The sequence below is a fragment of the Mobula hypostoma genome, chromosome 26 (genome assembly GCF_963921235.1).
Source record: "Mobula hypostoma chromosome 26, sMobHyp1.1, whole genome shotgun sequence".
NCBI classification, from domain to species: Eukaryota; Metazoa; Chordata; class Chondrichthyes; order Myliobatiformes; family Myliobatidae; genus Mobula; species Mobula hypostoma.
The window spans coordinates 3,871,064-4,447,779 of record NC_086122.1 but is presented as its reverse complement, the minus strand read 5'-3'; the positions used below and the strand labels follow the sequence as shown (position 1 = coordinate 4,447,779).

The 576,716-nt window shown below is 44.7% G+C and overlaps 2 protein-coding genes across 2 annotated transcripts; both read right to left on the bottom strand.

Moving 5' to 3' along the window:
* Positions 1–67,556: 67,556 nt before the first annotated feature.
* LOC134338152 (collagen alpha-1(XVI) chain-like) lies at positions 67,557–105,500 on the bottom strand. Its single transcript, XM_063033741.1, has 10 exons — positions 105,439–105,500; positions 104,569–104,619; positions 104,297–104,386; positions 103,557–103,592; positions 98,591–98,635; positions 94,351–94,548; positions 93,270–93,336; positions 81,832–82,005; positions 74,639–74,716; positions 67,557–67,790 (listed from the first exon to the last, which is right to left on the bottom strand). Exons 3-10 carry the CDS (start codon positions 104,360–104,362, stop codon positions 67,588–67,590), a joined length of 867 nt encoding a protein of 288 aa, XP_062889811.1. The 5' UTR covers positions 104,363–104,386; positions 104,569–104,619; positions 105,439–105,500; the 3' UTR covers positions 67,557–67,587.
* Positions 105,501–118,942: 13,442 nt separating this feature from the next.
* Positions 118,943–533,894, bottom strand: col16a1 (collagen, type XVI, alpha 1). The gene is made up of 61 exons (XM_063033604.1): positions 533,399–533,894; positions 533,037–533,281; positions 528,871–529,092; positions 499,821–499,940; positions 492,872–492,943; positions 488,818–488,935; positions 475,635–475,758; positions 471,244–471,519; positions 470,408–470,488; positions 466,086–466,226; positions 459,315–459,350; positions 456,261–456,287; positions 443,241–443,258; positions 442,251–442,286; positions 423,482–423,544; positions 420,721–420,765; positions 417,403–417,498; positions 414,559–414,597; positions 413,344–413,388; positions 402,976–403,011; positions 400,256–400,360; positions 363,894–363,929; positions 358,153–358,188; positions 343,338–343,460; positions 317,132–317,176; positions 299,415–299,450; positions 290,287–290,340; positions 289,015–289,068; positions 278,341–278,448; positions 276,676–276,783; positions 275,413–275,535; positions 262,902–262,955; positions 262,755–262,796; positions 260,703–260,738; positions 251,454–251,507; positions 248,963–249,031; positions 247,591–247,644; positions 236,612–236,638; positions 234,007–234,084; positions 232,192–232,242; positions 231,996–232,067; positions 229,440–229,493; positions 203,649–203,693; positions 198,650–198,766; positions 190,622–190,666; positions 180,617–180,706; positions 169,076–169,120; positions 166,573–166,617; positions 165,347–165,400; positions 161,013–161,066; positions 158,308–158,361; positions 157,382–157,426; positions 127,310–127,363; positions 126,506–126,541; positions 124,661–124,723; positions 123,540–123,611; positions 119,838–119,891; positions 119,709–119,753; positions 119,243–119,287; positions 119,045–119,102; positions 118,943–118,950 (listed from the first exon to the last, which is right to left on the bottom strand). Exons 4-61 carry the CDS (start codon positions 499,918–499,920, stop codon positions 118,943–118,945), a joined length of 3,801 nt encoding a protein of 1,266 aa, XP_062889674.1. The 5' UTR covers positions 499,921–499,940; positions 528,871–529,092; positions 533,037–533,281; positions 533,399–533,894.
* Positions 533,895–576,716: the final 42,822 nt, after the last annotated feature.

Genomic DNA, 576,716 nt, shown 5'->3' with positions numbered 1-576,716 from the left:
CTTTGAGAAATCAACTTTTTTGTCTTGAATACCTGAGTGATATAGCAGTTGTCAAACATCTGAGGATCATGTGGAGAGTTATATTAAGATGTTTGCATAAGGTTTTCATACAGTACTTTAGAGTAAAATCCAACTATATACTTTTGGTGCAAAGCTCTGCATTCACTGAGAAATCAACTTTTTTGTTTTGAATACCTGAGTGATATAACAGATGTCAAACATCTCAGGATCATGTGGGGAGTTATATTGAGATGCTTCCATAAGGATTGCAGTCAGTACCTTTGAGTAAATTGAAATGTAGACTTCATTCAATGCTAAAGCACTGTATGCCCTGTGAAATCAACTTTTTTGTCCTGAATAACTGAGTGATGTAACAGGTGTCAAACATCTCAGGATCATGTGGGGAATTATATTAAGATGTTTCCATAAGGTTTGCATTCAGTTCTTTAGAGTAAAATGGAAGTATATACTTCTAGTGTCAACGCACTGCATTCACTGAGAAATCAACTTTTTTGTCTTGAATAGCTGAGTGATATAACAGTTGTCAAACATCTCAGGATCATGTGGGGAGTTATATTGAGATGCTTCCATAAGGATTGCAGTCAGTGCCTTTGAGTAAATTGAAATGTAGACTTCATTCAATGCTAAAGCACTGTATGCCCTGAGAAATCAACTTTTTTGTACTGAATAACTGAGTGATGTAACAGGTGTCAAACATCTCAGGATCATGTGGGGAATTATATTAAGATGTTTCCATAAGGTTTGCATTCAGTTCTTTAGAGTAAAATGGAAGTATATACTTCTAGTGTCAACGCACTGCATTCACTGAGAAATCAACTTTTTTGTCTTGAATAGCTGAGTGATATAACAGCTGTCAAACATCTCAGGATCATGTGGAGAGTTCTATTGAGATGTTTGCATAAGTTTTCCAGTCAGTACCTTTGAATAAAACTGAAATGTATACTACTTTCAATGCTAAAGCACTGTATGCTTTGAGAAATCAACTTTTTTGTCTTGAATACCTGAGTGATATAGCAGTTGTCAAACATCTCAGGATCATGTGGAGAGTTATATTAAGATGTTTGCATAAGGTTTTCATACAGTACTTTAGAGTAAAATCCAACTATATACTTTTGGTGCAAAGCTCTGCATTCACTGAGAAATCAACTTTTTTGTTTTGAATACCTGAGTGATATAACAGATGTCAAACATCTCAGGATCATGTGGGGAGTTATATTGAGATGTTTGCATAAGGTTTCCATTCAGTATCTTTGAGTAAAATTGAAATGTATACTACATTCAATGCTAAAGCACTGTATGCTTTGAGAAATCAACTTTTTTGTCTTGAATACCTGAGTGATATAACAGTTGTCAAACATCTCAGGATCATGTGGGGAGTTATATTGAGATGCTTCCATAAGGATTGCAGTCAGTACCTTTGAGTAAATTGAAATGTAGACTTCATTCAATGCTAAAGCACTGTATGCCCTGTGAAATCAACTTTTTTGTCCTGAATAACTGAGTGATGTAGCAGGTGTCAAACATCTCAGGATCATGTGGGGAATTATATTAAGATGTTTCCATAAGGTTTGCATTCAGTTCTTTAGAGTAAAATGGGAGTATATACTTCTAGTGTCAACGCACTGCATACACTGAGAAATCAACTTTTTTGTCTTGAATAGCTGAGTGATATAACAGCTGTCAAACATCTCAGGATCATGTGGAGAGTTATATTGAGATGTTTGCATAAGTTTTCCAGTCAGTACCTTTGAATAAAACTGAAATGTATACTACATTCAATGCTAAAGCACTGTATGCTTTGAGAAATCAACTTTTTTGTCTTGAATACCTGAGTGATATAGCAGGTGTCAAACATCTCAGGATCATGTGGAGAGATATATTAAGATGTTTGCATAAGGTTTTCATTCAGTACTTTAGAGTAAAATCCAACTATATACTTTTGGTGCAAAGCTCTGCATTCACTGAGAAATCAACTTTTTTGTTTTGAATACCTGAGTGATATAACAGATGTCAAACATCTCAGGATCATGTGGGGAGTTATATTGAGATGTTTGCATAAGGTTTCCATTCAGTATCTTTGAGTAAAATTGAAATGTATACTACATTCAATGCTAAAGCACTGTATGCTTTGAGAAATCAACTTTTTTGTCTTGAATACCTGAGTGATATAGCAGTTGTCAAACATCTGAGGATCATGTGGAGAGTTATATTAAGATGTTTGCATAAGGTTTTCATTCAGTACTTTAGAGTAAAATTGAACTATATACTTTTAGTGCAAAGCTCTGCATTCACTGAGAAATCAACTTTTTTGTTTTGAATACCTGAGTGATATAACAGATGTCAAACATCTCAGGATCATGTGGGGAGTTATATTGAGATGTTTGCATAAGGATTCCAGTCAGTACCTTTGAGTAAAATTGAAATGTATACTTCATTCAATGCTAAAGCACTGTATGCCCTGAGAAATCAACTTTTTTGTCCTGAATAACTGAGTGATATAGCAGGTGTCAAACATCTCAGGATCATGTGGAGAGTTCTATTGAGATGTTTGCATAAGTTTTCCAGTCAGTACCTTTGAATAAAACTGAAATGTATACTACTTTCAATGCTAAAGCACTGTATGCTTTGAGAAATCAACTTTTTTGTCTTGAATACCTGAGTGATATAGCAGTTGTCAAACATCTGAGGATCATGTGGAGAGTTATATTAAGATGTTTGCATAAGGTTTTCATACAGTACTTTAGAGTAAAATCCAACTATATACTTTTGGTGCAAAGCTCTGCATTCACTGAGAAATCAACTTTTTTGTTTTGAATACCTGAGTGATATAACAGATGTCAAACATCTCAGGATCATGTGGGGAGTTATATTGAGATGTTTGCATAAGGATTCCAGTCAGTACCTTTGAGTAAAATTGAAATGTATACTACATTCAATGCTAAAGCACTGTATGCTTTGAGAAATCAACTTTTTTGTCTTGAATACCTGAGTGATATAGCAGTTGTCAAACATCTGAGGATCATGTGGAGAGTTATATTAAGATGTTTGCGTAAGGTTTTCATTCAGTACTTTAGAGTAAAATGGGAGTATATACTTCTAGTGTCAACGCACTGCATTCACTGAGAAATCAACTTTTTTGTTTTGAATACCTGAGTGATATAACAGATGTCAAACATCTCAGGATCATGTGGGGAGTTATATTGAGATGTTTGCATAAGGTTTCCATTCAGTACCTTTGAGTAAAATTGAAATGTATACTACATTCAATGCTAAAGCACTGTATGCTTTGAGAAATCAACTTTTTTGTCTTGAATACCTGAGTGATATAGCAGTTGTCAAACATCTGAGGATCATGTGGAGAGTTATATTAAGATGTTTGCGTAAGGTTTTCATTCAGTACTTTAGAGTAAAATGGGAGTATATACTTTTGGTGCAAAGCTCTGCATTCACTGAGAAATCAACTTTTTTGTTTTGAATACCTGAGTGATATAACAGATGTCAAACATCTCAGGATCATGTGGAGAGTTATATTGAGATGTTTGCATAAGGTTTCCAGTCAGTACCTTTGAGTAAAATTGAAATGTATACTACATTCAATGCTAAAGCACTGTATGCTTTGAGAAATCAACTTTTTTGTCTTGAATACCTGAGTGATATAGCAGTTGTCAAACATCTGAGGATCATGTGGAGAGTTCTATTGAGATGTTTGCATAAGTTTTCCAGTCAGTACCTTTGAATAAAACTGAAATGTATACTACTTTCAATGCTAAAGCACTGTATGCTTTGAGAAATCAACTTTTTTGTCTTGAATACCTGAGTGATATAGCAGTTGTCAAACATCTGAGGATCATGTGGAGAGTTATATTAAGATGTTTGCATAAGGTTTTCATTCAGTACTTTAGAGTAAAATCCAACTATATACTTTTGGTGCAAAGCTCTGCATTCACTGAGAAATCAACTTTTTTGTTTTGAATACCTGAGTGATATAACAGATGTCAAACATCTCAGGATCATGTGGGGAGTTATATTGAGATGCTTCCATAAGGATTGCAGTCAGTACCTTTGAGTAAATTGAAATGTAGACTTCATTCAATGCTAAAGCACTGTATGCCCTGTGAAATCAACTTTTTTGTCCTGAATGACTGAGTGATGTAACAGGTGTCAAACATCTCAGGATCATGTGGGGAATTATATTAAGATGTTTCCATAAGGTTTGCATTCAGTTCTTTAGAGTAAAATGGAAGTATATACTTCTAGAGTCAACGCACTGCATTCACTGAGAAATCAACTTTTTTGTCTTGAATAGCTGAGTGATATAACAGTTGTCAAACATCTAAGGATCATGTGGAGACTTCCATTGAGATGTGGGCATAAGTTTTCCAGTCAGTACCTTTGAGTAAAACTGAAATGTATACTACATTCAATGCTAAAGCACTGTATGCTTTGAGAAATCAACTTTTTTGTCTTGAATACCTGAGTGATATAACAGTTGTCAAACATCTCAGGATCATGTGGAGAGTTATATTAAGATGTTTGCATAAGGTTTTCATACAGTACTTTAGAGTAAAATCCAACTATATACTTTTGGTGCAAAGCTCTGCATTCACTGAGAAATCAACTTTTTTGTTTTGAATACCTGAGTGATATAACAGATGTCAAACATCTCAGGATCATGTGGGGAATTATATTAAGATATTTCCATAAGGTTTGCATTCAGTTCTTTAGGGTAAAATGGGAGTATATACTTCTAGTGTCAACGCACTGCATTCACTGAGAAATCAACTTTTTTGTCTTGAATAGCTGAGTGATATAACAGCTGTCAAACATCTCAGGATCATGTGGAGAGTTCTATTGAGATGTTTGCATAAGTTTTCCAGTCAGTACCTTTGAGTAAAACTGAAATGTATACTACTTTCAATGCTAAAGCACTGTATGCTTTGAGAAATCAACTTTTTTGTCTTGAATACCTGAGTGATATAGCAGTTGTCAAACATCTGAGGATCATGTGGAGAGTTATATTAAGATGTTTGCGTAAGGTTTTCATTCAGTACTTTAGAGTAAAATGGGAGTATATACTTCTAGTGTCAACGCACTGCATTCACTGAGAAATCAACTTTTTTGTCTTGAATACCTGAGTGATATAACAGATGTCAAACATCTCAGGATCATGTGGGGAGTTATATTGAGATGCTTCCATAAGGATTGCAGTCAGTACCTTTGAGTAAATTGAAATGTAGACTTCATTCAATGCTAAAGCACTGTATGCCCTGTGAAATCAACTTTTTTGTCCTGAATAACTGAGTGATGTAACAGGTGTCAAACATCTCAGGATCATGTGGAGAGTTATATTAAGATGTTTGCATAAGGTTTTCATACAGTACTTTAGAGTAAAATCCAACTATATACTTTTAGTGCAAAGCTCTGCATTCACTGAGAAATCAACTTTTTTGTTTTGAATACCTGAGTGATATAACAGATGTCAAACATCTCAGGATCATGTGGAGACATCCACTGAGATGTGTGCATAAGTTTTCCAGTCAGTACCTTTGAGTAAAACTGAAATGTATACTGCATTCAAAGCTAAAGCACTGTATGCTTTGAGAAATCAACTTTTTTGTCTTGAAGACCTGAGTGATATAGCAGGTGTCAAACATCTCAGGATCATGTGGAGAGTTCTATTGAGATGTTTGCATAAGTTTTCCAGTCAGTACCTTTGAGTAAAACTGAAATGTATACTACTTTCAATGCTAAAGCACTGTATGCTTTGAGAAATCAACTTTTTTGTCTTGAATACCTGAGTGATATAGCAGTTGTCAAACATCTGAGGATCATGTGGAGAGTTATATTAAGATGTTTGCATAAGGTTTTCATACAGTACTTTAGAGTAAAATCCAACTATATACTTTTGGTGCAAAGCTCTGCATTCACTGAGAAATCAACTTTTTTGTTTTGAATACCTGAGTGATATAACAGATGTCAAACATCTCAGGATCATGTGGGGAGTTATATTGAGATGTTTGCATAAGGTTTCCATTCAGTATCTTTGAGTAAAATTGAAATGTATACTACATTCAATGCTAAAGCACTGTATGCTTTGAGAAATCAACTTTTTTGTCTTGAATACCTGAGTGATATAGCAGTTGTCAAACATCTCAGGATCATGTGGAGAGTTATATTAAGATGTTTGCATAAGGTTTTCATTCAGTACTTTGAGTAAAATTGAAATGTATACTACATTCAATGTTAAAGCACTGTATGCTTTGAGAAATCAACTTTTTTGTCTTGAATACCTGAGTGATATAACAGTTGTCAAACATCTCAGGATCATGTGGGGAGTTATATTGAGATGCTTCCATAAGGATTGCAGTCAGTGCCTTTGAGTAAAATTGAAATGTAGACTTCATTCAATGCTAAAGCACTGTATGCCCTGAGAAATCAACTTTTTTGTCCTGAATAACTGAGTGATGTAACAGGTGTCAAACATCTCAGGATCATGTGGCGAATTATATTAACATGTTTATATAAGGTATGCATTCAGTTCTTTAGCGTAAAATTGAAATTTATATACTTCTAGTGTCAAAGCACTGCATTCACTGAGAAATCAACTTTTTTGTCTTGAATACCTGAGTGATATAACAGTTGTCAAACATCTCAGGATCATGTGGAGAGTTATATTGAGATGCTTCCATAAGCATTGCAGTCAGTTTTTTAGAGTAAAATGGAAGTATATACTTCTAGAGTCAACGCACTGCATTCACTGAGAAATCAACTTTTTTGTCTTGAATAGCTGAGTGATATAATAGTTGTGAAACATCTCAGGATCATGTGGAGACATCCACTGAGATGTGTGCATAAGTTTTCCAGTCAGTACCTTTGAGTAAAACTGAAATGTATACTGCATTCAAAGCTAAAGCACTGTATGCTTTGAGAAATCAACTTTTTTGTCTTGAAGACCTGAGTGATATAGCAGGTGTCAAACATCTCAGGATCATGTGGAGAGTTCTATTGAGATGTTTGCATAAGTTTTCCAGTCAGTACCTTTGAATAAAACTGAAATGTATACTACTTTCAATGCTAAAGCACTGTATGCTTTGAGAAATCAACTTTTTTGTCTTGAATACCTGAGTGATATAGCAGTTGTCAAACATCTGAGGATCATGTGGAGAGTTATATTAAGATGTTTGCATAAGGTTTTCATACAGTACTTTAGAGTAAAATCCAACTATATACTTTTGGTGCAAAGCTCTGCATTCACTGAGAAATCAACTTTTTTGTTTTGAATACCTGAGTGATATAACAGATGTCAAACATCTCAGGATCATGTGGGGAGTTATATTGAGATGTTTGCATAAGGTTTCCATTCAGTATCTTTGAGTAAAATTGAAATGTATACTACATTCAATGCTAAAGCACTGTATGCTTTGAGAAATCAACTTTTTTGTCTTGAATACCTGAGTGATATAGCAGTTGTCAAACATCTCAGGATAATCTGCAGAGTTATATTAAGATGTTTGCATAAGGTTTTCATTCAGAACTTTAGAGTAAAATTCAACTATATACTTCTAGTGCAAAGCACTGCATTCACTGAGAAATCAACTTTTTTGTCTTGAATAGCTGAGTGATATAACAGTTGTCAAACATCTCAGGATCATGTGGGGAGTTATATTGAGATGCTTCCATAAGGATTGCAGTCAGTGCCTTTGAGTAAATTGAAATGTAGACTTCATTCAATGCTAAAGCACTGTATGCCCTGTGAAATCAACTTTTTTGTCCTGAATAACTGAGTGATGTAACAGGTGTCAAACATCTCAGGATCATGTGGGGAATTATATGAAGATGTTTCCATAAGGTTTGCATTCAGTTCTTTAGAGTAAAATGGAAGTATATACTTCTAGTGTCAACGCACTGCATTCACTGAGAAATCAACTTTTTTGTCTTGAATAGCTGAGTGATATAACAGCTGTCAAACATCTCAGGATCATGTGGAGAGTTCTATTGAGATGTTTGCATAAGTTTTCCAGTCAGTACCTTTGAATAAAACTGAAATGTATACTACATTCAATGCTAAAGCACTGTATGCTTTGAGAAATCAACTTTTTTGTCTTGAATACCTGAGTGATATAGCAGTTGTCAAACATCTGAGGATCATGTGGAGAGTTATATTAAGATGTTTGCATAAGGTTTTCATACAGTACTTTAGAGTAAAATCCAACTATATACTTTTGGTGCAAAGCTCTGCATTCACTGAGAAATCAACTTTTTTGTTTTGAATACCTGAGTGATATAACAGATGTCAAACATCTCAGGATCATGTGGAGAGTTATATTAAGATGTTTGCATAAGTTTTCCAGTCAGTACCTTTGAGTAAAATTGAAATGTATACTACATTCAATGCTAAAGCACTGTATGCTTTGAGAAATCAACTTTTTTGTCTTGAATACCTGAGTGATATAGCAGTTGTCAAACATGTCAGGATCATGTGGAGAGTTATATTAAGATGTTTGCATAAGGTTTTCATTCAGTACTTTAGAGTAAAGTCCAACTATATACTTTTGGTGCAAAACTCTGCATTCACTGAGAAATCAACTTTTTTGTTTTGAATACCTGAGTGATATAACAGATGTCAAACATCTCAGGATCATGTGGGGAGTTATATTGAGATGCTTCCATAAGGATTCCAGTCAGTACCTTTGAGTAAAACTGAAATGTATACTACTTTCAATGCTAAAGCACTGTATGCTTTGAGAAATCAACTTTTTGTCTTGAATACCTGAGTGATATAGCAGTTGTGAAACATCTCAGGATCATGTGGAGAGATATATTAAGATGTTTGCATAAGGTTTTCATTCAGTACTTTAGGGGAAAATCCAACTATATACTTTTGGTGCAAAGCTCTGCATTCACTGAGAAATCAACTTTTTTGTTTTGAATACCTGAGTGATATAACAAATGTCAAACATCTCAGGATCATGTGGGGAGTTATACTGAGATGCTTCAATAAGGATTTCAGTCAGTACCTTTGAGTAAATTGAAATGTAGACTTCAATCAATGCTAAAGCACTGTATGCCCTGAGAAATCAACTTTTTTGTCCTGAATAACTGAGTGATGTAACAGGTGTCAAACATCTCAGGATCATGTGGGGAATTATATTAAGATGTTTCCATAAGGTTTGCATTCAGTTCTTTAGAGTAAAATGGAAGTATATACTTCTAGTGTCAACGCACTGCATTCACTGAGAAATCAACTTTTTTGTCTTGAATAGCTGAGTGATATAACAGTTGTCAAACATCTCAGGATCATGTGGAGAGTTCTATTGAGATGTTTGCATAAGTTTTCCAGTCAGTACCTTTGAGTAAAACTGAAATGTATACTACATTCAATGCTAAAGCACTGTATGCCCTTTGAGAAATCAACTTTTTTGTCTTGAAGTAACCTGAGTGATATAGCAGGTTGTCAAACATCTCAGGATCATGTGGGGAAGTTATATTAAGATGTTTGCATAAGGTTTGCATTCAGTACTTTAGAGTAAAATGGAAGTATATACTTCTAGTGCAAAGCACTGCATTCACTGAGAAATCAACTTTTTTGTCTTGAATAGCTGAGTGATATAACAGATGTCAAACATCTCAGGATCATGTGGGGAGTTATATTGAGATGTGTGCATAAGTTTTCCAGTCAGTACCTTTGAGTAAAACTGAAATGTATACTGCATTCAAAGCTAAAGCACTGTATGCTTTGAGAAATCAACTTTTTTGTCTTGAAGACCTGAGTGATATAGCAGGTGAAACATCTTAATATAATTCCCCACATGATCCTGAGATGTTTGACACCTGTTACATCACTCAGTTATTCAGGACAAAAAAGTTGTATACTACTAGAATGTATACTACATTCAATGCTAAAGCACTGTATGCTTTGAGAAATCAACTTTTTTGTCTTGAAGAGCTGAGTGATGTAGCAGTTGTCAAACATCTCAGGATCATGTGGAGAGATATATTAAGATGTTTGCATAAAGTTTTCATTCAGTACTTTAGGGTAAAATCCAACTATATACTTTTGGTGCAAAGCTCTGCATTCACTGAGAAATCAACTTTTTTGTTTTGAATACCTGAGTGATATAACAGATGTCAAACATCTCAGGATCATGTGGGGAGTTATATTGAGATGTTTGCATAAGGTTTCCATTCAGTATCTTTGAGTAAAATTGAAATGTATACTACATTCAATGCTAAAGCACTGTATGCTTTGAGAAATCAACTTTTTTGTCTTGAATACCTGAGTGATATAGCAGCTGTCAAACATCTCAGGATCATCTGCAGAGTTATATTAAGATGTTTGCATAAGGTTTTCATTCAGTACTTTAGAGTAAAATTGAACTGTATACTTTCAATGTTAAAGCTCTGCATTCACTGAGAAATCAACTTTTTTGTTTTGAATACCTGAGTGATATAACAAATGTCAAACATCTCAGGATCATGTGGGGAGTTATACTGAGATGCTTCCATAAGGATTTCAGTCAGTACCTTTGAGTAAATTGAAATGTAGACTTCATTCAATGCTAAAGCACTGTATGCCCTGAGAAATCAACTTTTTTGTCCTGAATAACTGAGTGATGTAACAGGTGTCAAACATCTCAGGATCATGTGGGGAATTATATTAAGATGTTTCCATAAGGTTTGCATTCAGTTCTTTAGAGTAAAATGGAAGTATATACTTCTAGTGTCAACGCTCTGCATTCACTGAGAAATCAACTTTTTTGTCTTTAATAGCTGAGTGATATAACAGCTGTCAAACATCTCAGGATCATGTGGAGAGTTCTATTGAGATGTGTGCATAAGTTTTCCAGTCAGCACCTTTGAGTAAAACTGAAATGTATACTACATTCAATGCTAAACCACTGTATGCTTTGAGAAATCAACTTTTTTGTCTTGAAGAGCTGAGTGATGTAGCAGTTGTCAAACATCTCAGGATCATGTGGAGAGATATATTAAGATGTTTGCATAAAGTTTTCATTCAGTACTTTAGGGTAAAATCCAACTATATACTTTTGGTGCAAAGCTCTGCATTCACTGAGAAATCAACTTTTTTGTTTTGAATACCTGAGTGATATAACAGATGTCAAACATCTCAGGATCATGTGGGGAGTTATATTGAGATGTTTGCATAAGGTTTCCAGTCAGTATCTTTGAGTAAAATTGAAATGTATACTACATTCAATGTTAAAGCACTGTATGCTTTGAGAAATCAACTGTTTTGTCTTGAATACCTGAGTGATATAGCAGCTGTCAAACATCTCAGGATCATCTGGAGAGTTATATTAAGATGTTTGCATAAGGTTTTCATTCAGTACTTTAGAGTAAAATTGAACTGTATACTTTTAGTGCAAAGGTCTGCATTCACTGAGAAATCAACTTTTTTGTTTTGAATACCTGAGTGATATAACAGATGTCAAACATCTCAGGATCATGTGGGGAGTTATATTGAGATGCTTCCATAAGGATTGCAGTCAGTACCTTTGAGTAAAATTGAAATGTAGACTTCATTCAATGCTAAAGCACTCTATGCCCTGAGAAATCAACTTTTTTGTACTGAATAACTGAGTGATGTAACAGGTGTCAAACATCTCAGGATCATGTGGGGAATTGTATTAAGATGTTTCCATAAGATTTGCATTCAGTTCTTTAGAGTAAAATGGAAGTATATACTTCTAGAGTCAACGCACTGCATTCACTGTGAAATCAACTTTTTTGTCTTGAATAGCTGAGTGATATAACAGCTGTCAAACATCTCAGGATCATGTGGAGAGTTATATTGAGATGTTTGCATAAGTTTTCCAGTCAGTACCTTTGAGTAAAACTGAAATGTATACTACATTCAATGCTAAAGCACTGTATGCTTTGAGAAATCAACTTTTTTGTCTTGAATAGCTGAGTGATATAACAGTTGTCAAACATCTCAGGATCATGTGGAGAGTTATATTGAGATGTTTGCATAAGGATTTTCCAGTCAGTACCTTTGAGTAAAACTGAAATGTATACTACATTCAATGCTAAAGCACTGTATGCTTTGAGAAATCAACTTTTTTGTCTTGAAGACCTGAGTGATATAGTAGTTGTCAAACATCTCAGCATCATCTGCAGAGATATATTAAGATGTTTGCATAAGGTTTTCATTCAGTACTTTAGGGTAAAATCCATCTATATACTTTTGGTGCAAAGCTCTGCTTTCACTGAGAAATCAAATTTTTTGTTTTGAATACCTGAGTGATATAACAGATGTCAAACATCTCAGGATCATGTGGGGAGTTATATTAAGATGTTTGCATAAGTTTTCCAGTCAGTACCTTTGAGTAAAATTGAAAAGTATACTACATTCAATGCTAAAGCACTCTATGCTTTGAGAAATCAACTTTTTTGTCTTGAATACCTGAGTGATATAGCAGCTGTCAAACATCTCAGGATCATCTGCAGAGTTATATTAAGATGTTTGCATAAGGTTTTCATTCAGTACTTTAGAGTAAAATTGAACTGTATACTTTTAGTGCAAAGGTCTGCATTCACTGAGAAATCAACTTTTTTGTTTTGAATACCTGAGTGATATAACAGATGTCAAACATCTCCGGATCATGTGGGGAGTTATATTGAGATGCTTCCATAAGGATTGCAGTCAGTACCTTTGAGTAAAATTGAAATGTAGACTTCATTCAATGCTAAAGCACTGTATGCCCTGTGAAATCAACTTTTTTGTCCTGAATAACTGAGTGATGTAGCAGGTGTCAAACATCTCAGGATCATGTGGGGAATTATATTAAGATGTTTCCATAAGGTTTGCATTCAGTTCTTTAGAGTAAAATGGAAGTATATACTTCTAGTGTCAACGCACTGCATTCACTGAGAAATCAACTTTTTTGTCTTGAATAGCTGAGTGATATAACAGCTGTCAAACATCTCAGGATCATGTGGAGAGTTCTATTGAGATGTTTGCATAAGTTTTCCAGTCAGTACCTTTGAGTAAAACTGAAATGTATACTACATTCAATGCTAAAGCACTGTATGCTTTGAGAAATCAACTTTTTTGTCTTGAATACCTGAGTGATATAGCAGTTGTCAAACATCTGAGGATCATGTGGAGAGTTATATTAAGATGTTTGCATAAGGTTTTCATTCAGTACTTTAGAGTAAAATTGAACTGTATACTTTTAGTGCAAAGCTCTGCTTTCACTGAGAAATCAACTTTTTTGTTTTGAATAGCTGAGTGATATAGCAGTTGTCAAACATGTCAGGATCATATGGAGAGATATATTAAGATGTTTGCATAAGGTTTTCATACAGTACTTTAGAGTAAAATCCAACTATATACTTTTGGTGCAAAGCTCTGCATTCACTGAGAAATCAACTTTTTTGTTTTGAATACCTGAGTGATATAACAAATGTCAATCATCTCAGGATCATGTGGGGAGTTATATTGAGATGCTTCCATAAGGATTGCAGTCAGTACCTTTGAGTAAATTGAAATGTAGACTTCATTCAATGCTAAAGCACTGTATGCCCTGTGAAATCAACTTTTTTGTCCTGAATAACTGAGTGATGTAGCAGGTGTCAAACATCTCAGGATCATGTGGGGAATTATATGAAGATGTTTCCATAAGGTTTGCATTCAGTTCTTTAGAGTAAAATGGAAGTATATACTTCTAGTGTCAACGCACTGCATACACTGAGAAATCAACTTTTTTGTCTTGAATAGCTGAGTGATATAACAGCTGTCAAACATCTCAGGATCATGTGGAGAGTTCTATTGAGATGTTTACATAAGTTTTCCAGTCAGTACCTTTGAGTAAAACTGAAATGTATACTACATTCAATGCTAAAGCACTGTATGCTTTGAGAAATCAACTTTTTTGTCTTGAAGACCTGAGTGATATAGCAGTTGTCAAACATCTCAGGATCATGTGGAGAGTTATATTAAGATGTTTGCATAAGGTTTTCATTCAGTACTTTAGAGTAAAATCCAACTATATACTTTTGGTGCAAAGCTCTGCATTCACTGAGAAATCAACTTTTTTGTTTTGAATACCTGAGTGATATAACAGATGTCAAACATCTCAGGATCATGTGGGGAGTTATATTAAGATGTTTGCATAAGTTTTCCAGTCAGTACCTTTGAGTAAAATTGAAAAGTATACTACATTCAATGCTAAAGCACTGTATGCTTTGAGAAATCAACTTTTTTGTCTTGAAGAGCTGAGTGATATAGCAGTTGTGAAACATCTCAGGATCATGTGGAGAGATATATTAAGATGTTTGCATAAGGTTTTCATTCAGTACTTTAGGGGAAAATCCAACTATATACTTTTGGTGCAAAGCTCTGCATTCACTGAGAAATCAACTTTTTTGTTTTGAATACCTGAGTGATATAACAGATGTCAAACATCTCAGGATCATGTGGGGAGTTATATTGAGATGCTTCCATAAGGATTGCAGTCAGTACCTTTGAGTAAAATTGAAATGTATACTACATTCAATGCTAAAGCACTGTATGCTTTGAGAAATCAACTTTTTTGTCTTGAATACCTGAGTGATATAGCAGTTGTCAAACATCTCAGGATCATGTGGAGAGATATATTAAGATGTTTGCATAAGGTTTTCATTCAGTACTTTAGGGGAAAATCCAACTATATACTTTTGGTGCAAAGCTCTGCATTCACTGAGAAATCAACTTTTTTGTTTTGAATACCTGAGTGATATAACAGATGTCAAACATCTCAGGATCATGTGGGGAGTTATATTGAGATGTTTGCATAAGGTTTCCATTCAGTATCTTTGAGTAAAATTGAAATGTATACTACATTCAATGCTAAAGCACTGTATGCTTTGAGAAATCAACTTTTTTGTCTTGAATACCTGAGTGATATAGCAGCTGTCAAACATCTCAGGATCATCTGCAGAGTTATATTAAGATGTTTGCATAAGGTTTTCATTCAGTACTTTAGAGTAAAATTGAACTGTATACTTTTAGTGCAAAGGTCTGCATTCACTGACAAATCAACTTTTTTGTTTTGAATACCTGAGTGATATAACAGATGTCAAACATCTCATCATTATCTGGGGAGTTATACTGAGATGCTTCCATAAGGATTGTAGTCAGTACCTTTGAGTAAATTGAAATGTAGTCTTCATTCAATGCTAAAGTACTGTATGCCCTGAGAAATCAACTTTTTTGTCCTGAATAACTGAGTGATGTAACAGGTGTCAAACATCTCAGGATCATGTGGGGAATTATATTAAGATGTTTATATAAGGTTTGCATTCAGTTCTTTAGAGTAAAATGGGAGTATATACTTCTAGTGTCAACGCTCTGCATTCACTGAGAAATCAACTTTTTTGTCTTGAATAGCTGAGTGATATAACAGCTGTCAAACATCTCAGGATCATGTGGAGAGTTCTATTGAGATGTTTGCATAAGTTTTCCAGTAAGTACCTTTGAGTAAAACTGAAATGTATACTACATTCAATGCTAAAGCACTGTATGCCCTGAGAAATCACCTTTTTTGTCCTGAATAACTGAGTGATGTAACAGGTGTCAAACATCTCAGGATCATGTGGATAGTTCTATTGAGATGTTTGCATAAGTTTTCCAGTCAGTACCTTTGAGTAAAACTGAAATGTATACTACATTCAATGCTAAAGCACTGTATGCTTTGAGAAATCAACTTTTTTGTCTTGAAGACCTGAGTGATATAGCAGTTGTCAAACATCTCAGGATCATGTGTAGAGATATATTAAGATGTTTGCATAAGGTTTTCATTCAGTACTTTAGGGTAAAATCCATCTATATACTTTTGGTGCAAAGCTCTGCTTTCACTGAGAAATCAACTTTTTTGTCTTGAATACCTGAGTGATATAACAGATGTCAAACATCTCAGGATCATGTGGGGAGTTATATTAAGATGTTTGCATAAGTTTTCCAGTCAGTACCTTTGAGTAAAATTGATAAGTATACTACATTCAATGCTAAAGCACTGTATGCTTTGAGAAATCAACTTTTTTGTCTTGAATACCTGAGTGATATAGCAGCTGTCAAACATCTCAGGATCATCTGCAGAGTTATATTAAGATGTTTGCATAAGGTTTTCATTCAGTACTTTAGAGTAAAATTGAACTGTATACTTTTAGTGCAAAGGTCTGCATTCACTGACAAATCAACTTTTTTGTTTTGAATACCTGAGTGATATAACAGATGTCAAACATCTCAGGATCATGTGGGGAGTTATACTGAGATGCTTCCATAAGGATTTCAGTCAGTACCTTTGAGTAAATTGAAATGTAGACTTCATTCAATGCTAAAGCACTGTATGCCCTGAGAAATCAACTTTTTTGTCCTGAATAACTGAGTGATGTAATAGGTGTCAAACATCTCAGGATCATGTGGGGAATTATATTAAGATGTTTCCATAAGGTTTGCATTCAGTTCTTTAGAGTAAAATGGAAGTATATACTTCTAGTGTCAACGCACTGCATTCACTGAGAAATCAACTTTTTTGTCTTGAATAGCTGAGTGATATAACAGCTGTCAAACATCTCAGGATCATGTGGAGAGTTCTATTGAGATGTTTGCATAAGTTTTCCAGTCAGTACCTTTGAGTAAAACTGAAATGTATACTACATTCAATGCTAAAGCACTGTATGCTTTGAGAAATCAACTTTTTTGTCTTGAAGACCTGAGTGATATAGCAGTTGTCAAACATCTCAGGATCATGTGGAGAGATATATTAAGATGTTTGCATAAGGTTTTCATTCAGTACTTTAGGGTAAAATCCAACTATATACTTTTGGTGCAAAGCTCTGCATTCACTGAGAAATCAACTTTTTTGTTTTGAATACCTGAGTGATATAACAGATGTCAAACATCTCAGGATCATGTGGGGAGTTATATTAAGATGTTTGCATAAGTTTTCCAGTCAGTACCTTTGAGTAAAATTGAAAAGTATACTACATTCAATGCTAAAGCACTGTATGCTTTGAGAAATCAACTTTTTTGTCTTGAATACCTGAGTGATATAGCAGTTGTCAAACATCTCAGGATCATGTGGAGAGTTATATTAAGATGTTTGCATAAGGTTTTCATTCAGTACTTTAGAGTAAAATTGAACTGTATACTTTTAGTGCAAAGCTCTGCATTCACTGAGAAATCAACTTTTTTGTTTTGAATACCTGAGTGATATAACAGATGTCAAACATCTCAGGATCATGTGGGGAGTTATATTGAGATGCTTCCATAAGGATTGCAGTCAGTACCTTTGAGTAAATTGAAATGTAGACTTCATTCAATGCTAAAGCACTGTATGCCCTGAGAAATCAACTTTTTTGTACTGAATAACTGAGTGATGTAACAGGTGTCAAACATCTCAGGATCATGTGGGGAATTATATTAAGATGTTTCCATAAGGTTTGCATTCAGTTCTTTAGAGTAAAATGGAAGTATATACTTCTAGAGTCAACGCACTGCATTCACTGAGAAATCAACTTTTTTGTCTTGAATAGCTGAGTGATATAACAGCTGTCAAACATCTCAGGGTCATGTGGAGACATCCACTGAGATGTGTGCATAAGTTTTCCAGTCAGTACCTTTGAGTAAAACTGAAATGTATACTGCATTCAAAGCTAAAGCACAGTATGCTTTGAGAAATCAACTTTTTTGTCTTGAAGACCTGAGTGATATAGCAGGTGTCAAACATCTCAGGATCATGTGGAGAGTTCTATTGAGATGTTTGCATAAGTTTTCCAGTCAGTACCTTTGAGTAAAACTGAAATGTATACTACTTTCAATGCTAAAGCACTGTATGCTTTGAGAAATCAACTTTTTTGTCTTGAATACCTGAGTGATATAGCAGTTGTCAAACATCTCAGGATCATGTGGAGAGTTATATTAAGATGTTTGCATAAGGTTTTCATTCAGTACTTTAGAGTAAAATCCAACTATATACTTTTGGTGCAAAGCTCTGCATTCACTGAGAAATCAACTTTTTTGTTTTGAATACCTGAGTGATATAACAGATGTCAAACATCTCAGGATCATGTGGGGAGTTATATTGAGATGATTGCATAAGGATTCCAGTCAGTACCTTTGAGTAAAATTGAAATGTATACTACATTCAATGCTAAAGCACTGTATGCTTTGAGAAATCAACTTTTTTGTCTTGAATACCTGAGTGATATAGCAGTTGTCAAACATCTGAGGATCATGTGGAGAGTTATATTAAGATGTTTGCATAAGGTTTTCATTCAGTACTTTAGAGTAAAATTGAACTGTATACTACATTCAATGCTAAAGCACTGTATGCTTTGAGAAATCAACTTTTTTGTTTTGAATACCTGAGTGATATAACAGATGTCAAACATCTCAGGATCATGTGGGGAGTTATATTGAGATGCTTCCATAAGGATTGCAGTCAGTACCTTTGAGTAAATTGAAATGTAGACTTCATTCAATGCTAAAGCACTGTATGCCCTGAGAAATCAACTTTTTTGTCCTGAATAACTGAGTGATGTAACAGGTGTCAAACATCTCAGGATCATGTGGGGAATTATATTAAGATGTTTCCATAAGGTTTGCATTCAGTTCTTTAGAATAAAATGGGAGTATATACTTCTAGTGTCAACGCACTGCATTCACTGAGAAATCAACTTTTTTGTCTTGAATAGCTGAGTGATATAACAGCTGTCAAACATCTCAGGATCATGTGGAGAGTTCTATTGAGATGTTTGCATAAGTTTTCCAGTCAGTACCTTTGAGTAAAACTGAAATGTATACTACATTCAATGCTAAAGCACTGTATGCTTTGAGAAATCAACTTTTTGTCTTGAATACCTGAGTGATATAGCAGTTGTCAAACATGTCAGGATCATGTGGGGAATTATATTAAGATGTTTCCATAAGGTTTGCATTCAGTTCTTTAGAGTAAAATGGAAGTATATACTTCTAGTGTCAACGCACTGCATTCACTGAGAAATCAACTTTTTTGTCTTGAATAGCTGAGTGATATAACAGCTGTCAAACATCTCAGGATCATGTGGAGAGTTCTATTGAGATGTTTGCATAAGTTTTCCAGTCAGTACCTTTGAGTAAAACTGAAATGTATACTACTTTCAATGCTAAAGCACTGTATGCTTTGAGAAATCAACTTTTTTGTCTTGAATACCTGAGTGATATAGCAGTTGTCAAACATCTGAGGATCATGTGGAGAGTTATATTAAGATGTTTGCATAAGGTTTTCATACAGTACTTTAGAGTAAAATCCAACTATATACTTTTGGTGCAAAGCTCTGCATTCACTGAGAAATCAACTTTTTTGTTTTGAATACCTGAGTGATATAACAGATGTCAAACATCTCAGTATCATGTGGGGAGTTATACTGAGATGTTTGCATAAGGTTTCCAGTCAGTACCTTTGAGTAAAATTGAAATGTAGACTTCATTCAATGCTAAAGCACTGTATGCCCTGAGAAATCAACTTTTTTGTCCTGAATAACTGAGTGATGTAGCAGGTGTCAAACATCTCAGTATCATGTGGAGAGTTATATTGAGATGTTTCCATAAGGTTTGCATTCAGTATCTTTGAGTAAAATTGAAATGTATATACTTCTAGTGTCAACGCACTGCATTCACTGAGAAATCAACTTTTTTGTCTTGAATAGCTGAGTGATATAACAGCTGTCAAACATCTCAGGGTCATGTGGAGAGTTCTATTGAGATGTGTGCATAAGTTTTCCAGTCAGTACCTTTGAGTAAAACTGAAATGTATACTGCATTCAAAGCTAAAGCACTGTATGCTTTGAGAAATCAACTTTTTTGTCTTGAATACCTGAGTGATATAGCAGTTGTCAAACATCTCAGGATCATGTGGAGAGTTATATTAAGATGTTTGCATAAGGTTTTCATTCAGTACTTTAGAGTAAAATTGAACTATATACTTTTAGTGCAAAGCACTGCATTCACTGAGAAATCAACTTTTTTGTTTTGAATACCTGAGTGATATAACAGATGTCAAACATCTCAGGATCATGTGGAGAGTTCTATTGAGATGTTTCAATAAGGTTTGCATTCAGTATCTTTGAGTAAAATTGAAATGTATACTACATTCAATGTTAAAGCACTGTATGCTTTGAGAAATCAACTTTTTTGTCTTGAATACCTGAGTGATATAACAGTTGTCAAACATCTCAGGATCATGTGGGGAGTTATATTGAGATGCTTCCATAAGGATTGCAGTCAGTACCTTTGAGTAAATTGAAATGTAGACTTCATTCAATGCTAAAGCACTGTATGCCCTGAGAAATCAACTTTTTTGTCCTGAATAACTGAGTGATGTAGCAGGTGTCAAACATCTCAGGATCATGTGGGGAATTATATTAAGATGTTTCCATAAGGTTTGCATTCAGTTCTTTAGAGTAAAATGGAAGTATATACTTCTAGTGTCAACGCACTGCATTCACTGAGAAATCAACTTTTTTGTCTTGAATAGCTGAGTGATATAACAGTTGTCAAACATCTCAGGATCATGTGGAGAGTTCCATTGAGATGTGTGCATAAGTTTTCCAGTCAGCACCTTTGAGTAAAACTGAAATGTATACTGCATTCAAAGCTAAAGCACTGTATGCTTTGAGAAATCAACTTTTTTGTCTTGAAGACCTGAGTGATATAGCAGGTGTCAAACATCTCAGGATCATGTGGAGAGTTCTATTGAGATGTTTGCATAAGTTTTCCAGTCAGTACCTTTGAATAAAACTGAAATGTATACTACTTTCAATGCTAAAGCACTGTATGCTTTGAGAAATCAACTTTTTTGTCTTGAATACCTGAGTGATATAGCAGTTGTCAAACATCTGAGGATCATGTGGAGAGTTATATTAAGATGTTTGCATAAGGTTTTCATACAGTACTTTAGAGTAAAATCCAACTATATACTTTTGGTGCAAAGCTCTGCATTCACTGAGAAATCAACTTTTTTGTTTTGAATACCTGAGTGATATAACAGATGTCAAACATCTCAGGATCATGTGGGGAGTTATATTGAGATGTTTGCATAAGGTTTCCATTCAGTATCTTTGAGTAAAATTGAAATGTATACTACATTCAATGCTAAAGCACTGTATGCTTTGAGAAATCAACTTTTTTGTCTTGAATACCTGAGTGATATAGCAGTTGTCAAACATCTGAGGATCATGTGGAGAGTTATATTAAGATGTTTGCATAAGGTTTTCATTCAGTACTTTAGAGTAAAATTGAACTGTATACTACATTCAATGTTAAAGCACTGTATGCTTTGAGAAATCAACTTTTTTGTCTTGAATACCTGAGTGATATAACAGATGTCAAACATCTCAGGATCATGTGGGGAGTTATATTGAGATGCTTCCATAAGGATTGCAGTCAGTACCTTTGAGTAAATTGAAATGTAGACTTCATTCAATGCTAAAGCACTGTATGCCCTGAGAAATCAACTTTTTTGTCCTGAATAACTGAGTGATGTAGCAGGTGTCAAACATCTCAGGATCATGTGGGGAATTATATGAAGATGTTTCCATAAGGTTTGCATTCAGTTCTTTAGAGTAAAATGGAAGTATATACTTCTAGTGTCAACGCACTGCATTCACTGAGAAATCAACTTTTTTGTCTTGAATAGCTGAGTGATATAACAGCTGTCAAACATCTCAGGATCATGTGGAGACTTCCATTGAGATGTGGGCATAAGTTTTCCAGTCAGTACCTTTGAGTAAAACTGAAATGTATACTACATTCAATGCTAAAGCACTGTATGCTTTGAGAAATCAACTTTTTTGTCTTGAAGACCTGAGTGATATAGCAGTTGTCAAACATCTCAGGATCATCTGCCGAGTTATTTTAAGGTGTTTGCATAAGGTTTTCACTCAGTACTTTAGAGTAAAATTGAACTGTATACTTTTAGTGCAAAGCACTGCATTCACTGAGAAATCAACTTTTTTGTTTTGAATACCTGAGTGATATAACAGATGTCAAACATCTCAGGATCATGTGGGGAGTTATATTGAGATGCTTCCATAAGGATTGCAGTCAGTACCTTTGAGTAAATTGAAATGTATACTTCATTCAATGCTAAAGCACTGTATGCCCTGTGAAATCAACTTTTTTGTCCTGAATAACTGAGTGATGTAACAGGTGTCAAACATCTCAGGATCATGTGGGGAATTATATTAAGATGTTTCCATAAGGTTTGCATTCAGTTCTTTAGAGTAAAATGGGAGTATATACTTCTAGTGTCAACGCACTGCATTCACTGAGAAATCAACTTTTTTGTCTTGAATAGCTGAGTGATATAACAGCTGTCAAACATCTCAGGATCATGTGGAGAGTTCTATTGAGATGTTTGCATAAGTTTTCCAGTCAGTACCTTTGAATAAAACTGAAATGTATACTACTTTCAATGCTAAAGCACTGTATGCTTTGAGAAATCAACTTTTTTGTCTTGAATACCTGAGTGATATAGCAGTTGTCAAACATCTGAGGATCATGTGGAGAGTTATATTAAGATGTTTGCATAAGGTTTTCATACAGTACTTTAGAGTAAAATCCAACTATATACTTTTGGTGCAAAGCTCTGCATTCACTGAGAAATCAACTTTTTTGTTTTGAATACCTGAGTGATATAACAGATGTCAAACATCTCAGTATCATGTGGGGAGTTATACTGAGATGTTTGCATAAGGTTTCCAGTCAGTACCTTTGAGTAAAATTGAAATGTATACTACATTCAATGCTAAAGCACTGTATGCTTTGAGAAATCAACTTTTTTGTCTTGAATACCTGAGTGATATAGCAGGTGTCAAACATCTCAGGATCATGTGGAGAGTTATATTAAGATGTTTGCGTAAGGTTTTCATTCAGTACTTTAGAGTAAAATGGGAGTATATACTTCTAGTGTCAACGCACTGCATACACTGAGAAATCAACTTTTTTGTCTTGAATACCTGAGTGATATAACAGATGTCAAACATCTCAGGATCATGTGGGGAGTTATATTGAGATGCTTCCATAAGGATTGCAGTCAGTACCTTTGAGTAAATTGAAATGTAGACTTCATTCAATGCTAAAGCACTGTATGCCCTGAGAAATCAACTTTTTTGTACTGAATAACTGAGTGATGTAACAGGTGTCAAACATCTCAGGATCATGTGGGAAATTATATTAAGATGTTTCCATAAGGTTTGCATTCAGTTCTTTAGAGTAAAATGGAAGTATATACTTCTAGAGTCAACGCACTGCATTCACTGAGAAATCAACTTTTTTCTCTTGAATAGCTGAGTGATATAACAGTTGTCAAACATCTCAGGATCATGTGGAGAGTTATATTAAGATGTTTGCATAAGTTTTCCAGTCAGTACCTTTGAGTAAAATTGAAAAGTATACTACATTCAATGCTAAAGCACTGTATGCTTTGAGAAATCAACTTTTTTGTCTTGAATACCTGAGTGATATAGCAGTTGTCAAACATCTCAGGATCATGTGGAGAGTTATATTAAGATGTTTGCATAAGGTTTTCATTCAGTACTTTAGAGTAAAATTGAACTGTATACTTTTAGTGCAAAGCTCTGCATTCACTGAGAAATCAACTTTTTTGTTTTGAATACCTGAGTGATATAACAGATGTCAAACATCTCAGGATCATGTGGAGACATCCACTGAGATGTGTGCATAAGTTTTCCAGTCAGTACCTTTGAGTAAAATTGAAATGTATACTGCATTCAATGCTAAAGCACTGTATGCTTTGAGAAATCAACTTTTTTGTCTTGAATACCTGAGTGATATAACAGGTGTCAAACATCTCAGGATCATGTGGAGAGTTCTTTTGAGATGTTTGCATAAGTTTTCCAGTCAGTACCTTTGAGAAAAACTGAAATGTATACTACAGTCAATGCTAAAGCACTGTATGCTTTGAGAAATCAACTTTTTTGTCTTGAATACCTGAGTGATATAGCAGTTGTCAAACATCTCAGGATCATCTGCCGAGTTATTTTAAGGTGTTTGCATAAGGTTTTCACTCAGTACTTTAGAGTAAAATTGAACTGTATACTTTTAGTGCAAAGCTCTGTATTCACTGAGAAATCAACTTTTTTGTTTTGAATACCGAGTGATATAACAGATGTCAAACATCTCAGGATCATGTGGGGAGTTATATTGAGATGCTTCCATAAAGATTGCAGTCAGTACCTTTGAGTAAATTGAAATGTAGACTTCATTCAATGCTAAAAACTTTTTAAAAAAGGAGGGAGAGAGAAACCGGGGAATTATAGGCCGGTTAGCCTAACGTCGGTGGTGGGGAAACTGCTGGAGTCAGTTAGCAAGGATGTGATAACAGCACATTTGGAAAGCGGTGAAATGATCGGACAAAGTCAGCATGGATTTGTGAAAGGAAAATCATGTCTGACGAATCTCATAGAATTTTTTGAGGATGTAACTAGTAGAGTGGATAGGGGAGAACCAGTGGATGTGGTATATTTGGATTTTCAAAAGGCTTTTGACAAGGTCCCACACAGGAGATTAGTGTGCAAACTTAAAGCACATGGTATTGGGGGTAAGGTATTGGTGTGGGTGGAGAATTGGTTAGCAGACAGGAAGCAAAGAGTGGGAATAAACGGGACCTTTTCAGAATGGCAGGCGGTGACTAGTGGGGTACCGCAAGGCTCAGTGCTGGGACCCCAGTTATTTACAATATATATTAATGACTTGGATGAGGGAATTAAATGCAGCATCTCCAAGTTTGCGGATGACACGAAGCTGGGTGGCAGTGTTAGCAGTGAGGAGGATGCTAAGAGGATGCAGGGTGACTTGGATAGGTTGGGTGAGTGGGCAAACTCATCTCAGCATCATGTGGCGAGTTATATTGAGATGGTTCCATAAGGTTTTGCAGTCAGTACCTTTGAGTAAAATTGAAATGTATACGTCATTCAATGCTAAAGCACTGTATGCACTGAGAAATCAACTTTTTTGTCTTGAATAGCTGAGGGATATAACAGGTGTCAAACATCTCAGGATCATCTGACAAAAGAGTTATTTTAAGATGTTTGCATAAGGTTTTCACTCAGTACTTTAGAGTAAAATTGAACTGTATACTTTTAGTGCAAAGCTCTGTATTCACTGAGAAATCAACTTTTTTGTTTTGAATACCTGAGTGATATAACAGTTGTCAAACATCTCAGGATCATGTGGGGAGTTATATTGAGATGCTTCCATAAGGATTGCAGTCAGTACCTTTGATTAAATTGAAATGTAGACTTCATTCAATGCTAAAGCACTGTATGCCCTGAGAAATCAACTTTTTTGTCCTGAATAACTGAGTGATGTAGCAGGTGTCAAACATCTCAGGATCATGTGGGGAATTATATTAAGATGTTTCCATAAGGTTTGCATTCAGTTCTTTAGAGTAAAATGGAAGTATATACTTCTAGAGTCAACGCACTGCATTCACTGAGAAATCAACTTTTTTGTCTTGAATAGCTGAGTGATATAACAGCTGTCAAACATCTCAGGATCATGTGGAGAGTTCTATTGAGATGTTTACATAAGTTTTCCAGTCAGTACCTTTGAGTAAAACTGAAATGTATACTACATTCAATGCTAAAGCACTGTATGCTTTGAGAAATCAACTTTTTTGTCTTGAAGAGCTGAGTGATATAGCAGTTGTAAAACATCTCAGGATCATGTGGAGAGATATATTAGGATGTTTGCATAAGGTTTTCATTCAGTACTTTAGGGTAAAATCCAACTATATACTTTTGGTGCAAAGCTCTGTATTCACTGAGAAATCAACTTTTTTGTTTTGAATACCTGAGTGATATAACAGATGTCAAACATCTCAGGATCATGTGGGGAGTTATATTAAGATGTTTGCATAAGTTTTCCAGTCAGTACCTTTGAGTAAAATTGAAAAGTATACTACATTCAATGCTAAAGCACTGTATGCTTTGAGAAATCAACTTTTTTGTTTTGAATACCTGAGTGATATAGCAGTTGTCAAACATGTCAGGATCATGTGGAGAGTTATATTAAGATGTTTCCATAAGGTTTTCATTCAGTACTTTAGAGTAAAATTGAACTGTATACTTTTAGTGCAAAGCTCTGCATTCACTGAGAAATCAACTTTTTTGTTTTGAATACCTGAGTGATATAACAGATGTCAAACATCTCAGGATCATGTGGGGAGTTATATTGAGATGCTTCCATAAGGATTGCAGTCAGTACCTTTGAGTAAATTGAAATGTAGACTTCATTCAATGCTAAAGCACTGTATGCCCTGAGAAATCAACTTTTTTGTCCTGAATAACTGAGTGATGTATCAGGTGTCAAACATCTCAGGATCATGTGGGGAATTATATTAAGATGTTTTCCATAAGGTTTGCATTCAGTATCTTTGAGTAAAATTGAAATGTATATACTTCTAGTGTCAACGCTCTGCATTCACTGCGAAATCAACTTGTTTGTCTTGAATAGCTGAGTGATATAACAGCTGTCAAACATCTCAGGATCATGTGGAGAGTTCTATTGAGATGTTTGCATAAGTTTTCCAGTCAGTACCTTTGAGTAAAACTGAAATGTATACTACATTCAATGCTAAAGCACTGTATGCTTTGAGAAATCAACTTTTTTGTCTTGAACACCTGAGTGATATAGCAGGTGTCAAACATCTCAGGATCATCTGCCGAGTTATTTTAAGGTGTTTGCATAAGGTTTTCACTCAGTACTTTAGAGTAAAATTGAACTATATACTTTTAGTGCAAAGCTCTGCATTCACTGAGAAATCAACTTTTTTGTTTTGAATACCTGAGTGATATAATAGATGTCAAACATCTCAGGATCATGTGGGGAGTTATATTGAGATGCTTCCATAAGGATTGCAGTCAGTACCTTTGAGTAAATTGAAATGTAGACTTCATTCAATGCTAAAGCACTGTATGCCCTGAGAAATCAACTTTTTTGTCCTGAGTAACTGAGTGATGTAACAGGTGTCAAACATCTCAGGATCATGTGGGGAATTATATTAAGATGTTTCCATAAGGTTTGCATTCAGTTCTTTAGAGTAAAATGGAAGTATATACTTCTAGTGTCAACGCTCTGCATTCACTGAGAAATCAACTTTTTTGTCTTGAATAGCTGAGTGATATAACAGCTGTCAAACATCTCAGGATCATGTGGAGAGTTCTATTGAGATGTTTGCATAAGTTTTCCAGTCAGTACCTTTGAGTAAAACTGAAATGTATACTACATTCAATGCTAAAGCACTGTATGCTTTGAGAAATCAACTTTTTTGTCTTGAATACCTGAGTGATATAGCAGGTGTCAAACATCTCAGGATCATGTGGAGAGTTATATTAAGATGTTTGCATAAGGTTTTCATTCAGTACTTTAGAGTAAAATTGAACTGTATACTTTTAGTGCAAAGCTCTGCATTCACTGAGAAATCAACTTTTTTGTCTTGAATAGCTGAGTGATATAACAGTTGTCAAACATCTCAGGATCATGTGGAGAGTTCTATTGAGATGTTTGCATAAGTTTTCCAGTCAGTACCTTTGAATAAAACTAAAATGTATACTACTTTCAATGCTAAAGCACTGTATGCTTTGAGAAATCAACTTTTTTGTCTTGAATACCTGAGTGATATAGCAGTTGTCAAACATCTCAGGATCATGTGGAGAGATATATTAAGATGTTTGCATAAGGTTTTCATTCAGTACTTTAGGGTAAAATCCAACTATATACTTTTGGTGCAAAGCTCTGCATTCACTGAGAAATCAACTTTTTTGTTTTGAATACCTGAGTGATATAACAGATGTCAAACATCTCAGGATCATGTGGGGAGTTATATTAAGATGTTTGCATAAGTTTTCCAGTCAGTACCTTTGAGTAAAATTGAAAAGTATACTACATTCAATGCTAAAGCACTGTATGCTTTGAGAAATCAACTTTTTTGTCTTGAATACCTGAGTGATATAGCAGCTGTCAAACATCTCAGGATCATCTGCAGAGTTATATTAAGATGTTTGCATAAGGTTTTCATTCAGTACTTTAGAGTAAAATCCAACTATATACTTTTGGTGCAAAGCTCTGCATTCACTGAGAAATCAACTTTTTTGTTTTGAATACCTGAGTGATATAACAGATGTCAAACATCTCAGGATCATGTGGGGAGTTATACTGAGATGCTTCCATAAGGATTGCAGTCAGTACCTTTGAGTAAATTGAAATGTAGACTTCATTCAATGCTAAAGCACTGTATGCCCTGAGAAATCAACTTTTTTGTCCTGAATAACTGAGTGATGTAACAGGTGTCAAACATCTCAGGATCATGTGGGGAATTATATTAAGATGTTTCCATAAGGTTTGCATTCAGTTCTTTAGAGTAAAATGGGAGTATATACTTCTAGTGTCAACGCACTGCATTCACTGAGAAATCAACTTTTTTGTCTTGAATAGCTGAGTGATATAACAGCTGACAAACATCTCAGTATCATGTGGAGAGTTCTATTGAGATGTTTGCATAAGGTTTCCATTCAGTATCTTTGAGTAAAATTGAAATGTATTCTACATTCAATGCTAAAGCACTGTATGCTATGAGAAATCAACTTTTTTGTCTTGAATACCTGAGTGATATAGCAGTTGTCAAACATCTCAGGATCATCTGCCGAGTTATTTTAAGGTGTTTGCATAAGCTTTTCACTCAGTACTTTAGAGTAAAATTGAACTATATACTTTTGGTGCAAAGCTCTGCATTCACTGAGAAATCAACTTTTTTGTTTTGAATACCTGAGTGATATAACAGATGTCAAACATCTCAGGATCATGTGGGGAGTTATATTGAGATGCTTCCATAAGGATTGCAGTCAGTACCTTTGAGTAAATTGAAATGTAGACTTCATTCAATGCTAAAGCACTGTATGCCCTGTGAAATCAACTTTTTTGTCCTGAATAACTGAGTGATGTAACAGGTGTCAAACATCTCAGGATCATGTGGGGAATTATATTAAGATGTTTCCATAAGGTTTGCATTCAGTTCTTTAGAGTAAAATGGAAGTATATACTTCGAGAGTCAACGCACTGCATTCACTGAGAAATCATCTTTTTTCTCTTGAATAGCTGAGTGATATAACAGTTGTCAAACATCTCAGGATCATGTGGAGAGTTCCATTGAGATGTGTGCATAAGTTTTCCAGTCAGCACCTTTGAGTAAAACTGAAATGTATACTACATTCAATGCTAAACCACTGTATGCTTTGAGAAATCAACTTTTTTGTCTTGAAGACCTGAGTGATATAGCAGTTGTCAAACATCTCAGGATCATGTGGAGAGTTATATTAAGATGTTTGCATAAGGTTTTCATTCAGTACTTTAGAGTAAAATTGTACTGTATACTTTTAGTGCAAAGCTCTGCTTTCACTGAGAAATCAAATTTTTTGTTTTGAATACCTGAGTGATATAACAGATGTCAAACATCTCAGGATCATGTGGAGAGTTCTATTGAGATGTTTGCATAAGTTTTCCAGTCAGTACCTTTGAATAAAACTGAAATGTATACTACTTTCAATGCTAAAGCACTGTATGCTTTGAGAAATCAACTTTTTTGTCTTGAATACCTGAGTGATATAGCAGTTGTCAAACATGTCAGGATCATGTGGAGAGATATATTAAGATGTTTGCATAAGGTTTTCATACAGTACTTTAGAGTAAAATCCAACTATATACTTTTGGTGCAAAGCTCTGCATTCACTGAGAAATCAACTTTTTTGTTTTGAATACCTGAGTGATATAACAGATGTCAAACATCTCAGGATCATGTGGGGAGTTATATTGAGATGTTTGCATAAGGTTTCCATTCAGTATCTTTGAGTAAAATTGAAATGTATACTACATTCAATGCTAAAGCACTGTATGCTTTGAGAAATCAACTTTTTTGTCTTGAATACCTGAGTGATATAGCAGTTGTCAAACATCTGAGGATCATGTGGAGAGTTATATTAAGATGTTTGCATAAGGTTTTCATTCAGTACTTTAGAGTAAAATTGAACTGTATACTTTTAGTGCAAAGCTCTGCTTTCACTGAGAAATCAACTTTTTTGTTTTGAATACCTGAGTGATATAACAGATGTCAAACATTTCAGGATCATGTGGGGAGTTATATTGAGATGCTTACATAAGGATTCCAGTCAGTACCTTTGATTAAATTGAAATGTAGACTTCATTCAATGCTAAAGCACTGTATGCCCTGAGAAATCAACTTTTTTGTACTGAATAACTGAGTGATGTAACAGGTGTCAAACATCTCAGGATCATGTGGGGAATTGTATTAAGATGTTTCCATAAGATTTGCATTCAGTTCTTTAGAGTAAAATGGAAGTATATACTTCTAGAGTCAACGCACTGCATTCACTGAGAAATCAACTTTTTTGTCTTGAATAGCTGAGTGATATAACAGTTGTCAAACATCTCAGGATCATGTGGAGACTTCCATTGAGATGTGGGCATAAGTTTTCCAGTCAGTACCTTTGAGTAAAACTGAAATGTATACTACATTCAATGCTAAAGCACTGTATGCTTTGAGAAATCAACTTTTTTGTCTTGAATAGCTGAGTGATATAACAGTTGTCAAACATCTCAGGATCATGTGGGGAGTTATATTGAGATGCTTCCATAAGGATTGCAGTCAGTACCTTTGAGTAAAATTGAAATGTATACTACATTCAATGCTAAAGCACTGTATGCTTTGAGAAATCAACTTTTTTGTCTTGAATACCTGAGTGATATAGCAGTTGTCAAACATCTCAGGATCATGTGGAGAGTTATATTAAGATGTTTGCATAAGGTTTTCATTCAGTACTTTAGAGTAAAATCCAACTATATACTTTTGGTGCAAAGCTCTGCATTCACTGAGAAATCAACTTTTTTGTTTTGAATACCTGAGTGATATAACAGATGTCAAACATCTCAGGATCATGTGGGGAGTTATATTGAGATGCTTCCATAAGGATTGCAGTCAGTACCTTTGAGTAAATTGAAATGTAGACTTCATTCAATGCTAAAGCACTGTATGCCCTGAGAAATCAACTTTTTTGTCCTGAATAACTGAGTGATGTAACAGGTGTCAAACATCTCAGGATCATGTGGGGAATTATATTAAGATGTTTCCATAAGGTTTGCATTCAGTTCTTTAGAGTAAAATGGAAGTATATACTTCTAGAGTCAACGCACTGCATTCACTGAGAAATCAACTTTTTTGTCTTGAATAGCTGAGTGATATAACAGTTGTCAAACATCTCAGGATCATGTGGAGAGTTCTATTGAGATGTTTGCATAAGTTTTCCAGTCAGTACCTTTGAGTAAAACTGAAATGTATACTACATTCAATGCTAAAGCACTGTATGCTTTGAGAAATCAACTTTTTTGTCTTGAATACCTGAGTGATATAGCAGTTGTCAAACATCTCAGGATCATGTGGAGAGTTATATTAAGATGTTTGCATAAGGTTTTCATTCAGTACTTTAGAGTAAAATTGAACTGTATACTTTTAGTGCAAAGCTCTGCATTCACTGAGAAATCAACTTTTTTGTTTTGAATACCTGAGTGATATAACAGATGTCAAACATCTCAGGATCATGTGGGGAGTTATATTGAGATGCTTCCATAAGGATTGCAGTCAGTACCTTTGAGTAAATTGAAATGTAGACTTCATTCAATGCTAAAGCACTGTATGCCCTGTGAAATCAACTTTTTTGTCCTGAATAACTGAGTGATGTAACAGGTGTCAAACATCTCAGGATCATGTGGGGAATTATATTAAGATGTTTCCATAAGGTTTGCATTCAGTTCTTTAGAGTAAAATGGGAGTATATACTTCTAGTGTCAACGCACTGCATTCACTGAGAAATCAACTTTTTTGTCTTGAATAGCTGAGTGATATAACAGTTGTCAAACATCTAAGGATCATGTGGAGACTTCCATTGAGATGTGGGCATAAGTTTTCCAGTCAGTACCTTTGAGTAAAACTGAAATGTATACTACATTCAATGCTAAAGCACTGTATGCTTTGAGAAATCAACTTTTTTGTCTTGAATAGCTGAGTGATATAACAGTTGTCAAACATCTCAGGATCATGTGGGGAATTATATTAAGATGTTTCCATAAGGTTTGCATTCAGCTGAGTGATATAACAGCTGTCAAACATCTCAGGATCATGTGGAGAGTTCTATTGAGATGTTTGCATAAGTTTTCCAGTCAGTACCTTTGAATAAAACTGAAATGTATACTACTTTCAATGCTAAAGCACTGTATGCTTTGAGAAATCAACTTTTTTGTCTTGAATACCTGAGTGATATAGCAGTTGTCAAACATCTGAGGATCATGTGGAGAGTTATATTAAGATGTTTGCATAAGGTTTTCATACAGTACTTTAGAGTAAAATCCAACTATATACTTTTGGTGCAAAGCTCTGCATTCACTGAGAAATCAACTTTTTTGTTTTGAATACCTGAGTGATATAACAGATGTCAAACATCTCAGTATCATGTGGGGAGTTATACTGAGATGTTTGCATAAGGTTTCCATTCAGTATCTTTGAGTAAAATTGAAATGTATACTACATTCAATGTTAAAGCACTGTATGCTTTGAGAAATCAACTTTTTTGTCTTGAATACCTGAGTGATATAGCAGTTGTCAAACATCTGAGGATCATGTGGAGAGTTATATTAAGATGTTTGCGTAAGGTTTTCATTCAGTACTTTAGAGTAAAATGGGAGTATATACTTCTAGTGTCAACGCACTGCATTCACTGAGAAATCAACTTTTTTGTCTTGAATACCTGAGTGATATAACAAATGTCAAACATCTCAGGATCATGTGGGGAGTTATATTGAGATGCTTCCATAAGGATTGCAGTCAGTACCTTTGAGTAAATTGAAATGTAGACTTCATTCAATGCTAAAGCACTGTATGCCCTGTGAAATCAACTTTTTTGTCCTGAATAACTGAGTGATGTAGCAGGTGTCAAACATCTCAGGATCATGTGGGGAGTTATATTAAGATGTTTCCATAAGGTTTGCAGTCAGTTCTTTAGAGTAAAATGGAAGTATATACTTCTAGTGTCAAAGCCCTGCATTCACTGAGAAATCAACTTTTTTGTCTTGCACACCTGAGTGATATAACAGATGTCAAACATCTCAGGATCATGTGGAGACATCCACTGAGATGTGTGCATAAGTTTTCCAGTCAGTACCTTTGAGTAAATTGAAATGTAGATTTCATTCAATGCTAAAGCACTGTATGCCCTGAGAAATCAACTTTTTTGTCCTGAATAACTGAGTGATGTAACAGGTGTCAAACATCTCAGGATCATGTGGAGAGTTCTATTGAGATGTTTGCATAAGTTTTCCAGTCAGTACCTTTGAATAAAACTGAAATGTATACTACTTTCAATGCTAAAGCACTGTATGCTTTGAGAAATCAACTTTTTTGTCTTGAATACCTGAGTGATATAGCAGTTGTCAAACATCTCAGGATCATGTGGAGAGATATATTAAGATGTTTGCATAAGGTTTTCATTCAGTACTTTAGAGTAAAATCCAACTATATACTTTTGGTGCAAAGCTCTGCATTCACTGAGAAATCAACTTTTTTGTTTTGATTACCTGAGTGATATAACAGATGTCAAACATCTCAGGATCATGTGGGGAGTTATATTGAGATGCTTCCATAAGGATTGCAGTCAGTACCTTTGAGTAAATTGAAATGTAGACTTCATTCAATGCTAAAGCACTGTATGCCCTGAGAAATCAACTTTTTTGTCCTGAATAACTGAGTGATGTAACAGGTGTCAAACATCTCAGGATCATGTGGGGAATTATATTAAGATGTTTCCATAAGGTTTGCATTCAGTTCTTTAGAGTAAAATGGGAGTATATACTTCTAGTGTCAACGCACTGCATTCACTGAGAAATCAACTTTTTTGTCTTGAATAGCTGAGTGATATAACAGCTGTCAAACATCTCAGGATCATGTGGAGAGTTCTATTGAGATGTTTACATAAGTTTTCCAGTCAGTACCTTTGAGTAAAACTGAAATGTATACTACATTCAATGCTAAAGCACTGTATGCTTTGAGAAATCAACTTTTTTGTCTTGAAGAGCTGAGTGATATAGCAGTTGTCAAACATCTCAGGATCATGTGGAGAGATATATTAAGATGTTTGCATAAGGTTTTCATTCAGTACTTTAGGGTAAAATCCAACTATATACTTTTGGTGCAAAGCTCTGCATTCACTGAGAAATCAACTTTTTTGTTTTGAATACCTGAGTGATATAACAGATGTCAAACATCTCAGGATCATGTGGGGAGTTATATTGAGATGTTTGCATAAGGTTTTCCAGTCAGTATCTTTGAGTAAAATTGAAATGTATACTACATTCAATGCTAAAGCACTGTATGCTTTGAGAAATCAACTTTTTTGTCTTGAATACCTGAGTGATATAGCAGTTGTCAAACATCTGAGGATCATGTGGAGAGTTATATTAAGATGTTTGCATAAGGTTTTCATTCAGTACTTTAGAGTAAAATTGAACTGTATACTTTTGGTGCAAAGCTCTGCATTCACTGAGAAATCAACTTTTTTGTTTTGAATACCTGAGTGATATAACAGATGTCAAACATCTCAGGATCATGTGGGGAGTTATATTGAGATGCTTCCATAAGGATTGCAGTCAGTACCTTTGAGTAAATTGAAATGTTGACTTCATTCAATGCTAAAGCACTGTATGCCCTGAGAAATCAACTTTTTTGTACTGAATAACTGAGTGATGTAACAGGTGTCAAACATCTCAGGATCATGTGGGGAATTATATTAAGATGTTTCCATAAGGTTTGCATTCAGTTCTTTAGAGTAAAATGGAAGTATATACTTCTAGAGTCAACGCACTGCATTCACTGAGAAATCAACTTTTTTGTCTTGAATAGCTGAGTGATATAACAGATGTCAAACATCTCAGGATCATGTGGAGACATCCACTGAGATGTGTGCATAAGTTTTCCAGTCAGTACCTTTGAGTAAAACTGAAATGTATACTGCATTCAAAGCTAAAGCACTGTATGCTTTGAGAAATCAACTTTTTTGTCTTGAATACCTGAGTGATATAGCAGGTGTCAAACATCTCAGGATCATGTGGAGAGTTCTATTGAGATGTTTCAATAAGGTTTGCATTCAGTATCTTTGAGTAAAATTGAAATGTATACTACATTCAATGCTAAAGCACTGTATGCTTTGAGAAATCAACTTTTTTGTCTTGAAGACCTGAGTGATATAGCAGTTGTCAAACATCTCAGGATCATGTGGAGAGTTATATTGAGATGTTTGCATAAGGTTTTCATTCAGTACTTTAGAGTAAAATCCAACTATATACTTTTGGTGCAAAGCTCTGCATTCACTGAGAAATCAACTTTTTTGTCTTGAATAGCTGAGTGATATAACAGTTGTCAAACATCTCAGGATCATGTGGGGAGTTATATTGAGATGCTTCCATAAGGATTGCAGTCAGTGCCTTTGAGTAAATTGAAATGTAGACTTCATTCAATGCTAAAGCACTGTATGCCCTGTGAAATCAACTTTTTTGTCCTGAATAACTGAGTGATGTAACAGGTGTCAAACATCTCAGGATCATGTGGGGAATTATATTAAGATGTTTCCATAAGGTTTGCATTCAGTTCTTTAGAGTAAAATGGAAGTATATACTTCTAGTGTCAACGCTCTGCATTCACTGAGAAATCAACTTTTTTGTCTTGAATAGCTGAGTGATATAACAGCTGTCAAACATCTCAGGATCATGTGGAGAGTTCCATTCAGATGTGTTCATAAGTTTTCCAGTCAGCACCTTTGAGTAAAACTGAAATGTATACTACATTCAATGCTAAAGCACTGTATGCTTTGAGAAATCAACTTTTTTGTCTTGAAGACCTGAGTGATATAGCAGTTGTCAAACATCTCAGCATCATCTGCAGAGTTATATTAAGATGTTTGCATAAGGTTTTCATACAGTACTTTAGAGTAAAATCCAACTATATACTTTTGGTGCAAAGCTCTGCATTCACTGAGAAATCAACTTTTTTGTTTTGAATACCTGAGTGATATAACAGATGTCAAACATCTCAGGATCATGTGGGGAGTTATATTGAGATGTTTGCATAAGGTTTCCATTCAGTATCTTTGAGTAAAACTGAAATGTATACTACTTTCAATGCTAAAGCACTGTATGCTTTGAGAAATCAACTTTTTTGTCTTGAATACCTGAGTGATATAGCAGTTGTCAAACATCTCAGGATCATGTGGAGAGTTATATTAAGATGTTTGCATAAGGTTTTCATTCAGTACTTTAGAGTAAAATCCAACTATATACTTTTGGTGCAAAGCTCTGCATTCACTGAGAAATCAACTTTTTTGTTTTGAATACCTGAGTGATATAACAGATGTCAAACATCTCAGGATCATGTGGGGAGTTATATTGAGATGCTTCCATAAGGATTGCAGTCAGTACCTTTGAGTAAATTGAAATGTAGATTTCATTCAATGCTAAAGCACTGTATGCCCTGAGAAATCAACTTTTTAGTCCTGAATAACTGAGTGATGTAACAGGTGTCAAACATCTCAGGATCATGTGGGGAATTATATTAAGATGTTTATATAAGGTTTGCATTCAGTTCTTTAGAGTAAAATGGGAGTATATACTTCTAGTGTCAACGCACTGCATTCACTGAGAAATCAACTTTTTTGTCTTGAATAGCTGAGTGATATAACAGCTGTCAAACATCTCAGGATCATGTGGAGAGTTCTATTGAGATGTTTGCATAAGGTTTTCATTCAGTATCTTTGAGTAAAATTGAAATGTATACTACATTCAATGTTAAAGCACTGTATGCTTTGAGAAATCAACTTTTTTGTCTTGAATACCTGAGTGATATAGCAGTTGTCAAACATCTGAGGATCATGTGGAGAGTTATATTAAGATGTTTGCATAAGGTTTTCATTCAGTACTTTAGAGTAAAATCCAACTATATACTTTTGGTGCAAAGCTCTGCATTCACTGAGAAATCAACTTTTTTGTTTTGAATACCTGAGTGATATAACAGATGTCAAACATCTCAGGATCATGTGGGGAGTTATATTGAGATGCTTACATAAGGATTCCAGTCAGTACCTTTGATTAAATTGAAATGTAGACTTCATTCAATGCTAAAGCACTGTATGCCCTGAGAAATCAACTTTTTTGTCCTGAATAACTGAGTGATGTAGCAGGTGTCAAACATCTCAGGATCATGTGGGGAATTATATTAAGATGTTTCCATAAGGTTTGCATTCAGTTCTTTAGAGTAAAATGGAAGTATATACTTCTAGAGTCAACGCACTGCATTCACTGAGAAATCAACTTTTTTCTCTTGAATAGCTGAGTGATATAACAGTTGTCAAACATCTCAGGATCATGTGGAGAGTTCCATTGAGATGTGTGCATAAGTTTTCCAGTCAGCACCTTTGAGTAAAACTGAAATGTATACTGCATTCAATGCTAAAGCACTGTATGCTTTGAGAAATCAACTTTTTTGTCTTGAAGACCTGAGTGATATAGCAGTTGTCAAACATCTGAGGATCATGTGGAGAGTTATATTAAGATGTTTGCATAAGGTTTTCATACAGTACTTTAGAGTAAAATCCAACTATATACTTTTGGTGCAAAGCTCTGCATTCACTGAGAAATCAACTTTTTTGTTTTGAATACCTGAGTGATATAACAGATGTCAAACATCTCAGGATCATGTGGAGAGTTCTATTGAGATGTTTGCATAAGTTTTCCAGTCAGTACCTTTGAGTAAAACTGAAATGTATACTACTTTCAATGCTAAAGCACTGTATGCTTTGAGAAATCAACTTTTTTGTCTTGAATACCTGAGTGATATAGCAGTTGTCAAACATGTCAGGATCATGTGGAGAGATATATTAAGATGTTTGCATAAGGTTTTCATACAGTACTTTAGAGTAAAATCCAACTATATACTTTTGGTGCAAAGCTCTGCATTCACTGAGAAATCAACTTTTTTGTTTTGAATACCTGAGTGATATAACAAATGTCAAACATCTCAGGATCATGTGGGGAGTTATATTGAGATGCTTCCATAAGGATTGCAGTCAGTACCTTTGAGTAAATTGAAATGTAGACTTCATTCAATGCTAAAGCACTGTATGCCCTGAGAAATCAACTTTTTTGTCCTGAATAACTGAGTGATGTAGCAGGTGTCAAACATCTCAGTATCATGTGGAGAGTTATATTGAGATGTTTCCATAAGGTTTGCATTCAGTATCTTTGAGTAAAATTGAAATGTATATACTTCTAGTGTCAACGCACTGCATTCACTGAGAAATCAACTTTTTTGTCTTGAATAGCTGAGTGATATAACAGTTGTCAAACATCTCAGGATCATGTGGAGAGTTATATTGAGATGTTTCCATAAGTTTTCCAGTCAGTACCTTTGAGTAAAATTGAAATGTATACTACATTCAATGTTAAAGCACTGTATGCTTTGAGAAATCAACTTTTTTGTCTTGAATAGCTGAGTGATATAGCAGGTGTCAAACATCTCAGGATCATGTGGAGAGTTCTATTGAGATGTTTCAATAAGGTTTGCATTCAGTACTTTAGAGTAAAATGGAAGTATATACTTCTAGTGTCAACGCACTGCATACACTGAGAAATCAACTTTTTTGTCTTGAATACCTGAGTGATATAACAGATGTCAAACATCTCAGGATCATGTGGGGAGTTATATTGATATGCTTCCATAAGGATTGCAGTCAGTACCTTTGATTAAATTGAAATGTAGACTTCATTCAATGCTAAAGCACTGTATGCCCTGAGAAATCAACTTTTTTGTCCTGAATAACTGAGTGATGTAACAGGTGTCAAACATCTCAGGATCATGTGGGGAATTATATTAAGATGTTTCCATAAGGTTTGCATTCAGTTCTTTAGAGTAAAATGGAAGTATATACTTCTAGAGTCAACGCACTGCATTCACTGAGAAATCAACTTTTTTCTCTTGAATAGCTGAGTGATATAACAGTTGTCAAACATCTCAGGATCATGTGGAGAGTTCCATTGAGATGTGTGCATAAGTTTTCCAGTCAGCACCTTTGAGTAAAACTGAAATATATACTGCATTCAATGCTAAACCACTGTATGCTTTGAGAAATCAACTTTTTTGTCTTGAAGACCTGAGTGATATAGCAGATGTCAAACATCTCAGCATCATCTGCAGAGTTATATTAAGATGTTTGCTTAAGGTTTTCATTCAGTACTTTAGTGTAAAATTGAACTGTATACTTTTAGTGCAAAGCTCTGCATTCACTGAGAAATCAACTTTTTTGTCTTGAATAGCTGAGTGATATAACAGCTGTCAAACATCTCAGGGTCATGTGGAGACTTCTATTGAGATGTTTGCATAAGTTTTCCAGTCAGTACCTTTGAATAAAACTGAAATGTATACTACTTTCAATGCTAAAGCACTGTATGCTTTGATAATCAACTTTTTTGTCTTGAATACCTGAGTGATATAGCAGTTGTCAAACATGTCAGGATCATGTGGAGAGATATATTAAGATGTTTGCATAAGGTTTTCATACAGTACTTTAGAGTAAAATCCAACTATATACTTTTGGTGCAAAGCTCTGCATTCACTGAGAAATCAACTTTTTTGTTTTGAATACCTGAGTGATATAACAGATGTCAAACATCTCAGGATCATGTGGGGAGTTATATTGAGATGCTTCCATAAGGATTGCAGTCAGTACCTTTGAGTAAATTGAAATGTAGACTTCATTCAATGCTAAAGCACTGTATGCCCTGAGAAATCAACTTTTTTGTCCTGAATAACTGAGTGATGTAACAGGTGTCAAACATCTCAGGATCATGTGGGGAATTATATTAAGATGTTTCCATAAGGTTTGCATTCAGTTCTTTAGAGTAAAATGGAAGTATATACTTCTAGTGTCAACGCACTGCATTCACTGAGAAATCAACTTTTTTGTCTTGAATAGCTGAGTGATATAACAGCTGTCAAACATCTCAGGATCATGTGGAGAGTTCTATTGAGATGTTTGCATAAGTTTTCCAGTCAGTACCTTTGAGTAAAACTGAAATGTATACTGCATTCAATGCTAAAGCACTGTATGCTTTGAGAAATCAACTTTTTTGTCTTGAATACCTGAGTGATATAGCAGTTGTCAAACATCTCAGGATCATGTGGAGAGTTATATTAAGATGTTTCCATAAGGTTTGCATTCAGTACTTTAGAGTAAAATGGAAGTATATACTTCTAGGGCAAAGCACTGCATTCACTGAGAAATCAACTTTTTTGTCTTGAATACCTGAGTGATATAACAGATGTCAAACATCTCAGGATCATGTGGGGAGATATATTAAGATGTTTGCATAAGGTTTTCATTCAGTACTTTAGGTAAAATAACTATATACTTTTGGTGCAAAGCTCTGTATTCACTGAGAAATCAACTTTTTTGTTTTGAATACCTGAGTGATATAACAGATGTCAAACATCTCAGGATCATGTGGGGAGTTATATTGAGATGTTTGTATAAGTTTTCCAGTCAGTACCTTTGAGTAAAATTGAAATGTATACTACATTCAATGCTAAAGCACTGTATGCTTTGAGAAATCAACTTTTTTGTCTTGAATACCTGAGAGATATAACAGCTGTTAAACATCTCAGGATCATGTGGAGAGTTATATTAAGATGTTTGCATAAGGTTTTCATTCAGTACTTTAGAGTAAAATTGAACTATATACTTTTAGTGCAAAGCTCTGCATTCACTGAGAAATCAACTTTTTTGTTTTGAATACCTGAGTGATATAACAGTTGTCAAACATCTCAGGATCATGTGGGGAGTTATATTGAGATGCTTCCATAAGGATTGCAGTCAGTACCTTTGTGTAAATTGAAATGTAGACTTCATTCAATGCTAAAGCACTGTATGCCCTGAGAAATCAACTTTTTTGTACTGAATAACTGAGTGATGTAACAGGTGTCAAACATCTCAGGATCATGTGGGGAATTATATTAAGATGTTTCCATAAGGTTTGCATTCAGTTCTTTAGAGTAAAATGGGAGTATATACTTCTAGTGTCAACGCACTGCATTCACTGAGAAATCAACTTTTTTGTCTTGAATAGCTGAGTGATATAACAGCTGTCAAACATCTCAGGATCATGTGGAGAGTTCCACTGAGATGTGTGCATAAGTTTTCCAGTCAGTACCTTTGAGTAAAACTGAAATGTATACTACATTCAATGCTAAAGCACTGTATGCTTTGAGAAATCAACTTTTTTGTCTTGAATACCTGAGTGATATAGCAGGTGTCAAACATCTCAGGATCATGTGGGGAGTTATATTGAGATGTTTGCATAAGTTTTCCAGTCAGTACCTTTGAATAAAACTGAAATGTATACTACTTTCAATGCTAAAGCACTGTATGCTTTGAGAAATCAACTTTTTTGTCTTGAATACCTGAGTGATATAGCAGTTGTCAAACATGTCAGGATCATGTGGAGAGATATATTAAGATGTTTGCATAAGGTTTTCATACAGTACTTTAGAGTAAAATCCAACTATATACTTTTGGTGCAAAGCTCTGCATTCACTGAGAAATCAACTTTTTTGTTTTGAATACCTGAGTGATATAACAAATGTCAAACATCTCAGGATCATGTGGGGAGTTATATTGAGATGTTTCCATAAGGATTGCAGTCAGTACCTTTGAGTAAATTGAAATGTATACTACATTCAATGTTAAAGCACTGTATGCTTTGAGAAATCAACTTTTTTGTCTTGAATAGCTGAGTGATATAGCAGGTGTCAAACATCTCAGGATCATGTGGAGAGTTATATTGAGATGTTTCAATAAGGTTTGCATTCAGTATCTTTGAGTAAAATTGAAATGTATACTACATTCAATGTTAAAGCACTGTATGCTTTGAGAAATCAACTTTTTTGTCTTGAATAGCTGAGTGATATAACAGTTGTCAAACATCTCAGGATCATGTGGGGAGTTATATTGAGATGCTTCCATAAGGATTGCAGTCAGTACCTTTGAGTAAATTGAAATGTAGACTTCATTCAATGCTAAAGCACAGTATGCCCTGTGAAATCAACTTTTTTGTCCTGAATAACTGAGTGATGTAGCAGGTGTCAAACATCTCAGGATCATGTGGGGAATTATATGAAGATGTTTCCATAAGGTTTGCATTCAGTTCTTTAGAGTAAAATGGAAGTATATACTTCTAGTGTCAACGCACTGCATACACTGAGAAATCAACTTTTTTGTCTTGAATACCTGAGTGATATAACAGATGTCAAACATCTCAGGATCATGTGGAGACATCCACTGAGATGTGTGCATAAGTTTTCCAGTCAGTACCTTTGAGTAAAACTGAAATGTATACTGCATTCAAAGCTAAAGCACTGTATGCTTTGAGAAATCAACTTTTTTGTCTTGAAGACCTGAGTGATATAGCAGGTGTCAAACATCTCAGGATCATGTGGAGAGTTCTATTGAGATGTTTGCATAAGTTTTCCAGTCAGTACCTTTGAATAAAACTGAAATGTATACTACTTTCAATGCTAAAGCACTGTATGCTTTGAGAAATCAACTTTTTTGTCTTGAATACCTGAGTGATATAGCAGTTGTCAAACATGTCAGGATCATGTGGAGAGATATATTAAGATGTTTGCATAAGGTTTTCGTACAGTACTTTAGAGTAAAATCCAACTATATACTTTTGGTGCAAAGCTCTGCATTCACTGAGAAATCAACTTTTTTGTTTTGAATACCTGAGTGATATAACAAATGTCAAACATCTCAGGATCATGTGGGGAGTTATATTGATATGCTTCCATAAGGATTGCAGTCAGTACCTTTGATTAAATTGAAATGTTGACTTCATTCAATGCTAAAGCACTGTATGCCCTGAGAAATCAACTTTTTTGTACTGAATAACTGAGTGATGTAACAGGTGTCAAACATCTCAGGATCATGTGGAGAGTTATATTAAGATGTTTCCATAAGGTTTGCATCAAATTTCTTTAGAGTAAAATGGAAGTATATACTTCGAGAGTCAACGCACTGCATTCACTGAGAAATCAACTTTTTTGTCTTGAATAGCTGAGTGATATAACAGTTGTCAAACATCTCAGGATCATGTGGAGAGTTCTATTGAGATGTTTCAATAAGGTTTGCATTCAGTATCTTTGAGTAAAATTGAAATGTATACTACATTCAATGCTAAAGCACTGTATGCTTTGAGAAATCAACTTTTTTGTCTTGAATAGCTGAGTGATGTAACAGGTGTCAAACATCTCAGGATCATGTGGGGAATTATATTGAAGATGTTTCCATAAGGTTTGCAGTCAGTACCTTTGAGTAAAATTGAAATGTATACTACATTCAATGCTAAAGCACTGCATTCACTGAGAAATCAACTTTTTTCTCTTGAATAGCTGAGTGATATAGCAGATGTCAAACATCTCAGCATCATCTGCAGAGTTATATTAAGATGTTTGCTTAAGGTTTTCATTCAGTACTTTAGTGTAAAATTGAACTGTATACTTTTAGTGCAAAGCTCTGCATTCACTGAGAAATCAACTTTTTTGTTTTGAATACCTGAGTGATATAACAGATGTCAAACATCTCAGGATCATGTGGAGAGTTATATTAAGATGTTTCCATAAGGTTTGCATTCAGTTCTTTAGAGTAAAATGGAAGTATATACTTCTAGAGTCAACGCACTGCATTCACTGAGAAATCAACTTTTTTGTTTTGAATACCTGAGTGATATAACAGATGTCAAACATCTCAGGATCATGTGGAGACATCCACTGAGATGTGTGCATAAGTTTTCCAGTCAGTACCTTTGAGTAAAACTGAAATGTATACTGCATTCAAAGCTAAAGCACTGTATGCTTTGAGAAATCAACTTTTTTGTCTTGAAGACCTGAGTGATATAGCAGGTGTCAAACATCTCAGGATCATGTGGAGAGTTCTATTGAGATGTTTGCATAAGTTTTCCAGTCAGTACCTTTGAATAAAACTGAAATGTATACTACTTTCAATGCTAAAGCACTGTATGCTTTGAGAAATCAACTTTTTTGTCTTGAATACCTGAGTGATATAGCAGTTGTCAAACATGTCAGGATCATGTGGAGAGATATATTAAGATGTTTGCATAAGGTTTTCGTACAGTACTTTAGAGTAAAATCCAACTATATACTTTTGGTGCAAAGCTCTGCATTCACTGAGAAATCAACTTTTTTGTTTTGAATACCTGAGTGATATAACAAATGTCAAACATCTCAGGATCATGTGGGGAGTTATATTGAGATGCTTCCATAAGGATTGCAGTCAGTACCTTTGAGTAAATTGAAATGTAGACTTCATTCAAGGCTAAAGCACTGCATACTCTGAGAAATCAACTTTTTTGTCCTGAATAACTGAGTGATGTAGCAGGTGTCAAACATCTCAGTATCATGTGGAGAGTTATATTGAGATGTTTCAATAAGGTTTGCATTCAGTATCTTTGAGTAAAATTGAAATGTATACTACATTCAATGTTAAAGCACTGTATGCTTTGAGAAATCAACTTTTTTGTCTTGAATAGCTGAGTGATATAACAGTTGTCAAACATCTCAGGATCATGTGGGGAGTTATATTGAGATGCTTCCATAAGGATTGCAGTCAGTACCTTTGAGTAAATTGAAATGTAGACTTAATTCAATGCTAAAGCACTGTATGCCCTGTGAAATCAACTTTTTTGTCCTGAATAACTGAGTGATGTAGCAGGTGTCAAACATCTCAGGATCATGTGGGGAATTATATGAAGATGTTTCCATAAGGTTTGCATTCAGTTCTTTAGAGTAAAATGGAAGTATATACTTCTAGTGTCAACGCACTGCATACACTGAGAAATCAACTTTTTTGTCTTGAATACCTGAGTGATATAACAGATGTCAAACATCTCAGGATCATGTGGAGAGTTCCATTGAGATGTGTGCATAAGTTTTCCAGTCAGCACCTTTGAGTAAAACTGAAATGTATACTGCATTCAATGCTAAACCACTGTATGCTTTGAGAAATCAACTTTTTTGTCTTGAATACCTGAGTGATATAGCAGTTGTCAAACATCTGAGGATCATGTGGAGAGTTATATTAAGATGTTTGCATAAGGTTTTCATTCAGTACTTTAGAGTAAAATTGAACTGTATACTTTTAGTGCAAAGCTCTGCTTTCACTGAGAAATCAACTTTTTTGTTTTGAATACCTGAGTGATATAACAGATGTCAAACATCTCAGGATCATGTGGGGAGTTATATTGAGATGTTTGCATAAGGTTTCCAGTCAGTATCTTTGAGTAAAATTGAAATGTATACTACATTCAATGCTAAAGCACTGTATGCTTTGAGAAATCAACTTTTTTGTCTTGAATACCTGAGTGATATAACAGATGTCAAACATCTCAGGATCATGTGGAGACATCCACTGAGATGTGTGCATAAGTTTTCCAGTCAGTACCTTTGAGTAAAACTGAAATGTATACTGCATTCAAAGCTAAAGCACTGTATGCTTTGAGAAATCAACTTTTTTGTCTTGAAGACCTGAGTGATATAGCAGGTGTCAAACATCTCAGGATCATGTGGAGAGTTCTATTGAGATGTTTGCATAAGTTTTCCAGTCAGTACCTTTGAATAAAACTGAAATGTATACTACTTTCAATGCTAAAGCACTGTATGCTTTGATAATCAACTTTTTTGTCTTGAATACCTGAGTGATATAGCAGTTGTCAAACATGTCAGGATCATGTGGAGAGATATATTAAGATGTTTGCATAAGGTTTTCGTACAGTACTTTAGAGTAAAATCCAACTATATACTTTTGGTGCAAAGCTCTGCATTCACTGAGAAATCAACTTTTTTGTTTTGAATACCTGAGTGATATAACAGATGTCAAACATCTCAGGATCATGTGGGGAGTTATATTGAGATGCTTCCATAAGGATTGCAGTCAGTACCTTTGAGTAAATTGAAATGTAGACTTCATTCAATGCTAAAGCACTGTATGCCCTGAGAAATCAACTTTTTTGTCCTGAATAACTGAGTGATGTAGCAGGTGTCAAACATCTCAGTATCATGTGGAGAGTTATATTGAGATGTTTCCATAAGGTTTGCATTCAGTATCTTTGAGTAAAATTGAATGTATACTACTTCTAGTGTCAACGCACTGCATTCACTGAGAAATCAACTTTTTTGTCTTGAATAGCTGAGTGATATAACAGCTGTCAAACATCTCAGGATCATGTGGAGAGTTCTATTGAGATGTTTGCATAAGTTTTCCAGTCAGTACCTTTGAGTAAAATTGAAATGTATACTACATTCAATGCTAAAGCACTGTATGCTTTGAGAAATCAACTTTTTTGTCTTGAATACCTGAGTGATATAGCAGTTGTCAAACATCTGAGGATCATGTGGAGAGTTATATTAAGATGTTTGCATAAGGTTTTCATACAGTACTTTAGAGTAAAATCCAACTATATACTTTTGGTGCAAAGCTCTGCATTCACTGAGAAATCAACTTTTTTGTTTTGAATACCTGAGTGATATAACAGATGTCAAACATCTCAGGATCATGTGGGGAGTTATATTGAGATGCTTCCATAAGGATTGCAGTCAGTACCTTTGAGTAAAACTGAAATGTATACTGCATTCAATGCTAAAGCACTGTATGCCCTGTGAAATCAACTTTTTTGTCCTGAATAACTGAGTGATGTAACAGGTGTCAAACATCTCAGGATCATGTGGGGAATTATATTAAGATGTTTCCATAAGGTTTGCATTCAGTTCTTTAGAGTAAAATGGGAGTATATACTTCTAGTGTCAACGCACTGCATTCACTGAGAAATCAACTTTTTTGTCTTGAATAGCTGAGTGATATAACAGCTGTCAAACATCTCAGGGTCATGTGGAGAGTTCTATTGAGATGTTTGCATAAGTTTTCCAGTCAGTACCTTTGAATAAAACTGAAATGTATACTACTTTCAATGCTAAAGCACTGTTTGCTTTGAGAAATCAACTTTTTTGTCTTGAAGACCTGAGTGATATAGCAGGTGTCAAACATCTCAGGATGATCTGCAGAGTTATATTAAGATGTTTGCATAAAGTTTTCATTCAGTACTTTAGGGTAAAATCCAACTATATACTTTTGGTGCAAAGCTCTGCATTCACTGAGAAATCAACTTTTTTGTTTTGAATACCTGAGTGATATAACAGATGTCAAACATCTCAGGATCATGTGGGGAGTTATATTGAGATGCTTCCATAAGGATTGCAGTCAGTACCTTTGAGTAAATTGAAATGTAGACTTCATTCAATGCTAAAGCACTGTATGCCCTGAGAAATCAACTTTTTTGTACTGAATAACTGAGTGATGTAACAGGTGTCAAACATCTCAGGATCATGTGGGGAATTATATTAAGATGTTTCCATAAGGTTTGCATTCAGTTCTTTAGAGTAAAATGGAAGTATATACTTCTAGTGTCAACGCACTGCATTCACTGAGAAATCAACTTTTTTGTCTTGAATAGCTGAGTGATATAACAGCTGTCAAACATCTCAGGATCATGTGGAGAGTTCCATTGAGATGTGTGCATAAGTTTTCCAGTCAGTACCTTTGAGTAAAACTGAAATGTATACTACATTCAATGCTAAAGCACTGTATGCTTTGAGAAATCAACTTTTTTGTCTTGAAGACCTGAGTGATATAGCAGTTGTCAAACATCTCAGGATCATGTGGGGAGTTATATTGAGATGTTTGCATAAGTTTTCCAGTCAGTACCTTTGAGTAAAATTGAAAAGTATACTACATTCAATGTTAAAGCACTGTATGCTTTGAGAAATCAACTTTTTTGTCTTGAATACCTGAGTGATATAGCAGGTGTCAAACATCTCAGGATCATGTGGAGAGTTATATTAAGATGTTTGCATAAGGTTTTCATACAGTACTTTAGAGTAAAATCCAACTATATACTTTTGGTGCAAAGCTCTGCATTCACTGAGAAATCAACTTTTTTGTTTTGAATACCTGAGTGATATAACAGATGTCAAACATCTCAGGATCATGTGGGGAGTTATATTGAGATGCTTCCATAAGGATTGCAGTCAGTACCTTTGAGTAAATTGAAATGTAGACTTCATTCAATGCTAAAGCACTGTATGCCCTGAGAAATCAACTTTTTTGTCCTGAATAACTGAGTGATGTAACAGGTGTCAAACATCTCAGGATCATGTGGGGAATTATATTAAGATGTTTCCATAAGGTTTGCATTCAGTTCTTTAGAGTAAAATGGAAGTATATACTTCTAGAGTCAACGCACTGCATTCACTGAGAAATCAACTTTTTTGTCTTGAATAGCTGAGTGATAGAACAGTTGTCAAACATCTCAGGATCATGTGGAGACATCCACTGAGATGTGTGCATAAGTTTTCCAGTCAGTACCTTTGAGTAAAACTGAAATGTATACTACATTCAAAGCTAAAGCACTGTATGCTTTGAGAAATCAACTTTTTTGTCTTGAAGACCTGAGTGATATAGCAGGTGTCAAACATCTCAGGATCATGTGGAGAGTTCTATTGAGATGTTTGCATAAGTTTTCCAGTCAGTACCTTTGAATAAAACTGAAATGTATACTACTTTCAATGCTAAAGCACTGTATGCTTTGAGAAATCAACTTTTTTGTCTTGAATACCTGAGTGATATAGCAGTTGTCAAACATGTCAGGATCATGTGGAGAGATATATTAAGATGTTTGCATAAGGTTTTCATACAGTACTTTAGAGTAAAATCCAACTATATACTTTTGGTGCAAAGCTCTGCATTCACTGAGAAATCAACTTTTTTGTTTTGAATACCTGAGTGATATAACAGATGTCAAACATCTCAGGATCATGTGGGGAGTTATATTGAGATGCTTCCATAAGGATTGCAGTCAGTACCTTTGAGTAAATTGAAATGTAGACTTCATTCAATGCTAAAGCACTGTATGCCCTGAGAAATCAACTTTTTTGTCCTGAATAACTGAGTGATGTAACAGGTGTCAAACATCTCAGGATCATGTGGAGAGTTATATTAAGATGTTTCCATAAGGTTTGCATTCAGTTCTTTAGAGTAAAATGGGAGTATATACTTCTAGTGTCAACGCACTGCATTCACTGAGAAATCAACTTTTTTGTCTTGAATAGCTGAGTGATATAACAGCTGTCAAACATCTCAGGATCATGTGGAGAGTTCTATTGAGATGTTTGCATAAGTTTTCCAGTCAGTACCTTTGAGTAAAATTGAAATGTATACTACATTCAATGCTAAAGCACTGTATGCTTTGAGAAATCAACTTTTTTGTCTCGAATACCTGAGTGATATAGCAGTTGTCAAACATCTCAGGATCATGTGGAGAGTTATATTAAGATGTTTGCATAAGGTTTTCATACAGTACTTTAGAGTAAAATCCAACTATATACTTTTGGTTCAACGCACTGCATTCACTGAGCAATCAACTTTTTTCTCTTGAATAGCTGAGTGATATAACAGTTGTCAAACATCTCAGGATCATGTGGGGAGTTATATTGAGATGCTTCCATAAGGATTGCAGTCAGTACCTTTGAGTAAAATTCAAATGTAGACTTCATTCAATGCTAAAGCACTGTATGCCCTGTGAAATCAACTTTTTTGTCCTGAATAACTGAGTGATGTAACAGGTGTCAAACATCTCAGGATCATGTGGGGAATTATATTAAGATGTTTCCATAAGGTTTGCATTCAGTTCTTTAGAGTAAAATGGGAGTATATACTTCTAGTGTCAACGCACTGCATTCACTGAGAAATCAACTTTTTTGTCTTGAATAGCTGAGTGATATAACAGATGTCAAACATCTCAGGATCATGTGGAGAGTTCCATTGAGATGTGTGCATAAGTTTTCCAGTCAGCACCTTTGAGTAAAACTGAAATGTATACTACATTCAATGCTAAAGCACTGTATGCTTTGAGAAATCAACTTTTTTGTCTTGAAGACCTGAGTGATATAACAGATGTCAAACATCTCAGGATCATGTGGAGAGATATATTAAGATGTTTGCATAAGGTTTTCATTCAGTACTTTAGAGTAAAATCCAACTATATACTTTTGGTGCAAAGCTCTGCATTCACTGAGAAATCAACTTTTTTGTTTTGAATACCTGAGTGATATAACAGATGTCAAACATCTCAGGATCATGTGGAGAGTTATATTAAGATGTTTGCATAAGTTTTCCAGTCAGTACCTTTGAGTAAAATTGAAAAGTATACTACATTCAATGCTAAAGCACTGTATGCTTTGAGAAATCAACTTTTTTGTCTTGAATACCTGAGTGATATAGCAGTTGTCAAACATCTGAGGATCATGTGGAGAGTTATATTAAGATGTTTGCATAAGGTTTTCATTCAGTACTTTAGAGTAAAATTGAACTGTATACTTTTAGTGCAAAGCTCTGCTTTCACTGAGAAATCAACTTTTTTGTTTTGAATACCTGAGTGATATAACAGTTGTCAAACATCTCAGGATCATGTGGGGAGTTATATTGAGATGCTTCCATAAGGATTGCAGTCAGTACCTTTGTGTAAATTGAAATGTAGACTTCATTCAATGCTAAAGCACTGTATGCCCTGAGAAATCAACTTTTTTGTCCTGAATAACTGAGTGATGTAACAGGTGTCAAACATCTCAGGATCATGTGGGGAATTATATTAAGATGTTTCCATAAGGTTTGCATTCAGTTCTTTAGAGTAAAATGGAAGTATATACTTCTAGTGTCAACGCACTGCATACACTGAGAAATCAACTTTTTTGTCTTGAATAGCTGAGTGATATAACAGCTGTCAAACATCTCAGTATCATGTGGAGAGTTATATTGAGATGTTTGCATAAGGTTTCCATTCAGTATCTTTGAGTAAAATTGAAATGTATACTACATTCAATGCTAAAGCACTGTATGCTTTGAGAAATCAACTTTTTTGTCTTGAATACCTGAGTGATATAGCAGTTGTCAAACATCTGAGGATCATCTGCAGAGTTATATTAAGATGTTTGCATAAGGTTTTTCAGTACTTTAGAGTAAAATAACTTATAGTGCAAAGCTCTGCATTCCTGAGAAATCAACTTTTTTGTGAAACTGAGTGATTACAGATGTCAAACATCTCAGGATCATGTGGGGAGTTATATTAAGATGTTTCCATAAGGTTTGCATTCAGTTCTTTAGAGTAAAATTGAACTGTATATACTTCAATGTCAAAGCACTGTATACACTGAGAAATCAACTTTTTTGTCTTGAATACCTGAGTGATATAACAGATGTCAAACATCTCAGGATCATGTGGAGACATCCACTGAGATGTGTGCATAAGTTTTCCAGTCAGTACCTTTGAGTAAAACTGAAATGTATACTGCATTCAAAGCTAAAGCACTGTATGCTTTGAGAAATCAACTTTTTTGTCTTGAAGACCTGAGTGATATAGCAGGTGTCAAACATCTCAGGATCATGTGGAGAGTTCTATTGAGATGTTTGCATAAGTTTTCCAGTCAGTACCTTTGAATAAAACTGAAATGTATACTACTTTCAATGCTAAAGCACTGTATGCTTTGAGAAATCAACTTTTTTGTCTTGAATACCTGAGTGATATAGCAGTTGTCAAACATGTCAGGATCATGTGGAGAGATATATTAAGATGTTTGCATAAGGTTTTCGTACAGTACTTTAGAGTAAAATCCAACTATATACTTTTGGTGCAAAGCTCTGCATTCACTGAGAAATCAACTTTTTTGTTTTGAATACCTGAGTGATATAACAAATGTCAAACATCTCAGGATCATGTGGGGAGTTATATTGAGATGCTTCCATAAGGATTGCAGTCAGTACCTTTGAGTAAATTGAAATGTAGACTTCATTCAAGGCTAAAGCACTGCATACTCTGAGAAATCAACTTTTTTGTCCTGAATAACTGAGTGATGTAGCAGGTGTCAAACATCTCAGTATCATGTGGAGAGTTATATTGAGATGTTTCCATAAGGTTTGCATTCAGTTCTTTAGAGTAAAATGGAAGTATATACTTCTAGTGTCAACGCACTGCATTCACTGAGAAATCAACTTTTTTGTCTTGAATAGCTGAGTGATATAACAGCTGTCAAACATCTCAGTATCATGTGGAGAGTTATATTGAGATGTTTGCATAAGGTTTTCCATTCAGTATCTTTGAGTAAAATTGAAATGTATACTACATTCAATGTTAAAGCACTGTATGCTTTGAGAAATCAACTTTTTTGTCTTGAATAGCTGAGTGATATAGCAGGTGTCAAACATCTCAGGATCATGTGGAGAGTTCTATTGAGATGTTTCAATAAGGTTTGCATTCAGTATCTTTGAGTAAAATTGAAATGTATACTTCTAGTGCAAAGCACTGCATTCACTGAGAAATCAACTTTTTTGTCTTGAATACCTGAGTGATATAACAGTTGTCAAACATCTCAGGATCATGTGGGGAGTTATATTGAGATGCTTCCATAAGGATTGCAGTCAGTACCTTTGAGTAAATTGAAATGTAGACTTAATTCAATGCTAAAGCACAGTATGCCCTGAGAAATCAACTTTTTTGTCCTGAATAACTGAGTGATGTAGCAGGTGTCAAACATCTCAGGATCATGTGGGGAATTATATTAAGATGTTTCCATAAGGTTTGCATTCAGTTCTTTAGAGTAAAATGGAAGTATATACTTCTAGTGTCAACGCACTGCATTCACTGAGAAATCAACTTTTTTCTCTTGAATAGCTGAGTGATATAACAGTTGTCAAACATCTCAGGATCATGTGGAGAGTTCCATTGAGATGTGTGCATAAGTTTTCCAGTCAGCACCTTTGAGTAAAACTGAAATATATACTGCATTCAATGCTAAACCACTGTATGCTTTGAGAAATCAACTTTTTTGTCTTGAATACCTGAGTGATATAGCAGTTGTCAAACATCTGAGGATCATGTGGAGAGTTATATTAAGATGTTTGCATAAGGTTTTCATTCAGTACTTTAGAGTAAAATTGAACTGTATACTTTTAGTGCAAAGCTCTGCTTTCACTGAGAAATCAACTTTTTTGTTTTGAATACCTGAGTGATATAACAGATGTCAAACATCTCAGGATCATGTGGGGAGTTATATTGAGATGTTTGCATAAGGTTTCCAGTCAGTACCTTTGAGTAAAATTGAAATGTAGACTTCATTCAATGCTAAAGCACTGTATGCTTTGAGAAATCAACTTTTTTGTCTTGAATAGCTGAGTGATATAACAGTTGTCAAACATCTCAGGATCATGTGGAGACATCCACTGAGATGTGTGCATAAGTTTTCCAGTCAGTACCTTTGAGTAAAACTGAAATGTATACTGCATTCAAAGCTAAAGCACTGTATGCTTTGAGAAATCAACTTTTTTGTCTTGAATACCTGAGTGATATAGCAGGTGTCAAACATCTCAGGATCATGTGGAGAGTTCTATTGAGATGTTTGCATAAGTTTTCCAGTCAGTACCTTTGAATAAAACTGAAATGTATACTACTTTCAATGCTAAAGCACTGTATGCTTTGATAATCAACTTTTTTGTCTTGAATACCTGAGTGATATAGCAGTTGTCAAACATGTCAGGATCATGTGGAGAGATATATTAAGATGTTTGCATAAGGTTTTCGTACAGTACTTTAGAGTAAAATCCAACTATATACTTTTGGTGCAAAGCTCTGCATTCACTGAGAAATCAACTTTTTTGTTTTGAATACCTGAGTGATATAACAGATGTCAAACATCTCAGGATCATGTGGGGAGTTATATTGAGATGCTTCCATAAGGATTGCAGTCAGTACCTTTGAGTAAATTGAAATGTAGACTTCATTCAATGCTAAAGCACTGTATGCCCTGTGAAATCAACTTTTTTGTCCTGAATAACTGAGTGATGTAACAGGTGTCAAACATCTCAGGATCATGTGGGGAATTATATTGAGATGTTTCCATAAGGTTTGCATTCAGTATCTTTGAGTAAAATTGAAATGTATACTACTTCTAGAGTCAACGCACTGCATACTCTGAGAAATCAACTTTTTTCTCTTGAATAGCTGAGTGATATAACAGTTGTTAAACATCTCAGGATCATGTGGAGAGTTCTATTGAGATGTTTGCATAAGTTTTCCAGTCAGTACCTTTGAGTAAAACTGAAATGTATACTACATTCAATGCTAAAGCACTGTATGCTTTGAGAAATCAACTTTTTTGTCTTGAAGACCTGAGTGATATAGCAGTTGTCAAACATCTCAGGATCATGTGGAGAGTTATATTAAGATGTTTGCATAAGGTTTTCATTCAGTACTTTAGAGTAAAATCCAACTATATACTTTTGGTGCAAAGCTCTGCATTCACTGAGAAATCAACTTTTTTGTTTTGAATACCTGAGTGATATAACAGATGTCAAACATCTCAGGATCATGTGGGGAGTTATATTAAGATGTTTGCATAAGTTTTCCAGTCAGTACCTTTGAGTAAAATTGAAAAGTATACTACATTCAATGCTAAAGCACTGTATGCTTTGAGAAATCAACTTTTTTGTCTTGAATACCTGAGTGATATAGCAGGTGTCAAACATCTCAGGATCATCTGCAGAGTTATATTAAGATGTTTGCATAAGGTTTTCATTCAGTACTTTAGAGTAAAATTGAACTATATATTCAATGTTAAAGCACTGTATGCTTTGAGAAATCAACTTTTTTGTCTTGAATACCTGAGTGATATAACAGATGTCAAACATCTCAGGATCATGTGGGGAGTTATATTGAGATGCTTCCATAAGGATTGCAGTCAGTACCTTTGAGTAAATTGAAATGTAGACTTCATTCAATGCTAAAGCACTGTATGCCCTGAGAAATCAACTTTTTTGTCCTGAATAACTGAGTGATGTAACAGGTGTCAAACATCTCAGGATCATGTGGGGAATTATATTAAGATGTTTCCATAAGGTTTGCATTCAGTTCTTTAGAGTAAAATTGAAGTATATACTTCTAGTGTCAACGCCCTGCATTCACTGAGAAATCAACTTTTTTGTCTTGCACACCTGAGTGATATAACAGATGTCAAACATCTCAGGATCATGTGGAGAGTTATATTAAGATGTTTGCATAAGTTTTCCAGTCAGTACCTTTGAGTAAAATTGAAAAGTATACTACATTCAATGCTAAAGCACTGTATGCTTTGAGAAATCAACTTTTTTGTCTTGAATACCTGAGTGATATAGCAGTTGTCAAACATCTCAGGATCATGTGGAGAGTTATATTAAGATGTTTGCATAAGGTTTTCATTCAGTACTTTAGAGTAAAATTGAACTGTATACTTTTAGTGCAAAGCTCTGCATTCACTGAGAAATCAACTTTTTTGTTTTGAATACCTGAGTGATATAACAGATGTCAAACATCTCAGGATCATGTGGGGAGTTATATGAGATGTTTCCATAAGGTTTGCAGTCACCTTTGAGTAAAATTGAAATGTATATACTTCATTCAATTTGAAAGCACTGCATTCACTGAGAAATCAACTTTTTTGTCTTGAATACCTGAGTGATATAACAGGTGTCAAACATCTCAGGATCATGTGGAGAGTTATATTCAGATGTTTTAATAACATATGCAGCAGTACCTTTGAGTAAAATTGAAATGTATACTTCATTCAATTTGAAAGCACTGTATGCCCTGAGAAATCAACTTTTTAGTCCTGAATAACTGAGTGATGTAACAGGTGTCAAACATCTCAGGATCATGTGGAGAGTTCTATTGAGATGTTTGCATAAGTTTTCCAGTCAGTACCTTTGAATAAAACTGAAATGTATACTACTTTCAATGCTAAAGCACTGTATGCTTTGAGAAATCAACTTTTTTGTCTTGAATACCTGAGTGATATAGCAGTTGTCAAACATCTCAGGATCATGTGGAGAGATATATTAAGATGTTTGCATAAGGTTTTCATTCAGTACTTTAGAGTAAAATCCAACTATATACTTTTGGTGCAAAGCTCTGCATTCACTGAGAAATCAACTTTTTTGTTTTGAATACCTGAGTGATATAACAGTTGTCAAACATCTCAGGATCATGTGGGGAGTTATACTGAGATGCTTCCATAAGGATTTCAGTCAGTACCTTTGAGTAAATTGAAATGTAGACTTCATTCAATGCTAAAGCACTGTATGCCCTGAGAAATCAACTTTTTTGTCCTGAATAACTGAGTGATGTAGCAGGTGTCAAACATCTCAGGATCATGTGGGGAATTATATTAAGATGTTTCCATAAGGTTTGCATTCAGTTCTTTAGAGTAAAATGGAAGTATATACTTCTAGAGTCAACGCACTGCATTCACTGAGAAATCAACTTTTTTCTCTTGAATAGCTGAGTGATATAACAGTTGTCAAACATCTCAGGATCATGTGGAGAGTTCCATTGAGATGTGTGCATAAGTTTTCCAGTCAGTACCTTTGAGTAAAACTGAAATGTATACTACATTCAATGCTAAAGCACTGTATGCTTTGAGAAATCAACTTTTTTGTCTTGAAGACCTGAGTGATATAGCAGTTGTCAAACATCTCAGCATCATCTGCAGAGTTATATTAAGATGTTTGCATAAGGTTTTCATTCAGTACTTTAGAGTAAAATCCAACTATATACTTTTGGTGCAAAGCTCTGCATTCACTGAGAAATCAACTTTTTTGTTTTGAATACCTGAGTGATATAACAGATGTCAAACATCTCAGGATCATGTGGGGAGTTATATTAAGATGTTTGCATAAGTTTTCCAGTCAGTACCTTTGAGTAAAATTGAAAAGTATACTACATTCAATGCTAAAGCACTGTATGCTTTGAGAAATCAACTTTTTTGTCTTGAATACCTGAGTGATATAGCAGGTGTCAAACATCTCAGGATCATCTGCAGAGTTATATTAAGATGTTTGCATAAGGTTTTCATTCAGTACTTTAGAGTAAAATTGAACTATATACTTCCAGTGTCAAAGCCCTGCATTCACTGACAAATAAACTTTTTTGTTTTGAATACCTGAGTGATATAACAGATGTCAAACATCTCAGGATCATGTGGGGAGTTATACTGAGATGCTTCCATAAGGATTGCAGTCAGTACCTTTGAGTAAATTGAAATGTAGACTTCATTCAATGCTAAAGTACTGTATGCCCTGAGAAATCAACTTTTTTGTCCTGAATAACTGAGTGATGTAACAGGTGTCAAACATCTCAGGATCATGTGGACACTTCGTGCACTGAGAAATCAACTTTTTTGTCTTGAATAGCTGAGTGATATAACAGATGTCAAACATCTCAGGATCATGTGGAGAGTTATATTAAGATGTTTGCATAAGTTTTGCAGACAGTACCTTTGAGTAAAATTGAAAAGTATACTACATTCAATGTTAAAGCACTGTATGCTTTGAGAAATCAACTTTTTTGTCTTGAAAAGTTGAGTGATATCACAGGTGTCAAACATCTCAGGATCATTTGGTGAGTTATATTAAGATGTTTGCATAAGGTTTTCATTCTGTACTTTAGAGTAAAATCCAACTATATACTTTTGGTGCAAAGCTCTGCATTCACTGAGAAATCAAATATTTTGTTTTGAATACCTGAGTGATATAACAGATGTCAAACATCTCAGGATCTTGTGGGGAGTTGTATGAAGATGGTGTTGTAGATAGTGTAGAGAATTGTCAAAGATTGCAGAGAGACATTGATAGGATGCAGAAGTAGGCTGAGAAGTGGCAGATGGAGTTCAACCCGGAGAAGTGTGAGGTGGTACACTTTGGAAAGACAAACTCCAAGGCAGAGTACAAAGTAAATGGCAGGACACTTGGTCGTGTGGAGGAGCAGAGGGATTTGGGGGTACATGTCCACAGATCCCTGAAAGTTGACTCACAGGTGGATAGGGTAGTTAAGAAAGCTTATGTGGTGTTAGCTTTCATAAGTCGAGGGATAGAGTTTTAGAGTCGCGATGCAATGATGCAGCTCTATAAAACCCTGGTTAGGCCACACTTCGAGTATTGTGTCTAGTTCTGGTTGCCTCACTATAGGAAGGATGTTGAAGCATTGGAAAGGGTACAAAGGAGATTTACCAGGATGCTGCCTGGTTTGGAGAGTATGCATTATGATCAGAGATTAAGGGAGCTAGGGCTTTACTCTTTGGGGAGAAGGAGGATGAGAGGAGACATGATAGAGGTGTACAAGATAATAAGAGGAATAGATAGATTGGATAGCCTGCACCTCTTCCCCAGGGCACCACTGCTCAATACAAGAAGCCATGGCTTTAAGGTAAGGGGTGGGAAGTTCAAGGGGGATATTAGAGGAAGGTTTTTCATTCAGAGAGTGGTTGGTGCATGGAATGCACTGCCTGGGTCAGTGGTGGAGGCAGATACACTAGTGAAGTTTAAGAGACTACTGGACAGGTATATGGAGGAATTTAATGTGGGGTCTTATATGGGAGGCAGGGTTTGAGGTTCAGAACAACATTGTGGGCTGAAGGGCCTGTACTGTGCTGTACTATTCTATGTTCTATGTTCTATTATGAAAGGAAGCTGGTGATGAATATCAAAGAAGATACAAAAAGCTTGTTTAAGTATATAAAGCATAAAGGAGAGTCGAGGGTAGATGTAGGACCAATAGACGGCATAGGAACTGAACGCATAGTTTGCATCAGTCCTCACAGTGGAAGATGTCTGCAGTATACCAGACATTTAAGAGTGTCAAGGAAGTGAAGGATGTGCAGTGAAAATTACGACTGAGAAGGTGCTCAGGAAGTTTAATGGTCCAAGGGTAGATAAATCTCCTGGACCTGATGGGTTCTGAAGGAAGTAGCTGGAGAGATTTTGGAGGTATAGACAATGAAATTTCAAGAATCGGGATTGTCTGGATGACTGGAAAATTGCAAATGTTACTCTGCTATTTAAGAAGGGTGGGAGGCAGTAGAAAGGAAACTATAGACCTGTTCGCCTGACATCAGTGGTTGGGAAGTTGTTGGAATTGATCGTTAGGGATGAAATGACAAGCCAGCATGGTTTCCTGGAAGGAAAATCCTGCTTGATTAACCTACTGCAATTTTTTGAGGAAATTACAAGCAGTGTAGACAACATAGATGCAGTAGACGTGGTGTACTTGGAGTTTCAGAAGGCCTTTGACAAGTGGCTGCTCAGCAAGGTAAGATCCCATGAAATTACAGGCGAGTTTCTAGTATGAGTGGAACTGGCTGATTGGCAGTAAACAGAAAGTGTGAATAAAGGGATCTGGCTGGCTGCTGGTTATCAGTGGGGTTCCACAGGGGTCAGTGTTGGGACCATTGCTTTTTCTGATGTGTATCAATGATTTCAACTATGGGATTAATGGATTTATGGCTAAATTTTCCGATGATACAAAGAGCAAGTAGTGTTGAGGAAACAGAGAGACTTAGGTAGTTTAGGGGAATGAGAAAAGAAGTGGCAAAAGAAATGCAATGTTCGAAAGTGTATGGTGTGACGAGAATATCAATAGATAAGATGTTAGCTGTCCTGTGTGATCAGCAGTTGGTCTGTCACCTGTCTTCAAGAGAGAGATAAGGAACACAATGAAACAGCATCTGGAGATGTGTAATGAAGGGACGGGAGAGAGAGCTGTCTGGAGCGGCTCCCCCTTTGAACCCTGAACTGTTTGAAGTGGTGGACAGGCGATGCCCCAGCAGGGGGATAAAAAGGGACAGGTTCGCTAAGGCAGGACACACGACACCCGAGGTAAGGAGACCCTGGAAGCGGTGCGCCTCTCACGAGTCGATGGGAAGTATCGAACCTTAAAAGCACAGGGTGGAAAGGTACGATCGGAGGGAACCCGGTGTGTGTCCGCCCTTGCCTGGGTGCCGGGTTCACTGCATCTGGAGGAGGGGTCACAGTCGGTGACCTCAGGTGACATCACAAAGGACTCGCCCGAAAGCTGCTTGTGAGCAATATCGCAGGTCTGTGAGTGGAAGCCGTTCTGAATGATCAGTTGTTCCCGTTCTCTCTCTCCCTCCCCCCACGTTGTCCATCGCCATGGCAACGATTACTGCGAACTGAACTAAATTGGACTGAACTTTTGTGTCACTTTGAAATTTGGTCGAATAGAGCTTGATTGATGCTGTTATTTTAAATTCTGTGCACATGTGTGTTTATCACTGCTGAACTGTTGCTTTTATTATCCTTTTGATTACTGTGTTGCTTGTTTCTTTAATAAAACTTTCTTAGTTCTAGTAATCCAGACTCCAACTGAGTGATCCATTTCTGCTGGTTTGGCAACCTAGTTACGGGGTATGTAACAATGGTCATGCACTTTGGTGGAAGAAATAAACAGGCAGACTATTACTTAGATGTGGAGAGTATTCAAAATGCAGAGATGCAAAGGGACTTGGGAATCCTTGTGCAGGGTACCCTCAATGTTAACCTCTGGGTTGAGTTGGTGGTGAAGAAGGCAAATGCAATCTTGGCAGTCATTTCTAGAGGTATGGAATGTAAGAGCAGGAATGTGATGTTGAGTATCTATACGGCACTCGTGAGATCACATGGAGTATTGTGTACAGTTTTGGGCTCCTTATTTTAGAAAGGATATATTGACATTGGAGAGGGTTCAGAGAAGATTCATGAGAATGATTCCAGGAATGAAATAGTTACCATATGAGGAATGTCTGGCAGCTCTTGGGCTGTATTCCCTGGCGTTCAGGAGAATGAGGGGAGATCTCATAGAAACATCTCTAATGTTAAGTGGTCTGAAAAAAATAGATATGGCAACGTCATTTCCCATGATAGGGCAGTCTAGAACAAAAGGGTCCAATTTTAGGTTTGAAGGATGTCCATTTAGAACTGAGATGAGGATAAATTACTTTAGTCAAAAGGTGGTAAATCTGTGGAATTTGTTGCCACGAGTGGCTGTGGAGGCCAAGTCATTGGGTGCAATTAATGCAGAGATAGATAGGTTCTTGATTAGCCAGGGCATCAAAGGGTATGGGGTGGAGGCAGGTGAGTGGGGATGACTGGAAAAATTTATCAGCCCATGATTGAATGGTGGAGCAGACTCGATGGGCCGAATGGCCTACTTCTGCTCCTATATCTTATGGTCTTGTCATTAACAATCTCCTTTCAGAATCCCAGGGTTCAGTTCATCCGGTCTGGATGGCTTAGGTACCCTTAGGTCTTTCAGTTTTTGGAGCACCTTCTTCCTTATAACAGTAATTGAACTCAGTTCTCTACTTTCACACATATCTGGCACACTGCTAGTGTCTTCCACAGTGAAGACTGGTGCAAAATACTCATTTAGTTCATCTGCCATCTCTCTATTTTCTATTATTATTTCTCCAGCCTCATTTTCTAGCAGTTCTATATCCACTCTCCTCTTTTTTCACATACTTGAAAAAGCTTTTACTATCCACTTTGATATTGTTTGCTTGTTTGCTTTCATATTTCATCTTTTCCCTTCTAATGATTCTTTTAAAAGCTTCCCAATCCTCTGTTCCTGGTAATTTTTGCTTTGTTGCATGCTCTCTCTTTTGTTTTTACATTAGCTTTCACTTCCCTTGTCAGCCATGGTTGAGTACTTCTCCGTTTTTGGAATACATCTGTCCTGCACCTTCCTCATTTTCCCCAGAAACACACACCATTGCTGCTCTGCTGTCATCCCTGTCAGCAGCTCCTTCCAATTTACTTTGGCCAACTCCTCTCTCATACCACTGTAATTTCCTTTACTCCACTGAAATACTGCTACGTCAGACCTTCTCCCTATCAAATTTCAAGTTGAATTCAATCATTTTATGATCACTGGCTCCTAAGAGCTCTTTTACCTTTAGCTTCCTAATCGCCTTTGGTTCATTACATAACACCCAATCCAGTCTAGCTGGTCCCCTAGTAGGCTCAATGACAAACTGCTCTAAAAAGCCATGTAGGCATTCAACAAACTCACTCTCTTGAGATCTATTACCAACTTGATTTTCCCAAACAATCTGCACGTTAAAATCTCCCATGGCTACCATAACATTGCCCATTTGACTCACCTTTTCTATTTCCTGCTGTAATCTGTGGTCCACATCCCAGCTACTTTTGGGAGGCCTGCATTTAACCATCAGGGTCTTTTTATCCTTGCAACTCAACAAACAAGGATTCAACATCTTCTGATTCTATGTCACATCTTTCCACTCTGATTTGATGCCATTCTTTACCAGCAGAACCACACCACCCCCTCTGTCTACCTTCCTATCCATCCAATAGAATGTGTAACCTTGGACATTCAGCTCCCAACTACAACCATCCTTCAGCCATGATTCAATGATGGCTGATTATCTGTAATGGCACAAGGTCATCCACCTTATTTTTTATACTCTGTGCATTGAGGTGTAACACTTTGACTGCTGTATTTGCTACCCTTTTGATTCTGCATCCCTAATGCACTGATACTCACCCTGCTGGCTGCAATTTTGTCCTGTCAACTACCTGCCCTTCCTTACAGTATGACTGCATGCTATTTTTGCTTTTATAACATCTGAGCCATCCTAAGTCCCTTCACTCTGGTTCCCATCCACCTTCCCACCACCAATTTAGTTTAAACCCTCCCCAACAGCTCTAACAAACCTGCCCACGTGAATATTTGTCTTCAGGTGAAACCCGTCCCTTTTATACAGGTCATATCTCCCCCGGAAGAGGTCCCGATGATCCAAGAACCTGAAGCCCGATCCCCTGCACTGGCTTTTCAGCCATGCCAAATCATCCCGTTTCTAATCTCACTGGCACGTGGCACAACAGCAATCCAGAAATTGGATTCAATTCAATTGCCGTCTGGACCTGGGTTCAATTCCCATTGCTATCTAGAAGGAGTTTTTAATGTTCTCCCCCATGACTGCATGGGTTTCATCTGGGTGCTTGATTCTTCCAATGTTCCAATACTGTTTGGGTTAACAGGTCAGATAGATGTAACTGTGTGGAACTGTTGGCCAGAAGGGTCTGTTACCATGCTGTATCTCCAAATAAAATTTCCAACTAATCATTTCCTAAACCTGCCTAAATATTGTAATTGTACTCACCTCTCCCACTTCCTCTAGCAGTTCATGCCAGAACCTTCTGTGTGAAAAACATGGCCCTATTTCCCTTCTCAGTTTAAACCTGTGCTCTCTGGTTTTAGACCTGTTCCCTGGAGAAAGACTGTGACCATTCACCTCATGGTTCAAAAAGGCAACAATTATACCAGTACCTAAAAAGAATAATGTGAGCTGCCTTAATGACTATTACTTGGTAGCACTCACATCGACAGTGATGAATGCTTTGGGAGGTTGGTCATGACTAGACTGAACTCCTGCCTCAGCAAGGACATGGACCCATTGCGATTTGCCTATCACCACAATGGGCCAATGGCAGACGCAATCTCAACACGGCTCTCCACACGGCTTTCGACCACCTATGTCAGGATGCTGTTCATCGACATTTAATTCCATCATTCCCATAATCCTGATTGAGGAGTTGTAGAACTTGGGCCTCTGTACCTCCTTCTGCAATTGGATCCTCGACCATATCACGAATTGGTGATAACGTATCCTCTTCACTGACGATCAATACTGGTGCACCTCAGGGGTGTGTGCTCAGCCCACTGCTCTACTCTCTATATACACATGATTGTGTGGCTAGGCATAGATCAAATATCAGCTATAAATTTGCTGATGATACAATCATTGTTGGTAGAATCTCAGGTGTTGACAAGAGCAGGTGTCCCCAACCTTTTTTGTACCGCAGACCGGTTTAGTATTGACAATATTCTTGTAGACTGGATGATGGGGGGGGGGGGGGGCGTTAATCACCAACAGAATATAGGTGATAAGTCAACTATAAGTCACTTATCAGTGGCTAACACACACAATTTTGTTTCTAAAAGGTTTGTCTAACAAATTTAATATTAAACATGAATATATTGATAAGTCAATTATAAGTCATGTGACTTTTTCCTGAAAGAAATGACTTATTCTGCAATTTAGTTTTCGTTGCAGTCATTGCAGAAAACTCTGCTTCCCAGAGATATGGTGTTGGAAATGGAAGCAACGTTTTCAGTGCTTTCTCGGCTATATCAGGATATTCAGCCTTGACTTTGATCCAGAATCCCGGCAGAGATGTTATGTCAAACATACTTTTCAGCCCACCGTCATTTGCAAGCTCGAGGAATTGATCTTCTTCCCACACCGACATGGATGATTCAGCAGGGACAAGTGGGTCACGGACCCATTCCTTTGCATGTCTTGGGTCATTTGCGGTTGGGAAGTAATGCTCAAATTCTGTCAACAGTGAAGATAGGTGTTCATGCACCAGCTGTGAGCCTCAGTCTCTCCCAGATTCCCAGCTAATGTTGGGAACATGTCAAATATGCCCCTGTCCACTCGCCATCCCCACAGTTCCAGTTTGGCTATGAAAGCAGACACTTTATCTGCCAACTTGAAGACAGTTGTTATTCTCCCCTGAAGTGACAAATTGAGTTCATTGAGCAGGTTGAAGATGTCACACAGATAAGCGAGTTTTGCTATCCACTCCTCTTCACTGAGGTGTGCTGCCAGTGGTGACTTTTTCCTGAAAGAAATCTCTGTAGCTGCTCTCCTAACTCAAAAACCCTGGCCAGGGCTCTCCCCCTTGATAGCCACCTGACTTCAGTGTGTAAAAGAAGGCGTTTGTGCTCTGCATCCATTTCCTAGCAGAACTGCTCAAACAGACGTGAGTTAAGGGCTTTTGCTTTGATGTGATTTCTAACTTCAACAATGTCACTCAATACACTGTTGAGATCAGGTGCCATTTTTCGGCTAGCTAGCATTTCCCTGTGTCTGACACAATGTCTGACACTGGCATTCAGAAGCAACCTCTTTGACTCAGGTGGTGAAACCAGACTCGTTAAGCTGTTCCAACATCTGTGCTTCAATGTCCTCCACTACGTCATCGATTCTCCTTGAAACTGTGGTAGCTGAAATGGAACCTGTACCATCTTTTTAGCTGCAGCTTCTCCCAACAGTTCACGGCACATGTCCTTGGCAGCAGGCAGAATCAATTCTTCACTAACAGTGAAAGGCTTCTTGGCCTTAGCAATACGGCTAGCCACTAAGTACGACGCTCTCAGAGCAGCAGCATTTGTGGAGGCGGTGGCTCTCAGCACTTGTCCCGCTTGCTCACGTTTTTTCCGCTCAGAAAACTCAACGGGTTTGTCTTTAAGTGCAGGGTGTTTGGACTCAAGGTGCCGAAGCAGTTTTGAGGGCTTCATCGCCTCATTAGACACCTTGCCTCCACATATCACAACACAGAGGGCTTGGAGCGTGTGAGTCACCGGTCGCAATAAAGCCATATTTTATGTACGACTCATCATATTTTTTGTTGAAGGAAGCTGTCTCTGCGTTATCATCATTATTAAGCCTTTTATGTCCCCTACCATCTCTTCCAAAGAGACTCTTAAGCGACGTTTGTCTTTTACTCATCGAGTAGTTGTAGGTTTATGACCAACTGATGACCTCACGTGTGTTCAAGTTCAACAGTGGGTGTGACAGGGAATAAGGAAAGGTGCAGTTGACTCATATCGTTTCCAGTACCAGTCCGCGGCCCGGTGGTTGGGGACCACTGGACAAGAGGGCATACAAAAGTGAGATACGCCATCTAGTGGACTGGTGCCACAGCAACAACCTGGCACTCAATGTCAGTAAGATGAAAGAGCTGATTTTGGACTTCAGGAAGGGTAAGACGAAGGAACACATAGCATTCCTTATAGAGAGATCAGGAGTGGAGAGAGTGAGCAGTTTCAAGTTCCTGGGTGTCAAGATCTCTGGGAATCTAACCTGGTCCCAACAAATAGATGTAATTATAAAGAAGGCAAGACAGTGTCTATACTTCATTAGAAGTTTGAAGAGATTTGGCATGTCAGCAAATATACTCAAAAACTTCTATAGATGTACCGTGGAGAGCATTCTGACAGGCCGTATCACTGTCTGGTATGGGGAGGCAACTGCACAGGACTGAAAGAAGCCGCAGAGGGTTGTACATCTAGTCAGCTCCATCTTGGGTACTAGCCTACAAAGTACCCAGGACATCTTCAGGGAGTGGTGTCTCAGAAAGGCAGCATCCATCATTAAGGACCTCCAGCACCCTTTTCTCACCGTTACCATCAGGTAGGAGGAACGGAAGCCTGAAGGCACACACTCAGCAATTCAGGAACAGCTGCTTCCCCTCTGCCATCCGATTCCTAACTGGACATTGAACCCTCGGACACTACCTCACATTTTTAATATACAGTATTTCTGTTTTTGCACTTCTTAAAATCTATTCAATATATGTATACTGTAATTGATTTACTTATTATCATTATTTTATTTTTTCTTCTTTTCTATATTATGTATTGCATTGAACTGCTGCTGCTAAGTTAACAAATTTCACGTCACATGCCGGAGATAATAAAACTGATTCTGATTCTGACAGGTCTCCCTCAGCCTCCTCTGCTCCAGGGCAGACAGTCCGAGCCTATCCAGTCCTTCCTTGTATCCGAATGATCAGTTCTCAGTATTTGCAGTTTGTCCTCTTTTGCCATTGGTGTTTGTATGTCTTTGCTTTTTTATGTAGAGATATTTGTAAAATTCAATTGCATTTCTTTTTCTCTATTAATGCTTGTAAGAAAATAAATTTTAAGGTAGTATATAGTAACATTAACATATGTTGATAATATATTTACATTGAACTTTGAACTTGAATGTTGTCCTTATGAATGCTGTTGGTCACTTCTTCAAAGAACTTTGAACATATTTGTTTATAAACAAGATGGGGTAAGAATTGTCTGGAATTATCCAATCACATACAAAAGAGTCTGTGTGATTCCTGATTGGTTGAGGAGAGATGGGCTGTCATAGGAGTTGAGGGGTTGAGTACCCAGTGATAGGAGCAAGGGGTGGGACTTTGGAAGTCATGTGACAAATGCATCCTGCCTGAAACTGGCAGCACTTTGGTCAAATTGGTGCTCAGCTGTCAGAGATGAGCTGGTGCCATCTCTTCATCAAGAGGGGCCCAGAGAACACTTTCAACAGTGCAACAAGAACTGCAGAAAGTAAAGTTTTGCCTTATGCTGAAACTCAGATATCTTACCAAAACCATTTAAATAGCTCTGTGGATAATCCTATGCACAAGTTCACTTTAAAAGGCTGCTCATGTTATTTGTCCAGAGGAAATAATCAATAGAAAATGACCAAACTGCCATCGATCCTCCCCCCCGCCCACCCACTGCTTCAAGACAAGTGATAAAAATGTATGTCTTTATTAATTAATCCAGGAAGATGGTCCTTTTGAATTCTTGGCATTGTAAGGCTCTGACATCTGCATGGTACATTGCGATGGCAAACAACGGCCATCTTTTCCAGTCGGTCCTTGAAGACCTGGTGGCCCTGGGACACCTGGGATTCCTTGTTGGCCGGTGGGACCTGGTGGGCCGATTTTACCATATCCTGGAAGTCCAGGTGGACCTGCGAGGGAAAGACAAAAGATTGGACACTCTCATTGCTTAATTCAAACTGGCACCACAAACTAGAGGAACAGTATTCCATCTTCAACTACTGCACAGAGTCTTGTCATCTTCAGAAGTTTTCTGATGACTCTGCCATAGTTGGATGCATCAGCAAGGGAGATGAGGCTGAGTACAGGGCTACGGTAGGAAACTTTGTCACATGGTGTGAGCAGAATTATCTGCAGCTTAATGTGAAAAAGACTAAGGAGCTGGTGGTAGACCTGAGGAGAGCTAAGGTACCGGTGACCCCTGTTTCCATCCAGGGGGGTCAGTGTGGACATGCTGGAGGATTACAAATACCTGGAGATACGAATTGACAATAAACTGGACTGGTCAAAGAACATTGAGGCTGTCTACAAGAAGGGTCAGAGCCATCTCTATTTTCTGAGGAGACTGAGGTCCTTTAACATCCTGCCGGATGATGCTGAGGATGTTCTACGAGTCTGTGGTGGCCAGTGCTATCATGTTTGCTGTTGTGTGCTGGGGCAGCAGGCTGAGGGTAGCAGACACCAACAGAATCAACAAACTCATTCCTAAGGACAGTGATGTTGTGGGGATGGAACTGGACTGTCTGACGGTGGTGTCTGAAAAGAGGATGCTGTCCAAGTTGAAAGCCATCTTGGACAATGTCTCCCATCGACTACATAATGTACTGGGTGGGCACAGGAGTACATTCAGCCAGAGACTCATTCCACCGAGATGCAGCACAGAGCGCCATAGGAAGTCATTCCTGCCTGTGGCCATCAAACTTTATAACTCCTTCCTTGGAGGGTCAGACACCCTGAGCCAATAGGCTGGTCCTGGGCTTATTTCCTGGCACAATTTACGTATTTACATATTACTATTTAACTATTTATGGTTTTTTTACTATTTATTATTTATGGTGCAACTGTAACAAAAACCATTTTCCCCCAGAATCAATAAAGTATGACTATGACTATGACTACTATGATATCAGAGAGCAGAAGGCTGGAGGCAGACAGTAATGGAGAGGGCTAATGCCCCACTAGCAGGCACATTTTCACATTGTGTGGGGAAGCCCACCCAGCAGAGGCTGACTGCTCCTGAGATATGAGGTGCTAGGGGTGGGAGATACAGGGTCTCAGGGTCAAACAATCTGGTATTATTCGTGAAGGCCTGCTCCAGGGAGTGGAAATGCACTGCCAGGGGAATTGTGGAGGCAGATTTCAGGGAGCATCCAACAGGGAGCAGGCTGAGTAAAAGAAACAATAGTGCGGGCTATCATCTAAATGGGGAGAAAGTTCAATTGCAGGTTGAGTCTGTGGTAAAGAAGGCAAATGCAATGTTGGCATTAATTTCAAGGGGGAGCAGGTAAAATATAGAAGCAAGGAAATAATGCTAAGCCTTTATCAGATACTAGTCAGGCCGCACTTGGCGTATTGTCAACAATTTTGGGCCCCATATCTCCGAAAGGATGTGTTGTCATTGGAGACAGTCCACAGGAGGTTCACGAGGATGATTCTAAGAATGAAGGGGTTAACATATAAGGAGCGTTTGGCAGCATTGGGCCTGTACTCAGGGCATCAAAGGATGAAGGTAGAGCAGTAGATGCAGTGTATATGGATTTCAGCAAGGCATTTGATAAGGTACCTCATGTAAGGCTTATTAAGAAAATAAGGAGGCATGGGATCAAAGGGGACATTGTTTTGTGGATCCAGGATTGGCTTGCTCACAGAAGGCAAAGATGGGTCAAATTCTGAATGGAGATCGGTAACCAGTGGTGTGCCTCAGGGATCTGTTCTGGGATCCCTTCTCTTCATGATTTTTATAAATGACCTGGATGAGGAACTGGAGTAAATTCGCTGATGGCACAAAGATTGGGGGTGCTGTGAATAGTGTGGAGGGTTGTCAGAGATTACAGCGGGACATAGAAACATAGAAAATAGGTGCAGGAGTAGGCCATTCGGCCCTTTAAGCCTGCACCGCCATTCAGTATGATCATAGCTGATCATCCAACTCGGAACCCTGTACCAGCCTTCCCTCCATACCCCCTGATCCCTTTAGCCACAAGGGCCATATCTAACTCCCTCTTAAATATAGCCAATGAACTGGCCTCAACTGTTTCCTGTAGCAGAGAATTCCACAGATTCACCACTCTCTGTGTGAAGAAGTTTTTCCTAATCTCGGTCCTAAAAGGCTTCCCCTTTATCCTCAAACTGTGACCCCTCGTTCTGGACTTCCCCAACATCGGGAACAATATTCCTGCATCTAGCCTGTCCAATCCCTTTAGGATTTTATACGTTTCAATCAGATCCCCCCTCAATCTTCTAAATTCCAACGAGTATAAGCCCAGTTCATCCAGTCTTTCTTCATATGAAAGTCCTGCCATCCCAGGAATCAATCTGGTGAACCTTCTTTGTACTCCCTGTATGGCAAGGATGTCTTTCCTCAGATTAGGGGGCCAAACTGCACACAATACTCCAGGTGTGGTCTCACCAAGGCCTTGTACAACTGCGGTAGTACCTCCCTGCTCCTGTACTCGAATCCTCTTGCTATAAATGCCAGCATACCATTCGCCTTTTTCACCGCCTGCTGTACCTGCATGCCCACTTTCAATGACTGGTGTAAAATGACACCCAGGTCTTGTTGCACCTCCCCTTTTCCTAATCGGCCACCATTCAGATAATAATCTGTTTTCCTATTTTTGCCACCAAAGTGGATAACTTCACACTTATCCACATTAAATTGCATCTGCCATGAATTTGCCCACTCACCTAACCTATCCAAGTCACCCTGCATCCTCTTAGCATCCTCCTCACTGCAAACACCGCCGCCCAACTTCGTGTCACCTGCAAACTTGGAGATGCTGCATTTAATTCCCTCATCCAAGTCATTAATATATATTGTAAACAACTGGAGTCCCAGCACTGAGCCTTGCGGTACCCCACTAGTCACCGCCTGCCATTCTGAAAAGGTCCCGTTTATTCCCACTCTTTGCTTCCTGTCTGCCAACCAGTTCTCTATCCACATCAATACCTTACCCCCAATACCGCGTGCTTTAAGTTTGCCCACTAATCTCCTGTGTGGGACCTTGTCAAAAGCCTTTTGAAAATCCAAATATACCACATCCACTGGTTCTCCCCTATCCACTCTACTAGTTACATCCTCAAAAAATTCTATGAGATTTGTCAGACATGATTTTCCTTTCACAAATCCATGCTTTGTGCGATGATTTCACCAGGATGCAAAACTGAGCTGCAAAGTGGCAGATGGAGTTCAACCCAGATGAGTGTGAGGTGGTTCATTTTGGTAGGTCAAATATAATGCAGAATATAGTATTAATGTTAAGATTCTTGGCAGTGTGGAGGATCAGAGGGATCTTGGGGTCCGAGTCCATAGGACACTCAAAGCTGCTGCGCAGGTTAACTCTGTGGTTAAGAAGGCATACAATGCATTAGCTTTCATCTACCATGGGATTAAGCTGAGAGGTAATGTTACAGCTATATAGGACCCTGGTCAGGCCCCACTTGGAGTACTGTGCTCATTTCTGGTCACCTCACTACAAGGAGTATCAGGAAACTATAGAAAGGGTGCAGAGGAGATTTACAAGCATGTTGCCTGGATTGGGGAGCATGCCTTATGAGAATAGGTTGAATGAACTCGGCCTTTTCTCCTTGGAGTGACAAAGGATGAGAGGTGACCTGATAGAGGTGTATAAAATGATGAGAGGCATTGATTGTGTGGGTAGTCAGGGGCTTTTTCCCTGGGCTGAAATTGCTAACATGAAAGGGCACAGTTTTAAGGTGCTTGGAGGTAGGTACAGAGGAGATGTCAGGGGTAAGGTTTTTATGCAGAGAGTGGTGAGTGCGTGGAGTGGGCTGCTGGTGACGATGGTGAGGTGGATACGATAGGGTTTTTTAAGAGACTCCTGGATAGGTACATGGAGCATAGAAAAATAGAGGACTACGGTTAACCTTAGGTAATTTCTAAGTAAGTACATGTTCGGCACAGCTTTGTGGGCCAAATGGACGGTATTGTGCTGTAGGGTTTCAGTGGTTCTATATGGTGAGAAGGCAGGTGTATGGGGTTGAGTGGGATCCGGGATCAGCTATGATGGAATGCTGGAAGAGCATTCCCCCCACTGGGAAGGTCAGATCACAACCTGGTGCAAAAACCCTGTTACGTGCCTCTGGTGAAGAGTAAACCTGCAACCTCGAGAACAGTGAGGAAATGGTTGGAGGAGGCTTATGAGGCGCTCCAGGGTTGTTTTGAGGTGACAGACTGGCAGGCACTCTGTGAGCCACATGGAGAGGATATTGATGGGTTCACAGAGTGCATCACTGATTACATCAACTTCTGTGTGGACTGCAATGTTCTGACAAGAACTGTCCTTTGTTATTCAAATAACAAGTCATAGGTGACAAAGGACATTAAGGACATCCTGAATGCTAAGAAGAGGGTGTTTAGAGATGGAAATAGGGAGGAGCTGAGGGCAATACAGAGGGACCTGAAAGCCAGGATCAGGGAGGCTAAAGACAGGTACAGGAGGAAGCTTGAGTGGAAACTCCAGCAGAACAACATGAGAGAGGTCTGGAGGGGAATGAGGACCATCACTGGGTACAGGCAAACTAGCAACAGAGGGGCTGAAGGCAGTGTGGACAGGGCCAATGAACTTAACCTGTTCTTTAACGATTGCACATTGTGGCCCCTGCCCATCCCCCACATAAGTCATCTGTTGTCGGCCCCCAACCAACACATATTCCACTCTCCCCTCCTACCCCTCCTCACAGCCCCCCACCCTGCTCTCATGACTATACCCCTTCCCCACACGAAACCACCACGGTGGCCTTCACAGCTGAACAGGTGAGAAGACAGCTGAAACGTCTCAACCCAAGCAAAGCTGCAGGACCGGATGGTATCAGTACCAGGGTGCTCAAAGCCTGTGTCCCTCAGTTACGTGGAGTACTTCACCATGTATTCAACCTGAGCCTGAGGCTCCGGAGGGTTCCTGTACTGTCGAAGATGTCCTGCCTCGTCCCTGTGCCGAAGACGCTGTGCCCCAGCAGCCTCAATGACTACAGACCGGTGGCATTGACCTCCCACATCATGAAGACCCTGGAGAGACTTGTTCTGGAGATGCTCTGGCCTATGGTCAGGCCACACTTAGATCCCCTCCAGTTCGCCTACCAGCCCCGACTAGGAGTTGAGGGTGCCATCGTCTACCTGCTGAACCGTGTCTACGCCCACCTGGACAAGCCAACGAGCACTGTGAGGGTCATGTTTTTTGACTTCTCCAGTGCGTTCAACACCATCCGCCCTGCTCTGCTGGGGGAGAAGCTGACAGTGATGCAGGTGGATGCTTCCCTGGTATCATGGATTCTTGATTACCTGACTGGCAGACCACAGTACGTGTGCTTGCAACACTGTGTGTCCGACAGAGTGATCCGCAGCACTGGGGCTCCACAGGGGACTGTCTTGTCTCCCTTTCTCTTCACCATTTACACCTCGGACTTCAGATACTGCACAGAGTCTTATCATCTTCAGAAGTTTTCGGATGACTCTGCCATAGTAGGATGCATCAGCAAGGGAGGTGAGGCTGAGTACAGGGCTACGGTAGGAAACTTTGTCACATGGTGTAAGCAGAATTATCTGCGGCTTAATGTGAAAAAGACTAAGGAGCTGGTGGTAGACCTGAGGAGAGCTAAGGTACCGGTGACCCCTGTTTCCATCCAGGGGATCGGTGTGGACATGGTGGAGGATTACAAATACCTGGGGGTACGAATTGACAATAAACTGGACTGGTCAAAGAACACTGAGGCTGGCTACAAGAAGGGTCAGAGCCATCTCTATATCCTGAGGAGACTGAGGTCCTTTAACATCTGCTGGACGATGCTGAGGATGTTCTACGAGTCTGTGGTGGCCAGTGCTATCATGTTTGCTGTTGTGTGCTGGGGCAGCAGGCTGAGGGTAGCAGACACCAACAGAATCAACGAACTCATTCGTAAGGCCAGTGATGTTGTGGGGATGGAACTGGACTCTCTCACGGTGGTGTCTGAAAAGAGGATGCTGTCTAAGTTGCATGCCATCTTGGTCAATGTCTCCCATCCACTACATAATGTACTGAGTGGGCACAGAAGTACATTCAGCCAGAGACTCATTCCACCGAGATGCAGCACAGAGCGTCATAGGAAATCATTCCTGCCTGTGGCCATCAAACTTTACAACTCCTCCCTCGGAGGGTCAGACACCCTGAGCCAATAGGCTGGTTTGGACTGACTTCATAATTTACTGGCATAATTTACATATTACTATTTAACTATTTATGGTTCTATTAGTATTTATTTATGGTGCAACTGTAACGAAAACCAATTTCCCCCCGGATCAATAAAGTATGACTTATGACTATGACTATTCTTGAGAGGCTGAATGGCCTAATACTACTATGTCTTATGGTCTAAATATCTGCAAGGAAAGACTCTGCAGTGTTATGCATAGAGTGCTGGTGGTGGGGCAAGGTGGATCAGTCCTTGACTGAACTGGTGCAGACTCAACTGGCTGATTGGCATTCTGCTGTGCCCCAATTCATTAAAGTGTGGTTACTTACTCCAATGACAATGCCTACTGGGACATACTGGTCCCGTTTCCCTCTGGCTGATGTTGGTACAGACACACTGGTCGTTCTGAAGATGCCTGCAGTCCTCAGTATGACTCTGTCATCTCTGCTAATTGCCATGATCAGATGCTATGAAGAAGCATGTGAATCCAGGTGCCACCCAACCCCCACTCAGACTGCATTGATGGGGTAAGGCATGTTTAGACAGACAGACTAGCAGAAGTATAACTCACCCTGTGGCCCAGGTGAACCAGGATCTCCCATGTGACCCACACCTTTATCGCCTTTATCTCCTTTTAGGCCAATTGGTCCTAATGAGAAGAAAAAACATGAAAAGTTTAATAAAGACTCACCTTTAAATAATCCAAACAGATTCAATAGAAGTGAATAATTTAAGTTACATACAACACACCAGCTGGGACTGGGTTAGGTCATGAGTTTTGGAAACCAGCTCCATCGTTCAATGACATCATGGCTGATCTCTATATTCCCAGCCATTCCCCAGGAACCTACCAACAGCTTGCATTTAGGAAGAAATTATTAATCATTCTTCCAACATTGCCAGGACAGGGACAGTGCAGGTTACATCCCTCTTCACCATCTCATCACATTCCAAGGCACGGACAGAATAAGTGGAGAGGTCACATGACATTTTCCCAGTACACACTCCCAAGGACAGGGTCGGCATAGTCTGAGTAATTCCAAACACTGGTGATCTATCAGTGAGTTGGAGACAGAGCTGGGGCAAGGCAGAGAAAGAAGAGGAGACAACCTTTGCTGGTGGCAGGTGGGGAAGAGGATGGTCTTGTCCAAAGCCAAGGTTGGTAGCTGTGTAGAGGGGCCTTTTGGGGCAGGTGATGAGTCTGGCTAGTAGCAGGGGTGAGCTGTGCCAATTCTACAGGTAGGTTCCACTGCTATTTTCAAGTCAAACACAAAGTAACTCCCTCTCCTGAGCTAGACCACCTTGCTGAAGGGAACTTATTTTAAACCCTTCCAGCTGTCCTTTGGTGAAAGGCATCTCTCACATGTAAAGTACACGAGTACATTAATGTCTTCAGCCTCCTCTCCATTCCACACACTCCTGCTCTCTACTTCCATACTTTATTGTTAACAGGGTTTTAGGTGTGGCTCCTGGCCCCCATGGTCATTCAGCTTGGGCCCTCCCACAGATAGGCAGCAGTGGCCATTCTACTGGCTGTGTCAGCATTCCACTTCAGAAATGAGCTTAATTTCACAGAAGTTGATGGGGTGGTTAAGATGTCACATGGTGTGTTGGCTTTCATTTGTAGGGGGATTGAGTTCAAGAGCCATGAGGTAATGTTGCAGCTCTATAAACCCTGGTTAGAGCACACTTGGAATATTGTGTTCAGATCTGGTCACCTCATTATAGGAAGGATATGCAAGATTTTGCTGTGGAGATTTACCAGGATGAGAGACTGTGTCTTATGAAGCTAGGTCGAGCAAGCTGGAGTTATTATCTTTGAAGTGAAGGAGGATGAGAGGCAACTTGATAGAGATGTACAAGATTATCAGAGGCATTAATCGAGTGGAGACATTGCAAGGAGACAGAGTACATTAGAAGGAGATGTCCCACCATTTGAGCTGACAGTGGCGCTGACCTTGTCGTATGCCAGAAGCAATAGGCAGAGAAGTTGAGCCAGAGGCCAATGAGGGATGGAGGACTGTCCAGGGGAACAGAAAATCCAAGCATGCATAGTGAAGCAATCTGAGCCTGCCTGTCTGTATCTTGTTTTACGGCGGTTGGCATCCAACTTAATGGTGCATTACCGCCATCCTCTGCTCCAGAACTCCAGAATGTGCACTAGACATACATTCTAAATCCCTTCACCCAATCGCGCACGCGCGCACACATACATACATATATATATATACATATACACACAAACCTACACTTCACCCTCCCATCTTTGACCATCCTAGTATCCTATTCCTGTTTATTCGTCATATTCTATAAAAAACCCCTGTACCCCTTAAAAACGCTAAAAATACCCGGACGTGCTCTCTCACCCATGCCCAGCAACCCTTTTAATGTGAATTCCTGCATCCCCAACTCCCTTAATTTATTTCTCATCATCTCTCTCTGTATCCCATACTTCCTGCAACTCAGAACTACATGTTCTACTGACTCCTCTTCCTGACACTCCTCACACAATCCTGTCTGGTGTTTCCCTATCATTTTCAATGTTTTGTTTAATGCACAATGCCCCAGCCTTAACCTAGTCCACACAATTTCCTCTCTTCTGTTTCCATTACCTACCCTAGTAACTGCAACACTCTTTTGTATTTGATATAAATGCCTCCCTTTCCCCTCCCTGTCCCATCTTTCTTGCCACATTCGGTTGACTTTTTCCCAGATTGTAATCTCCACTTAACCTCTGCTTTACTGATACTAATGTGCATTTCCACATTTTCTTTCTTTAACGTTCTCTTTGCCAACTCATCCACCCTCTCATTCCTCTTCACCCCTACATGTGCTGGAACCCATAGAAATTTTACCTGACCTCCCTGATTTGCAATTCTTGTAACTAACTGAAGGACTTCATAAAGTACATCTTGCCGACTGTTTGTGTGAAAAGACCTTAAACTTGCTAGAACTGATGATGAATCTGAACATATCAATGCTTTGCTTGTCTGGCTTTCTGCACCCATTGCAATGCAACCAACACTGTAAACACCTCTAACTTATTAGATGTTCTTCTGCTGATTCCAATTTCTTTTGCTGGTATTCCCACCCCAAATCCTGTTTCAGGTTCCTTCGCACCATCCGTATAAATGTGAGTATAATCACTATACTTTTCCATCACATGACAGTTAAATGCATTTACCAAATCTGTTTTATATCTTTCTTTCCTTTTTACCTCTAACAAATGCCAGTCTATGTCAGGCCATACAAGCTTCCATGGACCTACAACCGGATAAACTACTGAAGGACGTATCCTCAGATCAAACACTCCACTTCCTTTTGCGATATCATTCCCTACCCAACTAAAGGTATTCCTCTGAAACCTCCCATTTTCCCAGCATTCCTGCAACACTCCTTTAGTAGGGTGAGAATCATTGTGCCCCTGCAAGTTAGCCCAGTAGTTTGCCATCAGTTGCATCCTTCTTAGTTCCAAAGGCATTATTCCCATTTCTACCTGTAGGGCTGACACTGGTGACATTTTAAAAGCCCCACTGCACACTCTCAAGGCCTGAGCCTGAATCACATCCAGTTTTCTTATAAGAGACCTAGCTGCTGATCCATATACTATATTTCCATAATCCAATACAGATCTTACTAAAGCCACATACATTCTCTTCAAAGCTGAACAACTTGCTCCCCATTCCCTACCAGTCAAACATCTCATCACATTTATTACTTTTTTACATTTCTCCTCAACTTTCCCGATATGGTCTGCCCATGTTAAACGTGAATCAAATATAACTCCCAGAAATTTAAATGATGCAACCCTTTCTAATTCAACCCCATACATCCTTAACTTCTTCCCTACCTCAACCCTTTTCCTGGTAAAAAATACAGTTCGAGTTTTATCTACTGAAAATCTACATCCCCAATCATAACCCCACTCCACCACTTCATCAATTGCTTCTTGTAGTTTCCTGATTATATGGTCCATGTTCCTGCCTCTTTTCCACAAGGCCCCATCATCTGCAAACAGTGACCTACCAATATCCACTGGTACCTTTGTGAAGACATCATTGATCATAATGATGAAAAGTAACGGGCTAATCACACTACCTTGAGGTGTGCCATTTTCCACTATGTACTGTTTTGATAATTCTGATCCAATCCGAACTTGAATTTTTCTACCAAACAAAAAATCTTTAATCCAATTAAAAACTCTCCCACCAACCCCCATCTTGTGCAGTTTAATTAATAATCCTTCCTTCCACATCATATCATAGGCTTTTTCAATGTCAAAGAACACTGCCACTACTGACTCTTTATTTGCCTGGGCCTTCCTTGTTTCAGTCTCTAACATAATCACTGAGTCCATGGAATTCCTTCCCTTTCTAAAACCACTCTGATAACTTGCCAGCATTCCCCTTTTCTCAAGCTCATATGATAACCTTTCTGTTATCATCCTTTCCATTATCTTACATATACTTGATGTTAATGCAATTGGTCTGTAGCTAGTGGGTTTTGACAGATCCTTGCCAGGCTTCCTTATTGGAATTACTACTGCTTCTTTCCATGCACTTGGTAATCTTCCCTCCTCCCACACTCTGTTATAAAAATGCAGCAACTTCAAGAGCGCTCCTTCTCCTAGAATTTTTAGCATCACAGAGCATATCAGATCTTTCTCTGGGGAGGTTGGTCTCGATCTCTTTATTGCTCTCACCATTTCTGCTAATGTAAATGGATCATCAATTATATCATCTGTTCCTTCCCTCCTGCTTAACACACCTGGGTGTTGGCTCATTATTCTTTCCCTTCTTCTTCTCCCTTCTTCAGACAAATTTTCTGAACTGTGTATTAGTACAAATGACTTGGCCATGACCTCAGCCTTATCCCTACTGGAGACTGCAGTTTCCTCCTCAGATATCATTACTGGATATTCCCATTCCCTTCTATCTCCTTCCATCCTCTTAATCATTCCCCATATCTCTCCCACAGGTGTTGTTCTTCCTACCTTGTCGCAAAAACTCCTCCAACTTGCCCTTTTAGCTTGACGTATAGTTCTTCTCACCACTGCCTGTGCTTTCTTATATTGAACCAAATGCTGCATATTATGGGTTCTTTTAACTAGCCTGAATGCTCTATTTCTGTTTTTTACAGCCTGACAACATTCCTCTGTCCACCATGGTACCAGTTTTCTATTCATCCTATTTTTACTCCTAGGTATAGATCCTTCTGCTGCCATGATAATTGCTGAAGTCACCTGACTGTTTAATTCATCTACATTTCCAGAAATATCAATCTTTGTCAACCCTTCTTCACTCAATTTCTGGAACTTACCCCAATCAGCTTTTTCAAACACCCACTTTGGGGTTCCGCCACCTGGTCTTACTTCAACTCTTTCACCCACTGAACACAAAACTGGGTAGTGATCACTGCCTACTGTTGAAGCAGTCCAAACTCCCCAGTTACTAATGCCAGCCAAGGTATTAGACACTAACGTAATATCTAACACTGACTCAGTTCCTGTTGTTATATCTATCCTTGTGCCGCTACCATCATTCATACACACCAAATCCCTTTCTTCCATCAAATCTTCAATTACCTTTCCATTTGGATCTGTAATCTGATCCCCCCATATTGTGCTATGAGCATTGAAATCTGCACACCACACTACTTTATGTCTGTTTTGTCCTTGTATCTTTAATAGGCTGTCCAAATCCAACCTTTTACATGGATTGTAGTAGTTAATTATAACCACTCCCTCCCCTCTCTCCCACACTTCCACCATTATGTATTCCTGATCATCTCCTTTTTCCAGTACCCTATATGGTATACCTTGCTTGATTAACATAGCACAACCCCCTCCTCCCCCTAGATTTCTATCTTTCCTTATCATTGTATACCCATATACCACAAAGTCTAAAGTTGGTTTCAACCAAGTTTCCTGAATTCACACTACATCCGTTTTACAACCATTTCTTTAATAAAGTGCTTGAATTCCTGGCTATTGGCCAGTAAGCTCCTTGCATTCCATTGTAAAAGAATCACCATAATTAGTATTAACCAACACATGACACTTCCTGGCTTGACTGATTACTGAGGTTCTCCCTCACTTCCTCCCATGTCAGTCCTACTAACCCTAAATGGTTTACTGCTGCTTTTACCACCAGTAAAATGACAAATCCTGTCATTTGTTCTTAGTTGCATCTTTCGTATCCCTATTGCTCCCTGTTCATTAGGAGCATTATTCTGTTCTCTTGACATTCTTACAGCTTCTGCATAAGTGATCTTTCTTTTCACTCTTATTTCTTGAATTTTAGTCTCCCGTCTGACAACCTCACACCCACTATATGCAACATTATGAGCTCCTCCACAATTGCAGCATTTTGGTTGAACTCCTGTTCCGCACTTTCCATATTCATGATCACCCCCACATTAGCACATCTCCTCTGCCTTTTACAGTTTTTAGCCACGTGTCCAAACCTTTGACAATTATAGCACCTCAGTGGTTTTGGCACATACACCCTTACTGGGTAACTCATGAAACCCAGGAACACCTTCCTTGGCATTCTTTCTTCTTCAAATTCAATCAATACTGATTCACTTTCCTTTTTCACTCCCTCCTTTGTTGTTTTCAGTCTTTGAACATTCATTACTTTCCCTCCTTTGATATTCCTCTTTATCTCTTCCATATTTATACTCATTGGTCTCCCCGTGATCACTCCTTTACAACCACTATTTTGCGCTCCCACCCTCCCAGTGTACTCCACCTTGCATTTTCCTATCTGTTTTAGCTTGAGTGCTTTCTCAAGTTGTTCCTCATTCGCACATCTTACCAATAAGTTGCCATCATTAAGGACTTTTGCAAATACTATTTCCCCTATCTTATTTGTCAGAGTTGTTGTTAGCACAAACGGGTTAATTTTCTTCATATGTCCCTGAGCCTTCTCATTAAACCTAATTATGACAACACCTCCCCTCTGAGCTTGTTCATCTTCCTCACTTTCAGAGCTTTCTCCACTATCATTTCTTATTCTTTTATTCCCTTTGTCTTGGTTTTTATTCATCCGACCCCTCACTACCTCCTCATTCCCTTTATTTCTCCCTTCAGAATAATCCACCTCTCCCCAGCTGCCTACCTCTGGTCCCAAGTCTCTATCCCTCTCCTTCTCCACTTTCTTTCCCTCAACCCCGCCTCTTATCTTGTCCGCCATTACCGGACCCACACGACCACCTCCCAGCAATTTCCGTTCCTTCCCCACTCTCTTTCTCTCAACAGGTTCCAAACCACATTCATGCATCAAACAAAACACAGCCAGCTTCCAGTCGAGCCAACTCCCTCCGCTCCTTCTCCGCAAATCATAGCCCCCAATCTGAGCCTGATCCCTCAACTCCCCACCAGTCAGGCACTGTGAACTCACTCAAGTAGTCACAGAGGCCGAGCATAACAAACCTCAAGCACCCATTGACAATTTTATTCTTGTTACTTACTCACCAACTTCCCCCACCCACCCAATTCCTAAAACTCACTGACATACCAGGGACAATTTATAATGACCAATTAGCAGACAAACTGCTCAGGTTTAGCAGCTGGTAGAGAAAGCAGAGTGTGCCTGGCGCAGGTGTCTACAGACAGTAGATGTGTGCTCCGTAAGGACTGCACCGGAGGCTGGGATCAAATCTGAGACGCTGCAGCTGGGGGTCTGCGCCAATCTGCAGCTGCTCACTTAAGCATTAATGCAGCCCCTCTTCCCAAACCTACGCAGTGGCTTTGCCCCATACCTTTGGGTCCTGGTAATCCTGGCCGTCCATCTCTACCCGTCTGTCCTGGCAATCCAGGCTGTCCTGGCTGCCCTGGATGCCCAGGGGGTCCAACTTTGCCGGGGGGTCCTGGCCTTCCAGGGCTGGCATCGTCTGACGAAGAACGGAAGCTTGCCATGTAGTAAGTCATTCTCTCTGCAAAATGGAGAACGGAGCATTGAATAAACTACAGTTTCCTATTCAATGTTCACTGCAGGAATGTCTAATCCCCACCAGCAAATGATGGGAACAAAATTGTAGAGTCATACAATGGGGAAACAGGCCCTTCAGCCCATCGAGTGGGCACTGGCCATTGATCACCCTAATTCCATTTTATTTCTGCACAGCTGCAACAGCTCATTCCAGATTCTACCACATACCGAGGGCAATTCAGACAGGTTAATTGGCCTAATGGCAGGTCTTTGGGATGTCAGTGGGGGTGGGGTGTGGCTAAGTGGAGAGTTTGGTCATTCAGGGGAGCCTCAAGCAGTCACAGGGTGCAGACTCCATGTAGACAGCACCGGGGATGCTGCCCACTGGAGCTGTGAGACAGCATGGTAATGTAGTGGTTAGCACAACTCTTTATAGTACCAATGATGCAGGTTCAATTCCTGCTGCTGTCTATAAGGAGTTTGTATGTTCTCCCCATGACCACCCCATAGATTTCTTCTGGGTGTTCTGGCTTCCTCCCACAGTCCAAAGACTATCGGTTGGTAGGTGAATCGGTCATTGTAAATTGTCTTGTGATCAGGCCAGGGTGAAACCAGGGTTGCTGATCTTGAAGGGCTGGAATGGCCCACTCCACACTCAATGTCAATATATAAATACAAATGTTGGCAGAGTTAAGGTGGGCAGCGTGACTAATGGGAAGACTGGCACACGTCTTTACTGAGCACCTCTTCTGATTAAAGAACAGCAGGTACTGGAAGTGGCAGGCAGCATAAAATGGGAAGCTAACACAAAGTTAACAAACTTCAGCTCAGCTGTATTGCACGATATGTCGGTCTTCAAAGGTGGATTGGTTTCAGCTATCTGCAGCATTTTAGCCACGCTCTGACATACAATACATCGCTCAGCACAGCTGAGGGATCGAGACAACAGTGATTGGAGATCAAAATTGTGTACAGTTCTGGTCACTGAATTATAGGAAAGATATCAACAAAATTGAGAGAGTACAGAGGAGATTTACTAAAATGCTACCTGGGTTTCATCTCCTAAGTTACAGAGAAAGGTTGAACAAGTTGGGTCTTTATTCTTTGGAGCGTAGAAGGTTGAGGGGGGACTTGATACAGGTGTTTAAAATTATGAGGGGGATAGATAGAGTTGACGTGGTTAGACTTTTTCCATTGAGAGTGGGGCAGATTCAAACAAGAGGACATGAGTTGAGAGATAAAGGGCAAAAGTTTAGGGGTAACGAGGGGGAACTTCTTTACTACTCAGAGAGTGGTAGCTGTGTGGAACGAGCTTCCAGCAGAAGTGGTTGAGGAAGAATCGATGTTGTCATTTAAAGTTAAATTGGATAGCTATACGGACAGGAAAGGAATGGAGGGTTATGGGCTGAGTGCAGGTCGGTGGGACTAGGTGAGAGTAAGAGTTCAGCACAGACCAGAAGGGCCGAGATGGCCTGTTTGCATGCTGTAATTGTTATATGGTTATATGTTATATGTTATATAGAATCAGGGTTATTATCACTGACTTATGTTATGAAATTTGTTGTGTTGTGGCGGCAGTACAGTGCAATTCTAAAATGTACAATAAATGATAATAAGAAATATGTCTATTAATAATAAAGATAAATGAGCAGTGAAAAAAGAGAGGAAAAATAGTGAGGTGGGTATCACGGGTTCATTGTCCATTCAGAAATCTGATGGCCAAGAGGGAGAAACTGTTCCTAAAACATTGAGTGTATACCTTCAAACTCCTGTACTTCCTCTCTGATGGTCGTAATGAGAACAGGGTATGTCCTGGGTAATGAGGGTCCTTAGTGATGGATGCGACCTTTTGAATTTGAAGGTGCCCTCGATGGTGGGTATTTTAGTGCCCATGATGGAGCTGGCTTAAATTACAACCCTGACAGCACTTTCTGATCCTGGGCAGTGGCCCCTCCGTACCAGATTGTGATGCAACAATACCAGATGATATGACTGACAAAACTAGCCGAACTTATTCTGCAGAAGTGCCAGCAGCTGCTAGACTGGTATCACTTACCTGTGCATAATGAACAGTGAGACTTCATTTCAACAATGCTAACGTTTAATGCAAGGTAAATGATGCATACATTAAAAATAATTTTTTCAGTAAAGTGACACACTTCAACGTTTTTCCCATTTCATTAGTGGTTTCTACAATCCACTTCAATATTTCAGACTGGATTGGGAAGGCTGCTCCTATCTGCTCATTCTACACCCAGAATATTGCTACCCAGGAGAAGCCCTTGCCCAAGGGTGAGCCGGCTTCACCAAGCAGCCCAGGATCGACAAGGGGAGCCGTCTGGGCTGGGGCTGGAGAAGGGAATGAGCTGTGTGAGAGGTGTTGTGGTTGGACAAGATTAAGGAAATTGTTAAGAAATATGCTACAGCTCCCTCTAAGAAGTTGTATAAACAAAGAACTGAACTTCAAATGGAACATAGTTTATTACTTTCGTCCTCGATTGTAAATCAATTAAAGAAAACAAGAAGTGAATTTTATGTACATAGTGATAAAGTTGGTAAACTGTTGGCTAATCAGTTGAAGACTAATTATACTAAATTTCAAATTAATCAGATTTATAATCAAAATGATCAACTGATATTTGATCATGCTGAGATTAATCAATCCTTTTTTGATTTTTATTCCTCCTTATATCAATCGGAGTCTTTACGAAACTCTAAATATATGAATGACTTTTTAGATAACCTAGATTTCCCCAAGATCTCACAAGATATATCTTCTATGCTAGATACTTCCATTACCACTGATGAGATTAAGAATGTTATTTTTTCTTTGAACCTGGGGAAAGCTCCTGGCCCTGATGGGTTTACCGCGGAATTTTATAAATTTTTTGCACCTTCATTAATCCCTTGGTTATTTAGGGTTCTGGAGGCTTCATTAAAACTTGGTAAACTTCCTGAATCCTTCTATAGAGCGTCAATTTCTTTAATATTAAAGAAGGATAAAGATCCTGCTCAATGTGCATCTTATAGACCAATATCTTTATTAAATGTTGACTCTAAAATTTTTTCTAAATTATTAGCAAACAGATTAGAAAAAGCACTTCCTTATATTATTTCGGAAGACCAAACGGGTTTTATTAAAGGTCGTTACTCTTTCTATAACATTCGCACACTGTTAAATATTGTTTATACCCCCTCACAAAATGTTCCTGAGTGCGTTATTTCTTTAGATGCTGAAAAAGCCTTTGACAGAGTAGAATGGCCTTACTTATTTAAGGTGCTTGAAATGTTTAATTTTAGCTCGAAATTTATATCCTGGATTAAATTGTTATATCATTCTCCTATGGCCTCAGTTCGTACTAACTCTTTAAGTTCACCCTTTTTCCCTCTTTCTCGAGGTACTAGACAAGGTTGTCCTCTTAGTCCTTTATTATTTGATATTGCATTAGAACCTCTTGCGATTGCTATTCGAGAATCTCCAAATATTATTCGGATAACTCGGGGCCTAAAGTCCCATAAAATATCACTCTATGCTGATGACTTACTTTTATATATTTCTAATCCTCAAAAATCTATCCCTGCTGCTTTAGATTTATTAGCACAATTTAGTCTCTTTTCTGGTTACAAGTTAAATCTCAGTAAGAGTGAACTTTTCCCGATTAATAAGCAACTTCCCTTGTATCATAACCTTCCGTTTAAATTGATTAATAATTATTTTTCATATCTTGGGATTAAACTTACTTGTAAACATAAAGATCTATTTAAGACTAATTTTTTACCCTTAATTGATCATATTACTCAACTTTCATTTAGATGGTCTCCATTATATTTAACTTTGATTGGTCGTATTAATGCAGTTAAGATGTTTATTCTGCCAAAATTTTTATGTGTATTTCAGGCATTACCAATTTTTGTTCTAAAATCTTTTTTTGACAAAGTTGACTCTAAAATTTCTTCACTTATTTGGCAAAATAAAAACCCAAGACTGGGTAAAATACCTTTACAGAAAGCTAAGAGAGATGGAGGTTTAGCATTACCTAACTTTAGATTCTATTATTGGGTAATTAATATTCGACACATGAAATTTTGGTTACTTGACCAAGATACACTATCCATTCCTAAATGGGTAGCATTGGAATTACAATCTGCTCAAGGTTATGCACTTGGCTCTATTTTAGGTTCTTCTCTCCCTTTTGATTTGAAACACCACAAACAGGTCTGTAACCCGATAGTTAAATATACCTTACGTATTTGGTTTCAATTCAGAAAATTTTTCGATCTTAACCAATTTGGGCTTGCGATCCCTATTTTAGGTAACATATTATTTCCTCCCTCTTCCATGGATCGTGCTTTTCAAATTTGGAAGACTAATGGTATTTCACGGTTTTTGGATTTATTTTTAGATGGTTCCCTTATGTCTTTTGAACAATTATCTAATAAAAATAACTTACCAAGAATACATTTTTTTAGATATCTCCAAGTTAGAAATTTCCTAAGTACTATACTTTCTTCCTTTCCAACGCTCCCTCCTACATATATTTTAGATACTATAATTAACCTTAATCCATGTCAGAAAGATGCAACGGCTATTATTTATAATATTATGAAACTTAGGAAAGCTCCATTTGATAAGATTAGGTCAGATTGGGAACAGGAATTGGGTTTTATTATTTTGGCGGATGACTGGGTGCAGATTTTACAACTAGTCAATACTTCCTCTATCTGTGCTAAACATTCCCTAATTCAATTTAAAGTTGTCCATAGAGCACATATGTGCAAAGGTAAATTAGCTCGTTTCTATTCTCATATTAATCCTTTTTGTGACAGATGTCAGGGGGAGATAGCCTCTTTAACTCATATGTTTTGGTCCTGCCCTACTCTGGAAACTTTTTGGAGAGACATTTTTAATATTATCTCAAAGGTATTGAATATAGATATCTCTCCCCATCCTATTACTGCTCTCTTTGGATTACCTAAAATTTCCAGTAATCTTTCTCCTTCAGCCCGTAGAATGATTGCATTTCTTACTTTAATGGCGAAAAGATGTATTTTACAACATTGGAAGGAGATTAATGCTCCAACTACGTTCTTTTGGTTTTCCCAGACGATATTATGCTTAAATTTGGAGAAAATTAGAAGTAATCTTTATCATTCTTCAGTTAAATTCGAACAGACCTGGAGATCTTTTATTCAACATTTTCATTTAACGTAATTTTTTTTCTCTCGGTCCATATTTATATTCCCTTCTTGCTTTTTTAACTGTTTTTAATGGAGGTTGGGTTTGAGGATGTGATTGTTTAAAGTTGTTTAACTCTACTTGATTTCTACTTCATTGCTTTGCTTTGCTTTTTAGATTAGTTGCACGGTGGTTTTTTTTGGGTTTTTTTCTCTCTTTATTGATATATATAAAAATCAGTATACTATTATATTACCTTGTTATTTTATGTTTAAATTGCACTGTTTGTATTAATTTTTTTCTGTATTAATATTTCCTGTAATATATTATATTCTAACCGTGTATTAGTGCCTATATGGTTTACCTTTTGTGTACCAACTCAATAAAAAGATTTAAAAAGAAAGAGAGGTGTTGTGGGAGGTGAGTTTGTGCTCTTGAATGGGGTGTGTTAATGGGCTGAACCTACACTCTGGGAGACCTCTCTGGGTTGGAGTGGACAACAGAATAATGATCTGCTGGTCCCCAGGCCGCTCCAGCAGTGTTTCACTTGCGGACAGGAGCTGACCCAGCAACTCACAGGGATTGGCCCCCTGCACAAAGTGAGCAATGTGAGTGGAAAGCCAGGTCTCTGGGGAGACACCTAGATTGGAATCGTGTCCATTGAAAGCATTGTTCTGCCTGTAAGTGTAATCTGTCAGTTCAGAAAAGCCACCAAGCTGTTCGCTGATGGGTTTGGTGAGGTTTACAAGAATGATCCCAGGAATGAAAAGATTAACCGTATAACCACATAACAACTACAACACGGAAACAGGCCGTCTCGGCCCTTCTAGTCCGTGCCAAACGCTTACTCTCACATTGTCCCACCGACCTGCACTCAGTCCATATATCTATCCAATTTAACTTTAAACGACAACATCGAACCTGCTTCAACCACTTCTGTAGGAAGCTCGTTCCACACAGCTACCACTCTCTGAGTAAAGAAGTTCCCCCTCGTTACCCCTAAACTTTTGCCCTTTAACTCGCAACTCATGTCCTCTTGTTTGAATCTCCCCCACTCTCAATGGAAAAAGCCTATCCACGTCAACTCTGTCTATACCCCTCATAATTTTAATTACCTCGATCAAGTCCCCCCTCAACCTTCTACACTCCAAAGAATAAAGACCTAACGTATGAGGAGCATTTGATGGCTCTGTCCTGTGCTCGCTGGAGATTAGAACAGGGGTGGGATATTACTGAAACCTGCTGAATATTCAAACGAACACACACAAAATGCTGGAGGAACTCCGCAGGGCAGGCAGCATCAATGGAAAAAAGTACAGTCGATGTTTCGGGCCGAAACCCTTCGGCAGGACTGGAGAAAAAAAACGCTGAGGAGTAGATTTGAAAAGTGGGGGGAGGGGAGAGAGGAACGCCAGGCAATCGGTGAAACTTGGAGGGGGTGGGATGAAGCAAAGAGCTGGAAGTTGATTGGTGAAAGAGACAGAAGGCCATTGCGGGGGGTGGTGGTGGGAGGAGCATTGATCATGTGGATAGTCAGAGGCTTTTTCCCAGGGCCGAAATGGCTGCCACAAGAGGGCACAGGTTTAAGGTGGTTGGGAGTAGGTACAGGAGAGACGTCAGGGGTAAGTTTTTTTTTTTACGCAGAGAGTGGTGAGTGCATGGAATGGGCTGCCAGTGGCGTTGGTGTAGGCGGATACGATAGGGTCTTTTAAGAGACTTTTGGATACATACATGGAGCTTAGAAAAATAGAGGTCTATGGGGAAGTCTAGTAACTTCTAAGGTAGGGCCATGTTTGGCACAACTTTGTGGGCCGAAGGGCCTGTATTGTGCCGTAGATTTTCGATGTTAACATTCGGAATGTTTCTATGAGATCCCCCTCATTCTCCTGAACTCCAGGGAATACAGCCCAAGAGCTGCCATACGTTCCTCATACAGCATCCCTTTCATTCCTGGAATCATTCTCGTGAACCTTCTCTGAACCCTCTCCAATGTCAGTATATCCTTTCTAAAATAAGGAGCCCAAAACTGCACACAATACTCCCAAGTGTGGTCTCATGAGTGCCTTATAGAGCCTCAACATCACATCCCTGCTCTTATATTCTATACCTCTAGAGATGAATGTCAACATTGCATTCTCCTTCTTCACAACCGACTCAATCTAGAGGTTAACCTTTAGGGTATCTTGCACAAGGGCTCCCAAGTCCCTTTGCATCTCTGCATTTTGAATTCTCTCCCCATCTAAATGCTCGCTCAGCTCGCTTTCGTCTAGGGGGAGCAGCCTTCGGCCCCACCAAACTGGGTAATCAAGTTTGTGTGGATGCTGTGTGATGTACCCCACCCTGCCAAATAACAGGCAATACACCATATGCGATTAAATGATTACAGTTTATAGATCTTACTGGAACTATGTAATTAATGGAGATAAAATATAAAAGGAAAGTAAAAGGCGCCAAACTTATCAAAGTTCAACCACTTCGTGCACAACCGTTGGAGCTCAATTAACGGGGTCTTCTTTCCACCGTTCGATCTCCTCCGACCCCCTCGACCCGCTGCCTGGGACCAACCACGGTGGTCAACCAGACGCTCCACACTAGTCTGTCTTCGTCTCCTCTCCTCGCCAAAGAACCTGGGCCTTGGACTCCCACTCAGGGTCCGTCCCGCCGCCCAGCTTACAGCATCGCGTCTGCTCTCTCTGTCCCCATCGCCTTCTGCCCCGAAGCCCCGTGAAACAATAGCTTACAGACACACAAAAATGAATAACATCTATTCCAATTGGCTAACAAATGAATAACCATATAACAACTACAACACGGAAACAGGCCATCTCGGCCCTTCTAATCCGTGCTGAAATCTTACTCTCACCTAGTCCCACCGACCTGCACCCAGCCCATAACCCTCCATTCCTTTCCCCTCCATATATCTATCCAATTTAACTTTAAAGGACAACATCGAACCTGCCTCAACCACTTCTGCTGGAAGTTCGTTCCACACAGCTACCACTCTCCGAGTAAAGAAGTTCCCCCTCACGTTACCCCTAAACTTTTGCCCTTTAACTCGTAACGCATGTCCTCTTGTTTGACTCTCCCCCACTCTCAAAGGAAAAAGCCTATCTATGTCAACTCTATCTATCCCCCTCATAATTTTAAATACCTCTATCAAATCCCCCTCAACCTTCTACGCTCCAAAGAATAAAGACCTAACTTGTTCAACCTTTCTCTGTAACTTAGGAGATGGAACCCAGGCAACATTTTAGTAAATCTCCTCTGTACTCTCTAAATTTTATTGACATCTTTCCTATAATTCAGTGACCAGAACTGTACACAATTCTCCAAATTTAGCCTCACCAATGCCTTATACAATTTCAAGATTACATCCCAACTCCTATACTCAATGCTCTGACTTATAAAGGCCAGCATACCAAAAGCTTTCTTCACCACCCTATCCACATGAGATTCCACTTTCAGGGAACTATGCACCATTATTCCTAGATCCCTCTGTTCTACTGCTTTCCTCAATGCCCTACCATTTACCATGTATGTCTTATTTTGATTAGTCCTACCAAAATGTAGCACCTCACATTTATCAGCATTAAACTCCATCTGCCATCTTTCAGCCCACTCTTCTAAATGGTCTTAATCTGTCTTCAACCTTTGAAAACCTACTTCATTATGCACAACGACACCTATCTTAGTATCACCTGCATACTTACTAATCCAATTTACCACCCCATCATTCAGATCATTAATATATATGACAAACAACATTGGACCCAGTCCAGATCCCTGAGGCACACCACAAGACACTGTCCTCTAATCTGACACACAGTTATCCACCACTACTCTCTGGTGTCTCCCATCCAGCCACTGCTGAATCCATTTTACTACTTCGATATTAATGCCTAACAATTGAACCTTCCTAACTAACCTTCCGTGTGGAGAATACAACCCTCCTTATCAGTAATATCACCCAAACAAGCTGCTGGAGAGAGAACTTTCTCGGCAGTTAACATAGCAATGAAGCCATTTTATTCTAACATAACAGTAACATAAAAAAAGAAACCCCTTACATAAATAATACTGTCTGTTTATTTCTTCCACCAATGTGCATGACCATACAATTTCCAACATTGTATTTCATTTGCCACTTCTTTGCCCATTCCCTAAACTTTCCAAGTCTCTCTGCAGGCTCTCTGTTTCCTCAACACTACCCACTCCTTCACCTATCTCTGTATCATCGACAAATTTAGCCACAAATCCATTAAAACCTAGTCCAAATCATTGACATACATTGTAAAAAAACAGCAGTCTCAACACTGACCCCTGTGGAGCTCCACTGGTAACCGGCAGCCAGCCAGAATAGGATCCCTTTATTCCCACTCTCTGTTTTCTGCCGACCAGACAATACTCCACCCACACTACTAACTTCCTTGTAATTCCATGGGCTCTTACCTTGCTATGTGCGTCATGTGCGGCACCTTGTCAAAGGCCTTCTGATAATCCAAGTACACCGCGTCTACTGCATCTCCTTTGTCCGCCCTTCTTGTAATTTCCTCAGAGTTTTGGTAGGTTTGTCAGGCAGGATTTTCCTTACAAGAAACCATGCTGGCTTTGGCCTATCTTGTCATGTGTCTCCAGGTACTCCGTAATCTCATCCCTAACAATCGATTTTAACAATTTCCCAAACACTGATGTAGTTTCCTTTCTGCTGCCTCCCACTCTTCTTAAATAGCGGAGTAACATTTACAATTTTCCAGACATCCAGTACAATGCCAGAATCTATCAATTCTTAAAAGATCATCATTAATCCCTCCGCAATCTCTCCAGCTACTTCCTTCAGAACCCGAGGGTGCATTCCATCAGGTCCAGGAGATTTATCCACCCTCAGACAATAAAGCTTTTTGAGCACCTTCTCAGTCGTAATTTTCACTGCACAAATTTCACTTCCCTGACACTCTTGAATGTCCGGTATACTGCAGACGTCTTCCGCTGTGAAGACTGATGCAAAATGCATTCAGTTACTTTGTCATCTCTGCATCTCTCATTACAATATCTCCAGCATTATTTTGTATTGGTCATGTATCTGCCCTCGACTCTCTTTTACCCTTTATATACTTAAAAAGGCCGGCTGGTGGCGCAGTGGCATCTGCGCTGGACTGCAGGGCGGGAGGTCCGGGGTTCAAATCCAACCGGCTCCCCTGCACGCTTTTCATCTGTGCTGGGTTAAGAACTGGTGATCTCTTTGAAAAAAAACTCACCCGGCAGAAGGCAATGGCAAACCACTGCTGTAACTTGCCTCGTATGCGATTTCCCACTACGTCAAGAGCGGCGTGGGAGGAAGTCGTCAGCTAACTGGAGAAATTCTGGATATGACGTACCTTTCCTTTTCCTTATACTTAATAAAGCTTTTTAAGTTTTTCGTATTAGGCTTTGGTACTTGGTATTAGTCTTCAGCTTCGTCTCATAATTCATGTTGTGTGGTGTATGTTAATAAGGACATGTTTAGTTTATATTGTGTGGTCTATGTTAATTACATAGGACATGTTGAGTTTACAAAGGAGCTAATATGAATTTATCCACCTTAATTTGTTTTTCAGTTAGGTCTTTGAAAAAAAAATTAAGGTGGATAAATCCCCAAGGTCTTATGTGCTCTCTCCCACAGTTATCTAAAGAGGAAAAACAGGAGAGAGCTGACAGAAATCTTTGTATCCTTGTAAGCTACATGTGAGGTTCAGAGAACTGGAGCATAATTTTAAGTTGACTGGAGGAATGTCAGGGGGGTAAATATTTTTACAAAGAGAGTGGTAAAGGCAGATACAGAAAGGGAATTTAAGGAACTGGGCACATGGATGATAGAAAAATGGAGGGAAAGGTCAGATTGACCTTAGAGTAGATTAAAAGGTTTGCACAATAATGTGCCATAATATTCTATGTTCTGTAGTATGTTCAAATATTCTTTTGATTAAGAAGGGCAAAATAGATTATCCAGTAAATTATAGGCCAATGTGACTGATGGGATTGATCCTCTAGAAGCTGGCATGGACCTATTGGCCAAATAGCCTTGTGCTATTGCAAGCAAGTAAGAAAATACTCACGGTCAAAGATTTTCATAACTTCCTGTCTGATTAACCTCTTGATCTCATCAAAGTTAACAGCTTCTCCCTGTTGGAAGGAAAGTGACAATTGTGTTACTTTCAGCATATGGCTCTTGATTGATGATGTACCTGGCTAAGAGTCTCATGTTGTAGATGCCAAGTGCTGCCTAACAGGATTGTTACATTGGTTAGAAAACCTGTGCGTACGTTTCTGCCTCACATTACACAAGTATTTTACAAAACACATACTCTAACACCAGTGAGCTGAGCTTTGTCTTGAACATGGAAGTGGCCTGGCTGGTTCTTTGATCAGATAGAGATATAAACTATAGGTAAACTTTGTGTTCGTTGCTTTAAGCTGTGTTGTGTTATCTGTGATTTGGTGAGTCACTCAGTCTTCAGATATATAAAGACAGCAGTATCAGGTTATTGTAATGGGAGGCCTCGTGCTCTCTTGCAGAGAACAATGTTCCCACAGATGGGAAAGGTGACACAGTACTGGCTGCTATAATGGATATGGCTTATTTGGATTATGTTGAGGCTTTTGGCAAAGTTTCTTCCAGGATAGAACTGAGATGAGCAGACATAGCGTGGTGTCTGCGAGTTGTGGCAGCCTTAAACCTGCCAGCTTTTGGAAATTCAAGTCCTAGCGTTGAGTCATGTTGTACACAATGTCAGAGCAGACACAGGCAGCTGTTTGTATGGTTCTCCCTGTGACACTTACAACCAAAAAGGCCACTCCTGTTGGTTGCTGGTCTGAAGATCCAGCAGTCCTCTGTGGTAACTACAGCAAGGTAACCATGGCTCCGTGGTAACCATAGCAAGGTGACCATGGCTGTATGGTAACCACTGAAAGGTAAACAGGGTATCTTAGGATGAGGACCTCTCAGGCAGCAGCACCTTTGATCAGGACTGCTCCCTGAGGAATGGAGAGTTTCCAGTGATGCTGAGAACAACTGCATGGGGTGATAGTGGGACACTGGTCCGGTGACACACGGTCATGTCCTGAAAATAGCTTATGTCCTATGAAAGAGCACTTACAGTTTCTACATTGATCACTGATGAGATGAGCACTCCTTACCGCAGATCCAGGTGTTCCTGGAATTCCAGCAGCACCGGCAGGTCCTGGCGGTCCAGGTAACCCTCGTTCTCCACGAGCACCGGGGGTTCCAGGAGGTCCAGGTAGTCCCATTCCACCACTCTTGCCTGATCCAAAGGACATGCCAGGCATTCCTCTCTCACCCCGGGATCCCTTCGCTCCTGGTCTTCCTGGTTCACCCTTTGGAAAGAAAGCAAAGAGAAGGGATCCCTAGTGAATTTCCCATAACTAGTGTGAGCAGTGTGTGGTAGCTACTGCTATCTGTGAACATTCATTGAACACAAAACATAACAGTACAATGGCCCCCAAAGTCGTGTTGACCTCTTAACTTAATCTAATCCTTCACTCCTACATAGACCTCTATTTTCATTCATCCATGTGCCTATCTTAGAATCTCTGATATATCCTTAATGTATCTGCCTCAGCCACCATGTACCCACCACTCTCTGTGTCTAAGCGACACCACAACAGCTTGGTACAGTATCAGAGGACCCAGCACTTCCACTATATGATGAAAGATACTTGTTTGGGTTGATACCAATCATCCTCCAACCATCAGCAGATGGAAAGTAAGATTATTCTTCCAATTTCTTAACGTAACCTGGAAATGGGAGTACCTGGACATCCCATTTTCCATTGAACAAATATTAGACAGGTGATTGTGAAGCTGCCGAGCAAGTTCACTGAACAAACAGGAGACGGAGGGTATCTGAAATTTTGTTTCTGCTCCACCTTTCAATATGATCATGGCTCGAAGTTTTCGGACGGACTCAAGAGTCGGCTGTGGTTGGGTGGCTCCAGGGTGCTGCATTGGCAAGTTTGCGGCACTGGAGGTTCATGGCAGGGAGAGTTTCTCCCTTCTACCATCTGCGTGAGATGATAGGACTTTCGAGAGACTTTGAGACTTTTTTTTTTACCGTGCCCATGGTCTGTTCTTTATTAAATTACTGTATTGCTTTGCACTGTTGTAACTATATGTTATAATTATGTGGTTTTTGTCAGTTTTTTCAGTCTTGGTTTGTCTTGTGTTTCTGTGATATCATACCGGAGGAACATTGTATCATTTCTTAATGCATGCATTACTAAATGACAATAAAAGAGGACTGTGTGACCTCATAATCTAATCTAATATAGGACCCTGGTCAGACCACACTTGGAGTATACTGTGCTCAGTATTGGTCGCCTCACTACAGGAAGGATGTGGAAACTATAGACAGGGTGCAAACAAGATTTACTAGGATGTTGCCTGAATTGGGGAGCATGCCTTATGAGAATAGGTTGAGTGAACTCGGCCTTTTCTCCTTGGAGCGACAGAGGATGAGAGGTGACCTGATAGAGGTGTATAAGATGATGAGAGGCATTGATCATGTGGATAGTCAGAGGCTTTTTCCCAGGGCTGAAATGGTTGCCACAAGAGGACACAGGTTTAAGCTGCTGGGGAGTAGGTACAGAGGAGATGACGGGGTAATTTTTTTACTCAGAGAGTGGTGAGTGTGTGGAATGGGCTGCCGGCAACGGTGGTAGAGGCAGATACGATACGGTCTTTTCAGAGACTTTTGGATAGGTACATGGAGCTTAGAAAAATAGAGGGCTATAAGCAAGCCTAGTAATTTCTAAGGTAGGGACATGTTCAGCACAACTTTGTGGGCCGAAGGGCGTGTATTGTGCTGCAGGTTTTTTATGTTTCTATGTTTCTAAATCAAATCACCAGGGATTGCACTGGGGGCAGCCACAAGCGTTATCGTGTTTCCATTGCCAACAGCTTTTTAACTCTAACCACATGTTGGAATGTGAGAGGAAATCGGAGCACCTGGAGGGAACCCAAATGGGCATGGGCGCAATGTACAGACTCCTTGGTGACAACAACATTAATTGAACCTCAATCTTCCAATCGGTGGTGCCAAAGGGAGGGAGGAGAAGATGGCGGCGCAACGCACTGCACGCGGCCATTCCGAATGATATCATATGTGTAACTAGGGGGCCGTGCACAATCCTGATTTGATGGAGACAGCCGTGAGAAGCACGGAGGAACACCTGGAGAAACTTCTGAAATGCCCGCTTTGCTGCCGCTGCTACTGTGCGATTGAGGATCTCCGGAGGGGAAGGCCCCAAATCCTCGGCTTTGCTTATTGCCTGTTGCCAGGGCCTGGGTCAAAGCGCTCGGCGTCGATGGTGCTCGGTGTCAGAGAGCTGGTCGGAGGCTCGGAGTTTTCAGATGGACTCAGAGTTGGACTGTGGTTGGATGCTTCCAGGATGCTGCATCGGCAAGTTTGCGGCGCTGGAGGTTCACCGTCTGTGTGAGATGATGGGACTTTCCAGAGACTTTGAGACTTTTACCATGCCCATGGTCTGTTCTTATCAAATTACGGTATTGCTTTGCACTGTTGTAACTATATGTTATAATTATGTGGTTTTTGTCAGTTTTTCAGTCGGTTTGTCATGTGTTTCTGTGATATCATTCTGGAAAAACATTGTATCATTTCTTAATGCATGCATTACTAAATGACAATAAAAGAGGACTGCGTGTCCTCATAACCTAATCTAAGGCATTACGCTAACTGCCACGCTACAAGTCCAAAAAGCCATCACAAAGATTTCCTCCTTCACAGTATTATTGTTAACCTTGTTTGTGGATTAATTAGACCTGTACCTATTAATTAAGTAATTCACTCATTTTGTTTCTGGCAGTTCATGAACACCAGGAGATATTATCCACTTCAGGTGTCCTCTGAATTGAGTGACAAGTGAAGTTGCCTTGGAGCTGTCCACATTGGATGCACTGGGCAAGACTGTGACAGCAGGGCAGCCATCTTTCCCCTGGAGGAATTTAATGGAACCGGTCTGGTTTTATCTCAGTCCAGCCCATTTCATGGTCAACGTTAACACCAGTTTTCCATTCCAGCTTTTCACTAATGACATGGAATCACATTTCCAATTGTTTAACGAGATTGCAACGTGCATCTCCTCTTCACGGCAGGTCTCTGGATTATGGCCCTGGAATATGACCACTCTGTCTGCAGGCCAACCTGTGAGGGAGAGGTGGAGAACATGGTTCCTTCATGTCTCCCACAACATTTGATTGTTTCTTAACACTTTCAGAACATTCTGAAATTTTGACAAACTTCTATAGATATGTGGCTGCATCACAGCCTGATGTGAAACCACCAATGCCCTTGAACGGATAAAGTAGTGGATACAGGCCAGTCCATCACGGGTAAAGCCCCCCCACCACTATTGAGCACATCTACATGGAGTGCTGTCGCAGCAAATGAGCATTCATCATCAGGTACCCCCACCACTCAGGACATGCTCCATCAGGAAGAAGGTACAGGAGCCTCAAGGCCCACACCACCACATTTAGGAAGAGTTATTACTCCTTAACCATCAGGCTCTTGAACCAAAGGGAATAACTTCATTCAGCTTTATTTTACTTTTTTTTTATTGAGATACAGTGCAAAATAGGCCCTTCAGCCCATCGAACTGTTCTGCCTCACTTGCCCCATCTCTGAACTGTTCCCACAGAACTGACTCACTTTGAAGGATTCTTCATCTCATGTACTTGATATTTATTGCTTATTTCTTTATTATTATTATTTTTCTCTTTGGTATTTGCACAGGTTGTGTGTCTGTCCTGATGGAAGCTGTCTTTCAATGATTCTGCTGTGTTTCTTGGATTTACTGCATCTGCCTGCAAGAAAATGAATCTCAGGGTTGTATATGGTGACATATACATATGTACTTTGAAATTTTGATCTTAAACAAGTTCCTTGTTTACTCCAACAGATCCAGCCTGGGCACTGCTGGAGCCCCACTTGAAGCGCCACATCATCGCACTGCTGAGGTCCTGCAATTGCCTCTCAGCACGGCCATTGTGTCTCAGACGAGACAGCTGAGCAGGACTGGTTTTGGGCAGCAGCAAGTGGTGGCCTGTGAACTGGTGCATGGAAGCCCTACACTGAGGTGTTGTTGCTGACTGTTGAAAGCAAGGTCTGGGTTACTACACCGTGTGGGTGGACAACGCTCACGCAGTGAACTGCACAAACGTCAGGGCAGGGACGACATTACCCAGCCAGTGAAATGAATGCCTTCCTCAAATGAGTTAGTAACATCTGCTGGGTGTGTAACACCTTTACACATGTCATTGGTTCAGAGCAGAGTCGAGTTAACTCATTTCATTAACCTCCCCTCAAACACCCCAAACATCCTGTCATGCATGTCTTACCTTTGCCCCTGGAGGCCCCACACTTCCAGGAACACCAGCTGATCCCTAAGGGAGAAGAACAGTGAATATCAGAGTTTGGAAATAAAGCACAAGATGTGTTGGATAAAGTCCATGAAGTGGAAAGGCCACTACTGCCAGTTAGTTCTGTGCTATGAGTGAGTCCAAGGAACTGAAAGTTTGGCCTACCACATGGAATTTCAACAACGCCACTGGAGCAGAGCTGGCTGAACAAGAGGAGGATTATAAACCCTTGTCAAATCAAGGAAGGGGCAAATCAGGGTTGTAAAACAATTGTGAGGCAGAGTGTACACTGAGAGACTCGAGGGATTTCACTGAAGAGGAGAGAATTGCTGGTATCACAGTGAAGGAAGGGTACTTGTGGGAAAGGAGGCTGTCACTCCTGAAAAGCGGAAGGACAACAGGTATTTGAGGGCTACCTTCTAGTGACCACAGGCATTAACAATAAGAATTGGATCATTAAAAGTAGAGTAATGGGTCTTCTTGGTGGCAAATGATTGAAAACCTACAAATTTTAAATCTCTGGTCAAAACATGGAGAGAGAAAGGCGAACACGAGGAAATCTGCAGATGCTAGAATTTCAAGCAACACACACAAAAAATGCTGGTGAACGCAGCAGGCCAGGCAGCATCTCTAGGAAGAGGTACAGTTGACGTTTCGGGCCAAGACCCTTCATTAGGACTAACTGAAAGAAGAAATAGTAAGAGATTTGAAAGTGGGAGGGGGAGGGGGAGATCCAAAATGATAGAAGACGGGAGGGGGAGGAATGGAGCTAAAAGCTGGAAGTTGATTGGCAAACGGGATACAAGGCTGGGGAAGGGAGAGGATCATGGGACAGGAGGCCTAGGGAGACAGAAAGGGGGAAGGGGAGCCCACTATAGTGAAAGGAACAGAGGGAGAAAAAAAAAGAGAAAAAAAAGGGTGAAAAAGCCCTTCTATATATTGGCGAGACCCGACGCAGGCCGGGAGACCGTTTCGCTGAACACCTACACTCTGCCCGCCAGAGAAAGCAGGATCTCCCAGTAGCCACACATTTCAATTCCACGTCCCATTCCCATTCTGATATGCCTGTCCACGGCCTCCTCTACTGTCAAGATGAAGCCTCACTCAGGTTGGAGGAACAACACATTATATACTGTCTGGGTAGCCTCCAACCTGATGGCATGAACATTGACTTCTCTAACTTCCGTTAATGCCCCACCTCCCCTTCGTACCGCATCCTTACTTATTTATTATTATTATTTTTCCCCCTTTTTTTCTCTCTCTTTTTTCTCCCTCTGTCCCTTTCACTACAGTGGGCTCCCCTCTCCCTTTCTTTCTTCCTAGGCCCTCTGTCCCATGATCCTCTCCCTTCTCCAGCCTTGTATCCCGTTTGTCAATCAACTTTCCAGCTCTTAGCTCTATCCCTCCCCCTCCTGTCTTCCCCTATCATTTCAGATCTCTCCCTCCCCCTCCCACTTTCAAATCTCTTACTAGCTCTTCTTTCAGTTCGTCCTGACAAACGTTCTCGGCCCGAAATGTTGACTGTACCTCCTTCTGTAGATGCTGCCTGGCTTGCTGCATTCACTAGCATTTTTTGTGTGTGTTGAGAGAGAAAGGGCAGTAGGTACGAGCCATCAACCTGGTGTGGGTGGGAACAGAGCCTCAGAGACAATAGGCTGAATGAGTCTAGTTGCAGAGGCACTGGTAGAAGATAGTTTGGAAGGTAAATGGCAAATTGTCTTTTCTTACAAGAGGGCTGTGAAGTCCAGGGTATTGGCGAGATCACACCTGTAATGAAATGCAGTTTTAGTCCTGTTTTAAGGATTAAGTATTAGAGGCTGTTTGAAGGAAAGACACTGGGCTAATTCTGAGGATCAGAGAGCTGTCCTTTCAAAGGTAGCTGAAGGATTTAGATCTTTAGAAGTGGGGAGATCTCACTGGAACTTACAATAATCTAAAGATGACGAAGGACAGAAATGAATCAATTTCACTAGAGGAAAAGTCTCAAAGGGGCATAGTTACAAGACTTACAAGGGTGTTAAAACTGAGGTGTCAAGGAACAACTTCTCACAGCATGTGGAAAATCTCTGGAATTCTTTACTTTGGAGGGTTGCAGAGTCTGCATCATTCAGGGTATTTAAAGAGCAGGTATGCGAATTGACAATAAACTGGACTGGTCAAAGAACACTGAGGCTGTCTACAAGAAGGGTCAGAGCTGTCTCTACTTCCTGAGGAGACTGTCCTTTAGCATCTGCCGGACGATGCTGAGGATGTTCTATGAGTCTGTGGTGGCCAGTGCTATCATGTTTGCTGTTGTGTGCTGGGGCAGCAGGCTGAGGGTAGCAGACAACAACAGAATCAACAAACTCATTTGTAAGGCCAGTGATGTTGTGGGGATGGAACTGGACTCTCTGACGGTGGTGTCTGAAAAGAGGATGCTGTCTAAGTTGCATGCCATCTTGGTCAATGTCTCCCATCCACTACATAATGTACTGGTTGGGCACAGGAGTACATTCAGCCAGCGACTCATTCCATGGAGATGCAACACAGGGTGTCATAGGAAGTCATTCATGCCTGTGGCCATCAAACTTTACAACTCCTCCCTTGGAGGGTCAGACACCCTGAGCCAATAGGCTGGTCCTGGACTTATTTCATAATTTACTGGCATAATTTACATATTACTATTTAACTATTTATGGTTCTATTACTATTTATTTATGGTGCAACTGTAACAAAAACCAATTTCCTCCAGGATCAATAAAGTATGACTATGACTATGTAATAAATGCATCTTAAAAGATTTGGGTCTTTGGGCCACTGGGGATAGGAAAGAGATGAGGCCTGGGAGTGATAAATCAGTAGCACTGAATGTGAGGCATAGCTGAGGGGCTGAGTGTCCTAGTCCAATCTCATTTTTTTTTCTATTCTCGTGTTCACTCGTGATGAATGAAATAAACCACATGCAGCAGTTTCCCCGTGAGGTGTCAAATGCAGAAAGCAGCCCAAATGCACAAAGTATCTGATCATGGAATTGAGGATTGAGGATTGGAGGGTGGCTAATGTAACCCCACTTTTTAAAAAAGGAGGGAGAGAGAAACCAGGGAATTATAGACCGGTTAGCCTAACGTTGGTGGTGGGGAAACTGCTGGAGTCAGTTATCAAAGATGTGATAACAGCACATTTGGAAAGCGGTGAAATCATCGGACAAAGTCAGCATGGATTTGTGAAAGGAAAATCATGTCTGACGAATCTCATAGAATTTTTTGAGGATGTAACTAGTAGAGTGGATAGGGGAGAACCAGTGGATGTGGTATATTTGGATTTTCAAAAGGCTTTTGACAAGGTTCCACACAGGAGATTAGTGTGCAAACTTAAAGCACGCGGTATTGGGGGTAAGGTATTGATGTGGATAGAGAATTAGTTAGCAGACAGGAAGCAAAGAGTGGGAATAAACAGGACCTTTTCAGAAAGGCAGGCAGTGACTAGTGGGGTACCACAAGGCTCAGTGCTGGGACCCCAGTTGTTTACAATATATATTAATGACTTGGATGAGGGAATTAAATGCAGCATCTCCAAGTTTGCAGATGACACGAAGCTGGGCGGCAGTGTTAGCTGTGAGGAGGATGCTAAGAGGATGCAGGGTGACTTGGATAGGTTAGGTGAGTGGGCAAATTCATGGCAGATGCAATTTAATATGGATAAATGTGAAGTTATCCACTTTGGTGGCAAAAGTAGGAAAACAGATTATTATCTGAATGGTGGCCGATTAGGAAAAGGGGAGGTGCAACGAGACCTGGGTGTCATTATACACCAGTCATTGAAAGTGGGCATGCAGGTACAGCAGGCGGTGAAAAAGGCGAATGGTATGCTGGCATTTATAGCGAGAGGATTCGAGTACAGGAGCAGGGAGGTACTACTGCAGTTGTACAAGGCCTTGGTGAGACCACACCTGGAGTATTGTATGCAGTTTTGGTCCCCTAATCTGAGGAAAGACATCCTTGCCATAGAGGGAGTACAAAGAAGGTTCACCAGATTGATTCCTGGGATGGCAGGACTTTCATATGAAGAAAGACTGGATGAACTAGGCTTGTACTCGTTGGAATTTAGAAGAATGAGGGGGGATCTGATTGAAACGTATAAAATTCTAAAGGGATTGGACAGGCTAGATGCAGGGGGATTGTTCCCGATGTTGGGGAAGTCCAGAACGAGGGGTCACAGTTTGAGGATAAAGCCTTTTAGGACTGAGATTAGCAAAAACTTCTTCACACAGAGAGTGGTGAATCTGTGGAATTCTCTGCCACAGGAAACAGTTGAGGCCAGTTCATTGGCTATATTTAAGAGGGAGTTAGATATGGCCCTTGTGGCTACAGGGATCAGGGGGTATGGAGGGAAGGCTGGGGCAGGGTTCTGAGTTGGATGATCAGCCATGATCATAATAAGTGGCGGTGCAGGCTCGAAGGGCCGAATGGCCTACTCCTGCACCTATTTTCTATGTTTCTATGGAACTCCTGGGTAGCTGTGGAGACCTCAGGAATGAGACGAGTGAGATGGTTGTGTCAAAGAGCCTGGACAGGGTGCAATCATACAGGATCTCTGGACATTTCCTTTTCTGTATCATCAATTTGAGGATCTACATGTGTGATTGCTAGAAAACTGGCTGTATAACAAAACCATAAAAGCTTTGCCTTGGATTCCAAGAGAAATGCAGCAACAGTCCTGCTGGGATGTTGTATTTGAGGGCAATCCTCCTACACTTCCTGATGTGGGCTCCTTACTGGAATGGGTTACGTCGGGTACGTTGGAGAGACTCAAGCAGGGGAAATGCTTCACACCACAGCTTTGCAGGTATCGGTTTTGCTGGAACTTCTCACTGCTTCATATCCTGGAGAGCTTAGACCCTCCAGCTTTCTGTTATTCTCCGGTAATGCCACTCTTGCCTGACGCTGGAATATTTTTGACAACATACCTCTTTTCCTATTGGACCATCACCACCAGGCTCTCCCTGAAAGAACGGAAGAAGACACAGACAGCAGTCAGTAAGTGCCCCAGAGTGTTCTGTTGCACACTTTACAGGAGAGTTTCATTGACTAACCGTATGACTTTTCCCTCTCATTTCTGATGACCATGAGTTATTCCATTGAAATGAAAGAACCACACTGGGCCCTGACTGCATCCACTCTCAGGCATGGCACTCAGCCTCTTGTGCAGCAGGCAGCCTGTGCAGTGAGCCGTATAAATGAGCTGGTACCAACCTCCAGGTCACCTCCTTGCTGCGACCTGCCCTGTCCGCAACGTGGACAAGGCCACCAGTGGTGTCCGGTGCACAGGAACCAGTGCAATCGCCAGTCCAGGCTGATTGCTGGGAATGAGGCACAAAGGCATGGGGTCTTTGTCTAGTGTGAACTAGTTAAGCCTCTTTTATCTCCGCATTACTGCATCTTTGCCAACATAAACACTATGCAGCTGTAATCCTACATTCCAAAGGTAAGTAAATCAGGAGGAGGTCCAGACCTGACCAGAATGTGACACCAGGGTCATACCAGATGAGGCAAGATCTCCATACAAAAGCTCACCCGTCACCCTGTGATAATGCCGTCCACCTGATCTCCATGCTGTCCCGATATGGATATGGAGTGCTGATAAGTGGCAGCGGGGGGGGGGGAGGGGGGGGCGGGGGCATGTGGGGCAACAGTGGAGAATACTCACCATTAACCCTGGTGGTCCAGGGGGACCAGGGGATCCTGCCATGCCAGGAAGACCTCTTTCTCCCATCGGCCCTTGATCACCCTTTGTTCCCTATAAAACAGCAAATTTGGATGCATAAACAGTCAGAGGAGGAAAGGTGTGAGCAAAGGCATGGAATGTGAAAGTTCATGAGGGCAGGTCTGGGAGAAATGAGGGTGGAAACAGAGGGTATAGGACAGAGAGGGAGAGAGATGTGTTAATGACTGGGGAGCATGGGTCACTTGTTAACTCACCACTCCCGGTGGTCCTGCTGGGCCTGGGCTTCCTGGAATTCCAGCTGTGCCCTGAGAAGAAGGAAGAAAGTTGGCATCAGCTCATTTACTGGCTTGGAGCCTGCTCTAAAGGATGCAGGATCCTGTCTGTTCATTGACTCTTGGCTGCTCCCATGGATAGAGGCTGAAAGCCTGCTTTGAGTGGTATGTTTCACCTGAGTGTAGCAGTGGCGGCTTCACTAGGTTTCACAATTGCCCAAGGATAGGGAGGTAGAAGTTCAACAGACCTCTGGGCATGGTAAATGTGGGCAATGATCTGGTCAGCATGGTGGGGGAGTGTCTGGCCTTGTAGATTGGAGGGGTTGCACTAGTGGGTAATAATCTTTCGTGCTCTTACACCAAAAAGACTGTCTTAGTTTGGGGCGGTCCTGGATCTTCCTAGGAATCCATTCAAACTGTAGTGCACAACGTGCTCTCTGAAACAAATGAACATTTATTCAAAGGGGACTGGATAACTCTCAGGACAGGAAAATGATGCTGGCAATGGGGAAAGAGTGGGAATAACTGGGAAAAGTCTTTGAGAGATCCAGCATCTTGGAGGGTTGAATGAGCCCTTCAGTGCTCAATAATTCAGGTTCCAGTTGTTGTGTGAGATGTGCGTGACCAGACTTGGGGTCACTGGGACAGAGGTTGCATCTTCTCAGGACAGAAGACAAGAGGCTGTTTCTTCTTTCTTAGGCCTCTCAGAGCACAGCAGGGAAGGTAAAAGAAGGGGTGGCAGCTTCCCTGTTTTACCAGGCTCCTCATAGGGGTGAGAAGAACCACAAAAGCCATTCCATCAAGGGATCCCTGACAGACACAGCCCACTGAGCAAACACTAGTAATACTCACAATGTGTCCAGGAGGTCCTGGTGGTCCTACAGGCCCTGGTGGACCAGGCTCTCCCTACAAGCAAACACAGATCCACTTGGTTAGATGCTTGCACTTCTGACTGCCATGTTCCCATGTGGCACTGGCAGTTGTGTCTGACCTGCATCTCCAAACAGATTCATAGATCTTCCTGTCCATCGAAAAAACATTGCTGTTTTGTTTAGTTAATGGGTTCACCTTAAACCTGCTGCCAACACAAAAACTGTTTATAAAGCGATTTGGGTCACCCTATTGGAAGAAGGATATGAAAGGTTTGGAGAGGGTGCAGAACAGGATGATTCCTGGATTAGAGGGTATATGCTATAAGGAGCTGCTGGACAAACTTCAGTTGTTTTCTCTGGAGTGGCAGAGGCTGACAGAAGTTTATACAATGATATCAAGCATAGACAGAGTAGAATGCTTATATCTTTCTCCCAGGGTTAAAACATCCAATATTGATGGACATGCTGGGGAGCAAGGACATGGCAGACCAATTGAATAATTACTTTGGTTCTGTCTTCACTAAAGAGGACATAAATAATCTTCCGGAAATAGTAGGGGACAGAGGGTCCAGAGAGATGGAGGAACTGAGGGAAATGCATGTTAGTAGGGAAGTGGTGTTAGGTAAATTGAAGGGATTAAAGGCAGATAAATCCCCAGGGCCAGATGGTCTGCATCCCAGAGTGCTTAAGGAAGTAGCCCAAGAAATAGTGGATGCATTAGTGATAATTTTACAAAACTCTTTAGATTCTGAACCAGTTCCTGAGGATTGGAGGGTGGCTAATGTAACCCCACTTTTTAAAGAAGGAGGGAGAGAGAAACCAGGGAATTATAGACCGGTTAGCCTAACATCGGTGGTGGGGAAACTGCTAGAGTCAGTTATCAAAGATGTGATAACAGCACATTTGGAAAGCAGTGAAATCATCGGACAAAGTCAGCATAGATTTGTGAAAGGAAAATCATGTCTGACAAATCTCATAGAATTTTTTGAGGATGTAACTAGTAGAGTAGATAGGAGAGAACCAGTGGATGTGGTATATTTGGATTTTCAAAAGACTTTTGACAAGTTCCCACACAGCAGATTAGTGTGCAAACTTAAAGCACACATATTGGGGGTAAGGTATTGATGTGGATAGAGAATTGGTTGGCAGACAGGAAGCAAAGAGTGGGAATAAACGGGACCTTTTCAGAATGGAAGGCAGTGACTAGTGGGGTACCACAAGGCTCAGTGCTGGGACCCAAGTTCTTTACAATATATATTAATGATTTGGATGAGGGAATTAAATGCAGCATCTCCAAGTTTGCGGATGACACGAAGCTGTGCGGCAGTGTTAGCTGTGAAGAGGATGCTAAGAGGATGCAGGGTGACTTGGATAGGTTAGGTGAGTGGGCAAATTCATGGCAGATGCAATTTAATGTGGATAAATGTGAAGTTATCCACTTTGGTGGCAAAAACAGGAAAACAGATTATTATCTGAATTGTGGCCGATTAGGAAAAGGGGAGGTGCAACGAGACCTGGGTGTCATTATACACCAGTCATTGAAAGTGGACATGCAGGTACAGCAGGCGGTGAAAAAGGCGAATGGTATGCTGGCATTTATAGCAAGAGGATTCGAGTACAGGAGCAGGGAGGTACTACTGCAGTTGTACAAGGGCTTGGTGAGACCACACCTGGAGTATTGTGTGCAGTTTTGGTCCCTTAATCTGAGGAAAGACATCTTTGCCATAGAGGGAGTACAAAGAAGGTTCACCAGATTGATTCCTGGGATGGCAGGACTTTCATATGATGAAAGACTGGATGAACTAGGCTAATACTCATTGGAATTTAGAAGATTGAGGGGGGATCTGATTGAAACGTATAAAATCTTAAAGGGATTGGACAGGCGAGATGCAGGAAGATTGTTCCCGATGTTGGGGAAGTCCAGAACGAGGGGTCACAGTTTCAGGATAAAGGGGAAGCCTTTTAGGACTGAGATTAGGAGAAACTTCTTCACACAGAGAGTGGTGAATCTGTGGAATTCTCTGCCACAGGAAACAGTTGAGGCCAGTTCATTGGCTATATTTAAGAGGGAGTTAGATATGGCTCTTGTGGCTAAAGGGATCAGGGGGTATGGAGGGAAGGCTGGTACAGGCTTCTGAGTTGGATGATCAGCCATGATCATACTGAACGGCGGTGCAGGCTCGAAGGGCCGAATGGCCTACTCCTGCACCTATTTTCTATGTTTCTATGCTTTTAATGTGAGAGGGGGATTGTCCAAAGGAGATGTATGAAGATGTGAATGCCTCAAATGTGCTGCCAGGAACAATGATGGAGGCACTTATGATAAAGGTACTTAATAGGCTTTTAGATACTTAGATATATTAACATGCAAAGAACGGAGGGCTATGGACATTGTGCAGATCAAAGCTCGAAGATCGATCGGAAGTCCAGAAGGTGGGGCAGAGTTTGTTAAGTGTGTCCAGGACGGATTCCTGTCACAGTATGTGGACAGGCCGACTAGGGGGAATGCCATACTAGATCTAGTACTAGGTAATGAACCAGCTCAGGTCACAGATCTCTCAGTGGGTGAGCATCTGGGGGACAGTGACCACCGCACCCTGGCCTTTAGCATTATCATGGAAAAGGATAGAATCAGAGAGGAGAGGAAAACTTTTAATTGGGGAAGGGCAAATTATGAGGCCATAAGGCTAGAACTTGTGGGTGTGAATTGGGATGATGTTTTTGCAGGGAAATGTACTATGGACATGTGGTCGATGTTTAGAGATCTCCTGCAGGATGTTAGTGATAAATTTGTCACGGTGAGGAAGATAAAGAATAGTAGGGTGAAGGAACCATGGGTGACAAGTGAGGTGGAAAATCTAGTCAGGTGGAAGAAGGCAGCATACATGAGGTTTAGGAAGCAAGGATCAGATGGGTCTATTGAGGAATATAGGGAAGCAAGAAAGGAGCTTAAGAAGGGGCTGAGAAGAGCAAGAAGGGGGCATGAGAAGGCCTTGGCGAGTAGGGTAAAGGAAAACTCCAAGGCATTCTTCAATTATGTGAAGAAAAAAAGGATGACAGGAGTGAAGGTAGGACCGATTAGAGATAAAGGTGGGAAGATGGAAGGTGGAATTCTCTGCCACAGGAAACAGTTGAGGCCAGTTCATTGGCTATATTTAAGAGAGAGTTAGATATGGCCCTTGTGGCTACGAGGATCAGGGGGTATGGAGGGAAGGCTGGTGTAGGGTTCCGAGTTGGATGATCAGCCATGATCATAATAAGTGGCGGTGCAGGCTCGAAGGGCCGAATGGCCTACTCCTGCACCTATTTTCTATGTTTCTATGTTTCTAAGATGTGCCTGGAGGCTGTGGAAGTGAGCAAGGTCCTCAATGAATACTTCTCTTCGGTATTCACCCATGAGAGGGAACTTGATGATAGTGAGGACAATATGAGTGAGGTTGATGTTCTGGAGCATGTTGATATTAAGGGAGAGGTGGTGTTGGAGTTGTTAAAATACATTAGGACGGATAAGTCCCCAGGGCCTGACGGAATATTCCCCAGGCTGCTCCACAAGGCGAAGGAAGAGATTGTTGAGCCTCTGGCTAGGATCTTTATGTCCTCGTTATCCATGGGAATGGTACCAGAGGATTGGAGGGAGACGAATATTGTCCCCTTGTTCAAAAAAGGTAGTAGGGATAGTTCGGGTGATTATAGACCAGTGAGCCTTACGTCTGTGGTGGGAAAGCTGTTGGAAAAGATTCTTAGCGATAGGATCTCTGGGCATTTAGAGAATCATGGTCTGATCAGCGACTGTCAGCATGGCTTTGCGAAGGGCAGATCGTGTCTAACAAACCTGATAGAGTTCTTTGAGGAGGTGACCAGGCATATAGATGAGGGTAGTGCAGTGGATGTGATCTATATGGATTTTGGTAAGGCATTTCACAAGGTTCCACATGGTGGGCTTATTCAGAAAGTCAGAAGGCATGGGAGCCAGGGAAGTTTGGCTGGGTGGATTCAGAATTGGCTTGCCTGCAGAAGGCAGAGGGTCATGGTGGAGGGAGTACATTCAGATTGAAGGATTGTGACTGGTGGTGTCCCACAAGGATCTGTTCTGCGACCTCTACTTTTCGTGATTTTTATTGACGACCTGGATGTGGGGGTAGAAGGGTGGGTTGGCAAGTTTGCGGACGACACAAAGGTTGGTGGTGTTGTAGATAGTGTAGAGGATTGTCAAAGATTGCAGAGAGACATTGATAGGATGCAAAAGTGGGCTGAGAAGTGGCAGATGGAGTTCAACCCGGAGAAGTGTGAGGTGGTACACTTTGGAAGGACAAACTCCACGGCAGAGCACAAAGTAAATGGCAGTATACTTGGTAGTGTGGTGGAGCAGAGGAATCTCAGGGTACATGTCCACAGATCCCTGAAAGTTGCCTCACAGTTGGATAGGGTAGTTAAGAAAGCTTATGGGGTGTTAGCTTTCATAAGTTGACGGATAGAGTTTAAGAGTTGCGATGTAATGATGCAGCTCTTTAAAACTATGGTTAGGCCACACTTGGAGTACTCTGTCCAGTTCTGGTCGCCTCACTATAGGAAGGATGTGGAAACATTGGAAAGGGTACAGAGGAGATTTACCAGGATGCTGCCTGGTTTAGAGAGTATGCATTATGATCAGAGATTAAGGGAGCTAGGGCTTTACTCTTTGGAGAGGAGGAGGATGAGAGGAGACGTGATAGAGGTGTACAAGATAATAAGAGGAATAGATAGAATGGATAGCCAGCGCCTCTTCCCCAGGGCACCACTGCTCAATACAAGAGGACATGGCTTTAAGGTAAGGGGTGGGAAGTTTAAGGAGGATATTATAGGGAGGTTTTTTACTCAGAGAGCGGTTGGTGCATGGAATGCACTGCCTGAGTCAGTGGTGGAGGCAGATACACTAGTGAAGTTTAAGAGGTTACTAGACAGGTATATGGAGGAATTTAAGTTGGGGGGTTATATGGGAGGCAGGGTTTGAGGGTCGGTACAACATTGTGGGCTGTAGGACCTGTACTGTGCTGTACTATTCTATGTCTATGTCTATGTCTAATCCCTGAAAGTTGCTGTGCAAGTTGAGAAGAAGGCCTTTATGAATTGTAATATTAAGTTCAAGAGCCACAAGGTAATATTGCAGCTCTATAAAATCGTGGTTAGATCACACTTAGAATATGATCGCTTCATCATAGGAAGGATATGGAAACTTTAGAGAGAGGGCAGAGGAATTTAACCTGGATTAGACAGCATGTCTCATGAAGATAGATTGAGTGAGCTTGGGCTTTTCTCTGGAGTGAAGAAGAGTCAGAGTTGACTTGATAGGTGCCATAGCAATGTAGTGGTTCGCATGATGCTATTCCAGCTTAGTGCACCTAAAACTCTTTATTTTAGGTTTCCAGTGTCTGCAGTTGCTTATTCCTAATCTACTGTAACATTTGACTGATTACATCTTCCAGTCATACACATGCTCAGGGATATGTGCCACATCCCCTTGAGATAAAGAGCACAAGGATAGGCTGGATGAGTTCGGAGTTTAATTTGGCATGCTCTGTAAGTAGATTGCACATTCCTGCCAGTGTGTGTGTGGGTTTCTTCCAGGTGCTCCGGTTTCCTACCACATTCCAAAGATTTACGGGTTAGTAGATTAATTTGTCATTGTATGTGGTCTGTGATTAGGCTAGAGTTAAAATAGATGGGTTGTTGGGTGGGTGGGTCTGGAGGGGCCTATTCCACACTGTATCTATAAATAAAAATAACAATTTAAAAATGTTTAGAGGCACAGACTGAGAGCACATCCAGAAAACTTTCCCAGGGTGAAAATGGCTAATATGAGCGGGTGTAATTTTAAGATGAATGGAGGAAAGTGTAGGTGGTGTCAGAGGTAAGATTTTATTCCATGAGTGCATGGAATGTCCTGCTAGAGATGGAGGTAGAGATAGATCCATTAGAGACACTTAGGAAATCCATGGATAATAAAAGGAAAGGGTTAGATTGATCTTTGAGTTGGTTAAAAGTTTGGCGCATCATAGTTGGCCAAAGAGCCTGTAGGGTGCTGTAATATTCTATGTTCTGTGTTAATTTCCAAGTTGGAAATGCTGTCGTAACTCAAGTTCCCACCTGAAAGAAGAAGTCTGAAGCCCACAGGAGCCGGAATATTTCACCTATAAGAACTTAAGACCAAGACAATCGGCCCATCAATCTACTCTGCCATTCAATTATGACTGATTTAATTTCCTTCTGAAGCCCATTCTCCTGCCTTCTCCACATAACTTCTAACATCCTTACTAATCAAGAACCTATCAGCCTCTGCTTTAATTATGACTTGGCACCCACAGATGTCTGTGGCAATGACTTCCACTGATTCACCATCTTCTGGCTAAGGAGGTTCTTCCTCATCGTTGCTGTAAAGGGATGTCCTTCTATTCTGTGGCTTATGCCTGCTGGTCCAAGAGTCTTCTATTAATGGAAACATCCTCTCCATGTCCACTCTATATAGGGCATTCAATACTTTTGATAGGTTTCAATGATATCCCTACAATCTTCTAAACTCCAGTGAGTGCAGATCCAGAACTATCAAACACTCCTTATGTATTAGCTCTTTGATCCCAGGATAACTCTTTCAAAAGGCTTTTGACAAGGTCCCACACAGGAGATTAGTGTGCAAACTTAAAGCACACGGAATTGGGGGTAAGGTATTGGTGTGGGTGGAGAATTGGTTAGCAGACAGGAAGCAAAGAGTGGGAATAAACGGGACCTTTTCAGAATGGCAGGCGGTGACTAGTGGGGTACCGCAAGGCTCAGTGCTGGGACCCCAGTTGTTTACAATATATATTAATGACTTGGATGAGGGAATTAAATGCAGCATCTCCAAGTTTGCGGATGACACGAAGCTGGGTGGCAGTGTTAGCAGTGAGGAGGATGCTAAGAGGATGCAGGGTGACTTGGATAGGTTAGGTGAGTGGGCAAATTCATGGCAGATGCAATTTAATGTGGATAAATGTGAAGTTATCCACTTTGGTGGCAAAAACAGGAAAACAGATTATTATCTGAATTGTGGCCGATTAGGAAAAGGGGAGGTGCAACGAGACCTGGGTGTCATTATACACCAGTCATTGAAAGTGGGCATGCAGGTACAGCAGGCGGTGAAAAAGGCGAATGGTATGCTGGCATTTATAGCAAGAGGATTCGAGTACAGGAGCAGGGAGGTACTACTGCAGTTGTACAAGGCCTTGGTGAGACCACACCTGGAGTATTGTGTGCAGTTTTGGTTCCCTAATCTGAGGAAAGACATCTTTGCCATAGAGGGAGTACAAAGAAGGTTCACCAGATTGATTCCTGGGATGGCAGGACTTTCATATGAAGAAAGACTGGATGAACTGGGCTTGTACTCGTTGGAATTTAGAAGATTGAGGGGGGATCTGATTGAAACGTATAAGATCCTAAAGGGATTGGACAGGCTAGATGCAGGAAGATTGTTCCCGATGTTGGGGAAGTCCAGAACGAGGGGTCACAGTTTGAGGATAGAGGGGAAGCCTTTTAGGACCGAGATTAGGAAAAACTTCTTCACACAGAGAGTGGTGAATCTGTGGAATTCTCTGCCACAGGAAACTGTTGAGGCCAGTTCATTGGCTATGTTTAAGAGGGAGTTAGATATGGCCCTTGTGGCTACAGGGGTCAGGGGGTATTGAGGGAAGGCTGGGGCGGGGTTCTGAGTTGGATGATCAGCCATGATCATAATAAATGGCGGTGCAGGCTCAAAGGGCTGAATGGCCTACTCCTGCACCTATTTTCTATGTTTCTATGTTTCTAAACCTCCTGTGAACCCTCTCTAATTCTGGCATATCCTTTCTTATCTAAGAAAGACATCTACAGGGCTATACACAAATTAGCTATTTGTAACCAGAGATGAACTGTATTAGGATGAGACAGATAAGTTTCTGAATTCAGCAATATCCAAGGTTAAAGGACACAGCGAAGTTGAGGTTGCAGTCAGATCTGCTACAATTAATGGGCAGAGCCACCTTGAGGAGCTATGTTGTCCACTCTGTTTTATGTTCTCAGATTGTGACAAGTTTGCAGTGATAAGCTTCCAAATTTCTCTAGATGATTTCTAAGGATTTTCCAGAATATAAAACCAGGACAGCTCCCAGAGGAGCTCCACCAAGGTAAATACTCTCCTGAGTTGACTGTGTCAACACAGAAGCAGTTTTCTGACAGCTGTGTGTATGCAAGGGCTCTGTCCTTGGGAGCAACATGGATGCTCTACCAGGGATTCTTCCAAGGACTGTGGTATGGGGACTTTTAGAGACCCTTGTTTCTGCTTCAGGATGGGTGCAGTCTTCACCAGCTCTCAGTTTGGATAGTGTGGAGGGCTGTCAGAGGTTACAGCGGGACATGGATAGGACGTAATACTGGGCTGAGAAGTGGCAGATGGAGTTCAACCCAGATAAGTGTGAAGTGGTTCGTTTTAGTAGGAGTGAGCGGTAGCGGAGTGTAGGGCTTTGGCTTCAACGGGCTTAGGCGGTAAACGGGAAGAGGCTAGAGCGAAGCGCCAACTCTTTTTTCTGCCCCCTCCACCCCTTTTGCGAATCGGCCCGGACAGACAGGAACAGCAGGGCTCTCACAGCTGACGGTTTAAAAAGTTTGTCTGTTTGGCGAGGTAAGTGGGTGAGTGGACTTATTTTTCCTGTTTCATTCCTGTAGAATTAGATAGCATGCCTGCAGGGTTAGTGCTTTGTGTGTCAGATGTGGGAATCCTGGGAGATTTCCAGCCTCCCTGATGGCCACATCTGCGCCAGGTGCACCGAGTTGCAGCTCCTCAGAGACCATGTTAGGGATCTGCAGCTGCAGCTTGATGACCTAGTGCTTATCAGGGAAAGTGAAGAGGTGATAGACAGGAGCTACAGGGAGGTAGTCATCCCTCGGCTACAGGAGTCAGTAGTCATCCCTAGGCTACAGGAGTCAGAACACTGGGTCACTGTCAAGAGAGGGAAGGGAAATGCCCGGATAGTGGAGAACACACCTGTGGCTGTCCCCCTCAGCAACAAATATCTTGTTCTGGATGCTGTTGAGGGGGATGACCTGACGGGGGACGCCCACGGTGACCGGGTCTCTGGCACTGAGCCTGGCGCTGTTGTGCAGGAGAGAAGGAGGGAGAAGAGAAATGCGGTAGTCGTGGGGGATTCCATAGTCAGGGGAACAGACAGGAGATTCTGTGAGCCTGACAGAGATACCCGCATGGTGTGTTGCCTCCCAGGTGCCAGGGTACGGGATGTCTCGGATCGGGTCCTGAATATTCTAAAACGGGAGGGTGAGCAGCCAGTTGTCTTGGTACATGTTGGTACCAATGACATAGATAGGACAAAGGAGGAGGTCCTGAAGAGAGATTTCCAGGAGTTAGGAAGGAAGCTGAGAAGCAGGACCTCCAGGGTAGTAATCTCGGGATTGCTACCTGTGCCACGTGCTAGCGAGGGCAAGAATAGTAGGATCAGGCAGATGAATGCCTGGCTGAGAGACTGGTGTAGGGGGCAGGGCTTCAGATTCTTGGATAATTGGGATCTCTTCTGGGGAAAGTATGACCTGTTCAAAAAGGACAGGTTACACCTGAACCCGAAGGGGATCAATATCCTGGCGGGAAAGTTTAATAGAGCTGTTAGGGAGGGTTTAAACTAATTTGGCAGGAGGATGGGAACCAGAATAATAGAGCGGAGGAAGGGGAAAACAGAAATAAATCTAAGATAGTGAGCAGTAAAGATGTCAGGAAAGACAGGCAGGTGATGGGGCAAATGTGTAGCCATTGGGATGAGTTGAACTGCAATAAAGTTGCAGTGAAATCAAAGCAAGAAGTATCAAATACTGGTCTTAAGGTGTTGTACTTAAATGCACGCAGCATAAGGAAGAAGGTGGATGATCTTGTTGTACAGCTACAGATTGGCAGGTATGATATTGTGGCCATCACTGAGACCTGGCTAAAGAATGCATATCTCTGGGAGCTGAACGTCCAAGGATACACTGTGTATCGGAAGGATAGAAAGGTAGGCAGAGGGGGAGGCGTGGCTTTATTAGTAAGAAATGATATTAAATCATTAGAAAGAGGTGATATAGGATTGGAAGGTGCAGAATCTTTATGGGTTGAGCTAAGGAATAGCAGGGGTAAAAGGACCCTGATGGCAGTTATTTATAGGCCTCCAAACAGCTGCAGGGATGTGGACTACAAATTACAACTGGAAATAGAAAAGGCTTGTCAGAAGGGCAGTGTTATGATAATTATGGGGGATTTTAACATGCGAGTAGATTGGAAAAATCAGGTCGGCACTGGATCTCAAGAGAGAGAATTTGTAGAATGTCTACGAGATGGCTTTTTAGAACAGCTTGTTGTTGAGCCCACTAGGGGATCGGCTGTACTGGATTGGGTATTGTGTAATGAACCGGAGGTGATTGGAGAGATTGAGGTGAAGGAACCCTTAGGAGGCAGTGATCATAACATGATTGAGTTCACTGTGAAATTAGAAAAAGAGAAGCCGAAATCTGATGTGTCGGTGCTTCAGTGGAGTAAAGGAAATTACAGTGGCATGAGAGAGGAACTGGTCAAAGTTGAGTGGAAAGAGACACTGGCGGGAAAGACGGCAGAGCAGCAGTGGCTGGAGTTTATGCGAAAAATGAGGAATGTGCGAGACAGGTATATTCCAAAAAAGAAGAAATTTTCGAGTGGAAAAAGGATGCAACCGTGGTTGACAAGAGAAGTCAAAGCCAATGTTAAAGCAAAGGAGAGGGCATACAAGGAAGCAAAAATTAGTGGGAAGACAGAGGACTGGGAAGTTTTTAAAACCTTACAAAAGGAAACCAAGAAGGTCATTAAGAGAGAAAAGATTAACTATGAAAGGAAACTAGCAAATAATATCAAAGAGGATACTAAAAGCTTTTTCAAGTATATAAAGAGTAAAAGACAGGTGAGAGTAGATATAGGACCGATAGAAAATGATACTGGAGAAATTGTAATGGGAGATGAGGAGATGGCAGAGGAACTGAACAAGTATTTTGCATCAGTCTTCACTGAGGAAGACAGCAGGATACCGGACACTCAAGGGTGGCAGGGAAGAGAAGTGTGCTCAGTCACAATTACGACAGAGAAAGTACTCAGGAAGCTGAATAGGCTAAAGGTCGATAAATCTCCTGGACCAGATGGAATGCACCCTCGTGTTCTGAAGGAAGTAGCTGTGGAGATTGCGGAGGCATTAGCGATGATCTTTCAAAAGTCGATAGATTCTGGCATGGTTCTGGAAGACCAGAAGATTGGAAATGTCACTCCACTATTTAAGAAGGGGGCAAGGAAGCAAAAAGGAAATTATAGACCTGTTAGCTTGACGTCGGTGGTTGGGAAGTTGTTGGAGTCGATTGTCAAGGATGAGGTTACGGAGTACCTGGAGGCATATGACAAGATAGGCAGAACTCAGCATGGATTCCTTAAAGGAAAATCCTGCCTATTACAATTTTTTGAGGAAATTACCAGTAGGTTAGACAAGGGAGATGCAGTGGATGTTGTATATTTGGATTTTCAGAAGGCCTTTGACAAGGTGCCACACATGAGGCTACTTAACAAGATAAGAGCCAATGGAATTACAGGAAAGTTACATACATGGATAGAGCGTTGGCTGATTGGCAGGAAACAGAGAGTGGGAATAAAGGGATCCTATTCTGGTTGGCTGCCGGCTACCAGTGGTGTTCCACAGGGATCAGTGTTGGGGCCGCTTCTTTTTACATTGTACATCAACGATCTGGATTATGGAATAGATGGCTTTGTGGCTAAGTTTGTTGACGATACGAAGATAGGTGGAGGGGCCGGTAGTGCTGAGGAAACGGAGAGTCTGCAGAGAGACTTGGATAGATTGGAAGAATGGGCAGAGAAGTGGCAAATGAAGTACAATGTTGGAAAGTGTATGGTTATGCACTTTGGCAGAAAAAATAAACGGGCAGACTATTCTTTAAATGGGGAAAGAATTCAAAGTTCTGAGATGCAACGGGACTTGGGAGTCCTCGTACAGGATTCCCTTAACGTTAACCTCCAGGTTGAGTCAGTAGTGAAGAAGGCCAATGCAATGTTGGCATTCATTTCTAGAGGAATAGAGTGTAGGAGCAGGGATGTGATGTTGAGGCTCTATAAGGCGCTGGTGAGACCTCACTTGGAGTATTGTGGGCAGCTTTGGTCTCCTTATTTAAGAAAGGATGTGCTGACGTTGGAGAGGGTACAGAGAAGATTCACGAGAATGATTCTGGGAATGAGAGGGTTAACATATGAGGAACGTTTGTCCGCTCTTGGACTGTATTCCTTGGAGTTTAGAAGAATGAGGGGAGACCTCATAGAAACATTTCGAATGTTAAAAGGCATGGACAGAGTGGATGTGGCAAAGTTGTTTCCCGTGATGGGGGAGTCTAGTACGAGAGGCCATGACTTCAGGATTGAAGGGCGCCCTTTCAGAACAGAAATGCGAAGTAATTTTTTCAGACAGAGGGTGGTGAATCTATGGAATTTGTTGCCACGGGCAGCAGTGGAGGCCAAGTCATTGGGCGTATTTAAGGCAGAGATTGATAGGTATCTGAGTAGCCAGGGCATCAAAGGTTATGGTGAGAAGGCGGGGCAGTGGGACTAAATAGGATAAAATGGATCAGCTCATGATAAAATGGCGGAGCAGACTCGATGGGCCGAATGGCCTACTTCTGCTCCTTTGTCTTATGGTCTTATGGTCTAAATATGATGGCAGAATATAGTTTTAATGCTAAGACTCTTGGGAGTGTGGAGGATCAGAGGGATCTTGGGGTTTGAGTCCATAGGACACTCAAAGCTGCTGCGCAGGTCGACTCTATGGTAAAGAAGACATACAGTGCATTGGCCTTCATCAATTGTGGGATTGAGTTTAAGAGCTGAGAGGTAATGTTGCAGCTATATAGGACCCTGGTCAGACCTCACTTGGAGTACTGTGCTCAGATCTGTTCACCTCACTACGGGAAGGATGTGGAAGCCACAGAAAGGGTGCAGAGGAGATTTACAAGGATACTGCCTGGACTGGGGAGCATGCCTTATGAGAACAGGTTGAGTGAACTCGGCCTTTTCTCCTTGGAGCGACAGAGGATGAGAGATGACCTGATAGAGGTGTACAAGATGATGAGAGGCATTGATTGTGTGGATAGTCAGAGGCTTTTTCCCAGGGCTGAAGTGGCTAGCACGAGAGGGCACAGTTTTAAGGTGCTTGGAAGTAGGTACAGAGGAGATGTCAGAGGTATATGTTTTACACAGAGAGTCGTGAGTGTGTGGAATGGGTTGCCGGCGATGGTGGTGGAGGCAGATACGTTAGGGTCTTTTAAGAGACTCCTGAATAGGTACATGGAGCTTAGAAAAATAGAGGGCTGCAGGTAACCTTAGGTAGTTCTAAGGTAAGGACATGTTCGGCACAGCTTCGTGGGCTGAAGGGCCTGTAGGTTTTCTATGTTTCTAAAACATACCCCGTGGGGAGAGAGGGTAGTGCTGCAGAGAATGTTTGGAAAATAAAATTTAGGAATTACCAGTGATTGAAGAATATTCATACTTGCCTCAAAGCCTGGACGTCCTGCTGCTCCAGGTGGACCCACTGCTCCCTGTTCACCCTGTAACAGCGAGAGTTGTTATTGCTTATAACACACACACACACACACACACACCTGGAACCATGCATAGCACTATCACTTAGACTCCTGTATTTGAGTACTACTGCACCCACTCATATCCACTACACACAGATACTCACTCTCAGCCCAGGTTGGCCTGGGAGCCCAGGTTTTCCTTTAAATCCCTGTTGAAGGAAAGAGACCAATTAGAGAACGCGCACCTTTCAGAAATTGCACAAACCCTCTGTTTCTCTTAGTCCCTGACATGTCCTGTCCCACTCACCTGTCATGGCACTGGAGGCTCCAGTTACTCTACAACACTCTACAACAGGCTATCAGGTGGAGTACCTCAAATCCTCCTATGAGGAATTTCACCAGCTACTGCTGGAGAATCAGCTCCAAGGTTGTGCCCTCTCAGTCCCTCTGTACCACCCTATTGTAATCTTTCAACATCTTTACTCGACTTTCAAATCCCAAGAAAATCAAACCAAATTTATGAACCTTTCTTCTTAACCACAAGTTCTGGTCTTATTCTGGATGGGTAATGCTTAAAAAAATACTGAATGCTAGACCAGGTTGGGTATGATGGACAGTACAATCACTTACATGTGCACCCCTGAGTCCTGGTGGCCCCATAGGTCCCATTTCACCCTGCAAAGGAAACAATCACCATTATTATCTCTACCCAGTAGACAAGAGAACCTCGGTGTTTCAGGTTGTGAGTTAATGTCCTACCCGGGCACCTGGCTTCCCTTCCTTTCCATCGAGGCCATCCATTCCGGGGGGTCCCTGCGTAAAGAAAGGAGACGAAAATCAGAGGGGGCTGTATAGAAGAGGATAGGGATACCCCACCCTGTTGATACTGCCACCAGGTGTTCAAGGCACAGAGTCTTTCATAACCTGCCTCATTTGTGAGACCAGGCTGAAAGATGCAGATGAGAATTGGATGGGACCCTGAGGACTGGAAGCCACCATTTAGAACAGTGCATCACAGTACGAGCCCTTTACCCAACATGTTTACTCCAACCCTTCCTGCCTACATACCCCAACCCTCCATTTTTCTTTCATCCATGTGCCTATATTAAATATTTCTACTGTATCAGCCACCCCTGGCAATGTACTTACCATGCTGTACAAAACAAACCACATCTGACATTTCCCCAAACAAACATTCACTCACCTTAAAAGCACGTGCTCAAGGATTAGTCATTGTTACCTGGGGAAAAGTGCTGGCTATCTACTCTACTCATGCCTCTTACAATTATTATACACCTCTATCATTGTCTCTCAGCCTCCTTCACTCCAAAGAGAAAACCCGAGCTCGCTCAACCTTTCTACATAAGACATGTACTCTAATCCAGACGGCATGCTGGTAAATGTCCTCTGTACCCTCTCTAAAGTTTCCACATTCTTCCTATAATAAGGTGAACAGGACAGAACACAATACTCCAAGTGTGGCCTAACAGAGGTTCAAGGTACTGCAACTATTCGTTATACTCTGGATCAAAAGAACATGTAAAGATAAGCCCTTCCACTGCAGTCATGCCCTTGGTTGTAGGAAATCTGCTCGGAATGTTCTTCAGGGACGCTTGGGTATCAGAAAGGATCTGGCAAGTGTGGATTGGGACAGGCTGTTTTCTGGCAAAGGTGTACTTGGAAAGTGGGAGGACTTCAAAATGGAATTTTGAGAGTGCAAAGCTTGTTTGTGCCTCCCAAAATGAAAGGTAAAGTTAACAGGTGTATGAAAACTTGGTTTTCAAGAGATATTGAGGTCCTGGTTAAGAGAAAAAAGGAGGTGAATAGCAGGTATAGGCAAGTAAGAACAAATGAGGTGCTTATGGAGTATAAGAACTGCAAGAGAACACTTAAGAAAGAAATCAGGAGGGCTAAAAGAAGGCATGAAGTTGCTCTAGCAGACAAGATGAAGGGAATCCTAAGGGGATTCTACAGATATGTTAAGAGCAAAGGGATTCCAAGGGACAAAATTGGCCGATGGAAGACCAGACTGGTAATCCATGTCTGGAGCTAAAACAAATGGGGGAGATCAGAAATAAATTATTTGCATCTATATTTACTCAGGTGACAGAGTCTATAGAAGTGAGGTAAAGCAGCAAAAACTTCATGGATTACAGAGAAGGAGGTGTTTGCTACCCTGAGGCAAACCAGGGTGGATAAATCCCCATGGCCTGACAAAGTGTTTCCTTGGACTGTACTTGAGGGAAGTGCAGAAATTGCAGGCGTTCTAGCAGAGATATTAAAACATTCTCAGTGACAGGAGAGCTATGAGATGATTGGAGGATAATCAATGTTGTTCCGCTGTTTAAAGAAGGCTCTAAACAAAAAACAGGAAATAATAGTCCAGTGAGTCTGATATCAGTTGTTGGCAAGTTATTGGAAGGTATTGTAAGTGACTGGATGTACAAGGTTTTGGATAGATATGGACTGATTAAGGATAGTCAGTGTTGTTTTATGCATGGTAGGTCATGTCTAACCAATCTTAAAGACCTTTTCGAGGAAGTTACCAGTAACCTAGTTGAAGGCAAAGCATTGGATGTTGTACACTTGACAAGATCCCACATGAGAGGTTGGTCAAGAAGGGTCAGTTATTCGGCATTCAGGATGAGGTAGTAAATTGGATTAGATGTTGGTTGGTGTGAGAAGCCGGAATGGTCATAGAGGGTTGCCTCTTTGACTGGAAGCCTGTGCATGGTGGTGTGCTGCAGGAATCAGATGGGTCCTTTGTTGTTTGTCATCTATATCAATGATCTGGATGATAATGTGGTTAACTGCATCAGCAAGCTTGCGGATGACACCAAGATTGAGAGTGTAGTGGACAGTGAGGAAGGTTATCATGGCTTGTAGAAGGATCTGCATCAGCTGGAAGAATGGGCTAAAAAATGGCAGATCCCGAGGGGATCGGGGTTGGTTATTGTCACTGTTTCTTTTCCCTGCAGGGGAGGGGATCGGGGATGGTCACCGTCACTGTTTCCTTTTCCTGCAGGGGAGCGGATCGGGGTTGGTTACCGTCACTGTTTCCTTTTCCCTGCAGGGGAGGGGATCGGGGTTGGTCACCATCACTGTTTCCTTTACCCTGCAGGGGAGCGGATCGGGGAATGGTCACCGTCACTGTTTCCTCTCCCTGCAGGGGAGGGGATCGGGGAATGGTCACCGTCACTGTTTCCTCTCCCTGCAGGGGAGGGGATCGGGGAATGGTCACCGTCACTGTTTCCTCTCCCTGCAGGGGAGGGGATCGGGGAATGGTCACCGTCACTGTTTCCTCTCCCTGCAGGGGAGGGGATCGGGGTTGGTTACCGTCACTGTTTCCTTTCCCTGCAGGGGACCGTCACTGTTTCCTTTCCCTGCAGGGGAGGGGATCGGGGTAGGTCACCGTCACTGTTTCCTTTTCCTGCAGGGGAGGGGATCGGGGTTGGTCACCGTCACTGTTTCCTTTCCCTGCAGGGGAGGGGATCGGGGTTGGTCACCGTCACTGTTTCCTTTTCCTGCAGGGGAGGGGATCGGGGTTGGTCACCGTCACTGTTTCCTTTCCCTGCAGGGGAGGGGATCGGGGTTGGTCACCGTCACCGTTCCCTTTCCCTGCAGGGGAGGGGATCGGGGATGGTCACCGTCACTGTTTCCTTTTCCTGCAGGGGAGGGGATCGGGGTTGGTCACCGTCACTGTTTCCTTTCCCTGCGGGGGAGCGGATCGGGGATGGTTACCGTCACCGTTTCCTTTTCCCCTGCAGGGGAAGGGATCGGGGTTGGTTACCCGTCACCATTTCCTTTTCCCCTGCAGGGGAGGGGATCGGGGTTGGTTACCGTCACCGTTCCCTTTTCCTGCAGGGGAGGGGATCGGGGATGATCACCGTCACCGTTTCCTTTTCCTGCAGGGGAGGGGATCGGGGATGGTCACCGTCACCGTTTCCTTTTCCTGCAGGGGAGGGGATCGGGGTTGGTCACCGTCACCGTTTCCTTTCCCTGCAGGGGAGGGGATCAGGGTTGGTCACCATCACTGTTTCCTTTCCATGCAGGGGAGGGGATCGGGGTTGGTTACTGTCACTGTTTTTTTTCTTGTGGGGGACGGTCTGGGGATTTGTTGCTGTTATCACTGTTTTTTTCTGCAGGGGAGGAAGTGGAGGATTTTGGGTTTTGTGAATTTTGTTTCTTTTTCTTTTTCATGTGGGGGGAGTTGATGTCTTTTCTTTCAAGAATTCCCATGGTCTTTCTGTATTTCCTGGCTATCTGGAGAAGGCAAATATCAGAGTTGCATTGTACATGCATACTTTGACAATAAAATGAACATTTTTTAACCTTTGTAAAGATTACTAAAGCAAAGCTCATATGGAATGTAAATAGGCCAATAAACCCAGGATATAAACCAAAATCTCTGTGCCATTGACAAACCCCATCAAGTATACCCAAGCAGGAGGGCAGCCTCACCTGTATCCCTGGAGTTCCAATTCGGCCTGGAGGACCTGTTGGCCCAACAGGTCCTGTTCTTCCCTCACTGCCCTGAAAAACAGAAAAGAGTTTGCATAACATGGCTGGATCCTCACCTGCCTGTGCAATTACCTCCCAACTATTGTTTTGTCCCATCATCATCTCCAGGATGTAACTTCATCATGAAGGGAGGTAGGTCTTGGTACTTCCTCCCAATACAACCAGTAGATTAAATTGTTGATGTCCTAAACCAGAGATATTGACCAATAGGGAAGCTGCAATGTTTCCACCATTGTTCACAGATTTGCAGTGACCATTGAGGGTCCTTGTGGCAGGCAGAGGTCACAGATGCAACCAGAACCTTGGTTCATCAGTGGGGATGGGGAAGGGCGACTCAGTGTCTGTGATCTGTTTGGGAAGAATGTAAGTGGATCACTCATAATTATAGGTCATTCGGAGAAATGGGACATCAGTGATTCCCAAAATATCATGTCATTGTGAGAACTGTAGGTCATAGGATTACTGATCCACCAAAGGGTCATTACAGAGTCACTGACTCATTAGGCGGGGGGGGGGGGGTGGTTGATTCAGGTTGTTCGGAGGAGTCACTGATTTAGAGGTTTGAGATGATATGAGGAGGGTTACTGATTCCTGGGGGTCACAGTGTATTGCTGGGGGTGGGGGGGGGAGAGGTCACAGAACCACAATTGGTTGCAGGTTCATTGGTGAGGAGGATTGTATCCAGAGGGTTCTTATAGATTCTGGATGATCACAGGGCTTCATGTTTTTGTCCATTTAGGAATACCGGGACCTTATGAACCACATATGCTCAACAGACCAAAACTCTTGTTCGGTGAAGACAAAGGTTACACAGGTCTGGAATTTTCTATTTAAGGTCTTCATACAAGTTTGGGGAGTTCATCTTATGTGTATGAGCACATGGATTCCTCATGAAAAGAGTTATTAGTAACTTCAGTTGGGATGCTCTGCCACAGAGACGCTGTCATCATTTAGTTCTTGGCAGCACAGCACCACAACTCCATTCCCCCTTTGACCTCTGACCCCATTAATCTCACAACCTATCACTTATCTCATCACATGTCACCAGTCGAGGGACTCACCTTCTCACCAGGACTTCCTGGGGGTCCTGAAGGCCCAGACTTTCCAGGGAAACCTATTGGCCCCTACAAGCACAAAGTATTTCCACAATTATTGTTTCTGAGTGTGCCAAGCCTTAGGTATTGTTGTAAATATTCATTCTTCAATGCAGGTTTTCCTCTCTTTTCCCATCCTAAGTAGATAGATATACATTAGAAAACTGAACTGGTTTCCTTCAATATTTCCATTTTCCCAATGACCACCTACATAACAATAGTTTTTCCTACCACATGAACCAGATTAGTATAACTCCTTTGCACTTACTCCTTAGGAGGATAAACCATTCAATCTCATGTTGTAAACCTCCATCCAAACACCAGTACCACTCAGCACACTTATCCCAACAATAACTGACACATTAGTTCATCTATACTAAATCCTGCACAAACAAGGGTAGTGATCAGTTTGGTTAAGATACAAGCAGGTGTATTTACATTACGTGTTATATTGCATTATACATAATATATCACATTTACATTTTTTATATATACTCTAGTAGGTTTGCCTGGTAGTGCTGAGATTGTGTGAGTATAGCTCAGCTGTGAACATCTGCCCATCACAGCACATCTGCTCAGCCCAACACTGAGTATCTGTACAGCCACTGCTGACCATCTGTATAGCACAGAACATCTTTCAGCCTGGAATTGATCACCTCTCCAGTCTGGTGCCAAACATCTGCACAACCTATTAGCAAACATCTAGACAGCACTGTGCCACACTGAATGGCACTAGACTGAAAATCTGCATAGCTTGGCTACGAACATCCATACAGCCAGCAGTAAACATCTGTACAGTGCAGTGCTGAACAGCTTCACATTATAGTCACACGGCCTACTTTGGCAATAGTATCAAAGTAACACTGGACCCATTAGACATTGCTCCTTTGTTGAGTGTCAATTCCCACTGAAGCTTGATGTTAAACAGTAGAGGTTTAGCACCTTTCAAACGGCCCAGTTTGCTTCCAGTTCAGTTCATTATTTTAAGTGCTGTCGAGTTTTGAGGGACAGTATTTTTTCAGTGGGAAAATGGGCATTTTTGTCTGTATGGAAGTGACCAGCCGAAAGGACTGTTTCCAAAGAATTGTACAACTTCAATGACTCTGACATCACAAGCTGAAAGCCAGGGCACTATTGTTAACTCCCTGCCCATGTCCTGACCAAAATGGTCATTATATCAAATATCATGCTTTCATTAGAAACTTATGAAATACAGTTACTTTCGTTTGTTGAGGAAACAGATGATTACGGTTTTCATCAGCTTCACCCTGCCCAAATCCCTGCAAATTTCCAGCTCCTTCTCCAACGTTTGCCTTACTTCTTCATATTCCAATCCTCCTGGTTTACTGCACCATCCATCCCTCCACGTTCCCCTCTCTTCGACAGCCATTTGTGATTTGAGTAATTCTGTGTTTTTTTTTTGTGCTGTAACTATCATTTCATTCTCCTCTATTCTCGTGTTCTGGAAATGATCTTAAATTAAACAGTCTTGAATCTTAGATTTATGTACGTGCTGGTACACCATGATTCATGCTGATAGATCTGTGTTTTGTACTGAAATGTGTGCCTGTGCTTTTATTTAAACTATTCCCTTTTATCTGAAAAGCTGTTAATCTGTGACCTTCCTTAGTGAGTCATGGAGTCATACCATCATCGGAGAAATAAGCACTTCCATTTTTACCGTGCTCTTTATGACTGATGAAGTACAACTTCCCACAGCAGGAGCCGGAGACCCCCTGAGAAATATACTTATCTGGCTATTCAAGTACTGATACAATCCAATTACCACCTGCTCAATGTAGTCTCACTTACCTGCTGTCCAGGAAACCCAGGCTGTCCTTGAAATCCCTGAAAAAAATATCACTGGGTGATTAGCTTTGGAACTTCCAGATCCCCATCTTTGGCACCATCACAGTAAAGGCTCCCCTTCATATTAGTGATACCATTTTCCTGACAGCTCCCAGCTGCCAGGTACACCCTCACATTGTCAGTGCCTAATTTCGGCAGTGTTACAGAAGGCACTGTTCAATTATTTCCACAACAATTACATGGCTTGTTTCCCAATCCTTGAGACATGCCCAACAAGAAACTGTCAGTAGCACCTTTGAAATTTCAATTGCCTCCCAGCCAGCCACCCCCTCAGAAACCACATCCCTTTGAGAGAGAGTTCAGGTGTGCACCAGACTGCTTCAGACACCAGAGTCCAATCCTTGGTTTACAGCCTGGTTCTCCTCCAGCAAACTCACCAATGGCCTAAGTAGTCCGGAAGGGAGATATTCTATCACTTTGGGCCACACTCCTTCCAATCCACTGTGTCTTGCAGTGTAAACTTAAAAAAAAAACTATCTTGCTGTGAAATTGGGCAGTGCCCTGGTCAGAATTGAAGGGGTAAAGGACAGCCTCCTAGCCAACATTGATAACTTGAGGGTTGGTGAAAAAATATTCTGTCCAGGGAGGAGGGAGATCCCCAATAAAGTGAGACACAAACTGAGGCTGTGGTTGAAAAGCAGAATCCCAGCATGCAACCCAAGTCCTAACTGGATATTAAGAGGTTGGGATGGAGGGACCAAATGAGGGGCCAAAGTTTTCATAACAAATCAAAGAAACATCACTTACTTGGTCTCCTTTCTCTCCTCGGGCACCAGGTATTCCTGCATCACCTTTGGGGCCCTGACAAGATAAACAGAAAGGTTTCACATCACAGAAGCACGTGCAAGAGCAGGGCTGAGCTCTGGCTTTTGGAAGGACAGGTGCTTGAGAGACACAAGGCTGCCCTGCATGTGAGCCTACTCCACAAACTCATGCACCCCCCACCCTCACCAGGAGTTAACAACACTGGGCGCTATACTTAATGGATTTTGACCAATCCGTAACAGTGGCAACAACATCCTTCAGATTGGGACAGGGGAACATTCTCTATTATACGGGCATCAACTGGACATTGGTTATTATGGTTGTACGTCCCCAAAGTATGGTGAAAAGCTTGTCTTACATACCATCCATATTGATCAAGTAACAAAGGTGCATTGAGGTAACATAAGGCAAAACAATAGCAGAATGAAGAATAAACGTAACAGCTACAGAGAAAGAGTAAAGCTGGTAAACAATAGGAGGCAAGGTCATAGTGAGCTAGATTGTTTGGTCAGGAGTCCATCTTATTGTATGGGGGACACATTCATTAGTCTTATAACATTGATGTAGAAGCTGTCTTGGAGCTGAGTGGTAATACATGAATTTTGTATACATAGTGACAAAGTTGGTAAACTGTTGGCTAATCAGTTGAAGACTAACTATACTAAATTTCAAATTAATCAGATTTATAATTAAAAAGATCAACTGATATTTGATCAAGCTGAGATTAATCAATCCTTTTTTGATTTTTATTCCTCCTTATATCAATCAGATTTTCCACGAGACTCTAAATATATGTATGACTTTTTAGATAACCTAGGTTTCCCTAAGATTTCACATGATATATCTTCTATGCTAGACACTTCCTTTACCACTGATGAGATTAAGAATGTTATTTTCTCTATGAACCTGGGGAAAGCTCCGGGTCCTGATGGGTTTATCGCGGAATTTTATAAATGTTTTGCATCTTCATTAATCTCTTGGTTATTCAGGGTTCTGGAGGCCTCATTAAAACTTGGTAAACTTCCCGAATCCTTCTATACAGCATTGATCTCTTTAATATTAAAGAAGGATAAAGATCCTGCTCAATGCGCATCTTATAGACCAATATCCTTATTAAATGTTGACTCTAAAATTTTCTCTAAATTTTTAGCAAACAGATTAGGAAAAGCACTTCCTTATATTATTTCGGAAGACCAAATGGGTTTTATTAAAGGTCATTACTCATTTTATAACATTCGCACACTGTTAAACATTGTTTATACCCCCTCACAAAATGATCCTGAGTGCGTCATTTCCTTAGATGCTGAAAAAGCCTTCGACAGAGTCGAATGGCCTTACTTATTTAAGGTGCTTGAAATGTTTAATTTCAGCCCAAAATTTATATCCTGGATCAAATTGTTATATCATTCTCCTATGGCCTCAGTTCGTACTAACTCTTTAAGCTTACCTTTTTTCCCTCTTTTTCGAGGTACCAGACAAGGTTGTCCTCTTAGTCCTTTATTATTTGATATTGCATTAGAACCTCTTGCAATTGCTATTCGAGAATCTCCAAATATTATTGGGATAACTCGGGGTTTAAAGTCCCATAAAGTATCACTCTATGCTGATGACTTACTTTTATATATTTCTAATCCTCAAAAATCTACCCCTGCTGCTTTAGATTTATTAGCACAATTTAGTCTTTTTTCAGGTTGTAAGTTAAATCTCAGTAAGAGTGAACTTTTCCCGATTAATCAGCAAGTTCCCTTATATCAGAACCTTCCGTTTAAATTGGTTAATAATCATTTTTCATATCTTGGGATTAAAATTACCTGTAAACATAAATATTTATTTAAGACTAATTTTCCTACCCTTAATTGATCACATTACTCAACTTTCATTTAAATGGTCTCCATTTTATTTAACTTTGATTGGTTGTATTAATGCTGTTAAGATGTTTATTCTGCCAAAATTTTTATACGTATTTCAGGCACTACCGATTTTTGTTCCAAAATCCTTTTTTGACAAAGTTGACTCTAAAATTTCTTCATTTATTTGGCAAAATAAAAACCCGAGATTGGGTAAAATACATCTACAGAAAGCTAAGAGAGATGGAGGTTTGGCATTCCCTAACTTTAGATTCTATTATTGGGCAATTAATATTCGACACATGAAATTTTGGTTACTTGACCAAGATAAACTATCCATTCCTAAATGGGTAGTATCGGAATTACAATCTGCTCAAGGTTATGCACTTGGCTCCATTTTAGGTTCTTCTCTTCCTTTTGATTTGAAACATCACAAACAGGTTTGTAACCCGATAGTTAAATATACCTTACGTATTTGGTTTCAATTCCGAAAATTTTTCGATCTTAATCAATTTGGGCTTGCGATTCCTATTTTAGGTAACATATTCTTTCCTCCATCTTCCACTGACAATGCCTTTCAAATTTGGAAGACTAATGGTATTTCACGGTTTTTGGATTTATTTTTAGATGGTTCCCTTATGTCTTTTGAACAATTATCTAACAAATATACATTTTTTTAGATATCTCCAAGTTAGAAATTTCCTAAGTACTATACTCCCTTCCTTTCCAACGTTGCCTCCTGCATATATTTTAGATGCTATAATTAACCTTAATCCACTTCAGAAAGGTGTAACGGCTATTATTTATAATACTATTATGAAACTTACCATTCGATAAGATTAGGTCAGATTGGGAAAAGGAATTGGGCTTTACTATTTCGGCGGATGACTGGGTGCATATTTTACAACTAGTCCATACTTCCTCTATTTGTTCTAAACACTCCCTAATTCAATTTAAAGTTGTCCATAGAACACATATGTCTAAAGATAAATTAGCTCATTTTTATTCTCATATTAACCCTCTTTGTGACAGATGTCATAGGGAGATAGCTTCCTTAACTCATATGTTTTGGTCCTGTCCTACTTTGGAAACTTTTTGGAAAGACATTTTTAATATTATTTCAAAGGTATTGAATATAGATATTTCTCCCCATCCTATTACTGCTATCTTTGGATTACCTAAAATTTCCAGTAATCTTTCCCCTTCAGCCCGTAGAATGATTGCATTTCTTACTTTAGTGGCGAAAAGATGTATTTTACAACATTGGAAGGAGATTAATGCTCCAACTACGTTCTTTTGGTTTTCCCAGATGATACTATGTTTAAATTTGGAGAAAATTAGAAGTAATCTTTATGATTCTTCAGTTAAATTTGAACAGACCTGGAGATCTTTTATTTAACATTTTCATTTAATGTAACTTTTTTTCTCTCTCTGTTCATATTTACATTCCCTTCTTGCTTTTTAACTGTTTTTATTGGAGGTCGGGTTTGAGGACGTGATTGTTTTAAGTTGTTTAACTCTACTTGATACATAGTTAGCCCATTGCTTTGCTTTGCTTTTTAGATTAGTTGCACGGTGCGTTTTTTTTGGGGGTGTTTTTTTCTTTTCCTTATTGATATGTATGAAAATTAGTATACTATTATATTACCTTGTTATTTTATATCTAAACTGCACTGTTTGGACCAACTTCTTTTTGTGTATTAATATCTCTTGTAAAGTTATATTGCAAGAGTGTATTAGTGCCTACATGGTTTACCTTTTGTGTACTAATTTAACAAAAAGATTTAAAAAGGAAGAAAGACAAGGAGTAAAGCTGGTAAACAATAGGAGGCAAGGTCATAGTGAGCTAGATTGTTTGGTCAGGAGTCCATCTTATTGTATGGGGGACACATTCTTATAACATTGATGCAGAAGCTGTCTTGGAACCGAGTGGTAATACATAATTTCAGGCTTTTGTATCTTCGGCCTGCTGGGAGAGGGGAGAAGAGAGAATGTCCAAGTTGGGTGGGTACTTGATTCTGCCGGCTGCTTTACTGAAGCACTGAAAAATGTAGACAGAATCCAGAGTGGGAAGGGGGAGCTGGTGGGGAGTGTGACAGTTAGGAAGGGGGAGATGGTGGGGGTTGTGAGAGGTGGGAACGGGGAGATGGTGGGGAGTGTGACAGGTGGGAAGGGGAAGATGGTGGGGATTGTGACAGGTGGGAAGGTGGAGATGGTGTGGATTGTGACAGGTGGGAAGGGGGAGATGCTGTGGATTGTGACAGGTGGGAAGGGGGAGATGCTGTGGATTGTGACAGGTGGGAAGGGAAGGATGGTTGGGAGTGGGACAGGTGGGAAGGGGGAGATGGAGAGGATTGTGACAGTTGGGAAGGGGGAGATAGTGGGGATTGTGGCAGGTGGGAAGGGGAGATGGTATGGAGTGCGACAGGTGGGAAGGGGGGATGGTGGGGAGTGGGACAGGTGGGAATTGGTAGATGGTGGGGAGTGTGACAGGTGGAAAAGGGGTGATGGTGGGGATTGGGACAAGTGGGAGGTGGAGATGGTGTGGATTGTGACAGGTGGAAAAGAGGAGATGGTGAGGAGTGTGACAGGTGGGAAGGGGGAGATGGTGGGGAGTGGGACAGGTGGGAAGGAGAGATGGTGGGGAGTGTGACAGGTGAGAAGGGCGAGATGGTGGGGAGAGTGATAGGTGAGAAGGGGGAGGTGGTAGAGAGACGGACAGTTGAGAAGGGGGAGATGGTGGGGAGTGGGACAGGTGGGAAGGGGGAGATGGTGAGGAGAGGGACAGGTGGGAAGGGGTAGATGGTGGGGAGGGTGACAGTTGGGAAGGGGGAGATAGTGGGGATTGTGGCAGGTGGGAAGGGGAGATGGTATGGAGTGCGACAGGTGGGAAGGGGGGATGGTGGGGAGTGGGACAGGTGGGAATTGGTAGATGGTGGGGAGTGTGACAGGTGGAAAGGGGGTGATGGTGGGGATTGGGACAAGTGGGAGGTGGAGATGGTGTGGATTGTGACAGGTGGAAAAGAGGAGATGGTGAGGAGTGTGACAGGTGGGAAGGGGGAGATGGTGGGGAGTGGGACAGGTGGAAAGGGGGAGATGGTGGGGATTGTCACAGGTGGGAAGGAGAGATGGTGGGGAGTGTGACAGGTGAGAAGGGCGAGATGGTGGGGAGAGTGATAGGTGAGAAGGGGGAGGTGGTAGAGAGACGGACAGTTGAGAAGGGGGAGATGGTGGGGAGTGGGACAGGTGGGAAGGGGGAGATGGTGAGGAGAGGGACAGGTGGGAAGGGGTAGATGGTGGGGAGGGTGACAGGTGGGACGGGGGAGATGGTGGGGTGTGGGACAGGTAGGAAGGGGGAGATGGTGGGGAGTGGGACAGGTGGGAAGGGGGAGATGGTGGGGAGTGGGACAGGTAGGAAGGGGGAGATGGTGGGGAATGGGACAGGTGGGAAAGGGGAGATGGTGGGGAGTGGGACAGGTAGGAAGGGGGAGATGGTGGGCATTGTGACAGATGGGAAGGGGGAGATGGGGAGGATTGTGTCAGGTGGGAAGGGGGAGATGGTGGGGATTGGGACAGGTGGGAAAGCGGAGATGGTGGGGATTGGGACAGGTGGGAAGGTGGAAATGGTGGTGAATGGGACAGGTGGGAAGGGGGAGATGGTGTGGAATGTGACAATGGGAAGGAGCAGATGGTGGAGATTGGGGCAGATGGGAAGGGGGAGATGGTGGGGAGTGTCACAGGTGGGAAGGGGGAGATGGTGGGGAATGGGACAGGTGGGAAGGAGGAGATGGTGTGGATTGTGACAGGTGGTAAGGGGAGATGGTGGGGAGTGGGACAGCTGAGAAGGGGGAGATGGTGGGGAATGTGACAGGTGAGAAGGGGGAGGTGGTGGGGAGACAGACAGGTGGGAAGGGGGAGAAGGTGGGGAGTGGGACAGGTGGAAAGGTGGAGATGGTGTGGATTGTGACAGGTGGGAAGGGGGAGATGGTGGTGAGTGGGACAGGTGGGAAGGGGGAGATGGTGGGGATTGGGACATGTGGGAAGGTGGAGATGGTGTGGATTGTGACAGGTGGGAAGGGGGAGATGGTGTGGATTGGGACTTGTCGGAAGGTGGAGATGGTGCGGATTATGATAGGTGGAAAAGGGGGATATGGGGTGGATTGTGACAGCTGGGAAGGGTGAGATGGTGGGTAGTGGGACAGGTGGGAAGGGGTAGATGGGGCAGATTGGGACAGGAGGGAAGGGGGAGATGGTGGGGAGTGTGACAGGTGTGACAAACCTTCCATGTGACAGGTGGGAAGGGGGAGATGGTGTTGATTGGGACAGGTGGGAAGGGGGAGATGGTGGAGAGTGGGACAGGTGGGAAGGGGGAGAAGGTGGGGATTGGGACAGGTGGGAAGGGGGAGATGGTGGGAAATGTGACAGGTGGGAAGGGGGAGATGGTGGGGATTGGGACAGGTGGGAATGGGGAGATGGTGGTGAATGGGATAGGTGGGAAGGGGGAGAAGTGTGGATTGTGACAGTGGGAAGGAGCAGATGGTGGGGATTGGGACAGGTGGGGAGGGGGAGATGGTGGGCAGTGTCACAGGTGGGAAGGGGGAGATGGTGGGGAGTGTGACAGGTGGGAAGGAGGAGATGGTGGGGATTGTGACAGATGGGAAGGGGGAGATGGGGAGGATTGTGTCATTTGGGAAGGGGGAGATGGTGGGGATTGGGACAGGTGGGAAAGCAGAGATGGTGGGGATTGGGACAGGTGGGAAAGGGGAGATGGTGGTGAATGGGACAGGTGGGAAGGGGGAGATGGTGGAGAATGGGACAGGTGGGAAGGAGGAGGTGGTGGGGAGACGGACAGGTCGGAAGGGGGAGATGGTGGGGAGTGGGACAGGTGGGAAGGGGGAGATGGTGAGGTGTGTGACAGGTGGAAATGTGGAGATGGTGTGGATTGTGACAGGTGGGAAGGGGAGGATGGTTGGGAGTGTGACAGGTGGGAAGGGCAAGATGGTGGGGAGTGGGACAGGTGGGAAGTGGGGAGATGGTGGGATTGTGACAGCTGGGAAGGGGGAGATGGTGCTGAGTGGGACAGGTGGGAATGGGGAAATGGTGGGGATTGGGACATGTGGGAAGGTGGAGATGCTGTGGATTGTGACAGGTGGGAAAGGGGAGATGGTGGGGAGTGGGACAGGTGGGAAGGGGTAGATGGTGGGGAGTGTGACAGGTGGGAAGGGGGAGATGGTGTGGATAGTGACGGGGGAAGGAGCAGATGCTGGGGATTGGGACAGGTGGGAAGGGGGAGATGGTGGGGATTGGGACAGGTAGGAAGGTGGAGATGGTGTGGATTAAGACAGGTGGGAAAGGGGAAGTGGTGTGGATAGTAACATGTGGGAAGGGGGAGATGGTGGGGAGTGCAACAGGTGGGAAGGGGGAGATGGTGTCGATTGGGACAGGTGGGAAGGGGGAGATGGTGGGTCGTGTGACAGGTGGGATGGGAGATATGGTGGGGAGACGGACAGTTGGGAAGGGGGATATGGTGGGGAGACGGACAGGAGGGAAGATGGGTGTGGTGTGGATTGTGAAATGTGCGATGGTGAGATGGTGAGGATTGTGACTGGTGGGAAGCGGGAGGTGGGGAGTTCGTGCGGATTACGACAAGTGGGAAGGGGAGTTGGTGTGGAGTGCAACAGGTGGGAAGTGGGAGATGGTGGGGATTGTGACAGGTGGGCAAGGGGAGATGGTGGGGAGTGGGACAGGTGGGAATGGGGTGATGGAGGGGAGTGGGATAGGTGGGAGGTGGAGATGGTGTGGATTGTGACAGGTGGGTAAGGGGAGATGGTGGGGAGTGGGACAGGTGGGAATGGGGTGATGGAGGGGAGTGGGACAGGTGGGAGGTTGAGATGGTGTGGATTGTGACAGGTGGGTAAGGGGAGATGGTGGGGAGTGTAACAGGTGGGAAAGGGGAGATGGGGAGTGGGACAGATGGGAAGGGGGATATGGTGGGCATTGTGACAGGTGGGAAGGAGAGATGGTGGGGAGTGGGACAGGTGGGAGGGGGGAGATGGTGGGATTGTGACAGGTGGGAAAGCGGAGATGGTGGGGATTGGGACAGGTGGGAAAGGGGAGATGGTGCTGAATGGGATAGGTGGGAAGGGGGAGAAGTGTGGATTGTGACAGTGGGAAGGAGCAGATGGTGGAGATTGGGGCAGATGGAAGGGGAAGATGGTGGGGAGTGTCACAGGTGGGAAGGGGGAGATGGTGGGGAGTGGGACAGGTGGGAAGGAGGAGATGGTGTGGATTGTGACAGGTGGGAAAGGGGAGATGGTGGGGAGTGGGACAGGTGGGAGGTGGAGATGGTGTGGATTGTGACAGGTGGGTAAGGGGAGATGGTGGGGAGTGGGACAGGTGGGAATGGGGTGATGGAGGGGAGTGGGACAGGTGGGAGGTGGAGATGGTGTGGATTGTGACAGGTGGGTAAGGGGAGATGGTGGGGAGTGTAACAGGTGGGAAAGGGGAGATGGGGAGTGGGACAGATGGGAAGGGGGATATGGTGGGGAGTGTGACAGGTGGGAAGGGGGAGATGGTGGGGAGTGTGACAGGTGGGAAGCGGGGAGATGGTGGGGAGTATGACAGGTGTGACAAACCTTCCATGTGACAGGTGGGAAGGGGGAGATGGTGGGGAGACGGACAAGTGGGAAGGGGGAGATGGTGTCGATTGGGACAGGTGGGAAGGGGGAGATGGTGGGTCGTGTGACAGGTGGGATGGGAGATATGGTGGGGAGACGGACAGTTGGGAAGGGGGATATGGTGGGGAGACGGACAGGAGGGAAGATGGTTGTGGTGTGGATTGTGAAATGTGCGATGGCGAGATGGTGAGGATTGTGACTGGTGGGAAGCGGGAGGTGGGGAGGATTGTGACAGTTGGGAAGGGGGAGATGGTGGGGATTGGGACAAGTGGGAATGCGGAGATGGTGGGGATTGGGACAGGTGGGAAGGGGGAGATGGTGGTGAATGGGATAGGTGGGAAGGGGGAGATGGTGGTGAATGGGATAGGTGGGAAGGGGGAGAAGTGTGGATTTTGACAGTGGGAAGGAGCAGATGGTGGAGATTGGGGCAGATGGAAGGGGGAGATGGTGGGGAGTGTCATAGGTGGGAAGGCAGAGATGGTGGGGAGTGGGACAGGTGGGAAGGCGGAGATGTGTGGATTGTGACAGGTGGGAAAGGGGAGATGGTGGGGAGTGGGACAGGTGGGAAGTGGTAGAAGGTGGGGAGTGTGACAGGTGGGAAGGGGGAGATGGTGGGGAGTGGGACAGGTGGGAAGGAGGAGATGTGTGGATTGTGACAGGTGGGAAAGGGGAGATGGTGGGGAGTGCGACAGGTGGGAAGGGGTAGATGGTGGGGAGTGTGACAGGTGGGAAGGGGGAGATGGTGGGGAGTAGGACAGGTAGGAAGTAGGAGATGGTGGGGAGTGTGACAGGTGGGAAGGGGGAGATGGTGTGGATAGTGACGGGGGAATGAGCAGATGCTGGGGATTGGGACAGGTGGGAAGGGGGAGATGGTGGGGATTGGGACAGGTAGGAAGGTGGAGATGGTGTGGATTAAGACAGGTGGGAAAGGGGAAGTGGTGTGGATAGTAACAGGTGGGAAGGGGGAGATGTTGGGGAGTGTGACAGGTGGGAAGCGGGGAGATGGTGGGGAGTGTGACAGGTGGGAAGCGGGGAGATGGTGGGGAGTGTGACAGGTGGGAAGGTGGAGATGGTGTGGATTGCGAAAGCTGGGAAGGGGGAGTTGGTGTGGAGTGCGACAGGTGGGAAGGGGAGAATGGTGTGGATAGTAACAGGTGGGAAGGGGGAGTTCGTGCGGATTACGACAAGTGGGAAGGGGAGTTGGTGTGGAGTGCGACAGGTGGGAAGGGGGAGATGGTGGGGATTGTGACAGGTGGGCAAGGGGAGATGGAGGGGAGTGGGACAGGTGGGAATGGGGTGATGGTGGGGATTGGGACAGGTGGGAGGTGGAGATGGTGTGGATTGTGACAGGTGGGAAAGGGGAGATGGTGGGGAGTGTGACAGGTGGGAAAGGGGAGATGGGGAGTGGGACAGGTGGGAAGGGGGAGATGGTGTGGAGTGTGACAGGTGAGAATGGGGAGGTGGTGGAGAGACGGACAGGTGGGAAGGGGGAGATGGTGGGGAGTGGGACAGGTGGGAAGGGGGAGATGGTGAGGAGTGTGACAGGTGGGAAGGTGGAGATGGTGTGGATTGCGAAAGCTGGGAAGGGGGAGTTGGTGTGGAGTGCGACAGGTGGGAAGGGGAGAATGGTGGGCAGTGGGACAGGTGGGAATTGGGATATAGTGGGGAGTGTGACAGGTGGGAAGGGGGAGATGGTGTGGATAGTGACAGGGGGAAGGAGCAGATGCTGGGGATTGGGACAGGTGGGAAGGGGGAGATGGTGGGTGTTCGACAGGTGGGAAGCGGGAGATGGTGGGGATTGGGACAGGTAGGAAGGTGGAGATGGTGTGGATTAAGACAGGTGGGAAAGGGGAAATGGTGTGGATAGTAACAGGTGGGAAGGGGGAGTTCCTGCGGATTACGACAAGTGGGAAGGGGAGTTGGTGTGGAGTGCGACAGGTGGGAAGGGGGAGATGGTGGGGATTGTGACAGGTGGGCAAGGGGAGATGGAGGGGAGTGGGACAGGTGGGAATGGGGTGATGGTGGGGATTGGGACAGGTGGGAGGTGGAGATGGTGTGGATTGTGACAGGTGGGAAAGGGGAGATGGTGGGGAGTGTGACAGGTGGGAAAGGGGAGATTGGGAGTGGGACAGGTGGGAAGGGGGAGATGATGTGGAGTGTGACAGGTGAGAATGGGGAGGTGGTGGAGAGACGGACAGGTGGGAAGGAGGAGGTGGTGGGGAGTGGCACAGGTGGGAAGGGGGAGATGGTGAGGAGTGTGACAGGTGGGAAGGTGGAGATGGTGTGGATTGCGAAAGGTGGGAAGGGGGAGTTGGTGTGGTGTGCGACAGGTGGGAAGGGGAGAATGGTGGGCAGTGGGACAGGTGAGAAGGAGTTGATGGTGGGGAGTGGGTCAGGTAGGTAGGGGTAGATGGTGGGGAGTGTGACAGGTGGGAAGGGGGAGATGGTGGGGAGTGGGACAGGTGAGAAGGAGTTGATGGTGGGGAGTGGGTCAGGTAGGTAGGGGTAGATGGTGGGGAGTGTGACAGGTGGGAAGGGGGAGATGGGATGGATAGTGACAGGGGGAAGGAGCAGATGCTGGGGATTGGGACAGGTGGGAAGGGGGAGATGCTGGGTGTGTCACAGGTGGGAAGGGGGAGATGGTGGGGATTGGGACACGTGTGAAGGTGGAGATGGTGTCGATTGTGACAAGTGGGAAAGGGGAGACAGTGGGTAGTGGGACAGATGGGAAGGGGAAGATGGTGGGGAGTGGGACAGGTGGGAAGGGGGAGATGGTGTGGATTGTGACAGTAGGAAGGAGCAGATGGTGGAGATTGGGGCAGATGGAAGGGGGAGATGGTGGGGAGTGGGACAGGTGGGAAGGGGTAGATGTTGGGGAGTGGGTCAGGTGGGAAGGAGGAGATGGTGGGGATTGGGACATGTGGGAAGGTGGAGATGCTGTGGATTGTGACAGGTGGGAAGGGCGAGATGGTGTGGATTGGGACAGCTGGGAAGGGGGAGATGGTGGGGAGTTGGACAGGTGGGAAAGGGGAGATGGTGGGGAGTGGGACAGGTGGGAAAGGGGAGATGGTGGGGAGTGGGACAGGTGGGAAGGGGGAGATGGTGGGGATTATGACAGGTGGGAAGGGGGAGATGGTGGGGAGTGTGACAGGTGGGAAGCGGGGAGATGGTGAGGAGCCGGACAAGTGGGAAGGGGGAGATGGTGTCGATTGGGACAGCTGGGAAGGGGGAGATGGTGGGTAGTGTGACAGGTGGGATGGGAGATATGGTGGGGAGACGGACAGTTGGGAAGGGGGATATGGTGGGGAGATGGACAAGAGGGAAGATGGATGTGGTGTGGATTGTGAAATGTGCGATGGCGAGATGGTGAGGATTGTAACAGGTGGGAAGCGGGAGGTGGGGAGGATTGTGACAGTTGTGAAGGGGGAGATGGTGGGGATTGGGACAAGTGGGAATACGGAGATGGTGGGGATTGGGATAGGTGGGAAGGGGGATATGGTGTGGATTGTGACAGCTGGGAAGGCGGAGATGGTGGGGAGTGGTACAGGTGGGAAGGGGGAGATGGTGGGGATTGTGACAGGTGGGAAGGGGGAGATGGTGGGGAGTTTGACAGGTGGGAAAGGGGAAATGGTGTGGATAGTAAAAGGTGGGAAGGGGGAGTTCGTGCGGATTACGACAAGTGGGAAGGGGAGTTGGTGTGGAGTGCAACAGGTGGGAACTGGGAGATGGTGGGGATTGTGACAGGTGGGCAAGGGGAGATGGTGGGGAGTGGGACAGGTGGGAATGGGGTGATGGAGGGGAGTGGGACAGGTGGGAGGTGGAGATGGTGTGGATTGTGACAGGTGGGTAAGGGGAGATGGTGGGGAGTGGGACAGGTGGGAATGGGATGATGGAGGGGAGTGGGACAGGTGGGAGGTGGAGATGGTGTGGATTGTGACAGGTGGGTAAGGGGAGATAGTGGGGAGTGTAACAGGTGGGAAAGGGGAGATGGGGAGTGGGACAGATGGGAAGGGGGATATGGTGGGCATTGTGACAGGTGGGAAGGAGAGATGGTGGGGAGTGGGACAGGTGGGAAGGGGGAGATGGTGAGATTGTGACAGGTGGGAAAGCGGAGATGGTGGGGATTGGGACAGGTGGGAAAGGGGAGATGGTGCTGAATGGGATAGGTGGGAAGGGGGAGAAGTGTGGATTGTGACAGTGGGAAGGAGCAGATGGTGGAGATTGGGGCAGATGGAAGGGGGAGATGGTGGGGAGTGTCACAGGTGGGAAGGGGGATATGGTGGGGAGTGGGACAGGTGGGAAGGAGGAGATGGTGTGGATTGTGACAGGTGGGAAAGGGGAGATGGTGGGGAGACGGACAGTTGGGAAGGGGGATATGGTGGGGAGATGGACAAGAGGGAAGATGGATGTGGTGTGGATTGTGAAATGTGCGATGGCGAGATGGTGAGGATTGTAACAGGTGGGAAGCGGGAGGTGGGGAGGATTGTGACAGTTGTGAAGGGGGAGATGGTGGGGATTGGGACAAGTGGGAATACGGAGATGGTGGGGATTAGGATAGGTGGGAAGGGGGATATGGTGTGGATTGTGACAGCTGGGAAGGCGGAGATGGTGGGGAGTGGTACAGGTGGGAAGGGGGAGATGGTGGGGATTGTGACAGGTGGGAAGGGGGAGATGGTGGGGAGTTTGACAGGTGGGAAAGGGGAAATGGTGTGGATAGTAACAGGTGGGAAGGGGAGTTCGTGCGGATTACGACAAGTGGGAAGGGGAGTTGGTGTGGAGTGCAACAGGTGGGAACTGGGAGATGGTGGGGATTGTGACAGGTGGGCAAGGGGAGATGGTGGGGAGTGGGACAGGTGGGAATGGGGTGATGGAGGGGAGTGGGACAGGTGGGAGGTGGAGTTGGTGTGGATTGTGACAGGTGGGAAAGGGGAGATGGTGGGGAGTGTGACAGGTGGGAAAGGGGAGATTGGGAGTGGGACAGGTGGGAAGGGGGAGATGATGTGGAGTGTGACAGGTGAGAATGGGGAGGTGGTGGAGAGACGGACAGGTGGGAAGGAGGAGGTGGTGGGGAGTGGCACAGGTGGGAAGGGGGAGATGGTGAGGAGTGTGACAGGTGGGAAGGTGGAGATGGTGTGGATTGCGAAAGGTGGGAAGGGGGAGTTGGTGTGGTGTGCGACAGGTGGGAAGGGGAGAATGGTGGGCAGTGGGACAGGTGAGAAGGAGTTGATGGTGGGGAGTGGGTCAGGTAGGTAGGGGTAGATGGTGGGGAGTGTGACAGGTGGGAAGGGGGAGATGGTGGGGAGTGGGACAGGTGAGAAGGAGTTGATGGTGGGGAGTGGGTCAGGTAGGTAGGGGTAGATGGTGGGGAGTGTGACAGGTGGGAAGGGGGAGATGGGATGGATAGTGACAGGGGGAAGGAGCAGATGCTGGGGATTGGGACAGGTGGGAAGGGGGAGATGCTGGGTGTGTCACAGGTGGGAAGGGGGAGATGGTGGGGATTGGGACACGTGTGAAGGTGGAGATGGTGTCGATTGTGACAAGTGGGAAAGGGGAGACAGTGGGTAGTGGGACAGATGGGAAGGGGAAGATGGTGGGGAGTGGGACAGGTGGGAAGGGGGAGATGGTGTGGATTGTGACAGTAGGAAGGAGCAGATGGTGGAGATTGGGGCAGATGGAAGGGGGAGATGGTGGGGAGTGGGACAGGTGGGAAGGGGTAGATGTTGGGGAGTGGGTCAGGTGGGAAGGAGGAGATGGTGGGGATTGGGACATGTGGGAAGGTGGAGATGCTGTGGATTGTGACAGGTGGGAAGGGCGAGATGGTGTGGATTGGGACAGCTGGGAAGGGGGAGATGGTGGGGAGTTGGACAGGTGGGAAAGGGGAGATGGTGGGGAGTGGGACAGGTGGGAAAGGGGAGATGGTGGGGAGTGGGACAGGTGGGAAGGGGGAGATGGTGGGGATTATGACAGGTGGGAAGGGGGAGATGGTGGGGATTGTGACAGGTGGGAAGGGGGAGATGGTGGGGAGTTTGACAGGTGGGAAAGGGGAAATGGTGTGGATAGTAACAGGTGGGAAGGGGGAGTTCGTGCGGATTACGACAAGTGGGAAGGGGAGTTGGTGTGGAGTGCAACAGGTGGGAACTGGGAGATGGTGGGGATTGTGACAGGTGGGCAAGGGGAGATGGTGGGGAGTGGGACAGGTGGGAATGGGGTGATGGAGGGGAGTGGGACAGGTGGGAGGTGGAGATGGTGTGGATTGTGACAGGTGGGAAAGGGGAGATGGTGGGGAGTGTGACAGGTGGGAAAGGGGAGATTGGGAGTGGGACAGGTGGGAAGGGGGAGATGATGTGGAGTGTGACAGGTGAGAATGGGGAGGTGGTGGAGAGACGGACAGGTGGGAAGGAGGAGGTGGTGGGGAGTGGCACAGGTGGGAAGGGGGAGATGGTGAGGAGTGTGACAGGTGGGAAGGTGGAGATGGTGTGGATTGCGAAAGGTGGGAAGGGGGAGTTGGTGTGGTGTGCGACAGGTGGGAAGGGGAGAATGGTGGGCAGTGGGACAGGTGAGAAGGAGTTGATGGTGGGGAGTGGGTCAGGTAGGTAGGGGTAGATGGTGGGGAGTGTGACAGGTGGGAAGGGGGAGATGGTGGGGAGTGGGACAGGTGAGAAGGAGTTGATGGTGGGGAGTGGGTCAGGTAGGTAGGGGTAGATGGTGGGGAGTGTGACAGGTGGGAAGGGGGAGATGGGATGGATAGTGACAGGGGGAAGGAGCAGATGCTGGGGATTGGGACAGGTGGGAAGGGGGAGATGCTGGGTGTGTCACAGGTGGGAAGGGGGAGATGGTGGGGATTGGGACACGTGTGAAGGTGGAGATGGTGTCGATTGTGACAAGTGGGAAAGGGGAGACAGTGGGTAGTGGGACAGATGGGAAGGGGAAGATGGTGGGGAGTGGGACAGGTGGGAAGGGGGAGATGGTGTGGATTGTGACAGTAGGAAGGAGCAGATGGTGGAGATTGGGGCAGATGGAAGGGGGAGATGGTGGGGAGTGGGACAGGTGGGAAGGGGTAGATGTTGGGGAGTGGGTCAGGTGGGAAGGAGGAGATGGTGGGGATTGGGACATGTGGGAAGGTGGAGATGCTGTGGATTGTGACAGGTGGGAAGGGCGAGATGGTGTGGATTGGGACAGCTGGGAAGGGGGAGATGGTGGGGAGTTGGACAGGTTGGAAAGGGGAGATGGTGGGGAGTGGGACAGGTGGGAAAGGGGAGATGGTGGGGAGTGGGACAGGAGGGAGGGGGAGATGGTGGGGATTATGACAGGTGGGAAGGGGGAGATGGTGGGGAGTGTGACAGGTGGGAAGCGGGGAGATGGTGAGGAGCCGGACAAGTGGGAAGGGGGAGATGGTGTCGATTGGGACCGCTGGGAAGGGGGAGATGGTGGGTAGTGTGACAGGTGGGATGGGAGATATGGTGGGGAGACGGACAGTTGGGAAGGGGGATATGGTGGGGAGATGGACAAGAGGGAAGATGGATGTGGTGTGGATTGTGAAATGTGCGATGGCGAGATGGTGAGGATTGTAACAGGTGGGAAGCGGGAGGTGGGGAGGATTGTGACAGTTGTGAAGGGGGAGATGGTGGGGATTGGGACAAGTGGGAATACGGAGATGGTGGGGATTGGGATAGGTGGGAAGGGGGATATGGTGTGGATTGTGACAGCTGGGAAGGCGGAGATGGTGGGGAGTGGTACAGGTGGGAAGGGGGAGATGGTGGGGATTGTGACAGGTGGGAAGGGGGAGATGGTGGGGAGTTTGACAGGTGGGAAAGGGGAAATGGTGTGGATAGTAAAAGGTGGGAAGGGGGAGTTCGTGCGGATTACGACAAGTGGGAAGGGGAGTTGGTGTGGAGTGCAACAGGTGGGAACTGGGAGATGGTGGGGATTGTGACAGGTGGGCAAGGGGAGATGGTGGGGAGTGGGACAGGTGGGAATGGGGTGATGGAGGGGAGTGGGACAGGTGGGAGGTGGAGATGGTGTGGATTGTGACAGGTGGGTAAGGGGAGATGGTGGGGAGTGGGACAGGTGGGAATGGGATGATGGAGGGGAGTGGGACAGGTGGGAGGTGGAGATGGTGTGGATTGTGACAGGTGGGTAAGGGGAGATAGTGGGGAGTGTAACAGGTGGGAAAGGGGAGATGGGGAGTGGGACAGATGGGAAGGGGGATATGGTGGGCATTGTGACAGGTGGGAAGGAGAGATGGTGGGGAGTGGGACAGGTGGGAAGGGGGAGATGGTGAGATTGTGACAGGTGGGAAAGCGGAGATGGTGGGGATTGGGACAGGTGGGAAAGGGGAGATGGTGCTGAATGGGATAGGTGGGAAGGGGGAGAAGTGTGGATTGTGACAGTGGGAAGGAGCAGATGGTGGAGATTGGGGCAGATGGAAGGGGGAGATGGTGGGGAGTGTCACAGGTGGGAAGGGGGATATGGTGGGGAGTGGGACAGGTGGGAAGGAGGAGATGGTGTGGATTGTGACAGGTGGGAAAGGGGAGATGGTGGGGAGACGGACAGTTGGGAAGGGGGATATGGTGGGGAGATGGACAAGAGGGAAGATGGATGTGGTGTGGATTGTGAAATGTGCGATGGCGAGATGGTGAGGATTGTAACAGGTGGGAAGCGGGAGGTGGGGAGGATTGTGACAGTTGTGAAGGGGGAGATGGTGGGGATTGGGACAAGTGGGAATACGGAGATGGTGGGGATTAGGATAGGTGGGAAGGGGGATATGGTGTGGATTGTGACAGCTGGGAAGGCGGAGATGGTGGGGAGTGGTACAGGTGGGAAGGGGGAGATGGTGGGGATTGTGACAGGTGGGAAGGGGGAGATGGTGGGGAGTTTGACAGGTGGGAAAGGGGAAATGGTGTGGATAGTAACAGGTGGGAAGGGGAGTTCGTGCGGATTACGACAAGTGGGAAGGGGAGTTGGTGTGGAGTGCAACAGGTGGGAACTGGGAGATGGTGGGGATTGTGACAGGTGGGCAAGGGGAGATGGTGGGGAGTGGGACAGGTGGGAATGGGGTGATGGAGGGGAGTGGGACAGGTGGGAGGTGGAGATGGTGTGGATTGTGACAGGTGGGTAAGGGGAGATAGTGGGGAGTGTAACAGGTGGGAAAGGGGAGATGGGGAGTGGGACAGATGGGAAGGGGGATATGGTGGGCATTGTGACAGGTGGGAAGGAGAGATGGTGGGGAGTGGGACAGGTGGGAAGGGGGAGATGGTGAGATTGTGACAGGTGGGAAAGCGGAGATGGTGGGGATTGGGACAGGTGGGAAAGGGGAGATGGTGCTGAATGGGATAGGTGGGAAGGGGGAGAAGTGTGGATTGTGACAGTGGGAAGGAGCAGATGGTGGAGATTGGGGCAGATGGAAGGGGGAGATGGTGGGGAGTGTCACAGGTGGGAAGGGGGATATGGTGGGGAGTGGGACAGGTGGGAAGGAGGAGATGGTGTGGATTGTGACAGGTGGGAAAGGGGAGATGGTGGGGAGTGGGACAGGTGGGAAGGGGTAGATGGTGGGGAGTGGGTCAGGTGGGAAGGGGTAGATGGTGGGGAGTGTGACAGGTGGGAAGGGGGAGATGGTGGGGAGTGGGACAGGTGGGAAGGGGGATGGTGAGGAGTGTGACAGGTGGGAAGGTGGAGATGGTGTGGATTGCGAAAGGTGGGAAGGGGGAGTTGGTGTGGAGTGCGACAGGTGGGAAGGGGAGAATGGTGGGCAGTGGGACAGGTGGGAATTGGGATATGGTGGGGAGTGTGACAGGTGGGAAGGGGAGATGGTGGGGATTGCGACAGGTGGGCAGGGGGAGATGGTGGGGAGTGGTACAGGTGGGAGGAGGAGATTGTGCGTACTGGGACAGGTGGGAGGTGGAGATGGTGTGGATTGTGACAGGTGGGAAGGGGAGATGGTGCGGATTGTGACAGGTGGGAAGGGGGAGCTGGTGGGGATTGGGACACGTGTGAAGGTGGAGATGGTGTCGATTGTGACAAGTGGGAAAGGGGAGACAGTGGGTAGTGGGACAGATGGGAAGGGGAAGATGGTGGGGAGTGGGACAGGTGGGAAGGGGGAGATGTTGTGGATTGTGACAGTAGGAAGGAGCAGATGGTGGAGATTGGGGCAGATGGAAGGGGGAGATGGTGGGGAGTGGGACAGGTGGGAAGGGGTAGATGTTGGGGAGTGGGTCAGGTGGGAAGGAGGAGATGGTGGGGATTGGGACATGTGGGAAGGTGGAGATGCTGTGGATTGTGACAGGTGGGAAGGGCGAGATGGTGTGGATTGGGACAGCTGGGAAGGGGGAGATGGTGGGGAGTTGGACAGGTGGGAAGGAGGAGATGGTGTGGATTGTGACAGGTGGGAAAGGGGAGATGGTGGGGAGTGGGACAGATGGGAAAGGGGAGATGGTGGGGAGTGTGACAGGTGGGAAGCGGGGAGATGGTGAGGAGTGTGACAGGTGTGACAAACCTTCCATGTGACATGTGGGAAGGGGGAGATGGTGGGGAGACAGACAAGTGGGAAGGGGGAGATGGTGTCGATTGGGACAGCTGGGAAGTGGGAGATGGTGGGTAGTGTGACAGGTGGGATGGGAGATATGGTGGGGAGACGGACAGTTGGGAAGGGGGATATGGTGGGGAGATGGACAAGAGGGAAGATGGATGTGGTGTGGATTGTGAAATGTGCGATGGCGAGATGGTGAGGATTGTAACAGGTGGGAAGCGGGAGGTGGGGAGGATTGTGACAGTTGTGAAGGGGGAGATGGTGGGGATTGGGACAAGTGGGAATATGGAGATGGTGGGGATTGGGATAGGTGGGAAGGGGGAGAAGTGTGGATTGTGACAGTGAGAAGGAGCAGATGGTGGAGATTGGGGCAGATGGAAGGGGGAGATGGTGGGGAGTGTCACAGGTGGGAAGGGGGTGATGGTGGGGAGTGGAACAGGTGGGAAGGAGGAGATGTGTGGATTGTGACAGGTGGGAAAGGGGAAGTGGTGTGGATAGTAACAGGTGGGAAGGGGGAGATGGTGGGGAGTGTGACAGGTGGGAAGGGGGATATGGTGCGGATTGTGAAGGTGGGAAGGGGGAGATGGTGGGGAGTGGGACAGGGCGGAAGGGGAGATTGTGGGGATTGTGACAGGTGGGAAGGGGGAGATGGTGGAGATGGGAGAGGTCGGAAGGGGAAATGGTGGAGAGTGGACAGGTGGTAAGGGGGAGATGGTGCGGATTGGGACTTGTCAGAAGGTGGTGATGGTGGGGATTCTGACAGGTGGGAAGGGGAGATGGTGGGGAGACGGACAGGTGGCAAGCGGGAGATAGTGGGGAGAACACAGGTGGGATGGGGGAGATGGTGGGGAGTGGGACAGGTGGGACGTGTGATGTGGTGGGGAGTGGGACAGGTGGGAAGCGGGGAGATGGTGGGATTGTGACAGTTGGGAAGGGGGAGATGGTAGGGAGCGGGACAGGTGGGAAGGGGGAGAAGGTGTGGATTGGGACACGTGGGAAGGTGGAGATAGTGTGGATTAGGAAATATGGGAAGAGGGAGATGGTGGGGAGTGTGACAGGTGGGAAGGGGTAGATGGTGGGGAGATGGACAGGTGGGAAGGGGAAGATGGTGTGGATTCGGAAAGATGGGAAGAGGGAGATGGTGGGGAGTGTGACAGGTGGGAAGCAGAGATGGTGGGGAGATGGACAGGTGGCAAGGGGGAAATGGTGGGGAGTGGGGCAGGTAGGATGGGGAGATGGTGGGGAGTGGGACAGGTGGGACGTGTGAGGTGGTGGAGAGTGGGACAGGTGGGAAGCGGGGAGATGGTGGGATTGTGACAGTTGGGAAGGGGGAGATGGTGGGGAGTGGGACACGTGGGAAGGTGCAGATGGTGTGGATTGTGACAGGTGGGAAGGGGGTGATGGTGCGGATTGGAACTTGTCGGAAGGTGGAGATGGTGTGGATTGTGACAGCTGGGAAGGGGGAGGTGGTGTGGATTCTGACAGGTGGGAAGGTCGAGATGGTGGGGAGTGGGACAGGTGGGAAGGGGGAGATGGTGGTGAGTGTGACAGGTGGGAAGGGGGAGATGGTGGGGAGTGGGACACGTGGGAAGGGGGATATGGTGGGGAGTGTGACAGGTGGGAACGGGGAAATTGTGGGGAGACGGACAGGTGGGAAGGGTGAAATGGTGGGGAGTGGGACAGGGTGGAAGGGGGAGATGGTGGGGATTGTGACAGGTGTGAAGGGGAGATTGTGGGGATTGTGACAGGTGGGAAGGGGGAGATAGTGGGGAGACAGATAGGTGGGAAGAGGGAGATGGTGGGGAGTGTGACAGGTGGGAAGGGGAGATGGTGGGAAGTGGGACAAGTGGGAAGGGGGAGCTGGTGGAGAGTGGGACAGGTGGAAAGGGGGAGATGGTGGGGAGATGGACAGGTGGGAAGGGGGAGATGGTGTGGATTCGGAAAGATGGGAAGAGGGAGATGGTGGGGAGTGTGACAGGTGGGAAGGGGGATCTGGTGGGGAGTGGGACTGGTGGGAAGGGGGAGATGGTGGGTAGACGGACAGGTGGGAATGGGGAGATCGTGTGGGTTGTGACAGGTGGGAAAGGGAGATGGTGGGGAGTGTGACAAGTGGGAAGGGGGAGATGGTGGGGAGTGTGACAGGTGGGAAGGGGAGTTGGTGTGGATTGTGACAGGTGGGAAGGGGGAGATGGTGGGTAGACAGACAGGTGGGAAGGGGAGATGGTAGGGATTGTGACAGATGGGAAGGGGGAGATGGACAGGTGGGAAGGGGGAGATGGTGGGGAGTGGGAGAGGTGGAAAGGGGAGATGGTGGGGAGTGGACAGGTGGGAAGAGGGAGATGGTGTCGGTTGTGACAGGTGGGAAGGGGAGATGGTGGGGATTGTGACAGGTGGGAAGGAGGAGATGGTGGGGAGATAGACAGGTGGGAAGAGGGATATGGTGTGGATTGTGAAATGTGCGATGGAGAGATGGTGAGGATTGTGTCAGGTGGGAAGCGGGAGGTGGTGTGGATTGTGACAGCTGGGAAGGGGGAGGGTGGGGAGTGGGACAGAGGGGAAGGGGGAGATGGGGGGGATTGTGACAGGTTGGAAGGAGAGATGGTGGGGATTGTGACAGATGGGAAGGGGTAGATGGACAGGTGGGAAGGGTGAGATGGTGGGGAGTGGGAGAGGTGGAAAGGGGAGATGGTGGGGAGTGGGATGGGGGGAAGGCGGAGATGGTGTGGGTTGTGACAGGTGGGAAAGGGAGATGCTGGAGAGTGTGACAGGTGGGAAGGGGGAGATGGTGGGGAGTGTGACAGGTAGGAAGGGGGAGATGGTGGGGAGTGGGAGAGGTGGAAAGGGGAGATGGTGGGGAGTGGGATGGGGGGAAGGGGGAGATGGTGGGGATTGTGACAGGTGGAAAGGGGAGATGGTGGGGATTGTGACAGATGGGAAGGGGGAGATGGACAGGTGGGAAGGGGGAGATGGTGGGGAGTGGGATAGGCGGAAAGGGGAGATGACGGGGAGTGGACAGGTGGGAAGGGAGAGATGGTGGGGAGTGGACAGGTGGGAAGGGGAGATGGTGTGGATTGTGACAGGTGGGAAGGAGGAGATGGTGGGGAGACGGACAGGTGGGAAGGGGAGATGGTGGGGAGAGGGACAGGTGGGGAGGGGAAGATGGTGTGGATTGTGACAGGTGGGACAGGTGTTCCCTGTTCTGTGTTCTATGTTCACTGTTCCATGTCCTAGGTGTCATTGTTCCACGTTCTGTGTTTTAAGTTTCCTGTAACATACATCAAAGTTGCTGGTGAACGCAGCAGGCCAAGCAGCATCTATAGGAAGAGGCGCAGTCGACGTTTCAGGCCGAGACCCTTCGTCAGGACTAACTGAAGGAAGAGTGAGTAAGGGATTTGAAAGCTGGAGGGGGAGGGGGAGATGCAAAATGATAGGAGAAGACAGGAGGGGGAGGGATAGAGCCGAGAGCTGGACAGGTGATAGGCAAAAGGGGATACGAGAGGATCATGGGACAGGAGGCCTAGGGAGAAAGACGGGGGGGGGGGTGACCCAGAGGATGGGCAAGAGGTATATTCAGAGGGACAGAGGGAGAAAAAGGAGAGTGAGAGAAAGAATGTGTGCATAAAAATGAGTAACAGCTGGGGCACGAGGGGGAGGTGGGGCCTAGCGGAAGTTAGAGAAGTCAATGTTCATGCCATCAGGCCGGAGGCTACCCAGACAGAATATAAGGTGTTGTTCCTCCAACCTGAGTGCGGCTTCATCTTCACAGTAGAGGAGGCCGTGGATAGACACGTCAGAATGGGAATGGGACGTGGAATTAAAATGTGTGGCCACTGGGAGATCCTGCTTTCTCTGGCGGACAGAGCGTAGATGTTCAGCAAAGCGGTCTCCCAGTCTGCGTCGGGTCTCACCAATATATAAAAGGCCACATCGGGAGCACCGGACGCAGTATATCACCCCAGTCGACTCACAGGTGAAGTGATGCCTCACCTGGAAGGACTGTTTGGGGCCCTGAATGGTGGTAAGGGAGGAAGTGTAAGGGCATGTGTAGCACTTGTTCCGCTTACATGGATAAGTGCCAGGAGGGAGATCAGTGGGGAGGGATGGGGGGGACGAATGGACAAGGGAGTTGTGTAGGGATCGATCCCTGCGGAATGCAGAGAGAGGGGGGGAAGGAAAGATGTGCTTAGTGGTGGGATCCCGTTGGAGGTGGCGGAAGTTACGGAGAATAATATGTTGGACCCGGAGGCTGGTGGGGTGGTAGGTGAGGACCAGGGGAACCCTATTCCTAGTGGGGTGGTGGGAGGATGGAGTGAGAGCAGATGTACGTGAAATGGAGGAGATGCGTTTAAGAGCAGTTTAAGTTTCCTGTTCCATGTTCCGTGTTCTATGTTTCATTGTTCCATGTTCTGTGTTCTAAGTTCCCTGTTCCGTGTTTAACATTATAAGAAGCATACATAGAGTAGCCAGAGACTTTACTTCGAAAGCAGAAATCGCAAATAGCAGGGGTGAGAATTTTAAGGTGTTTGGAGGAATGTATAGAGGGCATGTCAGCAGAAGGTTATTTTTTTCACACAGGGAGTGGTGCGTGTGTAGAACACACTGCCAGGGGTGATGATAGAGGCAGACACATTGGGGGCATTTGAACGACTCATGGATGATCGAAAAAAATAGGGGCTATGTAGGAGGAAAGGGTTAGATTGGTATTAAAGTAGGGTTAAAAGGTCAGCACAACATAGTGAGCCAAAGGGCATGTGTTAGACTGTAATGTTCCATGTTTAATATTCTATGTTCCGTGTTCTATGTTTCATTGTTCCATGTTCTGTGTTTGATGTTTCATTGTTCTATGTTCCGTGTTCCATGTTCTGTGTTCTATGTTTCATTGTTCCATGTTCTATGTTGCATTGTTGCATGTTCCGTGTTCTATGTTTCATTGTTGCATGCCCTATGTTCATTATGTTCTATGCACTATGTTCTGTGTTCCATGTTCTCTGTTTCATGTTCCGTTCTGTGTATTCTGTTCCATGTTCCATTTTCCATGATCCCCAGGCTGCTATGCGAGGTGAGGGAGGAGATTGCTGAGCCTCTGGCAATGATCTTTGCATCATCAATGGGGACAGGAGAGGTTCCAGAGGATTGGAGGGCTGCGGATATTGTTCCCTTATTCAAAAAAGGGAGTAGAGATAGCCCAGAAAATTATAGACCGGTGAGTCTTACTTCAGTAGTTGGTAAATTGATGGAGAAGATCCTGAGAGGCAGGATTTATGAACATTTGGAGAGGCATAATATGATTAGGAATAATTAGCATGGCTTTGTCAAAGGCAGGTTGTGCCTTACAAGCCTGATTGAATATTTTGAAATGCGACTAAACACATTACATAGAAACATAGAAACATAGAAAATAGGTGCAGGAGTAGGCCATTCGGCCCTTCGAGCCTGCACCGCCATTTATTATGATCATGGCTGATCATCCAACTCAGAACCCAGCCTTCCCTCCATACCCCCTGACCCCTGTAGCCACAAGGGCCATATCTAACTTCCTTTTAAACATAGCTAATGAACTGGCCTCAACAGTTTGCTGTGGCAGAGAATTCCACAGATTCACCACTCTCTGTGTGAAGAAGTTTTTCCTAACCTCGGTCCTAAAAGGCTTCCCCTCTATCCTCAAACTGTGACCCCTCGTTCTAGACCTCCCCAACATCGGGAACAATCTTCCTGCATCTAGCCTGTCCAATCCCTTTAGGATCTTATACGTTTCAATCAGATCCCCCCTCAATCTTCTAAATTCCAACGAGTACAAGCCCAGTTCATCCAGTCTTTCTTCATATGAAAGACCTGCCATCCCAGGAATCAATCTGGTGAACCTTCTTTGTACTCCCTCTATGGCAAAGATGTCTTTCCTCAGATTAGGGGACCAAAACTGCACACAATACTCCAGGTGTGGTCTCACCAAGGCCTTGTACAACTGCAGTAGTACCTCCCTGCTCCTGTACTCGAATCCTCTCGCTATAAATGCCAGCATACCGTTCGCCTTTTTCACCGCCTGCTGTACCTGCATGCCCACTTTCAATGACTGGTGTATAATGACACCCAGGTCTCGTTGCACCTCCCCTTTTCCTAATCGGCCACCATTCAGATAATAATCTGTTTTCCTATTTTTGCCACCAAAGTGGATAACTTCACATTTATCCACATTAAATTGCATCTGCCATGAGTTTGCCCACTCACCCAACCTATCCAAGTCACCCTGCATCCTCTTAGCATCCTCCTCACTGCTAACACTGCCACCCAGCTTCGTGTCATCCGCAAACTTGGAGATGCTGCATTTAATTCCCTCATCCAAGTCATTAATATATATTGTAAACAACTGGGGTCCCAGCACTGAGCCTTGCGGTACCCCACTAGTCACCGCCTGCCATTCTGAAAAGGTCCCGTTTATTCCCACTCTTTGCTTCCTGTCTGCTAACCAATTCTCCACCCACACCAATACCTTACCCCCAATACCGTGTGCTTTAAGTTTGCACACTAATCTCCTATGTGGGACCTTGTCAAAAGCCTTTTGAAAATCCAAATATACCACATCCACTGGTTCTCCCCTATCCACTCTACTAGTTACATCCTCAAAAAATTCTATGAGATTCGTCAGACATGATTTTCCTTTCACAAATCCATGCTGACTTTGTCCGATCATTTCACCGCTTTCCAAATGTGCTGTTATCACATCCTTGATAACTGACTCCAGCAGTTTCCCCACCACCGACGTTAGGCTAACCGGCCTATAATTCCCCGGTTTCTCTCTCCCTCCTTTTTTAAAAAGTGGGGTTACATTAGCCACCCTCCAATCCTCAGGAACTAGTCCAGAATCTAACGAGTTTTGAAAAATTATCACTAATGCATCCACTATTTCTTGGGCCACTTCCTTAAGCACTCTGGGATGCAGACCATCTGGCCCTGGGGATTTATCTGCCTTCAATCCCTTCAATTTACCTAACACCACTTCCCTACTAACATGTATTTCGCTCAGTTCCTCCATCTCACTGGACCCTCTGTCCCTTACTATTTCTGGAAGATTATTTATGTCCTCCTTAGTGAAGACAGAACCAAAGTAATTATTCAATTGGTCTGCCATGTCCTTGCTCCCCATAATCAATTCACCTGTTTCTGTTTGCAGGGGACCTACATTTGTCTTTATCAGTCTTTTCCTTTTTACATATCTATAAAAGCTTTTACAGTCCGTTTTTATGTTCTCTGCCAGTTTTCTCTCATAATCTTTTTTCCCCTTCCTAATTAAGCCCTTTGTCCTCCTCTGCTGAACTCTGAATTTCTCCCAGTCCTCAGGTGAGCCACTTTCTCTGGCTAATTTGTATGCTACTTCTTTGGAATTGATACTATCCCTAATTTCTCTTGTCAGCCACGGGTGCACTACCTTCCTTGATTTATTCTTTTGCCAAACTGGGATGAACAATTGTTGTAGTTCATCCATGCAACCTTTAAATGCCTGCCATTGCATATCCACCGTCAATCCTTGATGAAGGTAGAGCAGTAGTTGTACTGTATATGGATTTCAGCAAGGCATTTGATAAGGTACCCAATGCAAGATTTATTGAGAAAGTAGGGAGGCATGGCATCAAAGGGGACATTGCTTTGTGGATCCAGAACTGGCTTGTCCACAGAATGCAGAGTGGTTGTAGATGGGTCATATTCTGCATGGAAGTCGGTGACCAGTGGTGCACCTCAGGGATCTGTTCTGGGACCCCTGCTCTTTGCGATTTTTATAAATGACCTGGATGAAGAAGTGGAGGAATGGGTAAGTAAATTTGCTGATGACATAAAGGTTGGAGGTGTTCTGGATAGTGTGGAGAGCTGTCAGAGGTTACAGCAGTACATTGATAGGATGCAAAACTGGGCTGAGAAGTGGCAGATAGATTTCAACCCAGATAAGGGTGAGGTGGTTCATTTTGGTAGGTCAGATATGATGGCAGAATATAGCATTAATGGTAATACTTAGCAGTGTGGAGGATCAGAGGGATCATGGGGTCTAAGTCCATAGGACACTCAAGGCTGCCGCGTAGGTTGACTCTGTGGTTAAGAAAGCATACGATGCATTGGCCCTCATCAATCGTGGGATTGAGTTCAGGGGCCAAGAGGTAATGTTGCAGCTTTTTCGGACCCTGGTCAGACCCCACTTGGAGTATTGTGCTTAGTTCTGGTCACCTCACTACAGGAAGGATGTGGAAACTATAGATAGGGTGCGGAGGAGATTTACAAGGATGTTGCCTGAATTGGGGAGCGTGAACTCGGCCTTTTCTCCTTGGAGCGACGGAGGATTAGAGGAGACCTGATAGAAGTGTATAAGATGATGAACGGCATTGATCGTAGGGATAGTCAGAGGCTTTTTCCCAGGGCTGGAATGGCTAGCATGAGAGGGCATAGTTTCAAGGTACTTGAAGTAGGTACAGAGGAGATGTCAGGGTAAGTTTTTTACGCAGGGAGTGGTGAGTGCGTGGAATGAGCGGCCAGCGACACTGATAGGACAAAGTCTTTTAAGAGACTCGTGGACAGGTACATGGAGCTCAGAAAAATAGAACATAGAACATAGAATAGTACAGCACAGTACAGGCCCTTCGGCCCACAATGTTGTGCCGATCCTCAAACCCTGCCTCCCATATAAGCCCCCACCTTAAATTCCTCCATATACCTGTCTAGTAGTCTCTTAAACTTCATGAGTGCATCTGCCTCCACCACTGACTCAGGCAGTGCATTCCACGCAACAACCACTCTCTGAATAAAAAACCTTCCTCTAATATCCCCCTTGAACTTCCCACCCCTTACATTAAAGCCATGTCCTCTTGTACTGAGCAGTGGTGCCCTGGGGAAGAGGCGCTGGCTATCCACTCTATCTATCCCTCTTATTATCTTGTACACCTCTATCATGTCTCCTCTCATCCTCCTTCTCTCCAAAGAGTAAAGCCCTAGCTCCCTTAATCTCTGATCATAATGTGTACTTTCTAAACCAGGCAGCATCCTGGTAAATCTCCTCTGTACCCTTTCCAATGCTTCCACATCCTTCCTATAGTGAGGTGACCAGAACTGGACACAGTACTCCAAGTGTGCCTAACCAGAGTTTTATAGAGCTGCATCACTACATCGCGACTCTTAAACTCTATCACTCGACTTAGGAAAGCTAACACCCCATAAGCTTTCTTAACTACCCTATCCACCTGTGAGGCAACTTTCAGGGATCTATGGACATGTCCTCCGAGATCCCTCTGTTCCTCCACACTACCAAGTATCCTGCCATTTACTGTGTACTCTGCCTTGGAGTTTGTCCTTCCAAAGTGTACCACCTCACACTTCTCTGGGTTGAACTCCATCTGCCACTTCTCAGACCACTTCTATGAGTAACCCTAGGTAATTTCTAAAGTAAGGGCATGTTCGGCACAGCTTTGTGGGCCAAAGGGCCTGTATTGTACCCTGGAGAGACTTGTTCCTGCCTATGGTCAGGCCACACTCCGATCCCCTCCAGTTCGCCTACCAGCCCCGACTAGGAGTTGAGGATGCCATCGTCTACCTGCTGAACCGTGTCTACGCCCACCTGGACAAGCCAGCGAGCACTGTGAGGGTCATGTTTTTTGACTTCTCCGGTGCGTTCAACACCATCCGCCCTGCTCTGCTGGGGGAGAAGCTGACAGCGATGCAGGTGGATGCTTCCCTGGTATCATGGATTCTTGATTACCTGACTGGCAGACCACAGTATGTGTGCTTGCAACACTGTGTGTCCGACAGAGTGATCAGCAGCACTGGGGCTCCACAGGGGACTGTCTTGTCTCCCTTTCTTTTCACCATTTACACCTCGGACTTCAACTACTGCACAGTCTTGTCATCTTCAGAAGTTTTCAGATGACTCTGCCATAGTTGGATGCATCAGCAAGGGAGATGAGGCTGAGTACAGGGCTACAGTAGGAAACTTTGTCACATGGTGTGAGCAGAATTATCTGCAGCTTAATGTGAAAAAGACTAAGGAACTGGTGGTAGACCTGAGGAGAGCTAAGGTACCGGTGACCCCTGTTTCCATCCAGGGGGTCAGTGTAGACATGATGGAGGATTACAAATACCAGGGGATACGAATTGACAATAAATTGGACTGGTCAAAGAACACTGAGGCTGTCTACAAGAAGGGTCAGAGCCATCTCTATTTTCTGAGGAGACTGCGGTCCTTTAACATCTGCTGGATGATGCTGAGGATATTCTACGAGTCTGTGGTGGCCAGTGCTATCATGTTTGCTGTTGTGTGCTGGGACAGCAGGCTGAGGGTAGCAGACACCAACAGAATCAACAAATTCATTCGTAAGGCCAGTGATGTTGTGGGGATGGAACTGGACTCTCTGACAGTGGTGTCTGAAAAGAGGATGCTGTCTAAGTTGCATGCCATCTTGGTCAATGTCTCCCATCCACTACATAATGTACTGGGTGGGCACAGGAGTACATTCAGCCAGAGACTCATTCCATGGAGATGCAACACAGAGCATCATAGGAAGTCATTCCTGCCTGTGGCCATCAAACTTTATAACTCCTCCCTTGGAGGGTCAGACACCCTGAGCCAATAGGCTGGTCCTGGACTTATTTCATAATTTACTGGCATAATTTACATACTATTATTTAACTATTTATGTTCTATTGCTATTTATTATTTATGGTGCAACTGTAACGAAAACCAATTTCCCCCGGGATCAATAAAGTATGACTATGACTATGTGTTGCAGGTTTTCTATGTTTCTATGTTCTGTGCACTATATTCTGTGTTCCATGTTCTCTGTTTCATGTTTTGTTCCATGTTCTATACTCCATGTTGTATGCACTATGTTCCATCTTCTCTGATCTACGCACTCTGTTCTCTGTTAAATGTTTACCCCACTGCTATCCAACACATCAGCATCGTCCAGTATGTGGCTTCTGACGTCACTAATCATTCCATAATCACTTTATTTCAGTTGAACACAGTACTCACCATGGAGCCACTTGGACCTTGGATACCAGGGATACCAGGAGGGCCCTGTAAGAGAGAGGAGTGTCAGTAGCCACAGGGGAAACTACTATGTGATAGAAGAGATAGAATGATGATTGGTGGAAAATGGGACTCTGAGGAAGCAAACAGGCTGGTTCTGGCTGAGCTCCTATCAATACCACAGCAGAGATAGCAAATGGGCTGGAGACAGATTGGGACAAAAAACAAGTGCACCAGTGTGGGGTAAGTCTGAGAATGTGGGTATTGATTACTGCTGTGATGTTCTGGTTGCCATTATCTGGGATAAGGTCCTGATTGTGTGACCGGAACAATTGAGACTTATGTAAACAACAGGAATTCTGCAGATGCTGGAAATTCAAGCAACACACATCAAAGTTGCTGGTGAACGAGACGAAGCAGACGTCCTGACGAAGGGTCTCAGCCTGAAACGTTGACTGCACCTCTTCCTACAGATGCTGCTTGGCCTGCTGCGTTCACCAGCAACTTTGATGTGTGTTGCCTGAGACTTATGTAGATTGGTGTAAATGACAGGGTGATGGTCGCTGCAAACACATTGAGTCAAATGGCCCAATTCACCGCTCGATCTTCTATAATGACCTGTGCCCGTGGAAAAGGGTGCTAGGATGTATCTAGGACTCTGGCTGCTGATTTAAAGTTGACTGGGCTTTCTTACCTGCACCAGTCATTAGATGGTGTCCACCAGGCCTTGGAACGACCACTGGAGGGCACACAGAATTTGCCAGAGTTTCTTATCAGTTTTGAAGAAAATGGAGTGTTCTTCATGGACTCTTGAAGCAGAAGTGAACAGGGAGCATAAGGGGAACCTGACAGCAAGATACTCTGAAAACAAAATGGCCTCAATATCATAGGTGTTGAGTTAGTAGACAGACTCTGTAATGTTTCCCTACCGGAACACCCTTTTCTCCTTCAGGTCCGATCGGACCCCGTTCTCCTTTCAGCCCCTGAAAAGAAACACTCAGAATCAGAATCAGATTTACTGTATGTTATGAAGGTTGTTGTTTTGTAGCAGCAGCAGACATAAAAAAATTACAGCGTACACTAAAATCTAAAATAAATAAATAGTGCCAAAGGAGAATAGAGAGGTAGTATTCGTGGGTTCAGAAGTCTGATAGCCAAGGGAGAGAAGCTGTTCCTCGAACATTCAGTGTGTCTTAAGACTCCAGTACCTCCTCCCCGATGGTAGTAATGAGACCATAAGACCATAAAATATAGGAGCAGAATGAAGCCATTTGGCCCATAGAGTCTGCTCCACCAATTCATCATGGCTGATCCAATTTTCCACCCAGCCCTAATCTCTTGCTTTCTCCCTGTATCCCTTTGTGCCCTGACCAGTCAAGAATCTAATGACTTCTGCCTTAAATATACATAAAGACTTGGCATAGCGGCCTGTGGCAAAGAATTCCACAGATTCACCACCATTCAGGCACTGTCTTTTGAAGATGCCCTTGATGGTGGGGAGGCTAGTGCCTGTGATGGAGCTGGCTGATCTACCAGACACTGACACCCAGGTGCAGGAGTTATTGGACACACTGTCCATGGCTACAGCGACTGCTACACATACAAAGATCAAGACCTGGTCCTAGTTTGAATGATGCTGACGTAACATCAGTCCCAGTCTCCAGCACCTTCCCACTGCAATATCTGAACCAACTCAGCTCTGATGGAGTCAGGAGGCAAATGGAATAGCGGTGGGTAACTCCTGGCAACTGATCGTCATGGTGACTACAAGAGCTGGCCAGATACTGGGTGCACTACAGTATTTCCTACGTACCTCTCAGGGCCTTCCCACTATCTGCAAGGAATATGTGTGATGGAATACTATAGATCATAAGACACAGGGGTAGAATCATGGTGGATTCTTTTTTCCCTCCTCAGCCCCATTCCCCGGCCTTCTTCCCATGACCTTTGATGTCATGCCCAATCAAGAATCTATCAAGCTCTGCCATAAATACACCCAACGACCTGGCCTCCACAGCTGCCTGTGGTAATAAATACTCTACACTTGTCTGGGTGAGTGAACCTCCATCAGCTTCCAAGGAGTTAAATGCTATCCAGGATAAACAATTGTTTCCCAGCTACTGCAAGGACATTCACTCAACACAGCCCTCAGGGCTGAGTCCTAAGCCCCCTTCTTTACTCTCTGTACATGCATGAATGTGTCACTACCTACAGCTCCAATCTGCTAATTAAATTTGCTGACGATACCACATTGATTGGCATTATCTCAAATAATAACGAGGCAGCCTACAGAGAAGTCGTCATCACCCTGACACAGTGGTGTCAAGAAAACAACCTCTCCCTCAATGTTGTAAAAACAAAAGAGCTGGTTGTGGACTACAGGAGGAATGGAGACAGGTTAATCCCTATTGACATCAATGGATCTGGGGTTGAAAGGGTGAACAGCTTTAATTCCTCGGCATAAATATCACTGAGGATCTCACGTGGTCTGTACATAGCGGCTGTGTTTTGAAAAAGGCACAACAGCGCCTCTTTCACCTCAGACTGTTGAAGAAGTTTGGCATGAGTTCCCAGATCCTAAGGACTTTCTGCAGGGGCACAATTGAGAGCATCCTGACTGGCTGCATCACTACCTGGTATGGGAACTGTACCTCCCTCAATTGCAAGACTCTGCAGAGAGTGGTGCGGACAGCCCAGCGCATCTGTAGTTGTGAACCTCCCACGATTCAGGACATTTACAAAGACAGGTGTATAAAGATCAAAAAAGGGTTATTGGGGACCCGAGTCACCCCAACTACAAACTTTTCCAGCTGCTACCATCTGGGAAACGATGCCATAGCATAAAAGCCAGGACCAACAGGCTCTGGGACAGCTTCTTCCACTACGTCATCAGACTGATAATTCACTCCGATACAATTGTATTTCTATGCTATATTGACTATCCTGGTGTACATTTATTAGAAATGACTTAAAATTGCACATTGCACATTCAGATGGAGACATAACATAAAGATTTTTATTCCTCATATATGTGAAGGATGTAACAAAAAAAGTCAATTCAATTTAACATTGAACACTCCACTACCACTGCATGAGACAACAGCAGGTCACTGAGGCTTTCTCATCAGCACCTCTCCCACCTGTGATATCCACTGTCTGGAAAGCAAGGCTCAGCAAAGCTGCCAAGGACATGTCTTCCTCCAAGTTGGGCAATGTGGACTGAGTAGATGCCGGAACTCCTTACCTCACACTGTGAGAATACACCTGCCTTACAGATGCTGCTCTCATCTCTCCCTCAAGGATTCTGAGTTTGATGTAGATTTCTCACCCATACATGTTAGCAGACAGTGAAATGCACAGTTAGTGTAAACATGTAAGTGTCACACACATTCTGGCACCAACATAACATGCCTGCAATGCTCAGTAAAACAACATAAAGCACAACAAAATTGAATACAAGAAGCAACAAAACAACAGCAAAACAATCCTGTTTTCTGCACACCACCCATTTATCCCCGTTGTCCCTCACCTTCCAGTCAAGATGGAGGGTGCAGCATGACTGCCACCTTGACCAGAAGGGTCTGAACCCGCACACTCCCACAGCGGGTGTGAATATTGCAAACATCAAACCTACCGGGAGACCAGGCATCCCTGCTGCTCCGGGGTATCCAGAGGATCCTGGAGGACCCTGGGGGCAAACACATCACAACAGTGTTACTCCAGCAGTCCATGTCTGACCTGCGAGGGGTTCAGTGACCCAGCTGCTGATCCGACCCAGCTGTTCCCACAGAGCAGGTGCCAGTGAACCAGCTCAGGAGGCAATGTAGGGAGTAACACTGACTCCCACTCAACACCATGCCCCATGCCCACCACATACCAAATGCAACACTGAAACACACCCCACACCAAAACATGCCCCTCAGTCCTCCCTCCCAATGCCATATCTCAACTCCACACTAAAAAGCACACCCACATCTCATTCACAACACACCTCACTCCCAACACCACACCTCACAGCCAACACCATACCCCATACCCCAATACCAAACATCACACCCAACACCATACCCCACACCCAACACCACACCCCATGCCCCAACACCAAACATCACACGTAACACCATACCCCAACACCAAACATCACACATAACACCATACTCCACACCCCAATACCAAACATCACACCCAACACCATACCCCACACCCCAATACCAAACATCACACACAACACTATACCCCACACCCAACACCATACCCCACACCCAACACCATACCCCACACCCCAACACCACACCTCACACCCATCACCACACCTCACACCCAACACCATACCCCACACCCAGTACCATACCCCACTACTCAACACCATAGCCCACACCCCACCAAACATCACACCCAACACCACACCCCATACCCAACACCATACCCCACACCCAACACTATACCCCACACCCAACACCATATCCCACACCCCAACACCAAACATCACACCCAACACCATACCTCACACCCAACACCATACCTCACACCCAACACCACACCCCACACACACTATACCCCACACCCCAACACCAAACATCACACCCAACACCATACCCCACACCCAACACCATACCCCACACCTCACACATAACACCATACCCCTCACCCCAACATTACACATAACACCATACTCCACACCCCAATACCAAACATCATGCATAACACCATACCCCATACCCAACACCACACCCCACACCCAACACCCATCACCACACCTCACACCCAATACCATACCCCACTCCTCAATACCATAGCCCACACCCCACCAAACATCACACCCAACACCACACCCCATACCCAACACCATACCCCACACCCCAACACCAAACATCACACCCAACACCATACCTCACACCCAACACTATATCCCACACCCAACACCATATCCCACACCCAACGCCATATCCCACACCCCAACACCAAACATCACACCCAACACCATACCTCACACCCAACACCATACCTCACACCCAACACCACACCCCACACACACCATACCCCACACCCCAACACCAAACATCACACCCAACACCATACCTCACACCCAACACCATACCTCACACCCAACACCACACCCCACACACACCATACCCCACACCCCAACACCAAACATCACACCCAACACCATACCCCACACCCAACACCATACCCCACACCTCACACATAACACCATACCCCTCACCCCAACATTACACATAACACCATACTCCACACCCCAATACCAAACATCATGCATAACACCATACCCCATACCCAACACCACACCCCACACCCAACACCATACCCCACACCCATCACACCTCACACCCAACACCATACCCCACACCCAACACCATACCCCACTCCTCAACACCATAGCCCACACCCCACCAAACATCACACCCAACACCACACCCCATACCCAACACCATACCCCACACCCCAACACCAAACATCACACCCAACACCATACCTCACACCCAACACCATACCCCACACCCAACACTATACCCCACACCCAATACCATATCCCACACCCAACGCCATATCCCACACCCCAATACCAAACATCACACCCAACACCATACCTCACACCCAACACCATACCTCACACCCAACACCACACCCCACACACACCATACCCCACACCCCAACACCAAACATCACACCCAACACCATACCCCACACCCAACACCATACCCCACACCTCACACATAACACCATACCCCACACCCCAACATTACACATAACACCATACTCCACACTCCAATACCAAACATCATGCATAACACCATACCCCATACCCAACACCACACCCCACACCATACCCCACACCCATCACACCTCACACCCAACACCATACCCCACACCCAACACCATACCCCACTCCTCAACACCATAGCCCACACCCCACCAAACATCACACCCAACACCACACCCCATACCCAACACCATACCCCACACCCCAACACCAAACATCACACCCAACACCAAACATCACACCCAACACCATACCTCACACCCAACACTATACCCCACACCCAACACCATATCCCACACCCAACGCCATATCCCACACCCCAACACCAAACATCACACCCAACACCATACCTCACACCCAACACCACACCCCACACACACCATACCCCACACCCCAACACCAAACATCACACCCAACACCATACCCCACACCCAACACCATACCCCACACCTCACACATAACACCATACCCCACACCCCAACATTACACATTAACACCATACTCCACACCCCAACACCAAACATCACACCCAACACCATACCTCACACCCAACACCATACCTCACACCCAACACCACACCCCACACACACCATACCCCACACCCCAACACCATACCCCACACCTCACACATAACACCATACCCCACACCCCAACATTACACATAACACCATACTCCACACCCCAATACCAAACATCATGCATAACACCATACCCCATACCCAACACCACACCCCACACCCAACACCATACCCCACACCCATCACACCTCACACCCAACACCATACCCCACACCCAACACCATACCCCACTCCTCAACACCATAGCCCACACCCCACCAAACATCACACCCAACACCACACCCCATACCCAACACCATACCCCACACCCCAACACCAAACATCACACCCAACACCATACCTCACACCCAACACTATACCCCACACCCAACACCATATCCCACACCCAACGCCATATCCCACACCCCAACACCAAACATCACACCCAACACCATACCTCACACCCAACACCACACCCCACAAACACCATACCCCACACCCCAACACCAAACATCACACCCAACACCATACCCCACACCCAACACCATACCCCACACCTCACACATAACACCATACCCCACACCCCAACATTACACATAACACCATACTCCACACCCCAATACCAAACATCATGCATAACACCATACCCCATACCCAACACCACACCCCACACCCAACACCATACCCCACACCCAACACCCTACCCTACACCCAATACCATACCCCACTCCTCAACACCATAGCCCACACCCCACCAAACATCACACCCAACACCACACCCCATACCCAACACCATACCCCACACCCCAACACCAAACATCACACCCAACACCGTACCTCACACCCAACACTATACCCCACACCCAACACCATATCCCACACCCAACGCCATATTCCACACCCCAACACCAAACATCACACCCAACATCATACCTCACACCCAACACCACACTCCACACACACCATACCCCACACCCCAACACCAAACATCACACCCAACACCATACCTCACACCCAACACTATACCCCATACCCAATACCATATCTCAACTCCACACTGAAACATACTCCACATCTCATTCCCAATACACCTCACTCCCAACATTACACCTCACACCCAACACCATACCCCATACCCAAAACCCTACCCCACACCCAACACCCTATCCCACACCCAACACCATATCTCAACTCCACACTAAAACATAACCCATATCTCATTCCCAGCACACCTCATTCCCAACACTACATTGCACACCCAACCAAACCGCACACCCAACACTACACCTCACCCCAACACCACACCACATTCCCACTGCTCACCATCCCCAACACTGAAGCACACCTCCCACCCCTCACTCACTTAACACCACATTTCACCCTCAACACCGAACCTCACACCCAACACCACACGTCACCCTCAACACCGAGCCTCACACACACCAAGCCTTACACTCAACACTACACCTCACAGCCAACACACATCACACTCAACACCACACCTCATCCCCTACAGTGAACCTCATTGCTGAGACCACATTTTTCCAGTCTACCATTAGGAAGCCTCAGGGCCCCCACTCTCCACTCCCGACAATACATGAGCAAGTTCTGCTACAGGGTTAGGCTCACCTGTTCTCCTTTCTGTCCAGGCACTCCACTTAATCCCCGTTCTCCGGGTAGACCCTGTTGGTGAAAGACAAATTCTGAAGAAAGAGTCTCAATACAATCACTCCTTGGGAGCTGCCAGAGTCTTTGATGTTTCTCACATCCTACTGGTTGTTTCTATGAAATTCAGGAACACCATCCCTCCAAGTTGGACAACGTCCTCATCTGGAAGTACATTGCTGTTCCTGCATCACTACTAGGCTGAAATCCTAGAAGTACTCAGCCAACAGCAACTACAATGTAAGGATTGCAGTGGTTACAGAAAGGGGCTCATCTCAATGTTCCCAAGGGCAGTTAGGGATGGGCGATAAATGCTGGCTTGACACTCTGATGCCCAATTCCCTGAGCTTCCCTTCCTTCTCAATCCTGTATGTATGTGACTCCACAGGATTCAGAGGGAAGGGAAGTATAAGCAATCTACAGGAGGGAAATCATAGCTGAGGTTGCAGAGAGAGTTGGGGGACTGTAACATGGGGTATATCTCTGCCCTATACCCCAGGCTGCTGAGTGATGGCTTCATCAGCCTGGTGTCACAACCATGGATTTGGCAGCTCAGCAGGTACGGCAATTGTGCTCGAGAATATGCATGTGTCAGCTAATTATTTCATTATTTCTTTATGCCTACCCACATATTCATATAATCACCTATTTATCTGCAATTGATCAGCGGATTTTCAGTGATTATAGTCCAACTTGTTCCGTGTTTCTCTTGCAGTTTATCTGCAGTCTATGCCACACCACTGAATCTGACCATCTTATCAATGGATTTTCTCTATCTGTCTGAGTTAGGTTTTAGTACAAGTCATACACAACCGCTTGGTTCTTTGTTCTCTTTGTTCTCAGGCAAATGCCTGCTCCCCCTCCTGTGGAGTGAATAGGTTATCATCATCTCATTGTCATGAGTACCTAATAAAATAGACATAACCACAGGTTTAATGCCCCCAGTCTTAACTTCCAAAGAAACTTCTGGATCATAACATCACTAGATCCAACAGGAGGTAATGTTGGGCTAATAATTCAGCACCAAAACCTCCTGGCAGATGTTGGTCCCTGGAATACTGCATCCTGTGTTAATGGGGGCTCAGTGTGTTTCACTGCCCTGCCTTTGAAAGCCCTCTTGTTCCAGTTCTCCACCACTCCTCCAAAATTGGAAATACGTTAAAAAAAGCTTTCTCTCCAAAGATACTCACAGGTGTTCCAGGGGGCCCAGGAGAGCCAGGAAACCCAGGGGGTCCCTATAGGGAAAAACAAGACCCAAACTATGAAAATTGAACAATGGCAGACGCTGGAAATCTGGAACAGAAAATGCAGAAACACCCAGCGAGTCAGGCAGCAACTACAAGGAGAGAGGCAGAGGAAGGGTGAAGGGTCTGAAACCTGAAACATTGACTATGTCTCTGCTCCACCTACGAAGTTCGGTACTTTTTCGTTTCAGTGAAGGGAATGGGGAGAACAGTGGATCTGGTGAGCTGTGGTTTGGGAGCAGGCAATCTGATGACCTTTGATTCCCCACACTTGGCTTGGCATTCCAAGTCTTGCAGCACAGGAGATTGGTTTTCCAGGTGGGGGTTTGACTCCCCCCATACAAAAAATTCAATAAAAAATGAATTACAAAAAAAAAGAAATTGAAAAACAATACGTGAAAGACCACAACTGTTTACACCAGGCATTAGGCACTGGAAATGGATTCCCAGCTGCTATTCGGTGATTTGAGGAAGGCATCAGCTCTGGGAAGTACACACCCCACAGCAACACTGGAAAGGAGAGAGAGGCTGCAGGGCAGAGTAGGAGATCCCAGATTCCCTGAAAGTGACGTGGAATTCCTGTTCAATAGGATACAGGCCAGCCGCGAGGTTGGGGGGGCATGATCTCACTGAAATGTACAAAGTTCTCGTAGGGCAGAAATGGGGAGGAGAAATTCCCCCCCCCCCCCCCCACCAGTCACAGTCTCAAAATATAGAGCAGGGCATGTAGAGCTGAAAGCAGAGAAATGTTTGGGGAAGCGGAATTTCTGGGCCTATTGGCCCTGACCCTCAGATGTGGATGAACAGATCAGATGAATGTTGTAGGAAGTAAGGAAGTTGCTATTTTAAACCTATACCCGGTGATTAAGCATTCTTTACAAATTTGGCTGCAGTTCTGCAATTTTTTTAATCTTAAAAAATTTAAACTTCGTAGTTTAATTTATCAAAATTACTTTATTAAGCCTTCTTTGAGTGATCCAATTTTTTCACTTTGGAAAAATAAAGATATTAATTCTTTTTTTGATTTATTTAAAGAAGATAGGTTGATGTCTTTTGAACAATTAGTTGATAAATATTTTCTTTCATACTCACACTTTTTACAATACCTTCAAGTTAGACATTTTTTCATAAAAATATTTAAGTCATTTTCCTTACATATTGGATGCTGACCTGTTAGATACTATTATGAGTATGAACCCTTCGATGAAGGGTTCTATTGGAAGAATTTATAATTTATTATTACAATGGGATAAGCCTCCTTTACTTAAGATTAAACAAGATTGGGAAAAGGAACCCAATTTGACTTTTATGATGGAGGATTGGACGCGGATTCTGAAGCTGGTTAACTCTTCTTCGATCTGTGCTAGTCATTCACTGATCCAATTTAAAATTGTACATCGTTACCATTTGACGACGGAGAGACTGTCTAAAATATTTCCTAATGCTGATAGTTATTGTGATAGATGTAAAACTGAGACAGTGACACTGACACACATGTTTTGGTCTTGTTCTATACTGGAACAGTTCTGGAAGTCAGTTTTTTCGACAATTTCTAAAGCACTTAAAATTAATTTACAACCTAACAAATTAACTGTGCTTTTTGGAATAATTCCTCAAAATATCCGTGGTATCTCTGTGTCTGACCAACATGTTATTGCATTTGTTACATTGATAACTAGCAGGGCCATTTTGTTGAAGTGGAAGGATACATCAGCTCCCACTTTGTCACAATGTCTCAAGTGATGCTATGTCTTAGTTTGGAGAAAATTAGAAGTCGAACCTTTGAACCTTTATTTGATTTTGAGAAAAGATGGGGTTCATTTGCTTGTTATATCATTTGAGTTAATTGATAGATTTCCTCCACGATCTAATTGTAAATTTTTGGTACATTTTTTTTTGCTGGTGGTTTGATGTTTATCTTTAGAAGCTTTTTGTATGATGCATGGCTCTGGGGTTGAAGATCTAATGGGGTTTTCCTCCCACTTTTTCTTGCTTAGTAGGGTTTTTTTCCACTATCACCAAAAACTTTTCCATCTTTAAAATAATATTTTTTTTTCTTGAGACATTGTAAGTGTTGCTTACTTTGATGTACTCAAGTTAATTTTGGATAATAATAATAATAAAAGGAATATGCAGAAAAACAGAACTGGAGTAGATCAGCAATGATCCAATGAATGTTAGGGCAGGTTTGGGGGTCTAATGCTGGTCCTTTTCCTCTGCACTTGAGCTTTCACTGTTCAGTGGTAGCAGCTTCCTTTCACTGACATCTCAAAACCCCTGATAAATACAACTCATGGGGGTGGGGGTGGATGGTGTTTCTGCTGCACCACTCAGCTCCTGACTGGGCATAAGTCACGGGGGTAGAAAGTGCTGGGTTTACTCAGTGATATAAACGGGATGAACTGACAAGCTGCTTCTGTCTAGGGTCACTGTTTAAAGCTAGGCTTACCGATTGGCCCGGTGGCCCTGGATATCCTCGGAGCCCTGGAGAGCCCTGGGGAAAGAAAGTACAGAAGTAGTAACTAAGAGGCATGTGTTGGTACTGGGTATTTCCATATGGGACAGTTAGAGTCATGTCGATAGTGGCGTACAGTAAATCACATTCCGTCACCAGAGAAATTACAGCAGGAGCTCCCTACTCCACAGGGAAGCACTTTTGATATCAGTTCTAAAATTTACCAATCCAATTTGAACTTTAATTCACAAAATCATTCCAGCTTCTGTATATCTATTCATTCCACTCTCTTTTATCATTCTATCACGTAACCTCTCAAGTCCTGGTGCAAATTAGGTCCTTCCAGAGCCCATTTGCTGTTGCTCCTCATGAGGACGGTTCCAGTAACACCATGCCTCCTATGTGTCCTGAAACTTTCACTCATGCCTGTGTGACTAGGAGAGGCTACAGTCAGCAAGGATTGTGTTGAATGAGGCTGCATCACTGTCTGGTATGGAGAGGCTACTGCACAGGAATGAAAGAAGCTGCAGAAGGTTGTAAATCTAGTCAAATCCATCCTGGGTACCAGCCTACAAAACACCCAGCACATCTTCAGGGAGCGGTGTCTCAGAAAGGCAGTGTCCATTATTAAAGACCTCCAGCACCTAGGGCATGCTCTTTTCTCATTGTTACCATCAGCTAGGGGTACAGAAGCCTGAAGGCACACACTCAGCTTCTTCCCCTCTGCCGTCCGATTCCTAACTGGATGTTGAATCTTTGGATACTACCTCACTTTTTTTTAAATATAGAGTATTTCTGTTCTTACACATTTTAAAAAATCTATTCAATATATGTAATTGATTTACTTGTTCAGATATTATTATTATTATTATTTATTATTTTTTTCTCTCTGTTAGATTATAAATTGCATTGAACTGCTGCGGCTAAGTTAACAAATTTCCGTCACATGCTGGTGACAATAAACCTGATTCTGATTCCGAGACACAGGGGAGTGCTGGCTCCTGGTCAGAAGTCAAGAGTGTGCATGGTGTGTACCAAGGGGAGACTAGCAGAGCCAGAGCCAGCATGCATTTGTGAAAGGGAACAGTGAGTGTCGGCATGATAATATAGCAGTTTCTGTTTTGATTCTACTGTCTGTAAGATCAGGGTTCAAATCTGCTTGTGTCTGTACGACCAGGGTTCGATTCTCCTGCTGTCTGTAAGATCAGGGTTCGATTTTGCTCCTGTCTGTAAGATCAGGGTTCAAATCTGCTCATGTCTGTACGATCAGGGCTCGATTCTGCTGCTGTCTGTAAGATCAGGGTTCGATCCTGCTCCTGTCTGTAAGATCAGGGTTCGATTCTGCTCCTGTCTGCGAGATCAGGGTTCGATTCCGCTGTTGTCTATAAGATCAGGGTTCGATTCTGCTCCTGTCTGTAAGATCAGGGTTCGATTCTGCTTCTGTCTGTAAGATCGGTTCGATTCTGTTCCTGTCTGTAAGATCAGGGTTCGATTCTGCTCCTGTCTGTAAAGAGTATGTACATGGGTTTCCTTTACGTGCTCCAGATTCCTCGCAAATTATGGGTTGGTGTCAGTAAGTTGTCAGATAGTCTTCAGCACCAGAAGTGTGGCGACATTCAAGGGCTAGCCAGCAAATCCTCACTGATTTGATTAGTTGTCAGCAATGCATTTCAGCATATGTTTCAGGACAATAAACTTAATATTTAACCATGTTTTGAGTTAGTCGAGGATATAGTTAGGTGGATGAAGAGACATTGACGTATGTGAAGTTAAGAAATGATACACACCGAAACCGATGTTTCAGAGGGATCACCATGCACACTGCAGAGGTGAGGGGACAGAGGGATTTCCATGCACACTGGAGAGATGAGGGGACAGAGGGATTTCCATGCACACTGGAGAGATGAGGGGACTGAGGGATTTCCATGCACACTGGAGAGATGAGGGGACAGAGGGATCTCCATGCACACTGGAGCGCTGAGGGACAGAGGGATTTCCATGCACAATGGAGAGGCGAGGGGACAGAGGGATTTCCATGCACAATGGAGAGGCGAGGAATCAGAGGGATTTCCATGCACACTGGAGAGGCGAGGGGACAGAGGGATTTCAATGCACACCAGAGAGGTGAGGGGACAGAGGGATTTCCATGCACACTGGAGAGATGAGGGGACAGAGGGATTTCAATGCCCACTAGAGAGATGAGGGGACAGAGGGATCTCCATGCACACTGGAAAGGCAAGGGGTCTGAGGATTCTACATGCACACCGGAGAGATGAGGGAACAGAGGGACTTCCATGCACACTGGAGAGATGAGGGGACAGAGGGATTCCCATGCACAATGGAGAGGTGAGGGGACAGAGGGATTTCCATGCACACTGGAGAGGCGAGAGGACAAAGGGATTTCCATGCACACTGGAGTGATGAGGGGACAAAGGGATTTCCATGCACAATGGAAAGAAGAGGGGACAGACAGATTTACATGCACACTGGAGAGATGAGGGGACAGAGGGATTTCCTTGCACACTGGAGAGGTGAGGGGACAGAGCCCATGCACACTGGAGAGGTGAGGGGACAGAAGGATTTCCATGCACACTGGAGAAATGAGGGGACAGAGGGACTTCCATTCACACTGGAGAGATGAGGGGACAGAGGGATTTCCATGCACACTGGAGTGATGAGTGGACAAAAGGATTTCCATGCACACTGGAGAGAGGAGGGGACAGAGGGATCTCCGTGCACACTGGAGAGGCGAGAGGACAAAGGGATTTCCATGCACACTGATGAGGGGACAAAGGGATTTTCATGCACAATGGAGAGAAGAGGGGACATATAGATTTACATGCACACTGGAGAGGTGAGGGGACAGAGCCCATGCACACTGGAGAGGTGAGGGGACAGAGGGATTTCCATGCACAATGGAGCGCTGAGGGACAGAGGGATTTCCATGCACACTGGAGAGGCGAGGGGACAGAGGGATTTCCATGCACAATGGAGAGGCGAGGAATCAGAGGGATTTCCATGCACACTGGAGAGGCGAGGGGACAGAGGGGTTTCCATGCACACTGGAGAGGCGAGGGGACAGAGGGATTTCCATGCACACTGGAGAGATGAGGGGACAGAGTGATTTCAATGCCCACTAGAGAGATGAGGGGACAGAGGGATCTCCATGCACACTGGAGAGGTGAGGGGACAGAAGGATTTCCATGCACACTAGAGCGCTGAGGGACAGAGGGATTTCCATGCACACTGGAGAGGTGAGGGAACAGAGCCCATGCACACTGGAGAGGTGAGGGGACAGAAGTATTTCCATGCACACTGGAGCGCTGAGGGACAGAGGGATTTCCATGCACACTGGAGAGGTGAGGGGACAGAGGGATTTCCATGCCCACTAGAGAGATGAGGGGACAGAGGGATCTCCATGCACACTGGAGAGGTGAGGGGACAGAGGGATTTCCATGCACACTGGAGATACGAGGAGACAGAGGAATTTCCATGCACAATGGAAAGAAGAGGGGACAGACAGATTTACATGCACACTGGAGAGATGAGGGGATAGAGGGATTTCCTTGCACACTGGAGAGGTGAGGGGACAGACCCCATGCACACTGGAGAGGTGAGGGGACAGAAGGATTTCCATGCACACTAGAGCGCTGAGGGACAGAGGGATTTCCATGCACACTGGAGAGGTGAGGGGACAGAGCCCATGCACACTGGAGAGGTGAGGGGACAGAAGTATTTCCATGCACACTAGATCGCTGAGGGACAGAGGGATTTCGATGCACAATGGAGAGGTGAGGAAACAGAGGGAATTCCATGCACACTGGAGAGGCAAGGGGACAGAGGGGTTTCCATGCACACTGGAGAGGCGAGGGGACAGAGGGATTTACATGCACACTGGAGAGGCGAGGGGACAGAGGGATTTCCATGCACACTGGAGAGGTGAGGGGACAGAGGGATTTCCATGCCCACTAGAGAGATGAGGGGACAGAGGGATCTCCATGCACAGTGGAGAGATGAGGGAACAGAGGGATTTCCATGCACACTGGAGAGGTGAGGGGACAGAGGGATTTCCATGCACACTGGAGATACGAGGGGACAGAGCCCATGCACACTGGAGAGGTCAGGGGACAGAGGGATTTCCATGCACACTGGATTGCTGAGGGACAGAGGGATTTCCATGCACACTGGAGGGGTGAGGGGACAGAGGGATTTCCATGGACAATGGAGAGGCGAGGAAACAGAGGGATTTCCATGCACACTGGAGAGGCGAGGGGACAGAGGGATTTCCATGCACACTGGAGAGGCGAGGGGACAGAGGGATTTCCATGCACACTGGTGTGATGAGGGGACAAAGGGATTTCCATGCCCACTAGAGAGATGAGGGGACAGAGGGATCTCCATGCACACTGGAGAAGTGAGGGGACAAAGGGATTTCCATGCACAATGGAGAGAAGAGGGGAGAGACAGATTTACATGCACACTGGAGAGATGAGGGGACAGAGGGATTTCCTTGCACACTGGAGAGGTGAGGGGACAGAGCCCATGCACACTGGAGAGGTGAGGGGGCAGAAGGATTTCCATGCACACTAGAGCGCTGAGGGACAGAGGGATTTCCATGCACACTGGAGAGGCGAGAGGACAGAGGGATTTCCATGCACAATGGAGAGGCGAGGAAACAGAGGGATTTCCATGCACATTGGAGAGGCGAGGGGACAGAGGGATTTCCATGCACACTGGAGAGGTGAGGGGACAGAGGGATCTCCAGGCACACAGGAGAGGTGAGGGGACAGAGCCCATGCACACTGGAGAGATGAGGGGACTGAGGGATTTCCATGCACACTGGAAAGATGAGGGGACAGAGGGATCTCCATGCACACTGGAAAGGCGAGGGTTCTGAGGATTCTCCATGCACACCGGAGAGATGAGGAAACAGAGGGACTTCCATGCACACTGGAGAGATGAGGGGACAGAGGGATTCCCATGCACAATGGAGAGGTGAGGGGACAGAGGGATTTCCATGCACACTGGAGAGGCGAGAGGACAAAGGGATTTCCATGCACACTGGAGTGATGAGGGGACAAAGGGATTTCCATGCACAATGGAAAGAAGAGGGGACAGACAGATTTACATGCACACTGGAGAGATGAGGGGACAGAGGGATTTCCTTGCACACTGGAGAGGTGAGGGGACAGAGCCCATGCACACTGGAGAGGTGAGGGGACAGAAGGATTTCCATGCACACTGGAGAAATGAGGGGACAGAGGGACTTCCATTCACACTGGAGAGATGAGGGGACAGAGGGATTTCCATGCACACTGGAGTGATGAGTGGACAAAAGGATTTCCATGCACACTGGAGAGAGGAGGGGACAGAGGGATCTCCGTGCACACTGGAGAGGCGAGAGGACAAAGGGATTTCCATGCACACTGATGAGGGGACAAAGGGATTTTCATGCACACTGGAGAGGTGAGGGGACAGACCCCATGCACACTGGAGAGGTGAGGGGACAGAAGGATTTCCATGCACACTGGAGCGCTGAGGGACAGAGGGATTTCCATGCACACTGGAGAGGTGAGGGGACAGAGCCCATGCACACTGGAGAGGTGAAGGGACAGAAGTATTTCCATGCACACTAGAGCGCTGAGGGACAGAGGGATTTCGATGCACAATGGAGAGGTGAGGAAACAGAGGGAATTCCATGCACACTGGAGAGGCAAGGGGACAGAGGGGTTTCCATGCACACTGGAGAGGCGAGGGGACAGAGGGATTTACATGCACACTGGAGAGGCGAGGGGACAGAGGGATTTCCATGCACACTGGAGAGGTGAGGGGACAGAGGGATTTCCATGCCCACTAGAGAGATGAGGGGACAGAGGGATCTCCATGCACAGTGGAGAGATGAGGGAACAGAGGGATTTCCATGCACACTGGAGAGGTGAGGGGACAGAGGGATTTCCATGCACACTGGAGATACGAGGGGACAGAGCCCATGCACACTGGAGAGGTCAGGGGACAGAGGGATTTCCATGCACACTGGATTGCTGAGGGACAGAGGGATTTCCATGCACACTGGAGGGGTGAGGGGACAGAGGGATTTCCATGGACAATGGAGAGGCGAGGAAACAGAGGGATTTCCATGCACACTGGAGAGGTGAGGGGACAGAGGGATTTCCATGCACACTGGAGAGGCGAGGGGACAGAGGGATTTCCATGCAAACTGGTGTGATGAGGGGACAAAGGGATTTCCATGCCCACTAGAGAGATGAGGGGACAGAGGGATCTCCATGCACACTGGAGAAGTGAGGGGACAAAGGGATTTCCATGCACAATGGAGAGAAGAGGGGACATATAGATTTACATGCACACTGGAGAGGTGAGGGGACAGAGCCCATGCACACTGGAGAGGTGAGGGGACAGAGGGATTTCCATGCACACTGGAGCGCTGAGGGACAGAGGGATTTCCATGCACACTGGAGAGGCGAGGGGACAGAGGGATTTCCATGCACAATGGAGAGGCGAGGAATCAAAGGGATTTCCATGCACACTGGAGAGGCGAGGGGACAGAGGGGTTTCCATGCACACTGGAGAGGCGAGGGGACAGAGGGATTTCCATGCACACTGGAGAGATGAGGAAACAGAGTGATTTCAATGCCCACTAGAGAGATGAGGGGACAGAGGGATCTCCATGCACACTGGAGAGATGAGGGACAGAGGGATTTCCATGCACACTGGAGAGATGAGGGAACAGAGCCCATGCACACTGGAGAGGTGAGGGGACAGAAGTATTTCCATGCACACTGGAGCGCTGAGGGACAGAGGGATTTCCATGCACACTGGAGAGGCGAGGGGACAGAGGGATTTCCATGCACAATGGAGAGGCGAGGAATCAGAGGGATTTCCATGCACACTGGAGAGGCGAGGGGACAGAGGGATTTCAATGCACACCAGAGAGGTGAGGGGACAGAGGGATTTCCATGCCCACTAGAGAGATGAGGGGACAGAGGGATCTTCATGCACACTGGAAAGGCAAGGGGTCTGAGGATTCTACATGAACACCGGAGAGATGAGGAAACAGAGGGACTTCCATGCACATCTGGGAGATGAGGGGACAGAGCCCATTCACACTGGAGAGATGAGGAGACAGAGGGATTTCCATGCACATTGGAGAGGCGAGGGGACAGAGGGATTTCCATGCACACTGGAGAGGTGAAGGGACAGAGGGATTTCCATGCATACTGGAGAGATGAGGGGACAGAGGGATTTCCATGCCCACTAGAGAGATGAGGGGACAGAGGGATCTCCATGCACACTGGAGAGGTGAGGGGACAGAGGGATTTCCATGCACACTGGAGATACGAGGGGACAGAGGAATTTCCATGCACAATGGAAAGAAGAGGGGACAGACAGATTTACATGCACACTGGAGAGATGAGGGGACAGAGGGATTTCCTTGCACACTGGAGAGGTGAGGGGACAGACCCCATGCACACTGGAGAGGTGAGGGGACAGAAGGATTTCCATGCACACTGGAGCGCTGAGGGACAGAGGGATTTCCATGCACACTGGAGAGGTGAGGGGACAGAGCCCATGCACACTGGAGAGGTGAGGGGACAGAAGTATTTCCATGCACACTAGAGCGCTGAGGGACAGAGGGATTTCGATGCACAATGGAGAGGTGAGGAAACAGAGGGAATTCCATGTACACTGGAGAGGCAAGGGGACAGAGGGGTTTCCATGCACACTGGAGAGGCGAGGGGACAGAGGGATTTACATGCACACTGGAGAGGCGAGGGGACAGAGGGATTTCCATGCACACTGGAGAGGTGAGGGGACAGAGGGATTTCCATGCCCACTAGAGAGATGAGGGGACAGAGGGATCTCCATGCACAGTGGAGAGATGAGGGAACAGAGGGATTTCCATGCACACTGGAGAGGTGAGGGGACAGAGGGATTTCCATGCACACTGGAGATACGAGGGGACAGAGCCCATGCACACTGGAGAGGTCAGGGGACAGAGGGATTTCCATGCACACTGGATTGCTGAGGGACAGAGGGATTTCCATGCACACTGGAGGGGTGAGGGGACAGAGGGATTTCCATGGACAATGGAGAGGCGAGGAAACAGAGGGATTTCCATGCACACTGGAGAGGCGAGGGGACAGAGGGATTTCCATGCACACTGGAGAGGCGAGGGGACAGAGGGATTTCCATGCACACTGGTGTGATGAGGGGACAAAGGGATTTCCATGCCCACTAGAGAGATGAGGGGACAGAGGGATCTCCATGCACACTGGAGAAGTGAGGGGACAAAGGGATTTCCATGCACAATGGAGAGAAGAGGGGAGAGACAGATTTACATGCACACTGGAGAGATGAGGGGACAGAGGGATTTCCTTACACACTGGAGAGGTGAGGGGACAGAGCCCATGCACACTGGAGAGGTGAGGGGGCAGAAGGATTTCCATGCATACTAGAGCGCTGAGGGACAGAGGGATTTCCATGCACACTGGAGAGGCGAGGGGACAGAGGGATTTCCATGCACAATGGAGAGGTGAGGAAACAGAGGGATTTCCATGCACACTGGAGAGGTGAGGGGACAGAGGGATTTCCATGCACACTGGAGATACGAGGGGACAGAGGAATTTCCATGCACACTGGCGTGATGAGGGGACAAAGCGATTTCCATGCACAATGGAGAGAAGAGGGGACAGACAGTTTTACATGCACACTGGAGAGATGAGGGGACAGAGGGATTTCCTTGCACACTGGAGAGGTGAGGGGACAGAGCCCATGCACACTGGAGAGGTGAGGGGACAGAAGGATCTCCATGCACACTAGAGCGCTGAGGGACAGAGGGATTTCCATGCACACTGGAGAGGCGAGGGGACAGAGGGATTTCCATGCACAATGGAGAGGCGAGGAAACAGAGGGATTTCCATGCACATTGGAGAGGCGAGGGGACAGAGGGATTTCCATGCACACTGGAGAGGTGAGGGGACAGAGGGATTTCCATGCACACTAGAGAGGTGAGGGGACAGAGGGATCTCCAGGCACACTGGAGAGGTGAGGGGACAGAGCCCATGCACACTGGAGAGATGAGGGGACTGAGGGATTTCCATGCACACTGGAAAGATGAGGGGACAGAGGGATCTCTATGCACACTGGAAAGGCGAGGGGTCTGAGGATTCTCCATGCACACCGGAGAGATGAGGAAACAGAGGGACTTCCATGCACACTGGAGAGATGAGGGGACAGAGGGATTTCCATGCACACTGCAGGGGACAAAGGGATTTTCATGCACAATGGAGAGAAGAGGGGGCAGACAGATTTACATGCAGACTGGAGAGGTGAGGGGACAGAGCCCATGCACACTGGAGCGCTGAGGGACAGAGGGATTCCCATGCACACTGGAGAGGTGAGGGGACAGAGGGCTTTCCATGCACACTGGAGAGGCGAGGGGACAGAGGGATTTCCATGCACAATGGAGAGGTGAGGAAACAGAGGGATTTCCATGCACACTGGAGAGGCGAGGGGACAGAGGGATTTCCATGCACACTGGAGAAATGAGGGGACAGAGGGATTTCTATGCACACTGGAGATACGAGGGGACAGAGGAATTTCCATGCACACTGGAGTGATGAGGGGACAAAGGGATTTCCATGCACAATCGAGAGAAGAGGGGCAGACAGATTTACATGCACACTGGAGAGATGAGGGGACAGAGGGATTTCCTTGCACACTGGAGAGGTGAGGGGACAGAGCCCATGCACACTGGAGAGGTGAGGGAGCAGAAGGATTTCCATGCATACCAGAGCGCTGAGGGACAGAGGGCTTTCCATGCACACTTGAGAGGCGAGGGGACAGAGGGATTTCCATGCACAATGGGGAGCTGAGGAAACAGAGGGATTTCCATGCACACTGGAGAGGCGAGGGGACAGAGGGATTTCCATGCACACTGGAGAAATGAGGGGACAGAGGGATTTCTATGCACACTGGAGATACGAGGGGACAGAGGAATTTCCATGCACACTGGAGTGATGAGGGGACAAAGGGATTTCCATGCACAATCGAGAGAAGAGGGGCAGACAGATTTACATGCACACTGGAGAGATGAGGGGACAGAGGGATTTCCTTGCACACTGGAGAGGTGAGGGGACAGAGCCCATGCACACTGGAGAAGTGAGGGCACAGAAGGATTTCCATGCACACTAGAGCGCTGAGGGACAGAGGGATTTCCATGCACACTGGAGAGGCGAGGGGACAGAGGGATTTCCATGCACAATGGAGAGGTGAGGAAACAGAGGGATTTCAATACACACTGGAGAGGCGAGGGGACAGAGGGATTTCCATGCACACTGCAGAGGCGAGGGGACAGAGGGATTTCCATGCACACTGGAGAGGCGAGGGGACAGAGGGATTTCCATGCACACTGGAGATACGAGGGGACAGAGGAATTTCCATGCACACTGGAGTGATGAGGGGACAAGGGGATTTCCATGCACAATGGAGAGAAGAGGGGACAGACAGATTTACATGCACACTGGAGAGGTGACGGGGCAGAGGGATTTCCATGCACACCGGAGAGGCGAGGGGACAGAGGGATTTCCATGCACACTGGAGAGGTGAGGGGATAGAGGGATTTCCATGCCCACTAGAGAGATGAGGAGACAGAGGGATCTCCATGCACACTGGAGAGATGAGGGGACAGAGGGATTTCCATGCACACTGGAGAGGTGAGGGGACAGAGGGATTTCCATGCACACTGGAGATACGAGGGGACAGAGGGATTTACATGCACACTGGAGAGGCGAGGAAACAGAGTGATTTCCATGCACACTGGAGAGGCAAGGGGACAGAGGGATTTCCATGCACACTGGAGAGGTGAGGGGACAGAGGCCATGCACAGTGGACAAATGAGGGGGCAGAGGGATTTCCATGCACACTGGAGCGCTGAGGGACAGAGGGACTTCCATTCACACTGGAGAGATGAGGGTACAGAGGGATTTCCATGCACACTGGAGAGGTGAGGGGACAGAGGGATCTCCATGCACACTGGATGTGACAGAATTGCAAGGATGATCCCAGAAATATGTGGAAGAGGACTGGGATATTTCTTCATTAGTGAGGTCAGCTGAGGAGTCTCTAAAATGATGAAGTGTTCTGAGGAAGTGGATACGGATCGAGTGATCCTGCTTTGGGGAAGAAGATAGCTTGAGGTGTCAGTATGAGGGAATTGTCAGGAAATCCAATCTGGAATTCAGAAAAACATGTTTAGCCAGAGTGGATCTGAGATTGAGGAACAAAATCACTTGGACACACGATGCGGTAGATATGAAAGAAGACAGGAGTCTTGAGTGGAGCATGAACATTGCCAAATGGCCTGTTACCGACAATGGTCGTCCTAAACTGCGTGAACAAGCACAAGGCTCACTGGCAGAGGACCTGACGCCAAGGCAACTACATCTTTTTCATTGTTTGTTCCCTTTCACAGTCCTCCCAAGGGTTAAACTCCACCACCAGCCCCCCTGGTCTCACCTGGTCTCCTTTCATTCCAGACAGTCCAGGTTCACCTGGAATCCCAGGCATCCCAGGAGGCCCTGGATACCCACAGTCTCTGTCATTTAGCTGTAAGACACAGAATAAATGGTGATCAGTGGCATTCTTGATGGCCAGTGCACCTCTGATGTGAATAGACCATTCCCCCGTTGGAGAATATCCAGGAGCAGAACTGCGCCAAATACACACACACACCAACCCAAATACACCCCCCCACACACAAATACACACACCCACCTACCTAAATACACCCACACACACACAAATACACACACCCACCTACCCAAATACACCCACACACAAATACACACACCCTACCTACCCAAATACTTTCACACACAGTACCTACTCAAATACACACACACTTACCACCGACCCACACACACCCTACCTACCCAAATATACACACACACACACACACACACACACACCACTGACCCACACACACCCTACCTACCCAAATACACCCACACACACACTGATACATACACCCACCTACCCAAATACACCCACACACACATACCCCACCTCCCCAAATACTTCCACACACAGTACCTACTCAAATACACACACACATACCACCGACCCACACACACCCTACCTACCCAAGTACACACACACACACACACACACACACACCCCACCTACCCAAATACTTCCACGCACAAACAGTACCTACTGAAATACACACACACATACCACTGACCCACACAAACCCTACCTACCCAAATACACCCATAAACAAATCATCTTCTTCGGCTGTCCATTGAAATCCGATGAGGATGTCCCCTCCTTTAACGGTGAGATCTCTGATGACTATACAGTCCTATCCTGGACCCACAAGCTCTATTGCAGGTGGGACATGTATATGTGGTAGTGGTGGCAACCATGGCTGCATTTCTCCTGGCTCTCTTCTGCTGTCTTCTGGTTGTTCTTTCCATCTCCAGAATATGAACCCCGTCCCTGCACAGCTGTCGCCAAGTGGTACGGTCAGCAGCAACATCCTCCAGGTCCTCGGGTTTGATCTTGCACTTCCTTAAAGCATTCTTCATCTGATCCTTGTAGCGCTTCTTCGGCCCTCCAGCTGAGCGTCGACTGTGATGTAGCTGGCCGTATAACACTCTGCGGGGTAGCCGACATGGGGGCATCCTTATCACGTGCCCCAGCCACTGCAGATGACGCTGAGTGATCATGGCCTCAATACTCCTGCAGTTGGTCTTTACAAGTATTTCGGTGTGAGGCACCCGCTCACACCAGGTAGTTCCCAGGATCTGCTGGAGGCAGCTTAAGTGGAAGCGCTCCAAGGACTTGATGTGACAGCTGTAGGTTACCCAAGCTTCACAGCTATAAAGGAGGGTGGTGACACATACCGCTTGGTATATGGCAACCTTTGTGGAGGGACGAAGGCTCCTGTTCTGAAAGACTCTACGTTGGAGTCTCCTAAAGGCAGCTGATGCCTGTTTAATGTGGCTCTGGATGTCGTTGTCAATGCCACTATCCTCAGAGAGAATGATCCCCAGATATTTGAAAGATGGCACTACTGACAGCTTTTCATCACCAACAGTGAAGGCAGGTAGAGTGGATGGGAGACTGGTACTCCATTGGCAAACCACTTCTGTCTTGGTGGTATTGACAGTCAGACCCATCCTGCTATATGCTCTCAGCGCCACAGCAAGGACAGTCTGAAGATTCTCCGGAGTATGGGCCACAAGAACACAGTCGTCTGCATACTGCAGCTCCAGGACCCGCTCTCTACGGAGTTTGGTGGTTGAGTGGAGCCTCCTGATGACAAAGAGGTTGTCATCTAATCTGATGTTCACTGCCACACCGCTGCTGTCTTCAATCTCATTGTGGAGAAACTTGGTAACACACAAGAGGAAGATGTTTAAGAACATTGGTGCTAGTACACACCCCTGCCTCACCCCGTGCGTATAATGAAGGGCTCGGACTCTTGTCCTCCTATGGTCAGCTGAGCATTCATCCCATCGTGGAACTGGCGGAGCATTTTAACAAATTTATTGGGACAGCCAAACCTGAGGAGGACATCCCAAAAGAACTCTCTGTGCACAGTGTCAAAAGCTTTGGAGAGGTCGATGAAGGCCATAAACAGATCCTGATGTTGCTCCCGGCACTTTTCCTGAAGCTGCTGGGCTGTGAAGATCATGTAGATCGTGCTCCTGTTCTTCCTAAATCCACACTGCAATTCAGGCAGCATTGACTCGGTGATGTTGCTGATGAGTCTTTGAAGCATCACCTTAGCCAGGACCTTTCCAGCAAAAGAAAGCAGTGATATGCCCCTACTATTGCCGCAGATGGCCTTGTCACCCTTCTCTTTAAAAATGACAATGATGTTTGCAATTCTCCATTGCTGTGGGATGTTCTCATCAGTCCAGGCCTTGGTGATGTACTGGTAGAGGGTGCGCATACACATGCACCCTCCGTTCTTCAGTAACTCGGCAGGGATAATGTCAGTGCCAGGGGACTTGTTGTTCTTAAGGGAATGGACAGCTGATAGAACCTCCTGGAAGGTTGGTGGTAGACTGAGGTCGTGGCTAGGAGGAAGTTCAGGCAGTTCATCCAGGATGGTCGGGTCTGCTTCAAAGTCCTGATTAAGCAGGGTGTTAAAATGCTCAGCCCACCTCAGCAGAATGGTCTTCTGATTCTTCAGAAGTGTTAGACCATCTGCTGTTTTCAGGGGAGTAACACATTGACTTATTAGGCCATAGGTGGTTTTGGGTTATCTAACGTTATCTGGTGTGCTTGGTGTCTGAGTTATTGTCAAACCAGTCTTGGTAGTTCCTGCTCTTATGGCCGATGGATTAGGCTGCTGCCTCATGGAACGCAGAGCTGATATAGGTCCACTGTTGTTCCATGGTATTTTCTGAGCTGAGACAAGGTTCCAGCTCCCTTTGTTTCTCAGCTAAGATATGTTGAAACTCACTTCTTGCTTCTGTGTTTCTCAGGTGGTTGCAATTAGCTGCTTTTTATAGGGTTTTTGCAGGCGCAAGGGGGGACGCACTTTCATATGGAGCTTGGCCACAATTATACATACGGTGGTCATTCCAGAACTCTGCACCTCTCATGGCATGGGTGATGAGAGCATCCCTGATGTCATTACGTCTCACAATGATGAAGTCGGTCATGTGCCAATGTTTAGAGCGAGGGGACAGCCACGAGGTCTTATATTTTGCCTTATGCTGAAAGATGGTGTTGGTTATGGTAAGGTTATGCTCAGAGCAAAGAGTAAGTAGCCTCATGCCATTTGCATTCACCTTGCCAATACCATGCCTACCTAGCACTCCACTCCATATCCTGTTGTTCTGTCCCACCCTAGCGTTGAAGTCCCCAAGCAAAAGGATCTTATCATTCTTAGGGATCTGGCAATAAGCTTCATCCAGTGTCTGATAAAAGCCTTGGCCTCATTCTCAGATGGCAAAGTTGGTGCATAGGCACTGAGAAGCATGGCATAACGTTTCTTTGCCAGGGAGATACGGAGGGTCATTTGTCTTTCACTAATGCCAACAGGTGTTCTTGATGGCCAATCCTACTCCGTGGAGATGTTGTCCAACTGGGGGGAAACCTTTCCAGAAGAAGGTGTAACCCATCCCTTCCTCTGTTAAACAGCCTTCACCCAGGAGCCTGGTCTCACTCAGGGCAGCAATGTCAATGTTGTAGCGCTTTAGCTCAGCAGCGACCAAGGCTGTTCTCCGGTGAGGTCTGTCAGAGATGCCATACGAGTCCAGGAGAGTCCTTACATTCCATGTTGCCAGTTTTAGGTTGTATTGTTTCTTATTTCGACCATAGTAGTGGAATAACCTGATTGGCGCGGTAACCTATGCAGGTGAGTGATTGAACGGGCAATTTTTAGGCCACCTTTTCTAGGCCCTTCCCCAATTGGGGTGAGCAATACAGTCCCTAAATAGGGCTGCTCAGTCGCAAAGGGGTCTGCCGAAAACAGCTGCCACTCAGTCCCAGCGGCTAGCGACCAAATACCCTGTGTCGCTGCCATACAGGGTTCTGACTAGGAGCTCCCAGTCCATTCATACCTGCTTCCGTTGCCAGACGCCCCATCGCCGTCAGACTTCAACCATATGTAAGGTCCAGGTATTGTTCACTGTGGTCAGAGGTGGAGACCTGTGCAAGGAAGATTTTAAAGTGCCACAGGGGTTGCACCATCCCCAGTAGCACTATCTTCACCATGATGAGGTAAATCACGGTGTCAAGGGTGATCCCAGGACAACCAGTCTCACATCCTGGTTGCAGGAGGCTGCCAGATCCTTGGTCTGTTAAGGCCCGCCTATTGTGCACCGCCAGCGCATTGCTTTTCTGTCAGAGTGTGCTCCCTTAGCCTCGTCTCAGCAGACTTACCACAAGGCAGAGGGGCTATTTGCCCATAGCTGGGACAGTGGTTGACGGGCGCCAGGGCGTGTCCACACAGTGGTGGGCCTGCACGCCACGTCTCTGGGGCCTATTGCTGCTCCGAGGTCCCCTGCAGTTTAGCCTGAGACCGTTACATACCCAGTTTCTGTGTGTGGCCCAGAGGAGGCACTGCAGGAGTCTTGGTGGTGGAGAGGCTCTGTACTGGCAGGAGGAGGCTTACTCACTCGGCTCCTCTTCTCACACTCTATTAAGAAGGCCAGCCAGCGGCAATAGCTGTAAGCAGAGAGCACTATGCGGCTTACAGCATGCAGCATGCACTAACTACAAGCATTACTACACTACTGTACTCGATGGTTCACACGCACCCTGTGAGCAAGTATTCGCACACACACCCCACAAATACACACACATACGCACCCACAAACCACACGCACGCACACACACACACACACAACCTATTCAAATACACACACACAGAAACAACACACCCACACACACCCTACCTACCAAAATACACTCACACACACCCCACCTACCCAAACAAACCCCCACACATGCACAAACACAGCACCTATTCAAATACACCCACACACACTACCTACCCAAAAAGATCTTCCCACACAAACACCGCACCCATCCAAATACAACACCCCTCCCCACAAACACAGCCACACACACACGTCATTTCTTCGGCAGTTGAACGGGACACGACTGCGCAAGCATGTGAAAGTCGGACCGTTAGGCAGCGTGGGAGTTAAAGAGTGAGCAGATTGACGGAGTGGGCAATGGAGTAGAGGGAGACAGAGTAGGAAGACTTTGGCTCGAGGGGCTTCGGCGAGCAGAAGCTGAGGATGAGCTTGCTCCCAGTGAGGTAAGGCTGGGCAAGTTCCTTTAATAAATCTAATTATCTTAAGAGTAGGAAATGGAGGCAGCAGTTAGGGCAGTTGAGTTCTCAGTTTGCAGTATGTGGGAAGTCAGGGTGAGCACTATCATCCCTGATGACTACACCTGTCAAAGGTGCATCCAGCCGCAGCTCCTGACAAACCGGGTTAAGGAACTGGAGCTGGAGCTGGATGAAATCTGGATCATTTGTGCGGCAGAGGCAGAAACAGGAGTTACAGGGAGATAGTCACCCCTAAGAGTCAGGAGACAGGTAGCTGGGTGACTGTCAGAACAGGGAAGGGGAATAGACAGAATGAGCAGAGCACCCTTGCGGCCGTTCTCACCAATAATTAGTACATTGTTTTGGATACTGTTGATGGGGACAACCTACCAGGGACAAGTTGCAGTGATTGCGTCTCTGGCATTGAGACTGGACTCTCAGCTCAGGGGGAAGGAGGGAAAAGAGGACAGCAGTAGTGATAGGGGATTCCATATTTAGGGGGACAGATAAGAGGTTCTGTGGAAGAGATCAAGAATCCCGGATGGTCTGTTACCTCCCTGGTGCCAAGGTCCGCGATATCTCGGATCGAGTTCTCAGTATTCTCAAGAGGGAGGGTGAGCAGCCGATTGTCGTGCTCCATGTAGGGACCAATGACGTGGGTAGGAAGAGTGAGGAGGTCCTGAAAGGTGAGTTTAGGGAGTTAGGCGCCAAGTTAAATGACAGGACCTCCAGGATAGCAATCTCAGGATTGCTTCCAGTGCCACGTGAAGGCAGGTTTAGAAATAGTAAGATAGCGCAGATCAACACATGGCTGAAGACATGGTGCAGGAGGGAGGGCTTTAGATTCATAGATAATGGGGCAGTTTTCCAGTGAAGGTGGGACCTGTTCCGGTGGGACGGTTTACATCTGAACTGGAGGGGGACAAATATTCTTGCAGTTAGGTTTGCTAGAGAGGCTCCAGTGGATTTAAAATAGATACAAGGGGGGAGGGGAACCAGAGTGTAGGAACAGATGCAGGGGAGAGGGAAGAAAAAGAAAATAAAGTTGTTTGCACTGTTAGTGATAAACAGAGAGTAAGAGGTGAAAAATTACTTAAATGCATTTATTTTAATGCGAGGAGCATTATAAGAAGGGTGGATGAACTTAAAGCATGGATTGATACCTGGAAGTATGATGTGGTAGCTATTCGTGAAACATGGTTGCAAGAGGGGTGTGATTGGCAATGAAATATTCCTGGATTTCGTTGCTTCAGGTGTGATAGAATCGGAGGAACAAGAGGGGGAGGTGTTGTATTGCTTGTCAGAGATAATATTGCAGTAGGATAGATTAGAGGGCTCATCTAGGGAGGCTATTTGGGTGGAATTGAGGAATGGGAAAGGTGTAGTAACACTTATAGGGGTGTATTATAGACCACCTAATGGGGAGCAAGAACTGGAGGAGCAAATTTGTAAGGAGATAGCAGATATTTGCAGTAAGCACAAGGTTGTGGTTGTGGGAGATTTTAATTTTCCACACATAGACTGGGAAGCCCATAGTGTAAAAGGGCTGGATAGTTTGGAGTTTGTAAAATGTGCGCAGGATAGTTTTTTGCTGCACATCATAGAGGTACCAACTACAGAAGGGGCAGTGTTGGATCTCCTGTTAGGGAATGAGACAGGTCAGGTGACGGAGGAATGTGTTGGGGAGCACTTCGGGTCCAGTGATCACAATACCATTAGTTTCAATATATTTTATGGAGAAGGATAGGTCTGGACCCAGGGTTGAAATTTTTGACTGAAGCAAGGCTAACTTTGAGGAGATGCGAAAGGATTTAGAAGGAGTGAATTGGGATGATTTGTTTTATGGGAAGGATGTAATAGAGAAATGGAGGTCATTCGAAGGTGAAATTTTGAGGGTACGGAATCTTTATGTTCCTGTTAGTTTGAAAGGAAAGGTTAAAAGTTTGAGAGAGCGGTTCAGAAAAAGAGAGATATCGACAATAAATACAGGTAGCGTGGAGTAAATGAGGTGCTCGAGGAGCTAAAAGATACAAGGTTTCTTTGGCAAGTAAGGCGAAAATAAATCCAAAGGGTTTCGACAGTTATATTAATAGCAAAAGAATAGTGAGGGATAAAATTGGTCCCTTAGAGAATCAGCGTGGACAGCTATGTATGGAGCCAAAAGAGATGGGGGAGATTTTGAACAATTTCTTTTCTTCGGTATTCACTGAGGAGAAGGATATTGAATTGTGTAAGGCAAGGGAAACAAGTAGGGAAGTTATGGAAACTATGATGATTAGAGAAGAGGAAGTACGGGTGCTTTTAAGGAATATAAAAGTGGATAAGTCTCTGGGTCCTGACAGGATATTCCCTTGGACCTTGAGGGAAGTTTGTGTAGAAATAGTAGGGGCTTTGACAGAAATATTTCAAATGTCATTAGAAATGGGGATGGTGCCAGAGGATTGGCATATTGCTCATGTTGTTCCATTGTTTTAAAAAGGTTCTAAGAGGAAACCTAGCAATTATCGGCCTGTAAGTTTGACGTCAGTGGTGGGTAAATTAATGGAAAGTATTCTTAGGGATGGTATAGATAATTATCTGGATAGACAGGGTCTGATAAGAAACAGTCAATATGGATTTGTTCATGGAAGGTCATGTTTGACAAATCTTATTGAATTTTTTGAAGAGGTTACTAGGAAAGTTGACCAGGGTAAAGTAGTAGATGTTGTCTATATGGACTTCAGTAAGGCCTTTGACAAGTTTCCACATGGAATCTTAGTTAAGAAGGTTCAATCGTTAGGCATTAATATTGAAGTAGTAAAATGGATTCAACAGTGGCTGGATGGGAGATGCCAGAGAGTAGTGGTGGATAACTGTTTGTCAGGTTGGAGGCTGGTGACTAGTGGTGTGCCTTAGGGATTTGTACTGGGTCCAATGTTGTTTGTCATATACATTAATGATCTGGATGATGGGGTGGTAATTGGATTAGTAAGTATGCTACTAAGACAGGTGGCGTTGTGGATAATGAAGCAGGTTTTCAAAGCTTGCAGAGAGATTTGGGCCAGTTAGAAGAGTGGGCTGAAAGATGGCAGATGGAGTTTAATGCTGATAAGTGTGAGGTGCTACATTTTGGTAAGACTAATCAAAATAGGACATACATGGTAAATGGTTGTCCTATTTTGAAGAATGCAGTAGAACAGAGTGATCTAGGAATTATGCTACATAGTTCCCTGAAGGTGGAATCTCATATGGATAGGGTGGTGAAGAAATCTTTTAGTATGCCCGCCTTTATAAATCAGAGAATTGAGTATAGGAGTTGGGATGTAATGTTAAAATTGCACAGGGCATCGGTATGACCAAATTTGGAGTATTTTGTACAGTTCTGGTCACCAAATTATAGAAAAGATGTCAATAAAATAGAGAGAGTACAGAGATGATTTACTGGAATGTTACCTGGGTTTCAGCACCCGAGTTACAGAGAAAGGTTGAACAAATTAGGTCTTTATTCTTTGGAGCGTAGAAGGTTGAGGAGGGACTTAATAGAGGTATTTAAAATTATGAGGGGGATAGATAGAGTTGATGTGGATAGGCTTTTTCCATTGAGAGTAGGGGATATTAAAACAAGAGGACATGAGTTGAGAGTTAGGGGGCAAAAGTTTAGGGGTAACACAAGGGGAAACTTGAGAGTGGTAGCTGTGTGGAACGAGCTTCCAGTAGAAGTGATTGAGGCAGGTTCGATATAGTCATTTAAAGAAAAATTGGACAGGAATATGGACAGGAAAGGAATAGAAGGTTATGGGCTGAGTGCAGGTCAGTGGGACTAGGTGAGAGTAAGCGTTTGGCACGGACTAGAAGGACCGAGATGGCCTGTTTCCATGCTGTACTTGTTATATGGTTATATACACACCTTCCACCCAAATACACCCCCCCCCCGACACACCCCACCACCCAAATACCCTCCCTGCACACTGCCACCCACACATACACCCACCCAAGTACAGCCCACCGTACCCTCCACACACATGCGTACACACACACACACACACACACACACAACTACAACCATAAAGAGCACACAATATTCTGGGTGCCAGCAGCAAGATGTAAAGGACACCAGGAGAATTAGAAAATGTAGAGCCAGGGTAATGATTGCTCCACTATCCCCATAAACATGCTCTCTTCTCACAGATACCTTCAGGCAGAAGGTATAGAAGCTGAAGTCCCACAACACCTGCCAAAGGGTCTCATCCGGAAATGTCGACTGTACTTTTTTTCCACAGATGCTGCCTGGTCTGCTGAGTTCTTCCAGCATTTTGTGTCTGTCCCACAACACCAGGTTCAAGAACAGCTACAGTCCTTGAACTAACCTGGTCACTACCTCAGTACAGCAACACTATAACAACTGCACACTCCAATCAACTCTTTTTTGTTTTAATTGTGTTGCTTCTTGCATGATTTTGTGTTTTTATTGTTAATGTTGTGTCTCTGATGTGATGTGTCTATGATGCTTTTGATGCAAGCATGTGTACATGTGCTTGTGCAGATGACAATTGGACAATAAGCACTATCCTCAGTTCTAATACTCAGAAATTTGACCGTCCAGGTAAACTGTAAACTGTCTGTGTGTGTGTGTGTGTGTGTCCATGTCCGTCCCAGCCTGTGCCCGGAGCACCAGCTTCACACTTGGCAGCAAGGTCTACAAGTGTAATGACTGTCAGTGTAATGGTGATGCTGGTTCTTACCCTGTGCTCCTCCATACGGGGCAGTTGACGCTGCTCCTGTCTGCACTGTGGAGGAAAGAAAGAGAGCAGTCACGTCAGCAGCAATCACAACATCCACAGCATTCCTTATCCTCAAGTGTTGGCTTGACATTTTTCAACTGCTGGGGACGTGGTAGAGATTTTTGCAGCATAAGGCTGAAGTTATGGAAAACTGGAGAATTGCTAATGTGCTTTTATTTAAAAAGCACGGCAAGGTCAAGCCGGGGAACTGCATACATGAGACTCACATCAGTGATGTGAAAGTTACCGATGGAGATTCTGTGTGACAGGATCACCTTACTTTTGGAAAGACAAGCACATTTTAGTTATCATAGCCTTGTGCATGTGAAATATGCACAAGGCTACAGGTATGTGGAGAGCAAGAGGATAAGAGGATAAGACGTGAGAGGATAAGAGCAATAAAGTGTGACAGTGGAAACGTGTGTATAGAACGGGAGGAGATAGTAAAGCTACTTAGTGAATACCTTCCTTCCTACGCAAAAGGATCTTGGCGATTGTAGGATTGAGTTACAGCAGACTGAAAAGCTTGAGCATATAGATATTAAGAAAGAGGATGTGCTGGAGCTTTTGGAAAGCATCAAGTTGGATAAGTCTCTGGGATCGGATGAGATGTATCCCAGGCTACTGTGGGAAGTGAGGGAGGAGATTGCTGAGCCTTTGGTGATGATCTTTGCATCAACGGGGATGGGAGAAGTTTCAAAGGATTGGACGTTTGCAGATGTTGTTGGAGTAGAGATAGCCCAGGAAATCATACACCAGTAAGTCTTACTTAAGTGGTTGGTAGGTTGATGAAGAACATCCTGAGAGGCAGAATTTATGAACATTTGGAGAGGCATAACATGATTAGGAATAGTCAGTATAGCTTTGTCAAAGGGAGGTCGTGCCTTAAGAGCCTGATTGAATTTTTAGATGATGTGACTAACAGATTGATGAAGGTAGAGCAGTAGATGTAGTGTATATGGATTTCAGCAAGGCACTTGATAAGGTACTTCTTGCAAGGCTTATTGAGAAAGGAAGGAGGCATGGGATCCAAGGGGACATTGCTTTGTGAATCTGCTGGCTTTCCCACAGAAGGCAAAGAGTTGTTGTAGATGGATCATATTCTGCATGGAGATTGGTGACCAGTGGTGTGCCTCAGGGATCTGTTCTGGGACCGCTGCTTTTCATGATTTTTATAAATGACCTGGATGAGGAAGTGGAGGGATGGGTTAGTAAATCTGCTGATGACACAAAGGTTAGGGGTGTTGTGGATAGTGTGGAGGGCTGTCAGGGACATTGAAAGGATGCAAAACTTGCCTGTGAAGTAGCAGGTGGATTTCAACCCAGATAAGTGTGAGGTGGTTCATTCTGGTCAGTCAAGTACGATGGCAGAATATAGTAGTAATGGTAAGACTTTTGGCAGTGTGGAGAATCAGAGGGATCTTGGGGTTCGAGTCCATTGGACACTCAAAGCTGCTGCTCAGGTTGAATCTATGGTTAAGAAGGCATACGGTGCATTGGCCTTCATCAACCATGGGATTGAGTTTAAGAGCCGAGAGGTAATGTTACAGCTATATAGGACCCTGGTCAGGCCCCACTTAGGCTCAGTTCAGGTTGCCTCACTATAGGAAGGATGTGGAAACCATAGAAAGTGTGCAGAAGAGATTTACAAGGATGTTGCCTGGATTGGGGAGCATGCTTCATGAGAATAGGTTGAGTGAACTTGGCCTTTTCTCCTTGGAGCGACCGAGGATGAGAAGTGACCTGATAGAGGTGTACAAGGCATTGATCTTGTGGATAGTCAGAGGCTTTTTCCCAGGGCTGAAATGGCTAGCACGAGAGGGCACAGTTTTATGGTGCTTGGAAGTAGGTACAGAGGAGATGTCAGAGACAAGTTTTTTTACGCAGAGAGAAGTGAGTGTGTGGAATAGCGGAGGCAGATACGATAGAGACTCCTGGATAGGAATTACCTAAGGTTACCCATAGTCCTCTAGTTTTCTAAGCTCCAAGTAAGTCCATGTTCAGCACAGCATTGTGGTCCAAAGGGCCTGTATTGTGCTGCAGGTTTCCTATGCTTCTATGTTTCTATAAATAGAGTCTCACAAATTTGCTAGCTTGACTTTGTTGCAACCACAGGTTTGGCAGCGCAGCAGATACGGCAATTTTCTCATGAGTATGCATATCTCAGCTTATTATTATTTCATTGTGATAGTACTTAACTCCATTCATTATGTTGTTGTATTTGTCAATACTTGGACACAGCAATACTTCTCTGCCTGCGGGCATTTCATCTTGACTGAGAAATTGGACTGTCGAGTCAACTGACTCTGGAGACTAATGGTATTCGTTTTATTCTTAGTTGTTCTTTTGAGCTGCAGTGTAGGCTTCATTTTCCATTTGAGAGTTTTAGTTAATGTCCCAGCTTAGCCTAGCGTGTATTTTTTCCTCTTCCCTTTAACACTGTTCACTATCGATCCACTTCTGTGTTTCTCGCTCCGCACTTGGGCCATATCTGAACCTGGTGACAGCAAGTCTCAACTACGCAAAAATAGACCCAGTAGAGAAGGAGCAGCTGACCTTGGCCACGAATTTCATTGGTCAGTGATTTGTCGAGGCAACAATGTTCCATTGAAGTTTCTATGTATGAACTCTTGCTTCTGTCTCCAACGTGACAGAAGGATCTTGCCAAGTAGTGGACCCAGCAAAGTTTGAACAGTGACGTTTTGACATTGGTGGCTTAAGGAGAGTTTGCCTTTATTCTGAGTGCACATCCTGACTCTACATTCCGAGAGTCCCGAGTCTACATAACAAGCTTCTTTAGTCTACATTGAGTTTCTCTGGAATCCATTCCAAGCTTTTCAAGTCACAAGTACCCAGGTTCCCAGCTTTGTGATCCCATGACTAAGGTCAGCGTAACAAATGAGCGCTTCAAGCAAGCTTATCAATTGATTCAACAAATCATCATTCAAGTCAATAGTGTAAATTCTGGAAGAGCCCTACTCCAGAAAGCTGATCCCTGTCTGTGGTGTGCAAATACACAAGTAAGGTAACCCTATCAAGAGTATTTTTAACCTCTTGATGAAAGTCATGGTACAGACTGGGAAAATTAAACTTTCGTATCGCAAATTAAACAGATCTACAGACAACCAGCTTTCTTAGCGATGAAAGAAACCTGTCTATGTTGTCTTGATCTGTAAAATAGAGAGTATATCCTAATTGCCTCTGGAAAAAATTGTAAAAGATTTGAAAAGGTTCCTTCTCTAGGTTTCAAGTTTCATGTCTTCAAGGTTTCCCCAAGGACTTTTCTCTATCTTCCTAAGCTTTTTATTTTTCTGATTGTTTCCAAGGCTTATTCAATGTGTTTAGGGTTTTTCAATGTCCTTCCCATCTCGAGGACTCCCAAGCCTCCCTCTTGGCCCCACCCGAGGTTTCTTGATCTCACTCAACGTTTTCTGGTCTCTTGGTCTGCTGGGGTTCCCAGGTCACTCAGGATCCCCAAGTCTCTCTCCCTTTCGAGTTCCCCATGCTTCCCTCTCAAGTTCCCCAGGATCTCGGGTTTTCAGGTCTTCTTGGGCCATCAGGTGCCAGCTATAGGGAGGCGATACTTTAGGCTTGTGCAGGGCATCAGAGAGCATTGGGCTCTGAGGTTTTTAAAGCACCTGAATTGGTTAATTGTTGCTTAATAACAGTTATTAATGGTTTAAGAGTTCCTTAGTGTGGGCACGTGGCCAAATGGTTAAGGCATTGGACTAGAGACCTAAAGGTCGTGAGTTCCAGCCCCAGCCAAGGGAACATGTTGTGTCCTTGAGCAAGGCACTTAATCACACATTGCTCTGCGACGACACTGGTGCCAAGTTGTATGGGTCCTAATGCCCTTCTCTTGAACAACTTTGGTGTCGTGGAGAGGGGAAGACTCACAGCATGGGCAACTGCTGGTCTTCCATACAACCTTGCCCAGGTCTGTTTCCTGGAGAGTAAAGACTTTACATGTGCAGATCCATGGTCTCGCAAGACTAACTTTACTTTAAGAGTTCCTTGTGTTTTTCTTGAGCAACTCGCTCTATGTAATGCAGTTTCCTGGTGCTTTCTGTACAAGTTTATTTTTATAGGCTCAGGGATTCTGTATTAGTTTTATTGTTGAAGCAGATGCCTGATTAGCTCCAATCGGATGGTTCTCATTTTGAGAATGATCCATCTCACGGTGTCACTTGGTCAAGCTACCTCTGTAAAAGCTCTTGTTTCTGTCTCTACATGGAAGTCTTTGGCTCCGATATTGGCAGTGCACACCATGGAATTTATCTAACAGCATCATTGAAGGACATCTTGGACAAGTCCCTCATCCGGGACTTCCAGCGGACACAGGTCTGACACCTCAGGAACTGCGCCAAGACAGGGGGGACCTGTCACAATCACACATTTGGCAGCACAGCAGATATGGCAATTGTGCTCGTGAGTATGCACGTGTCAGCAAATTATTATTTCATTGTGATAATACTTAACTCCATTCATTCTGTTATAGTATTTTTTGAGATTTGGACACAGCACAGCAACGCTTCGCTGCCTGCTTGCATTCCGCCTTTCCTGAGAAATTGGACCGTCGGGTCAACTGACTCTGAAGACTAATGGCATTCTTTTTATTCTTCGTTGCTCTTTTCAGCTGCAGTGTAGGCTTCATTTTCCATTTGAGTGTTTTAGTTAACGGACCTGTTTGGTCTAGCATGTGTTGTTTTCTTTTCCCTTTAACACTGTTCGCATTGAAGTCTGAGAAGTATCGACCCGTGTCAGTATCTCTCATCTGCACTTGGGCCACATCTGAACCCGGTGACAGACTCGAAGTGGTGATCAAGAGGGCAGGGTAGTAGACGTTATCTACAAGGAACTTGGCAATGTGTTTGACAAGGTCCTGCATGGTATGCTGTTCTGGAAGGTTGGATTAGATGGAATCCATGGTGAGCCAGCCAACTAGATACAAAATATATATATAAAGGCTTTGTAGTAGTAGGAGTTGGAGAGTGGTGGTGGAAGGCTGTTTTTTTTCCAGACTGGGAGCCTGTAACCAGTGATGCACCTCAGTTATAAGGGCTGGGTCCCCTGTTATTTATCATATTATCAATCTGGATGCCAGTGTTGATCAGAACACCAAAATCGCTGGTATATCTGACAACATATTGCTGATATAGCACGTGCAGTGGTAGCATAGACGTCAGCATGATGCTATTACAGCCCAGAGTTCAATCCCAGCATCCTCTGTAACTAAAACTTAAAAAAAACAAGGCACTGAAAGAATACAGCAGGATGTAGGTAACTAGAAAAGTGGGCAAAAGAATGGCTGATGGAATTTAACTCAGACAAGAGGGATGTAGTTTGAGAAGTTCCAACAGGGCAAGGCAAAGACAGTGAATGACAAGGCCCCAGGGAATGCTGTACATCAAACAGACCCAGAGATACAGGCATACAGTTCCTTGAAAGTGGTGACATAGGTAGACAGGGTGCTGAAGAAGGGACATGGCACACTTTCTTTCATTGGATAGGGCACTGAGTACAACAGTTCAAAGCTCAGTTGGGATATTATAGCTTTACAAGACATTGGTTAAGTTGGAGAGGGTCAGGAGAGATTCAAAGGATGTTGTCTAGACTGGAAGGCTTGAGTTATAAGGAGAGATTGGATGTGCTGGATGGATGTAAAGGATGGTGAGGAAGTGACCTTATTAAATCATGGGGTCAGAGAAAAGGTGGGTGGCCATTATCTTGTTCCCATGTCTAAAACTAAAGGGCAAAGGTTTAAGGTGAGAGAGTTAAAGTAGAACTGACAACAAGTTTTTTTTTACACAAAGCACGATGCTGTCCTTGAGTGAAAAACTTAAAAGCCATTTCAATAGAATCTGTTTCCATAACTCTAATCTGAACAAGATTTACAAGGGAGGAGCCCACTATCAAGAAGGGTTGAATAGATTGGGGTTGCTTCCTTAGAAAAGGGACTTCATTGAAAAGGTGGATGAGGACAGATAAAATCCCACTTGGGGTGGATCCAAGATTAGACATGACAAGTACAAGGCGATGTGAATTAGAATGTCAGGTGATAATTCTTTATTGAAGGAGTGATCAGTTAAGGAACTTCTCACTCCCAAAAGTACCACAGCAAAGAGCTCACCTGCTTTCAGGATGAAGCTGAAGTCTGTGCAGAAAGAGAGGGCTAGACAGAAGGTGGGTAAGGACTAGAAACTCCTGCAGAGGTCTCCAGAGCTGAATGGTCCATGTCGGTGCTGGGGAGGCTGCAATAAATATAGCCCTGCTCGCGGGATACAATCCCCCTTCATTCTCCAACCACCTTGGGCCTGGCTTTGTTCTACATTCCTGGCAACAGAGAGGTTGGGGTAGGGTGTTCAGAACTTTACACAATATGATCTGTAACTTCAGGTACGAGGAAATCTGCAGATGCTGGAATTTCAAGCAACACACATAAAAATTGCTGGTGAACGCAGCAGGCCAGGCAGCATCTATAGGAAGAGGTACAGTCGACGTTTCGGGCCGAGACCCTTTGTCAGGACTAATTGAAAGAAGAGACCTATTTTAAAGAAAGGGTCTTCCCTTCATCCACCATCAACTCTGCTCTCAGACGCATCTCTCCCATTTCACGCACATCTGCTCTCACCCCATCCTTCCGCCACCCCACTAGGAATAGGGTTCCCCTGGTCCTCACCTACAACCCCACCAGCCTCTGGGTCCAACATATTATTCTCTGTAACTTCCGCCACCTCCAACGGGATCCCACCATTAAGCACATCTTTCCCTCCTCCCCCCCCCGGCTCTCTATGCGACTCCCTTGTCCATTCGTCCCCCCCCCCCCCCACCTCTTCCCACCGATCTCCCTCCCGGCACTTATCCTTGTAAGCGGAACACATGCCCTTACACTTCCTCCCTCACCACCATTCAGGGCCCCAGACAGTCCTTCCAGGTGAGGCGACACTTCACCTGTGAGTCGGCTGGGGTGATATACTGCGTCCGGTGCTACCAATGCGGCCTTCTATATATTGGCGAGACCCGACGCAGGCTGGGAGACTGTTTCGCTGAACACCTACGCTCTGTCCACCACAGAAAGCAGGATCTCCCAGTGGGCACATATTTTAATTCCACATCCCATTCCCATTCTGACATGTCTATCCACGGCCTCCTCTACTGTAAAGATGAAGCCACACTCAGGTTGGAGGAATAACACCTTATATTCCATTTGGGAAGCCTCCAACCTGATGGCATGAACATCGACTTCTCTAACTTCTGTTAATGCCCCACCTCCCCCTCGTACCCCATCCATTATTTATTTATCTTTTATTATTAATAATTTTTTTTCTCTCTCTCCTTTTCCTCCCTCTGTCCCTCTCACTATACTCCTTGCCCATCTTTTGGGCTTCCCCCCCTCTCCCTTTCTTTCTCCCTAGGCCTCCCATCCATCCCAAGATCCTCTCATATCCCTTTTGCTAATCAACTTTCCAGCTCTTAGCTCCATCCCTTCCCCCTCCTGTCTTCTCCTATCATTTCGGATCTCCCCCTCCCCCTTGCACTTTCAAATCTCTTACTATCTCTTCTTTCAGTTAGTCCTGACGAAGGATCTCAGCCTGAAATGTCAACTGTGCCTCTTCCTATAGGTGCTGCCTGGCCCGCTGCGTTCACCAGCAATTTTTATGTAACTTCAGGCTCCTGTTCCAGTCCTGCAGTTACAAGGACCAGGAGCTCATTAGCTTCCCTGCTTAGGTTTCCATCTATGGGTTGATGGGAACCAATTTCCCCCTGGGATCAATAAAGTATGACTATGACTATGACTATTGATGGAGACAGGTTTCCCTGTGAACTTCCCTTTGTTTCTATTCATCCATCCACAATGGATGGCTTCCACTCTTGTGTCTCCGGCAGATCCCTCCCAGATGGTGGAAAACAGCTTGCAGGAGTAGATGTGGATGGTGTTCAGGAGTGGCACTGCAATGCAGAGATACCACCAGAGAGCTTCCCACTGACCTTCTCGCAGTGGTCGATGGCTCCTGCCCCAGGAGTGCTGTGTGGTGTCTGCTCCACCTTGGCTCCGGTAAATGCCTGGGCACCAGGGAATCCATTGCTGCAGTTAGCACAGAAAACCTGCAGAGGGAAAAAATACAGAGCTTCAGAGATCTAAGAGCAGGACCAAAGAACTCTGGCATGTCGTCACCAGCTGCTCTGTGACAATACAACAACGGGAATAAACATTGGCTCCTTCTGGAGCAGAAACCTGCTGGGAGCACAGGATTCACCCTGAACAAAAAAACAAACTTCATCAAATAACTGGGATCCAAGGAAGCTCAATGCTAAGGCAGAAAACATCTAAGGTTCAACTTTGCGAAAGAACTGGCTTGATGGGCCAAACATCTTGCTCCATGTCCTCTGTTATCCCATAATCTAGGAAGTGTCACCTGGACATATTGTAAGTTGGAAGTTTAGTGAAATCGTGTCGCTCTACGACATTGGATTTGAATGCAACAGTGATTGGTAGGAGCCCTAATGTGGAGAACGGAAGCCCCAGTGAGCAATGGCTATCTGCATTATGAATAAGTGGTGGGAGGTCAGGCTGAGAGGCAGCAACGGTGGGGCGCAGCGACTACCCAAGTCCAGCAAGTGCCCACCACCGTGCTGCCAACATGGAGGGTACATCGCCCAACCTCCAGTTTTCACTCATCTCTTCCTGCCTCCCCACCCAATACCACTTTCCTGGTATTGGCTGCCCATCCTGTCCATCATCACAGCCTTCCTCGACCAATTTAAAAGGATGATTCACAATAGTCAGAACAATCTTCTTCACACATCTGCAATCTTTTATAGTCAATAATTAAAATATTCTCTAACAATTTGTATAAAGACCAAATGTATAAAGTAGAATAAAATTATAGTATGGTTGGAATCATCCTATTAAACAATAAAAGACTTTTAAAATTATTAACTGATTCCAATCTGATATAATTTTTGCTCAAGAGACACATATCAGGGCGAGAGATCAAAATAGATTTTTTGGATGGTGGAATGGTTTGCAATTCAACTCTGCTTCTCAGAGTAAAACAAAAGGTGTGTCTATTTTTATTAAATCTAATATTTTTATTCAAGAGGATATTAAATTAGATTCTAATGGTAGATTTTTAATTGTTAAAGGAACGATCTGTAACAGAAAAGTTGTTTTGGGTAATTTGTTTGGTCCTAACTTAGATGATCCTTTTTTTTAAAAAAAGGTATTTGCTTTACTGCCTGATTTAAATGAATATATGCTGATAATGGGTGGGGATTTTAACTGCTGCTTAAATCCTATGATTGATAACAGCTCAACCAATCAGCAACTTCCAAATCGTTCCGTGTCATTTATTAATTCCTTTTTGATTGATTTTGGGTTGATTGATTTGTGGAGGTATCTCCATCCCGATAAGAGAGAATATTGTTTCTTCTCACATGTTTATAAAAAATATTCGAGGATCGATTATATTATAATCGATCCCCGCTTCTCGCCTAGTGTTAAAAATGGTGAATATGACACTATTGCTGTATCTGATCACGCGCCTCTGAGTTTGTCTTTTGAATTTGATGATGTCATTCTTGCCCACCCACCATGGCGCATGTCTCAGACATAATTGCAAAACTCTGACTTTGTCAGTTTCGTTGAAACCCAGATAAAAGATTTTTTTCTTTTTAATGATACAGGGGGTATGTCTAAATTAATTATATGGGATACATTTAAAGCATTTTTACGTGGTCAGATTATTTCTTATTCAGCTGAACTTAAAAAAACAGACTAAAGCAGAATTAGATAGAATTTCAAAACAAGTTAAAGATTTAGATAATATCCATGCTATTTCCCCCAATATTGATTTATTTAAACAAAGGGTGGAACTTCAATCACAATATAATCTGTTATTAACTCATCCCATTGAAGGATATTTACTTAAGTTAAAGAGCCATTTTATATGTTTGGAGATAAAAATAATAAACTGCTCGCATCTCAATTAAAAATGGCTGCAGCCAAAAGGCAAATCATGAAAATTCGTAGGAAAGATGGTATCTTGGCTCAGAAATATGAAGAAATTAATAAGATTTTTCAAGATATTTATGCTGAACTTCATAAATCTCAACGTCCATTAGATTCCTCTAAAATGAATGCTTTTTTACGAAAGATTGTTTTTCCTAAAACCTCGGCTGAGGATCAAAAAACTCTTGATGCTCAAATCACTGAAGCCGAAATTCATAAAGCTATTTTTTCAATGCAATCTGGTAAGTCCCCAGGAGTTGATGGTTATCCTGTAGAATTTTATAAAAAATTCAGAAAGTTGCTTTCTCCATATATGTTGGAAATGTTTAAGGATTCTTTTGTGAAAGGTGACTTACTCTCTACTTTTTAATGAGCCTTCTATTTCTTTAATTCTTAAAAAAGATAAAGATCCCACTGACTGTGCTTCATATAGACCTATTTCATTACTGAATGTCGATGCTAAGATTCTGTCAAAGATAATGCCCAATCAGTTGGAGAATATTTTGGGTAAAATTATTTTTAAAGAACAAACAGGCTTTATAAAGGGTTGCTATTCTTTTTCAAATGTTCGGAGACTATTTAATATTATATATTCGTCCTCTTTTAAAACTCCACAATGTGTTGTATCTTTGGATGCTGAAAAAGCGTTCGATCGAGTCGAATGGAAATATTTATTTAATGTTTTACAGAAATTTGGCTTTGGTGCTAATTTTAATAATTGGATTAAAATGATATATAAAGCCCCTACTGCTACTGTTGTCACTAACAATTGTAGGTCTCCTTTTTTCAGCTTTCATGGGGGACAAGGCAAGGCTGTCCATTAAGTCCTTTGTTGTTTAATATTAGAACCCCTTGCTGTTGCTGTTGGAGAGGCTAAAAATATCCATGGGATTTTTGTGAATGAGACCTCTCTTTACGCTGATGATTTATTGGTTTATATATCTAATCCTGACGAATCCATTCCTGCCTTGCTAAAATTATTTAATTAATTTGGAGATTTTTCAGGATATAAAATAAATTTTAGTGAAAGTGAATTGTTTCCTTTAAATGATTCTGTCTCTATATATGATAATACTCCCTTTAAAGTCACGGGTTCTTTTAGATATTTAGGTATTATAATTACTAAAAAATTTAAGGATCCTTATAAAGCCAACTTTGTTCCTTTAGTAGACTATAAAGTATTTATTTAGTAGATGGAATCCACTTACATTTTCACTTCTTGGTCGTATTCATATAGTTAAAATGATGATTTTACCAAAATTTTTTATATTTATTTCAGAATATCCCTGTTTTTTTGATTAGGAAGATTTTTGATCGGATTGATTCTATTATTTTATCTTTTATTTGGAATAATAAAAGACCAAGAATTAGTAAATGTCACTTACAAAAATTGAAAAAGGATGGAGGTCTTGCTTTGCTTAATCTAAGAATGTATTATTGGGCTGTTAATGTGGAATACATTTCTTTTTGGTTACATTGGGTTGATAAGAGTGATCGGCCAATTTGGGTAGACCTGGAACTGAAAGTTCTAACCTCGTTATTGGGAGCTGCTTTACCTATACAATTATCTAAAGTTGTTAATTTAAACCTATATCCTGTGATTAAGTATTCTTTATAAATTTGGCTCCAGTTCCGCAATTTTTTTAATCTTAAAAAATTTAAACTTTGTAGTTTAATTTATCGAAATTACTTCTTTAAGCCTTCCAATTTTTTTTACTTTGGAGAAATAAAGGTATTAATTCTTTTTTGGATTTATTTAAAGAAGATAGATTGATGTCTTTTGAACAATTAATTGATACTCATACTTTCTGCAATACCTTCAAGTTAGACATTTTTTACAAAAATATTTCAGTAGTTTTCCTTACATATAGGAGGCTGACCTGTTGTGAGTATGAACCCTTCGATCAAGGGTTCTATTGGAAGAACTTATAATTTATTATTACAATGGGATAAGCGTCCTTTATCTAAGATTAAACAGGTTTGGGAGAAGGAACTCAATTTGACTTTTATGACGGAGGATGGATGCGGATCTTGAAGTTGGTTAACTCTTCTTCGATTTGTACTAGCCATTCATTGATTTAATTTTAAATTGCACATTATTATCATTTGACGAAGGAGAGACTTGGCCTTCACAGCCGCCTGGCAATGAATTCCACAGATCCACCATCCTCGGGCTAAATAAATTACTATTTTTCTCTATTCTAAAGGGACATCTTTGTATTCTGAGACTGTGCCTTCCGGTCCTAGACTTCCCTACTATAGAAGACCTTTTCTCCATGTCCATTTTATCTAGGCCTTTCAATATTGGATAGGTTCAGTGACATTCACCATTGTTCTTCTAAACTCCAGTGAGTACAGACAGAGTAATCAAATGTTCCTGATACGTTAACCTTTTCATTCCCAGGATCATTTTCATGACATTCCTCTGGACCCTCCCCAATATCAGCACATCCTTTCTTAGATAAGGGGCCCCAAAATGGTCACAATACTCCATGCGTGGTCCAAACTGCTTTATAAACCCTCAGCATTACACCCTTGCACTTATATTCGAATCCTCCTGAAATGAATGCTAACTTACAGGACAATAGAACCTCAGCCAAACAGTGACACCAGCTTCAGTGTGGATAAGGTAGTTTAAAGACCCTCTGAATGTTTTCAGTGCATGCATGATGTGGCAACACACCACAGCAAATTCTTAACACACATAAGTGTGGAATATGAAGTTGATCTTTGAGCCAATTCCACTGAGCACTGTTTTCAACAACTGCAATTATTTGAATACACAAGTTAAAAGCTCTGTGATTCCAGTAAGTAAGGAGTTCACTTAGACATGAATTATCTGTCTGAGAATAAATGTTGTTGAAGTATTTGTGCTGTTTCTTCAGAAGATCCTCCTCACACACCCTACTTGAACCCTGAAATCCAACTTTACAATCCCACCATGGTCAAAGTCTTTCCCGGGAGTGTGATTTTTACCTTGAAGAAAGAATTGTTCCTCTCAGCAAAGAGTGACAGTGGAGGCTGAAACACAAAAGCAGTGTAAAATAATCATTTCACTCCAACCGAGAACTATCAGCTGAACTTCAATAGCAAGCCATCTGAAAGGTTCACCTCTGGCCTCCCAGGTTATGTCAGCTTATTTGAAAACAAACAACAATGCTTCCCCCAGCTCCCCAGCCAACATTATTGCTTGAATCTCACTACAGGAGTGTGCTCTCTAGAAATCAGTTTCTGGTCTTCATTTATCAAATTGATACTTCCGTACTTCTAGAATCCTAGGCAGGCTGAGTTTCCGAATAATGCACAACTTTTCTTCCTTGTTCACATGCTCTTGCAGTCTCATGAGTGTGATGGAAGAAGTGACAATATCTACTCCACTTACCTTCACCATATCACAGGTGTAAACCCCTAGTCACAGCTGTTCAACAAATCAGACAGTTCCTTCCTCCTGCCCACACATCAAGGATGGCCTAATTCCTCTCCAGTTTTGTGCTTCTCAGGTGACTGGTGAGACCAATATGGGAACAACAGACTCTTTGTACGGGCAAGGTGTCACAAAGCATAAAAATAGGCCTTTTGGCCCAGCTTATCCATGCAAAATAGAGACGCCCAGCTAAGCCAGCTCCATTTGCCTATTTGACCCATACCTTTCCTATTCACATACGTTTCCAGCACTTTGCACAGGGCCTATGTGTGGTGCAGACATGGTTCTCAATACCAACCCAAATCCCCTTCTCTGAGCACTCATGGGCCAGTGGTTTCAATAAGTCAATGGGGATGTTGCATTTCTTCAAGGAGGCTGAGTGCTCATCCTTGGATCTTTGGGTCTAGCAGGTAATCTGCTCCTGAGAGCAAAGTCAGAATAAGGTGTCTGATCTTGAGAGTCTGCCTTCGGATACATGAACAAGCCTACCTGCCCAATAAGTCCCAATGACGGTCTCAGCAATGGGAGTGTTGGCCTGGGAGCAGATAGTGTCGTTGCTCCAGTTTCCCATCCAGACCATTTGCAGGAGATTGACGAAGCTATACTTACCACTTTCCTAAGCAACCTACTATGGGAAGTCGAGGTCTCAGAAACATGGGATAGGGGTCACTCACTGCTACCCAACAGACCAGGAGTTTCATGCCAGGTGTGACATCTTGATCTTCAGACACACTATCTCCTCAAAAGTTGTGAATCGGCAAAGACTTGAAGGGGCAAATGATTTCCTACATTATGGGAGATATATGAAAAGGAGATGGTGGATTTTCATGCCAAGGTTTGCCCTCAGTGAGAGGTGGCTCTTGAGAAATTGGAAATGGTCCACATATTCAGCCTGGAGAGCAGTGAGGCGCAGCAGGAGCAGGCTAGAGAAGGAACGAAGACTTGTGGGTGTTGGGCCTATCCTCATATCTGTTTCAATGAGGGAGCTAACAATGCCTTGGAGCAGTGCCTTTGGTACAGCAGTGTCTATTATGGGAGCCTAGCCACAAGATTAGTTGGTTATTATGTGGGACTGGTTTACACCTGCACACAAATTTTTAATTTTGTTCCAGGCTATACAAGGAATTGGAGAGCGCTCCTGTAGACCGATTACTGTTTCCACTGCTCCTTTACACCCCAGTCACAGCAGGAACTGAAACCTTACATCCATCTGTCGCTGTTTGATTCCTTCATCGGATATTGTTCCTGCATCTCTGAGGCGATGCAGCTCCTCAGAGACCGTGTTAGGGATCTGGAGCTGCAGCTTGATGACCTACTGCTTATCAGGGAAAGTGAAGAAGTGATAGACAGGAGCTACAGGGAGGTAGTCAACCCTAGGCTACAGGGGTCAGAAAACTGGGTGACTGTCAGGAGAGGGAAAGAAAATGCCCGGATAGTGGAGAGCACCCCTGTGACTGCCCCCTCAGCAACAAGTATTTCGTTTTGGATGCTGTTGAGGGGGATGGCCTGACAGGGGATGGCCACAGTGACCGGGTCTCTGGCACTGAGCCTGGCGCTGTTGTGCAGGAGGGAAGGAGAGAGAAGAGGAATGCGGTAGTCATAGGGGATTCTATAGTCAGGGGAACAGACAGGAGATTCTGTGAGCCTGACAGAGATACCCACATGGTGTGTTGCCTCCCAGGTGCCAGGGTACGGGATGTCTTGGATCAGGTCCAAAATATTCTGAAGGGAGAGGGCGAGCAGTCAGTTGTCTTGGTACAGGTTGGTATCTATGACATAGATAGGAAAAGGGAGGAGGTCCTGAAGAGAGATTTCTGGGAGTTAGGAAGGAAGCTGAGAAGCAGGACCTCCAGGGTAGGAATCTTGGGATTGTTACCTGTGCCATGTGCTAGCGAGGGCAATAATAGTAGGATCAGGCAGATAAATGCGTGGCTGAGAGACTGGTGCAGGGGGCAGGGCTTCAGATTCTTGGATCATTGGGATCTCTTCTGGGGGAAGTATGACCTGTTCAAAAAGGACAGGTTATATCTGAACCCGAAAGGGGCCAGTATCCTGGTGGGAAGGTTTAATAGAGCTGTTGGGGAGGGTTTAAACTAATTTGGCAGGGGGATGGGAACCGGAATGATAGAGTGGAGGAGCGGGAAAACAGAAATAAATCTGAGATAGTGAGCAGTAGAGATGTCAGGAAGGACAGGCAGGTGATGGGGCAAATTTGCAGCCATTGGGGTGAGTTGCAGTGCAATCAAAGCAAAAAGCACCAAATACTGGACTGAAGGTGTTGTACTTAAATGCACGCAGCATTAGAAATAAGGTGGATAATCTTGTCGTACAACTACAGATTGGCAGGTATGATATTGTGGCCATCACTGAAACGTGGCTAAAGGATGCATGTCTCTGGGAGCTGAACGTCCAAGGATACACGGTGTATCGGAACGATAGGCAGGTAGGCAGAGGGGGAGGCGTGGCTTTATTGGTAAAAAATGATATTAAATCATTAGAAAGAGGTGGCATAGGATCAGAAGGTGCAGAATCTTTATGGGTTGAGCTAAGAAATTGCAGCAGTAAAAGGACCCTGATGGCAGTTATATACAGGCCTCCTAACAGCTGCAGTGACGTGGACTACAAATTCCAACAGGAAATAGAAAAGGCTTGTCAGAAGGGCAGTGTTATGATAATTGTGGGTGATTTCAACATGCGAGTGGATTGGGAAAATCAGGTCGGCACTGGATCTCAAGAGAGAGAATTTGTAGAATGTCTGCGAGATGGCTTTTTAGAACAGCTTGTTGTTGAGCCCACTGGGGATCAGCTGTACTGGATTGGGTATTGTGTAATGAACCGGAGGTGATTAGAGAGATTGAGGTGAAGGAACCCTTGGGGGATAGTGATCATAATATGATTGAGTTCACTGTGAAGTTTGAGAAAGAGAAGCCGAAATCCGATGTGTCGGTAATTCAGTGGAGTGAAGGAAATTACAGTGGCATGAGAGAGGAACTGGCCAGAGTTGACTGGAAAGGGACACTGGCAGGAAAGACGGCAGAGCAGCTGGAGTTTATGCAAGAAGTGAGGAAGGTGCAAGATAGGTATATTCCAAAAAAGAAGAAATTTTTGAATGGAAAAAGGATGCAACCATGGCTGACAAGTCAAAGCTAAAGTTAAAGCAAAAGAGAGGGCATACAAGGAAGCAAAAATTAGTGGGAAGACAAATGATTGGGAAGTTTTTAAAGGCTTAAAAAAAGAAACTAAGGAAGTCATTAAGAGGGAAAAGATGAACTATGAAAAGAAGCTAGCAAATAATATCAAAGAGGATACTAAAAGCTTTTTCAAGTATATAAAGAGTAAAAGACAGGTGAGAGTAGATATAGGATCAATAGAAGATAATGCTGGAGAAATTGTGATGGGAGATAAGGAGATGGCAGAGGAACTGAATGAGTATTTTGCATCAGTCTTCACTGAGGAAGACAGCAGGATACCGGACACTCAAGGGTGTCAGGGAAGAGAAGTGTGCGCAGTCACAAGTACGACGGAGTACTTTCAGGAAGCTGAATAGTCTACGGTTCGATAAATCTCCCGGACCAGTTGGAATGCACCCTCATGTTCTGAAGGAAGTAGCTGTGGAGATTGAGGAGGCATTAGCAATGATCTTTCAAAAGTCAATAGGTTCTGGCATGGTTCCAGAGGACTGGAATATTGCAAATGTCATTCCGTTATTTAAGAAGGGGGCAAGGAAACAAAACAGAAGTTATAGACCTGTTAGCTTGACATTGGTGGTTGGGAAGTTGTTGGAGTCGATTGTCAAGGATGAGGTTACGGAGTACCTGGAGGCATATGACAAGATAGGCAGAACTCAGCATGGTTTCCTTAAAGGAAAATCCTGCCTGACAAACTTATTGCAATTTTTTGAGGAAATTACAAGCAGGCTAGAGAAGGGAGATGTAGTGGATGTTATATATTTGGACTTTCAGAAGGCTTATGTCAAGGTGCCACACATGAGGCTACTAAACAAGATAAGAGCCCATGGAATTACGGGAAAGTTACATACGTGGACAGAACGTTGGCTGACTGGCAGGAAACAGAGAGTGGGAATAAAGGGATCCTATTCTGGTTGGCTGCCGGTTACCAGTGGTGTTCCACAGGGGTCTGTGTTGGGGCCACTTCTTTTTACGTTGCACATCAATGATTTGGATTATGGAATAGATGGCTTTGTGGCTAAGTTTGCTGATGATACAAAGATAAGTGGAGGGGCCAGTAAGGCTGAGGAAACAGAGAGTCTGCAGAGAGACTTGGATAGATTGGGAGAATGGGCAGAGAAGTGGCAAATGAAATACAATGTTGGAAAGTGTATGGTTATGCACTTTGGCAGAGCAAATAAATGGGCAGACTATTATTTAAATGGGGAGAGAATTCAAAGTTCTGTGAAGCAACGGGACTTGGGAGTCCTCGTACAGGATACCCTTAAAGTTAACCTCCAGGTTGAGTCAGTAGTGAAGAAGGTGAATGCAATGTTGGCATTAATTTCTAGAGGAATAGAGTATAGGAGCAGGGATGTGATGTTGAGGTTCTATAAGGCACTGGTAAGAGCTCACTTGGAGTACTGTGGGCAGAGGGTTCAGAGAAGATACACTAGAATGATTCCGGGAATGAAAGGGTTAACATATGCGGAACGTTTGTCCACTCTTGGACTGTATTCCTTGGAGTATAGAAGAATTGGGGGGACCTCATAGAAGCATTCGAATGTTGAAAGGCGTGGACAGAGTGGATGTGGCAAAATTGTTTCCCATGGTGGGGGAGTCTAGTATGAGAGGGCATGACTTAAGTATTAAAAGGCGCCCATTCAGAACAAAGATGCAAAGAAATTTTTTTAGCCAGAGGGTGGTGAATTTATGGAATTTGTTGCCACGGGCGGCAGTGGAGCCAAGTCATTGGGTGTAGTTAAGGCAGAGATTGATAGGTATCTAAGTAGCCAGGGCATCAAAGGTTATCGTGAGAAGGCGGGGGAGTGGGACTAAATGGGAGAATGGATTAGCTCATGATAAAATGGTGGAGCAGACTCGATGGGCCTAATGGTCGACTTCTGCTCCTTTGTCTTATGGTCTAATATGAAGAGATTGCTGCTTCAAATCATGCTCCTATATTTCTATCTTTAAAACTCCCTGGTCGTCCTCAAATTTTGGCATTTCAATACAACTTTGTTATCTGATAAGGAATTTTTAAAATTTCTAGAGAAACATATTATTTTGTTTTTTAAAGAGAATAAAAGGGAAGAGACCTAATCTTATTATATGGGATACTTTCAAGGCTTATATTAGATGACGAATTATTTCTTATACTGTGAGTGTTAAGAGTAAAGCTAATAAAGAAAGAATTGAATTAGCCAATCAACTAAAACAATTAGATCAAAAATATGCCCCAAACCCTGTTCTATATAAAAGACGTGTTGAAGTTAAAACTAAATAAGATCTTCTGTTAGCACATCCAATTGAAACTCAACTTCTTAAAGATAGAACTCTAATTTTATATTCACGGAGATAAATCAGGCAAAGTATTGGCCAACCAATTTAAAACTTCTGTAGTTAAACGACAAATTAAAGAAATTTGCAAAACTAATGGTGATAGTACAACTGATTATTTTGAAATAAATGATACCTTTAGAGAATTCTATTCCCTAAACTTTATAGTTCTGATTCTCCTAAAGATAATACTGTAATGAATAATTTTTAAGATCAATTAAATATCCCTGCACTTTCTGCAGGTAATTGCAAACAGATGGATCAACCTATTTCTTATGAAGAAATTGCTGAGGCTATACGTTCATTACACTCGGGGATAGCTCCCGGTCCAAGTGGATTTTCTGGAGAATTTTATAAGGCTTTTTCTTCATTAATTATACTGCAATTACACTTAATCATTTTGGATTCTTTCAAATTGGGTAGTTTGCCTCAGTCTTTTTATGAAGCTTCTATTTCGCTTATCCTAAAAAAGGACAAGGATCCCACTGAATGCTCTTCATATAGGCCAATTTCATTACTCAATGTTGATACTAAAACTCTTTCTAAAGTCTTGGCTCATCGGATTGAAAATATTTTACCTTTGATTATTTCTGATGATCAGACTGGATTTAATAAAAACCAAATTTCATATTTTTTATATATGCCATGTATTAAATGTTATTTACTCGCCCTCTCAGGAGATATTGGAATATGTGGTATCCTTAGATGCTGAGAAGGCCTTCGATCGGGTTGATGGAATTATTTATTTAAAACCTTAGAAAAATGTAATTTTGGACCAGATCTTATTCAATGGATTAAATTACTTTATTTATTTCCTTCTGCTCGGGTTCTTACTAATTTTCAAAATTCCAAACTACTTAAACTTAATCTTGAAACTAGACAAGGTTGTCCGCTGAGTCTTTTGCTTTTTGATCTAGCTTTAGAACCCCTTGCCATTGCCTTTCGAGAATCTAATGATATTTGTGGTATCTTAAGGAGAGGTATCACCCACAAAATCTCACTTTATGCTGATGATATATTGCTTTTTATCTCTAATGTTGAGACTTCATTACCTTGCGTACTTTCTTTACTCTCACGTTTTAGCCAGTTTTCAGGATATAAATTGAACCTACATAAGAATGAATTATTTCCTTTAAATAATTTGGTATCAATTAATACTAATCTTCCTTTTAAATTTGTTAGGAGTCAATTTACTTATTTGAGTGTAACAGTCACTGAGAATTACAAAAACCTGTTTAAAGAAAACTTTCTTACTTTATTGAACTATGTAAAAAAGATATCATTAAATTGGTCACCTCTTTCAATATCATTGATTGGATGAATTAACTCTATTAAAATGAATATTCTAACTAAATTTACATATCTTTTTCAGGCCCTACCCGTTTTTATTCTTAAATCTTTTTTTGATTCTCTTGAATCTATTTTATCCTTCTATATATGGAAAAATAAACGTCCTCATTTAAATAAAGTTCATCTTCAAAAACCTAAAAAGTCTGGAGGTTTAGCCTTACCTAATTTTAAGTTCTACTATTGGGCAGTTAATATATGATATCTTACATTTTGGCTGTATTATATTAATCATGTAGACTGTCCGGTATGGGTTTCTTTAGAAGCCAACTCTGTTATTAAATTTTGTATTATTTCTCTTCTTGGATCCTCACTTCCTTTAATTGTAAGTAAACTAACTGATAATTTAGTAGTTAAACACACTCTGAGGATCTGGATTCAATTTAGAAAACATTGTGGTTTATTGAGATTTTCCCTTTCTAGTCCCATTTATTTTAATTTTTTTTAAACCCTCCATGACTGATTTAGTTTTTAAAGAATGGGACAAGTTGGGTATTAAATGTTTTTGGGATCTGTTGATTGCAGGAAATCTTTTTTCACTTGAGCAATTGTCAGCTAAATATAGCTTACCCAAGACTCACTTTTTTAGATATTCACAAGTCAGAGTCTTCCTAAGGTCTCAATTATGCACATTTCCTATAAACTCAGATAAAAACTTACTAGATGTAATTTTTAATTTGACACCTTTTCATAAAGGTTCAATATCTAATATTTATGGTATGTTATTGGAGATGAGGAATGTTCCTTTAAATAAAATCAAGAATCTCTGGGAACAAGATTTACAGACTTCAATAAATGAGGAAACTTGGAATGAAATTTTTAAACTGATTAATACTTCATCACTATGTGCTCGCCATTCCCTCGTACAATTCCTTCATAGAGCCCATATGACTAAAGATAAGCTATCTCGTTTTTATTCGGACATACCTTCCTACTGTGACTGATGTAATAATGGAGAAATTTCATTAATTCATATGTTTTGGACTTGTCCATGTCTTGAAAAATATTGGAAGGAAGTTTTTCAAACTTTTTCTTTACTTTTCAAAGTCAATTTTAAGTCTAATCCTCTGACGGCCCTATTTGGTATTGTTGCAGGACAAGATATCTAGCTGAAGACATCTGAATTACATATTTTGGCTTTTAGCTCTCTTATAGCTAGGAGGGTGCTTTTGTTTAAATGGAAAGATGTTTTTCCTCCATCCCATGCTCAATGGTTATGCGACGTTATGTCATCGTTAGATTTAGAGAAGATTCATTATTTAATTTCTGAATCTCATTAAGACTTTCCAACATTGTGGGGACGCTTTCTGAATTACTTTCAAAACCCTCAATTTGTTGTTTAAGTTTAGATGTTGGCTATTATTAATTTTTATTATACAAGAAGGTACTTGCCTTTTTTTCTCCTTAATATTAACAGCTTTGGTCTTGGCATGGGTTAGACTCTTTTTTTGCAATAAATTAGTATATTTCAATATAACTATTGACTAACCTACATGAATACAGGGTAATGAGATTGTTATTATGAATAGATACAATGCAATTGGTAGTTTTTTTCTTATCATTTTTGACCTTTTATATATACTTTCTTGTACTATATTCTTCTATGTAGAAACTAATAAAAAATATTGAAAAGAAACTGGGGCGGGGTAGGACCCAAACTGAAGAGATGGCGGAAGAGGTGGTTAACTCACAAATAGAGAAAGCTTGGAGACAGTGCGAGAGGGAGGATTGGCAGGTGATCGAGAAGGGACGTGCTCAGACCGAAGGTTTGAGATGTGCCTATTTTAAGGCAAGGAGTATTATGAACAAAACGCATGAGCTTAGAGCATGGATCAGTACTTGGGGCTATGATGTTGTGGCCATTACAGAGACTTGGATGGCTCAGGGGCAGGAATGGTTACTTCAAGTGCCAGGCTTTAGATGTTTCAGAAAGGACAGGGAGGGAGGCAAAAGAGGTGGGGTGTGGCACTGTTGATCAGAGATAGTGTTATGGCTGCAGAAAAGGAGGAAGACATGGATAGATGTCTACGGAGTCTCTGTGGGTGGAAGTCAGGAACCGGAAGGGGTCAATAACCCTGCTGGGTGTTTTTTATAGACCACCCAATAGTAACAGGAACATTGAAGAACAGATAGGGAGACAGATTCTGGAAAGGTGTAATAATAACAGGGTTGTCGTGGTGGGAGATTTTAATTTCCCAAATATCGATTGACATCTCCCTAGGGCAAGGGGTTTAGATGGGGTGGAGTTTGTTAGGTGTGTTCAAGAAGGTTTCTTGAAACAATATGTAGATAAGCCTACAAGAGGAGAGGCTGTACTTCATTTGGTATTGTTGGTCAGGTGTCAGATCTCTCAGCGGGAGAGCATTTTGGAGATAGTGATCACAACTCTATCTCCTTTACCATAGCATTGGAGAGGGATAGGAACAAACAAGTTAGGAAAGCATTTAGGAAAGAAATTAGGAGAGCCAGAAGGGGCCATGAGAAGGCCTTGCTGGACAGGATTAAGGAAAACCCCAAGGCATTCCACAAGTATGTTAAGAGCAAGAGGATAATACATGAGGGAATAGGACCAATCAAGTGTGACAGTGGAAAAGTGTGTATGGAACTGGAGGAGATAGCAGAGGTACTTAATGAGTACTTTGCTTCAGTATCCACTACAGAAAAGGATCTTGGCGATTGTAGGGATGACTTACAGCGGACTGAAAAGATTGAGAATGTAGATATTAAGAAAGAGGATGTGCAGGAGCTTTTGGAAAGCATCAAGTTCGATAAGCAACCAGGACCGGACAAGATGTAGCCCAGGCTACTGTGAGAGGCGAGGGAGGGAACTGCTGAGCCTCTGGCAATCACCTTTGCATCATCAATGGGGATGGGAGAGGTTCCAGAGGATTGCGGATGTTGTTCCATTATTCAAGAAAGGGAGTAAAGATAGCCAGGAAACTATAGACCAGTGAGCCTTACTTCAGTGGTTGGTAAGTTGATGGAGAACATCCTGAGAGGCAGGATTTATGAACATTTGCTGAGGCATAATATGATTAGGAATAATCAGCATGGCTTTGTCAAAGGCAGGTCATGCCTTACGAGTCTGATTGAATTTTTTGAGGATATGACCAAACGAATTGATGATGGTAGAGCAGTAGATGTAGTGTATATGGATTTCAGCAAGGCATTTGACAGATACTCCATGCAAGACTTATTGAGAAAGTAAAGGGGTATGGGATCCAAAGGGAAATTGCTTTGTGGATCCAGAACTGGCTTGCCCACTGAAGGCAAAGAGTGGTTGTAGACGGGTCATATTATGTATGGAGTTCGGTCACCAGTGGTGTGCCTCAGGGATCTGTTCTGGGACCCCTACTCTTCGTGATTTTTATAAATGACCGGGATGAAGAAGTGGAGGGATGAGTTAGTAAATTTGCTGATGACACAAAGGGTGGAGGTGCTGTGGATTGTGTGGACATAGGTTACAGCAGGACATTGATATGATGCAAAAATGGGCTGAGAAGTGGTAGATGGAGTTCAACCTAGATAAGTGTGAGGTGGTTCATTTTGGTAGGTCAAATATGATGACAGAATATAGCATTAATGGTAAGACTCTTGGCAGTGTGGAGGATCAGAGGGATCTTGGGGTCCAAGTCCATAGGACACTCAAGGCTGCCGTGCAGGTTGACTCTGTGGTTAAGAAAGCATACAGTGCATTGGCCTTCATCAATCTTGGGACTGAGTTTAGGAGCTGAGAGGTAATGTTACAGCTATATAGGACCCTGGTCAGACCCTACTTGGAGTACTGTGCTCAGTTCTGGTCGCCTCACTGCAGGAAGGATGTAGAAACTTTAGAAAAGGTGCAGAGAAGATTTACAAGGATGTTGCCTGGATTGGGGAGCATGCCTTATGAGAATAGGTTGAGTGAACTTGGCCTTTTCTCCTTGGAGTGGCAGAGGATGAGAGATGACCTGATAGAGCTTTATAAGATGATGAGAGGCATTGATCGTATGGATAGTCAGAGGCTTTTTCCCAGGGTTGAAATAGCTGGCACGAGAGAGCACAGTTTTAAGGTACTTGGAAATAGGTACAGAGGAGATATCAGGGTAAATTTTTTTTACACAGAGAGTGGTGAGTGCATGGAATGGGCTGCCGGTGATGGTGGTGGAGGTGGATACGATAGGGTCTTTTACAAGACTCCTGGATAGGTATATGGAGCTCAGAAAAACAGAGGGTTATGGGTAACCCTCAGTAATTTCTCAGGTAAGGACATGTTTGGCACAGCTTTGTGGGCTGAAGGGCCTGTATTGTGCTGTCGATTTTCTATGTTTCTATTCTCTTAAACTGTCTAAGTCCTTCTGCATCTCCTGCTTCCTTAACACTACTTGTTCCTCCATCCACCCTTCTATTGTTTGCAAACATGGCTACAAATCCATCAAATCCATCATCTAAATCATTGACATATAATGTGAAAAGAAATAGTCCCAACACCAACTTCTGTGGAACACCACTAGTCATCAGCAGCAAATCAAAGGAGATCCTCTTTACTCCCACTCTGTCTCCTTCCACCCATGCTGGTATCTTTCCTGTAATACCATGGGTCCTTATCTTGCTTAGCTGCCTCATGTGAGACACCTTTTCAATGGGCACCAGAAAATCCAAATAAACAATATCCGCTGACTCTCCTTTATACTGCCTGTTATTTCCTCAAATAATTCCAACAGATTTGTCAGGGAAGATTTCCCCTTTAGAAAACAATGTTGACGTTGGCCTATTTTATCATGTGCCTCCAAGTACCCAGAAACCTCATTAATAGATAGGCTAAGATAGAGTGGATGCAGAGAATATGTTTCCTAGGACAGTCTCAGAATGGAGGGAATTCCATTTAGATGAAGAGGAATTTCTTTAGCCAGAGGGTGGCGAACCTGAGGAATTCGTTGCCACAATGCCTTTAAAAATCAAGTCATTGGATACATTTAAACAGCAGTTTGATAGGTTCTTGATTAGTCAGGGCATCAAAGATGATGGAAGGAAGGTAGGAGTATAGGTTTGAGAGGGATAATAAATCAGCCATGATGGAATGGCGGACTAGGCTCAATGGGTCCAGTTCTTCTCCTTAGTCTATGGTCTTAATAATGGACTCCAACATTTTCCAAACTACTGAAGTCAGGCTAACTGACCTATAATTTCCTGTCTTTTGCCTCCCTCACCCTTAAAGAGTGGAGTGACATTTGCAATTTTCCAGTCCTCCAGAACCATTCCAGAATCTAGTGATTCTTGAAAGATCATTAGTAATACCTCTACATTCACTTCAAATACCTCTTTTAGAACCCTTGGGTGTAGTCCATCTGGTCGAAGCGACTTCCCTGCCTTCAGACTTTCCATTTTTCCCAAGCACCTTCTCTTTAATATATTCATCTCTGGCTCCTAACACTCTTTAATTTGTGGCATACTGTTGGTGTCTTCCACAGTGAAGACTGCTGCAAAATACTGCCTCTCCACCAATCTTTGTGTCAGCTGCAAACTTGGAAACAAAGCTATCTATTCCATCATCTAAATCATTGAAATGTAGCATGAAAAGAAGTGGTTCCAACACCGATTCCTGCAGAACACCACTAGTCACTGGCAGCCAACCAAGCAAGGATCCATTTACTCCCACTTGCTGCCTCCTACCAATCAGCCAATGCTCTAACCATGCCAGTAACATTCCTATAATACCATGGGCTCTTAACTTGGTAAGCAGTCTCATCTGCGGGACCTTGTCAAAGGCCTTCTGAGAGTCTAAATATACAGCATCAACTACAACCCCTTTAATCTATCTTACTTGTAATCTCTTCAAAGAATTCTAACAGGTTCATCAGGCAAAATGTTCCCTTAAGGAAACCATGCTGATTTTGCCCTGTCTTGTCCTGTGTCACCAAGTACTCCATAACTTCATCCTTAACAATTGACTCCAACATCTTCCCAACCACTGAAGTCAGGCTAACTGGTCTCACAACACGCTGGAGGAACTCAGCAGGCCAGGCAGCATCCATGGAAATGATCAGTCAATGTTTCAGGCCGGAACCCTTTATCAGGACTCTACAGGGAGGGGGCAAAAGCCCTATAAAGAAGGTGGGGTGAGGGTGGGAAGGCGAAAGCTGGTAGGGGCTATGAGAAGGTCTTGGCGGATAGGATTAAGGAAAACCCCAAGGCATTCTACAAGTATGTGAAGAGCAAGAGGATAAAACGTGACAGAATAGGACCAATCAAGTGTGACAGTGGAAAAGTGTGTATGGAACTGGAGGAGACAGCAGAGGTACTTAATGAATACCTTACTTCAGTATTCACTGCAGAAAAAGATCATGGCGATTGTATATTACAATTCACTTTGGAGCGACGGAGGATGAGAGGTGACTTGATAGAGGTGTATAAGATGATGAGAGGCATTGATCGTGTGGATAGTCAGAGGTTTTTTCCCAGGGCTGAAATGGCTAGCATGCCAGGGCGCAGTTTTAAGGTGCTTGAAGTAGGTCTGGGGAAGTTTTTTACATGGTGAGTGCGTGGAATGGGCTGCCAGAGACAGTGGTGGAAGTGGATACGATAGGGTCTTTAAAGAGACTCCTGGACAGGTACATGGAGCTTAGAAAAATAGAGGTAATTTCTTTTTTTTTAAATATAATTTTTATTGAATTTTCAAAGTGAATACATGAAAAGATAATGTCTACCCTCCCCCCTCCCCTTAACCTTTCCCCCTGATATATACTCCTACCCGAAAAAAATAGAAAGAAAGAAAGAAGAAAAAAAAACTGCCAGGATATTGGAAAGTTTCCACATGCTCCATGGGATTCAAAATAAATTTAGTATATTTATTTATTACTTTCCCCAAGGGACCAACTTCTTTATCATCGGAGCAACTAAATATGCCATCCTATCTTTTGTAAATAAGGGCGCCAAATATTCAAAAATGTTTCATATTTATCTCTTAAATTATAAGTAATTTTTTCGAGTGGAATAGAACTAGCCATTTCATTGTTCCAACAATTCATACTTAAATACGAATCGGATTTCCAAGTAACTGCTATAGCCTTCTTAGCTACTGCCAATGCAATTTTTATGAATTCTTTCTGATATTTATTCAGTTTAAGTTTCGGTTTTATCTCTTCATTATCACCTAATAGAAATAATACAGGGTTATGTGGAAGTTGAGTTCCAGTAATTTCCAATAAGACTCTTAAATTTATCCAAAAAGGTTGAATTTTAGAACAAGACTAAGCAGAATGTAAGAAAGTACCAATTTCTTAATTACACCGAAAGCATTGATCAGATAAATTTGAATTTAATCTATTTATTTTTTGCAGTGTAATATATAATTGGTGTAAAAATTTATATTGTACTAATCTAAGTAGAACGTTTATTGTATTTGTCATACTGTCAAGACACAGTCTTGACCAATTTGTTTCATCAATGTTAATATTCAGATCCGTTTCCCATTTTTGTTTTGACTTGTGGATTCCTTGTTTAATTGTCTGTTTTTGAATCAAATTATACATACAAGAAATAAATTTTTTAATTTTTCCTTTTTGAATTAAAATTTCAATTTCATTAGGTTTTGGCAAAAACATTGTTTGACCCAGTTTGCCTTTTAAGTAAGCCCTTAGTTGAAGGTAACAAAAGAAAGTGTTACTTGATATTTTATACTTATTCTTTAGTTGTTCAAATGACATCAATATACCTCGTTCATAAGTCTCCTATAGATCTAATCCCTTTTTGGTGCCAATTATATAAAAGTCGGTTATCCATTGTAAAAGGAATAAGTCTGTTTTGGAACAAAGGTCTCCTTGCTAATAACGATTTCTTTATTTCATTATCAACATTTATCTTATTCCATAGATCAATCAAATGTTTTAATATAGGAGATTCTTTCTTTTCCCGTATCCATTTAGATTCCCATTTATATATAAAATCTTCAGGTATATTTTCCCCTATCTTATCTAATTCTGTTCTAATCCATGCCGGTTTTCATTCGTCAAAGAAAGATGCAATAAATCTAAGTTGATTTGCTTTATAATAGTTTTTAAAGTTTGGAAGTTGTAACCCTCCTAACTCAAATTTACATGTCAATTTTTCCAATGATATTCTTGACCTCTTACCTTTCCAAAGAAATTTTCTCACACATTTATTTAACTCTTGAAAAAATTTCTATGGCAATTGTATTGATAATGTTTGAAACAAATACTGTAATCTAGGAAATATATTCATTTTTACAACATTGACTCTACCCACTAATGTTATTGGTAGTATCATCCATTTTTCAAGATCTTCTTGAATTTTTTTCAATAGTGGAAAATAATTAAATCTATATAAATTCTTTACATCATTATCAAGTCTTATACCTAAATACTTTATACCATTTACCGGCCATGTAAATTGGGTTGCTAATCGACATTGGATATAGTCTCCCTTAGTAAGAGGTAAAATTTTACTTCTATCCCAATTTATTTTATACCCTGATACTTTCCCATATTCATCCAATCTAGAAGATAATTTATGTAACAAATGCTGTGGATTTGTTAAGCAAATCAAAACATCAGCAAAAAGATTAATTTTATATTCCTCCTGATTAACTCTAAAACCCATAATATCTGGATCAATTCTAATTAGTTCTGCTAATGGCTCTATCGCCAGTACAAATAAAGCAGGTGATAATGGACAACCTTGTCTAGTTACACACATCAAAGTTGCTGGTGAACGCAGCAGGCCAGGCAGCATCTGTAGGAAGAGGTGCAGTCAACGTTTCAGGCCGAGACCCTTTGTCAGGACTAACTGAAGGAAAAATGAGTAAGGGATTTGAAAGTTGGAGGGGAGGGGGAGATCCAAAATGATAGGAGAAGACAGGAGGGGGAGGGATAGAGCCAAGAGCTGGACAGGTGATAGGCAAAAGGGGATACGAGAGGATCATGGGACAGGAGGTCCGGGAAGAAAGACAAGTGGGGGGGGGGACCCAGAGGATGGGCAAGAGGTATATTCAGAGGGACAGAGGGAGAAAAAGGAGAGTGAGAGAAAGAATGTGTGCACAAAAATGAGTAACAGATGGGGTATGAGGGGGAGGTGGGGCCTTAGCGGAAGTTAGAGAAGTCGACGTTCATGCCATCAGGTTAGAGGCTACTCAGACGGAATATAAGGTGTTGTTCCTCCAACCTGAGTGTGGCTTCATCTTTACAGTAGAGGAGGCCGTGGATAGACATGTCAGAATGGGAATGGGATGTGGAATTAAAATGTGTGGCCACTGGGAGATCCTGCTTTCTCTGGCGGACAGAGCGTAGATGTTCAGCAAAGCGGTCTCCCAGTCTGCGTTGGGTCTCGCCAACATATAAAAGGCCACATCGGGAGCACCGGACACAGTATATCACCCCAGTCGACTCACTCGAGTGAAGTGTTGCCTCACCTGGAAGGACTGTTTGGGGCCCTGAATGGTGGTAAGGGAGGAAGTGTAAGGGCATGTGTAGCACTTGTTCCGCTTACACGGATAAGTGCCAGGAGGGAGATCAGTGGGGAGGGATGGGGGGGACGAATAGACAAGGGAGTTGTGTAGGGAGCGATTCCTGTGGAATGCAGAGAGAGACGGGGAGGGAAAGATGTGCTTAGTGGTGGGATCCCGTTGGAGGTGGCGGAAGTTACGGAGAATAATATGTTGGACCCGGAGGCTGGTGGGGTGGTAGGTGAGGACCAGGGGAACCCTATTCCTAGTGGGGTGGCGGGAGGATGGAGGATGGCAGATGTACGTGAAATGGGGGAGATGCGTTTTAAGAGCAGAGTTGATAGTGGAGGAAGGGAAGCCCCTTTCTTTAAAAAAGGAAGACATCTCCCTCGTCCTAGAATGAAAAGCCTCATCCTGAGAGCAGATGCGGCGGAGACAGAGGAATTGCGAGATTGCGAGAAGGGGATGGCGTTTTTGCAAGAGACAGGGTGAGAAGAGGAATAGTTCAGATAGCTGTGACAGTCAGTAGGCTTATAGTAGACATCAGTGGATAAGCTGTCTCCAGAGACAGAAACAAAGATCTAGAAAGGGGAGGGAGGTGTCGGAAATAGACCAGGTAAACTTGAGGGCAGGGTGAAAGTTGGAGGCAAAGTTAATAAAGTCAACGAGTTCTGCATGCGTGCAGGAAGCAGTGCCAATGCAGTCGTCGATGTAGCGAAGGAAAAGTGGGGGACAGATACCAGAATAGGCACGGAACATAGATTGTTCCACAAACCCAACAAAAAGACAGGCATAGCTAGGACCCATACGGGTGCCCATAGCTACACCTTTAGTTTGGAGGAAGTGGGAGGAGCCAAAGGAGCAATTATTAAGAGTAAGACTAATTCCGCTAGACGGAGCAGAGTGGTGGTAGAGGGGAACTGATTAGGTCTGGAATCCAAAAAGAAGCGTAGAGCTTTGAGACCTTCCTGATGGGGGATGGAAGGACCAGTGGCCACACATTTTAATTCCACAACCCATTCCCATTCTGACATGTCTATCCACGGCCTCCTCTACTGTAAAGATGAAGCCACACTCAGGTTGGAGGAACAACACCTTATATTCCGTCTGGGTAGCCTCTAACCTGATGGCATGAACATCGACTTCTCTAACTTCCGCTAAGGCCCCACCTCCCCCTCGTATCCCATCTGTTACTTATTTTTATGCACACATTCTTTCTCTCACTCTCCTTTTTCTCCCTCTGTCCCTCTGAATATACCTTTTACCCATCCTCTGGGTACCCCCCCGCTTGTCTTTCTTCCCGGACCTCCTGTCCCATGATCCTCTTGTATCCCCTTTTGCCTATCACCTGTCCAGTTCTTGGCTCTATCCCTCCCCCTCCTGTCTTCTCCTATAATTTTGGATCTCCCCCTCCCCCTCCAACTTTCAAATCCCTTCCTCACTCTTCCTTCAGTTAGTCCTGACGAAGGGTCTCGGCCTGAATCGTCGACTGCACCTCTTCTACAGACGCTGCCTGGCCTGCTGCATTCACCAGCAACTTTGATGTGTGTTGCTTGAATTTCCAGCATCTGCAGAATTCCTGTTGTTAACCTTGTCCAGTTGACCTTTTTAACTGGAATGGTGTTGAAATTTGAGTATTTGTCATTACTTTAGCATTAGGGTTAGTATTTAAAGTTTTAATCCAGTTTATAAAAGATGTTTTTACAGGTATATTAAGAGCAAAAGGTTGTAAGGGATAAATTTGGTCCTCTTGAAGATCAGAGTGGTCGACTATGTGCGGAACCAAAGGAAATGGGGGAGATCTTAAGTAGGTTTTTTGCATCTGTATTTACTAAGGAAACTGGCATGAAGTCTTTGGAATTGAGGGAATCAAGTAGTGAGATCATGGAAACTGTGCAGATTGAAAAGGAGGAGGTGCTTGCTGTCTTGAGGAAAATTAAAGTGGATAAATCCCCAAGACATGACAGAGTGTTCCCTCGGACCTTGAAGGAGACTAGTGTTGAAATTGCAGGGGCCCTGGAAGAAATATTTAAAATGTCGTTGTCTACGGGTGAGGTGCCGGAGGATTGGAGAGTGGCTCATGTTGTTCCGTTGTTTAAAAAAGGATCGAAAAGTAATCCGGGAAATTATAGGCCGGTGAGTTTAACGTCGGTAGTAGGTAAGTTATTGGAGGGAGTACTAAGAGACAGAATCTACAAGCATTTGGATAGACAGGGACTTATCAGGGAGAGTCAACATGGCTTTGTGCGTGGCAGGTCATGTTTGACCAATCTATTGGAGTTTTTCGAGGAGGTTACCAGGGAAGTGGATGAAGGGAAGGCAGTGGATATTGTCTACATGGATTTCAGTAAGTCCTTTGACAAGGTCCCGCATGGGAGGTTAGTTAGGAAAATTCAGTCACTAATTATACATGGAGAGGTGGTAAACTGGATTAGACATTGGCTCAATGGAAGAAGCCAAAGAGTGGTGGTAGAGAATTGCTTCTCTGTGTGGAGGCCTGTGACTAGTAGTGTGCCACAGGGATCAGTGCTGGGTCCATTGTTATTTGTCATCTATATCAATGATCTGGATGATAATGTGGTAAATTGGATCAGCAAATTTGATGATGATACAAAGATTGGAGGTGTAGTAGACAGTGAGGAAGGTTTTCAGAGCCTGCAGAGGGACTTGGATCAGCTGGAAAAATGGGCTGAAAAATGGCAAATGGAGTTTAATACAGACAAGTGTGAGGTATTGCACTTTGGAAGGACAAACCAAGGTAGAACATACAGGGTTAATGGTAAGGCACTGAGGAGTGCAGTAGAACAGAGGGATCTGGGAATACAGATACAAAATTCCCTAAAAGTGGCGTCACAAGTAGATAGGGTCATAAAGAGAGCTTTTGGTACATTGGTCTTTATTAATAAAAGTATTGAGTATAAGAGCTGGAATGTATAATGAGGTTGTATAAAGCATTGGTGAGGCCAAATCTGGAGTATTGTGTTCAGTTTTGGTCACCAAATTACAGGAAGGATATAAATAAGGTTGAAAGAGTGCAGAGAAGGTTTACAAGGATGTTGCCAGGACTTGAGAAACTCAGTTACAGAGAACGGTTGAATAGGTTAGGACTTTTTTCCCTGGAGCGTAGAAGAATGAGGGGAGATTTGATAGAGGTATATAAAATTATGATGGGTATAGATAGAGTGAATGCAAGCAGGTTTTTTCCACTGAGGCAAGGGGAGAAAAAAACCAGAGGACATGGGTTAAGGGTGAGGGGGGAAAAGTTTAAAGGGAACATTAGTGGGGGCTTCTTCACACAAAGAGTGGTGGGAGTGTGGAATGAGCTGCCAGATGAGGTGGTAATTGCGGGTTCTTTAATAACTTTTAAGAATAAATTGGACAGATACATGGATGGGAGGTGTATGGAGGGATATGGTCCGTGTGCAGGTCAGTGGGACTAGGCGGAAAATGGTTCGGCACAGCCAAGAAGGGCCAAAAGGCCTGTTTCTGTGCTGTAGTTTCTATGGTTTTTTTCCTATGTTCATAACCCATATTTTTCTAATAACTTAAATAAAAAATCCCATTCTAATCTATCAAATGCTTTTTCTGCATCCAAGGCTACTACTATACTTATCTCCTCCCTTTTTTGTGCCAAATGAATTATACTGAGTAGCTGAGTTACATTATCTGCCAATTGTCTATTTTTAATAAATCCTGTTTGATCCATATGTATTAATTTTGGTAAATATTTAGATAATCTATTCGATAAAATTTTTGCTATTATTTTATAATCTGTGTTCAACAAAGAAATAGGCCTGTATGATGCTGGTTTTAAAGGATCTCTGTCTTTTTTTGGCAATACTATAACAATCACTGTTGAAAAAGATTCTGGGAGTTTATGCATTTTTTCTGCTTGACGTATTAACTCCATAAAGGGAGGAAATAATAAATCTTTAAACTTTTTATAAAATTCAGGTGGAAAACCATCTTCTCCTGGAGATTTATTACTTTGGAGTGATGCTAAAGCTTCTTCAACCTCTTTTAATGTAAAAGGCATATCTAATCCCTTCTGTTCTTCCGAATTCAATTTTGGAAGTTACCTGTGATAAAAACCTTTCTATCTCATTAACATCATTTTGTGATTCTGATTGATATAATTCAGAATAGAAACTTCTGAAGGTTTCATTAATTTCTAAAGGTTTATAAGTAATTTTATTTGCACTTGTTCTAATTGCATTTATTGTTTTGGAAGCTTGTTCTGTTTTCAACTGCCAAGCAAGAATTTTATGTGCTCTCTCACCTAACTTATAATATCTTTGCTTAGTTCTTATGATTGCTTTTTCCATTCTGTATGTCTGAAGCGTATTATGTTGTAACTTCTTATTGAAAAGTTGCTTTCGTTTTTCTTCTGTCATATGTCTTTGAGATTCTTTTTCTAATTTTGTAATCTTTTTCCAGTTGATCTAGTTCTGCCATATATTCTTTCTTAATTTTAGACATATAACTTATTATCTGACCCCTCAAATATGCTTTCATCGCATCCCATAGTATAAATTTATCATCCACTGAATGAGAGTTTGTATCCAAAAAAAATTGGATCTGCTTTTTCATAAAATCACAAAAATCTTGATGTTTTAATAATGTTGAATTAAATCTCCATCTATAAGCCACCCCTTGTACTACTGCAGTTGTACAACGCCTTGGTGAGACCACACCTGGAGTATTGTGTGCAGTTTTGGTCCCCTAATCTGAGGAAAGACATCCTTGCCGTAGAGGGAGTACAAAGAAGGTTCACCAGATTGATTCCTGGGATGGCAGGACTTTCATATGAAGAAAGACTGGATGAACTAGGCTTGTACTCGTTGGAATTTAGAAGATTGAGGGGGGATCTGATTGAAACGTATAAAATCCTAAAGGGATTGGACAGGCTAGATGCAGGAAGATTGTTCCCGATGTTGGGGAAGTCCAGAACGAGGGGTCACAGTTTGAGGATAAAGGGGAAGCCTTTTAGGACTGAGATTAGGAAAAACTTCTTCACACTGAGAGTGGTGAATCTGTGGAATTCTCTGCCACAGGAAACAGTTGAGGCCGGTTCATTGGCTATGTTTAAGAGGGAGTTAGATATGGCCCTTGTGGCTACGGGGATCAGGGGGTATGGAGGGAAGGCTGGTGCAGGGTTCTGAGTTGGATGATCAGCCATGATCATAATAAATGGTGGTGTAGGCTTGAAGGGCCAAATGGCCTACTCCTGCACCTATTTTCTATGTTTCTATGTTTCTTCCTTATCAGTCATTATTATTGTCATTAATAGAGGAGAATGATCTGACAATATTCTTGCTTTATATTCCATATTTTTCACTCTGTGTTGAATATGCATTGATAATAGGAAAAGATCTATCCTTGAATAAGTTTTGTGTCTATGAGAATAGAACGAATAGTCTCTTTCTTTAGGATTAATTCTTCTCCATATATCAATCAAATTTAAATCTTTCATCAACGATAAAGTTAGTTTTACTACCTTTGATTTTGTGACAGCCTTAGTTGATCTATCTAAGCCTGGGTCTTGGCAAAAATTAAAATCCCCTCCTATTAATATTTTTTCATGTGCATCAGCCAAATTCAAAAAAGCTTCTTGTATGAATTTTGCATCATTTTCATTTGGTGCATAAATATTCATGAAAGTCCATAATTCAGAAAAAAGTTGACAGTGTATAATCACATATCTCCCCGCAGAATCGGTTATTATATTTTGTATTCTAATTGGTAACATTTTATTGATCAAAATTGCTACTCCCCTCACTTTTGAATTTAATGAAACTGCAACACTACCCACCCAATCTCTCTTTAATTTCTGATGTTCTGTTTCTATTAAATGCTTTTCCTGTAAGACAGCTAAATCTACCTTCATTTTCTTAATGTGTTAAGATTCTTTTTCTTTTCACCAGTCCATTAAGTCCATTAACATTAAAACTCAAAAAATTCTTCTTTTCAGTAAGAAAATTAGTCATTATTCTTAAAGTTACTCCAATCTAAAACATTACTTAGCTTCTCAACTCTCATAGTTCCTTGGCGAATCTCTTTGAACCTCACCACGTTGCTATGTGTTTCCCTCCCAATCATCCAGGTAAAAAGAAAGAAATAAAAGATAGATATGATACAAAAAGAGAAATAACAAAATAGCCCCCTAGTAATGTTGTGAATGAAAAGATACACAACACTACCCCCCTCCATTTTGCGGGTCGTGGCTATTGCCACATGAATAGCATAGCGATTGGTCAGTATTTCTTCCAGCTCCCCCGTAACAAAAAATTGTGTGTATATTATATATATATATAAAATTAATATCACTATTCCCAGCTAATATTCCTCAAATTTTAACCTTTCTTCCCCTCCATCATATAATTAATATATTTATATATTCATCCGCCTTTAAAAATCCAGCAGGTCTATTCCTTGACCCAGTCTTCATCTTCAATCCATCTCACTTCCCTGGGTTTGTTCTTGTATCTGGTGAATATTCAAAGAATCTCACACAAACTCCTCCGCTTTCCAGTAATCGTCAAAAAATCTTTTTTCTCCGCCAGCCAAAAAAATCTATATTGCAGGATAACGCAATATGAATTGATAACCGTGATCCCATAGGACTTTTTTCAGTGGATTAAATTTCTTCCTTCTCTTCAAAAGCTCATAACTTATGTCAGGGTAGAAAAAAATTTTCTTCCCTTCTATCATCAGTGGCCCTTTTTCCTTCTTGGCAGCTTGGGCAGCCACCTGTAGAATCCTTTCTTTGTCTGGAAATCTTATTAAATTTTATTAAAATTGATCGTGGATATTGGTCATCTTGTGGTTTTGGTCTTACAGCTCTATGTGCCTGCTCAATTTCAATTGATTGGTCTTCCTCTTTCATTTGCAAAGTTTCCGGGATCCATCTTTGAAAAAATTCTATTGGATTGTCTCCCTCTATACCTTCTTTATGACCAACAATTTTAATGTTATTTCATCTACTAAAATTTTCCAACACGTCCACTTTCTCCAACAGTCGATTTCTGTTTTCCAGACAAGCATATCATTTTCTGTTTTTTCCATTCTATCGTTAATATGCTCCATTGTTCTTTCCAACTTTTGAAGTTTCTTATCCATTTTGTCCTCTTTTCATAACTTTATCATAGCACATCTTCATGTCTCTGTTCTTAATTTTCTTAGTTCAGCCATCACTTGCAATAAAGCCTCTCTTATGTCTGCATCGCATCCTTTACTTCCAGTCTCTTCCAATTCTTCCTCCTCTTCTTCATCTGTATTCTCTGCGGAATCCAATTCTGACTGTGAGTCACTTTCACTTGCAGTGGCTGTCGGTTCTCGTAGTTTGAGTTGTATCGATTTGCGCATGCGCAATTCCGGCATCTTCTCCCTAGGGACCGCTACCGCTGCCATTGCTCCCTGTTCTTCTACGTCGGACATAAAATACGTCTCCTCCGAAGGAGATCCAAGCTGAATTTGAGGCTCCATCTCTGCAGTAGGCCCTTTTTCCTTCCCATCTCGCGGCGACTTCGCAACAACAGATTTCTTCTGTTGTGGTTTACGAGGCATATCGTAAAATAGTCTTGAAAAGCTTATAAGTAGTTTTCGGGAAGTATTTATTCACTTTGCTTTGTTTAAACGGTACTTTGCTGATTTTTCATGGGATAGCTGGACTTACACATCTCAATCCCACGTCATCACGTGACATCCCCCCCACCGAGGTAATTTCTAAGGTAAGGATATGCTCGGCACAGCTTTGTGGGCCAAAGGGCCTGTATTGTGCTGTAGGTTTTCTATGTTTCTATCCACTTGGATATTGTTTGCTAGCTGGTTTTCAAATGACCAATGGTTAATACAAGAGGGCATCATTTTAAGGCGATTTGAAAAAATAGCTGGCATGTCCGAGGTAAGTTTTTCTCCACAGAGAATATAAGTGCCTGGAGTACTCTGCCATGGGGGATGGCAGAACACAATACAATAGGGCATTTATGAAACTCCTGGATGAAAGAAAAGTGGAAAGTTATGTGAGACGGAAGGGTTAGATTAGCTATGAGGGCCTGGATGGTGCACTGATATTCTATGTTTTATGTTCCAGGAATATGCTGACTCTGAACTCTTACTACCTCACTAACTAGATATTGTTTTGCTCTCCAGACAGTGCTCCCAAACCACCTCTCCCAGCCCCTGTCTTACTCTGCTGAAATACCAGTGAAGGAACCTCTCTCAGGGACAAAAATTATCTTTCTCCATGACTTCCATACACTTGTCTTGAAGCGTTATTTGTCACTGGTGTGAAACGTTAACCCTGCTTCTCCTTCCATATACACTGCCTGAACTGCTGAGTGATTCCAGTCTTCTCTAAGTTTCATTCAGATTTGCAGAATCTGAAGTTTTACTTTTTGACAGACAGATTGTGTGCATGATGCTGCTGATTAGTCAATGAGGGGAATAATGTTCAAAGAATGGATTTTATGCAGAGGATCTGCATAGTAGGAATATTTACATTAATTTGACAACTTGCAGAAAGAAAGCAGCTTGGACGAATTGCAAACTCACAGAGGACCATTGGCATTAGGCAGAAGGAACCCTGGCACTGTGAAGAATGAGCTGAGCTGTGTGGAGGAACCATGGCCAGAGTGAGTGACTGGGGTGACTGTTCCTGTGGGTCCTGGAGACTGCTCCAGCTCCTCAGAGACATTCCAGTGGGGCAGAGTTGGACAGAACCAGACTGGTACATACTCTAACCCAATTCCTGCAAAAGGCAGATGGTGTTCAGGTCGGTCACAGGACTCTGAGTTTCTGATCATCTGAAAGAGCTGAGAAACGCAGATCCTCAGCTGGAGTCCCTCCCACATGGAGACACCTTATTTATCAGGATTAATAACACTATTCTCAAGAGAACACAGAGAGCTGATGGCGAACCATAACTGAAGCTGTCTCCAGAGGCTGGAGCTCCCGGTGTGGAGGGGCATCGACAGGCTGGTGCTGCAGTCATCACCAGAATATGGGAAAGCATTCCCATTGATCTTTACACTGATTACTATAGTACTTACCACTTCCCCCGGAAGCCCAGGCACACCTGGCAAGCCATCATTCCCGGGAATTCCCTAGAAAAGTGAACACAGTGTTAGATGGAAGGGTTACCCCAGTGCTGGGGACGGTAGATGCCAGTGGCAATAGGGAGGGCTCAAGGAAGGCATCCAGTAGAGATGGTCTGCTTTAGTCCTGGCAGGAAGGATGGCTTTTTCCCTGATACCCAAGGAGATGAGGGCCCATGTTTAAGTGGGTTTCTGAAAACTGGAAACCAAAGGAAGCACACTTCCCTGTCCAGCTGTGTGGTGTGTATCACCGATACAGTGAGTGGTGTGGGGTGCGTCGCTGGCACAGTGAGGGGTGTGGGGTGTGTATCACCGATACAGTGAGAGGTGTGGGGTGTGTCAGTGTCACAGTGAGCGGTGTGGGGTGCGTTGGTGTTAGAGTCAGGGGTGAGGGGTGTGTCGGTGTCACAGTGAGGGGTATGGGGTGTGCATCACTGATACAGTGAGAGGTGTGGGGTGTGTCGGTGTCACAGTGAGGGATGTGGGGTGTGTCAGTGTCACAGTGAGGGGTGTGGGGTGTGTCGGTGTCACAGTGAGGGGTGTGGAGTGCGTCGGAGACAGTGAGGGGTATGGGGTGTGTCAGTGTCACAGTGAGCAGTGTGGGGTGTGTCAGTGTCACAGTGAGGGGTGTGGGGTGTGTCGGTGTCACAGTGAGGGATGTGGGGTGTGTCAGTGTCACAGTGAGGGGTGTGGGGTGTGTCAGTGTCACAGTGAGGGGTGTGGGGTGTGTCGGTGTCACAGTGAGGGATGTGGGGTGTGTCAGTGTCACAGTGAGGGGTGTGGGGTGTGTCAGTGTCACAGTGAGGGGTGTGGGGTGTGTCGGTGTCACAGTGAGGGATGTGGGGTGTGTCAGTGTCACAGTGAGGGGTGTGGGGTGTGTCGGTGTCACAGTGAGGGGTGTGGAGTGCGTTGGTGTCACAGTGAGTGGTGTGGGGTGTGTCGGTGTTAGAGTGAGGGGTATGGGGTGTGTCAGTGTCACAGTGAGCAGTGTGGGGTGTGTCAGTGTCACAGTGAGGGGTATGGGGTGTGCATCACTGATACAGTGAGCGGTGTGGGGTGTGTCGGTGTCACAGTGAGGGATGTGGGGTGTGTCAGTGTCACAGTGAGGGGTGTGGGGTGTGTCGGTGTCACAGTGAGGGGTGTGGAGTGCGTTGGTGTCACAGTGAGGGGTATGGGGTGTGTCAGTGTCACAGTGAGCAGTGTGGGGTGTGTCAGTGTCAGAGTGAGGGATGTGGGGTGTGTCAGTGTCAGAGTGAGGGATGTGGGGTGTGTCAGTGTCACAGTGAGGGGTGTGGGGTGTGTCAGTGTTAGAGTGAGGGGTATGGGGTGTGTCAGTGTCACAGTGAGCGGTGTGGGGTGTGTCGATGTCACAGTGAGGGGTGTGGGGTGTGTCAGTGTCACAGTGAGGGGTGTGGAGTGCGTTGGTGTCACAGTGAGGGGTGTGGGGTGTATCGGTGTTAGACTGAGGGATGTGGGGTGTGTCGGTGTCACAGTGAGTGGTTTGGGGTGTGCATCACTGATACAGCGAGTGGTGTGGGGTGTGTCGGTGTTAGAGTGAGGGGTATGGGGTGTGTCAGTGTCACAGTGAGCAGTGTGGGGTGTGTCAGTGTCAGAGTGAGGGGTGTGGGGTGTGTCGGTGTCACAGTGAGGGGAGTGGGGTGTGTCGGTGTCACAGTGAGGGGAGTGGGGTGTGTCGGAGGCACAGTGAGGGGTTTGGGGTGTATCGGTGTTAGACTGAGGGGTGTGGGGTGCGTCGGAGACAGTGAGTGGTGTGGGGTGTGTCGGTGTCACAGTGAGGGGTGTGGGGTGTGTCAGTGTCACAGTGAGTGGTGTGGGGTGTGTCGGTGTCACAGTGAGGGGTGTGGGGTGTGTCAGTGTCACAGTGAGGGGTGTGGGGTGTGTCAGTGTCACAGTGAGTGGTGTGGGGTGTGTCGGTGTCACAGTGAGTGGTGTGGGGTGTGTCGGTGTCACAGTGAGGGGTGTGGGGTGTGTCAGTGTCACAGTGAGTGGTGTGGGGTGTGTCGGTGTCACAGTGAGGGGTGTGGGTTGTGCATCACCGATACAGTGAGCGGTGTGGGGTGTGTCGGTGTCACAGTGAGGGGTGTGGGGTGTGCATCACTGATACAGTGAGCGGTGTGGGGTGTGTCGATGTCACAGTGAGGGGTGTGGGGTGTGTCGGTGTCACAGTGAGGGGTGTGGCGTGTGTCGGTGTTACAGTGAGCGGTGTGGGGTGTGTCGGTGTCACAGTGAGGGGTGTGGCGTGTGTCGGTGTCACAGTGAGGGGTGTGGCGTGTGTCGGTGTCACAGTGAGGGGTGTGTTGTTTTTCAGTGTTACAGTGGAGGGTGTAGAGTGTGTCAGCGTTATAGTGAGGGGCATTCAGTGTGTCGGTGTTGAAGTCCGGGGTATGGAGTGTGTCGGTGTGAAAGTGAGGGGTTTTGTGTATGCTGTTGAAAGTGAGGTTCAGATTTGTGGAGTGAAGCTTAGACACTCTGCCTCAGTTCCTGCCTTACCTGCCGTCCCATTCCCCCAGGGACTCCGGGAGGTCCAGGTGGTCCAGGTGGCCCTGGAGGACCGGGGGGGCCCTGAAAAAGAGAAAAAGGAAAAAGTCAATTCTAATGTGAACTCATACGCGGGAGTGAAGCTGAATGTAGCGTTTCGCAGGACTGTCTGACCACGAGCACCACCCCAATGTTGGGTGTAACTCACCATTGGCCACATCGTTCGCTCACCAGGAGCCCCCGGCAGTCCGTGTTGTCCCTGTCCAGGGGCAACAATAAAGGCATTAGGTCAGGTCTGAGTAACCGCACAGGGCTGGGAACATGCCATGCTCACATTCTTTCCGTGGGAAGTCACAGGATCAAACAGGGAACATGGCACTCGTAGGCCAAATGACCCGGACTGTGGGCATTGTTACTCATCTCAATCTATCAGCTGAACATGAAACAGCTGGTTGTGAGAACTCTTTAACAAGGGTTGCTGTTGCAGTGTTCGTTCCACCAGTCATTGAAATAATGGCTGAAGTGCGACCTCACCCCTTCTACCAGCTCATACTGCTCTTCTAATGGGTAGGAAGCCCAGAATTCCAGGTTAAAATGAATGATTCAGCTAATGCTTGCCATCAGTGGCCAAATCTCCCAGCAGCCGTGAGGTGGGGAAGAGTCCCCATTGGAAGGGCTTCCTCTGTCATTAGACTGGGTCCCTCATCCTCGGGTCATACCCAAGAGAAATTGCTCATCTATCCACTCAGATAACTTTCTTCAATATCCCACACTCTTCAATATCACTTAATCTGTACTCAAACATTCTCTGTTTGAGTAATTCTGTCCCTGGAGTGCAGCAAGCAGCCACTGAGGTCATTGTGTCTGCTCTTTGCATCCATCTGCAATACAGACACCTATGTCAGTATGCTATTCATTGACTATAGCTCAGCAGTTAATACCATCATTCCCACAATTCTGCCTGAGAAGTTGCAGAACCTGAGCCTCTGTACGTCCCTTTGCAATTGGATCCTTGACTTCTTAACCAGAAGATCACAATCATTGCAGATTGCTGATAATATATCCTCCTTGTAGAATCTCAGGTGGTGACGAGAGGGCGTACAGGAGTGAGATATGCCAACTAGTGGAGTGGTGCCACAGCAAGAACTGGACACTCAACATCAGTAAGACAAAAGAGTTGATTGTGGACTTCAGGAAGGGTAAGACAAAGGAACACATCCCAATCCACATAGGGGGATCAGAAGGGGAGAGAGTGAGCAGCTTCAAGTTCCTGGTTGTCAAGATCTCTGAAGATCTAACTTGGTCCCAACATATCAAAGTAGTTATAAAGAAGGCAAGACAGTGGCTATACTGTACTTTATTAGGAGTTTGAAGAGATTTGGCATGTCAACAAATACACTCAAAAACTTCTATAGATGACATACTGTGGAGGGCATTCTGACAGGCTGCATCACTGTCTGGTGTGTGTGTGTGGGGGGGCGCTACTGCACAGGACCGAAAGAAGATGCAGAGGGTTGTAAATTTAGTCAGCTCCATCTTAGCTACAAAATACCCAGGACATCATCAAGGAGTGGTGCCTCAGAAAGGCAGCATCCATTATTAAGGACTCCAGCATCCAGGGCATGCCCTTTTCTCACTGTTACCACCAGGTAGGGGGTACAGAAGCCTGAAGGCACACACTCAGCGATTCAGGAACAGCTTCTTTCCCTCTGTCGTCCGATTCCTAAATAGACATTGAACCCTACCTCACTACCCCACTTTTCTTAATATACAGTGTTTCTGTTTAAAATCTATTCATTTACTTATTAATCATTATTTTTTTTCCTCTTCTCTATTATATATTGCACTGAACTGCTGCTGCTAAATTAACAAATTTCACATCACATGCCGGTGATAATAAACCTGACTCTGATTTTAATTGTAATTAATGCTGTGAAAATCTGTGTCAATGAGCAGGAGTGCCCAGCCCTATACTAAGCACACAGGCCGCAGTGCTCACTGCACACTGCCACGTGGTACTTACAGAAGTTCCCGGTTGTTGTCCATCCCCTGGCTCAGTCGGAGGCCCATACACACAGAAACAGGGTTCAGCTGCTGCTCCCTGTGGGGGGAAGGAGCAGACATGGTCATCCACCTCTTCCTGCTGCAACAGGCTGGCAGAAGGGTGAAACTTACAGAGAGCTCTCACTCCACAGCTGAGGGGTCCCTCTACATGAAGGTTCATCCACAGCAAAGGTCCCTCTACATTGAGGGTGACTCCAAAGGGAAGGGTCACTCCACAGTGAGGTTCCCTCTACATTGAGGGTGACTCCAAAGGGAAGGGTCACTCCACAGTGAGGTTCCCTCTACATTGAGGGTGACTCCAAAGGGAAGGGTCACTCCACAGTGAGGTTCCCTCTACATTGAGGGTGACTCTAAAGGGAAGGGTCACTCCACAGTGAGGTTCCCTCTATATTGAGGGTGACTCCAAAGGGAAGGGTCACTCCACAGTGAGGCTCACTTTGCAGTGAGAATTTTTTGAGGATGTAACTAGTAGGGTGGATAGGGGAGAACCAGTGGATGTAGTATAATTGGATTTTCAAAAGGCTTTTGACAAGGTCCCACACAGGAGATTAGTGTGCAAACTTAAAGCACATGGTATTGGGGGTAAGGTATTGGTGTGGGTGGAGAATTGGTTAGCAGACAGGAAGCAAAGAGTGGGAATAAACGGGACCTTTTCAGAATGGCAGGCGGTGACTAGTGGGGTACCGCAAGGCTCAGTGCTGGGACCCCAGTTGTTTACAATATATATTAATGACTTGGATGAGGGAATTAAATGCAGCATCTCCAAGTTTGCGGATGACACGAAGCTGGGTGGCAGTGTTAGCAGTGAGGAGGATGCTAAGAGGATGCAGGGTGACTTGGTTAGGTTGGGTGAGTGGGCAAACTCATGGCAGATGCAATTTAATGTGGATAAATGTGAAGTTATCCACTTTGGTGGCAAAAATAGGAAAACAGATTATTATCTGAATGGTGGCCGATTAGGAAAAGGGGAGGTGCAACAAGACCTGGGTGTCATTATACACCAGTCATTGAAAGTGGGCATGCAGGTACAGCAGGCGGTGAAAAAGGCAAATGGTATGCTGGCATTTATAGCGAGAGGATTCGAGTACAGGAGCAGGGAGGTACTACTGCAGTTGTACAAGGCCTTGGTGAGACCACACCTGGAGTATTGTGTGCAGTTTTGGTCCCCTAATCTGAGGAAAGACATCTTTGCCATAGAGGGAGTACAAAGAAGGTTCACCAGATTGATTCCTGGGATGGCAGGACTTTCATATGAAGAAAGACTGGATGAACTGGGCTTGTACTCGTTGGAATTTAGAAGATTGAGGGGGGATCTGATTGAAACGTATAAGATCCTAAAGGGATTGGACAGGCTGGATGCAGGAAGATTGTTCCCGATGTTGGGGAAGTCCAGAACGAGGGGTCACAGTTTGAGGATAGAGGGGAAGCCTTTCAGGACCGAGAATAGGAAAAACTTCTTCACACAGAGAGTGGTGAATCTGTGGAATTCTCTGCCACAGCAAACTGTTGAGACCAGTTCATTGGCTATGTTTAAGAGGGAGTTAGATATGGCCCTTGTGGCTACAGGGGTCAGGGGGTATGGAGGGAAGGCTGGGGCGGGGTTCTGAGTTGGATGATCAGCCATGATCATAATAAATGGCGGTGCAGGCTCGAAGGGCCGAATGGCCTACTCCTGCACCTATTTTCTATGTTTCTATGTTTCTATGACTCCAAAGGGAACATTCCCTCTACATTGAAGGCCTCTGCACAGAGTCCTGTCAAACAGTCCCAATCAGTACCCCAGAGGTTACACACAGTACGTCTGGAATTATTTGACACGGTTCCCTTTTCATTTCAATGCTGTAGTTCACACCTGGAATTCAGGATTGTGATCATTTCCCACATGTTGGTAAAATTGATGGATACTTCCAGGTATCTGTCAGCACACCACAAACTCCTCACCTAGGGGATCATTCCCAGAATGAGGCTTCACCTGGAACAAGGGAGAGGTCCTGGCCTACACCGTCCCAGGACATAATGGCACATCTTCCCCGTGGCGGGCATGACCTCTGCTTGCTCCATACGTTAAGCTGCTCCGACCTTGCCAACTCCCCCAGTGAGCAGGTAGTGCCAGACATCATGCACTCACTGCCAGTCTCCCTACCCTATGTAAGGCAGACAGACCTCAAACTCCAACCCGCAAAGCCCTGCAGAACCTGGATCCACCTCTACGCACAGGAATCCTCCCCAAGGCAGTCTCGCCAGCACAATCACCTCTGTCGCCCAGAGGCGGTAGGAGCCAGGACACAGAGCAGGGGATAGTGGATGGTGAGGATGTCCACAGCTTCTCCCCCACCATGAGCAGGGCACAGCCTTCCTTGCCCTCTCTGCATCTATGGGACCCAACATGGACAGAGTGGGCAGTAGTGCAGGGAGTGTGAGGCCCACTATTCAGACTGGACACACAGGAGATTGCAAACACTGAAGTCCAGCAGTAATGTTATAATTATCAGCCCCTTCATCTACTGTCTCTGTGGAAAATTCTGGATTTTCCCAGAAATACAGAAACGTAAAACAAACCTTACCTTTTCACCTTTAATTCCAGCCACACCCTAAAGCAGGGACATAAAGGAAGAAATCTCTGTCAGTTTACATTGTGCTGGTAGTAAATCTTTTAAATGTGCTGTGGCTGACTGTGGCCCCTCCTTCCATATTAAACTACAATGCAAAAGGCGATGACTTAAAAAGCCAGCATCCATCATTAAGGACCCTCACCACCCAGGACATACCATCTTCTCATTACCACCATCAGTGAGAAAGTACAGGAGCTTAAAGACACACATTCAGCATTTTAGGATCAGCTTCTTCCCATTTGTCACCAGATTTCTCAATGGACAATGAACAAGTATGTATTGCACTGTACTGCTGCCGCAAAAAAACACGGATTCCATGACATATGTGAGCGATGATAGACCTGAATCTCATATGGGTCTCTGTTCTGGACTGAGAGTGGAAAGGGGACAGGGAGAGAGGAATCATGGTGGGGCAAAGGGAAAGGCAGAGGGCAGGGAGTGGATAATGCCAGAGAGGCATTCTGTAATGTTCAGAAATCCAATTGTTTGGGATCAAATGACCTTGCCTGGTGTCTCAGTGATTGGTGTGTCTGTACCCTCTGCCCACCCTGGCACTACTTCTCTGCCAGCTGTCCCACAACTCCCCTCTCATGGTCCTCCACCTCACCATTTCCAACATCCTTTGCTCCCAACAGATTTAGAACTAGAACTAGAACTCTATATCTCTCTCTCCCTTTCCCTCCCTCCCCTCTCTCCTCCCTGTCAGCCATTCCACTATACATGCTAGTACCTTTCCTGTAACGCCATAGCATTTTATGTTGACTAGCTGGGTGAGCACTGTGGTTGCCGTGGACTGGTTGTGCTGGGACTAGCTGGGTGAGCACCGTGGTTGCCATGGACTGGTTGTGCTGGGACTAGCTGGGTGAGCACCGTGGTTGCCGTGGACTGGTTGTGCTGGGACTAGCTGGGTGAGCACTGTGGTTGCCGTGGACTGGTTGTGCTGGGACTAGCTGGGTGAGCACTGTGGTTGCCATGGACTGGTTGTGCTGGGACTAGCTGGGTGAGCACTGTGGTTGCCGTTGACTGGTTGTGCTGGGACTAGCTGGGTGAGCACTGTGGTTGCCGTGGACTGGTTGTGCTGGGACTAGCTGGGTGAGCACGGTGGTTGCCGTGGACTGGTTGTGCTGGGACTAGCTGGGTGAGCACTGTGGTTGCCGTGGACTGGTTGTGCTGGGACTAGCTGGGTGAGCACGGTGGTTGCCGTGGACTGGTTGTGCTGGGACTAGCTGGGTGAGCACTGTGGTTGCCGTGGACTGGTTGTGCTGGGACTAGCTGGGTGAACACTGTGGTTGCCGTGGACTGGTTGTGCTGGGACTAGCTGGGTGAGCACTGTGGTTGCCGTGGACTGGTTGTGCTGGGACTAGCTGGGTGAACACTGTGGTTGCCGTGGACTGGTTGTGCTGGGACTAGCTGGGTGAGCACTGTGGTTGCCGTGGACTGGTTGTGCTGGGACTAGCTGGGTGAGCACTGTGGTTGCCGTGGACTGGTTGTGCTGGGACTAGCTGGGTGAGCACGGTGGTTGCCGTGGACTGGTTGTGCTGGGACTAGCTGGGTGAGCACGGTGGTTGCCGTGGACTGGTTGTGCTGGGACTAGCTGGGTGAGCACTGTGGTTGCCGTGGACTGGTTGTGCTGGGACTAGCTGGGTGAGCACCGTGGTTGCCATGGACTGGTTGTGCTGGGACTAGCTGGGTGAGCACCGTGGTTGCTGTGGACTGGTTGTGCTGGGACTAGCTGGGTGAGCACTGTGGTTGCCGTGGACTGGTTGTGCTGGGACTAGCTGGGTGAGCACTGTGGTTGCCATGGACTGGTTGTGCTGGGACTAGCTGGGTGAGCACTGTGGTTGCCGTTGACTGGTTGTGCTGGGACTAGCTGGGTGAGCACTGTGGTTGCCGTGGACTGGTTGTGCTGGGACTAGCTGGGTGAGCACGGTGGTTGCCGTGGACTGGTTGTGCTGGGACTAGCTGGGTGAGCACGGTGGTTGCCGTGGACTGGTTGTGCTGGGATTAGCTGGGTGAGCACGGTGGTTGCCGTGGACTGGTTGTGCTGGGACTAGCTGGGTGAGCACTGTGGTTGCCGTGGACTGGTTGTGCTGGGACTAGCTGGGTGAGCACGGTGGTTGCCGTGGACTGGTTGTGCTGGGACTAGCTGGGAGAGCACGGTGGTTGCCGTGGACTGGTTGTGCTGGGACTAGCTGGGTGAGCACGGTGGTTGCCGTGGACTGGTTGTGCTGGGACTAGCTGGGTGAGCACGGTGGTTGCCGTGGACTGGTTGTGCTGGGACTAGCTGGGTGAGCACTGTGGTTGCCGTGGACTGGTGGTGCTGGGACTAGCTGGGTGAGCACTGTGGTTGCCGTGGACTGGTTGTGCTGGGACTAGCTGGGTGAGCACTGTGGTTGCCGTGGACTGGTTGTGCTGGGACTAGCTGGGTGAGCACTGTGGTTGCCGTGGACTGGTTGTGCTGGGACTAGCTGGGTGAGCACTGTGGTTGCCGTGGACTGGTTGTGCTGGGACTAGCTGGGTGAGCACTGTGGTTGCCGTGGACTGGTTGTGCTGGGACTAGCTGGGTGAGCACGGTGCAATACCTGCATCCATGTGGTATTGCTCTGTGACTATTTACAGTAAGGAGAGTTTGAAAATTCTCTTCCTAATGTGTGAAAACCTGCTTTCTAATTTCATCACTGATCAATTACAGGCTACTGTTCCCCTGATTTGGAAGTTCTACGCCCTCTAGTGTCTAGAGCTGGACCAGCAGTTATTGGAGTGCCATGGCACAGGTGTATTGTGCAGACAGGAAACTGGAGAAAGGAGCAGGTCAGAGCCCTGTGGGCAGGGTTAAGCCAGGGCATGGGCATTGCTTCTTGCCAAAGAAGAACACCACAAACCTTAACCTTGTTGGGTTCTAATTCAGAATCAAGGCCAGAGCACAGACTGGAACATGGAAGAAATCTTTACACTGCTTAGGGGCTTTGTACAAATTCAGCAACTGAGCTAGCTTCAGAAATGTCATTTTCCAATAAACAATAGTGCACAGATGAACCTATAATTGCACATGTTCCTGTAAACTCAGCAGGGAGTCCCAGAACCAAATAATACGGTATCAGCAAATCTGAAATTCACAACTCTACAACTGCATCACGTCAGGAGAATGAAGAGATGATGCAAACAGAAGGGCAGTTGAAAAGGGATGCAGGAATGGAGAGATCTGGGTAAATGCGCAATGCTCATTGAAAGCTTCAGACAAGCGAAGAGTAGTTAAAAAGTTACCATATATAATTACAATGCTGTAATTGTTATATGGTTATATATGTCATATGGTTAAAAAGTTACATGGGTTCCTTGGGTTTATGAAAAGAGACATCAACATTTCTGTTATTATTTCTAAAAAGGGCAAGTGAGTCCTGATGAATTCTGGTTCAGCTACAGCTGTAACACTAGGCAAAGATCTTGGTGTCATACTTCAGAAGGACATAAAAGATTTGGAGAGGCTCCAGAAGAGATCAGTTGAAGTGATTCCAGAGTTAAGTGGGGTTGTTCTCCTTTGAACAGAGGAGATATTACAATTTGCATTGACAACTATATATGCCCAGAGCAATATTAAAAACAACAGCAATATTTTAAACAGTTTGATAAAATATGTAACTGATCAGATAACATCAAAAATAGTTTAGCCTTTAAACTGATACAGACAGCCTGACAGTCCTGAAACAAAACAACAGGAAATTACAGGCATCTTTCACACTACTCCTTGGTCTCAATATCTTCTTGTGCAATTGGACCCTCAATATCCTCACTTGCAGTCCCCAGTCAGTTCAGATTGGCAACATAGAAAATGAGGCCAGAGAAATAATAACAGGTGACGAGGAGATGGCTGATGAATTAAATGAGTATTTTGCATCAGTCTTCACTGTGGAAGACACTAGCATCGTGTCAGATGTTGTATGTGTGGAAGAAGAGAAATGAGTGCAGTTACTATTACAAGGGAGAAGGTGCTCAAAAAGCTGAAAGACCTATGTCACCCGGACCAGATGAACTGCACCCTAGGGTTCTGAAGGTGCTAGTGGTAGAGATTATGGAGGCATTAGTAATGATCTTTCAAACATCATTGGGAGTCTGGCATGGCACCAGTGGTCTGTAGAATTGCAAATGTCACTCCACTCTTTAAGAAAGGAGGAAGGCAGTAGAAAGGAAATTATAGACCAGTTAGCCTGACCCCAGTGGTTGGGAAGATGTTAGAGTCAATTGTTAAGGACGAGGTGATGAAGTACTTGGTGACACAGGACAAGACAGGACAAAGTCAGCGTGGTTTCCTTAAGGGAAAATCTTGCCTGGAATTCTTTGAGGAGATTACAAGTAGGATAGATAAAGTGGATGTTGTATATTTGGACTTTTGTGCTGGGACTAGCTGGGCCTTTGACAAGGTGCCACACATGAGGCTGCTTACCAAGTTAAGAGCTCATGATATTACAGGAAAGCTACTGGCATGGTTAGAACATTGGCTGATTAGAGCATTGGTTAGAGGAGGCAGTGAGTGGGAACAAAAGGATTCTTTTCTGTTTGGCTGCCAGTGACTAGAGGTGTTCCGCAGGGGTCAGAGTTGGGACCACTTCTTTTTATGCTTATATCATTGATTTAGATGATGGAATTGGCTTTGTTGCCAAGTTTGCGGATAATAGGAAGATTAGTGGGGAAACATGTAGGCTGCAGAAGGACTTAGACAAATTTGGAGAATGGGCAAGAAAATGGCAAATGAAATATAGTGTTGGAAAATGCATGGTCATGCACTTTGGTAGTAGAAATAAATGAGTGGACTATTTTCTAAACAGGGAGAAAATCCAAAAATCTGAATGCAAAGGGACTTGGGATTCCTTGTGCAAAACACCCTAAAGATTAACCTGCAGGTCAAGTCGGCGGTGAGGAAGGCAAAGGTAATGTTAGCATTCATTTCAAGAGGTCTAGAATATAAATGCAGGGATGTGACGCTGAGGATTTAAAGCACTGGTGAGGCTTCACCTTGAGTATTGTGAAAAGTTTTGGACTGTTCATCTAAGAAAAGATGTGATGGTATTGGAGAGGGTCCAGAGGAGGTTCACAAGGATGATTCTAGGAATGAAAAGGTTAGCATGCAAAGAACGTTTGATGGCTCTGGGACTGTACTCGCTGGAACTCAGAAGGATGAGAGGGGATCTCATTGAAACTTTTTGAATGTTGAAAGACCTAGATAGAGTAGATGTGGGAAGGATGTTTCCCATGCTGGGGGAGTCTAGGACAAGAGGATACAGTCTCAGGATGGAGGAGTGTTCATTTAAAACAGAAGCAGAGAAATTTATTTTGCCAAAGGGTGGTGAATTTGTGGAATTTGTTGCCACAGGCAGCTGTGGAGGCCAGGTCATTGGGTGTATTTATGGTAGAGATTGATAGGCTCTTGATAGGACATGGCATCAAATGTTATGGGGAGAATACTGGGCAGTGCGGCTGTGGCGGGGGGAAAGGATCAGCCATGATTGAATGGCAGAGAAGATTCAATGGGCCAAATGACCTAATTTTGCTCCTATGTCTTATGGTCTTACCTCCTCCATAATCTCGATCACAACTGCGTCACATGACTATGTGCTTAGCCCCCCTGGTTCTGTGCAAAAGAGCCTGTACTGTATCATATCAATGTGCCCAAGGGCCTGTACTGTATAGTACTGTTATGCCAAAGGGCCCGTACTGTGTTGTACTGTTGTGCGAAAGAGCTGTACTGTGTTGTATTCTTGCGTACAAGAGCCCGTAATGTGTTGTACTGTTGTGTACAAGAGCCCGTACTGTATAGCACTGTTGTGCCAAAGGGCCTGTACTGTGTTGTACTGTTGTGTACAAGGGCCTGTACTGTGTTGTACTGTTGTGTACAAGGGCCTGTACTGTGTAGCACTGTTGTGTGAAAGAGCCCGTACTGTGTTGTATTGTTGTTCCAAAGGGCTCGGAATGTGTTGTAGTGTTTTGCCTAAGGGCCCATACTGTGTTGTACTGTTGGAGTCATAGAAAAGTACAGCATAGAAACAGGCCCTGTGGCCCATCTAGTCTGTGCCAATCTATTTAAACTGTCTACTCCCATTGACCTGCACCGGTTCAAAGCCCTCCCTTACATATCCATGTACCTATCCAAACTGCTCTTAAATGTTGAAATCGAGCCCGCACACACCCCTGGCAGTAGCAGCTCATATGGCTGTCTGTATAAAGAAATTTTCCCTTATGTTCCCCCTACACTTTTCACCTTTCTTCCTTAACCCATGACCTCCACTTGTAGTCCCACAACCCCAGTGGAAAAGGTCTGCTTGTATTTACCCTACCTATACCCATCACGATTTTGGATCCCTCTATCAGATCTCCCCTTTATCTTGTACATTCCAAGGAATAAAGTGCTCACCTATTCAATCAGGTCCTCCAGTCCCAGCAACATCTTGTATATTTTCTCTGTACTCTTCAACCTTATTTACATCTTTTCTGTGGGACACTGTCAGTGTGAGATCCTTAGTGTGGGACCGCCAGAATGCGAGGCTGGGTCAGTGTGAGACCCCAGAATGGGATACTGGGTCAGTGTGGGATACGGGGTCAGTGTGAGACCCCTGAATGGGAGACTGGGTCAGTGTGAGACCACAGAATGGGATACTGGGACAGTGTGGGATACGGGGTCAGTGTGAGACCCCAGAATGGGAGACTGGGTCAGTGTGAGTCCCCAGAATGGAAGACTGGGTCAGTGTGAGACCCCAGAATGGGATACTGGGTCAGTGTGGGATACGGGGTCAGTGTGAGACCCAGAATGGGATACTGTGTCAGTGTGGGATACGGGGTCAGTGTGAGACCCCAGAATGGGATACTGTGTCAGTGTGGGATACAGGGTCAGTGTGAGACCGCAGAATGGGAGACTGGATCAGTGTGGGAGACTGGGTCAGTGTGAGACCACAGATTGGGATACTGGGTCAGTGAGGGATACGGTGTCAGTGTGAGACCCCAGAATGGCAGACTGGGTTAGTGTGGGATACAGGGTCAGTGTGAGACCGCAGAATGGGAGACTGGGTCAGTGTGAGACCACAGAATGGGATACTGGGTCAGTGTGGGATACGGAGTCAGTGTGAAACCCCAGAATGGAAGACTGGGTTAGTGGAAGACCTTCAGAGTGGATGACTGGGTCAGTGTAAGACCCCAGAATGGGATACTGAGTCAGTGTGAGGCCCCTGAATGGGATACTGAGTCAGTGTGAGACCCTAGAATGGGAGACTGGGTCAGTGTGAGACCGCAGAATGGGATACTGGGTCAGTGTGGGATACGGGGTCAGTGTGAGACCACAGAATGGGATACTGGGTCAGTGTGGGATACGGGGTCAGTGTGAGACCCAGAATGGGAGACTGGGTCAGTGTGGGATACGGGGTCAGTGTGAGGCCCCTGAATGGGAGACTGGGTCAGTGTGAGACCCTAGAATGGGATACTGGGTCAGTGTGGGATACGGGGTCAGTGTGAGACCCAGAATGGGAGACTGGGTCAGTGTGGGATACGGGGTCAGTGTGAGGCCCCTGAATGGGAGACTGGGTCAGTGTGAGACCACAGAATGGGATACTGGGTCAGTGTGAGACCACAGAATGGGATACTGGGTCAGTGTGGGATACGGGGTCAGTGTGAGACCCCAGAATGGGAGACTGGGTCAGTGTGAGGCCCCTGAATGGGAGACTGGGTCAGTGTGGGTAACGGGGTCAGTGTGAGACCCCAGAATGGGAGACTGGGTCAGTGTGAGACCACAGAATGGGATACTGGGTCAGTGTGAGACCACAGAATGGGAGACTGGGTCAGTGTGGGATACGGGGTCAGTGTGAGACCCCAGAATGGGAGACCTGGGTCAGTGTGGGATACGGGGTCAGTGTGAGACCCCAGAATGGGAGACTGGGTCAGTGTGAGACTGCAGAATGGGATACTGGGTCAGTGTGGGATACAGGGTCAGTGTGAGACCCCAGAATGGGAGACTGGGTCAGTGTGAGACTGCAGAATGGGAGACTGCGACAATGCGGGGACCCCCGAATGAGTGTCTGGGACAGTTTGAGACCTCCAGAATGGGAGACTGGGACAGTGTAAGACCCCAGAATAGGAGACTGGGACAGTGTGGGTAACGGGGTCAGTGTGAGACCCCAGAATGGGAGACTGGGTCAGTGTGAGACCACAGAATGGGATACTGGGTCAGTGTGAGACCACAGAATGGGAGACTGGGTCAGTGTGGGATACGGGGTCAGTGTGAGACCCCAGAATGGGAGACCTGGGTCAGTGTGAGACTGCAGAATGGGATACTGGGTCAGTGTGGGATACTGAGTCAGTGTGAGACCCCAGAATGGGAGACTGGGTCAGTGTGAGACTGCAGAATGGGATACTGGGTCAGTGTGGGATACGGGGTCAGTGTGAGACCCCAGAATGGGAGACTGGGTCAGTGTGAGACTGCAGAATGGGATACTGGGTCAGTGTGAGACCACAGAATGGGAGACTGGGTCAGTGTGAGACTGCAGAATGGGAGACTGCGACAATGCGGGGACCCCCGAATGAGTGTCTGGGACAGTTTGAGACCTCCAGAATGGGAGACTGGGACAGTGTAAGACCCCAGAATAGGAGACTGGGACAGTGTGAGACCTTCAGAGTGGATGACTGGGTCAGTGTGGGATACGGGGTCAGTGCGAGACCCCAGAATGGGAGTATCCCTACAGCTGTTATCTTTACCCTTTATTCTGACAGGCACATGCAAGCTTTGTATTCCCAAAGTTGAAGGCCTGCTATTTGCCATGTACACCTTTGCCAGACTACAACCTGTCCGTATCCACACTTGCCAGATCTTTTCTGATGCAATCAAAATTGGGTTTTCTCCAACTTAGAATGTCATCCCATGGACCAGACCTATCCTTTTCCATATTTACTTTGAAACTAATGGCATTTTGATCACTGGATGCAAAGTGTTCACCTACACAAACTTCTGTCAGCTGCTCTGTCTCATTTCCTAATAGTAGATCCAGTATCACACATTCTCTCATTGGGATTTCTACGTACTGATGAAGCAAACTCGCTGAACATATTTGACAAACTCTATCCCATCTCGTCTTTTTACAGTATGGGATTCCCAGTCATTTTTCGAAAAGTTAAAATCACCTACTATAACAAATGATGTTTCATGCAACATCTGAGATCTCACTACAAATTTGTTCCTCTAAATCCCAAGGACTACTGGGTGGTATGTAATTTAGCCCTATTAACTTGATGATATCTTTTTATTCCTCAGTTCCACCCATAAAATCTTATTGGACGAGTTTGCCAGTCTGTCCTGACTGAGCACTGCCGTGACATTGCCCCTGATTAATAAACACTTCCCCTCCCCCTTTAATCCCTCCTACTCTGTCATGTCTAAAACAACAGAATCCCGGAATAATGAGCTGCCAGTCCTGTCCCTTCTGCAACCAAGTCTCACAAATGGTTACAATATCATAATTCCAGTGTTGATCTATTGCCTGATCTCATCTACTTGTTATATGATAATTCTGGCATTGAAATATATGCAGCTCAGGACATTAGTTGCATAATGCTCAACCTTTTGATTCCTGACTTTGTCTGAAGTCTTAACAACATCTGTCTGCACAACCTCTCCAATATCTGTTCTGGCATTCTGATTCCCATCCTCCCGCAGCTCCAGTTTAAACCCTCCCCCCCCCCCCCCCACTTCATGCAGCACTAACAAATCTTCCCACTAGGATATTTGTCACCCTCCTGTTGTATGTTCCAGATTGAAACTTCCTGTGAAGAAAGGATAACTTTTCCTCAGCCTGGCGATAGGTGGCAGCAATACATCAGAAACCACTGTCAATGTGGTTGATAGCAGTTTTCCAGGGAGTAAAATGCCTAAGTCGTCAATATGTGAAGCAGAGGTCATAAGAGCGGAACAACACCCAAACAAAATGCTGGAAAAACTCTGCAGATCAGACAGAATCGATGGAAGGGAATAAACAGCCAACATTTCAGGCCAAAACCCTTCATCAGGAAAGGAAGAATCATGAACTTTATTCCATGGAATCCACACATCCCCCACCCCCCACCATTTCTGGTCCCCTACCTCCTTTATTCCTTGGTCCACTTCTTCGCATGTCAGATTCCATTGTTTTCAACACTTCCACCAATCACCTTTCAGTCTGTCATGTCATTCCCACTTCATCCCCACCCACCCACCTCCCATCACCTAAATTCATCTATCATCTTCCAACTCATGCTTGCCCTCCCACACCCTTCCTCTACCCCTTTATTCTGGCTTCTGCCATATTTCTGAGCTTCGACCCAGGTCAGAACTCTCCACGAAGCCCATGAACAACATCTGGTGAACCCATCAGGCACATGGCAGATGAGGGGTGACTGGGGCAGGGCAGACCAACTGGAGTATCAGTAGTAAACCATAGAAACCATAGAAAAACTGCAGCACAGTAGCACAAAGGCCTTTTGGCTCTTCTTGGCTGTGCCGAACCATTTTCTGCCTAGTCCCACTGACCTGCACACGGACCATATCCCTCCATACACCTCCCATCCATGTATCTGTCCAATTTATTCTTAAATGTTAAAAAAGAACCCGCATTTACCACCTCGTCTGGCAGCTCATTCCATATTCCCACCACTCTCTGTGTGAAGAAGCTCCCCACTAATGTTCCCTTTAAACTTTCCCCCCCTTATCCTTAACCCATGTCCTCTGGTTTTTTCTCCCCTTGCCTCAGTGGAAAAAGCCTGCTTGCATTCACTCTATCTATACCCATCATAATTTTATATACCTCTATCAAATCTCCCCTCATTCTTCTACGCTCCAAGGAATAAAGTCCTAACCTATTCAACCTTTCTCTGTAACTGAGTTTCTCAAGTCCCGGTAACATCCACTTACTGGGAGTACTTACTGGGAAGCCTCGTTTCCCTGGCAGTCCAGGAGTTCCAGGCTCTCCTTCCTTTCCCTGGAAGATAAAGGCAGCAGTTAGCCACAGGCGGTTGGCTGACATCACATAACCGCTTTGATCGTGTGAGGAAGCACAGTGGACCAGCCACACCTGAGATCCAGGTTCAGTGCTGACCTTTGTGGACTGTGCCGGCTGCAAGCAGTCTCTCACTGTGACCACACGTGCTTCCCCTGGGTGATCCCACTTCCTCTCACATCCGACCAAGTTACATGGCCACTGTAAACTACTTGTAGCGTGTAGATGAGGGGTGGAATCTGCAGGGGAATTGATGGGAATGTCAGGAGAATAAATACAGTAATGGAATTAATGTGGAATCAGTTTAAATTGGTGGCTGAAGGTCAGTGAGGACAGTGGACTGAGGAGCCTCTCTCCACAATACATGGTAGCATAATGCCTATGCAACATGACACAGCACCAGCAACCCAGGTTCAATTCCTGCTCAGAGTATTTGCATGGTTAACTTACCCTCCACAGACTAGACAGGCTAGACCACAGCTACAGCCACTGTGATAGACTCAGATCTGGCGATATGGAGCTGCATCTTAGTATCAGTGCTTCTCTTGAACAGGGCAGTTGGGTGCTGTGTCCAGCACTCTGAGTCCAGCAGCATGGAGCTAGACTACATGATCATCCAGGAAGCACCTTGACACCCCCAGACTTTACAGCCTGATATGCATCTGTGGGACCAGTTCCTGCAGGAAGAGGGCTTCTGGGATCTGTTCATATTTTGCAAAATGTAGAACCTGGGATCCAGAGATACATATACAACCCTTTGTCTGGTCTGCTGTATAATCTGCTATTAATTGTATATCCCTGCCCTTTTCCTGTACATAGGAATTCATTGTAAGTCTCGAATATTCCTGGGATTTCCACACCTTTCAGATATCTCTGTACAGTATGACTGAGAGCAGTGAAACTTCCACCATGCAGGGCCATTAATCATTGCCAGGCCAGGTTGAGCCAGAGGTGAGACACAGCTTAACACTCCGCCTGTAATTTCCTGGGATGAGTGATCCTGAGCCAGACTGTGCATGGGTAGAGGCACAGCAATGTGTGAGCAGGGCTCCCATAACCCTCTCTCTCTCTGGTTTGCCCCACAGCGGGTGCTTGTTGGGCTGAAACATTGGTTAACGTCTTGCTCCTCTTTTTGGGGCCATGGCTCTTGTGATTAGTATGAGGCTGGGCTCGGGCGTGGGGGTGTGTGGGAGGATCTGAAATTCCTAGACCTTGGGCAAGGTTTGGAGTTGTGATGCTGTCCCTCTACTGCATCTCCAAGGTAATCTGGTCTGACTGTCAGGGGTGAGTGAACACTGACCTGTATCCCTGGCAATCCCACGCCTGGTGCTCCTGGGTGTCCTGGAATCCCGTGCTCTCCTGCTTGCCCCTAGAACACAAACAACACTCCAAGGAACTTCAAAACTTCCGCGTCGGTTCATTTAATAGAAACTTGCTCCTCCCACCAGGAGTCTCAGAGACTCTCAAGACTCCCTTGACCCCGTCTCACATTCTATGGGTTACAACACTGATCCAGTCTCCCACTATGAAGGTCTCACACTGACCCATTTTCCCATTCTGGTTCAAAACACTGATGCAGTCTCCCAATCTGGGGATCCCAACACTGACCAAGTCTCCCATTCTAGGGGTTCAAACTGTACCAGTGTCCCAATATGAGGGTCTCCCACTGACTTAGTCTCCCATTTTGATGGTCTCCCACTGACTTAGTCTCCCATACCAAGGTTCTCACACTAACACAAACCCCCACTCTAACGGTCTCACACTGACTGACTGTCCGACAGTGAGGAACACACACTGACCGACAGTGAGGAACACACACTGACCCAGACGGTCACTCTGAGGGTTTCAGACTGACCTAATCTTCCACACTGAGGAGATCACACCGACCCAATCATTCACACTGACCTAGGCTTCCGTACTGAGGGGATCACACTGACCCAGTCTCCCATTCTGGGGATCACACACTGACCAAACTTCACATTCTGGGGGTCCCAGACTGACCCCATCTCCAATTCTGGGGGTCCCAACAGTGACTCAGTCTCCCACTGTGATGGTCCCAAACTAAACGAGTCTCACATTCTGGGGTCCCACACTGACCCAGTGACCCCCTATGAGGGTCTCACACTGACCCATTTTCCCATTCTGGAGTCAAAACACTGACCCTGTCTCCCATTCTGAGGGACCCCAGAATACCCCAGTCTCCCACTCTGGGGATCTCACACTGACCCTGTCTCCCATTCTGGGGGTCCCAATACTGACCCTGTCTCCCACTATGAAGGTCACACTGACCCAGTCTCCCACTGACCCATTTTTCCATTCTGGGGTCAAAACACTGACCAAGTCTACCATTCACAATGTTCCAGTGCCTCATTATATGGGTCCCGCACTCCCATTATACGGATCTTCCATTGACCTATCTCCCACAATCAGCGTCTCACACTAACACAATCTCCCACGCTAAGGTCTCACACTGACCCAGTTTATCATTCTGGGGTCCCACACTGATCCAGTCTGCCAGGCTAAGGGTCTTAAATATTACTGTCTCCCACTCAGGGGGTCCCCACAGGGACCCAGTCTCCCTCACTGAGAGTCTCACACCAACACAATATCTCATTCTGGGTGTTCAGAACACTGACACAGTCTCCCACACTGAGAGTCTCACGTGACCCAATCTCTCACACTGAGGGTCTTACAGTGACCCAGTCTGCCAGACTGACCCAGTTTCCCATTCTGGGGTCCCACACAGATCCAGTCTTAAATGTTACTGTCTCCCATCAGGGGTCCCTACACTGAGAGACTCACACTGACACAATATCTCATTCTGGGTGTTCAGAACACTGACACAATCTGCCACACTGAGGGTCTCGCATACTGCAGATCTCACACTGACCCAGTCTCTCAAACTGACCCATAACTCCCACACTGACCCAGACTCCCACACTGAGGGTCTAACACTTACCCAGTCTTCCACACTGACCCATTCTCCTACACTGGTGGTCATAAGACTCACCATGTCTCCCAGTCTGAGTGTCACACACTGACCCAGTTTACCACAGTGAGAGTCTCACTCTGACCCAGTCTCCTACGCTGTGGGTCTCACACTGACCCAGTGTCCGATTCCGGGATTTCACTATGACCCAGTCTCCTGCACTGAGGGTCTCATTCTGACCCAAACTCCCACACTGACTCAGTCTCCCACACTGAGGGTCTCACAGTGACCGAGTCTGCAACACTGACCCAGTCTCTCACACTGACCCAGTCTCCCAGTCTCCCAGTCTGAGGGTCTCACTCTGACCCTGCCTCCGATTCTGGGGGTCCCAACACTGACCCAGTCTCCCTTCTGAGGGTCTCACAATGACCCAGTGTCTGACACTAGGGACCCCACACTGACCCAGACCACCACTCTGAGCCGCTCACACTGACGCAGTGTCTGACACCGAGGGTCTCACACTGACCCAGTCTCTCACAGGGTCCCAGTCTCCCACACTGACCCAGTCTCCCTTCTGAGGGTCTCACACTAACCTATTCTTTCACACTGACCCGGTCTCTCACAGGGTCCCAGTCTCCCACACTGACCCAGTCTCCCTTCTGAGGGTCTCACACTAACCTATTCTTTCACACTGACCCAGTGTGACACTGACAGCCACACAATGATCCAGACAGCCACTTTGAGTTTCTCACACTGACCCAGTCTCTCACACTGACCCAGTCTTCCCTTCTGGAGGTCAGATGGTGAGATCATGAGCAGAGACAGGAGGCTGATGGCATTGGATTGGAGGAGGGACACCTACCTTGCTGCCTTTGGGACCTTCAGATCCGGGTATCCCCGGCACTCCAGGTTTACCCTGCGAGGAAGCACAGGATTAGAGTGAGTCAGGATGACAGTGGGTCAACCATCATGGAGGGGAGCGTGCAGAAATAACCGAGCTGTCTGTTCAGTGAGGACATAGTGAATGATGAAAGCTTCCGGAGAGGATGGTGTAACTGGGGTTACTCACACAGTCGGGCAATGCGCATAGCCCTCGTCACGCCAAATTTCCCTCACTGAGACTTAAGTTGGGGTATTTCACCGGGACCCTGTTTGATCTCACGCCATCATGCAGTGACACAGATTTAGGTGCAGCAGTGCACAGCTGACCTCCTGCACTGCATACTGCTCTAACCCTGAGGCCTCAATCTCCTCGCTAGCAATAGTCTGTCGAGCTCCAGCTGGGAGGGAGAGTGGAGGTGTGGAGGAAAGGTGGGAGTTGGAGGTGAAGATGGTGGGTAGAGGGGAGGGTGAAGGTGTGAGGGGAGGGGATCTGTTGGTCTGTGCAGTTCCGATGAAAGACCAGGCATACGCATTGTGATAGGTGACCAGGGACAGAGAAGTCAGCAACTGTGACCAGAAATGTTTCACCATTCTCCTGTCCATCATGAAACATGCAGTATCCTCAGCTCGTACAGTTCTCTCTCTGTACCCCAGCACTTGGACTCAGTGCACTGCGTAAGAAGCATAAGGTTAAGGGACTTCGGATTGTAATACGTTGTGTTCAGACTGAAGCAACTCTCCTGCATAATTAGTTAATAATTAAGCGATGAGAATCAAAGGGTTACCCGAGGCAGCAGATCTTATCACCTGTGAAACGCTCTTCACGAGGAACACTTCCATCAACCCCAGTGACTATGTATAGAGGAAGGATGCCCAGTTGCTGCTTCTCAGATGGAGCACTGCCAAATGGAGATGCAGGTGAATTCAACCTGGACCATCCATAATGTTGAGGACAATGCCAATAGTAATTACAGTGAGCCAGCCTCTGCACTGCTACTGTTGGCTTGGATAAAGAGCAATGGGTGACTCAGCTTTCTAAATTCATGTTGCAGGACCTCTTCTTCCTTTTTGCTCTGTCCTTATCACCACAATCTCTGGCTGTTCGTCACAGGGTAGGAATCTATTTTGATCATTTTCCTCTCAAACAGACAGCCCATGTTGGCTACCGTTGTTCAATGTTCCAATTGCAAAGTAAGATTATTTTCAAAGTGCATATATATCACCATATACTAGCTTGAGATTCATTTTGGTGCAGGTCTGTACAGGAAAATAAAGTAACACAACAGAATTTATGAAAAACCATGAAGACTGACCAACATCCAATCTGCAAAAGAGGACAAATTGTGCAAAGAATCGTATTTTATTTTATTTAGCAATGCAGCAGCTCTTCAATCCGCACTGCCCAGCAAACCCTGACAACCCCGATTTAACCCTAATCTAATCGCGGCACGTCTTACAATAACAGTAGACAGGCCTGGTACATCTTTGGGCTGTGGGAGGAAACGGACACATACCATGGGGAGGACGTACAGAGGATGCTGAGAATGTTCTCTGACGCCCCTGAGCTGTAATAGCGTTACACTAACCGCCACCCTACCATGGTGACCATTTACAGAAGTTAATAAATAAATAGCAACAAGCTGTAGAGCCTAGAATAAGTCTACAGGTTGTGGTACCAGTTCAGAATTGAGGTGAGTGAAGTTAACCACGCCAGTTCAGGAGCCTGATGAGTGAAGGGTAATAACTGCTCCTGAACCTGGTGGTTTGGAACCTCAGGCCCCCTATACCTCCTGCCCAATGGTAAAGTGAGGAGAGAGCATGGCCTTGATGATAGGGGTCCTTGTTGATGGACGCTGCCTTCTTGTGTAAGTGTGCTCACTGATGACAAGGGCTTTGTCCGTTATGGATGGGCTGCATCCACTACTTGTTGTTGACTTTTCCATTCATGGTCATGATGCAGCAAGTCAGAATTCTCTCTCCAGTGAAGCTTGTCAAAGTTCTAGGGACATGCCGAACATACCCAAACTTCGAAGAAAGGGAAGGCATTGTCATGCATTTTTTGTGATAGCATTTACATTCTGGTCCCAGGACAGATCCTCTGATATGGTAACACTAAAGAATTTAAAGTTATTGATTCTCTCCCACTGTTTTCCAGGGAAAGCAGCAGTGGCCAATTTTGTGGTGCCTTGGTTTGTTCTGCTGCACAAGAGGGGAGGGGTAGGACACAGCTCAGAGACAAATCATGATAAGGGACTCGATGGAAAAGGGAGCAGGCAGACAGTTCTGTGGCTGCATACGGCACTGAATTGAACATTGCCTCCAAATGGTCTGGGATATCTGGCAGCGTTGGGAGGACATTCTGACAACACAGGGTCACCAAAGATCATGTCTAAGCTGGTAATAAGGCCAGAGGTATAAAAGAGGAAGCGATCATACAATTTAGAGTAGTGATCCCCAACCACCGGGCCGCGGATCAGTACCGGGCCGCAAAGCATGTGCTACCGGGCCACGAGGAAACGATATGATTTGGCGATATGAAACGATACGAGTCAGCTGCATCTTTCCTCATTCCCTGTCACGCACTGTTGAACTTGAAATAACCTACCAAATCATACCAAATAACACATAAAACCTAAAATAACACTAATAAATAGTAAAAGCAGGAATGATATGATAAATACACAGCCTATATAAAGAAGAAATAATGTATGTACAGTGTAGTTTCACTTAACAGAATCGAGAAAATTAAGCCAAAACCGATTTGTAGAAAAAAATCTGCACGTACACACATGCGCACGTCATGTATACGTCACAGGTGCCCGCGCAAGGCTTCATGGTCATGGTAGTCTTTCTCGGGGTAAACACAAGTGTCTCGTATTTGACTGCTACTTTTGTCCCTTGTTTGGGAGTGAGAAAGTTGGAAACCCTACTTGAACAGCCCCCACCCCCCTGTCGGCCAGTCCGCAAGAATATTGTCAATATTAAATCCGTCTGCGGTGCAAAAAAGGTTGGGGACCCCTGATTTAGAGGGCTACACTATAGATTAAAGTGTGGGACATGAGTACAGGAATAAGAAGATGGGCCAGGTGACTGTGTAGCTGAAGGTGTGGTGTGTGGGGGTGGAATTTCCGCATCATTGCAACCACTTGCAGGCAAGTTAGGACAAGCTGGATGGGCTACATTTGCAGCAGAAAGGATCTAGCACCCCTGCAGAGAACTTTACTAATGTTAGGGATGGTTTGTACAGTTGGGAGGGTGATGTAGATAGGAGGTTCAGTAAACAGGACAGTCATGGGAATGCAAAGGTGCTTGGGAGGACTGAGGACTAAATTGCATCTATTTTAATGCCGGGAGGCAGGCTGGTAAGGCCAATGAACAGAAGCAGCAGTTAGCATGTGGGAACACAATACTGTCACCAGAGACGTGGTTAAAGGCCAGCTCAGTGATTCAGGCATTGAAGAGGAGGAAGTGAAAGAAAAGGGGGTATTGCAATGTTGATGAAGGAGAACATCATTGCGGTCATGAGGAAGGACATAGATTAAGGAGCTTTGAGATAAAGGAACAGAATTCGGCTATTTGGCCCATTGATTCTGCTCTGCCATTCCATCATGGCTGATTTATTATCCCTCTCAACCCCTTCCCTCCATAACATTTGACGCCCTGTCTGATTAAGACCTGATAAATCTCTGCTTTATTTCCCATTGCTACCTGTAAAAGAGTTTGTACGTTCTCCCCGTGACTGTGTGAGTTTCTTCTGCGTGCTCCAGATTCCTCCCATAGTCCAAAGTCGTACCAGTTGGTAGGTTAGTTGGTCATTGTAAATTGTCTCGTGATTAGGCCAGGATGAGATCGGGGGATTGCTAGGCGCTGTCGCTCGTAGGGTCGGAAGGGCTGACTCTGTGCTCTATATTAATCAATCAATTGTAGTCGCGCACAAACGTGCTATTAAAGAAACACACGGAGGCAGAGAGAGCTGAACTCAGAATACCTTTACTGATTCAAAATCGTGCGCTTAAATCTCCCCTCCCGTGGGCCCTGCGACCCGCGGGACGGACGTGATGTCAAACTGTTCCCGGAAGATCTGCCCCAAGTGAGTAGTTCCAAACGCGCTACTGCGTGTCTTCCCGCGGCTCCCGATGGCGGTTCGAGTCCCGCGTGTGCAGGCCGCCACCCCCCACCCCAGAAACGTCCATCGGGGGAGTGGAGTCCCCAGTCTGTGTGGTTTGCCTGGGTGGCCAGCCTCGCCAGCGCGGTGTGGGTACCCTTACTGGATTTTCAATGTCCAAGTGCGCCGGTTTGAGGCGGTCCACTGTAAAAGTCTCTTCCCAGCCACCCACCTCCACGACACACATGGTTCCGTTGTGCCGGATCACCTTGAAGGGTCCATCGTACGGCCACTGCAGAGGTGACCTGTGCATGCCCCTGCGAATAAAAACATACTCACAGTCTCGGAGGTCTTTAGGGGTGAAGGATGGCGTGGGACCATGCCTGGAGGTCGGGACCAGTGCCAGGGTCCCTACCTTGTCCCGCAGCCTCGTTAGCACTGCTGCTGGAGTTTCTTCCGAACCTCGGGTCTCTGGTACGAACTCGCCCGGGACCGTCAGGGGGGCGCCATAGACCAGTTCCACCGAGGTGTCCAGGTCCTTCTTGGGGACTGCGCGGATGCCCAGTAGGACCCAGGGAAGCTCATCTGTCCAGTTGGGGCCCCTGAGGCGTGCCATCAGGGCCGACCTGCAATGCCGGTGGAATCGCTCTACCAAACTGTTGGACTGGGAATGGTACGCTCTGGTGTGATGCAGCTGGGTGCCCAGGAGCTGTGCCAGTGCTGTCCACAAACCAGACATGAACTGTGCCCCTCTGTCAGAGGTGATGTCCGTTGGGAGGCCAAACCTGGTGATCCAGTTTGCAATGAGCGTCCTGGCGCAGGACTCAGTGGACGTGTCTGCGAGCGGTACAGCTTCCAGCCATCTGGTGAACCAATCTACCATGGTAAAGATATATCTGGTGCCCTGGGAGACTGGCAGGGGGCCGACGATGCCCACGTGGATGTGTTGGAGCCTCCTGTGCATCGGCTGGAACTGCTGGAGGGGAGCCTTCATGTGCCGCTGGACGTTGGCGGTCTGGCAGTGTACGCAGGTCCTGGTCCAGTGTCCGACCTGTTTGCGCAAACCGTACCAGACGAATCGGTCCGTTACCAGCTTGATGGACGGGTGGGCCAGGTCGTGCAGCGTGTCAAACGCCCATCGCCTCCATGCTGCTGGTACCACGGGTCAGGGTTTGCCAGTAGACACGTCGCACAGGAGTCGATCTGCTGCCGGGCCGATGGAGACGTCCTCCAACTGGAGCCCCGAAACGGTGGTGCGGTAAGCCGGGATCTCAGTGTCCGACCGTTGTGCTTCCGCCAGTGCTGCATAGTCTATTCCTGAGGACGATATGCCTACTGAGTGGAGACAGGGGCGAGAAAGTGTTGGCGATGACGTTGTTCTTCCCTGCGATGTGGCGGACGTCTGTGGTGAATTCTGAAATAAAGGACAGGTGCCTCTGCTGCCGAGCTGACCATGGGTCTGATACCTCGGCCAGTGCGAAGGTGAGGGGCTTGTGGTCCATATATACAGTGAACTCCCTTCCCTCGAGGACATACCGGAAATGCCGGACAGTCAGGTAAAGTGCTAGCAACTCTCTGTCGAAAGTGTTGTACTTCACCTCTGGTGGCCGTAGGTGCCAGCTGAAGAAAGCAAGTGGTCGCCACTGGTCCTCGATGAGCTGCTCCAGGACTCCGCCGACTGCCATGTCGGAAGAGTCGACTGTGAGTGCCGTGGGTACATCGACTCTCGGGTGCACTCGGAGGGCCGCCTTTGCCAGCGCCCCCTTGGCCTGCTCGAACGCCTCTGTGGACTCTGCGTCCCGTACCACTTCTTTGGCCTCGCCGGCCATCAGGCTGAACAAGGGTCTCATGATGCGTGATGCCACCACATGAACCGATGATAAAAGTTGACCATCCCTACGAACTCCTGCAGGCCCTTGACCGTGCTGGGCTTGGGGAACTGCGCCATGTCGGCTGATTCTGTGGCCCAAGAAGTCGATCTCCGTCAGCCCGAACTGGCACATCGCCGCATTGATTGCCAGTCCGTGGTCGCTCAGGCGTTGGCAGAGCTGGCGCAAATGTGCCACGTGCTCTTGGTGTGAACTGCTGGCCACCAGGATATCATCCAAGTAAATGAAAACGACATCCAGGCTGCGTCCCACCGAGTCCATGAGCCTTTGGAAAGTTTGGGCTGCATTCTTGAGATCAAAAAGCATCCTCAGGAATTCGAACAAGCCGAACAAGTCGTCGGGGTGCACTGGGATCTGATGGTATCCCCTGACCAGGTCGATTTTTGAAGAAGATGGTCGCTCCGTGCAGGTTCGCCGTGAAGTCCTGGATGTGGGGTACCAGGTATTTGTCAGTGGTTGTGGCGTCGTTGAGCCTTCTGTAGTCTTGGGCACCATGTGCAGCGGGGATGCCCACAGGCTGTCTGAGCGGCGTACGATTCCCATCTCTTCCATCTTACGGAACTCCTCCTTGGCGAGGTGGAGCTTGTCGGGTGGGAGCCTGTGAGCTCAGGCGTGCAGCTGCGGTCCTTGTGTGGGGATGTGGTGCTGCACACCGTGCTTGGGGTCGGCCGTGGAGAACTGCGGGGTGACTATGGAGGGGAATTCCGCCAACACCCTGGCGAATTCGTTACCCGGAGGGTCATGGAATCTAGATGGAGGGCTGGTAGCTTGGCTTCTCCGAGCTGAAAAGTCTGGAACGTCTCGGCGTGGACCAAACGCCGGCCTTTTAGGTCGACCAGAAGGCAGTTGGCTCGTAGGAAATCTGCCCCTAGTAGTGGCTGTGACACCATTACCAATGTGAAAGTCCAAGTGAAACGGCTGGACCTGAAATGCAGTGAGATAGTTCGCGGGCTGTACGTCCGAATACTGGTGCGATTTGCAGCGGTGCATTCAGATCCTGGGACCGCGTTACGAGTGTCCATGTTCAGGGGGCGGGGGAGTATGCTGACTTCGGCCCCAGTGTCTACCAGGAAGCGCTGCCCGGAGTGTCGGTCCCAGAGGTACAGGAGGCTGTCTCAGTGGCCAGCCGTCATAGCCATTAGCGACGGCTGGCCCCGGCGTTTCCCGGAAAAGCACATGGTGGACAAACAGCGCCTGTTTCCCAACTTTCGTCTTTTTCCCCCTTGGGTCTCGACGGCTTCGGTTGCGGGGCCCGGGCTTTGGGCCGCACGATTGTGGCTAGGCCAATGGAGGCTGCTCTATGTTTCTCGCTCTGCCAAAGGACGTCTGCTTTAGCCGTGACCCTGCGTGGGTCGCTGAAATCCTCACTCGCGAGGAGGAGGCGAATGTCCTCTGGCATTTGCTCAAGGAACAACTGTTCAAATAAAAGGCACGGCTTATGGCTGTCCATGAGCGCCAGCATATCATTCATGAGCTCAGATGGCGTGTGGTCGCCCAGGCTGTCCATGTGTAGGAGCCGCGCGGCCCCTTCACAGCGGGAGAGTCCAAAGGTACAGATCAGGAGTGCCTTAAGCTCAGGGCACCTGTCCTCCATTGGAGGACAGCGTAGGAAGTCGATGATCCGGCCTGCCGTCTCCTGGTCGAGCGCGCAGACCACGTAGTAGTACCGCGTGGTGTCGGCCGTAATGTCTCTGATATTGAACTGAGGCCCAGCCTGCTCGAACCAAACTTGGGGCTGAGTGGCCCAGAAAGTTGGGTGCTTCAGAGAGACCACGCTGTGCGAGTCGCTCAAACTCATGGTTGGTCGTTGAGTCGCCGGCTCCAGATGCCGTCTGGAACGTCGGGGTCACCAATGTAGTCGCGCACAAACGTGCTACTAAAGAAACACACGGAGGCAGAGAGAGCTGAACTCAGAATGCCTTTACTGATTCAAAAACACACGCTTAAATCTCCCCTCCCGTGGGCCCCTGTGACCCGCGGGGCAGACTGTCCCTGGAAGGTCTGCCCTGAGCGGGTAGTTCCAAATGTGCTACCGCGTCTGCCCGCGGCTCCCGATGGTGGTTTGAGTCCCGCGTGTGCGGGCTGCCACAGCCTCTTATCTTGTTACGCAGCCAGCCTCCTGTGCAGCATCTTGTCAGAGGCCTTCCAATCCCATGTCACCTCTTTCTAAGGATTTGATTTCATTCTTTTTGTACCAACAGAGCCACCCCACCTCGTCTGCCAACCTACCTGTCCTTTCAATTTAATACTAAGCTCCCAAATATGATCTTCTTTCAGCCACAGCTCAGTGATAGCCACAACATCAAAGCTGCCAATTACTAACTGTTATTTTGTATACAGCATGCATTCAAATATAACACCTTCAGACTGTATTCATCACCCTTGTTAGTTTTGCCCCCATGTTACCAGAAGTTAGGTTTAGGGCTTAGGGTTCAGTGGGGCCCAGATGTGGTCGAAGAGAGTAGAGAGCGATTGGTTATGATAGGAGGGGGGATGGGGATTCCTAGAATCATAGACACGTGCAGCACTGAAACAAGACTTTTGGGCTGTAGTTAAGTACCTAACTCCACCACCTCTCTCTGTGTGAAAAACCTACCTTCAGGTCTGCCTTAAATGTATCCCCTCTCACCTTAAAACTGTGTCCATTAGTTTGAGGCTCCTCTCCTTTGGGGAAAAAAGGATTCTGATTGTCCACTTCTAATACCTCTAATAATTTTACAGATCTCTATAAGGTAACTCCTTAGCCTCCTATACAACCTGCTCAATCTCTGCTTATAATTACAGCCTCCATTCCACACAACATCCCAGTGAATATCTTCTGTGTTCTCTCTATCACTTGTACATCTTCCTTGGAACGTGGTAGCTAAATCTGAGGAGGGAGGCACTCTCACAATGTTGAAGCATTTAGATTTCAGGATGAACACTTGAACTGCCAAGGCATAGAAGGCAAAGGACCAAGCATTGGTTTGTACAATTGGATGGATAGGTACTTGATGGTCAGGAAGATTATGATGGGCTGAATGACCTGTAGGATTCCATGGTTTTATGTATACAGACCAGCACTGGGAGACAAGCAGCACTCGAAATACAAGCTCATAAACACAGGTAGGCCATTTACAGACCCATGGAAAGAGGCTGTGGGATTGTGGGCAATGATATTTGGGCTCAGCTGACCCTTGCACTGGGCACATAGACAGTTTGCATCTCTACAGAAATATTCCAAGTATTTACTCACCGGCTCTCCTGGTTTCCCCACACTGCCATCCTTACCCTGAAAGTAAGAACGTTTAAACCTGAGTTATTTAAACCTTCACCCCCGCCATGGACGGTCCCAAGCCTGGCCGTGAAAGGAGGATTGGAGATGGGGCTAGCAACCCCATCCCGTAAAAACCCAGAGCCTCAGAAACGCCAACAGATGCTCCAAAGACCTCATCCCTGGGGGTGGGGAAGGATCTTTGCCGAGAAGACGAAAGATGGATTACACCTGGGGACAACTGGAAAAATTGGACCAGGACAGAGTACTCTTGCAGCTGCTCTCGGCAGTCTCTGTCCCAGTGGAAGATGATGGGCTTCAGAAGAAGAAGAAAAAGAACAACCTGGACGTTCACTCTGCAGCAGCAAGAGTTTTCACACAAGAAACTTCCACAGAAGAGTCCCAGTTAGCACTGTCTCTGGCAGAAGGAGAGGCAGGAAATCGAGCAAACAAGAGACGGGAATAACACAGACAGGGAGAGGGAGAGGTACAGAGAAACAGACAGCCAGACACGCAGGTGGAGCACACCTAACGAGGGGAGAGGGTGAGAGTAAGAGAGAGGGGGGGAGGGGGAGAGGGAGGAGAGGGGGGAGAGGGGGGAGGGGGGGAGAGGGAAGGGGGAGGGGAGGGGGGAGAGGGGGGAGAGGGGGAGAGGGGGGGGAGGGGGGAGAGGGGGGGAGGGGGAGGGGGGAGGGGGAGAGGGGGGAGAGGGGGAGAGGGGGGAGAGGGGGGAGGGGGGAGGGGGGAGGGGGGAGGGGGGAGGGGGGAGAGGGGAGGGGGAGGGGGAGGGGGAGGGGGAGGGGGAGGGGGAGGGGGAGGGGGAGGGGGAAGGGGGAGGGGGAGGGGGAGGGGGAGGGAGAAAGGGGGAGAGAGAAAGGGGGAGAGAGAAAGGGGGAGAGAGAAAGGGGGAGAGAGAAAGGGGGAGAGAGAAAGGGGGAGAGAGAAAGGGGGAGAGAGAAAGGGGAGAGAGAAAGGGGAGAGAGAAAGGGGGAGAGAGAAAGGGGGAGAGAGAAAGGGGAGAGAGAAAGGGGAGAGAGAAAGGGGAGAGAGAAAGGGGAGAGAGAAAGGGGAGAGAGAAAGGGGAGAGAGAAAGGGGAGAGAGAAAGGGGAGAGAGAAAGGGGAGAGAGAAAGGGGGAGAGAGAAAGGGGGAGAGAGAAAGGGGGAGAGAGAAAGGGGGAGAGAGAAAGGGGGAGAGAGAAAGGGGGAGAGAGAAAGGGGGAGAGAGAAAGGGGGAGAAAGGGGGAGAGAGAAAGGGGGAGAGAGAAAGGGGGAGAGGGGAGAGAGGGAAAGAAGGGAGAAAGAGGAGTAAGAGAAGGGTAGAGAGAGGGAAGAAGGAAGGAAGAGGACGAGTGAGAGAGAGGACATGTTAACAACTTCCCCTCATCCAACCACCACATAACACCACTCATTCGCCCTCCCACGTAAGACAGCCCTAACCCCTCTCAGTACCACTCATGTGCACTTCTCCAGGGGTCTTGCCTTTGAAATCCTGACCCAGGTTCCCATCACTCTGTACCTCACTATGTGAAGTTCTCCAGTCCTATCTCCAGCTCTGACATTGGAGCACACATCATCCCACAGCTCCTGCCCCCAACATTCCAAACCATTCATGTATCGGCAAGGGTTTGCCACTGAAACATTAACTTTATTTCTCTTTCCACAGAGTTGATTTGCCTCGCTGAGTGTTTCCCGGTAACTTTTCATTAAAACCTGCCGGAAAATCTCCTGGTATAGTTTGTTCTCCAGACCCATTTGAAAAGTCCACTGTGGAACTCTCAGAGGTGGCTGATGGACTGACAGTTCTGAGGGGTGGGTAAACAGTGTTCTTGGTCTCAGGAGAACACTGTGTCAATGGCAGAAGGTAATCACCTTCCACAAACTGCCCACGCACGCACCCGCCCCAGACACCCACTCCCCATTGGTTCCCACACTGGCATCATCAGCTACCCCAGAGCCCACAAACTGCAAAAGTGAGTCATCCCCTACCCCGAAACACCACCTGAGAAGATGAACACAAGTTGATGTGAACTCACCGGCAGGCCAGGCTGTCCGACTCCAGGGGGTCCCCTCTGCCCCTGTTGAATATAAAGAGAGCAAATTGTTAATTCACTAGTCACATTCAGCTGAGGTCAGCACAGAGATCCTTCAAACGTCACATGACATGACACCCTCACACTCACCTTCTCTCCCTTCAGACCCGGACTGCCCGCCTGTCCTTGCAGACCTGGCAGACCCTATGGCAATGGAAAAACACACCAAAATGAGAGATTAGCACACACACTAAACACACAAATATGCACAATAAACACACACACACACCAAACACACATGGGATGGTAGTTTGCCTCCCAGGTGCCAGGATCCGGGATGTTTCTGAAGTGGGAAGGAGAACAGCCAGAGGTTGTGGTACATCCTGTCCGGTCTCAATGACTTATCCAACTTAATGCGAAGTACTCCAGGCTACTGTGGAAGGCGAGGGAGGAGATTGCTGAGCCTCTGGCGGTGATCCTTGCATCATCAGTGGGGACAGAAAAGGTTCCATAGAACCATAGAACATTACAGCACAGAAACAGGCCTTTTGGCCCTTTTTGGCTGTGCCAAACCATTTTTCTGCCTAGTTCCACTGACCTGCACCTGGACCATATCCCTCCATACACCTCTCATCCATGTACCTGTCCAAGTTTTTCTTAAATGTTAAAAGTGAGCCCGCATTTACCACTTCATCTGGCAGCTCATTCCACACTCCCACCACTCTGTGTGAAGAAGCCCCCCCCCCAAATGTTCCTTTTAAACTTTTCCCCCTTCATCCTTAACCTATGTCCTCTGTTTTTTTTTCTCCCCTAGCCTCAGTGGAAAAAGCCTGCTTGTATTAACTCTATCTATACCCATCATAATTTTATATACCTCTATCAAACCTCCCCTCATTCTTCTATGCTCCAGGGAATAAAGTCCAAACCTATTCAACCTTTCTCTGCAACTGAGTTTCTCAAGTCCCGGCAACATCCTTGTAACCCTTCTCTGCACTCTTTCAAACTTATCAAAATCCTTCCTGTATTTTGTTGACCAAAACTGCACACAATGTAATCCTCCGGAGGATTGGAGGGTTGCGGATGTTGTTCCCTTATTCAAGAAAGGGAGTAGAGATAGCCCAGGAAATTATAGACCAGTCAGTCTTACTTCAGTGCTTGGTAAGTTGATACAGAAGTTCCTGAGAGGCAGGATTTATGAACATTTGGAGAGGCATAATATGATTAGGAATAGTCAGCATGGCTTTGTCACAGGCAGGTCGTGCCTTATGAGCCTGATTGAATTTTTGGGGATGTGACTAAACATGTTGATGAAGGTAGAGCAGTAGATGTAGTGCAGATGGATTTCAGCAAGGCATTTGATAAGGTACCCCATGCAAAGCTTATTGAGAAAGTAAGGAGGCATAGAATCCAAGGGGACATTGCTTTGTGGACCCAGAATTGGCTTGCCTACAGAAGGCAAAGAGTGGTTGTAGACAGGTCATATTCTGCATGTAGGTCAATGACCAGTGGTGTGCCTCAGGGATCTGGGGCTTAGGTGGAAATGGACGAGGCAAAGAGGGTTTGGTATTCATTTTTTTTGTTATTTGAGGAGAGGGGAAGTATGAGTGTGAGGGCAGCTTGTTGTTCTCAGTGCCGGATGTGGGAGGTCCTGGAGTCTCCAGGCCTCCCGGACGTCCACATCTGCGCCAGGTGCGCCGAGATGCAGCTCATAAGAGACCGCATTAGGGAACTGGAGCTGCAGCTCGATGACCTTTGTCTTGTCAGGGAGAGTGAGGAGTTGACAGAGAAGAGTTACAGGCAGGTGGTCACATCGGGGCCACAGGAGTCAGACAAGTGGGTCACGGCTTGGAGGGGGAAAAGTAAGAGTCAGGTAATAGAGAGTACCCCAGTGGTTGTGCCCCTTGACAATAGGTACTCCTGTTTGAGTACTGTTGTGGGGGGACAGCTTACCTGGGGGAAGCGACAGTGGCCGTGCCTCCGGCACAGAGTCCGGCCCTGTAGCTCAGAAGGGTAGGGAAAGGAAGAGGAGAGCAGTAGTAATAGGGGACTCGATAGTAAGGGGGTCAGATAGGTGATTCTGTGGACGCAGATGGTAGTTTGCCTCCCTTGTGCCAGGGTCCAGGATATTTCTGATCGCATCCAAGATATCCTGAAGTGGGAGGGAGAGGAGTCGGAGGTTGTGGTACATATAGGTATCAATGACATAAGTAGGAAAAGGGGAGAGGTCCTGAAAGGAGAATATAGGGAGTTAGGAAAGGAGTTGAGAAAAAGGACCGCAAAGGTAGTAATCTCGGGATTACTGCCTGTGCCACGTGACAGTGAGAGTAGGAATGCAATGAGGTGGAGGATAAATACGTGGCTGAGGGATTGGAGCAGGGGGCAGGGATTCAAGTTTTTGGATCATTGGGACCTCTTTTGGTGCAGGTGTGACCTGTACAAAGAGGACAGGTTGCACTTGAATCCTAGGGGGACCAATATCCTGGCGGGGAGATTTGCGAGAGCTACTGAGGTGACTTTAAACTAGAATAGTTGGGGGGTGGGAATCAAATTAAAGAGACTAGGAGAGAGGAGGTTAGTTCACAAATAGAGAAAGCTAGTAGACAGTGAGTGAGGGAGGATAGGCAGAGGACAGAGATCGGGAGGACTCAGACCAAAGATGTAGGGGACAAGGAAGATAAAAAAGTTGTTTGCTCCATTAAGGATAAAAAGAGAGTAAGAGGTGGCGAGTTTCTTAAATGCATCTATTTTAATGCTAAGAGCATTGTAAGAAAGGTGGATGAGCTTAGAGCATGGATTGATATCTGGAAATATGATGTTGTAGCTATTAGTGAAATGTGGTTGCAGGAGGGGTGTGATTGGCACTAAATATTCCAGGATTTTGTTGCTTCAGGTGTGATAGAATTGGAGGGGCAAGAGGGAGAGGTGTTGCATTGCTTGTCAGAGAAAATATAACTGGCGAGATAGATTAGTGACTCGTCCAGGGAGGCTATTTGGGTGGAATTGAGGAATAGGAAAGGTGTAGTGACGCTTATAGCAGTGGAACCTGGGCCTTAGCACTCAGATCTGCAGCTGGATCTTCAACTTCCTCACACACAAGACCCAGGCTGTAAAAATAGGGGACAAGCTCTCCTCTACAATCACTCTGAGCACCGGTGCCCCACAAGGCTGTGTACTCAGCCCCCTGCTGTACTCTCTGTCCACCCATGATTGTGTAGTCAAGTTTCCATCAAACTCAATATACAAGTTTGCTGATGACACAACAATTGTAGGCCGTATCTCCGGTAATGCTGAGTTTGAGTACAGAGAGGAAATTAAGAACCTGGTAGCATGGTGCGAAGACAGTAACCTATCCCTCAACGTCAGCAAGACGAAGGAATTGATTGTTGACTTCAGAAGGAGTAGTGGACCGCACGACCCAATTTACACCGGTGGTGCGCAAGTGGAACAGGTCAAAAGTCTTAAGTTCCTCGGGGTCAATATCACAAATGACCTGACTTGGTCCAACCAAGCAGAGTTCACTGCCAAGGAGGCCCACCAGCGCCTTTACTTCCTGAGAAAACTAAAGAAATTTGACCTGTCCCCTAAAACCCTCACTAATTTTTATACATGCACCGTAGAAAGCATTCTTCTGGGGTGCATCACAACCTGGTATGGAAGTTGTCCTGTCCAAGACCAAAAGAAGCTGCGGAAGACTGTGAACATGGTGCAGCACATCACATCACAGAAACCAATCTTCCGTCCGTGGACTCACTTTACACCGCATGCTGTCGGAGAAGTGCTGCCAGGATAATTAAGGACACGACCCACCCAGCCAACAGACTTTCTGTCCCTCTTCCCTCCAGGAGAAGGTTCAGGAGTTTGAAGACTCGTACGGCCAGATTTGGGAACAGCTTCTTTCCAACTGTGATAAGACTGCTGAATGGATCCTGAACCGGATCTAAGCCGCACCCTCCAAATATCCGGACCTGCCTCTCGGTTTTTTTGCACTACCTTACTTCCCATTTTTCTATTTTCTATTTATGATTTATAATTTAAATTTTTAATATTTACTAATTTTAACTATTTTTAATATTTAATATTTGTAATCCAGGGTGAGTGAAGCGCAGATTCAAATATCGCTATGATCACTGTACGTTCTAGAACTAATTGTTTGGTGACAATAAAGTATAAAGTATTATCGACAACCTATTGGGGACCGAGAACTGAAGGAGCAAATTTGTAAGGAGATAGCAGATATTTGTAGTAAGCACAAGGTTGTGATTGTGGAAGATTTTAATTTTCCACAAATAGACTGGGAACCCATTCTGTAAAAGGGCTGGATAGTTTGGAGTTTGTCAAATGTGTGCAAGATAGCTTTTTGCAGCAATACATAGAGATACCAACTAGAGAAGGGGCAGTGTTGGATCTCCTGTTAGGGAATGAGATAGGTCAGGTGACGGAGGTATATGTTGGAGAGCAGTTCGGGTCCAGTGATCACAATACCATTAGTTTCAATATAATTATGAAGGATACGACTGGACACAGGGTTGAGATTTTTGACTGAAGAAAGGCTAACTTTGAGGAGATGTGAAAGGATTTAGAAGGAGTGGATTGGGACAATTTGTTTTATGGGAAGGATGTAATAGCGAAATGGAGGTCACTTAAAGGTGAAATTTTGAGGGTACAGGATCTTTATGTTCCTGTTAGGTTGAAAGGAAAGGTTAAAAGTTTGAGAGAGCCATGGCTTTCAAGGGATATAGGAAACTTGGTTCAGAAAAAGGGGGATTTACAATAAATATAGGCAGCTTGGAGTTAATGAGGTGCTCGAGGAATATAAAGCATGTAAAAAGAATCTTAAGAAAGAAATTAGAAAAGCTAAAAGAAGATATGAGGCAGCTTTAGCAAGTAAGGTGAAAATGAATCCAAAGGGTTTCTACAGTTATATAAATAGCAAAAGGATAGTGAGGGATAAAATTGGTCCCTTAGAGAATCAGAGTGGACGGCTATGTGCGGAGCCAAAAGAGATGGGGGAGATTTTGAACAATTTCTTTTCTTTGGTGTTCATTAAGGAGAAGGACATTGAATTGTATAAGGTAAAGGAAACAAGAAGGGTAGTTATGGAAAGTATGATGATTAAAGAAGAGAAAGTACTGGCACTTTTAGGGAATATAAAAGTGGATAAGTCTCCAGGTCCTGACAGGATATTCCCTACCCCTTGAGGGAAGTTAGTGTGGAAATAGCAGGGGCTCTGACAGAAATATTTCAAATGTCATTAGAAACAGGGATGGTACCGGATGATTGGCATATTTCTCAAGTGGTTCCATTGTTTAAAAAGGGTTCTAGGAGTAAACCTAGCAATTATCGGCCTGTGAGTTTGACGTCAGTGGTGGGTAAATTGATGGAAAGTATTCTTAGAGATGGTATATATAATTATCTGGATAGACAGGGTCTGATTAGGAACAGTCAACATGGATTTGCGCAGGGAAGGTCATGTTTGACAAATCTTATTGAATTTTTTGATGAGGTTACTAGGAAAGTTGATGAGGGTAAAACGGTGGATGTTGTCTATATGGACTTCAGTAAGGCCTTTGACAAGGTTCCACATGGAAGCTTAATTAGGAAGGTTCAATCGTTAGGCATTCATATCGAAGTAGTAAAATGGATTTAGCAATGGCTGGATGGGAGACGCCAGAGAGTAGTGGTGGATAACTGTATGTCAGATTGGATGACAGTGTGTTGCAGTGTGCCTCAGGGATCTGTACTGGGTCCAATGTTGTTTGTCACATATATTAATGATCTGGATGATGGGGTGATAAATTGGATTAGTAAGTATTGTCATGTGTGACACCAAGCAGAGTTACCGAACGGATGATGCTAATGAGAGAGATAAGAAAGACAATGGAGAAACATTCAAAATACTAATAAGAGAGAAGACAGGGATTAACAGGAAAGAAACACAATTCAGATATTGACAGACCGGTTGCTTTGAACCTGAACTGTTTGAAGTTTGATGGACAGGGGGATAAAAGGAGCAGGTTTGCTAAGGCACGAGACACACCACGAGACCCTGGAAAGAGCAGTGTGCCCCCACAAGCTGGTGAAAGTTTGGAGGACAGGTTCGCAGGAACCGACCAGAGGCTCACAGGGTGTAAAGGTACGATCGGTGGGAAACTGGGGTGTGTGTCCACCTCTGCCTGGGTGCCGGGTTCACCGCGGAAGAATGATCGTATCCAGAACGGAGGGGGTCACAGTCGGTGGCCACAGCGGGATTAGAAGATATCAAAAGGTCTGCCCGAAACCAACTGCGAAGACATCAAAAGGTCTGCCTGAAACCAAATTGCATCTCTCTCTCTCTCCCTCTCTCCAATGGTATGACAACAGCGATTACTGCGAACTGCACTAAACTGAACTGAACTCTGCTTCACTTAAGACTGATCATTTTACCCCTAGACTGCGATAGAGCTTGGTTGATTCCTATTACCCTAGTTCTGTGTATATGTGTGTATTATCATTGCTAATTTGTTACATTTATATCCTTACGATTAGTGTACTGTATTACTTATTTCTTTAATAAAACTTTATTAGTTCCTAGTAATCCAGACTTCAACGAGTGTTCCATTTCTGCTGGTTTGGCAACCCAGTTACGGGGTACGTAACATAAGTAGGTATCTTGTCCGGGATTTTGAACGCCAAAATTTGGGACTGGTTAAATTGATTGGGTTAGAATTCCCGAAAGGAAAAAAAAGGCAAACAGCAGAACCGCCGGAAAAGCCAGGAAGTAAGTCAGGAAGTAGTGAGAAGGATAAGGAAGACAGGAGGCAGTTTGGTAGGAAGTCTCCTGGGGTCGTATGCTATAATTGTGGGAAAGCCGGTCACATTGCGTCCAGGTGTTTCGTCCCAAAGAAGGAGACGGGGAAAGGAAAAATGACGACTCTGACTGGCTGTATTGAGCTGGCAAACAAACCGCTAGGGGAGAAGAGGTCTGATAGAGTTCAGGAAGGGCGTGAGAAGTTTATTTCGGCCGGATTGGTGTCAGTGAAGGAGAGGTCAAACCCAGTTCCAGTACGGATCTGGAGAGACACTAGGGCTTGTCAGTCATTGATCTTAACGAGGGTGTTAGACTTTAGTTCAGAGACCGAGACTGGGGAGATCAGTGTGATAAAAGGCATTGGGAAAGGGACTGAAGCAGTACCTTTGCACCAGATACAACTAAAAAGCAACTTGGTCTCCGGACCGGTCACGATAGGGGTGAGGCTCGAACTACCAATGGAAGACGTGGAGGTCTTACTCGGTAATGACCCTGCAGGCGGAGATGTGTACCCAGCAGTAAAACTGACAAGCCAGCCTGCCAGGACTGAGGACCCGCCCATGGACTCACAGGTTTATCCCGTTTGAGCAGTAACTCGGCGCATGTCTAGAAAGGCTGCCGAAGCGAATGTGGATTTAGCTGAGACGTTTTTACCAGCCTTGTACCAGGAGGGGTTAGAAAGTGAGAAGAAGGAGCATAGTGGAGTGGAAGGAAGTGAGGGAGTTGAGGTAGATTTATCATTAGCAAGGAAGGAATTTATACAGGCACAGGAATGAGACGAGGAGCTGATGGTTTTGACGGAGACAGCTCTCTCCGAAGCAGAAATGAAAAGGGAACCAATGGGCTATTATGTGAAGGAGGGAGTACTGATGAGGAAGTGGAGTCCAAGTACCGTGCCGGCAGATGAGGAGTGGGGGGTGGTATACCAGGTGGTAGTGCCGAAAATTTATAGGGACGAGATTTTTAACCTGGCCCACAACATACTCCTCGGTGAACATTTTGGGGTAAGGAAAACAGTTGATAGAATTATGAAAGTGTTTTACTGGCCGAACATGAGGAAGGATATTATTGAGTATTGTAAACGTGAGCCGACGTAGTTAGAGCCGATTAATATGTTAAAAGCTTACCACGATCATAAAGCCGATCTAGTTGGTGTTATCATGAAAATTAATGAGGCTGGGGTGCCAAATGATAAGGGGAAAACCCATCTTGAAAAGATAAATATGGTGCCGACCAGATTGGAGAACTCTATTGTTTTGGCCAACTTTGCTGATAAGGTCTCTCACTTAACCCCCGAACAGAGCGAGCCGCTGATAAAGCTAATTAACCGGCATGCAGATGTATGTCCGGATGTCCCGAGACGATGTAAAGGGTCGGTACATGATGTTGTTGTTACATCAGATCAGCCTATTAAGCAACACCCCTATAGGATGAACTTGGAGAAGGGCAAGCTAGTGGAGAAAGAAATTGAACACATGCTAGCCACAGGTATTATTAGGCCATCCAAATCGGAATGGGCGTCTCCCGGTGTGGTTGTCCCGAAAGTCGATGGGAGCATACCTAGTTGGCCAAAACAATAGAGTTCTCCAATCTGGTCGGCACCATATTTATCTTTTCAAGATGGGTTTGTAATCTGTACAGATTAAAGAAAAGTGAATGCCATCACTAAAACTGATGCTTACCCCATCCCAAGGGTAGACGATTGCATCGATAAAGTGGGGAGAGCTAAGTACATCACAAAGATCGATTTGTTGAAAGGGTACTGGTGCGTTCCTTTAACCGACCGGGCTAGAGAAATCTCAGCATTTGTCACTCCATCCGGGTTATACGAGTATAATGTTTTACCTTTTGGCATGAAAAACGCCCCAGAGACCTCCCAAAGGATTTTAAACGCAAACAACAGGAATTCTGCAGATGCTGGAAATTCAAGCAACACACATCAAAGTTGCCGGTGAACGCAGCAGGCCAAGCAGCATCTATAGGAAGAGGCGCAGTCAACGTTTCAGGACTTCGTGTAGTCCTGACGAAGGGTCTCGGCCTGAAACGTCGACTGCGCCTCTTCCTATAGATGCTGCTTGGCCTGCTGCGTTCACCAGCAACTTTGATGTGTGTTACCTCCCAAAGGATGATTAATTCAGTGATAAAAGGGTTAAAGAACGCAGAAGCGTATATTGATGATTTAGTGGTCTGGAGTGACACGTGAGAGGAGCACATTGTGGCAGTAGAGGAACTGTTTAAATGGCTGTCTGAAGCCAACCTGACAGTAAACCTTGCAAAAAGTGAGTTCGGTCACGCTAAGGTCACTTATCTGGGATATGTAGTAGGACAGAGGCAACTGGCACTGATGCAGACTAAGGTGCAGGCTATCTCTGAAGTTCCCATCCCGACAGACAAGAGAGCCCTAAGAAGGTTCGTGGAGATGGTGGGGTACTATCGGAGGTTTTGCAAAAACCTAAGCTCTTGCCGAAGAATGCGAAGTTTGTGTGGAACGACCTTTGTCAACAAGCCTTCGAGAGTCTGAAGGCGATTCTGTGTCACCACCCTGTATTGAATGCGCCTGACTTTTCAAAACCCTTCTCCCTAGCAACAGATGCTAGCGACGAAGCGGCCGGGGCGGTGCTGTTGCAACAGACAAAGAGGAAATTGAACACCCAGTGGCTTATTTTACTAAGTTTAATGTCCATCAGAGAAATTATTCCACTGTGGAGAAGGAATTACTGGCAATCATACTGGCATTACAACATTTTGAGGTTTGTATTTGTCCGGCATGGAAACCACTGATAGTTCACACTGATCACAATCCATTAGTGTTATTGGCCACAATGAAGGATAAAAGCAAACGCTTACTAAGTTGGAGCCTGGTCTTACAGGAATTTGATATTAAGATAAAACATATAAAAGGAACGGACAATGTGATTACTGATTGTCTGTCAAGGTGTTAAAACTTAAAGTTCTCTGTATTAGCCGAATAGCTGATGACTACCTGTATATTAGTGTGTATCTTATGTGCATTCATGCCCATAATTTTTACCCCGGTAAAAATCCTTTTAAGGGTGGGGGTGTCATGTGTAACGTGAAGCAGAGTTACCGGACGGATGATGCTAATGAGAGAGATAAGAAAGACAATGGAGAAACATTCAAAATACTAATAAGAGAGAAGAGAGGGATTAACAGGAAAGAAACACAATTCAGATATTGACAGACCAGTTGCTTTGAACCTGAACTGTTTGAAGTTTAACGGACAGGGGGATAAAAGGAGCAGGTTTGCTAAGGCACGAGACACACAACAAGAACCTGGAAAGAGCAGTGTGCCCCCACAAATTGGTGGAAGTTTGGAGGACCGGTTCGTGGGAACCGATCAGAGGCTCACAGGGTGTAAAGGTACGATCGGTGGGAACCTGGGGTGTGTGTCCGCCCTTGCCTGGGTGCCGGGTTCACTGCGGAAGAACGATCGTATCTGGAACGGAGGAGTCACAATCGGTGGCCACAGCGGGATTAGAAGACATCAAAAGGTCTGCCTGAAACCAACTGCGAAGACATCAAAAGGTCTGCCTTAAACCAAATTTCATCTCTCTCTCTCTCTCTCTCTCTCCAATGGTACAACAACAGCGATTACTGCAAACTGCACTAAACTGAACTGAACTCTGCTTCACTTAAGACTAATCATTGTACCCCTAGACTGCGACAGAGCTTGGTTGATTCCTATTACCCTAGTTCTGTGTATATGTGTGTATTATCATTGCTAACCCGTTATATTTGTATCCTTACGATTAGAGTACTGTATTACTTATTTCTTTAATAAAACTTTATTAGTTCCTAATAATCCAGACTCCAATGAGCATTCCATTTCTGCTGGTTTGGCAACCCAGTTACGGTGTACGTAACAGTATGCAGATGATAAATAAGATAGGTGGCATTGTGGATAATGAAGTAGGTTTTCAAAGCTTGCAGAGAGATTTAGGCCAGTTAGAAGAGTAGGCTGAAAGATGGCAGATGGAGTTTAATGCTGAAAAATGTGAGGTGCTACATTTTGGTAGGACTAACCAAAATAGGACATACATGGTAAATGGTATGCTCTAGAACAGAGGGATCTAGGAATAATGGTGCATAGTTCCCTGAAGGTGGAATCTCATGTGGATAGGGTGGTGAAGAAAGCTTTTGGTATGCTGGCCTTTGTTAATCAGAGCATTGAGTATAGGAGTTGGGATGTAATGTTGAAAGTGTATAAGGCATTGGTAAGGCCAAATTAGGAGTATTGTGTACAGTTCTGGTCACCGAATTATAGGAAAGATGTCAACAAAATTGAGAGAGTACTGAGGAGGTTGACTAAAATGTTGCCTGGGTTTCATCTCCTAAGTTACAGAGTAAGATTGAACAAGTCAGGTCTTTATTCTTTGGAGTGTAGAAGTTTGAGAGGGGTCTTGATAGAGGTGTTTAAAATTATGAGGGGGATTGATAGAGTTGACATGGATAGGCTTTTTCCATTGAGAGTGGGGGAGATTCAAACAAGAGGACATGAGTTGACAGTTAAAGGGCAAAAGTTTAGGGGTAACATGAGGGGGAACTTCTTTACTCAGAGAGTGGTCGCTGTGTGGAACAAGCTTCCAGCAGAAGTGTTTGAGACAGGATCGATGTTGTCATTTAAAGTTCAATTGGATAGATATATGGACAGGAAGGGAATGGAGGGTCATGGACCGAGTGCAAGTCGGTGGGACTAGGTGAGAGTAGGAGTTCGGCATGGACTAGAAGGGCCGAGATGGCCTGTTTCTGTGCTGTAATTGTTATATGGTTATATGTTATATGGTTATATTGGACCCCTTCTTTTTACGATTTTCATAAATGACCTGGACGAGGAAGTGCAGGGAGAGGTTAGTAAATTTGCTGATGACACAAAGGTTGAGGGTGTTGTGGATAGTATGGGGGGCTGTCAGAGGTTACAGTGGGACATTGCTAGGATGCAAAATTGGGCTGAGAAGGGGCAAATGGAGTTCAACCCAGATAAGTGTGATGTGGTTCATTTTGATAGGTCAAATATAACAGTAGAATATCATATTAATGGTAAAGCTCTTGGCAGTATGGAGGATCAGAGGGATCTTGGGGTCCAAGTGTATAGGACACTCAAAGCTGCTACGCAGGTTGACTCTAAAGTTCAGAAGGCATAATGTGCATTGGCCTTCATCAACCGTGGGATTGAATTTAGGAGCCGAGAGACAATGTTGCAGCTATTTTGGACCCTGATCAGACACCACTTGGAGTACTGTGCTCACTTCTGGTCACCTCAATATAGGAAGGATGTGGAAACCATAGAAAGGGTGCAGAGGAGATTTTCAAGGAGGTTGCCTGGATTGGGGACCATGCCTTATGAGAATAGGTTGAGTGAACTCGGCCTTTTCTCCTTGGAGCAGCGGAGGATGAGAGGTGACCTGAGAGAGGTGTATAAGATGTATAAAGCATTGATCCCAAGACTGATGGCTAACAGAAGAGGGCACAGTTTTAAGGTGCTTGGAGGTGAGTACAGAGGAGATGTTAGGGAATGTTTTTGTATGGAGAGAGTGGTCAGTGCGTGGAATGGGCTGCCACCGACGGTGGTGAAGGCGGATACGATAGCGTCTTTTAAGAGACTCCTGGACAAGTACATAGAGCTTAGAAAAATAGAGGGCTAAGGGTAACCCTCGGTAATTTCTAAAGTAAGTACATGTTCATCACAGCATTGTGGGTCGAAGGGCCTGTATTGTGCTGTAGGATTTCTATGTTTCTATTCACTAAGCACACAAACACACACACTGAACATGTAACACACACTAAACACACAAACTCAGATACACACAAAGTCTAGCTTTATAACTGATATAACCAATATAACTGATGACTTACATGTCTTCCGGGTGTTCCTGTCCCAGGTGGTCCAGGATCGCCTCGAGGGCCTGGTTTCCCTGGAAGTCCAATCACGTCCTTGAAATCATCTGGAATTGTGGGGCAAACCTCACACTGATCTCCCTGTATAAGACAATCGGAACACCACAAATGAATCGGGAATGCTTCAGGCAACACACATCAAAGTTGCTGGTGAACGCAGCAGGCCAGGCAGCATCTCTAGGAAGAGGTGCAGTCGACGTTTCGGGCCGAGACCCTTGTTAGGACGAAGGGTCCCGGCCTGAAACGTCGACTGCACCTCTTCCTAGAGATGCTGCCTGGCCTGCTGCGTTCACCAGCAACTTTGATGTGTGTTGCTTGAATTTCCAGCATCTGCAGAATTCCTGTTCGGGAATGCTTCAGGACTGGATCCCTTGATCCAATCGGACTACTTGACGAATCAGGAATGAGGAACACACTGCAGGACGTTTGGACAAAAACAGATGGTGGCAGCAATATTAAGTGACCCGTGTCTGGCCAGCTGTGGATGTGTAGTGCGGTGTGGAAATAGAAGTACGGAGAGTGCCGATCAGCATCTCTCACATTCACCACGTGAACCATTTGTCTGTGTGTCCTCATCAACTATGCCAAACCGAAGGTGAGCAGGGCCACAGCCGAGGGAAGCTGAGAAGGATTAGTCAGGGAGAAACAGTGGAACAGTGAGGTCACAATGTTGTCCAGTAATTCCCACAGCTCACCACTAACCCTGACCACTGTACCCACAGCACCCTGGCTTCAAACCAGGGTGCAGGAAAGAAAAATGAGGGCAAGGACTGGTAGGGCACCAAGCAGTAATTCAACACTTTCTTCCCAACGATCCTCAGAACCAACTGATTCCAGTTAGTAGGATGAGGCAAGTGCAATCTGTTCAAATCAGGGATACCCACAGAAACTGAGAACCTGCTGGGATCAGGGACACCCGCAGAGGGTGAGAACCTGCTGGGATCAGGGACACCCGCAGAGGGTGAGAACCTGCTGGGATCAGGGACACCCGCAGAGGGTGAGAACCTGCTGGGATCAGGGACACCCGCAGAGGGTGAGAACCTGCTGGGATCAGGGACACCCGCAGAGGGTGAGAACCTGCTGGGATCAGGGACACCTGCAGATAGCAGGAATCTGCTGGCATTAGGGACACCCGCAGATATTGAGAACCAGAGATAGGGAACACCTGCTGAGAATAGCAATATTTGCTCAGACAAAGGGAACAAGAAATTGTTGACTCACCTTTTCGCCCTTTAGTCCGGGAGAACCTCGCAATCCTTGTTTTCCAGGGTTTCCTGGAATTCCTATGGCACCCGGCTCTCCTGTATCACCCTTTGGACCAGGATCACCCTGAACAAAGGAATTAAACATTTTCTCTGAGCGTTAATAAGGATTTACTCATTCTACCCCCAGTACCCCCCTACATGGTGAAGCAGCCCAGGACCCTCAGTGAATGGCCAGAGAAGGGCAGGAATTCACCTTACGCCAGGTTAGTAGCCTGTTTCCTCAGTAAGAAGAGAGAGAGACTGGTTCCTGATCTGGAAGAAGTTAGGTCACACCTCCCTCCACTGAACAGCCTTTCCTCACTCACCAGACAGGTCACTGGTGAGTGACCTGAGGTGGCATCTGTAGCTCCAGGGACAGTCAAGGTTTAGGTAGATCCCTCAGACAATCCCATCATTCCTGCTCCCACACCACACTACTCTTCACTGGTTGATGGCATACAAACCTGGTCCTCCAGCCCTAGCTCAGTAGTTTAACCCTTGCCATCATTCGTGAATTCCCAATTAATGCTTGCTGAGCTTGTAATTTGGATCCAGGGCCGTGAATATTTTTTTCCCAGAACCCCCAGTTATCTTCAGATAAAGACCATGAGCTTGTACTTTATTGGTTCCGAGTGACTCCCCAGTGTGTGGTAATTGCAGTGGGCTGTAGACCTCAGAGGTAGTGGTCCCCAACCATCCTCCCTGTATTCGCAACTGATGTAGAAACTTCATCCTTCAACAAAGCACAACACTATTACAGCACTGGCCGTAAGACCAGGGTTCAGTTCCTGCCACTGTCTGCAAAGAGTTTACACATGCTCCCTGTGACTGAGTGGGTTTCCTCTGGGTGTTCCTGTTTCCTCCCACAGTCCAAAGGTGTATGTGTAAGTTATGAGCATGTCAGAAACAGGGTAACACTTGTGGGCTGCCCAGCCCAATCTCACTGATTTGATTTGACATAAACAACAAATTTAATTGTATATTTTGATGTATGTGTGACAAATAAAGCTAATCAGCAGTCTTAAAAAATAGGGAGATATGAACTCTCTCTCTGAGCTCCCACTCAAACCTTCTCCACAATTTGATACAGATATTCAGCTGAGGTTGAGCAGGTTCTGGTCAAACATTCAGTAGTAGTAAGTTATTGGCTGAACATCTTTTAAGTCTTTTAAGAGACGCTTGGATAGGTACATGGAGCTTAGAAAAATACAGGGCTATGGGTAACCCTAGGTAGTTTCTAAAGTAAGTAGATGTTTGGCACAGCTGAAGAGCCTACATTGTGTTGTCGGTTTTCTGTGTTTCTATCACTATGATTTGGGTTCAACTCCTCCAGAGGTGAGTAGGGTTAGACAGATGATAGGAACCCGTGTGTGAACTTGTCCCTGAAAGAGAACCAGATAACATTAAACTGGTATCTTTTTTAGGACACTGGCCCAGAGGAGATTTTCACTGCGGTGGCCACTGTTCATCCCAGTGCAATGAGCCAGTGATGCTACTTTTAAACACAAGAGGTTCTGCAGAAGCTGGAAATCCTGAGGAACACACACAAAATGCTGTTGGAACTCAGTACACACAACTTCCCAGCCCCGTGGAGAAATAGTCCTCTCTCCATGGAATCACTGTTTTGTTGATGCTCACTTACCGGTCTGCCAGACTGTCCTCTGGATCCATCCTCGGGTACTTCCAAATGTGGGGGTGCAGCAGTGAGCTTCCCATGTGGAGCAGTGAGGCAAGGTCCACATCCTTCGCCCTGCATTGTGAAGAGAAAAGAACGAGATTTACCATGGCTTCTGCACCGACAGTAACCCACAGAACGGTCCTCCCACACCAACATTGACTGTCCTCCCAGAGCCTGGATCTCACTCTCACTGGCAGTGGCTTGTTACAGTGACAGACCAGCTGCTCTTTCCTAAACTGTTCCACCAGATGGTTCCAAATGCATGATGCACGAAACACTTTCTGGAGGACTCTGCCTACACTTCTCTGGCCCATCATCAGACCATCGTTTCCATCTCTTTGGGACCGTCTCCATGAATGGAAGTCCAGGAGACACCGTGCAGTGACTGCAACCAGAAGTGCACTGATCAAGGTGCAGCAGCCCTCCCTGCAACACTGCTTCAAATGCCTGCAAATACCAGAGCAGCTGTCACCCCAGGACCAGATTACAAGCTATCGATTAGCACCCACGGTCGCTTCAGGTAATCCTGTTCAGTGATTCCTGTGTGGGGTCTTTTAGCTCTTCAGCACACAGCTCACTCTCAGTTACACATGGATGTGTTCCCCAGAGGGGAGTAGTAGCCAGTGGACAGCACCCACAGCCATTCCCTTTAACTTGAATGTCCCCATCATCCATTAGTGATTTCAGTGCCTTTGTGTCTTCAAATCACAGCCTGTGACTGTACGCAAGCTCTGCGTCTCACAGCTTCCTCCACCCCATCAGTGCACTAACCTGTTAACCATAGTCCATTCCACAGAGTGCTGTTCATCCACTTCCCTTCCTCTGTTTCTCAGACATAAACACCACTCAGTCTCAGCCCTCCTTCACTGAACGTACTGAGCGGCAGTGCCAGTGTATAGAGTCACAAAAAGGTACAGTACAGAGACAGGTCCTTTGGCCCATCGCATAATCCCATTAGCCCACACTAGGACCATATGCTCCTCTGCCTTGACTTTTTCAGTTGCCTCCCTGGAAGTTTCTCAGCCATAGTGACTGTACCTTATCTCACCACCTCCTCTGGCAGCAAGTTCCAGGCAATACTCACTAGCCCTTCAGATCACCTTGAAACCTTTTTCCTTCCTTTTTACTTTATAGCACCAGCCATCAGGGTTCAATTTCCACTGCCCTCAGTAAGGAGCTTGTATGTTCTCCCCATAACGGCCTGGGTTTCCTCTGGGTGCTTGAATTTCTTCCCACATTCCAAAGGTGTAAGTTGTGAGCATACTTTTTTGTGCTGAGAGCTTGGTGACACTTGATGGCTGCCCCTAGCACATCCTCGGACTGCGTTGGTCATTGACGCAAATGACGCATTTCACTGAATGTTTTGATGTTTCCATTTACATGTTGCAAATAAAGATAATCTTTACATCTACATACACAATTAATGATATCCCAAACATGGGAAAAACATTTTGACTACCTACCATATATATACACACATATATATGAGAGGGGGAGAGGGAGAGAGCGGGAGGGGGAGAGAGGGAGGGGGAGAGGGAGGGGGAGGGGGAGGGGGAGGGGGAGAGGGAGGGGGAGAGGGAGGGGGAGAGGGAGGGGGAGAGGGAGGGGAGAGGGAGGGGAGAGGGAGGGGAGAGGGAGGGGAGAGGGAGGGGGAGAGGGAGGGGGAGAGGGAGGGGGAGAGGGAGGGGGAGAGGGAGGGGGAGAGGGAGGGGGAGAGGGAGGGGGAGAGGGAGGGGGAGAGGGAGGGGGAGAGGGAGGGGGAGGGGGAGAGGGAGGGGGAGAGGGAGAGGGAGAGGGAGAGGGAGAGGGAGAGGGAGAGGGAGAGGGAGAGGGAGAGGGAGAGGGAGAGGGAGAGGGAGAGGGAGAGGGAGAGGGAGAGGGAGAGGGAGAGGGAGAGGGAGAGGGAGAGGGGGCGAGAGAGAGAGAGAGAGAGAGAGAGAGAGAGAGAGACTGTACATCTATCCCATCACACGTCGGTCTCTTTTTCTTCAGGAAAAATAAAACCATTATGTCCAATCTCTCCCCATCCAATACAGACAACATCCTGGTGAATCTCCTCTGCACAAGAATGACAAAGATGTGCAGCCCTTCACAGACTGAGGATTTGACTCTGTTGCAGAATTCTGGAGAGAGCCTCCAGTATCTACCCGCCAGTTCCCACTTTGCCTTTCCCCTTTGTGCTTGTACTTTCCTCAGACACCCTTGATCAATTCTTCTGCACCTGTCTTTGTATTCTTTAGAGACCAGCAGAACACCCAATATTGCCTCATGATGTGTACTAGCCCACCATTTCTACCTCCCTCTCCTCATTCTTCCCAGTGGCCCATCCCCATGAAATGCTGCAGCAACCTACTCTCCCAATCACTTCCCCTCACACCCAATATCCCTGTTCCTAAAAAAGCCCAGATTCTGTCCTTGCAACACACACTCAAAATGCTGGAGGAACTCAGCAGGCCTGGCAGCATCTATAGACAAAGTACAGTCGATGTGTTGGGCGAAAACCCTTCAGCAGGACATTCTGTCCTTTCCTACACAGGGACTATTGAACCCTCGATGAGGTTAGTAGAATGGGTTTATCAGACCGAGAGGGATGGACCACCCCACAGCACAAAGGGAAACCTGACACTATTTTCCACTCCACTCCCTTCACCACTCCAGCCTTACCTCATTCACGCTCGTCCCCAGTGATTTTTGCCATATGAAGGTGACATAATGTGTTAGTTATCTCAGCCGTTAAGCCCATCCCTTCTCCCTTACCCATAGCCTTCATTACCACACTCCCCCATCTAACTCCTCCTTCCACCAAATCAAATAGCCATCCAGTTTCCCCCTATTCAGTTTTGATCCTACATAATGCCCTCGCCAAGTGCTCATCTTGTCTAAGAGACTCACTAAGGCTCATAATCCAATCCTACCATGCCTCATTGGACAAGAGCTCATCTCATCTGAGAGACTCACAGAGGGCTGACAATCCAATCCTATCATGGCTGCCTGCAGAGAGCTCATCCCGTCTGAGAGTCTCACAGAAGGCTGACAATCCAATCCTATCATGCCTCGCTCACCAAGTGCCCAGCTCGTCAGAGACTCACAGAGGGCTGATAATCCAATCCTATCATGGCTGCCTGCATTGTACTGATTCATCAGCTGCTCTAAACTCTAGCTATCCAGTTGGTGGTGGGAGCAACTGTTCCCACTGGTTTGGTGATCTTGAATTAATTACACAAAGTAGATTCAACTTCTTGCTTATGATTGGGAGTGCATAGGTAGCAAAAACCAGTTTGAGATGGCACTAGTGAACCCAGTCACTAAATACAGGTGGTGGCAAACAAAACAAAGAATACAACTAAATACTTCATTAATAACTCTTTTTCTTGTAAAATGAATAGTAAACGATCACCACAAACAATGGAGAGGAGAGTGATGTTGAGGCTGACTCATGGGTTAAAGTGTGTGGGTGAGAGGCAGAGTTGGGGTGAGGTCAAGGCACATTTGACGTAAAGTCGGAATGAGTGGAGTGGAGCAAGGTTGAACAGATAATAAGTACTTTGTACTTTGAATTTTGAATGGCACTTGTTTTGTTGTTTGTTTTCTATTTTACTGTGTTTGTGTTCCTGTTTTACTGTTCTGTGTTCCGATTTTACTGTGTTCTGTGTTTCTGTTTTACTGTGTTCTGTTACTATGTTATGTGTTACTGCGTTATGCGTTTCTACTTTACTGTTCTGCGTTTCTACGTTACTGTGTTCTGCGTTTCTATTTCAGTGTGTTCTCTGCTGTTCCGCTGAACTAAGTTGGTGGTTCTAACCATAGAACCATAGAAACTACAGCACAGAAACAGGCCCTTTGGCCCTTCTTGGCTGTGCCGAACCATTTTCTGCCTAGTCCCACTGACCTGCACACGGACCATATCCCTCCATACACCTCCTATCCATGTATCTGTCCAATTTATTCTTAAATGTTAAAAAAGAACCCGCATTTACCACCTCATCTGGCAGTTCATTCCATACCCCCACCACTCTCTGTGTGAAGAAGCCCCCCCTAATGTTCCCTTTAAACTTTTCCCCCCTCACCCTTAACCCATGTCCTCTGTTTTTTTTTCTCCCCTTGCCTCAGTGGAAAAAGCCTGCTTGCATTCACTCTATCTATACCCATCATAATTTTATATACCTCTATCAAATCTCCCCTCACTCTTCTACGCTCCAGGGAATAAAGTCCTAACCTATTCAACCTTTCTCTGTAACTGAGTTTCTCAAGTCCCGGCAACATCCTTGTAAACCTTCTCTGACCTCTTTCAACCTTATTTATATCCTTCCTGTAATTTGGTGACCAAAACTGAACACAATACTCCAGATTCGGCTTCACCAATGCCTTATACAACCTTATAACATTCCAGCTCTTATACTCAATACTTTGATTAATAAAGGCCAATATACCAAAAGCTCTCTTTATGACCCTATCTACCTGTGATGCCACTTTTAGGAAATTTTGTATCTGTATTCCCAGATCCCTCTGTTCCACTGCACTCCTCAGTGCCTTACCATTAACCCTGTATGTTCTACGTTGGTTTGTCCTTCCAACGTGCAATACCTCACACTTGTCAGTATTAAACTCCATCTGCCATTTTTCAGCCCATTTTTCCGGCTGGTCCAAGTCCCTCTGCAGGCTCTGAAAACCTTCCTCACTGTCTACTACACCTCCAATCTTTGTATCACCAGCAAACTTGCTGATCCAATTTACCACATTATCATCCAGATCATTGATATAGACGACAAATGACAATGGATCCAGCACTGATCCCTGTGGCACACCACTAGTGACACGCCTCCACTCAGAGAAGCAATTCTCTACCACCACTCTCTGGCTTCTTCCATTGAGCCAATGTCTAATCAATTTACCACCTCTCCATGTATACCTAGCGACTGAATTTTCCTAACTAACCTCCCATGCTGGACCTTGTCAAAGACCTTACTGAAGTCCATGTAGACAATATCCACTGCCTTCCTGGTAAGTCTATGGAATTAAGGGAAACAAGTATTGAGATCATGGAAACTGTACAGATCCACTTTCCTGGTAACCTCCTCGAAAAACTCCAATAGATTGGTCAAACGTGACCTACCACGCACAAAGCCATGTTGACTCTCCCTAATAAGTCCCTGTCTATCCAAATGCTTGTAGATTCTGTCTCTTAGTATTCCCTCCAATAACTTACCTACTACCGACGTTAAACTTACTGGCCTAAATTTCCCGGATTACTTTTCGATCCTTTTTTAAACAACGGAACAACATGAGCCACTCTCCAATCCTCCTGCACCTCACCTGTAGACAGCGACATTTTAAATTTTTCAGCCAGGGCCCCTGCAATTTTAACACTAGTCTCCTTCAAGGCCCGAGGGAACACCCTGTCAGGTCCCGGGGATTTATCCACTTTAATTTTCCTCAAGACAGCAAGGACCTCCTCCTTTTCGATCTGTACAGTTTCCATGATCTCACTACTTGTTTCCCTTAATTCCATAGACTTTATGCCAGTTTCCTTAGTAAATACAGACGCAAAAAACCTATTTAAGATCTCCCACATTTCCTTTGGTTCCGCGCATAGCCGACCACTCTGATCCTCAAGAGGACCAATTTTATCCTTTACAATTCTTTTGCTCTTAATATACCTGTAAAATCTCTTTGGATTATCCTTCACTTTGACTGCCAAGGTAACCTCATGTCTTCTTTTAGCCCTCCTGATTACTTTCTTAAGTATTTTCTTGCACTTCTTGTACTCCTCAAGCACCTTATTTACACCCTGCTTCCTATACACGTCATACAACTCCCTCTTCTTCTTTATCAGAGTTGCAATATCCCTTGAGAACCAAGGTTCCTTATTCCTATTCATTTTGCCTTTAATCCTGACAGGAACATACAAATTTTAGAAACATAGAAACATAGAAACATAGAAAATAGGTGCAGGAGTAGGCCATTCGGCCCTTCGAGCCTGCACCACCATTTATTATGATCATGGCTGATCATCCAACTCAGAACCCAGCCTTCCCTCCATACCCCCTGACCCCTGTAGCCACAAGGGCCATATCTAACTTCCTTTTAAACATAGCTAATGAACTGGCCTCAACAGTTTGCTGTGGCAGAGAATTCCACAGATTCACCACTCTCTGTGTGAAGAAGTTTTTCCTAACCTCGGTCCTAAAAGGCTTCCCCTCTATCCTCAAACTGTGACCCCTCGTTCTAGACCTCCCCAACATCGGGAACAATCTTCCCGCATCTAGCCTGTCCAATCCCTTTAGGATCTTATACGTTTCAATCAGATCCCCCCTCAATCTTCTAAATTCCAACGAGTACAAGCCCAGTTCATCCAGTCTTTCTTCATATGAAAGACCTGCCATCCCAGGAATCAATCTGGTGAACCTTCTTTGTACTCCCTCTATGGCAAGGATGTCTTTCCTCAGATTAGGGGACCAAAACTGCACACAATACTCCAGGTGTGGTCTCACCAAGGCCTTGTACAACTGCAGTAGTACCTCCCTGCTCCTGTACTCGAATCCTCTCGCTATAAATGCCAGCATACCGTTCGCCTTTTTCACCGCCTGCTGTACCTGCATGCCCACTTTCAATGACTGGTGTATAATGACACCCAGGTCTCGTTGCACCTCCCCTTTTCCTAATCGGCCACCATTCAGATAATAATCTGTTTTCCTATTTTTGCCACCAAAGTGGATAACTTCACATTTATCCACATTAAATTGCATCTGCCATGAGTTTGCCCACTCACCCAACCTATCCAAGTCACCCTGCATCCTCTTAGCATCCTCCTCACTGCTAACACTGCCACCCAGCTTTGTGTCATCCGCAAACTTGGAGATGCTGCATTTAATTCCCTCATCCAAGTCATTAATATATTTTGCACTCTCAAAATTTCTGCTTTGAAGGCTTCCCACCTACCGATCACATCCATGCCAGAGAACAATCTGTCCCAATCCACACTTTTCAGATCCTTTCTCATTTCTTCAAATTTGGCCTTCTTTCAGTTAAGAACTTCAACCCTAGGACCAGATCTATCCTGCTGGAAAGTGTGGCAACTCTTTCAGGCTGCCACCAGCACATCCATGGATTATGTTGCTTGTTCACGCAAATGTCATTGTTTTAATGAAAAATTACACTCTGAATCTAGCAGAAATGCAAGGCAGCAGGGAGGGGCTGAATGGGTCAAATGATGCCTTTCCATGCAAGAGGAATTTGAAGAAATAAACAGTAATTCCAGGACTTTGCCAGGCAGTGTCCCGGAGTTCTGTGAGCGGAACATGGTAATGCAGGTGTATCTAGCTGGGTTCCACAGATGACAAGGAGATGACGGTGCAAATGCTGAGAGAGGTACACATACAAAATGCCAGAGGAGCGTGTATGATAGAAAGATCGAGAACTGAGTTAGACTGAGCAGGATAAAAGGTTGGCACAACATTGTGGGCCAAAGGGTCTGTATGGTGCTGTAATGTTTTGTGTTCTCTGTCTAGGGAGGCTATTTGGGTGGAATTGAGGAATGGGAAAGGTGTTGTGACGCTTATAGGGGTGTATTATAGAACACCTAATGGGGACCGAGAACTAGAGAAGCAAATTTGTAAGGAGACAGCAGACATTTGTAGTAAGCACAAGGTTGTGATTGTGGGAGATTTTAATTTTCCACACATAGACTGGGAACCCATTCTGTAAAAGGGCTGGATGGTTTGGAGTTTGTCAAATGTGTGCAAGATAGTTTTTTGCAGCAATACATAGAGGTACCAACTAGAGAAGGGGCAGTGTTGGATCTCCTGTTAGGGAATGAGATAGGGCAGGTGACAGAGGCATGTGTTGGGTAGCACTTCGGGTCCAGTGATCACAATACCATTAGTTTCAATATAATTATGAAGGAGGATAGGACTGGACCCAGGGATTTTTGGTTGGAGAAAGGCTAACTTTGAGGAAATGCGAAAGGATTTAGAAGGAGTGGATTGGGACAATTTGTTTTATGGGAAGGATGTAATAGAGAAATGGAGGTCATTTAAAGGTGAAATTTTGAGGGTACAGGATCTTTATGTTCCCGTTAGGTTGAACGAAAGGTTAAGAGTTTCAGAGAGCCATGGTTTTCAAGGAATATTGGAAACTTGTTTCAGAAAAAGAGAGGGATTTACAGTAAATATAGGCAGCTTGGAGTTAATGAGGTGCTCGAGGAATATAATGTAAAAAGAATCTTAAGAAAGAAATTAGAACAGCTAAAAGAAGATATGAGGCAGCTTTAGCAAGTAAGGTGAAAATAAATCCAAAGGGTTTTTACAGTTATATAAATAGCAAAAGGATAGTGAGGGATAAAATTGGTCCCTTAGAGAATCAGAATGGACGGCTATGTGCGGAGCCAAAAGAGATGGGGGAGATTTTGAACAATTTCTTTTCTTCGGTATTCACTAAGGAGAAGGATATTGAATTGTGTAAGGTAAAGGAAACAAGAAGGGTAGTTATGGAAAGTATGACGATTAAAGAAGAGGAAGTACTGGTGCTTTTAAGGAATATAAAAGTGGATAAGTCTCCGGGTCCGGACAAGATATTCCCAAGGACCTTGAGGGAAGTTAGTGTGGAAATAGCAGGGGATCTGACAGAAATATTTCAAATGTCATTAGAAACGGGGATGGTGCCGGAGGATTGGCATATTACTCATGTTGTTCCATTGTTTAAAAAGGTTTCTAAGAGTAAACCTAGCAATTATCAGCCTGTGAGTTTGACGTCAGTGGTGGGTAAATTGATGGAAAGTATTCTTAGAGATGGTATATATAATTATCTGGATAGACAGGGTCTGATTAGGAACAGTCAACATGGATTTGTGCATGGAAGGTCACGTTTGACAAATCTTATTGAATTTTTTGATGAAGTTACTAGGAAAGTTGACGAGGGTAAATGGACTTCAATAAGGCCTTTGACAAGGTTCCACATGGAAGGTTCGTTAGGAAGGTTCAATCGTTAGGCATTCATATCGAAGTAGTAAAATGGATTCAGCAGTGGCTGGATGGGAGACACCAGAGAGTAGTGGTGGATAATTTTGTGTCAGATTGAAGGACGGTGTGTAGCGGTGTGCCTGAGGGATCTGTACTGGGTCCAATGTTGTTTGTCATATATATTAATGATCTGGATGAAGGGATGATAAATTGGATGAGTAAGTATGCAGATGATACTAAGATAGGTGGCGTTGTGGGTAATAAAGTAGGTTTTCAAAGCTTGCAGAAAGATTTAGGCCAGTTAGAAGAGTGGACTGAAAGATGGCAGATGGAGTTTAATGCTGAAAAATGTGAGGTGCTACATTTTGGTAGGACTAATCAAAATAGGACACACATGGTAAATGGTAGGGCATTGAAGAATGCTCTAGAACAGAGGGATCTAGGAATAATGGTGCATAGTTCCCTGAAGGTGGAATCTCATGTGGATAGGGTGGTGAAGAAAGCTTTTGGTATGCTAGCTTTTATTAATCAGAGCATTGAGTACAGGAGTTGGGATGTAATGTTGAAATTGTATAAGGCATTGGTAAGGCCAAGTTTGGAGTATTCTGGTCACCGAATTATAGGAAAGACATCAATAAAATTGAGAGAGTACAGAGGAGGTTGACTAAAATGTTGCCTGGATTTCATCTCCTAAGTTGCTGAGAAAGGTTGAACAAGTTAGGTCATTATTCTTTGGAGCGTAGAAGCTTGAGAGGGGTCTTGATAGAGGTGTTTAAAATTATGAGGGGGATTAATAGAGTTGGCGTGGATAGGCTTTTTCCATTGAGAGTGGGGGAGATTCAAATGAGAGGACATGAGTTGAGAGTTAAAGGGCAAAAGTTTAGGGGTAACATGAGGGGGAACTTCTTTATTCAGAGAGTGGTAGCTGTGTGGAACGAGCTTCCAGTAGAAGTGGTTGAGGCAGGTTTGATGTTGTCATTTAAAGTTCAATTGGATAGATATATGGATAGGAAGAGAATGGAGGGTTATGGACCGAGTGCAAGTCGGTGGGACTAGGTGAGAGTAGGAGTTCGGCATGGACTAGAAGGGCCGAGATGGCCTGTTTCTGTGCTGTAATTGTTATATGGTTATATGTTATATGGTTATATTGGACCCCTTCTTTTTACGATTTTCATAAATGACCTGGACGAGGAAGTGCAGGGAGAGGTTAGTAAATTTGCTGATGACACAAAGGTTGAGGGTGTTGTGGACTAGAAGGGCCGAGATGGCCTGTTTCCATGCTGTAATTGTTATATGCTTTATATGGGAAACACAGCAGTTCAGGTTGCACTTACGGAGAGAAATTAACAGCTGATGTTTCGGGCTTAGATCCTTCATCATACTGGGGGGCGAGTGAACCAGTGGTCAGGGGAGAAGCAGGTTTCTGCACTAACACAAGAGGGGCCCTTCCCGAGACAGCAGACAGTCATGGTCAATCCCTACGACAGCAGTCATGGTCAATCCCTACTGTCCAGATGGCAGTGGCCCAGCAGCTGACATAAAACTCTGGGATGGGAGCTGAACCCTTGAGTTCTAGCCTGGAGCTAGGTCCAATAATGGTGATTTCAGGCCACTGACAACTACTCATAGAATAAAAACAGGTTCTGGATGAGAAAATCCTGCCTTAGTGTGGAGCACCAACCTTTTCTCCTTTCAGTCCTTGGCGTCCTGTGAGGCCTGGGTCTCCACGCTCCCCCTTCAAAATAGATAGAGTTCTTGAATATTAAAACTTCAGTGTGAAATTATCACCAATGCAGAACAATAGGATATTTAAGTGACTTATATAAGAAAAGTGTTTGCCACATCTCCCCCTCTCAAAGCCCTCTGAGAGGAGATGCTGCTGGTGAGGGCTGCTTTCTCAGAGGACAGCAGGCAGTGACTGTGTTCCCAAGCCTGAGGTGGGGGGAAGGGGCTGGGGGATCATTTCTCCAACTGGGTGACCTAAGGGTGGCACTGGCAGAATGTTGGTCTCCCCAAGGGGCAACAGATCCCACGGAGTCAGCCAGTACTGAAAACCAATGGTCTCATGAGGCCAGTCAAGGTGAGACCTCACAAGGTGGTTCATTTTGGTAGCTCAAGTATGATATCAGAATATCGTATTAATGGTGAGACTCTTGGCAGTGTGGAGGTTCAGAGGGATCTTGGGGTCCGAGTCTAGAGGACACGCGAAGTTGCTGCGCAGGTTGACTCCATGGTTAAGAAAGTGTGATGTGCCCAGTGTCAGTGAGACTGATGACAGTGTGAGGTGCCCAGTGCCACGAGACAGATGTCAGTGTGAGGTGCCCAGTGCCACAGAGACAGATGTCAGTGTGATGTGCCCAGCATCAGTGAGACAGATGACAGTGTGATGTGCCCAGCATCAGTGAGACAGATGACAGTGTGATGTGCCCAGTGTCAGTGAGACAGATGACAGTGTGATGTGCCCAGTGTCAGTAACACTGATGTCACTGTGATGTGCCCAGTGTCACAGAGACTGACGTCACTGTGGTGTGCCCAGTGTCAGTGAGACTGATGTCACTGTGATGTGCCCAGTGTCACAGAGACTGACGTCACTGTGATGCGCCCAGTGTCACAGAGACTGACGTCACTGTGATGTGCCCAGTGTCAGTGAGACTGATGTCACTGTGATGTGCTCAGTGTCACAGAGACTGACGTCACTGTGATGTGCCCAGTGTCACAGAGACTGTTGTCCACTGTTGTCAGTGTGATGTGACCGGTATGTCTGAGAGTGAAGAATGTGAACATCCTGCTACTGACAAATACAGACCATTTTATTCCTATGATTTGTGTGGGCAGAGATCTACAGGATCATGAAAATCAGCGCTTGGGTCGAGCAGACAGTGTCTGAGATCTGGGTGAGTGGGCCTGCAGCAATGAAGGTGCCACAGGGAAGGCTGGAGCTTGGACCACCTACCTTGTCTCCCTTCTCTGCGTCATGCCCAGGGAGACCTTGAGGACCACGCTTGCCCTGTCAATAACAAAAGAGAATGGCAAGTATTGGTAAAAATGGAGAGTTCAAGGACAGGTACATTTCTGAAGTAACTATGTGACACCCAAGCACTTTACAGGCAGGGATACATTTCTTTATTAATGGTACTCTTACCAGATAGCTGTTCCCAGCAAGATTCCAGCTCAACTATCTGATTGTCACCAGGAGTAAACTGTGGCACCATGGTATGGGCAGACTCTGTTACCTGTGGCAGTGCAGCGAGAAGAACAGGCAACGAGTGGATATTGTCTCCACGAGTGCAACGTCCTCTCAGCTTAAACCCCAGGGGACAACAGAATGATCCCCTTTGACACCCACTGAAAAAGGAGCTCTCGCCTGCATGGCTGAGCACCATAAAACAGTACCAGCACTCCAGTACTTCAACAAATGTTGGCCACCTTGCTCCTACATGCTCTCCATTTCTGTGCTAACCTTTGTACTGACTAAATCTCTAAAATTACAAAGTCACTGAAACAGGTCCTTTGGTTCATCTAGTCAATGCTGGCTTAACTTCTGCCTTGTCCCGTCGACGTGTACCCAGATGACAGTCTCTCACATACCTATCCAATCTTATATCTATCCAGCTTTTCTTAAACGTTACAATTGAACTCACTTCTGCTGCAGCTCATTTCACATTCCTTTCACTCTGAGTTGAGTCTCATATATTGATGAGGCTCAACGTAGATTGGGAGCTCCTCGGACTCCCCTTAAATATTTCACCTTTCACCCTACAACTATGACCTCTAGTTCTAGTCTCACCCAACCTGAGGGGAAGAAGTCTGCATGAATTCATCCTATCTATACTATGTTACAACACGCACCTTACTGTGCCAGCCTCCTGTGTTTAGATACTCTTACTCTCTGGAATAGGGTTAGCAGGCCCAGCCTCTTTAACGATTCAGGACTGTCCGCTAACTGGTGGCCATGTTTTGGTGCTCAATTTCGGATTCTCATCTAGCATCCAGTTTAGAACCTGACTTCATTTCAGTCTCGTCTGGTGTCTCAGCTTTAATCTCCAGAACTTGGGTCCTAACCATCCTCACCGAGGTCTCTCGTCACAGTACAATTGAGCCTAACCATAGACCCAGTGAGGTATCAGAGCTTCTTGTCAGCTGTGGCCAGCCACAGCGAGAACATTTCTAGACAGAACCTGGAGACACATGACCTCCAGGTTGCCATGCGCCAACTATCACAAGAACAAAGCCAGAGTCACACGGGTGAAGTTGTCAGTCGTTCTGCGAAGTCAGTTCATCTTCCAACCCCAGAGAGTTTCTGTGGTGACTCGGACTCTTGCCATAGCTTCCTCACTCAATGTTCATTGGTGTTTGAACTCCAGCTGTCCCGTCCGCAATGGAGCGCAGAAAGGTGGCCTTCCTGACCGGGAGAGCCTTGGACTGGAACACGACGTATTAGGAACAAAGGTCAGAGATTTGCTTGGACTCAGTGGTATTCATGGCCACCATGAAGAGGGCGTTCCATCATTCCACCAAGCCTCGGACTGTCTGATAAAGGTGTGACAGGATAGTCAGTCAGCTGCCTACTACACTATTGAATTGCAGTCTGGCTGAACAGAGCAGCGAGAATGGGAAGGCTTTGGCCACTCTGTACTGCCACGGACTCCGAGGGGAACTAAAGGATGCCCTTGCCTTGGAAGAGCCCCTTCAGGCTTCGATAATCACCTAGTGGAGCAAGAGGACGAAGAGGTCTAGCCTGAGGCCAGCCTCAATGCATCACAGTTCTAATTCCTGGCAAAGACTAGCCTGCCTCCTGCTCAAGATCCTAGTGACCCACAGGTGAAATGTCACCTCACCTGCAAGGACTATGATATGCTCCCTAAGCATCTCCCTTGTCTATTTGTCCCTCCCTACTTATCTCCCTCCTAGCACTTATCCTTGCAAGCGGAACAAGTGCTACACCTGGTCCTACACCTCCTCCCTCACTAACATTCAGGGCCCCAAACAGTCCTTCCAAGTGAGGCGACAATTCACCTGTGAGTCTGTTGGGGGTCATATATTGAGACTGGTTCTCCCGAAGTAGCCTCCTATATATCGATGAGACCCAACATAGATTGGGAGACCACTTTGCCGAGCACCTATGCTCTGGCCACCAGAAGAAGCAGGATCTCCCAGTGCCCACCCATTTTAATTCAACTTCCCATTTCCATTATGGTATGTCTATCCATGGCTTCCTCCATTGTCGTGATGAGGCCACACTTAGTTGGAGGAACAACATCTTCTTTTGCGTTTGGGTAGCCTCCAACCCGATGGCATGAACATCAATTTCTGCTAATGGCCCCAACCCCACTTTACCATTTCCCATCCCCTTTTCCTTCTCTCCTTGCCTGCCTCTCACCTCCCTCTGGTTCTCCTCCCCCCTTTTCTTTCTTCTACGGCTTTCTGTCCCCACCTATCAGACACCCCCTTCTCCAGCCCTGCATCTCTGTCACCAATCAACTTCCCAGCTCTTTACTTCATCCCTTCCCCCTCCTACTTTCACCGATCACCTTGTGTTTCTCTCTCCCCTCCATCACCTTTTAAATCTAATCATCTTTTTTTCTCCAGTCCTGCCAGAGTCTTGACCCAAAACGTCAACTATACTCTTTTCCATAGATACTGCCTGGCCCGCTGAGTTCCTCCAGCATTTTGTGTGTGTTGCTTGGATTTCCAGCATCTGCAGACTCTCCTTACCCTCTGACCTTTAGGAGTACAGCTCCAAAACATCAGTCTGAAGTAATGCACCCCTTCTCTCTCCCTCCCCCTTTAGGCCTCCAGCTGTTTCTTCCCCTCCTCAGGGAAGTAGTATGCTCGGCTTGAGGACTGCATACAATCTGGTCCGCATAAGGGAGGATGACAAGTGGATTCAACAGGGCACTGTGAATATTCTTACTTTCTTCTCTATTCTTACTTTCTAATTTACATTATTTTTTGTATTTTTTTTTCTCACGGTAACACGTCGAAGCTGCACCCTCTCTAACATGCTAGTAGAGAGAGTTTTATTTGTTTTTTTTTAGCGCTGGAAATGGTTACATCCCGATACGCGGGACAGAAGCAAGGTCGCATTGTGTATTCCAGCTAATGCCAGCCGGTTTAGCGAGCAGAGCGGCGGACACCCCTGCTGAAATCCGGAGGAAAACACACAGAGGATGCAGAGGGGGATCACAAAATCGAGGAAAGAGGACCGGGTCGAGACAACAGAGACTTATAGAGAAGAGAAGTTCGGTGGGTAATACCGTTCCGGCTGACCGGAAGTGCACTGAGAGTGGTAAGCGTAAAGGAGTTGGGTGCTTACTGATCTGGTTAACAACAGATGGTGCAATCCGGGTCATATTATGATCAAGGAACGTGTTTGCAGACTGGATATTGAACTTTTTACTGTTGGACTTTGGCCACATTCCACCGTGATACAACACTTGGCGGCACGGGAGGTCGCTCCTGTCTGTGGCCATCGAACGTGCAGCTCCTCCTGTGGAGGGTTAGACACCCTGAGCCAATAAGTCCTGGACTTATTTTCCATCTGGCATAGTTTGCATTTTGCTGTTTGATTGTTGGTGGGTTTTTCTATTGCTATATTTACGCTCTATTCTCGGTTGGTGCGGCTGTAACGAAACCAAATTTCCCTCGGGATTAATAAAGTGTATCTATCTATCTAGCTATCTAATACCTGATCATACCCTATGGCCTCATAAATGTCCCAGCAGTTTTCCAGGCTGCGATGCTCTCCATAAGAATGCTTTTGTCTACTTGGATGATATCCTAATCTTCTCAAAGTCCATGGAGGAGCACGTCATTCATATCAGAGATATCTTACATTTCATTAAGAGATCGAGGAGGTTTGCTTTGTCACCTAAAATATGCAAAAACCTTTACAGATGTACCATGGAAAGCATTCTGACAGGCTGTATTGTCTGGTATAGGGGTGGGGTGGCGTGGTTGACTACTACACAGGATCGGAAGAAGCTACAGGATGTTGTAAAGGTAGTCAGCTCCAGTATAGGTACCAGCCTGCAGAGTATCCAAGACATCTTCAAGGAGCGGTGCCTCAGAAAGGTTGCGTCCATTTTTAAAGATCCCCATTACCCAGGACATACTCTCTTCTCACTGTTACCATCAGGAAGGAGTACAGAAGCTTGAAGGCACACACTTAACGATTCAACAACAGCTTCTGCCACTTAATTCATTTAATTTCTAAATGAACATTGCAACCCTGAGCACTCACTAACTCACGTTTTTTTATACTATTTCTGTTGTGCACTATTTTTAATCAAACTATTTTATATACACACACACATATATACACACACATTCTTACTGTAATTTATGTATTTTTCTCTAATATCTGTATTATCATGTATTGCATTGTACTGATGCCGCTAGGTTAACAAATTTCACGACATATTTATATCAGTGATATTAAACCTGATTCTGATTCTAACGAGGGTTCTAGATCATGGACTCTATGTCAACCTGGAGAAATCCGAATTTCATGTGGCCACCATTTCATCTCTGGGTTTTTTCATCTCTAATGGAGATGATGGCGGCGTGACGCAGCTTGCGCGACCACTCCGGTGGTGATATCTGTTATCTGTCAAGTAGGGTGGCGTACACAATCCTGATTTGATGGAGGCAGGCGTGAGAGAATGGAGGAACATCTGGAGAAACTTCTGAGATGCCTTTTTTGCTGCCACTGTTACTGCGTGATCCTGAATCTCCAGAGGGGAAGGCCCCGAGTCCTTGGCTTTGCTTGTTGCTCAGCAGCCAGGACAGAGTCGAAGCGCTCGGAAAGATGGTGCTCAGAGTTGAAGGGCGAGTCAGAGGCTCGAATTTTTCGGACGGACTCAGAGTCGGCTGGGGTCGGCTGCTTCCAATGCATGGACAGTTGTCGGTGCCTGGAGGATTATGGCAGAGAGAGTTTCTCCCTTCTGCCGCCTGCGATCGGGGACTATTGGGAGTTGATCAGAACTCAAGACTTTTTTTTTACCGTTCCCATGGTCTGCTCTTTATCAAATTATGGTATTGCTTTGCACTGCTGTAACTATATGTTATAATTATGTGGTCTTGTCAGTATTAGTCTTTGGTTTGTCCTGTTTTTTTTGTGATATCACTCTGGAGGAACATTGTATCATTTCTTAATTCATGCCTGCATTTCTAAATGACAATAAATGAGGACTGAGTGTCCTCATAACCTAATGGCAATCTTAAGATGGACCCCACTAAGATACAGGCAGTCGGAGATTGGCCACAACCATCCAATGTGAAGCAAGTCCAGTTATTCCAGGGATTTGCCAACTTTTGCAGAAAGTTCATCAGGAACTTCAGCTCAGTGGTGTCTCCACTGACAGCACTAACTAAAAGATACAAGGGTTTGGACATCCGTAGAGGAGGCTGCTTTTTCAGTGTTCAAACAGTGGTTCATGACAGTTCCAATTTTGTTTTCACCTAATCATCGTTGAGGTGGACACCTCAGACATCGGAGTGGGTGCAGTGTTGCCTCAACGTCACCTTCGGACAATAAACTGCACACGTATGCGTTCTTCTCCAGGTGGCTATCCCTGCCAGAAGTGAACCACAATATCAGAAATCGCGAGCAGCTCACAGTCAAGTTAGCTTTGGAGGAGTGGCATCACTGGCTTGAGAGCGCCAAGAAACCTTTTATTGTATGGACAGACCACATGAACCTGGCTTACATTCTAGAGGCCAAAAGACTGAATTCCAGACAGTCCATGAGGTCTCTTTTCTTTAACAGGTTCAATTTTGTCCTGACCTATCAACCAGATTCTATCAAAGAATCAGAAACCAGATGCCATGTCTCGTTCACTCGATGAACCTGAAAGAGAGAAGCAGCCTACTACCATTTTGCCCCAAGTTAAGGAAACAGAGTCAATTCATTGATGAATCACCGTAATTATTCACAAGGCCCAGGTGCGAGGAGAGATCCCCAAGATCAGTCCTATGGGGTCGTCTATTTATACTTCAATTGGGTCATGCATCTAGAATGAACACTCACCCAGGGTTGGCCAGACCCTTGAATTCATTAAGATACTGGTGATCTTGAATGGTTAAAGAGGAATGCAAAGTACACCCGTAACAAGGAGTCCTGCACCCAACCTGAAGGGTTTCTTCACCCTCCACCTGTTCTGGACAGACCATGGGTGCACATCTCCATGGATTTGTCACAGGTCTTCTGTCTTCCAAGGGGAAGACTGTCATCACGGTAATTGTAGATCATTTTGAGAAAGTCTGTAAATTCATTGCCTTGGACCTAGAAGACCGAAGCCAGTTTAGCAGCCTGGCAGCAGGTTTAGCTATTCTCTCAGGATTTGTCTTTCTGGGTGGAGCCCAGGAAGTTAGCGCTCAAGTTCACTGAACCCTTCAAGAAAGTAAACCTGGTGGCATACACCTTGCAGCTTCCCAAGGCGCTCAAGGTCAATCCCATCTTCCACATTTCCAAATTAAAACCTGTAAACACCAGTCCTTTAGCCCCACCGCCTTCAGTCCTGCTATCACCCAGATTTGTTGATGGGGAACAGGTCTTCACCATAAGAAGAATTCTGGGTTCACGAACTGTTCTAAGTGTTAGGCAGTTCTTCGTGGACTGCGAGGGATTCAAATCCAGGCTGGGTTCCTGAAAGAGACATTGTTGGATCCAGGCTCATTCAGGACTACAATCACCATTTCTCCAAGCAGCCAGGGCTGACAGAAGTTGGCTCTAGGGGAGGGGGACCTGTTACGACATGCACCCGATCGCGCCAGCCTCCGGGATTTAGATGCTTTAACTCTCTGGAATATGGAAAGCTAGCGTAGCTGCTTTAAAGATTCAGGCTGGCCCCACTAATTAGCGGCCATGTTTTGGCATCAGGATTTTAATATTTAAAGAGCAGCTGAACTGAGGTTCGGTGCTTAATCATCAGCTCATCTTTGGATTCTCATCTAATGTTCGGGAGGAGAAAATGGCAACACGACGCAGCTTGCAGCGGCCACTCTGGTGGTGATCTGTTATCTGTCAAGTAGGATGCCGTGCACAATCCTGATTTGATGGAGACAGACGTGAGAGCATGTAGGGACATCTGGTGAAACTTCTAAAATGCCTGCTTCGCTGCTGCTGCTACTGTGTGATCCCGATCTCTGGAGGGGAAGGCCCGGAGCCCTCAGCTTTGCTTGTTGCTCGGCAGCCAGGGCGGAATCAAAGTGCTCGGCAGGGGATGGTGCTCGGAGAGGCTGTGTCGGAGGGGCTGGTTGGAGGCTCGAAGTTTTCAGATGGACTCAGGGTCCGCTGCAGTCGGGTGCTTCCAATGGTGCTGCACCGGCAAGTTGGCGGCGCTTGAAGGTTCATGGCGGGGAGAGTTTCTCCCTTCTACCATCTGCGTGAGATGATGGGGCTATCGCGACTTGAGACTTTTTTTTTTAGAACCGTGCCCATGGTCTGCTCTTTATCAAATTATGGTATTGCTTTGCACTGTTTTAACTATATGTTATAATTATGTGGTTTTGTCAGTTTTAGTCTTGGTTTGTCCTGTGTTTCTGTGATATCATTCTGGAGGAACATTGTATCATTTCTTAATGCATGCATTTCTAAATGACAATAAATGAGGACTGAGTGTCCTCATAATCTAATCTAATGTCAAGTTTAGGACCCCGTCCTCATACTTCAGTAATTGGGTACTAACCATCCTTGCCTAGGTCCCTCATCACAATACTGCTCATAATTTTGTATACCGCTATAAGATAGCCCATCATTTTCCTCCACTCCAGGGAATAAAGTCCGAACCTATTCATCCCTTCCCTGTAATTCAGGTCTTCATGTTCTGGCAACATCCTTGAAACTTTTCTTCATCTCTTTCAAACTTATTGATATCTTTCCTGTAGGTAGGTGACCAGAAATGCACATGGTACTCTAAATTCAGCCTCACCAATAATTTCGTGATTCAAGTAAGGAATCACTAAATTTCTCTGAACAGCAACATCTTGTATTTTAAAGGTGAGGAAAACCTAAAGCTTTGCCTGACTGAGATACAGTTCCACAGGCAATGGCATTGAGTGGGATGGCTGGGATCAAGTCAGCTGGGAGTCAGCCACTGGCACCGGCTGAGTGGCTGTGTCATCGGGACATGGCTGATGCCCAACAGATATTGGTACCCATGACCATGGGCACATTCCCAAGGCTGCTGTGCTCAGTAACTGACCAGTTTCACCAGTACTGGGGGAGTCCATAAGGCCCTAAGACATGGGAGCAGAATTAGACCATTCGGCCCATCAAGTCTGCTCCACCATTCCATCATGGCTGATTTATTATCCTTCTCAACCCCATTCCCCATGCTTCTCTCCATAACCTTTGATAACCCCACCAGTCAGGAACCTATCAACCCGTAATTTAAATAAACCCAATGACTTGGCCTCCACAAATGTCAGTGGCAATTAATACCATTGATTCAGCACCCTCTGGCTAAAGAATCCCTCATGGAGCAGTTACTGCCCTCCAACATTCTATCCCTTTCAAATTCTGCACAGGCTTAAATATGGCATTTCCTTTCCCTTTGGACCTAAATAACTACCTAATGCAACTGGGTAGATTTTAAGATCTGCTTTCATGGATATAAGGAGGATGGCTAAGTTGTGTCATCAGGTGTGTGCCAGGCTCCAGCCCAGGACTTATTCCAAAGGGGGGATGGGGTATCCCAATTCCTGACATCACTGTAGTAGAGAGGACCCATAGAAATCAGTCATTAGCTGCAACGTCCCTGCAAGACTGGATTCTGAAATCAGATTTGCACATCAAGAAAAAAATTTCAGCTTCCCACTTCAGTCTCAGTCTCCCCTCCCCATGAAATTCTGCCATTCTGCCATGACGCTTCAACCCTGAGAAAGCTCCTCTGGAGGAAGACGACTTTGAACTGAATGGCCCAGACTTTAGAGACAACTCCAGAGGTACAGCTCTCTCTGCCATGATGCTGGAGTCCTGCATCGAATCCTTGTCAATGTAAACACTCTGTGGGATGCTTGGGCTTGTGTTCTGATGAGACAGCAGATAGTAAGGAGCGGAATGACCACTGTACTCACTGACTTCCCAGAAGAGCCTTGCTTGCCGATGCTTCCCTGCAAAGAGACAATGCCTTTAGAACAGTTTGTCACAGTGGGCAGCTCAAATCCATCAAACAGCCAGGCTCTGAACCTGATGCTGAGAATTCACATTCCTGCAATATTTAAACAAACTCACTACTTTGCACTGACTTTTACCAACTGAGCTGGAATATATACAAAAGGCTTGCGAAGGATATCAAGAACATTACATGAGTAGAGATAAAGGGTAGAAATATGGACAGTCCAGTGACAGTCATATGTGGGACTATTATGGGAAGTGATGGACCTTCTGAACAGCTCTACTGTATTGGTCGTCTCCTCACAATGTACCAGACAGAAAGAGAAAACAAATAAATTCAAGGAGGTAGCAAAATGTATTGATGTTGAGGTAGTCCACATGGACCTCAGCAAGGCTTCTGTCAAGATCTCACCTGGAAGTCTGATCCAAAAGATTAGGCCCAGTCAGACACCACCCAGTATCCACCCAACTAACAGGAGGTCCCGCACGGGAGGTTAGTGAGGAAGGTTCAGTCGCTAGATATATGTTTGTACATGGAGAGGTAGTAAATTGGATTAGACATTGGCTCAATGGAAGAAGCGAGAGAGTGGTAGTGGAGGATTGCTTCTCTGAGTGGAGACCTGTGACTAGTGATATGCCACAGGGATCAGTGCTGGGTCCATTGTTATTTGTCATCTATATCAAGGATCTGGATGATAATGTGTTAAATTGGATCAGCAAATTTGCTGATGGTACAAAGATTGGAGGTATAGTGGGCAGTGAGGAAGGTTTTCAAAGCTTGCAGAAGGATTTGGACCAGCTGGAAAAATGGGCTGAAAAATGGCAGATGGAGTTTAATACAGACAAGTGTGAGGTATTGCAGTTAGGAAGGACAAACCAAGGTAGAACATACAAGGTAAACGGTAGGGCACTGAGGAGTGTAGTAGAACAGAGAGATCGGGGAATACAGCTACAAAATTCCCTAAAAGTGGCATCACAGGTAGATAGGGTCGTAAAGAGAGCTTTTGGTACATTGGCCTTTATTAATCAAAGTATTGAGTATAAGAGTTGGAATGTTATGATGAGGTTGTATAAGACATTGGTGAGGCCGAATCTGGAGTATTGTGTTCAGTTTTGGTCACCAAATTACAGGAAGGATATTGATAAGGTTGAAAGAGTGCAGAGAAGGTTTACAAGGATGTTGCTGGGACTTGAGAAACTGAGTTACAGAGTTAGGACTTTATTCCCTGGAGCGTAGAAAAATGAGGGGAGATTTGATAAGAGGTATATAAAATTATGATGGGTATAGATAGAGTGAATGCAAACAGGCTTTTACACTGGGGCTAGGGGAGAAAAAACCAGAGGACATGGGTTAAGGGTGAAGTGGAAAAGTTTAAAGGGAACATCGGGGCTTCTTCACACAGAGAGTGGTGGGAGTGTGGAATGAGCTTCTAGATGAAGTGGTAAGCGCGGGCTCACTTTTAACGTTTAAGAAAAACTTGAACAGGTACATGGATGAGAGGTGTATGGAGGGATATGGTCCAGGTGCAGGTCAGTGGGACTAGGCAGGTAAATGGTTCGGCACAGCCAAGAAGGGCCAAAAGGCCTGTTTCTGTGCTGCCATGTTCTGTGGTTCTGTGAGGTGAGGAGTGCTCAACTGAACAGAGAAACTGTGGTAACAGTCTTTTCTGATTCAGAGAAAGCATTTGATATGATGTGGAAGGAAGATTTGATCATCAAAAAGCTGTATATAAATTGGGAATTAGAGGTCGAATGCTAAATTGGATAAAAGGTCTTTTAACTGGTAGATTTATCATGGTTGAGCCGGGAAATCGAGAAATCTATGTTAAGTAAACAAATTGCAGAAAAAGCAACCCCTCAGGAAAGTGTTGCTAGTCCATATTATTTGCCATATGACAAATGATATATTTTCTAATATAAATAGTCGTATCAAAATATTATTTTGTGGAAAATGGAACTAGGTGGAAAAGGAGTGGGAATGTGAAATTTACAATACAGAAATTTCGAGGCAATAGTTAAGTGGAAGATTGGGCATTAAAATAGGGATTCAGATTTTCAGCAGCAAAATCCAAAATAATCTTTTTCACTAGAACAACTAGGAAGAAGTGTGGCAAATGTTCAGGGGATATTTGCGTGGAGTTCTGCATAGTTACATTTCAACGAGACAGGGAAAGGATGGTAGGGTACAGGAACCGTGGTGTACCAAGGCTGTTATAAATCTAGTCAAGAAGAAAAGAAGAGCTTATAAAAAGGTTCAAAAAACTAGGTAATGTAAAGATCTAGAAAATTATAAGGCTAGCAGGAAGGAGCTTAAGAATGAAATTATGAGAGCCAGAAGGGGCCATGAGAAGGCCTTGGTGGACAGGATTAAGGAGAACCCCAAGGCATTCTACAAGTATGTGAAGAGCAAAAGGATAAAACGTGAGAGAATAGGACCAATCAAGTATGACAGTGGAAAATTGTGTCTGGAACAGGAGGAGACAGCAGAGATACTTTATTTCAGTACTCACTACGGAAAAGGATTTTGATGATTGTAGGGATGACTTACAGCGGACTGAAAAGCTTGATCATGCAGATATTAAGGAAGAGGATGTGCTGGAGCTTTTGGATAAAGCATCAAGTTGGATAAGTCACTGGGACTGGACGAGATGAACGCCAGGCAAGCAATGGGAAGAGGAGAGGTTCCAGAGGATTGGAGGGTTGCAGATGCTGTTCCCTTATTCAAGAAATGGAGTAGAGGTAACCCAGGAAATTATAGACCAGTGAGTCTTACTTCAATAGTTGGCAAGTTGTTGGAGAAGACCCTGAGAGGCAGGATTTATGAACATTTGGAGAGGAATAATATGATTGGGAATAGTCAGCATGGCTTTGTCAAAGGCAGGTTCTGCCTTATGAGCCTGAATAAATTTTTTTGAGGATGTGACAAAACATATTGATGAAGGTAGAGGAGTAGATGTAGTGTATATAGATTTCAGCAAGGCATTTCATAAGATACCCCATGCAATGCTTAGTGAGAAAGTAAGGAGGCATGGGATCCAAGGGGACATTGCTTTGTGGATCCAGAACTGGCTTGCCCACAGAAGGCAAAGAGTGGTTGCAGACAGGTCATGATCTGCATGGAGGTCGGTCACCATTGGTGTGCTTCAGGGATCTGTTCTGGGACCCCTGCTCTTTGTGATGTTTATAAATGACCTGGATGAGGAAGTGGAGGGATGGTTTAGTAAATTTGCTGATGACACAAAGGTTGGGGATGTTGTGGATAGTGTGGAGGGCTGTCAGAACTTACAGCAGGACATTGATAGAATGCAAAACTGGGCTGAGAAGTGGCAGATAGAGTTCAACCCAGGTAAGTGTGAGGTGGTTCATTTTGGTAGGTCAAATATGATGGCAGAATATAGTATTAATGGTAAGACTCTTGGCAGTGTGGAGGATCAGAGGGATCTTGGGGTCAGATCCCATAGAACACTCAAAGCTGCTGTGCAGGTTGACTCTGTGGTTAAGATGGCATACGGTGCATTGGCCTTCATCAATAACGGGATTGAGTTTAGGAGCCGAGAGGTAATATTGCAGCTATATAGGACCCCAGTCAGACCCCACTTGGAGTACTGTGCTCAGTTTTGGTTGCCTCACTACAGGAAGGATGTGGAAACCATAGAAAGGGTGCAGAGGAGATTTACAAGGATGCTTCCTGGATTGGGGAGCATGCCTCATGAGAATAGGTTGAGTGAACTGGGCCCTTTCTCCTTAGAGCCACAGAGCCTGAAAGATGACCTGACAAAGGTGTGTAGGATGATGAGAGGCATTGATTGTGTGGATAGTCAGAGGCTTATTCCCAGGGCTGAAATGGCTAGCACGAGAGGGCAGTTTTAAGGCATTTGGAAGTAGGTACAAAGGGGATGTCAGGGGTAAGAATGGTGAGTGCATGGAATGGGCTGCTGGCAACGGTGGTGGAGGTGGATACAATAGGGTCTTTTAAGAGACTCCTGGCTAGGTACATGGAGCTTAGAAAAGTAGAGGGCTATGTGTAATCGTAGGTAATTTCTAAAGTAAGGATATGTTCGGCACAGCATTGTGGGCCGAAGGGCCTGTATTGTGCTGTAGGTTTTCTATGTTTCTCTATGTTTCTACATTGTATAACATAGGCAGTCACGGTCTCACGACCATGATTGTTCTCATTTTTTTCTACAGAAGTGGGTTGCCATTGCCTTCTGCACAGTGGTTTACAAGATGGGTGATCCCAACCATTATCAATAACACTTCAAACTAAAACTTTATGGTATATATTTAGAAAATGTGGATACCTTTAGATTTTTAGGAATTTGGTTTGATAAAAGGCTCACATGGTAACACACATTAAGGAAATAATAACCAAAAGTAAGAAAGTGCTGAAAGTTCTGAGGTGTTTAATAGGAAAGGAACGGGGAGCTGCAGGAAATCCCTGAAAGCAATAAATAGCAGGGGTTCCTGCCATGGATCAATACCATTATGCAAGGGATCCGTGGGGCCCAGGTTGGGAACCCCTAATATAAAGGATTAATAAGAACAATACTGAACTATGGAAGTATGCCATGTAGATTGGCATCACACAGTATGCTCAAGAAACTGGATATGCAGTAATTCAAAATCAAGCATCAGTGGGGCAATATGGACAATGCCAGTAGCAGCATTGCAGCTGGAGTTGGGAGAGGCACCTCAGGATCTGAGAAGAACACAGTTTGCATTAACATATTGGGCAAACCTACAAGGGCATGGAGAAAATCATCCAAGTAAACAGCTTTTAGATCCATGCTGGGAAAAGGAAAGCGAGGAGAGTAGAAGTCTTGCATGGACTATTGAAGGAAATGCAGAAAGGACAGGAATTAGTGATAAGGTAGTGAATGCTACAGTGCCTTTTCCTGGAGAGTCTCCATGGCTGTGTGAAGCACCAAGGGTGGATCTTCAATTATTCAAAAGGAGACAGAAAAAATAGAGAAGTGATTTTAAATCAATTTAGTTGAATTTTGTGTAAATAATAATTATTATGGATGCTTACAGACATGCACAGATGTTCTAAAATGAAAATAGTAGATTAGGGGTAGGATTGGTAGTGCCTGATTTTAACCTGAAAAAGCAGGTGAGGATAAATGATGATTTCTCAGTGACAGCTGGATGATTCGCTTTGCAGTGGGAAGAGGAAGCAAGATTAATGAGAGTTCTAATATAGTCTGAGTCAACCACAACAACCACGAGTCTAAAGGATTTATATTCAGTGGCAAAACCAGACATTATGTGTGAGATAATACAAATCTTAATATACTTAAAATGGTGGGACTCGGTACATGTTTAATGTGGAATCCAGCACACATTGGTATTAGAGGAAATGAGCAAGCGGATAAATTAGCAAAGGAGGCAACTGGACAAGCAGACTTAGACATTCAAATAAATTACAGTAAAAGAGTAATGAAAAACATTACTAAAACTGAAGTTTAAAAATGTGGAGAAAACACTAGGATGAAAAGAGAACAGGAAGATATCTTCATAATATCAAGAAGTGGGACTGTCGAGGAATGTGTGAAAGAGCACAAGGGAGGAGGTGATAATATCAAGATTGAGGTTTGGGCACAGGGTTAAATAGTAACACTCACAATACGCTGGAGGAAGTCAGCAGGTCGGGCAGCATTCGTGGAAACGATGAGTCGACGTTTCGGGCCAGAACCCTTCGTCAGGACTGTAGAGGGAAGGGGCAGAGGCCCTATAAAGGAGGTGGGGGGAGGGTGAGAAGGAGAAGGCTGGTAGGTTCCAGGTGAAAAATCAGTAAGGGGAAAGATAAAGGGGTGGGTGAGGAGAAGCAGGGAGGTGATAGCCAGGAAAGGTGAAGAAAGAATACGGGAAAACAGAATGGGTAGCAGGAGGAGGCGGAACCACGAGGGAGGTGATAGGCAGCTGGTTGAGGGGGCAGAGTGACATAGGGATAGGGGAAGGGAGGGGGAAGTAATTACCAGAAGTTGGAGAATTCTATGTTCATACCAAGGGGCTGGAGACTACCTAGATGGTATACAAGGTGTTGCTCCTCCAACCTGAGTGTAGTCTCATCATGGCAGTAGAGGAGGCCATGTATGGACATATCTGAATGGGAGTGGGAAGCAGAGTTGAGGTGGGTGGCAACTGGGAGATCCTGTCTGTTGTGGCGGATGGAGCGGAGGTGCTCGACGAAGCGGTCCCCCAATCTGTGTCAGGTTTCACCGATGTAGAAGAGGCCGCACTGGGAGCACCGGATGCAATAGATGACCCCAACAGACTCACAAGTGAAGTGTTGCCTCACCTGGAAGGACTGTTTGGGGCCTTGAATGGTGGCAAGAGAGGAGGTGTAGGGACAGGTGTAGCACTTACGCTTACAGGGATAAGTGCCGGGTGGGAGATCTGTGGGGAGGGACGTGTGGATCACGGAGTCGCGGAGGGACCGATCTCTGCGGAAAGCAGAGGACTGGAGAGGGAAAGATGTGCTTCGTGGTGGGGTCCTGTTGAAAGTGGCGGAAGTTGCGGAGGATAATGTGTTGGATCCGGAGGCTGGTGGGGTGGTAGGTGAGGACAAAGGGAACTCTGTCCCTGTTGTGGTGGCGGGAGGATGGGGTGAGGGCCGAAGTGCGGGAAATGGAGGAGATGCGGGTGAGGACATCGTTGATGACGGCAGAAGGGAAACCATGATCCTTAAAGAAAGAACACATTTGAGATGTCCTGGAACGGAAAGCCTCATCCTGGGAGCAGATGCGGTGGAGACGGAGGAACTGGGAATAGGGAATGGCATTTTTCCATGTGGCGGGGTGGGAAGAGGTATAGTTGAGGTAGTTATGAGAGTCAGTGGGCATGTAGAAGATGTCAGTGAACAATCTGTCTCCAGAGGATGAAGACTGAGAGATCGAGTAAGGGGAGAGAAGTGTCCGAGATAGACAAGTCAATTTGAGGGCTGGGTGGAAGTTAGAAGTAAAGTCGATGAATTTGATGAGCTCAGCATGTGTGCAGGAAGCAGCACCAATGTAGTCGTCAATGTACCAAAGGAAAAGTTGGGGAGCAGTACCAGAATAGGTTTGGAGCACAGACTGTTCCACATAACCAATGAAGAGGCAGGCGTAGCTGGGGACCATGTGAGTTCCCAAAGCTACACCCTTAGTCTGAAGAAAGTGGGAAGAGCCAAAAGAGAAGTTATTAAGTGTGAGAACCAGTCCCGCCAACTGGAGGGTAGTGGTGGTGGGGAACTGGTGAGGTCTATTATCCAGAAAGTAGCGGACGGCTTTGAGGGCTTCTTGATGGGGAATGGAGGTGTATAAGGATTGGACATCCATAGTGAAAATGAAGCGGTTGGGACTGGGGAACTGGAAGTCATTGAAGAGGTGGAGGGCATGGGATGTATCCTGGATGTAGGTGGGGAGGGACTGAACTATGGGTGACAAAATAGAGCCCAGGTACGCAGATACAAGTTCGGTGGGACAGGAGCAGGCCGGAACTATGGGTCTACCGGGACAGTCAGGCTTGTAGTTCTTGGGGAGGAGGTAAAACCGAGCAGTATGGGGTGTGGGAATTATGAGTTTAGCAGCTGAGGATGGAAGGCCTCTGTAATTGATAAGGGCGGTGATGGTGCGGGAGACAATGGTTTGATGTTTTTTGGTGGGGTCCTGTTCCAGGGGTAAGTAAGCGGAGGTGTCAGAGAGCTGCTGTTTTGCCTCAGTGAGGTAGAGGTCTGCCCGCCAGGTTAAATAGTACATTGCTTTCAATGAAGAAACACAATAATGGGAGGGGCAAGTATTGTAATCAGCAAGAAATGGTTGAACATGTGACAATAAGGTGTTCAAGATATAATTAAGAGAAGGAATGGTTGATTTTAAAGATATCATGGTATAAAATACAATTTAACATTGACAATCTTTTGCAGAAAAGGATCACAGGATTATTGCTTTAAATATATAGTACAGTTCCTCAAGAATACAGACCATTTTAAAGAATTTGATAGAATAAATATGTAGGATTTAGATATCCTGACACACTCCAGTTCAGAAGGTGGTGATAATGCAAGCAGGAAGAGAGAGGGAGAAGAAGAGGAAGAGGACAAGGAGGAGTGAGAGGAAGAGGAGGAGGAGGGCCAAGTATCCCCTAAATTTCCTGAGAGACCCCATTGGATTTAAGGCAAGTTGGCAAATTAGACCTAAAATTGGGAGGGGACAGTGGATCATGGTGGAGGGCTATTTTGTTGGCTGGAAACCTGTAACTGATAGAGCACCATGATGATCACTGCGGGAACACTGATGTTCGTTAACTATAATAACATTTGGATATAGAAGCATATAGAAATAGGATTATTGTTTGAACATTACGGGAGGAGAAGATGGCGGCGCGACGCAGCTCGCAGCGGCCACTCCGGTGGTGATGTTTGTTATTTGTCAAGTAGGGTGCCGTGCACAATCCTGATTTGATGGAGACAGACGTGAGAGCATGGAGGAACATCTGGTGAAACTTCTGAAATGCCTGCTTCGCTGCTGCTGCTAATGTGTGGTCCAGAATCTCTGGAGGAGAAGGCCCTGAGTCCTCGGCTTTGCTTGTTGCTTGGCGGCCGGGGCGGGTTCGAAGTGCTCGGCAGAGGATGGTGCTCAGAAAGGAGGGGCTGGTCAGAGGCTCGGAGTTTTTGGACGGACTCAGAGTCCGCTGTGGTCGGGTGCTTCCAATGGTGCTGCATCGGCAAGCTTGTGGCGCTTGAAGGTTCATGGCAGGGAGAGTTTCTGCCTTCTGCCGCCTGCGTGAGATGATGAGGCTATTGGGACTTTGAGACTTTCTTTACCATGCCTATGGTCTGCTCTTTATCAAATTATGGTATTGCTTTGCACTGTTGTAACTATATGTTATAATTATGTGGTTTTGTCAGTTTTAGTCTTGGTTTGTCCTGTATTTTCTTGTGATATCATTCTGGAGGAACATTGTATCATTTTTTAATGCATGCATTTCTAAATGACAATAAACGAGGACTGAGTGTCCTCATAATCTAATCTAAAATATTGACAGTGCTGTTATTAGTGACGAAGGTAATCTCAGGCAACAGAACAATAATAATAAGTTTAAAAGGCAAGCATGGGCTGCTGGCGACGGTGGTGGAGGCGGATATGATAGGGTCTTTTAAGAGACTCCTGGACAGGTATATGGAGCTCAGAAAAATGGAGCGCTATGGGTAACCCTAGGTAATTTCTCAGGTAAGGACATGTTTGGCACAGCTTTGTGGGTTGAAGGGCCTGTATTGTGCTGTAGGCTTTCTATGTTTCATAACAATGAAAAATAGAAATTATGAGAGCATTGTGCAAAGATGCACATTGGGAGGAGGAGGAGGAGAAGGTTTAAGACACACTGTGATGGAGTGCCTTGCGAAGTTTTAAAGAACAGAGGAACCCTAGCGTACAAATCCTTTGATCCCTGAAGGCAACAACACAGATAGATGGATGGTGAAGGCGGCAAATATGGTACTGGCTCTCATTAGCTGGAGCACAGAATACAAAAGCAGATTGTGATAGTAATACTTTATAAAACATTATAAATACTTTATACAACATGAAACAACTAGAGTATGTTACGAGAATACACATAAAATTAAGATGTTTGCTGGTCTGGGCTAGCATCAGTGGCATCAGCAGTTGGTCTGCCACCTGCCCTCAGGGGAAGGAGAGATAAGGAACAATGGAGCAGCGTCTGGAGATGTGTAATGAAGGGACGTGGGACAGAGAGAGCTGTCTGGAGCGGCTCCCCCTTTGAACCCTGAACTGTTTGAAGTGATGGACAGGCGATACCCCAGCAGGGGGATAAAAAGGGCCAGGTTCGCTAAGACAGACACACACGCCACCCGAGGTAACGAGACCCTGGAAGCGGTGCGCCTCTCACGAGTGGGTGAGAAGTGCCAGACAACGACAAGGGTGGAAAGGTACGATCAGCGGGAACCCGGTGTGTGTCCGCCCTTGCCTGGGTGCCGGGTTCACTGCAGAGGATCGACCGCATCTGGAGGAGGGGTCACAGTCGGTGACCTCAGGTGACATCACCAAGGACTCGCCCAAAAAGTTGCTCGTGAGCCATCCCGCTGGTCTGTGAGTGAAGCCGTTCTGAATGATGAGTTGTTCCTGTTCTCTCTGTCTCTCTTCCCCCACCTTGTCCATCGCCATGGCAACGATTACTGCGAACTGAACTACTAACTGGACTGAACTTTGAGTCATTTTGAAATTGGTCATTTGCCCCTAGACAACGATAGAGCTTGATTGATGCTGTTATCTTAATTCTGTGCACATGTGTGGTTATCATTGTTGAATTGTTGCATTTATTATCCTTTCGATTACTGTGTTGCTTGTTTCTTTAATAAAACTTTCTTAGTTCTAGTACTCCAGACTCCAACTGAGTGATCCATTTCTGCTGGTTTGGCAACCCAGTTATGGGGTACGTAACATAAGTGGGGTTCTCGTCCGCGATTTTGAACGCTAAATTTGGGACGGAGTAAATTGATTGGGTTAAAATTCCCGAAAGAAAGAAAAGACAAACAGCAGAAATGGAGGTTGAGGAATTTATAAAGGCACCGACCTTGGAGGCATTAGAGGATGCCAGGAAATCGGAATTGATAGCTGTGGCCAAACGGGTGAATCTTGCTAAGGTAAAGTCGACAATGAGGAGAGAGGAGATACACAGAGCTATTGTAGAGCACTATGTATCTAAAGGTGTGTTTCCCCAAGGTGAGCTGGGGGTGGTGTCTATTGAAAAACCTGCTGGAGACGCGGTACAGGTACAGCTTGAAAAACTGAGACTCGAGCACGAGTTCCGGGTACGGCAGTTAGAACACGAAGAGAAGCAGTTAGAAAGGCGGGAGAAAGAGAGAGAGTTAGAAAGGCGGGAGAAAGAGAAAGAGGTAGAAAGGCAAGAGAGAGAAAGACAGTTGGAGAGAGAAGAAAGAGAGAGGGACAGACAGTTGGAGAGAGAGGAGAAACAGAGGGAAAGGGAATTTGAGCTGGAGAAGTTAAAGATAAGGGCCGAGCAGGGGCTCGTGCCGAACCAAGGTGGAGGGTTCCGGGCGACCCAGGAGGTTAGGCTGGTTCCCCCATTTGATGATACCGACGTGGATCGGTACTTTCTCCACTTCGAAAAAGTAGCTATAAGTCAGGACTGGCCGAGGGATAAGTGGGTTGTTTTACTTCAGAGTGTACTGAAAGGGAAAGCCCAACAAGCTTACTCCGCTTTATCCGCGGAAGATGCCCAGAAGTATGAGGTGGTGAAGGAGGCCATCCTCAGGATTTATGAGTTGGTCCCGGAGGCATACCGGCAGAGGTTCCGGAATGCGAGGAAGCGGTGGGACCGCACGTATTTGGAGTTTGCTCGCGAGATGCAAACATATTGTGAGCGTTGGTGCGCCTCGAAAGGGGTAGAGGGGGATTATGACAGACTGCTGCAGCTGATTCTGATTGAGCAGTTTAAAGGTTGTGTCCCTGAGGGTATGAGACCCTACCTCGATGAGAAAGAGGCAGCCACGTTAGCCGCAACTGCTAAGTTAGCGGATGAGTATGCGTTGACGCATAAAATGAAGGTTGCCCCGAGTAAAGGCTACCAGAAGGGTCGTCAGGACGGCGGGGAGAGTCCGCCGGAAAAGTCAGAAAGTAAGCCGGGGACTAGTGAAAAGGATAAGGTAGACCGGGAGCAGTCTGGTAGGAAGTCTCCTGGGGTCGTCTGTTATAATTGTGGGAAAGTCGGACACTTTGCGTCCAGGTGCTTTGCCCCAAGGAAGGAGACGGGGAAAGGAAAAGCGGAAATTTTGAATGGCTGTATCGAGCTGTTAAGCGAACCGCTAGGGAAGGACAGGTCTGAAAAAGTCCAGGAAGGGCGCGAGAGGTTTATCTCGGCCGGATGGGTGTCAGTGAAGGAGGGGTTAAAACCAGTTCCAGTGCGGATCTGGAGAGACACGGGAGCATGTCAGTCATTGATATTGAAGAGTGTATTAGAGTTTAGCTCAGAGACCCAGACTGGGGAGGTAGAGGTCAAAGGTGTTGGGGAAGGGACAGAGTCAGTCCCTTTGCACCAGATACATTTACAGAGCAACCTGGTCTCTGGACTAGTCACGATCGGGGTGAGGTCCGAATTACCGATGAAAGACGTGGAAGTCTTGCTCGGTAATGACATCGCCGGAGGAATCGTGTTCCCAGTCGTGAGATTGACGGGTCAGCCTGTCAGCATGGAGGCCCCGCCCGCGATGGTGAATTTGGCTGAAACATTTCTGCCAACCTTGTATGAGACAGGGTGTAGTGAGATAAGAGGTAGTGAGGGAGCTGGGACGGACGTAGCAGTAGCCAGGAAAGAATTTGTGCAGACGCAGGAGCGAGACGAGGGGCTGATGGTTTTTGCCGAGACCGCTCTCTCTGACACAGCCTTGACAAGCTATTGTGCGGGGGAGGAAGTGCTAAGGAAGAAAGGGAAATCAAGTACAGTACCCGCAGATGAGGAATGGGGGGTGGTGCAAAAGAGTTATGGGGATGAGGTTTTTAACATGGCCCACGAGGTACCCCCCGGTGGACATTTTGCGGTGCTGGAGGAAACAGTTGGTGGAATCATGAAAGAGATTTACCGGCTGCCCAGGGGGAAGAATGTTATTGATCATGACCGACGCGAACTGAGACGGTCACCGGCTTTTGATATGCTAACAAACCTAGTCGGTGTTAGCGTGGAAATCAATGAAGCTAGGGGCCCCCTGTTAAGAGAAAAGAACCATTTTGAAAAGATTAGGATGGGATCGGTCAGATGGGAGAAGGCTATTGTTTTGGCCAGGTCTACTGATAAGGTCTCTCCCTTAATCCCCGAAGGAGTAATTAAACGACTCGCACCTATGTGTTTGATTGTCCCGAGGAAATGCAAAGAACTGGGACGTTGGGTGATTGTGGTTACAATAGGGTAGCCAAGTAAACAACACCCATATTTTTTGAGTAATTCAGTGACTAAAGGGCTGATGAACACAGAGGTGTGTATTGGCAATTTAATACGGCTGTCTGAAGCCAGTTTGATAGTGAACCTTGAAAAAAATGAATTCGGCCACACAAGGGTCACTTACCTGGGAATTGTGGTGACACAGGGGCAGCTGGCAGTGATGCAAGCTACAGTGCAGGCAATCGCTGACCTCCCAACCCCGACAGACAAGAGGGCCCTCAGAAGGCTTTTGGAGATGGTGGGGTACTGCAGGAAGTTTTGCAATAACTCTGCGGTCAATACCCGTCCCCCTCCTACTAAGCCCTTGCGAGAGAAAATTGAGTCGGAATGGGACGACCCTTGTTATTGTGGTCCGGGACAAAACCAAATGAGAGGTTACATTGGTCGCAATTCATCAGTGTTTTTGGCCACTATAAAGTTTGCTGAGTTGGAGCCTGGTCTAAGGGATTATTACTAACACGTGTAAAAGGAACAGAAAATGTGATGACTGTCTGTCAAGGTGTTGACAGCTTCAAATTCTCTGTATTAGCTAAATAACTGTTAAAGATGTATATTGTGTATGTATCAGATAATGTAGTCATGTTTGTAATTTTTACCTCCCGGTAAAAATCCTTAAAGGGGGGAAGTGTTACGAGAATACACATAAAATTAAGATGTTTGCTGGCCTGGGCTAGCATCAGTGGCATCAGCAGTTGGTCTGCCACCTGCCCTCAGGGGAAGGAGAGATAAGGAACAATGGAGCAGCGTCTGGAGATGTGTAATGAAGGGACGTGGGACAGAGAGAGCTGTCTGGAGCGGCTCCCCCTTTGAACCCTGAACTGTTTGAAGTGATGGACAGGCGATACCCCAGCAGGGGGATAAAAAGGGCCAGGTTCGCTAAGACAGACACACACGCCACCCGAGGTAACGAGACCCTGGAAGCGGTGCGCCTCTCACGAGTGGGTGAGAAGTGCCAGACAACAACAAGGGTGGAAAGGTACGATCAGCGGGAACCCGGTGTGTGTCCGCCCTTGCCTGGGTGCCGGGTTCACTGCAGAGGATCGACCGCATCTGGAGGAGGGGTCACAGTCGGTGACCTCAGGTGACATCACCAAGGACCCGCCCAAAAAGTTGCTCGTGAGCCATCCCGCTGGTCTGTGAGTGAAGCCGTTCTGAATGATGAGTTGTTCCTGTTCTCTCTGTCTCTCTTCCCCCACCTTGTCCATCGCCATGGCAACGATTACTGCGAACTGAACTACTAACTGGACTGAACTTTGAGTCATTTTGAAATTGGTCATTTGCCCCTAGACAACGATAGAGCTTGATTGATGCTGTTATCTTAATTCTGTGCACATGTGTGGTTATCATTGTTGAATTGTTGCATTTATTATCCTTTCGATTACTGTGTTGCTTGTTTCTTTAATAAAACTTTCTTAGTTCTAGTACTCCAGACTCCAACTGAGTGATCCATTTCTGCTGGTTTGGCAACCCAGTTACGGGGTACGTAACAAGTAATACACACAATTCAGCTCATCAAACTATAGGCAGGGTGCGATTGCATTGGAGAGGGTGCAGAGGGGATTCAGCGGGATGTTGTCTGGTTAGAATGTTTCAGTCATGATGAGAGAATCGATGGCGTGTGTTTGTTTTCCTTGAGAATTGATAGATATGTATAAAGTTATGAGGGGCATTGACCGGGTGGATAATCAGAAATATTTGTCTATGTTAAAAACGTACAAGTTTGAAAGTCAGCAGTAAATGGTTAGAGATTTGAGAAGGAATTTTCTCAATCACAGTACAGTTAAAGTCGTACTACACTGCAGAGGCAGGTTTAAGAAGAGTCTCAGTGAACACATGCATCACAAGGACTTACAATGCTGTACTACAAGTCCTTGGTAAATGAGATTAGTATGGGTACTTGATGGTTGGTATAGATATGATGGGCTGGAGGGCCTGTTTCTGTTCCAAGTGGCTTTGTGACTGTGAGATTGGCTTCTTGGTTCAATATGAGTGAAGACAGAGAAATACCTCAGAGGAGCTGATGGTATTACCTGTGGAAGTTCATGTAGAGCCTGATGCTCTTCAACCCGGTATTAAAGGAGGCAAGAAAAAAAGCAATAAATGAGTTTAATGTATAAAAGATAAAGCTGGTCAGGAATGTAGAAACGACCAGTAAGAGTTTGTGTAGATGGGTTTTAAAAAACCAAATTAGCAAAGTGAGGGTTGGTACTGTAGAACATGAGTGAGGGAATTAACTCCACTCAGACCATAAGACATAGGAGCAGAATTAGGCCATTTGGCCATCGAGTCTGCTCTGCCATCCAATTGTGGCTGATCCTTTTTTCCCCTCCTCAACCCCATTTCCCGTCTTTCTCCCCCTAACTTTGATGCCATCTCCAATCAAGAACCTATCAATCTTTGCTTTAAATTCACCCAACGACCTGGCCTCTACAGCTGCATGTAGCAACAAATTCCATGCCCCTCTATCCTGAAGCTATGTCCTCTTGTCCTAGGCTCCCCCACCATGGGAAACATACTTTCTACATCTACTCTGACTAGGCCTTTTAACATTTGAAAGATTTCAATGAGATCCCTGCCCGCCCCCCACATCCTTCTAAATTCCAGCGAGTACAGACACAAAACTATCAAACATTCCTTGTATGATAACCCTTTCATTCCCAGAATCATCCTTGTGAACCTCCTCTGGACCCTCTCCAACGCCAGCACATCTTTTCTAAGATGTGGGGCCCAAAACTGTTCACAATACTCAAGGTGAGGCTTCACCAGTGCCTTATAAAACCTCAGCATCACATCCCTGCTCTGTATTCTGGACCTCCTGAAATGAATGATAACATTGCACTTACAACTCCAAATCTGCTTCATTATTTCCCGTCAATTATTTTATTCTCCTATACACTTGTATAAAGGGAATGACATTAAACAATCTTCAACCTTGAATCTTATTAAAGAAATAAAGTGGACGGCAGATAGACTGCACCGGTACTTTGCATCAGCCATCATCATACAGGATACAAGTAAAACAACCTAATTAGTGGTAAATCAGGAACAGGAATGTTGGAAGGATGGAATTCAGAAAAATTGCAATCACCAGGGTGCTGTGACTCTACTGCTTGTTGGGACTGCAGAGTGGCAAGTCTCCAGGCCACTAGGGACTTTATCCTGGGGTCTCAAAATAAGAGGATGCTGAGATAGTTGATGACCTTTTAAGTTTCCTCGAGTTTCCTAAATTTAGGGAAGGGCCTATTGGATTGGAAAGTAGTGAATTACATATTAGTGGAGAAAATGTAGCTGATTTATTCAAGAAAGAGGTGGGGAGGGGTCAGAAAACAATGAACTACAGGCTAGTTGGCTGACATTAGCCATAAGAAAATGCTCAGAGCTTTTATTGACAATAGCAGAACACACAGAAGAATCAATGAATATGAGAAATCACATTTGTTTAGTTTATGAGTGTCTTGTAGAAGAGTTGTACTGTATTGTTCTAAGTGACATGCCCTAGGGATAAAGGTGAACAGGTAGTGTTTCCATACTAAGAATTCCTTAATGTTGTGTAAAATCAGCTGGTTATGCACCAACTACATAGGGCACTGGTGAGATGAAATCTGGAATCCTGTGTATTGGATATTAGTAAGTTGCAAGTAGTTTAGAGAAGGTTTGTGAGACCAACACATAGAATATGAGGAACGAATAATTGGCTAGGCTTGTGTCCACTGGGGTTTTGAAGAGAGAAGAGACTTGATTGCAATACATGAGATTCTGAGGAGAAGGTATTTTCTCTTTTGGGACAATCTAGAACAAGATCAGATAACTAAGAATTAAAGGGTCAGGTATTTAAGACAAATAGGGCAAAGTTTTTCTGTAAGCGCCATGCATTTGTGGAACTCTCTTTCTGAAAGGGTGATGGAGCAGATACTTGGATAATGTTAAGGTAAATGAAGATATATGCTTGATAATCAAGGAAGTGCAAGGTGATGGGGGGTTGTGGTGTGGAGAGGAAGGATCACTACACAGTGGTACAGATTTGAGTGGCCCAGTGGTCTTCTCCTCTCCTAACTCAGATGTGAAGAAGCGAAATCCTGGTCAGAAAGTTCATAACCCTTGATTTAGAAAGGCAGTTTTCCAATCCAAGGGAAATAAATCAGGTAATGAAAGACCTGTTAGTTTAATAGGGACAAAGGAATGCAGCTTGGATGCTTCTTAGGAGAGTGATTAATCACTTGAACATTGATCCAAGACTAACTGACTAATTTGGTATGCTAGCCACTATAGCAGATGGAAAAGCAGTGAATAATGTTAATTATAGAGGTAGTGGGATCATTCATAAAAGTACCACAAGGTCAACAAAGGTGAAAGTGCACAGTATGGAGAGTAGGGAGTTGGATACAAAGTGGGAGACAACGAGATATAGGGTACGTACTTCTGGGTGAGCCCAGTAGTTATATTTTAATGAACGGTTTTGGAACATCATGACCAAAGCATCTCCAAGTTACATTCAAGATAAGAGCAGGATAAGGCCTCTCAGCCCCTTGAGTCTGCACCACCATGTAACATGCTTGTGGTAACCATCTCCTTCTCTTCTTGAAACATTACCTCTATCAGGGATTTGAGCTCCATTTTTCCAGATTTTATGTGTGAACATTGCTGCAGCACGCAATAATATTTAAAATAATCAGTCTGTTTACTGAGGCAACATTTAGGAAAATGTAACTAACAGGCTTACCTTCTCCCCCTTTGGCCCACGCAGTCCTGGCTTTCCGGGAAAACCCTATACAAAGAAAATTTGAATCGATATGACAGCTGAGATACACGTCACATCCTATGAATAAACAGAAGAGCTTCTGCAGGTGCTGGAAATCCAGGGCGACAAACAGGAAATGCTGGAGGAACTCAGCAGGTCCAGCAGCATCTTTGGAGGAGCGCCAGCAGTCGATGTTTCAGCCCGAGACCCTTCATCAGGTTGGAAAGGAAGGGGGAAGCAGCCAGAATAAGAACGTGGGGTGAGTGGAAGGAATAGAAGCTGGCCAGTGATAGATGAAACCTGGAGAGGGGGAAGGTAATTGTTGAGGTAGGGGGTGAACTGAGAAGCCGGGAGATGATAGTTGGAAGCGGTAAAGAGTGAAGGAAGAAGGAATCCGATGAGAGAGAGTGGACCATAGGAGAAAGGGAAGGAGGAGGGGCATCAGAGGGAGGTGACAGGCAGGTGGGGAGAAGAGAAGGGGTAAGAGGGGAGCCAGAATGGGGAATGGAAAAAGAGAATGGTGATGGGGGAGAAATTACCAAAAGTTAGAAAAATCGATGTTCATGCCATCGAGGCTACCTAGATGGAATATGAGGTGTTGCTCCTCCATCCTGAGTGTGGATTGATACGTTGGAATTGAAGTGGGAAGTTGAAATAAAATGGGTGGCCACTGGGAAATCCTGCCTTTTTTGGTGGACGGAGCAAAGATGCTTGAAGAAGCAATCTCCCAATCTACGCTGCACTTCACTAATATAATGGAGGCCAAATCAGGAATGCCTAATGCAGTGGATGACCAGACAGACTTGCAAGTAAAGTGCAAGTTAGTTGCCTCACTTGGAAGGATTGGTGGTGGTGAGGGGGAATGTGCTGGCATTGGAGAGAGTCAGAGGAGGCTCACAAGGATGATTCCAGGAACGAAAGGAACGTTTTATGGCTCTGGGTCTGTACTCGCTAGAATTTAGAAGGATGAGGGGGATCTCATTGAAACCTTTTGAATGTTGAAAGGCCTAGACAGAGCAGATGTGGAAAGGTTGCTTTCCATGGTGGGAGAATTCTAGAACAAAAGGGAACAGTCTCAGGATAGAGGGGTGTCTGTTTAAAAAAAGAGATGTGGGAAATTTCTTCAGCCAAGGAATGGTGAATTTTTCTGGAATTTGTTACCACAGGCAGCTGTGGAGGCCAGGTCGTTGGATGTATTTAAGGCAGAGATTGATCGCTTCTTGATTGGACAGGGTGTCAAAGGTTATTGGGAGGAGGCCGGGGAGTAGAGCTGAGGATGGTGAGAAAAAGGACCAGCCATGATTAAATGGTTGAGTATTCGATGGGCCAAAGAGCCTAATTCTGCTCCTCTGTCTTATGGTCATATGGTCATGGTGTAGGGGCAGGTGTGACACTTGTCTGCTTGCTGAGTTAAGTGCCAGGAAGGAGATTCGTAGGGAGGGATGAGTGGACAAGGGGATCAAGTACGGAGGATCCCTGTGTAAATTGGAGGTGGGGAGGAAAGGAAAGATATATTAAGTAGTGGGATCCCGTTCAATATGGCAGAAGTTACAGAGAATAACAGGTTTGATTCTGAGGCTCATTGAGTGGAAGGTAAGAGCAAGGGAAGCTCCATCACTTGCCGGCTTGTATTCCTTCCCCTCCTGAACGCCTTGTTCTGGCTTCTCCCTCTTCCTTTCCAGTCCTGATGAAGGATCTCAGTCTGAAACACCAATTGCTTATTCCCCAATCCTATGAAACACAATTACTCTTCTTATGGATCAAAACATGGAAAATAATATATGAAAAGCAAGATCCCAAGGAAGGATAGTTGGCCAGTCCATTGGAATAGAAAACAGACAATTCTACAAACAGGATACAGTTTTTATGATTAATGGGTATTGAAGGAAATGCACAAACTTTTCCCAATGATCAGTTGGCTATAAGAAGTACTCCTGCTCTTTGTACAGGTTATATTCTGTCACCACAACATTGATTAGAACAATCAGTGCATCATCACTAGGGACAGGAGAGGTTCCAGAGGATTGGAGGGTTGTGGATGTTGTTCCTTTATTCAAGAAAGGGTGTAGAGATAGCCCAGGAAATTATAGACCAGTGAGTCTTACTTCAGTGGTTGGTAATTTAATTTAAGATCCTGAGAGGTGGGATTTATGAACATTTGGAGAGAAATAATATGATTGGGAATAGTCAGCCTGGCTTTGTCAAAGGCAGGTCCTGCCCTATAAGCCTGAATAAATTTTTTTGAGGATGTGACAAAACACATTGAAGGTAGAGGAGTAGATGTAGTGTATATAGATTTCAGCAAGGCATTTCATAAGATACCCCATGCAATGCTTAGTGAGAAAGTAAGGAGGCATGGGATCCAAGCAGGCATGGGATCCAAGGGGACATTGCTTTGTGGATCCAGAACTGACTTGCCCATAGAAGGCAAAGAGTGGATGTAGACAGGTCATACTCTGCATGGAGTTCAGTCACCAGTGGTGTACTTCAGGGATCTGTTCTGGGACCCCTGCTCTTCGTGATTTTTCTAAATGACCTAGATGAAGAAGTGGAAGGATAGGTTAGTAAATTTGCTGATGACACAAAGATTGGAGGTACTGTGGATAGTGTGGAGGGCTGTCAGAGGTTATAGCGGGATATTGATAGGATGCAAAACTGGGCTGCGAAGTGGCAGATGGAGTTCAACCCAGATAAGTGTGAGGTGGTTCATTTTGGTAGGTCAAATATGGTGACAGAATATGGTAAGACTCTTGGCAGTGTGGAGGATCAGAGGGATCTTGGGGTCCGAGTCCATAGGACACTCAAAGCAGCTGCACAGGTTGACTCTGTGGTTAAGAAGACAAACGGTACATTGGCCTTCATCAGTCATGGGATTGAGTTTTGGAGCCAAGAAGTAATGTTGCAGCTATGTAGGATCCTGGTCAGACCCCACTTGGAGTACTATGCTCAGTTCTGGTCACCTCACTACAGGAAGGATGTGGAAGCCATAGAAAGGGTGCAGAGGAGATTTACAAGGATGTTGGCTGGATTGGGGAGCATGCCTTATGAAGGAGTGAACTCAGCCTTTTCTCTTTGGAGTGACGGAGGATGAGAGATGACCTGATAGAGATGTATAAGATGATGAGAGGCATTGATCGTGTGGGTAGTCAGAGGCTTTTTCTCAGGGCTGAAATGGCTAGCATGAGATGGTACAGTTTTAAGGCGCTTGGAAGCAGGTACAGAGGAGATGTCAGGGTGAAGTTTTTTTTTACGCAGAGAGTGGTGAGTGCGTGGAATGGGCTGCTGGCGACGGTGGTGGAGGTGGATACGATAGGGTCTTTTAAGAGACTCCTGGAGAGGTACATGGAGCTCAGAAAAATAGAGGCCTATGGGTAACCCTCGGTAATTTCTAAGGTAAGGACATGTTCGGCACAGCTTTGTGGGTCGAAGGGCCTGTATTGTGCTGTAGGTTTTCTACGTTCCAGAACAGCACAGCACAGGAACTTTCAGCCCACAATGTTGTGCTAAACCAGGTAAAAAGTAAATCAAAACACTTTAACCACTAATCCCTCCCACCTACACAATGTCCATATCCCTCCATCTTCCTCACATTCATGTGCTTATCTTAACATCTCTTAAAAGCCTCCAATGTATTTTTCTCTACCACCATACCAGGCAGTGCATTCCAGGTATCCACCACTCTGAGTAAAAAACTTACCTCTCATAACCCCTTTGAACCTACCCTCTCTCAGCATTAATGTATACCCTCTGGTATTAAACATTTCAACGCTGGGAAACAAGTACTCTCTCTCCACTCCATCGATGCCTTGTATAATCTTATAAACCTGTACAGATCTCCCTTCATCTTCTGCATCCTCTCCAAAGCCTCAACACCCTTCTTGTAGTGGAATGACCAGAACTCAGAATTAGAATCAGATTTATCACCAGCATGTGACGTGAAATTTGTCAACTTAACAGCAGCAGTTCAATGCAATACATAATCTAGCAGAGAAAAAAAATAATAAATAAAATAATCATCAATAAACAAGTAAATCAATTATGTATATTGAATAGATTTTTTAAAATGTGCAAAAACAGAAATACTGTATATTAAAAAAAAGTAAGGTAGATTCAATGTCCATTTAGGAATCAGATGGCAGAGGGGAAGAAGCTATTCCTGAATCGATGAGTGTGTGTTTTCAGGCTTTTGCACCTCCAACCTGATAGTAACAGTAAGAAAAGGACATGCCCTGGGTGCTGGAGGTCATTAATAATGGACGCTGCCTTTCTGAGACACCGCTCCCTGAAGATGTTCTGGGTACTTTGTAGGCTAGTACCCAAGATGAAGCTGACTAGATTTACGACCTTCTGCAGCTTCTTTTGGTCCTGTGCACGAGCCCCTCCATACCAGACAGTGATGCAGCCTGTCAGAATGCTCTCCACAGTACAACTATAGAAGTTTTTGAGTGTATTTGTTGAAATGCCAAATCTCTTCAAACTCCTAATAAAGTATAGCCGCTATCTTGCCTTCTTTATAGCTACATCGATATGTTAGGACCAGGTTAGATCTCAGAGATCTTGACACCCAGAAACTTGAAGCTGTTCACTCTCTCCACTTCTGATCCCTCTATGAGGGTAGCAGACACCAACAGAATCAACAAACTCATTCGTAAGGCCAGTGATGTTGTGGGGATGGAACTGGACTCTCTGACGGTGGTGTCTGAAAAGAGGATGCTGTCCAAGTTGCATGCCACCTTGGACAATGTCTCCCATCCACTACATACTGGACTGGTTGGGCACAGGAGTACATTCAGCCAGAGACTCATTCCACCGAGATGCAACACAGAGCATCATAGGAAGTCATTCCTGCCTGTGGCCATCAAACTTCACAACTCCTCCCTTGGAGGGTCAGACACCCTGAGCCAATAGGCTGGTCCTGGACTTATTTCCTGGCATAATTTACATATTACTATTTAATTATTTATGGTGCAACTGTAATGAAAACCAATTTCCCTCAGGATCAATAAAGAATGACTATGACTATGACTATGAGGATTGGTATGTGTTCCTTCACCTTACCCTTCCTGAAGTCCACAATCAGCTCTTTTGTCTTACTGATGTTGAGTGCCAGGTTGTTGCTGCGGCAGCATTCCACTAGTTGGCATATCTCACTCCTGTACGTCCTCTCATCACCTGAGATTCTACCAACAATGGTTGTATCATCATCAAACTTATAGATGGTATTTGAGCTATGCCTAGCCAGACAGTCATGTGTATACAGAGAGTAGAGCAGTGTGCTAGGCACACACCCCTGAGGTGCGCCAGTGTTGATCGTCAGCGAGGAGGATGTATTATCACAAATCCGCAGAGATTGTTGTCTTCCAGTTAGGAAGTTGAGGATCCAATTGCAGAGGGAGATACAGAGGCCCAGGTTCTGTAATTTCTCAATCTGGATTGTGCGAATGATGGTATTAAATGCTGAGCTACAGTCGATGAACAGCATCCTGACGTAGGTGCTTGTGCTGTCTAGGTGGTCTAAAGCCATGTGGAGATCCACTGAGATTGCGTCTGCCATTGACCTATTGTGGTGATAGGCAAATTGCAATGGGTCCAGCTCCTTGCTGGGGCAGGAGTTCAGTCTGGTCATGACCAACCTCTCAAAGCATTTCATCACTGTTGATGAGTGTGCTACTGGGCAATAGTCGTTAAGGAAACCCACATTATTCTTCTTAGGCACTGGTATGATTGTTGCCTTTCTGAAGCAAGTGGGGACTTCTGCCTGTAGCAGTGAGAGGTTGAAAATGTCCTTGAATACTCCCGCTAGTTGGTTGGCACAGGTTTTCAGAGCCTTACCAGGTACTCCATCAGGACCTTCCACCTTATGAGAGTTCATTCTCTTTAAAGATAGCCTAACAGTGGCCTATGAGACAAAGATCACAGGGTCATCAGATGTAGCAGGGATCTTCACAGCTGTAGTTGTGTTCACCCTTCAAAGCAGAAATTGTATGCAATACTCCAAATGTGGCCTAACTAGAGTTTTATAAAGTTGCAATGTAACCTCTTGATTTTCAAGAAAGACAAAGGTGTCACAGCTGGACATTTCAACTTCAAGGTTATCAGGGGAAATCAGCATGGCTTTGTGCAAGGGAAAATATACTTGACTTCCTTTATAATGTAACATTTCTGTAGTCAAAGGGAACCTGGAGAATGTGCTGTACCTAGATTTCTAGAAAGGAAGATTTCTAGATTTCGGGAAAGTTTTCTAAATCAATATATAGAGGGACCAACTAGAGGGGATGCAATATTGGATCTCCTGTTAGGAAACGAGTTAGGACAAGTGACGGAAGTCTGTGTAGGGGAGCACTTTGGTTCCAGTGATCATAACACCATTAGTTTCAACTTGATCATGGACAAGGATAGATCTGGTCCTAGGGTTGAGGTTCTTAACTGGAAGAAGGCCAAATTTGAAGAAATGAGAAAGGATCTAAAAAGCGTAGATTGGGACAGGTTGTTCTCTGGCAAGGATGTGATTGGTAGGTGGGAAGCCTTCAAAGGAGAAATTTTGAGAGTGCAGAATTTGTATGTTCCTGTCAGGATTAAAGGCAAAGTGAATAGGAATAAAGAACCTTGGTTCTCAAGGGATATTGCAACTCTGATAAAGAAGAAGAGGGAGTTGTATGACATGTATAGGAAGCAGGGAGTAAATAAGGTGCTTGAGGAGTATAAGAAGTGCAAGAAAATACTTAAGAAAGAAATCAGGAGGGCTAAAAGAAGACATGAGGTTGCATTGGCAGTCAAAGTGAAGGATAATCCAAAGAGCTTTTACAGGTGTATTAAGAGCAAAAGTATTGTAAGGAATAAAATTGGTCCTCTTGAAGATCAGAGTGGTCGCCTATGTGCGGAACCAAAGGAAATGGGGGAGATATTAAATAGGTTTTTTGCATCTGTATTTACTAAGGAAACTGGCATGAAGTCTATGGAATTAGGGGAAACAATTAGTGAGATCATGGAAACTGTACAGATCGAAAAGGAGGAGGTGCTTGCTGTTCTGAGGAAAATTAAAGTGGATAAATCCCCGGGACCTGACAGGGTGTTCTCTCGGACCTTGAAGGAGACTGGTGTTGAAATTGCAGGGGCCCTGGCAGAAATATTTAAAATGTCGCTGTCTACAGGTGAGGTGCCGGAGGATTGGAGAGTGGCTCATGTTGTTCCGTTGTTTAAAAAAGGATCGAAAAGTAATCTGGGAAATTATAGGCCAATAAGTTTAATGTCGGTAGTAGGTAAGTTATTGGAGGGAGTACTAAGAGACAGAATCTACAAGCATTTGGATAGACAGGGACTTCTTAGGGAGAGTCAACATGGCTTTGTGCGTGGCAGGTCATGTTTGACCAATCTGTTGGAGTTTTTCAAGGAGGTTACCAGGAAAGTGGATGAAGGGAAGGCAGTGGATATTGTCTACATGGACTTCAGTAAGGCCTTTGACATGGTCCCACATTGGAGGTTAGTTAGGAAAATTCAGTCGCTAGGTATACATGGAGAGGTGGTAAATTGGATCAAACATTGGCTCAATGGAAAAAGCCAAAGAGTGGTGGTAGAGAATTGCTTCTCCGAGTGGAGGCCTGTGACTAGTGGTGTGCCACAGCGATCAGTGCTGGGTCCATTGCTATTTGTCATCTATATCAATGATCTGGATGATAATGTGGTAAATTGGATCAGCAAATTTGCTGATGATACAAAGATTGGAGGTGTAGTAGACAGTCAGGAAAGTTTTCAGAGCCTGCAGAGGGACTTGGACCAGCTGGAAAAATGGGCTGAAAAATGGCAGATAGAGTTTAGTGCAGTCAAGTGTGAGGTATTGCACGTTGGAAGGACAAACCAAGGTAGAACATACAGGGTTAATGGTAAGGCACTGAGGAGTGCAGTGGAACAGAGGGATCTGGGAATACAGATACAAAATTCCCTAAAAGTGGCATCACAGGTTGATAGGGTCGTAAAGAGAGCTTTTGGTACATTGGCCTTTATTAATCGAAGTATTGAGTATAAGAGCTAGAATGTTATGATGAGGTTGTACAAAGCATTGGTGAGGCTGAATCTGGAGTATTGTGGTCAGTTTTGGTCACCAAATTACAGGAAGGATATTAATAAGGTTGAAAGAGTGCAGAGAATGTTTACAAGGATGTTGCCGGGACTTGAGAATCTCAGTTACAGAGAAAGGTTGAATAGGTTAGGACTTTATTCCCTGGAGCGTAGAAGAATGAGGGGAGATTTGATAGAGGTATATAAAATTATGATGGGTATAGATAGAGTGAATGCAAGCAGGTTTTTTCCACTGAGGCAAGGGGAGAAAAAAAACCAGAGGACATGGGTTAAGGGTGAGGGGGGAATAGTTTAAAGGGAAGATTAAGGGGGGTTTCTTCACACAGAGAGTGGTGGGAGTATGGAATGAGCTGCCAGACGAGGTAGTAAATGCGGGTTCTTTTTTAACGTTTAAGAATAAATTGGACAGATACATGGATGGGAGGTGTATGGAGGGATATGGTCCGTGTGCAGGTCAGTGGGACTAGGCAGAAAATGGTTCAGCACAGCCAAGAAGGGCCAAAAGGCCTGTTTCTGTGCTGTAATTTCTATGGCATTTGATAAGGTGATGCATCAAAAGTTGTTACAGAAAATATGTTCAAAGTAAATTTATTATTGAAGTACATATATGTCACCATATAGAACACTGAGATTCGTTTTCTTGAAGGCAAGTCAGTAAATTCTCGAAATACAATAGAATCAATGAAAGACTACACCGGGATGGACAAACAACCAATGTGCACAATACAACAAAGTGTTCAAATACAAAAGAAAAAGAAGAAATAATAATACATAACTAAGCAATAAATATTGAGAACCTTGAAAGTGAGTTCACAGGGGTCAAGATAGCATGGATGGATGGAAGTGGGGAGTAGATATAAGTGGCTCTTTTGCTGGCTGATAAGATGCAACAAGAGGATGAAGTTTCTGTGGGTATATTCAGTAAATTTGCTGATAAGATAAAGATAGGTAGGAAAGGAATCCAAAGCCAGGAACAGGTTTTGAATCGATGTCCAGACCTCCACCCGACACTCACAGCCAGATACATTAGTGTGTGATGAAGGACATGTCTAGGTTTCGGATTGTCCCAGGTCGGTGGGTCCAGGGATCAGCTGTCTACGTGAGCGTGATGTTTGAGGGCAGGTAAGTCAGTGTGCTTAGAGCTTGAGCCCTGGAGTTTGGGTTCTCTTCATCAGTTAGTCCAATGACCGATGCTTAAAATCAAAGCCTGATGGTCAATTGGAAGTCTGAAAGTTTGAGCCCTATGGCCAAAGCCTGGAGACGAGAGATCTGAAGGCCTGTCCTAGAGTTGGAAGATTGTCCATGTGGGTGGGAGTCATGATCGGGGCTCGTTTTACTATTTTCTTGCTTGTTGTGTTCTGCTGAGCATTGTGGGCCTGCAATGTTGGCACCGTGATGTGTGGTAACACTTGTGAGTTATCCCCAGCACATCCTTGATTGTGCTGGTTGTTAATACAAATGACACAGTTCACAGTACGCTGCAAAGAACATATGATAAATAAATCTGAGAAGTTGCCAAGACTATAATGAGGCTACAAAGGAATATAGATAAGCAAAGGAAATTTGCAAAGATCTGGAAGGTGAAGTATAACGTGGCAGAATATGAAAATGTCCACTTGGTAGAAAAAAATTAAAAAGCAAACAGGTGACCCAAAAGGCAAGAGTTTGCAGAGTTATGAATCGCCGAGGGACCTGTATTCTGATGTATCATTCATAAAAGGCAAACATGCAGGTGAGACAAGTAATTGAGAAAGATAACTAAACGATTTCCTTTATTATGAGGGGAATTAAGGTTACACTTCAGTTACACTGGGCATTGGGGAGACTACATCTGGAGTACCATGTACAGATAAGTACCCCTTGACAATAAGCACTCTTGTTTGAGTACTGTTGGGGAGGACAGCTTACCCGGGGGAAGCAACAGTGGCCATGCTTCCAGCACAGAGTCCAGCCCTGTAGCTCAGAAGGGTAGGGAAAGGAAGAGGAGGGCAGTAGTAATAGGGGACTCGATAGTTAGGGGGTCAGATAGGCGATTCTGTGGACGCAGTCAGGAGTGCACATGCGCCAGTCGTGCATGCAGCCTGGTACAGCCGTTCCGACCTATTCTTACTTTCTTCTTCTTACTTTTTAATTTACATGACTTTTTGTTTTTTTTTCCTCACGGTAACACATCGAAGCTGCACTCTCTCTAACATGCTGGTAGAGAGAGTTTTATTTGGGTTTTCTTTAGCGCTGGAAATGGTTACATCCCGACACGCGGGACAGAAGCAAGGTCGCATTGTGTATTCCACGGACCAGCAAATTCCGGCCGGCTTAGCGAAGAGAGCGGCAGACACCCCTGCTGAAATCTGGAGGAAAACACACAGAGGATGCAGAGGGGGATCACAAAGCCGAGGAAAGAGGACCGGGTCGAGACAACAGAGACTTTTGGAGAAGAGGAGTTCGGTGGGTAATACCGTTCCGGCTGACCGGAAGTGCACCTAGAGTGGTAAGCGTAAAGGAATTGGGTGCTTACTGATCTGATTAACAACGGATGGTGCAATCCGGGGTATATTACGATCGGGGAACGTGTTTGCAGACCGGATAATGAACTTTGTACTGTTGGACTTCAGCCACATTCCACTGTGATACAACACTTGGCAGCACAGGAGATCGTTCCTGCCTGTGGCCATCGAACGTGCAGCTCCTCCCGTGGAGTGTCAGACACCCTGAGCCAATAGACTGATCTTAGACTTATTTTCCATCTGGCATAGTTTGCATTTTGTTGTTTGATTGTTGTTTTTTTTTGTATTGCTATATTTATGCTCTATTCTTGGTTGGTGTGGCTGTAACAAAACCAAATTTCCCTCGGAATTAATAAAGTATATCTATCTATCCATCTATCTATCTGACCCCGATGATAGATTGCCTCCCTCGTGCCAGGGTCCGGGATGTTTCTGATCGCATCCAAGGTATCCTGAAGTGGGAGGGTGAGGAGCCAGAGGTTGTGGTAGGAAAAAGGAAGAGGTCCTGAAAGGAGAATATAGGGAGTTAGGAAGCGAGTTGAGAAGAAGGACCGCAAAGGTAGTAATCTCAGGATTACTGCCTGTGCCACGCGACAGTGAGAGTAGGAATGCGATGAGGTGGAGGATAAATGCGTGGCTGAGGGATTGGAGCAGGGGGCAGGGGTTCAAGTTTCTGGATCATTGGGACCTCTTTTTGTGCAGGTGTGACCTGTACAAAGAGGACAGGTTGCACTTGAATCCTAGGGGGACCAATATCCTGGCAGGGAGATTTGCGAAGGCTACTGGGGAGACTTTAAACTAGAATGGCTGGGGGGTGGGAATCAAATTGAAGAGACTAGGAGAGAGGAGGTTAGTTCACAAATAGAGAAAGCTAGTAGACAGTATGTGAGGGAGGACAGGCAGGGGACAGAGAACGGGAGTACTCAGACCGAAGATGTAGGGGAGAAGGAAGAAAAAGATAACAGAGTTGTTTGCACCATTAGGGATAAACAGAGAGGTGGAGAGTTTCTTAAATGCATCTATTTTAATGCTAGGAGCATTGTAAGAAAGGTGGATGGGCTTAGAGCATGGATTGGTACCTGGAAAAATGATGCTGTAGCTATTAGTGAAACATGGTTGCAGGAGGGGTGTGATGGGCAACTAAATATTCCTGGATTCCATTGCTTCAGGTGTGATAGAATCAGAGGGGCAAGAGGGGGAGGTGTTGCATGCTTGTCAGAGAAAATAATAACAGCGGTGCTTTGGCAGGATAGATTAGAGGACTCATCTAGGGAGGCTATTTGGGTGGAATTGAGGAATGGGAAAGGTGTAGTGATGCTTATAGGGGTGTATTAAAGACCACCTCACGGGGAGTGAGAATTGGAGGAGCAAATTTGTAAGGAGATAGCAGATATTTGTAGTAAGCACAAGGTTGTGATTGTGGGAGATTTTAATTTTCCACACATAGACTGGGAAACCCATTCTATAAAAGGGCTGGATGGTTTGGAGTTTGTAAAATGTGTGCAGGATAGTTTTTGCAGCAATACATGGAGGTACCAACTAGAGAAGGGGCAGTGTTGGATCTCCTGTAGGGAATGAGATACGACAGGTGACGGAGGTATGTGTTGGGGACATTATGTAAACCGTTGATTCCTGGTTTGTATTTTGAGGGTACAGAATCTTTATGTTCCTGTTAGGTTGAAGGGAAAGGTTAAAAGTTTGAGAGAGCTATGGTTTTCAAGGGATATTACAAAGGTATTGCTACAGTTGTTATGGGGGACTTCAACATGCAGGTAGACTGGACCCCAAGAAAGGGAGTTTGTGGAGTCCCTCCAAGATGGATTCTCAGAACAGCTTGTACTGGGGCCTACCAGAGAGAACGCAATTCTAGATTTAGTGTTGTGCAATGAACCGGATTTGATCAGGGACCGCGAGGTAAAGGAGCCATTAGGAGGTAGTGACCATAATATGATAAGTTTTAATCTACAATTTGAGAAGGAGAAGGGAAACTCGGAAGTTGAACAAAGGGCTGGCCAAAGTTCAATGGAACAATACCCCAGCAGGGATGACAGTGGAACAGCAATGGCAAGTATTTCTGGGAATAATGCAGAAGGTGCAGGATCAGTTCGTTCCAAAGAGGAAGAAAGATCCTAAGGGGAGTAAGGGGAGGCCGTGGCTGACAAGGGAAGTAATCGACAGTATAAAAATAAAAGAGAAGAAGTATAACATAGCAAAGACGCATGGGAAGCCAGAGGATTGGCAAACTTTTAAAGAGCAACATAAGGTAACTAAAAAGGTAATACGCGGAGAAAAAATGAGGTATGAAGGTAAACTGGCCAAGAATATAAAGGAGGATAGTAAAAGCTTCTTTAGGTATGTGAAAAGGAAAAAAATTAGTTAAGACCAAAATTGGGCCCTTGAAGACAGAAGCAGGTGAATTTATTATGGGGAACAAGGAAATGGCAGACGAGCTGAACAGGTACTTTGGATCTGTCTTCACTAGGGAAGACACAAACAATCTCCCAGATGTAATAGTGGCCAAAGGATCTAGGGTAATGGATGAATTGAAGGAAATTTATATTAGGCAGGAAATGGTGTTGGATAGGCTGTTAGGACTGAAGGCTGTTAAGTCCCTGGGACCTGATGGTCTGCATCCCAGGGTACTTAAGGAGGTGGCTTTAGAAATCGTGGACGCATTGGCAATCATTTTCCAATGTTCTATAGATTCAGGATCAGTTCCAGTGGATTGGAGGGTGGCTAATGTTGTCCCTCTCTTCAAGAAGGGAGGAAGAGAGAAAACAGGGAATGATAGACCAAACAAACGGAATTCTGCAGATGCTGGAAATTCAAGCAGCAGCATCTCTAGGAAGAGGTGCTGCCTGGCCTGCTGCGTTCACCAGCAACTTTTATGTGTGTTGCTTGAATTATAGACCAGTTAGCCTGACGTCGGTGGTGGGAAAGATGCTGGAGTCAATTATAAAAGATGAAATTATGACACATCTGGATAGTAGTAACAGGATTGGTCCGAGCCAGCATGGATTTACGAAGGGGAAATCGTGCTCGACTAATCTTCTGGAATTTTTTGAGGATGTAACTATGAAAATGGACAAGGGGGAGCCAGTGGATGTAGTGTACCTGGACTTTCAGAAAGCCTTTGATAAAGTCCCACATAGGAGATTAGTGGGCAAAATTAGGGCACATGGTATTGGGGGCAGAGTACTGACATGGATTGAAAATTGGCTGGCTGACAGAAAACAAAGAGTACCGATTAACGGGTCCCTTTCGGAATGGCAGGCGGTGACCAGTGGGGTACCGCAGCGTTCAGTGCTGGGACCCCAGCTGTTTAAAATATATATTAATGATTTAGATCAGGGAATTAAAAGTAACATTAGCAAATTTGCCGATGTCACAAAGCTGGGTGGCAGTGTGAAATGTGAAATGTGAGGAGAATGTTATGAGAATGCAGGGTGACTTGGGCAGGCTGGGTGAGTGGGCAGATGCATGGCAGATGCAGTTTAATGTGGATAAATGTGAGGTTATCCACTTTGGTGGTAAGAATGGGAAGGCAGATTATTATCTAAATGGAGTCAAGTTAGGAAAAGGGGAAGCACAACGAGATCTAGGTGTTCTTGTACATCAGTCACTGAAAACAAGCATGCAAGTACAGCAGGCAGTGAAGAAAGCTAATGGCATGCTGGCCTTCGTTACAAGGGGAATTGAGTATAAGAGCAAAGAGGTCCTTCTGCAGCTGTACAGGGCCCTGGTGAGACCGCACCTGGAGTACTGTGTGCAGTTTTGGTCTCCAAATTTGAGGAAGGACATTCTTGCTATTGAGGGAGTGCCGCATAGGTTCACAAGCTTAATTCCCGGGATGGCGGGACTGTCGTATGTCGAAAGATTGGAGCGACTGGGCTTGTATACTCTGGAATTTAGAAGGCTGAGAGGGGATCTTATTGAAACATATAAGATTATTAAGGGATTGGACACGCTGCAGGCAGGAAGCATGTTCCCGCTGATGGGTGAGTCCAGAACCAGAGGCCACAGTTTCAGAATTAGGGGTAGGCCATTTAGAACAGAGTTGAGGAAAAACTTTTTCACCCAGAGAGTGGTGGATATATGGAATGCTCTGCCCCAGAAGGCTGTGGAGGCCAAGTCTCTGGACGCTTTCAAAAAAGAGATGGATAGAGCTCTTAAAGATAGTGGAATCAAAGATTATGGGGATAAGGCAGGAACTGGATACTGATAGTGGATGATCAGCCATGATCACAGTGAATGGCGCTGTTGGCTCGAAGGGCCAAATGGCCTACTCTGCACCTATTGTCTATATTGGAAACTTGGTTCGGAAAAAGAGAGAGATCTACAATATATATAGGCAGCTTGGAGTAAATGAGGTGCTCGAGGAATATAAAAAATGTAAAAAGAATCTTAAGAAAGAAATTAGAATAGCTAAAAGAAGATAGGAGGTTGCTTTGGCAAGTAAGGTGAAAATAAATCCAAAGGGTTTCTACAGTTAGATTAATAGCAAAAGGATAGTGAGGGATAAAATTGGTCCCTTAAAGAATCAGAGAGGATGGCTATATGTGGAGTCAAAAGAGACGGGGGAGATTTTGAACAATTTCTTTTCTTCGGTATTCACTAAGGAGAAGGATATTGAATTGTGTAAGGTAAGGGAAACAAGTAGGGTAATTATGGAAACTATGATGATTAAAGAAGAGGAAGTACTGGCACTTTTAAGGAATATAAAAGTGGATAAGTCTCCAGGTCCTGACAGGATATTCTCTAGGACCTTGAGGGAAGTTAGTGTGGAAATAGCAGGGGCTCTGACAGAAATATTTCAAATGTCATTAGAAATGGGGATGGTGCCAGAGGATTGGCATATTGCTCATACTGTTCCATTGTTTTAAAAGTGTTCTAAGAGTAAACCCAGCAATTATCGGCCTGTGAGTTTGACGTCAGTGGTGGGTAAATTGATGGAAAGTATTCTTAGAGATGGTATATATAATTATCTGGATAGACAGGGTCTGATTAGGAACAGTCAACATGGATTTGTGCGTGGAAAGTCATGTTTGACAAATCTTATTGAACTTTTTGAAGAGGTTACTAGGAAAGTTGACGAGAATAAAGCGGTGGATGTTATCTATATGGACTTCAGTAAGGTCTTTGACAAGGTTCCACATGGAAGGTTAGTTAGGAAGGTTCAATCGTTAGGTATTAATATTGAAGTAGTAAAATGGATTCAGCTGCGGCTGGATGGGAGATGCCAGAGAGTAGTGGTGGATAACTGTTTGTCAGATTGGAGGCTGGTAACTAGTGGTGTGCCTCAGGGATCTGTACTGGGTCCAATGTTGTTTGTCATATATATTAATGATCTGGATGATGGGGTGGTAAATTAATTAGTAAGTATGCAGATGATACTAAGATAGGTGGAGTTGTGGATAATGAAGCAGGTTTTCAAAGCTTGCAGAGAGATTTAGACCATTCAGAAGAGTGGGCTGAAAGATGGCAGATGGAGTTTAATGCTGAAAAATGTGAGGTGCTATACGTTGGTAGGACTAATCAAAATAGGACATACATGGTAAATGGTAGAGAATTGAAGAATGCAGTAGAACAGAGGGATCTAGGAATAATGGTGCATAGTTCCCTGAAGGTGGAATCTCATGTGGATAGGGTGGTGAAGAAAGCTTTTGTTATGCTGGCCTTTATAAATCAGAGCATTGAGTATTAGAGTTGGGATGTAATGTTGAAATTGTACAAGGCTTTGGTAAGGCCAAATTTGGAGTATTATGTACAGTTCTGGTCACCGAATTATAGGAAAGATGTCAACAAAATAGAGAGAGTACAGAGAAGATTTACTAGAATGTTACCTGGATTTCATCTCCTAAGTTACAGAGAAAGGTTGAACAAGTTGGGTCTGTATTCTTTGGAGCGTAGAAGGTTGAGGGGGGACTTGACAGAGGTATTTAAAATTATGAGGGGGATAGATAGAGTTGACGTGGATAGGCTTTTTCCTTTGAGAGTGGGGGAGATTCAAACAAGAGGACATGAGTTGACAGTTTAAGGGCAAAAGTTTAAGGGTAACATGAGGGGGAACTTCTTTACTCAGAGAGTGGTAGCTGTGTGTGTATCGAGCTTCCAGCAGAAGTGGTTGAGGCAGGTTCGATGTTGTCATTTAAAGTTAAATTGGATAGCTATATGGACAGGAAAAGAATGGAGGGTTATGGGCTGAGTGCAGGTAGATGGGACTAGGTGAGAGTAAGATTTCGGCACGGACTAGAAGGGCCGAGGTGACCTGTTTCCGTGCTGTAATTGTTATATGGTTACAGTACTGGTCTCCTTCCTTACAGAGGATATGAAAGGAAGCAAATTACTCTACTGATACTGTTGGAACTGGGATTGGAATTAAAATTGGTTTATTGACACATGTTTGGGCAGGTTATGTCTTGCTAAGGTCTTAAGGAGATATAGTGAAAAGCTTGTCTTGCACACTGTCATACAGATCAGATCATTACACAGAGCATTGAAGCAGAACAAGGTAAAACAGTAACAGAATGCAGAATGAAGTGTAGCAGCTACAGAAAATGTTCAGTGCAGTTAAATGATAAGGTGCAAGATGATAATGAGATAGATCATGAGGTGAAGAGTCCAACTTATTAAACTGGAGATCCTTCTAATATTGTTATAACACTGGAATGAAAGGATCATCTTACAAAGAAAGTTGGATCGGCCAGGCATATCCAGATTGGAATTCAGAAAAGTGGGTACATGATTGAAAGTGGGGTCATCTGAAGGAGGATGTGGAGAGGATGCTTTCTCTTATCAAAGAATCTAGAAGTGAGCATCATTATTTTAAAATAATTGGTTTTGTATTAAAACAAGGATGAGGAAAAACTGATTGTCTTGGAGGGCAACAAGTCTTTAAAAATCTCTTCAAATGGTCGTGAGTTAGACAGGTATTTGATGAGCAAGTTGTGGCAAAATGACTGAGGATAGGTGGGAATTCAGAGTTGAACCTGTAGTCAAATTGGCTATGATCTTATTAAATGACAGAAGAAATTCATGGCCTTGAAGAAGATCTTTGTATCCTCTTTAGCCACAGGTAAGGTCCCAGAGCACTGGAGAATAGCCAATGTCTTTCCTTTGTTTAAGAAGGGAAAAATAGATGATCCAAGGAAGTATAAACTTGTAAGTTTCACATCAGTGGTAGGGAAATTATTGTAGAGGATATTTACAGATTGGATATGCTGACATTTAGAAGAACATGGGCTAGTTAGAGACAATCAGCATAGCTTTGTGTGGGCATGTCATGTCTTACTAACTTGACTGAGTTTTTAAGGAGGTGACAAAGGTGATTGAGGGTAAGGCAATGGAAGTTGTCTAATTGAACTTTAAGAAAGTATCTGAGAAGATCCCAGAGTAGAGTCATCCATTTGGGTTCAGAATTGGCTTGTCCATAGAAGGCAAAGGGCAGGGCTAGAAGAGTGTTATTCCATGAACAATGGTGTTCTGCGCAATCAGTGCTGGGACCTCAGTATATCAGGCACAGTACACAAGACGAAAATTTAGATAGGTTGGTAATTAAGTATGCACTCAACACAAATTCGATGGCGTTGCAGATCGTGAAGAAGGCTGTCAAAGGAGACAGCAGGATATAAAGAAATAGCAGATGAAGTTTAATCTGGTCAAGAGCTGCACCTTCAGAGATCAGGGGAAAGTATACAGGATCCTTAACTGCATTGATGTACAGAGTTCAAGTCCATACTTCCTTAAAAGTGGCAATTCAAGTAGTTAGTTAGAAGGTATATGGCATGCCAGCCTTCATCATTTGGGGCACTGAGGAAGGGAGCCATGGCATCTTGTTGCTGCTGTATAAAAGCACCGCTGGGCTGCACTTGTGCACAATGTGCCATTCTGGTCGCATTCGCATCCCTCTCCTCCCACCCCATTACAAGAAAGACATAGAAACTTTGAAGAGGTTCACTCGGATGCTGCTTGGATTATTAGAGCTTATTAGCAATAAAGAGGTTGGATAAACATGGACTGTTTTCTCTGCTGTGTTGGAGGCTGAGGGAAGACCTGATAAAAGTTTATAAAATTGAGGGATACAGATAGGGTAGACAGACAGAATCTTTTCCCCAGGATAAAGATACTATATCAAATACCAGAGGGCACAGCTTTCAGGTGAGATGGAGAAAGTTTAGGGGTGTGCAAGACGAATTGTTTTTTTTTTAAAAAAAGAGTGGTGGGTGCCTGGATACAGTGCCAGGGTGGTGGTAGAGGCCGATACAATAAAGGTGTTTCAGATAGGAGAATGAGAATGGAGGAGGAGATGGATATGGGGCAACATGTTCAGCACGTTATGGACTAAAGGACTATTCCTGCACTGTACTGTTCTATATTTTATGTAAACGGTTGATTCCCGGTCCTAATGTGCCGCCCAGCTCTTGTCACTGCCAGGCAATTAGATAAATCCTTTAGGTGATTCCTACATGTTATTCCACAGGCTTGCTTGCAATTCCCTTGGTATTACTATCCTCTGTCCCACACTATCAACTTGCATAGCAACTTTGAGGGATTTATGGAAGTGGGCACTGAGATTTCTTTGTTCCTCTACACTCCTAAGATCCTGCTATTAAGTTCTATTCTGCCTTCAATTTCAAACATTCAAAGTACATCACACTTTTCTGGATTGAACTCCAACGGCCACTTCTCAGCACAGCTTTGCATCCCATCAATGTCCTGTTTTAACCTTCTACTAACATTTATGTCATCTGCAAACTTAGTAATCAACCCTTCCACTTCCTCATCCAAGTCAATTATATAAATCACAAAGAGCGGGGGGTCCCAGAACAGACACCAGCAGAACTCCATTGGTCACTTCATCTAATACCACCCTCTCCCTTCTGTGGGCAAGCCAATTCTGAATCCATTCGGCCAACTTTCCCTGGATCCCATGTCTCCTGAATGTGCCTACCAAGGAGACCCTTGTGAAAATCCATGTACAATCAGTTGGTTTTGTTATTTCCTCAAAGCCTGCCCGTCATAGAGCCATGCTGACTATCACTAATCACACGATGTTTCTCCATATGCTTGCAACTCCTATCTCTCAAAATCCTCTCCAATATTTTGTTCATCACTGGTCTATAGTTCTCAGGGTAAATCCTATTACCTTTCTTGAACAAAAGAATAATACTTGCCGGGCCCTAATCCTCTTGAACTACTGTAGCCAGCAAGGACACAAAGTTCATTGCCAAAGGAGCATAGCTTTTTGGCAGACTCACTTTCAGACTACCCATGCTCATGTGATTTTGCTGGGTATCACTGCTTCAGCCACTGCGTTTCATAATACATGAAGATTCTGTACATGCCCATATTCCTCTAAATTAAAGTCATTTCCATTAATATAGCAATTTTGCAGGCTGCTTGAACATTACCTCTAATGTGGTCAGTAACTGGGACCAAATACACTGGACGTGCACGATTTAAGAACCACTGACATTGTACTGCTGAGACCAATTTTTTTTAAATTTGTCATTGTTAAGTGTTTCTTACGATCTCTGATCAATGGCACCGAACTTGTAATTATCCATTCTCTGATGGGATGAGGTAAAATGATTTTACAGTTTTAGAAGAGCACAGGAACAAGCCAATGTTGTGCTGAACCAAGGTTGTGATGTTGAGGCTTTATAAGTATGACGAAAATACACATAAAATTAAGATGGTTGCTGGCCTAGGTTAGCATCAGTGACATCAGCAAGTGGTCTGCCACCTGCCCTCAGGGGAAGGAGAGATAAGGAACAATGGAGCAGCGTCTGGAGATGTGTAATGAAGGGACGGGGGAGAGAGAGCTGTCTGGAGCGGCTCCCCCCTTTGAACCTTGAACTGTTTGAAGTGATGGACAGGCGATACCCCAGCAGGGGGATAAAAAGGGACCGGTTCGCTAAGGCAAGTGACACACGCCACCCAAGGTAACGAGACCCTGGAAGCGGTACGCTTCTCACGAGTCGGTGGGAAGTACCAGACATAACATATTGTGAGCGTTGGTGCGCCTCAAAGGGGGTAGAGGGGGATTATGACAGACTGCTACAACTGATCCTGATTGAGCAGTTTAAAGGTTGTGTCCCTGAGGGTATGAGACCCTACCTCGATGAGAAAGAGGCAGCCACGTTAGCCGCAACTGCTAAGTTAGCGGATGAGTATGCGTTGATGCATAAAATGAAGTTTGCCCAGCGTAAAGGCTACCAAAAGGGTCGTCAGGACGGCGGGGAGAGTCCACCGGAAAAGTCAGAAAGTAAGCCGGGTACTAGTGAAAAGGATAAGGTAGACCGGGAGCAGTCTGGTAGGAAGTCTCCTGGGGTCGTCTGTTATAATTGTGGGAAAGTCGGACACTTTGCGTCCAGGTGCTTTGCCCCAAAGAAGGAGACGGGAAAAGGAAAAATGGCAATGTTGAATGGCTGTATTGAGCTGTTAAGCGAACCGCTAGGGAAGGACAGGTCTGAAAAATTCCAGGAAGGGTGCGAGAGGTTTATCTCGGCCAGATTGGTGTCAGTGAAGGAGAGGTTAAAACCAGTTCCAGTGCGGATCTGGAGAGACACGGGATCGTGTCAGTCACTAATACTGAAGAGTGTATTAGAGTTTAGCTCAGAGACCCAGACTGGGGAGGTAGAGGTCAAAGGTGTTGGGGAAGGGACAGAGTCAGTCCCTTTGCACCAGATACAGTTACAGAGCAACCTGGTCTCTGGACTAGTCACGATCGGGGTGAGGTCCGAATTACCGATGAAAGACGTGGAAGTCTTGCTCGGTAATGACATCGCCGGAGGAATCGTGTTCCCAGTCGTGAGATTGACAGGTCAGCCTGCCAGCATTAAGGCCCCGCCCATGGACTCACAGGTTCATCACGGGCCCGCGATAGTGAATTTAGCTGAAACATTTCTGCCAACCTTGTATGAGACGGGGTGTAGTAAGACAAGAGGTAGTGAGGGAGCTGGGACGGACGTAGCAGTAGCCAGGAAAGAATTTGTGCAGACGCAGGAGCGAGACGAGGGGCTGATGGTTGTGGCAGAGACAGCTCTCTCTGACACAGCTTTAACAAGGGAACTAGTAGACTATTGTGCGGAGGAGGAAGTGCTAAGGAAGAAAGGGAAATCAAGTACAGTATCCGCAGATGAGGAGTGGGGGGTGGTTCAAAAGAGTTATGGGGATGAGGTTTTTAACATGGCCCACGAGGTACCCCCCGGTGGACATTTTGCAGTGCTGGAGGAAACAGTTGGTGGAATCATGAAAGAGATTTACCGGCTGCCCAGGGGAAAGAATGTTATTGATCATGACCGACGCGAACTGAGACGGTCACCGGCTTTTGATATGCTAACAAACCTAGTCAGTGTTAGCGTGGAAATCAATGAAGCTAGGGGCCCCCTGATAAGAGGAAAAAAACATTTTGAAAAGGTTAGGATGGGATCGATCAGATGGGAGAAGGCTATTGTTTTGGCCAGGTCTACTGATAAGGTCTCTCCCTTAATCCCCGAACGAAGCGAATCTTTAGAAGTAGTAATTAAACGACTCGCACCCGTGTGTTTGATTGTCCCGAGGCAATGCAAAGAACTGGGACGTTGGGTGATGTCTGTTACAATAGGGCAGCCTAGTAAACAACACCCATATTTTTTGAGTAATTCGGTGACTAAAGGGCTGATGAACACAGAGGTGTGTATTGGCAATTTAATACGGCTGTCTGAAGCCAGTTTGATCGTGAACCTTGAAAAAAATGAATTCGGCCACACGAAGGTCACTTACCTGGGAATTGTGGTGACACAGGGGCAGCTGGCAGCGATGCAAGCTACAGTGCAGGCTATCGCTGACCTCCCAACCCCGACAGACAAGAGGGCCCTCAGAAGGCTCTTGGAGATGGTGGGGTACTGCAGGAAGTTTTGCAATAACTCTGTGGTCAATACCTGTCCCCCTCCTACTAAGCCCTTGCGAGAGAAAACTGAGTCGGAATGGGACGACCCTTGTTATTGTGGTCCGGGAAAAAGCCAAATGAGAGGTTACATTGATCGCAATTCATCAGTGTTTTTGGCCACTATGAAGTTTGCTGAGTTGGAGCCTGGTCTAAGGGATTATTAATAACACGTGTAAAAGGAACAGAAAATGTGATGACTGTCTGTCAAGGTGTTGACAGCTTCAAACTCGCTGTGTTAGCCAAATAGCTGATAAAGATGTATATTTGTGTGTGTATCAAATAATGTATTCATGTTTGTAATTTTTACCTCCCGGTAAAAATCCTTAAAGGGGGGAAGTGTGACGAGAATACACATAAAATTAAGATGTTTGCTGGCCTGGGTTAGCATCAGTGACATCAGCAAGTGGTCTGCCACCTGCCCTCAGGGGAAGGAGAGATAAGGAACAATGGAGCAGCGTCTGGAGATGTGTAATGAAGGGACGGGGGAGAGAGAGCTGTCTGGAGCGGCTCCCCCCTTTGAACCTTGAACTGTTTGAAGTGATGGACAGGCGATACCCCAGCAGGGGGATAAAAAGGGACCGGTTCGCTAAGGCAAGTGACACACGCCACCCGAGGTAACGAGACCCTGGAAGCGGTACGCTTCTCACAAGTCGGTGGGAAGTATCAGACAACGGCCAGGGTGGAAAGGTACGATCAGCGGGAACCCGGTGTGTGTCCGCCCTTGCCTGGGTGCCGGGTTCACTGCAGAGGATCGACCGCATCTGGAGGAGGGGTCACAGTCGGTGACCTCAGGTGACATCACCAAGGACCCGCCCAAAAGTTGCTTGTGAGCCATCTCGTCGGTCTGTGAGTGAAGCTGTGTCTGAATGATCAGTTGTTCCTGTTCCCTCTCTCTCTCTCCCCATGTTGTCCATCGCCATGACAACGATTACTGCGAACTGAACTACTAAACTGGACTGAACTTTGAGTCACTTTGAAATTTGGTCATTTACCCCTAGACAACGATAGAGTTTGATTGATGCTGTTATCTTAATTCTGTGCACATGTGTGTTTATCATCTCTGAACTGTTGCATTTATTATCCTTTCGATTACTGTGTTGCTTGTTTCTTTAATAAAACTTTCTTAGTTCTAGTAATCCAGACTCCAACTGAGTGATCCATTTCTGCTGGTTTGGCAACCCAGTTACGGGGTACGTAACAAAGGCACTGGTGAGGCCTCACCTCGAGTATTGTGAACAGTTTTGGGCCGCCCATCTTAGAAAAGATGTGCTGGCATCGGAGAGGGTCCAGAGAAGGTTCACAAGGATGATTCCAGGAATGAAAGGGTTATCATACGAGGAACTTTTGATGGCTCTGGGTCTATACTGGCTGGAGTTTAGAAGGAGGAGGGGGATCTCACTTTTCGAATGTTGAAAGGCCTAGACAGAATAGATGTGGAAAAGATGTTTCCCCATGGTGGGAGAGTCAAGGACAAGAGGTTTGCAGCTTAAAGATAGAGGGGCATTCATTCAAAACAGAGGTGCAGAGAAATTTCTTTAGTCAGAGGGTGGTGAATTTGTGGAATTTCTTGCCCCATGCAACTGTGGAGGCCAGGTCATCGGGTGAACTTAAGGCAGAAATTGATAGGTTCTTTATTGGACATGGCACCAAAGGTTATGGGGAGAATGCTGGGAAATGGGGCTGAGGAGGAGAAAATAAAGGATCAGGGTCTCGGCCCGAAGCCTCTTCCTACAGATGCTGCCTAGCCTGCTGCGTTCACCAGCAACTTTGATGTGTGTTGCTTAAATTTCCAGCATCTGCAGAATTCCTGTTGTTTGTGATCAACCATGATTGAATGGTGGAGCAGACTCAATGGGTCAAATGACTTAATTCTGTTCCCATGTCTTATGGTCTTATGGAACCAGTTAAAAAAACAAATCAAGAACACAAACACTGATCCCTCCTAGCTACACCATATCTGTATCCCTCCATCTTCCTTACTTTCATGTGCCGATTCAAACATCTTTAAAAGCCTTGTATGCATTTGCCACTACCACCACACCAGGCAGCACATTTTGGCATCCACGACTCTTAAAACCTTCCCCCTTCACCTTCAATACATGCCCTCTGGTATTAGATATTTCAACCCTAGGAAACAGATATCCTCTGTCCAATCTATCTATGACTCTCATAATCTTGTAAACCTCTATCAGATCTCCCCCAGCCTCTGACGCTCCAGACAAAACAACTCAAGTTTCTCCAGCCTCTCATGATAGCACATGTCCTCTAAACCAAGCAGCATCCTTTTGTACACAATGCTCCAGATGTGGCAACAAAATTGCAACATAACCTCTTGACTTTTGAAATCAATGTCTCAACTAATAAAAGCAGGCACCTTATCAATCTGTGCAGCCACTTTCAACAAGCTTTGAACTTGGATCCCAAAATCTCTCTGTTCAGCAACACTGTTCAGGATCTTGCAGTGTATGGACTCCTGGCATTTGCCCTAGCAAGGTGCAATACCTCACATTTATCTGGGTTAAACTCCATCTGCCATCTCTCAGCCTATATCTGCAACTGGTCTATATTGTGCTGCACTATCCACAACTCCACCAATCTTGGTTATCATCCACAAAAGGTACTACTAACCCACCCATCTACATTTTCATCCAAGTTATTTACATACATTACAAACAGCAGACGTCCCAGCACAGATCCTTGCAGAACTCAACTAATTACAGACCTCCAGCTTGAATAAACCTCTTCAACCACGACCCTCGGTCTTCTGTGTGCAAGCCAGTTTCAAATCCAAACAGCCAATTCACCACAGACCCCATGCATCTTCATATTCTGGATAAGCCTCCCATCAGGGACTTTGTCAAATGCCTTACTAAACTCCATGTAGACAACACTGCCTGCCCTGTCCTCATCAATCTCTCGTCGTTCTACTCCTGTTTGTTTGACAGGACATCAGCCACATGGTATCTGGCCCCATTCAACCTGCGTTACCTACACCTTGCTCTGAGCACTTATGAAAGCTTCTTCTTTGGCTTTGAAAATACAGTATATCTATTTGTTCTGTGTACAGCAAGAAGGGTTTATGTGGAAGCTAGAAGAAGCAACATACAAGATGCTGGAAGAATTCAGCAGGTCAGTCAGGAGGGAAATAAACATTATTGTTTTGTTTTGAAACCCTCCATTTGGACATACTCAGAGACCTCCATTCTAAGGCTGCTCTGCCCTTTGGCAATGTTCCCCACTGCATTGGTTCCTTGGTTTACACACAGTGTAACCCTCAATCTCCTGTGCTCAGGTCTGAACCTCATAATAGCCATGGTCAATCCTGAGTTTGTCACATTCGCCCAACAGTGCAGCGATCTCATCTCTCAACATCCCAACAAATTTACCACCGTGATGCTACACAGCCCCCTTCTTATCACTAGTTTAGTCTGAGTGTGGTTAGTATCTTTCAACCCGAACCAGAATGTACACACTATTAAACGTGTGAGAAGCAAGGAACTCAAAAAAAAAAAAAAAAAGCTTGTTCAAGGGCTATTGAAGGCTACAGGACACCTCTGGAATGTCTAACATTCAAACCCACAGAGTAGATAGTCACATGACACAATGGTAAAGCAGTGATAGGGTTAAAGCAACAACTACAGCTCACAATCACATTCCATCTCCTGCCACTACTCACAGAGGATCCAGGGAGCCCAACTCCAGGAATACCACGGTCACCTTTAGCTCCCGGTGGTCCAGGAATTCCCACAATTCCTCCAAGCTCATCGGGAAGTTGGGGGCAGAGGTTGCAGGCTTCACCCTGAGGCATAACAGACAAAAGAGAAAGTTCAGCTCCATGAGTGATTGATTTCTTCCTCCTTTACCATCCAGGGGAATGTGATCCATGGAGAGAAACAGCCGATGATGCACTCACTGGTGACATTCAGGTCTGGATCCTTCAGCCCTGCAGAGGCTGAGAGGCTAGTCAATACTGATCCAATCGAGGTGTTTGCCCCCACTGTTCACACCAGAAGTTCTTGACCTGGGGGTGGGGTCTGTGGTTAGATTCAAGGGGGGTTTGTGAACTTGATTTGGAAAAAAATTATGTCTTCTTTTACACTAATTTATAACTGAAATTTAGCATTTCCTTCAATTATGAATGTAGACAATAAATCTCAGTAGTATTATTAGTAGCTGTGCCCTTATAAAAAAAAATCACAGATATTTTCATATCACATTACAAATATCTCAAAATATCACTTATGTCATACTTATCACTACTTTGAAATTATAGTCGTTATTAGACCTGCCTTTAGATCAAATGTGGTCACAGTCTTCCTGTTTGCAGGCCCTTGTGCGACTGGCCAACAATCGGGCAGGTCAAAGACCACATCACAATATATAGTTCTCAGTCAAGCCAGGCAACAACAGCCTTCACACTGATATGTCTTTTAAAAATAAAATTTGACTTGCTTATATTTTAAATGTATAGACTTGTTATTTAAAGCGTTAATAGAGAAACACATATGTATATTACTATATCACACATTTGTTTTCTGATATTTTGATAAGTATATTTCTATATAATTAGTTTCTTTTGTAATCAAATGTATTTTATATATTTTTAATTTATATTTTCTTTATATATTTAAATACTTTATTCTGAGAAGGGGTCCATAGGCTTCACTGGACGGACAAAAGTCAGTCCATTGGTTCACCAGATTGACAAGGGCGTTCATGGTATAAATTACACAATTAGCAGAAAGCTGTTGGATTGAAGGCCAGATTTAATCAGTAGCCATGGCGACAAGCAGGGGAGTGGGTTTGTGATGCACAGCTTCCATAAAGTTGGGGAATGAGCTGTCTGGTGTGGCAACGGGCCTGTCTGGAGAGGCCCGCTGGTGTGGCAACGGGCCTGTCTGGAGAGGCCCGCTGGTGTGGCAATGGGAGTTGGCTGCTCACTGCCTTGGGATGGAACACAACTCCCCACCCACCCACCCCATCTCGGCAGGGAGTCTGATTCCAACCCAAACTCATGCAGTGGCAACATCCTTCACCACCTCCCACACAGCCCCCATCCCTCCTCAGAAACACCCCTCCATCTAGGGTAAAGGGTTGGAATGACAGGACGCGCAGGATCAGGCTCCAGTGGTTATGAAGTGTTGCTATCCAACTCTCACACCTCATCATCCACAACAACAGGTGGTTAACAGCTCCGTCCATCACCTGTGGCTTTACTACATTTAATTACTGTATCAATCCTGAGTCCATTCATGTTCTGGGATTCACTGAGTCACTGGCTCAGCTACCCCTTAGAGAGATGTAGCCACACTGGCTGGGAACTGCTCGATGCTGTTTTCCCAGATTGTGCATTGAGTCCACCCGGGAGGACCAGCATTTACTGTAACACTTTCACTGGCCATTTCACAGTCAAACACAATGAACAGCCTGAAGTCACTGGGTAAGACTGACTGATCTCCTCTCTCGCAGAACATCATTCTGCTAGCAGCCTGCTCTTTGCATGAAGTATAAATTCCACAGGTATTACACAGCCAGGAGCTCAGGCCTCTGGATTACTAGTCAATGATTGAACTAATACTGGGCAGAACCTCCGAAGTGAGGTGCAGAGAATGCCACTGCTGGGTGACCCTACCCCATTTCCGCTGTTGCTGATGGATGACTGGATGGAAGCAGGTTGTCAGACTGCCAGAGGCTCAGAGGGAAATGGACAGGCTGCTGAGGAAGTAGCCAGAGGAGGCGTGTTGATTTGGAGGTGTCCAATTATCTCTGAAATACGTGCATGTACCACTGCTCAACAGGCAGGAGTCGATAAAGACCTGCAGCTTCTCAACACCACAAGCTTTGGGAGCAGAATTAAGGCATTCTGCACAGTTTGTTTGTTCTGTCTGATTATTTTTTCAGCCTCATTCTCCTACCCTCTCCCTGTAACCCTGAACCCCTTTATCAATGAATCAATTCACCACAAAAAATGCCCTTTGCAGGAAATTAAATACGCTTACACAGAGCGTTGCCACAAGGAAGAGCACCTATCATCAAAGACATCCACCATCCAGGCCATGTCTTCTTGCAATTCCCACTGGGCAAGAAGTTTAGAAGCCTCAGGTCCCACACCACCAGGTTGAGGAACAGTTATTACCCGACAACCATCAGGCTCCGGAATCAATGTGGATAAATTTAATCACTACTACTCAACTGATTTACCAGCCACTTTACAACTCCTCTTTTCAGAATTTTTTTTATTTGCAGTTTGTCTTCCTTTGTACGTTGATTGCATGACTATGCTTGTCTGTTTATGCATTGATTTCATAAATTCTAGTGAATATTTTTCTGTCAATGCCTTCAAGAAAATGAAACTCAATGCAGCATATTGTGACATCTAGTATATGCATTTTTAAAATTAATTTATTCTAACTTTGAAATTGTTCATGTCCAAGTCTGAGGACAGAAGGCTGACATCTCCTCTCTCTGACTTTGGGGATCTCCTTAATCCAGCACTCATCTGGAAAACCGTCAGATGACTTCTCTCAATGAGTTTGAGACTCCCTAATCCAGCAATAACAACCTAATCAAGCACTGAACTCCCCAAAACAGCAGTGAATTTACTAATCCAGCACCGAGCTCCCTTAATCCGGCAGTCTATTCCCTAATACAGCATTGAACTTCTTCATCCAGTAGTGAACTCCCCAATCCCGTGCTGAACTCCCCAATTCAGCAGTCTCTTCCCTAATACAACACTGAACTCCCTAACAAACATTGAACTCCTTAATCCGGCACCCAACTCCCCTAATCTGGCACCAAACTTCTTCATCCAGTCATGAACTCCCCAATCCGGCACCGAACTCCCCAATCTGGCACCGAATTTCTTCATCCAGTAGTGAACTCCCCAATCCCACACTGAACTCCCCTAACCCGGCACCCAACTCCCCTAATCCGGCACCCAATTTCTTCATCCAGTAGTGAACTCCCCAATCCTGCACTGAACTCCCCAATCCAGCAGTCTATTCCCTAATACAGCACCGAACTCCCCAATCCGGCACCCAGCTCCCGTAATCCAGCACCGAACTTCTTCATCCAGTAGTGAACTCCCCAATCCAGCAGTCTATTCCCTAATACAGCACTGAACTCCCTCATCTCGCACCGAACTCCCCAATCCCGCACCGAACTCCCCAATCCCGCACCGAACTCCCCAATCCCGCACCGAACTCCCTCATCCAGCATTGAACTTCTTCATCCAGTAGTGAACTCCCCAATCCGGCAGTGAATTCATAAATGCAGCACTGAATTCCCTCATCCAGCACTGTACTGCTAAATTCAGCCGTGAACTCAATATATCAGCGAATTCCCTAATTCAGCACAGAACTCCTTAATCCAGCAGTCAATTTAATATATCACTGAACTCCCTAATCCGGCGCTGAGCTCCCTAATACGGCGCTGAGCTCCCTAATACAGCGCTGAGCTCCCTAATACGGCACCAAACTCCCTAATCCGGCAGTGAACTCTTAATATATCAATGACCTCCCCAATCCGCACAGAACTCCCCAATCCAGCGCTGAACTCCCCAATCCTTTCCTTTGAGGAAAGGGAAACAGAATAAAGGTTGTAAAGGTAGTAAGGTAGAAGGGCTAAAGTGCGTGTACTTCAACGCAAGAAGCGTCAGGAACAAAGGTGATGAATTGAGAGCTTGGATACATACATGGAATTATGATGTAGTGGCCATTACAGAGACTTGACTGGCACCAGGGCAGGAATGGATTCTCAATATTCCTGGATTTCGGTGCTTTAAAAGGGATAGAGAGGGGGGATAAAGGGGAGCAGTGTTGCAAGGACGTGGCTGGGGATGAACCCAAGTGCAGGACACAGACGCTGAGATAGAGTCGTAGGCGTTAGCACCACCGCAAACGGGGAACCGGTATCCAGGAGACGATGCGAAGCTCAGAACTAACAGTTCTCAGGAATAGGAGACAAGGTTTACTCTCACAAGAGTCGACCAACGAACTGGCAGCTTATTGCTGTGGTCACAGGGTTTTTATCCTGCTATTTCCAATGGGAAGCAGGTGCGTGTAGTTAGTGGAACCTGGGAATGATTGGAATCTAAATGAGGTGATTGAGGCACAATTCTTGAGGCAACTGGCAAGGTGGGGGATTGCCAGAAGGGACCATGACAAGGAGGGGTGGCATTACTGGTCAGGGATACTATTACAGCTACAGAAATGGTGGGTAATGTAGCAGGATCCTCTTTTGAGTCAATATGGGTGGAAGTCAGGAACAGGAAGGGAGCAGTTACTCTATTGGGAGTATTCTATAGGCCCCCTGGTAGCAGCAGAGATACTGAAGAGCAGATTGGGAGGCAGATTTTGGAAAGGCGCAAAAATAACAGGGTTGTTATCATGGGTGACTTTAACTTCCCTAATATTCATTGGCACCTGATTAGTTCCAATGGTTTAGATGGGGCAGAGTTTGTTAAGTGTGTCCAGGACGGATTCCTGTCACAGAATGTTGACAGGCTGACTAGGGGGAATGCCATAATAGATCTAGTATTAGGTAATGAGCCTGGTCAGGTCACAGATCTCTCAGTGGGTGAGCATCTGGGACACAGTGACCACTGCTCCCTGGCCTTTAACATTATCATGGAAAAGGATAGAATCAGAGAGGACAGGAAAATTTTTAATTGGGGAAGGGCAAATTATGAGGCTATAAGGCTAGAACTTGCGGGTGTGAATTGGGATGATGTTTTTGCAGGGAAATATACTATGGACATGTGGTCAAAGTTTAGGGATCTCTTGCAGGACATCAGGGATAAAATTGTCCCGGTGATGAAAATAAAGAATGGTAGGGTGAAGGAACCATGGGTGACTAATGAAGTAGAAAATCTAGTCAGGAGGAAGAAGGCAGCATACATGAGGTTTAGGAAGCAGGGATCAGATGGGTCTATTGAGGAATATAGGGTAGCAACAAAGAAGCTTAAGAAGGGGCTGAGGAGAGCAAGAAGGGGGCATGAGAAGGCCTTAGCGAGTAAGATAAAGGAAAATCCCAAGGCATTCTTCAATTTTATAAAGAACAAAAGGATGTCAGGAGTGAAGGTAGGGCCGATTAGAGATAAAGGTGGGAAGATGTGCCTGGAGGCTGTGGAAGTGAGCAAGGTCCTCAATGAATACTTCTCTTCGGTATTCACCAATGAGAGGGAACTTGATGATGGTGAGGACAATATGAGTGAGATTGATGTCCTGGAGCATGTTCATATTAAGGGAGAGGAGGTGTTCGAGTTCTTAAATACATTAGGGCGGATAAGTCCCCGGAGCCTGATGGAATATTCCCCAGACTGCTCCACGAGGCAAGGGAAGAGATTGCTGAGCCTCTGGCTGGGATCTTTATAACCTCATTGTGTACAGGAATGGTACCGGAGGATTGGAGGGAGGCGAATGTTGTCCCCTTGTTCAAAAAAGGTAGTAGGGATAGTCCGGGTAATTATAGACCAGTGAACCTTACATCTATGGTAGGAAAGCTGTTGGAAAAGATTCTTAGAGATAGGACCTACGGGCATTCAGAGAATCATGGTCTGATCAAGGATAGTCAACATGGCTTTGTGAAGGGCAGATCATGCCTAACAAGCCTGATAGAATTCTTTGAGGAGGTGACCAGGCATTCTTCAATTTTGTGAAGAACAAAAGGATGACAGGAGTGAAGGTAGTGCAGTGCGTGTGATCTACATGGATTTTAGTAAGGTATTTGACAAGGTTCCACACAGTAGGCTTATTCAGAAAGTCAGAAGGCATGGGATCCACGTAAGTTTGGCTTGGTGGATTCAGAATTGGCTTGCCTGCAGAAAGCAGAGGGTCATGGTGGAGGGAGTACATTCGGATTGGAGTATTGTGACTAGTGGTGTCCCACAAGGATCGGTTCTGGGACCTCTACTTTTCGTGATTTTTATTAACAACCTGGATGTGGGGGAAGAAGGGTGGGTTGGCATGTTTGCAGATGACACAAAGGTTGGTGGTGTTGTGGATAGTGTAGAGGATTGTCGAAGATTGCGGAGAGACATTGATAAGATGCAGAATTGGGCTGAGAAGTGGCAGATGGAGTTCAACCTGGAGAAGTGTGAGGTGGTACACTTTGGAAGGACAAACTCCAAGGCACAGTACAATGTAAATGGCAGGATACTTGGTAGTGTGGAGGAGCAGAGGGATCTGCGGGTACATGTCCACAGATCCCTGAAAGTTGCCTCACAGGTAGATAGTGTAGTTAAGAAATCTTATGGAGTGTTAGCTTTCATAAATCGAGGGATAGAGTTTAAGATTTACGGGGTAATGATGCAGCTCTATAAAACTCTGGTTAGGCCACACTTGGAGTACTGCGTCCAATTCTGGTTGCCTCACTATGGGAAGGAGATGGAAGCATTGGAAAGGGTACAGAGGAGCTTTACCAGGATGCTGCCTGGTTTAGACAGTATGCATTATGATCAGAGATTAAGGGAGCTAGGGCTTTAATCTCTGGAGAGAAGGAGGATGAGAGGAGATATCATAGAGCAATACAAGATATTAAGAGGAATAGATAGAGTGGACAGCCAGTGCCTCTTCCCCAGGGCACCACTGCTCAATACAAGAGGACATAGCTTTAAACTACGGGGTGGGAAGTTCAAGGGGGATATTAGAGGAAGGTTTTTTTTTACTCAGAGAGTGGTTAGTGCATGGAATGCACTGCCTGAGTCAGTGGTGGAGGCAGATACACTAGTGAAATTTAAGAGACTACTGGACAAGTATATGGAGGAATTTAAGATGGGCAGGTTATATGGGAGGCAGGGTTTAACAACATTGTGGACTGAAGGGACTGTACTGTGCTGTATTGTTCTACGTTCTAGCACTGAACTCCCTAATCCGCACATAACTCCCTTATCCAACACTGAACTCCCTAACCCAGCATTGAACTCCCTAATCCTGCACTGAACATCCTAATCTGCACATAACTCCCGATTCCGGCACTGAACTCCTTAATCCAGTGGTGAACTCCTTAATATATCAGTTAACTCTCTAATCCAGCAGTGAGCTCCTTAATCCAGAATTGAACTCCCCACTCCAGCACTGAACTCCCTAATCGAGCAGTGAATTCCCTAATCTAGCAGTGAATTCCCTTATCCAGCACTGAGCTTCCGCATCCATCGGTGAACTCCCTAAACCAGAACTGAATTCTCTAATCCAGTAGGGAATTCCCCTATCCAGCACTCAAATTCCTAATCCAGCACTGAACTCCTTAATCAATCACAGAACTCCTAAATCCAGTGGTTCTAGCACTGAACTCACTAATCCAGTACTGAACTGCTAAATCTTGCAGTGAACTCCTTAATCCAACAGTGAACTCTCTAATCCAGCAATGAACTCCTTAACCTGGCAGGAATCTCCTTAATATATCACTGAACTCTCTAATCCAGCACTGAGATCTGTAATCCAGCACTGAACTCCCTAATCCAGCAATGAATTATCTAATCTAGCATCCCTATACCAGCACTGAAATCCATAATCCAGCTCTGAACTCCCTAATCCAGTACTGAACTCCTTAATCCATCGCAGAACTCCCTAGTCCAGTGGTGAACTCGCTATTCCAGCACTGAATTCATTAACCCAGTACTGAACTGCTTAATCCAGCAGTGAACTCCTTAATATATCAGTGAATTCTGTAATCCAGCATTGAACTCCCTAATCCATCATCTAAACCCCTAATCCAGCACTGAATTCCCTTACCCAGCACTGAAATCCCTAATCCAGCACTAAACCATGAGATAAATCAGTCAGGGACGATCTATCGGCTGGGAAGTCAACAGAGACCCTGATCCTGAACACATGGACATAGCAGTCCAGGTTCATGTTAGCTCGCAGGCAGACCTCAGAGAAGACAGAGACTGGAGTTTAACGGGCACTTTCTCAGCAGTGCAATGGATAGTAAAATCTGGGTTGAGTGGAACTGTGATCTTTCTGACCAGTGATGTGAACATCTCACTGCACAACAATTTTGACATTGTACATAAATTTGACACCATTTTGGGTCAGGGAGAACAAAAATCCTGAGGAAAAATGAGGACAGGAATTTCCTAAAATCAGACACAAGGTTGTTCCACTGAAGTATGTACATTTTCAGCTACAGAGCACGCCTTCTGTGGAGTGTGTGGATGGTTCCTCTTGACCGTCTCTTCTGGAACAAAGGCAATAAATTCTGCAATTTTAGTTGTATGCACAGTAAACTGCACTACCTCAAATTTGTCTGATATTCTTGATATTCCAATTATTTTATACGTAACTGAGGAAGATTAGCTTCTGCAGTGCTATTTTAACAGATTGCCTCTCACCACAACATGATGCAACTTCTGGGGCATAATTCCTCAAAGTGGGGATTACCAGTCGTGTGGGACAAGCCCAGCTCTGCTGATATCAGATTGCTGCCACGTGCCCACTCGCTCGTTCGTCAGATTCTCTAAATTAGTAAGTGCTACTCTAAAGAAGCCAGAACCATAGAGGAGCCCACTCCACATAAATGATTCACAGAACCATTCAGTAGGGCAGCACCGCCGTCTCACAACGCCACACATTTGGATGCTGTCTCTGTAGAGTTTGCATATTCTCCCCTTGACTATGTAGGCTGCCCCCTCCCTTGTACTCTAACAATCTGAGGCTTGGTGGGTAATTAGCCACTGTAAATCGTGCCCAGTGCATAGGTGAATTGTAAAGTCTGGTGGTAATGAAAACACTGGGAGAATTACAAATGGGGTTAGACCAGGAATAGTGTAAATAGTTGGTACAGAGCCACTGGGCTGAAGGGCATCTACCTCTCTCTGTGATATATCAGCAGCTGAGGTGTGGATGTCTCAGTATGATGTAACTCATCACTCTCACATCAAATGTTATCGTATTAGCCCCACTTTCTCCACAGCCCCGTCAGTAATACTCAATTCCCTCTTGAATATCTGGTGCTGGAAATCCAAAATAAAAGCAGAAAATGTGGGATGCATTCAGCAGGTCAGGCAGCATCTGTGGGGAGAGTTTCCAGTCTGAGCCTTGTTATCAGAGGTGAGGAAGAGTGGAGTCTTTTTCATTTCTGACAAAGGTTCTCGCCCTCTTCCATGGATGCTCCCTCTTACAAAGTATTGATTGCCCCAACTTTTCAGACAAGGCATTCTATATTATAACAAGTTGTTCATGAATATGTTTTCCTCTGCATATCAATTATCACTGTTTATCAGTCATGGCTCTGAAACAAAATGGACTTAGTATTTCTGACTGTTCAAGGGAATACAGTGCATTCAGGTTCACTGAGCCACTACTTAATCAGGGCAGCCATGTATTTGGGACAACTCTTGAAGAACAAAAACTAATCAAGAAAATAGCCAGGATTCCCTTTGTTTATGTGGGACACTGTGGTGCTTAATTGGGACAGGAGACTGTTGCCGAACTGTTTCTAACTACTGTCTGTTGCTTGCACTGAGTGGCCAGTTTTTAAGCAGTGTCAGTTTTATGTGTTTCTGTTCAAGAAGCAGTGATTTTTGTCACTGATAGTTGGTGAGAAATAAGCAGTAAGGCAATTCAAAACTACAGTATTTTGTTCAGTGCAATTTCAAGCATTCAGGCTTGGAGATGGTTGAATAGGTTAGGACTTTATTCCCTGGAGTGTAGAAGAATGAGGGGAGATTTGATAGAGGTATATAAAATTATGATGGGTATAGATAGAGTGAATGCAAGCAGGCTTTTTCCACTGAGGCAAGGGTAGAAAAAAACCAGAGGACATGGGATAAGGATAAGGGGGGAAAAGTTTAAAGGGAACATTAGTGGGGGCTTCCTCACACAAAGAGTGGTGGGAGCATGGAATGAGCTGCCAGACGAGGTGGTAAATGCGGGTTCTTTTTTAACATTTAAGAATAAATTGGACAGATACATGGATGGGAAGTGTATGGAGGGATATTGTCCGTGTGCAGGTCAGTGGGACTAGGTAGAAAATGGTTCTGCACAGCCAAGAAGGGCCAAAAGGCCTGTTTCTGTGCTGTAGTTTCTATGGTTTCTATGGTCAGAGTAAAAATGAAGTAACTCAACAGGCCAGGAAGCATCTATGAAGAGATTGCAGTTGACATTTCAGGCCGAGACCCATTAGCAGGACTCTGCCCAAAACATCGACTGTACTCTTTTTCTATCGGTGCTGCTTGGCCTGCTGAGCTCCTCCAGCATATTGTGTGCATTACCTGGATTTCCAGCATCTGCAGATTTTATCTTGTTTGTGATAGGAGTAAAAATGAAACCATTTCACTAATTCACTAAGTTAGGAACTATGACGAATTTGAAAGTATCGACAGTCATCTGATGGAGAAGATGGCGGCGCAACGCAGCTCACAGCGGCCACTCCGGTGATGAATATCTGTTATCTGTCAAGTAGGGTGCCGTGCTCAATCCTAATTTGATGGAGGCAGACGTGAGAGCACGGAGGAACATCTGGTGAAACTTCTAAAATGCCTGTTTCACTGCCGCTGCTACTGTGTGATCTGAAATCTCCAGAGGGGAAGGCCCCGAGTCCTCGGCTTTGCTTGTTGCTCAGCGGCCGGGACGGGGTCGAAGTGCTCGGCAGAGGATGGTGCTCAGAGAGGCTGTGTCGGAGGGGCTGGTCGGAGGCTTGATGTTTGCGGATGGACTCAGAGTCGGGTGCTTCCAGGGTGCTGCATCGGCAAGTTTGGGGCGCTGGAGGTTCATGGCAGGGAGAGTTTCTCCCTTCTACTGTCTGCGTGAGATGATGGGGCTATTGGGACTTTGAGACATTTTTTTTTTACTGTGCACATGGTCTGCTCTTTATCAAATTACAGTATTGCTTTGCACTGTAACTATATGTTATAATTATGTGGTTTTTGTCAGTTTTAGTCTTGGTCTGTCCTGTGTATCTGTGATATCATACTGGAGGAACATTGTATCATTTTTTAATGCATACACTTCTAAATGACAAAAAACGAGGACTGAGTGTCCTCATAATCTAATCTAATCTTATCATCTTGAATATTATAATGAAAATGAGGATTTGGAGGATGCAATCGTCAAAAGCATTATCTGAAGGCAGTCCATTATCTGCACTAGTTTTGTTCATTTACAGTCAATTAAAAGAATACAGCAGAGTACACTCGATATAATGAATAATCAATATAATCAATGTTGGGCTCTCAGTATACTAGATGGACTGTTGATCGCTTATTACCAAAATGGCTTCTCTGAACTGTTATATTAAAACGGATTCTCGTAATGTTAACTGCTAAGCAAGGGGTTCTCTGTAACTGCAATGTTTGGGTTATACAGTGTGATAATGGAAACTGTATTCATTTGTTAGCCAATGGAAGTCACGTTCTGCTATCTTGTGTATGTGTGCTGAGTTGAGGGGCGTGGGCTTTTTCAGGAGGCGAGCAGAGAGGACGGACGTGTGAGGAACCGACAGCGATTCCTGGGCAGCGGACACTGGACCTCAGGGGTTTGGAGGGTGGCTGGAGTCTCGGATGTTGTGGATGGAATAGGAGGCGCGAGCGCCAACGTATTAAAATATTATGTGCACAAGACTGATAAGTTACTTATGTGGTGCCTTTTCTTGTAGTTGTTTCTATTAACCCATCACCAAAAATTTGCTATAAAGTATAATCCTTTACTCACACTTTGTATATTGTTTCATATTTACAATAGACAATAGGTGCAGAAGTAGACCATTCGGCCCTTTGAGCCTGCACTGCCATTCTGAGATCATGGCTGATCATCTAGTATCAATACCTGGTTCCTGCATTGTCCCCATAACCCTCGATTCCCCTATCCATAAGATACCTATCTAGCTCCTTCTTGAAAGCATCCAGAGAATTGGCCTCCACTGCCTTCTGAGGCAGCGCGTTCCACACCTCCACAACTCTCTGGGAGAAGTTGTTCCTCCTCAACTCTGTCCTAAATGACCTACCCCTACCGTGTCTATCTTCCTGGTGACATCCTCGAAAAACTCCAATAGATTAGTCAAGCATGATTTGCCCTTGGTAAATCCATGCTGGCTCGGCCCAATTCTATCACTGCTATCAAGATATGCCGCCATTTCATCTTTAATAATGGACTCTAGCATCTTCCCCACTACTGATGTTAGGCAATGTTCTCTGTTTTCTCCCTCCCTCCCTCCTTTCTTTCTTAAAAAGTGGGATAACATTAGCCATTTGCCAATCCTCCGGAACAGATCCTGAATCTAAGGAACATTGGAAAATGATCACCAATGCATCCGCAATTTCCAGAGCCACCTCCTTTAGTACCCTAGGATGCAGACTATCTGGACCTGAGGATTTGTTAGCCTTCAGTCCCATCAGTCTACTCATCACCGTTTCCTTCCTAATGTCAATCTGTTTCATTTCCTCTGTTACCCTATGTCCTTGGCCCATCCATACATCTGGGAGATTGCTTGTGTCTTCCCTGGTGAAGACAGATCCAAAGTACTTATTAAATTCGTCTGCCATTTCTGTTTCCCATAACAATTTCTCCCAATTCATTCTTCAAGGGCCCAACATTGTTCTTAACTATCTTTCTTCTCTTCACATACCTAAAAAAACTTTTGCAATCCTCCTTTATATTCCTAGCTAGCTTGTGTTCATACCTCATTTTTTCCTCCCCGTATTGCCTTTTTAGTTAAGTTCTGTTGCTCCTTAAAAATTTCCCAATCATCCGTCTTCCCACTCACCTTAGCTCTGTTATACTTCTTTTTTTTAAATGCTATGCTATCTCTGACTTCCTTTGTCAACCACTGTGGCACTTTCCCCCCTTTGAATCCTTCCTGCTCCGGGGGATGAACTGATTTTGCACCTTGTGCATTATTCCCAAGAATACCTGCCATTGCCGTTCCACTGCCTTTTCTGCTAGGATATCCGGCCAGTCAACTTTGGCCAGCTCCTCCCTCATGGCTCCATAGTCTCCTTTGTTCAACTGCAATACTGACACTTCTGATCTGCCCTTATCCCTCTCAATTTGCAGATAAAAACTTATCATATTATAGTCACTACCTCCTAATGGCTCCTTTACTTCAAGATCACTTATCAAATCCTGTTCATTGCACAACACTAAATCCAGAATAGCCTTATTCCTGGTCGGCTCTCGTACAAGCTGCTCCAAAAATGCATCCCGTAGGCACGCTACAAACTCCCTATCCTGGGGTCCAGTACCAACCTGATTTTCCCAGTTCACCTGCATGTTGAAATCCCCCATAACTACTGCGACATTTCCTTTGCCACATGCCATTGTCAACTCCCTATTCGACTTGCACCCAATATCCATGCTACTGTTTGGGGGCCTGTAGATAACACCTATTAGGGTCTTTTTGCCCTTACTGTTCCTCAGTTCTATCCACACTGACTCTACTTCTCCTGATTCTATATCCCCCCTTGCAAGGGACTGAATCTCATTCCTCACCAACAGGGCCACACCACCCACTCTGCCCACCTTTCTGTCCCTTTGATAGCACGTATACCCTTGTACATTCAATTCCCAGGTCTGATCCCCCTGCAGCCATGTCTCCGTTATCCCAACAACATCATAATTACCCATTCGCACCTGAGCTTCAAGCTCATCCACCTTATTTCTGACACTTCGTGCATTCAGATATAGAATTTTTAACCCATTTCTCCTCTCTCTCTTTAAATCGCTGCCTATTGTGCATAACCCAGCTCCCCGAACTCTCACCGGGGTATACGCCCCTTGAATTTTGCCCCCTGCAAATTTAGTTTAACCCCCCCCCCACCAAGCAGCACTAGCAAACTTTCCTGCAAGAATGTTAGTACCCCTCCAGTTCAGGTGTAAACGGTCCCGTCGGAACAGATCCCACCTTCCCTGGAACAAAGCCCAATTATCTAAAAACCTGAAGTGTTGTGTCGTGGCTGATCATTGGGCGACTCACACCTTATCCGCACCAAAGCAATTGCACTGTTTTGCGGGGTTGACAGCTATTCACCCTGGGCAACAGGGGTCAGTGGGGCAAAGACCCTTGCATCAATAACTATTAGGAACAAATGCAGTTTTGCATTCCTGGAGTAGTTTTGATAGTGTACTAATTTGTTCTGTATTTCATTTCAATACACAACTTGTTACTCAGTTAAGTGGTAGTTTGTCTTTTTTTATACCTTTTAACTGTTTCCATGAAACTTTGGCTAATTAGCACAGCTACTTAATTTGCCCAAAATGTACTGGTCCTGATAAACAATAGACAATAGGTGCAGAAGTAGACCATTCGGCCCTTCGAGCCTGCACCGCCATTCTGAGATCATGGCTGATCATCTACTATCAATACCCGGTTCCTGCCTTGTCCCCATAACCCTTGCTTCCCCTATCCATAAGATACCTATCTAGCTCCTTCTTGAAAGCATCCAGAGAATTAGCCTCCACTGCCTTCTGATGTGTCCTAATTAACCAGAATTCTCTTTGTAAATTTATCTTAAGTAACATAAATAGGATACTTAGAACGATTAATAAACGTACCTTCTCTCCTTTTGGACCAGGCTCTCCAGAATCGCCCTGGGTGGAATTCAAACACAGATTTATGAAAGCACACACAAGCTCCAATGTAAGATTATATCACTGGGACCCAGTCCAAGTAAGCAACAAACCAACATGTAATTGCCCAAGTGTCTGGTTTTACAACTGGATAACCCTAATCCTCACACAGGAACTTCAGGAAACGCAGATGGACAAAGTATAATTATTAAAAAAACACAAGCAGACATGTGTGCACAGATCCACACCAGGCGAAGTGGCAGAACTCTTCCCAGCCCTGTCTACTAACCAGGTGTGTGGGCTTTCCCAGCCTCAGCACAGCTCACAGCCCTGCAATTCAGTCGCTTTGTACGATTTACTTCAGCTCCTAGTGACCTTGAAAGATATTTCCTGGTAGGAAATAAAACAATGGATTCACATCCAGAGAGCAGCACGAGTCTCTTACATGACTTCCATGACAGCGAGCTTTTGAATTACTCCTTCCCTCACCTTCTTCCCCTAACCGACTCTGGGGCACTTTGTTCAAAGTGAACAAAGAACTAGTGAAGGGCAGTGCTCTCATTCTGGCAATACTGATTATTCCCATTCTATCATCTCTCCCACCCACCCAACCCACATATTCAACTCCTGCCACAGACCCCAACTTGGAAGCAAATGCTTAAGGAATTTGAGGCTATGTAAAAGTTGGTAGTGCTGTGGAAGTCGAGGAAAGTTACCTATTGCTAGAGCAGGATATAGATCAAATTTAAATTTGGTTTGGCAGATTGGCCAATTTAATCCCACCAATTGTGAGATGATGCATTTTGAAAAGTCAAGTCGGGGTAGGGCATGTACAGAAATATCAATGAACAGAGGGACCTCGGGATTCAACTCCACAGTTCCCTGAAAGTGGCAATATGGACAGATAACGTGGGGAAGAAATCAAATGGCATGTTGAATCGAGAGTTAAAATTGGCATGTCGCAAAGGTAATTCTACGGTTCTTATGGAGGATTTTAACATGCAGGTAGACTGGGAAAATCAGGTTGGTACTGGACCCCAAGAAAGGGAGTTTGTGGAATGCCTCAGAGATGGATTCTTAGAGCAGCTTGTATTAGACCCTACCAGGGAGAAGGCAATTCTGGATTTAGTGTTGTATAATGAGCCAGATTTGATAAGGGAATTCGAGGTAAAGGAGCCATTAGGAGGTAGTGACCATAATATGATAAGTTTTAATCTACAATTTGAGAGGGAGAAGGGAAAATCAGAAGTGTCAGTATTACAGTTGAACAAAGGGGACTATGGACCCATGAGGGAGGAGCTGGCCAAATACCCCAACAGGGATGACAGTGGAACAACAATGACAGGTATTTCTGGAAATAATACAGAAGGCGCAGGATCAGTTCATTCTAAGAACATACAACATAGAATAGTACAGCACATTACAGGCCCTTCGGCCCACAATGTTGTGCCAAAGAGGAAGAAAGATTCTAAGGGAGTAAGGGGCGACCGTGGATGACAAGGGAAGTCAAGGACAGAATAAAAATAAAACAGAGGAAGTATAACATAGCAAGGATGAGCGGGAAGCCAGAGGATTGGGAGACTTTTAAGAAACAGAAGATAACTAAAAAGGCAATACAGGGGAAAAGATGAGGTACGAAGGTAAGCTAGCCAAGAATATAAAGGATAGTAAAAGCTTCTTTAGGTATGTGAAGAGGAAAAAATTAGTTAAGACCAAGTTGGGCCCTTGAAGACAGAAACGGGTGAAATTATTATGGGGAACAAGGAAATGGCAGATGAGCTGAACAGGTACTTTGGATCTGTCTTCACTAGGGAAGACACAAACAATCTCCCAGATGTAATAGTGGCCAGAGGACCTAGGGTAACGGAGGAACTGAAGGAAATTTGCATTAGGCAGTAAATGGTGTTGGGTAAACTGATGGGACTGAAGGCTTATAAATCCCCAGGGCCTGATGGTCTGCATCCCAGGGAACTTAAGGAGGTGGCTCTGGAAATCGTGGATGCATCGGTAATCATTTTCCAATGTTCTATAGATTCAGGATCAGTTCCTCGGATTGGAGGGTAGCTAGTGTTATCCCACTTTTTAAGAGAGGGAGAGAGAAAACAGGCAATTATAGACCAGTTAGTCTGACATCAGTGGTGAGGAAGATGCTGGAGTCAATTATAAAAGATGAAATTACGACACATCTGGATAGCAGTAACAGGATTGGTCCAAGTCAGCATGGATTTACGAAGGGGAAATCATGCTTGACTAATCTTCTGGAATTTTTTGAGAATGTAACTATGAAAATGGACATGGGAAAGCCAGTGGATGTAGTGTACCTGGACTTTCAGAAAGCCTTTGATAAGGTCCCACATAGGAGGTTAGTGGGCAAAATTAGAGCACATGGTATTGGGGGTAGGGTACTGACATGGATAGAAAATTGGTTGGCAGACAGGAAACAATGAGTAGGGATTAACGGGTCCTTTTCAGAATGGCAGGCAGTGACTAGTGGGGTACCGCAAGGCTCGGTGCTGGGACCGCAGCTATTTACAATATACATTAATGATTTAGATGAAGGGATTAAAAGTAACATTAGCAAATTTGCAGATGACACAAAGCTGAGTGACAGTGTGAAATGTGAGGAGGATGTTATGGGAATGCAGGGTGACTTGGACAGGTTGGGTGAGTAGGCATATGCATGGCAGATGCAGTTTAATGTGGATAAATGTGAGGTTATCCACTTTGGTGGCAAGAACAGGAAGGCAGATTACTATCTGAATGGTGTCAAGTTAGGAAAAGGGGAAGTACAACGAGATCTGGTTGTCCTTGTTCATCAGTCACTGAAAAGTAAGCATATAGGTACAGCAGGCAGTGAAGAAAGCTAATGGCATGTTGGCCATCATAACAAGGGAAGTTGAGTATAAGAGCAAAGAGACAGTTGTACAAGGCCCTGGTGAGATCCCGCCTGGAGAATTGTGTGCAGTTTTAGACTCCAAATTTGAGGAAGGACATTCTTGCTATGGAGGGAATGCAGCGTAGGTTCACTGGGTTAACTCCAGGGATGGCAGGAATGTCATATGTTGAAAGGTTGGAGCGACTGGGCTTGTATACACTGGAATTTAGAAGGATGAGAGGGGATCTGATTGAAACATATAAGATTATTAAGGGACTGGACACGCTAGAGGCAGGAAGCATGTTTCCAATGTTGGGGGAGTCCAGAACCAGAGGCCACAGTTTAAAAATAAGGGTAGACAATTTAGAACGGAGTTGAGGAAAAACTTTTTCCCCTGGAGAGTTGTGGATCTGTGGAATGCTCTGCCTCAGAGGGCAGTGGAGGCCAATTCTCTGGATTCTTTCAAGAAAGTGTTAGATAGAGCTCTTAAAGATAGCAGAGTCAAGGGATATGGGGAGAAGGCAGGAACAGGGTACTGATTGTGGATGATCAGCCATGATTGCAGTGAATGGTGGTGCTGGCTCGAAGGGACGAATGGCCTACTCCTGCACCTATTGTCTATTGTGTGCTGTCAAAGGTCAGAGCATTAAAGATAAGAATTGGGAAGTTATGTTGCAAACTGCAAACCACTGGTTTGACTGCCCTCAGAGCAATGAGGAAGCCCTAGTCTCAACACAATATTCCGTTATTGGGACAGACTGTATAGGCTAGGCTTGTTTTCCACAGAGCGAAGGAAGCTTAAAGTATGTAATGCTCTGGTTCATATTGTTATATTGTATGTATTTCATTTAGCAGTTCCGTAAGAGCAGTTAGTTCTGTTTTCAGCTTGTTTGGGTTATTGTTGAAGATAATGTAGGGTGCTTAGTAATATTAACAGTTAAGTGCTAATTATAAAATGGCTTCTCTGAAGTGTTACAATGAAATGGTTTCTTTGCAATGTTAACTATGAGGTAATGTTCTCTGTAGCTGAAATGTTTGGATTATAGTTATAGATAATGGAGGAACTAACCAATGGAAGCTATATTATTCTATCTGTACGTGTGGGAACCTGGGTCAGGGCGCGGATTTTTCAGGAGGAGAACCGAAGAGGAAGGACGTGCTGGACGTGCTCTGGTCAACCACCGTGGTTGGTCCCAGGTAGCGGGTCGAGGGGGTCGGAGGGGATCGAACGGTGGAAAGAAGACCCCGTAATTGAGCTCCAACGGTTGTGCACGAAGTGGTTGAACTTTGCTAAGTTTGGCGGCTTTTACTTTCCTTTTATATTGTATCTCTAATAATTACATAGTTCCAGTAAGATTTATAAAGTGTAATTTGTAAATTGTACATTGTGTGCTGTCTGATATTTGATGTGTGAGTTTGTACCAGGTGGCATTACACAGCAACTACGCAAACGTGAGACACGGTTTGGCGGGTGGAGGGGGTTTCCCCTAGACAAATACGAGCCGATAGCCCTGTGCATTACAATAAGAAATGAGGACAAATATATGGCATCCAATTAGGATTGTGGAATTAAGGGGAGCTTTCTCTGCTGAGGGACACCAAGTTTGGACTTGGGGCTTTTGTTCAGGAGGAGATGAAGAGGGAAGATGCAGGAGAGAAGAGGTTGTAGGATTCAACCCGGAGCCGGGACTGTGATTTGATGAAGCCAGGGGCAAGATTGATTGAGGATCGGTGACTATGGAGAAACGGTGAACTCCAACTTGTGCACATTTGTCTGCTTCATTAAAATGGGCCCTTTCCTTTTTTTGTTCTTTTATTTACTAACCCTTTAGTCAAATTGAGAATCATAAAAATAATCCTTTAATCGTAGAGAATTACACAGCATCCACACAAACACAGATTTGGGGTGGGACAGCGCATCAACCTCACAAGATTGGTGGGGTTCTCCCTCGACTTACACTGCCAAGGAAACCAGTAGGTTTCAAGTATATGGATAGGATAGGAAAATCTTTTGCCCTTGGCAGGAGTATCAAGAACAAGGGAACATAGAATTAAGGTGAAAGGGAGGAGTTTTAAAAAGACTCCAAGGGTATAGCTTTTCTTTTTACTGAAAACTTGCCAGAAAAGGCACTGGAGTCAGATACAGTTACTGTGTTTCTTTTGTACATGCAGTTAAAGAGGCAACGTGTTAGAGTGAGTTTTTGGGTAGATAATTCATTTCACTTAAATGACTCTGGCCACCAGTCTTCTGTTTGACAAAGTACTGTGGATTGAGTTCACAACAATGCATTTCCTAACAGTTGTCAATACCGGAATATTAGCCCAGACGCTGCGGATGGAAGTGTGAAGTTTACAGGTAGTTTCAAAGACAGCCTTATCTATACTTTATAAATACGAATTGTCCTCTATGTTAGCACGTAAAATACCAAATAAACGTATTGTGGATTTAATTTGTACCACTAAAGGCTGTGAGTACCAACCCAGACATGTTGGTGTCGGGAGGAATGGGTGAAGTCAGAAGGTGTAATGTTTTGTATGTAGCTTCAAAAGGAAGCATTGTCTATACTTGTAAATACGAATTGTCCTTTGTGTTTAGCAAATAAATATCAAGCCCACAATGGGCTAGCAGACCTTTCTACCAAAAGCGTCTCCGTCCCTATGATACCTGCTGTACCTTGTTGTGTCGAATAAAGAAGCTGTATTGTATCTACCAGTAACTCTGTCTCTCTGGAGATTTCATCCACCCCACAGCACAAGGCCCATACAGAATCAACATAAATAGGCTGGCATGGACATGATGGGCCAAAGGGCCCCATTCAGTACAATGTACATGGGGTGTTGCAAATCTTACCTTTTCACCCTGCTTTCCTGGAGGTCCAGGCACACCCTAGAACAACATTTAAAAAGGCAATTAGAAACCTTTTAATACTGTCCATAGTCACTCAACACAGACAGCTTGCATTAAAGTCAAGGTGAGTTTCAATGCTAAACTGCTCTGTCCACGTTCCATAGATCACTGTGTTCCTGATGGAAACGTGTCAACAAACACTCCTCCCAAAAAAATCCATTAGAAATAACTTTAGTTTAAGATTAAAGATTAGCTTTATTAGCCACAAGTATCGAGACACTGAAATGTACAGTGAAATGTGTTGATTGTGCTGAGGGCAGCCCGCAAGTGTCGTTATGCCTCCAGCGCCAATATAGCATGCCCACAACTCATTAATCTTAACCCTAATCATACACCTTTGGAATGTGGGAGCAATGCCGGTCACGTGTTAGTAGTAATAAACCTGATTCTGAAACTGGAGCACCTAGAGAAAACCCACTTGGTCACGGGGAGAAGATACAAACTCCTTTTGTGTGGGAATCGAAGCCTGACCATTGATCACTAGCATGGCAAAGTGACTGTGCTACCATATGTCAACCATATCCACCATGCCCTGTTCTGTTTAAATGGCACCTTAAGTAATAATGATTCTCCTATAACAACACAAACAAGAACCACTGCTGTGAGTAAGAAAGAGCGAGGGAGAATGTTGCGAAAATGACAGTGTTGGATGCAGGTCTCTTGTGAAATGAATGCAGTCTCTCCCACGGATAAATATACACAAATGCCCAGCTCAGCAGCAGCTGTCCCTCCCTCTGGCACAGAGCTACTACATGTTAATAAGCCAGTGGTGCTGATACCTCCAGCAGCCATACCATTCTTCTGCAAGCTCTCTCCTAAACCCTGACTCGGATAAAAATACAGCATATACATATACAAAATTCATGGCAAGATGTCAATGCCTTTACCTTTCCGTATTGACAATCATCCATCCACTTCTCTGGGTACGGCATTAGCTTAGCAGAGATATCCCCGACTACTAGAAGTTAAGGCATTGGAATTGCTTTATTATTTTTACCTGCACTGACATACGGTGAAAGGCTTGCCTTGCACACTGCTTTCTGCAGCACTAGCGATGTGCGTATTGATCATTACACAGTTCATTGAGTGAGACAAGGTGAACCTACAACAGAATGCAGAATAAAGTCTAACAGCTGCAGAGAAAGCCCAATGCAGGTGGACAATGTGCAAGATCACTGATTGTGGAGTCAAGTATCCATCTCAGTATGCGAGGGAACCATTCAATAGTCTTCCAATCCTGGGGTAGGAACTGTCCTCGAAAATGGTGGTACATGCTTTCATGCTTTTTCCCCCCATTTATCAACATCCATACATCCTCAACCTCACCTGTCAGACCGTGACTGTGTTTCTGTTGCTATGGACCCATTCTACCGAAATCTGAATCTATCGTCGCCACTCTGGTCTACTAAAGCACATTTCTCTCTTACCCTCAAGCCACACTGCTTAATGTAGCCTCATCAACGCTCCCTGACTGATAGGGCTGGAGCCATTCATAGTGGTAGGACAGAACCACACAATATCTGATGGGTTTACAAGTCAGATACCAAAACTACTCCATGCTCCAGGAGATTATGAAGGAGAAAGGTAACCTGTATTTTGCTTTCTCCATTGTAAAATGTTTTCTGAATATCCTCTCTTCTGTCTCCTCCAATAAGTGCAAGACACAGTTTATTACAGACCATCGTACATAAAATAGTGCCGATCCTCTTTTAAACATAATTACTAGGAAATTTTGGCACACGCAAGGCTCAACGGCAAGCGCAGAAGGACATGCAATTTTGTGACAATGAATTACAGGAGCCAGGGTTTCAGTGTTCCAGCATCTGCAGATTTCCTCATGTTTGCATTTCAGTGTTCTTTATGGTTTCTCTCACTGGGAAGGTATTTCCTATATCAGGATCCAGCTAAACTTGCAATAAAAGCAGTAACATATAGGCAATAGGAGAACAGCTGGTGTCACAGATTCCTTTATATTGTGTACCTTCAGCCAAGTCAAATGTGCCAAGACTGGAATAAAAATACCCTTTGTAACAGCTAAGATTAACAGCGTTGGGAGAATTTCCAGCTTCGGCTTGCCATGTAACCATATAACAATTACAGCACGGAAACAGGCCATCTCGGCCCTTCTAATCTATGCCGAACGCTTACTCTCACCTAATTCCACCGACCTGCACTCAGCCCATAACCCTCCATCTCTTTCCTGTCTATATAGCTATCCAATTTTACTTTAAATGACAAAATCAAACCTGCATCTACCACTTCTGCTGGAAGCACATTCCATACAGCTACCACTCTGAGTAAAGTTCCCCCTCATGTTACCCCTAAACTTATGCCCCCTAACTCTCAAATCATGTCCTCTTGTTTGAATCTCCCCTACTCTCAATGGAAAAAGCCTATCTACGTCAACTCTATCTATCCCCCTCATAATTTTAAATACCTCAACTAAGTCTCCCCTCAACCTTCTACGCTCCAAAGAATAAAGACCCAACTTGTTCAACCTTTCTCTGTAACTTAGGTACTGAAGCCCAAGTAACATTCTAGTAAATCTTCTCTGTGCTCTCTCTATTTTGTTGTCACCTTTTCTATAATTCGGTGACCAGAACTGTATACAATACTCCAAATTTGGCCTCACCAATGCCTTGTACAATTGTAACATTATATCACAACTCCTATACTCAATGCTCTGATTTATAAAGGCCAGCATACCAAAAGCTTTCTTCACCACCCTATCCACATGAGATTCCACCTTCAGGGAACTATGCACCATTATTCCCAGATCCCTCTGTTCTACTGCATTCTTCAATGCCCTACCATTTACCATGTATGTCCTATTTTGATTAGTCCTACCAAAGTATAGCACCTCACATTTTTCAGCATTAAACTCCATCTGCCATCTTTCAGCTCACTCTTCTAATTGGCCTAAATTTCTCTGCAAGCTTTGAAAACCTACTTTATTATCCACAACGCCACCTATCTTAGTATCATCTGCATACTTACTTATCCAATTTATCACCCCTTCATCCAGATCATTAGTGTATATGACAAACAACATTGGACCCAATACAGATCCCTGAGGCACACCACTAGTCACCAGCCTCCAATCCGACAAACAGTTATCCACCACTACTCTCTGGCATCTCCCTTCCAACCACAGCTGAATCCATTTTACTACTTCAATATTAATACCTAACGATTGAATCTTCCTAACTAACCTTCCATGTGGAACCTTGTCAAAGGCCTTACTGGAGTCCATATAGACAACATCCACCGCTTTACCCTTGTCAACTTTCCTAGTAACCTCTTCAAAAAATTCAAAAGGATTTGTCAAACATGACCTTCCACGCACAAATCCACGTTGACTGTTCCTAATCAGACCCTGTCTATCCAGATATTTATATATACCATCTCTAAGAATACTTTCCATCAATTTACCCACCACTGACGTCAAACGCACAGGCCGATAATTGCTAGGTTTACTCTTAGAACCCTTTTTAAACAATGGAACAACATGAGCAATATGCCAGTCCTCCGGCACCATCCCTGTTTCTAATGACATTTGAAATATTTCTGTCAGAACCCCTGCTATTTCCACACTAACTTCCCTCAAGGTCCGAGGGAATATCCTGTCAGGACCCGAAGACTTATCCGCTTTTATATTCCTTAAAAGTGCCAGTACTTCGTCTTCTATAATCACCATAGTTTCCATAACTTCCCTACCCGTTTCCCTTAGCTTACACAATTCAATATCCTTCTCCTTAGTAAAAACCGAAGAAAAGAAATTGTTCAAAATCTCCCCCATCTCTTTTGGTTCCACACATAGCTGACCACTCTGATTCTCTCAGGGACCAATTTTTATCCCTCACTATCCTTTTGCTACTCATATAACTGTAGAAACCCTTTGGACTTATTTTACCTTACTTGCCAAAGCAGCCTCTTATCTTCTAGCTTTTCTAATTTTTCTTCAGATTCTTTTTACATTCTTTATCTTCCTCGAGCACGTCATTCACTCCATGCTGCCTATATTTATTGTAGATATCTCTCTTTTTCCGAACCAAGTTTCCAATATCCCTTGAAAACCATAGCTCTCTCAAACTTTTAACCTTTCCTTTCAACCTAACAGGAACATAAAGATTCTGTACCCTCAAAATGTCACCTTTAAATGACCTCCATCTCTCTATTACTTCCTTCCCATAAAACAATTTTGTCCCAATCCACTCCTTCTAAATCCTTTCATATCTCCTCAAAGTTAGCCTTTCTCCAATCAAGATCTCAACCCTGGGCCCAGACCTATCCTTCTCCATAATTGTATTGAAACTAATGGCATCGTGACACTGGACCCGAAGTGCTCCCCAACACGTACCTCTGTCACCTGACCTATCTCATTCCCTGAAAGGAGATCCAACATTGCCCCTTCTCTAGTTGGTACCTCTATGTATTGCTGCAAAAAACTATCCTGCACACATTTTACAAAGTCCAAACCATCCAGCCCTTTTACACTATGGGCTTCCCAGTCTAAGTGTGGAAAATTAAAATCTCCCACAATCACAACCTTGTGCTTACTACAAACATCTGCTATCTCCTTACAAATTTGCTCCTCCACTTCTCGCTCCCTATTTGGTGGTCGATAATACACCCATAAGTGTTACTACACCTTTCCCATTCCTCAATTCCACCCAAATAGCCTCCCTAGATGAGCCCTCTAATCTATCTTGCCAGAGCACCGCTATAATATTTTCTCTGAGAAGCAATGCAACACCTCCCACTCTTGTCCCTCTGATTCTATCACACCTGAAACAATGAAATCCAGGAATATTTAGTTGCCAATCACACCCCTCCTGCAACCATGTTTCACTAATAGCTACAACATCATACTTCCAGGTATCAATCCATGCTCTAAACTCTTCCACCTTTCTTATAATGCTCCTCGCATTAAAATAATTGCATTTAAGAGATTTTCCACCTCTTACTCTCTGTTTATCACTAATGATGCAAACAACTTTACTATTTTCCTTTTCTTCTTTCTCCCCTACCACTGTTCCTACACTCTGGTTCCCCTCCCCCCTTGTATCTAGTTTAAATCCACTGGAGCATCTCTAGCAAACCTATGTGCAACAATATTTGTCCCCCTCCAGTTCAGACACAAACTGTCCCGCCGGTACAGGTCCCACCTTCCCTGGAAAATTGCCCAATTATCTACAAATCTGAAGCCCTCCCTCCTACACCATGTCTTCAGCCACGTGTTGACCTGCGCTATCTTACCATTTCTAAACCCGCCTGCACTTGGCACTGGTAGCAATCCTGAGATTGCTATCCTGGAGGTCCTGTCCTTTAACTTGGTGCCTAACTCCCTAAATTCACCTTTCAGGACCTCCTCACTCTTCCTACCCACATCATTGGTCCCTACATGGATCACGACATCCCTCCCTCTTGAGAATACTTTGTGCACCCGGCACCCTCTCACACTTCTCCTCTCCAGTTAGGTGGTTTTTGTTTCATTAGCTGCCCCACACCAGTAAACAATTTATTACCAGATTTACCAAAGTTGAGATCTTCTCACCAGAGCCACACTCCTGAAGATCTTCCCTGGCTCAAATCTGCGTTTTCTCTTATGTTTCTCTCACATCTTCTCTGGGCTGATCTGTACAATGTCACCCACCCCTGAACCTCATCCTCTCCCACCCCTCCTTTCCTGTACCCATCGCTACACACCTTCCCCTATTCAATATTATCATGGCTGATCTGGCCATGGACTCAGCTTCATCTACCTGCCCTTTCCCCCTTCACACGTAATTCCCTAACGAGGCAAAAACCTACCTGTGTCTCTAATATCATTCAGAGTCTTCCTCCGTCAGAAACCCTGGATGAACCATGAGATCCACAACCTGCTTAGGACCAGTTCAGAGGCACTCAGGTCTAGTGACCCAGAAGGTTACAAGAGGTCCAGGTACAATCTCCAGAAAGCCAACTCCAGGGTGAAGTGGCAATTCCAGACTAAAGGAATCAACGAAGGAGGCCTGACCGATGTGGCAGGGCTTGAATGTATCACCACTTATAAAGTAAAATCAAGTGACATAAGAGACAGCAGAGCTTTGCTTCCAGATTAGCTCAATGCCGTCTATGCTCACTTTGACAGTCAAACTATGGGGCAATCATCACAAACTCCCACAGCTACCAATGATCCTGTGATTTCAGTCAATGCGTGAGCAGTCTTCAGCAGCATCTGGTTCAGACAGGGTACCAGGCCAAGTTCCAAAGCACCTAAAGCTTAACCTCTCACTTTGGTAGTTTCAGCAGACTTCACTTTTACTGATGCCTAAAAAGAACATGGTAATCTGTCTCAGCGACGATTGCCCAGTAGTATTTATGAGGGGTGATTGATAAGTTTGTGGCTTAAGGTAGAAGGAGTCAATTCTAGAAAAACTAGCACATTTGCGGTCGTGGAGCATACAGATTCCTTCTTTGTAGAAGTCGGCATCTTGGACCTCCAGAAAGTGGTCCACAGCAGGGGTGATTGATATGTTCATAGCCTAAGGTAGAAGGAGATGAGTTATTAACTTCAAACTTCCCACATTTTCACTCAAAGAATTGAACTGCACATCCATGTAACGAAAGCTGTATAACTCATCTCCTTCTACCTTAGGCCACAAACTTGTCAATCACACCTGCTGTGGACCACCTGGAGGTCCAAGATGCTCTCGTTACATGCAAGTGTGGTTCAACTCTTCGAGTGATTATGCAGAAAGTTTGAAGTTAATAACTCATCTCCCTCTGCCTTAGGTCACTAACTTACCAATCACACCTGCTGTGGACCACTTCTACAAAGAAGGGATCCATATGCTCCACAACTGCTGGACTAAGTGTGTATATGAGGAGGGGACTATGTTGAAAAATAAATGTGCTAAGTTTTCTAAAATTGACTCCTTCTACCTTAGGCCATGAACTTATCAATCACCCCTTGTATATCCATTGTGTGAATGTAACACAGAAACATAGAAAACCTACAGCACAATACAGGCCCTTCAGCCCACAAAGTTGTGCCGAACATGTCCTTACCTTAGAAATTACTGGGCTTACCTATAGCCCTCTATTTTACTAAGTTCCATGTACCTATCTAAAAGTCTCTTAAAAGACCATATCGTATCCACCTCCACCACCGTTGCCGGCAGTCCATTCCACGCACTCACCACTCTCTGCGTAAAAACTTACCCCTGACATCTCGTCCATGCCTACTCCCAAGCACCTTAAACGTGTGCCCTCTTGTGGCAGCCATTTCAGCCCTGGGAAAAAGCCTCTGACTAGCCATACGATCAATGCCTCTCATCATCTTATACACCTCTATCAGGTCACCTCTCATCCTTCGTCGCTCCAAGGAGAAAAGGCCGAGTTCACTTAACCTGTTTTCATAAGGCATGCTCCCCAATACAGGCAACATCCTTGTAAATCTCCCCTGCACCTTTTCTATGGCTTCCACATCCTTCCTGTAGTGAGGTGACCAGAACTGAGCAAGTGGGGTCTGACTAGGGTCCTATATAGCTGCAACATTACCTCTCGGCTCCTAAATTCAATCCACGATTGATGAAGGCCAATACACCGTACGCTTTCTTAACCACAGAATCAACCTGCGCAGCAGCTTTGAGCGTCCTATGGACTCGGACCCCAAGATCCCTCTGATCCTCCACACTGCCAAGAGTCTTACCATTCGAATAAAGAAAAGAATTCAAAGAAACTTACTAAATATAACCCTAGATATTGTAACTTAATACATACGCAGCATACCAAAAATTAAACATATCAAAAGATGACATCTATATAATCAAAACTATTCATACTAGTCATAACAAAATTAGATGAACTATATAGTTCCCAAGTAGTATAATTCAAAAAGACTGTCCATAATCAATATTTTAAATCTCAATAGTCTTCATCCATAATCATATAGATTTGAAGTTCAACATTATAATGTTGTTAAAATTAATCTATATTAATAAAGCAAATCAAATAATTTTCTTCATATATTTTGTCCAAGATACATCTTTCTAGGCCTCTTGTTCCAGAAGAATATTCTGAATCATGATGTCACAGATACTTTTTTGAATAAAGTTTATCACCTCCTGGGGATTAGTAAAAAATTTCCTCCCTCCATCCGACAGAGTAATTCTCAGCTTTGCTGAATATAATAAAGAATATTGAAGACCTTTATTCTTTAATAACCTCCTTGTTAAGTCAAATTCTTTTCTTTTTCTTAACAAGACCACACTAATATCTGGAAAGATGAATATCTTTCCCCCTTCAAACTCTAGTAGGCCATTTCTCTCTCTGGCCTCTATTGCTGCAGCTCGTAATACTTTTTGTTTATCCTGATATTTCAAAAAGCATATAAGTATAGAGCGCAGCCTTTGCTCTGGAGGTGGTTGGGGGATTAAAGTCCTGTGGCTCTTTCTATAATTTTGTCAAAATGCTTTTTTCCTAGAACTTCGGGGATCCATTCTTGAAAGAAAGTTACTGCATCTCTTCCTTCCAATCCCTTTTAAACCCACTATTTTGATATTATTTCTTCTGCTATAGATTTCAAGGAATATTTTGCTATATTAGAACATAGAAAAGTACAGCACAGTACAGGCCCTTCGGCCCACAATGTTGTGCCGACAATCAGACCCTGCCTCCCATATAAGCCCCCACCTTAAATTCCTCCATATACATGTCTAGTAGTCTCTTAAATTTCACTAGTGTATCTGCCTCCACCACTGACTCAGGCAACGCATTCCACGCACCAACCACTCTCTGAGTAAAAAACCTTCCTCTAATATCCCCCTTGAAATTCCCACCCCTTACCTTAAAGCCATGTCCTCTTGTACTGAGCAGTGGTGCCCTGGGGAAGAGGCGCTGGCTATCCACTCTATCAATTCCTCTTATTATCTTGTACACCTCTATCATGTCTCCTCTCATCCTCCTTCTCTCCAAAGAGTAAAGCCCTAGCTCCCTTAATCTCGGATCATAATGCATACTCTCTAAACCAGGCAGCATCCTGGTAAATTTCCTCTGTACCTTTTCCAATGCTTCCACATCCTTCCTATAGTGAGGCGACCAGAAGTGGACACAGTACTTCAAGTGTGGCCTAACCAGAGTTTTATACAGCTGCATCATTACATCGTGACTCTTAAACTCTATCCCTCGACTTATGAAAGTTAACACCTCATAAGCTTTCTTAACTACCCTATCCACCTGTGAGGCAACTTTCAGGGATCTGTGGACATGTACCCCAAGATCCCTCTGCTCCTCCACACTACCAAGTATCCTGCCATTTACTTTGTACTCTGCCTTGGAGTTTGTCCTTCCAAAGTGTACCACCTCACACTTCTCCGGCTTGAACTCCATCTGCCACTTCTCAGCCCACTTCTGCATCCTATCAATGTCTCTCTGCAATCTTCGACAATCCTCCACACTATCTACAACACCACCAACCTTTGTGTCGTCTGATAATGATATTTAATGATATTTAATTTCAATATTATAGATTATGTTAGATATTTAGTAGTAACGAGTGTGAAATATAATTTATTTTTACAGATGTTTAATTAATGAGTTATTGGGGGAGTGGATAATTTTTTCGTCTGTTTTTTAAAAAAAATTAATTAATTGTTGTATGTTAAAGAATGTCCATCTTTACTGCGATGTTTATCGGACCCCACAGTAAGAGGGGTTAAGGCGCCGTGGACTTAGAGCACCAGTTGGGAGGGTTTTTCTCCCTTTCTTTTTCATTTTTTCAATTTTTTTTCTTTTATTTTCTTTCCTCTTTGGTTTCCTCTCTATTTTCTATACTCTATTGAGAATGGCACCAAATATCTCAGAGTCACTCAAAGAAGTGGGATTAATTTATATGCTTTTGTGGGCAGGATTTATCAACCAATAAAATCTGATAACTATGAATAGAGCAATTAAATTTTTAAGCCTTAATGTTAATGGGATAAATGGACCAATAAAAAGGAAAAAAGTCCCGGCATATGTTAAAAAAAGTCATATTGATATTACCTTTCTTCAAGAATCTCATCTTACAGTGACAGAACATAACAAATTAAGAGAGGATGGGTTGGTCAAGTAATAGCACCCTCCTTTAATTCTAAAGCCAGAGGAGTGGCAGTATTGATAGGGAAGAATTTGCCAGTAGTGAGGGTGGAGGGTACGATCATAGATCCGGCCAGGAAATTCGTTATGGTCAATTGTCAAATATATTCAGAATCCTGGACACTTTTGAATTTATATGCCCCCAATTATGACAATGAGAAATTTATCCAAAATATTTTTTTGAAAGTTGTTCAAGGATATGAAAATATCTTAATTGGAGGGGATTTCAATTTTTGTCTGGATCCAATTTTAGATAGACCAGTTAAAAAAGTCATGAAGGTCAGGGCAGCAAAAACCACCCTGGCCTTCATGAAGGACTTGAATATAATAGATGCTTGGAGATGGCAACATCTTTTGGGCCGAGACCCTTCGTCAGGACTAACTGAAAGAAAAGCTAGTAAGACGAAGGGTCTCGGCTCGAAACTTCGACTGTACCTCTTCCTAGAGATGCTGCCTGGCCTGCTGCGTTCACCAGCAACTTTTATGTGTGTTGCTTGAAGTTCCAGCATCTGCAGATTTCCTCGTGTTTGCGTTTTTAAATTCACTACTGTGAAGCCTCTTCCGGTGATGCCTACACTGAAGAAGTTTAATTCTTCTCTTTGACAGGAGTTCAGTGAAACCATCTCTCACTGCTCCCCATCTATAATTTCTTCGGCCCTTCAACTTTTCAACCACATTTTGACTCAGACTCACTATCACAGCCATATATCCTTTCTTGGAACGTGTCTCCGCTGCCAACTTACTCCAGTTGGCTTTAGGATTCGTTTTCGAGCCTCTCAATTTGGACCTTCTGAGGATCCCAGGTACTCACATTTTATTGACTCTGCCTCTCGCCGCTTCTCCTGTCAAGCTCTGAAGGCGACTCTCTCCACCATGAGGAGGTACTTGGTGTCCCTATCCCAGACCCTTCCACACCTTCGGGACACTTTCTTCACCGTCTGTAATGGACCTGCCCGTTATTTCATCCTGTCAGGTCCATGCCTGCAATCGCCATTTTTTTGACTTTGTCACGTGAGGCAAGGATCGCAAGATCCTACATCTACGGACTCCAGAGCCTGCTGGCCATGAAACTAGCAGGCATGAACTTCGGATTGCGGCCCCCGCCGTCAATCTTGCTAGCTCCAACACCTCAGGGCATATTCAAAACCCGGACTCCAGCAACGACCATGGACACCTTCACAGCGATTGCGCAACCACCAACTGCGACGCCAGCCTTGAACTCCAGGCCGGGTCTTTATGTGCTGCTATTGTGACTCCCGTCTCCCCTTCCCCACCAATACTCTGCAACCCCGTCTCCCTCAGATCCCACTGTCAGCTCCTGGGACCTCAGAGGCTCCAACTTCCTCTCACCCCAACCTCCCCTCTCCACTTCTCCACTGACACTACCAGCCTTCCCCCCCCCCCCCCCGCGATCCGAGCTCTCATCTGTGCCAGGTCTTTACCATCCCCTCCAACCTTCAACTGTCTGAGGCAGAACGCTCTGTCCTCAGTAAGGGCCTCACTTTGTCCCCCTTCGCCCACACCTCAGCGAGTTCCGCGTTCGCCATGACGCTGAACTCTTCTTCCACCGGCTGCGTCTTCGAGCCTACTTCTTTGGCAAGGACTCTCCCACCCCCACCGATGACCCCTTCTCCCGTCTTCAACCCTCCTCCTCTTCATGGACACCCTGCCCTGGTCATCTGCCTGTTCTGGATCTCTTTATTGCCAATTGCCGACGGGACATCAACCATCTTGACTTCACTGCACTTTGTCCCCATTCCAACCTCACTCCTTCCGAACGCTCTGCTCTCCACTCTCTCCGCACTAATCCTAACCTTACTATTAAACCCGCTCATAAGGGGGGTGCTGTTGTAGTCTGGCGCACTGACCTCTACCTTGCCAAGGCACAGCGACAACTCGTGGATACCTCCTCTTATTTACCCCTCGATTGTGACCCCACTAAGGAGCACCAGGCCATTGTCTCCCACACCATCATCGACTTTATCCACTCAGGGGATCTCTCATCCACTGCTACCAACCTTATAGTTCCCACACCCTGCACTTCCCGTTTCTACCTCCTACCCAAGATCCACAAACCTGCCTGTCCAGGTAGACCCATTGTCTCAGCTTGCTCCTGTCCCACCGAACTCATTTCTGCACTGTGTTATCCCCCCTTGTTCAATCCCTTCCTACCTATGTTCATGAAACTTCTTATTTTAGCCCCCTCCCACTTTCAAATATCTTTCAGTTAGTCTTGACGAAGAGTCTTGGCCCGAAACGTCGACTGTACCTCTTCCTAGAGATGCTGCCTAACCTGCTGCGTTCATCAGCAACTTTTATGTGTGTTGCTTGGAATTCCAGCATCTGCAGATTTCCTCGTGTTTACAACATTATATAGATGGCGTTTTAATCCTTTGCTGTTGAAAAGACCAGAGTTTTGCAGTTTTATTAGAGCTCAAATAGAATTGTTCTGTGAGACAAACTCACCCTCTACTGCCAATAATTTCTTATTATGGACACATTAAAAGCATAGTTAAGAGGACAGATAATTGGATATGTTAAGGGTATAAAAAATAAATATGTAACAGAATTAAATGAATTGGAGAAAGAAATAACACAATTAGAAAAAGATTGTCAGAAATTATAAAATTATAAAAAATTAATAAATAAAAAATTAGAGTATAACACAAAACAAACCTGTATAATAGAAAAAAATATACTAAAATCAAAACAACAGTATTATGAATTAGGAGAGAGAAGCCATAAAGTACTATCTTGGCAATTGAGAGTGGAAGAAACCTCCAGAACAATAAATGCGATTCAAACAGGGGAAGGTAAGATTTCATACAAGCCAAAAGAAATAAATGATACTTTTAAGCAGTTCTCTTCCGAACTATATAAATCAGAATCAGTGGGTGACTCACTGAAAATTGATGATTTCTTGTCTAATTTACAACTTCCCAAATTGAGTCAACAAGATCAGGAAGAATTGAAAGCCCCTTTTTTTTTCGGGATGAAATTGAAAGAGCCCTGGGCTTATTACAGGCTGATAAATCGCCGGGAGATGATGGTTTTCCCCCTGAATTTTATAGAGAATTTAAGGATCAATTAATGCCCCTTTTTTATGAGGGTTATGAGTCAGGCTGAGGACACCCATACTCTACTGAAATCCCTTTCAACAGCAATTATGTTAATTTTTAAGGGTAAGGATCCGTTAAAACCAGCATCTTATAGGCCTATCTCACTTTTAAATGCGGACTATAAAATTATAGCAAAGGGATTGGCTAATAGATTAGCTCAAAATCTGCCAAAATTGATTAAATCCAATCAAACAGGATTTATTAAAAATAGACCATTATCTGATAATATTGGCAGACTATTGACTATATTACATTTAGCTAGGATGAAGGTGGACCGGACTGTAGCAGTGGCTTTAGATGCTGAAGAGGCCTTTGATAGACTTGGATGGGATTTTTTATTTAAAACAATGGAAAATTTTGGTCTAGGCCAACTATTCATAAATTGGATAAGAGCACTTTATCATCAGTCTAAGGCCAAAATAATTACGAATGGGCAAATTTCACCAGTTTTCTCTCTACATAAATGTAGTAGACAAGGTTGCCCACCATCTCCAGCTCTATTTGTTCTGGCAATAGAGCCATTGGCTGAGGCTGTTAGTCGGGATCCAGACATAAAGGGGTTTAAAAGTGGCCCAGGAAGAATATAAAATTAATTTATTTGCTGATGACATTTTAGTATATTTGGCTGACCCAGCCAGCTCTTTTGTAAGACTTAGGGCCTTGCTGGACAATTATGGTATAGTCTCGGGATATAAAATAAATTGGAATAAAAGTGAAAATTTACCTTTAGGTAGAGGAGATTATGCCCAATATCAATATGGCACTCAGTTTAGATGGGTTAAATTCAACATGAAATATCTGGGGATTAAGTTTAATCGTAATTTGGATGATCTTTATAAACTTAATTATCTCCCCTTGCTGCGAAATGTCGAGGAGGACCTACGTAGGTGGATAAACCTTCAAAATGGAGATAATGCCAAGACTTAAGTACTTTTTTTCAGTCTTTACCTATCCCATTATCCAATAATTTTTAAAAGATTTTCAATGGACATATTCATCTATTTTTATGGTCGGGTAAAATATCTAGAATCTCCATGGAAAAATTGACCTGGGACTATAAATTGGGAGAGTTAAAATTACCAGATTTTAAAAAATATTATTTAGCTGCACAAGCACGTTTTATTGCTTCTTTTTTTGATGAGGCAACTATTCCTTCTTGGCTTACATATGGTAGGAAAAGAGATAGCAGAAGAATTTATATATAAATGTGACTCCAAATTAATTAAAAAGAAAACAAACAATCCTCTACTGAGACATATAATTTATATATGGGGAAAAAAATTAAACAATTTATGGGTCTAAAAAAAGGAATATCCTCAAAGACACCTCTATCTCAGAACAGATTAGTACCCATGACTCTGGGTAATAAATTTCTAGTCACCTGGTATCAACACGGTATCAGGCGCTTATAATCAGCAGAAGCAATTTATGTCTTTTGAGGGGCTTAAAAATAAATATAATTTATCTAATAACACATTCTTCTGCGATCTCCAATTACGATCTTTTTTGAGGGACTGTTTGTGTCCATCATTGGCCCTACCAAGGTGCTCAGACATGGAGATTCTAATTCAAAAGGGGAATACAACTAAATTTATTTCTAATATGTATTCTTTATTCCAGGACCAATGCCCAAAGCTTGGTATACACAGATCGAGAGAGAGATGGGAGTCAGATTCGGGGATTGTAATTGATCATCAATGTTGGTCATATCTATGTTTGGATAGTGTAACCACTCCTATCAACTCTAGATACAGAATGATACATTTTAATTTTTTTACATCAGTTGTATCTCACACCTGAAAAAATACATAAAAATAAACCAGAAATTTCTGACAAGTGTTTCAGGTGTGGCATAGATGTTGGTAGCTTTTTGCATTCCACCTGGCTATGCACGAAACTGAGATCTTTTAAGATAGATCTGGGGGAGGTACTGGGAAAGATTCTGGGGATGGATTTCCCTCTAGACCCAGAATGGTTTCTTCTGGGGAACTTAGCAGCTTGGAAAATTAACCTCCCCAGGAATAAATCCAAATTTATTAAAATTGCGTTGTCAGTGGCCAGAAAATGCATAGCGGTAACATGGAAATCCGATTCCCTTGTACATATTGATCATTGGAATAAAGAAATACAAAGTTGTATACCCCTTGATAAGATTACTTATACCCTTAGGAATGGATACGCTATGTTCATTGAGATTTAGCAACCATATTTGGATGACTTAAATGCCCAGATTGTTTAATTTATTTATTTTAATTTTTTTAAATTAATATATCCCTTTTTATAAGCTAGTTTCTCTAATTTGTATTTTAAACTGACTCCGAGAGGTGGATGCCTACTCTTCTCTTCCTTTTATTTTCTCTTTTTTCTTCTCTCCTTTCTTTCCTGTCTTTTATGGGTTTTTTTCCCCCCTCCTTTTTTCTAAATGCATGGAGATGGTGTTGGGATAGGTGTTCTTTTCTTTTTCTCTCGGACTTAATGTATTTGAATTATTTTTTCCAATATGTATTAATTGTTGTATTAATTGAATCCTTGTATTTCTCCTTTAAAAAATTAAATATATAAAAAAGTCTTACCATTAATAGTAGATCCTGCCATCATATTTGACGTACCAAAATGAACCACTTCACACTTATCTGGGTTGAACTCTATCTGCCACTTCTCAGCCCAGTTTTGCATCCTATCAATGTCCCGTTGTAACCTCTGACAGCCCTCCACACTATCCACAACACCTCCAACCTTTGTCATCAGCAAACCTACTAACCCATCCCTCCACTTACTCATCCAGGTCACTTATAAAAATCATGAAGAGTAAGGGTCCCAGAACAGATCCCTGAGGCACCCCACTGGTCACCGATCTCCATGCAGAATATGACCCATCTACAAGCACTCTTTGCATTCTGTGGGCAAGCCAGTTCTAGATCCACAAAGCAATGTCCCTTGGATCCCATGCCTCTTTACTTTCTCAATAAGCCTTGTATGGGGTACCTTATCAAATGCCTTGCTGAAATCCATATACACTAAATCTACTGCTCTTCCTTCATCAATGTGTTTCGTCATATCCTCAAAAAATTCAATCAGGCTCGTAAGGCACAACCTGCCTTTGACAAAGCCATGCTGACTACTCCTAATCATATTATACCTCTCCAAATGCCTCTCCAGATCTTCTCCATCAACTTACCAACCACTGAAGTAAGACTCACTGGTCTATAATTTCCTGGGCTATCTCTACTCCCTTTCTTGAATAAAGAAACAACATTCACAACCCTCCAATCCTCCGGAACCTCTCCCGTCCCCATTGATGATGCAAAGATCATTGCCAGAGGCTCAGCAATCTCCTCCCTCACCTCCCACAGTAGCCTGGGGTACATCTCATCCAGTCCCAGTGACGTATCCAACTTGATGCCTTCCAAAAGCTCCAGCAAATCCTCTTTCTTAATATCTACATGCTCAAGCTTTTCAGTCTGCTACATCACTACAATCACCAAGATCCTTTTCCATAGTGAAGTATTCATTAAGTACCTCTGCATTTCCTCCAGTTCCATACACACTTTCCTGCTGTCACACTTGATACGTCCTATTCTTTCACATCTTATCCTCTTGCTCTTCACATACTTGTAGAATGCCTTGGGGTTTTCCTTAATCCTGCCCACCAAGGCCTTCTCATGGCCCCTTCTGGCTCTCCTAATTTCCTTCTTAAGCTCCTTTCTATTAGCCTTATAATCTTCTAGATCTAGGTACAGAGAAGATTTACTAGAATGCTACCTGGGTTTCATCTCCTAAGTTACAGAGAAAAGTTGAACAGAGAAAGTCTTTATTCTTTGGAGCATGGAAGGTTGAGGGGGGACTTGATAGAGGTATTTAAAATTTTGAGGGGGATAGATAGAGTTGACTGGATAGGCTTTTTCCATTGAGAGTGGGGGAGATTTAAACAAGAGGACATGAGTTGACAGTTTAAGGGCAAAAGTTTAGGGGTAACATTAGGGGAAACTTCTCTACTCAGAGAGTGGTGGCTATGTGGAACGAGCTTCCAGCAGAAGTGGTTGAGACAGGTTCGATGTTGTCATTTAAAGTTAAATTGGATAGCTACATGGACAGGAAAGGAATGGAGGGTTATCGGCTGAGTGCAGGCCGGTGGGACTAGGTGAGAGTAAGAGTTCGGCACGGACTGGAAGGGCCGAGATGGCCTGTTTCCGTGCTGTAATTGTTCTATGATTATATGGTTATCTGTAACATTACCTAGCTCTCTGAACCTTTTGTAAGCTTTTCTTTTCTTCTTGACTAGATTTACTAGAGCCTTTGTACACCACAGTTCCTGTACCCTACCATAACTTCCCTGTCTTATGTACTTTGGCAGGTTGGTGATGAAGCATATAAACTCCTGCCTGAGAAGTAACTTGGATCCACTTCAATTTGTCTACTGGAGGAACAGGTTCACAGCAGATGCAATCTTATTAGCTCTTCAATCAACCCCTAAACATCTGGACAGCAAAGATGCATACATCAGGATGCTCTTTGTCAACTACAGCTCAGCATTCAATACCATCATCTCCTCAAAACTGATTTCAAGACCTTGGCCTCAATACCTCCTTGTGCAATTAGATCCTCGATTTCCTCAATTGCAGACCCTAGTTAGATCGAATTGGCAACAATGTCTCCTCCACAATCTCCATCAGCACAGGTGCACCACAATGCTGTGTGCTCAGCCCCTACTCTACCCACTTTAAACTTAAGACTATGAGGTCAAGCATTACTCCAGCGGCATATTTATGTTATCAAAGGTAGTGACATATTAACATATAGGAGTGAAAATGAAAATCTGGTTGAGAGGTGCCATAACAACAACCTCTTACTCAATGTCCACAAGACCAAGGAGATGATTATTGATTTCAGGCAGAGGAAACAAGAGGCCCACAAGCCAGTCCTCATTGGAGAGTCAGAGGTGGAGAGCCTCAGCAACTTTAAATTCCTCCGTGTTCTCATTTCAAATGACCCGTCCAGGGCCTCACACGCAATTATGAAGAAAGTACAGCAGTGACTCTACTTCCTAGTGAGCAAGAAAGAGGAAGGGACATTGAAGAGCAACAGCTCTGACAGTCGTGGTGATCTGACCCTCCTTCTGACAGGGTGGGGAAGATGTTTCAATGAATGAAAAAAAAAGATACTTGGTATGATATGAATTAATATATTTAGGATTTTATAGCGCAAATTAACCTGAAGTCTAAATCAAAAAGTTCTGAAGACACAAAGCTGATGCTGATGAAGCAACTTGAGGACACGCATTTACGAGAACCAGAAGTTTCTCACTGGGATTTTGCTTGGATCAGGATTCAACTAAACTTGGAATAAAAATAGTGGTATATAAGTAAAAGGAAAATGGTTGGTGTAACAGATACCTTTACATCATGTATATCCAGCCAAGTCAAACTCACTAAGACTGTACTATGACTTCTCTCCAGAGCAGCTAAAAATAACAGCTTTGGGAACATTTCCAGTTCCAACTTGCTGTTTTGTATTCAGTATCCTCACCATTGAAGATTCCCCAATTTCATTAGTACCTTCTTACTGCCAAATTTATAAATAGATTTTGGAAATCAGAGTATTTTCCATCAATGCTTTTAATCTGTTTAAAAAAAACAGCGTGTATAACAGGAGCCAAGACTGGAGTTCATCACCCAAGAAGAAACTTCTCCCTCTCTCAGGTAAGATATATCTTGTTCAAACTCACGTTAGTCCCAGAGTGTTAGAAACACAGAAAACTTACAGCACAATACAGGCACTTCAGTCCCCAAAGCTGTGCCGAACATGTCCTTACCTGAGAAATTACCTAGGGTTACCCATAGCCCTCTATTTTTCCAAGTTCCATGTCCCTGTCTAAGAGTCTCTTAAATGACCCTATCATATTCGCCTCCACCACCATCGCTGGCAGCCCATTCCACGCACTCACCACTCTCTACGTAAAACTTACCCCTGACATCTCCCTGACGTTATAATGTGTTATTAAAATCTTCCTGTGGTATAGGCCATAATTAGAACCATTCCTGTAAGATAGTCACTAGAAATTCCAGGAGGGTGTTCCAAAGAGCTGTGATTTTTCAGAATCAGAATCAGGTTTATTATCACCAGCATGTGTCATGAAATTTGTTAACTTAGCAGCAATACAATGCACATGATCATATTGAAAGAAAAAAATAAGTAAATCAATTACCCAAGTATAGTAAATAGATTAAAATTAGTGCAAAAAAACAGAAATAATCTGAGGAAAAAGGTGAGGTAGTATTCATGGATTCAATATCCATTTAAGAAGTGGATGGCAGGGGGGAAGAAACTATTCCTGAATCACTGTGTTCTGGCTTCTGTATCTCCTTCCTGACGGTAACAATGAGAAGAGGGCATGCCATAGGTGATACAGGTCCTTAATAATGGATGGTGCCTTTCTGAGGCACCACTCCTTGAAGATACCTTGGATGCCATAGTGGCTAGAACCCAAGATGAAGCTAATTTTACAACATTCTGTAGCCTCTTTCAGTTTTGTGCAGTCACTGAGACAGCATAGCACGCAGTACATCTCCACAGTACATCTATAGAAGCTTTAGCATTTTTGGTGACAAACTAAATCTCTTCAAACTCTTAAAATATAGCTGCTGTCTTGCCTTCTTTATAGCTATATTGATATGATGGGATCAGGTTAGATCCTCAAAGATCCTGACACCCAGGAACTGAAAACTGCTCACTCTCTCCACTTCTGTTCCATCTATGAGAATTGGTTTGTGTTCTCTCGTCTTACCCTTCCTGAAGCTCACAATCAGCATTTTCAACTTACTGATGTTGAGTACAAGGCTGCTGGTGTGACCCCACTCATCTAGCTGGAGTATTTCGCTCTTGTATGCCCTTTTGTCTCCATCTGAGATTCTACCAACCATGGTTGTATTATCAGCACAGAACTTGAAGCCACGGCCTCTTTACATGCCACAAACTCTCTCCACTCATTACTGACCTTGCCTCCCACTCCTTGCCCATCTAAGCACCCACTCTCTCAGTTGGAAATGGCCTGGCGACTGGCGTAACTTTTATCTGACCTTGAACAAAACTTCTATCTCTGCATTCTTTCTCAGTACAGTACCGCCAGTTGAACTTTGTCTTTTTGTGTGTTTTCCCCCTAGCCGTCAGTCTGTGGTTTTGTATTGCCATGTTCCAGTCCCCTTCTTCTTCTATTTCCGGTAGTTTAGTCGCATTTAGGCATATTACAGCCCTCTGCAGGATGTATAATTAATTATTGAACTTCAAGGAATTCAAATTCTCAAATACAACCTAGTCTCACGTATAAACTGAATGATAGACTCTTCAATCAGATGTTGATTCTCTTGATGGCCAAACAAAGATTTGATAGAAAACCAAAATAAACTTAAGCCAGATAGCCTATTGATCAACATGCTTCTTTCAATTTTGTATCGATTACAGCTCAGCAAAACACGCTGGACTGTCTCTGGACTACCACAGTCACATAATCCAGTAGGATGTTTTCCTATTATCTTTAAATAATAATTTAGTTCACAATGCCCCAACCCAAGTCTTGTAAATTTCACCATAACTCTACGACTTAAAAGGCAACAGTCTAGGACCTTTTTAACTAGTGGGTGACTAGATAAATAATGCCTGCCCCTTAATTCATTTTTCTAATCCTCTTGCCACTTCTTCTCTATACCTTTTTTAATCCTACTTCTCAGTTCTGCTCTGCCTAGGGGAACTCTAATTTCTACTTGCCTGCTCTGTAAGGAAGACTTTGCAATGCCATCCACAATTTCATTTCCCTCCACCCCAGCACTCCCAGGTATCCATGAAAATCTAACTGCACAACCCATCTTCCCTACTCTAAACAACACTAAGAGAATCTCAATAACTATGTCAGGACGAGCTTTTGATTTGGTCCCTTTTATGGACTCTAAGGCAGCAGCAGAATCCGAACAGATGATAACCCGACATGGTCGAGAGCCTTCTAACCACCATAAGGCCCAGAGGATTGCTAATAATTCTGTTGCAAAGACAGAAACACCATCTGAAACCCGGTGACCAATCTTAACTCCAAGTTGAGGCACATACATCCCAAATCCTGCCCTACTGCTCTCTGGGTCCACTGAACTATCAGTAAAATTCTTCAGATAAGATCCCCCTTTATTATTTAAATATTCATTTGTGATCAACACTAAAGAAATTGCACTGCTTCCTTTAAGCTGAAAAAGGAGGAATAGGTCTACTGCTGGTTCTGGAAAGAGCCAAAAAGGGATGGGTGGCAAGCAATTTGGCCAACTATGTCTTCCTCAGTCAGTTTCAATTTCACAGCCCAGTTATTAACCAAATCTAAAAATAGGTATCGTTTAATTTTACTTTGGCACTCCAACTTCCCCAGCAAAAGATGGACAGCTGTGATTGAATCCATTCAGTTTCACCCAATACTGCAGGCCCAACTGAATTTGTCTTAAATGTAGAGGCACTTCTCCCATCTCCACACATAATGCTGGGACTGATGTTGTTCTAAAAGCTCCACAACAGAGTCTAAGTGCTTTGGACTGCACAGTGTCTAGTTTTCCAAGCACTGCCATAGCAGCAAAACCATAAACAATATAACCATAATCTATAACTGATCTAATCATAGCTAGATATATTAAATACATAGTTTCCCATCCTACTCTCCAGTCACATCCAGCAATACTTCTCATAATATTTAAAACTTCCTCACATTTTCCAATTGTTTTGTCTATATGAACCCTCCAAGTAAGTCTTTCATCAAACCAGACACCTAAAAACTTGAATACTTTGCCTCTTCCTAGTGGAGAATCATATAGACACAATTCACAATCAGGAATCTTTCTTCTAAGCCAAAAATCATGTATTTGAACTAAGAAGCAGAAATCCTGAAACCCCATTTATTAGCCTAGTTTTCAACTGATCTTAAAGCCTTTTGTACCTGCCTTAATATATACTTGATGTTTCATCCTCTTTTCCAGCCCCACTCCTGCTCTACTCTGTCTGTCTGTATCTTGTTTTACGGCGGTTGGCATCCAGCTTAATGGTGCATTACCGCCACCCTCTGCTCCAGACACACACACACACACTTCACCCTCCCATCTTTGACCATCCTAGTATCCTATTCCTGTTTATTCGTCATATTCTATAAAAAACCCCTGTACCCCTTAAAAACACTAAAAATACCCGGACTTGTGCTCTCTCACCCATGCCCAGCAACCCTTTTAATGTGAATTCCTGCATCCCCAACTCCCTTAGTTTAATTCTCATCATCTCCCTCTGTATCCCATACTTCCTGCAACTCAGAACTACATGTTCTACTGACTCCTCTTCCTGACATTCCTCACACAATCCTGTCTGGTGTTTCCCTATCATTTTCAATGTTTTGTTTAATGCACAGTGTCCCAGCCTTAACCTAGTCCACACGTCTCCTCTCTTCTGTTTCCATTACTTACCATAGTAACTGCAACACTCTTTTACATTTGATATAGATGCCTCCCTTTCCCCTCCCTGTCCCTTCTTTCTTGCCACATTCGGTTGACTTTTTCCCAGATTACACACTTAACCTCTGCTTTACTGATACTAATGTGCATTTCCACATTTTCTTTCTTTGCCAACTCATCCACCCTCTCATTCCCCTTCACCCCTACATGTGCTGGAACCCATAGAAATTTTACCTGACCTCCCTGATTTGCAATTCTTGTAACTAACCGAAGGACTTCATAAAGTACATCTTGCCGACTGTTTGTGTGAAAAGACCTTAAACTTGCTAGAACTGAGGATGAATCTGAACATATCAATGCTTTGGATGGTCTGGCTTTCTGCACCCATTGCAACGCAACCAACACTGCCAGCATCTCCACTGTAAACACCCCTAACTTATTAGATGTTCTTCTGCTGATTCCAATTTCTTTTGCTGGTATTACCACCCCAAACCCTGTCACTCCTGTTTCAAGTTCCTTCGCACCATCTGTATAAATGTGAGTATAATCACTATACTTTTCCATCACATGACAGTTAAATGCATTTACCAAATCTGTTTTATACCTTTCTTTCCTTTTTACCTCTAACAAATGCCAGTCTATGTCAGGCCATACAAGTTTCCATGGAGCTACAACCGGATAAACTACTGAAGGACTTATCCTCAGATCAAACACTCCACATTCTTTTGCGATATCATTCCCTACCCGACTAAAGGTATCCCTCTGAAACCTCCCATTTTCCCAGCACTCCTGCAACACTCCTTTAGTAGGGTGACAATCATTGTGCCCCTGCAAGTTAGCCCAGTAGTTTGCCATCAGTTGCATCCTTCTTAGTTCCAAAGGCATTATTCCCATTTCTACCCGTAGGGCTGACACTGGTGACGTTTTAAAAGCCCCACTGCACACTCTCAAGGCCTGAGCCTAAATCACATCCAGTTTCCTTATAAGAGACCTAGCTGCTGATCCATATACTATATTTCCATAATCCAATACAGATCTTACTAAAGCCACATACATTCTCTTCAAAGCTGAACAACTTGCTCCCCATTCCCTACCAGTCAAACATCTCATCACATTTATTACTTTTTTACATTTCTCCTCAACTTTCCTGATATGGTCTGCCCATGTTAATCGTGAATCAAATATAACTCCCAGAAATTTAAATGATGCAACCCTTTCTAATTCAACCCCATACATCCTTAACTTCTTCCCTACCTCAACCCTTTTCCTGGTAAAAAATACAGTTTGAGTTTTATCTACTGAAAATCTACATCCCCAATCATAACCCCACTCCACCACTTCAATTGCTTCTTGTAGTTTCCTGATTATATAGTCCATGTTCCTGCCTCTTTTCCACAAGGCCCCATCATCCGCAAACAGTGACCTACCTATATCCACTGGTACCTTTGTGAAGACATCATTGATCATAATGATGAAAAGTAATGGGCTAATCACACTACCTTGAGGTGTGCCATTTTCCACTATGTACTGTTTTGATAATTCTGATCCAATCCGAACTTGAATTTTTCTACCAAACAAAAAATCTTTAATCCAATTAAAAACTCTCCCACCAACCCCCATCTTGTGCAGTTTAATTAATAATCCTTCCTTCCACATCATATCATAGGCTTTTTCAATGTCAAAGAACACTGCCACTACTGACTCTCTATTTGCCTGGGCCTTCCTTATTTCAGTCTCTAACATAATCACTGAGTCCATGGAATTCCTTCCCTTTCTAAAACCACTCTGATAACTTGCCAGCATTCCCCTTTTCTCAAGCTCATATGATAACCTTTCTGTTATCATCCTTTCCATTATCTTACATATACTTGATGTTAATGCAATTGGTCTGTAGCTAGTGGGTTTTGACAGATCCTTGCCAGGCTTCCTTATTGGAATTACTACTGCTTCTTTCCATGCACTTGGTAATCTTCCCTCCTCCCACACTCTGTTATAAAAATGCAGCAACTTCAAGAGCACTCCTTCTCCTAGAATTTTTAGCATCACAGAGCATATCAGATCTTTCCCTGGGGAGGTTGGTCTCAATCTCTTTATTGCTCTCACCATTTCTGCTAATGTAAATGGATCATCAATTATATCATCTGTTCCTTCCCTCCTGCTTAACACACCTGGGTGTTGGCTCATTATTCTTTCCCTTCTTCTGACAAATTTTCTGAACTGTGTATCAGTACAAATGACTTGGCCATGACCTCAGCCTTATCCCTACTGGAGACTGCAGTTTCCTCCTCAGATATCATTACTGGATATTCCCATTCCCTTCTATCTCCTCCCATCCTCTTAATCATTCCCCATCTCTCCCCCACAGGTGTTGTTCTTCCTACCTTGTCACAAAAACTCCTCCAACTTGCCCTTTTAGCTTGACGTATAGTTCTTCTCACCACTGCCTGTGCTTTCTTATATTGAACCAAATGCTGCATATTATGGGTTCTTTTAACTAGCCTGAATGCTCTATTTCTGTTTTTTACAGCCTGACAACATTCCTCTGTCCACCATGGTACTAGTTTTCTATTCATCCTATTTTTACTCCTAGGTATAGATCCTTCTGCTGCCATGATAATTGCTGAAATCACCTGACTGTTTAATTCATCTACATTTCCAGAAATATCAATCTTTGTCAACCCTTCTTCACTCAACTTCTGGAACTTACCCCAATCAGCTTTTTCAAACACCCACTTTGGGGTCTGCTCTATTCTGGCTCCTGTATTACTAAGTACTCGGTCTCTCATCTACTTCTCATTATTACCTGTATTGCTGCCACCTGTGTTTCATTGTGCTCCACCTATCAACTGCCTCTCTGTTTATTGCTCAGTGTATTTCAGTCCTGTGTTTTTTGCACCTGTACTGTCTGTCTGTCTGAATATCAACTCTGGTTTTTGGATTTCTCTGAATGTTTTGATCTCTGCCTGAACTTTGATGCTGACTTTGTTTGCACCATGGGATCTGTTACTCAATTAATATCACTGTGTGCACAGTACTGGGCCTGTAATTGGATCCCTGCTCCAGCACTGACAGTCAACTGATATCTCTGAGGGTTAAGTGAGCTTTCCAGTAAAGCGTGCAGCCTCGAGGCCAAGAAGTCTGGAGATAGGATTTGAGCCCATAATTGACTGATCAATTCCATTTTTTGCTGATATTGCCAATTAAAACAAGGAAGACTGAAATCATGAGGTGAGAATAGAAAGTGATCAGGTGTTCATCTCTGTCTACCAACCTCCTGCTTGGGATGGCCCCGGAGGAAAGTGTCTGTGTGTGACAGTCTTTTTCTCCCTCTCACTCGCTGCTCCCAGCTGAAGTTCCTGGCATTTGAATGGTCTTTCTCTTTCCCTCAATGCTGTTGGAGGATGGTGCTGGAGTCCTGGGTCTTGGGCAAGGTTTAATTGACACGATTTGTGGATTGGGCTCTGTGGTTCATGTTATGATGTGTTTCTGTTTCTGGTTGCTTTTTTTTGTTGCTATTTTGTGTGATTTTGATCAGGGTGGCTACAGATAACAAATGGCACAACACTGGATTGAACTGAATATAGAACATAGAATAGTACAGCACAGTATAGGCCCTTTGGCCCACAATGTTGTGCTGACCCTTAAACCCTGTCTCCCATATAAACCCCACCTTAAATTCCTCCATATACCTGTCTAGTAGTCTCTTAAACTTCACTAGTGTATCTGCCTCCACCATTGACTCAGGCAGTGCATCCCACACACCAACCACTCTCTGAGTTTAAAAAAAACTTCCTCTAATATCCCCCTTGAACTTCCCACCCTTTACCTTAAAGCCATGTCCTCTTGTACTGAGCAGTGGTGCCCTGGGGAAGAGGTGCTAGCTGTCCACTCTATCTTTTCCTCTTAATATCTTGTACACCTCTATCATGTCTCCTCTCATCCTCCTTTGCTCCAAAGAGTAAAGCCCTAGCTCAGTTAATCTCTGATCATAATGCATACTCTCTAAACCAGGCAGTATCCTAGTAAATCTCCTCTGTCCCCTTTCCAATGCTTCCACATCCTTCCTATAGTGAGGCGACCAGAACTGGACACAGTACTCCAAGTGTGGCCTAACCAAAGTTTTATAGAGCTCCATCATTACCTCGTGACTCTTACATTCTATCCCTTGACTTATGAAAGCTAACACCCCATAAGCTTTCTTAATTACCCTATCTACCTGTGAGGCAACTTTCAGGGATCTGTGGACATGTACCCCAAGATCCCTCTGCCCCTTCACACTACAAAGTATCCTGCCATTTACTTTGAACTCTGCCTTGGGGTTTGTCCTTCCAAAGTGTATCATCTCACACTTCTGAGTTGAACTCCATCTGCCACTTCTCAGCCCACTTCTGCATCCTATCAATATCTCTCTGCAATCTTCGACAATCCTCTACACCATCTACAACCCCGCCAACCTTTGTTGTCTGCAAGCTTGCCAACCCACCCTTCTACCCCCACATCCAGGTTGTTAATAAAAAATTATGAAAAGTAGAGGTCCCAGAACCGATCCTTGTGGGACACCACCAGTCACAACCCTCCAATCCGAATGTACTCCCTCCACCACAACCTCCTGCAGGCAAGCCAATTCTGAATCCACCTGGCCAAACTTCCCTGGATCCCACGCTATGTTCCCTCTAAGCTGTGCACGCGCACAAATGTTTTTCAACCAGCGCACAAAGGAAATTAATGTGCGCACAAAAGGTTAGTTACCTAAAATAATGTAATTAATAATTATACTTATTGAAAATAATCTTTGATCTAAATGTTTCTGTTAACTAGTCGGCTTTTCAAATACCACAATGCATGTCACCTCACCTTTCTTGTTCCAGGATCTGGGAGACCATGTTTCGTGGAGTGACAAAGTTAAAGTTTTGCTAAGCTAACAACATGAAGAAAACGTCACAGTAGATACAAGTTTGCTGTTGACTTTTATAAATAGTCTTTGTGTTCATTTAGAAGAAAGGTTTCCTGAAGATGAGGTACAAGAATGGTCAGCTTTTGATTTCTTCGCAATTGCAGATTGTGACTTCACATTTGGCAATGAACAAGTTAATGCCTTGTATCTAAAATGTCATGATTTTCTAGCTGAAAATACTGTAATAGTTAGACAGGTTAATAATTTCAAATTTTCTGTGCAAGAAAAAATTAAATCCAAACTGATTTCAAACTTTGCTCAAATGGTGGCATTTGTACTTCAAAATGAACAGTTTTGTGACCTTGTACAGTTGATGGACATTGGGGGAACCTTTCTTGCGTCTAGTGCGGACTGTGAGCGAGGTTTTAGCCTAATGAATCAACTCAAAAACAAGCTGAGAAACTGTTTAGGTGAATCGTAAGCGCAAAATAATCTGCAGATGCTGGGGTCAAAGCAACACTCACAACACGCTGGAGGAATTCAGCAGGTCGGGCAGCATCCGTGGAAAAGATCGGTCGACGTTTCGGGCCGGAACCCTTCGTCAAGACTGTAGGGGGAAAGGGCAGAGGCCCTATAAAGAAGGTGGGGGGAGGGTGGGAAGGAGAAGGCTGGTCAGTTCCAGGTGAAAAACCAGTGAGGGGAAAGATAAAGGGGTGGGGGAGGGGAAGCAGAAAAGGTGAAGAAAGAATATGGGTAAAGACAATGGGCAGTAGAAGGAGGTGGAACCAAGAGGGAGGTGGTAGGCAGCTGGGGGAGGGGGCAGAGTGACATGGGGTTGGGGAAGGGAGGGGGAGGGAATTACAGGGAGTTGGAGAATTCTATGTTCATACCAAGGGGCTGGAGACTAACTAGATGGTATATGAGGTGTTGCCTAATATACTGTCTAGGTAGTCTCCAGCCCCTTAGTATGCAACACCTCATATACCGTCTAGGTAGTCTCCAGCCCCTTGGTATGAACATAGAATTCTCCAATTTCTGGAAATTCCCTCCCCCTCCCTTCCCCTATCCCTATGTCACTCTGCCCCTCCCCCAGCTGCCTACCACCTCCTTGGTTCCGCCTCCTTCTACTACCCATTGTGCTTTCCCATATTCTTTCTTCACCTTTCCTGCCTATCACCTCCCTGCTTCCCCTCCCCCACCCTTTTATCTTTCCCCTTACTGTTTTTTCACCTGGGACCTACCAGCCTTCTCCTTCCCACCCTCCCCCCACCTTCTTTATAGGGCCTCTGCCCCTTCCCTCTACAGTCCCGATGAAGGGTTCTGGCCTGAAACGTCAACCAATCTTTTCCACGGATGCTGCCCGACCTGCTGAATTCCTCCAGCGTGTTGAGTGTTCCTTCAGTACATTGACGACTACATTGGTGCTGCTTCCTGCACCCATGCTGAGCTCATCAATTTCATTGACTTTACTTCTAACTTCCACCCAGCCCTCAAATTCACTTGGTCTATCTCAGACACTTCTCTCCCCTTTCTCGATCTCTTGGTCTCCACCTCTGGAGACAGACTGTCCAGTGACATCTTCTACAAGCCCACTGACTCTCATAACTACCTCAACTATACCTCTTCCCACCCCGCCACATGCAAAAATGCCATTCCCTATTCCTAGTTCCTCTGTCTCTGCCGCATCTGCTCCGAGGATGAGGTTTTCCGTTCCAGGACATCTCAAATGTCCTCTTTCTTTAAGGATCGTGGTTTCCCATCTGCTGTCATCAATGATGCCCTCACCTGCATCTCCTCCATTTCACCCACTTCGGCTCTCACCCCATCCTCCTGCCACCACAACAGGGACAGAGTTCCCCTTGTCCTCACCTACCACCCGACTAGCCTCCGGATCCAACATATTGTCCTCCGCAACTTCCGCCACCTTTAACAGGACCCCACCACTAAGCACATCTTTCCCTCTCTACCCCTCTCCGCCTTCCACAGTGATCGGTCCCTCCACGACTCCCTGGTCCACACGTCCCTCCCCACGGATCTCCCACCTGGCACTTATCCCTGTAAGCGTAAGTGCTACACCTGTCCCTACACCTCCTCTCTTGCCACCATTCACGGCCCCAAACAGTCCTTCCAGGTGAGGCAACACTTCACTTGTGAGTCTGTTGGGGTCATCTATTGCATCCGGTGCTCCCCGTGCGGCCTCCTCTACATCGGTGAAACCCGACGCAGATTGGGGGACCGCTTCGTCGAGCACCTCTGCTCCGTCTGCCAAAACAGACAGGATCTCCCAGTAGCCACCCACTTCAACACTGCTTCCCACTCCCATTCAGATATGTCCATACATGGCCTCCTCTACTGCCATGATGAGGCTAAACTCAGGTTGGAGGAGCAACACCTCATATACCATCTAGGTAGTCTCCAGACCCTTGGTATGAACATAGAATTCTCCAACTTCTGGTAATTCCCTCCCCCTCCCTTCACCTAACCCTATGTCACTCTGCCCCCTCCCCCAGCTGCCTACCATCTCCCTCTTGGTTCTACCTCCTTCTACTACCCATTGTGTTTTCCCCTATTCCTTCTTCACCCTTCCTGCCTATCCCCTCCCTGCTTCCCCTCCCCCACCCCTTTGTCTTTCCCCTTACTGGTTTTTCACCTGGAATCTACCAGCCTTCTCCTTCCTACCCTCCCCCCCACCTCCTTTATAGGGCCTCTGCCCCTTCCCCCAACAGTCCTGACGAAGGGTTCCGGCCCGAAACGTCGACCAATCTTTTCCATGGATGCTGCCCGACCCGCTGAGTTCCTCCAGCATGTTGTGAGTGTCGGCTTAGGTGAATGTTATTTGGATATGTTAATGAGAATCAAAAGCTATCAATTGGATGGAAGTTCTATTAGTCTAAATAGAGTTTACAAAGAATGGGTAAATGCTAAAGACGAGAGAGAAAAATAACTGAGTGACTTAAATATGTATGTTATTTTATTGTTATTCTGAGCAGTTTTATGTCAAATATTTTGTAAACCTACATAAACTGTCCCATGTGTGTACTCAGTGCACACATACTTTTGTCACAGGAAAAAAATTTGCACAAAAGATTTTTGTGCACACTGACTACTAAAAATTAGATGGAACATTGATCCTACGCCTTCTGACTTTCTGAATAAGCCTACCATGTGGAACCTTGTCAAATACCTTACTAAAATCCATGTAAACCATATCCACTGCACTACCCTCATCTATATGCCTGGTCACCTCAAAGAACTCCATCAGGTTTGTTTGACACGATCTGCCCTTCACAAGGCCACGCTGACTGTCCCTGATCAGACCATGATTCTCTAACTGCCCATAGATCCTATCTCTAAGAATCTTTTCCAACAGCTTTCCCACCAAACTTAAGGTTCACTGGTCTATAACTACCCAGACTATCTCTACTACCTTTTTTGAACAAGGGGACAACATTCGCCTCCCTCCAATCCTCCGGTACCATTCCTGTGGACAACAAGAACATAAAGATCCTAGCCAGGGGCTCAGCAATCTCTTCCCTCACCTCGTGGAGCAGCCTGGGGAATATTCCGTCAGGCCCTGGGAGCTTATCCATCCTAATGTATCGTAACAACTCCAACACCTCTCCCTTAATACCAATATGCTCCAGAACATTAACCTCACTGATATTGTCCTTGCCGTCATCAAGTTCCCTCTCATTGGTGAATACTGAAGAGAAGTATTCATTTAGGACCTCTCTCACCTCCACAGCCTCCAGGCACATCTTCCCACTTTTATCTCTAATCGGTCCTACCTTCACTCCTGTCATCCTTTTGTTCTTCACATAATTGAAGAATGCCTTGGAGTTTTCCTTTACCCTACTCGCCAAGGCCTTCTCATGCCCCCTTCTTGCTCTTCTCAGCCCCTTCTTAAGCTCCTTTCTTGCTCCCCTATATTCCTCAATAGACCCATCTGATCCTTGCTTCCTAAACCTCATGTATGCTGCCTTCTCTCACCTGACTAGATTTTCTACCTCACTTGTCACCCATGGTTCCTTCACCCTACCATTCTTTATCTTCCTCACTGGGACAAATCTATCCCTGACATCCTGCAAGAGATCCCGAAATATCGACCACATGTCCGTAGTACATTTCCCTGCAAAAACATCATCCCAATTCACACCTGCAAGTTCTAGCCTTATAGCCTCATAATTTGCCCTTCCCCAGTTAAAAATTTTTCCTGTCCTCTCTTATTCTATCCTTTTCCATGATAATGTTAAAGGCCAGGGAGCGGTGGTCACTGTCCCCTAGATGCTCACTCAGTGAGAGATCTGTGACCTGACCTGGTTTGTTACCTAATACTAGATCTAGTATGGCATTCTCCCTAGTCGGCCTGTCAAAATACTGTGACAGGAATCTGCCCTAGACACACTTAACAAACTCTGCCCCATCTAACTATTGGAACTAATCAGGTGCCAATCAATATTAGTCACCCATGATAACAACCTGTTATTTTTGCACCTTTCCAAAATATGCCCAGACTCTTTCGATGACTTCTGAGGGTTGCATTTTTTAAATATTCTGTGTCTTTCACTTGTTTCTTTTTGCTGTTTGTGCAGTTTGTTGGGCACCTTAGTGGTTGATCTTTGATGGTTTTCTTTTAAGTGGTTTCAGGTTTCATAGCTGTCTGTGAGAAGACGAATCTCATGGTTGTATGCTTCATACATACTTTGATAATAAATCTACATTGAATTTTTTGTTCATCTCTCATCTCTCTGCCATGGAGACCTGTGTTATTCTGAAGCTCTTCCAGCAGCCTTGTTCCTTGCACCCCCTTTTGCTGTTTTGATCATTCCCTACCTGTCCCCTTCTCCAAGCCTTACAGTTTTCCACATTTTGTTTTTTTAGAAAATCCTCCCTTTTACACCCTCCATTGTCACAGCAGATGCTCAAAGTCTGATATTCCCCCCCGCCACCCACAGCTCTGCTCTTCCTTCCAGGCCTTTGCAAAACACACTATGGGTTGGATACTGCCATGCCTTTCCCATTGCACCTCTGGCCAGCACCTTGACAGGCTGTTCCAGATTAACTGAATGCTGGTAAACAACTCTTCCATCTAATACTTAAATTCGCTTAGTTTGTTTCAATTATTTTAATAAAATGATGAAAATAAGATAAATTGTTCTGTCCTTCTGATCTACTATTTGTCATTTGCATGCCTCAGTATTACTGTAAGAAGATGGAGAAATGTTACTGAGTGAGCACTAGGGAGATAATCAGTTCATGTGAATCTCAACGGATAATGAGAGGTTTTACAGATGCTGGAAGTCATGAGCGACACACATATAGGATGCAGGAAGAACTCAGCAGGGCAGGCAGAATCTGTGGAGAAAAATGAACAAATGATGTTCCCGGCTGAGACCCTCAGCAGACCTGCACCAGATGCTTCTGAGTTCCTCCACTATTTGTTTGTGGGAGACACAGGTTAGGTGAAGAGAGTGGAGACTTAAGGGGAGTAGGAACACCGAGCCGACTGACTGAGTTGAATAGCTTGCTTCCGTCCTCTGCAATCTGAGTTCTGTGGAAGTTGACTGATCTCATGATGATAACCTGTACAGGTGTCCCACACTCCCCCCAAACAGTCTGACTCTTTCAACAAGCATCTGAGACCTCAATCCCATCCCTCAGGCTCTGACCCTCCCTTGCTCTTGTGACATATCCACCTTTGACCTCTGAACTACAGATCAAAGCAGTGTGGAGGAACAGAGAGATCTTGGGTTCACATCCATAGAACCCTCAAAATTGCCACACAAGTGGTTAAGAAGGCATATAGTGTGGTGGCCATCATTGGCCAGTGTATTGCCTTCAAGAGCGGCAACATACTGTTGCAGCTCTATAGAAGACTGGTGGACCACACTTGGAATATTGTGTCAATTTCTAGTCACCTCATTTATAGGAAAGATGTGGAAGCTTCATAGAGGATGCAGATATTTACCAAAATTATCCTGCATTAAAGAGAATGTTTTATGAAGATAGGTTAAGTGAGCTAGAGCCCTTCTCTTTGAAATAAATATGAGTGAGAGGTAACTCGATGGAGGTGTATGAGATGATACAAGGCATAGATAGAGTGGATAGCCAGAGACTTTTTCCCAAAGAGGAAATAACTAATATAATGATGCCAGAGGTTAAGTTTTTTTTACACAGAGTGATGAGTGTAAAGGCAGATGCATTAGGGGCACTTAAGAAACTTTTCAGGGGCACTTTTCAGGCCAAGACCCTCAATCAGATGAAGTCCCCAAAACATCAATCTCTCATTTTCTTCCATAGATACTGCCTGACTTGCTGAGTTCCTCCAGCATTTTGTGTGTGGTGCTGGAGAATGCTTTTTACCAACTTCATCTAATTATTGCTGGTTACCTTTGTTCCTTTTCTCACTCACACCCTTGTTGTAAGCAAGAATCAGCCTTCAAATAGCTTCCAGTGAAACAATGATGAGCTTTGAAAGTTCAAAGTATAACTTGCACATAGCACAGCAGGAAGCCACCCACAGAAGTGGACTGGAACCTGTTCTCTGTACTCATACAATCATTCATTCCCCAATGCATTCATGAAGATATAACTGTTTAGACTGAGCCACAGCAAATGTAGAATGAACATAATGGATCAGGCGGGGGCTTCTATACATGTGGAAATGTTTCCTGGAATCTATGCCCATCTGGAATGTACCCCGACAAAAGTTAAAGCTTTACTAAGCACCAGCCTCTCTAAACTGTAAGTATTTGAACATCTGAAGCCCATTAGTCTGTGACATTGTTCAGAAGCTTCCTGTCCATCCTTCAACTGCTCCAGCTATTCCAGCTCACCTACTTGGCACAAGGAACTCTGAGACTGTTGGGAGTTGCTGAATACAGAGATTCTGAATCTCTACAAAACTTTTTCTTTGAAATAAAAATAAGGCAGAGCACATCGCCAGTCTCTGCAAAGTCCATCACTGGTTAACTGAAAAACTCATCTTCATGTTAATTGACCTCAGAAAACCTCATGGTAAAATTGCAGACATGGAAATCTAATCACTAAGATTGTTTCAATTCACCAAGTCCAAAAGCTTATTTCCTTAACCACATTCATGTGTACAAATCCAGATGGACCAAACTTCTCAACAGTGAAATCTTCAGCCCCTACTCTACTCTTAGATAAATTGGGGCTTAGAAAAATAAAGGGCTATGGGTAACCCTAGGTAATTTCTAAAGTAAGTACATGTTTGGCACAGCATTGTGGGCCGAAGGGCCTGTATTGTGCTGCAGGTTTTCTATGTTACTCTCTGTACACTCACCACTGCATGACCAGTCTCTTCTCTAACTCTATCTACAAATTTTCAGACGACACCAGCATAGTGGACTGTATTTCAAATAATAATGAGTTGGAATACAGGAAGGAGATGGAGAGCTTTGAAACATGGGTGTTGTGTCAACAAGCTTACCCTCAACGTCAACAAAGCAGAAGAGCAGGTCATTGACTTCAGGAAGGGGGAAGTAAACATGCTATTGGTTAAGAGAGCTGAAAGCTTCTAGTTTCTCGGAGTGAACATCACCAATAGCATGTTCTGTGCCAACCACATTTGACACATCACCATCAACCCTTATAATGTTTTAATTGATGCACTACAGAAAGCATTCTCTTTGGGTACATCACGACTTGGCATCTGCTCTGCCTGTGACTTGTGAAATGCGTGGGTTTTCCCTGGGTCCTCCAGGTAGGTTACTTGGTCTTTATGAATTGTCCCATGATTAGGTTAGGGATCATCGGGTTTATTGGGGGTTGTTGGGGTGCAGGGGTGTGTGGCTCAAAGGGCCGGAAGGGCACAGGGGTCTGAATTGCATTCTGGAATATCAACAGAATTCAAGTGCCCATTATGCCACTTTGCACATCACTTTGCCTGCTTCCAAAGTTAGGTCTGCGTGAGTAAAAGCAGGACCACAGGGCACCCAACATTTCAGGGTGGATGGTTCAAGGATGGTTCCTGTAAAAGCAACAGCAGCAGTAAGAGTAACGACAACAGTGGATGCTGTCAGCAAAATGAACAATAGCAACAGAACAAGGGAGAGTAACAGAGGAACAACAACAGAGCCACAACGGACAGCAGCAAGACAACACGTTGGCACAGTGGGAAGAGTACAGCCTCATTGTTCCAGAGTCCCGGGTTCAGTACTAACCTTGGGTTTTTTTCCAGCGATTCCCCCAACAGCCCAAGGACAAGCTGTATTGGAGATGGCTGATGTTTATCTTCCCACAATGTGTAGTTAGTGGTAGAATTTGAGGACTGTTGGTGGGAATATGAGGAGAATGGGTTTTTATAGGGAAGCTACCGCAGAGTGGAATTACTCTGTGAAACAGCATGGTCTCAACAAACTCCTTGGTTGTAAGGAAGTACAGGTAAAAGGAAACTGGAAATGTCAGGTGCTAGGTTAATGTAACTGGCTGTGGGGTGGCCATGGAATGATAATCATTAACATGCCCCTGCCACAGCTTTTCCAGCCTCCAAGATTTTGCTTGTGGGCTCTCTCAAGTACATCTCCAATAATAATCAACTATAATCACGTTATAGTCAATAGTGATTTCTTTAATAAATGTGTAAACATAAACATGCAATCTGATTTCTTTAACACATTTGACATACAAGTAGGAACGCCCAGCCTTAACCATGCATACTCCGATATGACTACCAACACTCACCTGCTTGAGCCCCACAGGGTGTGAGTTCATGTTGTAGGCTGTATCCTGCTTGCTCTCACCACCTTGCTCTTTTTTGTCTGAAGGACAAAGTCCACACTGGTCTCCCTGTGGACACAGTTGGCTATTAGTGACTGCAGATTGCAAACATCCCTTCCATGCATTCTGCATGGCCTCATTCAGATGTGGTGGGAATATGAGGTGAGGGAGGAAGAGGTGGCGGGGAGGGGCATTTTTATGAAGAAGGTGAGTGGATGAAAGAAAGGACCCAGCTAAGTTGTGAAGAACAAAGAGCATTTTGGGTCCTTTAATAATATTCAAGTATGCAACACTCTCCTCAATTCATCAGATTAAGGGTTCTATACATACTGTAAATACAACTGCTGGCTGGACCCCATATTTGCAAGTAGCCACAGTGGTAGAAGTCCACATTTCTTCAGGGGCCCTGGCTGGAGTATGTCTGAATGGAAGCAGGTGGCTATGTTGATGTTTGGGAGTTCCCTTTTGTATGTGGCCCCTTAACATAAGGGAAAACAAGAAATGATCTAAAGATTAAGACGAAAAGTTTTCCCCATTTTCCAATCAACTTATATCCAATTATTATCTGCCTCATCTTCTGACATGTCATCTTGATATGGTCAGGGATACCTTCTTCAGCTCGATACTCCTTTGAGTATGAAGCATGAGTTTGCTGTGACATTCTGATTGGATTTTGCAAGGCTGGGGTGACTTGGACCAGGGTCATTTTCCAAAACTGAAGGATCAGCTATTCAGGACAGAAGCAACATAAAATTTTTGCAGCTAGGGTATAGCCAACTGGCGGAATTCTTCACCCCAGCTGGTTGAGGAACCTCAGTTGCAGAGTATATACAAGGGGAGTACCAATGGGTTGGTGGATATTAATGGATTTGAGATATACAATAAGGAGCAGCTGAGAAAGCAGCAAGCATGATCTTCCTGAACAGGTATCTAACCGCAATTGACCTGATTCTATTCCTTATATTCTTATTTCTTATGCCCTTCCAGCCCACGGTGAAGAATCCATCCTGGCAAGTAAGGCATCTCCACAACCAACATCACAGTCTGTTGCTGATAATGGGTTTGGAGCAGGGTGGGTTAAGATTTTGATGGGAATGTGGATCTTAAGTTAGCTAGACACAACCACCATTTTTAGCACAATTACCAATTTTCTTCTCCAAGAATGATTTTCTCCCATTTGCTAGCCAAGTGACCCTGTGAACCAGGATGGAATGTCCTGGTAGGTTGTTCCACCACAAGGCTTGTTACAGATTACTGGGATGCTGTACTCCTCTGATTCATTTCCACAAGAAGCTGTGGACCAGAATCATGAGGACAGGAACTGCAGTGCCTTGAAAAAGTATTCCGGTAATATGAATATTACAGCCCGGGATTTTGATCAATTTAAATGTGAATTGTTATTTTGAATTACATGCTCTTTTTTCATTGTAGAGCCCAAGACACAAGGAAAATTGTAAAGCATGATATACTAAAAATTCAAAAACTAAAATGTCAGCAGTACAAAAGCATTCATCCCCCTTTGTTCAGAATTTAGTTGAACTCACAGCTATTATAGCCAGTAGTCTTTATGAATAAGTCTCTATTAGCTTTGCACAACATGATGAAGCAGGATTTGTTCATTCTTCCTTGCAAAATTGCTCAAGCTGTGCCAGGTTTGTTAGGGAGCAGCAGTGGATAGTTCTTGAGGTCTATCCAGAGATGTTCGATCAGGTTAGGGTCATGACTCTTGACTGGGTCACTCAAGGGTATCAATTTTCTTCATTTGAACTCACTCCATGGTTGCTCTGGCAGTGTACTTTTGGTCATTGTTCTGCTGAAAGATGAATTTCCTCCCCAGTTTAAGCTTCTGGCAGAGGCTAGCAGGTTTTAATCAAGGATTTCTCTGTATTCTCTGTATTCACTTTCCCATCAATCCTGACCAGATTTCAGCTCTATAGCATGATGCTACTCTTACAGGTGATCCTCCAATTTTCTACACCAACAATTTGGGTGAGTTGGTAAAGTACGAAATTTAGTGTAGTAATTACAAAGGGGATGAATACTTTTTCAGCCTCAAAATTTTGGTTTTTAATTTTCAGTAAATTCTTGACAAGTTTTGGAATTTTTCTTTTAATTTAACAAGATGCTCAGTGTTTTGTAGATTAGCTCAAAAAATCCTACTCATTATATTTTATATTTTGAAAATAAGGCAGTAAAGTATAAAAATAGTTGTGGGGGCTGAGTACTTTTTCAAAGCACTGTATCTTAGAATCTGCTCCAGCACCTCTGGGACCTTGGTCAGCACCAGATCATGAGGCCACCCACTTCCACACCACAGAACACCCAGTGAGTGAGCTTTGGACAGAGTCTGTTCAATCCCCGTACAAACTGATTCTGATCTCACGGTGGGGAGTTCTATGAAACAGAAGTATCCACAGTTGAATTGAACTGAATCACAGAATTGGGCAGCCCAGAGAGAGGCCATTGGGTAAATCCAATCACTGCCAACACTGGGCAGCTCAGAGAGAGAGACCATTGGGTTCATCAACTCTGTATCAATACTGACATTACCATCAATCCCATTCTCTACTTTTTTCTCCCCACAGCCCCTCTGTAGCCACCCATCCCTGACTACCACTGGGGTCAAGGCTGTCTGACACTTCCTCTGATTGCAGACACACCTGGTTGAAGCTAAAGTGACTCACCTTTTCTCCCTTTGGCCCAGGCAATCCAGGTTTACCCTGTCAAAGAGAAAACACCAAGGTGTGTTCACGCCCCAATCTCAGAGGAGCTGGGAAACCTTTAACAACAAACACTCAAACCTACTTGCCGTCCACACAAACAGTTAGAGTGAAATCTCCATTCCACAGCACTTCATGAACATGTAAAGACTAGAATTTAGATATAGTTATTTATGTATAAAGCTTATGTATAAACAGTTTATGCAAATTTTGTAAAGTTTGTGTCTACTTCTGTTGAATTCCAGCCCATCAGTGACATGTTCTATCAGATTAACCCAATTAATGATGTGACTTGCATACCTGATGACATTGTCAACTTGCAGATGGAATTTGGGTTAGAAGATCACCTCTGTAATTAACATCCCAGCCCTCATCCCTCACCCTTCCCTGAGGATGCCATGGAGAAATCACTGGAAGACCAACAAACCACTACCAGGAGTGGGTGTACGAGTGCTGGCGCTATTGGCCAGCAACATTCTGGTATCTGGAAACCCCACAGGCTGAGTTTAACTTCACAGTAACAGCACCATTCTAGTCCCACTATTTATTTGTGGCTTTTAATCCTGCATTAGGACTACTCAACAAGCTAGTTTGATGCAGCGGGGATTGGGTAACCTAATTGCTTGTTTTCTATGTCACACAATGTGCCTGAGGGTTAGGCTGTACAGCAGCTGAAGTGATGGTTTTGGACTCTTATGTTCAGAGCCATCAGACGAAGCAGTGGAACTGAATACCGGTGTAAAGTGGACTGGTGCCAGAAATGCAGAGGCCTAATAGCTGACAAATTATCTGCCTTTCCCTTCATTCTCAATGTGGAAATGACATGGTAATGGCTATGCAAGTCACTCATATTAACAGACCTTAGAGAGCATTCTAAGTGGTCACATCACCACCCAGGATGTACCCACCTCTCATTACCATCAGGAATGAGGTACAGCAGCCTGAAAACACACTCAATATTTTAGGAACAGTTTCTTCCCCTCCTCCATCAGATTTCTGAACAGTCCATAAAGCCAGAGACACTACTTATAAAATATTGCTTTTTGTAATTTGTAGTATATTTTTATGTATTAGCTCTGTACTGCTGGCACAAAACAACAAATTTCACAATATTTATCAGTGATAATTAACCTGATTCTGAAGACAATCCAAGAATAAGACCAGTGGCCAAGGTATTTCACTCGACAATGTTACCTGTACCAAATGGACACCTCAAGGCTCTGAAAGAGGTAGCTGAAGAGATTGTGGAAGCATTAGTAATGACCTTTCTAGACTCTGGAAGGGAAAGTGGCAAATATTACTCCACTCTTTAAAAGGAGAGGGAGGCAGAAGAAAGGCCTGGACAGTGGTTGGGAAGATGTTGGGAGTCCATCATTAAGGGTGACATTTTGGGATACTTGGGCTACATGATAAAATAGGCCAAAGTCAGCATAGATTCCTTACGGGGAAATCTTGCCTGGCAAATTTGTTGGAATTCGTTGAGGGAATAACAGACAGGATAGACAAAGGAGAGTTGTCTATTTTTTTAAACATGGAGAAAATTCAAAAATAAGAGGCACAAAGGGAGTTGGGAGACTGTAAACAGGATGTTAACTTGCAGGTTGAGTTGGTGGTCAGGAAAGCAAATGCAATGTTAGCATTCAGCTCAAGAGGACCAGAATATAAAAGCAAGGGTGTAATGCTGAGGCTTTATAAGGCATTGGTCAGACTGCACTTGGAGTATTGTGAGCAGTTTTGGGCCCCTTATCAAAGAAAAGATGTGCTGGCATTGGAGAGGGTCCAGAGGAGGTTCACAAGAATGATACCAGGTATGAGGAGCTTTTGATGGCTCTGACCTGAGGTCAAGTATTGCCTGAATCGAGGTAGTGGGTCCAGGGCCTGAGAGTGTATTGAAGCAGCAGGGCCCAGGTCCCAGAGCGATGAACGACCCACTGTTTGGCCCATTTAAGCACTGGGCCGATTGAGAAGGTCAATATGGGCTGAATTGAGCCAGCGGGACCCAGCTCTGACAGTGCATCAAAGTGGCTATGCCCAGGTCCGAGAGTGATAAGCACTGGGCCAGATTGAAAAGGTCAGGGTGTTGTGGCTGGAGGCAACAGATGGCCAGTGTTCAGCTCATTGCTCCAGGACGTTTACTCATCTCTGTGCTGAACTAAGGCTGTAGTCTGCAACTAACGGGCTCCTGGATCAGCTGTGATCGGCTTCGTGGCTGCAGACTCACTTTTGTGAACTTCAGTTCTCAGTGTTAGTTACTTACTTTGTTTTTTCCAGCACGTTGGGTGTTTGACGGTCTTTTTGTTAATGAGTTCTATTGGGTTTCTTTATTTTGCAGCTGCTTGTAAGGACACGAATCTCAAGGTTGTATACATACATACATACTTCGATAATAAATCTACTTTGAACTTTGAACTCACTGGAGATTAGAAGAATGAATAGTCATAGTCATACTTTATTGATCCCAGGGGAAATTTCCGGGGGAAGGGGGATCTCATTGAGACCATTTGAGTATTGAAAGGCCTAAATAGAGAGCATGTGGAGAGGATATCTCCTGTAGTGGGAGAGACTAGGACCAAAGGGTGAAGCCTCAGAACAGAGTGATGTCCATTTAGAATAGAGATGAGGAGGAATTTCTTTAGCCAGATGGTAGTGAACCTGGTGAATTCAGTGCCACATACAGCTGTGGAAGCCAAGTCATTGGGTATACTTCAAGGGGACATTGGTTAGTCAGAACGTCAAAGGTTACAGAGAGGGGGCAGGAGAATGGAGTTGAGAGGAATAATAAATCAGCCCTGATGGAATGGCAGAACAGAGCAGACTCAATGGGCCAAATGGTCTGATTGTGCTCCTATGTCTTATAGTCTTTCATTCTCCATGGTGAAGCAATGAGATCAGCTACAGCCTACCGCACACAGTGTGCATACCCAACGTTGCATACACTGATGTTGTTCCTTCCTGACACATACCATTGATCAGGGAGATAATCGAGAGTGTAATAATCCCTCTTTCACACACTCCTAGAGCAGGCTCCACTTTACCATGCCCCAGCATACAGACTAAGTGCAGGGATAGTGAAGAGTCCAAGAAATATTCGAATCATAGAGCACCACAGCACAGAAATAGACACTCCAGCCCATTTAGGTCCATGCTGAACTATTACTTTGCCTAGTTCCATCAACCCACAACGGGATCGTAGTCCTCTGTAACCCTCCCATCCAAACCTCTCTTAAATGTTAAAATCAAACTTCCACTGGCAGCTCATTCCACACTCTCACCACACTCTGAGTGAAGAAGTTCCCCCTCCTGTTTCACTGAAACATATCACCTTTCACCCTTAACCCATGACTCTGTTTCTAGTCTAGTCACACCCAACCTCAGCAGATAAAGCCTGCTTGCATTAATCCCATTTAATTTTCCATTCCTCTGTCAAATCTTCCCTCATTATCCCATGCTCCAGGGAATAAAATCCTAATCTTTTCAACTTCCCTATAACTCAGGCCTTAAATCCTGGATGTTTCTTTGTAAGTTTTCTCTGTATTCTTTCAATCTTATTGCTACACTCAATATTCCATATTAGGCTTCACCAACATCTTATATAACTTCAATATAACAGCCCAACTCCTGCATTCAGTCCTTTGATTTATGAAGACCAATGTACCAAAAGTCCTTTTTACAACCCTATCGACTTTTGATGTCATTTTCAAGGAATTATGGATAGAAACATTGAAAACCTACAGCACAATAAAGTCTATGCTGTGCCGAACATGTACTTACTTTAGAAATTACCTAGGGTTACCCATAGCCCTCTATTTTCCTAAGCTCCATGTACCTATCCAGAAGTCTCCAAAGAGACCCCATTGTATCTGCCTCCACCACTGTCGCTGGCAGCCCATTCCAGGCACTCACCACACTCTGCGTAAAAAAAAACTTACCCCTTACATCCCCACTATAACTATTTCTAAGCACCTTACAACTGTGCCCTCTTGTGTCAGCCATTTCAGCCCTGGGAAAAAGCTTCTGACTATCCACATATCAATGCATCACATCATCTTATACACCTCTCATCCTCCGCCACTCCAAGGAGAAAAGGCTGAGTTCACTTAACCTATTCTCATAAGGCATGCTCCTCAATCCAGGCAACATCCTTGTAAATCTCCTCTGCATCCTTTCTAAAGTTTCCACATCTTTCCTGCAGTGAGGTGAGCAGAACCGAGCACAGTACTCCAAGTGGGGTCTGACCAGGTCCTATATAGCTGTAACATTACCTCTTGGCTCGTAAAGTCAATCCCACGGTTGATGAAGGCCAATATACTGTATGCCTTCTTAACCACATAGCCAATCTGCATAGCAGCTTTGAGTGTCCTATGGACTTCTGATATGGACCCCAAGATCCTTCTGATCCTCCACCCTGCCAAGTCTTACCATTAATATTCTGTCATCATATTTGACCTACCAAAACAAACCACCTCACACTTTCTGGATTGAACTCCATCTGCCACTTCTCAGCTCCGTTGTGCATCCTATTGATGTCCCGTTATAACCTCTGACAGCCTTCCACACTGTCCACCACACCCCAATCTTTGTGTCATCAGCAAATTTACTAACCCATCCCTCCACTTCCTCATCCAGGTCATTTATAAAAATCACGAAGAGTAAGGGTCCCAGAACAGATCCCTGAGGCACACCACTAGTTACCCACCGCTATGCAGAATATGACCTCTCTACAATCATTCTTTGCCTTCTGTAGGCTAACCAATTCTGGATCCACAAAGCAAGACCCCCTTGGATCACATGCCTCCTTACTTTCTCAATAAGCCTTGCATGGAGTACCTTATCAAATGCCTTGCTGAAATCCATGTACACTACATCTACTGCTCTACATTCATCAATGTGTTTAATCACATCCTCACAAAAATCAAACAGGCTCATCAGACAAAGCCATGCTGACTACTCCTAATCATATTGTGCCTCTCCAAATGTTCATAAATCCTGCCTCTCAGGATCTTCTCCATCAATTTACCAACCACTGAAGTAAGACTCACTGGTCTATAATTTCCTGGGCTATCTCTACTCTCTTTCTTGAATAAGGGAACAACACCTGCAACCCTCCAATCCTCCAGAACCTCTCCAGTCCCCACTGATGATGCAAAGATCATTGCCAGAGGCTCAGCAATATCCTCCCTCGCCTCCCCACAGTACCCTGGGGTACATCTCATCCAGTCCCGGAGACTTATCCAACTTGATGCTTTCCAAAAGCTCCAGCACATCCTCTTCCTTAATGTCTACGTGCTCAAGCTTTTCAGTCTGTATTCTCAGATGCCCAGTTCTATCGCACCCTGTTACGAGAGGTTCCCAACTGTGCCAGCTTCCGGCATTTAGATGATCTAACTCTCCAGTGTATGGCTAGCTGGCACAGCCCCTTTAAGGGTTCAGGACGGTCCCACTAATTGGCAATCATGTTTTGGGCACTGAAATTGAGTGTTCAAAGAGCACCTGAATGGAGCCTCATTTCTCAATGGTAAGCCCTACTAGTGAGATTGCCTAGCATTTATTTTGTGCTCAGATCTCGATCCAGTTTGATGCCATATTTTGATCCTCGCTTCGGATACTCCAGCATTTGGGTCCAGACCATCCTCATCAAGGACTCTTGTCACAGTACAATTGAGTCAGCAGAGTATCAGAGTCTCTCGTGGGCTGTGGCCAACCATGAGAGGATTTCCAGACTGAGCCAGGAGATACACAAACTCCAGATAACCCTTTGACAACTTTTGCAAGAAGAAAGTCAATCGCTTGGGAGAGACAGTCAGTAGCTCTGCAGAGCCAGTACAGTTTCCAACCCTAGAGAGATCTGACAATGACTCGGGCTGCGGCTTCCTCATCCAATGTTCATTAGTTTTTGAACTTCAGCCATCCCAGTTCCATTTGGAGCACAGAAAGGTGGCCTTCATTATCTATCTTCTGACTGGAAGAGCCCTAGCCTGGGCCACTCTGCATTGGGAATGCAGGTCAGAAATTTGCTCTGATTTGGAGGAATTCATAGCCGCCAAGATATTCCATTACCTTGCCAGAGCCAGCTAAGCCTCAGACCTCCTGATGAAGATTCAGCAGGGTGGATGGTCAGCATCCAACTATGCAATCAAATTTTGGACCTTGGCCCAGGAGAGTGGATGGAATGAGGAAGCCTTGGCCATGCTATACTGCCAGAATCTGAGATGAACTGAAGGATGCCCTTGCCTTGGGAAAGCCAGCAGAGATCTGAGCAACCAGTCCTTCTTGATAATCATCTGGCAATGTGAAAGTAGGATATCTTCAGGAGGTCAAAGAGAGCCGGTCTGAGCCCAGTCCCAACGTATTGCAGTTTCACTCCCCAACCTCGGACTATGACCAGCCCATCTCCTGCTCAAGATCCTGTCAAGCCCATACAGGATGGCTGCACTAGAAGTCTCAGCATCGGAGTCAAGATAGCTGCTTTTACTGTGGGCTTAATGGCTCAAGCTGAAATCTTTGGGAGAACTGCTAAGACTGCCCAGTGTCAGGAGGACTGTGATGGTAGCAGCCACTACTCCCAATCCCGTGGATTCTCATTTCATGCTGAAAGCAGAGTGCACCTGAGGTAAGAACTTGATGCAGGTGAAAGCTTTTTTGGACTCTGGCGCAGCAGGTCATTACTTGGACTTAGGACCACCCATCTGTTAGACGTACCGCTGCGAGAGTTGGGCCAGTCCATGCTTGCAACTGTCTTGGATGGCTGCCTGCCGGGTTCTGGGCTGATCCAGCAAGACATTGGTCTTGCAGATGAGGATTGAAGATCATGTGAAAGACATTAGTTTCTAAATCATTGACTCTCCACTCATACCCTTGATCCTCGGGTACCCTTGACTGTTGCAGCATAACCCATCTGTGGACCGGAGGGAGGGGAGAATTATTGCTTGGTCCAGTCATTGTAAGAGGGTGTGTTTGCTGCATGGTGTTCTGACCCCCAGACTCCTCCACCCCCCGCCCCCAAAGATCAACCACCAACAAAGTGGCGGCCTTCAGTGCAAGGTAGCCTGAGCCTTCTGGAGACCTAGTCCTGCCCTCAAAGACAGACAAGCTAGTCCCAGCCAACAGGACAGTGCTAGAGCTGACACTGTCTCGTCAGGACTGCATGTGAACTAGAGAGAGAACTAGTTCTGGAGAAGACCAAGGAGATGCCTGAGCAGTCTGGAAAACTGGAAAACTTGCAGCTAAGCCTAAGGAATCAACCGCCAGGTCTCAAGGAAGGAAAGACTCCTAAACGCAGATACCCAGATCCTTCAATCCTTGAAGCCTATTAGCATGGGTTGGGAGGCAAGGGCCATCTGTAACACCTTGTTGCCATCACCTGAGGATATAGACAGGGATTTGGCCACCGTTTCTGCAAATAAACTTTGTGAGCTGAGGGAGAGGGCTCTGAGGTTGGTCGATTTACCCCTGCCACCTAAGACACCTCAGGAGTTGTCCTCAAAGGAAGATCTTGAGGAGATAGCAACATACAAACGGGTCAAAATCCCTTCCATCTACAAGGACTTGGAGGAGGTCTTCAGCAAGGTAAAGGCCTCGATTCTTCCACCGTACGAACCCTATAGACCTGCTGCCTGGTACCTGGCCTTATGCACACTCTCAGGCCCATAGAAAAGTGCAATGGAGGGGTATATAAAGGAGGCCAAGAGGCTGAATTCCAGCAGGCCAGCTGGTCTTTGCTCTTTAACCGTTTTGAATTCATCCTGACCTACCAACCAGCATCAAAAAACCAAAGCCAAATGCCCTATTCCATCAGAGAGGAGCAGCCTACCACCATTTTGCCCCAGCGCCAATTCAATGGGGTATTGTTCACGGGGCCTAAGTACAAGGGGAGATTCCAAAGAATGGTCACTTAAGTCAGCTCTTCATCACAAGTTCTGACCAGTCCCAGGTATTCTAATGGGGACATTTGTCCAGATTGACTGCTTACCCAGGGATTGCTAGGATCCTTGAGTTTATCAAGAGGAGGTATTGGTGGCCTAGAATGACTAGAGGATCATCAGTATATGCAGGCATCCGAGGTGTGTGCCTAGAACAAGGAGCTGCATACCCAACATCAAGGGCTCCTCCACTCCCTAACTGTCCCAGAAAGACTGTGGGCACACATCTCCACGGACTTTGTCATGCGTCTTCCGCCATCCAAAGGGAAGACTGTCATCAGTCATTATCATGGGATTTGGCGATTGGTTTTCAAAAGCCTGCAAGTTCATTGCCTTGGAGAAGCTATCATCCACGGCGGAGATGGACAAAATCGTCCTGGACCAGGTCTCTAGGATCCACGGATTCCTGGTGGATATTGCCTCAGACTGTGGTCCACAAGTCACATCACATTTCTAGAAGGTGCTCTGTAAGCTGACTGAGACAACAGCAAGTCTTTAGGTTTCACCTACAGTCCAACGTACCCTGAGATGCCTGGTCTCAAGACCTGATGAATGGTGTGACCATTTGATGTAGGCAGAGGTCACTCACACTACCTTACACCTTACAGCATTCGGTGCACGGGATGTCACCATCCGAGTGCTAGTTTGGTGTTCCTCCACCTCACTTTCTGGAACAGGAAGCTGAGGTTGGGGTTCTGTAGCTGAAGATCTCATCCAACACTGCAAGCAAAAATGGATTAGGGCAAGAGATTTTGCTGGCCTCTACACAGAGGGTGGAAACCAAGGCGAACCAAAGGAGAAGGCAGGGACCCACACTGCAACGTGGGCAGCAGGTCTGGCTGTCCACTCATGATTTGCTTCTCCATGTGGGGTCTAGAAAGTTGGCGCCCAAGTTCACTGGACCTTTGAAACCCTAAGGAAAGTAAACCCACTGGCTTTCATCTTGAAGCTCCCCAGGATCCTAAAGATCAATCCCACCTTCCACATCTCCAAATTAAAACCTGTCTGCACCAGGCCCTTTGTCCCACCACCATCAGCCCTGCTGCAACAGAACTTTATTGATGGGGAACAGGTCTTCACTGTGAGAGGGCTTTTGGACATATACTGTTCGGGATGTTTGGCAATACCTCATGGACTGGACACAATTCAGATGAGGAGAGGTGCTGGGTGCCTGAAAGAGTCATCTTGGATCCAGCTCTCATCCACGACTACCATCACCAAGTAGCCAAGGCCATCAGGAGTCAGCTGTGGGGAAGGGATCCTGTTACAAGATGCTCCCAACCATGGCAGCTTCCGGGATTCAGATGCTCTAACCCTCCCAGAGTATGCATCCCCTTAAGGATTCAGGATAGTCCTGCTAATTGGCAATCATGTTTTGGGTGCCAAGAATTGAGTATTTAAAGAGCACTGAACTGAGGTTCAGTGCTTTATTTTAAGCCCTGCTAATGAAATCATTTAGCATTTGTTTTGTGCTCAGATCTCAATCCAGCTTGATACCGTGTCTCAATCCTTGCTTTGAATATTCCAGCATTTGGGTCCAAACTACCCTCATCAAGGACTCTCATCACTCACCCCTCAGTGCCTAACCAGTCACTGTGTAATCCTACCCTGGCTGTCCTCCCAAAGTGCAAGACCTCACACTTGTCTGTATTAAATTCCATCTACTATTTTTCAGCCCATTTTCCAGCTGGGCCAGATCACACTGCAAGCTTTCATGGCCTTCTTCTCTGTCCCAGTCTTAATGTCTGATAGCCTTCCTTGCTGTGCAGTGCACCTCCAATCTTGGTGTATGTTTGATACAGAGTAAAGCTCTCTCCAGACCATCCCATCGTACATGTCCAGAGCAGGAACAACACCTGTGGACAGAGCAAGTCCAGATCTTGTCCAGATAAAAATCAGAGTAGAATTCTAAATTCTGTCTTACACATGGCAAGGACTAGTGGAGACATAAACCTCTCCACACTGTTCCACCAAGCACTCCTATGCCACGATTAAGCTCTGCTGGAGAGTCACTGATTTGAAACTTTGAGCCTTTCTCTCTCTACAGATGCTGCATGTTTAGCTGAGGGTTTCAAACAGTATTTTTTTACTCCTGGTGCAGGGTGGGTATGAATCAGATGGAGTCAGCTTTCTCCAACGTAGCTGAATCACAGCTGGATGGGGAGCTAATTTGCCCACTGTTGCCAGCTCTCCAATCAGAGAGAATAAAACCACATCCATCCCATCCCCTCTGCATTTGATGTCAACTGCAGATGTTTGCAGTACTTCACCACATCCTTTCCCTCCAGTCACCCTCGTGGACTCTGTTTCCTGAGGCAGCACCCCACAGCCTTGTTGACGCTGAAGACTGTAGACTTCCCCGACTGTCAGATCAGAGCCTGCTCCTTCAGAGCTAAGCATACGCATTCCTCACCTGTTTTCCGGGGAGACCATCAGGGCCAGGGTTCCCATCAGTTCCCTACACAACACAGGGACAGAACATAGTAAAAAGACTAAAATTGAGCTGCCCCTCATAAAATCTTCACTGCAGAGCAGCCAGCCCAACTCATCAGCCTTCCAACTGCAGAACAGATAATAATCCCACAACTTTCCCATCACTGACCGCTGCATCTTCTTCTAGTGATGGAATCTGCCTGCACAGGAGAGGATGTAAACTTAACACTGAGACGTTCACCCACAGTCAGAGCAAAGTATTGAGGACAAAGTCATAAGATAACACGGCTCAGAATCAGGCCCTTTGGCCCACTGTTTCCGTACTAACCATCAACACAGAAACAGAGAAACATAGAAAATAGGTGCAGGAGTAGGCCATTCGGCCCTTTGAGCCTGCACCACCATTCAACCACTGACTTATATTCATCTCGCTCTACTCTCATTAGCTCGGCCCATACTCTGCCACCCATCCATCCTCTAGTAGGAATTTGCAGCGGCCAGTTAACTGGCCAGCCTGCAAGACTCTGGGATGTGGAAGGAAAATCAAGCTTCCAGAGGAAACCCTCGCAGTCACAGAAAGAACATAAAAAGTGCACGTGGACAGCACAGAAATTGGAACTGAACCTGGAGTGAGGCTCCACTCCTGTACCACTGTGCCGCACCAACCTCACGTTAGGCTGATGATCACCCTACACTCATGGCCTTTTGCTGATTTCTAAAGTCAGGTCATCTCAAATTCATGAACTGCTCCCTACTCCCTATGGAATTCAGACCCACAGCCTGACCACCCCTCCTCCCAGACTCTTATCACCTACCAACACCTTGGCTACAGAGTCTCTCCTGCCTCTAAACGTGCCAACCAGCAATCTGCTACTGCCTGTCCTCTCCCTCCACGTGACCACAGTTCACACCCCCAGTCCCTGAGGACACTATAGCCACAGTACAGGCCCTGAACTCTGACTACCCTACTGGACATCCTCCACAGCTTTGTTCTCACATCCTTGTGTCTGTCCTCTCTGGTTTGCTGGTAATGGTGTAATGAACCTTGGCTCCCTAAACACCAAGATGGTTCTGGAGAGTACAGAATGCAATCAGCCCAGTCGTTTACCACCAACAAACTGAGAGGGTGAAACAGGCAGCAATGCCCAGGAGAGGCTGGGCAGATGGGAAATTTCCAAATCCAAAACAAACTTACCGGATCTCCTTTGACTCCGGGTGGGCCACCAGGCTTTCCCTTTGGGATGGAAAAGTAAACAATCGTCAGCACTGCACAAACCAAGGAGACGTTGTGTTTATTTATGCTCCATTGGGAGGGGTGTCACCAAGAGGACAGAGTGGGCAACAGGAGTGGTGCTGAGAGGGTGACAAGAGGAAACAACGGGGATGGGGATATGAGGGGGGAAAGGAATCAAGAGCCTAGACCCAGAACATGGTGGCGCAGAGATCTGACTTCACTGAGCAAAACTCTGAAAGTGTAGTTATATCTGAGTGAGACACAGTAGGCCGGGTGGGTCTGGGACTGTGCAGGTGACGGACACCTCAGCCCAAGGTAACATGGTAATAAAAACGGAAACACGAGGAAATCTGCAGATGCTAGAATTTCAAGCAACACACATAAAAATTGCAGCAGGCCAGGCAGTATCTATAGGAAGAGGTACAGTCCCCCCTCTCCATCCCACTTTCAATTGTCTTACTATCTCTTCTTTCAGTTAGTCCTGATGAAGGGTCTCGGCCTGAAACATCGACTGTACCTCTTCCTATAGATGCTGCCTGGCCTGCTGCATTCACCAGCAATTTTTATGTGTGCAACATGGTAATATAGTGGTTAGTGTAATGCTTTACAAAGTTGGCAATCTGAGTTCAATTCCCACTGCTCTCTGAAAGGAGTTTGTATGTTCTCCCCATGACCATGTGGGTTTCGAGATGCTCTGGTTTCCTCCCACACTCCAAAGATGTACGGGTTTGGGTTAGTAAATTGTGGGCATGTTATGTTGGCGCTGGAAGTGTGGTGACAGTTGCAGACTGCCCCCAGCACATCCTGGGATGGTGTCGACCGTTGATCCAAATGCTTTGTCTTTGTCTCGATGTCCTGATCGACGTGTCAAATATGAAGCTCATCTTTATGCTTAGCCCAAGCCCCAATGAATCTGAAGCTGGAAGAATGCAACCCTATCCTGGGATCCCAGGCGATGGCTTGGGAACACGTTGCCTGCAGATTGAACCATAAATACGATGCTGTAAATCCCGTGCTGCTTGGCTGCAGATGGAAGTTAGAATGTGGAATTGATGGGAAGCAGAACTTAAAGTTGTGGGTGAGGGGTGAGGAGTAGATATTGCTTTGGGGATAGGGGAACAGGGCCAGGAATACCATTGACAAGTCGGGGGTGGGAATTGGACAGGGTCATTGTGGGGGTTGATGGTGCAGTGCTTTTGGACCTGGAGGAGTCCCAAGCGGTCAGTCAGTGCAGGGTAATGAGGGCAGGATCGGCCAGGACAATGGCTAATTGGCTGAGCTACACATGGTGGGTGTTGTGGGTGTAGGGGTCAGAGCCTTGGCTGTACTATAAAACTACACTGACCCTCAGTATGAGAGTAAACAGCTTACATTATGCTGGCAGTGGACAGTGACAGTTACTTCCAGTGCAAGACATTTCCAGGTCTCCCGCAGCAGTCCATGGGGAGCTCTGCACCAGGATGTCATGGTGAAGACAAACCAGAGTCAGGGCAGTCACAACAGATCACAGCCACACAAGGTGAAACAACTGCTTTCATATCTTGGACTAGGTATCACATACTGGAGGTGAGAAGGAGGAAGCAGCTGTTGCTAACTCTTCAAGATTATCACGGAGTATGGGGGAATTCCAGACACTGCCATCAGTTACCATGAAGAATTTATGTGGGTGATGTATCTCCACATAAAATATCTATGCCATCTTTGATTTGTGTCAGCTGTGAGTAAGGCTGACTGTCAAAGGAGAACCAACTGTGTATGAAGAAAGTGTTTCCTTTCAATTGGCTATGAGAAGTTGGTGCATGCAGAGCACAGCCAATGAGGGGCTGGGCTAGAAGGTCAGAGGTTAAATGACAAAATCAGAGCCCAGGTAGAGGGAGGTGGAGAATGCAGTGGGTAGTGGAAGGACTGGGAGAAGGGAAGAGGGAGAGCAAGGAGAGATGATGGGAGGCTGTAGGTGAGGCATAGGGAAGTGTGGGAGGATGAGGTGGAGCTGGGGGCAGGAAGGAGGGGAGAGTGTGTGAGCAGTAGCTAGGAGAGTCAGTGTTGTCATCCAACCAACTTCTGACTGTCCTGTGTGTAACACGCTGTAAGGTTTCACTGTTAGTGTAATGGCCTCTCTATAGCAGCAATGTCTGGGTTATGACTAGAGATAACAGGGCTTTGGAATGTGGGGCTATCCGATGAGAGGGATGTTTTTCTTTCTTGTAGGTCTGGAAGAGAGATTTTCGCAGTCTTTTTTCGGGGAGAGAAGATGACGCATGTGGAGAGAGCTGGTAAACCACCGGGCGGAGTGGACAGGGATCGAGTGTTGAAAGGTCAGTGACGCCAGGAGGAAGTCGATGGATCAGAGCTCTAATGTGCACTTTTGACTTTTTCCCTAAAATGGGCACTTTATATTTTAACTTTCTTTGCTAACTCTATATTCAGATTAGGATTTATAAAGTCCAATCATTTAATTGCATATGGTGTACTGCCTGATATTTTGTAACCAGGCAACACATCATGCAGCTTCCACACAAATGAGGTTTCTCAGTTTGGCTGGGCCAGAAGCTGTCTTCCCCTAGACGAACACGTGCTGGCCAAGCCTGAGGGTTACATGCGCATTATCTAAGCGTTCTGCACCCCAGCCTGTGTCTGGAGGGACTCAGCAGTCACACTGGGGGGGCGTTCTCCCCAAACCCTCGCCCTCCCTGAGCCTCAGTGCATCGTGACCAATTTGCTCCATGCCATCCTCCCTGAGCCCGAGTGCCTTGGTCAATGGTGCCAGTCAGTGCTGTGTTTGCTCATTCCTGCATGGATACTCACCGGCTTTCCTGGGATTCCGATTCCTGGAACACCAGGAGGGCCTGGGGCTCCTGGCTCACCGGCAAGGCCCTCTGGTCCCACTGGTCCTGGATCTCCCTGGTCCACAGAACAAACAGGTTTTGAGTTGAAGCAAGATTGTCACAGTCACTGGTTCAAAAGGCACAGTGTCTCAGCACTGGCCCTCTACACTGACTGAGAGAAACAGTGCCTCAGCACTGGCCCCCTGCCCTGACTGGGAGCACAGTGCCTCAGCACTGGCTCTCTGCCCTGACTGAGAGAAACAGTGTCTCAGCACTGGCTCTTTGCCCTGACTGAGAGAAACTGTGTCTCAGCATTGGCCCTCTGCCCTGACTGGGAGCACAGTGCCTCAGCACTGGCTCTCTGCCCTGACTGAGAGGAACAGTGTCTCAGCACTGGCTCTCTGCCCTGACTGAGGGAAACAGTGTCTCAGCACTGGCTCTTTGCCCTGAGAGAAACAGTGTCTGAGCACTGGCCCTCTGCCCTGACTGGGAGACACAATGTCTCAGCAACTGGCTGAGAGAGTCTCTCTGTACCAGCCCTATCCTTTGTTATGCTGCTGATGTGAAAAGACACAAGGAGCCAATAGGAAGGCTACTCCTACAGCTGTCATTGGCCATCTGACCTGATGAAGGTAGATCAGTGGATATGGTAAAAATGGATTTAAGTAAGGTTTTGACAAGGTTCCCCATGATAGGCTTATTCAGAATGTCAGGAGGCATGGGATCCAGGGAAATTTGTGTGCATGGATTTGGAATTGGCTTGCTTGTATAAGGCAGAAGGTGCTATAGATTGAGTTTATTCTGCCCTGAGGTCCGTGACTAGTAGTGTCCACAGCTTTCTGTTCTTTGTGAACTTTGTACATAACTTAGAAGAGGAAGTGGAAGGGTGGGTTAATAAGTATGCAGATAATATGAAGGTTGGTGGAGGTGTGAATAGTGTAGAAGGTTGCGTGGGTTACAAGCGGACACTGATAGGATTCAGAGCTGGGCTGAGAAGTGGCAGATGAAGTTTATTGTGGAAAAGTGCAAAGTGGTTCACTTTTGAAGGTCGAATACAGGGTTAATGGCAGGATTCTTAAAAGTGTGGAGGAACAGAGGGATCTTATGACAATTTACTATTGCAGCTCTACACTTGAAGTACTGTGTTCAGTTCTGGTCGCCTCATTATAGGAAAGATATGGAAGCTTTAGAGAGAGAGCACAGAAGACTTATCAGGATGCTGACAGGATCAGAGAATATTTCTCATGAGGAATGGTTGAGCTGGTTAGGGCTTTTCTCTTTCGAGTGAAGGAGGATGAGAGGTGACTTGATAGAGGTGTATAAGATGATAAATGGCATAGATAGAATGGATAGCCAGAGACCTTTTCCCAGGGTAGAAATCACTAATATGAGAGGGCATAATTTTAAAGTAATCAGAGAAAAGTATTGGGGGATGTTAGAGGTAAAATTTTTACACAGAATGGTGAGTGCATGGAACATGCTGCCAGGACTGGTGGAGAGGAAGATACATTAGGGACAATTAAGAGACTCTTAGACAGGCAGATGGAAGAAATAACAATGGAGGGGAATGTGGGGGGAGAAAGGTTCAATCGATGTCGGAGTTGGTTACAAATCTGATCCAACATCATGGGCCAAGGCCCTGTACATGTTGTACTGTTCTGTGTTTGATGTTCTACTGACTGTTAAAATGGGTGTTATTGAAATGGACGTACTGGCAGAATGAACAGATAAGTGCAGATGGAATTTAACACTGAGAAATGAGAAGCTCTACATTTGGGTTGAAACAATGATCTCATCAAGTCTAAAAAGAGACAGGAGCTAAGAGATCTTGGAAATAAGTGCAGCTTTTGTTTACGCAATAAAAAATCTCTCAATCTACCTCACCGTAGCTCTTTATTTGTCTGCCTACCTCGCACTTTCTCTGTAACTGTAACACTAAATCCTGCATTCTGTAATTTTTTTCCATTTTGTACTGCCTCAATACACTTGTGAAGGGAATGATCAGTCTGGATGACATGAAACACACAAACCTTTTCACTGTATTTCAGAATATCTAAAAATAATACAGCAACTAGTGATGACCAGATTAAGAAAGGGGTGAAAACAGCATTTGAAATATGGACTTCATAAATTGGTAGAGCACCAGAGCAACTAGTCACCAGACAAAAATCAAAGAGCTGCTTTAGATCTGAAATAAAATCAGAAAATGTAGGAAATGCTCTGCAGTCAGTCAGCATCTGTTGAAGCAGATACAGAAGTTTATACTTTAGGTCGAAAATCCTTCATCAGAACTCAGAAAAAGAGATGTCAAGTCAGCAACCAGCAGCAAGGGTGTTTTGGAGGGATGGATGGGACATAGGGGGTAACTTGGACAGGAAATATCTGTGATCCAGAGGCCCATCCGGCTCTCTCAACCCTTCCTACAACTTGGTGCTCTTTTGCTTTTATTTTCTCTTTTCTGGTGCCAATGAAGAATCTTTGAGCTGAAGCATTTCTTTGTTTCTCCCTCCATAGATACTGTCTGACATGGTGTATACTTCCAATGGTTTCGGATTTTAGGTTATATTCGCTGGGTCAGCCACAAAGGGAATATTGTGTCCAATCCTAGGCAACACATTTTAGAAAGGATGTATAGCCAAAGGAAAGAGAGCAAAAGAGATTTAATAAAATGGGAGCGAATCATTAGTTATACGAAGAGGGTAGAGAAGTAGCGATAGTTCTCCTTGGAACAGAGGAAGTTGTGAGGATTTAAAAGGATCAAGACCATAGACAGAGGGGACAGAGAGAAGCTGTCTCCACTGGTAACGGCTCAAGAACCGGGTCAGTGCATGCAGGTGGACAGCGAAAAAAACAAAGAGACCCGAGGAGAAGATTTTGTTATACAGTGAGTGGTGTTGGTGTAATTGTGGCTTTCAAAAAGGTGCTGACTGAATAAGCACTTGATAGGAAAAAGAGTACAAGGCTGTGGGCAGAGAGCAGGGAGGTAGGGCTAGTAGGAGTGATTGGCTGAATGGCCTCCTTGCATGAAGTAACCATTCAGTGATTGCATGGTTATTAATGCCACTCTACATCTATGATGGCTGAGTATGGCAGCCAAGTATAGATTTTATCATAAACAAAAGAAAATATGCAAATGCTAGAAATCAAAGAAACACACAAAAATTGATGGAGGAACTCAGCAGGCCAGGCAGCATTTATGGAAAAGAGTAAACAGTCGACATTTCGGGTCAAGACCCTTCTTCAGGTCCTGCAGAATTATGACACAGGTCTAGATGCAAATCAATGCAAAGTCTTTCACCTTGGCACCTTTTGGTCCTACAATACACTTCTCTCCTGGTTTTCCCTGAGAACACAAAAATACACAAGAAAGAACAGTTAGCAAGGTATTAAGGAACCAAACCACAAACCCCAGGTCTGAAATCCCTTGTCTAGCAATTAATTCACGGCCAGAAATTGTGGTCACTGTTTCCCAGAATTCAACATTCCAGAGGATTGGTGTAAGAGCACCACTGTACATTTAGTGGTCACTGGTGGAAAATGCCTTCAGGAGTCCTACTGTTCCCTGTGAACCCTCATCAAGTTCCAACTCTTCCATGGGTCACTGAGTTCCTAGCACAGATAGTTCCTGCACAGGACTGTCTATTCGCCCCATCAAATCTCCCCAGTGCTTCTTCCACAGCCGATCACCTGATTCACTCCCACTCTCTGGCTTGAGTGCCATCCTTTCAATATCCCACCCAACAACCAAGCCCCTTGTTACTCTGAACTCTCTAACCACTCTCTGAACTCTGCTTTAGCAGCCTCCCCTCCACGAGCTTTGTCTCACTACCTCAGTAAAGCAGCTAACTTAACAAAGACTCCAGTCACCCCACACATTGTCTCTTTTGCCCTTCTCATCAGGCAGAAGATACGAAAGCCTGAAAGCACCTACCATCAGGTTCAAGGCCAGCTTCTACCCTCCTGTCATTATATGGTTCCGTAGTATGATATGTTGGACTCTTGATTTCACAATAGAACATAGAAATCTGCAGCACATTACAGGCCCTTCAGCCCACAATGTTGTGCTGACTATTTTACCTACTCTAGAAACTGTGTAGAATTACACATAGCCCTCTATTTTACTAAGCTTCATGACCTAGCTAAGAGATCCGTTGTATCCACCTCCACCACCGTCACCAGCAGTACATTCCATGCACCCATCACCCTCTGTGCGAAAAACTTACCCCTGACATCCTCTCTGTACCTACTTCCAAATACCTTAAAACTATGCCCCCTCATGTTAGCCATTTCAGCCCTGGGCAAAAGCCTCTGGCTATCCACACGATCAATGCTTCTCATCATTTTATACATCTCTATCAGGTCACCTCACATCCTCTATTGCTCCAAGGAGAAAAAGGAAGTCACTCAACCTATTCTCATTAATCACACTCTCCAATACAAGCACATCCTTGTAAATCTCCTCTGCACTCTTTCTATAGTATCCACTTCCTTCCTGTAGTAAAGTGACCAGAACTGGGGTCTAACTAAGGTCTTATATAGCTGTAACATTACCTCACGGCTCTTGAATTCAATCCCAGGGATAATTAAGGCCAACACACCATACACCTTCTTAACAATACTGTCAACCTGCGCAGCAGCTTTGAGTGCCCTATGGACACGGACCCCAGAATCTCACCGATCCTCCACACTATTATCACTTTGTGCCTTATTATTTACCTGCACTGCACTTTCTCTGTAGCCACTACACTTTATTTTGCATTGTTATTATTTTACCTTATTCTACCTCAATGCACCGTGTAATAATTTTAATCTCTATGAGCAGAATGCACGACCAGCTCTTCACTGGACCTTGCTATATTTGACAATAATAAACCAATTCCAATTCCAATTCCAGTCAGTTTTTAACACCATCAATAACCAGGCAGTGACTTGCTTAGGACATGAAGGGTCTTGTACCCATTCTACGCTCCATGCTTGGACATGTGCAGACACATATGTGCACCACATGTTGGACTGGAGTGTGAGGGAGAACATTGCACACATGTAAATGGAACCCTATTTCTGGACCAATGAGCACAAAATCCACCCAACACGAATAATGAGGCTGAATTTTGTAATAGAACAACTTGCTGACTGGCTTTTCCACTGAGTTAAAAGTGTCATTGAGGTTATAACAGTTCTTCTGGTAAGGAGCCACTGCGCTCATCCATTCTGCGGAATAGATGACTCCAGTCCATGACCATGAGATTGACTCTCAGTGTTCCTTGGACAGCCAAGGATGGTAGACAATAAATATTACTTTCCTAGCATTGTCAATGCCCCAACAATCAAACTACTCATTTCGAATTGTTGAATACACTGTCATCAGAACAAATGGAACCATAACTTAAGAATTCAGGCTGATCCACACTCGTGTCAGCAAACACTGTAACCATGCCTGGATTCCTCAGCACAAACCACATCTGCGATTGAATTATCAAACACTGAACAAAAGTGCTCAAGTGAAATGTTGTGTAAAACTTGGAGAAGGAATCTAACCCCGACAAGTGTGAGATGATGCATTTTGGGAAGTTGATTAGGCAAGGCACAGAAGTTATGGACCTAGTCTGGGTAAGTGGTAGTTTGAGGTCAGCATGGACTTGATGGGCCACAGGGCCTGTTTCTGTGCCATATGGCTCTCTGACTAAATATGTGCAGCCAATCACTGTGGGATCTGTGTACAGGTTCTGAATATGTCATGTTCAGCGGGTGTATGCAGAGACACCAAACAGTCTACAATATGGTTTCCAGCGTCACGGGTACAGAACTCTCCTCCAATTTAGCTTACTGTGGCACAGGGGCAAGGTGTGCCAAGTGTACCCAGTCTGTAGCCCAGAGGCCATCCCCATGTTCATGATCTTCCCCCTCTCTCCAAACCCCACCACCTCTCCCACTCCACAGCCCCATTCCAATTTGCCTATCTGACCAATAAGCCTGCCCTCACTTCAATATATCCCTCCTCATGTTTAGTTGAGAATGTAGAATTCTCTAACAGAACAAAATTTGACTGGGATACTCACATCTCTGCCAGGGAGGCCAGTCAGTCCTGGGAATCCTGGCTCACCTTTCTGACCCTTCTCGGCCTTCGGAGACAAACAGAATATGCTCCAATTAGTCACAATTAAATACTGGCCCTACAACTCAAAACTGGCTTCAGTTCCCACACACAGTCAGGAAGGGAGAAGTGGTGAGAACTGTTAGCTCTGCAACCAGTATCTGCGTGAATTAAGTAACTGGAGACAGCAGGCACAGCCCCCAGTTACCCAGCCTGCAGCCACACCTCAGGCAAAGGACTCACCCATCAGTGAGTGAGGACAACCTGTGTTGACTCAGATGCAGATTATTTCTCATACGTACATCGAAACACACAGTGAAATGCATTGTTTGTATTAACTAAGGATGGGCTGGGGGACACCCACTAGTGCTGCCACACATTCCATCTCCTCGACGTACCCAGCTCATCGACATACCCAGCTCATCGACGTACCCAGCATCTCGATGTACCCAGCTCATCGACATACCCAGCTCATCGACGTACCCAGCATCTCGATGTACCCAGCTCATCGACATACCCAGTGCCTCGATGTACCCAGCTCATCGACGTACCCAGCGCCTCGATGTACCCAGCTCATTGATGTACCTAGCGCCTCGATGTACCCAGCTCATTGACATACCCAGCTCGACGTACCCAGCGCCTCGACGTACCCAGCTCATCGACGTACCCAGTGCCTCGATGTACCCAGCTCATTGACGTACCTAGCGCCTCGATGTACCCAGCTCATCGACATACCCAGCTCATCGACGTACCCAGCGCCTCGATATACCCAGCTCATCGACATACCCAGCTCATCGACATACCCAGTGCCTCGATGTACCCAGCTCGACATACCCAGCTCATCGATGTACCCAGCGGCTCGACGTACCCAGCACCTCGATGTACCCAGCTCATTGACATATCCAGTGCCTCGATGTACCCAGCACCTCGATGTACCCAGCTCATCGATGTACCCAGTGCCTCGATGTACCCAGCTCATCGACATACCCAGCTCATCGACGTACCCAGCTCATCGATGTACCCAGCACCTCGATGTACCCAGCTCATCGACGTGCCCAGTGCCTCGATGTACCCAGCTCATCGACGTACCCAGATCATCGATGTACCCAGTTCAACGTGCCCAGTGCCTCAATGTACCCAGATCATCGATGTACCCAGTTCAACGTGCCCAGTGCCTCGATGTACCCAGCTCATCGATGTACCCAGTGCCTCGATGTACCCAGCTCATCGACATACCCAGCTCATCGACGTACCCAGCTCATCGACGTACCCAGCACCTCGATGTACCCAGCTCATCGATGTACCCAGCTCATCGACGTGCCCAGTGCCTCGATGTACCCAGCTCATCGACGTACCCAGATCATCGATGTACCCAGTTCAACGTGCCCAGTGCCTCAATGTACCCAGATCATCGATGTACCCAGTTCAACGTGCCCAGTGCCTCAATGTACCCAGATCATCGATGTACCCAGTTCAACGTGCCCAGTACCTCGATGTACCCAGATCATCGATGTACCCAGCTCATCAACGTACCCAGCGCCTCAACGTACCCAGCTCATCGATGATTTTGACCTGTCACTGCTCATACACCCACCAAACAGATGGGTCAATGCCAGGCTGATGAAGCATCAGCTCTCCCTCCGCAGCGCACCTCAGCAGGATGGCACCTCTGACAGTGCCACACTCCCTCCGCAGCGCACAGTGTGAGCAAACCCTGGGCCAGGTCAGCTACCACCAAGGGGAAGCTGCCCAGCGAAAAGGTCAAGACCAGGAATGGAGAAGGCAGTAACTGATAGAGGAGAGGACCTCTGTTAGACCAATGTTAACTGACTTTAGTTTTCCTCTGCCCATGACAGCGCTGAGTCCTATTGTGGATTATTGGGTCAAAAACACACACAGACAAAGTGCAGGAAACTCTTCTGTCTTTAAACAGCCCCTGGGCATAACACTTGCCTTTACCTGCATTCCCAGGCGCTGGCTTCGGTTGTTTGATTTGACAGTGCTGTCAGCACACAGATCCATGTTGTACTACACAGTGTACCCTCATTAGTAGATGAATTATGCAAGTTTATGACCCACATCCTGCTGCAGTTAACAGGCTCCAGCCTGTTGAGCCCATGAAGTGTGGGTGTTCCCGGTCTTGGTGCCGAGCTGAGAAGCTCAGCACAGCAGAATGCCTGTCCACAGGGTGAACAGACAGTGCAGGCAAACATGAGATGTTGACTGTTTACTCTTTTCCATAAGTGTGCCTGACTGGCTGAGTTCCTCCAGCATTTTGTGTGCGCGGGAGTGCAGAAAAATCACCAGAGCATTCAACTTCACAACTACTTCACCAGCACATGGCCTTAAAGAACAGCCACCTTTTATGGACTGACTGTTATTATTGACAGGTGTGCCTGAGTTATAGCTTTGACTGTATAACTGTTCTCCCTCTCAAACTTAGGCACCACAGCCACCTTCATTGCTGTCTGCCCTTCAGCAGAGAAGACTTCACACTCCTGGTTCTGCACCCTCACTGACCAACACTGCATTTGCTTTGGATGCTAGATCCCGACACCAACATCCCTCCTATTTAAATCTTCAATACAGTGACCATCTGCACTCTAAAAATTCAGTTTTGACAGAACCGAGAGCGAGTTAGTTAACAAAATACTCCAAGCAGGTTGGAAAAATTGATTAACTGCTTGCAGCACACTGAACCCCATGAGGGTTGAGTTCACACTCTGACAAAACTGGTCAATGTGCATCAACAGGAATCCAAGAGCCTGCCAAGCCTCATAGTGCAAACATGGGAGGGCATTTGATGCATGGGATTAGAAGACATTCTGTATGTATGGTGCCTGATACATCCAGCAGCCATTCGATGCGTAAACTGCCCTGTCATCAATGTAGTTCAATCAATATGTACTCCTGTTCAATAAGTACTCTTGTTTGAGTACTGTTGGGGGGACAGCCGACCGGGGGAAACAACAGTGGTCGTGCCTCTGGCACAGAGTCCGGCCCTGTAGCTCAGAAGGGTAGGGAAAGGAAGAAAAAGGCAGTAGTGATAGGAGACTCTATAGTTAGGGGGTCAGACAGGTGATTCTGTGGATGCGGAAAAGAAACTCGGATGGTAGTTTGCCTCCCAGGCGCCAAGGTCTGAGATGTTTCAGATCGCGTCCACAATATCCTGCAGTGGGAGGGAGAACAGCCAGAGGTCGTGGTACATATTGGTACCAATAACATGGATAGGAAAAGGGAAGAGGTCCTGAAAAAAGACGACAGGGAGTTAGGAAGGAAGGACCGCAAAGGTAGTAATCTCAGGATTACTTCCTGTGCCATGTGACAGTGAATGAAGAATAGAATGAGATGGAGGATAAATGCGTGGCTGAGGGATTGGAGCAGGGGGAAGGGATTCAGATTTCTGGATCACTGGGACCTCTTTTGGGGCATGTGTGACCGATAAAAAAAGGACGGGTTGCATTTGAATCCCAGGGGGACCAATACCCTGGCGGAGAGGTTTGCTAAGGCTGCTGGGAGAGTTTAAACTAGAATTGTTGGGGGGTGGGAACCGAACTGAATAGACTGAGGAAGAGGCGGTTGGCTCACAAATAGAGAAAGCTTAGAGACAGTGTTTGAGGAAGGATAGGCAGGTGACAGAGAAGGGATGCACTCAGACCGATGGTTTGAGATGTGACTATGTTAATGCAAGGCATATTATGAACAAAGCAGATCAGTTAGAGCGTGGATCAGTACTTGGAGCTATGATGTTGTTGCCATTACAGAGACTTGGATGGCTCAAAGACAGGAATGGTTACTTCAAGTGCTGGGTTTTTAAATGTTTCAGAAAGGACAGGGAGGGAGGGAAAAGAGGTGGGGGCATGGCACTGTTGATCAGAGATAGTGTCACAGCTGCAGAAAAGGTGGATGTCATGGAGGGGTTGTCTACGGAGTCTCTATGGGTGGAGATTAGGAACAGGACAGGGTCGATACCACTACTGGGTGTTTTTTATAAGCCGCCCAATAGTAACAGGGATATAGAGGAGCAGATTGGGAAAAAGATCCTAGAAAGGTATATTAATAAGAGAGTTGTCGTGGTGGGAGATTTTAATTTCCCAAATATCCACTAGCATCTCCCTAGAGCAAGGGGTTCAGATGGGGTGGAGTTTGTTAGGTGCATTCAGGAAGGTTTCTTAACAGAATATGCAGATAAGCCTCCAAGCGGAGAGACTGTACTTGGTTTGGTATTGAGAAATGAACCTGGTCAGGTGTCAGATCTCTCAGTGGGAGAGCATTTTGGAGATAGTGATCATAATTAATCATAATTGATTATAATCATCATAATTAGTTAACAAAATAGAGAAAGTACAGAGAAGATTTACTAGAATGTTACCTGGGTTTCATCACCTAAGTTACAGAGAGAGGTTGAACAAGTTGGGTCTTTATTCTTTGGAACGTAGAAGGTTGAGGGGGGACTTGATAGAGGTATTTAAAATTACGAGGCAGATAGATAGAGTAGACGTGGATAGGCTTTTTCCATTGAGAGTGGGGGAGATTCAAATAAGAGGACATGAGCTGAGAGTTAGGGGGCAAAAGTTTAGGGGTAACATGAGGGGGAACTTCTTTACTCAGAGAGTGGTAGCTGTGTGGAACGAACTTCCAGCAGAAGTGGTTGAGGCAGGTTCGATGTTGTCGTTTAAAGTTAAATTGGACAGCAATATGGACAGGAAAGGAATGGCGGGTTATGGGCTGAGTGCAGGTTGGTGGGACTAGGTGAGAGGAAGAGTTCGGCATGGACTAGAAGGGCCGAGATGGCCTGTTTCCGTGCTGTAATTGTTATATGCTTATCGTTATAATTCTATCTCCTTTACAACAGCATTGGAGACAGATCCAAACAGACAAGTTAGAAAACTGTTTAATTGGAGTAAGGGGATTTATGAGGCTATCAGGCAGGACCTTGGAAGCTTAAATTGGGAACAGATGTTCTCAGGGAAATATACAGAAGATATGTGGCAAATTTTCAGGGGACATTTGTGTGGAGTTCTGCATAGGTACGTTCCAATGAGACAGGGAAGCTGTGGTAGGGTACAGGAACCGTGGTGTACAAAGGTGTAGTAAATTTAGTCAAGAAGAAAAGAAAAGCTTACGAAAGGTTCAGAGAGCTGGGTAATGTTAGAGATCTAGGAGATTATAAGGCTAACAGGAAAGAGCTTAAGAAGGAAATTAGGAGAGCCAGAAGGGGCCATGAGAAGGTCTTGGTGGGCAGGATTAAGGAAAACACGAAGGCATTCTACAATTATGTGAAAAGCAAGAGGATAAGATGTGAAAGAATAGGACCTATCAAGTGTGACAGTGGAAAGTGTGTATGGAACCGGAGGAAATGCAGAGGTACTTAATGAATACGTCACTATGGAAAAGGATCTTGGTGATTGTAGTGATGACTTGTAGCAGACTGAAAAGCTTGAACATGTAGATATTAAGAAAGAGGATGTGCTGGAGCTTTTGGAAAGCATCAAGTTGGATAAGTCACCGGGACCGGATGAGATGTACCCCAGGCTACTGTGGGAGGTGAGGGAAGAGATTGCTGAGCCTCTGGCGATGATCTTTGCATCATCAATGGGGACGGGAGAGGTTCCGGAGGAATGGAGGGTTGTGGATGTTGTTCCCTTATTTAAGAAAGGGAGTAGAGATAGCCCAGGAAATTATAGACCAGTGAGTCTTACTTCAGTGGTTGGTAAGTTGATGCAGAAGATCCGGAGAGGCAGGATTTATGCACATTTGGAGATGTATAATATGATTAGGGATAGCCAGCATGGCTTTGTGAAAGGCAGGTCGTGCCTTACAAGCCTGATTAAATTTTTTGAGGATGTGACTGGACACATTGATGAAGGAAGAGCAGTAGATGTAGTGTACATGGATTTCAGCAAGGCATTTGATAAGGTACCCCATGCAAAGCTTATTGAGAAAGTAAGGAGGCATGGGATCCAAGAGGACATTGCTTTGTGGATCCAGAACTGGCTTGTCAACAGAAGGCAAAGAGTGGTTGTAGACAGGTCATATTCTGCATGGAGGTCAGTGACCAGCGGTGTGCCTCAAGGATCTGTTCTGGGACCCTTACTCTTCGTGATTTTTATAAATGACCTGGATGAGGAAGTGGAGGGATGGGTTAGTAAGTTTGCTGGTGACACAAAGGTTGGGGGTTTTGTTAATCGTATGGAGGGCTGTCAGAGGTTACAGCGGGACAGTGATAGGATGCAAAACTGGGCTGAGAAGTAGCAGATGGAGTTCAACCCAGATAAGTTATTATTTAAGTTATAAGTTATTAACCCAGGAAATTATAGGCCGGTAAGTTTAACATCGGTAGTAGCTAAGTTATTGGAGGGAGTACTAAGAGACAGAATCTACAAGTATTTGGATAGACAGGGACTTATTAGGGAGAGTCAACATGGCTTTGTGCGTGGTAGGTCATGTTTGACCAATCTACTGGAGTTTTTCGAGGAGGTTACCAGGAAAGTGGATGAAGGGAAGGCAGTGGATATTGTCTACATGGACTTCAGTAAGGCCTTTGACAAGGTCCCGCATGGGAGGTTAGTTAGGAAAATTCAGTCGCTAGGTATTGTTACATGCTCAAGAAGATCTGGGTTTTTTTGTGAGAATGCTGTAATGGTCTTTTGGAGGTCACCTGATGTGATTTTCCCCCGTTGTTAGGTCACATGATGACATGTGCCGGGGGGGGGGGGGGCGCGTGACTATATAAGGGTCGACTCAGGTGACACAGTGGGATTCTGAGTTTGTAACTTTCCAGGTGTTGTGCCTCCGTTTCTGTTGAGTGTTTGTTTTTGTGACGCAGTTTCATTTTTAAAATGGAAGGTGCGTTCTCTTACAAGATTTGTATTATTGAACTGGAAATTTGTGGCTGGAAGTGCCAATCTACTCAATTCCGACAGTTTTGAAGGGAGAGTGAAGAATTCATCGAAGTGAAGGATCGAGAGAAGTCGGCATCGTTTGGCAGTTTAATAAAGGATCGACCTTATTGCGTCTTCGTTGAAGAGAAGCTGCATTGAGATAACTCTTGTAAAAGTGCAAAAAGGCTCTCTTTTCTCTAAAAAGAATTTAAGGTCAGTTGATTTAAACTGTTTATTTTCGGCATCGGGAATCCTGTGAACAGAAGCGGCAGTAAAGGTGCGTCGGTGAAGAAATCGTTCTCCAGAGAAGTCTCTCCCAATTGAATGTGTAAAACTGTTGGACTTTCAAAGTTATCGCTTTAAGAACTATATCTGACTGTATTGCTTTAAGAACTGTTTCCGCATTTAACTCTTTAAGAGCCAGAGCTGAGTGGAGTTGATGAACGGCTGCTTACCTGTTTAACCTCCGGTCAAAGTTTTCCTTTGTTTTTTCTCCTTATCGTTTATACGTGTTTAATAAATGTTCGGTTGTTTTTATAAAATCTGTCTCGATTAATATTCATTGTTGCCAGTTACGTAACAGTATACATGGAGAGGTGGTAAATTGGATTACACATTGGCTCAATGGAAGAAGCCAAAGATTGGTAGTAGAGAATTGCTTCTCCGAGTGGAGGCCTGTGACTAGTGGTGTGCCACAGGGATCAGTGCTGGGTCCATTGTTATTTGTCATCTATATCAATGATCTGGATGATAATGTGGTAAATTGGATCAGCAAATTTGCTGATGATACAAAGATTGGAGGTGCAGTAGACAGTGAGGAAGGTTTTCAGAGCCTGCAGAGGGACTTGGACCAGCTGGAAAAATGGCAGATGGAGTTTAACACAGACAAATGTGAGGTATTGCACATTGGAAGGACAAACCAAGGTAGAACATACAGGGTTAATGGTAAGGCACTGAGGAGTGCAGTAGAACAAAGGGATCTGGGAATACAGATACAAAATTCCCTAAAAGTGGCGTCACAGGTAGATAGGGTTGTAAAGAGAGCTTTTGGTACATTGGCCTTTATTAATCAAAGTATTGAGTATAAGAGCTGGAATGTTATGATGAAGTTGTATAAAGCATTGATGAGGCCGAATTTGGAGTATTGTGGTCAGTTTTGGTCACCAAATTACAGGAAGGATATAAATAAGGTTGAAAGAGTGCAGAGAAGGTTTACAAGGATGTTGCCGGGACTTGAGAATCTCAGTTACAGAGAAAGGTTGAATAGGTTAGGACTTTATTCCCTGGAGCATAGAAGAATGAGGGGAGATTTGATAGAGGTATATAAAATTATGATGGGTATAGATAGAGTGAATGCAAGCAGGCTTTTTCCACTGAGGCAAGAGGAGAAAAAAACCAGAGGACATGGGTTAAGGGTGAGGGGGAAAAAGTCTAAAGGGAACATTAGGGGGGGCTTCTTCACACAGAGAGTGGTGGGAGTATGAACTGCCAGACGAGGTGGTAAATGCGGGTTCTTTTTTAACATTTAAGAATAAATTGGACAGATACATGGATGGGAGGTGTATGGAGGGATATGGTCTGCGTGCAGGTCAGTGGGACTAGGCAGAAAATGGTTTGGCACAGCCAAGAAGGGCGAAAAGGCCTGTTTCTGTGCTGTAGTTTTTCTATGGTTTCTATGGTTTCTTAGTGTTAAGTGGTTCATTTTGGTAGGTTAAATATGATTGCAGAATATAGTATTAATGGTAAGACTCTTGGCAGTGTGGAGGATCAGAGGGATCTTGGGGTCCGAGTCCATAGGATGCTCAAAGCAGCTGTGCAGGTTGACTCTGTGATTAAGAAGGCATATGGTGTATTGGCCTTCATCAATCGTGGAATTGAATTTAGGAGCCGAGAGGTAATGTTGCAGCTATATAGGACCCTGGTCAGACCCCACTTGGAGTACTGTGCTCAGTTCTGGTCACCTCACTACAGGAAGGATGCGCAAACCATAGAAAGGGTGCAGAGGAGATTAACAAGGATGTTGCCTGGATTGGGGAACATGCCTTATGAGAATAGGTTGAGTGAAGTTGGAGCGACGGAGGATGAGAGGTGACTTGATAGAGGTGTATAAGATGATGAGAGGCATTGATTGTATGGACAGTCAGAGGCTTGTTCCCAGGACTGAAGTGGTTGCCACAAGAGGACACAGGTTTAAGGTGCTGGGGAGTAGGTACAGAGGAGATGTCAGGGTAAGTTTTTTACACAGATAGTGGTGAGTGTGTGGAATGGGCTGCCGGCGACGGTGGTGGAGGCGGATACAATAGGATCTTTAAGAGACTTTTGGATAGGTACATGGAGCTTCGAAAAATAGAGGGCTATGGGTAACCCTAGTAATTTCTAAGGTAGGAACATGTTTGACACAACTTTGTAGGCCGAAGGGCCTGTATTTATGCTGTAGGTTTCCTAGGTTTCTAATATCCATAAGGCAGAAATGGCTACTTAAACATGAATTGCACCATACATGCAAATCAGTTTATCAGGAAGCTAACTACTCCAGCTGGTGACACCAAACACTCCCTATCCCTTCCTTATTCCCCGGCCCATCATCAACATGTTTGTGAGAGACGTGGCACTGACATTCACTGTGTCTAATAACTGCCCTTCCTGGACCTTCTGCAGATGCTCTATGGTCTAGTTCACACTGCCAATAGCAGATCCTCTTAAAGTCATCTCTGACCAAGGCAGGATAAGAAATTCATTTAAATCCTCTCAGGAGTGCTACACAAGCATTCAGATTTGTTTCCTAAGTTGGGGCCCAGCTGTGTCTAAAGAGATGATGGCTTGGGCTCCATTGTTTTCTTTGAGTTTGTAGGGATGGTTTTTGAGACAGAGTGGGGAATTAGAGGTTAGGTTAGGGTTTAGGAGGTCAGGCCTCCACTCCAAGCTCCACAGTCTAAGTCCAGCAATGTGCCTGTGTGACAATGCATCTCCACAGTCCAGGCCTCCACCCCACTTTGACGGCCATGCGAGCAAGAGGCCAATCAGTCAGTAAGCCAGGAGTTTATCTAGACTTTGGGCTCTCATTATCAGGTCCATACTGAAAACAGGAAACCGAAGGTCCGCTAGAAATCTTGCAGTCCAGGTGTCCCCAACCGTTTTTTTGTACGCGGACCGGTTTTGTATTGACAATATTCTTGCGGACTGGCTGATGGGCGGAGGGGGGTGCTGTTAATCACGACCGAAATACAGGTTTCCCCCGACATCCGAAGGTAGAGCGTTCCTATGAAACGGTTCGTAAGCCCAAATGTTGTAAAGCGAAGAAGCAATTACCATTTATTTATATGGGAAAACTTTGTGAGCGTTCGGAGACCCAAAAATAACCTACCAAATCATGCCAAATAACACATAAAACCTAAAATAACAGTAACATATAGTAAATGCAGGAATGTTATGATAAATATACAGCCTATATAAAGTAGAAATACTTTTCCACAATCATTACTGAACTGTTCTCCGTAGTGAAAATCTCACGCAAGCGCCGTCAGCAGATAATCTCACGCAAGCGCTGTTGGCAAGAACACTCTCTCTGGTAACCTTTAAGCTATGAAGCTGCCAAATCATACCAAATAACACATAAAAATACACAGCCAATATAAAGTAGAAATAAGGTATGTACAGTGTAGTATCACTTACGGGAATCGGGAAGATAGCTTGCCGAGCACGCTGATGAAGGTGTATTAGACTGAGTCGTCGCAGGTTGGGTGGTGCAGTGGCCCCCACCCTCCAGGCCGCTGAGCGATACATTGCTGCGAAGCATGCAGGAATGCAGCAGTAGCCTGGAGGCACACAGCACATCTTTAAGAAAAAAGCCAAAATAAACAAGCTAATTAATTAGGTGCCGCCCGACACATAATTGTCGGCCCAGATCAGTGCCGATTTCCGATTGCGTCGCCTCTGATCTGGGCCGACAATTACGTGTCGGCGGCACCTAATTAATTAGCATGTTCATTTTGGCTTTTTTCTTAAAGATGTGCTGTGTGTCTCCCGGCTACCGCTGCATTCTCCGTGAATCGGTATCTGTCCGTGGCCTGGGGGTTGGGGTGGTGGGACACTGGGGTGACATCTCATTATCGTCTGTCTCCATTAGAGCAGGCAGGTCATCTTCTTCTATTTCTGCCCATCTCGATGTCGAAGGTCGAGGTTCGTCATCTGCTGTGGCTGATGTGGAAGGCTTGCTTGACTGCTGAGCCTCGCGCATTTTTCTATCACACAGTTCTTTGTAAGCACTCAAACCATCCTGCAAATATCTCCTAAACTGACGTACCCTTTCAAAATTAAAGTCGTACTTTATCATTACTCATTCGATTTCGATTGTTATCCTTTTTTCTTCCAATTGCATCAGCTCTTCATCTTCAGTTCTTGGTCATGGGATGCCAAAACCTCTTCAACATCATGTTCGTCAGCTTCCACAAGCCAAACTCGCGTTGTCCTTACTTCGTTCACCACGATCAAAACGCTTAATTATGTCCAGTTTTACACTAAGTGTAACACCCTTACGAGCTCTTTCAGGCTTTTCTGACACCTTAGTACTCATCTTGCTAACGGCTGCTCAATGCAACGTGTTTCAGCAATGCCGTTCCGAATCCGGGGCAGAGCGGCTGCTCGGGGCGCGCGCTGCCTTTTATCGTGTGCTGTTTTTTTCGCGCGCTGCTTTTTTTTCATAACAGTGAAAACGCCTTCTGAAAGCGAAAACAGGGTACTAATGTAGGTCTTTCGTAACAGTGAGGTTTAGTAAAGCGAACTTTTGAAAAGGGGGGGACACCTGTATATGTGGTAAGTCAACTATAAGTCATTTATCAGTGGCTAATACTCTCAATTTTGCTTCTAGAATGGTTTATCTAATGAATTTAATGTTAAACACACAGCGCGTATTTCCCTCGCATGAATATAGTGATAAGTCATAAGGGGGTTCCTTATGTCTAGTCTATTCCGCAATTTAGTTTTCGTTGCAGTCATTGCAGAAAACTCCGCTTCACAGAGATATGTTGTTGGAAATGGAAGCAAAGTTTTCAGTGCTTTCGTGGCTATCTCAGGATATTCAGCCTTGAGTTTGATCTAGAATGCCAGTAGAGATGTTATATCAAACATACTTTTCAGCCCACCGTCATTTGCAAGCTCGAGGAGTTGATCTTCTTCCTGCACTGACATGGATGATTCACCGGGGACATTCACAAATGGGTCACGGACCCATTCCTTTGCACGTCTTAGGTCATTTGCGGTTGGGAAGTAACGCTCGAATTCTGTCGACAGTGAAAATAAGATGTTCACACACCACCAGTCTCTCCCAAATTCCCAGCTAATGTTGGGAACATGTCAAATATGCCCCTGTCCACTCACCATCCCCACAGTTCCAGATTGGCTGTGAAAGCAGACACTTTATCTGCCAACTTGCAGACAGTTGTCATTCTCCCCTGAAGTGACAAATTCAGTTCATTGAGCAGGTTGAAGATGTCACACAGATAAGCGAGTTTTGCTATTCACTCCTCTTCACTGAGGTGTGCTGCCAGCGGTGACCTTTTTCCTGAAAGAAATCTCTGCAGCTGCTCTCTTAACTCAAAAACCCTGGCCAGGGCTCTCCCCCTTGATAGCTACCTGACTTCGGTGTGTAAGAGAAGGCGTTTGTACTCTGCATCCATTTCCTCGCAAAGCTGCTCAAACAGACATGACTAAAGAGCTTGTGATTTCTAACTTCAACAATGTCACTCAATACGCTGTTAAGATCAGGTGACATTTTTCGGTTAGCCAGCATTTCCCTGTGTGTGACACAGTGTGTAGACTGGCATTCAGAAGCAACCTCTTTGACTCGGGTAGTGAAACCAGACTCGTTAAGCCGTTCCAACAGCTGTGCGTCGATGTCCACCGCTATGTCATCGATTCTCCTTGAAACTGTGGTAGCTGAAAGAGAAACCTGTGCCATCTTGTTAGCTGCAGCTTCTCCCAACAGTTCACGGCACATGTCCTTGGCAGCAGGCAGAATCAATTCTTCACCAACAGTGAAAGGCTTCTTGGCCTTAGCAATACGGCTAGCCACTAAGTACGACGCTCTCAGAGCAGCAGCATTTGTGGAGGCGGTGGCTCTCAGCACTTGCTTCTGTCCCACTTGCTCGCGTTTTTCCCGCTCAGAAAACTCAACGGGTTTGTCTTTAAGTGCAGGGTGCTTGGACTCAAGGTGCCAAAGCAGTTTTGAGGGCTTCATCGCCTCATTAGACACCTTGCCTCCACATATCACAACACAGGGGGCTTGGAGCGTGCGAGTCACCGGTCGCAATAAAGCCATATTTTATTTATGACTTGTATTTTCTGTTGAAGGAAGCTTTTTTTTTGCAGTCTTGGCCTCAGCTGTCTCTGCATTATCATCATCGTTCGGCCTTTTATGTCCCCTACCATCTCTTCCAAAGAAACTCTCAAGCGACGTTTGTTTTTTACTCATTGAGTAGTTGTAGGTTAATGACCAACTGATGACCTCGCATGCGTACAAGTTCAACAGTGGGTGACAGGGAATGAGGAAAGGTGCAGTTGACTCATATAGTTTCCTCGCAGCCCGATAACACATGATTTGTGGTTGGGGACTGCTGTTGTAGTCAAATCCCGAAAGCTTGGAAGCCTGTCCTGGAGTTGGACAACTGGCCATGTGTGTGGGTGGGTGAGAGGGAGGAAAGGGACTTGTTTTGCTGTTTGTTTTGTTGCTGTTATTGTTACATTTTGTATCTTCAGAAGTTAATCATTAGAAAACCATAGTGACCTATATATCCTTTAATAATAAATTTACTTTGAACTTTGAGATGTCAGGGGTAGGTTTTTAAACACAGGCAGTGGTGGGTGCCTGGAATGCACTGCTGGGGTGTGGCATTCAACAGGGTTATTTAAGTGATTTCTGAAAAAGGGAGTGTTCTGGGCTGTATAGGAGGGAAGGACACAATATTGCATGCCAAAAGACCTGTAGGTTTCTGCAAATAAAAGTGCTAGAGGTGTGTTATGTTGATGAAAATCCATAACAACTCATTTATTGAACTCCAAACAGTGTACACAAAGCGCAGTCAAAGTACTTTAGGCAATTATGTCATCATCAGATCAGCCTTTTAAAGTGAGCCCCCGCTCAGTGTTGGTGGCTGTGAATTATATGCGTTTTCACCAATTACATTACCCTACACAGCCTCCCCACCACCCCAGCATTCACTAAAAACAGCAATGTGAGCCTGCCTGGAGCTCGGACGAGCTCCCCGGCTCGGGTCCTATGTTCCATGGGTAGAGGAACAGCAGAGAGTTCTAGCTCGCCTAGGGGTGTGTTGGCACGCTCACGGTCATGTCATTATGGCAGGGGCATGATAGTGGAAACCTCCAAATCTTGGTGGGCTGGTTCAACACCAAAATACATTCAGGTTTACCCCTCTAATTTATGATAAAAGTCTTTTCTCTCCATTCCAAAATACGGAACAGGCCATAAGGGGACGTCGGCGGACCGAGACAAAGGAGGTGGAATGTAGGTCGACAGGAACCCAAGATGCTGTACGCCATGGTGGGAGGTAGGAAGAAGTGAAAAGGAATTGAATTTACTGAGGAAGGTGGAATGCTTTTGAGAGGCCGACCTGGTGGTTGTGGCGTCAAGAATAAAATTACCTGGCACTCATATTGGCCGCCCATATACCACATCAGCCGCAGACAACTGCAGGTCCTCTTTTGCAGCAGTTGTAAGCCCCAGCAGGACCCACAGGAGATGATCATCTGTCAGGGAAGCCCACAGACTCGCCTCGGTTGTGGTGAAACACCGTGACATGACATAGCCTAATGCTGAGATTCTGAGCCATCACAGCCCAGAGGTCTAATATGAATTGGGGACCTCATTCAGAGGAAATATCAGATGGGATTCCAAACTGAACAACCCGGGTGCTGATGAATGCCTGAGCCATGTCTGCAGCCATTGTCAATGCTAGAGGGACGGTCTCTGGCCACCTGGTGGTATGGTCCACCATGGTAAGGAGGTGCGTGAAACCACAGGAGCGGGGAAAGAGGACAAATCAGGTCCACATTAACATAGGGACCTCAAAAGGTGCCAATGGTGCCTGGACATGACGATTAACTTTTGCCCACTGGCACTCCACACAGGCTAGTCCAATCACGCACATCCTTTCTATGGCCGTGCCAACTTTAGTGCAACCAGTTTCTGTGACCTCCAGTCTGCGAACATGGTGGGATGAAGACGATCAGTTGAGATATCGTACAGGAGAGAAACCGCAGGCTCTTTAAACTTAATGTCAGTCAACCGCAGGCCTGTGCCTGCTGTTTGGTGAGCCTGGACCTCTGGGTCCGGCTGCCAGCATAATCAACCCCTATGTGTATGGCCTCAATGGCTGGGCACGAGAGGCAATCAGCCACGACATTAATTTTCCTCCTAATATGCTGTACATCAGTTGTGAATTCTGATAGGTAGGCTAGATGGCACCAAGGATCTGATATTTTACCCATCGTGTGCGCGAGAAGTCTGTTGTCAATGAATACTGTGAAATGGTGACTCTCTGGAAGAAAACAAAAATGGTGGACAGCCAGATAGAGACTGAGAAGCTCACGGTCAAACATGTTGTACTTTGTTTCAGGGGGATGAAGCTGCTGGCTGAAGAAGGCAAGCGGCTGCCACATGCCTCTGACCAACTGTTCAAGCACAGCAACCACAGCATAGCCTGAAGTGTCAGTAGTAATGGCTCTGCATATCCTGAGGAGCAGGTGTGCCAGTAGGTCGCGTGAGAAGCTTGTTTGGTGTCTTCAAATGTCCCGGTCATGTCCGCTGACCAGTCAAGCACTTGATGAGGTATATGGCCTTTAAGCACACTATACAGGGGTTGCATAAGTTCAGCAGCTTATGGAATGAAGCGGTGATAGAAACTCACCATGCCTAAAAACTCCTGTAGTTCTTTAGTGCGAAGCGGTGGGAAATCCATAATAACGGCTACCTTTGATGGGAAGAGTCTTGCACCACCTGCGGAGATGCGATGGCTGAAAAAGTCAATGCTTTGCAACCTAAACTCGCATTCAACAGGGTTAATAATCAACCCACGTTGGCTGAAGTGCTCGAAAAGTGTGTGGAGATGAGATACATGTTTACAATTTGGCTGCACTGGCAATAAGTACGACTTCTAGGCAAACAAAATGAAAATCCAAGCCTTTTGATACAGAGTCCATCAACCGTTAGAAAGTCTATGCTGCAGTTATCAGTCTAAACAGCATATGCAGAAAATAAAAGAGGCCAAATGGTGTTGTCACAGCCGTTTTGGGAATGTTCTCCGAACATATGGGGACCTGATGGTAGTCCCTAACTAGAGTGACTGGAAAAAATTAATGGCTAAGTGTGCTGAAAAGTTTTGGATGTGTGGGACCGGGTAACGATCAGGAGTTGTGGCCTCGTTCAGGCATTGGTAATCACCACATGGCTGCATCGGACGTAAGGACCATGTGGAGGGGTGAAGCCCAGGGGCTAATCAACTGGTGCACAATGCCAAGTTTTTCCATGTTGGCAAACTCAGCCTTCACAGTTGCCAACTTTTCTGGGTCCAGACTACGCGTGAAGACCAGTTAGAAAAATGTGTTTTGTGACTGTAGTGGAGAATGTGGGCTTGGTGAGGTTTGGGAATTTGCCCAGTGGTTGACTGAACTCAAATGCAGAGGTGCTTGTGCTTGACAGAGTTGTTGTGGGCAGCTTACTGGGTGAGCAGGGTAACAGTCCAAAATCCTTGATGTCAACAAGCTTGCAGTTCTTAAAATCGACTAATAATCCTTGGGCACAGGAAATCTGTACTGAGCAGAGGTCTAGCCACTTTAGCCAGGACGAAGTCCCATGTGTAATGGTGCCCACTGAAGTACAGCGTCACCCATCACATTCCATAAGTCTGGATCCTGCTGCCATTGGTGGCTTCCAGCAAAGTTTCATCATTCTGTGCCTTCTCAACAATAGGCGATGCTGGCAGTACACTCACTTGAGGAACCATGTCACACAGGAAACACCACCCTGAAAGGGTATCTGTAATGAACAGTAGGTGACCCTGGCAGCTGGAACACACATTGTTCAAAAACTTGTAATGTCTTGATGTGCTGGCACTGTCGAAGCTGCAAGGCAGTCAGTACTTCTAGCAATCCTACCAAAGTGAATGTGGTAAAAGTACAGGCCTGACATCATCTGTTTCGCAACCACAGGTGTCCTTATGTTGGGGCCTTCCTGACCAGGCTTACTGGGGAAAGGAGAAGGAATGAAGCATTGTTGCTTTCCTGAGTGTAGACCATCAGGCATTTTGGCAAGTTCCCTACAGTCCTTCATGGGTGCATTAGCGAGGGCTATGTAAACTTAATCAGGTATTTGCTGAATGAAGAGTTCTTTAAAAATAAAACAAGGATGGTAATTTCTCAGGAGATAGAGCAGGTGATCCATTAGCTTTGAAAGCTTACCATTGCCGAGGCCGGGCGAGGAGGGCAGCTGTTTGGTGTGCTCCGACTTCAATAGTCCAAAAGTCTGTAAAAGGTGAGTTTTCGTTATTGTGTTCAGGCAGGTGTTCTCGGAAACTCACCGCTCTCACAGCCGCAGAGTTACTGAGTGACGCTACCACAAAGAAATATTTGGTGTTGTTGGCCGAGATTTTCCGCAGCTGAATTGGGCCTCAAATTGTACCAACTAAGCGATGAAATTTTGCTCCCAAAATTCTGGCAATTTCAAAGCGACTGTGTTAGCCGACATGTTCAATAACTCTGCAATCATCCTAGAGCATCAGGGTCACCAGTGTAGGTTTTTGCAAATAAAAACAGCAGAGGCGTATTATGTTTAAGAAAAAACTTATCAACTCATTTATTGTACTTTAATCCTGAACACAAAGCACGGTAAAAGTACTTTACATAATTATGTCATCATGTAAAGGGAACCCCAACTCAATATCGATAGCTGTGAATTATGTGCACTTCTACCAATTACATTACCCTACAGCCCATAATGAGCTCTACTGTTTGATCCTTATGTTCTATTATTACTAAGTACAATAAGTTGTGAAATATGCAGCTTAATCAGGCAGTTTATACGGGAAATAGACGTTTCGTCAAGTGTTTTATCCTTGAAATTCACTCTGCCAGAAATCAGTGCCCTGGTCAGGCTGACCCACCTAGAGCCCTGACTCCTTTAGGTTAGAGCACTCAACAATGCACACACAACCAACCAGATGAGCTCCCTGCCTGCTGGCACTAGAACTGGATATGTCGGGGGGAAGGTGATCAACGGCATTGATGTGAAGGGCAAGATGAACAGTAACAAATGCTGAAATTCACTGATATGAAATAAGAAAAAGGTCTCTGGCCAATACATCATACACTCATTCCTAACCACAATCATCAGTATCTACAGGAGGTGCTACTTCGAGAAGGCAAAAACTGTCATCAAAGATCCCCACCATCTTCTTACAGCTGCCATCGGGCAAGAGGTACAGAAGCCAGAAGTGCTACAATACCAAGTTCGGGTACAGCTAATTCCCTTCAACCATTTGGTTCTCGAACCATCCTACACAGCCCTACTCACTACAGATCAGAAACACTATGACCAGTTTGATCACTTTGCACTAAAATGGACTTTTTTGTTCGAATTGCATTCTTTTCTGCAAAAACTACATAATTTATGCTTTGCTTGTGAATGTTTCTTTTTATGACGTGGTGTGCCTGTAAGCCTGCTGCAATTAAGTTTGTCTTTGCACCTGTGCATATGTGTACTTGTGCAGATGGCAATAAACTCGCTTTGACTGTAGATTCAGAGATTCCATATTGTTAATGGTTAGAAAGGTTAATACTCACCGGATCTCCCTTCTCTCCTTTCTGGCCTTTCGGACACTGGAAGAAAAGGAAGGAAAGGGAGAATTAAACTTGTTGGCAGCTGGTCTTCAGCACAAAATAACAACAAGGCCCTACGCCACAGTAAGTGACCTGAGGAAAATAGTCAATGGGGAGAGGGAGGGCCAGAGCTGTTCTACAGACGGAAAGATAAACCATACTCCAGCTCGTTTGTGTTGGGCATGTGGCCAAGTGGTTAAGGCATTCGTCTAGTGATTTGAAGGTCACTAGTTCGAGCTTCAGCCGTGGCAGCGTGTTTGTGTCCTTGGGCAAGGCACTTAATCACACATTGCTGTAGTGTCTGTGCGAGGAGTGGTGCCCCACACAGACTTCCAATCTGCGCCTTGTAAGGCATGAAAATGCCCGACGCAGGCCTCTCATGGTCTGAGTCGACGTTCCCTCCTCCCCAGCTCATACACGAAAGAGGAAAAACAGAGTTTATCTTTTGGCAGACGTCCACACGTTTGTATCTCCAAAGGAGGCCCTAGCTTGCCCTGCACATGAGCAGAAATTTCTTTTTGCCAGCCATGGACCCCTCCTGCACGGTTAGGAGGAGTCATTGCTCGTGTGCATACACTCAGCATGGGCCTGGATCCCTTTACACTAGCAAACCATTCCCCTGAGGAAGTCCCCTTCCTTAGAGACGTCGACTGCGCCTCTTCCTATAGATGCTGCTTGGCCTGCTGCATTCACCAGCAACTTTGATGTATGTCCCTTCTAATGGGGATCTTTTACATGGAAGTTAATCGGATAGTCTTGGTTCTTCAGAATTCTGTAAATTGGAATGAACAGGAAGTATAATCCTTTGGGATTCTGCACATGGGAGTGAGTGGAAAGTGTTTGGTCCATTCAGATCATATTTTGGCCTAATGTTAACTGAACCTTTTGTTTTAAGGTCTTTCAAAATGGAATTCAGGACATGAATACAGGAGACTTGGTACGGTAGATGCTTACCTCAATGCAGCCTTCACCCTGGGGAGAAATATATAAAAGGAAAGTGTGTCAACATAAATCTCTGAAAACATCCAAATGTTTCACTTGTCACTGGTCTCAAACCCTTTCACTAGTCCCCGAGAGCAGATTCTGGGCTCAACCAATGTCAATGCAGCAACTTATGGAGTTAGTTCATGCCTACCCCCTTGCTGGTGGGAAAGTGAATAACTTTAACAGTGGCTTTTGAACATGTTACCCACGAAGATCAAAGTTTAGCTTTATTTGTCACATGGAACGTACAATGAAACAGAGAGTGAAATGCACGCAATCATGGAGGGAAGGTACAAACTCGTTATCGAAACCCCAACAATAATCATTGCTGCTACAATGTGATTGTGCTAGCCACTACGCTACTGTGCCCACATGGTCGGGTGAAGATTGGATGGTGAAGAGAAAAGGTGTGAGGTGAATGATAGGAGGTGGAAGGTGGGCAGGGGGCAACCAAGACCCAACCAGAAGCAACCAAATTACATTGCGTAAAGTCCAGCAGGGCACTGTACAGTGCTCTGCACTGTCCTCAGAGCACTTGACAACACCAAGCTGATGTGAACAGACTGAGGTCTCAGAAGGAGGGCTGAAGAGCACACAGTCCAGGATCAGAAAGGAGAAGGAAGATTTTTTTCCAGAACAATTTTGTTGTTTGCCATGTATATCAACAGCATGGATGAGAGAGGTGGACTGAGTAGTAAGCGTTCTGACAAGAGAACAATCAGTAAAGCTGTTGATACTGAGGAAGGGTGCCTGAGAATAAATCATGATCTGTATCTGCAGAACTGAGCAGGGCATGACAAGTACAGTTTAATCCAGGCAAGCATGCACATCAGGAAGGGAGGTGTGGCGAAGATGATTAAACACAAGGACAAAAGGTAGCTGAAAGGAAAGCCACAACAGCCAACATTACAGCATGCAGGAACTTCTTTTGTTTCTTTTGGAAAGACCATAGTGCTTTGCAGTCAATTAAGTTTCAGTCGTCAAAGATGTAACACCAAAAATGAGGGAGCCAATACAGAGTACTACTGATGGTCAGACAGACCTGTCTACACTTAGTATTGCTGATGACCAGACAGACCAATCAACACTTATTACTGAGAGCCAAACAGAACTATATACACTGAGTATTAATTATGGTCCGACAGACCAGTTTACACCGAGTATTACTGATAGTCAAACGTGTCTACACTGAGTATTACCGATAGTCATACCTGTCTACACCCAGTATTACTGATAGTCAAACCTGTCTACACCGAGTATTACTGATAGTCAGACCTGTCTACGCTGAGTATTACTGATAGTCAGACTTGTCTACACTGAGTATTACTGATGGTCAGACGTGTCTACACTGAGTATTACCAATAGTCATACCTGTCTACACCGAGTATTACTGATAGTCAAACCTGTCTACACCGACTATTACTGATAGTCAGACCTGTCTACGCTGAGTATTACTGATAGTCAGACTTGTCTACACTGAGTATTACTGATGGTCAGACCTGTCTACACTGAATATCACTGATGATCAGACGTGCCTACACAGATTATTACTGATGGTCAGACCTGTCTACACCGAGTATTACTGATGATCAGATGTGAATACACTGAGTATTACTGATGGTCAGACGAGTCTACACTGAGTATTACTGATAGTCAGACGTGTCTACACTGAGTATTACTGATGATCAGGCGTGTCGACACTGTGTATTACCAATGGTCAGATGTGTCTACATCGAGTATTACCGATAGTCAGACCTGTCTACACCGAGTATTAGTGATAGTCAGACCTGTCTACACCGAGTATTACTAATGATCAGACCTGTCTACACTGAGTATTACTGATGGTCAGACCTGTCTACACTGAGTATTACTGATGGTCAGACCTATCTACACTGAGTATTACTGATGGTCAGACCTGTCTACACTGAGTATTAGTGATAGTCAGACCTGTCTACACCGAGTATTACTAATGATCAGACCTGCCTACACTGAATATTACTGATGGTCAGACATGTCTACACTGAGTATTACTGATAGTCAGACCTGTCTACACTGAGTATTACTGATGGTCAGACCTGTCTACACTGAGTATTACTGATGGTCAGACATGTCGACACTGAGTATTACTGACAGCCAGACCTGTCTACACTCAGTATCACCGATGGTCAGACAGACTGGTCTATAGAGACATAAAAAATCTACAGCACTATACAGGCCCTTTGGCCCACAAAGCTCTGCTGAACATGTCCTTACCTGAGAAATTATCTAGGGTTACCCATAGGCCTCTATGTTTCTACGCTCCATGTCCCTATCCAGGAGTCTCTTAAAAGACCCTATCATATCCGCCTCCACCACCGTCACTGGCAGCCCATTCCACACACTCACCACTCTCTGCGTAAAAAACTTACCCTTGGCATCTCCTCTGTACTTACTTCCAAGCACCTTAAAACTATGCCCTCTCATGCTAGCCATTTCAGCCCTGGGAAAAAGCCTCTGACTATCCACACAATCAATGCCTCTCATCATCTTATACACCTCTATCAGGTCACCTCTCATCCCCTGTCGCTCCAAGGAGAAAAGGCCGAATTCACTCAACCTATTCTCATAAGGCATGCTCCCCAATCCAGGCAACATCCTTGTAAATCTCTTCTGCACCCTTTCTATGGTTTCCAGATCTTTCCTGTACTGAGGCGACCAGAACTGAGCACAGTAGTCCTAGTGGGGTCTGACCAGGATCCTATATAGCTGCAACATTACCTCTTGGCTCCTAAACTCAATCCCACGGTTGATGAAGGCCAATACACCGTATGCCTTCTTAACCAGAGTCAACCTCCGCAGTAGCTTTGAGTGTCCTATGGAATTGGAGCTCAAGATCCCTCTGATCCTCCACACTGCCAAGAGTCTTACCATTAATACTATATTCTGTCATCATATTTGACCGACCAAAATGAACCACTTCACACTTATCTGAGTTGAACTCCATCTGCCACTTCTCAGCCCAGTTTTGCATCCTATCAATGTCCCACTGTAACCTCTGACAGCCTTGCACACTGTCCACACCTCCAACCTTTGTGTCATCAGCAAATTTACTAACCCATCCCTCCACTTCCTCATCCAGGTCATTTATAAAAATCACGAAAAGTAGGGGTCCAAGAACAGATCCCTGAGGCACACCACTGGTGACCAACCTCCATGCAGAATATGTCCCATCTACAACCACTCTTTGCCTTCTGTGGGCAAGCCAATTCTGGATCCACAAAGCACTGTGCCCTTGGATCCCATGCCTCCTTACTTTCTCAATAGGCCTAGCATGGGGTACCTTATCAAATGCCTTGCTGACATCCATATACACTACATCTATGGCTCTACCTTCATCAATGTGTTTAGTCACATCCTCAAAAAATTCAATCAGGCTCATAAGGCACGACCTGCCTTTGACAAAGCCATGCTGACTATTCCTAATCATATTATGCCTCTCCAAATGTTCATAAGACCTGCCTCTCAGGATCTTTTCCATCAACTCACCAACTCATTGATCGATAATTTCCTGGGCTATCTCTGCTCCCTTTCTTGAATAAGGGAACAACATCCGCAACCCTCCAATCCTCTGGAACCTCTCCAGTCCCCATTGGTGATGCAAAGATCATCGCCAGAGACTCAGCAATTTCCTCACTTGCCTCATACAGTAGCCTGGGGTACATCTCATCTGGTCCCAGAGAATTATCCAACTTGGTGCTTTCCAAAAGCTCCAGCACATCCTCTGTCTTAATATCTGTATACTCAAGCTTTTCAGTCCACTGTAAATCATCCCTACAATCGCCAAGATCCTTTTCTGAGGTGAATACTGAAGCAAGGTATTCATTAAGTACCTCGGTTATCTCCTCTGGTTCCATACCCACTTTTCCACTGTCATACTTGATTGGTCCTATTCTCTCATGTCTTATCCTCTTGCTCTTCACATACTTGTAGGATGCCTTGGGGTTTTCCTTAATCCTGTCCGCCAAGGCCTTCTCATAGCCCCTTCTGGCTCTCCTAATTTCATTCTTAAACTCTTTCCTGTTAGCCTTATAATCTTCTAGATCTCTATCATTACCTAGTTTTTTGAACCTTTTGTAAGGTTTTCTTTTCTTCTTGACTAGATTTACAACAGCCTTTGTACACCACGGATCCTATACCCTACTATCCTTTCCCTGTCTCATCTGTACCTATGCAGAACTTCACGTAAATATTCCCTGAGAATTTGCCACATTTCTTCTGTACATTTCCCTGAGAACCTATATTCCCAATTTATACTTCTAATTTCCTGCTTGAATGCCTGATATTCCCCTTACTCCAATTAAATACTTTCCTAACTTTTCTGTTCATATCCCTCTCCAATGCTATGGTAAAGGAGATAGAATTCTGATCACTATCTCCAAAATGCTCTCCCACTGAGAGATCTGACACCTGACCAGGTTCATTTCCCAATACCAGATCAAGTACAGTCTCTCCTGTTGTAGGCTTATCTACATATTGTGTCAAGAAACCTTCCTAAACATACCTAACAAACTCCACCCCATCTAAACCCCTTGCTTGAGGGAGATGCCAATCAATATTTGGGAAATTAAAATCTCCCAGCACAATAACCCTGTTATTATTACACCTTTCCGGCATCTGTTTCCCTATCTGCTCCTCGATGACCCTGTTACTATTGGGAGGTCTGTAAAAAAACACCCAGTAGAATTATTGACCCCTTCCTGTTCCTAACTTCCACCCACAGAGACTCCGTATACAATCCCTCCATGATGTCCTCCTTTTCTGCAGCCGTGTCACTATCTCTGATCAACAGTGCCACGCCCCCACCTCTTTTGCCTCCCTCCCTGTCCTTTCTGAAACGTCTAAAGCCTGGCACTTGAAGTAACCATTCCTGCCTCTGAGCCATCCAAGTCTCTGTAATGGCTACAACATCATAGCTCCAAGTACCGATCCACGCTTTAAGCTCATCCGCTTTGTTCATAATATGCCTCGCATTAAAATAGACACATCTCAAACCATCGATCTGAGCACTTCCCTCCTCTATCACCTGCCTATCCTCCCTCACACACTGTCTCCAAGCTTTCTCTATTTGTGAGCCAAGCGCCTCTTCCTCCGTCTCTTCAGTTCGGTTCCCACCCCCCAGCAATTCTAGTTTAAACCCTCCGCAATAGCCTTAGCAAACCTCACCACCAGGATATTGGTCCCCCTGGGATTCAAGTGCAACCTGTCCTTTTTGTACAGGTCACTGCTGCCCCAAAAGAGGTCCCAACCATCCAGAAATCTGAATCCTTGCCCCCTGCTCCAATCCCTCAGACAGGCATTTGTCCTCCACCTCATTCTACTCCTATACTCACTGTCACGTGGTACAGGCAATAATCCCAAGATTACTATCTTCGTGGTCTTGCTTCTCAACTTCCTTCCTAAACTCCCTGTAGTCTGTTTTCAGGACCTCCTCCTTTTTCCTACCTATGTCATTGGTACCAATATGTACCACGACCTCTGGCTGTTCTCCTTCCAACTTTAGGATATCGTGGATGCGATCAGAAACATCCCGGACCCTGGCACCTGAGAGGCAAACTACCATCCCTGTTTCTTTCCTGCATCCACAGAATCGCCTATCTGACCCCTTAACTTTGAGTCCCCTATCACTGCTGCCATCCTCTCCCTTTCCCTACCCTTCTGAGCCACAGGGCCAGACTCTGCGCCAGAGGCACGACCACTGTTATTTCCCCTAGGCAGGCCATCCCACCCAAAAGTATTCAAACAGGAGTACTTATTGTCAAGGGGTGACAGCCACAGGGGTGCTCTCTAGCATCTGACTCCTGCCCTTCCTTCTCCTGCCTGTTAACTACTTATCTCTCTCCCGGGTCCCCGGTGTGACCACCTGCCTATAGCTCCTCTCTATCACCTCCTCACTCTCCCTGACCAGACGAAGGTCACTGAGCTGCATCTCCAGTTCCCTAACGTGGTCCCTAAGGAGCTGCAGCTCAATACACCTGGCGCAGATGTGCCATCTGGGAGGCTGGGAGTCTCCCAGAGTTCCTACATCTGTCACTCAGTACAGAACACTGGCCTCATATACATACTTCCTGTCTGTATTCTACACAGGCAACCTACCTCACCTCGACACATTATCGCCGAAGCCCCATTGAGCCAAAGCCCTCCTACTCTCTCCCTCTACTCCATCACCCGCTCCTTAACACCCACTCTATGACGCTGTCTCCTTTAAACTCTTCTCGCTGTTCTAACTGGCTGACGTCTACGTGCTTGTACAGTCGTGCCTCAATCACACCGCTGAAGAAACCATAGAAACTACAGCACAGAAACAAGCCTTTTGGCCCTTCTTGGCTGTGCCGAACCATTTTCTGCCTAGTCCCACTGACCTGCACACGGACAATATCCCTCCATACACCTCCCATCCATGTATCTGTCCAATTTATTCTTAAATGTTAAAAAAGAACCCACATTTACCACCTCATCTGGCAGCTCATTCCATACTCCCACCACTCTCTGGGTGAAGAAGCCCCCACTAATGTTCCCTTTAAACTTTTCCCCCCTCACCCTTAACCCATGTCCTCTGGTTTTTTTCTCCCCTTGCCTCAGTGGAAAAAGCCTGCTTGCATTCACTCTATCTATACCCATCATAATTTTATATATCTCTTTCAAATCTCCCCTCATTCTTCTACGCTCCAGGGAGTAAAGTCCTAACCTATTCAACCTTTCTCTGTAACTGAGTTTCTCAAGTCCCGGCAACATCCTTGTAAACCTTCTCTGCACTCTTTCAACTTTATTTATATCCTTCCTGTAATTTGGTGACCAAAACTGAACACAATACTCCAGATTCGGCCTCACCAATGCCTTATACAACCTCATCATAACATTCCAGTTCTTATACTCAATACTTTGATTAATAAAGGCCAATGTACCAAAAGCTCTCTTTACGACCCTATCTACCTGTGACGCCACTTTTAGGGAATTTTGTATCTGTATTCCCAGATCCCTCTGTTCCACTGCACTCCTCAGTGCCTTACCATTAACCCTGTATGTTCTACGTTGGTTTGTCCTTCCAACATGCAATACCTCACACTTGTCAGTATTAAACTCCATCTGCCATTTTTCAGCCCATTTTTCCAGCTGCTCCAAGTCCCTCTGCAGGCTCTGAAAACCTTCCTCACTGTCTACTACACCTCCAATCTTTGTATCATCAGCAAACTTGCTGATCCAATTTACCACATTATCATCCAGATCATTGATAATAGATGACAAATAACAATGGACCCAGCACTGATCCCTGTGGCACACCACTAGTCACAGGCCTCCACTCAGAGAAGCAATTCTCCACCACCACTCTCTGGCTTCTTCCGTCGAGCCAATGTCTAATCCAATTTACCACCTCTCCATGTATACCTAGCGACTGAATTTTCCTAACTAACCTCCCATGCAGGACCTTGTTAAACATACTGAATATTATTGATGGTCAGACAGATCTGTCTATACTGAATATTACTGATGGCCAGTCAGACCTGTCTACACCAAGTATTACTGATAGTCAGACAGACCTGTTTACACTGAGTATTACTGATAGTCAGCCCTGTCTGCACTTACATTATTGATGGTCAGACCTGTCTATACTGAGGATTACAGATGGTCAGACATGTCTACACCAAGTATTATTGATGGTCAGACAGACCTGTCTACACTGAGGATTGCTGATGGTCAGACATGGATTAGGAATAGTCAGCATGGCTCTGTGAAAGGCAGGTCGTGCCTTATGAGCCTGATTGAATTTTTTGAGGTTGTGACTGAACACACTGAGCTGTAGATGTAGTGTATATGGATTTCAGCAAGGCATTTAACAAGGTACCCCATGCAAGGCTTATTGAGAAAGTAAGGAGGCATGGGGTCCAAGGGGACCTCGCTTTGTGGATCCAGAAATGGCTTGCCCACGGAAGGCAAAGAGTGGTTGTAGACGGGTCATATACTACACGGAGTTTGGTGACCAGTAGTGTGCCTCAGGGATCTGTTCTGGGACCCCAGCTCTTCGTGATTTTTATAAATGACCTGGATGAGGAAGTGGCGGGATGGGTTAGTAAATTTGCTGATGACACAAAGGTTGCGGATGTTTTGGATAGTGTGGAGGGCTGTCAGAGATTACAGTGGGTCATCGATAGGATGCAAAACTGGGCTGAGAAGTGGCAGATGGAGTTCAACCCAGATAAGTGTGAGGTGCTTCATTTTGGTAGGTCAAATATGATGGCAGAATATTAGTGATAAGACTCTTGGCAGTGTGGGGGATCAGAGGGATCTTGAGGTCCATAGGACACTCAAAGCTGCTGCGCAGGTTGACTCTGTGGCTAAGAAGACATACGGTGCATTGGCCTTCATCAATCGTGGAATTGAGTTTCAGAGCCGAGAGGAAATGTTACAGCTATATAGGACCTTGGTCAGGCCCCACTTGGAGTACTGTGCTCAGTACTGGTCACCTCACTACAGGAAGGATGTGGAAACTATAGAAAGGGTGCAGAGGAGATTTACAAGGATGTTGCATAGATTGGGGAGCACGCCTTATGAGAATAGGTTGAGTGAACTCGGCCTTTTCTCCTTGGAGCGACGGAGGATGAGAGGTGACCTGATAGAGGTGTATAAGATGATGAGAGGCCTTGATTGTGTGGATAGTCAGGGGCTTTTTCCCAGGGCTGAAATAGCTAACATGAGAGGGTACAGTTTTAAGGTGCTTGAAAGTAGGTACAGAGGAGATGTCAGGGCCAAGTTTTTTTACACAGAGAGGGGTGAGCGCATGGAATGGGCTGCCGGCGGTGGTGGTGGAGGCGGATATGATAGGGTCTTTTAAGAGACTCCTGGATAGGTACACGGAGCTTAGAAAAATAGAGGGCTATGGGTAACTTCGGTAATTTCTAAGTAAGTACATGTTTTGACACAGCATTGTGGGCCAATGGGCCTGTATTGTACTGTAGGTTTTCTATGGTTCTATGTTTACACTGAGTATTACTGATGTTCAGACCTGTCTACACGGAGTATTACTGATGGTATGACAGACCTGTTTACACTGAATATTACTGATGGTCAGACCTGTTTACACTGACATTACTGATGGTCAGACCTGTCTACACTGAGTATTACCGAAGGTCAGACAGACCTGTTTGCACTGAGTATTACTGATGGTCAGACCTGTCTACACTGACATTACTGATGGTCAGACCTGTCTACACTGAGTATTACCGAAGGTCAGACAGACCTGTTTGCATTGAGTATTACTGATGGTCAGACCTGTCTACACTGAGTATTACTGATGTTCAGACAGTCCTGTTTACACTGAGTATTACTGATGGTCAGACAGTCCTGTCTACACTGAGTATTACTGATGGTCAGACAGACCTGTTTACACTGAGTATTACTGATGGTCAGACAGTCCTGTTTACACTGAGTATTACTGATGTTCAGACAGTCCTGTTTACACTGAGTATTACTGATGGTCAGACAGACCTGTCTACACTGAGTATTACTGATGTTCAGACAGTCCTGTTTACACTGAGTATTATTGATGTTCAGACAGTCCTGTTTACACTGAGTATTACTGATGGTCAGACAGTTCTGTTTACACTGAGTATTATTGATGGTCAGACAGTCCTGTTTACACTGAGTATTACTGATGGTCAGACAGTCCTGTTTACACTGAGTATTATTTATGTTCAGACAGTCCTGTTTACACTGAGTATTACTGATGGTCAGACAGACCTGTCTACACTGAGTATTACCGAAGGTCAGACAGACCTGTTTGCACTGAGTATTACTGATGGTCAGACCTGTCTACACTGACATTACTGATGGTCAGACCTGTCTACACTGAGTATTACCGAAGGTCAGACAGACCTGTTTGCACTGAGTATTATTGATGGTCAGACCTGTCTACACTGAGTATTACTGATGTTCAGACAGTCCTGTTTACACTGAGTATTACTGATGGTCAGACCTGTCTACACTGAGTATTACTGATGTTCAGACAGTTCTGTTTACACTGAGTATTACTGATGTTCAGACAGTCCTGTCTACACTGAGTATTATTGATGTTCAGACAGTCCTGTTTACACTGAGTATTATTGATGTTCAGACAGTCCTGTTTACACTGAGTATTACTGATGTTCAGACAGTCCTGTTTACACGGAGTATTACTGATGGTCAGACAGACCTGTCTACACTGAGTATTACTGATGTTCAGACAGTCCTGTTTACACTGAGTATTATTGATGTTCAGACAGTCCTGTTTACACTGAGTATTACTGATGGTCAGACAGACCTGTTTACACTGAGTATTACTGATGGTCAGACAGTCCTGTTTACACTGAGTATTATTGATGTTCAGACAGTCCTGTTTACACTGAGTATTATTGATGTTCAGACAGTCCTGTTTACACTGAGTATTACTGATGTTCAGACAGTCCTGTTTACACTGAGTATTACTGATGGTCAGACAGACCTGTTTACACTGAGTATTATTGATGTTCAGACAGTCCTGTTTACACTGAGTATTACTGATGGTCAGACAGACCTGTTTACACTGAGTATTACTGATGGTCAGACAGACCTGTTTACACTGAGTATTACTGATGGTCAGACAGTTCTGTTTACACTGAGTATTATTGATGGTCAGACAGTCCTGTTTACACTGAGTATTACTGATGGTCAGACAGTCCTGTTTACACTGAGTATTATTGATGTTCAGACAGTCCTGTTTACACTGAGTATTACTGATGGTCAGACAGACCTGTTTACACTGAGTATTATTGATGGTCAGACAGTCCTGATTACACTGAGTATTACTGATGGCAGACAGACCTGTTTACACTAAGTATTACTGATGTTCAGACAGACTTGTTTACACTGAGTGTTATTGATGGTCAGACAGTCCTGTCTACACTGAGTGTTATTGATTGTCAGACAGACCTGCCAAACCATTTTCCACACTGTTCAGAACAAGTGCACAAAATGTTCCAATATCTGGGTTATTGGCTCTGAGATTAATTCCTGGTATGTTGTTGTCTCTGGTTAGTTTTCACTCTCCTGGCTTTAATCCAACCTCAGAATGTCACTGATCTGTTTATTTTAGTGAGGCTGGGCTTGTGCCTCCTTCCCACGCCCACCCCCATCCCCTCCCCTAGCCTGGCCTCTCCTGACACTCATCAGGAGCTCACAGTGTGAAGGAATACAGACATTGGGCAGGCAGTCAGCCACACTCTCTTCTGAGTACCACACAGAGTAACGGCTGACCTACCAGAGCTTCTGATGTCCAGGCTAGTAACTCACCCATTGTTGCTCAGTCTTCAGCACATCTGTTGCAACAGGAAAGTGTGTGAAGGAATGCGACACTGTGCATGACTTGAGATTCTATTCCATGGTTCCTATTCCAGTAGCTGAAGGGACTCAGATTGACAATGAGGCCAGACTGTCATGGTCTGGATCAGGTTCCCCTTAAATTTACTTTGTTTGTGTTACAATCCGGACTGTTTCCCTTTAATTCCCTGTTTTCCCATGTCCTTTGGGCTTGGTGTTTAAAGACAATTTACTATCGACTGAACTAGCAGTTTATAAGTCTCCGGCTTCAGCCATTCAGCGCGAGAGCGTTATGGAGCGTTAACCAAGTTACCGAATCTAGTGCGAGCCAATGTCATCTTGCCATTGTCAACTAAGTTTCTTGCCAGAGCAAGCCAAGTCTCCTCCCAGAGAAAGCCGCCTTCCCTTGCCAGAGCAGGTCCGTCAAAGTTAACCCACCGGGGTGAGTCAAGACCTCACCGCTGCTTGGAGCATACATGTGTCCAGTTATAGTACTGTCCATCGTTGTGTGGACCATGTCCTGCGTTTAAAAGGGGTCCCGGCCCTGTACCCTAGAAGGGTCCTGACCCTGTGTCAAGAAGAGTCCCGACTCCGTCCTGTGTCTAAGGAGGATTCCCAGCTCAGTGTTTTATGTCCTGTGTCTGAGTCCGTCCAATGAATAGGAAGAGTCCCGGCTCCATATCCTGTGTCAAAGGAGGAGTCCCGGCTCGATGTTTTATGTCCTGTGTTTGAGTTCCAAGTCCAAGCTCCGAGGTTCAAGTATCAAGTCCTGGCTCTGGGGTTCCAAGTATCAAGTCCTGGCTCCGGGGTTCCAAGTATCAAGTCCTGGCTCTGAGGTTTCAAATATTAAGTCTTGGCTCCGAGGTCCGTGTTCCGAGTCCTAGCCCTTTACGCTTATTCCCGCTTCTACTTTGATCTCCTTGTTAACTAGTAATAATCTCAATTTAGTTAACCCTACAAAACGTGTTTGTGACCTGCATTTGGGTCCGCCCTTGTTCCACACTTGTGACACAGACTGTGGGCCTCAGGCCTGTGTCACAACTGGAACAAAGAACCAGCCCATGGTTGCCCAGCAAACAGTATTGTTTTGATTAAATGTGGAATTAAGGCTTAAAGATAAAAAGGCATAATTATTCAGGAATCTGGATGTTGCTGGGTGAAGGTGAAGGGCAAAAGAAAGAGGAGGTGGGATGGACTCAGTGAAAACTCTGTGGGCTCCACACAACATGGCAGAACACAGACCATGAAACTACAGGTCAGAGCCAGATCATCCTCATCTACAGCTCCTGGGGCCGGTGATAGAAGAGCAACTCAGCGTTCAACTGGCAAGTTGAATAGAACGTCATCTGTCCCACTCCCTTAAATGCGTAGATCTACTGGGGCCACCATCAAATAACAAGCTTTGGCAGATTTCTGCAGACAAGTATGTGCGACAAGATACAAGCTGTCGGGTGCTCACCACAAGACCCAGTAACAGTCAGTAATTAATCATCGCTTGAATAATCGCCCTCAAACACTCACTACGCTCTACTCTGAGATCTTCTGTCATCCCTGTTCATGCTGGGGTGTTACAATAGATGACTGTTTTACCCCTGTGAGTAGCTGGATTACCGCTCAGTGAATTACCTTCTGTCGGCTCAGTTCACCGGCATCCTGCAGTAAATTGATAATTGATAAAGAGAGACAGAATTAATTTGATTTCAGAGTAAAATAGCACACCTTACCCTGTGCTGCCTTCCATGGTAAACACACTTCACACAGACCCTTACACAGACACACACACACAGACAAACAGACACACCCACACACACACATAAGATACACACACACCCACACACACAAACCCACACACATACACACAGACACACACACTTTTAGTCTTGTTAGTCTGCTGAATTCTCCAGTATATTCCCATAATGGGTCCTAAACCGAGTTGGCTTTATGTTGCCTTTCTCGCCGTACACTGTGGAATATTCTATTTCTTTCATGATGGGGGATGTGTAAACATGTATTTTTTTTGTATACTATATTTAAAGTAGATACTTCTGTTTGTTTTGTAATATGATTGTAACTACACTGTGGGGTGCATCATATTCTAATTCATGTGTAGCGTTAAGTTAACTGTGTGGGGAATTAAAGTCCTGGTGCCTGATAAACAGGACTCATCACTCTCAGTAGGAGAGAGAGATCAGGACTGCCAGCAGTTCACACTGGACAAAAGTGTAAATATGGAGCTATTTTGCTTTTTCTGGTAGATATCTTCCTGCAAATATTAGCAGTTTCCTTTTAATTATTTTTGCTAATTTTTGTATGTTTTTTTTGACGCACCTAATAAATACCCTTGCACTGAAGTGCTAAGCGACTCCATCCATCTTTTTCTTTAGTCACAAACCTCCCCCACCCCCTGCTGTATATAACAGCTGGCATTTCATTAGAACCTTTCCTCAAACTCATAAGGTGTTCAAAGGGTTTGTTCTCTCCATACGATGAAGAGCCCTGTATTCAACCAGAGGTACCCATTCCCACCCAGCCCCACCACAACCCCTCCCAGGGGAAGCCAGGCTGCAAACAGAAGCCAGCCTCTTCTCCATGGATTTTGTGTACACTTCCAGCTGACCCCAGCCATCCCAGACATTCCCTCTTCCCCCCTCTCCCAACTACAAGAGCCTGAAAACAGGCACTGCCAGTCTCAAGGACAGTTTCTATCCCACTGTTACAATGCTATTAAATGGATATGATAAGATCAGCTCTTGACCTTACAAGCTACCTTGTTGTCAGCTTGCACTTTTCTATCTGTCTGCACTGCACTTTCTCCATAGCTGCAGCACTTTATTCTGCATTCCATTGTTGCTGAATCTTGTTCTACCTCAATGCATTGTGTAATGAACAGATCTGTACAAACAAAGCTTTTCATTGTATCTTGGTACATTTGACAATAATGATCCAATTGCAGTAAACAGTTTCAGTGTAGTGAAGCCATGCCTGGTTTGATCAATAATTAAAAATGGGATCTCCACATGATTCACTACGGCCACTGAGGGAGGTTGAAATGGAGGGCACCATGTTGCATCTCTTCCATTTCTGAAAGGCTCACTGCAGATGCTGAACACCACATTAGTGGATTCTTCTCACCATCTGGAACTTAAATCACGAGAGAACACGGCCAGATGAGGATCTAAGGTGTTAGGTCACAGCTGACACAGACACTGCAGTCCCAGGCAAACTCCTCACTCAGGATGAGTGGTGGTGTTCAACACCAATACAACATCAGATAAGAACCCTGTGGAATTCTATTTAACTCTGTGAAAGCTATTGTGGAATTCTATACCCAGACATTCACCCTGGGCAGACCTGTTGGGGAATTCCAACCCAGACATTGACCCTGGGCAGACCTGTTGAGGAATTCCAACCCAGACATTGACCCTGGGCAGACCTGTTGGGGAATTCCACACCAAGACATTCACCTTGGGCAGACATTGTGGAATTCCACACCCAGACATTCACCCTGGGCAGACATTGTGGAATTCCACACCAGACATTCACCCTGGGCAGACTTGTTGGGGAATTCCACACCCAGACATTCACCCTGGGCAGACATTGTGGAATTCCAACCCAGACATTCACCCTGGACAGACATTGAGGAATTTGAACCTGGACATTCACCCTGGGCAGAGCTGTTGAGGAATTCCAACCCAGACATTGACCCTGGGCAGACCTGTTGGGGAACTTCACACTAACACATTCACCCTGGGCAGACCTGTTGGAGAATTCCACACCCAGACATTCACCCTGGGCAGACATTGTGGAATTCTATACCCAGACATTCACCCTGGGCAGACCTGTTGAGGAATTCCACACCAGACATTGACCCTGGGCAGACCTGTTGGGGAATTCCACACCCAGACATTCACCCTGGGCAGACATTGTGGAATTCCAACCCAGACATTCACCCTGGGCAGACAGGGTGAATGTCCCACTAGATGTCCCATCTAGTCCCACTAGATAACCAAGCTAGGTCACAGAGGTCCAGAAGTCCACTCATCCCTGGCTGATGCTAACACAGTGACCTCACTGGCTCAGTCTTTGGACCTGATTAGTTAAAGGGGGAGGCTGCCAAGAATCGCGTGCCATTTCCGGTTCAGAGACACTGCAAAAATGGAGCAGAGACTGGAACTGGACTGGTCTAGAAGGACCTACAGTACACCAAGCAGTGTGGTGATTTATTACAGTTTCTTTTTATAAAACTACAAAATTTTATTCACTTACTAGATACACAAAATACAAGTATCAGGGATTTACAGGACTGTTGACAATATCAAATTAAAAGACAATTACTAATATCTACAAAACACTCACTTCCCTGGGGAGGTGGGGCCCACATCTTTTCCAGAAATCACCCACTTTGCCAAGACTGTAATCTCCCCCTCCAAAGACACACAAACACAGACATAATCCCAGAAGAGGAGAAGATCACAGCATAAAGGTAACTTGCAAAACCAGATATCATTGGCTCCACCACCACCCACTCCTGCCGCAGTTCCATCCATTCCTGTCCTCACTGTAACCTGCTCCTAACTCCCCCACACAGAGAATCCAGTGCCCTTTCGATGTCAGGAAAACCACTGCCAGTTACAGCTGTTATACTACTAAACCATCAGAGTGGATTCACACAGTACTCACGTTTTTTCCAGGTGCCTCTGGGATGCATGACTTACACTGCAAAAGAAAGAGAGTCAATGTAAATATGTACACTGCATCAGTATTTACCAAGAAGCATGTGGGTGATAACAAGATCAGTTTGGTTGAGATAGAGAAGAAGGTAATGTTAGGTCTTCAAAAGAACATTAAGATGGATAAGTCACCAGGTCATCGAGAGAGGCAAGAGATGAAACAACTTGTAGGGAGTTTGTGAGGAGTATAGGCAGAGATAGAGCAAAGATGCACTCAGCTTGATGGTCTGAGACAAGTCTATTTTAATGCAAGGAGTATTATAAACAAGGCAGATGAATTTACAGAGTGTGGATCAATACATAGAATTATGACATTGTGGCCATTACAGAGACATCTCAGGGGCAGGAACAGCTGTTGAGTGCACTGGGCTCTAGGTGTTTCAAAAAGGACAGGGAGGGAGGCAAAAGAGGTGGGAGTGTGGCACTGCTGATCAGAAAAGGAGGAAGTCATGGAGGGATTATCTACTGTGTCAGAGTGGGTGGAAGTCAGAAACAGGAAAGGGGCAATAACTCTACTTTGTGTTTTCTGTAGATCCCACAATAGTAACAGGGACATTGAGGAGCAGATAGGGAGGCAGATTCTGGAACTGTGCAAGAATAATAGGGTTGTTGTTTAACTTCCCTAATATTGACTGGTATCACCTTAGATGGGGTAGAGTTTGTTAGGTGTGTTCAGGAAGGTTTCTTAATACAATATATAGATACGCCTACCAGAGGAGAGGCTGTACTTGATCTGGTATTGGGAAATGAACCAGGTCAGGTGTCAGATCTCTTGGTGGGAGACCATTTTGGAGATAGTGATCACAACTCTATCTCCTTTACTATAGCGCTGGAGAGGGATAGGAGCAGACAATTTCGGAAAACATTTAATGGGAGTACGGGGAAATTTGATGCTATTAGCAGGAACTTGGGAGCATAAATTGGGAGCAGATGTTCTCAGGGAAATCCACGGTAGAAATGTGACAAATATTCAGGGAACATTTGCAAGGAGTTTTGCATAGGTATGTTCTATTGTGGTAGGGAAAGGATGGTAGGGTTAAAGAACCATGGTGTACAAAGAATGTAGGAAATCTAGTTAAGAAGAAATGCTTACGAAAGGTTCAAGAAACTAGGTACTAAAAGATTCTAGAAAATTCAAAGGTTGCCAAGAAGGAGCTTAGGAATGAAATTAGAAGAGACCGAAGGGGCCATGAGAAGGATTAAGGAAAACCCCGAAGACATTCTACAAGTATCTGAAGAGCAAGAGAATGAGCCGTGTGAGAACAGGACCAATCAAGTGTGACAGTGGAAACGTGCATGCAGTCAGAGGAGGTAGCAGAGCTACTTAATGAATACTTTGCTTCAGTATTCATCAGGGAAAAGGACCTTAGTAATTGCAGGGATGATTTACAGCAGACTGAAACGCCTGAGCATATAGACATTAAGAAAGAGGACATGCTTTTGAAAAGCATTAAGTTAGATAAGTCGCTGGGTCTTGACGAGGTATACCCGAGGCTACTGTGGGAAGTGAAAGAGGAGATTGCTGAGCCTTTGGCAATAATCTTTGCATCATCAGTAGGTTCAGGAGAAGTGCCTAGGGTTGCCAACTGTCCTGCATTAGCCGGGGCATCCCGTATATTGGGCTAAATTGGTTTGTCCTATACGGGACCACCCTTGTCCCGTATTTGTCTGCTACTACTCTGTAATCGCCAGAGGACACGCTTCCAGACAGATGTGAGCTATGTTATGAACCCCAGTTTCAATTCCTGGGACGGTACATGATGTACTGGGAATCTGTGACTTTGTTTCTGTGAGTGTCACGCAAGAACCTACCCCAGGAGTATAAAAGGAGCAGCACAGATTGCTCCAGGGAGATACTTTGGTGGAGAGTTGTTGTGTTTGGACAGCAGAGTCGTTAGTGAGAGTGAAGAGTGCAAGCTTCGATTGGACCCAAAAGGGAGTGGGTAGTCAATAGTGCTGTGCATTTCAGAGGTGACTGACATTTCATAAACCAAACGTGGATTTTTGGCACCCACTTTGGTAAACCCCTGCAAGGTCTCGGGTGTGTGGTGACCAGTCCTAGAAAAGGGACATCTCCTGTCAGTTACGTGGTGAAATTCTCACTTTTTGTGGACTCTTCAAAACAGACCGCATCATGAACTCGCTTCCACTGTAAAGGTAAGGTGGCCACTTTGTGAGATCAGCGTTTAAAAGGTACTGTGTGTCTGCTGGGTCGCCTTCGGATAGGTACAGTGGCCGTTTTTGGTGTAGCTCTGCGAGACTCGCTTCTTCGCTGTATTTTGAATCTCCATCTTCAAGATCGTCTCTTCGCTACACTTCGAATCCAAAAGTCTCTCCTCTCAATCACCCCGTTAACTTCGTTTTAAGTTAGTGCTTGCTTAATTCTCTATGCTTCTGCTTAAATGTTAATAAACTTTGTTGTTTCTCGGTAATATCCGAACTCCATCCCATATTCTGCTGCTGCTGGGTTCGTAACAGCTACATTTTGCCAATTCCTGCCAAAACAAAAAGTTTCAGTAATGTCTGGTGTTGTTCGGTCAGTTTGGCGTGTGCAAATATGGATAAACCTGCAAAAAAGAAAAGACCGTGCAGCTATAACAAGCAATGGGAAGCAAAAAAGACGTGGGTTAAGCCCGTCAGCGGTGACTCAACGTCGACGAAGGCCTTCTGTACTTTATGCCATTGGGAATTCTCAAGTGGCCATGGAGGTGAGAATGACCTAACTCAGCATGCTTTCACAGAAGTGCACAAGAAGGCCACACTAGCTGAAGGTGCAAGCAATATTGGTGCATTCTTCGTGAAATCTACTGCGGAAAATGACAAAATCACGGCAAGTGAAGCCTCGTATGAGTACCATACGGTTAAACACGGACTCGGCTACAACAGCACCGACTGTCTTGCTGAGCTCAACGGTGCTTTGTTTAATGACTCAAATGTTGTGAAGTAGATGCACTTGGGAAGAACGAAAGCTGAGATGATTACAATGAATGCTTTAGGACCAAAGACTGTGCGGGATATTACGGATGATCTGTCCCCGACTGAAGAAGGGGAGCCCGCGTATTTCTCAGTTGCCACCGATGCTTCAAACAAGGGATAAAAAAATGTTTCCAGTATGCGTGAGATATTTCTCCGTGTCTGATGGAGTGCAGTGTAAGTTGCTCGACTTTTATGAAGACAGTGCTGAAACTATAAATGGCATACATCAAGCTCTGATGAACTGTCTGGAAAAGTATGAACTGGATATTAGACACGACACAGCCTAAGCAGCAGATAATGCCAATGTAAACTTTGGAAAACACCACTCAGTTTACCAGTTATTGAGCAGTGCCCGCAATCGCATTCTGAAAGCTAATTGCCCAGCTCACATAGCTCATAACGCCTGCAAGCACACCTGTGATCAGCTGTCAGTGGATACTGAGATAATTGTTTTAAAGGTCTACAGCCACTTCTCAATATCTGCTTCCCGAAGAGAGGAACTGCGGTCATTTTTTGCCTTTGTTGACATTGAGTGGCGTGAAATTCTGCGTCATGTTTGCACACGATGGCTCTCTCTTCATCCAGCTGTCGAACGTCTCCTGCAAAGCTGGCCAGCTCTTACGTCATACTTCAGGTCCCTTGAGACCTGTCCTGTGGCACTGAAGAGGATTTTTGAGGATGAAGAAAAACCTGGAGCCACAAGGGGTATGTTTTTGACCAACTGGTAATAAAGCTGGAGGAAACAAAGCCCTGCATCACAGATGTTTACGAGGAAGTCCGAAAGTTCAAAATGAAGATGCTTCAGCGGAAACAGGACAGCTTTTTTGGATACCAGACCAAGCAGCTGACGGACAAACAAGTGCCAGCACAGAGGTCCAAGCAGCAATAGGACTTGGTGAAGGTCTATGACTCTGTCATTACATACATTGACAAGTGGTTTGATTTCTCAGCAGAAAATGTAATGATGAAACTGAAACCGATCGGCCTCTATGAGGAGCTCTCCTTCACTGACCTGGAGCAGGTGGTGGCTGCCCTCAAAATTACAGAGACAGTCAATATGGACCAACTCTATGAAGAGTTTTGTGCTAGCCGGGAGAAAATACAGAAAGCCAGACAGGATACCACAAAATCCACCAGTGAGAGGTGGGTGGCAGTTTTCCAAAACATAGGGAAAGCCAACTTCTGCCTCCCCCCACTTTCAAATCTCTTACTTGCTCTTCTTTCAGTTAGTCCTGACGAAGGGTCTCGGCCCGAAACGTCGACTGTACCTCTTCCTAGAGATGCTGCCTGGCCTGCTGCATTCACCAGCAACTTTTATGTGTGTTGCTCGATCAACATGTTCAGGATTGTCTCATTTGTCCTCAGTGTGCCAGGCTCAAATGCCTTCGTAGAGAGGATCTTCTCTCTGATGACCATGAATTGGTCAGATTCAAGAAACAGATGCAGCACAGAGCTGATCAAAAACGAACTTCAGATATCTGTGAACTGTGACTTGTCATGTAAGGACTTCTCTCTGGCTGTGCAGAAGGACAAAGGACTGCTTGAATCAGTCAAGAGCAGCAAGAAATAACCATGGAAAAAGTAGACTTGGTGAGTACCCCCTTTTTGCAGAGATTATATGCCTACTCTATAGGCACATACAGATAGGGTTATTTGGTGTTATTTCATGTCTGGCTGGTAGTCAGATTATGCTCTGTATTATGCTTTGTTATAATTTGGTGTTACATTTCATATATAACACTGAAGATATGCATACATGGTTCATATATTGGATTTGTTTACCAATTCAGGGTTGTTGTGTTTTTCTCTCTTTCCCTTTTGAAAAAGGTCCCTGTTACCATCTGCTAGCTGCTAGCCCCCTCAGTCACTTCATCCCGGGCCTGCACCATACCCACACTGCCGCGGCACGCCACCTTTTGTCCCTTATTTGGGAGTGAGAAAGTTGTCAACCCTGGAAGTACCAGAGGATTGAAGGGCTGCAAATGTCGTTCCCTTGTTCAAGAAGGGGAGTAGAGATAACCCGGGAAATTGACCAATGAGTCTTACTTCAGTCGTGGGCAAGTTGTTGGAGAAGATCCTGAGCGGTAGGATTTATGAGCATTTGGAGAGACATAATCTGAGTAGGGCTTTGTCAAGGGCAGGTCATGCCTTACAAGTCAGATTGAATTCTTTGAGGATGTATCAAAAGACAATGATGAAGGTAGAGCAATGGATGTGGTGTATAGTAAGGCATTTGATAAGGTTCCCTGTGCAAGGTTCATTTAGAAAGCAAGGAAGCATGGGACCCAGGGAGACCTTGCTTTGTGGGTCCAGAATTGACTTGCCAACAGAAGGAAAAGGGTGGTTGTAAATGGTTCGTATTCTGCATGGAGGTCGATGACCAGTGGTTTTCTGCAAGGATCGGTTCTGGGAACCCTCCTCTTTGTGATTTTTATAAATGACCTGGATGAGGAAGTGGAGGCATGGGTTAGTAAATTTGCCGATGACACAAAGATCGGGGGTGTAGTGTAGAGGTCCCCAACCTTTTTCGCACCATGGACCAGTTTAATATTGACAATATTCTTGCAGACCGGCCGGTGGGGTGGGGGGGGGAGGGTGGTGTTCAAGTTCAACAGTGCATAACAGGGGAATGACAGGCAGCTGACTCATATCGCCAAATCATATCGTTTCCTCGCGGCCCGGTGGTACATGCTTTGCAGCCCGGTAGTTGGGGGCCACTGGTGTAGTGGATAGTGTGGAGGGCTGTCAGAGGTTACAGCGGGACATTGATAGGATGCAAAACTGGGCAGAGAAGTGGCAGATGGAGTTCAACCCAGATGAGTGTGAAGTGGTTCATTTTGGTCAGTCAAGTATGATCGCAGAATATAGTATTAATGGTAAGATTCTCGGCAGTGTGGAGGATCAGAGGGATCTTGGGGTCCGAGTCCACTGGATATTCAAAGCTGCTGCGCAGGTTGGCAGTGTTGTTAGGAAGGCGTATGGTGTGTTGTTAACAAGGCGTGGGATTGAGTTCAAGAGCTGTGAGGTAATGTTACAGCTATATAAGACTTAGTTAGACCCCACTTGGAGGACTGTGTTCAGTTCTGGTCACCTCACTACAGGAAGGATGTGGATACTATAGGGAGAGTGCAGAGAAGATTTACAAGGATGTTGCCTGGATTGGAGAGCATGCGTTATGAGAATGGGTTGAGTGAACTTGGCCTTTTCTCCTTGGAGCAATGGAGGATGAGAGGTGACCTGATAGAGATGTATAAGATGATACGAAGCATTGATCGTGTGGTTAATCAGAGGCTTTTTCCCAGGGCTGAACTGGCTAACACAAGGGGGGATATTTTTAAGGTGCTTGGAAGTAGGTACAGAGGGAATGTCAGGGGTAAGTTTTTCACACAGAGAATGGTGGGTTCCTGAAATGCACTGCCTGGTGTGCTGGAGACAGCACATATGACTGAGGCATTTAAGGGGTTCCTTGATAAGTACGTCAATATGCAGAGAATGGAAGAATTTGGACATTATCTAGGCAGAAGAGATTAGTATAGTTGGGCATTTGATTACTAATTTAATTAGCTGGACACAACATTGTGAGCTAAAGGTTATGTCCCCATAAGGTATTCTTCTATGCTGTCCCTATGGTCTACGTCTGAGTGTGTTTTCTGCTATGTGTGAGATGTTGCAACAGGATGGGAACACATGCGTCTTCAGTCAGCAGCACCAACTGTGATATCGCCGGGGAACTAGTCTGACTCACCTTTATCATTGACATCTCATTAACACAGAAGCACTTGGTTTCGACCTCCTGGCGTAGCTGAGGCAGAGCTCCAGTTAGTATCCTGCTCTTCTTCACTTCCGCATTCCTCCTGCTCTTTGGCAGTAGCAGGTCCACCGCGCACTGTGAGGAAGGCAGAGGATAATCAACAAAAAATGGAATGCTGGAAAATGGAAACAGAAGGTGCTGGGAGCACTTAGCGGACCAGGCAGTGCCGTTGGGAGTGAAACAGCTAATGGTTTCTTATGTAAACTGGTTCAGTATAAAAGGAAAGAGTATGCTCGAGTTGCTTTGTTTGTTACTTACTTACTTACTTACAGAATTACTCACTGTGTCTGACCTGTACTGTGATGAACATGTCATAAAACAACTGTAACCAGAAGATTTTTGCTTCATTCTTAACTTCTGAAGAACCTCTGGACAACATAATCTCCAAATCCAACACATCCTTCTCACTATCAGATTCAAAAACAACAGAAGTACTATTTAAAGTATCCTGACTGGTTGCATCCTGTCTGGTAAGGCAATTTGAATATGCAGGAACATAAAAATCTGCAGATACTGCTCAATACATCATGGTCCCATCCCTCCCAACCACTGGTACTAGCCACAATAGGTACAACCTCAAGAAGGCAACATCCATTATCAAAGATGTCAACCGTCCACACCATGCCTTCTTCCAACAGCTACCATCAAGCAGGGGTTTGTAAGGCCTGAAATCCCACACAACCAGATTCAGAAACGCTACTTTCCATGAACCATTCAGTTCTTGAATAAACTGGCACAATCTTATCAATACCTCAGTATAATATGACAGTCTTATCAATACCTCAATATAGTAACAGTCTTAGCAATACCTCAATATAGTAACAGTCTTATCAATACTTCAGTATAATAACAGTCATCAATACCTCAGTATCATAGCACATCTTATCAATACTTCATTATAATTTCACAGTGTTATCAATACCTCACTATAATTTCACAGTCTTACAACTACCGTGCGAGCAGCACTTACTGTGTAACATCGAGCTTACATCGCTGGCAATCAACTAGAGCTCAAGAAAAGCAGCTATGATTTGCGCAAAGCTATCAAGACTGCGAAACAACAATATAGGGACAAGATTAAGTTAAGATTCACAACGAATAGCTCATGACTTGCGGTGAGGGCTGCATACCATTGCAGACTTCAAAGCCAAAGAATGTGGTGCCGCCAACATTGCGCCCTCTCTCCTAGATGAACTTTTATGCTCGGGTCGATGTCGCTAACTCTGAGCCTCCAAGGAAAGCCACCGCTACAACCTGCAACCAGGTTATCTCTGAGGCTGAGGTACGCAGATGTTTCTAACGAGTGGACAGTCACAAGGCTGCGGGACCGGACGGCATCCCAGGGCGAGTAATCATGTGCACAGCACAACTGGAGAGGTGTGTTTATTGACATTTTTAATCTTTCCCTCTCCCAGTGTACTTTTATACTTTATACTTTATTATTGCCAAACAATTGATACTAGAGCGTACAATCATCACAGCGATATTTGATTCTGTGCTTCGTGCTCCCTCCTGCTTCAAATTATCCACCATTGTCCCTGTACCAAAAAAAGACCAAGGTAACATGTCTGAACAACTGGCGTCCTGTCACACTCACCTCAGTAATAAGCAAATGCTTTGAGAGGCTGGTCAAGGATCACATCTGCAGCTTGCTACCACCCACACTGGAACCCCTACAATTCACCTACCGACACAACTGATCGACAGATGACTCAATAGCCATTGCCCTACACACCATCCTTACACATCTGGAGAAGAAGGATGTTTATGAGAGAATACCGTTCCTGGACTACAGTTCAGTATTTAACACCACAGTTCCATCCAGGCTCGACAAGAAGCTCAGAGTCCTCGGTCTTGACTCTGCCTTTTACAGCTGGATCCTGGACTTCCTCTCAGATCGCTAGCAAATGGTAAGAGTGGGCTCCCTCACCTCCACCCCTCTGACTCTCAATACAGGAGCCCCTCAGGGCTGTGTACTGAGTCCTCTCCTTTACTTCCTGTATACCCATGACTGTACCTCCCTTAATCACAGAACCCTGCAGAGAGTGGTGCGAACAGCCCAGCACATCTGTAATTGTGAACTTCCCATAATTCAGGACATTTACAAGGACAGGTGTGTGAAGGATCATTGGGGACCTGAGTCACCTCAATCACAAACTGTTCCAGCTGTTACCATCCGGGAAAAGGTACCGCAGCATAAAAGCCAGGACCAACAGGCTCCAGGACAGCTTCTTCCACCAGGCCATCAGACTGATGAACTCACACTGATTTGAGTGTACTCTATATTACATTGACTGTTCTATTTATTATAAATTACTATGATTGCACATTGCACATTTAGATGGAGACGGTATTTACTCCTCATGTATGTGAAGGATGTAAGAAATAAAGTCAATTCGTTACAGACATTTACACCACACGCTGCATCCGTAAAGCAAACCGCATTATGAAGGACCCTATGCACCCTTCATACAAACTCTTCTTCCTCCTGCCATCTGGCAAAAGGCACCAAAGTACTCGGACTGCCATGACCAGACCATGTAACAGCTTCTTCCCCCAAGTCATCAGACTGCTCAATACCCAGAGCCTCGACTAATACCAACCTACTGCCTTCTACTGTGCATATTATCTTGTTTATTATTTATTGTAATGCCTGCACTGTTTTGTGCACTTTATGCAGTCCTGGGTAGGTCTGTAGTCTAGTGTAGTTTTGTGTTGTTTTATGTAGTTCAGTGTAGTTTTTGTACTGTTCATGTAGCACCATGGTCCTGAAAAACATTGTCTCATTTTTACTGTGTACTGTACTAGCAGTTATGGTCGAAATTACAATAAAAAGTGACTTGACTTGACTTCAGTATCGTAACACAGTCTGATCAATTACCTCAGTATCGTAACACTGTGACCAATTTTGCATTGCACTGGACTTCTTTTCTTCTGTGTTCTTTCTTGGAAAATTTTGCATAATTTATGTTTTGCTTGTGAATGCATTGAATCTGATGCTTTGTGCCTGAGAATCTGCTGCAGATAAGTTTCTCATTGCACATGTGCATACAGTACATGTATTTGTGCATGTGACAATAAACTTGAATCCCTTTGCCAGTCATCTTCAGACAATTATTCACCTCTTTCCTCCATCCTGAAGTCAGTAATCCCTCTACTATCCTATCTAACTTCTTCCTCTTCCTTATCACACACCTCTTTCTCTGATTCGCTCTTCTCCTGCTCTTTTTCTGCATCTCAAAACGAACAGATCTCTGACTACTCTTATAAACATGAGGATCTGTAGATGTTGGAAATCCAGAGCAACACATAGAAAATGCTGGAGGAACTCAGCAGGTCAGGCAGCGTCTATGGACTGTTGAAGCCTGAGTTCCTCCAGTATTGCTCTGACTACTCTTATATCTGATGAAATGTCAGAGACCTGGCCTGCTGAGTATTTCAAGAACTGTTGCTGCAGTTAAACACAGCTGGACATTTCTGGTCAGGAAGTATGTGATTGCACAGGAGGGGGGACAAAGATTATGAAGATGTTACCAATGATGGAAAGGTTTAGCAATAAGGAGAGCTTGACAATACTGGGGTTGTTTTCCATTACGAAGTCTAGGATAGGTTAAGAGTTAATACTTGTATCTCCTGCCTGGGGAATGAATAAGCAAACAAGATATCATTGTTCAAAGAGGAAAAGGCAAACAATGAGGGTGAACAGGCTGGTGGAGGGGCTGTTCCTCACCACATTACAGGCACTCATGGTGACCTAAGCTCCAAGATGAAGGAGCACGAGCTTATCGAAAGAGACATGAGAAAAAATTGCGGATGCCTTGACCAGTATCTTTGTTTCCTCTTGAGCTACAGGCAACAACACAGAGGAGTGTGAGTGACTAATGGTGTTCAATTATTCCAGAAGAGAAACAGGGATAATCCTGGAAACTATAGATTGGCAAGTCTCATGTCAATGGTAGGGAAGCTACTGAGGATTCTTATGTCTGGGATGAAGCCAGGTAACTCTTCTCCTGGCATCAGAGCAGCTGAATGGCTTCCTACAGCTCAGGGTGATTGACGGCTTGCCTCAGACAACCACTGACACCGAACAATCCACAGGGTGGTGTCTTTTACTCTCTTGCAGATTGTGAAACAGCTGCTGATTATCCTGACCTTAAAAAGTCATGTGGCATTTCAGATGGCAGAGGTTTCTGGGATCAGGGAATGCCATTAGGATTCTGGTGGGATCAAAAGAATGCAGAGAGGTAGACACTTACCTGTACACCTGGAATCTCACAGCATGTCACCTTCTCTGCCATGAGAGGATCACAGAATAGAACCATCTCCTGTAGGTCAACCTGTGCAGAGAGGTGGGACAGAGAGAGAGGTGAGCTCCACGTCTGACTAGTAGCTGCCCAGCTTCTAGAGGTGCAGTCTCCAGCAATCCAGCAACACCATGAATAGGGCAGTGATGGCTAGAGCTGGTCACAGCTAGCAGACCCACCCTGTCATATAGAGAGGACCAGGCACTTCCATCACACCTCAGCAATGTTATTACTACCATTCAGGTGGGGCAATTTGACCATAAATGTTCTCAATATATTGTCCATTCCAGGTGGAATTCAGGTTAAGGGGAACCAGACTGACTCCTGCCACTCTGCCTGCTGTTGTCCAGACAGACTGAGACCACTTGCAGGGCCCTGTCTTAGTCTATACCGAGCAGATGTAAGATGGGAGCCAATCAGCATCTTCCCCTTCAACAGGACGTGGAATGGGACCCAATCAGCATCTCCCCCTTCAACAAGGTGTGGGAAGAGATCCAATCAGCCTTTCACAGGGAGTGGAATGGGACCCAATCAGCATCTTTCCCTTTCACAAGGCATGGAATGGAACCCAATCAGCATCTCCCCCTTCAGTGGCCTAGAATTATCTATTGGAATTGAAGGGTTCCTCCTGACTACTGTGCTAACTATTGGCAAGTATTTCACCATGATGCACAAATGAATTGCTCTTGTGGTAGGCTCTGGACACGGACAAAAGAGATTCCCATGGTTCCCTGTGCTGGGAAGGATAAGCACCATATATGATGGGTTGTAGGACAGATGGAACTAACCTCAGCTGGCCTGTTGTCCTCAGTGAGCTTGCCCATTATTGCCTGCCCCTCAATGCTGATCCTGGCTCTCTCTTCCACCGACTTGATCTCGATCAGGCGGCAGTCTACGTAGAGAGAGGCCACATTGCCCTGTACACCGACTATCAACTTGTGCCATCGTTGATCAAACAGGGCAGCAACGCTTTCACCACTGAACACCCAGCGCACGTAGTCTTGGAAACGACCTTTGGCTTTGTACTCCACCGTTTTGTCCCTCCCGTCCATGTGGACTGAAAACTAAAAGGAACAAAGAAGAAAGTCAGTGAAGATTGAAGCCAGTTGGATCACTGTCTCAAAGGGGAGGACATCTGGTGACTCTGCCATTGCAGTCCCATAGCCACATGAGGACAGACTTTAGAACAGCCAACAAGTCACTCAGTGTGTGAAAATGAGATGTTATGGCTCAAGATTCTGACATGACAAAGCCCTGCCAAGGAATTTCTTGCCTCCAACATCTGGGGACATTTAAAGCTGTTCAGGTGACAACCTGGTGTGGCTGTTGGTAGAGAATCGTATCTCCTCACTCACATCCCAAATGCTCCAGCAGGATTCCCAGGAGGTCTGAGAGGGGCCAGGAACACAGTAATATACATCTGGGAGGGAGAAGCTATGGGATTCCTCACCAGTGACTGCAGACTTCATGATATGTCATGGTTTTGGGTAGGAAATACTGCTCTCCCAATTTACTTTCTACTAGTTTCGCATAAGACCTCCAACACACCAGCACCACGTGCCCATCACTACCAGGACATGCCAGTCCTGGGTCTGTGGGCACCTGGTGACACAGCTAATGTGAAAATTACACATGTTCCTCAGTGCTCCACCTGCCACAGACCCATATATGGAAATTAAAAACAGAGGAGAACTTATACCTTGAATGTTTGGGCACTCAGGAGTGTAATCGAATAGAGACACAACTCATTGAAAATGACATCAAAGGTGGACAGGGAGCTGTCTACAGATCTCTGTGGAAGTGGATTCCTAGGGTCCATCACATCTGAGTGAACAAAGTTCTCCTCATGCCGGTCTTGAATCTCTTTCTATGTCCTCACATGGAGACCCTTCATTACAGACACTCCAGCGTGCCAAGAAGTATCTGTCAAGCCATGTTAGAATTTTGTAAGCTCCAGTTCAAACAATCTTCAAACATGGGTTAATACAGGGCAAGTCGGCTTGTCCTCTCCAAATGAGGAAGTCCTACTCTCCTCAGAGACCAGTCCGTCGAACCTTCATGGCACTCTCTCCATCCTTTCTCCAAGTACGTTCTCACCAACAAGACACTGTCTCATTGTAGGAAGGAATCCCTACGCTGCATGCAAGTTCTCTTAGAGTGATACATCAGGGACACCTAACAGTAAGATGCTCCTTTGTGTTAGTCATGGAGGGCTACATGGGAAGGAAAGGTTAGGTTGACCTTGAGTAGGTTAAACGGTTGGCTCAACATCAGGGGCTGTACTCTTCTACACTCAGTGACCATTCTATTAGGTACCTCCTGAACCTAAAACAGTGGCCACTGGGTGTACAATATGTTCATGGTCTACTGCTGCTTTGGCCCATCCACTTCAAGGTTCAACTTGTTGTTCATTCAGAGTTGCTCTTTTGCAAACCACTGTTGTGATAGAACATAGAATGTTGAATAGTACAGCACAGTACAGGCCCTTCGGCCACAATGTTGTGCCAACCCTTAAACCCTACCTCCCATATAACCCCCCACCTTAAATTCCTCCATATACCTGTGTAGTAGTCTCTTAAACTTCACTAGTGTATCTGCCTCCACCACTGACTCAGGCAGTGCATTCCACGCACCAACCACTCTCTGAGTAAAAAACCTTCCTCTAATATCCCCCTTGAACTTCCCACCCGTACCTTAAAGCCATGTCGTCTTGTATTGAGCAGTGGTGCCCTGGGGAAGAGGCACTGGCTGTCCACTCTATCAATTCCTCTTATTATCTTGTACACCTCTATCATGTCTCCTCTCATCCTCCTTCTCTCCAAAGAGTAAAGCCCCAGCTCCTTTCATCTCTGATCATAATGCATACTCTCTAAACCAGGCAGCATCCTGGTAAATCTCCTCTGTACCCTTTCCAATGCTTCCACATCCTTCCTATAGTGAGGCGACCAGAACTGGACACAGTACTCCAAATGTGGCCTAACCAGAGCTTTATAGAGCTAATTTATAAAATCAGTTTAGTCAATCTAACCTTTCCTTCCCATGTAGCCCTCCATGACTAACACAAAGGAACATCTTACTGTTAGATGTTCCTGATGCATGGTTATTTGACCTACCATCTTCTTGTCAGCTTGAACCAGTCTGGCCATCCTCCTCTGACTGCTCTCATTAACAAGACCTTATTGCCCACAGAAATGCCACTCACTGGATGTTTTATTTCTTTTGCACCATTCTTTGTAAACTATAGACTGTGGTGCATGTAAATCCCAGGAGATCAGCAGTTTATGAGATACTCAAACCACCCCATCTGGTACAACTCATCATTCCACAGTCACAGTCACTTACAACACATTTCTTCCCCATTCTGATGTTGTTCTGATGTCTGAACAAGAACTGAACCTCTTGACCATGTCTGTATGCTTTTATCCCTTGAGTTGCTACCACATGATTGGCTGATTAGATACTTGCATGACCAAGCAGGTGTACCTAGTAATGTGGCTGCTGAGTGTACTTTCTATCTTCTGTGAGGGCAATCATGGGCTGGGCCCACAGTCTTTGCTGTATCCTGTATTTCAGCCACGAGTGAACAGAACTGACTGGAGACTGGTTACTCTGACAGTGGGGACGGTAGATGGTTAGAGCAATGTTCTGGCCATTACCATTAACCATTTTGCCCAACACCGGCCCCCTAGGCCTGAGTCAACGTAGCAGTATTAATCAGACAACTCATTGTATAAGTTCACTAAGACCGATGACTGGAAATCTACAGTGAGTAACTGATGCTCCAAAGTCATCCCTCCAACGGCACAGCTCAAGTTGGGAGCGTGGAGAAAAGTTTTCCACTTCCTTAAATGAGCACATAATAGCAACAATCAGGAATCCCCACAATCACGGACACATCAGTGTGGCAGCCTGATCCACTTCAAGCACAATAGTGACCTGCTAACCTGACTCCTCTCCAAACCCTCAGGACAAGGGTATTAGGAACATGCAGACACCACCACTCCCAAGTTTCCTTCAAGTCATGCACCATTTGATTTGGAAATTTCACCATCACTAGGTTGAAATAGTGAAACTTTTCCCCACCTCAACGTGGGAAAACATCCACCACCAGGAACTGCAGAGGTTCAAGATGGCAGTTCGCTCTCGTCTTCTTGAGGCAGGCAATAAATGGTGGCCTTCCCAGTGGAGCTCGGGTCCTCTGTGAATCTCGAAGATCCATTGTTCATAATTTCAGTCGGATACTTGCTGCTCCAAACATTGCTTCAGGGAGAGGGTAGGTACGACACATGGTCAGACTGGAGGGGCAGGAGACAGAAAGAGTAGAAATATGTGGTGGTCTAACCAAAAGGTATTCGCTGTTGAACTTGACAGTCCTCTCCTCATGAGACAGGCATGGAGTACAGAGGAGCATCAGCACAGCATCAGCGTGGTGAAGATATCCAACTGATTAGACAGCAGTTGTGAAAGATTTCCATCAGAACTTCCTCTGGATAGTCATTGGACATTATCGACTCAATGGCCAGTTTCCATGACTGTCTGCTTTTCTCTCCTTGGAAGCTGCCTCGTCTGCTCTGCATCCAAGGACTCCTGGTCCTGGATCTCACATATCTGTGCCAGTGAAAGACTCTGGAGGTGTGGTAAAGGCACCCCAAGTTGTGCATAGCCTCCTGTAGTCAGCAATCATAACATGACCATTCTTTGCCTACAGTGCTGACAGAACACAGGGACATACAAATTGGTTTAAGCATTGGCCAGGACATGGGAAGAACATGCCATATCTCAGTGCAGGCTGATGCAGGAGAAGGCACTGAGCAGAAATAGACACTAAATTACTTGTTGCATCTCCTCAGACCCTTGGACAACAATTGGCCAGCTTCCATCAGGGTACCTCCACCTCCCAATGTCCCAGGATGATGATCTCCCAGCCCTGGCACAGTGTCCTGTGGACCTTTTCTAACCCTCAGCCTTTGCTCTGGCTCCCAGCAGCTCTAAGGCCGAATTTAATGAGACATATAATTTACCAGTGCAGTTGCTAAAGTTTACAGGTCTGACTGTGTTTGTGGAGCTCAATAGCAGTCAGCCCTGCTCCCAACTTCCCCAGCTTTCTGTAATTCGGCCCAGCTCTGCAGGGTCTCTCTGAGGAGACAAAACTCCTGTACCATTAGAAGGATGACAGCACCTGTGTCAGGCCCCGCTGGTCTGTGATTTTGACCAGGTCCCAGTTCTTCTTCAATGTCTTCTTCTTCAGCAGCAGAGTTGCAAGGAAGGTGAAGTCACTTGGCAGCCCCTGAGGGAACACCTGTCTGAGACAGTCAACAGACACACATTAGTGATTAACACACTGCCCCATTCCCCTGTGCCTGAACACTGACCAATGCTGAACTGAGGGATAACCACACTTTGAATTTACAAGTATCCTCTTGATAAAATCTCCCAGCAGCTTACCTGCCCTCGGGCTACTGTAAATTCATCCTCACACTCTCTGACAGTTCCACACTGTTCCCATCATTCCACCTCTGACAACCATGCCTTTGGCCTCTGGGCTACAATCTATTGGTAATCCCTCAAAATCTACAGCCCCTACTCCCACCCTACCAGCTCGCTAATACTGTCTCTCAGATACTTAAAAATCGTCAGTCTACTCTTCCTCTTTGGCTCACTCACTGACAGTTTTGGTTTCTTTGCCATCCTGCAAAACACTATAGAGTGTTCTTAAGCAACACACACAAAATGCTGGTGGAAGGCAGCAGGCCAGACAGCATCCATAGGAAGAAGCACAGTCGACGTTTCTGGCCGAGACCCTTCGTCAGGACTAACTGAAAGAAGAGATAGTAAGAGATTAGAAAGTGGGAGGGGGAGGGGGAGATTCAAAATGATAGGAGAAGACAGGAGGGGGAGGGATAGAGCTGAGAGCTGGAAAGTTGATTGGCAAAGGGGATACAAGGCTGGAGAAGGGAGGGGATCATGGGATGGGAAGCGCCATTTGCAGATCATGTTGTGACTGGAAAGTTCCTGCCATTAAAATCCTTGCAACTCCAATCTGATTTCTACCCTGGACCTTCCCAGTAACCGTGGAGGACAGCGCTGCTGTATGGGTCCCTCTTGAGATAACGCAATCTAACACCCACAGCCTTCCTGGGTACCGCCCATGTTAAACTACCTGCTTCCAAACGACCACATTTCTGTGTTACCACTATGAAGCTCAGCATGGCTCTTCCAAACCCACCATCATCAGCCCCTCCTCCCTCTCCCCTGATAAACAGTGCTCAGGTCACAACCGCCCACACCCGTCCCCCCAAAGCCAACAATCCAGGTCACAGCTACATCACCTTCCTCTGACTATGAATCCCATACATTAATTCAATGGTGAAGTCTGAAAAGCTGCGACGAGCCAAGCAAAAGAGATGTTGTTCTTGTGCGGGCCACGTGGGAACAGTGCAGTGGCCACTCAGAGGTCTCCTTCCTTCTCAAAGTTCTCGTTGCCTCAGTAACCAGTGGTTAAAGTATTGGGAGCATCTGGACAATTTTGGACTCATCCTATGGGAGATAATCCCTTTGTCCAACCCATCCATCCCCAGAACAACTCCCTGCAGCTTAAACTAACTCTCCCAGTTATTATAAGAAGTTGCAGCATTTTCCTATTTTAGTTTCAGATTCTAATCATCTGCAGGTATTTTGATTTCAAAACAATCTTCATGCCTGATTACATGTAGGGTTGTAAACCTATGACCCAAGGCAGTTCTGCATCAGAGCTAGTAACTCCCTCATCTCTTGATATTATCTGGAGGGAGCACTGTTAACACTGAAGCTATTGGAGAGCCAATGAAATTAATTCAGTGTCAACTTCAGAACAACTTCTTTTGCTCAAGTAGCAGAATACAAAAAGAAGTGAAGGGTGGGGCTAAATGTTCTGGTCATGTCCATCACAGTCCCTGATTGATATCTGAGCACATTGGAAATTAGGACATCTGGAGAACAGTCTGTCCTCCACATTGAGAGACAGCTGCTGACAAGCTGCACTTTCTTTGGCCTTTCTTATTTCTCAGCATTATTCTTATTCCTGCCTGGAGTTGCATGTGTTTTCCAACATTCAGCTAATTTGGCCCTTGGTCAGGCTTAACTAAGAAAAATAAATACCTCAACTGAATACCAGGTTTCTGAGGTAATATCAATGATTCACAAACAATCCAAACAAGGTAGTAACATTGGACCAATGACAGGTTTACACTGAATGAATGAGGCCCCCACCTCCAGATTGTACGCACTGCAGAACAAAGGGAAATGACAGAAACAAGGCTCTTCAGCCCAACCAACTACACCCTCAGAGACTGTACCTTCGGAGACTGTATCCTAGAGAGTGTTAGTACCGTCTGACTTGCACTGAAATAAATAAATACTAACCAGGAATGTGTGTTATAGGAGGAATTATTCTGCTTGATATCAGTATATTATTGTCACATGCAGCAAGATACAATGAAAAGCTTGTTCCTTGTTCACTATTGTTCTTTTTACCGCTCACTTTTGCGACATTATATACCCTTTCCTTGGCTTTTATGCAGTCCTCAACTTCCCTTGTCAGCCATGGTTGCCTAGCCCTGCCATTTGAGAACTTTTTCTGTGGGCTATATACCTGCACCTTGTGAACTATCCCAAGAATTTTACTCGCCTCTGTTCTGCCGTCATTCCTGCCAGTATCCCCCTCCAATCCACGTGGACAAGTTCCTCTCTAATGCCTCTATAATTCCCTTTATTCCATTGTGATATTGTCACATGTGACTTACGCTTCTCCCTCTCAAACTGCAGTACGAATTCAAACATATTATGATCACTACCTCCTAAGGGTTCCTTTACGTTAAGCTGACTAATAAAATCTGGGTTATTACAGAATACCCAATCTAGGATAGCCTTTTCCTGCATATGCTCAAGCACAAGCTGGTCTAAAAACCCATCGTGTAGACATTCAATAAATTCCCTCTCTTCTTATCTGACACTAACCTGATTTTCCCAATACCCCCATTACAATTGTGACATTACCCTTATTACGTGCCTTTTCCAGCTCCCTTTGCAATCTCAGCTCCACATCTTGGCTACTGCTTGGAGGCCTATATGTGATTCCCATAATGTATTTTTTTACCCTTGCAATTTCTTAACTCCACCCACAAAGATTCAACATTTTCTGACCCTGTGTCACCTCTTTTAAGTATGTAATTCCATCTCTTACTAACAGAGTCACACCACAATCTATGCCTTCCTGCCTGTCTCTTCGATACAAAGTATATCCTTTGATGTTAAACTCCCAACTATGGCCTCCTTTCAGCCACGATTCAGTGGTGCCCACAACGTCAAACCGACCAATCTCTAATTTCGCCATGAGCTCGTCCACCTTATTCTGAATATTGCATGTATTTAAATACAGCACCTTCAGTCCTGCACCCTTATGACTTTTGCCTCTGTGATATAACTTACATGTAGGGACCAACGACATAGGCAGGAAGAGGGATGAGGTCCTGAAGTGTGAGTTTTGGGAACTAGGCAGAAGGCTGAAGAACAGGACCTCAAGGGTGGCGTTCTCAGGATTGCTGCCGGTGTTACGTGGTAGTGATGGGAAGAATTAGAGGAGATGGCAGTTGAATGCGTGGCTGAGGAGTTGGTGCAAGAGCAGGGTTTTAGATTTTTAGATCATTGGGATCTCTTCTGGAGAAGGTGGGACCTGTACAGATTGGATGGATTACACCTGAACGCGAGGGGGAGCAATATCCTTGCAGGTAGGTTTGCTAGCATGGTTCGGGAGGGTTTAAACTAATTTGCAATGGGGATGGGACCCAGAGTGACAGAACAGTCGAAGAAGTGCATGGAGTAAAGCCAGATCTAACATATAAAGAGGCTTTGAGGAAAGAAAAGCAGAATAAAGGGTGTAAAGGTAGCAAGGTAGAAGGGCGAAAGTGTGTGTACTTCAATGCAAGAAGCATCAGGAACAAAGGTGATGAACTGAGAGCTTGGATACATACATGGAATTATGATGTAGTGACCATTACAGAGACTTGGCTGGCACCAGGGCAGGAATGGATTCTCAATATTCCTGGATTTCAGTGCTTTAAAAGGGATAGAGAGCAGGGGAGAAAGGGGAGGAGGGGTGACATTACTGGTCAGGGATACTATTACAGCTACAGTAAGGGTGGGTAACGTAGCAGGATCCTCTTTTGAGTCAGTATGGGTAGAAGTCAGGAAGGGAGCAGTTACTCTATTGGGGTATTCTGTAGGCCCCCTGGTAGCAGCAGAGATACCAAGGAGCAGATTGGCAGGCAGATTTTGGAAAGGTGCAAAAATAACAGGGTTGTTATTATGCAAACAACAGGAATTCTGCAGATGCTGGAAATTCAAGCAACATACATCAAAGTTGCTGGTGAACGCAGCAGGCCAGGCAGCATCTATAGGAAGAGGCGCAGTCGACGTTTCAGGCCGAGACCCTTCGTCAGGACTAACTGTCTTCCTTCAGTTAGTCCTGACGAAGGGTCTCGGCCTGAAACGTCGACTGCGCCTCTTCCTATAGATGCTGCCTGGCCTGCTGCGTTCACCAGCAACTTTGATGTATGTTGGTTGGGTTGTTATTATGGGTGACTTTAACTTCCCTAATATTGATTGGCACCTGATTAGTTCCAATGGTTTAGATGGGGCAGAGTTTGTTAAGTGTGTCCAGGATGGATTCCAGTCACAGTATGTGGACAGGCTGACCAGGGGGAATACCATACTAGATCTAGTACTAGGTAATGAACTGGGTCAGATCACAGATCTCCCAGTGGGTGAGCATCTGGGGGACAGTGACCACTGCTCCCTGGCCTTTCGCATTATCATGGAAAAGGACAGAATCAGAGAGGACAGAAAAATTTTTAATTGGGGAAGGGCAAATTATGAGGCTATAAGGCTAGAAGTTGCAGGTGTGAATTGGGATGATGTTTTTGCAGGGAAGTGTACTATGGACATGTGGTCGATGTTTAGGGTTCTCTTGCAGGATGTTAGAGATAAATTTGTCCCGGTGAGGAAGATAAAGAATGGTAGGGTGAAGGAACCATGGGTGACAAGTGAGGTGGAAAATCTAGTCAGGTGGAAGAAGGCAGCATACATGAGGTTCAGGAAGCAAGGATTGAGGAATATAGGGAAGCAAGAAAGGACCTTAAGAAGGGGCTGAGGAGAGCAAGAAGGGGGCATGAGAAAGCCTTGGCGAGTAGGGTAAAGGAAAACCCCAAGGCATTCTTCAATTATGTGAAGAACAAAAGGATGACAGGAGTGAAGGTAGGACCGATTAGAGATAAAGGTGGGAAGATGTGCCTGGAGGCTGTGAAAGTGAGCAAGGTCCTAAATGAATACATCTCTTTGGTATTCACCAATGAGAGGGAACTTGATGATGGTGAGGACAATATGAGTGAGGTTGATGTTCTGGAGCATGTTGATATTAAGGGAGAGGAGGTGTTGGAGTTGTTAAAATACATTAGGACAGATGAGTCCCCGGGGCCTGATGGAATATTCCCCAGGCTGCTCCACGAGGCAAGGGAAGAGATTGCTGAGGCTCTGGCTAGGATCTTTATGTCCTTATTGTCCACGGGAATGGTACTGGAGGATTGGAGAGAGGTGAATGTTGTCCCCTTGTTCAAAAAAGGAAGTAGGGAAAGTCCGGATAATTATAGACTAGTGAGCCTTACATCTGTGGTGGGAAAGCTGTTGGAAAAGATTCTTAGAGATAGGATCTATGGGCATTTTGAGATCATGGTCTGAACAGGGACAGTCAGCATCATGCTCTAACAAGCCTGATAAGAGATCTTTGAAGAGGTCACCAGGCATATAGATGAGGGTAGTGCAGTGGATGTGATCTATATGGATTTTAGTAAGGCATTTGACAAGGTTCCACATGGTAGGCTTATTCAAAAAGTCAGAAGGCATGGGATCCAGGGAAGTTTGGTCGGGTAGATTCAGAATTGGCTTGCCTGCAGAAAGCAGAGGGTCGTGGTGGAGGGAGTAGATTCGGATTGGAGGGTTGTGACTAGTGGTGTCCCAGAAGGATCGGTTCTGGGACCTCTACCTTTCGTGATTTTTATTAACGACCTGGATGTGGTGGAAGAAGGGTGGGTTGGCAAGTTTGCAGATGACACAAAGGTTGGTGGTGTTGTAGATAGTGTAGAGGATTGTCGAAGATTGCAGACAGACCTTGATAAGATGCAGAAGTGGGCTGAGAAGTGGCAGATGGAGTTCAACCCGGAGAAGTGTGAGGTGGTACACTTTGGAAGGACAAACTCCAAGGCAGAGTACAAAGTAAATGGCAAGATACTTGGAAGTGTGGAGGAGCAGACGGATCTGGGGGTACATGTCCACAGATCCCTGAAAGTTGCCTCACAGGTAGATAGGGTAGTTAAGAAAGCTTATGGGGTGTAAGCTTTCATAAGTCGAGGGACAGAGTTTAAGAGTTGTGAGGTAATTATGCAGCTCTAGAAAACTCGGGTTAGGCCACACTTGGAGTATTGTGTCCAGTTCTGGTCACCTCACTATAGGAAGGATGTGGAAGCATTGGAAAGGGTACAGAGGAGATTTACCAGGATGCTGCCTGGTTTAGAGAGTATGCATTATGATCAGAGATTAAGGGAGCTAGGGCTTTACTTCTTGGAGAGAAGGAGGATGAGAGGAGACATGATAGAGATATACAAGATATAAAGAGGAATAGGTAGAGTGGATAGCCAGCGCCTCTTCCCCAGGGTACCACTGCTCAATACGAGGGGACATGGCTTTAAGGTAAGGGGTGGGAGGTTCAACGAGGATATTAGAGGATGGTTTTTTACTCAGAGAGTGGTTGGTGCGTAGAATGCACTGCCTGAGTCAGTGGTGGAGGCAGATACTCTAGTGAAATTTAAGAGACTACTAGAGAGGTATATGGAGGAATTTAAGGTGGGGGGTGTATATGGGAGGCAGGGTTTAAGGGTCGGCACAATATTGTGGGCCAAAGGGCCTGTACTGTGCTGTGCTATTCTATGTTCTATGTTCTACTACACTACCGACGAACGGGAGACAGAAAGCTCAGTGGCATGCTGACATGACAACAACTTTTCCCTCAAAGTCAGCAAAACAAAACAGCTGATCATTGACTTCAGGAAATGGGTGATGCACTTGCTCCTGTTTACATCAATGGTATTGAGGTTGACTAGGTCAGGGATTCAAGTGAATAGCCTGTCCCAGTCCAACCACGTTTATGTCATGATGCTCTTCACTTGGGCTGCTGAAGTTGTGTAGTGTTAACATGCAGTCAACTCCCTCCCTATGTACTTATGACATAAAGGCAGCTATAGGCAGCTCATCGTTTCTCCATGGATTTCACCATCTCTCTGTCCTTAGGGAAGGGAGGTATACAGTGAGTTTGCTGCTATGATCTAGATAGTTTTGGAAGCCAAAGGTCTGGACACTTGCTCCAAATCATCATGTGTCTGGGTTATATGCAGTTACATTTTATGACATCCACAACTCCAGGCCCAACACAATGCAAGGGTTCCTCAACAATGATCTACTCTCTATAAGCCTCTTCTCTGTAACTGACTTGGTGAATTGATGGCACCAACCAAAGGGTAGTTGTCTGTGACACAAGTTATTTGTACACTGTTCTTCTTTGGGTCACCATGGAAAAGCTCAGAATAGAGTGTGGCCAGAAAAACAGTACTATCATCGCCTTCAGACATTGTAAAGGTTTCTCATGCCAGCGTACTCCACACAGCTCTTTGGATCATTTTTGATTGCCAACAGAGAGGTGAAAATCTTCCCGCTTCTCCCATCAGTACAATAAAATGTCCCCCTTGAGCCCCCCCATCAGGAAGATTTCTGTTGAAACTTGGACTACTTTTTCAGATTGAATTTTGTGCACTATTTTGGTTTCTCCATGTATATCTTGCCAGTAAAAAATAGTTGGATCCACTTTCCACCTGTTTTCAACATTATTTCCTTGACCTTTTTATACCAGTAGAGCAGTTTATCTACTGGACTACACACACACTTTTTGAGTTTCCACAGTGTTCCTTCACTTCTGGCTTCAGGTGGGGGTTTAATGTAAATGTCAGGTGATAGCTCCATTCCCTGTAAGAACGCGGACTTTACATCCATGGAATGGGGTTGCCAGTGCTTTCGCCGTAAAACTGAGAATAGTTGGAGAGACTCTGATGCTTATGTTGGTGAGACTTTTTGGAGTTCTTTCATGTTCAGTTCCTCAAAACCACTAGCCACCAGGCATGCTTTTGGTAGAATTCCTGTCAGGATTTCTTTCAGTATGCACACCCATCTTGCACAAGCTGTCCTTTGGCCAATGTCTCGGAGGAAATATTGTATCATTTCTTAATGCATGCATTAGTAAATGACAATAAAAGAGGTCTGCGTGTCTTCATAATCTAATTGTTTTATTTTTCTATGCTGCACAGTACTCTGCCACAAAACAAAGTTCATGACATTTGTCAGTAATAATAAACTTGACTGTGATTCTGGTTTTCTGTGGAAATGTCGACACATCTACGTACCGCAGAATATTCCACGTGCTTTCTTTCTCACTGAGTCCGCCCAAAAGGAGTTTAAGCCAGAGCCACAAGAGCCCTCACTAAGCACTGATGAGGCCTGTAAAACCCTCACCATGTAGGCAGGTACCACAGGCACTCAGGGACAAGGAATGGACATGTGCCCCTCACTGCATTCCATGCCACTTAATAGCTTCCTTTCAAAACTCCTACGCGTTGTAACGGTTGGAAGGGTAGGTTTCAGGGAGAGTATATTTTTACAATAAACAAGAAATGATTCAGTCGGTACAAGAATTGAAACAGGAAGCAGCAGTACCATCGGGAGTAGTAAGATAGGCATCTCGGCTGACAATTGAACCACGGTGGATTCTTTGCCACAGCTGCAGCTCATGCTTTAACCCACCTCCCCCATTGGAACGTTCTCAGGATTTCGGCTGGACATTGCTTCCTTCAAAACCTTCACTCTTGGCTTTATTGGTTTAGTTCCTGTCACGTACCAACATACACTGAAAAGCTTCTCGTGCATACTGTTCATACAAATCATTGAGGAAGAACAAGGTTAAGTAATAACAATGCAGAATAAAGTGTGATAGATGTTGAAAAACCACAGTGCAGGTAAACAGTAATACGCAGAGCAGATTGTGATTTATCATACAGGAGGTTCATTCAAAAGTCTGATAACAGTGGGGTGGAATCTGTCCTTGAACCTTTCAGGCTTTTATGTCTTCTGCGTGATGGGAGAGGAAAGAGAGAATGTCTGGGATGGGTGGGATCCTTGATAATGCAGGCTGGAATTTGTGATGTGCTGAGCTGTGTCCAACTCCCTATGCCTGACTTCAAAAGGCTCCACCAGTGAAAGGGTTCTTCATGTCTCTTCATGAAGAAGATCCGATGATGAGAGGATAAACCTTTCACAGCCCCATGGCTAGGTTAGCATCTTTTCAGTCGTGTGCATGCACAGGAGTCTGGTGCCAAGTAGAGTAGAATGGATTCATTACTCCTTGCCCAGCACAACCCAGGCTCCTCTGGAAGCAAGGTACACAGTTCAATGAACTAGGCGATAAATAGCAAAACCAAGTTGCTAAGGGTCAGACTCAGATTTCCTGAAGGATCAACAACTTCCTCCCAAACCCTCCCAATGACACTGGAAATTCCTGTTCTCTGGCCACCCACAAGGAAGAAGCAAGATCGTAGGTAGATACGGGGCACCTTCAGTCACTGTGAGTCAAGTCAAGACAAGATAGTTTAATATCATTTCCAGTACGCAAGTGTAGAGGAGAACAAAATAATTGTTACTCCAGATCTGATGCAGTGCAAAAAAAAAGATAAAGAACACAATAATAAAAATCACAATAAATATAAATATATGATAGCTACAAAATAGATTTATTGAATGTCCATAAAGTGACATTAGGAACAGTAACGACAAAATACATTGATGAAGGTAGAGCAGTAGATGTAGCGTATATGGATTTCAGCAAGGCATTTGATAAGGTACCCATAGCAAGGCTTATTGAGAAAGGAAGGAGGCATAAGATCCAAGGGAACATTGCTTTGTGGATCCAGAACTGGCTTGCCCACAGAATGAAACGAGTGGTTGTGGACGGGTCATATTCTGCATGGAGGTTGGTCACCAGTGGTGTGCCTCAGTGATCTGTTCTGGAACCCTTACTCTTCATGATTTTTATAAGGGACCTGGATGAGTAAGTGGAGGGATGGGTTAGTAAATTTGCTGATGACACAATGGTTGGAGCTGTTGTGGATAGTGTGGAGGGCTGTCAGAGATTACAGCAGGACATTGATAGGATGCAAAACTGGGCTGAGAGGTGGCAGATGGAGTTCAACTCAGATAAGTGTGAAGTGGTTCATTTTGGTAGGTCAAATATGATGGCAGAATATAGTATTAATGGTAAGAATCTTGGCAGTGTGGAGGATCAGAGGGATCTTGGGTTCTGAGTCCATAGAATATTCAAAGCTACTGCGCAGGTTGACTCTGGTTAAGAAGGCATACGGTGCATTGGCCTTCATCAATTGTGGGAATGAGCTTAAGAGTCGAGAGGTAAGGTTGCAGCTATGTAGGACCCTGGTCAGACTCCACTTGGAGTACTGTACTCAGTTCTGGTCACCTCACTACAGGAAGGATGTGGAAACCATGGAAAGGGTGCAGAGGAGATTTACAAGAATGTTGTCTGAATTGGGGAGCATGCCTTGTGAGAATAGGTTGAATGAACTTGGCCTTTTCTCCTTGGAGCGACAGAGGATGAGAAGTGACCTGATAGAGGTGTATAAGATGAAGAGAGGCATCGATCATGTGGATAGTCAGAGGCTTTTTCCTAGGGCTGAAGTGGCTAGCACAAGTGGGTGCTTGGAAGCAGGTACACAGGAGATGTCAGGAGCAAGTTTTTAACACAAACAGTGGTGAGTGTATGGAATGGGCTGCTGGCAACGGTGGTGGAGGTGGATACGATAGGGTCTTTTAAGAGACTCCTGGATAGGAGCTTAGAAAAATAGTGGGCCATGGGTAACCCCAGGTAAGGGCATGTTCGGCACACCTCTGTGGGCCAAAAGGCCTGTATTGTGTTGAAAGGTTCTCTATGTGTCTATAAGGTGACTCACAGGAAATGATAAAGTAGGGTGTGGAGGGGTGGGTTAATGGGTGGAGTTGTTGATCAGCCTGACTGTTTGGGGAAAGTAACTGTTTTTGAGTCTGGCAGTCCTGACATGGATGCTACGTAGCCTCCTCCCCAATGAGAGGAGAATAAACAGTCCATGAGCATGGTGGGAGGGGTGCTTCATGATGTGACTGGCCATTTTCCAGCACCTTTCTGTATACATGTCCTTGATGACATACAGGGGACACACACCACATCCCTAACCATCGGCCTCCTGTTCCGCTACCAGCGACCAGAGGACCTACAAAACCTACAAAACCAGAATGGAAGCAAGTCTCCCTCGATCCTAGGGAACTGCCGAGTGTGTAGAAAAGTAGTTAGGTCTAAGTTAGGCAGCATCGCTAGGAAGAGGTACAGTCGACGTTTCGGGCCCAGACCCTTCGACCCGAAACGTCAACTGTACCTCTTCCTAGAGATGCTGCCTGGCCTGCTGCATTCACCAGCAACTTTGATGCGTGTTGCTTGAATTTCCAGCAGCTGCAGAATTCCTCGTGTTCAGGTCTAAGTCAGCCATGTGTGTGGAAGATTCTACTAAGTCAGGTTAGGAAAGGCAGAGGGGAGACTGGGTGTATTCAGTTTCTAGTTTCATGTCAATGGCACATGTACCCAGCATATTCAGCTGGGGACTCGTCAGCCTCAGGCACTGGCCCACTCAAAATTGAGGAAGCTGAGCTGAATGACACAGCAGGTGCCAAGCTCTACCTCTGGGTGAACTCCCCCACCCTGCGGGCATTAGTCAAGTTGAAACCTCAGCCAATCCAACCAGCAGTGACACCTGGAATTACCGTTACCTACAGTGAAAAACAGCAGCAGTTTGGTAACTACTGGATGTAGGTGTGGGGAGAGGGGCTGTGATCCAATTCACAGAACATTGGTGTTTCCCACTACAAGTGAGATTGGGAGCAAGCTTGATGCTTCACAACAAACATGCAAGGACACAACTGGGGAGCCCACAACAGCACATTCAAGGAAGCAAAACCATCTGCACTAAGGCACACTCCCAAACACACAGCTGGTTCATTCAAGCTACTGCCAATGTGAAACACAGCTCTGTTGGTGTCCGAATCTATGAACCAGTTATTACCCATTGCTCTGATCAATGTCCAGTGCTGAGCTTCCTACTAACCGCAGCTTTGCAGGAGATCTCATTACAGTCTTGGCAGCAGTACACTTGGATCCAGTCAGACTTTATGACGAGTGCGTGTCTGGGGTGGGGTGGGAGATGTTTCACACTAACCAAGCATGAGAGATGTATTCCCCAGATACAAGGATAAAGGAGAGTATTTGAGGTGTCTCCTTGATGCATGAAGTGTTAATGGGCTCCCCAAATACAGGGATAAAGAAAAGTGTTCAGGGAATTCCTTGATGTATGAAGGGTCTTAACTGGAAATGTAGACTGTCCATTTCCCTGCAGAAATGCAGCCTCACCCACTGAGTTCCTCCAGCACCTCAATGCAGGGATGTGATTGGGATGGTAGGAGGTCTCTGTGCCTGGGGCATGTGGTGGGCGGGGGGCGGGGGGCACAGGGACAAAGATCACGTTCTGGCATTGGTGGTGTCTATAGGAAGGTTGGTGTGATGCATATAGACCATTCGCAACATGGTATCAGACTGCAACAGTTATTGAGCCTCCTCACGTGTGAAGCCACTATGTTGGTTACCAGATCTCCCAAGCTGATTCCTAGGGAAATCCTTTGCTCTCCGGCCAGTTTCCATGGTTACCCACTACTGGGAATAGAAATGAAGCACAACCCCACCATGAGGTCCATACTTCTACACAAACACACACAGCCCTGCCACTGAGGTATGCCTGCCTCCAGCTTTCTCCTCTGGCCGTGTTACACAGTGGTGGTGTGGGGATGGGGGGCATTCCTACTATCCCAACCCAGCTCTCCAGCCCAGTGAAGGTTCATTTCAAGAAGGGAGTGGCTCCGCTGCAAGGTAGGGACTATGGGTAGGTCTAGAGAACTACTGCTCGATAGGGCACAGTCCACTTGAGATTTAAAGGGCATACATCTGATGGAGATTTACCTCACAGACCCATTGATGGTCTCCGTGAGGGAAGAGTGACATGGAACCACAGACACACACAGATAGTCCCACCATTAAATCTCAGATGACAATCACAACACCCAACAACAGCTCTATTGGCACTTACTCAGTGGGTCTGACCAGGGATACGTTTCCTAATCTCACAATCAGAGATCCCGTTGGACTTCGGATTTTCTTCAGTGCTGGCATCTTATAGACAGAGAATCGCCTGAGCAAATTAAAGCCTGCAATCCAAGAGAGAATGGTTAATGCCACTGGGGTGATAATGTAGATCTGGGCAGTTCCACCTGCCCTGTGCAGATGTGGGCCAGGGCTCAACGATCATCATTCAGCTGCTCTGCTGTCACCTAGCCACTGGGCGAGACACCTTGAATTAGGTCGTTGTCAAACTACCCAGTGCTGGACCCCACACATCAGGGGAGAAAGCAGACCGGTGTGAGGGTGTCAACCCAACACTGGTGAAACAGCTGCCTGATGGAACAGCTGGATCTTCATCCTCTCACTTACAACCTTTTTTTTTCACACTGGGAACCGCCCAATATGGTCATTGCTACACCGTACAATGAGCCTACAGAGGCTTAACAGCAGATCAAATCTGTATCGACATTGCATTCAATTCTAGTCAACCCCTTACAGAATGGATGTGGAGGCTTTAGAGAGAGCGCAGAAAAGGTTTACTGGGATTAGAGACCATGTGCTATAGCAAGAGGTTGAACAAATCAGTTATTTTCTCTGGAGCAGCAGGGGCGGAAGGGAAACCTGATGGAGGTTTATAAGATTCTGAGAGGCACAAATGGAGCAGGCAGACAGTATTTCTTTCCCAACTTCAAAATATCTCATTCTAGACAATACGCATTTAAGCTGGGAGGATGCAGGTTGAAAGGAGGTGTGCAGGGTACGATATTTTACACAGAATGGTGGGTGCCTACATGCACTGCTTGGAGTGATGGTGGAGGCAGATGTGATTGGGGAAATCAGAGGCTCTCAGGCACGAATATGCAGGAAATGAAGGGTTATGAAGGCAAAATATAGGAAACCTACAACACAATACAGGCCCTTCGGCCCACAAAGCTGTGCCGAACATGTCCTTCCCTTAGAAATTACCTAGGGTTACCCAGAGCCCTCTATTCTTCTAAGCTCCATGTACCTATCCAGGAGTCTCTTAGATACCCTATCGTATCCGCCTCCACCATTGCCGCCGGCAGCCCATTCCACACACTCACCACTCTCTGCATTAAAAAACTTACCCCTGACATCTCCTCTGTACCTGCTTCCAAGCACCTTAAAACTGTGCCCTCCTGTGCTAGCCATTTCAGCCCTGGGAAAAAGCCTCTGACTATCCACAGGATCAATGCCTCTCATTTTTTTATACACCGCTACTAGGTCACCTCTCGTCCTTCGTCGCTCCAAGGAGAAAAGGCCGAGTTCACTCAACCTATTCTCATAAGGCATGCTCCCCAATCCAGGCAACATCCTTGTAAATCTCCTCTGCACCCTTTCTATGGTTTCCACATCCTTCCTATAGTGAGGCGACCAGAACTGAGCACAGTACTCCAAATGGGGTCTGACCAGGGTCCTACATAGCTGCAACATTACCTCTCAGCTCCTAAATTCAATCCCACGATTGATGAAGGACAATGCACCGTATGTCTTCTTAACCACAGAGTCAACCTGCGTAGCAGTTTTGAGTGTCCTATGGACTTGGACCCCAAGACCCCTCTGATCCTCCACACTGTCAAGAGTCTTACCATTAATACTATATTCTGCCATCATATTTGACCTACCAAAATGGACCACCCACACATATCTGGGTTGAACTCCATCTGTCACTTCTCAGCCCAGTTTTGCATCCTATCAATGTCCCACTGTAACCTCTGACAGCCCTCCACACTATCCACAACAGCCCCAACCTTTGTGTCATCAGCAAATTTACTAACCCATCCCTCCACTTCCTCATCCAGGTTATTTATAAAAGTCACGAAGAGTAGGGGTCCCAGAACAGATCCCTGAGGCACACCACTGGTCACCGAAAATGCAGGATGTAGTAATTAGTTCAACACAACATTGTGGGCTGAAAGACCTGTTCGTGGGCTGTAATGTTCCGTGTTCTGTGTTCTTCTTGTGGATTGGGACAGGATATCAGTACCTGACAGTATGGGATACCAGAGGCCAGAGTCAGATCACAAGCAGCTGCCAAAAAGGGACAAGCTCCCAGGTGGGGTGAGGAAAGGCTGTGCCCTGGGGAGGAGGGTGTAAGTGACACAAGGGAGAACTTGCTGTGAAAGGTGAACTGATTGAAGCAGGCATTGTGTGTGTGGATTTTGAGCAGGCTGTCCTAGGGAGGATGGCTTCATCTTCCAGGGCATGGTCCTGAGATGGAGTTTGTGGACATGTGTACTCATCAAAGGATGTCACTATGCATGTGTAGGTTGATGTGTATCATCACATCAGGAGACCGCTGCAGCAACGCTATGGACCTCATGGTTTTATAAACAAATTTAATCCCATAACACTTGTTGGTGTTGGTGTTGCTATTTCTGAATTCTTGAATTCCAGGAGGGCTGTGGGGATGGAAGGGATCACAGATTCACAGGCGAGGCTGCAGAGGGATTTAAATACAAAATTGTACATTTGAAGAGAGGAGAGCACTCCCCCATCAAGTCCACAGGGTGGGGATAACACCTAGCTGGCCTTTGGATGAGCACAAGCTCATGAAAGGTGAGGCATAAGGCCACTCAATACACGGGAAGGTCTAGAGGTCCTGAGAACTGCAACTTTGATACCACACAGTCTTTAAGAAGCTGCAGAGAGAACAGTCAAAGAGCAAAGACAGAACCACAGCAGGGCTGGTCTCTGGGCACTGTCAGAGGCATCAAGCAGAGGATAGCAAGCTGCTGTGAACATTGGAGAGGAGTGCAGGAGGGACCAAGCAATGGTGGTAGAAAATGACAAGGACTAAATGCTTACAACCACTTTAGGGTCTCAATTGCTTTTGATAAGAGTGAATTCGGCAGGAACCAAGTTTACATTAGAAGGAATCAAACTGAGGGACCTGTGGGCATTGATTTGGAAAGATGCATCAAGAGTGTGGACAAGCCAGTGACACTAGGGATGGAATGACAGTTTGCAAGGCCAAAGAAAGGAGTTGACAGTGATGAATTTGGGCAAAAACAGAACCAATCCCAGTAATAACAAAGTTCCAGCACTCCAGGGCAGGTTATTCAATGAAGCAGAGGGCTGGAAGGAAGATAGATGCTTTCCAAAAAACCCTGGGAGAGTGAGATCTTTTTGACACAGACAGGGCCCAAAAGTGCTTTGATCTGCAGCAAACACATCAAGCAGTGTATAGCCAAGCATGCTGACCTCAATAACATCATGCAGTTTGTGTGAGAAGCAGAGAAAGGTCTGAAAGACAGTGACCAGATCCAAAGGATCACTATCATAGTGATGCACGCACCAAAGTCTGGGCAGTGGGATATGAGTGAACAGACCCCAGGAACCAGTGTAACAGCTGGAATCGGAACAAGGAACAGAAGCCAGCCAACTGACCCATCTTGTCTGCTCTTCCATTCGATAAAATCATGGCCGATCTGGCCATGGACCCTACTCCACCTATCTGTCTTTTCCCCATAACCTTTAATTCTCTGCAATACAAAACTCTATCTAACTGTGCCTTAAATATATTTAATGAGATTTCTTCCCTGCACAAAGAGTTCTGTACAGTCACTACTCGCTGGGAAATGCAGGTTCTCATTTCTGTCCGAATCTATTCCACTGAATCTTGAGGCTATATCCCCTGGTTCCAGGTTCACTTCACAGTGGAATCAATTTTCCTGCCTCTGTCTTATCTATCCCTTGTAAGATTTTCACCCAGTTTTCTGAATTCCATTCAGTATTGTCCCAGACGACTCAATCACTCTTTGTAGACTAACCCCTCATCTCCAGAACCAACCTGATGAACCTCCTCTGCACCACCTCCAAAGCCAGCATATCTTTCCTCAAGTACAGAGACCAGATCTCTAAGGTCAGGGCGCTCACTGAGGGCAGTGCGAGACATTAACCTAATCATGCATTATGTGGCCCGTGGCCTCAGCAAAGAGGGCTGCAGCAACAGTCAGGGGTAGACTAACCACTGGAGACAGTCAACAAGAGTTGGTTACCTGGAATGTTAATGTACTGCTCCTGGTTGCGAATTTTCCATCCATCACCATGTACACGTGGGCACGGAACATCTGGAAAAGAAAGCTGCATGAATGACTCCAGGTACTAACACTCTACGACTATACACAGAGGAAACAGCTTGCATCTGGTAGCCCTTTTCACAACATCAGGTTATCTTACTGCGCACCAGGTAGTTCAGTACATCTAAAGTCTAAGAAAGCATGACTATCAACTTCTACTCACAAATAATAGATCTCTTCGAGGCAGGTTCTATGAGTTTGCGCCTTGGGCAAGTCACAGTTAGAAGACCAAAAGACCATAAGACATAGCAGCAGGATGAGGCCACTTGGTCTGTCAAGTCTGCTCCGCCATTTGAACATGGCTGATCCATTTCCCTCTCAACACCATTTTCTTGCCTTCTCCCTGACTTACCAAGAACCTGTCAATCTCCACCTTAAGTATACTCAGTGACCAGGCCTCCGCAGCCGACTGTGGCAAAGAATTCCACAGATTAAAGAGATTCCTCCTAATCATTCAAAAATGGACATGCCTCTATTCCGAGGTTGTGCCCCCTGGTACTAGACTCCCCCAGTATAGGAAATTTCCTCTCCACATCCATTCTGTCTAAGCCTTTCAGCATTCGATAGGTTTCAATGAGATCCCCTCCCCCCATTCTTCTAAACTCCAGTGAGGACAGACCCAGAGCCACCAATCACTCCTCATATAATAAGCCTTTCATTCCTAGAATCATTTTTGTGAACTCCTTTGAACACTTTCCAACGTCAGCACATCCTTACTCAGATAAGGGCCCTAATCTGCTCACAATACTGCAAGTGAGGCCTCACCAGTGTCTTATAAAGCCTCAACCTTACACCCTTGTTTTCATATTCTAGTCCTCTCAAAATGAATGCTAACATGTATTTGCCTTCCTCACCACTGACTCAATCTGCAAGTTAATCTCTAGTGGATCTTGCATGAGGACACCCAAATTCCTTTGCACCTTGGATTTTGGAATTGCCTGCCCATGTAGAAAATAATGTACACTTTTATTCCTTCTACAAAAGTGCACCACCATTCACTTCCTGACATTGCATTCCATCTGTACTTTGATTATTCGCCTAATCTGTCTGAGTCCTCTGCAGCCTCTCTGCTTCCCTAAAATTACCTGCACCTCTACCCATCTTCATATTGTTCACCAAGCCATCAATTCCTTTATCCAAATCATTGACATACAACATAAAAAGAAGTGGCCCTAATTCCAACCCCTGCAGAACACCACTAACCACCGGCAGCCAATCAGAAAATTATCCCTTTATTCCCACTTTTTGCTTCCTGCCAATCCACCACTGCTCTATTTATGCTAGCATTGTTTCTGTAATACCATGAATTCTTATCTTGCTAAGCAGCCTCATATGCAACACCTTGTGAAAGGCCTTCTCAAAATCCAAGTACATAACAACCACACATCGTCATTTGTCTATCTCGCTTGTTATTTCCTCAAAGAATTCCAACAGTTCTGTCAGATAAGATTTTCCCTTGAGGAAACCATGCCAACTTTGGTCTGTTTTACAATGTGCCTCCAAGAAGCCTGAAACCTCGTCCTTTACAATCAAATCCAACAACTTCCCAACACTGAGGTCTGACTAACTGGCCTATAATTTCACTTTCTTCAGTGAAGATTGACACAAATTAGTCAGTTCATCCCCCATTACTACCTCTCCAGTGTCATTTTCTGGTGGTCCAATAACTACTCTCACCTCTCTTTTTATATCTGAAAAAAACATTGGTATGCTCTTATTATTGGCTAGCTTACTTCCATATTCCATCTTTCCCCTCTTATGGCTTTTTAAATTTGCCCTCTGGTGGTTTTTAATAGCTTCCTTATCCTCTAACCTACCACTAATTTTTACTCTATTATATGCTTTTTCTTTTACTGTTATGTTGGCTTTTACTTCCCTTGTCAGCCATGGTTTTGTCATTTTGCGTTTTGAATATTTCTTCTACTTTGGAATGTATCTATTCTGAACTTTCTGAATTGCCCCCAAAACCTCCAGCCTTTGGTGTTTTAAAACACAAACACAGGGAAATCTGCAAATGCTGGAAATTCAAGCAACACACACAAAAAATGCTGGTGAACGCAGCAGGCCAGGCAGCATCTTCCCATAGATGCTGCCTGTCCCCTTCCAATCAACTTTGGCCAGTTCCTCTCTCATGCCTCTGTAATTCCCTTTACTCCACTGTAATACTGATATATCAAAGTTGCTGGTGAACGCAGCAGGCCAGGCAGCATCTCTAGGAAGAGGTACAGTCGACGTTTCAGGCCGAGACCCTTCGTCAGGACTAACTGAAGGAAGAGTGAGTAAAAGATTTGAAAGTTGGAGGGGGAGGGGTAGATCCAAAATAATAGGAGAAGACAGGAGGGGGAGGGATGGAGCCAAGAGCTGGACAGGTGATTGGCAAAAGGGATACAAGAGGATCATGGGACAGGAGGTCCGGGAAGAAAGACAAGAACCCAGAGGATGGGCAAGGGGTATATTCAGAGGGACAGAGGGAGAAAAAGGAGAGTGAGAGAAAGAATGCGTGTATAAAAATAAATAACAGATGGGGTACGAGGGGGAGGTGGGGCATTAGCAGAAGTTAAAGAAGTCCATGTTCATGGACTGTTATTTATTTTTATACACACATTCTTTCTCTCACTCTCCTTTTTCTCCCTCTGTCCCTCCGAATATACCCCTTGCCCATCCTCTGGGTTCCCCCCCTGCTCCTTGTCTTTCTTCCCGGACCTCCTGTCCCATGATCCTCTCGTATCCCTTTTGCCAATCACCTGTCCAGCTCTTGGCTCCATCCCTCCCCCTCCTGTCTTCTCCTATCATTTTGGATCTCCCCCTCCCCCTCCAACTTTCAAATCTCTTACTCACTCTTCCTTCAGTTAGTCCTGACGAAGGGTCTCGGCCTGAAACGTCGACTGTACCTCTTCCTAGAGATGCTGCCTGGCCTGCTGCGTTCACCAGCAACTTCGATGTGTGTTGCTTCAATTTCCAGCATCTGCAGAATTCCTGTTGTAATACTGATATAATTGGTTTTTGCGTCTCCCTCGCAAATTGCAGGGTAAATTCTATCATATTATGATCATTAACTCCAAAGGGTTTCATTACCTTATGCTCCCTACTCACAAGGATTCTACATCTTTCAATCTTATGCGATACGATTTGACTTCAATTTTTTTACCAACATCACCCCCTTTGCCTACCTGCCTGTCCTTTCAATACAGTGTGTATCGTTGGATATTAAGCTCCCCATCCATAATTTTCTTTCACCCATAACTCAGTGATACCCACAACATCATACCTGCCAATCTCTAACTGTGCTATAAGACTATCGACCTTATTCTATATACTGCATGCATTCAGATATAACACCTTCAATCCTGTATTTGTCACCATTTTCGACTTTCTCCCTATGTCATCCCACTGACTGCAATTTTGCCCCATCATCTGCCTGCCCTTCTTGACAATCTCACTGCACACTGCCTGTATTTGTATACTAACTGCCCTACTCTCAGCCCTATCACTCAGTTTCCCATCCCCCCCCGCCCCGCCAAATTAGTTTCAACCCTCCTCAACAGTTCTAGCAAACCTGCCTGCAAGGATATTTGTCTTCCTTGTGTAACCTGTCCCTTTTGTACCGATTATTTCCCAATCTGAAACCCTGGCCCTTACACCAGTTCCTCAGCCACACATTCACCTGCCAAATCACCTTGGAGGTCCTGCTATTCAGCTTTCTACATAGCTCCGTAAATTCTCTCTTCAGGGCTTCCTACCTATGTCATTAATGCCAAGACTTCTGGCTGCTCACTCTCTCCATTGGGAATGCTGTGGATTTGATTCGAGACGTCCCTGAACCTGGCACCCAGGAGGCAACATACCACCTAGTTGTCTCTATTACGTCTGCAGAATCTCATGTCTATTTCTCTAACTATGGAATTCCCTATCACTACTGCAGTCCTCGTTTCACCACTTGCCTTATGAGCCACATGGCCATACTCAGTTCCAGAGACCTGGCTGCTGAGGCTCAACCCCAGAAGGTCATTTCCCACCCCACCCCCCCCACAGTACATGAAGTGGTATATTTATTATTGAGTGGAACAGCCACAGAGGTACTCTGTACTGGCTGCCCATCTCCTTTTCCTTTTCTGACAGTCACCCAGGTACCTGCCTCCTGCAGCTTAGGGGTGACTACTTCCCTTAACTCCTATCTATCAGCTCCTCAGTTTCCCATATGAGTCGAAGGTCATTGAACTGCAGCTCCAGTTCCTTGACACATTCTCTGAGGAGCTACAGTTCAGTGCATCTGGCACAGATGTGGTTATCTGGGAAACTGGAGGTCTCCCAGAATTCCCACATCTCATGCAAAGAATGCAACACAGCCCCCGTAGCCATTCTCACTGCTTTAACTATGCACTAACATGTATACTGTTATATAGTTTTATAGAAAACAGGAGCAGGACTAGGCTGGTTGATCCCGCAAACATGTCCTACCATTTGATCTACCTCAGGCCTCAGCTCCTATTCTGTGCCAAACCCCTATTGCCTTCAATTCCGTGATCTTTTCCAAAATGATTCCACTACCATTTCAAATACTTCTAATGACCTGACCTCCACAAACCTCCAGATCAAAGAATTCTAGTGATCCATTACCCTCTGCAAGAACTGTGAGCTAAAGGAGGCCGCATCAGACAGACTCTGCAACAGACTGAGCTGGACTACAAAGGGAGAGGGGCTGAGGAAGCATTGTCCGAACTGTCTAACACACACAATCTATGATCATTGACAGGAATAATTACAGCAAGGGTTAGTTTCTACCAGATAGAATTAACTTGCTCCTAGATTCATATGAGATTATTTTATTTCTCTTTGCCAAAGGGTACTTATTTAGTGATTACTGATGGTGGCATCCGCTAGTCTCGTGAGACCATGGATCTGCGCCTGGAAAGTCTTGCTTCAGTCTGTGTTAGAGCAGCGTCTGTTGTGGCTGTAGAGGCCCACACGGGAGTAACAGTCTCGGCTGCATCGACTGCATTTGAAGGCGCTGTCCTCCAGTGTTGTCTTGGTGCTGTGTTTTCGGCGAGTGCGCTTTTCTTCAGCAGCAAGCCTCAGCTTCTTTTCTCCTCTTTGTAGACCTCTGTGTAGTTCCAGCCTCCAGTGAGAGCGATCGCTTGTGATGTCCTCCCACCTCTCGACGTTCGTTTTCAGTGACTTCATGTCTCTCTTGCAAACGTCTTTGAAACAAGGATGGGGCCGCCCTTGTGCTCTCTTGCCGGAGGCCAGTTCCCCGTACAGCAGGTCTTTCGGGATCCTCCCGTCTGACATGCGGTGTACGTGGCCCAGCCAGTGGAGACGGCGTTGTTGGAGCAGGGTGAAGAGGCTGGGTATCTGGTCACGGGCCAGGATTTCATTGTTGGTGACTCGGTCAGTCCACGTGATGTCCAGGATGCGTCTCAGGCTGCGAAGGTGGAAGGCGTTGAGACGCCTCTCTTGTCTGCAGTAGAGGCTCCAGGTCTCGCTGCCGTAAAGCAGTGTGCTGATGACGCAGGCCCCGTAGACTGCAACTTTGGTGTGCGTTGTCAGCTTTCTGTTCTCCCTAGTGATTACAGTATCCCAGAGTACAATATTATAGTACTTCATGGTGCGCACTATTTAAATTTCAATACACAGTCACCACTATCCACAATGCATATTTCTGAATTTCCTCCCAGTTTAGAAAATAGTCTATGCCTTTATTCCTTCTACTAAAGTGCATGAACATACACTGTGTTCTATTTACCAGAATCAGAATCAGGTTTATTGTCACCGGCATGTGACATGAAATTTGTTAACTTCGCAGCATCAGTTCAATGCAATACATAATCTAGCAGAGAGAGAAAAAAAATAATAAATAAAATAAAACATAATAATAAACAAGTAAATCAATTATCTATATTGAATAGATTATTAAAAAATGTGCAAAAACAGAAATACCGTATATTTCAAAACTGAGGAAGTGTCCAAAGCTTCAAAGTCCATTTAGGAACTGGATGGCTGAGGGGAAGAAGCTATTACTGAATCACTGAGTGTGTGCCTTCAGGCTTCTGTATGTCCTACCTGACAGTAACAACGTGAAAAGGGCATGCCCTGGGTGCTGGAGGTCCTTAATAATGGATGCTGCCTTTCTGAGACACTGCTCCCTAAAGATGGCCTGGGTACTTTGTAGGCTAGAGCCCAAGATGGAGCTGACTAGATTTACAACCCTCTGCAGCTTCTTTCGGTCCTGTGCAGTACCCCCCTTCATACCAGACAGTGATGTAGCCTGTCAGGATGCTCTCCACGGTACAACTATAGAAGTTTTTGAGTGTATTTGTTGACATGCCAAATCGCTTCAAACTCCTGATAAAGTATAGCCACTGTCTTGCCTTCTTTATGACTACATCAATATGTTGGGACCAGGTTAGATGCTCAGAGATCTTGACACCCAGGAACTTGAAGCTGCTCACTCTCTCCACTTCTGATCCCTCTATGAGGATTGGTATGTGTTCCTTTGTCTTACCTTTCCTGATGTCCACAATCAGCTCTTTCGTCTTACTGACGTTGAGTGCCAGGTTGTTGCTGTGGCACCACTCCACTAGTTGGTATATCTCACTCCTGTACGCCCTCTCGTCACCATCTGAGATTCTACCAACAATGGGTGTATCGTCAGCAAGTTTGTAGATGGTATTTGAGCTATACCTAGCTACACAGATATACCACTTCTTTGCCCTCTCTACTAATCTGTCCAAGTCCTCAGCAGACTCACTGCTTCCTGTTGTGTTCCTAAGAACTACATGTCATGGTGGACGGGACATTTTGGGAGGGACAGGACTACCTAGAGACCAGTCAGATGGTGTTGTATCTCACAATCAAGATCAGGCCTTACCTTTTTGTGCTGCCAGTTCCCACGCGCTGGAATGTTCTGCTGTGACAGTCACCCACAGGATGGCAATCCAAAGTGGCCACATGACTGTACTGATGCCCATCAATAATGCTCAAACATTACCTAGAATAGAACAACATTACTTTGAGGCCCAGGCCAATACCATCACCAGAAACTGGACCTATTGGGCAAATTGTACCACATGAAGTATAGTATATCTCCTCACGATCTGTCCCACACTCACCCCCCTTTATTTAACACTCACATTTGTTTCATGTCCTTATGATCTGACCTACACTCATCCCCCTTTATTCAACATTCACATTTGTTTCATGTCAATCCCACTACACAAGTGCAAGGTGATTAACTGCTACTCCAGATCCGCCACAGCACAAAAAAAACGAAAGATAATAATAATAATATAAAAACACTAAGTATAAATACACATTATAGCTTGTCTACATAGACTGATTGTACGTCCATAAAGTGACTTTAGGTGACTGATGGAAAATAATAAAGTAGTGGTGGAGTTTGTGGGTGGAGGTGTTGATCAGCCTTACTACTGGAGGAAAGTAACTGTTTTTGAGTCTGGTGGTCCTGATGTAGATGTTACATAGCCTCCTGCCTGATGGAAGTGAGACAAACAGTCCATGAGTAGGGGGGGTGGGATCCTTCACGATGTTACTGGCCCCTTTCTGTACATGTGTCCTTGATGGTGCCAGTGATGTGTGGGCAGTTTTGACTGCCCGTTGTAGAGCCTTCCTGTCCATCACAGTGCTGTTTCCAAACCAAACGGTGATGCAGCTGATTAGGATGCTCTCTACTGTGCAGCGCATCTGTAGAGTGAAGTGAGTATGGATGTGCAAAGTCCAGCAGAGACTTTAGTAAGCTTCCTTCACTGTGTAGGATGTTCTCTGGGACCATGAGAGGTCGTGTGAGATGTGCACTCCCAGGAGTTGAAACGGCTGTTCCGCCAATATAAGGGGGGTCTGAGTGGGTCAAGTTCTGATGAACTCATTTTTTTATAAAAGGCCACTATATTCTCACTTTAGTCATAGAGACTTATAAAAGTACAGCACAGAAACAAGGCCCTTGGCACATCTAGTCTATGCTGAGCCATTTAAACTGCCTACTCCCATCAACCTGCACCAGGACCATAGCCCTCCATCCCTACCATCCATGTAATTATCCAAGCTTCTCATAAATACTGAAATCAAGCTCACGTGCTCTCTCATTCCCTAATAGCAGATCAAGTATCACACATTCTCTCGTTGGGACTTCTATGTACTAATTAAGAAAACTTTCCTAAACACATCTGACAAACTCTATCCTATCTAGTCCTTTTATAGTATGGGAGTATCAATCAATATGTGGAAAGTTAAAATCACCTACTATTACAACCTTGCTGATTTTGCACTCAAGGAAAACTTTTCCAACCAATTCTTCATGTATTAGATACTTCATTCAAAGTTCTTGCTTTCTCTGTTGTAAGAACAACCGTGGTTTCTCCAATCCATCTAGATGAGTGTAAAGACAAGGCTGAAGCCTTCATCATCATTTCAGACCAGAAGTATTGAATCAGTGAGCTATCCTAGCACCCTCCTAGCTGCCAATGTTCAGTCAATTTGTGGTGTCACAAAACAGTCTAGAGCACTGGATGCACCAAGCCTGTGGGAGTAGGTGATATAAGAATTGGAATTGGAATTGTCACATGTACTGAAGTACAGCAAAAAGCTTCTCTTGCATACTGCTCACACAGATCAAATCATTACACAGAGCATTGAGGCAGAGTAAGGTCATGGAACAAGTTTCTTGGGGCAGTGGCCTCAGCCCAATCACCTTCAACTGCTTCATCAATAATCCTCCTTCAATTTTAAAGTCAAATTTGGCCATGTTTTCTAACTGCAACTCCTTACCTGAATACAGCAAGACCCTGACACCAGTCATGCATGCGCTAATCACTGGCAAGTAACATTAATACTGTGGAAGGAGCAAGAAATGACCTCCTCCAACAAAGGGGAGTGCAATCACCAACCCTTCTCATTCAATACATCAACACCTGTGACCATAAATTCCACTTGATCAGCCCAATGACACGGAAACATTTCCCACCATCTGCAAGGTACAAGTCAGATGTATATGTAAAGCTTTGGCAACTCTGAAAAAAGCTAAACCCCATCCAATGATGGCCACCAGATTGTATTGTCACATTTACCACGAAAAGCTTGTCCTACCATGTGTTCATACGGATCAATTTATCACACAATGCATTGAAGTAGTACAAGGTAAAAAAAATCCCTGCTGTGGTATTGTAGACCTGTGCTTCAGACTAAGTCATGTCTCTAGCCAAACTGTTCCAGTCCAGTGACAACACTGGGAATCACTGACAACATGGGAAATTGCCCAGGTACATCTGCTTCATAGGACAAGTCCAGTGATGGAAAGCGTCATCAACAGCTGTGATCTCACAGCACATACTGATCAATAACTCACAGCACTTACTGATCAATAACTCACAACACCTACTGATCAATAACTCACAACACTTACTGATCAATAACTCACAGCACTTACTGATCAATAACTCACAGCACTTACTGATCAATAACTTGCTCCAGATTCACTGTTTTGGATTTGCCAAAGCTACTTAACTCCAGGTCCGTTCAGACCAAAGAGACAAATTCTAGAGCTAACAACTGCAGTTGACAAAATAGCAACGTGTGAGTGAGTATGGCACTGAGGCATGCTGATAAAACTGAGATCAATTAAGATCAGGAAGTGGGACTGTGCACAGGCTCCTGTCTTCATCTACATGCTGAGGCTGAGAGAGTTGAGAGCTCCAAGTTTCTAGCAGTAAAAATCACCAAGAGTTTGTCCTAGTTCAACCATGTCATTGCTATTTCCTCAGAAGCATAAAAAAAGTTGCCATGTTTCTTTGACCCTCACAAACTGTACTGATGCACCATAGAAAGCATTGTAGCTTGGCACAGCATCAGCTCTGCACGCGACAAGCAGCTGCAGAGTTGTGGACATGGTTCAGCACATCACCAGCCTTCGCTCCATGCACCCTGTCTATACTTCTCTCAATGCAGCTACCACAATCAAAGACCCCCACCCACCCCTGACAATCTCTCTTCTCCCCTCTCCCACTGGGAAGTAGATACAAAAGTCTGAAAGCACACATCACCAGGCTCAGAGATAGCTTCTACCACACTTTTATAAAATTATTGAATGTTTCCTGAGTTTGATAGATAGACTCCATCTCAATATTCACCACCTTATTGTCTACGTACTGCACTTTCTCTGTACCTGTTGTGCTTCATTCAGCATTGTTCTTGTTTTACCTTGTTCTGTCGGCGCAGTGTGTACGGGTCTGAGTGAATAGCAGGCAAGATAAGCTTTCACTGAACCTTGGCACATATGATAATAACCAGCCCAGTCTTAAGGAAGAAGACAGTTGGGGTCAGGAGTTCCACAGGACAGCGTCCTAAACCTAACCATCTTCAACTGCATCAATGAAATTCCTACAATAAGATTAGAGTGTGGATGTTCACTAATATTTGCACAATGTCCAGTTTCCAAATGAAACAACTATACCTGCTTGCAGCAGAGCTGGGTGACATTGCTAGTGTGGCTCAAAAATGGAAAGTGACATTCAGGAGCCAGACAATGACAGCGACTTGAGCCACCTACCCTCAACTATTCCCAAGCCCTTCGGCATCAATATCCTAGATCAGAAACTCATCTGGGCCAGTCACAGAAATACTGTGCTTACAAGAACAGGTCAGAGTAAGTGACTCACCCCCTGACACCCTGATGACCTTCCACCATCTACAACCCACTTGCCTACAGACCCAACAACTCAAACAGCTCCACACCATCCAGAACAAAGCAACCTACTTCTGTGTTAGCCCATCCACCACCAGTGCTGTATATGCCATGTGTAGCAACCACATAATACACCACAGTTACTCGCTCAGACCAAATCCACCACCTCTCCCACCACAGGCAGCAGGTGCATGATGTCACCACCATCCGCAGGCTCTCCTCCAATCCTACACAATCCTCATCTGGAAATATATCACAGGTTCTTCGTTGTGTCTGGGTTTAAATCCTGAAATTTCCTCAGTAAAAAGTTTATCTTGTAGAGTGGGAACATCTTTGTGGGGACGCTGGTGTTTCTGGAGGGCAGCTTACCCCAGCTCTTCAGGGGCAAAAAAAATGACGGTTTGCTTGTGACTGGAAAATGGAGCTGTCCTGGGTAAATTCCATTGTATATTACAGCACAAGCAGGAGACCGTTGGCCCACTGTGATGGGGTCATCTACACAGCCCCAGCTCTACACAGGTTATGTCTTTGAACCTGCGACCCATCATCTTTCATAGGTGAACTTAGAATCGAACCTGCACTCTTCACTTCATATCCTCACACTGAACCAGAAAACTTTAAACCCTAAGCAACAGGAACAAGGCCAGGCCATTCAATTCCTCCAGTAGAAACTCCTCTGATCTCACCCTGGTCTCAGATCCAATGTCCCACCCACTGCCCAGAGCCCTCGAACAAGATGAACATACGCAACGACTGCTTCCACAGTTCTCTGAGGGAAGAACCTTTAGCTCATCTATGCGTGACATGGGCCATACTTTATTTGAGACGAGGTCATTCAGTCCCTAGTAACATCACAGGGTGTTATGGAACAGTCGTTACACTATGCTCTGAGATCAGTGCTGAAGGAATTACTTTCTGGAAATAAACCAATGGTCAGGTGAAGATGGTATGTTTGAGCTACACACACACACACACACACACACAGTGCTAGAGGAACTCAGCAGGTCAGGTAGAATCTATGAAGGGAAATGAACTGCCGGTGTCTTGGGCCAAGATTCTTCATCAGGACTGGAAAGGAAGGGGCAGAAGCCAAAACAAAACTGTGACAGCTTTACTGTCACCCCTCCCCTCAGATACCTATGTTCCAGTGGGATCCGCCTGAGGATGACTACGGTTTGACTGAGGCGGTAGGATCTAACTCTAGAATCTGTAGTGACCTCTGGAATTTAACCTACTTGATCATAAGACCATAAGATCATAAGACAAAGGAGCAGAAGTCAGCCATTCGGCCCATCGAGTCTGCTCCGCCATTTTATCATGAGCTGATCCAATCTCCCATTTAGTCCCACTTCCCCGCCTTCTCACCATAACCTTTGATGCCCTGGCTACTCAGATACCTATCAATCTCTGCCTTAAATACACCCAATGACTTGACCCCCACTACTGCCCATGGCAACAAATTTCATAGATTCACCACCCTCTGGCTAAAAAAAAATTCTTTGCATCCCTGTTCGGAATGGGCACCCTTCAATCCTTAAGTCATGCCCTCTCGTACTAGACTCCCCCAATGTGGGAAACAACTTTGCCACATCCACTCTGTCCATACCTTTCAACATTCGAAATGTTTCTATGAGATCCCCCCTCATTCGTCTAAACTCCAAGGAATACAGTCCAAGAGCGGTCAAACGTTCCTCATATGTTAACCCTCTCATTCCCGGAATCATTCTAGTGAATCTTCCCTGAACCCTCTCCAACGTCATCACATCCTTTCTTAAATAAGGAGCCCAAAACTACACACAGTACTCCAAGTGAGGCCTTACTAGTGCCTTATAGAGCCTCAACATCACATCCCAGCTCCTATACTCTATTCCTCTAGAAATGAATGCCAACATAAATTCGCCTTCTTCACCACCGACTCAACCTGGAGGTGAACCTTAAGGGTATCCTGTACGAGGACTCCCAAGTCCCGTTGCATCTCAGAACTTTGAATTCTCTCCTCATTTAAATAGTATTCTGCCCATTTATTTCTTCTACCAAAGTGCATAACCATACACTTTCTAACATTATATTTCATTTGCCACATCTTTGCCCATTCTCCCAATCTATCCAAGTCTCTCCGCAGACTTTCTGTTTCCTCAGCACCACCAGCCCCTCCACCTATCTTTGAATCATCAGCAAACTTAGCCACAAAGCCATCTATTCCACAATCCAAATCGTTGATGTACAATGTAGAACGAAGTGGCCCCAACACGGACCCCTGTGGAACACCACTGGTAATCTGCAACCAACCAGAATGGGATCCCTTTATTCCCACTCTCTGTTTCTTGTCAATCAGTCAACACTCTATCCAGATATGTAACTTACCCGTAATTCCATGGGCTCTTATCTTGTTTAGCAGCCTCATGTGAGTCACCTTGTCAAAATCCAAATACACAACATCCACTGTATCTCCCTTGTCTAGCCTACTTGTAATTTCCTCAAAAAACTGCAATAGGTTTGTCAGGCAGGTTTTTCCTTTAAGGAACCCATGCTGAGTTCTGCCTCTCTTGTCATATGCGTCCAGGTACTCCGTAACCTCATCCTTGACGATCGACTCCAACTTCCCAACCACCAATGTCAAGCTATCAGGTCTATAATTTCCTTTTTGCTTCCTTGCCCCCTTCTTAGATAGCGGAGTGACATTTGCAATCTTCCAGTCCTCCAGAACCATGCCAGAATCTATTGGCTTTTGAAAGATCATCGTAAATGCCTCCACAATCTCCACAGCTACTTCCTTCAGAACACGAGAGTGCATATCATCTGGTCCGGGAGATTTATCTACCCTTAGCCGATTCAGCTTCCTGAGTACTTTCTCTGTTGTAATTGTGACTGCGCACACTTCTCTTCCCTGCCACCCTTGAGTGTCCGGAATACTGCTGATGTTGTTCAGTGAAGACTGATGCAAAATACTCATTCAGTTCCTTCACCATCTCCTTATCTCCCATTATAATTTCTCCAGCATCATTTTCTATCCGTCCTATATCTACTCTCACCTGTCTTTTACTCTTTATATACTTGAAAAAGCTTTTAGTATCCTCTTTGATATTACTTGCTAGCTTCCTTTTATAGTTAATCTTTTCCCTCCTAATGACCTTCTTAGTTTCCTTTTGTAAGGTTTTAAAAACTTCCCAATCCTCTGTCTTCCCACTAATTTTTGCTTCCTTGTATGCCCTCTCCTTTGCTTTAACTTTGGCTTTGACTTCGTCTTGTCAGCCACGGTTGCATCCTTTTTCCATTCAAAAATTTCTTCTTTTTTGGAATATACCTGTCTTGCACCTTCCTCACTTCTCGCATAAACTCCAGCCACTGCTGCTCTGCCGTCTTTCCCACCAGTGTCCCTTTCCAGTCAACTTTCCAGCCAGTTCCTCTCTCATGCCACTGTAATTTCCTTTACTCCACTGAAATACCGACACATTGGATTTCGGCTTCTCTTTCTCAAATTTCACAGTGAACCCAATCATGTTATGATCACTGCCTCCTAAGGGATCCTTCACCTCAATCTCTCTAATCACCTCCGGTTCATTACACAATACCCAATCCAGTACAGCCGATCCCCGGAGGGTTCAACAACAAGCTGTTCTAAAAAGCCATCTCGTAGACATTCTACAAATTCTCTCTCTTGAGATCCAGTGCCGACTTGATTTTTCCAATCCACTCGCATGTTAAAATCCCCTACAATTATCATAACACTGACCTTCTGACAAGCCTTTTCTATTTCCTGTTGTAATTTGTAGTCCACATTACTGCAGCTGTTTGGAGGCCTGTATCATCAGGGTCCTTTTACCCCTGCAATTTCTTAGCTCAACCCAGAAAGATTCTGCACCTTCCGATCCTGTATCACCTCTTTGTAATGATTTAATGTCATTTCTTACCAATAAAGCCATGCCTCCCCCTCTGCCTACCTTCCTATCCTTCCGATACACCGTGTATCCTTGGATGTTCAGCTCCCAGAGACATGCATCCTTTAGCCACGTTTCAGTGATGGCCACAATATTATACCTGCCAATCTGTAGCTGTACGACAGGATTATCCACCTTATTCCTTATGCCAGCGGTCCCCCCCCCCTCTCATAAGGACCCCTGCCTTATGCTGCATGGTGATAATCACTCCTGATCCTTTTGATGGGGCAGATATGATTGCAATTATCTCCATCTCCCTGATCAGGGAACTGCTATCTCATCACATTGATCACTCCTAATGGCAAAGGTGAGACCTCTGACTGGGAGATTGCTATCTAATTGCAGTGTTAGGAAATATCTGATCACAGCCAACACATCAAATCAGTGACCACTGAGTGATTTCTTGGAGGATCAGCCTGATGATCATGTTCGTTAATTGTTGACAATGTCGGGATCTATCTGTTCATGGTGGTGGGATTTGCTCGTCAGATTCCAGTCTTGGCAGATGGTCCCAACGGATTGATTTACTGGTGCCATCGACACGTTTTCACAGTTGTTCCTGGCACCAATCCAGAAGCTGAAGGCAAAAGGGAGAGAGCAACCTCACCCTCCCAGTTTCACCATGATAACACGGCCACACGTGAACAACATAAACCTCAAAACCTATCTCCCTTGTATCTGTGTATCTGTTTTGTGGATCGGCATTACAACAAGGCAGGAAAGATAATCTAAACTGTGAGGAGACAGTCTCTCACCCATTCAGTAGTGTGAGCTTCACAATGCTACAGAAAAGCCTGGTTTGTGGCAGAGCAAAAGTTCACCAAGTCTCCCTGGACATCAATCTGACCGGAGCTCAAACATACCATCTTCACCTGACCATTGGCTTATTTCCAGGAAGTAATTCCTTCAGTACTGATCTCAGAGCATAGTGTAAGCTCGAACTGCTCCTCGGTGGCCTGTCCTCACTGGCTACACTCTGCCATGTGAAAGCAGCAAACACCACACAGCAGCTTTACAGAACTTGGCAGCTTAAACAAGGTCCTGAACATTAGTCTATGGTGTAAAACTCCTTATATAGACCATCCATACCAAGGTGTGAGCATGCCACACACACACACACACACACACACACACAGTGCAGGAGTGCAGGAGAAACTCAGCAAGGTCAGGTAGAATCTATGAAGGGAAATGAACTGCTGGTGTCTCCGGCCAAGATTCTTCATCAGGACTGGAAAGGAGGGGGCAGAAGCCAAAATATTGAACATGAATTGTTCATTCTCCTCTGTAGATGCTGCATGACCCACTGAGTTCGTCTAGCAATTTGTGTGGGCTGCTCAAGTATTCCAGCATCTGTACTACCTTTGGCATCTGCACACACACAAACAGCTTCAAAAAACTGTTATAGGACTTTTTTGCCCCACTGGGGTTTCAATTCTATTAGAAAGGACAATAATAAAACCAAACAGGCATTTATGCTTGTTTGGGGAAAATGGGGAAGACTGCAAAATAAGGGTGTACTCCATCACAGTGGGCCAGGAATTCCCAGGAGTCAGTGGGGAATTGCATTTTCCAAGGAATCTTTGATTACATGATGAATCAATTATTTCTACACCATCCCAAATTGCTGTTAAACTCTTTTCCAATTTTAAAACAGTGGTTCATTTCACTTAGGTAAAAAATAAAGTCTCCCTCCTGGCATACTGTCCAGAAAGCAAACATGCCAACAATCCTATGATGAGGATTCTCAGGCCCATAACATCCCCATTTTCTCTGAGACGTTCAGTGCTTGGTATCAGATCCTGACTCGTGGAGAGTTGGCAGCTGTCCTAGTCTGCACCGCAATGAAGCTATTTGTGCCAAGCCTATGAGAGAGATGAAGCATTTGTAGACAAGCTTGAGGTTAAACATTGAGGAGGTGACCTCTGCAGAGTATCAGCTCAAAGTAACTTGGCAGCCACAGTTGTTTCCTTTGGCTCCTGCTATCGGTAACTTCTATTAAATCCAAAACCAAGTGTGGAGCTGGAAAGAAGTGGAGCATCTTAAGGATTGGCTGGAGGAGGAATAAAGGAAGGGTAAGAAAGAAAGGAGGAGAGAAGATAAAATGGCTCTTCCGGTAAGATAGCGGTGCCTTTGATCACAGCTGCTTCTATGCGGTTAACAAAGGGTGCTACTGGCCTTTTTAAATGTATTTTTTATGATCGCGAGATCCTGCTGGACATTAAGAACTAAAAGTTCTGCGGGTTTACCACATCAGCCAGTTGCTCATTGGTGGAGAAACTGAATGACCTAGACTTGGTGCAGATTGTGATGCTGCTTGCATCAGAGAGGTTTTGGAGGAGTCAGTGTGCAAAGGAGGCATGTAATCTAAGAGTGAGTGACCGTCTTAGTTGCTTTTCTTGCATGTCCAAGATCTTTTTGGATATTGTTAATCTGCAATTCCTCAAGCCTGACTCACTACTTTCTTGGAAAACAGCAGGGTGGATGGCAGGGGAGCTGCATGGCCTTGGTTGTAGCAAGGACTAGTCCTCAAGCCGTGGTGTTGCCTGTTTGCAGCCGCCAGGAGAGAGGCATCAGAGCCAGTGCATTCCACAGGGGCTGCTGTGGCGTGGTGTCCAGGCTGGAGTTGGTGCAGCTCCTCGCATTCGCTCAGTAGAAGACAAGCTAGATTGTGGTTGAATGCAGATTTCTGCAGTACATGTGGCCTCAAGATCTCGACAATCTTTTTCGTGGCTGTATTTTACTGATATCTTACATGTGCTTGCTGTCTTCTATGTGCTATGTGCACTTTGTGCTGTGTATGCCTGTTAGTACTGTGTTTTGCACCTTGGCCCCAGAGTAATGCTCTCTCGTTTAGCTGTATTTATGAATGGCTGAATGATAATTAAACAAACTGAGTGGATGAGAGACAGAAAATGGAAGAAGGGAGCAGGAAGAATGGGGAGTGTGGAAGAGACAGAAAGATGAACGGGGAGGGGTGAGGTGAGGAAGGCAGAAGAAGGGGTGTGGTTGATAGCAGAGGTAGCTCTATACTATGCCACTGCTGAGTGAATAAATGTGATTTTCACTGGTGAATGTATCCACAGCAGGAAATGACGCAGTGAACCGGCCACTTTCAGTTTTACATGCCAGACCTTGGTTTTACACCGACTTCCATCCACTCTGTCCTGGACCCTGCCCGGGTGTGGGATTTGGATGATGACAGGCTTCACCCAGCTTGAGGTCTAGGACAGCAGGTGGGGGAGGCCAATCTTATGCCATCAGTCAGCAGGACTGGCAGTATTTTCCAGCCTTTTGTTGGAGTGGAGACCCTGAGCTCCAGTCCATAATCAGCTGGAGATGAGCGGGATCATTGGTCTCTGCTACTAGTAAGCCAATCATTGCACAAGATCCATCAGCTCCTTTGCTGGTGCTAGGGAGTCAGGGTTACTGGTGAACCCGCCCCAGTACAGGCAGCCATTCACTTGTACACTGCATGCTTTAAGTACGCCATGCAAATACATGCAAAAAAAGCTGTATGCTCCACACAGCGTGCCAGGTTCCTCTGACACTTAGGTAAGGGTGAGAAGTGGGGAAGACAGATGGAGACTACCAGACACCCACTGCAACTTCAGACCATGTACAGCACTTCAACGTCTGTTTACAGAATGGAACTGAATTGAGCATAAGGTCCTAGGTGCACTAAGGTAAGAGGCTGGCCTTTTGGCCATCTAGTCTATGACAGCCCAGTCTTCTGCCTAGTTCTGTCTACCTGCACTCAGAGCCTATCTCTCCATACCTCTCTAACCATGTACCTATTCAAACTTCTCACGTGACCGGCAACAATGAATAAAGAATTGAATTGAGTCAGGTTTTAAACATTTATTAAACTCTGCTCAATATATTAAAAAAATGAAAAACTTAACCGGAAGTAAACTGCTATGCGGCCATTTACCACTCGCCACTCAGTACTAGTTCTTAAAACTATAAATGCAAAAACAGTTTTTAAAGCGGTAAATTCAAACACAGTTCTTAGAATGGTAAATTTTAAATTCCAAGAGATTTATACAGTCAATTAGGAGAGACTTCCCTGAAGTAAAAAATTCCTCGAAGACACGACGTCATGCCAGTCCCAGCCAGATCCTGCCTTGTCCGCAGGATTCACGATGACGGAAGTTAAACGGTTTAAAGGCACTGACCTTTTTCCTCTGTGTACTAGATCCTGCACAGCCTTTTCTGCCACTTTTAGCCGAGGCTATCTCATGCAAATCACTCTTTCTTGAATGAATTCAATAATGGTCGATCCTTTTCAATGGTCGAACGACTCCTTCAGGTTCCTGTCTTCACTCTCCAATATTACTGAAGAGATACGTCAACAAACCTGGCAGCAATTGATTAAACTGCTGGTCCAGCACTTTTGTACCTTACAATAGAACGCAAAACTCCAGTTTAAATCGAAACTGCGTCATAAAGCAAATACGCAGCAGAGCGGAGTATCTGGCTAACGTTCTAATTGGAAAACTAACTGCGTCACCCCAGGGGTCCCCTTTTATACCCGTGGTGAACATGTCATCACGTGACCTCACATCGGCGGGAAAATTACATCAGGTGGTCTCCAAAAGACCGTTACATCATCACAAGATATCCATGAGGTATGTAACAAATGTTACATACAATAGGACTTGCAACTCCTTTGCTTGCATCTTCGGAAACAGCTCTACTACCTTCTATACATTGGTGAGACCCGACGCAGGCTGGGAGACTGTTTCGCTGAACACCTACGCTCTGTCCGCCAGATAAAGCAAGATCTCCCAGTGGCCACACATCTTAATTCTACATCCCGTTCCCATTCTGATATGTCTATCCACGGCCTCCCCTACTGTAAAGATAAAGCCACACTCAGGTTGGAGAAACAACATCTTATATTCCGTCTGGGTAGCCTCCAACCTGATGGCATGAATATTGACTTATCTAACGTCCATTAATGCCCCTCCTCTCCTTCACACCCCATCCCTTATTTATTTATTTTATATATTTTTCCCCTTTTTTTTCTCTCTCTTTTTTCTCCCTCTGTCCCTCTCACTATAACCCCTTGCCTGCTCTCCACCCTCTGGGCTCCCCTTCCGCTTTCTCTTTCTCCCCAGGCTTCCCATCCCACAACCCTTTCCCTTCTCCAGCTCTTAGATCCACACCCCCCCCCCCGCTGTCTTCTCCTATCATTTCGGATCTCCCCCTACCCCTTCCACTTTCAAATCTCTTACTATCTCTTCTTTCAGTTAGTCCTAATGAAGGGTCTCAGCCCGAAACATCGACTGTACTTCTTCCTATAGATGCTGCCGGGCCTGTTGCGTTCACCAGTATTTTTTGTGTGTGTTGTTTCTATTTCCATCTTTATTATCTTTATTTTTCCCTTTCAGAGTTCTTTTGAAGACCCTGACCTGGTGTTACACGCTGACTTCGGTTCTTTGGAGGAATGGGACCGGTTCTCGGGGTTTCAGGACCGGCCATTGTTTGTCTCGCCAATGGATAGGCCTGAGAGGAGCCTAATGTTTGGAAGCCTAAGATCTTAGGGCTCTGGAGACGGGCTGATAGAGGGCCGGTGTCACAGCAGGAGACTCGTGTGTCGTCAAGAAGGCTGGAAAGTCTTCTGCTGTGGGCCTGAAGACCCGAGATCTTTGCAATCTTCAGTGGCGGCGCTAAGGTGGTGCTAGCTGGTGCTATAGCCTCAGCAGAAATTGCAATAGCACCAGCGTAACACCACCAAGAAATTAACTGAAATTTCACATGCAATTTGCAGCTGCTTTGTTTTCTCTGTATAGTTTTGAATACAGCTTGTTTCTCCAGTTGATCTAGTGAAACAGCGCCCCCAATTACCATAGCACCCACGCAGCAATAAAGTTATAAACTCTGTCAGATCCACTCTACACTTCTGCTTATTTGTTCGTTGTCAATGACTTGCCGTTGCTGTCCTCAGATCAGTTAAACTGACCTAAGATCTCTTAAGGTGGTGATGTCACTCACTGTCACTCACGTGAGAGATTGATGTATACATCCAGGCGCAGATCCCCGGTCTCGCGAGACTAACCGATGCCACACACACACACATTGTGCTCTTACAAGCTAGCGCCGGCCTGGCACATGCATTATTTTGGAGGCGTGAAAAATGGATCGATTTTCAGTGAGAAAATGACCTCATCCAGAGGAATCAGCGGTGTCTCAGCCTGAGCATGTCTTAATTGAAAGTGACAGGCAGAAAGAAGTAAGTGGGGATGAGGACGACAGCAGTTCATCGAAGGAGTGCGAGGGTGAAGTAGACGAACAAGAAATGGAGTGGGATTCGGAAGAGAACGTGGATGAAGCTGCTCTTAGTGCTTGTGGGAATACTGTTAGCGATGTTAGCCAGCAGCCTGAGGAAGGACCCCATCGGCCAGCATTGAGAAAGTACCCTTCACTGCTCGCAACAAGTTTGGCAATCAGCAAAGGAGTTTTATTCGTGGCTGGTTTGACTGACTGGAATATTCGATCACGAAAGATGCTGCATTCTGCTTCGCATGCAGGCATTTCCTGTATGGAGGAAATGGGTTCCATTCTGAGTCTACCTTCACTGTCACCAGTTACCGCATCTGGCGGAAAGCTACAACAGCTTTCAAAACCCACCATGTAAGTGCAGCTCATAAGTTTGCTATGGAGGCATGGCTCGAATTCAGACTGAGAAAACAAGACGGTTCAAGATTGAGAAATATGCTTGACAAAGGACATGCAAAGTTTGTCCAAGAAAATCGTGAGTATATGAGAGGTTGAGTCTCCAGCAAGGACAGACAGTGAATGACACAGTGATACTCACGACACACTGAAGGAGCTCAGCAGGTCGGGCAGCATCCGTGGAAAAGATCTGTCGACGTTTCGGGCCGACCTGCTGAGCATGTTGTGAGTATTGCTTTGACCCCAGCACCCGCAGATTATTTTGTGTTTACGAATGACACAGTGGAATTTCTAGCTCCGATGAGACCCTACCGCGATACATTTATAGATTTATAGAAACTAATCTGCATATCACTGACTCTACCTGTGACATCTGCCTCATGCAAACGGAGTTTCCTTTGCCTCAGACGCCTCAAAAACTACCTGAGGAATAGCAGCAGCGATGCTCGGAACAGCAACTTGGCCCTGTTGTCCATAAACAGCCGGGGGACCAAAGCACTTGACATCCAGAAAATCAGTGATGCTTTCACCACCAATCACAACAGACGGATTGTGCTTCTCTGAAAGCATCAATGGTGAGTGCAGTTGATTTTTTTTTAAATTTGGGCCAAGACTAATGCTGATTATTATTATTATTTTGTGGTGGATACCCCATAGTCCTTATGTTTCCTGCAAATCCTAAACTATTACATTTACTACTACTAAGCCTACTGGTTTTGCTTAGACTTCCAAGCGGTGATTCTGTTGACTTTTGTTTTAAGTTCAGTAGCCCAATTAATTGAGGTATTGCATGGTCAGAGCACGATTTGTCCAACTCCTGGTAAAGCCTTGCATCTGTTGTTTGCCTTATTTGACTTTAATAACAGTGTGTCTTTTGGCATTGTCTGTCTATGTAATGCGAATAGCAGTGGACATTGTGGGTTAGTGTTGTGTTTTTCAGTTGAAAAGCACGCATTTGACACTGATTGTGGGATTGGTGCGGTGATTCACGTTGTGCGCTGTGGGTCGGATGCTCTGTTGGTTTGTTTGTTTATGCTCTGTGTAGCCCAGGTTGTCTTCGATGCTGTTGACACTGTCACAATTCATTTCTATACTATATTTATCAGTTGCTGCTGCTTGTGAATCAACAGAGGCATTTATAGTAGGCACATAATGCTTGAAACTGACTTTTGAACACCATGCATCTGGCCTTGCGAATACATATTATCACAGGGCAGCGGTCTCCAACCACCAGGCTACGGACCAGTACCGGGCCGCAAAGCATCTGCTACCGGGCCGCGAGGAAAATATATGATTTGGCGATATGAGCCAGCTGCACCTTTCCTCATTCCCTGTCACGCCCACTGTTGAGCTTGAATGTACGCGAGGTCATTACCCACGTGTCATCCATGTTAGCGCGGGAAGAAGATCAACTCCTCGAGCTTGCAAATGACGATGGGCTGAAAAGTATGTTTGACATAACATCTCTGCCAGCATTCTGGATCAAAGTCAACACTAAATATCCTGACAACATACATCAAAGTTGCTGGTGAACGCAGCAGGCCAGGCAGCATCTATAGGAAGAGGCGCAGTCGACGTTTCAGGCCGAGACCCTTCGTCAGGACTAACTGAAGGAAGAGTGAGTAAGGGATTTGAAAGTTGGAGGGGAGGGGGAGATGCAAAATGATAGGAGAAGACAGGAGGGGGAGGGATGGAGCCGAGAGCTGGACAGGTGATAGGCAGAAGGGGATACGAGAGGATCATGGGACAGGAGGTCCGGGAAGAAAGACGGGGGGGGGGGTGACCCAGAGGATGGGCAAGAGGTATATTCAGAGGGACAGAGGGAGAAAAAGGAGAGTGAGAGAAAGAATGTGTGCATTAAAAAGAGTAACAGATGGGGTATGAGGGGGAGGTGGGGCCTAGCCACGAAAGCACTGAAAACAGTGCTTCCATTTCCAACATATCTCTGCAATGAATGCAGCGAAAACTAAATTGCGGAATAGACTGGACATAAGGAACCCCCTTCGAGTATCGCTGTCTCCCATCACCCTTCGATGGCACCGTCTCGTTGCAGGGAAACAAGCTCAGGGCTCCCACTGATTCAGCGATATTAGTGTGCTGCAATGATTTTATATGTTCATCGGGGAAAATATGTGCTGTGTGTTTAATATCCAAACGTTACTTAAAATGTTATGATGCTATTGACTTATAAGTGACCTATAATTGACTTATCACTATATTCATGCGCCGTGTTACATAAAACCTAAAATAACACTAACATATAGTAAAAGCAGGAATGATATGATAAATACACAGCCTACATAAAGTAGAAATAATGTATGTACAGTGTAGTTTCACATAACAGAATTGCCAAAAACGATTTGTAGAAAAAAATGGGCACGTACACGCATGCGCACATAGGTGCCCGCGCAACGCTTCATGGTCATGGTAGTCTTTCTCGGGGTAAACACAAGTGTCCCGTATTTGACTGCTACTCTTGTCCATTGGCAACCCTACACCCCCATCGGCCAGTCCGCAAGAATACTGTCAATATTAAACCGGTCTGCCGTGCAAAAAAGGTTGGGGACCCCTGCCATAGGGTACATCCCTCAGCACCATCACTGAATAATTCAGCCCCACTGTAGCACCAGCAAGAAAAAATCTCCGGCACCACCACTGGCGATCTTCGGGCACAGAGCTCGTAAAAAGCCACGAAACAGACCTTTTAAACATCGTAAACTAGCAGGTTGTTGTTGTGTCTCCCGCTCGCTGTGAAAATGAGGGACACCTCCCTCTCCCTTATTAGGGAGAGAGAGAACCTGTGGGTTGCCGAATGCCGGATGAATTGCAACAGTATTTGGGGTAACTGCAAGGTCTGTGTCTTTTCTATCACTTAGCCCACGCTTGTACTCGGTAGCAGGTGCGCTTTTTATTTTTGCCAATGGGGGGGAAGGGCGAATTGTTGCTCGCCGCCACTCACGCAAAGAAGTGGGGAACTGTGTGGGGGACTTTGGCGTTCTCACGTTTAACTGTCGTTCATTCTTTCGGGCACTTCTCTGTTTTTGTGGATGTTTTGCGAAGAAAAAGCATTTCAGGATGTATATTGTATACATTCCCCTGACAGTAAATTGAACCTTTGAACTCCAACATCCACCGGCAGCTCGACCATACTCGAGCAAGAGGTTGGTCATGACTACATTGAATTCCTGCCTCAACAAGGACCTGGACCTACTCCAATTTGCCTATCACCACAATAGGTCAACGGCAGACGCAATATTAATGCCTCTTCACATAGTCTTAGACCACCTTGTCAATACAAACACCTATGTCAGGATGCTGTTCATCAACTATAGCTCAGCATTTAACACCATCATTCCCACAATCCTGAGTGAGAAGTTACAGAACCTGGGCCTCTGTACCTCCCTCTGCAATTGGATCTTCGACTTCCTAACTGGAAGACCACAATCTGAGCGGCTTGGTGGTAATATCTCCTCCTCGCTGACAATCAACACTGGTGCACCTCAGGAGTGTGTGCTGAGCCCACTGCTCTACTTTCCCTATTTCCATGACTGTGTGGCCAGGCATAGCTCAAATACCATCTACAAATTTGCTGATGATACATCCATTGTTGGTCGAATTTCAGATGGAGACGAGTGATAAAGTATGTAAAAAGTTTAACACTTCATTAAACAATAGCATCCTCTTTTTCTGAAAGAAACCGCTCATGATCAACAGATGTGCTAAGCCATGCTAAGCCACATTTCTTCTTGAAGGTAGCAAGCTAGGGTTTCAGGATGCTTATCTCCTTGTGAACTCATGTGTAGAGATAGAACCACTCTAGCTTATTTCTGTATGTTTTGTCCATTATGCTTATTTCGTAATTTGTCTTTCGGGGCTGTCACGTAGTGGATAACTTTGACTCCAGCCTGTCTTGTGTGGTAGATAGATAGATGGACAGACATACCTTATTGATCCCAAGGGAAATTGGGTTGTGTTACAGTTGCACCAACCAAGAATAGAGTATAATTCTTAATAGAATAATTATAATAGAGTTTAATGGAGTGTGGGAGGTATCTGAACAAATTTATCTGTGTTGTAAGAGGAATTATTAGTTAGTTCTGTGGATCGGGCAGGAACAGTCACAGGCAGACTGTTACTGTTTGAGCGACTAACTGAGTAAGCCCCGGGTGCTTTGAATAAAGAGCTTGTACTTATACAGTCTCTGATTGACTTTATCCAGATTCAACTTCCAAAACGTGAGGGCATACAGGAGCGAGATATACCAACTAGTGGAGTGGTATCGCAGCAACCTACCTCAGTAAGATGAAAGCGCTGATTGTGGACTTCAGGAAGAGTAAGATGAAGGAACACATACCAATCCTCATAGAGGGATCAGAAGTGGAGAGAGTGAGCAGTTTCAAGTTCCTGGGTGTCAAGATCTCCAATGACCTAGGAAGGAGCGTCGGACCATGAGAGGCCTGCGTCAGGCATTTTCATGCCTTACAAAGCGCAGATTGGCAGTCTGTGTGGGGCGCCACTCCCGCACAGACTAGAGCAATGTGTGATTAAGTGTCTTGCTCAAGGACACAAACACGCTGCCACAGCTGAGGCTCGAACTAGTGACCTTCAAATCACTAGACAAACGCCTTAACCACTTGGCCACGTGCCCAACACAAAGAATCTAAGGATCTAACCTGGTCCCAACATATCGATGCAGCTATAAAGAAGGCAGGACAGTGACTATACTTCATTAGTAACACAGAAAACATAGAAAACCTCAAGCACAATACAGGTTCTTTGGCCACAGAGTTGTGCCGAACATGATATTACCTTAGAAATTACTAGGCTTACTTATAGCCCTCTATTTCACTAAGCTCTATGTACCTATCTAAAAGTCTCTTAAAAGACCCTATCGTATCCGCCTCCACCACTGTTGCCGGCAGCCCATTCCATGCACTCACCACTCTCTGAGTAAAAAACCTATCCCTGACATCTCCTCTGTACCTACTCCCCAGCACCTTAAACCCATGTCCTCTTGTGGCAACCATTTCAGCCCCGGGAAAAAGCCTCTGACTATCTACACGATCAATGCCTCTCATCACCTTATTCACCTCTATCAGGTCACATCTCATCCTCCGTTGCTCCAAGGAGAAAAGGCCAAGTTCACTCAAACTATTTTCATAAGGCATGCTCCCCAATCCAGACAACATCCTTGTAAATCTCCTCTTCACCTTTTCTATGGCTTCCACATCCTTCCTGTAGTGAGGCGACTAGAACTGAGCACAGTACTCCAAGTGGGGTCTGACCAGGGTCCTATATAGCTGCAACATTACCTCTCGGCTCCTAAACTCAATTCCACGATTGATGAAGGCCAATACACCGTATGCCTTCTTAACCACAGAGTCAACATGTGCTGCTGCTTTGAGTGTCCTATGGACTTGGACTCCAAGATCCCTCTGATCCTCCACACTGCCAAGAGTCTTACCATTAATACTATACTCTGCCATCATATTTGACCTACCAAAATGAACCACTTCACACTTATCTGAGTTGAACTCCATCTGCCACTTCTCAGCCCAGTTTTGCATCCTATCAATATCCCACTGTAACCTCTGACAGCCCTCCACACTATCCACAACACCTCCAAACTTTGTGTCATCAGGAAGCTTACTAACCCATCCCTCCACTTCCTCATCCAGGTCTGTCAGTCTGTCTAGGTACCATATCCGATGCGGACTTTGGTGACCATGGTTTTCCATGTAGATCTATCCTTCGTTTTTTGGATGACTTCCATTTCCTCGATGTGTAGCCACCTGGCTATGCTTTTGATGTACATAAGCCGAGGTCTTCCTCTAGGTTTACTCCCCTCAATCTTTCCAGAGAGTGTGAGTTTTTCCTAGTTCATCTTTCCGCATGATGTGTCCTAGGAATCTGAGTTGTCTTTCTCTTATTGTTGGTATGAGTGATCGAACTGCTTGGGCTCTTCTGAGAACTTCTTCATTTGATGAGTGTGTGGTCCATGATATTTTTAACATTCTCCTGTAGAACCATAATTCAGCTGCTTCTAGTCTCCTTTCTATTGCTAGAGAAATGGTCCAGCATTCACTTCCATAAGTCAGGATAGAATAAATGTAGCACTGCAGTATTCTGTTTTTAGTGTACGTGCTCATCTTTCTGTCTGTTAATATGGCCTTTATTTTTGGAAAGCTTCTTTCGCCATTGCTATTCTGTATTTGATATCTGTGTCGCACCTGCCATTACTTGTTATTAGGCTGCCAAGATATTTGAATTTGTTGACTTGTTTGATGTTTGTATTACCATCCAGGTCATTTATAAAAATCACGAAGAGTAAGGGTCCCAGAACAGATCCCTGAGGCACTCCACTGGTGACCGACCTCCATGCAGAATATAACCTGTCTACAACCGCTCTTTGCCTTCTGTGGGCAAGCCAGTTCTGGATCGACAAAGCCTTGGATCCCATGCCTCCTTACTTTCTCAATAAGTTTGAAAAGATTTAGTATGTCAACAAATACACTCAAAAACATCTATAGCTCTACTGTAGAGAGCGTTCTGGCAGGCTGCATCACTGTCTGGTATGGGGGTGGGGGCTACTGCACAGGACTGATAGAAGCTTCAAAGGGTCATAAATTTACTCAGCTCCATCTTGGGGACTGGCCTACAAAGTACGCAGGACATCTTCAAGTAGCAGTGTCTCAGAAAGGCAGTGTCCATTATTAAGGACCCCCAGCACCCAGGGCATGCCCTTTTCACGTTGTTACTGTCAGGTAGGACATACAGAAGCCTGAAGGCACACACTCAGTGATTCAGTAATAGCTTCTTCCCCTCAGCCATCCGGTTCCTAAATGGACTTTGAAGCTTTGGACACTTCCTCACTTTTGAAATATATATTATTTCTGTTTTTGCACTATTTTTAATCTACTCAATATACGTATACTGTGGCTGATTGATTGATTGATTTTCTATATTATGTATTGCATTGAACTGCTGCTGCTGCTAAGTTAACAAATTTCATGACACATGCCGGTGATAACAAACTTGATTCTGATTCTGTATACTGTGCTCTGAGTGAAGAAATTGCCCTCAAATGCTTCATCCTAAACCTAAGGCCGCCAGTTCTAGTCTCATCCAAACTCAGTGGAAAAAGCCTGAAAACATTCATCCTCTTTGTACCCTTCATAATTTTGTATGCCTCTACAAGATCTCCCCTCATTCTTCTGCACTTCAGGGAATAAAGTTCTACCCTATTCAACCATTCCTTAAAACTCATTAAGTCTTCTCCACACTCTTTCATGCTTATTGATATCTGTCCTGTAGGTACTAGGCAGGAGACCAGAACTCCATGCAATACTCCAAATTAGGTCTCACAAATGGCTTTAACGACATCAATATGACATCCCAACTCCTGCCCTCATTGCCCTGATTTATGTGCCACGACGCTACCCACAATCCAGTTATGATGCCACTATCAAGGAATTATGGATCTGTATCCCAGTTTCCTTTGATCTACCACACACCTCAGTACCCTACCATTCACCAGGTAGTTCCAAGCCTTTTTTGTCCTCCCAAACTGTAGCACCTCACAGTTCTCTGAATTAAATTCCATCTGTTTTTTTCAGCCCATTTTACCAGGTGATCTAGATCACTTTGCAAGCTTTGATAGCCTTCCTTGCTGTCCACTATGTCCCTAACTTTGTGTCATCCAGTTTACCACATTATTATCTAAGTCATTAATATAGATAATAAACAACAGCGATCCCTGCAGCACACCACTGGTCACAGGCCTGCAGTCAGACAGACAGCCATCTACTACCACTCTGGCAGCTGTTGTCAAATCCAGGTGAGGTGGGAGCTCTGTTCACGGTAAGTTATGGGTCTCATCTCTATTTAACCCTTCCAGTTACATATACTCCATGAATCACTCCAATAAAAATAGAAAATGCCAGAAGCACCTGTGTAGAGAGAATCAGAATTAACAATTCAAGATGGAGATCCTACAACAGGAAAGGGCCTCCAACTAGAAGCGTTCATTGGTTTTATCTCTTCACAGGTGCTATCTGACCTGCTGAGTGCTCCCAGCATTTTTAGTTTTTATTTTACACCATCTGCAGCCTTTTTATTTTGATTTGCCTATGAAAATCCAAGGCTGATCCATCTTCTCAGATACTCACGGCTGCAAGTGAACACAGTACTCCTTCCTCAATCTACCCCTGGTTTGAAAAGGGTGAGGAGACTGTCATTGCCTGTGTAGTACACATTACCACCAGGCAAGGCTTGCACACAAATGGCAAGGCAGTCCCAAGTGCAAAGTAACCATTGCAATAAACGTCAGGAATACATGGAACCTAACAGGAAAGGACAGCAGGGCACCAACCATCTCCACTTAGTTCAACGCCAATCTATTCACCTCTGTATCAGAAAGTATCTGGCTAGTGAGAGTCCCCAGAACCCAAAAATCCCACACTCAGAAGTTATGGTGTTATTAAACAATTCCATGCAGAAATGAAAACCGCTGGACTGTATCAAGGAGACCCCTGTACATCACTGTGCTGTTGTGAAATGCACCCACCTCCTCTTCCAAAAGCAGGCTGCAGGTAACACAGAATCAGAATCAGGTTTAAAATTACGATACAGGTTTTCCCGCCATCTGAAGGTAGAGCGTTCCTGTGAAACGGTTCATAAGCCGGAATGTCGTAAAGTGAAGAAGCAATTACCATTTACTTATATGGGAAAAATTTGTGAGCATTTGCAGACCCAAAAAATAACCTACCAAATCATGCCAAATAACACATAAAACCTAAAATAACAGTAACATATAGTAAAAGCAGGAATGATATGATAAATACACAACCCATATAAAGTAGAAATACTTTTCCACAATCATTGTCAGCACTGTTCTCCGTAGCGAAAATCTCACGCAAGCGCTCTCAGCAGAAACACTCTCTCCAGTAACCTTTAGTCTATGAAGCTGCCAAATCATACTAAATAACATATAAAAATACACAGCCTATATAAAGTAGAAATAATGTATGTACAGTGTAGTATCACTTACCGGAATTGGGAAGACAGCGCCGAGCACACTGATGACGGTGTGTTAGGCTGAGTCGTCGGAGGTTGGGGTGGTGCAGTGGTCTTCAACCTCCAGGCCGCTGACCAATACCGATCTGCGAAGAATGCAGTGGTGCAGTGGTGGCCGGGACACACCCAGCACATCTTTAAGAGAAAAGCCAAAATAAACAAGCTAATTAATTAGGTGCCGCCCGGCACGTAAATGTCCGCCCAGATCACAGGCGATGCAATTGGCAATTGCCTCTGATCTGGGCCGACATTTACGTGCTGGGCGGCACCTCATTAATTAGCTTGTTTATTTTGTTTTTTTTTCTTAACGATGTGCTGGGTGCGTCCCGGCTACCACTGCATTCTCCGTGGCAATGTACCGGTCCGCGGTCCAGAGGTTTGGGACCATTAGGGTGGTGGGACACTGAGGTGTCATCTCATCGTCGTCTGTTTCCATCAGAGCAGGCAAGTCACCTTCTTCTATCTCTGCCTGCCTAGATGTCCAAGGTCAAGGTTCGTCTGTTGTGGCTGATGCGGAAGGCTTAAAAAATGACGGTATGCTTGACTGCTTAGCCTCGCGCATTTTTCTATCATACTGTTCTTTGTAAGCACTCAAACCATCCTGCAAATATGCCCTAAACCTACGTACCCTTTCAAAATTAAAGTCGTACTTTTCTGCAATCATTGCAGCGAAAATTTCACGCAGTTGCTTCACATTCAGTTCCTGGACGACTTCACTTTCGGTCTATTCGCTACTGCATTCGGTTTTTTGATTGTAATCCTTTCCTCTTCCAATTGCATCAGCTCTTCATCTATCAGTTTTTGATCATGAGACGTCAAAACCTCTTCAACATCATCTTCGTCAACTTCCACAAGCCAAACTCACTTGTCCTTACTTCGTTCACCATGATCTTAATTATTTAATAACTTAATCACTTAATTATGCCTAGTTTTACGCTAAGTGTAACACCCTTACGAGCTCTATTAGGCTTTTCCGATACCTTAGAGCTCATCTTACATTAGATTATGAGAACAGTCAGTCCTCGTTTATTGTCATTTAGAAATGCATGCATGCATTAAGAAATGATACAATGTTCCTCCAGAGTGATATCACAGAAAAACAGGACAAACCAAAGACTAACAGTGACAGAACCACATAATTAAAACATATAGTTACAACAGTGCATAGCAATACCATAATTTGATAAAGAACAGACCATGGGCACAGTAAAAAAAAGTCTCAAAGTCCTGAGTTGATCGACTTCCGAATCCCCGATAGCAGGTGGCAAAGGGAGAAACTCCCTGTCATAAACCTCCAGGCACCGACAACTGCCAATGCATTGGAAGCACCCGACCACAGCCAACACTGAGTACATCCATCCAAAAAACTTCGAGCCTCCAACCAGCCCCCTCGATACAGCCTCACGAGCGCCATCCTCTGCCGAGTGCCTTCGACCTCTCCCGGCTGCTGAAACAAGCAAAGCCGAGGATTCGGGGCCTTCTCCTCCGGAGATTCCGAACCACATAGTAACAGCGGCAGCGAAGTGGGCATTTCAGAAGCTTCTCCACGTGTTCCTCCATATTCTCATGTCTGTCTCCATCAAATCTTGCAAACGGATGCTCAAAATAAATCGACATAAAGCACAGATGCTCACAGGCACATGTTTAAGCAATGCCGGCTAGAATGCAGTTCCGGGGGAGGAACTTGGCTGCTTGGGGTGCGCGCTGCCTTTTTCGCGTGCTGCCTTTTATCATAACAGAGAAAACACCTTCTGTTAGCGAAAACAGGTAACTAATGTACGTCTTTCGTAACAGCGAGGTATGGTAAAGCAAACGTTCGAAAAGCGGGGGCCACCTGTATGTGTCCTTAAATCTGTTGCTTTGTGACAGCAGCACATTGCAATACATTATAATGAAAATCTATAAATTACAATACAGGTTTCTCTCGCTAACTGAAGGTAGAGCGTTCCTAAGAAACGGTTCGTAAGCCGGAATGTCGTAAAGTGAATAAGCAATTACCATTTATTAATATGGGAAAAGTGTTTGAGCATTCCCAGACCCAAAAATTAACCTACAAAATCATGCCAAATAACACACAAAACTTAAAATAACAGTAACATATAGTAAAAGCAGGAATGATATGATAAATACACAGCCTATATAAAGTAGAAATACTTTTCTGCAGCACCGTCTAGCGCAGTGAAAATCTCGCCGAAGCGCTCTCGGCAGAAACACTCCAATAACCTTTAAGCTATGAAGCTGCTAAATCATACCAAATAACACATAAAAATACATAGCCTCTATAAAGTAGAAATAATGTTATGTACAGTGTAGTTTCACTTACTGGAATCAGGAAGACTCCAATAAATTGCAGTTTCATCACAGTTAAACACTTGCTTATACGAATAACCACCTGACGCAATTGGCAATCGCCTCTGTTCTGGGCCGACATTTACGTGCTGGGCGGCACCTAATTAATTAGCTTGTTTATTTCGGCTTTTTTGTTAAAGATGTGCTGGGTGCGTTCCGACTACCGCTGCACCGCTGCATTCTTCGCAGCAATGTATCGATCTGCGGCCCGGAGGTTGGGAACCACTGCTTAAACTAGGAAGCTGCCCTCGCCTCAGAAACTGATCAAACCACCCATGACTACCTGTAAATTCCACTTTCATCACCATCATCCAGTGCTTTCTGTTTCAGCTTATTAAAAAGACTGACTGATTTCTGCTTAAGTATAAGAAAACTTAACGGAACACCCATCTATCCACTCAAGCAATAGACTTTCCGTTTTATCTATTATTGGATGCCGACTAAGAGAGACCACTTTGCTATGAGCAGAACCAACAGTAACATCGGCAGCTTTCAAAATTCTTTCTCTCTGCGTATAAATAGCGCGAATGGTGGACGTAGGCAAGTTCAATGCGCGGACAATGTCCTTACTTCATTCACCATGACCAAAATGCCTAATTATGTCCAGTTTTATGCTAAGTGCAACACCCTCACGAGCTCTTTTAGGCTTTTCTGATACCATGGAACTCATCTTGCTAACTAAAAATAAATGCACAAAATAAATAGAGATAAAACACATGTTTAAGCAATGGCGACGAGAATGCAGTTCTCGGGGAGGAGCTTGGCTGCTTGGCCGTGTGCTGCCTTTTCTCGTAACAGTGAAAACACTTTCTGTTAGCAAAAACAGGTAACTAATGTACGTCTTTCGTAACAGCGAGGTGTCGTAAAGCGAACGTTCGGAAAACAGGGGCCACCTGTAGATGTATGTATAAATAAGAAAACTGTTAAATAAGTAGTGCAAAAGGAGAGGGAAGAAAGAGAAAAATATACTGAGATAGTGTTCAGTGAATGGTAAGAAGCTGTTCCTGCAACATTGAATGTGTGTCTTAATGATGGCAAACAGAAGAGGGCATGCCCTGGGTGATGGGATTCTTAACGAAGGATGCTGCCTTTTTGCGATGACCTTTGGAAGGAGTCCTGGATGCTGTGGAGGCCAGTGACCATGATGCAGCTGGCTGAGTTTACAACTTTCTGCAACTTTTTTCAATCCTGTGTAGTGGTCCCTACATAACAGATCGCGATGCAACCAGTTAGAATGCTCTCCATGGTACATCTGCAGAAATTTGTGAGTATCTTTGGTGAAACTAATTCTCCTCAAACTCCTAATGAAATATAGCCACTGTCCTGCCTTCTTTATAATTATATCAATATGTTGGACCCTAAGTTAGATCTTCAGAGATATTGACGTTGAGTGCAAGGTTGTTGCAACAACACTATTCAACCAGCTGATCTACCTTGCTCCTGTACGGCTCTATCTGAAATACTGCCAACAATAGTTGTATCATTGGCAAATTTACAGATGGCATTTGAGCTGTGCCTACCCATGGGTGTAGAGAGCGTAGAGCAGTGAGCTAAGCACACATTCTTGAGGTGTGCCAGTGTTGATTGTCAGTGAGAAGGAGATATTATGTTCAATTTGCACAGACTGTGGTCTCCTGGTGAGTAGGGCAAGGATCCAGTTGCAGGGGGAGGTAGAGAGGCCCAGGTTTTGGTGTTTGTTGATTACAACTGAGGAAATGATTGTGTTGTAGTCAATAAGCAGTAGACTGACATAACTATTGTTATTATCCAGGCAGACAGCCAATGAAACTGCATCTGCTGCAGACCTATTGTGGCGATAGGCAAATTGCAGCAGGTCCAGGTCCAAGCTTAGGCAAGTGTTGATTCTAGCCATAGTGAACTCCTCAAAGCATCTCCTTCCTCACCCTAGGTGTGAGAGCCACTGGGTGATAGTGACTGAGGCAGCTCACCCTGCTCTTCCTGGGTACTGTATGATTGTCACCCTTTTGAAGCAGATGGGAACTTCTGACTGAAGACGTCCTTGAACAGATCCACCAGTTGGTTAGCAGAGGTTTTCAGAGCCCTACCAAGTACACCATTAGGGCCTGCCACTTTGCAAGATGAAGGATCCCACCTACCCTGCCCATGGACTTTTTGTCCCACTCCCATCAGGGAGGAGGCTACATATCATCCACATCAGGACCACCAGACTCAACATCAGACCAACATCTCACCTTCTTGAAAGATGTTCTGATGATTGGCCAGGATCACCAGTTGCTGCAGGGATTTGTGGAGGTGTAATTTTATTCTCCCTTTCAAAGTGTGCATGAGAAGCATTGAGCTTGAGTGGTAGTGAGGCATCACAGTCATTCATGATGATAGGTTTCACTTTGTAGGAAGTAATGGCCTGCAAACCCTGCCAAAGCTGACGTGCATCCCATTCCATCTCTAACCTCAATCAGAATTGCTTTCTTTGCCCTTAAAATATCCTTCTGTAGGTCATACCAGGGCTTTTTGTGCAGATCTGGATCACTGGTCTTGAATGCCCTCACCAGACTATGGTTCATCCTTGGCTTTTGGTTTGGGTATGCCCAGTATGTTCCCAAAGGTACACACTCATCCACACAGGTCTGGATGAAGTCAATGACAACAGTGGTGCGTTCACTCCGACTCAAAAATTAATTCCCAAAGACTGTTCAGTCCACTGACTCAAAGCAGACCTGTAACTACACATAATCCACTACACATTATCTAGTGGATGGGAGACATTGACCAAGATGGCATGCAACTTAGACAGCATCCACGGTGGTGTCTGAAAAGAGGATGCTGTCTAAGTTGCATGCCATCTTGGACAATGTCTCCCATCCACTACATAACGTACTGGGTGGGCACAGGAGTACATTCAGCCAGAGACTCATTCCACCGAGATGCAGCACAGAGCGTCATAGGAAGTCATTCCTGCCTGTGGCCATCAAACTTTACAACTCCTCCCTTGAAGGGTCAGACACCCTGAGCCGATAGGCTGGTCCTGGATTTATTTCATAATTTACTGGCATAATTTACATATTACTATTTAACTATTTATGGTTCTATTACTATTTCTATTACTATTTATTATTTATGGTGCAACTGTAACGAAAACCAATTTCTCCCTGGGATCAATAAAGTACGACTATGACTATGACTATGACTAAGTGCTCCTTCACCTCCATCCACCATATCTTCTTAGTCCTCACCAGTGGTGGTACGGTCTTTAGTCATTGGAAGTACAAGTACAGCCAGGTGATCGGCCTTTCCAAAGTGTGTGTCACAGTAAGTGTTCTTGATGGTGGTGTAACAGTGGTCTAGTGTGTTGGCTCCTCTGGTTCCACAGGTGGTATGTTGGTGGTTACTCAGAGACTTCTTCAAGCTGGCCTGGTTGAAATCGCCTGCAACGGTAGGGAAGGCATCAGGGTGCACTGTTCAGTGACTACAGTTCCAAACCCCTGGGAGAGCACCTCTAACACAACATCACATGGTCTCAGAACACATTCTCCACAATCAGGAAAGCTCCCCAATGCCTCTACATTTTGAGGAAGCTGAAAGAGAGCTGGACTATGGACATCCATACTCATATCACTCTACAGATGCACAGTAGAGCATTGTAACAAGCTGCATCACTGCATGATACGGAAACTGCACTGCGATGAACAGAGAAAGCAGGATCTCCCAGTGGCCACGCATTTTAATTCCACGTCCCATTCCCATTCTGATATGTCTATCCATGACCTCCTCTACTGTAAAGAGAAGCCACACTCAGGTTGGAGGAACAACACCTTATATTCCGTCTGGGTAGCCTCCAACCTGATGGCATGAACATTGACTTCTCAAACTTCCGCTAATGCCCCACCTCCCCCTTGTACCCCATCCATTATTTCTTTACATACACACATTCTGTTTTTCTCTCTCTCCATTTTCTCCCTCTGTCCCTCTCACTATACCCCTTGCCCATCCTCTGGGTTTTCCCCCCCTCCCCCTTTTCTTTCTCCCTAGGCCTCCTGTCCCATGATCCTCTCATATCCCTTTTGCCTATCACCTGTCCAGCTCTTGGCTCCATCCCTCCCCCTCCTGTCTTCTCCTATCATTTTGGATCTCCCCCTCCCCCTCCCACTTTCAAATCTCTTACTAACTCTTCCTTCAGTTAGTCCTGACGAAGGGTCTCGGCCCGAAACGTCGACTGTACCTCTTCCTAGAGATGCTGCCTGGCCTGCTGCGTTCACCAGCAACTTTTATGTGTGTTGCTTAAAATTCCAGCTTCTGCAGATTCCTCGTGACTGCAACGAACAGGAAGGCACTATAACGGGGAGTCAAGACTGCTCAGTGCATCACTGTTATCAGCCTGCCTGCCTGCCATCATGAACATATATACAGAAAGGTGTCGGAAAAGGGCCAGTAACATCATGAAAGATCCCACCTACCCTGCTCATGGATTTTTTGTCCCACTCCCATCAGGGAGGAGGCTACGTATCATCCACATCAGGACCACCAGACTCAAAAACAGTTACTTTCCCCAAGCAGTGAGGCTGAGCAACACCTCTACCGACTAACACACCCCACAACACCACGCCTCCAACTACCATGACTTTATCAATTCCCTTCAGCCACATTATATACAGTGCCTAGCGTCACCTTATGGAATACAATAGATCTGTGTATATAAGCTATTGTATGCATTTCCATATATTGCTTCTTTTATAATCATGTTCTTTATCTTATTGTGCTTTTTTGTGCTGCATCAGATCCAGAGTAACAATTATTTCACTCTCCTTTACATTCGTGGACTGGAATGACGTCAAACAATCTTGATTGAACATTTCCCACATCACAACAGTGGTCAATGGTTTTATCTGTAAAGAGCTTTGAGACATCCTATGATTGTGAAAACTGGAAGCAAGTCTCTCTGGGCTAAAGGACCAGAAGGCTTTGTTCATTGATATTTAGCATTTTTGTTTATTGTATTTTGAGAATTGAGGTAATTAATAAAAGATGTATTGTTTTCCCTAATACAACTAAGCCATCATCAAATGTGAAGTTTAAGTTGGCCAGTAGGAGACACGGTAACAGGGCATACTGATGTTTTCCATTCCCACAGAGGGCAGAGGGAAGGGTGGGGTGAGTCACTGAAGACCGAGGCACAGTACCCAAGCGAAGCAGGACATTAATAATTACTCTGCATCCGTTTTCCGTGGAAAACAGTAAGTTGCCAGTGTGGCGGCAGAGAGAGAGGCAGCACTGGAGCTGTGAGCAGATGGGATAGCAGAGCTACCCAGTCAGTATGGGTTACCCCAGCTCGGTACAGAACTACAGGGAGTGCCTGAAGATTCTATGTATCATCCTAAGAGGAATAAATCAGAACTCAGACCTTTCTGTTTCAGCCCTCAGGACTGTGTACTGAGCCCCCTCCTTTACTCCCTGTATCACCACCCACAGCTCTAATCTGCTAATTAAATTTGCTGACGACACTACATTGATTGGCCTTATCTCAAACAATAATGAGGTAGCTCACAGGGAAGAAGTCATCTCTCTGACACAGTGGTGTCAAGAAACCACCTTCTCCCTCAATGTTTCAAAAACAAAGGAGCTGGTTGTGGATTACAGGAGGAATGGAGATGGGCAAACCACTATTGACATCAGTGGATCTGGGGTTGAGAGGGTAAACAGCTTCAAGTTCCTCGGCACCCACATCACCGAGGAGCTCACGTGCTCTGCACACACCAGCTGTGTCATGAAAAGGCACAACAGTTGCCTCTTTGACTTTAGAGAGTTGAAGAAGTTTGGTATGGGCCCCCAAATCTTAAGAACTTCCTACAGGGGCACAATTGAGAGCATCCTGACTGGCTGCATCACTGCCTGGTATGGGAACTGTACCTCCCTTAATCGCAGGACTCTGCAGAGAGTGGTGCAGACAGCCCAGCACATCTATAGTTGTGAACTTCCCATGATTCAGGACGTTTACAAAGACAGATGTGTAAAAAGGGCCTGTAGGATCACTGGGGACCTGAGTCATCCCAACCACAATCTATTCCAGCTGCTGCCATCTGGGAAATGGTACCACAGCATAAAAGCCAGGACCAACAGGCTCCAGGCCAACTTCTTCCACCAAGCCATCAGACTGCTTAACTCACGCTGATTTGAATGTACTCTATATTACATTAACTGTTCTATTTATTATAAATTACTATGATTGCACATTTAGATGGAGACATAACCTAAAGATTTTTACTCCTCATTTATGTGAAGGATGTAAGAAATAAAGTCAATTCAATATTGGGGGAGGGGTGGTCCACGAATGACTGTAATCTGGAGCAAAAGTTAATGCCTGTTTGAAAATGTAACGAAATAATAACGGACTGAAAAGGGCAATGTGATACATTTAGAAAGTGGGAAATCGACCAGATTTTTAGAGGTGGTCAAACAAATCACGGAATAGATGTAAAGAAAACTCCAAGCAACAAAATATTAACAGAACAGCTTAAATGTCCTTGATTTTAAAGTTAGAATGGAGCGCAAAGTTATGCTGAACTTTCAGAGACTTTGCAGGTGGGGGGGGGAGGGCGCTGCGTGTTTGAAGTGTGGGGGCAGTGGAGAAGATTCCATTTCTCAACTCCCAGCAAAGGCGATTAACGGGGATTCCGAAAAATGTCAGAAGGTTTCAGTCATAGCAATATTGGACATTGTTAAACAGCTGACATAGAATGCTGTAAATGTGGTCAGTGTTGAGTTAGGATTGCACCAAGGGAGATGGAAGTAGGTACAGCAACAACTTTCTAAAACCAATGGTGTATCATTTCGAAGGAAAGATATATTTGGGTAACAGACTCTCAGAGCTCGACCCCTCACTGAGGTCTCCCCAATGCACCGAGAACGAAGTCCCTGCACCCTCTGATCCTGTTTCTGGAGTCGCCTACGTACCGCAAACTCTCACGCAATCCTGGGACACGCTACTGAACTCGCCATGTCGAGCGGCAGGACTTCTCCGGGAAACACCTGGTTCTACTCAGTGAAGCCCCGACAGCTCTATCATTCCACCGCCCCCCTCTCACCAACCTGTTGGACATCTGCAAACGATGTCCCCCGGGGCTGCTCCGGGATGTTGAATATGTCCGAGAGCAGCCTGAAGCCCCCAACCCGCCACGCCCCTCCTCACCGACCCCCCGCCGCCTGCGAACTCCTCCAGCAACCGTGGCGAACGTCCAGAAGTCACGCCGCCACCCCGGCACCGTGCCCTTAGCTGTTGCTTCCCATAGCTCCATCCCTGCACCCAGACTCTACCCGGAACCCACTTCTCCTATGAAGGAAGAGGATCCCCGCAGCAGGGACTTGGCAAACTCACCTGGATCCAAGCCAGAGCACAACTGTTCTCAGAGTGACCCAGAAGGCGAGCCAGCCTGATGTCCAGGACACCTCGGGCGCTGCAAGTATCTCACCCCCTCAATGTTGCCTGTGAAACATTCCGGGGCCGAATCCCCGCTGCCGAGCTTGGAGTCTGGCGCTCTGGGAACGAGCTTTGCGCTGAGGATCAACCCCCGACGTGGAGGAATGCGAAGTCGCTCCCGGTCCAAGAGGATCCCAGAACTCCTGTGAAAGAGGAAACGTGGATGAAGTTGGAAAATCTCCACAAAGTTTCGTCTTGCAGGGGCCGCGCGCAGGAGCTGACGCGCAGAGACTGACGAGCGTGGGCAAGTCCAAACTCACATCTGGTTTTACATTGAGCTGGCGGAAGGACTGGAAAAAAATGCTTGGTCGAGAGGCGGCCAGCTGCAGGGGGCTATGAGGCACCTCGTACTGGGGGAGGGGTCACCTCCTGCTTGGACACTGGCTCACTTCGGGCTTTGGGACTGGACCACTTCACGCTCGGATCACTATTGACTCAGTCAGCTACAGTACTGGGTCATCCCGGGGTGGGGGGCGTGGATCACGTGCTCACGAACTAGGTCATTGAAACTGGAAATCCAGAGCAACGCAAACAACATGCTACAGGAACCCAGCAGATCAGGCAGCGTCTATGGAGGGAAGTTACACCCAGTGGCCATTTTATTAGACCTAATGAAATGGCCACTGAATGTAGTTCTGTATGTTTGTAATTTTCTACTACTGTAGCTCATCCACCTCAAGGTTCAATGTATTGTGTGTTCAGTGATGTTCTTCCACACACTACTGTTATAACATGTAGTTATTTGAGTTACTGTCACTATGCTGTCAGCTTGAACCAGTCTGGCCATTCTCCTCTGTTCTCTCTGATTAAGGAGGCATTTTCGCCCACAGAACTGCTGCTCATTGAGTTTTTTTTTTGCACCATCCTCTGTAAACTCCAGAGACTGTTGTGTGTGAAAATGCCAGGAGATCAGCAGTTTCTGAGATACTCAAACCACTCCGTCTGACACCAAAAATTATTCCATGGTCAAAGTCACTTCTTCCCCATTCTAATGTTTGGTCTGAGCAACACCAAACCTCTTGACCATGTCTGCATGCTTTTATGAACTGAGTTGCTACCACATGATTGGCTGATTCGATATTTGCATTGACAAGTGAGTGTGCAGATAAAGTGCAGCTGAATTCACGGAGGATATGTAATTGAAAGGGTTAACTGAGGACAGTCACGTGGATTGGGTTCCTTGATTTGTGGAGATATTGGACCAAATGTCAAATGTCTCTAAACTCTTCCCTTTGGTGTGGGAGGATCCAGAGTATGAGGCCTGATCTGAAATGGAATTGGCATATTCAGGAGCACTGTGGCCTGCCTAAACGTGATTAGGAAGTCTAGAACTTCATCTCACAACTGTTCTGTATCACAACATTTTGGAAATATCAATAATGTATTAGGGGTTATGCATCAAGATGGTTTCATTCTGATGTGATATCAGGAAACCACCAACTATAGACATGAAGAACACTGCATCTTCCTGCAGTTGTTGGGTTTCTCAGGCTGTTACTTATCATCTGTATTAAAGATTTCAGTGATAATGTTGAGAACTGGTCATCAAAGTTGTGGATGGCACAAAGATTGGGGATGTAGTCGTGATGAAGTGCCTTATCCCGAAACATTGTCTGTTTAGTTGCTTTCACAGATGCTATCTGACTTGCTGAGTTCCTCCAGCATTTTGTGTGTGTTGGAGAGCAGATCACACCTGGCTAGAAGCTGGATCGCTGCACTTGGGGAGCCTATCATCCCTGGTTTAGGAACCGCATCCAGAGGCTTGTGAACTGGATCACCAGGTTGAAGTACAGGACCTGGAAAGTAAGAGTCAAGTTGATTTACCTATGCACTGTACATGTTGTAGGTTAACGTAATTGCTGAAAACATACAGAATTCACAACCACCGACATTGGGTTTGGGTTCACTTAAAGAGGCAGGTCTGACGTGATGAAGTAATTACGTAAAGGACTTTTTCTGCGCTTTGTGTTCAGTTTTTTTGGTGTCCAATAAATGAGTTGCTATGGATTTTCCTAAACAAAAAACAACTCTACTGTTTTATTTGTGAAATCCAACAATATATGTCCAAGAAGTGTGTATTGCACACTACAATAAAAAGGGATGTGCCCATAATGTTTTGGGAAGATTCCACTACTTTCTCCAGCTTCTTACTTCCCTGTACATTTGAATTGTTATATGAGACCATGATGCAACCAGTCAAGATACTTTCAACAGTGCATCCGTAGGGGTTTGCTAGAGTGTTTGGTGACTAATTGAACCTTCTGACTTTCTGAGAAAGTAAAGATACTGCTGTGCCTTCCTTTTGATTGCAACAATGTGCTGGAGCCAGGAAGATCATCTGCTAAGTTAAAGATGCAGGCAGTGGGCTCAGAGATTCAGTTGGCTGTCACAGATTCACTTTCCCCAGTGTCCAGAGCCCAATGATTGCCTGTCAGCCCTGGTCCACCCATGACCTACAGATCCAGTCCACTGCTGGACATCCGCAACCTAATCAGGTGTCCACAACCCCAAACCCAATATCTACTTGGGTGAAATTGTATGGCTTCATAGAAGTTCCCAGCTTGTCGAATTTTATTATTCAGTTAACATTCAATAACATTTCAGTTCAGATCCTGGTTGAAGAGACAGTCAGTTTACAGTCCCTCCAGCCACTTCTTGGTAACCAGCTCTTCCCTACCTGGCAAGGTGGCACTGGAGTGTGGTGAAAAGCTGCTCTTGAGAGCTACTCATTGCTTCCATTAGAATCATTCTACACTTAAATCGAAATTCTATGTCTCAGAGACACTTTATTCTGCATCTGTTACTGCTTTACCTTGTACCACCTCACTGTTGTATGAGTTGATCTGTATGAATGACAAGGAGGGCAAGTTTTCATTCTGCCTCAGTACATGTGACTGTTATAATCTAATTTAAAAGCTTCTCATTTTTCTACATCCCACCGTGAATGACCATGCCAGAGTGTTCCAGCCAGTTCAATGTTGTAAGGAGAGATCTTCTAAGCTTTAAGGAATGCCGGCTTGGTCAGCTTCTTCTTGCAGTCAGCCCTGGTTCCAAGGATCAGACCCTCTTCCAAGTATGTTCTTCCTTGGGAACAAGTCCCGAGTTCTGCACACAACTCCAGGTGTCAACCATTGCAGTGGGAGTACTCTTGCACTCCAATCTCTTGCCTGCTTTTCTTGCAATGTTAACTTTCTTTGGAACTTAAACAGGAAGTCTAGACTTTTCTCACTGCTCCACCTTAACTAAGACAATGATGCAATGACCCAGAGCAATGATGCAAAGCTGTTATACTTCCACGACAGTAAGTGGTACAGCTGAAAGGATAGAATCCTACTATCATTGGAAGACATTCAGAGACCATTCAGTGTAACAAAGCTGTGCTTCCCCCTCGTGAGAAATTTGTCAGTCCCATTTCCCCAGAGAGCTGCAGTTATAATCTCCAAATACTGATCCAGTGTCCTTTGACTCCACAAATGCATTTCAATCCACCACACTTTAAGGCAGTCCAGTGGGTATTAAAACTCTGCTGTGAAATGGGTCATTGCCTACCCCCCTCACGCATGGATTATTTTCCAGTTATCAATTCTATATCCGCTGTCAGCTCTGGTAAGGTTTCTCTCCATTAACTCTTCTCAAAAATCTCCAGCATGGACAATCACATGCCCGGCTGCAAAAGGAGGAGGGTTGTGTATCGAAAGGAGAGTCCATAAGACCATAAGACAAAGGAGCAGAAGTCGGCCATTCAGCCCATCGAGTCTGCTCCACCATTTTATCATGAGCTGATCCATTCTCCCATTTAGTCCCACTCCCCCGCCTTCTCACCATAACCTTTGATGCCCTGGCTACTTAGATACCTATCAATCTCTGTCTTAAATACACCCAATGACTTGGCCTCCACTGCTGCCCGTGGCAACAAATTCCATAGATTCACCACCCTCTGTCTGAAAAAATTTCTTCGCATTTCTGTTCTGAATGGGCACCCTTCAATCCTTAAGTCATGCCCTCTCGTACTAGACTCCCCCATCATGGGAAACAACTTTGCCACATCCACTCTGTCCATGCCTTTCAACATTCGAAATGTCTCTATGAAGTCTCCCCTCATTCTTCTAAACTCCAAGGAATACAGTCCAAGAGCGGACAAACGTTCCTCATATGTTAACCCTCTCATTCCTGGAATCATTCCAGTGAATCTTCTCTGTACCCTCTCCAACGTCAGCACATCCTTTCTTAAATAAGGAGACCAAAATTGCCCACAGTACTCCAAGTGAGGTCTCACCAGCACTTTATAGAGCCTCAACATCACATCCCTGCTCCGATACTCTATTCCTCTAGCAATGAATGCCAACATTGCATTCGCCTTTTTCGCTACCGACTCAACCTGGAGGTTAACCTTAAGGGTGTCCTGTACGAGGACTCCCAAGTCCCATTGCATCTCAGATCTTTGAACTCTTTCCCCATTTAAATAATAGTCTGCCCGTTTATTTCTTCTGCCAAAGTGCATAACCATACACTTTCCAACATTGTATTTCATTTGCCACTTCTTTGCCCATTCTTCCAATCTATCCAAGTCTCTCTGCAGACTCTCTGTTTCCTCAGCACTACCAGCCCCTCCACCTATCAGCAAACTTAGCCACAAAGCCATCTATTCCATAATCCAAATTGTTGATGTACAATGTAAAAAGAAGCGGCCCCAACACGGACCCCTGTGGAACACTACTGGTAGTCGGCAGCCAACCAGAGTAGGATCCCTTTATTTCCACTCTCTGTTTCCTGCCAATCAGCCAACGCTCTATCCACGTATGTATCTTTCCCGTAATTCCATAGGCTCTTATCTTATTAAGTAGCCTCATGAGTGGCACCTTTTCAAAGGCCTTCTGAAAATCCAAATATACAACATCCACTGCATCTCCCTTGTCTAGCCTACTGGTAATTTCCTCAAAAAATTGGAATAGGTTTGTCAGGCAGGATTTTCCTTTAAGGAATCCATGCTGAGTTCTACCTATCTTGTCATATGCCTCCAGGTACTCTGTAACCTCATCCTTGACAATCGACTCCAACAACTTCCCAACCACCGATGTCAAGCTAACAGGTCTATAATTTCCTTTTTGCTTCCTTGCCCCCTTCTTAAATAGCGGAGTGACATTTGCAATCTTCCAGTCCTCCGGAACCATGCCAGAATCTATCAACTTTTGAAAGATCATCGCTAATCCCTCCGCAATCTCCACAGCTATTTCCTTCAGAACACGCGGGTGCATTCCATCTGGTCTGGGAGATTTATCTACCTTTAGACTATTCAGCTTCCTGAGTACTTTCTCTGTCGTAATTGTGACTGAGCACACTTCTCTTCCCTGCCACTCTTGAGTGTCCGGTATCCTGCTGATGTCTTCCTCAGTGAAGACTGATGCAAAATACTCATTCAGTTCCTCTGCCATCTCCTTATCTCCCATTACAATTTCTCCAGCATCATTTTCTATCGGTCCTATATCTACTCTCACCTGTCTTTTACTCTTTATATTCTTGAAAAAGCTTTTAGTATCCTCTTTGATATTACTTGCTGGCTTCCTTTTATAGTTAATCTTTTCCCTCCTAATGACCTTCTTAGTTTCCTTTTGTAAGGTTTTAAAAACTTCCCAATCCTCTGTCTTCCCACTAATTTTTGCTTCCTTGTATGCCCTCTCCTTTGCTTTAACTTTGGCTTTGACTTCTCTTGTCAACCACGGTTGCATCCTTTTTCCATTCAAAAATTTCTTCTTTTTTGGAATATACCTGTCTTGCACCTTCCTCACTTCTCACATAAACTCCAGCCACTGCTGCCCTGCCGTCTTTCCCGCCATTGTCCCTTTCCAGTCAACTTTGGCCAGTTCCTCTCTCATGCCACTGTAATTTCCTTTACTCCACTGAAATACCAACACATCAGATTTCGGCTTCTCTTTTTCAAATTTCGCAGTGAACTCAATCATGTTATGATCACTGTCTCCTAAGGGTTCCTTCACCTCAATCTCGCTAATCACCTCCGGTTCATTACACAATACCCAATCCAGTACAGCCGATCCCCTAGTGGGCTCAACAACAAGCTGTTCTAAAAAACAATCTCACAAACATTCTACAAATTCTCTCTCTTGAGATCCAGTGCCGACCTGATTTTCCCAATCCACTCGCATGTTAAAATCCCCCACAATTATCATAACACTGCCCTTCTGACAAGCCTTTTCTATTTCCTATTGGAATTTGTAGTCCACATCACTGCAGCTGTTTGGAGGCCTATAAATAACTGCCATCAGGGTTCTTTTACCCCTGCTATTCCTTAGCTCAACCCATAAAGATTCTGCACCTTCCGATCCTATATCACCTCTTTCTAATGGTTTAATATCATTTCTTACCAATAAAGCCATGCCTCCCCCTCTGCCTACCTTCTTATCCTTCCGATACACTGTGTATCCTTGGAAGTTCAGCTCCCAGAGAATGCATCCTTTAGTCACATCTGAGTGATGGCCACAATATCATACCTGTAGCTGTACGACAAGATCATCCACCTTATTCCTTATGCTGCGTGCATTTAAGTATAACACCTTAAGACCAGTATTTGGTACTTTTCGCTTTGATTTCACTGCAACTTTTTTGCACTGCAACTCATCCCAATGGCTACAAATTTGCCCCATCACCTGCCTGTCTTTCCTGACATCTTTATTGCTCACTATCTTAGATTTATTTCTGTTTTCCCCTTCCTCCGCTCTGTCATTCCGGTTCCCATCCCCCTGCCAAATTAGTTTAACCCCTCCCTAACAGCTCTATTAAACTTTCCCGCCAGGATATTGGTCCCCTTAGGGTTCAGGTGTAACCTGTCCTTTTTGAACAAGTCATACCTCCCCCAGAAGAGATCCCAATTATCCAAGAATCTGAAGCCCTGCCCCCTACACCAGTCTCTCAGCCACGCATTCATCTGCCTGATCCTACTATTCCTGCCCTCGCTAGCACGTGGCACAGGTAGCAATCCCGAGATTACTACCCTGGAGGTCCTGCTTCTCAGCTTCCTTCCTAACTCCTGGAAATCTCTCTTCAGGACCTCCTCCTTTGTCCTATCTATGTCATTGGTACCAACATGTACCAAGACAACTGGCTGCTCATCCTCCCCCTACAGAATATTCTGGACCTGATCCAAGACATCCTGTACCCTGGCACCTGGGAGGCAACACACCATGCGGATATTTCTATCAGGCTCACAGAATCTCCTGTCCATTCCCCTGACTATGAAATCCCCTATGACTACCGCATTCCTCTTCTCCCTCCTTCTTTCCTGCATAAAAGCGCCAGGCTCAGTGCCAGAGACCTGGTCACTGTGGGCATCCCCTGTCAGGTCATCCCCCCGACCATCATCCAGAACAAGATATCTGTTGCTGAGGGGGACAGCCACAGGTGTGCTCTCCACTATCCGGGCATTTCCCTTCCCTCTCTTGACAGTGACCCAGTTTTCTGACCCCTGTACCCTAGGGATGACTACCTCCCTGTAGCTCCTGTCTATCACCTCTTCACTTTCCCTGATAAGCAGTATCAAGTAATCAAGCTGCAGCTCCAGATCCCTAACACGGTCTCTGAGGTGCTTCATCTTGGTGCACCTGGCGCAGATGTGGCCATCAGGGAGGCTGGAGGTCTCCCAGGATTCCCACATCTGACACCCTGAACAAAACACTAACCCTGCAGTCATGCTATCTAATTCTATAGGAATGAAACAGGAAAAATAACAATCTCTGAAAGGGTTGGGCATGGGGCAAGTAACCCCATCCCATTAAACCCAGTGCTACAGAAATGCCAACAGAAGCCCCAAATATCTCACCCCTGGGAAAGAAATGGTATATCAAGAAGATGGGCTCTACCTGTGAAAAATCAAAAGCTGGCCCAGGTTGGAGAACTCTGGCAAACAGCTGTCAGCAGCCTATGTCCCACTCGGGGTGATGAGTTTAAGAAGAGTTATTCTCAAAACCTGACACAATTTCTATCCAACTTCCTCTGCTCCAGGAATAGCACACTGGAGTACAACTCTACCAGGACCTCATATCTTCGTTAACAAGTGGCCTAGCTGGTACTTTATTCAGGTTGAACATAATCTCCCCGCTCTTGATCTCCAAGCCCCTATTCTAGAATCAGAATCAGGATTATCATTGACATCATTGCAGGCGTGACCTGTACAAAAAGGATGGGTTACACTTGAATCCTAGGGGGACCAATATCCTGGCAGGGAGATTAGCGGGGGCTACAAAGGTGACTTTAAACTAGAATGGTTGGGGGGTGGGAATCAAATTAAAGAGGCTAGGCGTGAGGAGGTTAGTTCACAACAGAGGGATGGGAACCAGTGCAGAGAGACAGAAGGGTGTAAAGTGAGGGTAGAAGCAAAAAGTACAAAGGAGAAAAGTAAAAGTGGCAGGCCGACAAATCCAGGGCAAGCATTAAAAAGGGCCACTTTTCAACATAATTGTATAAGGGCAAAGAGAGTTGTAAAAGAGCGCCTGAAGGCTTTATGTGTCAATGCAAGGAGCATTCGTAATAAGGTGGATGAATTGAAAGTGCAGATTGTTATTAATGATTATGATATAGTTGGGATCACAGAGACATGGCTCCAGGGTGACCAGGGATGGGAGCTCAACGTTCAGGGATATTCAATATTCAGGAGGGATAGACATGAAGGAAGGGGAGGTGGGGTGGCGTTGCTGGTTAAAGAAGAGATTAACGCAATAGAAAGGAAGGACATAAGCCGGGAAGATGTGGAATCGATATGGGTAGAGCTGCGTAACACCAAGGGGCAGAAGATGCTGGTGGGAGTTGTGTACAGGCCACCTAACAGTAGTAGTGAGGTCGGAGATGGTATTAAACAGGAAATTAGAAATGTGTGCAATAAAGGAACAGCAGTTATAATGGGTGACTTCAATCTACATGTAGACTGGGTGAACCAAATTGGTAAAGGTGCTGAGGAAGAGGATTTCTTGGAATGTATGCGGGATGGTTTTTTGAACCAACATGTCGAGGAACTAACTAGAGAGCAGGCTATTCTGGACTGGGTTTTGAGCAATGAGGAAGGGTTAATTAGCGATCTTGTCGTGAGAGGCCCCTTGGGTAAGAGTGACCATAATATGGTGGAATTCTTCATTAAGATGGAGAGTGACATAGTTAATTCAGAAACAAAGGTTCTGAACTTAAAGAGGGGTGATTTTGAAGGTATGAGATGTGAATTAGCTAAGATAGACTGGCAAATGACACTTAAAGGATTGATGGTGGATATGCAATGGCAAGCATTTAAAGGTTGCATGGATGAACTACAACAATTGTTCATCCCAGTTTGGCAAAAGAATAAATCAAGGAAGGTAGTGCACCCGTGGCTGACAAGAGAAATTAGGGATAGTATCAATTCCAAAGAAGAAGCATACAAATTAGCCAGAGAAAGTGGCTCACCTGAGGACTGGGAGAAATTCAGAGTTCAGCAGAGGAGGACAAAGGGCTTAATTAGGAAGGGGAAAAAAGATTATGAGAGAAGACTGGCAGGGAACATAAAAACGGACTGTAAAACCTTTTATAGATATGGAAAAAAGGAAAAGACTGGTAAAGACAAATGTAGGTCCCCTGCAGACAGAAACAGGTGAATTGATTATGGGGAGCAAGGACATGGCAGACCAATTGAATAATTACTTTGGTTCTGTCTTCACTAAGGAGGACATAAATAATCTTCCAGAAATAGTAAGGGACAGAGGGTCCAGTGAGATGGAGGAACTGAGCGAAATACATGTTAGTAGGGAAGTGGTGTTAGGTAAATTGAAGGGATTGAAGGCAGATAAATCCCCAGGGCCAGATGGTCTGCATCCTAGAGTGCTTAAAGAAGTAGCCCAGGAAATAGTGGATGCATTAGTGATAATTTTTCAAAACTCGTTAGATTCTGGACTAGTTCCTGAGGATTGGAGGGTGGCTAATGTAACCCCACTTTTTAAAAAAGGAGGGAGAGAGAAACCGGGGAATTATAGACCGGTTAGCCTAATGTCGGTGGTGGGGAAACTGCTGGAGTCAGTTATCAAGGATGTGATAACAGCACATTTGGAAAGCGGTGAAATGATCGGACAAAGTCAGCATGGATTTGTGAAAGGAAAATCATGTCTGACGAATCTCATAGAATTTTTTGAGGATGTAACTAGTAGAGTGGATAGGGGAGAACCAGTGGATGTGGTATATTTGGATTTTCAAAAGGCTTTTGACAAGGTCCCACACAGGAGATTAGTGTGCAAACTTAAAGCACACGGTATTGGGGGTACGGTATTGGTGTGGGTGGAGAATTGGTTAGCAGACAGGAAGCAAAGAGTGGGAATAAACGGGACCTTTTCAGAATGGCAGGCGGTGACTAGTGGGGTACCGCAAGGCTCAGTGCTGGGACCCCAGTTGTTTACAATATATATTAATGACTTGGATGAGGGAATTAAATGCAGCATCTCCAAGTTTGCGGATGACATGAAGCTGGGTGGCAGTGTTAGCAGTGAGGAGGATGCTAAGAGGATGCAGGGTGACTTGGATAGGTTGGGTGAGTGGGCAAATTCATGGCAGGTGCAATTTAATGCGGATAAATGTGAAGTTATCCACTTTGGTGGCAAAAATAGGAAAACAGATTATTATCTGAATGGTGGCCGATTAGGAAAAGGGGAGGTGCGACGAGACCTGGGTGTCATTATACACCAGTCATTGAAAGTGGGCATGCAGGTACAGCAGGCGGTGAAAAAGGCGAACGGTATGCTGGCATTTATAGCGAGAGGATTTGAGTACAGGAGCAGGGAGGTACTACTGCAGTTGTACAAGGCCTTGGTGAGACCACACCTGGAGTATTGTGTGCAGTTTTGGTCCCCTAATCTGAGGAAAGACATCTTTGCCATAGAGGGAGTACAAAGAAGGTTCTCCAGATTGATTCCTGGGATGGCAGGACTTTCATATGAAGAAAGACTGGATGCATTGGGCTTGTACTCGTTGGAATTTAGAAGATTGAGGGGGGATCTGATTGAAACGTATAAGATCCTAAAGGGATTGGACAGGCTAGATGCAGGAAGATTGTTCCCGATGTTGGGGAAGTCCAGAACGAGGGGTCACAGTTTGAGGACCGAGATTAGGAAAAACTTCACAGAGAGTGGTGAATCTGTGGAATTCTCTGCCACAGGAAACTGTTGAGGCCAGTTCATTGGCTATATTTAAGAGGGAGTTAGATATGGCCCTTGTGGCTACGGGGGTCAGGGGGTATGGAGGGAAGGCTGGGGCGGGGTTCTGAGTTGGATGATCAGCCATGATCATAATAAATGGCGGTGCTGGCTCGAAGGGCCGAATGGCCTACTCCTGCACCTATTTTCTATGTTTCTATGTTTCTATATGTCATCAAGTTTGTAATTTTGCAGCAGTAGTACAGTGCACGTCATAATAATTACTCTGTTATGAAAATAAATGAATAGTGCAAAAGAGAAATAAGGAGGAAATATTGGTTCATGGATTATTCAGAAATCTGTTAGTGAAGGGGAGCAAGATGTTTTTGAATCATTAATGTGTGTTGTGAGGCTCCTGTACCTCATCTCTGATGTTAGTAATGAAGAAAGGGCAAGTTCCAGTCAGCGAGGGTCCTTAATGATGAATGCCATATTCCCGAAGCAAAGCCTCTTGAAGATGTCCTCAATAACACAGAGGTTATACCTGTGCCAGAGCATTATTATAATTAGGATTCAAAACGCTTTATTAACTGGCCACCCAGGCTGCTCAAAGATCATTGTTCCTGCATCCCATTTCTAAACACTAAATTTCCTCTCTGTTGCTTCTGCTAAACATTAAACATTTGGCCCAGGAACAGATCCTTCAGCCCAGGATACCTATGCTGACAATGATACTGAATTATTCTGATCTCATCTGTCTGCACTTGATCTATATCCTGATGTTCTCTGCATGTTGATGTGTCTACCTAAATGCCTCTTAAATATTGCTGCTACCTTTACTTCCACCACACCCCATAAGATATGGGAGCAGAATTAGGCCATTCAGCCTGTCAAGTCTGCATGCCATTCCATCATGGCTGATTTATTATCCCTCTCACTCCCATTCTGCTGCTTCCTCCCCGTAACCTTCGACGCTTTGACTAATCAAAAACCTATCAAGCTCCACTTTAAATATACTCAATAACTTGGACTGATAGACATCTGGCAATGAATTCCACAGATTCACTCTCCTCTGTCTAAGAAAATTCCTCCCCATCTCTGAGGACCTCATCCACACACCTGCTGTCTCCCAAATCCACTCGATGCAGATCATCTAATATTCAACAAGTTTCAATGAGTTTCCCCCTCATTCTTCTAAATTCCAATGAGAACAGACCCAGAGGCATTAAAAGCTCCTCATATGATAACCCTTTCATTCCTGGAATCATTCTCGAGAACCTTCTCCAGACCCTCTCCAATGTCAGCACGTCTTTTATTATTAAGGGGCTCAAAACTGCTCGCAGTACTTCAAGTGTGGTCTGACCAATGCCATATAAAGCCTCAGCATAACATCCTTGCTCTTATATTCTAGTCCCCTCAAAAATGAATGCTAACATTGCATTTGCCTTACTTACTACTGACTCAACCTGCAAGATAACCTTTCAGGAATCCTGCACAAGGACCCCCAAGTCCCTTTGCATGGCTGGTTTTTAAATTTCTCCCCATTTAGAAATAGTCTACACCTTTATTCCTTCTACCAAACTACATGGCCATACACTCCCCTACACTATATTCCATCTGGCACTTCTTTGCCCATAACCTCAATCTGTCTAAGCCCTTCTGCAGACTCCCTGCTTCCTCAACACTAACAACCCCTCCACTTACCTTTGTGTCATTCACAAACTTAACAACAAAGCCATCAATTCTATCATCCAAATCATTGATATATAACGTGAAACAAAGTGGTCCCAACACCGACTCCTGCGGGACACCACTGGTCACCGGCAACCAGAAAAGGCCCCTTTATTCCCACTCTTTGCCTCCTGCCAGCCATCCAACCTATCTTTCCTGTAATACTATGGGCTCTTATCTTGATAAGCAGTCTCATTTGCAGCACCTTGTCAAAAGCCTTCTGAAAATCCAAGTACGCAACTTTCATTGACTTCTTTGTCTATCTTGCCTATTATTTCCTCAAAGAATAGACTTTGGACTATTTTATCATGTGTCTCAAATCTTCCCAAAGCCTCATCCTTAGTAATGAATTCAGCATCTTCCCAACCACTGAAGTCAAAATAACTGCCCTATAATTTCCTTTCTTCTATCTCCCTCCCTTCTTAAAGAGTGGAGTGATATTTGCAATTTTCCAGTCCTCCGCAACCACTTCAGAAACTAGTAATTCTTGAAAGATCATCACTAATGCTTCCAAAATCTCTTCATCCATCTCTTTCAGAACCCTGAGGTGTAGTCCATCTGGCCCAGGTGACTTGACTACCTTCAGACCTTTCAGATTCTCAAGCACTTTCTCCTGAGGAAGAGCAACAACACTCACTTCTACCCCCCCGACTCTCTTGAATTTCTGGCATACTGCTAGAATACCGGAATCCCCTGGCACTGAGTTCCAGGCACCTAGCACTCTCTTCAAAACAGAACTTGCCACTCATTGAGATGAAATGAAATACAATGTTGGAAAATGGTAGTAGAAATAAATGTGAGGACTATTTTCTAAACGGGGAGAAAATCCAAGAATCTCACATGCAGAGGGTCTTGGGAGTCCTCATGCAAAACACCCTGAAGGTTAACTTGCAGGTTGAGTCGGTGGTGAGGAAGGCAAGTGCCAGGTCAGCATTCATTTCAAGAGGTCTAGAATACAAGAACAAGGATGTGATGCTGAGGATATATAAGGCACTGGTGAGACCTCTCCTTGAGTATTGTGAACAGTTTTGGGCCCCTCATCTTAGAAAAGATGTGCTGGCATTGGAGGGGGGTCCAGAGGAGGTTTACAAGGATGATTCCAGTAATGAGAGGGTTATCATACGAGGAACTTTTGATGGCTCTGGGTCTGTACTTGCTGGAATTCAGAAGGATGAGTGGGGATCTCACTGAAACCTTTCGAATGTTGAAAGGCCTAGACAGAGTAGAGGTGGTAAAGATGTTTTCCATGATGGGAGAGTCTAGGACAAGAGGACATCGCCTCAGAATAGAAGGGTGTCCTTTCAAAGCAGAGATGTGGAGAAATTTCTTTAGCCAGAGGATGGTGAATTTGTGGAACTTGTTGCCACATGCAGCTATGGTTGTTGGGTGTATTTAAGACAGAGATTGATAGGTTCTTGATTGGACATGGCATCAAAGGTTATGGAGAGAAGGTTGGGAACTGGGGTTGAGGAGGAGATAGAAAAAAGGATCAGCCATGATTGAATGGCGGAGCAGGCTCAATGGGCCAAACAGCTCCTATGTCTTATGGTCTTTTTTCCTTTTGAATTTCCCCACTCATCTGAAAGCACTGCCCCCAGGTATTTATTATTTCCACCCAGTGGAGTACAACGTCCAAACTGGTGGCAAAGCCATAGTTGGGAGGGTGAGTTCTGAGGAGAATGCCAAGGTTGATTTGGACAGGTTGAGCAAGTGGGCAGATATGGGACAGCGATTGGATGTAGGGTATTTAGGACTGAGGAGAGGGGAAATCTTCACTCCAAAGGTGATGAACCTGTGGATTTCTATGCTGCAGAAGGGAGTTGCAGCCAAATCACTAAATATATTTAAAAAGAAGTCATACTGTATAAAGCGCTTATGGCTAAAGGGATCACGGAAAATGTAGAAAAAGGAGAATGAAACACTGCATGCAGATGATTAACCATGGTTATACTGAATGGCAGTACCAGCCAGATGGGCTGAATAGCCTCCTCTAGCTCTGTTTCTAGAAGTTGAACCCTGAATTCTGTCATGGTCTACAAATGGTTTCTTTGTTACCTCTGCTTGTGGCACCCGGGATGGTGGGGGTACTGCCTCAATCATTTCATCCTGAAAGGATGATTTGGACAATAAATTTAGAGCAGAGATTTTTGATGATGGAATAGTACCAAGTTCAGCTTGTTGACAAACTTCATAAAGATAGTATCCAGGGAGGACTGGCATTTCCAGAAAAATGTTGTCAAATATTTCCTGTTCCAGCATTTTGCCTCATTACTCTCCTTTCTTCCTGAAGCAGAGGACATCTCATTGCTGGACACGTTTGGTCAGCTCATAAGGGTTCTTTGATGCTAAGACAGTCACAACTGACAGCAGACCCCGCCCCCCATTGGGCGGGCTGCAGGTAGAATTTTGGGCTGTGATCTGCAGTAAGCTGCAGGTCAGGACAATCTCATTGCAGGATACCTGGGGCCCATTCTGTGGCTGTTGAACAGTCGTGCAGAGCAGATCAGTGAGTATGAAAGGAAATTATGTTAGGCAAGCCAGGGCTGGAAAACATGAGGCTTTTAGCTTACTGAGAGACACATGTTTCTAATTTACAAGAAGAGAAGGCTTTGGCATGCTTAGCTATGCAATCACATATATAAATCAGACTCCTGTCTCTGGGGACAGACTTTCTCAGTCTTCTCAGTGAAACAAGTAACAAAAGTCTTTTGAACATCAGGAGCAGGCAGGCCTGTGAAATCTTGTCTTTGTGTGACACATGTTGGAAATAAATGGGACTTGCAGGAACGTAACAGCTTCTGCAATTGTGCCTTCACATTCCTCACCTAGTGAACATGTCTGGGTGGAATTCCAACTGCAGTTAGCTCCGCTCTGCTCATGGAGACCCTCTCACATGGGGTGTGAGAGCGCATAACTGGCCCTTGTCCTGGAGACCCTCTCACGTGGGGTGTGAGAGAGCATACTTGGCCCTTGTCCTGGAGACCCTCTCACATGGGGTGTGAGAGCGCATACTTGGCCCTTGTCCTGGAGACCCTCTCATGTGGGGTGTGAGAGAGCATGCTTGGCCCTTGTCCTGGAGACCCTCTCACGTGGGGTGTGAGAGAGCATGCTTGGCCCTTGTCATGGAGCAGCAGGAACTCCCTCAGTAGCTACCAGAACATAACGTACTGAATCATATTGAGGGCATGGCGCCCTGCTGCAGGAGATGTTCTTTGGACATGATAAAGTTTGAACCAAAGCCCTGTCGAATTACCAATACTGCAAATTTGAAACTACAGCAAGAAAGGTTGAGATAAGGATGGCCAGCATTTCAGGCAGCATCTGTGGAAAGGTGTATGGATTTATTCATTACCCTTTTATCATAAACACGAGAAAATGTGCAGATCCTGGAAACTTAAGCAACACACACAAAATGCTGGAAGAACTCAGCAGGCCAAGCAGTATCTGTGGAAAAGAGTACAGTCGATGTTTCGGGCCGAAACCCTTCATCAGAACTGGACCAAAAAAAAAGAGTCAGAGAAAGAAGGTGGGGGAAGGGGAGGAGGAAGCACAAGGTGAGAGGTGAAAACAGGAGGGGGAGGGGTGAAGTAAAGAGCTGGGAAGATGATTCGTGAAAGATATACAGGGCTGGAGAAGGGAGAATCTGATAGGAGAGGATATAAGGCCATGGAAGAAAGAATAGAGGGAGGAGCACCAGAGGGAGGTGATAGGCAGGCAAGGAGATAAGATGAGAGAGGGAAATGGGAATGGGGTATGGTAAAGGAGAGGGGGGATACTACCAGAAGTACGAGAAATCGAGGTTCATGCCATCACGTTGGAGTGAGGTGTTGTTCCTCCAACCTGAATGCGGCCTCATCGTGGCAGTGGAGGAGACCATGGACTGACATGTTGGAAATGGGAATGCGAACTGAAATTAAAATGGATGGCCCCGGGAGATCCCGCTTCTTCTGGCAGTAGGTGTTCGGGAAAACAGTCTCCCAATCTATGTTGGGTCTCACCGATTATCACAGGAGGCCACACCGGGAGCACCGGATACAGTAGATGACCCCAACAGACTCACAGGTGAAGTGTCGCCTCACTTGGAAGGACTGTTTGGGGCCCTGAATGGTTGTGAGGGAGGAGGTATAGGAGCAGGTTTACCACTTGTTCCACTTGCAAGGATAAGTGCCAGGAGGGAGACCAGTGGGGAGGAACGATTGGACAAGGGAGTCGTGTCGAGAGCAATCCCTGTGGAAAGCAGAAAGTGGGGGCGGGGGGGGAAGGGAAAGATGTTCTTGGAGGTGAGATCCTGTTGGAGATGGTGGAAGATGGTGGAATTATGTGCTAGATGCGAAGGCTGGTAGGGTGGTAGGAGAGGCCAAGAGGAACCCTATCCCTGGTGAGTTGGTGGAAGGATGGGATGAGAGCAGACTGCACAAAATAGAAGAGGTGCGGTTGATGGCAGCATTGATGGTGGGGGAAGGGAAGCCCCTTTCTTTGAAGAAGATAGACATCTCCTTAGTTCTGGAATGAAAAGTCTCATCCTGAGAGCAGATGTGGTGGAGACGGAGGAATTGAGAGAGGGGGATGGCATTTTTACAAGTAACAGGATGGGAAAAAATATAGTCCAAGTAGCTGTGAGAGTCAGTAAGTTTATAATAGATATCAGTAGATAAACTGTTTCTAGAGATAGAGGCAGAGAGATTGAGAAAGGGAAGGGAGGTATCAGAAATGGATCAGGTGAATTTGAGGGCAGGGTGGAAGTTGGAGGCAAAGTTGATGATGTCATTCAGCTCCATATGGTGTAGGAAGCAGCAGCAATGCAGTCGTCAATGTAGCGTAAGAAAAGTGGGGAGTGGTACCATCGTAGGCTTTGAGTATAGACTGTTCCACGTAGCCCACAAACAGGCAGGCATAGATGGGACCCATGCAAGTGCCCATGTCCACACCTTTAGTTTCAAGGAAGTGGGAGAACCAGAAGGAGAAATTAATGAGAGTGAGGACAAATTCTGCTGGAAGAGAGTGGTGGTGGAGGTCTGTTGTCCAGAAAGAAACAGAGAGCTTTGAGGTCTTCCCAATATATGATGGAGGTGTATATGGACTGGACATCCATAGTGAAAATAAGACGATTGGGGCCAGGAAACTTGAAATCATTGAAAGGATCAAGAGCGTGTGAAGTGTCATGGATGTAGTAGGAAGAAACTGAACCAGGGAGGACAAAACTGAGTGGAGGTATGCAGGTTATCATAAATTGCTGACCAGAAACTTTGATAAGACCATAAGATATAGGAGTATAATTAGGCCATTCAGCCCATTGAGTCCGCTCCGCCATTTCATCACGGCTGATCCCAGATCCCGTTCAACCCCATACACTTGCACTCTCACTGTATCCCTTGAAACCCTGACCAATCAGGAATTTATCAACTTTTGCTTTAAATATCCCCACGGACTTGGCCTCCACCACAGTCTGTGGCAGAGCATTCCAGAACTTCACCACCCTCCTTACTTCTGTTCTAAAAGGTCACCCCTCAATTTTGGGCTGTGCCCTCTAGTTCTTGATACTCCCACCAGAGGGAACATCCTCTCCACATATACCTTATCCTGTCCCCACACATTCTTCTACATTCCAGTGAGTACAGGCCCAAAGCTGCCAAATGCACCTCATATGTTAACCCCTTCATTCCCAGAATCATCCTCTGGATTCTCTCCAATGACAATACATCCTTTCTGAGATATGGGGCACAAAACTGTTGACAATCCTCCAAGTATGGCCTGACTAGTGTCTTATAAAGCTTTTATATTCTATTCCCCTTGAAATAAATGCCAACATTGCATTTGCCTTCTTTACCACAGACTCAACCTGTGAATTAACCTTCTCAGAGTCTTGCACGAGAACTCCAAAGTCTCTTTCACTTCTGATGTTTGAATTTTCTCCCCATTTAGATAATAGCCTGCACTATTGTTTCTTTTACCAAAATGCATTATCATACATTTCCTAACACCATATTCCATCTGCCATATTTTTGCCCATTTTTCCAATTCCTGCTGCAATCACATTGCTTCCTCAGCACTACCTACTCCTCCACCTATCTTCATATCATCTGCAAACTTTGCCAAAAAGCTATCAATTCCATTATCCAAATTATTTACAAACAATGTGAAAAGCAGCGGTCCCAATACTGACCCCTGAGGAACACCACTAGTCACTGGCAGCCAACCAGAAAAGACCCTCCTTATTCCCACTCGCTGCCTCCTGCTGTCATCTATCCTTGCAAGTATATTTCATGTAAACCCATAGGATTTTATCTTGTTAAGCAGCCTTATGTGAGGCACCTTATCAAATACCTTCTGAAAATCTAAGTAAGTGACATCCACTGCCTCTCCTTTGTCCACTCTGCCTGTTACTTCTTGCCGATTCCAGGCAAGATTTCCCCTCACAGATTTTGACTTATTTTATCATTAGTTTCCAAGTACCCTGAAGCCTCAAACTTAATAATGGACTCTAACACTTTCCCGACCAGTGAGGATAGGCTAATTGGCCACTAAATTCCTCATTATTGTCTTCCTCCCTTCCGAAAGAGTGGAGTGCAGTTTGCAATTTTCCAGTCCTCCGGGACCAAACCAGAATCAAGTGAGTCTTGAAAGATCATAACCGATGCATCCGTTACCTCTTCAGTAACCCCTTTCAGGAATCTGGGATGTAGTCCATCTGGTCCAGGTGACTCATCCACCTTAAGACCTTTCAGTTTGCCTAGCACTTTTTCCTTTGAAATAGCAATGGCACTTACCCCTGCTCCGTGACGCTCTCAGACCTCTGACACACTGCTATGTCTTCTACAGTGAAGGCAGATGTAAAGTACCCATTAAGTTCATCTGCCATTTCTTTGTTCCCCATTACAAGCATCATTTTCCAGTGGTCTAATATCAACTCTCACCTCCCTTTTACTCTTTATATAACTGAAAAAATTTCTCGTATCCTGCTTTATATTGGATAGTTTGCCCTCCTAGTTAATCTTTTCCCTTATAGCTTTCTTATTTGCCTTTTGTTGGATTTTAAAAGCTTCCCAATCATCCATCTTCCCACTCATGTTTGCCCTTTCCTTAGCTTTTATGTAGTCCTTAACTTCCCTTGTCAGCTATGGTTCCTACCCCTGCCATTTGAGAACAACTTCTGTGGGACATATCTATCCTGCGCCTTGTGAACTATCCCCAGAAACTTTACTCACCTCTTTTCAGCCGTCATTCCTGCCAGTATTCTCCTCAATCCACCTGGGCAAGCTCCTCTCTCATGCCTTTATTCCAATGCGATACTGATACATGAGACTTCGGCTCTCCCCTCTTTACATTAACACACAAAATTCTGCAAATGCTGGAAATCCCAATACAACATACAGAAAATGCTGGAGGAACTTGGCAAGTCAGACAGCATCTATAGAAATGAATAAGCAGCTGACATTTCGACTAAGAACTGAAAAGGAAGAGGGAAGGTGCCAGAATAGAAAGGTGGGGGTGAGGAAGGAGGACTCGCCTGAGAGTGATAGGTGAAGCCAGGGGGGTGGAAAAGGCAAAGGCTGAAGAGGAAGGAATCTGATAGGACAGGAAAGTAGACAATGAGAGCAAGGGAAGCAGGAGGGGACCCAGGGGAAGGCGATAGACAAGGGAGTATTGTAAATGTAAGAGGATAGAGTGAGGAATAGAAGAAGGAAGGGGGAGGAGAAATTGATGTCCATGTGATCAGGTTAGAGACTATCTAAATGGAAGATGAGATGTTGCTTCTCCATCCTGAGAGTGGCCTCACTGAGACACAAGAGGAGGCCATGGACAGACATGTTGGTACAAAAATGGGAATTGGAATGAAAATGTTTGGCTACCGGGAAGTTCCACTTTTGGCAGACAGAGTGGAAACATAGAAATATAGAAACATTGAAAACCTACAGCACAATACATGCCCTTTGGCCCACAGAGTTGTGCTGAACATGTCCCTATCTTAGAAATTACTAGCGCTCTATTTTTCTGAGCTCCATGTACCTATCCAAAAGTCTCTTAAAAGAGCCTATCGTATCCGCCTCCACCACCATTGTCGGCAGCCCGTTCCACACACTCACCACTCTCTGAGTAAAAAACTTACCCCTGACATCTCTGTACCTATTCCCCAGCACTGTAAACCTGTGTCCTCTTGTGGAAACCATTTCAGCCCTGGGAAAAAGCCTCTGACTATCCACACGATCAATGCCTCTCATCATCTTATACACCTCTATCAGGTCACCTCTCATCCTCCGTCACTCCAAGGAGAAAAGGCCGGGTTCACTCAACCTATTTTCATAAGACATGCTCCCCAATCCAGGCAACATCCTTGTAAATCTCCTCTGCACCCTTTCTATGGCTTCCACATCCTTCCTGTAGTGAGGCGACCACAACTGAGCACAGTACTCCAAGCGGGGTCTGACCACTTGGAGTGAAGGTACTCGACAAAACGGCGTCCCAATATAGGTGCCACTAGTATAGAGGAGTCCACATCAGGATCACCGGATATAATAATTGACTCCAACAGACTTGCAGGTGAAGTGCTGCCTCACCTGGAAGTACTATGTGGGGCCCTGAATGGAAGTGAGAGAGAAGGTGAGTCGGCAGGTGTAGCACTTTGGCCACTTGCAAGGATGAGTGAAGAAAAGGAGATTAGTAGGGAGAGATGAATGGACAAGGAAATTGATCACTGTGGAAAACAGAGCGGGGGGCAGATAAAAATGTCTTGGTGGTAGTTTCCCTTTGGAGATGGAGAAGTTGTGGAGAATGTGTTGCTTGCAGAGGCTCATGGGGTGGCAGGTTAGAACAAGAAGAACTCTATTGCTAAGAAGACAGCGGGAAGCTGAGTTGAGTGCGGATGTCCAGAAGATGCTGGTCATCAATGGATGACCTGAAACGTTGGTTGTTAGTTACTCTTCATAGATGCTGCCTGGCCTGCTGAGTATCATCTAAATGTTCTCTTTTTATTGTCATTCTGATTAATTGGATGCTCTCACGTTGCTCTGTGTGGGAATTTACTATGCACAACATAGTCACCATGTTTCCTTCATTACAACAATGATTACCCTTCAGAAATATTTAACTGACTGCAAAGTAATTTGGAAATCTCTGAAGCTTGAGAATTTTGGTAAAGATTAGCTTTATTTGTCACATTGAAACATACAGTGAAATGCACCATTTTATGTCAAATCAAATCCACAAGGATTGTGCTGGGCAGCACACAAATATCACTGCAACTCACAAACCCTGACTTTGGAATGTGGGAGGAGACCAGAGACCTTGGAGGAAACCCACACAATCAATGTGAGACGGTTGAGGGACCTCAGAGGAAATATTTTCCACTCAGAAGCTGGCTGGAGTCACTGTCTGAGAGGGTGCTGGAGAAAGGTATGTAACAACATTGAAATAGTATCTGGATTAGACTGGGTGTGACGGAGACCGGGATTAGACTGTGTGTGATGAGAGTGGGATTAGACTGTGTGTGATGAGAGTGGGATTAGACTGTGTGTGATGGAGAGTGGAATTAGACTGTGTGTGATGGAGAGTGGGATTAGACTGGGTGTGATGAGAGTGGGATTAGACTGTGTGTGATGGAGAGTGGGATTAGACTGGGTGTGATGGAGAGTGGGATTAGACTGGGTGTGATGGAGAGTGGGATTAGACTGGGTGTGATGAGAGTGGGATTAGACTGTGTGTGCTGGAGAGTGGGATTAGACTGTGTGTGATGAGATTGGGATTAGACTGTGTGTGATGAGAGTGGGATTAGACTGGGTGTGATGAGAGTGGGATTAGACTGGGTGTGATGGAGAGTGGGATTAGACTGGGTGTGATGAGAGTGGGATTAGACTGTGTGTGCTGGAGAGTGGGATTAGACTGGGTGTGACGGAGACCGGGATTAGACTGTGTGTGATGGAGAGTGGGATTAGACTGGGTGTGCTGAAGAGTGGGATTAGACTGGGTGTGCTGGAGAGTGGGATTAGACTGGGTGTGATGAGAGTAGGATTAGACTGTGTGTGATGAGAGTAGGATTAGACTGTGTGTGATGAGAGTGGGATTAGACTGTGTGTGATGGAGAGTGGGATTAGACTGTGTGTGATGAGAGTGGGATTAGACTGTGTGTGATGAGAGTGGGATTAGACTGTGTGTGATGAGAGTGGGATTAGACTGGGTGTGATGAGAGTGGGATTAGACTGGGTGTGCTGGAGAGTGGGATTAGACTGTGTGTGCTGGAGAGTGGGATTAGACTGTGTGTGATGAGAGTGGGATTAGACTGTGTGTGATGAGAGTGGGATTAGACTGTGTGTGACAGAGAGTGGGATTAGACTGTGTGTGATGAGAGTGGGATTAGACTGTGTGTGATGAGAGTGGGATTAGCCTGTGTGTGATGAGAGTGGGATTAGACTGGGTGTGCTGGAGAGTGGGATTAGACTGGGTGTGATGGAGAGTGGGATTAGACTGTGTGTGATGGAGAGTGGGATTAGACTGTGTGTGATGGAGAGTGGGATTAGACTGGGTGTGATGAGAGTGGGATTAGACTGTGTGTGATGGAGAGTGGGATTAGACTGTGTGTGATGAGAGTGGGATTAGCCTGTGTGTGATGAGAGTGGGATTAGCCTGTGTGTGATGAGAGTGGGATTAGACTGTGTGTGATGGAGAGTGGGATTAGACTGTGTGTGATGGAGAGTGGGATTAGACTGGGTGTGATGAGATTGGGATTAGACTGTGTGTGATGGAGAGTGGGATTAGACTGGGTGTGATGGAGAGTGGGATTAGACTGTGTGTGATGGAGAGTGGGATTAGACTGGGTGTGATGAGAGTAGGATTAGACTGTGTGTGATGAGAGTAGGATTAGACTGTGTGTGATGAGAGTGGGATTAGACTGTGTGTGATGTAGAGTGGGATTAGACTGTGTGTGATGAGAGTGGGATTAGACTGTGTGTGATGAGAGTGGGATTAGACTGTGTGTGATGAGAGTGGTATTAGACTGGGTGTGATGAGAGTGGGATTAGACTGGGTGTGATGAGAGTGGGAGTAGACTGTGTGTGATGGAGAGTGGGATTAGACTGGGTGTGATGAGAGTGGGATTAGACTGGGTGTGACAGAGGGTGGGATTAGACTGTGTGTGACAGAGAGTGGGATTAGACTGTGTGTGATAGAGACTGGGATTAGACTGGGTGTGCTGGAGAGTGGGATTAGCCTGTGTGTGATGAGAGTGGGATTAGACTGTGTGTGATGGAGAGTGGGATTAGACTGTGTGTGATGAGAGTGGGATTAGACTGTGTGTGATGGAGAGTGGGATTAGCCTGTGTGTGGTGAGAGTGGGATTAGACTGTGTGTGATGAGAGTGGGATTAGCCTGTGTGTGATGAGAGTGGGATTAGACTGTGTGTGATGGAGAGTGGGATTAGCCTGTGTGTGATGAGAGTGGGATTAGACTGTGTGTGATGAGAGTGGGATTAGACTGGGTGTGCTGGAGAGTGGGATTAGACTGGGTGTGCTGGAGAGTGGGATTAGCCTGTGTGTGATGAGAGTGGGATTAGCCTGTGTGTGATGAGAGTGGGATTAGACTGTGTGTGATGGAGAGTGGGATTAGACTGTGTGTGATGGAGAGTGGGATTAGACTGGGTGTGATGAGATTGGGATTAGACTGTGTGTGATGGAGAGTGGGATTAGACTGGGTGTGATGGAGAGTGGGATTAGACTGGGTGTGATGGAGAGTGGGATTAGTCTGTGTGTGATGAGAGTGGGATTAGACTGTGTGTGATGAGAGTGGGATTAGACTGGGTGTAATGAGAGTGGGATTAGACTGGGTGTGATGAGAGTAGGATTAGACTGGGTGTGATGAGAGTGGGATTAGACTGTGTGTGATGGAGAGTGGGATTAGCCTGTGTGTGATGAGAGTGGGATTAGACTGTGTGTGATGAGAGTGGGATTAGACTGTGTGTGACAGAGAGTGGGATTAGACTGTGTGTGATGGAGAGTGGGATTAGACTGGGTGTGATGAGAGTAGGATTAGACTGTGTGTGATGAGAGTGGGATTAGACTGTGTGTGATGGAGAGTGGGATTAGACTGTGTGTGATGAGAGTGGGATTAGACTGTGTGTGACAGAGAGTGGGATTAGACTGGGTGTGATGAGAGTAGGATTAGACTGGGTGTGATGAGAGTGGGATTAGACTGTGTGTGATGGAGAGTGGGATTAGACTGGGTGTAATGAGAGTGGGATTAGACTGTGTGTGATGAGAGTGGGATTAGACTGGGTGTGATGGAGAGTGGGATTAGACTGTGTGTGATGGAGAGTGGGATTAGACTGGGTGTGATGAGAGTAGGATTAGACTGTGTGTGATGAGAGTGGGATTAGACTGTGTGTGATGGAGAGTGGGATTAGACTGTGTGTGATGAGAGTGGGATTAGACTGTGTGTGATGAGAGTGGGATTAGACTGTGTGTGACAGAGAGTGGGATTAGACTGGGTGTGATGAGAGTGGGATTAGACTGGGTGTGACAGAGGGTGGGATTAGACTATGTGTGACAGAGAGTGGGATTAGACTGTGTGTGATAGAGACTGGGATTAGACTGGGTGTGATGAGATTGGGATTAGACTGTGTCTGATGGAAGTAGAATTAAACTGTGGTGATGGAGAGTGGGATTAGACTATGTGTGATGGAGAGTGGGATTGGAATAAATGTGATGAGAGTGAGATTAGATTGGGTGTGATAGAAAGTGGGATTAGACTGGGTATGATGAGAATGGGATTGACTGGGTATGATAGTGAGTGGAATTAGACTGGGTGTGACAGAGAGTGGGATTAGACTGGGTGTGATGGAGAGTGTGACAGAAAGATTAGATTGGGCGTAATAGAAAGTGAAATTAGACTGTGTGATGGAGAGTGAGATCAGACTGTGAGATGGAGAGTGTGATTGGACTGCGTGTGATGGAGAGTGGGATTAGACTGGGTGTGATGAGAGTGGGATTAGACTGTGTGATGGAGAGTGGGATTAGACTGGGTGTGATGAGAGTGGGATTAGACTGTGTGTGATGGAGAATGGATTTGACTGGGTGTGATGAGAGTGGGATTAGACTGGGTGTGATGGAGAGTGGGATTAGACTGTGTGTGACGGAGACTGAGATTAGACTGTGTGTGATGGAGAGTGGGATTAGACTGGGTGTGATGGAGACTGGGATTAGACTGGCTGTTATGAGAGTGGGATTAGACTGGGTGTGATGGAGAGTGATATTAGACTGGCTGTTATGAGAGTGGGATTAAACTGGGTGTGATAGAGAGTGGGATTAGATTGGGTGTGATGGAGAGTGGGATTAGACTGGGTGTGATGACAGTGGGATTAGACTGGGTGTAATCCAGAGTGATATTAGGCGGGTCTTTCTGTTAAAGCAAAAGTGTGACTGTAGACTGAAATCACTGATTGGATTGGTACTTGGGAGGGAGGGGGGAGATGGAACTCAGACCATGATAGGCCCGCGTCGGGCATTTTCATGCCTTACAAGGCGCAGATTGGAAGTCTGTGTGGGGCGCCACTCCTCACACAGACACCAGAGCAATGTGTGGTTAAGTGCCTTGCCCAAGGACACAAACACGCTGCCACAGCAGAGGCTCGAACTAGCGACCTTCAGATCACTAGACGAATGCCTTAACCACCTGACACACATTGATACTTGACTATTACATAATGAGGTGTTCTGTAGCTTTGAAATAAATGCTGAAAATACTGTTGATGTGGGACTGTATTAGAGGATTCCTGGCCCTACTCCTTTCCAAATCCCATGCATGTCTGAGCTTTCGGAGAGCCCTTGACTCACCTGCTGGCACCAGTGTATTCACCGTTCATTGAAATCTTGCAGAAATAAACGTTGGACCCAGATCCCAAGGGACCAGCACTGATTTAAGAGCAGCAAGGTGACTCATGGAAAGTGACTCTGGACAATACTGCAGATTCAGATGAAGAGTGCAATTCTACAGAACTTCAGCGTACATTCATTGAAAGCCCCAAGGCAAAAGCACGAAGCCACTTAGTAGAACTTACGGATAGCTTTGCTTCATGAGTAGAGGCTTCAAGAACAAGGGATTCAGATTCAGATTCTTTATTTATCACATGTACATTGAGACCTACAGTGAAGTGAATCATTTGTGTTAAAGATGTGCTGGGGTCTGCCCACCAGTGCTGCCACACATTCTGCTATCAATACACCATGGCCACAATGCCTGGCAGAGCAACACAGAACACAAGAAGCAGGAAAGCAACAGCAGCTAAACAAGCCGCCTTCCTCCCTCCCACGCACACACACAGCCCTGCAGTCTCAGAGAAGGCTGCCTCCAGACTCCAGCCTGCACCAGACACAGGGATGACGACATCAGCCTGTAATTCCCAGGGGACTCAGGGCTCCAGTTTATAGGCCTCTAATTCCGGATCTCCATTGGAACCCAGGAGATGACAATAATAATAAATGAGGACTCTGAACACTTGGCCCCTCCCCCACACACACAAAAAATAAGAACGGTCAGGGGAAAAACACAAAATATAAAAAACATATAGGACTGAGAAAAAGCTAACAGTCCAAGCCCCTATCCAAAACAGGAAAACCTCTGTAACATTCTCTGGGCACAGTGGCAGGTCATTCTCTCTGCGGCAGCAGGGCTATCCCGCCAGGGATCAAAAGGAAGTCTCCCCTGTCTAGTAGCAGTACGATTCCCCCAGTGATCAGAAAGCAGTTTCCCCTCTCTGGCAGTAGAGTAATCCCCCAGTAATCAAAACACAGTCCTGTTCTCCAGTAGCAGAGCGATCCCACCAGCGATCACAAGACAGACTCCCTTCTCAGGTAGCACAGTGATCACAAGGCAGTCTCCCCTCTCCAATAGCAGAGTGATCCCACCAGCGATCAAAAAGCAGTTTCCCCTCTCTAGTAGCAGGGCAATCCCGCAGTCATAAAAGGTAGTCTCCCCTCTCCAGTAGCAGAGCTGTCCCCCAGCGATCAAAAGGCAGTCACCCCTCTATGTAACAGAGCGAACCCATCAGCGATCCAAAGGTAATCTCCCCTCTCTGTAGCAGAGCGATCCCCCAGTGATCAAAAGGCAGTCACCCCTCTCCATAGCAGAGCAGTCCCACTAGTCATAAAAAGGCAGCCTCCCCTGACCAGCAGCAGAACGATTCCTCAGTAATCAAAATGCAGCCTCCCATCTCTGTGTCAGAGTGATCCCCTAGTGACAAATACAGTTTCCCCTTTCCAGCAGCAGAGCGATTCCACCAGTGATCAAAAGACAGCCTCCCCCCTCTGGCAGCGGAGCGATTCCTCAGTAATCAAAATGCAGTCTCCCATCTCTGTGTCAGAGTGATCCCCCCATGATCAAAAGGCAAGCTTCCTCTCTCTGGTACCAGAGCGATCTCACCAGTGATGAAAAGGCAGACTCCGCTCTCCAGTAGCAGGTGATCCCCAGTGATCAAAAGGCATTCCCTCCTCTCCTGCAGCAGAGTGATTCCATGTCAGAACCTAAGAGACATGGGTGTTTACTTAATCCATAGAGGGGATTGCTGAGATGCCAGATTCTCATTGGTGAAGCTCACTCCATAAGGATTCCCCCTTGGTGCTGCTTCTCCCTCTCTTTCTCCCATGCTCCACTCTCCTCTCCCATCAGACTCCCTCTTCTCCAGCCCTTTACCTTTCCCTGCTTCTTGCATTCTTCCCCACCCACCTGTCTTCACTTATCACCTTCTGAGGGTACTCCTTCTCCTCACTCCGCTTTCTTATTCTGGCTTCTTCCCCCATCTTTTCCGGTCACGATCAAAGGCCTTAGCCTGAAACATTGGTTGTTTATTCTTTTCCATAGATGTTGCCTGACCTGCTGAGCTCCAGCATTTTGTGGTGCTGCCCTGGATTTCCAGTGTCTGCAGAATCTCTTGTGTCCATCTTCTTCAGGTTTGCCCCTCATAGAGTCACAAGGCCATGCAGTATGGCACACAAAGTTGAAGGCACTGAATTTTAAAGGGGATCAGAAAAGAAGGTTTCTCTGCACACACGGAGTGGTTGATATGATACCAGAGAAGGTGGTACAGGCAGGTTCAACCACAAAATTCAAGGTAGAGAAAGCTATCGAACGAAAGTTGACAAATGAGATGAGTATAATGATGTTCAATAGTCACCATAGATGCAGTGGGTCGAAGGGCCGGTTTCTGAGCTGTATCACTCTTTAACTGGTGAGCTCCTTTAATGAAGGCAGCAACCCTCAGCAAACAGTAATGTCTGTAGCACTGGATCAGCTGTTTGGCAGCAGGAACCTTTGTCTATCTCCTGATCAGGGAAGAGCGGGGCTGAAAACTCTCTGGCATTCCAGGGAGACATACCAGTGGAGGATGACTGGAGGTTATTGCGGGCAATCTCTGCCCAAACCAATTGGGAGCTTCAGGACGTGTGGTTGGAATATGCAAGACAGTGCAGGGTTGTCTCAACTCCTGGTTCATTCTCTCCGTCTGGCCATTAGATTGGGGGTGGAAGCCAGACGAGAGGTTGACCGTGGCTCCTACAACAGAACAGAAAGCCTTCCAAAAGTGGGAATTGGGCTGTGGTCCACGATCAGACACTATGTCTTGAGGAAAGCCATGGTGCCTGAACACATGTTGAACCATGAGTGTGGCATCTCACGAGCCGATGGGAGCTTGGGGAGGGCAATGAAGTGGGCAGCTTTGGAAAATCTATCCACAATGACCAAAATGGTGGTGTTTCCATTAGACGGGGGCAGACCAGTGATGAAATTGACTGAGAGGTGGGACCGGGGTGGCGGGGCACAGGCAGTGGATATTATAGACTCGCAGGGCACTGGCGTGATGTCCTGTTCTGAGCGCAGGTGGGACAGGCAGATACAAAGTTGTGGACACCTGGGACATAGATGGCCACCAAAATTGTCTCTTTATAAACTCTTGAGTCCGTTGAATTCCCAGATGTCCAGCCAGACAGGCGGAGTAACCCCATTCCAACACTTTGGAACACACTGCAGCAGGGACAAACAACCAGTTGGAAGGTCCCCTATCCAGGCCTGGATCTGATTGTCGGGCGGCCCTCACCTCTCCTTCTATTCCCCAGATCACTGGAGCAGCGATACACGAGCAAGGAAGAATGGGCTCTGGATCGGCATTGTCCTCAGATCCATCGAACTGCTGGGAGAGAGCATTGGCTGTTGTATTCTTGCTGCCAGGACGATAAGTGAGGATGAAATTGAACCGTGTGAAGAAAAGAGCCCAGCGGGCTTGATGAGAGTTGAGTCTCTTAGCACCCTGAATACAGGAGAAGTTCTTGTGATCTGTCCAGACCAAGAATGGATGCTCTGCTTACTCCAGCCAGGGATCAGCTTTTGGAGTAGGGCTCTTCCAGAATTTACACTATTGACTTGAATGATGATTTGTTGACTCAATTGATAAGCTTGCTTGAAGAGCTCGTTTGTTATGCAGACCTGAGTCACTGGACTGCAAAGCTGGGAACCCGGGTACTTGTGATTTGAAAAGCTTGGAATGGATGCTGGAGAAAATTAATGTAGACTAGAGAATCTCGGTATGCAGACTCAGGACTCTCGGAATGTAGAGTCAGGACATGCACTGAGAATAGAAGCCACCCTCTCCTCATGCCGCCAATGTCAAAATGTCACTGTTCAAACTTTGCTGGGTCCAATACTTGGCAATATCCTTCTGTCATGATGGAGAGAGAAACAACAGTTTATGCATAGGAATTCCAACGGGACATCGCTGCCTTGACGAATCACTCTGAGCAATGAATTTCACGGCCAAGGTCAGCTACCCTCACACTGCTGGGTCCATCTTTGTGTGGTCAAGACTTGCTGTCACCCGGTTCGGATATGGCCCAAGTGTGGGGCGAGAGACACTGAAGCAGGTCGATATTTCACAGACATAATATGAACAGTCTTAAAGAAAAGAAAACAATAAATGCTAGACCAAACAGGGCTGTTAACAAAAGCTCTCAAATGAAAAATGAAGCCTACACTGCGGGTGAGAAGAACAACTAAGAATAAATCGAATACCACTAGACTTCAGAGTCAGATGACTCGACAGTCCAATTTCTCAGGCAAGACGGATGCAAGCAGGCAAAGAAGATTTGCTGTGTCCAAGTTTCGACAAATACTATGATGGAATGACTGGAGTTAAATATTATCACAATGAAATAATATTTAGCTGACATGTGCATATTTGTAAGAGCAATTTCCGTATCTGCTGCGTTGCCATATCTGTGGTTGTGACTACTACAGTGCATCATGTTCTGTGTGTAATACAGTGTCCCATATTCTGTGTGTACTACAGTGTCCCATGTTCTGTGTATATTACAGTGTCCCATGTTCTGAGTTTACTACAGTGTTCCATGTTCTCTGTGAACTACAGTGTTCCGTGTTCTGTGTGTACTACTGTGTCTTATGTTCTCTGTGTACTACTGTGTCTTATGTTCTGTGTGTACTAGTGTCTCATGTTCTCTGTGTACTACAGTGCCCCATGTTCTGTGTGTACTACTGTGTCTTATGTTCTGTGTGTACTAGTGTCCCATGTTCTGTGTTTACTACAGTGCCCCATGTTCTATGTGTAATACAGTGTCCGTGTTCTGTGTGACTACAGTGTCTCATGTTCTCTGTGTACTACAGTGCCCCATGTTCTGTGTGTAATACAGTGCCCCATGTTCTGTGTGTACTACAGTGTCCGTGTTCTGTGTGTACTACAGTGTCCCATGTTCTCTGTGTACTACAGTGTCCCATGTTCTCTGTGTACTGCAGTGTCCCATGTTCTCTGTGTAATACAGTGCCCCATGTTCTGTGTGTACTACAGTGTCCGTGTTCTGTGTGTGCTACAGTGTCCCATGTTCTCTGTGTACTACAGTGTCCCATGTTCTCTGTGTACTGCAGTGTCCCATGTTCTCTGTGTAATACAGTGTCCCATGTTCTGTGTGTACTACAGTGTCCGTGTTCTGTGTGTACTACAGTGTCCCATGTTCTGTGTGTAATACAGTGTACCATGTTCTGTGTGTACTACAGTGTCCGTGTTCTGTGTGTGCTACAGTGTCCAATGTTCTGTGTGTAATACAGTGTCCATGTCTGTGTGTAATACAGTGTCCATGTTCTGTGTGTGCTACAGTGTCCAATGTTCTGTGTGTACTACAGTGTCCGTGTTCTGTGTGTAATACTGTGTCCGTGTTCTGTGTGTAATACAGTGTCCCATGGTCTGTGTGTAATACAGTGTCCAATGTTCTGTGTGTACTAAAATGTCCCATGTTCTGAGTACAACAGTTTCCCATGTTCTGTGTGTACTACAGTGTCCCATGTTCCCTGTGTACTACAATGTCCCATGTTCTGTGTGTATTATGGTGTCCCATGTTCTGTGTGTACTAGTGTCCCATGTTCTCTGTGTACTACAGTGTCCGTGTTCTGTGTGTAATACAGTGTCCGTGTTTTGTGCGACTACAGTGTCCCATGTTCTGTGTGTAATACAGTGTCCCATGTTCTGTGTTTACTACAGTGTCCTGTGATCTGTGTGTAATACAGTGTCCGTGTTCTGTGTGACTACAGTGTCCCATGTTCTGTGTGTAATACAGTGTCCGTATTCCGTGTGTACTAGGGTCCCATATTCTGTGTGTAATACAATGTCCATGTTCTGTGTGTGCTACAGTGTCCGTGTTCTGTGTGTACTACAGGGTCCTATGTTCTGTGTGTAATACAGTGTCCCATGTTCTGTGTTTACTACAGTGTCCCGTGTTCTGTGTGTAATACAGTGTCCGTGTTCTGTGTGACTACAGTGTTCTATGTTCTCTGTGCACTACAGTGTCCCATGTTCTGTGTGTAATACAATGTCCATGTTCTGTGTGTGCTACAGTGTCCGTGTTCTGTGTGTACTACAGTGTCCTGTGTTCTGTGTGTACTACCGTGTCCCATGTTCTCTGTGCACTACAGTGTCCCATGTTCTGTGTGTAATACAATGTCCATGTTCTGTGTGTGCTACAGTGTCCGTGTTCTGTGTGTACTACAGTGTCCAATGTTCTGTGTGTAATACAGTGCCCGTGTTCTCTGTGCACTACAGTGTCCGTGTTCTGTGTGTAATACAGTGTCCGTGTTCTCTATGCACTACAGTGTTCGTGTTCTGTGTGTAATACAGTGTCTCACGTTCTGTGTGTACTGCAGTGTCCCATGATCTGTATGTACTTCAGTGTCCGTATTCTGTGTGTAATACAATGTCCATGTTCTGTGTGTGCTACAGTGTCCGTGTTCTGTGTGTACTAGTGTCCCATGTTCTGTGTGTACTACAGTGTCCCATGTTCTGTGTGTACTACAGTGTCCATGTTCTGTGTGTACTAAAATGTCCCATGTTCAGACTACTACAGTGTACGTGTTCTGTGTGTACTAGAGTGTCCCATGTTCTGTGTGTACTAAAATGTCTCATGTTCAGACTACTACAGTGTACGTGTTCTGTGTGTACTACAGTGTCCCATGTTCTCTGTGCACTACAGTGCCCCATGTTCTGTGTGTAATACAATGTCCATGTTCTGTGTGTGCTACAGTGTCCGTGTTCTGTGTGTACTACAGTGTCCTGTGTTCTGTGTGTACTACCGTGTCCCATGTTCTCTGTGCACTACAGTGTCCCATGTTCTGTGTGTAATACAATGTCCATGTTCTGTGTGTGCTACAGTGTCCGTGTTCTGTGTGTACTACAGTGTCCAATGTTCTGTGTGTAATACAGTGCCCGTGTTCTCTGTGCACTACAGTGTCCGTGTTCTGTGTGTAATACAGTGTCCGTGTTCTCTATGCACTACAGTGTTCGTGTTCTGTGTGTAATACAGTGTCTCACGTTCTGTGTGTACTGCAGTGTCCCATGATCTGTATGTACTTCAGTGTCCGTATTCTGTGTGTAATACAATGTCCATGTTCTGTGTGTGCTACAGTGTCCGTGTTCTGTGTGTACTAGTGTCCCATGTTCTGTGTGTACTACAGTGTCCCATGTTCTGTGTGTACTACAGTGTCCATGTTCTGTGTGTACTAAAATGTCCCATGTTCAGACTACTACAGTGTACGTGTTCTGTGTGTACTAGAGTGTCCCATGTTCTGTGTGTACTAAAATGTCTCATGTTCAGACTACTACAGTGTACGTGTTCTGTGTGTACTACAGTGTCCCATGTTCTCTGTGCACTACAGTGCCCCATGTTCTGTGTGTAATACAATGTCCATGTTCTGTGTGTGCTACAGTGTCCGTGTTCTGTGTGTACTACAGTGTCCTGTGTTCTGTGTGTACTACCGTGTCCCATGTTCTCTGTGCATTACAGTGTCCCATGTTCTGTGTGTAATACAATGTCCATGTTCTGTGTGTGCTACAGTGTCCGTGTTCTGTGTGTACTACAGTGTCCCATGTTCTCTGTGTACTACAGTGTCCGTGTTCTGTGTGTACTACAGTGTCCCATGTTCTCTGTGCACTACAGTGCCCCATGTTCTGTGTGTAATACAGTGTCCGTGTTCTGTGTGTACTACAGTGGCCATGTTCTGTGTGTGCTAAAGTGTCCGTGTACTCTGTGTACTACAGCGTCCATGTTCTGTGTGTAATACAGTGTCCGTGTTCTCTGTGTACTACAGTGTCCGTGTTCTGTGTGTAATACAGAGTCCGTGTTCTGTGTGTAATACAGTGTCCCATGTTCTCTGTGTACTACAGTGTCCGTGTTCTCTGTGTACTACGGTGTCCATGTTCTGTGTGTAATACAGTGTCCCATGTTCTCTGTGTACTACAGTGTCCGTGTTCTGTGTGACTACAGTGTCCCATGTTCTCTGTGTACTACAGTGTCCGTGTTCCATGTACTACAGTGTCCCATGTTCTGTGTGTAATACAGTGTCCCATGTTCTCTGTGTACTACAGTGTCCGTGTTCTGTGTGACTACAGTGTCGCATGTTCTCTGTGTACTACAGTGTCCGTGTTCCATGTACTACAGTGTCCCATGTTCTGTGTGTAATGCAGTGTCCCATGTTCTCTGTGCACTACAGTGTCCCATGTTCTGTGTGTAATACGGTGTCCGTTTTCTCTGTGCACTACAGTGTCTGTGTTCTGTGTGTAATACAGTGTCCCATGTTCAGTGTGTGCTACAGTGTCCCTGTTCTGTGTGTACTACAGTGTCCATGTTCTGTGTACTCCAGTTTGTCCTCTGGCTTTCGTCTGCAGAGCAATGGAGAGTCAGAAAGAGCTACTCAGCAGGTGGAAAAGTTGCTGTGAAGTTTTGTCGCAATTTGGGTCAGTGGTTCTGTATACGCAGTTTGCTAGTTGATGGATTCATTTCATCACAGGTGGGATGTGCAATACCTGCTCGACTGGGATGGCTACAGCCCACAGGAGAGGTCTTGGGTGCTACCTCGTTCAATCTCGGATCCATGAATCTTTGAGGAGCGGCACCAGACACATCTGGATTGCCCTGGACTGTCAGCTATGAGGGGATGTTGTATCTGGCCTGCACAAGCAGGCATCTTGCAGCATCCAGCAGCTCACACGAGTCACCTGTGAATCACTTGTACTCATCACCTGCAGCCTATTTCAATACAGCTCTCATCCACAGTCATTTGTTCACCCAACAAACCAACCAGCTTCAACCAGTTGGTCCTAGCCTTTAATTACCTTTTTGCCTATTGTGTTGTACCCACTCTGTCTTGTTTTGTGGCCTCTCGTGGCCTGTTATTAGGTGATTTACTCACCACTAAGTGACAATGCTGCTCTGCATTTGGGTCAAGTCCGCTCTACATTTCCTGACAAAGTGAGTTGTGGTGAGTGTTGAATCGGTGGTGTGGAACCTAAGGCTCCTGCACCTCCCTTCTCACTATTTGCCGATGAGAAGAAAGCCTTGCAGGTCATAAACCTCACCCTCCGCAGTGCTGCAGCAATTCTCGCCAGGAACCACGTCCTTTTGCGGTGCTGTAACCACCTTGGCTGTTTTGTGAAGGCTGTCCACGAATGAAGATCCAGGCTAGCAGTAGGTTGCTCTAACTGCCACAAATGCGTGCTGAGGGTGAGCTCATATGTTTCCACTCCCCGGGAGGATCGTGGTCCACATGGAGGGAGTGGAAATCTTTCTCCTTCATGCAGAGCTCCAGGCTGTTGGGAATAGCAAGAGTTCCGTCAATGGCTGTCAGCCTGGATGGGAGGCCAGCAAGGCCCAGCAGTCGAGGTACCGACCGGAATCAGGTTTATTATCACCAGCATTTGTCATGAAATGTGTTAACTTAGCAGCAGCAGTTCAATGCAATACATAATATAGAAGAAATCAATCAATTAATTACAGTATACATATATTGAATCGATTAAAAATTGTGCAAAAAACATATAATATATTTTTTTAAATTGAGGTAGTGTTCACGGGTTCAATGTCCATTTAGGAACCGGATGGCAGAGGGGAAGAAGCTGTTCCTGAATCACTGAGTGTGTGCCTTCAGGCTTCTGTACCTCCTACCCAATGGTAACAGTGAGAAAAGGGCATGCCCTGGGTGCTGGAGTCCTTAATAATGGACGCTGCCTTTCTGAGACACCGCTCCTTGAAGATGCAACACACATAAAAGTTGCTGGTGAACGCAGCAGACCAGTCAGCATCTCCTTGAAGATGTCCTGGGTACTTTGTAGGCTAGTGCCCTAGATGAAGCCAATTAAATTTACAACCCTTTGCAGCTACTTTTGGCCCTGTGCAGTAGCCCCTCCATACCAGACAGTGATACAGCCTGTCAGGATGCTCTCCATGGTACATCTATAGAAGTTTTTGAGTGTATTTGTTGAAATACCAAATCTCTTCTACTCCTGTAGAGGGCTGTGGGTAACCCTAGGTAATTTCTAAAGTAAGTACATGTTTAGCATAGTATTGTGGGCCAAAGGACCTGTATTGTACTGTAGCTTTTCTATGTTTTTCTGTGTTTTTTCCTTTAAACTCCTAATGAAGTTCAAAGGTACAATTTAATGTCAGAGAAATGTTAATAATATACATCCTGAAATGCTTTTTCTTCGCAACCAACCACGAAAAGAGGAGTGCCCCAAAGAATGAATGACAGTTAAATGTTAGAACCCCAAATCTCCCCCCTCCAGCACGTAAGCGGCAGCAAGCAACAATCCCCCCTCCCCCCACTGGTAAAAAAAAACATTGGCACTGCCACCGAGCACTCCAGCGTGAGCAAAGCAACAGCAAAGACACAGACTCGCAGTACCCCAAAGACTTTGCGTTTCACCCGGTATTCGACATACCACAGGTTCTCTTTCTCCACAATAAGGAAGAAAGGGGTGTCTCCATTTTCGCAGTGAGCAGTGAGATATAACAAATAGCTCGTTGGTTTACAATGTTAATAATCCTCCACATCACTTTTTTTGAGCACTGAATTGGAGATATTCCAGCTCTCCCGACAACACACGGGACACCTGCCGTGACATGGACCCTCAATCCAGAGCCCCGAGATCCGAGGCTTCCGAATACAAGCCGGGCCCTTAGGCCAAGTCTTTGGCATGCTGGACAACGGCTAGTTATGGAACCCTGAGAGCAGGTCCCATTCCCACAAAGAACCGTAGTCGGCATGTAACTCCAGGTCAGGGTCTTCAAAAGAACCCTGAAAGGGGAAAATAGAGATCTTAAAGGTGGAAATAGAGCTGTTTCTGAAGATATACTTCCAAAGTATAGTTGCCGTCTTGCCTTCCTTATAATTGAATCGATATAAACCATATAACAATTACAGCACGGAACACAAGCCATCTCGGCCCTTCTAGTCCGTGCCGAACTCTTACCCTCACCTAGTCCCACTGACCTGCACTCAGCCCATAACCCTCCATTCCTTTCCTTTCCAATTTAACTTTAAACGACAACATAGAATCTGCCTCAACCACTTCTGCTGGAAGCTCATTCCACACAGCTACCACTCTCTGAGTAAAGAAGTTCCCCCTCATGTTACCCCTAAACTTTTGTCCTCTAATTCTCAACCCATGTCCTCTTGTTTGAATCTTCCCCACTCTCAATGGAAAAAGTCTAACCATGTCAACTCTATCAATCCCCCTCATAATTTTGAACACCTCTATCAAGTCCCCCCTCAACCTTCTACGCGCCAAAGAGTAAAGACCTAACTTGTTTAACCTTTCTCTGTAACTTAGGAGATGAAACCCAGGCAACATTTTAGTAAACCTCCTCTGTACTCTCTCAATTTTATTGACATCTTGTAGCGGTGTGCTACACACAGCGCTAGAATAACCACACGGAGTCGGTGAGTTGGAGTTGTGATAAAGAGATTTATTCAAACTTCGTGGCCTGCTTTAAAGCCTTCCCGTTCCCGCCCTCCCTGGGCGGGACTGCTGTGGGGGATGCATATTCCCAGACCCTTTCCGCGCGCGGGATTTTCCCCCTTTTTGGAGCCGGCCCTCTGCCTGCGCGTGCTGTTTTGTGAGCCGGTTCGTGGGTGCTAGAAAATGGGTCGCCACATAACCTCCCCCAGAACCGGCGATACCTCCTCCAATGTCCACAGTCTGGATCGGCCTCTGTTTGGGAGGTCTGCCCCTGCACCGCGGTGTCTGAGTCTGGACCGGCTGCGCCAAGTCCACATGGGCCGGTTTGAGTTGGTCCACCGTGAAAACCTCCTCTCTCCCCCCAATGTCCAGCACGAACGTGGACCCGTTGTTCCTGATCACCTTAAACGGCCCCTCGTAGGGCCGCTGTAGCGGTGCCCGGTGTCTGCCCCGTCATACAAAAAGAAACTTACAGTTCTGCAGGTCTTTGGGTACGCAGGTCGGGCTCTGTCCATACTGTGAAGTGGGTATGGGGGCCAGGTTGCCGAGCCTCTCCCGTAGTCTGTCCAGGACTGCTGTGGGTTCTTCCTCTTGCCCCCTTGGGGCTGGTATGAACTCTCCTGGGACGACCAGGGGTGCGCCGTACACCAACTCGGCCGACGAGGTGTGTAGATCTTCCTTGGGCACCGTGTGGATTCCGAGCAGGACCCAGGGAAGTTCGTCCACCCAGTTAGGCCCTCCCAGGCGGGCCATGAGAGCCGACTTCAGGTGACGGTGGAAACGCTCCACTAGTCCATTCGACTGTGGGTGGTAGGCAGTTGTGTGGTGTAGCTGTGTTCCCAACAGACTGGCCATAGCTGACCACATGCTGGAGGTGAACTGGGCGCCCCTGTCGGAGGTAATGTGGGCCGGTACCCCGAAGCGGGCTACCCAGGTTGCGATCAGTGCTCGGGCGCAGGATTCGGAGGTGGTGTCGGTGAGCAAGACTGCCTCTGGCCATCTGGTGAACCGGTCTATCATAGTTAGGAGGTACCGCGCTCCTCACCACACTGGCAGGGGCCCCACGATATCCACATGGATGTGGTCGAACCTCCGGCAGGTGGGTTCGAACCGCTGCGGTGGAGCCTTGGTGTGCCACTGCACCTTGGCCGTTTGGCACTGCGTGCACGTTTTGGCCCATTCACTGACCTGTTTGCGAAGTCCGTGCCACATGAACTTGCTGGCGACCAGCCGGACGGTTGTCCTGATGGAGGGGTGCGCTAAGTTGTGAATGGATTCGAAAACCCGCCAGCACCAGGCTGCTGGGACGACGGGGCGAGGTTGGCCGGTAGCTACGTCACACAGTAGGGTTCTCTCACCTGGGCCTACGGGGAGGTCTTGGAGCTGCAAACTGGAGACTGCAGTCCTGTAACTAGGGATCTCATCGTCTGCCTGCTGTGCCTCTGCCAGCGCTGCATAGTCCACCCCCTGGGACAGGGCCTGTATGGTAGGTCTGGATAGTGCGTCTGCCACGACGTTGTCCTTTCCCGAGACATGCCGGATGTCCGTCGTGTACTCGGAGATGTAGGACAGATGTCACTGCTGGCGGGACGACCTAGGGTTGGACACCTTCATGAACGCAAAGGTTTGTGGTCTGTGAATGCGGTGAAGGGCCTACCTTCTAAGAAGTACCTGAAATATCGGATTGCCAGGTATAGTGCCAATAGCTCCCGGTCGAAAGCACTGTATTTGAGTTCGGGTGGTCGTAGGTGTTTGCTGAAGAACACGAGGGGTTGCCAGCGACCCTCGATGAGTTGTTACAGCACTCCACTGACTGCTGTGTTGGATGCGTCCACCGTGAGGGCAGTAGGAATGTCCATTCTGGGGTGCACTAGCATCGCGGCGTTTGCCAAGGCTTCTTTGGTTTTAACGAAAGCGGCTGCGGCCTCTTCGTCCCAGGTAACGTCCTTGCCCTTACCCAACATCAGAGTGAACAGGGGGCGCATGGTTCGGGCTGCTGAGGGGAGGAAACGGTGGTAGAAATTCACCATACCCACGAATTCCTGCAGGCCTTTGATTGTGTTGGGTCGGGGGAAGTGGCGGACTGCGTCTACCTTGGCGGGCAGAGGGGTTGCCCCGTCTTTAGTAATCCTGTGGCCCAGGAAGTCGATGGTGTCGAGTCCGAACTGGCATTTAGCCGGGTTGATTGTAAGCACGAATTCACTCAGGCGGGAGTAGAGCTGGCGGAAGTGGGACAGATGCTCCTGACGACTACTGCTGGCTATGAGGATGTCGTCCAAATAGATGAATGCAAAGTCCAGGTCGCGTCCCACCGCGTCCATTAGCCGCTGGAAAGTCTGTGCGGCATTCTTTAGACCAAACGGCATTCGGAGGAATTCGAAAGGTCCAAACGGGGTGATGAGTGCTGTTTTGGGGATGTCGTCTGGATGTACCGAGATTTGATGGTATCCCCGGACGAGGTTTACCTTGGAAAAGATCCTTGCACCATGTAGGTTTGCTGCAAAGTCTTGAATGTGCGGCACAGGGTAGCGGTCTGGCGTTGTAGTCTCGTTCAGTCTGCGGTAGTCACCGCATGGTCTCCAGCCCCCCCCCCGCCGTTGCCTTGGGCACTATGTGCAGGGGAGAGGCCCATGGTCTGTCGGACCGCCGTATGATCCCCAATTCCTCCATCTTCTTGAACTCCTCCTTCGCCAGTCGGAGCTTGTCCGGGGGAAGCCTTCAAGCACGGGCGTGGAGGGGTGGTCCCTGGGTCGGGATGTGGTGCTGTACTCCGTGTCTGGGCATGGCTGCCGTGAACTGCGGTGTCAGTACTGATGGGAAATCCGCCAGGACCCTGGTGAATTCATCGTTGGACAGCGTGATAGAGTCCAGGTGTGGGGCTGGCAACTTTGCTTCACCCAGGGAGAACGTTTGAAAAGTCTTGGCGTGGACTAGTCACTTCCCTTGCAGGTCGACAAGCAGGCTGTGGGCTCACAGAAAATCTGCCCCCAGGAGTGATTGGGCCACGGCGGCCAGTGTGAATCCCATGTGAACCGGCTGGAGCTGAACTGTAGCCGCACCGTGCGGGTGCCATAGATCCGTATTGTGCTGCCATTTGCGGCCCTCAGGGTGGGTCCGGGTTCTCTGTTGTGGGTGTCGTAACTCGTTGGAGGTAAAATGCTAATCTCCACTCCGGTGTCGACCAAAAAGCGGCGTCCCGACTGCTTGTCCCAGACGTACAGGAGGCTGTCCTGATGGCCAGCCGCCGTAGCGATCGGCGGCGGCTGGGCCTTGGCGTTTCCCGGGAATTTGGAGGGTGGTCTACAGCGGCGGGCCTCTGTGCCCCACCGCTGGTGGTAGAAGCACCATTGTTCGTTGGGCTTTGCTGCCGGGCCTGGTCTGGTCTGCCGGTGGGCACGCGGCTTGGTGATCTGTGCGACGGACGCCCCTCTCTCCTTCTTGGCATCCCACAACACATCTGCTCGGGCCGCCACCTCCCGGGGGTCGCTGAAATCTGTGTCGGACAGCAGCAGGCATATGTCCTCGGGCAGTTGCTCTAGGAATGCCTGCTCAAACATGAGGCAGGGTTTGTGTCCTTCAGCCAGGGCCAGCATTTCGTTCATTAATGCCGACCGCGGCCTGTCTCCCAAACCATCCAGGTGCATTAAGTGGCGTGCTCGTTTGCGCCGTGAGAGTTCAAAAGTCCTTATGAGCAGGGCTTTGAATGCTGTGCATTTGCCGTTCTCCGGGGGCGACTGTATAAACTCCTCAACTTGTGCAGCAGTCTCCTGGTCGAGAGAGCTCAGCACGCAGTAGTAGCGAGTGGACTCCGAGGTTATCTGCCGAAAGTGGAATTGTGCTTCTGCTTGTTCCAACCACAGACGAGATCTCAGCGGCCAAAAGCTTGGCAGTTGTAACGAAACTGCGTGAACAGATGCGGCGTCGGTCATCGCTGGCCCAAATATCGTTTGGGCCGTCGGGGTCACCAAATGCAGCGGTGTGCTACACACAGTGCTAGAATAACCACACGGAGTCGGTGAGTTGGAGTTGCAATAAAGAGATTTATTCAAACTTCACGGCCTGCTTTAAAGCCTTCCCGTTCCCGCCTTCCCTGGGCGGGACTGCTGTGGGGGATGCATATTCCCAGACCCTTTCCGCGCACAGGCTTTTACCCCTGCTGGTGAAGATGGCCTGGCGCCCTTTTTGGGGCCGGCCCTCTGCCTGCACGCGCTGTTGTGAGCCGGTTCGTGGGTGCTAGAAAATGGGTCACCACAATCTTTCCTGTAATTCAGTGGCCAGAACTGTGCACAATACTCCAGATTTGGCCTTATACAAATTCAACATTGCATCTCAACTCCTATACTCAATGCTCTGATGAATAAAGGCCAGTAAACCAAAAGCTTTCTTCACCACCCTATCCACATGAGATTCCATCTTCAGGGAACTATGCACCATTATTCCTAGATCCCTCTGTTCTAAAGCATTCTTTAATGCCCTACCATTTACCATGTATGTCCTATTTTGATTAGTTCTACCAAAATGTAGCACCTCACATTTTTCAGCATTAAACTCCATCTGCCATCTTTCAGCCCACTCTTCTAACTGGCCTAAATCTCTCTGCAAGCTTTGTAAACCTACTTCATTATCCACAACACCACCTATCTTAGTATCATCTGCATACTTACTAATCCAATTTACCATCCCATCATCCAGATCATTAATATATATGACAAACAACATTGGACCCAGTACAGATCCCTGAACAATACCGCTACACACCGTCCTCCAATCTGACACACAGTTATCCACCACTACTCTCTGGCGTCTCCCATCTAGCCACTGCTGAATCCATTTTACTACTTCCATATTAATGCCTAAAGATTGAACCTTCCTAACGTTGTCCACGGGGATGGTACCGGAGGATTGGAGGGAGGCGAATGTTGTTCCCTTGTTCAAAAAAGGTAGTAGGGTTAGTCCGGGTAATTATAGACCAGTGAGCCTTACGTCTGTGGTGGGAACGCTGTTGGAAAAGATTCTTAGAGATAGGATCTATAGGCATTTGGAGAATCATGGTCTGATTGGGGACAGTCAGCATGGCTTTGTGAAGGGCAGATCGTGTCTAACAAGCCTGATAGAGTTCTTTGAGGAGGTGACCAGGCATATAGATGAGAGTAGTGCAGTGTATGTGATCTATATGGATTTTAGTAAGGCATTTGACAAGGTTCCACACGGTAGGCTTATTCAGAAAGTTAGAAGGCATGGGATCCAGGGAAGTTTGGCCAAGTGGATTCAGAATTGGCTTGCCTGCAGAAGGCAGAGGGTGGTGGTGGAGGGAGTACATTCAGATTGGAGGATTGTGACTGGTGGTGTCCCACAAGGATCTGTTCTGGGACCTCTACTTTTCCTGATTTTTATTAACGACCTGGATGTGGGGGTAGAAGGGTGGGTTGG

Excerpts from the sequence above, each read along its gene's own strand:
- LOC134338152 (XM_063033741.1), bottom strand. The coding sequence starts at position 104,362 with ATGGGAGAAAGAGGTCTTCCTGGCATGGCAGGATCCCCTGGTCCCCCT. Across the intron at positions 103,593-104,296 it reads CTGGACCACCAGGGTTAATG|GGAGAGCCTGGTGGTGATGG; the intron begins GTGAGTATTCTC and ends CCGTTCTTTCAG. Across the intron at positions 98,636-103,556 it reads ATGGTCCAATAGGAAAAGAG|GGATCAGCTGGTGTTCCTGG; the intron begins GTATGTTGTCAA and ends CTTCTCCCTTAG.
- col16a1 (XM_063033604.1), bottom strand. The coding sequence starts at position 499,920 with ATGGGCATCAGTACAGTCATGTGGCCACTTTGGATTGCCATCCTGTGG. Across the intron at positions 488,936-492,871 it reads GCAGTACATTAACATTCCAG|GCTTTAATTTGCTCAGGCGA; the intron begins GTAACCAACTCT and ends CTTGGATTGCAG. Across the intron at positions 260,739-262,754 it reads TCGGACAGCCTGGCCTGCCG|GGTAAGGATGGCAGTGTGGG; the intron begins GTGAGTTCACAT and ends TCTTACTTTCAG.